Below are 576,716 nucleotides of genomic sequence, written 5' to 3' on the forward strand. Positions count from 1 at the left end.
GGCCATTAGCACAATGTTGTTTTCAAGAGGAATCTTTCCATTACTTTGCACATGTCACTGTTGAAAAGTTCAAATTCTTCTGTAAGTCAAGCATATTCGTGTTCATTTCCCAGAAACTAATTGTTTTATTCCTGTTTGCAAAATCCTTTTACGTACATGAAGCTTATTGAAGAGCTTCTTTTGAGGCTTGTTGAAATTAAACAGACACCAAGTCTGTCAGTCTTACTGTTCCAACCACGTTTTCTGCATCTCTGATGCTATCTATCTTTATGGAGATGTCACATTCAAAACTGAATGCAATATGGTGTCTGAAGTTTTTCCAGTGCCAAGCTGAAGGACTACTGCATGTCTTGAAAGTTACTCCATGTTTGTTCACCCTGCTTTGGTGGTGATTTGCCTTTTTTTCAACAAGAGCATGACACGATTCAGCTTGCGATCCGCTGTGATACCATGCTTCACTATGGCACTGCTATTAAGCAATTTTGATATTGGTGTATAAGTTTTTTAACCTTGTGTTCTGGTTTTAGTTGGGATAGAGTTAATTTTCTTCCTAGAAGCTGGTCTGATGCTATGTTCTGGATGCAGAATGAGAATAACACTGATAACACACTGATGTTTTAGTTGTCGCAGAGCAGTGCTCACACAGAGCCAAGGACCTTCCAGCTTCTCATGCTGCCCTGTCAGTGAGGGGCTGGGGGTGAAAAAGAGATGGGAGGGGAGAGAACCAGGACATCTGGCCCAGGGATATCCCATGCCACAATGCATCATGCTGAGCAATTAATATGGGGTGGCTGGCCAGGGTAGGGTGGACCACTGCTCAGGGATGGGATAGGCATCATTCAGCAGGTCATGAGCAATTACATTGTGCATCACTTGCTTTGTTTGTTCTTTATTAAAGCTTTTACCTATTTTTTTTTTTCCAATTCTACCCCCCATCCCATGGTTTGGGAAGTGAGCAAAGAGCTGTGTGGTGCTCAGCTGCCCGACAGGTTAAACCATAATACCTTGCACTTGCCCCTGCTGAAATGCAGCCTTCTACACACCAGACAGGTTATGCAATTTTTCAAGATCATTCTGAATTCGAATCCTGTCCTCTTATACTTACAATGCCTCTGAGCTTTATGCCACCTGAAAATTTAATAACTGTACTCTCTTTCCATCATCTAATTCATTAATGAAAACACATACCAGAATCAGATCCAGAATAGATTTGGCTGAGCTCCACTTTCTACATCCTTCCACTCTGACAAAGCACCACTGATACCCTCTCCAATACGTTATCAAACCAGCTTTGCACCCAATCTATCATTGTCTCACCTAGACCACGCTGCTGCAGCTTGTTTATGAAAATGTCACATGCAAGTATTTTGGAAACCCTCGTAATGGTACGACTGTGACAGCTACATTTCCTCTACTCTTAAAGCCTGTTGCACTTCTAAAACTGGAGATTAGATCAGTTCAAAACATAGGCTACTTGTCCTTGCTGCTATATGAAGCAGCTGCTGCTGTGATTTATAATCTTGCAGGCATTTATGAAAAGGTTATTTGTTCCAGGATTTTTGCAAAGCTTGAAGGCAGGTCAGAATCATTTCCCATACACTTCCCCCTACCCTATCTGCCCCATCAAAAAACAACAACAAAATGCAGTGCCATTTAGCTTGGACTGTACACTATACCTGCTACCCTGACTTTGTGGCTTTATGCAGACCTGATGCTTGGTGAAACAGCCACCTGCAGCTTCACCTTCTGCAGAAAGGTTGAGGGTTAGTTGGGGCCCAGAGCTCCAGAAGAGCTCATCAGAGGACAAATGCATCCATATTGGAAAGATTTGGTGTGGTCTATACTGTGTCATGCCAGTTGTGATGTGCTTTAGGTGGCCCCACGGTGGTGGTGGAGGGCTGCAGCTCTTCCTGATGCTTGGGAAACACAGCCCCAAAACATCTGGGACAACCATTTGCCTGCATTTCCCTACGTGGTTCCTGTGCAGAGTACTTTGGCCTGATCATGGTTCAGGGAAAAAGCAGTCATTGTGAGGGGGAAAGTGACCCAAGTCGCAAGATATCCAGCTTGTCTTGCTCTTGTCTTGACACCTGTGCTTTTCTTGCTGCACAGCAGAACTAAATAATCCTGCTTTCAAACTGATGTCCTTAATCCCATTGCTTAGACTCAAAACAGGATGAGTAGCACTCTGTTTCTAAGAGGACAGCAGGAAAATGGTAGTTTTGGTCCTGAATAACAAGCTTCAGTAGCTCACAGTGTACATCTGTGTGTGTTCCCTGGGCAGCTGTCACCTAGAGGATATCTACACCATACCTACACTAGTAAAAAGGCTGTTTCAGATCAGACCCCTTTTCATCTAGATGAAAAGAAGATTCCTTTTTATTCTCAGCACTACTGCTGGCTGTTAGGAAGTTCATCCTTTGCATTAGGTCCGTCTGTTCATGGAACAATAGAAAAAAAAAAAAGTTAGCTCACACAGGCTAAGAATCTGCCAGTGAAAGACTGAATGCTTCTGTATAGCTTTCTCACACCAAATACTGTTGGACTCCAGCAATTTCTAAACATGTACATAGCAATAACAGCACAGTTCTGCTATTTGTGAAGCTTCCTTTCCAGCTACAAAGCAGGCCTTACCCATACTGAATAACTGTGGTTTGTTCCCAAGTTATCCCTTATTCTTGATACTTTTCAACCATGAGGATCAAGAACATGCCCTTGATACCCTCTTCTGGTGTTTGGCGTTGTCAGGGTTTGCACAACTGGAAAGAGCAGTGTGGCCTAAGGTCTGTGGGACTGTGAGCTCTGTAGACTCCTTTTGAGCTTGATGTTTATCCAAAACCTACCTGTCCTTCCAAGAACTTAGACTTGCCCCTCCTTTTTCCTTCCATTTCTGGGCTCTTTGTCATCTCTTTGCCTATTAGATGGTGTTTCTTGAAGGGAACACAGTTAACTGATGCTCTATATATCTAGATTGTTTGTGTTTGAAATGTTAAGCTTATTTTTCCTTAACATTTTGTATTGTTTTAGTATCTATGAAGCCACATTCCAGGTTGACAGCAGTTCTGATAAATTCTGCAAAATCTCATATGCTGGGGTTTTCATTTGTTTGTTTGTTTATTTGGCTTGTTTCCTGGAAAACTTTTGTTGATCTGACTGAATCAAAATAGAAGAGAAAATGAAATAAATTATATGATGCCATGGGTACACATGAATGTGGATTCCACATCCTCATTTAGCAGAGCCAGAAGGCAGAGGCTCCCTCTAGACCCCAGTTCCTTGCCCTGTTTTAATACTCAAAGCACTTCACAGACCAACACCCTGCACATGGTACCCTCTGAAGTAGTTTCTTTTAATCCCTTGTTAGTCCCAGCTGCCAGAAGAGCCATACTAGTTCAGATCAAGGGTTATCTTACACCATCTGTGCAGTATTCTCTCCTCAAGTATGCCCATAAAAAAGAAGCCCAAGGGAAAAAAAATAAATAAAAAAGGAACAACAAAAAAGTATTTAAGATACTAAGTTTCTAAGTTTTCCTATTTTCTAAGTATTTTTGGTTCAGAGGAGATGTTGGCCTGGAGCAGCTTTTCTGCTTAGCAGATAATCCCAAACAATCTCCCTTCCAGTTTGCCTTGAGCCCATGAAAACTCCTTGTATCCACAACATCTTTGGCAAGAAGTTTCCCAGGGCTACAGCCCATTTCAGAAAGAATCAGCTCCTTTTGAGCCCCCACTGGCCTCACTCCACAGTGCCTTGGAATGACTCTGAATAATCAGTCCCCATTCACCCTGTTGCTGCTTGTGAGATCTGGGGACTTCACGCTTTCTGCCCAAGCTACAGCTTTCCTCCCAGCCACTTTTCTTCCATTCTTCCTCTGCCTGTTCCATGTCATCTCAAAAGCTTTTCTCTTCCAGGCACATTCTGTCATGTTAAGGAAGGCACAAGTTTCACCTGGCCAGTTTGTTGGATCAGTAGCAAAAGGAAAACAGTCTTCCTTGTTGCCCAGCTACAGCCCTTGAAAGAAAACACATAAACAATATATTAAGCACACACCACTGGTCTCAGTGAACTTTTATTTTGGTTTAAATAATCCCTCTTTTTTTTTTTTTTTTTTCCTGCTCTCTCTTTCCTTCCTCTCTCCCCTTGCATTTATTTTTCTTTCATTTTCAAAAAATGATAATTCTTTTGCAATTAAAATAGAACTATGATCGTTTTTGAGCAAATATGTAAATGAAAACTAAACATGTTTAGGGCTGAATTGCAAGGTCTCTGTGGGAAAAAGAACATATCACTAATAGTAAAAAGCAAAGATGCAGTCATCTAGTACAAAAATGCAAGCTAGAGCTATAGTGAAAACTGCTTTAGTTCCACTCACTTCTGTGCAACTGCAGCAATTTACTTCACTTGACCTTTAATGTGAGATTTAGAAAGGAAATATTTGATATCCTGCTTTATTTGCATGAAACATGTAAGGTAGATAAGTAATACTGCCTTCTTATGCAGATTGTTCCCAGAATAACTTTGATACAAAGTTAGAATTCAGAAACCTTGATTTCTTGCTCAGATATCTCTTAGGAAGAGAGAGGTGGCCATTGATGACATTAAATCTAGACATCACAGCCCAAAAATCTTCCATTTCTCAAATTCTTCCTTAAAGTCCTTCAAAAGTTATACTGAGAAGCAGCACAAATCTGTTATTTAGAGAAAAATCTATCAACCATGTTAAAACAGGTGGAAATGTCCCTGTCCTGAAGGTTAATGTTCTGGCTTTGCTTGCTCCAGCACTTTGTGTGACTTGGGAATTAGTCCTAAATTTCACACAAAATTGCCTCTGCTGGAATCCCATCATAAAATCATTGTATAGTGCTTCTGGCTATATGTGAAGTCGTTATGGAGCACTGATTATTCTGGAACCCTGAATTCTTTTAATAAAGAACACTGATTCAATTCTTGTCGTCTTCATTTTACTCTAGAACTTTAATGTACATATCCAGATATCTGCATATAACCTTACAGCTCTAATTCTGCCTTGCTAAAGACTGAAGAAAATTTTATTTCTGAGAGCTTTAAGACCTCGGAGCTTTTCAGGACAATCAGTGTACTAGAGTACTATAAAATAGTAGAATATCTGAGCAAGATATATATATATATATTGGTATGGTGCTGTGTTTTGGATTTAGGATGAGAATAATATTGATAACACACCAATGTTTTAGTTGTTGCAGAGTGGTGCTTACACTAAGTTAAGGACTTTTCAGGTTTTCCTACTTGCCACCAATAAAAGAACTGTGAACCTTCAAGTGCTGTCTGAGCCCTCCTTCCCTGACCTGCATGGTGCCCCCAGACTGACAAGGAGACGTTTTTGCATGCTGCCCCTGGGACAGGGGAGGAGAGGGCCTGATTGCCTGAAGGCTGTTGCACCAGCCGACCACATGGCCACCAAGGCCTTTGGGGCCTGTCGTGAGCGGTCTTCAGTCAGAAGCCAGTGTGGCTGGTGGGACATTGCTGCCCTCAGCTCCTTCTGTCTTCAGTGACTGGAGGGGTGGTTGAAGACAGAGGCAGCTCCCGTACACACCACCTCATGCTGCTGCTCAAAAAAAAAATTCCAGCCCTGTTGGAGGAGATGGAGGGAGGCCTGGTCAGGGCAAGGCTCATTTGCTGAAGCACTTCTGAGCCTGGTCTATCTCATTGGCACTTGGAGTGTGCTTGTGTCTGTGCTTCAGGGGGGAGAAGACACTCTCTCACTCATCTTTGCCTTGCCCACTCTGCCGCATTTGTGAGGCTCTTTTGGAGGCCATTGCAGGCCGACACTCATCAGCTTCTCCCTCTCCATGGCACAGAGCAAGGCAGCTGCAGCGTGCTCACGCTGGATGTCTTTCTCAGAGGAAAGGCAAGTTCAGGCAAATGGCACACTACTGGGTGGATCTGCAGGCTCCAGGAAGAACAGCTTCACCCTACAACGCAGGATGTGTTGTAGACAGTTACCAGCACAGGCACCTTTGCCTGGGGGAAGCTTGCACGCAACCTTTCTTGGCCAGGTGGTGCTAAAGCAATGCCTACTGGATGGACTTTTCCCATCTTCAGGGGCAGAGAAGATGTTCCCTGACTGTTTCTAGGACTGTTTCTTCAGCTTCCCTTTGGTGGAAAATGATCAGGGGTGGTGGGTTAGGCTTGGCTGTCTGCAAGCTGGCCACCAAGCTGTCCTCTCTTTCCCTGACTTCAGTAGGTCAGGGAGAGAAGAAAAGATGAAGTCCCCCTGCTCCCCTGTGGGGACTCGTCTCCACAGGAACATCTCCTTCAGGGCACATCCACCTGCTGTTCTGTGACATCCTCCATGGGCTGTCCTGTGGAGATCTGCTCCAGCATGGTTCTCTCCATGGGACCTTGGAGCTGGGAGCTCAGAACAGTGTGGATGGGGAGGAGAGGAAATGCAGCATACAAAAGGATGACCTCAAAGAGCGACCCCTCACTAAAAGTCCAAAGATGGATGAAATGGTGTGGCTGAGGTGGAAAATGAAACACTGCAAAGAAAGGGATGACCTCTATGGCCAAACCCTCAGCAAACATCCAATCATGGATGATGGGGAAAAAATGTGTGGGGAGCCACTGAAAAAGCACATGCAGACCATCAGGGAGCTACCTACAAAGGACAGCATCCAGCCCACAGATGGATGCCCACCAAAAAAGTTGGACTCCCACCAGCAATTGAGATTGTTTTTCTCTCTCTTCTTACTATGCTGAGGGTTAAAAAGTCATCAGGTAATGTGGTGAAGAAAAAGTCCAGCCCAGCAACTGTCACAGGCTTGTCTTTCACAAGGGAGACGAGTGACAGGCTGAATTAGAGACAGAGGATGGCAAAGCTGATATTACATAGCTGTTTGCTTTAGCTGCTGCTTACTCACCCGTCAAAGGTATCTCGAGCTAGACTACATTCATAATGCTGGCCCACAGCAGCATCTCATTGTGTATAGATTTTTCTGGCTGCTGACTGTTTTTATCAAGAGCTCTGGAACAACAATAAAAAAAAAAAAAAGTCAATAAGACTGTGTGCAAGTTATTGAAGAACCTTCAATCCTGAGGGTTAGCAGCAAAAGTTTCTATCCATTTTTTTATATAACAGCTGTGGAAGTTGTCCAGGAGCACCACAGAGTGTTTTCAGAAAAAGATTGCTTTTATCTGGTTGACAGTCTTCTATTTATAGTTAGCAAATATTTTCATGGTGCGGGTTTATGAGCACTCCATATGCTTTGGTATTGTGGCTCAAGCTTAAACTGGTTATAAACATGTGTCAGGTTGTATGGGAAGCTTTTCTTTGGGGAGGAGCATTAGAAGATCCATCAGTAACTTTCATCTCAAGTGCAGAGCTGCTGGACACAAGGCCTAGTTATGAATAAAAAATTATGTTATCCCCTAAAATGTCAAGCTTTATATATATGTGTGTATATATATATATACATATAATATACATATATTTCAATTATTAATAATAATATTTTAAAAAATACAGAGGTAAGGTACCCAAAATCTGTGAGTCCCTTTGATTCAATATATTCAGTAATAATGATGAGGCAGAAGGTACACAGTCTGCATCTCAAACTCTGGATACAAATTTATTACAGTCACTGCTGAAGATGCAGCTAGTTTGGAGAACAAACATTACAACATTGCATATTTCCTGGGATGCAAAGCATTACTACACTCAAGAGCCAATCAAGCATTTATTTAATAATCAAGGAGGCAGGAGTTTGTACCCTAACTGATTATCTCAAAGATTCATTCATTTATACCAGGGCATGATTCCCTGTTCTTGCAGGGAGGTCACTGCTGGTCTAGGACACGTGAGCAGAGTTGGTCGTTATTGTGCTACTGCTCTTGGTCACCTGTCTTGGGGGTTACTGTTTGATGTCTCTGGTTGTCTTTGCGCTTCTCCCCCATCCCCCAGACCTTCCTCCCACTACCAGGATGTTTCCAGCAGCTATGAGCTTTACTTTCTTCTTTCCAGGTCTCCTTTTTCTTCCCAAGATCACTTCTTCCTTTCAAGTATATGTCTTCTCTTCTTGCCAGACTCTAAGCCCACAGTTTTCTATCTGAATAGTCTATGTGCAGAAGCACAGCATGTGGTCAGCCTCCTAACCGGTGATCCTGTTTCATGTTTCTTTTTTAATAGGAGTTTTCAGGATGTGTAACTTCTGTTTTGACCACAAGTTATCAAAATATACAGCCAGCCTTTACTAGTTGCAGCTAACAGATAGCAGGCTGCTGCTTGAGAGTTCAAAAGTTCAATTTCAGACATTTCCCACAAACACGCATATACCCAATTATCTGCCGTCTGTCAGTTTTCACAATTTAAGCTATTTTTTGCCTATGACAGGGTTATAATTTGAAAAAATCTATGGATCACTAGATGAAAAGTGTTGTCATTCAGGATATTTAAGCAATCTTAAATTATTGTCACCAGAAGGCATCGCTGGAGTCAGGCAAAATGATTTTTGAATTTTCTGCCTACATCCTAATAATTAGAAGCCCTCAATTCTTTTTTTTTTAGAAGCCCTCATTTTTATTTTTATTTTTTTCCAGCTAAAAAGCTGCTTAATTTTGATATTTTCATAAGTCCATCAGAGGTCATTGAAGGTAAACAGATCTTACCCTCCTTACCTATCAATTCTCTTCCTCCTTTTTTTCTCATTTTAGTTATTGGAAAGCCAAATTATGAATCCTACTGTTTTGTCCAGCATAGCTGTGCTTGCAAGCTATAGGGCTGAGGTCTCACACCATAATGCACTCCTTGCTGGAGCTTGGGTTCACAGGAAGTCCAACTGCACACACTCTTGGAAAGTAGAGAACTGGGACATAAATAGAAATCTGCCAATTTTGGGTTTAACTATAATATGTGTGGCATAGCTTTCATTTGTTATTTCCATTTACGTGAGCCTTGAAAGTGATTACTTCATGATGGTATTCAATGTATCATGTAAACACGTAGAATTTACTGATAGAACCTTGTGATGACTGAGGGTGAGACAAATTTGCCATGGAGTAGTTGGACTCCTGGACTTGTTCTCACTCTTCCTTTGCAGTGGAGGCCTAACTGTGTAGTGTGAAAGTAAACATTTCAAAGTTCATAGCTCAGCAGCTGGTGAGTCACTCTGGAGCCAAGGTGAATGTCAATAAGAAGAGATGCACTGTGAAAGGTGATTAGTTTCTGTAGAAAGACCCAGTATCCATTATCAGGTCTTACTGCACTTTAATTGAAAAGGTTGGAAAACTGTTTTGACCTAGCAGATAACAAGGAAAATGTGAAAATGTCTTTTTTTTTTTTTTTTTTTTTTGAGTGTAAGGTCTTAGGTCTACTTGTAGCAAATAGATGTGCTCATCTTTCATACCTTTTACTTATATCTGTGCATTGGTACCAAGAAGATGAGACCTGTGCCAGAATTGCATTGGAAAGCTGTGGAAACACAGAACAAAACAGCAAACTCTGACCTAAAAAGATGTTATCAGTGTAGAGTATCAAAAAATCTAGGTGTGCACAGGCAGTGGGGAAGCACAAGGGAAAAAGAAGACACTGCAGTTCACATGAAAAGCTCTGAAAGATACAAGGATTTGGGAAAATGTTCTTTAAACCACACACGGATAAGCTGGGAGGAGGTCAGCGGAGAGGAATGAGAGTACGCTGGCAGAACTAAGAGGCTATGACTTTTCATTAACTCAGGCAAGAAAAACAATTGTGTGATTTTATCAGTAAACTATAATGGCAAAGAATAAGACTCCCTTGGAGAAGCCAGTGAAAACAGAGAGGAGGAGAAAGATCTGTGTGGTCTTGGTTGAGAAAAAGGTATTACTATAATGAGCTGAGCTGTTAGAGCCAGATACAGTTAAGATTATGCAATACTTGCCCTCATTTCTGTCAGCTGTAACTTTTCCAAACTTTAATTATCCTGACTGATTTTTTCTTGCTGGGTGTGTGCCTAAGACTGAAGGGTGTGTATATGTTTCTTTGTGTGTTGTCCTATTTCAGTCATTCTGAAGACTGAAAACTGAAGTTTTATTTAATTATTTTTTTTTCCATGTGAGAGAAAAGGCACTGGCCTTTTCTTTAAGATGCTCTAAAGTGCAGAGTAGCTGATAGTCAAGTTGTTAAAAACCTTAATATTGGAGATATTTCTTTTGCTGCTAACTCACAAAACTTTTAAATCTTCTGGAAAATATGGTAGAAGAAAATGGTCTCAAAACATACGCTCCCTTGAACCTCCCTTGGCACCTCGCAACATCCCTGTATGCAACAGTGGCATATGCACCTTCCACAGATTGGACAAGACCTTCTCTATGTTGACTGCGGTCTGTCACAAGACCTAAAACACTTCTGACTAAATCAAAATACACATTCGGTATGCGGATGTTCGCACAAGTGTCAACATGCACTTTAGGCTCCAGAGAAACCTGGAGCAGAGCAGAGCTACCAAATGGTGAGGAGAAATGAACTGTTCTCTAGGTTCCATTGACTGAGAAGATCTCTGTTAATAGGAGCTTGGACACCTACGTCTAGATGTAAGTACTTGAATTTGGACCTGAATCTCATCCCTCCCATCTCTGGCAAGCTGGAGATAAAGAGTGTTGACAGCAGAGGGTGTTGACAGGGAATGAAAGCTGACAGCAGAAAGCCTATCATTTGTGCTCATGGTTGTTTCTTGTGCAGGCACCATAAATGGAGGAGAAGAGATTCTAGCTAAAACTGACAGTGTGGGGTTGCAAGGCCAACAAGCCTGGGAGGAAAGCCCAAAGAGCCCAAATACAAGCTGGCATGAGGATGGATTAGGTAGAAGGACCTAGGGGAAAGATGGCTGGAGAGGAGAGTCCACTGGAATGGGACAAAGCAAATTGAAACAGAGCCAGTAGGGGGGATTTTTCTTGACTGCATGAAATTATTTCCTGGATTGGAATACGTGAGCTACTTTTTTTTTCTTTTTTTTCTTTTTTTTTTTTTTTTTTTCCTATTAGAAAAGCAAAATAAGGCTTGAAGCCTGCCCTTGTATAACATGCAGCAGAATCAGATTCCTAGGCTTGAAAATATCTATGTCATAACCTCATTTCTTCGGAAAATGAGGGACAGATGGGGAAGAAAATAACTTTTAGAATTGTTGTAGTTTTCAATAAAAACAAAACAAAACAAAAAAAAATGCCATCAGCAACAATAATGAAACATTAAAGTATCTTGACAAAATCTCTTGCACACTCATCACAGTGCCTCAGCATGTGCCTCCTGGTGCTCTCCATTCGTAATGACCTTGCACAGGGATCATTCTGCTGAATCTGTGCTTGCTCACCTATACAGCTGAAGTTTGGGTAAGAACATAGGAAAAAACAAAGCACTGGGCAACTAATCCACCTCTCTCTCCATCTTGTCTATATCCAGACTAAATCCTATATTTTTTTTTCTAAATCTTTCTGAAAAGAAACTAACGTATTTGATAGTTAGTAATCAGATTACTAGCTAGCTGTTCCAACACCACAAGGTATAAGCAAGTAGTTAAGAATTTTTCTGAGTTACAGCCAGTTATCAGACCTAGCACTTCTGGAAGCCCTCCAACATGAACTTTAACTTCGGTTATTTTTGCAGGATCCTTACATTTCAGTGTTTCAGATTGTCTGTGCCTCATCCTAAATACAAGAAAGTCACTGGGAAGTGCTTGTATTTTTGGAATTGTCTTGTCACGTAGATGGATTTTATAATTAGTATTTTATAATGCCAAGGAGCCCTGGTCATAGATCAAGAACCTGCTTGCATTAGCAGCTGCACAAAAAACTCCCCATCCTTGTAGACAGCATCCCTTCCCCTCTAATAGGATACACTTCTGCTGAAGTCAGGTCAAATTCTGCTGTCAGTTACCCTGGTGTATATTGAAAACCACTTTGTTGTTCTTTCAGTGTAAACAGAGAGCAGAGTACAGAGCAAGTTTTTTTTGTTGTTGTTGTTTTGTTTTGTTTTTGAAGCGAATGCCCTTCACCACTGTAGAATTGCCTTCTAGAGCAGAAACCTATCACTGACCTCTGCTGCTTAATCTGTCAGATGCTGACAGTTAATACACAAAACGCCAGAAGTGCCAGCTGGCAGCCTGTTGCTCAGATGGATTAAACCAATTATTACAGTTCTCCTACTTTCTGCTTTCTACTCTCCCTTGACTTCCTAGGTCATTCTCTGCATAATTTATGGTGAAGCTCCTTATATGACTGTGATGGACGTGTATTGTCTTTGTAAAAAAGAGGTACGGGATGGGCCTTCTGTGTGTGGTTGTTAGCACTGAGCAGATGGACCTGACAGAGGTCCTGGTACTGGGAACATTTGGAGGATGCCCTGTACATGGCTTTCTGCATCCTTTCCTCTTCCTAAATCTGATCATGGTATCAAGTTGTTTGCCTGACTCTGAAGGCTGAACTACTCAATGCTTTAAAAGGTTGTCTCTGTGTAAGGAGGACACCCCAGCATAAGACTGACTGCACCCATCAAGGAGAAGGTAATCCTGAAACCTCTTTCTTTGGATGCTCCTGCTTCTCTGGATGCTCCCAGCGTTGGGTCCACAGTGGTACTACAGAATGGGTGTGTGAAAGTTCACAAAGAATCTGATTTCTGTGAAGGCTGTAGGTCTTCTTTCCACCTGTGGTCTAGAAGAGGGGTGTTCCCCTTGCCAGAGATTGGAGAGGGGCGTGCAGTCTGTCATGATACATACACAGGACTAGATGGCCTCACCCTTCTGCTTTCTGTTCCCTTCACTGTAGATCAGTGGAAAGAAAAATCATCCTTATAACAGTCATCTGGGTATTGTACTCCATCCATATATGAACAAAGATCTGAGGTGGCTCCATAGTACAGGGACTCCTCACACAGCAGAATGGTTTGGGGCTCCATCACCACGGGGCTGCTCTAACCCATTCCTGCCACAAGTGTGCTGATGGCTCTGCTGGTCATGCTATCATTTTGCACATGTTCATGGCTGTGTTTATTTGAAAAAAAACATATCAGCATGCTGGAACTAGTAAGTCCTGGGTAAGTCCTACCAGTTCTGTTGGATAAATTCAGACCCAAAGAAGACAGGCTTTAGATTTTTTCCCCTTATACATTAGTAATATATTCAGTTACTACTGTGATTAGCACCTTTCTGTTTCTCTTGACATACCTTGCTGGGCTTAGAGACCTCCAGAGGAATCAGACAGCTATACCACAAATTGTGTCAAAAAATGAGATCTTCTCTTTGCCAGGATAGTATGGGATATTTCTATTTTGTTTTGTATTATTATTATTTGTTTGTTTATTTACTTATTTTCATATGTAGTCACTGCCTGCTCTACCTTTTGGAAAATGATGTACACAAGTCAGACAGTAAATCAATAAAAACAATTAGTTGTCACCTTTGTTGTTACTCTTGTATGATTTTTTTGACTCCTGTTTTTCCATCTGTTATATTCTTTTCCTGCTGTGCTGTAACTGATCTCCATTACAGAGTGTTGCTGATGTTGTTGTTTTTGGTTTTACTATACACAGAATATCAGATCCAACCAAAACAGCTAATTTTAATTAAAAGGGTTGTTTTTGTTCTTTAATGCAGTCAGATTTTCAGATTTCCAAACAGTTTGGCAAAAAAGGAATTCTGATGACTAAAAACTTGTTTTAAGATTATGATCAGCTGTCACTGGTATAATTTCCCTCTGTCCTACAAACGAAATGCAGAATACCGTATGTTGGTTGAATTATTTAATGTATGATATTTATCTCACCTTTTATAATTGTTTAATATTAATATTTTAACAAAGCTAAAGTTTTATTAAGTATTTTGAAACCTGAAAAAAATATCTGCATTGTAAAGTAGGTTCCATTGAATGGTACTGGTACCCTATTTCTTAAAAAATGAAAGAACAAAGGCCCCAGGATTGCGCTTTACTTCTATGAAATGGATGAACATTTTTGTACTGAACCAGTTCACATAAAAATGTGTATTCAACCCAATCTGCATTGCATATCTTCAATGCATCTGTTCAATAAACCTTCAATTACACAACCTCTGGCTGATCTACAGTGTATCAATGCATTTATCAGTGCTCCACAGGTGTGATGCCTTAAAACCTTCAACAAATATATCCAGTGCTGTCTGTAGGTGCATTTAGCTGGGAAGACCAACAGGTTTACTCCTCCAGCTCTCCAATGTACATCTTCTAGCTCTTCCTGGGCAAGGTTGAAGGGAGTGTTTTAGCACTGATGAACCCCTGCTATTTAACATAAGCCATACCAGGTCTTCCAGAAAGAGTAGCACAAACATTTTCCTTAAAACAAAACCAAACCAAAACAAACAAACAAACAAAAGAGGCTATGGATGAATATTCCACCTACAGATGTGCTTTGTCTCTCTGCCATGCAAATTAGTACCTCAAGAATACATCTTCATCCTGGATCCTCTATTTCCCCTCCTTTTCCTAGATTAAATTAGAAGAGTATCATACATTGCACCAATGCAATAAGCCTTGCTGTAACTATGTGGCTTCACTGGAGATGGCAGCTAAATGGGTGAAAAACTGCCTTATTTGGGTTTTATCATCAATTATTAAAGCTTCCCAAAAGACAGCTTATCTAGAACTGCAATATTTTTCACACATGCAGCTTGAAACATAGTCATACTAGTGTGAGTCAGAATGGAAAATCAAAGCTTATATCACAGAGTTTGTATCTAGAGGACCCAAGATTCATTCTGGGCAGTTCTACTTTACAGTTTACACTTGTTCTGCATCTTAATGGAGGTGACCACCTCTGTGGAGGAGGCAATAGAACAAGTGACATCCTAGCTAGGCCCATGAAATTAAGCTGTCATCTATTAAAGTTTATTCTCCAGTATGTGAACTGTGACAGCTGAGGGCTCCAATTGATGATCTTCAAAGGTCAGTAACACAACAGGCTGCTGTAAGACTGTGACTTGGGATTTTGAGCCTGATTCAAAGAGTGTGTTGATTTGCAACAATCTTTTTTCTGTGTGAAATGGTAATACAATGTTTTGCCTGGGTTATATGTAAATTTCTAAACAAAAAAAATTTAAAAAAAAAAAGAAAAAGAAAGTGACTGAAGGATGAAGGAAATTGAGGAGGTCTTAAAGCCATGGTGCCAAGCTAGCTGGTGACCTTCTCAGCAGGAGCTTAATGACATTGACAGCAATTTGCAGCTGTTTGTCAAAATGTAAAGGTGAGACTTCAGCACAGAGCATCAGAAAAATTCCTTCCAGGTATGGTAATTAGGGCATAATTAGAACAATTTACAAAGAAAGCATGATGTACTGTTCCTCACCTGGGAACACAGAGATCTCTCCTCCTCATGCTATAGCTCAGCTGCATCCATCAGTCCAAGGGCCAGGCATTACGTTGTTGTCCTTTTCCTGTTTCTGACTAATTATTTAGGAGAGGTTTAGACCTTTGCTTCACAGAGAGTCATACTTTGGGAGAATAGAAACATAAAAAAATCTGAACAGGAGACCACTATTGCCAGGTGCTGAGCTTTTCCCTTTTCCCTCTCTCAACAAGAGGTAAGAGGCAGCAAGGGAAGAGGAACCTCTTCCATCTCACCAAATATAACCTCTTAAAACCTCTTCATTTTCCTTCTCTGAATGTGGCTTTTCACTCTGTTCTCCTCCTTATGTGGGTCATCGTGTCTAAATATGATTCCCTGTATATTTATATATTGCTTTGGTTTTGATAATAAAGGATGTGGGTTTATTACTAATCTCAAACTTTCATGCTTAAACTGATAATGTTTCCATACTTTCAACTGTGGAAGAACAGAGTTAAATCTCTCATTTTGGCTAAGGGAAAGAATCACTCTGTGTTTTCTTTCATGCTACAAGCACTCACTTCCTTGAGGGTGTTTTTAATCCTACACAATTCTGTTTTGTTACATCTCTTTGAATACTCAGTAGTAAGAGTAGCTCATCAGCACTAAGAGTAGCTTGGGAATTTCTGTGGGTGCTTTTTTGAAGATTAAATGGCTTTCAGGAGAAAATCTTCCTTTTTATCTAAGTTTTTCCTCATCTTAAATGTAAGGTCCTAGCTTTTTGGAACATATTTCAGGGCAGCCTGGAATAGATTGTTCTTATCTTTATCTAATTTTCAGTGGAAAAATAGTCACAGCATTTCATTTTCTCTCCACCTCTTCTTGGCTTTATTTAGACTGAGTAAGCTAAGTCTCATTAAGTTCCTTTCCTATTTCATCCCTCGCAGGCCTTTTACCACCTGTGATATGCAGCTTTGTTTCAGGCTATTTTAAATCTCCACTACTCCAATTTCTATGAGACCAAGCAAAATAGTGTCGTGACAGGTATCATTAGCAAGATTAGATCAAAACTATCCATAGGGGATGTTGTAGGCAGAAATATCCAGCTCCGTACATTCTTCAAAATAGGTATCATGTGAACATCATAAGAGGAAACCGTATAAAATAACTTTCTTTCTATAATGTGTTGCTTTTTCAAATACATATCCCTGATGGGCATGCTAAACAATGAAGCTGCACAGAACAGAATTGATTAGCATATCATTTGTTTCATAAGTAGATCCTGGGACTGTGGGTATGCTGTGAGTAATCCTGGGGATGCTAATGATAGCTGTGAGCAGAATTAAGGTGAGTATGGACTGTACTTAAACATCAGCCCTCAGCAGCAGAGGAACAGTTCAGGTGTTCCTCACTGGCTATAGATGGGAACCTGTACTGAATAGGACACAATGTAGTAATCTAGAATGTCTGTGTCCATCTGGAAGAGTTCCACTGAATTTATTGTAGATCTCAAAGCTGAAACTGGAATAGCTATATCACGTTCATGATATAGACGCTTTCATTGAGCTTGCTTACAAAACTGTGAATATGGTATTGCCACTAAGGCTGTTACAGAATTTAAAAGGCACACAGTAAAGTAATGAATTAAAATGCACACTCCACATGCCTCTCATGTGCCAGTGTCCCCAGGAAACACTGTTCTAGCAGTCGGTTGTGGTGCTCCCTTGTGCATGGAGGCCATTTACTCCAGGGCTGACCATGCTTAGCCATTAGGAGATGAGATCGGATGAGATGACAGCCTGTGCAGTGTCACATGTTTCTGTTTATGGTCTTTTTGTTCCTATAGCATTTGCTGCTCTTGTGAAGCAGTATCACGGATGAGATCACTTTAGCTTTCCATGGGAGGAAGATCTAGCTGATGCAGCAGGTATTCAGAGCAGGCATGTATATTACGTTCAAATTCAGCTCCTTCATCTGTGGATGTCTAAAATTTAGGAATCTAGCCTGAGTAAGTCATCTAGTAGTTCATGGAGAGAGAGGTAGCTCCAGGGGACAACACATCCTGTGGTAATATAGGGGTCTAAATTAAGCTGGAAGAAGGATTCTCTGGGGCGCCTATTTCTTCTGGCAGCTTTACCCTACCCACCATGAACTTGGATGTTGGAGCCAACTTTCTGTTTTGTCTTTTTAAAGCCAAATTAGTAAGGAAGCCATTAATTAATAAGTCAATTAAGAAGGAAGAAAAAGCAGAAAAATAAGATAATGCTCCAAGGAAGTAATGTTTTGTTTGTTTGTTTGTTTTGGCCAGGGAAACAACTCTGACAGAAATCTTTTAACAGTGTCTATGATGAAAAAGGCAGTGTTATTTCTGTTTCAGCCAAAGATAATGACTACATTTTGTGGTCTATTGCATTAATTTCTTTAATGAGCTTGTGTTCCTGAGAAGAGATGACAAACCTAGATGCAACTCCTGTCTGCTATAGGGCAGTTACAGCACATCAGCTGTCACGACACATCATGAAACACATACAAAGATTTTACAGGACTTTGTGCAAGAAAGAGTCCTTCTCTCTATCTGTCATTTCCGAGAAAATAAGAAAAGTGATAATTAGGCCTATTTAAGAGGTCTGGTTTAGCATCATGTGTCTTTCACACAGGCTACTGGGAAGGTTTTATAAGAAAGAGATTTAGTTTATGATTAATCCAAACCTTATTTAAACCAGACAAAAATCACTAGACCAAGGAAGAAACCCCAACTTGTGAATCTGAGTCTTGTGGGCCAGGACACATTTTCCTTTGGAAGCATTTATTTCTCTTTTAAGTGTAATCATGCAAAAAGTTAAACATTAAAAGCAGCAACAAAAGAAGATTATTGATTTATGTAACATCATAAAGGCATATCAAAACCCAAAGAACTTACCTCTGAAGTACATTTTAAGGGATGTACACTGCATAGTAAATTAATTTTACAGTAAAAGTATGGAAAAGTGGATTAATTTAAAGTTTGCTTATGAAACCTGAAACAGAAATACATAAATGGAAAAAAAAATAAAAGGAAAGAAAATTGTTATGCAGGCATTACAGTGGAAGAGCTTACTGCTACTGGGGAAAAAAATCAGAGGTTATTGCCACAAAACTACACTTTTGTCCTGGTTTCATTAGTTTACAGAATTATATGCCTAAATCTCATTGCCATCTATAAATATTAATGTTTTTCGAAAAGTCTAGATTCCTACGTCTAGACTGTGGATACTTTACTGAAACCACTGCCAATGTCTGTTTAATAAAGGTTTTTTTTCTACAGAAAAAGAAAGGATTATTCAGGGTATTGTGTCCGTTCCTGAGGTCTGAGTGCCAGTCTGGAGGACTCTGTCTCTCCACTGGCACACCGGCTCCTTAGAGGAAAGATGGATGAACTTTTTGTACTGGTGGATTGAGTCTGGACCTCAGTGTTCATCTGGATATTGGCTTTTCAGTCACAAAGTGATCCCAGATATAAGGATATCTGCTGTGAACAGAAAATACGCATGTGATAAAGAAGGCAAAGTTTCTTCATTTTAAGCCTTGATATACAGGCAGCCCAAATAAGGTACATACATACAATCAGGTCCCAAAACAAACAAACAAAAAAAACAACCAACCAACCAACCGGAAAACATATTTCCTAGTGCAAATAAAGCCACCGGGACAAATTGTAAAGGAGAAAAAATGTGTTTTGGTAATGAGATTGGCTATCTTTCAAATAAAACATTTTAGTTATCTATCTGGCTTGATGCATATATGCATATTAATAAAAGGTGAGCTAGATAAGTAATGATTATGAACATCTGTGTTATTACAACTCTGAAGAGTACTTCAGGGGTCAGGAACCAGCAGTATGTGGGGAGTTTTTGAATGGGATGTCGCAGAGCTGTGCCTGACTTAGAATGAGAGCAACTGGGCACAGCACCAGTGAGGAGACGAAGGGTCCTAGTGTGCTCCCAGTGGGCGCATTGTAGGGTTGGGTCCCTAGTCTGGCAGCATCAGACTTCATGTCAGAGCAAGAGATGGGTGTCACCACTGGAAGGAACTTAATTCCTCAATGGTAAGGCTGGTGGAAGGACAGCAGAAATTAGTACTGTTTTGAGGTAGTAATGAGTCAACTGAATGGAATGAGGATAGCTTATAAAGGCTTAGATCTTGTTTCTGATGTGTAAAGGAAGATGAAACGATCAAGGGAAGTTCATGGACAGTGATATGCCCAGTTAGCTGGTGAGCAGGAAAGGAGATGAACTGATGAGAGCGTTTTCATTGTGCACAGAGAGGGATGAGGCAGACTGAGACGTGACTATTTTTGAACCATAAAGTATAGGAAGTGGCAGGGCAAATTTTGGCTATGATCCAGTAGTAACCACAAATTATCTTATATAGACATTTATATAGAAGGAATAAATTTCTAACTTGGTTAAAATTAAAAAGCAATAACCTAAGTAATCGACTGGTTGATAAATCAGTGTAGTTCTGGGACAGAGGTAGAAAGGAAAGAATCAAATGAGAAACATAAGACCATGAGTCCAGCTGGGATAACTTTGAAAAATGTATGTTAATCACCTTTGCAAGAAAAACCTCTACAAATCATAGTTCCTAACACCACCTCCAGTTTTCCTGGTGCACAGCTGAGAGGTTGCCTTCAGTTCCACTTTCACAGGACAGCCACATGAAATAATTAACTAGCCAGTAAACACATCATCAGCACAAGCTGCTCCAAATTAGAGTGACTAGAAATGATAGAATGACCTCACCCTCCTCAGATGTAAGTCAACTAGTAGAGAGGCCTATTTTTGTTAACACCACATGGCTTGAAATAAATCATATAGTCACAGAAACTATCCCCGGTGATGAGCAGGGACAAGGGGACACAAGGACTTTGGCAAGCAAGCATTGTCAAGTGCTTGCTTTTGTGTGGGTGCTTAGTAAATCTCTACTTGACTGCATCACTCAGGAGATACCAAACTCTTCAGGCACTGAATTTCCAGTAGCAAATTTTTCAGACCCTCATCTCTCTGTTCTTGAATAGGTTTACAAGTACTTAAGTCTTGAAAGTACCAATTAGCTCATATCTTTATCCAGATCAAAAGTCTGTAGTGGTGATCATCTACTTCTTTCACTTTTTGTGATAAAAAGGCTTGAAGTATCCCTTACAAAATCTGTCCTTCAGCAAGATATAGAAGGAGGTACTATGGCACCTTTCATCCAATGGATCAGTGGTTATGGAGGTTTGGGAGACTTAAACACTTCCTTTGCCTAAGGAAATAATATAGAACTATGCTCCAAATTCAAGGCAAAGACCTCAAACACTGGGTTTGAGGATGTTCACAAAAGTTCCCTTCAGCTAGTTTAATGAAGTGGTTTCACTTTGCTTAAAATAGTGAAATACCCTTAAGGCCAGCAGTGAGAGTGTGTTTGTCTTAATGGTAGCTCTCCCCTTGTCATGAAGAAATGGAAGACTTTGTTTAGTCATTGGTTCACTGAAACCTGAAAGAGGAAAGAAAAAATAATGAATAGTATAAAATAATGAGAATAGTATTTCAAGGAACAAATCCCTTTAAGTAGACTGAGGGGAGGAGATATGGATTAAGATCAACACAGGCAGGGCAAGGGAACTGGTCTTGGGAGTCTATCATGTGGTTGTTAATAGTCTCTTAATAGAATTTCTGGATGAAAGGCCTAACTGTGTCTATTCTGGCTTTGTTTTATGAGGATCCTGAATATAGAAAGTACAGTTATAGGGTCCCTATGCTTCCCTTTTCCTTCCCCCAAGTAGTACTCTTTGGTAGTACTGGAAGAAGAATTGTTACCTTAGGGGTCCTCCCTGATATGATCCAGACCCTCAGATATTCTGACCTCCCTAAGGAAAAAATATGTCTTGATATACTGTAAAGCAGCAAATTAAGTGCCTGGAGTTACTATTGCTGTTTCTGGTGCATCATAGATGAAGCAGGAGCTAAAGAAGGATTTTGAAGCTTATGATTTTGAGGACCCTCATACTGGCATTCTATTGACTCACAGTAGAATATGTGTAAACAGTGTATATACCAATGGAAATCAAATGTATTACATGCAACAAAATATGGGAATATGTAACTGGAAGGGAATGCCTGGGTCCTTTAGTTCAATCCAGCCCTTTGCAAGCACCAGGAAGAGTCAAGTCAACGTTACATCTGGATGAGTCTAGAGAAGGTTTGTTGCATATCTGTAAATGCTCTGATATGTGTGCATGTATATGCATGTATGGATTCACCTGCATAAAGCTGGTACCAGTTCCTGAAGACTGTATAACAATGAAAGCAAGTGATCAAGGATGAACTCCTGCAGTAGGAAGGAGTTAGTTATGGCAAATACAAGTGAATAAGACTAAAAACAGATTCTAAGTAACTATAGGTCTGATGGTATTCCTTAGCCATCAGAAAAGTGATCGTAAACCAGCACCTCTGATCTACAGTCACTGAGGTCCCTACCACCAGATCTACAAAGCAGACAATGGGTGTGAAGGGTCTACTTGTCTCTGGGGGTCAGAGAGCACAAATGAGCAATGCATGGAGGCATGATGACATACTTTAGATTTGAAACATTTCTTTCTTCTGAAAAGGAAGTGTCAAAAACAGTTGACCCATCCCTGAAAAACATATGCAAAGATGGATACTGTCTGACTTAAAGTGGGTCAATCAACTCCAGGGGGCATTTTAAAATAAATAAATACATGAACAAAAAGAAGCCACATTTGGTCTGAAAGCTTTTCTAAGGTGTGTATGTGAGGGGAAAGCCTTCCATTTCCACTGCTGCAGTGCAACTTGCTGCACACTCCAATGTGTGCAATGGCAGTAATATATGCTTTGGTCTCTCTATTGCTTGCTTTTGATGTCAATGCAAACCCACTGGACATGCAGGAGGTTTGACTAGATCTGACAAAAGTAACCAACCAGATCTACCAACAAAATATGCAATTTAAAAATAACTTAGTCTTTAATAGCAACTAGAAGAGCAATCCATTTCAAATGTAAGAACTAAAATTATCTATATTTAAATTTGTGTGTTTCATATGAGTTTCTAATTGTTGCAATAACCTAACTGCATGGATTTTTCCTCCTAAAAGGAAATTAATCCTTTTGCTCTACCTTTGGGCATACAATTGATTTCTCATCATACTGGAGTTCTCATCAGCCTGTGCTAATTGTTATCCTAAGCAGCCAAATTAAAAAGGGAGGAGGCTTAGTTTGTCATCCCTAAAAGCATTTTCTCCATGATCAAGGTAGACTTTGCAATGCCTACCTTGTAACTATTTTGAAGAGATACAAGGTGAGTCCTCAGGGACTCAGTATATTACCTTTTCCCCTGCCCTAAATTCCCTCCAATTTGTTTCAAAGGATTATTGATCTGAATGCTAAAGTCATTAGCCTCAGCACTTAACTGAGGATGTGAAGAAGTACATTTAGGTTAGCATCACCAGGTCAAAGACACATGTGAGATGAAAATCATTTCTGGAGTTCCTGTGAATTGATCCAATAAAAGATCATATATTTGCCTGAATTCCCTGGTTCCCATATGTCACATCTTATTTCCATAAACATTTATGCCCCCATGGTAAGCCATTCTGATCTATTTATTTATTTATTTTTTACAAAGTCAGTAGCAAGCTAATAGAAGAGCGGGAAGGTGGTAAATTTTAAAGAGAAACAGGAAATTAGTGTATCAAAGAGGGCAACGTGAGATAACTGGATACAATTTATCTTCTACTCTGTACCTTGGACTAAAAAACAGTCATATAGAGTTGCTCATGTAGATGTTTTTGAGTACTGAGTATCAACGTGTCCTTCAGCATCCATAGTTCTCACCTACTGTGGTGGAGAAGACTGTCTCTGGGCAGAAGGTCACTATGGTTCTGGACTGAGACACTGCAATTTGCCCAAGAACAGCAGAGGCCCAACCCCACTCATTTGAAACCATGGGACAGGACTGAAATGTCAGAATTAACAATTGGAAGATGTGAATAATCGGCTCTGCAAGCTGGGACTCATCCAGAGCCATTAATATTTGGAGATTGTTTTAAGCCCTACAGCATGAGATTTAATGTCCTTTCTCAATGTTGTCTGAGGGTGAATTATTTTAATTAAAAATTTTAATCATCTATAAAAATAACTGTGAGACTTCCTGGTATCTTATGTAGATGTTTTATCACATTTAGAATCCTACTATTTTATTATTATTATTATTTTATTTTATTTTTGGCCTCAGCCCCATCCTGTAGCAATTAATTACAGTTTAATCACATGGTGAGTTAGAAATGACATTCCTTTGATCTCCCTTTCATTCCTCACCTCTTAATTTCCTTGAACATCTATTTGGACTCATGAGACAGAATCTTCTCCAGAGCATTCATTATCTTATATTCTTTTACCACATCCCCTCCTAGCCATCTGCTTTCTAAAATACATAATTGCAGCCTTCCTGAGGTTAGAATTTTGAATAGTCTACAAAGTGCTTTGAAAAAAAATATGGATCATTCTTAGATTTTTTTTTTTCCTTATGAACAAAAACTGTAAATATGCTGCATTCAACTGTGAGCTACTACTGATATTTGAATGCTACTTTATTACCTTCATATTTCCAACTCCTCTGGGTCATCTAATGTGTCATTGCTGACAGAGTAAGATCAAGGCTGAAATTCCCCCCCAGTTTAGATGTCAGCTCTTGATGCCCCATTCATCTTGCCTAATCTGCTCACTATGATTTATTATACCCCAAACTTCTCAAGTGCAGAAATACGAGTGTCCTGGCTGGCTGTGTGTGTGGTGATCTCTGACACAAACCTCCATTTCATACCACTGTCCTCAGCCCCCAGAAAGCAAATAAAAAACTCTTAACCAGACCAAAGCCATGAATAGGTAGCAGGCAGGTTGTGAGGAAATGGCCTCAATATGCATCACAACAGGCTTTGACAGGTTTAGACTGAACATTATGAACATTATTTTCACAAAAAGAGTTGTCAAGCATTGGGACAGGATGTCCAGGGAGGTGGTGGAGTCCCCATCCCTGGAGGTATTTAAAAGATGTGGATGTGGCACTTCAGGATGTGGTTTAGTGTCAGATTTGTTAGTGTGTGGTTGATGGATGGACTTGATGATTAACGGTCTTTTCCAACCTAAATGATTCTAAATGCTTTAGCTGTTTCTCTCCTTCCTGCCTCTACTCCTGTGTGACTGGGAAATCCTTAACTAAAGCCCATCCCTCAGCTCCTTTGAGCTCTTGTATTATGTTGGTGAAGATTACTGCAGTTCTGCAGCTATGGGATATAGAGAATTTGTGACACTTTTTCATCCAAAAGTAGAGGTTGTGGGTCTGTGGGCCTGCTGAGGTAGCAAAAATCCCCTGAGATAGGCATGAAAATTCCCATGATGGAAGTATGCATGGTTGTTCCCCCTAAAACAGGGACTTTCACTTCCATGCTCTTTTCTGGATCTCATCTAAGGTAAAGTGCCATGCTTCAGTTATGTAGATATGAAGTTTAGATATCATAGAATAATAGAATAACTGAGTTGGAAAAGACCCACAAGGTTTGTTGAGTCCAACTCCTGGGTCCCTAAAGGACCACACAAAAAATCAGACCATATATCTGGGAGCACTGTCCAAACAATTCTTGAACTCCAGTAGGCTCGGTGCTGTGACCAGTGCCTTGGAGAGCCTGTCCCAGTGCCCAACCACCTCTGGGTGCAGAACCTTTCCCTAACCCCCAGCCTGACCCTCCCCTGTCCCAGCTCCATGCCATTCCCTTGGGTCCTGTCACTGTCCCCAGAGAGCAGAGCTCAGCGCCTGCCCCTCCGCTCCCCTCGTGAGGGAGCTGCAGGCCGCCATGAGGCCTCCCCTCAGCCTACTCTGCTCTGGGCTGAATAAACCAAGGCACCTCAGTTGCTCCTCAAACATCTTCCCCTCCACACCCTTCACCATCTTTGTTGCCCTCCTGTGGACACTCTCTAATGGTTTTATATCTTTCTTATTGTGTTGCCCCAAACTGCACACAGTATTCGAGGTGAGGCTGCACCAGCGCAGAGCAGAGTGGGACAGTCACTTCCCTTGACTGACTAGCAATGTTATGCTTGATGCACTCCAGGATATGGTTGGCCCTCCTGGCTACCAGGGCATGCTGCTGGTTCGTGTTCAGCTTGCTGTCAACCAAAACCCCCAGATTCCTCTCTGCAGGGCTGCTCTCCAACATCTCATCCCCCATTCTGTATGTACAGCAAGGGTTGCCCCTTCGCAGGTGCAGAATCCAACACTTGCTCTTGTTAAACTTAATACTGTTGGTAATTGCTCAGCTCTCCAACCTGTCTAAATCTCTCTGAAAGACTTCACTATCCTCGATGGTGTCAATAGCTCCACCCAATTTGGTATCATCTGTGAACTTTCTCAAAAAACTCAAAAAGTCCTTCATCCAAATCATTTATAAAAACACTGAAGAGGACTGGTCCTGAAATGGAGCTGTGAGGAATCCTACTAGTGACAGGTCACCAGCCTGATGTAACCCCATTTACAAAAACTCTATGGGCCTGACCCATCAGCCAGTTGCTCACCCATCTTATTATGCTTTTATCTGACTGTTTTCTGGTCATTATGTCCAGCAGGATACTGTGGGAGACAGTATCAAAGGCTTTACTGAAATCCAGAAAGATTACATTGACTGGCTTCCTTTGATCAACTGGCTGGGTGATCTCATCATGGAAGGAAATAATATTTGTTAGACATGACCCTCCCCTCGTGAATCCGTATTGGCCCTGACCGATGACAGCATTGGCCTTTAAGTGTTTTCCAGTAAATCCCAGAATAATCTCCATAATTTTACCAGACACTGAAGTGAGACTGATTTAACCTGTGTAAATGCACACTGGTAAACCCCTCTAATATGAGCCAGTAGAATATAACAAGGAAAAAAAAGAAACCCTGAAGGGAGATATTAAAAAGGTTAGTTCATCTTGGAAGTCTGTCCTTGTGCTTCTAAGAAGCATGAAGAAAACAAACAAACAAACCTAATCTGCTTCTATGTGATTAAACCTGAAAAGCTAGGACAGAAATAACAGGGAGAGGGTAGGAGAAATTGTTCCCCAAAAAAAGTTTGAAATTTAATCCTTTAGAAGTATGACCTGCCCTCACAGTCAGGAGCTGAAAGGAAAAGCTCTGCTCCCGAGATCAAACAGGCACACAACAAATAGCAAGTCCTTACATGTGGCTGCTGCAGTTGCATGCATAGAGGGAAAGAGGGTGCATCAGGAAAAGTCACATTGCACAGGAACCAAGCAGCAGATACCATCAATGTTTGCACATCACCTCATTAATGCCAGTGGGTCTGTGCCAGGTGTTGTCTTGTTTCAGGGCTGGATGCAGCCCTCACACCACAGTGCTTGCTATTGTTGTCTGTATATAGAAGATTTCTGATTTAGAAAGGACTTGAGCTGGTGAATAGTAGCATATTCCAGTGCTTTTAGGAAAGAGTCACAGCAGCTTGCTCTCTACTCTGTATTCAGGTGCAATGAGAAAGCCTAATACTTATTTTATTCCCTGGTATAGCTGCATGGTGCAAATGAAAATGCATGAAACATGATCATAAGGGACGCAAAAAGCCTTTTTTTTTTTTTTTTCCTAGAGGGCTTAATTACTTATAACTCCAACTGCCTTCAGTTTTTGGACTCAGTTTTGCAGACATCAGGCCTGAAATGCAAACAGAAAACAAAACAGCTCTGTTCCAGACAAGAAAGGTGAAATGAAAAAAGTACTTGAACATTATTTTTTCAGCTTTAACTCAAACTGACAGCCACTATGGTCAGATATATACTATAGCAAAACCTCATTACTGCAAAATGTAGTTTTCTGCAGTACTCAAGTAAAATTTTATTCAGCTATTATCTCCACCACTCTGCTGTTGTAAACATCATTGCATTAAATGTCTATGTCTCTAAAGGGATTTCTGCTCCTTATGACAACACACTTGCTTTCAGGAGAAGAAACAAAACCAAACAAATCTTCAATACTATACACACAAACTATGTGCTTTGGCATCAGCTACTGCTTGCAGCAAGACAAGCTCACCTAATGCTGTCAGTGATGTTGTGGGTGTAGATGAATACGTATGCACGTTTGGGATCTTAGTCCTTCCCACCACTTAACATAATCTTCACTGTGGCAGAGCCTCTCCTATAAATACTCTGCTTTTTAAGGCATATATCTTTGTTTTAAAAAGCTACCACACAGAAGGGAGAGCTAGCTTAAACAGGTAAGTTACTTGTACTAAGAAATAATGGAGATGGAGTAAAGCAGATTTAGAAAGAAAGAAAAAGGTATTCTGCATTGGAATAGGTTAGGGTTGGAAATGGATGTTACAGGTCAATATTGTTGTCTTTGCAAGGAGAGACTAGAAATCTCCTAGCTGTCTGTCAGTCTTGACGTTAGTTCATTATTGTGCAAGGCTTTGGTTATTTTCTGCACATAATTGAAATGCTTTGAATACTCCTGTTTGAATGAGGTGTCAAGATCAGCTGGTAAAAAGCAACTGCAAAGAAAGTGAAATACCATATAGACTGTAACTTCATTAGCGGTGTCGTCTTCCCTGTGGTGATTATATTCTGTTCTCACCATCATATTTTTTTCAGTTATCTGAGGTAAAGGTGATAGTTTAAGGTATTTACTAATCAAATAAGGGAAATCTAAGTTGTATGGAGTTTCCAAAAATTATTTCTGCTGTGATGGATGTGGAAATTGGTATGATAGCCTCTGAGGTTTCCTTGAGGATCTTGATATATTAGTACCCATAATGATGCGTGATGTAGTAAAAGCCATGTTGAAACAAATTATTCAGGGAAAATGAAAAGAGTAATCTGTTTGTTTACTTGCTGATCCCCAGCTTGGCTTTCCAGCTCAGTGGCTTGTGCAAAGTTCTCCTGTAAGTTACGGACTTGTACACAGATGTATTATGCTTATTGTAGAAATTAAATTAAATTTCTAATAGGAGACTTCTATTTCTTTTTCTATTTTTCCCCTTCCCCGGGTTAAAAACAAACAACAACAACAAACAAACAAACACACAAAACTACCTATCTGCTCCTTCTAAAGCAGCAGAAGCTATTCCACATAGCAGGGGAAAGGAGGATTCTAGGAGGATTCTTATAGTGGTGCTGATCTGAAGACATAATGCAATCTTCTCCACTCAGGACTTGCTAATTTGGATCAATCAACAGATTCAGCTGTTCAGATGAGTATGACTGTTAGGCCTGAGAAAATGAAGTTTACTTTTCTGAAAGCATGCTGGAAAGAGATCTAAAATAAGATTACTGTTGAACACCAACCCTTTAAGAAAGGATGGACAGCATTGAAGGAGGAGGGATCTATTTAGAAAGCTATAGGCAACAGGTGAGATCGTACCTTTAAGTAGCTCCTGCAAGTTGCATCTTCAGTATGTGGTCATACTGCAGAAATTATTGTGGAGCAGCTTGAAGACCAGCTAAAATGGAATGCAATTAGTTGTTCACAGGCGCTTTGTTTTTATTGAGTACCACCATGGAGTTTGAAAGAGGGAAAGTCTTCCAAGCGGCGTAGTGGATGTCTAAATGCTGAGGATGAGGGAACTGCTGAAGACACAGGGGAGGTCTAAACATACAGCCATGGGTGTTTGCGAGTGTGCTTTTTTTTTTTTTTCCCCCTCTCTCTTAAATGTGGCTTATTTGAAATTTTTGGAGTAATGTTAGGAAAACCATGTGGCACGCTGTCTTGAAAGAAAGACAGAATCATATTCAGAAGGGATAAAAGTTGTGGACAGACACTTTGATTATTGCTCCGGGTGGTTGCCTTGGCAGAGTTTACAAAGTAACAGGATGTGGATAGAGGCATGGGTGGCATCTGTAATAGGCCATTACAACTCTGTGTTTTATTGTGGGGGGGTGTTCCACAAGTAAGAGGACCAGCCCTGCTCCCAGGCAAAGCTGATGCCTACCTTTCCCTGGAGCAGGAATGACTAAATTTTATATCCTTGTTTGACTCACCATTAAGTCTTCGCCTCCCCAGGTCTTTTGCATGCCAATTATCTGGCTTGACTGGAGTTTAGTGGTTCATTCGTTCTAGATGATCTCCTTTCTGCCAGGAACTCAGGTAACTTTTGCCATGGTCCCTTAAATATGCATCATCATAGTTGCCTGGACTTGGCAAGGCATTGCACACACCCTTCAAATCAAAGGCAATGCCAAGCAGAACTTGCTGGGGTGTTAGCAGTGGTTTAAACAGAGTAAATGTAATGTGTGAAAGGAGAGACTTCAAAGGACAATTGCACTACTGCATGTTTTGAATGTTTACTAATGTTAAGCTCCACTAAAATTACCAAAAAGATGAAGATGCTAGTGAGGGAAGGTAGGAGGCTGTAGGTGTTTCCCTAAGTGTTTGTGTGTTTCTCCTCAGGGATGTCCATTATTGAGGTGGGCTGGGGTGCTCTAACAGTTCTGATCTTTGCTTTGTTCTTCTTAACTCTCCTCTGGAGATCAGACCTTCCCCAGCAGGTGTTTTATAGTTCTGCCACCTCTCCTGCTGGTATTTATTTATGGGCTCATTAAGTAGTATTTTACATAGTTAGTTTAATTAGGGACTCCTCAGCTCTGATAAAAGATTGTATTAAATCTTATATAATCCCTGCTTGGCTTATTTGTTTGCAGGCTAATTCTCCACCCATGTTGACTTAATAAGACATCTTTTAATACTCTGCTCCAACCTCTGTTTCTGGGATGCTAGTGGAAACTGAAGCTTTACTGGGAAACTAAGCCAGCCCCCATGCAAGGAGACTGCTTTTTTATTTTCACTGGTGAACCTTGTGCAACCTCCTGGTAACACTGAAATCAGTGGAATGCACCCTGAAATCAGAGATGTCTAGGCTTTTCCTATAGATAGGGTCTAAACTAAGGACTTGATTATATTTTTTCTTTCTTTCTTTTTAAAATAAAATTGTTACTTCTCTGAATATGCACCAGATAAGATCTATGGGGTGAAATCCTGGCTTTTGTGAAGACTGATAATGCCAGATACCAGTTTATTTCATGTCCTTAACTCTGGTGTTAAATGCTGTGGTGGCTGAGTTGTTCACACAGAGCTGGCAGACATGACATAAGACCTGCAGGAACCCTGGTCTCTTCTGGAGAAGCAGCTGAAAGCCAGTGGGAAAGCCTGGGGTATCTCAAATGGCATCAGACACCTCAGTTTAGGCAACTGAATGCCACCATGGGTGAGAGCCTGTATGATGTAAAATCATCTCCTCTTTTTCCATAAGAAATCCTTGTAATAAAGTATATTCCATATAAATTTGATAGTTTATATTTTCAATAGTACACTGTAAGCAAAGTGATTTTGATGTCTGCCACTGTTCTGCACTCCTGTGGTGACTACCAACCAGAACAGTTCTGCCAGAAACACAAAAGTTTAAGCCACAAGTTTTTAGCACTTTGACCAAAGGAAAATGTGTCAGATCTTCATCTTATCTGACAATTCTGTGCATATCTTCTTAATCAAAAATAGAAAGCAGTGATATAATTAGGGAAGACCATGTGAAAATTCCTTTCGTTTTAAATATCTGAGATGTCAGAAAATGAAAAAATAACAACAACAAATAAGCAAGGTGAGGGAATTAGCAGAAATCCTGATTTTTTTGGAAGACCTACCCCAGGCACTACACTTTCAGATGCTTTCTTGCATAAGCAACTTGTAGCACAAGGCTGGGCTGTGTTGTCATGGAGACTTTCAGGATACCTCATCATTTTGCTAGAAAATACAAGTTTTGGAGTGGCTGTCATATTAATTTAGTCACAAGACCAGACTTCCTACTGGTCCTATCCCTTCATCCCTCATTGCTGTTTACACTAAATCTTTTTTATGCCCTTGCAGAGCATAAGGGTGGTTGCATGTTCTTTTATGAAGCTGTCTTTGCATGAATTGACAGGGCACAGTGGAATAAATTAGTGTGAAGAGGGATTTATGGCATGGCTGAGAAAAGAGTGCAGAAAGGCTTCGGTTCTGTGAGGGAAGAAATCTGTGTTGCCATCACCAAAAACATGGTTTACCATTTGCTCGGTCATGTGGCACTGACCAGATGGTGCCTGGAGGGAAAAAAAAAAAAAAATCCAGTTTCTGTGTATGAGAGAGAACTTGAATAACTCCATTGTCTATATCTGACATGATTCCAGATTTAGTACCATGTGCAAAAAGATCTGGAGCCCCAGCTGACATTAGAAATGCTGAATATGGATGTATTAATCCGTAAAATGGTTTGTGTGTGTAGTAGAAGGAAACTTTCAGACCTCCAGGGCTAGAAGTCTTAAATGCCCCCAGGAGTCTACCTCTCCTTCAGATGGGATTTGCCCAGCAATTATGCAGCAAAATGGGTCCGATTCCTGGTGCGTCCAGTGCTGGCCTCAAGCTGTCAGCCCACTTAGGAGGGTATAAGAGAGAATTGACATTGAATTGTCATGTGCAGCTCCCAAACATGGTATTCACTCTGACTTGTCTCTTGTCCTTCCAACCATTCTTTGCTCACTTTTGCCCTGACATCCACACCAGCATTCCTCTTTGGGTATTCATGAATTTTCACTCACTTCATCCCCTGCTTTCCCTGCCCCAGCCTCAAACACAATTACACCTTCATGGTGCTCCTTCTTCTCTCAGCTTTGCCTCTCTTCCTTTTGCCTGAAACCAAGGAGGCTACCTGATGCTGCTGCTATCAACCAAGTTACGTACAATTTGCAGGGACACAGTTTTCTATTCAGGTCCTTTCCAGGAGGTGTGTGTAGGTGGAGCTGATAGATGACATCGGAACCTCACAAGGCTATTTCAGACAGATAGCGCAGAAAGAAAATGAGCCTACGGTAGGTTAGGTTGCTGTGTCCTGTCTGCTGTCCCTCAGATTTATTTCACTTCTGCAGGATATATATGCTACATGAAAACTATTTCAGGCTATGTCCTGAAAGTTCTGTTTGTCCCCATGTCTGCCTTACTTCTTAACCCAACCTCCTTCACCCCCAACAGCTAAAGGCAAATTAAAATGTCTCTGGGTGGTTGTAATTTGTCAGTGCAAATTCTCACATTTCTCCAAGTCAATTAATTTTCAAGGAGAAGAGGCGTTACACTTTGGATTCTAGCTGATTTGTGGAAAAATTCTGTGCTTTCTCCTTCTGAATGATGTCTTCTTCCATGTTAAGGGACTGAGTGGTGGTGGGATGCCAGCAAAACCCTGGATGATTGTAGGGAGGGAAAAGGTTCCCTGATGTCCAGAGGATTTTCCTTTCCTTTCTTGCCTCCTAGACCTTTTCAAGCATCTCCCTGGATGCTTTAGTCCTCTTGTTGATGACCACAGTCCTATCATTTCACACTAGTGGTTAGTCCAGGGGACCTGTACAGATGGAAACAGGGGTGTGCCCTGGTGGGGCAGCAGGATGGGACATTCCCTGCTTGCCCCAGGGCAAATTACATGGTAGGGTTTAGCGCTGTTATGTTAAAACTTGGGAGTGATGAGAAATAATATTTGACAGGTTGCTCTGTAGTCTTCTAAAACCTGCTGTTGGTATTCCTACACATAGTTCTCCTCATGTTTGAAATGTCCCCCAATTCCTAGAGATTTCCAGGTGCACAGGAAGGTGAGAGTCGCTGCTTCTGTAGAGCATCTTGACATCTCCTCTGGTCCCAGTTTAAGTTAGTGGATACCTATCAATTTACATTTCCTCAGAATTATTCCCAGAGAATGTTGTGTTCTGCTGAACAGCTCATCCTACTCATCTCTATACCCGTAACCAGCTTCAAGAAATGCAATGAAATGGGAATGGAACTGGTTTCTGTTTGTCCTCACCTTCAAGTTGGTTGTACTCTGCAGTACGGAGAGCTCTCCCAGAGAATGGGTCCCTGTGTTGCTTCTCAAGAGTAAACAAAGAAAAAAGAACTATATTTTCTCACAGTAATAAAATGCAAAACATTTTCAGAAATAGGGATTTATTCTTTATACCTTTATTTTATGTTTGGTGGTGTGTATTCAAGCGTTTCCAGCAGAAGGCATTCCAGTTTCTGCATTGCTGATCAGTGACATGTTTGAGCAGGTACAGTTTTTCCCAAAGATATTGAAAGAATTAAAATCAACTACAGAGTGACAAAAGAGGAGAGGTTACAGTTGTAGCGTTTGTACAGGATCCTAGGCAGTTCATTTTGGGCCTTTACAGAATCACGGAATCACAGAATTTCTAGGTTGGAAGAGACCTCAAGATCAGACATGATACTGTTAAAAAGGACATTTGAATTAGGTGCTTTTAACTTCAAAGGTGTTATAGGTGCTTAGTCCCACTTAAAAAAAAATAAATAATTATATATATATATATATATTAAAAACAACAACAACAAAAACAAACAAACAAAAAACCACAAAAGACAACTCTTGGTCTCCGAAAAGCTAGGCAATGATAAGTGTTTGATGGTTATTTTAAGTAATCTTCTCTTCTGCATTTAGCAAGCCACGATAAATCTTATTTATAAATGCCAGCATAAACATTTGCAAACTCTTGACATGATGAAGCAGACTGGGGCTTTTAAGAAATTAGAAAAAAGCTAATTCATGTGTCTCTTTACCTGGCGTGTGCTGATTTTTTCCAAATGCAGCACATTAGCCAAATTACTTGCAGTGCATCCTACTAATGCAAGCGTGTTTGTAGCAGAGGTATATATTTTATAACCCCAACAACATTCCTCTATAGTAAGAGAAAAAAGGAACCCTAAGATATGCCAAATCCTGCAGTGATCTCTTTCTTTAAGAGATATTTAAATCTGTTTAATAGTGATTGACTAGAATGTCCCAATTGTGTATGCGTACAGAAGGCTTAGAAGAGATGGATTAAATGATTTAGCAAATTTCTCACCCTGCTTGGCTCAGATGGATGCATATATATGACTTATATTTACCTGGCAGGTGTTCCTTTCCCCTCTGTCCTTTGGTCTTGTTCCTTCTTCTCTTACTCCAATCAAGACTTTAACAAAAACAAACAAACAAAAAGAAATAAGCAAGATGCTTAGATAGTCTGGGCAGTTGGTATGAGTGTAGCAGTATGTAGGGCACCCAAAGATCTGTGAATATCTGAGATTTCCTTCAGACACTTCTGTGTGGCTGGTTAGGTAGGAAAGCTGAGACAGAGGAATTAAGACGATGCCAATTAAAGGATTGTCTCATGGTGGGAGTTCTTTGTTTATCTAAATACAGCATTCAGGTAACATTTAGCTCGTTGGTATCTGTACAAAATTTTAGTAATTTGAGGTATGCCCTACCTTACAGCAGCATGTCTACATGGCAGGAAAAATACTGCCACATTTTGAAAGACTGGGTAACAAAGTACATGATGGAGAGGTGGTCTGGCTAGCATGTTTGAAGTCTGGCCTGGCTCAGGCTTGGAGAAAAGGCTGTTGAGCATCAGGCAGGAGATGCTTTGCCATCTACCAAACTGCCAACTCCAACATCATGACAATGGAATACAGCAAATAAACCTAGAGATATCAGCCTAAGATATTTAGAACCTCAGTGTAAGCAGACAAGTCCTGTGTCTCTCTTATTCCACCTCTTCAAGGCAGTGGATTACCATGTATAGGGTCTTAGTGTCAGCTTCCTTGTTTTTATTTTCTCCATCCACTTGTCTGAGGATGCACGTGTCTTTGTAATTTATCAAGACAGGTGCTGTGGCAAGAGATTATGGCAGCCCAGGGGAAGTCTGAGAATTGCAGGTAATGTGCTAGCTTCCAGCTACATGGCCAGCTTTTCTGGCTCATTTGGGTGAGGGCTGTTCTGTTTTAGGATTTCATTCTGGACACCAGAACAGAACACCTTCTACCTTGTGGACACTGTGGTTGTCCACAGCCTCTTCTTAGAGACTGAGAATAGTCTTATACCTTTCTGTCCACCTGTAAATGAAGCCAAGGGCTAGACTCTCTGACTTCTGTCACCCCAAATGATCAGTTTTTGTGTCTGTAAACCATTTTAAATACCTGATGCCATTATAAACACTTATCTGACAAACTTGGAGGGACGTCATAAGGCTTAATTAAATGTTTTCAAAGTGTTCTGCCCTGCTGAGATGCAAGGTAGTGCAAAAGACAAAATATTATTACAAATATAAAGTCTATCACGATCTGGGAAAGTAGGTGTCTATACAAAAGCGTAGTCACTTTCTGTTGCAGTCTGCAAAGAGAGTGTAAATGACAAACTCCAAGAACTTCTCCCCAAAGACAGATTCGAGGTTGACACAAGATGCTGTCTCCTGCATAGCAGGTAAATTATGAGTATAAGACAGCCAGAAGGTGAGATTAATTAAGTTTTTTTTTCTTTCTCTCTCTCCCTTTTTCTCTGTTTCTTATAGCAATGCTTACCTTGTTGAGGCCAACATCTGAGCAAGATACTTTACCTGTCTTTATAGCTGAGAAGAGAAATTAGCTCTTTTTTCACAGTCCCCAAATCTGGTTTTGGTTCTTTATTTTGGGCAATATGAGTTTTGCCCTACATGGTTACTAGGAGAGCAGTTTATGCTTTTTGTTATATTTCTAAATCTACCCTATATACGCCTAAATAGGCGTATACATGTTTCATGTCTTGAAACATGGATCCTGTCAGCCAATGTGCTATAGAAGGATTTGGGGTATAAGTATGACCCCTCCCTTTTCATGAAGATAACCTGTTTATAGTCATCATGGGTCTATCATTCGGTAATGTTGGACTTCATGATCCTTGTGGGTCCCTTCCAACTCAGGATATTCTATGAATCTAATGTATTAGTGCTACAGAAAGTCCAAAATATCTTCAATGAAGCTGAAATCCAGTCCATGCTGAGACCATGAAGCTAAGCTTGTTTTAGCTGGTGAGTCTGAAAATTACTTTCAGAGAGATTGTCCCCCATGGGCTGGGCATTGGTGCGCTCTTCAGATCATGCTTTTTCTGCAGATGGGAGATCTCCGCTGGATGTAGATCGTATCAGCAAAACTATGCAGCTTGGTAAGGGTAAAACCCATGGATTACACTTGCTCATTTACTTTCCATGCTGTTACTAGTTTTGCATTTGATATCCTTCTCTGGGTAAAGTAAATAAAACTTATATGTGACTAAGCAGCAGCCATAAAGGAAATCAGTTAAGCTTGCTGCTGGTGTCACTAGAGGGGAGCAATACTAAAAGCAAAAGAAGATGATGTGAATCATGTGTAAGAAGAAAATAAAATTCCCATCTCCTTCTGCAACATCTCCAGGCATCACTTTATACTACAGCACAATCACAGACATTGGAAAAACTCTATGATCTTATTGCTGCTCCTGTTTTTATTAGTCTGGAATTAGTGCTGTCTGTAGTGTTTGTCAGTGCAATCTGAGAACAGATTAAAAGTGTCATAATGCAATACCAGGGCAGATAAACTGAGGATTATTCAAGAATATTTTGTTTTCTTGCTGGGACAGTATTTAGTCATCAAAAATTTTAAGGTATAGAAACCAACAGGCTCATGATGCTTGGAAGGAAATAACTGAACAACAGGCCATAAAGTGCTTTCCTGAAATTACTTTCCTTTTCCTCTCCAGGGGTTGGTATTTGATACATGGTGTTTGGTGTTTGGGAAGCTGTTGCAGAGCTAGTGACAACAGTGGAGAGTGTGACAATGGTGCTGCAATGCTAGAACTGTTCAAGCAATGATGGGAAGAGATGCTGGCCAAATGCTGGGGTCTGTTAGTGGAAAGTGGGTATGGACTAACTGGCAGGGGCAGCAAAGCCTTAATATCTGAGGTGCAGGCAGAAATCAGTGGTGTTGCAACTCCTGTTTGTCCAGCATAACCTACTTAAAGGAGACTTCACTTCAATGGGAAAGCTTCCTGATGTTTTCTGAAAATTGAGTCTATTAAATTAATTTTGATTATATTTAATTAGAACTTCAAAACAGTCTGCTATCCTCGGCTCCATCAGTGTTAAACACTTTTATAAGATAGTAAAGCTACAAGAGCAATTAATGTACACGCTAATGCAGGAGCTGTAAATATGTTCAGTACAGTCAAAGTGTCTTAAATAGCACTTACAGCATTGCTCTTTGTTATTCAAAGAGAAAATATTTTGATTCATCTGAATATGTGTTAAAAGCATTAGTGCTTTTGGAAGCATCTGGAGCCATGGTGATTTGTACTTCTGCCCTGACATTAATTTTCCCATTTCTTCACTAGTGTACTAATCATCAAGGCAAGAAACCTTGCAGGTAAAGCATGCAAGCGTGAGCCTGGCTTGCTTCTTCCTGGATTTCTCTTCCTGTCTTACCACAACTGTTGCATTAATTTGTCCAGGAAGAAGATGGGAGTAAGAACAACGATTAAATGATAGCTATGCCACAAAGCCTCTCACCTCCTCTGCTTAGCCAGTCATCCATTCCATGATTAGGGTCAGCCTAAATTGCTTTAAGTTAATAATAGGCTAGTTAATCGTGCAGATTTGAATTGGTGGTGCTCATAGGTCAATCCTTTCTGCATGAGATCCCCTTCTTCCAGCTGATTTCTGGCATCACCTATCTGCTCCAGAGGTGAGAAGAGATTTTAAAGCATGAGGAGATTTGGAGTTTAGCGTAGGGAGTGTAGAAACTGCTCGGGAGAAGAACCTGCTGTGGGAAAGATGATGGGAGGGAACTTGAATGGACAGACCCCAGATTTGTGGGAGGAATGGAGTACCAGTAAAGTTTGTTCTTAAAGCCCTGGGATCCTCTTGACCAAGCTTTTCTTTTTCTCATTTGGGATGTAGAAATATTTCAGCAGATAGATATAACAGATCGAGCATTTCTCACAGAAAAATTCAGTGGACTTTATTTCCTTTCTTTTGGTCCAAGTTCTAGTGTCTATGGAAAGGAAACTTTTTTTTTTTTTTTCCTTTTGGTGACAGATTAAATAAATCAATTTTAAAGTTCTTTGGCCCCTTCACTTTGATGATTTTTTTTTTCTAAATCTCTTTCCTATTCATCTTTTCTATTCCTGTTCTAATCAGCCTGTTTAAGAGCTAACTGAAAATTGTTCTGGAAAGAGGTGGATCACATAAAAATGCTATAAATGGTGTGATGTGTGCCCTGAATTTGGGACTGAATGCAAACTTAAACTATTTTAAGAACAAAGGAATATTGAGAGTTAAACAGTAACAGAGATCAGCTGGTTAAAGATGAGCACAGATGTAACAGAAAGGGATAGAAATTGGTGAAAACAAAGATACTTTTTTTTATCTGTGGAAATCTTTTTCAGAAGCAGCTACAATGAAATGCTCTCACTTTAGAGTTATCCATCTGCAGTGTTAGAAAAACATAGAGTTAAGATATACTGAGTTATTTTTCTATCCCTGCTCATTTTTAGGGATTATAGTTGAAAGACTTTTCTCTCATGATAAGGATTAAATATGCTACATCAGAAATGGGTTTTGACTTCAGAACTCTGTTTCTGCAGTCTTGTAATTTAAGAAAAAATAACAACAGTTGTGAAGTCCAAAAAGAAAATGGCAAATGAGCAAAGGCATTACTGTGAAATGTCTGGCTTTCAATTGAACAATTGTTAAATGAAGCTAAAGTATACATTTCACTGCTGTTAACTGTTAGTGATTTGAAAAGATGTGCAAGAATTAAAAAAAAATAATGAGACAGTGTCTTAAAAATAACTTTATTGTGAAGCTTAATGATGAAAATAATTTTGTATATGAGTGCATCTGATGTCCAGTAATTTAAGTTGTAGGCTGTCTATCCTTGTTGCTTGGCAATTTTGATCTGTGGGGCTTGAAGAGAACAGCTAGGCTCAGTCATTACCCACCAGTGCGCTATGGATCTGCATAATCACAGCACTGTGACAGTTAAGTAAATATAGGATTTACCAGTAATATTCTGTAAGCGTAAAGTAGAAGAATAGCTCTCAAAGTGAGTACATGCAATTACAGCCACCTGACCTAGAGATCAGCTAGGATGGAAATTCACAACAGCTTCATAATGATCACCACACATGTTGAGGCTATAGTGAGCAGAAGGCAGCTCAACTTTTATTTAAAGTGCAATAAATTACTATAGATTTATCATGGCAGAATAACAAGTCAAAAGCTAAAACCTTGCTTTTTTTTTTTTTTTTTTTTTGTATGGCTATATGAATAAATTACCAAGAGCTAAACACTCCGCATGAAACTTGTCTTTATCCAAAAGAAAAATAAAAGGCAATTTAAACATTAGTGCTTTTAACTAGGGTCAGCTTTATACTACTTTGACATGGCTATCTAATCTGTTCTACACAGCCTTTTATAGTAAATATCTCAATAATGGAAGACAGTATCCACATTGCCATTAGTGCTATGAAGATCTAATGCACAATCAATATGATGTACAGTAAAAGAAAACCAATTATTAACCAATATGTTAATGAAACAAATTAGCTAGAAAGATGGAGCTTGCACTTGGACATTTGTTTTGTGTAATTAAATTCCAATGAATCATGTGGGGCATCCTTCAGAGTAGCTCTAGAGAAAAATGAATATAGAAGAAATGAGAATGGCTAGGGAGACTTATTAGCCCTGTGTTGGTCATTCACAACTCAAATCCTGTATTATGTGGGAGGAGGAAAACTTTTTGCTCAGTTTTAGGGAGGAAAAGGTTTTACTGTCTTATGTCTGAGGAGGAAAGTTGTGGTTTGTGGTTCAGTTCCAGACCCTATCGGAAGGAGGATATCTGGGAGAAATTTGCTTATGTCACAGCAGCAGCAATCAGGACAGAACTTATCAGGACATAGTTTTCCATGGTTGTTCATTCCAGTATATGAAAGTAGAAAGAATCTTATTTACCTCTATCTACAACAGAACTAAAAATGTTTTTTCATTTGTTGGATCCCTTTGATATAATTTGGCTGTAGTAGTTGTCTCTTGCAAAATTTCACCTCATCCTCAAACTAAAGCTTGCTTGCAATATACCCTATCTTGCTAAAGAAGAATCTTTGCAGGAGAATATCTTGTAAATACATTTATTTATTTATATATTTATTAAATCTGAGTTGTTCTTGCACAACTCCTCTGTTGCATCATTTTTGCAGAGATTTCTTCTCAAGATCTTGAGAAAAATCCTGTTTGCATTGTGTTTGGCACCTTACTACAGTTAATAATCCTGCTAAAGCCTCAAACTCAGAAATGCATTATGCACTAATCTAGCGTATCTCAATATATCATGGGACCTCCCAGTCTGTGTGTGGGATAAAGAGCATTTCTAACATGGGGTTGTGTCATTACGTGTTCGTGTTGCAAGAATAATAAACTTACACATGTCTTATCACAAAGCTATATGCAAAGCAAAAACAGTCCTTGAGAGCTTCAGTTTAAACAAACAAACAAACTACAATAAAAAGAAACATGCTTGTAGCAAACTTACAGAACATATTAGTCACCTTGATGTAGAGCTTATTCATCTTTTCCATTTTAATTGTAAAATCTGTTCCCTTCTGGAACCAAGGCAAAAATCATTCTCACAGGTGAAAATGCACAAGCTTTAACAATATGAGAAAATTCATTTCTTACTGCCATCTGCCTCTGGGATGTAAATAGGAAGGGGTTTGATACTGTATATGCTCTGCCTTTGTGATTTAGCTAATCCTGCTGTGATATGGTCCCACATCTGAAGCAGTGACTGTCAGCAGTTCCTCTGCAATAATGCACATCAAAAGAAGGGTGAACAAAAGAAATACAAAGCCAAGAGGAAAAAGAAAACACAGGAATCTCAGTGCATGACAGCTTCACGATCAAATTAAATATTTTCTTGTTTTCACGTCACTTTTTTCTACCTTCTAAGGACTTTCATAGAAGTGATGGTCCAGTACTGTGTGGAAAAGCTTATACACTCAGAAAAGGAGTTTTTGGCTCTTTTCTCTATATTGGGCTTCCTTTGTGACCACTCTATGACTCTGGGTGCAATCTCACATTACAGAAATGGAAACATTACCATGTTCAGGCCCCAGAGGGATTATGATGCCATGCCACTGAAGGTGGTGGGGTGCTCATATACCTGAGTACTGTAACTGCAGTGAGTGCTGCTGTGGGTGTAAATACCAACAGGACACTGGTTTTTGCTTCTTTCTAGATCTAACTTTCCCTCCTGCTGTTTCTGGTCCTGCAGGGACCCTGATATTACCCTGACTATTCCAGTTTCAGCTGCTCAGGTACTGGCCAGCATCAATACTGACTGCTCCGTCTCTCTCTCTCTCTGGGTACCCTGACTTAGTTACCTTAGTTACAGATCTAAATTTCAACAGCAGATTTGTGTCACAGGCTTTGCTGCTTTATGCAGTAAACAGCAAGCCGAGGTATCCATGGTTAGCCACAACACTGAGCTCAGCAGCTGGCATGTGAGGGATGCATTGCAGGTCTCTATTACATGCATTTAACCAAGTCCCTGTTTATTATATCATGTATTTTCCTATTGACTGCTTTTGTTTGCCACACATTTATTTGAACTGCTAAGTCTGTCTGTGTGCTAAGCATTTACTTAAATTCCAGATATCACTTCTACTATGAATCACAGAATCACAGAATCACAGAATTTCTAGGTTGGAAGAGACCTCAAGATCATCGAGTCCAACCTCTAAGCTAACACTAACAGTCCCCACTAAACCATATCCCTAAGCTCTACATCTAAACGTCTTTTGAAGACTTCCAGGGATGGTGACTCCACCACCTCCCTGGGCAGCCCGTTCCAGTGCCTCACAACCCTTTCAGTAAAGAAATTCTTCCTAACATCTAACTTAAAACTCCCCTGGCGTAACTTTAGCCCATTCCCCCTCGTCCTGTCACCAGGCACATGGGAGAACAGGCCAACCCCCACCTCTCTACAGCCTCCTTTAATGTACTTATACAGAGCAATAAGGTCACCCCTGAGCCTCCTCTTCTCTAGGCTGAACAAGCCCAGCTCCTTCAGCCGCTCCTCATAGGACTTGCTCTCCAGGCCCCTCACCAGCTTCGTCGCCCTTCTCTGGACCCGCTCAAGCACCTCGATGTCCTTCTTGTAGCGAGGGGCCCAAAACTGAACACAGTACTCGAGGTGCGGCCTCACCAGAGCCGAGTACAGGGGGACGATCACCTCCCTAGCCCTGCTGGTCACAGTGTTTCTGATACAAGCCAGGATGCCGTTGGCCTTCTTGGCCACCTGAGCACACTGCTGGCTCATATTCAGCCGACTGTCCACCATCACTCCCAGGTCCTTCTCTGCCTGGCAGCTCTCCAACCACTCATCTCCCAGCCTGTAGTTCTGCTTGGGGTTACTGCGCCCCAGGTGGAGGACCCGGCACTTGGCCTTGTTGAACTTCATGCAGTTGACCTCAGCCCATCGGTGCAGCCTATCCAGATCCTCCTGCAGAGCCTTCCTACCCTCGAGCAGATCGACACACGCACCTAGCTTGGTGTCATCTGCGAACTTACTGAGGGTGCACTCAATGCCGTCATCCAGATCATTGATGAAGATGTTAAAGAGGACCGGCCCCAGCACCGAGCCCTGGGGGATGCCACTAGTGACTGGCCTCCAACTGGACTTGGCTCCATTTACCACAACTCTTTGGGCCCGGCTATCCAGCCAGTTTCTAACCCAACGAAGCGTGCGCCAGTCCAAGCCAAGAGCAGCCAGTTTCTTGAGGAGAATGCTGTGGGAGACGGTGTCAAAAGCCTTGCTGAAGTCAAGGTAGACCACGTCCACAGCCTTTCCCTCGTCCACCCAGCGCGTCACTTGGTCGTAGAAGGAGATCAGGTTCGTCAAGCAGGACCTGCCTTCCATAAACCCATGCTGGCTGGGCCTGATCGCCTGCTTGCCCTTCAAGTGCCGCATGATGACTCCCAAGAGGATCTGCTCCATGAGCTTCCCTGGTACTGAGGTCAAACTGACCGGCCTGTAGTTCCCCGGGTCTGCCCTCCGGCCCTTCTTGTAGATGGGCGTCACATTTGCTAGCCGCCAGTCAGCTGGGACCTCCCCCGATAGCCAGGACTGCTGATAAATGATGGATAGGGGCTTGGCCAGCTCCTCTGCCAGTTCTCTCAGTACCCTCGGGTGGATCCCATCCGGCCCCATCGATTTGTGCACATCTAAGTGCCGTAGCAGGTCACCAACCAGTTCTTCGTGGATGGTGAGGGCCACATCCTGCTCCCCGTCCCCTTCCACCAGTTCTGGGTACTGGGTATCCAGAGAGCAACCGGTTTTGCTGCTAAAGACTGAGGCAAAGAAGGCATTAAGCACCTCCGCCTTTTCCTCATCTCTTGTAACTAAGTTTCCCCCCGCATCCAGTAAAGGATGGAGATTCTCCCTACTCCTCCTTTTGGTGTTGATGTATTTATAAAAGCGTTTTTTGTTATCTTTAACAGCAGTAGCCAGATTGAGCTCCAGATGAGCTTTGGCCTTCCTAATCTTGTCCCTGCACAGCCTCGCTACATCCTTATAGTCCTCCTTAGTGGCCTGCCCAATTTTCCAAAGATTATAAACCCTCTTTTTTCTCCTTAGCTCAAGCCACAGTTCTCTGTTGAGCCAGGCTGGTCTTCTTCCCCGCTGGCTCATCTTTGGGCGCATGGGAATAGACCGCTCCTGCGCCATTAGGATTTGCCTCTTAAAGAGCGCCCAGCCTTTCTGGACCCCTCTGCCCTTCAGAACCGCCTCCCATGGGACTCCACCAACCAGTGTCCTGAGCAGCCCAAAGTCAGCCCTCCGGAAGTCCAATACAGTGGTTTTACTGGTTCCCTTCCTGGCCCCGCCAAGAATAGTGAACTCCACCATTTCGTGGTCACTCTGCCCAAGACTGTTCCCGACAATCACATCCTCCACCAGTCCTTCTCTGTTTGTGAAGAGAAGGTCTAGCAGGGCACCACCCCTGGTAGGTTCACTAACCAGCTGCGTCAGGAGGCTATCTTCCACGCTCTCCAGAAACCTCCTAGACTGCTTCCTCTGGGCTGTGTTGTGCTTCCAGGATATGTCAGGGAAGTTGAAGTCCCCCACGAGTACAAGCGCCGACGATTTCGCAACTTCTGTCAGCTGCCTGTAGAACTCCTCATCCGTCTCCTCATCCTGGTTCGGCGGTCTATAGCAGACCCCGACCAGGACACTAGCCTTGTTGTCCCTGCCGATCCTAACCCAAAGGGACTCGATCTTGTCATTCCTAGCCTCGAGTTCTACAACATCGAAAGACTCTCTAATATAGAGAGCCACACCGCCACCCCTTCTGTGCTGCCTGTCCCTTTTGAAGAGCCTATAGCCAGGCATCGCAGCACTCCAGTCGTGGGACTGGTCCCACCACGTTTCCGTGATGGCAACCAAGTCGTAGCCTGCCCGCTGCACGATGGCTTCCAGCTCCTCCTGTTTGTTACCCATGCTGCGTGCATTGGTGTAGATGCACTTCAGCTGGGCCATTGCCTTATCCTCCGGCCTTGCCATTGCTCCCCCTGGCACAGCCCCAACAGTCCTTGCTTCAACCCCATCCCCCTTCTTACCTAGTTTAAAGCCCTATCAATGAGCCCCGCCAGCTCCTGGCCCAGGATCCTTTTTCCCCTAGAGGATAGGGACCCGTCTACGGCCATCAGACCAGGTGCTGAGTAAACTGCCCCATGGTCGAAAAACCCAAGATTTCTGCGTAGGCACCAGCCCCGGAGCCACGTGTTTAACAAGTGGGCTTTCCTTGTCCTCTCCGTACCCCTCCCTGTCAACGTAGGGATGGACGAAAATACTACCTGCACTCCTGCTCCGTCCACTAACCGTCCCAGCCCCCTAAAGTCTCTTTTGATAGCCTTCAGGCTTCTGTCATCAATGTCATCACTGCCCGCCTGGACTATCAGGAGCGGATAATAATCAGAGGGGCGTACCAGGTTGGGGAGCTTCCTGGTAACGTCCCTGACCCTGGCCCCAGGGAGACAGCAGACTTCCCTATGGGTAGGGTCAGGCCGACAAATAGGGCCCTCCGTCCCCCTAAGGATAAAGTCTCCCACGACAATCACCCTTCTTTCTTTCTTGGTGGAGGCAGTCCTGATGCGTGGAGTCGACCTCCTCGCCCTAGGCATCCTCCTGGGAACACTGTCTATCTCTTCCTCAGTGTATGGGTTTACATTCATATTTCATATTTTGGAAATGTTTCACCAGTCTTCATCAGGTGATGCAAGTATTTTGGGGTGATATGTGGTAGCTGGTCCTGCTGCTTGATAGCCATTTCGACTCCAGGCTGACAGCTAAGCACTGTGCCTTCATGGTGGTCTTCCAAGTACCTCTCCTGCTGTATCCTCCTTCCCAGGGCCAAGCTGTGGTGTCTGAGCCCCTTCTTCTTCAGCTTTTTTGCATGCATGCATCACCCTTGATATCTGAAAGCACATTCTGAATACTCAGTGAAATAATCTATAAACCTGACACTACTGCTGACACTACTGATCTGACAGCTGGATGCAATGTTTCATATGAACTCTTGTACAGAATTATTATTTTTTTTCCCCACACAGGATTTATCTGGATTTTTGTGAACCCTTTCTGAGGTAGGTAGAAGAGTTAAGTTAGAAAAAAAAAAAAAAAAAGTTATTAAAATGCATTTTTTTGACCTCTAAGAATAAATATTTACTGAAAGGGATTTTTATTTTTTTAAGGTGATTTTATCATAAACCCATAATCATATGTGGAAATATCCAGAGAAGTAATAATAGCAATAATAAAACAAAAAGAGCACAGAAATGTACATTCCTCTCCCACGAAATCTGTTCTGATTTCGGAAAGTGTCATCCTGTGTTTCAGGTGGTACCCAGACTCTGTACAGCAAGAAAAGAGGTATCATAGGCAGCAAGAATTGTTCACAAAGCTGTGAGAGATACTGGGTGCTGAGAGCAGAATGACCAGATACCTTGTTCTGCTTTAGCAAAGCAGATGGTGTTTTGGTCAAAGATAGGGAAAGGTCTTGTGACAATGAAGCTGAACTCTTGTACCATTGCATGAAGATGCTGGTCAATATTCATTGTCTCTAAAAACTGTCACACAAACCGAGAGGAAAGGATCATGATCATTTATTTTATAAAACTCTTTGTATAAAACACCAGACACAAGATACCCATCAGCTGTCCCAGATGTCATCTTAAATAGGATCAACATCATATGTCTTACCAACATTTTTGACCTCATTCAACCACAGTTTAAAGAAATTAAATGTAGGAACATCCTAAGGAAGAAGAATCTTTCCTGCTGCACTGACTGAAAGGGTATGAAATTGTCCTGGTAGCTTAGAAAAGATGATTGTGTTATTCCCTCTGATCTTGCCTTGGAAACCATAAACATATACTCTGGGAGATCTATGACTTTTGCTAAACTTTGTAATTATTTCTTAGCTTTAGCCTGACTGTAACTACATGGCCATATTTGTTGTTATTGCACTTAGTTCTCCTCAAAAACTTAGTTTGTGTCAATAGAAATTACACTTTTAGCAGAACAGATTGTAGGATTCCTTTAATTACTGGTGCCAAGGTTAAAAACTCAGCCTTTGCTAAGCCAAATACACCAAACTTTAAAAGCATGTGAGTGCGTGGATGATAGTTGGCTTTGGATTACCCATCACATTTGTTCACTGAGCACTGAAAGTGAATGCTTGCCGGCAGGTCTAAGTTGGGGGTGATGACACCTGCAGTAGGAGCCACCTCTGCTTAAATCAGAAAACATCTGAATTTGGTTCATTCCGTGCCTATGGAGAGAAGCAGGAGATGGGAGTTATTCCAAAGTGCTTCTTAGCCCCATGGGTTTGAGCCTCAGATCAGAAAAACTTCGTTGTACGTGGAAATATTATTACTACCTTACTCTTTATAGTGGTCATAGTGACTGAGGTGTTAGAGCTAAACCGGTTCCAACTAGAACCAAAAAGAGCTGAGCACTCTGAGCCTAAGAACAAAGGCTGCCAGGATGACTGGCCCTTAAAAATGATATAGCGTGTTTCCTGAACAAGATGAAATATGAAATGAAATAAAAGTGAAATAGCTGTATATACATATATATATATAATTGACACTGGAGTTGACTGAGGGTAGAATTCACAGCTGAACAGTGTGATTTAAACACATCCCCATTTTGTGCTCCCTCTGCTTAAGAGACCATTCCTACCTTAACCAGCAAGAAAAATATTGAACAATATTATTTGTTTCTTTTGCTGGAAGTACCTTTCTTAATTTATTTTTAACCAGTTGGTGCCAGTTATTGTCCCTCTGTAAGGATTGTGTGAGGCCATAAATATCTGCTATGCAGACTGCCAACTCAGCCAGGGCTGCTGATTTATTTTAAACAGCCTCTTTGATATTTTTTTTTTCAAGATTTATTCTGTAGTAGGAGATGACACTGTTGTCTTGTGCCATTAATGTTCTCCTCTTCCAGTGACACAGCGTGTTAATTAAAGAAAGGAGATAAATTAAAAGCCAGGTGGTGGTCTATAAATCTTGACTGAAAAAGATGATTTTTCTTTCTATCAGGCTTTGGCACTTTTATTCTAGCATAAAAGAAATATGAGTGTTGTTATTTAAAAAAAATAATATTTTTTTCTACCCAAGTTTCAATAGTACATATGTTGCAGTAGACATTGAACCATTTAAAATCTGAGTGTTTTTTATTTAGTTATGTGCTTTTTAGATTTCTGTGCTCGCTCTGAGTTTTCTAGCTGTTGCTATATATTTCTTACAGGTGTCTTCATAGCAGTTAGCTTTCAGAAACAACATGACTTGTGTTTGTACAGCTTTTGGAGATACAGCTACAAATTATTAGATTTAACCCCAATAGAAAAATGAAATTCTTCCACAAGTTGTTGCAGTCTGTCTACCTGTGTCAGAAGCAAGAAGTATTATTTATTTCTCTGTGATCTTTCAGGCCAAGGGAGCACCCAACTTTTTAAACTATCCCTAGGCAGTAGCACGAGAGCTGAGTGCCAGGAGGAAAATAGCAGCAGCAATCCAGAATTTGTCGATGTCTCAACACGTTCCTCCTTTGGGTTTACTTTGGGGCCAGGACTTCAGTCAACTTGCCTCTTGGTCAGAGCATAGAAAAGGGTGATTGCAAGTGGCAGAAGGCCCAGAGAGGCCTTTTGCTACAAAGAATTGACTGTACAGACAGGTTTCTGGGTGGACAAAAACTTCTCTTCCAGCTTGTTTGATTCAGGCATCTCTAGTGTTGAGACTCCAAGAGTTATGCATGCAACTTAAAAGAACACAGCAATTCTTTGCTGGCTAATGCCCATGGTAGATAGCTAGGTTTAATGACCTAGCACATTAAGCATTAATATGCTCACCACAGTGTCTTTGCTGGCAAGGCAGTCATCAATCAGACGGGGAAGGGCTCATCTCCATTGCTCCCTGGAACAGGCTGATCCCTGATGCTGCTGAGCTGCCATCTTCTGATTCTCTGCTTTTTTAATTAGGGTCTCATACCTTTTTTTTGTGTCAATATTTGTCTCTTGAATGCTGGAGCTGCTAGCTAATGCATCACTGCAATTACTTTTCTTTCTTTGTTTTTACTCTTCTGGTCTTGTGTAGCTTTTTAACTAATGGGTGTTCTCACCATGAGGATGGACTTGCTCACCACCATCTCTCAACAACGATTGTGTTAGGAAAATAGAACCAGGGCCACACAGCTGTTCTGCACCAAGCTTGGTATTTTTTCATAAACAGCTAAGGGCTTCAAGGACATCACAAAACAGGAAAAACTGGGCTCTTAAATATTATAACATGTGAACCTCTTTTGGATGTATCTTCAGGCTATAGCAGGTTACATAGTGAAGTGATTTAGGATGGATTTTGGGTTGATTTATTACTGGAGGTAGAGGAGACAATATCTGGTCAATGAAAACTGGTTTATTTTATCCTTTTTGTGTATGCAGACTGCTTTATGGTCCATTCTTACCGTAATCAGTTTGCTGATTCACCAGAAGATTGTTTCAGAGGTTTACATTTATATGCAATATTCTGAGCTTCTTCTGCTCATTTCAGCACTCCCTGAAATCAGGTCTTCAAGGGTTCAGGATTAGTTTCCAGTTGAAGAGATAGTGTTCAACTTGCTCCTTTCCCCCATACTGTCTGTTTTGTTGACTGCAAGTCAAAATGTTCTTTGTGTTACACTTGGAGTAAATACTATGGATCTGATAGCTGTGTGCATAAATCGTTACTGCTTTGCTGACCTGGATTTATGGCGGGAGTTACTGTATTGATCGTCTAAGAAGACATCTGATTTGTTCTCTCAAATTATACTGTACAAAACCCAAACACAATTTGTCTCCAGCTGAGGGCTCGTTTCTAAATGTGTCCCTCTCACTTCTTCCACCCAGTGCTCTTGGTTTAATAGGCAACAAGTTAAGTAACCATGTAGATACACTACCTGGTGAAACTGCAGTACAGTTTCACCCTGATCTTTTTTCTTCACAGTCTTAATTTTCCTTTATCTTCACCTCCGATCTCTGGACCCCAATGTTCACAGCTGCTTACTACAGCTATTTTTGTCCAGAAATAGCCCAGTGTAACATGAGTTTGAGGATAGCTATAGCACTGAAACAGTGGGACCCCTGTCATGTGGGGAGCAGTTTGCATCAACTCCAAAGAAGGTAAGGAACATCACTTGCACAGAGGGAAAGAGATGTTTCATCATTTATAATTCTATTTCTGCCTTTCAAATTCAGACACCAAGTCTTGTGGCTTTGCACCAGGCTGGTTAATTGGGAGGAGGCTTAGCACTATCATGTTGGAGTAAAATTCAACCCCTTGTTGTCCTGAGTCAAAATGGGACTAATTGGACTAGAGGGCACTGAACTGTGGAATGGGAAATAGAGTTTCTCCGTGGAAGAGCAGAGAGCTGATGAGTTAATATACACCCTGGCTGCATTATTTTTCCAAGGCAGTCAGGAGAAAGCACTTTATTTCTGAAGGTCTTGTTGACTTCCCTGCTTCTGCCCTTGTCTAATCCCACATGCACCTAAGGATGTGTCAGGAGCTCTATGAGGGAAGCAGAAGTCTCTCCACAGCTAGAGACCTTCTGTGATCCTAACTGGTGCAAGATAATTCAACCTTTGGGTAATACAGGGACGACCTCACAGGCTCTGCCAGGATGCACAGTGTTGGCTGAGCTCATACCTTTAGATGTGCCAAAGTAATTTGACCTTTCAATAATGAAATCCCTAAATACTTCTGGAGGAAGAAGGAAGGCATGAGCCATGTCTTGGTGGTGCTGCCCCGAGAGTCTGTACTCTGTGCTGGAGCTGGGAAAATGAGAATCTTTGGTTTCCATTAACGTGATGCCTGCAAACTGGACAAATATACATTAAACTAGACTATTCTAACATGAAAGAAACATTTGGAAAGGGGTGACGGAGGTTTTTACTGTGTCATACACCCTGCAAAAGCTTCCACAGATGGGATATTTTGATGAAGCAGCTGCCCCATCCAAATGTAGCTGAAGCAGTTGGTTGGTTCCCGCTGAGACCAGAGATACACTTGGCAGGATCCTAGCAAAATGTTAATGTATTGTGAATGTATCTGCCAGCCAGCCATTTGAACTGTCACCACTCTCTGCTAAACATTGCAGCATGGCAAGGGCAGGGCCACGGGCACTGAATTTCAAGGCATTTGTCAGAGCTGTCCTCTTGGTACTCTCTCAAAACAGATTGCATGCCAGCAGCCAAGTTTTGTTCAAAGAGAACGTCCAACTGCATTACTGTCAGCCTCTTCGCAGCACGAGCTGTGCTTGTCCCCAGGTGATTCCTAACTGTTGTGCAAGGAGCAAGCTTCCTTGCTGGAGAGCAAGGACACCTGTTAATATTTATTTATTTATTGCTCAGTTTTAAGCAATCTTTAAATCAGGGTGATATATTTGTTGGGCAGCACGGACTCGGAAGAGAGAAGCAGCACAGTGTCAAGCAGCCTTCACTGGGCTGTGCTGTATAGCTATGAAAAGCCAGGATCACAGCAGGAACTTGGGCATGGTGAGCGGATGAGTCTAGGAGGGGTAGAGTGGTGGAGGTGACTGTGCGTGCCTAAAATAGGCACAGCACTTGATGCAGATCCTCATGACACCCAAATTAGAATGGCTGTGGGTGTGTGCCTGACAGGTTGTCCCTGCCGAGGATGTTACTGCACCACTGTCATCCACAAAGACTGAAAATAGGTGGAAAGCCTGGAGAATAACTACATTTTAATAAGATGGCCAGAATTTCTTAAAGGCTAGCAGAGGACCACTGGTCAGATGGTGCCAAGTGCTATGGGCATGTAGATTTGCTGGCACATTGAAAGGGTACTTCCTCCACTGCAGTTGTGCAGAGGTTCATGCAGATGTGCCTCCAGCTGCAGTCCTTTTGTATCATCTAGTCCATGCTGGATCTTTGAATGTCTCATTAGGCACTGAAACCTAGTTAATTTGGGGGAAAAACAATTCCTACTGTTCCAGGAAATGAGACTAAACTTGTTCTTTGTTCTTCTTCTTTTTTTTTTTTCTTTCTTCTTCTTTCCTCTATTAAATAAATTCCATGTACAATTAATATATTGTGGGTGCCACTTCAAAGGTAAGATGTATGAGGTGATGTAAACTTGGACAGAAAAGCACAGGTTTTGTAATGGTTAATTGAATTGTTTTTGATGGAATTATCTCTTGCTTTTTCTCATAATGAGAGTTATACACATATCAGAATTCAATGCACCAGTAAAATTATTCCACATGTTATTTTATATCCCTTTATTGGAGACTTCCTCAGGAAATTGGAATGACTCCAATACCTCTAGTTGTCCCTAGTGCCAACATAACTAACCTCTCCCATAATTAATGTTTGAATATAATTAAGAATGTAAACTTAATGGTGAATTCATCATAGAAGAGCCTCTCGCTTTCATGAAGAAAAAGAGTAGTGCTAAGACGAATGAAGACTATGTGAATTTTCTGAGATGGTATGAGTGTACCACACTGCACTTCAGTCCCTACTCCACCTCTGTTTCTGAAACAACAGCACCAGAAGGTGGCTTGCCTTTCTGTCACTTAATGTATTGAGCATCATTAAATACTTTGATGTAATTCATTATGAAGGTAACTTTATCTTTGTCACTCTGTATCTTCACAAACAGTCACAGCAGTGTCATGTAAATTGCCAGGATAAAATGAAATGAAAGCAAACAGACAAATAACATGAAAAGTTAGGAATGGTGCTTATGAGTTATAAATAGTAGTAAAAGAAAAAAAAATAGCCTGTTTTCTCATTACATTACAAAAGAGCCTAGAAAATGCTTTTATGTGAGTTTGTTTCTAAAGCAGCTGAGATACCTCTCTGAAGGTCAAAACATTGGGATGTTCAGGGTGTTTATTTTGAATTAAAAGCATATATTTATTTTGAAATAAAACATTGGTCTCCTTTGACACAAAATTATCAGGTTTGCTGTATGTCTGGATTTGATTTTCAAATTTCAAATTCAAGACTATATTATAACATTGTTTAGTAAATCATGTGTGTTTCCTAGAGATTTCTTATGTTTTCAATGAAGAGGATAAATAGGTATGTGTTCCCTGTCAGAAAGCAAAGAGGATTTAATAAGAATGATCCAGGAAAGACAATGATTCAGGAAAGAGCTGTGACAGACAGGCTCAGGTCAGTGGGAGCACAACTGTGCAGGACTGGGAAGGAAAAGATAAAAAGGTGATGCAGGTAAAAGGAAGACAATAAAAAATCATTAAAGAGCTTAGATGACAAACATTAAGCTCTAGACAGGAGAGATGTTTCTTTCCTAAATGTTTATTCCAAATATAATGAAACAAGAATGAAGACCTATGAAAAAAGCAGAAGCTGCAGTTGCTGCAGGGATGGAGGAAAGTTGGATAAATGATTGAGGGAGACTTTTGCTAGATATTGCAACAGAGGAAACCAAAGAATTGATACATGCCTCATACTTTGAAAGCAAGGAGGAACTATTCCACTGTGGCTAGGAAAGAACAAGCATAATTGATTAATAGATATTATTAAGAGATGAAAAGGCCATTATGATATCAATATTAATTTCATGCATAGACCTTCCCTTGATGCTAAACCAACAACTGCTGTATTCAGATCCTTTCTGATCTGCAGTACACATCCAACTAATAAAAGAAAGATGGAGAAAACAGTTAAGAGGCCTGATTTCTCAATTATTATTATTATTAATATTATTAACAGATTACCTAGGAAAAAAAAGGGGGGATGCATTATAAAGATATCAAGGTATTTTTCAATGGGAACAGAAGAAACTAGATTGTAAGGGTGCTGCTGCATCGGTAAATACATGTAAAGCAGTCCAGGCATTGCTCTCTGGCCCCGAGGTCAAATGATGTGTTGCTTGTATCCACCCAACTAAACTCCCTCTCCTCCTCCCCTTCCTTCAGCCCACATTGCCTTCAGGGAACAGTCCGTGGCATGTTCTCTTCCTAAACCTGCCTGAAAGGCTTCTAATTGATACTTTAATTACATCAGAGCCTGCACTAACAATTAAAAGGTATGAATGATTGCAGCTAACTTTTGAGACTGTGCCATGGTCCTGTTATTGTGCACTAACAGGTCCTACCCAGCAGAGCAGGAGGTGGTGAGGCCATTAAAGTTGAGAAACTGTGCCATTAGAATTTTGAATGCATGGAAAGGGACTCATGGTTTCTAAGATGGGGGCTGAAAAGGGTGTTGCTTCCATGCCTGGGAGACAGGCATGAATATGACAGACATTGAATAAGGAGGAGAGAATTATGCTGAAAATGAGCCAGTCAGAAATCCTGGAGAGATGGGGTCAAGAGAGCAAGCCAAAGAGATAGAGATCAAGAGCAGTGGAGACAGCTCTGAGCCAGCAGCACTGGAAGGAAATCAAGTGAATTTCTCTCTAATGGCCTGGGGTCTTTTTATATAATATCTCCGCAGTGCTGGCAGCAGCAATATTTGCTGTAGCAGATGTGGATTTAATTAATGTGTGGCTTATTTCTTTCTACGGGTCACTTCAAAACCTCAAATGGAGGGTGAGGGTGTGTGTGGTGAACTGCTTGCAAGTTCAGGTGGGGTAAGGGGTGACAGTAGGATTGCTCCTGGAGGTCACAGTGTGAGGGAAGGAGAGATCGCTGTATCTCACCCTCATAGCTAGACTGAATTTGAGGTCAAGGGTATGAGTGAGACATGCTTGTTGTTTCTGAAACTGGAGCTCTGGGCACTGTGGCCAGTACAGTTTTCAGGGGACTCTTACAGCAGCTCGTTAAGCTCTAGACTGGTGTGTTTGGCACGGCTGTGCAGGTCACTGTGAAATTTGTTTTCTGCTCAGCTGCCCTTTCCTGAGAACCCACCGAAGCCCACTTTTTTTAGGAAGTGTTTCTCCGGAGAGTGCTCTGTGACAGCAAAAAGATCATAAGGGAATGGATAAATGGGATGGTGTTGGCAGCAAAATTCCACTTTTTTTCTGCACCTCTACCCTTTCCCTCTGGTGGGCATCTTGACACAATTCAACACTTTCCATTTTTAATAAAATTCATAAAAGTAAAAAGAAATGTTCCAGAGGGAAAATACTGAGGTTTGGATTTCCAGTATGTTATTTTGGGGAGTGAGGGGTAGATTTTTGGAAAGATATGAAGATAATTATTTTGATGGATCAGAATATGTCTCTTGAATGGGTTGCAAAGTTATTAGTGGAAAATTTCACCCCATAGCAAAGAGTTGCAATGCACAGTAAAACTGAAAAAAAAACATTTCCATTTGGAAGCCTTTTGTACAGGGTCAGTGCCTGATACCCATGGCAGAGATAGCTGGGCTTTCTTGGAAGGGGTTGAACCTGGCAAATGTGGTTTTGGCTGATGTGAGATTGATGGAGGGTGATTTCACTTGTCACACACCACTGAATGGAAAAATGACAGCAGCACTACAGAATCACTGAATAGGTAGCTGAGATCAAAATGGTTAGATAATACCAATTGTTGGAAATGTTAGTAAAGAGTGGACAATTCAGGGTAAAGTTTTAAATGGCTGTTGACAAAGTCTCAGCAAAAATTTCTCTGCGTGTTACTGTCAGATTCACTAATTTTGCAGCTTGCATCTCCTGTTGAACCTATTTCTGCTTTCTAACCCTGCTACGATCACCCCACACTTTGTTCAGGACCTGCCTGCTAGCCCAGGCCTGTAGATTCACAATCTGCCCCAGCTGAAAGGAAGCTTTGCAAGCTCTTTTGTTGTGAGGCTCCAAAGAGTGACTGATCATCTGCTGTGGCCAGTAATTTCATAAGGCACTTTCTGCTGTAGGTTGTAGGCATAATAATTAGTTGGACTGAATTTGGCTGGGCTGATTTATAGTAGGAGAGAACAATAAAGTCTTTTGGCTCCAGCTATGGGGTCATTAGTTTTTTAATCGCCAAGGCAATGCAGAACTGTCTCTGATAACAAATTTCTTGTTCGCTTTCTATTTCTATTTGGAAATATCTCATTTGCTAAGTGGCTGCCTCGCTCTTCTTGAAGATCAGCCAGGTAGCAACAACAGAAGGAGATTATATTAAAGTGTTCATGCTGAAAGAAAGTAGGGCTAAAACCTCTGCCAAGGGCTTGTTCAGACTTAACTTTGGGGGTTTCATTTTTAATGATGGATGTATTTGTTCCCCATTCAGAAACTGAACATGCAACAATATAAACGAAACCCAAAATTCCCAGTGCCAGAGTCAAAACAGACAATGACAGGCCTCTTGTCCATATTCCTACATAGCTAGGAACGAGCCATGTCCATTTGTGAAGACCAATTTTTGTAACAAGATTATTTGTTTGTATTACAGTACTGCTGAGGAAACTGTCAAGGACTGACAAATACTTTATACAAAGACAAATATATGAATTAGTATTACTGCTGCAGTCTAAGGGCCTAAGCAATGTCATGTAAAACAAGTTCTGTAAGGAGAGGCAGTGTCTCTTTATAGACTAAGACAGACAGTCTTTTGGACACAGAAATAATTTTTAAAATAACTAAACGTATACTTGTGCCAAAGTGCTTCCTGCCTAACTGTAAGGATACAAGTGAACAGATGGATTTTAATGGGACAATGGACTCAACATGGAGTCAAGGTTATTTATGGCTAAGCTGACTGCTAGGGAAGTCTTCAGTTTTCAACTGACCCCTGAGAAAGGGGTCTATGGTTTCCTCTCAATTGTACTTAGATCTACCACATTTATCTCATTTTGGATTTAGCCTTCAGATCTTAGTGCCCTGAGGATGGCAGATCATTGTGCTGTCCTTTCCTTCTGCTTTCCAGCACTTTTCACATTCCCAGTGCTCCCACTTTGTCTCATAACTGTCTGGTTTTTAGCCTCCTGTGAAGGAGCTGGCAGTGAAAGCTCCACCAGTAAAATGTTTAAGAGGAAAATAAGGGATGCAGGAAATGGGGAACTGTGCTTATTTTGGACAACTCCAGCTCTTGTACAACTCCTGTACAAGCAGTGTGGTAAGGCTCTCTTAGTAATGCTGAAGGAGCTCGCCCTCTCCTATTATCTCTAATGATCTTCAGCCTGGACTTGCCTGTTTCAGAAAAGGTTTTCTGGACAGGATCTTATAGTGTCTTACCCTTCCCATACCTGCTCTATTCCATGAAAAAGAAACCCTCACTATCACAGTCTTTAATGCTCAGATCCTGTTCCTTTCTGTGTAAATGGATCCACTTAGGTCAAGTGCCCTTGCTTATAATTTCTTGGCTGTGGATCTCTGTGTTAAAAGATGTTAGGACTTGCTAGTCTTCGGAAGTCATTTAAAAGCACACCATAAAGGTTTCTGACTTATTCACAAGCTTGTATTGGATAACAAAGAATCATTTTTTGCAAGTTGGAAATCCAAGACTTTGCTGCACTGTTTTCTACAGTGAATTCTTCCTGATGTGAACAGTGTTTCTGCTAAAGAATTTATCACTTCTTTGTAACAAAGGGATTGACACATAACCAAATAATTTCCCCAAAGACATACGCTTTGAGATCAGGTGGAACTGAAATGTTCTTATCTGATCACCATCAATGAAGAAAGTCGAAGGACTTCCAAACTGGCCAATAATTTCTGCTGGTTTAGGAAAGTGATCTGATGATTAATGTAATTTCTGCATTTAATGATGGATATATCAAAGCTAATTTCTTCAATACTTAATTACCTTTTTCTAATACAGAAAAAATAGTTTATGACTAGCCTGACTTTAATTTATAATCTGCTACTGCAGGAAGCTTAACCTGCAACAGAGAGCTTTGTTTGACTGCAAAAAAAAAGTAGAGAAATATTCACAGAAGCTGGTGGAAGATAGTAGGACTTGTGTTTTCCCTTGGCATAGGAGGTTTTATTTTGGAGCTGCTATAAGGACTATTTCATAAGGGGCAGCTTTGGCTTGCAGAAATGTATGCTCTGATACCGATGCAACAGTGCACTGTATAAATGTTTACCTTTGACAATGAAACAAAATTCCCCTTGATGCAAAGATAATTTAGCACCTTACTTGCAAAAGTACTATAAGTTCTAGACCATCAGACCCTTTCGTCATGGCAGTGAAAAAGTGCCAAAGAACAAAATGGACAGAGTCCCTTCATTCCATAATGGTTCTTACACCATCAGATCGCTCAAGAGAAAGTTCAGAGGAGATTATAGATACACCTTCAACATTCAATCCTCTCTCATGAATGATTCATTCAGAACCTACATTTATTTATTTATTTTCAGTAGATGCCAGATGGCATTTATCAACACTGTTTTTTCATGCCATGTGTTTGAAGTACCAGTCAATCACTTGACCCTCACAGTCAAACTGTGCAAGACCAAAGGTCTTGCTGGCTGAGGATTTGAAGTGCATGTCCAAGGGGAAGCTAAAAAAGGGTGAGCATCCTCATGATGTTTTCTCCTCATGTAACTCTCCCAGCCTTCTACCATTCTCACCTTCAGCAACTTGCTCAGTCACAATTGTTTGCTCTGTCTTTGCAAACTGCATTGAAATCTGCATTGGCCTTGTCTGATTTCACTTTGACACCATTCAGAATTGTGTGCTTGAAATTATTTAGCCCAGCCTGTCTCTCTGGTGTCTAGTGCTCCTGTCCAGCCCTGATCCCAAATAAACAAAACCCATAAAACCACACATCAACAAACAAACAGAAAAAGAAAAGCAAACAAATAAGTTGCAGTATGCAGTATGTTTCCTAAATGAATTCTCAGTATCTTTCATTTGGGAACAGTCAATCTAGAAAAGCCTGCATTGTTACTACCCTAAGGGGTTGTTTCATGGAAGGAAAAATATTTAGAGTTGTAGGTGTTTTAAATCAGCACCTTAGCACCTTTCAGGAGCTGTATGCTTACAGTATAGGAAGTGATATATTACAAAATATAAAATATCTACTAATTATGTGCTTTTTACCTCCCCTCCCAGCTACCCTACTTGTTTTTTGGAACCAAAGGACCGTGGCCAGGGTGATGGGGAAAATTGAAGAGCAGATCACTTAGTTAATCCCATTCAGCTGCTTTTGAAAGTAGTAGGGAGCAAGAACAAGCAAGTCTTTTCCATTTCAGAAAGAGCACTGAAGGTGCTCCAGTGCCACTTAAATGCATGCTAAGAGCACAAGGATTGGTGAAGCTTTGCCCTTTCCTTCTCATTCAGTGTTCTACATGGCCAAAGATGGGATAAAATTTCTTCATTAGTGAGAAACTATGGAAGTAGCAGATTACTTTTCCTGCAGCTAGAGAAGGAACTGTACCTTTCTGCCAAGTTTTACTAATTGACAGCTCTTGAGGAAAGGTGTAGGTCTGTGCTAACCTCCCACATATACTTAGCTGGGAACATACTAGCTATTCTGATACACATAGAGCATTTTAAAAACATATATATATATATATATATATATATATACACACATACATATATATATAAAAATAAATAAATATATATATAAAATGAATGAGAAGTAAGTATTGCTAAAATCTCAGTTCTGTGCCTTTCTTTGGCTGAGGAACTTGATTCCAGTAGAAGTGTTTATTGATTTGCTGAGTCTTCAAGGAAGGTATCAATTAACCAAATGAGCTGAAACAAAACAAAACAAAACAAATCCTTGTCCCTTTTATTTCAAAGGCTTTGGAATGTCATGGCAGTTCTCAGTAATTTTTTAGTTTCACTCAAATTTAAATAGCTGCTTCAGTTTTACTCTTCTGACAGCTCTGCTATTGCTATTTTTTTTTTTAAGTCAAGTCTCTGGCACTTGGAATCCTGTGATACTGTTCAAAAACTAAAACAGCTATATAGGCTGGTTTCATTCTACCTTGCATGTTGATTTTTTTCACCTGCTTTCAGCCTAGCCAGTTTTACTTTTTTTTTTTTTTTTTTTTCATACTATGTTGTTAGGTTTTTTGTGTGTTTGTTTGTTTTTTCCCTGTCTCTCCCCATGGCTCTGGGGTTGGAATTAAATGATCTGATGATGTTTAAGGTCCTTTCCAACCCAAACTATTCTATGATTCTATGAGTTTGTCACTGCCAAAAGACATTCTATGATTCTTTTGCTTCTCTGTTTTTTCTTTTTTCCTTATTTTTTTTTTTTTTTTTTGCTTTCCACATTTGAGTATTGATGAAACTTCCTGAGTGAGTTTGTATTGTTTAGGATAACTGTGAAATGTAATAAGCTCAAGAGACCTGCAAAAGAAAACTGAAACCTTAGCATACCGTTTTGCAGCTGTTCCTTACTTATCTGATACATTCAGGATTCACTGGAGACCTGCAAAGAAATGTGCTTGTTAGAGGAATCATGAAGACATCTGGAAGAGCTTTAGAGCTCATATATTCTTATCTATAAATAGACGTTTTCTTTCCTGTCCCTGAACTTTCTTCTCCCTCTCCTCTGCTCAGCTGCAGCTAGAGGAAGAAAGCATGTTGATAGTTAAGTGGCTAAGATTGGTGATACTTCCTATCTACAGAAAGCAAGTAAACCAAATGTTCTCTTCTGACCTCAGAGGTGTCTACTATATTGAATGTGCACCAACTGTGCCTATCCACATAGGCATCCCATCACACAATAAATCTGAATTGCTCTCTTACCAAGCTACTTTACTTCACTGAGGGCAGAATTAATCGAGATGGTATGCCTGTCTGAAAGCAGTATTTGGTGGAGACATTGTTTGATTTTTTTTTTTTACAAAACAGTATTGAACTATACAACTATGAATTATAGCTCTATATTCAGCACACTTTCTGGAAAGTGCTCTGAAATAATTTGGCAGCTTTAACAGTGAGCTGAAAGCACTGAAGTTGAATTCAATGAGAGCTCCTGAAAATAGCACATATCTAAAGGTTAGGTTACAACTACAGATTTGGGGTTCTTGGAGATGTGGTTCTTGATGATTTTTTTGGAGTGATATATTTTCAGTAAACCCAATATTTTGGAATCCGCCTTAGCTTGATGAAAGCATAATGAAGACCCTTTGTGCAACAGTGCTGTAATCTTTCTCTTTCAAAATAACGAATATGGCTTCTTGCCTTCCCTGGCAAAGACAGTAAAAGCAAGTTTCTATTGCTTACATCTGTATTTACTAAAGAGTAGTAATTCCTGAACTGAGAGCTTTCTGTATTTTTCTTGTCTTTGGTTTCCTAGAAGATAGCAAATATTCTCTTACTTTGCATATCCTTTCCTGCAGGGCTTAACTTGGGAACTAATTTGCCTATCAGTCACTCAGTCAGCTCTATACTTGTATTTTCAATGGAGACTTGATTACATAGGCTCAGCGTGGGGTAGATGCTGTCTGGCTCTCAGTGATATACTTGGAAGGATTCTGTTTGTGAAAGTATATTTAGTGGGTGAAGAAGTGAAAATGTGTGATTTAATTCCATCCTTGTTTGATTCAATGTTTGAGTAAAATGGTAGGAAGTGTTGAATGTGGATCAACGCGAGCTTTGTTGGGGACAGAATATAGGGAGCACATTTCATTTCATTTGCCCTACTTCGTTCCCTTGGACCTAGAAGAGCTGTAATATGGAGGTAACTGTTTTTTGTAATAAGAGTGCTCATTTTCATTCTTCTGTGCTCAATGCTCAAAATAATTTTAGTGGAGAAAGTGTGGGATTAGGATTCTGAATCCTATCTGTATCTGTACTGGCTCATCAGAAATGAGAGACCTGGTTAGCTTGTTCCAGTGAGAAGGAAATCTCCATCTCCTGATTGAATGCCCAAAAATGTTTAGACTGAATGGGTGTGCCTGAAAATGTTTGATCATACTTGGTAGTAAAATCAAAGATGTATTATACTATAGCATATCCCTTTTATTTTAACAGCACTCATTGTGTCTGTGAATTCCGTTGGTGTCTCTCCAGTTTCCCTCTTTTATTTTCTTCAAAGCTAAAAGTAAATTCTCTCGAGAGCCAACCTCACTTTCTCTTAGTGACTCCTATTTATTAAGGAATTCAGATATTTTGAAATGTCCCGCAAAAGATAAATTTCCTTGGAGGGAAAGTCTTCACATTTAATTGGCACAGCATGACTACAGCCAACACAAGGTAGACCTGCAAGGGCAAAACATGTCTTGAACACAAAGTATATTGCTCTTTTATTTTCTGTGTCTCAGGAAAGAAGAGGCTTAGGGAGATGTGCAGACTCTGAATTATGAACACTAAGGATGAAAAGTTTCCTAATAGCTATTTAACCCAAGTCCTCTAACAGGGCAGGGAGCAGAGGTTTGCACAATATTTGTATTAGAGGGTATCTTTCTGTAATATAACAAGTCTTACTTTTGGAACTTAAGTGTCAGTAAGTCCAAAGCTTTCTTTTATAGTCCATGCAGTGTTTGTGAAATGCATCATGGCAAAGGAAATATTGGATGGACAAAAATGTGGTAGCCGACTGATTATTTTTGGATGTTTGCTTATGAGCAGGAAGACCAGAGTAAGGGGAGAAAAGATTTGACAACCTCAGTATGCTGTGAATGTCACTAATGCTGAATGAGGGGTGAAGTGAAAAAAAGGACAAAAAATGAATTGAATGATTTGTATTCAAACTGCTTTTGGCAAAGGAGGAGAGGTAAAGGGTTACTAAAGCAGAAAATAACCCCATGGCAAACTAGGAAAATGGCCTTTGAAACTCCATTCCAAGTAGACAATGACCACAGCAAGGCTGCATTCATCAAGGCCAGGGAAAAGGCTGTTTCCACTAAGAGAGAGATAAGAGGAGCTAAGGGATGAGGTTTAGCTATGTGCAGAGATAAAGTTTCTGTCAAATGAAACTGCCAAAGTACAGACTAAATGTAAGGACCTAGATGTTTTCATTTAAGTTTAAGATCTTGCTAGATCAAAGTTTCTGTTGCAGGCAGAATAATGATTAAATTCATAGTGATCAAAAAAAAGAAGTGACCATAGGTCAACTTTTTAGGAGGATGCTGGCCATAATTTAGCAGAAACTCTGGAGCTGACCATGCTGTGTGTTTTCTCTGATAATAATCTAATATAAAGTAGTGAATATAAAAACAAACAAACAAAAAACACTTCCTTAATCTATTTTATAATTTTATTTTTTTCCCCAAAAATATCCTTGGAAGGGAGGCTGGAAACAAGATTTCAATAAATGCTGTCAACCCGTCTTTGTAATTAAAAGCAGTAAACAAACAACAACACAGAAATCCCACTATAATCAACACAACCTTTTCATATATATATATATATTTCCTATCAGTTTAGATTTGTGAGGAGCAAGTGTTAAGAAAAGAAAAATATTAGCTTTCAGAAAACATAGTCTAGAGGTTATGGAGCATACAAGGTGAGGATCTTGTAATTAGTCAACATAAGTGTTCCATATCTCAGCAAAATAAGATACTTTGATATCTATACTTCTTTCAAAGCAACTGAAACTGGACTGTGTGTTGTAGAAGGAAAACTAAAATTTAAAGTGATGGTGGTGGGGCTGTAAAGAATTCCAGGTAATGATCTAATGATCTGGGTTACAGACAGAGCCAAGATGACCTCCCCAAATAAAATTCCTCTGGCTGAAATGTCTACATGAAAGACCCATAATGATTCTTTGAATGCATTTGCAGGCAAGACATTATTGCAGTATTAAGTCCCTAAAGACTGAGCCAAGAACTGAGAGTGCAACTCAAGAATGGTGTAAGAGCTCTTTTATTATAGCCTGTGTACACTGACTGGCACAAACTCTCTCAGATGGATTGTATTCAAAGCTGCCACAGGCATAGTCATGCCAGAACAAGGCCCATTTTACAATTTAGCTGTGGCCAGAGACTGATCTATACTGAACAGTTTTCTCTGCAGTTGGCAGTGTTAAATGCTCAGTCACTACTCTGAACCAGCAAGCTTTTGTCAGAGATGATCAGGACAATCATGTTTTTGTAATGGGAGTGTGTTTACAATCACTTTGTTTTTCTTATCTCTGACTAGTGCTGTGTTGTATTGATAGTGGTGTGAGGAAAACCTCTACTGACTTGTGAAGAATGCAGAAAGATGTCATGGGACAAAGTCACTCGGTTGTGTATGTGGAGCAAATTAGCTCAGCAAAGATAAGTCCCAGCAAAGATGCTAGTGGTGGCTCTGCAGGCATCACATACCAGGTATTTGCAAAATCAGCCCTCTGGGTTACAAACATTTTCATGAAAGCATACATAGGCTTCCATTTCTATGCAACTGAACGTTTATGAACTCCACTCAAGCTCATCAACTCTGGGAGGACTAACACGTCTCCCATCTCATCAAATTGTATTTGCATTGACACTAGTGTATTTGGGGGACTGTATTGAGCAAAGATGCTCCGCAGCAGATGGTCTTTTCCCACAGAACCCTCAATAACATTTTGGTAGACTTGTGCTCTCAGCCCAAGGTCCCAGAAAATGGAAGCTTTTCTTATCTATTGTAAGAAAGATGAAAATCCTTGCACTTGCTCACATTGAGGTCTTCACAGGGCAGATGTCGATCTTTCTGAAAAGACTCTGGAAAGCAGAAACAGTTATGGATATTTTTGAAGTCAGAACGGGCAAAAAAGTCAGCTTGGGGAAGATATTGTGACATTGCTGTAAAAAGATTAAATTCTGATTTTACATCCAAAAGTTTTCATCTTAGAATGAAGCTAAGATTTCTAAAGGAAATGTAAAAAAATCACCTTATATTAATATTATCCACTAAATCTTTATGGAAGTTTTGAAACTTCAATTTAAAATTTCTTGATTTTTGTCTTTGTTTCATCCCTGGCAGCCTTCTATGCCACACACCTCTGCAACACTACTGCTGTAGGCTTGTGTTGTCTCAAAAACATTTGTATTTGTGTGCATTTTCTCTCTGCAAAAGATTACTAAAATGTAGATAGAGATTGAATGCACTTACTGAAGTAGAGGTGCAAATTAATAACTGAAGTAACCTAAGAAGCCAATTACATTAACTCAGCTTTGTCACAAAAGACAGACAGGGATACTGATCATTACTTTACTGATGGGAACACTGAGAGCATGAAGAATGATGGTCATTGCTTCAGACTCTGCTGTGATATAAGCAGAGAATCTATCACATGAGATATTGGCAAAAAGAGACAAAAGTAAACTTCTTTTGTTTCTTTATCTTTTTGTGGCTGGAAGGTGGCTTCAACTTCTATCTTACTAACTTCAGAATATCCTGAGCCCTCTTCTCCACCTTCTCTTAAATTTTTTTCTTGTACCTGCTTGTATATGAAAGATTATTTATGGCTTTAATCCACTTGGTATGTGGTTGCTGTGGTTTGCTCAAGACAATATCCTGTGGTTTTTGCTAGCTTCCACTTTGGATACCTCCCTGTGTTCATTGTGGTGTCTTTATTTTCATATCTGCTGATGAAATATGTTGTCTTTGAAGGTCTCTTAGGGAGTTTTCTGTGCCCTCCCCCTCATCTCACTTTTTACTGATGTTTTATATTCCCAATGAGATTTGAGAACCAAAGACTTCTAGTTGTCTCTGTTAATTTATTGTTTCTCATTCCTGAGCATCCTAACAGTGCCATATGCCATATTAGCAATTTACTGAGACCCTGGCTTTAAAAGTGAATTTTGCAAATTTGCATGACTGTTTGGTTATGTACTCATCTATCCAACAAGGAGGTGAAAAATGTTTTTATTTATTTGTTTTTTTTTTTTAAAGCAAGATGATACTGATTATCAGTTTTGTTCTTTTGTGGTGCCTGAAGCCTTAGTATTGTAGTAGTATGTAGCTTAGGATTGTAGTACTATGTAGCTTTCCAGGGATGATCTGTCTCACAGGCCATATTTTGCAATAGGGATGTATTTGCCATTTGATTGGGTTGATGAGAAGAGATTAAATTTTCATTTTGTTTCAAAATAAAAATATTTTATCTTGGTTCTTTTGTATGTTTCTATCTAGTTTTATAGCAGTACTTCAATAATTACTGTTTGACTTTGCTGGCTTACATTAAAAAATTATCATTACCTCTCCTATCTATTCATATTCAATTCTAATGAGCTTGCATCCCCATTGGAGGGTTTTTCTTCTCCCGAGTGGGTAAGTGCCACTGAGCATGTGGTAAGAATTCTTGTTGCTAGTGCCCTGCTGCAGAGATTTTTGGCATGCCCCAAAAGTCCAGGTCAGGTAGGACTCTTCCATTACACTGCAACAGAGCAAACAGTTTAGCAGAAGAGGGGAGGGAAGGGAGGAAAGGAAGAGAGGAAGGCAGGGAGGGAAGGAAGGAAGGAACTATGGCCTTTTTTTTTTTTTTTTTTTTTTTTTTTTTTTTTTTTTTTTTTTTTTATGTTTACAATCTCTGCTTACTTTGGACCAGATCATGAGATCATGCTTGGGCTCACAACTTCAGTAGCTATAGTAATTACTGTGGTATGTTACATATCTCTGACAGATTTTTGGGACAGACTTAACCACTTAAAATGCTTTTCCCAAATTGTTCAAAGATAGTTTTAAGACATGGAGGAAACTCCATATGCCAATATTGGTACAACCTAGCAGGAGATACCATGACGTTACTGCAGCATTGCAAAATATATAATCTAAATACTAAATATACTACATTGTGAGGTTCAACTTTGTTTAGTTCCCCATTTTTTCCTTTCTTTTCCACAAATGAAACCCCTCACATCTCTAGGAGGAACTCCATCTCATTCACGCTATTCACACTATGAATAGCTATTGCTATTTCAGGAACTTTATACTTGAACAAAAACAATTTAGAACTATACAGACAGGCAATAAAAATAGAAATCAAGACTTATTATTTGCTGTGCCACTGGCAGTCAGCCTTTGCTTCCCCCTTTTCTTTCTACAGGCATCTGTCTAGGCCATTCATCTCATGGGGTCTGCCAGGCTTGCTAAGCCTTGTTAACTCTCCAAGTCTGTTGCTCTTTCCTCAGGAGCACTGCCACTAAGCAGCTAGCAAAAATTAAGCTCTTCACTTTGTACACTATTTGAGAGCCAGATTTTGGAGGGCCACACAACCATAAATTCTGGCTGAAGCTGGTGGGAGAGTTTTAGCTGCCCTGTACACCTGAGAAACTCAGTCTTCTTTCAGTTCCAAGATTTGCTGTCGAATTAAACATAGTGCTGTCTGAAGGCATTGCTGTCTGAAGGCATTGCCCAAATACAATCCTAAGTGAAAGAAGTTAGAAAAGAGGGGAAAAAAATCTTTTTTTTTTTTTTTTTTTTCCACTGGTTTCCATTACTCATGTTAAGCAATACATTGGTAACTAGCAGATTTATTGATTCTTTCTTTTGCCTAGTTCAGGCTTTCATATAGAAAAGGGAAGATGTTTCAAAAGACACATCATATGGTTCTGAAAGCATGAAAAGTGGCAGAGAGTCTGTGCAAAAGCAGAAGTGGAACTCAATGAGCTAATTAAAACAAAACAAAACAAAACAAAAACAAACAAACAAACAAAAAAAGACAATTTTAAACAGTTGATGTAAAGTTGCCTTTTATGTCCACTTCAGAAACTTGACCTGTTGTTCAAAATCCTTGCTACAGCTATTTTCATGAGGGAATCTTGTTTTCTTCTTTAAGGGAGAAACACGTAAGATGAAACTATAGGTATTTTAAAATTCCTTTTAAATCAGCTTTCAGCTGGTAAGAACCTGGTCCTGAAGGCACTTCAGTAAATTATCATCAATCTAGAAAGCACAGAATTCAACTGCCATAGCACAAAGAACTGCAATCACAGTTGCTGTTGATAATATTGGAAAGAGACTTTTATTTTACAACTGCATAAAAAAAATCAATTTTACTTTCTTTCAAGAGATCTCAATCATTTGGTCCAAGGTTGGATGGTCATCATTATTTGGACAGAAAGACATGACTAGTTTTATACTTTTAACTGCTTTGAAATAATGTAATTGAACAAAACAAAAACAAATGAACAAAAAAACAGTTTTGTTTTGTCAATTGAGATTTTAAAAAGCAAATCAGAAAACACATTAGGATATATAAAGATTGTGCTGGAAGTTACTGAGAATAAAGTGCATTTCTACTTGAGATAGTATGTGAAGAACCGATGCCTTATCTCCAAAATGGTGTTTCAGACTTCAAATGAATGCAAAGAAGGATGATGACTCTTTGTGTGCTGGAAGAGGTCTCCTCTGAAGAAAGGCTATGAAGTTTAATAATATGAAACAAACAAACAAAATATTTAATAGTGTAGAGGAACTAGATCAAGAGCTTTCTCCGTATTTGAACATTTGGACAAAAGAACAGTTAATTAAACTAGGTAGTGAGAAGTTCAAACTCAACCAAGAGAGCTGTTATTTCCCACACAATTTGTGATTAAGCTGTACAAACTCCCGAGAGCGACAGTGAAAGAGAATTAGAAAGGGATTAGATGTTTGTACATGGATAACAAGAGACTCAGTGGTGCCGGTGGTATATCTTTTGGAGTGGATCATAAATCCTGTGCTTTGGCACCTGGAAGGCTGATGGAGATCGAGTGAGATGGATCAATTTTTTTTTCCCTGTAGTGTGTCATTCTTTGGAACCTGTAATACCAGGGAGAAGTAACATACTGTAACAAATGGACTTCTTCTCCAATCCAGAATGGTAATTTGGGATATCAGGCAAAAGCATCTTATGCTTTCAGCTAGGAGTTCAAATATGATTCAGCAAATGATGTGAATTAGATATGCACTTGAAATTAAAGACTTGTCTAAGTGTATTCTATAGGAATATATTTGCTGTCAAGAAAATGTTCCTGTTCATAAAATGTTACAGAAAAAGCTGTACAAATGAAGTCAGCATGAATTCAAAGTTTTTTTTTTTTCCACTTAGTATTTTAAAGGTTTTTATCCAGTGTATATTCAGCCCTGATACGTTTAGAGAGTACTGCAAGCTGGTCTCAAGTTTCTTCTGCTTAGCAAAATGTTGTCACTGCTGCAATGTTCTTTCTATCACAACTTCTTGGCTCTATCCTTAATTCTTTCTTTATTTATTTTTTTTATTGCAATGGTTTGCAAATCTAGGAGCTATGTTCAGAACAGGTCTGTGTAACAAAACCATATGTCTGTATATGCAAAGCAAAATTTTCAATTGACCTATAAATATTTGTGGCTCTTTCAGTCAGGAAAAAAACAAACAAACAAACAAACAAAAAGCAGTACCTACAATTCATATCCTGGTAACCTAATCTAAGCAGTTTTTTTGTGTGTGTGTGTTTCTAGATTACTATCATTAATCTTGCCGACCCACCTCTAATTCTATGTGCGTTGTCTTTATGAAAATATCAATGATCACTCTGAGAGCTCAGATTTCCAATTAACCTAGCTGGCACCTTGTCAGCTTGGTATTGTCTGGATTCTGTGGGGCGGTAAAGAACAGCTCTAAGCACTGTGCTTGGTTGATGTCTGTGTTTTCAGAGAGAAAGTTTTTTTTGTTTTCCTGTTCAAACAACATTTATTGCAACATAGTTACATGTTGAATTATGTTGTAATATGTTGATCGTGTTGTAATATGATCATATCATGATCAACATATCATACGTTGTAATATGTTGAACATGTTCCCTTTCTAATGGACTCATAAAGGGAATGGTGACAGTGTTATTTCAGCCTCTTCTAATATCTAAATCCATCTAAGTAATTCAATAAAAACCATAGCTACAGTGAATCATAATTAAGTTTATGAAGGAAGACACAGCTACTCCATGTAAAAATATGAGGAGGACCCCTATTTATCATATTCTCCAGACACATTCCCTGTTCACTGTTAACATAACTGCAAATAACACCTTACTCATACTGAGCAAATAGTGCAATTGTATCTTGAGAAAGTTAAAGCCAGAAGATACCCTTGCACTGTTTACTACAGCTGTTAAGGTTCACCTCGTTAGCGTGTGCTTAGTTCTAAGTCTAGCTTGACATAACATCCTGATCTCCAAATTGGAGAGATATGGATTGATGGGTGGACCATGCAGTGGATAAGGAATTGGCTTGAAGGTCACATCCAGAGAGTGTTGGTCATTGGTTCCATGTCCAGGTAGAGGCTGGTGATGACTGGTGTCCTTCTGGGATCTGTCTTAGGACCAGTGTTATTGAATGTATTTTATCAATTACATAGAAAGTGGGATGGAGTATACTCTCAGCAAATTTGCAGACAACATCAAGCTGAGTGGTGCAGTTGATACACCAGAAGGAAGGAATGCTGTCCGAACGGAGCTGGACAAGCTTGAAAAGTGTGCCCATGAGAACCTAATGAAGTTCAACAAGTCCAAGTGCAAGGTGTCACACCTGGGTTGGGGCAACCCCAGATGGGAGTACAGACTGGGGGGAGAACTGATGGAGAGCAGCCCTGCTGAGAAGGACTTGGGGGTTCTGGTGGGCAAAAAGCTTGACACAAGCCTGCAGTATGCACCTCCAGCCCAGAAAGCCAACTGCATCCTGGGCTGCACCACCAGAGGGGTGGGCAGCAGGGGAGGGAGGTGGTTGTCCCCCTCTGCTCTGCCTTCGTGAGGCCCCACCTGGAGTGCTGCATCCAGTTCTGGGACCCCCAGCACAAGACAGGTGTGGATCTATTAGGGCAGGTCCAGAGTTGGGCCTCTAAGACGCTCAGAGGACTGGAGCACCTCTCCTATGAAGGAAGGCTGAGAGGCGACTTTGGGCAGACCTCATTGCAGCGTATCAATATGTAAAGGGAACTTATAGAAAAGATGGAGAACATTTTTTTACTTGGGCAAATAATGATAGGACAAAGAGCAATGACTTTAAACTAAAAGAGGGGAGACTGAGGATAGGTGTTAAGAAATTTGTCATTTAGAGGGTGGTGAGGCACTGGCACAGGTTGGGTGGCCTCTCTGCCCATGGCTGGGGGTGGGGGGAGGGTGAAGGAGGGTTTAACTAGATGTTCTTTAAGGTCCCTTTCAACCCAAGCTGTTCTATGATTCTATGCTTCTATGATCTTCCAGTTTAGATGACAAGGATGTTTAAAGCAGCTGATCAAATTTGTTCAACTAGACCACACCAATTCCTCTGTGCACCCAGTTAATCATTTAAAAAATGATTAAAACATTTAAAAGACCAAACATTATGAAAAGTTTTGAAATGGGGGAGGCTGATGTGAGTTTGATATTCAACCATCTATATTTATATCTATTTACTTAAGTAAGACTTCCTTGGTATATAGGACTTCATATGCCACCCAGTTTCTTTGTCTCTTTTGTGTAGTTAAACTTTCAAAGTGCACTGTGTTCTTGAACAGCTTCTGAATGCCTGCTTGCTTTTGGGGTTAGAGGAGGTGAACACTAGTCAAACAAAATTTTTATACCAAAATAATTGGATCAATTCCCTTTAGTTTGTCTTATCAGAATCCGTTCAGCTTGGTGAAATTCTACCTTTCAAAGAATAATAGTCCACAAAAGACTTTTTTTTTTTTTTTTTTTTTAAACCACTGAGGTTAAATAAATAATCAAAGGAATGAGAAATACTGCAATACACTCTAGCATTATGCAATCAGTGTGACTGATGTGATTTATAAGTCTTTTACAGCTCCTTTTGCTGCCAAAGGGACTCTTCCATGAAAAACATTCTGCAGAGTAGGAGAGATGATCTTTTAGGTATGTCTTATTTTTATGACGTGCATCAATGTAGTTTCACTAATTTTATAGAAAAAGCCCACTAGTCACAAACATCTTCCTTTTGCTTCCCCCCATCCTTGTTTTCTACTGGGATTCACTGCTTGGGGACCATGCCCTCCTTTTTTTCTCTGAACTACTGAGCCAGCAGCCCAGCATTGTATGCCTGTAAGGAACACAAGTATTTCCTTGCTATATGCTTAATATTTAATATGTAACATTCAGCTCTGTGTTAAAATGTTCAATAGACTATATATTATTCAATAAGGAAAACTTAGCATGTTAAATAAGCAGGAATTTAAGAACCATTTTTATCAATGGGCCTGATTACCTAACATTTCCTTGCTTTATTATAGGTTCATTACTACTTTTAATTCTTTCATTATTTGATTAAGTTGAAAGTGAAGCAGCTTTCCATCCAGGACACTTCTAGCATTGACCTCCTTTCTTCTAGATAAGTACAAATGTGTAGTTAGTACCTAGTCTGAGTGTGTAATGCATGTAAAATTAATAGATGGGCAAAATCTGCTTGAGTGTTACAAAATTAGGACAAATGAATGTACTGGGTTATTTATTTATTTATTTCCTCTATATTGTTTAGAGACAGAGATTTAGAGACATTTTTGCAGAGTCTTCTTTTATTAAAGAGGGCAGAGGATTCATACTTGCTGGGACATGTGGATTACTTATGCATTCTCAGCTCCTATTGTTATTTATGTCACAATAACAACAGAAGTCCACATAAGGCTGATGTGCTCTGCATGAACACACTAAGAGTAAGGCATTTTCAATGACCCATGGAGCTCACAACCATCTGAGTCTAGAGAAAGGCCAGAGAACAGCAGCATAGATTTTCTGTGCTTTATTTATTGACCAGAGATTTAAGCATTAAAAATAAAATAAAATAAATAAATGGGAGGCAATTTTTTCAATACATTTGCTTGCCTTGCTCCCATTTATTTGAATGTGAATTAAGTGCCAAAACTGTCTGTTTGTGACAGCTAAAAAATTATGCCTTAAAGGCATTTTTTTTTTTTTTTAGCAGTACCATCAACTCATTTGATGGTTATATATAATGGTATTAACCTTCCCATCCCCAAAGCAGAACCTAGAGCTGCTATGGTATGATTGCTCAAGAAGTAGGAGGGCTGACTGTTAGCACTTACCCTATTTTCCTGCAGCAGCAGAAATTCAATCTAACAAATCCCCTCTGAGATCTGAGGAAGATGACAATGTCTAGTGGTATCAAGACACAAGTTTTTTTCCCCTCTCTTCAATCCATGAGAAACCTTATCAGGTTTGCCTTGGCAAAACCAGTGTTCTCAGATAGACAGAAATTATCTTGTAATTTCCAACCTAAATGTATTTCTGAACATTTTCTATCCAACTGATCTTGTACTAGTATCATGCTTTAAGTTAGCTAACTCTTCCACTATCTTGACATTCATCCTTTAGAAGCTTGAGTAACCATTTTTTCCCTTATCTGTTGTACTCCTATGCCAAGTCAAGCTTTCTGTTCCTGTTTCCATTTAAGTTCATTTCTTTTTGAAAACAGATACCTAGAAATGTAAATAAATTCCATCCAAGGAATTACAACTGTATGTGTAATTTCTTACTTGTACTAAAACAATTTCAGAAAACCTTGCCATGTAGGCATGCACAGAGCTTGGCAAACACCATGAGTTTGTGTTGGCTATGGCCTTGCTGTGAGGTGCTTGCTCATGGGTCTGAGCTCATGTCCACACAGAGGAAGAGCCATGGAGATAAGCAAAGATGAGGTGTTGTTTATTGGATGTGCTTTAAGAAAGGACATACAAGGCCACAAAGGAAATACATTGGCCTTGAAGACACAAATTGTTGTTTACTTCCTGTTTAAGGGACACAGTTTTATCCTTGTGAGCATATGATTTTGTATCCCGTCATGGAGAGGTCGTTTGGAGGCACTCTGTTTCTCCACATGAGCATGTTGCAATAAGATCTCTACAGAATTCATATTAAAAAAAAAAAAAAAAAAAAAAAAAAAAGGATGAGATTGTATTGAGTGCCCAGGTGCTGGCAGGGGCTGCCCCATGCTGGACATGGCCCCATGGCAGGGCAGATCTGAGCCCAGCACCAATCTGGCGGTGACTTGGGGAAACCAGATTTCTGAAAGGGCAGAGCGGGCACAAGCCAAGGAGGAGGCCCAGGGCGAGGGAGAAGCAGCAGAGGGCCCAGGCCCCAGGAGGAGGAGGGCAGGAGGGACTTCAGGCCTGCAGCAGAGACTTTTCCCTGCCAAGGTCAACACACCACAGAGATACCTAGTTCTAATAAGGCTTCTCAGAATGATTTCCAAAGGATGGTGAGTATCACTTTTGTTTTACCAAGGGAGAAATACCCATTGCAGGGTCAGTTGAAGTGTCCCTTTCACCCCACCTGAAGGTTTACCATTCTGATGCTGCATTTATCCTCAATTGCCAGATGGCTGAGAGAAGGATCTTGGCTCTCCTGGCTGGCCCAGAAGAGACAGGAAACAGCAAAGTTGTTATCTGGGTTTGTGCAGGCTGTTTAAAGCCAAGTCTGAGCTGGAGACCATGTAACATAGATACATGCGGCTGTACACAAGTTACTAAGTCCTTCTGAGAGCCCTTGAGATATATTAGCTCAGGCTTTGAGCCACACTAATGCAGCTGTATGTCTGTGCCTATACACTCAGCCAGCAGAGACCGGCTACTTTTGTTTTTTTTTTTTTTTTCTCCCTGCATAAATCCACAGGATGTATTCTCAGAGACGCCGGACTAAGGTTTGCCAGAAGAAAAAAAATCCTGGCTCAAAGAATAGCAGATTTTTATTTTACTTTTTTCAGCATTTAGAAGAAAGCAGTTTCTCAAAACATCTAGGTGCAATCCGCATAGCACTAAATGTGTGTGAGATACTGCGGTGCCTGTATTTGCATTTATGCTGAGAGAGCAGTGCTGCACCAAGAGGTGTGTTTGTAAACAGTACTGGCACATCCTTCTGAACTACAGCAGTCTTATAGGTTTCTGGTGGTGAGAAAAGACATGTTAAGGATGTGCAAAGTGATGAATGTTAAGGATGAGTTAAGCATGATTGGTTCATCCCAGGTGTGATTTGGAGCTTTCTCTGAGGCCATGGTTGACTTTTTAAAATGAGTATTTATCTTAGCTGTCCTGCAATGAGGGTGGATTGTCTCAAGTCTTTATGGGCTGCCTGCTTCTGGTAGCACAGGGGAGATAAACCTTTGGATATGCCTAAAACACGCTTACAGTTTCTGGTGTGCATGTGACTTTTGCCTCTACTAAAAGCCATCAACATCTGGGAGTAATAAAAAAAATCATCTTTTACTCTCAAATGTAGAAAACTGAAGTGTATGAAGTAGTAGGAGATGGGGATGCATCACTGCATGTCAGTGTTTGCTGAGGTAGAGGAACTGTGGCTTCAGGCTGGAATGAGGAAGCGCAAAGTGAGATGGGTGCCAAGTCTCATGTTTACTGTGTAAACACTTATTCCTAGGCATTTTGGTGGCTGTAACTCAAATGCACTTTCAGTATCAGTATGCATATGAGGGTGTGAAGGATCCTTCTGGTTTGGTCCACAGGAAGGCTCCTGATGTCTATAGAGTTATTGCCGTGAGTTATTTTCCATCAGCTGCAGGAAGCACGTAAGCAACAGTCTTTCAGCCTGGAAATCTGAATGAGATTTTTCTTTTCATGAAGTTTCCACCTTTGGTTCTCAAGGAATACTTAAGAGAAAAAAAGTAATGCTATGTAATTATGGTCATTGTTGTAGATATTTAAAGATAAAATAATTTTAATTATAGAATGAAAAAATAAATATGAAATTATAGAATTAAAATTTTAAAGTAAAAATACTATTTTTATTATTTATTTATTTATTTTTGTCTGAATGATGAGTGATAAACTTGATGGTTTGTTTCTGGTCTGCCCTCTAGTGTCCAGGACACCGTATCCTTTGCGAGCTCACACTTGAGAATGTGTCCCAAGAATTTCTCTCAGTACAGGAAAGAAATACATGGAGTGCAGAAAAAATGGAAACGGAATAAAGGATGAAATGGTGGAAAAACCTTTCCAATATAATTCACAACATGAATTTAAAGAATTCAATTTATTTCACTGACTAGTCATATTAGAGAAACAGGAGAAAAAGCTACATGGGAAAACTGATCAACAGTTTTCAATCTCATCTCAGATTTCTGAGTTGCTTAAAAGATAGAGCTGACAAAATCTTTGTATATGTGCACAATAATGACAAGATTGACATTTTAAGATATCTGATTGAAATAATTATTTAGAATTAGAAGTAAGTTTGGAGTGCTTAAAAAATTGAATGATATATTAGAACTTCAAAAATACCAATTTGAAAATATTTTAGACTTTTTTTTTGTGTAAGGTATAACATAAATTTTGTCTTAATTAATTACAGAACCAGCATAGTTCTGTAAGACCTGAACTCATGTTTATGCCTGTACATAAAAAAGCACACATACAATTTGTAATATTGTGTAATACGTGATTATGAACTAAAATATATTTTCTATGTGTATGTATATATGTGTTTGTATAAATTCATATATATATGTTTACAGAATGTGTGTATATGTATGAATATATATAGATACATAAATATACGACATTAATATTTAATACATTTAATATTTAATATATTTAATTTATAATACATATTGTATATATATTTTATATTATACATACATATATATATATATGACAGTATCACATTTCAGCCTGTTTACTCTATCTGCAAAATCACTTCCAACTGCTTGTTAGGTGGCACATCATTATTCTGCATCCAGCCTGACCCTGTTTGTTCGTTATGTTGCTGCCATAGCTCAGCAGAGGATTTACTAATGTTCACCTCGAAGTGAGTAATGGCACTTTTTGTTTACAGAGTAGGACAGAACAAAAACAATTCCACTTTTTTTCTCCGTTTCCAAAAATAAAAATAATAAATAAATAAATAAATAAATAAAAAGAATGTATGTGAGACAATCTGGCCATATTAATGAGTCTGTTTCTGACTGGAAAGAGAAAGGTCCACCTTCTGGGGACTGGGATCCTGGAGGAGACTGTGCAGTTCATGGGAAGATAACCAGGGTTTGAATAAGTTTTCTCGAGGTTTATGCCATATGTAGATGGCAGGGGATGATGCTGGTGCCTAATTGAAGTATAGAGGGGATATTACCATTCCTTGTCCCATGCGGCAGGGCAAACAGGGGTGTGTTCTGTGATGGGAATTGGACAAAGCAATAGATAAGGGTTCTTCACATCTGAAGAGACAAGCTACTAGAATGGTCTTTACCGCTTTCCACCTTCATCTGTTCCTCCTTTCTCTTCAATCATGTTCTCCTATCTGGGTGTTGGAGGGGATCTGGGTCATGCAGGCTCCCCTCAAGGTGGAGGGAAATGTTTACTTTTCCCTTTGCACTGACGAGAGTGAGTCTCTCTCTCTTGCCCCATTTAATTTCAGAGCTGGGTAATGAAGCCAGTGCTATTGCTGTGTTTGTGACTGGAGAAAAAGGGGAAATAAAATGAATGTGATGTAATGCTCTGATAAATTCAGTGATTATCTTTAGTGTTCTGTAGTTTTCTTTCTTATTGGTTTGACATACACCTGCTGTGCCAATCTGTTCGCCAGAATGACTGTCGTCACTGAGAAGTACGGATGCGGATTATCTGTCTTTCCCTTTCACAATAAGTATAAGGCAGGCTACTTGGAAGATTTGGAAACAGGGAAAGAGACTTCTGTAGTGAGCCAAGTCATAAGTGTCATTAGCATAATGCAGGAGTCTTTTATCTCAGCTCCCTGCTCAACATGGTCAGCTGTAGAGTCAGTTAAGATTGCTCATGGTTTATCCGGTCCAGTCTAGAAAACTTCCAGGGATGGAGGCTGCAGAACCTCTCTGATAGCTTTTTCCACTGCTTGATTGCCCTCATAGGGAAAAAGTTTTAATTTCTCTTATTTAATCTTGTGCCTATTTTCTCTTGTTACCACTACCAAAACCGGGGTAGTGAGGTCTGCAGAATGCTGAGGAGAAGGGTTCAAAACCTTGCCTTGATGTACAAGCTGCTCACTTATTGTTTCTGCCCAGGAGGCTGTTGGTCTTTGCTGTCAAGTCTCACATTCAGCTTAATGTCTTCCAGAACCCCCAAAGCCTTTTCTGCAAAAGTGCTCCCCAGACCATCAGCCACAGTCTCTGTAGTTTTCAGGGTTTCTTCATTCCCAGTCTCCTGTACTGCATCAGCTACTCCAAGGATACAGCAGTGTTTGCATGGGGCATGTTTTGCAGTTCTCTCATTGATCGTTTGCTGGATCTATATGTAAACAAGATGTTTTCTCCCCAGGCTGTGACGTGGTTTCCAGACGAGGACCAAACTGCAGTTCTGTTGCTGGGTGGAGAGTACTGCAGAGTGCCTCATGCTCCCACCTACAGTTTCTGCCATAGAGTTTCCTCCTTGCACTTCTGTGGTGGGGAACAGCATAACATATATTTGAAAGATGGGCCTGTAGCCAGGGCATTGGGTTTGATTTGGTCTGTGACTGTTGGTGCAGGTAGGTGTGTTTTTTTTTTTCCTTTTTTTTCTTTTTTCATGCTGGGGTGGGATAGGACAGGGGAAACAAAAACAAAAACAAAAACATTCCCACCCCCACCGCTACCAACAACAAAGAGTGCCTTTCCTTCTGTAGTCACCCCTGGACTCTGACCACGCCAAATTGTAAAAGGTGTATTGCAGCTATTCATAAGAATAACATACTGGTATCAGTAACCAGCCTATATGGTCTCAGTGTTAAAGATAGGCCTACATGGCTGGGGCATGCAGTGAGAGGGTGCTACGTTGCCATCACCCTGGATTAGCTCCATCTCCATGTCTGCTCCGTCTTTGTCCTCCCCATTGGGATAAACCAGCTGGTGGCATGTACTGTAGCTGGCGGCTGACTCTTGTTAACATGTGGTCATCAGAAGCATACTGACAGCTGAAGAGGAGGAGATGTATTCATATTGTGTACTCATGGACTTCAAGATAAATCCTGCGCTATAGCAAATCCCTGAAGCCCTGCAGTTGCTCTCTGCACCTCTGCTTTACCTTTTGCTTTAGACTTACACTAGTACTCATTCTCTCTTTAATAAATAATACAGTATAAGATAAGCAGCAAATGTCTACACAGATATTAAGATGTAGTTCTGTGATTTCTTATGCAAGGTAATATCTTTCACCTTTCTTTGAACTGACATGAACTAAAGAGCCTCATATAGCTCGAGTGTCCCCTCTTTTACACAAACCTTTAACATTCAGCTTATCTTTAAGGTGAAACACATGTGTTTTCATAACCATTGTTTGGCCTCACATGCAAGAGAGGATTTTTATTTTGTTAAGCATTAGATTGGTAAATCAGGTTAGTTTGTTTGCTGTTTAATTTTTCCAGCCACCCAGGAGACAAGTGAGAATTGGACCTTTAGCACTATATAGGCATGGTCTATGGGATTTCAGATGTAAGACTGAGATTCAGAAACTATCCTCTGAAGTGCAGGCGATTTTCTGCTTCCAGTCCTCAATTTATGTAGGCAAAAACTGTAAGGCATTTCAAGAAGTCCAGTTGCACTAAACTCCCACCTTTCTATACAAACAGTATTTTTTCTCTCTGACCAAAAAATTCCAGGTTTTACTTTGATTTTCCAGTTAAGTCTCATTCTGAAAATAATAAATAAAATAAAAAAAGGTTCACTTAAGGAATATACTGCTACATTTACACTTCCTGTGGAAGTTGTTCCAAAGCAATCTGCAATGTAGACGTGACTTAAAATTTTCTACACTGAGCTCCTTCGTCCATGATCACTACATTCCCTAATAAAGAGTCCATCCGCAGCTTTCCTGTAGCCTCCTCCCCAGAGCCTTCTCTTCTCCAGGCTGAACATCTACAACTCCCTCAGCTTGTCTTCACAGGGGGAGGTGGTCCATCTTCTGATCATCTTTTTAACCCTCCTCTGGACTCATTCTTATACTTCCATGTCCTTCTTGTGCTGGAGGTCCCAGCGCTGAACTCAGTACTCTAGGTGGGGTGTCATGAGAGCAGAGCAGAGGGGGACAATCCCCTCCCTTGACCTCCTGGCCACATTCCTTTTGATGCAGCCCAGGATACAGTTGGATTTCTGGGCTGGAAGTGTACATTGCCAACTCACGTTCAGCTTCTTGTCAACCAACACCCCCAGGTCCTTCTCCTCAGGGCTGCTTTCAGTCCATTCTTTGCCCAGCCTGTTTATGCTTGGGATTGCCCTGACCCAGATGCAGGACCTTACACTTGGACTTGTTGAACCTCATGAGGTTTGCACAGGCCCACCTCTTGAGCCTGTCAAGGTCCTTCTGAATGGCATCCCTTCCCTACAGCATATCGACTGCACCACAGAGCTTGGTGTCACTGGCAAACTTGTTGAAGGTGAACTTAATTTCACTATCCATGTCACCAACAATTATGTTAAACAGTGTCGGTCCCAGTACTGACCCCTGCAGAACATCACTCGTTACTGATCTCCACCTGGACATTGAGCTGTTGACCACAACTCTTTGAATGTAATTATCCAGCCAATTCCTTACCCACCAAATGGTCCATCCATCAAATCTATGTCTCGCCAATTTAGAGATAATAATATCATGGGGGAACGTGTCAAATACTTTGCACAAGTCCAGGTATTTTGGTGTTGGTTCTCTTCTCCTATCTACCAATACTGTATCCGCCAAAGCAACATCCTAAGTTGCTTTGCTGAGACCTGTCAGAACAGTTTATAGTTTGATCTTATTTCTTTGCAACATTGACCTTCCATTTTGATTTAAGAAAGACAGTAATGTCTCTTGCAGTTTCCATATTACTACTATTTAAATGGGCCTGGACCATATGGAGTTTTTAGCTGGCGATGACACAGTTGAGAGCCTCTGGGCAAGTGTTCAGGGAAAGCAAATAAAAGCAAATAAAGTGGATGTCATTGTGGGAGTCTAATATAAACCACCCAGCCACGGTGATGACACCGATTAATTATTCTTTAAGGAACTAACAGATACCTCTAGATCAGCTGCCTTTGTCCTTCAGGGGGACTTGAACTTGCCAGATATTAACTGGGAATATCACACAGCTGATACAAACAGGTCCAGGAGATTCCTAAAACACCTTGATGATACCTGTACCTTCTTGGTACAGGTACTAAGGGAACTGACTAAGAAACATGCCCTCTAGGTCTACTGCTTGTGAACAGAGAAGGTCTCATGGGTGAAGAGGTGATTGGTGGCCGGCTTGGACATAGTGTCCATGAAATAGTTGAGTTTAAAATCCTTGGTGATAGGAGGAAAACTGCCACCAAAACTTCAACCTTGGATATGGGGAGAGCAGATTTCAGACTTCTCAGGGACCTAAGCAACGCAAAACCTAAGTGAGTTCCCCTAGGAAACTGCTTTTGAAGGCATTGGGGTCTATCAGTGCTGGTCAGTTTTTAAGTACCACCTCCTATGAGTGCAGGGACAGGCAATTTCAGAATGTTGGAAGTCAAGCAGATGGGGCAGAATGTCAGCTTGACTGAGCAGGAATCATATTCTAAAGCTTTGGTGGAAAAAGAAAGTGTATGGCCATTGGAAACAAGGTCAGATGACATGGGAGGACTACAGAGATGCTGTTTGCCTTTGAAGGCAGAAAATTTGTGTGACTAAAGCTCAATTAGAATTGAAGTTGGCCAGTACTGTGGGGGACAATAAAAAGTGTTTTTAAAAATATGTTAACAACAAAAGGAGTACCATAGGAAACATTGGTCTATTACTTGATAAGGATGGTGACCTCACAAACAGGGACATAGACAAAGCAGAGACATTCATTGCCTTCTTTGCCTCTGTCTTCAACACCAATGATAGGATATGGGACCCCAAGTGCCCTGAGTTGGAGGACCATGACTGTGGGAATGATAAACTCCAAGTCAACCCCAAACTTGTGTGGAGTTGCATGGATGCATATAAATCTATGGAGTTTGATTCATCCCAGGGTACTCAGAGAGCTGGCTGATGTCATTGCAAGATCTCTCTTGATTATTGTTCAATGGTCTTGGGAATCTGGAGAGGTCCCAGTTAACTGGAAGCTGGTAAACATAAGCCACATAACATAACATAAAGCACATTTTCAGCTCTCAAGTACTGAACTCTACCACTGTTGCAAATGCTGTTTTGCCACTTGCTTGGGTTTTAAACAGCAGATTGCCATCCAGTGGCTGAATAACATGTTGCATGTAAGCATGTCTCGGGGTCGGCTGTTTGCTACTCAGTTCTTTTCCTACATGTCATAGAATTTTCCTCAAGCACAGTTAGCTTATATGTGCTGTGGCTTATCTAGAGACAAGTAAGGATAGTGTTTCTCTTCTACGTGGAAGGCTGCAATGTGAAGCTTATTGAATTAATATTGGACAAGTCTTTTTTTCCCCCTAAATTATTATATGCAAACTCCACGTGATAGCAAGGTACTACTAGTACTGCCTGCCAACTGGTATTTTGCATTTAAAAGATGTATATAAAAAAGAAGCTGGAAACCACTAGGGAAGAGTCTTAAACAAACAAGTCCATCTGGCTGTTTAGTAAATTAATATGTGTTTTAGGCGGGAGAGATACCAATGAGTGTTGTTAAGGTTGTCCAGCATTTCTTATAATAATGCTCTAGCTTTTATTACTTATAATTTTGCTGTGTCTTAATTGCTTGGGCTGAAACTCTCTATGCAGGGGCATCTGCCTTGCACTGAATTAATTTTGGAAAATGCTAGCCAAAATAGTTTAGCTGCTTCTGTAAATGAATCGAGGAGAAATAATCAGTTTTGCCTGCATTTGAAATGGCTCATATACTTTTCTTTGGAATACTTGCACTTATGTGCTCTTGGGAGCAGATACTACAAAGAGAAAAGAGAAGGAGAAATGTTCTTTCTTTTGTGTCCATCACTCTGAACTTCTGACCAACCTAAGCTAGCCCTTAACTGTTCGAATAAATACAGTTTTCTGGTGTTCAGCAGTAAATAAACGTAAGCAACTAAGTTCCTTTGACACATTGAGTACAGTGGATGATTTCTAGACTGCATCGAAGGCAACATTCTCTACAACTTACCTGCCTTTCTCTGGGATGCTGTGGGTTGGATCAGCTCTGAGGTAGGACACCAAGTGGAATACCCAAGGCTCCCTGCACTCTGCCGAGGCTAAATGGGGGAGGAAGTTGCCCTTGTTATTTGAAGCACGAAATTGGTGTAGGAGGTGATGAGACCTAGGAAGAGACCGAGTGCATTGGGTTTTAGGATATTTTAGATTGACTGGGTTGGGTGTTTGTGTAGGGTGTGACTGAGAGGCAATATGTGTATGTGGAGAAAAATGAGGCTATGCTTAAAATTAAAGGAAATTGGTAGTGGGTGAGCTGAGTGGGTAGAGATTGGGCATCTCTGGAGTGTGTGCTGGGAGCAGCAGGGTACAGGACTCATTCGTGATTTCAGAGAGTAGTTGATAAAGGAAGGTACCTCTGGAGAACACCTTGTCCACCCTCTATCTATCTTGATTGCCATCTTCAATCAAGTTTTGCATATCCTCAATGATGCAGACTCTATAACCTCTCTAGGCAATCTGTTCCAATGTTTAGAGACGTCAGTACAGACCTTCAGAAAGTCTCATCTGAGTGTGAGGGTCTCTGAGGAAGTCCATGCTGTGTTTTCCCATGTATCAAATAAGTGGTAATGTCAGTCCTTTTTCTCATAGAGGTGTTCAGAAAAATAGTGATCATGATTGTGTGAGGTACTACTGCAGCTCATGAAGGTGTATATAGCTTGTTCTTTCAGGCCCTTATTACTCCCCAAATCCTCTTTCCCACTCCCTCTTGGGAATGAAGCTGAACCTGGAGGATGATAGTCTCCACACCTGGGCTAAAATTTTGTTCACACCTGCATTTGGGTGCATTGGTCCAGCTTCAGCCGTGGGTGATCTAAGGAACAAATGTCCAAATTAACCTCCTGAATTTTGCAGAGGTCTCTACAAAGATGTGCTTAAATAGATATATCACTCCTTAAAGATATCCAGAATTTGTTTATCTCTCTTTCCTATAGTTCAGTATGTGTAGATGTGTTATTTTTCCAGAACTTTTTTCTTTGACACACAAAGACACTTCAGAATTTCTTTTTGTGTTCCTAATACTGTTGTAGTTCCTTCAAGTCCTATCGGTTGTTTGTGTCATCTTAAGCACTTGAAATGAGCTTAGCTTATTTACTCAGGATTTTCTATCTAGTTTCTATCTAGTCTTCAAGAGTTGTGAAGGAGATGATTGTATTCCAAGCTTTCCAATTGCCTTCCAGGTAAGGGAAACACTGGTGGGTAAGCTTTTTTTCTGATTTTTTTCTTATTTGAAACAAGACTATTGACTTAGCAGGTTGGCTGTAGCAAATAAGATGATGGACTGCAATTGAATGGCAGAATGAAATAAAATATTGAATGGGTAACAGCTGAATGAGGACTCTGTGTCTTTAGGATGTGACAAGTGTAAAGGAAAGGACTTGGAAGGGAAAGTATAAGCTTATGCCCTTGAAGATTTTCTTGGATACAGCTATTGTGAGCAAGACAGGTCTTCATGATCCTTGTATATATTATATGATACATATTTTGTGTAAAATATACACAGTGAAATGATGCAGTATACTTTATAGATCAAGAGATTATTCTCTTTCTACTGCTCTAGTTGTTCGAGCTAGTTCTCCTGTATGATATGTAAAAATGTCATGTGATTTATACACACATTTATACTGTGATACTCACTTAGAATCTCTTACATTTATTAGCTCTGACTTTCACCATCTACAACAAAATAAATATAGATACATTCTAGTTAACCATTCTGGACACACTTTATCAAATAGCAGCATGAAAGTCATCCTCTGATCCCCTATCCTGTTTTCCTTCTTCTCCCTTTACTTAAATGCTCCTTTGTTGCATAGCATGAAACTGGATTATGTGAGACTGAGTTGCCTATCATGTCAGAGGGTGTTTCAAAAATGCTATAGCAATATGGTACTTTCCTTCCAGAAAGAGTCTTGGTTTTATGAATATTCCCAGAGAGTCCAAGGGATCCAGCAGGAATCAAACCCCCAAGATTTGAAAGTGCTACCTGTTCTTGGACCAGACATTTTCTGCTTGGACCATACCTTTTTCTGAAATAATAAAAACTGAGGAGTACAAAGAGACAGTGCCATAGAAACTCTGCATCACAACCAAGAGGTAAATTCAGCTTCTCAGTTAATCAAATGAACAGCTTGTTTTTTTTCTATGCATTAACTACAGAGCTGTTGAACATCCTGCTGCTTGCCTAAAGCATGCATGTGGGCCTACCTTCTGCTCTCTAGCCGTGGTGTTGACGTGTTACACTTCCCCAAAGCAGTGTCAAAGGGTTTTGTTTAACTGATTTGTTTTAGAAGTCTGCATTAGGCTAAAATGACTTACCTCTTTAGACTGTTAAAGAAAAATTAGCTAGAGACAGGATGGAGATGCATAAACATAGGTGTCTAGTACCACCTAAGGTATCTGTAATTCCTGGCTTAAAACGATGACACAGTCTCTAGCTTTAAAAAAAAATAAAGTTCTGACTAAAATTGCTGTCATTCCTCTAGGATATGCCAAACATGTCTGTGAGATATCCTTTTTACAGAATTTTATCTACTCATATCAACATACTTTAGGCATTGTACAGGACTTAGTTCCCTAGTGTGCCGATGCAAGTCATTGCTAGACGTCCTTGCATGACTGAGGACAAATTAAATTTTTTATTTTTATTTATTTTGGTTGTAGAGAATCACGTTCACATTGTACTGCTGAAGATCTGCACAGGTGCCAGACATTGAGGTAAAAGAACCATGGGTTTTAGTGGGGTGGATTTTTCCTCTGTGTTGCAGACCAGTGCTAGCAAGAGAATTAAGGTGGTGTAACACAGCCACAGCCAGATCCTCGGTGGTGTAACAAAGCCATGCTGATCTGAAGCACCTGAAGCCAAAGGGACCAGCTAGCTTTTCTCATACATATTTTTGAACTCAGAGATGCAGCTCTCAGAAAATAGCCCTTATAAGCAGAGATGGAAAATGTATGCTTTCAAACTGATTACGTGTATCTCAGCAGTTACATTTTGCAACACACTCCCTGACTTAGCAGAAATAAGATCTGTCTGTGGTTTCAGTGATCTTTTCAGAATAACCACACATTTTGCTATCAGCTAGTTACTTAGGGGATGGGTGATTTGGATTTGCTCACAATCAATAATGCAATGAGATCTTCTCCCCTTGCACCCCAAATCAGCAGAGAAGCCCCTGGGCCATACACCAAGTACTATTTTTCAGCTTATTTTTCAGGTTCAGAATACCGTATAATTTTACATGTATACCATTTTTAACGGTTAAAACAGATAACATTTTTTTCTTTCATTTTCTGAGTGGTAGAAAAGCCCTCTGAGACAACTATTGCATATAGTCTCTGAGTGGGAATCAGAATTGCTGCCTAAATTAATATTAAAATTATTAATTAAAAACCCTATAGCAGCAATGGTGTATATAGCAATTACTTTTATAAGATATATAAAGACAGGGAAATGGAAAGCTATTCCAAGGAAGTCTGATTTAATGAATGCTGGCTGGTGTGTTTTGCTCCTCAGATGGGTGGTTCCAGGTTCTCCTATAGCAAGGAGATATATAGAAAATGCCTTTATATGAACCACATTATGAATCTTCAAATGAACATGGTTTGGAGACACTGTCTTCTAGAATACCTTGGGGAGAGGTGCTGCCAGCACATCTCCTGGAACTCCTTCTCCAGGATAATTTAATAGGAAATACTACCCAGTGCATCTTCTTGGTGCCTCAGACTCAAAGGTTAATATCCTCTGTGGCATCCAGGCTGCAAGTAAAGCCCTGACAGTGGGAAGCAAATCCCTTTAGAAAGTTTCCACCAGTGATTTTTCTTTTTCAGTAGGTTTTAGACAGGGTATCACAACGTCCTGCACACAGTACCAGCTCTGGAAAGAACTGTCATGGCATATGAATGTTACGCAGCTTTGCACTGACATTTTTGGATGGAAGTGACATTTGATTGTTGTGACCTTGCTGCATCTTGTGATGTTCCAGTGCAAAATCAGAGCCTCGTGACATGCGTATTTGATAGATAAATGGCAACTGAATGCCTTGATTTCACATGTCTCTCTCAGTTAGGACTCCACATTTCGATCCTGTGGCAGCCAATCCACCTTGGATTCTTTCCTTTCTTGTTTTCAGGTCCCTAGAGAAAGGCAAAGTTCAGCTTGTTTGCTTCATGTAATTAGGCATGAATTATTAGTGTCCTGGGCTGTGTAAGAAGGCTCCTTTCAGAGAGATTTTTTCTCAGTGTTTTCTGGTAGGATGCAGCTCTATCCCTCTAACAAGGAATTGGCTCATAAGGGGATTTCTCTATGCAAAAAAAAAAACAAAACAAAACAAAACAAAAAAAAAACAAAAAAAAAAAAAACAAAAAAAAAAAAACACCTTTACAAAAGATGGTAATAAAATCCTTCTTTTAAGCCCTGTTTTAAAGAAAGAGGATTGACCTTCCTTTTAAAAGAAGAAAGTTCAAACTTGCATCAGAACAGGAACTTTGAAAATTACTCCCCTCTGCTTTGCTGTTTTTTCCCCTTCCTAACAGAAATGCAGAGCAGCCCCGAAAATAAAACCCTGGCCTCGCAGAAGCTGGTGTTCGACCTTCACAGGGCAGCCAGCTTTTCACCCAGGAGCGTGCAGGGACTTTATTTCCATGCAAACATTTTAGAGACATTGCTGCATGTTTTCCCCGAGCTCCGAAGAGTGAGCGACCTCCATCCTCCCTCTGGAAGGGCTTTGGGGTGACCCCCCGCTCCCTGTGCCCGTCCACCCAGGGCCCTTCGGTGGGTGCCGAGGAGGAGATCTGGGTGCTGGGGCAGCTGTTGCGCCGAGCAGCTCCGCGCCGCCGAGTTGGGTAACCATAGCAACAGCATCACCGCCAGCATCCTCCTCCTCCTCCTCACTCGCTCTCCTCCTCCTCAGCATCATCAGGAGCAGCAGCAGCAGCAGCCCTGGCAGGAGCCAGAGCCCGGCAGCCGAGGCTGCAGCCAGCCGCCTGCCGTCCCCTACCTGCACCGTCACCCCGCCACAGCACCGGCAGCGGCCCCGCTGCTCCCCAACGGGGGCAGGAATAGGGGAGAGGGAGCTGAGGGAGGTGCACTGCAGAGGGATCCCAGACAACCCAGGTAAGAGCCACGGGGCTGCTCGCAAAGTCCCCGTGATCGCTGTGGTGTGTGCCTGGCGTGTGTTTGCGTGCGAGTGTTTGTTGCTAGTTTTTCCGGCTCTCCCCTTCCAACAGCAGGGTGATGACAATTCAAGGCAAGCATGTTTTCTGGCTCGTGGTTCCCGTCTCTGCCATACTGTCCCTCTCCGTCTCCTCCATCCTGATGTATAAGGAATAATAAATCATATTTTAAGAGGTTGTTTGAAAACGGGGTGATTGGGGAACCTGATGTGGTAAGAGTGCCGAACGGCTGTGCTTCCGAAATAAAAGTGGGCAGCAGCAGCACAGCAAAGGTTGACATGGTAATTAATAACCCTTTAAAAAAAAAATTTCATGCGACAACGCACTTCTGTCTCTGCCCACTCCACAAATAAATCTCTCTCATCATATCCAGCAGAGAGCTGTAAACCAGAGAGGTGTATGAATAGCCAAGACTAGCAACCTCACCGTAGTCCAGAACTGGCACATTTACCTTAAGTGCTTCAAAGCCAGACTAAGTCATTGCAATAACAATGCAATCATATCTCTAAATATATATATATGCACACATATATATTTGCAGAAATATCTCTTAAACCTTACACTTTCTAAGCAGAAGAAAAAATGTATCTTCTTAAAGACGTGGGTGTGATGGCCAAGCAGTAAGTGATGCTCACTTCATCTGTGTATGAGAAAGCACGTATTGAATGCATTTTAAAAGGTAGGAATAATAGGTCTAATCCAAAGGTATACAGGGACAGTCCTTTTCATTTTAAAAACAGAAGGGATCCAAAGCTGTGGAGTGTCCTTGTGCAGGCAAATATCTGTGGATGAGTGTGTACATGTCTGGAGAGCGTGAAGGGGGAGAGAATAAGAAGCAACTTTAAGCCAAGCTGTAAGTGTTTGCTATGTAATGACTGCAGAGAGCTCTTTTCACTTCCGTGTAACTAGTATTATATGTATATATTTCTTATTATTACTATGATATATATATATATATATTTTTTTTTTTCCTTTGGTCAGCTGTAAAGAGAATGAGAGCTGCTGCTGCTGTCTCTGTCTCCTTCTCTAACCCCCCTGCTCTCCCTGTCTGGTGTCCTTATCTTCCCCTGTCCTCCCCAAATAATCCTTGTCTGCATGGCTGGAAGTGCCCCTAGCTTTAATGATGATAACCATTTTAACAGAAGGCTTTTGAGCATATGATACAGTCATAACTTTACTTCCTATTTATACTGTAGGGACAGTCTGGATATGACCCAATGCCAAGCCACACATTCAAGGGGCATCTCTGTCTTTTATGTGAAACCTGATTTGAAAATCACAGGGCTTTTTTTTTTTTTTTTTTTTTTTTTTGTCCCAGTCCTGTGTTTTGCTACTTGCTTGCAGATCCCCCTAAATCAGCTGGAGCTGGGAGATAACCTGTGATTTCCCAAAGAGGTATAGAACAGAAAAAACACAGAATTAGGCCCACCTTTTCTATCTGATCATAAACATCTTCCTCCTGCAAGCTACAGGAGAGCAAGGAATTTGTGTAGGCAGGACCTTATGCCTGGTTCTTATGCAGAAATGTTGTAAAAATCACCTGGGACCAATGTCCCATTGCAAGTAAAGTCGATGGGATGAGGGACAGAAAAAGAAAACAGAAGCAAGTTTTTGGAATCAGTGCTATGATTTGCAAAATAATTTCCTTAAGAACCTGACCTTATCATCACTACAGGTCTGCAAAGGGCCATTTGACCCTTGTTAATAACGGTGCTCATGGACATGAAGTTTAACCGAAGGGGATGATTTTGGATCCTTGTGCTATTTAAACAGAGGCACTGTAAGACTACAGTCATCAGGACATTGGACTAATCTAGTCACGTTACAGGGTATTTCTGTACGAGATTTGGTGTCTGCTTCAAATCAGAGAATGTTTCAATTTTGAAACTTCTTCTGGGTAATAACAGGGAATAAAAATACCTATGAAATTGACTCTAAAAAGAGCACAAACCTCATCATGTTTTGGGCATGAAGACATCAGAGACAGGATTAAAATGCTGTTTATACATGTTGCAGAGATCTAAAGTGCACCTCAGTATGGCATGGAGCCGTGATCATCTCTCACAAGCACAAGCAAATGACTGAAGGTCAAAGGGCTTATGTAGTGTTACACTGCAAAACTTCTCCTAGAAATGGCTCTGGAAAAGGCAGGAGATGTACATTTTTTCATAAACACTGTTTTGTTATAAAACTCCTCTGTAGAAAAAGCACTGTGAAGTGCTGTGTGTTTTTGGAAAGTCAGGGCATTGTATCTGATATCAACGTAAACAGCAAAGATTTTTCCCACCTCAAATAACCAATTTTTATTGATTAGTGCCCCTCACCTCTACACCTCTTCCCTTTGTTTAAAATGGAAAGCTTAAGAGGGATTATTTTAATTTGTATTTTTTTTTATCTTATGGCTTGTTCTATTATATTTTATTACTATAGTAATAGAAGAGAACAGTTTTTCTATTGATTTGTGCACAGCTGTTAACAGCTGGTCTCTTGATGCCCACTTAGTGTTGCTCACTAGCGCATTTCTAAGGAAAAAAAAACAAACAAACAAACTATTTTTCTATCTAATGATATTATTAAGTATCTTTTAAAATCCAGATCCTTATTTGCAGTAGTCACCCGCTGTGTCTCTTGGAGCTCAGAACAAAAGAAGACTTGTACAATAGTTGCTGTTCAGAAGTCAGCATTTGCCAACAGGTTGAAACAGGCATCTCTGAAATGCTGCAGCCAGGGCTTTTTTTTTTTTTTTTTTTTTAATAAGGAAGCTGCCGTTTTCCAGATCCTACCACGTAGTAACCCGAGGCAAGAGAAGATTTGATGATCAATGTTGTACCTTGTGTTTAGTTTGACAACGCTATTCATTGTATTTTGAGGCTATGCATAAACTGCCTTTTATTACTCCACTCAGTAATCATACTTTGTGATTCTCCTTGTTTCAATATTGTAATTCTCTGCCTTTACACTATATGGAGATTGGCTAGACCTGCTGCTTAATGAGGCAGACATGTAACCATGGAAAATAAAAGTTTTCCCAGTGAGTAAGGGGAGGATGAGATCTTTTCATCAAAGATTGGACACTCCATATCTGCTTGGTTCCTTTGAAATTACCTGGAGCTGTGGTTTGATAAGGGAATTTTTTTTTTTATTATTTTTTTTTGTCACCACACACCTTTTTGGGTGATCATTCTGGTATTGGCAGGTTCTTAAGTTCAAATTGTACCTGGACCTTACTGTCCACGTAGCAGACACCAGATTTTTGGTTAGCCTTGAAGTGGTCAAGCAGTTGGAGTTGATGATCTTTGTAGGTCCCTTCCAACTGAACTATGTTATTCTGTGCTATTATGTTCTGTTATATTCCATAACTTCACTTGAAAAGGTTGTAACTCCTATCTCATTTATTGGCTCAGGAAGTGCAAGCTCTTAGCCTCTGCTCAGCATCTCCTGGGGTCCATCATCTTCCTTGAAGACAGGTTAAGACCTTCCCCCCAGCTTGGTGAGACAGTCTGTGAGCCCCTGCTTCCCAGCAGCACAACTAGAAGGAACTGAGAAAAGTGTGTCCAAAGGCATGATTAGCACAAGTGTCTCACTGCATTTCTTCTGATCTCCCCTGTATCCAGTTCCCATCCTTGCACACTGGCAGCTCCTGACATGCTGCAAGGGAAGAAGGGCCTGTGATGCAGCATGACCTTTGCTAACACTGCTCCAGGAGGTAATGGGCTGAAACAACCCGCAGTGGTTGTGACTGCTGGGCTGTTCGGAGTCCTGTTTCAGAAGGTCAACAACTCGGCACGCCTGATCTCAACTTGTCAGGCGAGTGAGTCATAAATTGGTTTCTTCCAAATCTAAATCCAAAAAGATATAATTTTATTCTCTCTCTAATCCTATTATTAGTGCCTGCAATGTTAAGGATGCTGTTATTCAGCAGTTTTACTTTTCCCCTGTCTGACTGCAGCAGATGGAGCATCCCAACAAAGTGTAAAAAGAGAGAATTCCTTTTCTATGCTAAGATGCTGCTGACATCCATGTGTTGACGCGAATCAGCAGAGAATCCCTTGCAGAGGGGGATGCTCTCTCCAGTCCACCCACAGACCTTCCAGAAATCTGATGTCACTTCTCTCCCCAGATCAGACATGCCTTGGTGTGATATCTTTGGGACTGGAGCACCCATCCCTCAGATGTGGTTACGTTTCAGTACTGAAACAAGCGGTTTGTGTGGCTGCATCATATAAAGAATGATTCTGGTTCAGCTGATTCCACAGAAAAAATGAAGCTCATCTTCCATGGACACAGAGGGAGCCGCACCATTTACTTTTCTTACTGCAGTTGAGGCACTATAGGTAGATGCACATTTCTGATGTGTAATTGATGTGGTATCTGTTTTCTCATTCTTAGGATCATACATGTAAGACTGTCTAAGCACTATTTTGACCTTATACTGGTATATGAATTTACAAATTTTTTGCTTTTATACTTTCTGATCAGTTTCCAGTAGATATATTTATCTTATTTTCAATTTGTTCTAACTTTTTCTTAGCTATGTGGTATTGTCATGGATAGGCTAGAACTTACACATCATATGGGACTTCAAAGGAGGAATTGCAGATGTTAATCTTTACACTACAGACCTCTAATGATAAAACACAGCAGTGGTGCTTCAAGAAGTCGGTGTCTGTCTCTTTTGCATGGAAATTTCAAATTCTGTCTTCCTGGTAAAAGTGTGGCATTCGAGGATTCACAGCATGCAGCACAATGACAAGTGGGGCTTTCTTAATGTAACTTGGTTTGGGAGGGACCACTCATCTGCTGCCATCACTTAGCAGCATGGGGAGCAGCAGGCTCCTTCTTTGTCCAGTTAGTTGGGCAAACAAATCTTTCCTGTTTTATTTCCATCCAGATCTGTATGACTGGGAACGAATCTGGCACCCTCAGAATCTTTTAACATGTAATTTTAGGTTCTAACATGTCGCTAACATTGAATTTATTTCCGAGGCTAGAAAGCAGTGTACCATTAGTTTCTTATGGCATAAAAGAACATGAGTACTACTTGAAGGATATACCTTGAGTGAAACATTGTTTGTGTCTGTGTCAATTTATCAGCCCCTACTGCCAAAAACACTGTGTTTCGAAGATTGAACAGTAGGAAAAGGAAGCCTCTTTTCTGAAAATGATTTCAAAAAGAGAGCGAAAGGGCCGGTATTTTTCTCACTGAATTTTCTACAAGTGTTTTTTTTTCAATATGAAAATCTCCATTCCTATTATATTATCTCCCTCTCCTTTTCACTCTTATCCTGTGTTGCTTCTCAGTGGCTGTGTCTTGACTTTACTGAGGGCAGAGGACGTATATGGATGGTGTAACCTCCTGATCTAACTAAAAAATGCCCTTGACTTGTGAGAATCAGCTTTGAGGGTGTCTGCATGAGATCATGATGAAATGATTTTGTCTACATAAGGAAACTTCCCTTTTGCTCTAGATGGGGAAGCATAGGTCAACACAAGAATTTGGAAAATCAGATCCCTTTGACTAATCCTATTCTGGATTTGTGTGATCTAAGAAAATTTGTGTTCTGGCTGATAATTTTGTTTCTACAGAGATTTAACCCTCTGAGCTATAGGTTTTGAGCCCAAGACACAGGCTTGCTAGCTGCTGGAAACTGTGGCAGCTGCCCACCCGCTGCATGATTGAGTAGCAGAGTTCATCAGGTACCGGCTTACATCTGCAATAGCTCCTACGTTCTACTAGGACCCCGACTATCACACACCTTAAAGCATGAGGATCTCCGTGGGACAAGGTAGATGGATTTCATTAGAGCAGAGCAGGATCTGCTGCTGCAAGGGACTTCTTACAGGTGTTTATAGACTACACCACATTGCTTAAATCTATTCTATGCCATGCAGCAGTGCAGTCCTATTTATTTTCTTCGCCTGCCTGTCTTGGATTAAAATCTCAGCTGAAGATATCTCTTTGCTGTCCATGTCTCCTCATTGTTTTCTCTCTGTTTCCCTCTCCCTTTGCAGCTGTGTTTAAGCTGAGCTGTGTGAGGGTACAGCTGGCCAGGGTAGATGTTACAGAAAATAAAGTTGCATTGTGTTAGGTTCTAGCGTGCTTTGCTCTATACACAGCCAGTCCTTTCACTGCTGCAGTCAAGAGGATGCTTGCCACTGACCTCAGAAACAGCAAGATTCATCTTCATGCACAAAAGGCTTTTCAGGAGAAAAGATAATGCACAAGGGTGCAAAGAGATTGTTGTTTGAGGAAGGTGTGGAAGCCTGAATCCCGTCAGTGGAAAGGTTTTTTGTTGGCTTTTCTGGACGGATCAAAGTCATGATCCAGTTTTAGCCAGAAATGTCATGACCACCAGAACGTTCCTCACCTTTGTGTGGGGAACTGAGCAGCAAAGTCAGGGCCACTGGGAGGCAGAAGAGGGACAAGGTAGAGAGAAGTCATTTCAGGAAGGCTACTGTTTCCTTTTTTTTTTTTTTTTTTTTTTTTTTTGCAAGAAGTAAACGTCTGTATATTGGCCCAAAAGGAGAAGGAACAGCAACTCAATGTTATGTTAAAAGCACTTGGATATGATCTTTCATGGTAGGATCCTTGGGAGGAGATTTTAGATTGCATCAATCCTTTTGTCTGTGGAGGGAAGAAACATCATCAAAGAAGAAAGAAAAGCTAGTGAGAAATGATCAGCAGACTCCTGCTAATTTTTAGTAGCACTGTAAATGAAGCCTTGTTTTCTTTAGGTGACTTGCGTTGGTAGTGGGTGACATTAATGCTTTATTAAACTTGCCTTGCCTAGAAGCTCATCAGTTTTGCGTAGCTAATAATAATACCCTAATCGAGAAACAGAAGGTGGGATAACTCGGCATCAGAAATTGGAATGCAGAAATAGTTGCTGCTAGATGAACTAAAAATACCCAACAGCATAACTCTTGCCTACAGCAGCACATGCTGAACACACATTGGGCTCTGGCAGCAGGGAGAAATCGCTTTCCTTTATTTTCGGCAGCTGCTAGATCAGCAGTCCTCTATGGTGACCCACACGCGTGACCGCCAAGCTCCACCTCAGATGCGTGCTAGGCCTGCTGTAGAAAGTTAATTAGTATCCTCAGCAAGTTAACCATTATCCAGAGCCATAAACAAGCTATGTAGGGTGACTTCAGAAGCCAGTTTGTCCTAGGGTAGGACTACCTGATCAGGGTAGTACCCAATGAGGTGGGAGTGACCTGCAGCAGGGATAGGGGTATAACCTTGACTACTCTGTTCCTCTGCTCCACTCTCATGCTTTGGGATAAACATCAGATGTCATGATCCCTGCTGAATTAGGAGCCTTGGAGTTTTCACTACGTAAAGGTTGCTGGTGCTCAAAGAGATTTATACACTTTTCTCTGCAGCCTCTTAGAGCTTACCCAGCCTGTCAACTTGGGCTTTACGAGGGTGAAATTTGATTTAGCATGTACATGTTTTTCTGCTATGAACTTTGAAGTCTCCATGCCAATAATCTAAGAGTGGCTCAGATGCAGTAGTGATGAGAGACCCTGAAATAGGTTAGTTAGATTTAATTAGGACACATCTAATGCCAGAATCAGCCATGTAAAGCGGAGTATCTACTGCATTGTCAGACAGTAGATCAAAGATGGGGTACACACTGTAGAGGAAGAAGGGTGCTCGATGAAAAGAGAAAATTAACTGTGTTGGGCACACATGATGAGGCATTGTCCCTGGACAAAGGACACAAAAGCAATGTAGGCCTAAAAGAATGAAGGCGAGAAGCAAGGGCTGAATGCTCTGATTTGAACTTACTGCAATATGGATAATAAATCCCTGGCTGTGGTGGGAATCCTTCACTGGTTTGAGATAGAGACAACTGTGGTTGGGTTAGGAATGCAGAAGGATATGACTGTGGCTAGTTTGCTCACCACACCTGCAGGTGGGAGGAGTACTTGTGGCTGTATTAGCACTCGTGCCTTGCTTTCCTTCCCAAAGTCAGGTGTCTGCTTACTATATAAGTACAGGTGCTTGTCTCAGAGCAGAAAATGGCAGTATGTTCTTTGGAGAACTGTAGCTAACAGAACTTTTTAAAAGATTCAACCTGAAGGTAAGCCCTTTCCTTGATGCACCTAAGCTTTTCTTCTACCTATTTTCCTTCTGTGATGTATTATAACCAGAAAGTCTGAGGACGTGATTCTTCCTTGTGTCTCATCTAAGACTCCTTGGTGTCAGGGGGATTGGCTGTAGTCAGGGCAGGAAGAGCACAGAGGTTATTTTTTCTGCAATAGGTGCCTCTTCAGTGGACTTCTATGGTCTGAGGTTACTCTGGATAAAGGGAGCACCAGGAATGACGAGCTTGCTTGCCTGTCCTCCTTGGCCAGTATTAGCTTCTTTCTGGGTGTGCTATTCTACTTACTCTTTGATGAACTGAATAGCAAAAAGACATTTTTGCTCATTCATCATATAACTCAGGCTGTAAGGAACCTCAGGAAGTCTCTATTCCAATTTTCTGCTGAAATCAGGGTCAGCTATGGGTTCAGACCCTCTCTCTGTGGGCTTTTTTTCAGCCCAGCTTTTTGCTCATCTATATTGAAAAGAGCACCCAGAGCCTGTGAAAGCTTTTGAATTGTCAGCACTAGGGTCAGCAGGAGCTTTCAGGAAGAGATCATATTCAGGGAGGGAAGAGATCTGAGAGTACATGCAAAGACCATTTCCATGAAGACTTCTGACCATGGAGATACTCAGAGGAAGCTGTGGCAGACACTCTGACAGGAGAGCACCAAGCAGAGTGTGACAGAGGTGAGGACGAACTTATCAAAAGCATCCTTGGGCTGTCATGGCCAGTCTTATTCCTAGTCATAAATGGCTTCCTCTGGGGACTTGTGGAATATGCTTTGCCAGGGGGAAAGTGCTGATGTTTATAGTGCAATGGGTTTAGTTTGTCCTGCTTCTTCACATGGCAGATGACTCTTTGGGGAGACAGTGCCTCAGGTCAATGATTTAATTATGTCTGGTTTGGAGACCTTTTACCACACCTGAGATAAGGTTTGAAGGATGGCTTTTGGAAGAATCATCCATTTGGCAGCAATAATCACCAATTACTAAGATAAGATTATTTTAGAAAATAATCACCTTACTTGTTTCCCTCTTATCCCTTCTTGCCACCAAAAGCTCAGTTTAAAAAATCTTTGCTTTCAGGAGCAGTGCCACTGATAATCAGAAACCTCTCATTGTAAGCACATTTAAGAAAGAGTTTGAGGACCAATTATATAAATGTTTCCCTTTTGTAAAACAGCTTGGGACTTGTAAACATACTCAGTCCACATCTCTCTAAATAATTCATTGTGATGAATTATTTAGTTTTGTAAGCTGTGTTTTATGTAAGGAAATGCTTTTATTAATGCAGAAATTTTAGATATTTTCCAAAGGGGTAGCTGTCATTTTGCTCCTTTGCTTCCATCTGTGTTACAATTGATTTTTGTTATGAATGTGTTCTTCAGGAGTGGCTGATGCCAGGTCTACAGCATGTCAAGGTGACTTCCTCAGCAGTGACAATAAGATCTTTTAGCAAAATGAGGTTTAGCAGAAGTCAAGGAGTCCACTTCCTATTGGAGATGTGAAGAGGGCAAATTTTAGAATGATTGCTCATTTTCCATAAAAAAATCAAGGATGACGACTTTAGTTCATGGGAGAGGAGAAAAGGGGAATGCTGTTACTGCCTGAGTCTTTTGCACAATGCTCTTTCAGTTTTGAGTCTTAACTGTGAGATTAACTCAAATTTTATTGTGTTTTTATATTATGATAATTCTCTTGCACTTTCTTTTCTCTCCCCTTCTTTTCCTCCCTAAAACAGATGATTTTGAAGACAGCATGAATGAAACAAAATGTTGGCATGTCCTAGCTGGATTTGCTGACAAGATAAACATTAAGTTAAATGTGAGACATATGCCTTAGTGTGTGACTGTAATTTTATAGGTTCTTTTATATGTTATGGTTGGCAGCAGAATCCCTGTAGCCTATTCTGGCTAGAAAGAACAGTATTTCTTAGTCTTAAGACAGACACACAATCTAAAATCAGCATATACCACTAGCTGTAGTGTGAGTGGTGGAGTGAATCTTGGTTACAAGCAGTTTCCATTATGTTACATTTTATAAATGGAGGTCGTTATTCAGACATGGTTCATTTGTGATCATAATGATGGTCTCATTATCAGTGGTCCTCTTTTCTGCCTTCATCCCACACTTGGTGTTAAACGACCTGGAGGCATTGCAGCTCCATGCACTTTCACTGTGGTGGACTTGCTTTGGGCAAGAATACCTAGTGCAGTGGTTGCGTAGGTGGAAAATGAGGTGTATATTGACTCCAAGTCATTCTGTGAGACGTTAGTTTGTGCAGCCAAGACCACTGGAGTGGGAATGAATGACATGGTTCTTCCCACCCCCTCATGTTTGAGGACCAGTCGTACCATCTGGGAACATTTTGAACTGCAGTGAAGTCAGCTCTCCCACCTTACTGAGAAGCTTGTACAGAGCCTCATCTTCCCCTTACCTTCTTATGTAAAGATCTCCATGTAGAAATGCTATTGCTAGCCCATGTATGGGAAGATGGAGACCCATGTGTGTTTACTTTTTATACAAGATCCTAGTCATGGGTGGAATTTAATTTGTTTTGCGTCAGTTATCTGTGTTGGAGTCAACTTCATCTAAAGTAGATTCCAGTCTTCTCTTTTTGGACAGGGCAGAGGAGCAGCTATTTTTAAGGCATTAAACATAAGCTTTTAAGTGCCTACTTTAGCAGAGAAAGGGCACACACAAGCTTTTTCTCCACTGTCTAAAAGAGAGCCCGAACAAATTGCTGAGGAAGACTTCTTTACATTGTAGATGTCTGTCACTTTGCGAGGTATATCCACTCTTATTTACTGTCAAGATATGGCATAGACTATGGACATCCTGAGACTTATCCCTCTTCTCCAGGTGCCCTTGCCACTTGTTTGTAGGTTTCCTGCAATGTGAGGCATAATGATTTTTGTTTTGCAGGAGGGGGTCACTTTTGTCATTCACATTTCCAGAATGTTCTGGTTGTTGGCTTCACAAGATCACCTTTCTCAGTATGATTTTCCCACTTTGGACTTATGGCTGGTAGCTGCACTACCACAACTGAAAGAATGGTGAAGCAGCTGTTAGCACTGCTTCACCTTAAATATACCAAAGGATTTTAATGGTAAGACGTAGTTGGGGAATGAAGGGTGTATTTGGAAAAAATGTAACATATTTGGGGAAATGAATTTAAGAAGAGATTGGACTGTGCACTTAGTCACATGGTCTGAACTTTTGGTTAGACCTGTGCGGTGTCAAGAGTTGGACTTGATGATCCTTAAGGGTCCCTTCCAACTCAGGATATTCTATGATTCTATGATTCTATGATTCTATATTTGGGGAAATGCATTTGAGCTTTGAGGTTGCAAAGGCCCATGAGTCATCTTGGATAGTAGACACACTGTAACTGCTTTAGCATGATGTCCACCTACAAGAGGACATCACTGGGATCTGCTCCTTTTTGCTAGGGTCGTTTTTGCCCTAGCAGAGCACCATCCTGTCTTAGCCATCCTTTCCTGAGACAGCTTGTTCAGATGCAGCTTAGGCACACCTCTGCAGTGGTTCAGATACGCAGTACCCTTTGTTTGGAGGAGTAATTTAGTTCTTTGTGTGGGTGCTTTTATGGGAACACACAGCTTCTCTAAAAGAAATACGTATGCCTCCGGTAGTTGCAGATGTAATGGTGTACATTAAGGGGAAAAAAAAAAAAAAAGAAAAAAGACAACATTTTGGTGGAGGAAATTTCCATTATTCACCAGTTCTTTGCAAACAACATTATTAATTGTTAGCATTGTATTTGTATCTTAACGGCCTTTTCTGTTCAGGGAGGGAAGGCTAGTTGGAATTCGATCCTCAAAGGGGTGAAGTATATCTGGTAGTAATCACATCAACAGCTTTGTGAAGAGACTTGCACCATAAAGACCTGTATCTACAACTGCTATTAGAACCACAGTAAGCTATGCAGGCTCTTAAGGGTGACAGTGAGCCAATAAGGCCTGGGCATTGCTATTGCTGCCTTCTTCATGACTCTCACCCAGGCTGCTCTTCGTCATTCTGGAGTCTAAACTTCTCATGTGCTTGTAGATTTTTTTCAGAGAATAATAGAATATCCCAAGTTGAAAGGGATGCACAAGGACCGTCAAGCGCAGTTCCTGGCTCCACACAGAACCACCCAAAAATCAGACCATGTGTCTGAGAGCATTGTACAAATGCTGCTTGAACTCTGGCAGGTTCAGTGCCATGACCACTGCCCTGGGGAGCCTGTCCCAGTGCCCAACCATATCTGGGTGCAGACCCTTTCCCTAACCCCCAGCCTGACCCTCCCCTGTCCCAGCTCCATGCCGTTCCCTCGGGTCCTGTCGCTGTCCCCAGACAGCAGAGCTCAGCGCCTGCCCCTCCGCTCCCCTCATGAGGGAGCTGCAGGCCGCCATGAGGCCTCCCCTTGGCCTGCTATTCTCTGGGCTGAACAAACCAAGGAACCTCAGCCACTCCTCATATGTCTTTCCCTCCAGACCCTTCACCATCTTTGTAGCCCTCCTCTGGACACTCTCTAATAGATTTTTGTCCTTCTTATATTGTAGTGCCCAAAGCTGCACAGAGTGTTCAAGGTGAGGCTGCACCAGTGCAGAGCAGAGCGTGACAATCCTTTCTCTTGGCCAGCTAGCAACACTGTGCTTGGGGCACCCCAGGGTATGGTTGGCCCTTTTGGCTGCCAGGGCACACTGCTGACCCATATTCAACTTGATGTTGACCAAAACCCCCAGATTCCTCTCTGTGGGGCTGTTCCCCAGCCTCTCGTCCCCCCAGTGTGTACATACAATCAGGGCTGCCCCTTCACAGGCAGCAGAATCTGCACTTGCTGTTTAATTTCATGTTGGTGGTGATTGCCCAGCTCTCTTTGTCTTGGCTCATTCATGGCAAGGAGAGCAGCAGTATGTCAGATGAATAACTAAAGCCTCAAGTGTGTAGAATTGAGAAAAAATTGAAAAGTCCTGAAAGCCTCAGACTGGTGTCTGTCTTCTCCTGACCCACACACAGACTTGTCAAAATGGAAGTTGTGGATGAGGTAGAGTCAAGGCGCCTATCTTGTGCTGAGTTCTGTGTTTCACACACCAACAGCTCTTGTGGCATTTGCTCTCGAGCAGGAGGATGTGCCTTGATGATCTATCTGTGGTGTCATCACTGATTGTGGCTGGTGGTGCAAACTGAGATGATCGTAGAAATGCTGATGTGAGGGGCTATAGCTGCTGGTGGAAGCTGTGGCTCTTCTCCAGCCTGTGGGGAGACAGTCTCTTTGCATAAATACACTGATGCTAATAGGGGATCTGATGGGACAAAAACACTGATTATTATTATTATTATTATTTATTATTTTTTTCTGGCAGAGCATGCCACATTTTGGAAATTTATTCCAGAAATTGTCACTCCTGATTAGTGTCCTCTCAGGACACTTTATGCATTGCTGACAATACATTGAAAAGACAGTGGTTGTTTACTTCTCTGTCTGCCATTGTGCAACATAACAAATGATCTTGCACAACTGTTGTTCACTTTAATTCTGTGGTTGCTCTGGTAGGTTCTGCAGATCTGACAGGTGGGTTATCAGCAGGAATTTAAACTATTCATTTAATTTTCTTCTCTTTTCCAGTCTGGGGCAATGGGACTGTTGAGAGAGAATACAAAATGCTTCCTCTTAATTTTAAGAACTTTATTTATCTTATTTTGCTTATCAATATTAAAAAAAAAAATCACTGCAAAACTACTGTACATTGAATCAGCATTGAATATATTAAATCAATGATCTAGAAAAAAGGGATGATCAAGAAAGTAGTAAAGATGGTAGGAAATCTGAAATTACCAAACTCAGTGTGCAGAAACTTAACAAATCTATATGAAGGGAAAATAAATTCTCTGTTGATGAATACAAGGTAATGTACAATGGAAATAAATAATTTTAATATTTAATACCCTTTGATTTCTGAGTGAATTCTTACCAGTTGAAGGGGGAACCTTCAGAAACCCTTTCTTCATGTATATTCGTTGTGTATAGTTATCTCAGGAAAAAAATAATCTGTAAATAAATAGAATACTTGGTGCATAAGAACTGGAATGAGGATTTTTTATGAAAATAGGAATTAATCATGTTTATTTTCCTTCAGTGAAATGTTTGTCAATTAAAATCTTTTTATTTAAATTAACATCATCCTATGGAAAGGATTGATCTTCTAAAATTTGGTTTCTGAAGAAGCTAGAAATTAAGTTTACTCTAATCCTCTTGGAAAGCTCAGGCTGTTTTATTTTGAAATGCCTTTTTTATTTCAAATTGCATTTGTTTTGAAAAAAAAAATCCATAGAGATAAAAAAAAAATACACCAAAAACAAAACAGCCACCACAAAAAAAACAAACAACACAAAAGAAATATGCTTATTCATTGAAACATAATTTTTCAGATCCATCAAGATATTTTATTTCTGTCAACCATGCAGTTCTGTGGGAAATACAGGGTTTTCATTTTGAGTCTGAACACAAATAAACACACACCTACTCACACAGCCAGAAAATTTCTTGCTATAGGTCCTACAGCATGCTCTCCAAAACATTTCAGTGTCTTATCAGAAGCATGGAATCCCCTAAAATAGTGCATTTTAATCAGATCATTGTCTCTTATGGTGTCTATATCTTAAGAAGGAGGTTTCAGAAGCAGATGACCAGAACTATTAGTGACAGGAAGACTCTTCCATGCTTTGGCATTGTGTAGAATGAATATATTATTTCAGTTGTGAATGTAGAATGAGATTTTTTTTTTTTTTTTTTTTTTGTTAAGCTCCTATGAAGTTAATTGAAAAAATTCCTCCTGCGTGTAGAAGGGTTTTCACCCCTGTTTTGAGGTCAGAGAGGTAGCTTATTTTCCAGGCTAGATGCAGAGTACATTCCAGAACTAGCTGGTGGGTACCTAAAATAATAAGTGGAGAGATGATTTACATTTTTTTCTATCATTTTTCAAAATGTAAGGAGAAGACAGCATTCTATGAAAGTAAAAGGCAACACAATGAATGTAGATTAAGAAATGTTTTTAAACCATGAAGGTTGCCAAAAAGAAAAAAAGGAGGGCTTAGAAAAATTTAAAGAAGTGGAAGAAAAGAAAAAAAAGTAGTGTTCATTTTCATAGCCAGTGAAAACATTCACAGTTTCGGAGTGAATTTAAAACCTCTCATGTCCTGATGCAGTGGCTGAAAAAAGTAGAAAGATTCCCATCAGAATCATTTTTGCATCAAGCAATATGTGAGGGCAATTATGACAAAACCTGCCCATCGGGAAATATATTCTGTAACTTTTCATTGCAGAATTATTTTTACTTTTCATTGAATCTTCTTTCATTGGTCTTGTTGTTGCATATCTGCTTGCTGTACTTTTCTCTGGTAGTTTGAAGTCAAAAGGTGAACTCTGACATCTATTTTTTGGTTCATAAACCCCTATCTGTATGTAGAGACATTTGTAAGTTGTTTTTTTTTTTTTTAGTGCTGAAATTGTTATGCCATAATGCACATAGCACTAGACTTTAGTACAGAGGCTTCTATCTGTATTTTGCTTTGCTTTTTAAATGTCACAGTGCATTCCTTGCTAAAAGGCATTCAGAAAGCTTGGTTTTGGTGCCACGTGCTGTCTTCTGCAGTAATGTATATATTTTAAAAACTGTTAATTAACTTTCTTAGCACCGCTTTTTTTTTTTTTTTTAGTGAAAATAAGAATTCCTTTTGTTCAATGTGTAGAAAGTAAGACTATATTGAAATTAAACTTTATACTGAAAAGAGAAAGAAATATAAAGACATTGCAGAATGCTGGGCCCCAGTGTATACAGAGAAATAAGATGTTTGTGACAGCAACAGAAAACAAAGCTGAAAGCAGTTTTCTCTCTTCCACCTGCATGGTGAGCTTGTCCTATAATAAATTGGTTATTAGCAATCTCTTCTTCAGGGCTCAAAGGAAACCCATCTGCTTTACCACAGTAGATTAAAAGTAGATTTCCTCTCTGAATAGTGACAGGACCCGAGGGAACAACATGAAGCTGCATCAGGGAAGGTTCAGCTTGGATATTAGGAAAAGGTTTTTCACTGAGAGAGTGGTTGGGCACTGGAACAGGCTCCCCAGGGAAGTGGCCGTGGCATGGAGCTGGTTGGAGTTCAAGAAGGGTTTGGACAATGCTTTCAGGTATATGGTCTGGTTTTTGGGTGGTCCTGTGCTGCAGACCCAGGAGTTGAACTCAGTTGTCCTTGTGGGTCTCTTCCAACACAGGATATTCTGTGATTCTATGAAAACATTCTGTTCCCTTCTCAGGAAAAATCTCTATTATGCCCTAGTAGGATTTAATATTTTCCATTAATGTGTAGCTGAGATTGTGAAAGGCAGCTAAAAACTGAAGTGTTCATGATGGCACATTGAAAACATGAAGGCTAAAGCCAGCTCTAAAGCTCTGGTAGACTTTTTTTTTTTTTTTTTTTTTTTCTGTCCATCTTAGAAATGTCCATTCAAGGCTTGACCCCACTCTTTCCTCTGTGCTGGTATCTTCTATAACCTCTCCTAGGTCATGTGTAGGATGGAAGCAGAGCTATGTAGATTAGCTCTCAATATAATGGACTTCTCACAGTGTTCAGGCCCATTCTTATCTCCTTGTCCACAGATAGTAGATTACCACAGAAACAAGGGAAATAGTCTCACAGCCACTTCCCTGTGAATGCATTGTGCCGTTGCTGCTTCATGCAAACCTATCCTGGCGTTATTTGCCATAAGGAATAGGGCTTGAATTCACTTGGTTTACAACATATAGTAGGATTGGCCTGCTGCTGTCCAGCTTCATGGGCACATGTTGCTTGTTGCTTCCTGCTGACTTGCCCTCAGCTCCTTTCTCATTGTTTCTCTTGCCTCTTTATGGGAACCTGCCAATTTTCAGTTTCATCTCACCATTAATCCCAGTGTGCACTGCATAGCTCCCCACAGTTTGTTTTCCCTTTTGCCCCTTTCCCCATTAGACAAGACAGAGCTGTGCTGATCTGTCTCCTCTGTTCTTTTTTTTAGGGTAGTTTTCCCTTTCCTTCCTACCTTACCCTCAAAATTAAATCTTATTTCTCATAGAATCATAGAATAGCCCAGGCTGAATGGACCTCGAGAGATCATCTGGTCCAGCCTTTCATGGGAAAAGGGAGCCTACATGAGATTATCTGAAAGAAAGAATCACAGAATCATCTAGGTTGGAAGAGACCTCCAAGATCATCTAGTCCAACCTCTGACCTAACATTATCTAGCACCCTATCCAGTTGCATCTTGAAAACCTCCAGTGATGAGGATTCTACCATGTCCTTTTGGAGGTTGTTCCATTGATTGATTGTTCTTGCTGTAAAAAAAAATAAAATAAAAATAATAATAATAAAAAATCTTTCTTATGTCAAGACAAATCCTTTTCTGATGCAGCTTGCACACAATTTCCCCTTGTCTTCTTCATGTGACTCCTTGTGAAGATGTGAAGAGAGCGTCCATTATCTTTGTAGGCACCCTTTAAGTACTGAAATACTGTGATGAGGTCCCCCTGCGCCTTCCCTATTCCAGGATTAAAAGATCTAAGCCCTTCAGTTTTTTTCTGATGGTGCTTGCTAAACCTTTGATCCTCTTTGTGTCCCTCCTTTGGACCCTCTCCAGTCTGTTTATCTGTTTCGAATTGTGAGGACCAGAACCAGGCGCTACTCCAGGTGCGGCCTGACAAGCACTTCTCACACTTCCACCCCCATGCCCCCCACCCAATTTGGGAAGGTGATATTAAAGAGGATCTGTCCTTTTGCTTCCTCGTCTCATAAGAAGCATGTAACTCCTTCCTTTGCGTTGGTGTCTGTCTTTCTGGGAAGCAAAATGTGCATGCTGCATCCTCAGAGGTTTATTCAGCTTGGAGAATTAAACCAGTTCTTGAAAACTGAAGTCACACAGAAATCTCTTATCTTTAGCCCTTTCATCTTAGGTGGGCTTGGGATTGATGTATTTTCTAGTAAAATAAATGGGACCATCTTTATTCTTGCTTTAATTTGCTGGCTTCCCTTTCTGTACCTGCTTTCCTTTTCCTTCCAGCCTTTAAGCAAATTTTCCTTCACCTATCACTTGCTATTTCCTATCACTTACTATTTCCTTTTCTATCACTCTCTCTTCTCCTGCAGCACTTTTACAATGTAGATCCCTATATTAGCGAGGGCACAAGTTCTTCCATGTTCTTAGCTCCTCTCCCATCTTACTATTGGAAGGACCCCATCCACTTCTAACCCAGGAAAAGAAAATGGCAATCTTTAAAATTATCCCTCTCTAAGCAGTTGCAACTAATTACAAAGGCTACAGCTACTGTGAGAGCAGCTAATAAACTCCTTGAACGGGTCTCTGAAGTCTGTATTAGAAGTGGATGAGTCATAGTTGCACCAGCTGATTGCAAATAAGTGGGTGGGAGGGGAATAGGCCCCGTGCTTTATTCTGGCAAGGTAAGAATAAAAGAGCTGTCAGCAGGCCCGGGAAATGAGCAGGGGTGAGTTTGGACTGACAGCTCTGCAACAGGGGGATGGAGGCAGCTGAGTCTAAAAGTAAAGCCTGAGATTTTGAATTAAATCATGCTTTGGAAGCATCCCATCCCAGTGATGGAAGTGGGAGATCAGCAGAGGAACTGTTGGGCTGTGAAACTGTGGTTTAGCATGCTGAGTGTAAGATTTACTGTCTGTGCACTGGCCTCGCTATTTGTATGTAGCCCCTTGAACATAAGTGTTTGGAATAATAATGTGCTGTGATTTGAGTCAAATCAGCAAATGCTGATTTTTTTCCAGTATTTAAGATCAGTGGGATGAAGCTATCTGTATATGTGGCCCAATACCCCCATTACCACTGTCAGGGATTCCAGGTGTAAAATCAGATCTGAATGGGGGTACTTGCCAAATATATGGTGAAATTATGTCAGGGTCCATGCTTGCCCCCATGATCTTGCAGAGGCTGAAGTGTTGTATTTGATTTGCAGTAAAACTTTGCATCTTTTTTGAGGAAAACCCAGAGCAATGGAAGCTGATAAAATAATTTTGTGCATCCCACGGCAGCGAAACACCCTGCCCTTCCACATATTGCTGCTCAGCCTTACTGTGGTTTGTGTGTTATAGCACTAGATCAGAAGAGATTTGTCAGCTGTGTAAAACTAAGCCTTGGCCTGTGGTTATCTCCTGAGACTCAAGGAGAAACACCATCTGTATGGAGAAGATCTTCTGCAAGCACTGCCCCTCTGACGGATGAAGCTTCTTGTGGATCCCATCAGTTTGCAGAGTTTCACTGAGAGTGTCTGTTTCTGTGATTGGTGTTTTTGAATGATAAATGCAGCCGGCAGGATTTACAGGATTAGTGTTTACAGATGATAATATTTGAGAATACCATGGAGGGTGGGGCACAGGTCTGTGAAGATACAGCTCTTGTGCTTTGTTGTTGAATGTGTTCTTATAAATTAGTCCTGCTCATCTTGTAAAATTCACCCAGCCTGGACTACGTAGTGTTTCCTGCTCTATCCAAGGAGATAACACACTTACCATCTTTGACACATCTTGCTTGTTTGTTTTTTTTTTTGAGCCACTATTTGGTCTTTTGAGTTGTGCATATCACCTTGCTGCTTTCAGCTCGTCACAGGATATATAAAGCGGGATACAGTCTTGCAGGTGGATGCACAGTGGTGGATGAAGAGCGAAGAATTAGGTTTAGCATAGAGCCAACAATGCATTTCATACTGGGAAAATAAGCTATTTTCATGCCTTGGGGATGAAGACAGTGCAAGAATGTGGTTTTCTTGCAGCATGGAAAAGCAGCCCACACTGGCTGATCTGGAAAAAAAATAATTGTACGGTAAGTTAAAACAATTCAGCCAGACACATCATCAATAACTGATTATTTGCAGCTAAAATTAGACCTGGAATTGGCATTTTGTATCTTAATTAAAACAAAGCTATCTTTATCAATAAACTATGACAACTTTGAGCAGACATTTCCTAGTGAATGTTAATCCTTCAGTCTCTTTTGATTAGTAGATGGGATTACATTAAAATCGATCCTCCTCCCGAGGTCCATTTGTGCGCTCTCTCTCTGTATTGAATTACATAGCTGGCCTCGTGCCAGGCACAGGTCCCCCATCGGGACAATGAAATCACAGCCGCAGTGATGCTCATTTGTGTTTTACAGTATGCCATTTATTTATTACAATGGGCTCAGGAGACTTAGCGCCTTGGTGTGATATTATCTTAGGCTTCAGATCTCTGTCAAACCTTATTACTCTCGTTTTAGTTCAGTTTGCACATAACTGGCTTTTGAAGATAGGAGGGGAAAAAGTAAGGAAGGAAAACAAAGTCATATTTAAAATCTAGAGCTAGTTAGATTTCCCCAGGTATACAGGCTGATCTGAGAAATTGCTAAGTTTCAGGCTGGGACAAAACATCACTGGAGGAGCTTAGAGGAATGGATCACCTTGGAAGGTTGTAGATCTTTTTTTAAAAAGATGGTCCCCTCTTATTCATGTTTGAACTTTGGACAGCCACACCCTGAAAGAAGCTGTCCCTAAACTGCTGAATTGTCATAACTGTACTTTTAGGGTCCGTGTGAAGCTGGTGGGAATCAGTGATGTGGTCCTCACTGAGCAGAGAACTCCAGTGTCTTTGTTTTCTGTTTCAAAGTTGTTTCTTCGAAATTGAGCGTAATTAAAGCTATGAATAATTCTTCTTAGGGAAATTGAAAAAAAAAAAAAACAAAAAAACTGCATAAAAAGTAACTGAGAAGAGCTGTTGACAGTCTGGTAAGTGTAAGAGCTGGACAGCTTTCCATTTAACTCCCTCCCACCTTTTCCATCTGTAGCTCTTGTCATCAGTCAGCAAGCCAGCCAGGAGACGGTGATAGCTAAATGGTGTGCATTCCCTTAAGGTTTGAGATTACATCTTTCCTTTCCTCTCTGACATCCTTTAATAGCCAGCTGCTTTTATAAAGTGTGCTGTTCCTTGACTTGTGCAGTTGTGATCTGGAAGCTATCTTCCAACACCTGACTGGTTCAGTGGCACTTGGAGTTATAGAAGCATCTTGTGAGGGTGTGAACTAGTCTCTTAACTGCGCCTCTAAGCTTAATTCTGAGCCTGCCAAGGCTGAGATGTGAAGTGGAAACACATATATAATTTAGACAGGAAATATAAAACATTATGGGATTCCTTACACTGTTGTAAACAATACTCTGTATCACTTTGCTTATGTGATTTGGCATTTCTAACAAAAGTAATGCTCTGTGATAATGCTAAGAAGGATGCTGTGCCAGCAGCATGGAAATAATGTGGGATGGTAGTGACTGATGTTCCTTGAAACAAGGAATATGAGAGGTTCAGGGTAGCAGACTAATTATGTAGCTTGTTTACTTTTCAAGGAGGGTCACATTCCTATGATTGCTGTCAAATGGAGAAGTCTGTTTTGTTTTGTCTTGGATCTGATTATTCTTAGATTACAGGTTTATCTTTGAATATCTGGGGGATATGATAGCAGTCACAGAAGAAGGATAGACGTAATACCTTGTTGTACTTTGTAGTAGTGATTCTCTGGTGAAGATTAACACTGGATGCATGTTCCGTTTGATTTATTTGTTTATATGGTATCTATGCACAGTGTTCAGGGTATTCATCTTTGACCGTGTTTCAGCCAATATCTCACCTGTAACCTAGCTTGTGCAAATACACTAAATTCTATACAACACTGCGTGTTTCCTGAAACTACACCAACTCCACAAAAGTCTGGGAGTTTCTTTTAACAGCGATCTTTTAACTCAGGAGAAAGCAGCCTTAATTAGACTGGTTAAGACACAGAAATGTTAATGAGGTTTGCCAAGTGATGTTGATGATGGTAACTCTGTCTTGGAAAGACAACATGAACATATGTATCTTTAAAAGAGCTAGTGTATTCTGTAGTATGCTGAGGCAAGAAACTTCCCATGTGAAACTGAAAAATAAATAGAATACCTTAAGTAGTAAAAAACTATAATTAAAAACAAAAAAAAACAAAAAAAAAACAAAAAAAAAAAACAAAGCATACTTCAGATCTTCAGATGTCTTTACAAAGCTGTGGAAAACCTGCATTGCCTTGTTTTTTGGTTCTTTTAGGGCATCTACAGTGTAAAAAAAAGTTGTCTTTACACTGTTTTTGATTGCAGAATCAGGGTCTTTGCACTCTGTGTCTCCAAAGATCTTGTGGTGTATGTCTGAGTTGTGCTTACTTGGGATGCTGCCTCACCTGACTTGTTCAGGATACTCCATTTTGTCATATGACAGCTGACAAATAAAAAACAACAAAAAAGAGGATGAGGAATAGTGAAATTTCCTTTTGTATTTCAGAGTTTCTTCAGTCTCGTGTGGCCAAATCTCTTCATGCAAAGGATCATTTTGTTTCATTTCATTTTCCTAGATGTTAGTGGCTGTCTCCCAACACAAAGAAAGCTTCCAGTAAGCAAGCCAGTTCTATTTTTATGCCTACCTTGCTGTGTGTAAGCTGGAAGTTGCTTCTTACTGCAGCAAGCTCCCTACTGTTGCGATGAGCCTCAAAGAGTCTTGGGCTTTCACGTACGTACCTGAGCTTCGTGGCAGCATTCCACATGCCTGAAGTGAACTGTTTTTTATAATGAAAAATGCTGTTCTTCAGCCCACTGATTTATTTGGGGGACTGGGGAGAGGCTGCAGATCTTTCTGACTGCCACAAAATCTAATAAACGAGTAGATCTGTGCATGTTTTTGAAAGCCAACTGAACTGTTGCTTAAATTTGTTTGATTTTACTCGAAATGCAAGGAAGCGTATTTTGGGAGCAATCAATCCAGTGGTGCCAACTCAGTGTTTGACAGAAAGCATGAAGAAATACCACAAAACAAAACACAGTGATTTGGAGCGCATTGCAGATAGCAAAGTCTAATTCCCTGTGGATTTGCTTGCTCAGGTTCAGGCACAATTTTTGCACACTATTAACCTGGACACCCTCTACTCTGGATGTTGTGTCTCCAAAGTCAGGCTTGACTGCGACCGGACTTGAATTGCCATGTCTCCAGGTTGACCTCAGTATCACATTTTGTCTGGAAAAACAGAATTTAATTTCTTAGGTGTTGCAAACAAATCTGTTTGGTGCTTTTTCATTAGTAGAAAGATGATTTTACTTGATTCCTTGTCTGGTGAGACAGCATTTTACTTGAGCTCTCTGGTCTGACACACAGAAAAGAAGCATTTGTTTGGGCTTTGTCAACCCAGTAGACCACAACAGATAATTCCCTTGTACTTTTTGTACAGTTTCTGAGCTACAGTAACACTGTTCTTCCTCTACTGGTGATTTGAGTTGTTAATGACTCAGGGGTGAGCCAGACTGATCAATGCCGAAATCAACCCTTCCTGCAGGTCACTGTACTCCACTGATCAATGCAGAGCGAGGTGGCAGCACTTTGTGGCCAATTAATTGTCAGAGTGACTTTAATGATATTGGTGAATATGAGACAAAGTAAGGAGTTCAGGGCCAGCTTAGAAACAAGAATTAAGTTTGATTTGAAATATAAGTGCACTCACTGACAACTATCTGCATAGGGAAAATTTAAAGAGTTTCAACTGGTTCTAGTGTTTTAAATTATTGAAACCTATCCCCAGGCATGGAAGCAGAGAAACTTTTTCTCCATATCTGCTTCCCCCCTGCAGTAATGCTGAGGCACCTGAGATGGACATGTTCAATGATTCCAGTCAGTCACTGGGGGCAGGTGAGGTGGCTTCTTCAGAAGTCTGCTTACCTAAAACGATCTGCTGGTGCTTAAATGAGACAAACACCACCATGAAAGTTAGTTTTTCAAGACAGGCATTCTCTGAAGTCAGGTCAAGAAATTTATTGGCTTGAATAAGACCAGGATTTCACCTGCTAGTTTTTCAGAATTAAGTGTTCAGAGGCTTATTGTTGGACAATCAATAGCTGCTGCAAGAAGAGTTAGCACAGATGGAGGGTGAATAGCTCTGTAGCCATTTCAAATGTGACTCTTTTTTTTTCTTTTTTCTTTTTTTTTTTTTCCCCTAGTTTGTGTGCATCTAGCAATTCCTTAATTATAGTACCCAGCACTTACAGCTATTTACCTCTTCAAAGCACTGCACAATTATTAACAAATTAATTACTGCTTCATTACCCTGTGAAATAATACCCTGATAGTTGTCTGATTATTGGACTGTCATCCAGTGAATGAGAATAACCCTGTTGGTTATAATACTAGGTCACCTATGGTAGAAAGTTGAAATATATTTTTTTTGGCCAAGAGGGACAGCTGAGACCACACATTCTGATGATCATTGTTTATTTGATGATGTAATAAAAATCCGGTAATGTGGCAGGTAACTTGGGAAGACCGGAAGAGTGAAGGGATGTTTCTTCAGTCAGTGGAGCATTCATGTGAGCTTCTTCTGTTTCTATGAGAATTCACTCTGGTAGGAGTGGTTTAACAGGCAGAGAACTGTCATCTCTGCAAGCTCCTTCAGAGAAATGGGAATGCAAATGCTGTGGTTGAAAGGAATAATGTCTGAAATGTTGCAATTAGAGGAAGGTTTAGGTGTACAGAAAGTCCAAACTATCTTTTTGGAAAAGGGGAGCTTCCATTTCATTAGTATTCTTACTTTGCCTTCTGCAAATTTAAGTAGTTCCTTCTAAGAAAATATGATCTAACGTGAGGATTAATTAGACTGTTAACCACATTTATCTCCTTTACACAAGAGATCATTCCCTGATGAGGGGGGGAAAAGGGATGTTTTATAACGAGTAATGAAAATATGGCAATTTAGGGAATTAACATAGTGTAGTGGCTGACGCAAATGTTTTTCTATTTATAAGACTAAATATGTTAGGCTGTCAGAGCCTCGAGAGCTAAATGCTGGGAATGATGGACCCCTATTGCCAAGGCTGTACAAACAAGCAAGAGGAAGAGTTGCTTGCTGAGGGTTAAAGAGATCTAAGTGACATGGGAATTGTTCAGTGCCTCATAAAGCTCCAGTTTCTGTGCCCCTCTGCCTCTCTTATGAAGTCTACAAGTTGCAGCTATATAAATGCATTTACCAGATTTAGGAATATTTAGGATTTCCACTTGATAACTTTGAATAGACTTGTGTGTGTATGTGTTTTAGATGTATTCATTTAGCACTTCTGAGTGGTGACAGTGGATACTTAGGTTATTGGCATGAAAAGGCAGTTTCTCTCTCTAACAGCTTTCTTGTACTTCCTACCTGTGTTGTCTAATGTGCACCATGCTGGTTTGGGTTAATAAAATGGTGGGATTAAAAATCAGCGGTTGCCTTGTGAGGGATGCAACCACACATCTCTTGTAAGAATTAGGCTTCTTGTCCAATTGGCCTCCAAGGCACTGGGAAAAAGCAGTAAATTCCTGCTCAAAAAGTGTCCTCCCTTTGTTTCAGACAGTCACAAGTGTGTTGTGTGAACCACAGAGCTGAGCTACAAATGTTCCTAAGGCATGTGGATTGGGGTGGTGCCCTGTCAATTTGATGCTGTGGACGCAATTGAGATTATGGGTTATTCTGTAAACTCTTTCTCCCCTTAGCCATTCCTTTGTTTACTATTCTTACTGCTTGATGGATTTGTTCTCCTTCTTTGGAACTTTTTTTTTTTTTTTAATTATTATTATTATTTTTAAAGCAGGTTATACATCTGTTTTTCTGACAGTGTATTTCTGTTCTCCAGCTTTTAGCTGAAGTTTCTGCTAGAGAGACTGAGTCAGTGATTTGGCCACTAGATTGCTCTTGCCAGATTTGTTCCTTGCCATTAAAATAAGACTGACAGCATGTCTCTGTGTTTTTCATTTAAAAGAATGGGTCTTCCTAGCTAACAGAACCCTAAGCAAAAAGGATGGTTTTCCTGTGAACAGTGTTTATACATATGAAATTATTTCATTCCAAATATGTGATTAAGATCTTGTTTTGTAAGGCCAGGAATAATGTCACCAATTTTTTAGTTTATTCTAGCACTTTAAAATTTAGCATTTAGATTTACTTTTTTTTTTTTTTTTTCCCGAAAAGATTAATGCAGAGTTGTAGACTAAATAGTTCAGTACATCCTCTTTATATAACCTTTTTGCTGGGCTGGATTCCAGATTTTCTTGATTTCATATGTTTTATATCTCCTCAAGAGAGATTAATTCTATGTTAATTACCATATTAGGGTCAGCAAAGTTAACAAATATGGTTTGTGATTTACATAACTTTAACAGCACTTTACCTGCTAGCTTTTTTAAATAGAATGTTTGACTACATTCAGGAAATATTATTTTTTTAGAACCTTTTTAAATTTTTTTCTCTTCCCCCCCTCCCCCCAAAAAAAAAAAAATAATGAGAAACTGAGAAGCTGTCTACTCTACTCACTGGCTGCATTTCTGATTTTCCTACTTTAGAATACATTAGAAACTCCCCAGGCTCTACTACTGACTGCAATGGGAGATTATCTAGGTGTTCATGTAGACGCCTCCACTCAGATGTCTGACAATAGAGCTGAATCCCATATGGAGAGGTTCTCTAAATATTCTCTGTCATTGCATGGTTACATGTTCCTGATAGTCAGGTCTTGCGCTTTGTTTCAGTGTTGTTGTTGAGTGTGTTTTCTATGTTGACTTTGAACACCATTTCACAAGTAGTCAATATAAAGATTATATTTAATGCCAATACCATGGCATTACCAATAGTTACACCATGACTATTTGTACCATGTTTCCCTATGTCCCATTGTGTTGCTGTTTTTCAGCAATGGTAGTAATCTGCATTACCTGTGATTTTCTTAATTTGATCTAAAGTTTTATTTTGAATTTGTTTTTGTAAAATTTCTTAGTCTTTGGCTATACTGTCAGACAAGCTATTTAAAAGCTAAAATTGTAGCAGAGTGTGAAGATCCCAGTGTAGATCTGCCTCTGAAACGATAAACTCTGACCAGGTCACAGTTGCTTCCATGAACTGTCATGCTGTGTGCAATGTTTGGTATATATTTCTTGTAGTATATGATTGTTTTAGTATATATTCATATATTATACTTCATTGAAGCATTAAAGATTTTGAAAGACTCTCATTGTCTGCCTGTAACCAGTGGTATGCATGACAGCTTCAGAAGTGTTTAAAGAGAAATCAGGTCTAGGAAAATAAAAAATTTAAAATCATGAGACTGCAGTGGGGGAGAAAAGCAGGTTGTAGTTATGTGTTGCCCAAGTACTTCAGCCAGTTTCCCACGCTGTCAATTCCAAAGCTATCTTGTTAAGTATTGGTTGAAGGAAACGCTTATGGGATGAAGTGAGAATGGATGGTGAGCACTCGTGGAATGCTGTTCAGTACCAGAAAGCTGGAGCACAAAAGGCCTGGTGTGATGGAAGAAGAAGAAAGTACTGGGAATAACATAAGAAAAATACTTTCTGAAGTACTTTCCTGGGATTCATAGCTCTCATGCCTGTGCATTTCATTGTAGCCTTTGAGCCAAGTGAGTGCTATTTGTTCTTTTTTTTTTTTTTTTTTGTTCATAAAGGGAGTAGAAACATAAAGAAGCTAAATGACTCATCCAAAGTCAGCTAGAAAATGTGTAACAACATAGAAAAAAAATCAGATTTCTTTTATCACAGGGTTGCACAGTGTTCTTTCAATCATTCTTCCCCTTTGAGATGTGAGCAGAGTGCAAGGCTATTTTGTGTTGAATAAATATCTATGCAAGAGTGGGGATGTGATATGAAGTTTTGGAAATGATACGGTGGCTGCAGGAAGCACAAATTTGAAAAACAGATCAGGTTTGCTGTGGGTCTAGCCAAGAAACAAATGGTAGAGAAATCCAAGTAGTAGGTAGCTCAGGTCTAACTTCAACACGCTATTTGGAACTAATAAAAATGATGGTTAGAGTGACGTTTTGTCTCTTGACCAGTTATACTAGCTGAAGTGACTAAGAGGAAAAGAGGCAAAGTTCATAGGCAGAGGAATTTTTATTTTTTTTAATGTTTCATAAGAGTTCCCAGCCTTTATGTAGTTTCCTTTGATTGGAAATTAGCTACTGAATTCCTTCTGAGTTCTTACTGGCAACCATGAGTGACAGCAGTTACTCTTCGCTCTATATGAAAATCCACAGGAGACTGGCAGGTGATGGACAGATTTTAATTTCATTTCTTCTCAGCTGAGTTATGAAAATGTGATATTTCTCTGCATAAACCTCAGAAATTCCAACTCATACAGAATACTGAAACACGTCCTTTCAGAGATCAGGCAACCAACCCCAAGGAGATATATTTTATCTACTGTCCAAGAATAGCTGAAACATTTCAGCCTTCAATAGCATCAAACAACTACATGACACCTCAGAGATCATCTAATGATGATGAAGAATGTGGTTTGTTAGACAGCTCTTCTGATCCATTTGAAATGTATGAGATAAAAGCTCTTATGCATATAAGAGTGGAATTTTTCAGTGGAAAACCACAAAGTGACATTCCAGAAGCAGCAAAGGACTGTCATGTCTCACTATTCTGTCCATAAGAAATATTTTTTTAAATATTTTTTTTTTCTCTAATGCAGATAGTGAAAAGAATAGCTAGAAACAAAACTAAGCTGGAAAGGTTAAAAATGTTTAAAATTCCAAACCTGTAAAACCCCTCTGTGAATCTGTAATGGAAATCACAATTGTTTTGAGGTTTCTGCTGTATTTGAACCATTCTTGGAAGAGAAAACCAAGGAATCCAGTTCTGATGGGGCTTGCTGCAGAAGTCCAGGCTATAGCAGAAATGCACCTTGATGTCTGACTGGTTTTGCTTTTGTAACTTGTTTCAACGCTGTTGATTTTTGTCAGCATCATTAAACTTGAGGGTGCCCTTTTTGGGTTTCGATTTGAGCCGGCAATTTAAAAGGGTGCTCATTCAGCAGCAAATGCTAACACTTGATGAAGTGAGAGATGAGACAACAGCACAGTGACTGGCTGCAATTTGAAGCATTTTCGGTACAAATGATAAAAACACTTAAAACCGCAGGGTCTGCTTTTCAGTGTTGACATGCACTTGGCATGTTTATACAAGTCTTCATTCACCATCTCCCTGTACTTCAAATAAGCACTCAGGATATTTTCAGACACACTGTGGCAGAGGATGAGCTCAGATATGGAACAAACCCCTGCTATTATCAGGACTCTTGCAGGGATTGCTAGCCACGCTCATAAACAAGAGGAATATATTCTCCTAGAGGTTTAGATTTAGCTATTAGATATCCTCATCATCCAAACAACAAGCCTGGAAGTTATATAAAGAACTGCCCTGTATTTGTGGTATGTAATTCAGCGGGTGTGGATAATTTAGTGCATGTGTCTGTGCGTATGCACGCACACATGTTGGTAGGCATATGTCTTCTTTCAGTCTAGAATAAACATATTTTAAACAAGCATCAGCCTCAGCCACAGGGTTTCTTTCGTTCTAGTGTCTGTGGTCTGTTGACTAAGGAAATCCTTCACTAGCAATGCATCTTCATAGCTTGTTTGCAGACTTTAAGTACCTAGCTGTATTCCTGTTGTGGTTTAACCCAGATGGCAGCCGAGCACCACAAAGCCATTTGTTCACTCCCCCCACAGTGGTATGGGATGTCCTTTGGCCAGTCTGGGCCAGTTGTCCTGGTTCTGTCCCCTGCAGCTCCTGGTACACCACCAGTTTCATTGCTGGCAGGGCAGCACAAGATGCTGGAAAGTCCTTGGCTCTGTGTGAGCACTGCTCTGCAACAACTAAAACATCGGTGTGTTATCAGCATTATTCTTATTCTAAATCCAAAACACAGCACCATACCTACTAGGAGAAAATTAACTAGCTACTAGGAGAAAATTAACTCTATCCCAGCCCAAACCAGTATAATTCCTTCACCCTGGTGAGGACTGAAAAAGAAAGTACTGTTTCTTATCGAAACATGTAGCCACCTCTTCGTAATGACAAAGCCGTCTGAGCTGTTGACAGGTGGAGAGGAATGAAGACAGACTTCACAAAATGTGGCATGTAGATACCTCCCATGTGCACTTCTTGCGGCAGTAAAGTGTAATAATCCACTCACTCCACTCAGCTGGAGTTTTATATGTTGCAGAATATAAAAACTTAATATATTTTAGTGTGACGATCTCTGAGAAGGAGGGATGGGAGCTGTTTCATTGTTTTCAGTTGTTGACTGAGTATAAAAGGATTAAGAATTTAATTATGAATTTACCGAAAACTGAATTACTTTGGTACTTCAAATTCAAGACAGCTTCCTGGTACTTCATCTCTCATCTTTGCTAGTTAAATGCCTAGACATATATCACCATGTTTATACACCAGATTGACAGAGTATCTGATGTCCAGGCTAAACCTGAGCTTTCTTTACTGAAATCCACTTACTGAAGCATCAGTAGTGGATTATTAGTTTTGAGGTTGTTAGATCAGATGCAGTCTATGGCTGAATATTGTTTTTTGGTGTTTTTTTTTTTTTTTTTTTTTTGCATACAAAACAAGCTGCAAAATGGAAGGAATTTACCTTGAAGTTTTCTAGTCTTGCATAACACATCAAAACAAGGGACAAAACTTCTTTAGGGTTGAGAGAGGATTTTAGCATGGGAAACAAGAGAAACAACTTTTTCTCATCCTGTAAATAATTCCATTGACCTAGGTTGCTCAATGCATGTGCAGGCCAACAAGGTATGGCTCCTAAAGTCAATTTTCATGTGTACTAAGGGTATAAGGAAGATATTATTTCTCATATCTTCCTGCTGCAGCTCAAGCTGGGCCAATGTTTGTGTTTCCCATAATCCACTGTCATAGGTTGCTGGTCTTGGGATTTTGAAGTGGATGACTAGCATCTATTTTCCTTCAAAAAATCATGTTCAGATGTAAGGGAAAAGTTTAAAGGACTAGAGCCAATTCCTCTAAAATCTTCAGATATGGTGTGGTACATTCATTGTGTGATAGTAGTTTGTTTAGGCTGGGCATGCAGTAGACATTTTCTTATAGATGATTTTGAGACTGTGTACATTCTCAGATTCATACAATCACAGAATGGTTTGGATTGGAAGGGACCTTAAAGATCACCTAGTTCCACCCCGCATGCCATGGGCAGGGATACTTCCCACTAAATCATATTGCTCCAAGCCCCATCCAGCTTGGCCTTCATATCCTGCTCAGATTTGCTTTGCTCCCATTTGACCTCTGTGATAATATTATGCAGTAGCTGACTGCAGATTATAGATCTAAATTCATGGGTGGAGAAATCATCCATATGTCAGACAACACCTGCATTTTTAGTTTTCTATTATCCTTCTCCGCTTTTTTAAGTAAAGATTTTTTTTTTTGTCTTTTCTCTTTTCTAAAAAGCTATTTTTAAATAAACGCTCTCCCACTAGGGTGCAATGTGAGTAATTAACTAAGCAGAAAGTTTTTATATCATAGATCATGACAATATTAAAAGAGAAGCCTTCACATATTGGTGAGCCACAAGATATTTACTCTATGTGAAAAAAAAGACAAGTTCAACACTTTGTTCTGCAGTCTGCAGCTCTTATCAATTTAATGTCCAGTGATGACTGTTGATATGAAAGCAGCAGTACACTTAAAAATCCTAGGAGAAGGTTATTGCCTCTTGACCACATCACAGATGCTTTCAACTCAGTTAAATGAATAAATGCTTTACTGTACACACATGAAATTGCAGAGCTTGCTCCTTAAAGCAGTATCAAAATTTGTCACATGAAGGTGCACATTAGTTGAAATGGAAATTTATGTAACATACTGGTTTTCTGCACATACAGTAGCCTTGTGTACGTTAGAGTTTACGTGACCATACATTTGTTGTTTAGTTAAATACCTGCACTAATGAGAATGCCTGGTTGTGCTCTGTTGTAAAAATCATCTTTTATTTATTAAATGAGAGCAATGGTGATACGCTGACTGCACAGAAATAGATCATTGGTGCGTGTGTTTAGAATAAATACCAGTTCAACCGGCTAAATGACTTTGAACTACTAATGGGAGATTTTTACAATAAAACAAATTAGTTTCTATTGTTCCTGCAATTTAGACTATGAAAAATCCATTGAAATGTTAATCTCTGCCATGACCACTGCTGGCTAACAATTGTGTTGATGTCCTCTTAGCAACACTGAATGGCTCCTAAAGCAGCTATATTGGCATTTCAGGCTCTTCCTGGCAGAAAAATTATACAGTGGGATGGGAGTGGGTTCTGAATTGGTGGGTTGTTTCAAAAAGAGGATGTACCACAAATATTATTTATTTAATAGCTATCTGAAAAAGCAGATGTGCAGATAATGTATTGAGCTAAATGAGGTGTTGAAAGGGTTAGGCATTTGCTTGCGTGGCACATGCATACTTCACTAACAAGACTTCCAGGCGGGCTGTTTACAGGTGTTTTTCGGTAATTATTAGTTACTTAGATTATTAGTGACTTGCTGATGTTAAAGTACCAGTGTGTTTTATTTTAATGTACTTTGTTTTGTGGGCATAGGGGCTGATTTCCAGATGAGCTGGGCTTCCACAAATTGCAGCTAATGGGAGCTGCAGGTGTTCAGAAGCTCTTTAAAGAAGAGGTGAGCAAAGAGACTTCAGAAAATCTCTGATTCGCCTGCAGTGCTGCCGCAGCTGCAACCCCCCGCCTCCTCCCACTTCTGGAGTTAAGTAACATCAAGGCTCAAGTGCCATCCATGAGATTTTAGGAATTTAAAGTCCTCTGTTTGGGTGGTTTGATTGCTAGAGAAGACTACCCAAAGTAGAACTGAATCTCCCGTTTCCCAGGAGAGAGCTCTGCCAGTGATGCAGAGGGTTTTCTGTTTTAGAATGGGTCTTTCTTGATTTATTTAAATTTTCCTATTTTGTATTTTAAAAATTAAGCGCTAATGAGAATGGGGTTGGAGCCAATGTCTCTTGCATGCCCTCCGATTCTTTAAACCCCACTTGAAGAGAAATTTTCTCTGTGTAATCAAATTTTTGGTTATTTATACACATTGGAACATGTCCACTGGGGGAAAGCCAGGATGAGGCATTCTAGAATTTCCCCCAATTACAGAACCGTGAGGATGGTGAGTACTGGGCTACCTGCTGTAGTTAGGGAAGAAGTAGAATATGAAAGTCAGCACTTTGCCTCTCACAAGTGACCTAGCCACTGGGACAAGGAGGGACACTGATCTCTTTTTCTTCTGTCCTTTTTTTTTATATTAAGATAAGTTTTGCTTTTAATAAAATTGCCTATCAGAAGAGAAAAATGTTCCTTTTTTTTATAATAATCATATATTTTGCTATTTATATTCATTTATTTTGAGGAAGGTTAGGGTGATGAAAAGAACAACATTGTAGTTTAAGCTGATCTTTATTTCACCCAGCCAGTGAACTTGCACCCTCTTCTAAGTCTTCCCATTCATCCTCCTTTAGGATATGTCTCCATGTTCAGCTATTTCACAACACAATTGTTAGAGAGAACACAGGAAAAAGGTGTTGATCCTTCTGTTGCAAAAGCCAACCTATGGATGTTAGCAGTGGAGGAAACAGTAAATTTCTATTTAACACATTTACTCTTTGTTTTGTTTTGATTCCAGGGCATGTACAGTAGCTAATCCTCCCCTACGGTTTTAAAACAGAGTTCTACCAAGTAATGAGATGGCAGCTACTATTCAGCATATTCAGCTTTCACCATCTCTCAATATGCTTAAAATAGCTTAAATATGCTTAAAAACAGGTTCAAAATGTAAACACAAAGTGATTTTACCGTGATGAAGCTTTTTGGATAGGGCTGACCCTGTCTGACTAGTTGCTGATTCACATATTGCTATGCTGTGTGAGTGCAGGTATACATTTATGATTGCAGTCCTGGCAATCTCTTTCTCAAAGCCTGCCTTATCCCAATGTCATTTATCCCAATGTCTCAATGTCACTGGGTCTTTCAATCCCATTTCTCCCACTCCTAGTCTTGCAGCCCAAATTGTCCCCAAGTTGACGTGGGCAACTCAAGGCAAGGAACGAAATGGGTACCATGAATCTACAGAGCTGCAGCTCATCCCCACCCTGGGCTTCCCCCCTTTCCTCCCCCTGCTTTCTGTGTGTGCACTGCTTCAGTTATTCTTCTGCACCCAAGCAAGAAATGATTTGGGTGGGTCGGTACAAGCTGTGAGTCTCACAGTTGTGAGCAACTCTGCGTAGGCATTTGCCAGGGGCCTGCTATTAAAGCTCATAGCGCTGCAGAGTTTCCACCTACCTCCCTCTTGAGATACTACCTACAGCTCCTTTAGTTTGACTGATTGTTCTTAGACTGTGATCTCAACTTTGCAGAGTCCTGGGCTATGAGGAAAGGACATCATGGAGGTGGATCTGATAGCCCTTGTAATAGCACTAGAAGATTTTTTTTTCTTACAGTTGTGACTGTTGAGTTACGTGTTGAATTTTTGCTCCAAAATATTATTGCTCCTAAAGACAGGGCCACAATAGCTCTGTTGATGACTTTCTTTGCATTTGATGTCTTTCCCTACATATGCCCAGAAAATATGTCCCTTCGTGGTGTCCTCCTCCCATTTATCCTCCAGTAGTAACAACACAGATGTGTAGTCTAAAATGCCCTGATTTAGCTATATCTCTTGGGAGGATCATCCTTATGCTGTAGGTTTACAGCAAGCTTTAGCAGGCATCATGATTAGATTAAGCTGCTTGTCACGACATGACTGCACAGGACTGCAAAACTTGGTCACATATTTATGGACTAATTTTGGTTGGAAGAGACCTCTGGAGATGATCTAGTCCTATCCCTGCTCTAGGCAGATCTGCCTTTGTCAGGTTGATCAAGTCCACGAGGCCACGTCTTGCTGAGTTTTAAATATGCTGGATGGATATTCTACCACCTCTCTGGGCAACTTTCCAGTGTGCAACCACTCATGTAGTAAAAAATATTTTCCTTACATATGATCATAATTTCTTTTGCTAAAGCTTATGTCCATTGTCATCTAAGCAAAATAATTTGGCTGATTTCATCAACATTCTCTCATACATAAAGTGATTCTTTGTTTATTCATTTCTCAGTGAATGGAAAATATTGTACAGAAGTTCCTTTTTTTTTTTTTTTTTTTTCCCCTCCCAGAAAAGAAAGGCAGCACTTAATGTCAAGGATTTAAGCTGCCTTTTGTGTAAATCTTGGGTGCACTGAGTGATGCCCATTAGAATACATTTGTAAAAGAACCATAGCTTCTGACAGGAGGGGCAGCTTAATGACTTTGCCTATATCAGTCAGGATAACAGAGAGGCTGGTACCATGAAGAACCACTTATTTTCAATTGTTGAATACCCAGTCCTATCACACTTGCCTAACTCCTCATCTGTGAGCCAAGCAAGCCTAATAAATTAGATTGAGGATGTTGATGTTAAAATAGCATATGTTCAGAGATACTTAGGTAAGCAGAGAGGGAAGCGAGCGAGGTATCTGACTCCACAGAGCTGTTAGGAAGGTGAGAAGTCATTCTTGTGAAGGGTCAAGACACGAGTTCTTTAACAGATTAAGACAACTGGTCTTGAAATGTCACCACAAATCTTATACATAATGGTGCAGGTTTGACCCTTTGTAAGTGTAATTGAGCATAGCTCCATTGACTTCCCTGTATCTCCACTAGATGCCAGATGAGCATCTTGTCCTTAGTTTATTTTCATGTTCATTTAGTGCCTGCGGCACAATGATATCACAGTTGCTGTGCAGGGAATACGCTGTGCTGAACAAATATCACAGCTCATACTGGAGGAAGAAATTGTGATGAAATATTTTCATATCAGGAAATGCTGTTTTTGTCAAAAAAAGGTAGTAATTGTACAAGAAGGTGTTGATTGTGATGAAATTTTGCTTTGAGGAAAAAACACACACACACACACCAGAACTGAAACATACTAAAACACATCAGCAATGTCCAAATCATCTATTTTAAAAAATGGAGTATCAGAAGTTTCTTTTCATTCCAAAACAAACCACAACAAAAACCCACAACAGATTCTGTACTTCTCTTGCTGTTGGAGGTGGGGTGGGGTGGTGAGCGGGAGGAGAGTGGGTGTAGGAAAGGGGGAGAGAAAGAGAAGAAAAAATGCAGGAAAAAAACAAAACAAAAACCAAAACAAAACACAATCCTCCCAGTATTCTTGTACTGAAAATCTTCCATGTGAAATGTCAAAATTTGACAACAATTCTGATACATAACCAACCTTTAATTCTGAAAGTGACCTAATATTGCTTTTGTTTGCGATCTAGTCTATGAACAGCATGACCAGGGAGATTGCTAAGTGTCCCCATTCACGGGGGACCCTTGCATCTGTTGCTTTCTCTTCTTGCATTTCTAAATAAACAGAGAAACTTGGTCCTACACAAAGGACTGACCAAGAGGGACTTCTTCCTGGAGCTGTATTCCATGGTTCATAATTCCATTGCAGGTTCTCCATTTATTGAGAAATGATCATTTATCATTTATATACATGGAATCAGAGACTAATTTAGGATGGCTTCTAGAAGTTCTAGTCCAAATCCCCACTTAAAGCAGAGCCACCTTTAAAGTTAGGTTAGGCTGCTCAGGACCTTGTTAAACTGAGCTTTGAGTATCTCCAAGGATGGAGAGCCCACAGCCTCTCTGGTCTTTTGGCCTCTGATCAAAACATATACATGTATGCACACAACCATTTCTGTTATTTATCACCTTGATTTTGACCTTCAGAATTAAATCATTCTGTGGTTTTAGAGATTTTCCTTTAAAGCTTTGGGAATTAGAATGCATATGGCTTTATTTTTTCCTGTTTTGCCTTTTGTAGCAAAAGATGAAAATTTCTATATCCATTTATGTCTGAGATCTAGAATTTTAAGAAAATAGACAAATATTTAGAAATAAATCACATTTTTACCATCTCCCTTTACCATTCTCCCTCCTCTTAATCCAGGATGTGGAGTTTATGACTGAAGCAATTAAGTCTTTGGCAGAAAACATCTCCAGGTTAAATGTGTAAGTAAAAGACATCACAAATGCTTTCAGTTTGGAGAGTTATTACAAAGTAAGACAGGTCAATATTTCCCTTTAAGTTTCAGATTTTGTCTGAGCAGTAAAACAAGCAGGACTTTGCTAAAAACAGTTGAGTCCCCCCTCTTGATAAGAAGGGTCTTGGCATCTCGTTGCAGGTTCTTAACAACTTTGGTAAATATTTAAAGCGTACAGATTAAAAATTAATACTGCAATGATCCCTGGTGAAATGAAATAATTGAGCCTCCAGGCACCACCATCATAATACAGCTAATTAGAATAATATCAGAGAAATGCAGACCAAAGAACAAACTTCTAATACTGGCTCCATAGGACATTATAATCCATTGGTCTATTTGGGGTGCTTTGATCTTTCCTCAGCTGCTGGAAATATGTAAGCACCAGAGGAGACAATGAAAACAAAAAGACTGATAAGGTTTTCTACTTCTGTGCATTTTTTTCCTTCACATTCACTTTATCCACTTTCTGTTGGAAATTCCAGGTTCTTTTTAAATGGTTTTGGATTTTGTTCCACTCTTCTTCCTTAGATGAAAACTCAAACATCTCCAGATGTGGAGAATGCAGTAGCTCCATCCTTTGGGGCAGCATTTTCCCCCTTGTTCTCAAGTGAGCATTGGGCTACGTTTCCCTCTCTCCTCAAAAATACTGTCAGCACTGCAGACACACTTGCCCTGGTACCTGCATGCAGGAGGAAAGACCTGTCCTGTTCTAACATGGCTCCACTCCACACAGCCCCATGCCTCCAAGCAATTCATTGCAGCAGAGAGAGCGCGAGCCGCCGGCGGTGTCAGCCCACATCAACCAAAAGGAGTGCAGTGGGGTGCTACAAGGGCTGTTTATCCTTTTGGCCATAAAACTCCCACTGCTGTAGAGGTTTACAATCCACTCACAAAGTGGAATTTTTTTTTTTTTTTTTTTGTCCCTAATTCTTTCTGATTGCAAAGCCCTGCTGCCTATGATGACCTTGTCTAAGCAATAACTGGCTTGTAGTAAATAAAGCAATACATACTTCATTTCAGCAGTCCATATGACTTGCCTTTCTTCTGGCTGCTCTAGGAATTTGGTGGAGATGTGTGTCTTTGCTCTTCCAGCAGCTGGGAAAGGCTGACGAGAGACTCCATCATCAGAAAGGACAAAAACACTGCTTTCCTGAGCCTGTAGAAGCAGGATTTCTGCTTAAATTAGGGTGCTTTTCTTGTGTAAGATGGATGCAGTGCTCTGGAAATCTTTGTCTCTCCCACCCCCTGATCCTCCAGTCTCATCCTTTGGCTTTTTTCTACCGTAGCACCATTTTTGCTGTACAGTCTGTTAAATATAGGCTGGGTAGTCGGCAGATAACTGAACGTTTGTTATAGTAAATGAGGCAATAAACGTCTGAGGTTATGATGAGCAGAAAAGTCAAGGTATTTATCAAATTGCCATGGGAAATAGCTTTGCCAAGCGTTAAGTAATAAACTTTCAATTATCATTTTTATACTCCTACTGCTGAATGCTTTTCAGATCGGATTTGCTTTTGTTGGTTCAAATAGGGTGAGAGGTGAAGTCGTTTTGCTCTGCGAGCAGAGAGGAGATGGATGTCCCTGTGTGTGCATATGTGCTCACAGATGTGCCCGTACATTCTGTTTTGCTTGTTTATTTGGTGGTTCTTTTCCTTTTTTTGCTTGCGGGCTTCTCCCAACTCTGGATTAACGGACATGCATGCTGATATTGAGGATTTCAGGATAATCCTTTAAATGGCTCTTAGAAAGGTACTTACCTATAGATTTGAAAAGACGATTATACTTTGTTATTGTTGCTGTTATCACTGTAGTATCATCCTCTGCCTGATCTGAACTCCCCAGCTGTAGACCGATTTCTCTGTCATCTTCTTTGTGATAAAAGAGAGGAGGATTCACCTTCTGCTTGACACCTGGTTTGACATGGTAACCACCAAAATGCAAGCTGTTTTTAACATTCACTTTGTCCTTGATTTCAGTGAAAGTCAAGTGAAGCCTACATGAACTTTTCTGTAGAAGCAGAATTTCTGTATCTGTTGAAAAATACCCAAGGAAGACAATCCTCAAAACTGAAATGGGTAGATGAAAGGAAGGGTTTAAGGTATTTTCTTAGGGCATAAAGAGATACTGAAAAGACAGTGAGAAATTATTGAAAGCAGCAATTAGGAAACTAACAATGAACAAACCCAGAAATTTGTTACACCATTGTATCGTATGCCATCAACAGTACATATGCACCTTAAATATGGTTTAGATTTCTGTCTTTTCTGTTTCAAAAAAATGTAGAGAGCAGGGCAAGAGTTATCACAAGGATGGAAGAGTTTCTACAAAGACAGAGGCTGTAGACCATATTCAGCTTGGAGAGTAAGCAACTCGGAGCCAGGGTGTGACTGCAGAGGGCTGGAAGGATGTGTAAGGAGGAGGGGGGCTCTGTGCTTGTTTTGTCTCTCGTGGTCTCTAAAAATACACTGTAGGCCTAGAGGGACTTTTAGTTTGATTGTTTATGAATGTGCTTGTGGCACTGGGGCTCTGTTCTCCACTTTTCTCCTGATTTTCTCTTAGCAAACATTTCACTGCCTACACATAGTTATAAAGATGATAATGTAACCCAGGGGAGTACGGAGATGAAGCACTGCTAAAGTTTCCATACGATGGGCTTTGTACAACTACTAAGTTTTGCCACTGATGTATTTTCCCTGCTATTAGGAACAGTAATGAAATACGGTGTTCCATACGAGGGTCTTTATGCATAAATGTTCACAGGTTTACTCAGAAGAGGCCACACATGGTTAGTTGGTACTGACATATCCCAGAATCATGTTAGCCAGGTTCCAACATTCTCTGAAGCATGGAAACAAATTTTTCCCTTCTTCAGTTTTCCTACTCTCCCCGTCTTATTTTTGTATAGCATCTTTGCAATTTTTAAGACCTGCTCTACCTGGAATCAGCTTTAGCACCTGGCTGCTTAGCCAGCAGCTCACAGGCTAGCCTTGTAAAAGCAGACTCTTTGAAAACCTGTTTGTTAAAAAGCAGGCTTCTCACGAGCTTTCCAGCGTGCTGAATTCCCACTGAAATCCAATGTGTTCTTTTATACCTCCGAAATAGCTGGTGATTTCAGAGGGAGTCTGTGATGTGCTGGTTCTGTAGAATTACAACTTTAGCAGCTGTAACATCACTAAAAGGCTTATTTCAGAGAAAGACCATGTCGTAAATGAGGTGTTCAAAGACTGAAAGTTCTGGCTGCAGCTTGCTAACTGTGCCTGCTGCCAAAAATGAGACTCCCCAGGAAAGTCCTACTCTCTCCATATAGATGATTTTTCTTTTAAAATACCCGCATTTAGAGAGTTTGAAAATAAAGGACACCAGAGAAGATTTTTGTTGGCTTCTGAAATGATGGAATTTCAGATGATGAGGTCCCTGACAGATGAATTATTGCAGTTAGATCTGTGAAGATTAAGGATGCTGTCACACTCGTGTTTCCCCTCTCCCTCTTTGGGAAAGTTTTGCCCCTCTAGCCAAGGAGAGGAAAGATGGGAGATAATCTGTAGTTCAGAGAGCAGCTTATTAGCTGAAATATTGATGAAAGCAGTCTTTTGCTAAAGAAGCATTTTGAATACTCACAGCACACACAACTTCTGCAGCCTGTGCCCCAGCAGAGAAGCTTCTGCTTGAAGGCTGAAAGTAACAGACAAGGATCTTTTAGAGCATCAAGATAAAATTGTCAAATTCAAAGCCAGGAATTTAAATGTAGGAATTGCAGTGTTGAACCAGATAAGGTGTAAGGTGGGGAGATATACCAGTAGCTGTGCTGACTATGTTTAAGCGTCTCTCCTCTGATCTTTAGGGCGCTACTTTTAGTCCCTCAAACCCTTTTCCCCTACAGACTTTTCAACCAGCATTTTAGATTTGGGATGAAAGTACTCTTAGCCACTGCATTTGGGGTGAAGTTTTGCCCTATGGACTGGCCACTCAAAAGGACTTCATCAATATGTATGTTTTGAAGCTGCCTTGTCCCATTCAGAAGAAAAATGGGAACAAAGATGCTCAGCCCAGCCAAAATGGTGTTGGTCAGTACTTGTACAGAATTGCAGGTATTAAGGTATCTTTGTCAGTAAAACCTTGGAGTAGGCACTGGATGGAGTAGAAGAATTACAGGAAGAAAAGGCTGGTTCATGACCTTAGCTTTGTCATAGCAGGGCTTTAAATACTTGAGCCATTTTGTGCTTCTGGATTTTAAATGTCTGAGAATTCTGAGCTTTTTGGTATGCCAAAAGATGCCATAGAAAACAAATTGGAGTTCATTTTCTTTACAGATGATTCTATAGGCGCAGCAATTGGGATAGAACAGAAGCTGAATCAAGTTGATTTTACTTCAAAAGAGGTTGTTTCAGACTTAAATTGGCATTTTACTAAGTTCCAAGGGTTAATTACGTATTGTTACTCTGTGTCTATGGGGCTTATTAAAATGGGTCTTCTGCTTCAGACAGGTTCTTTCAGAACATAAACGGCAATCATATTGGAGAAATACAAAGCAAAAGGAAGAAAGTGCAAGTTTTACAACTTCTTACCATAAACAGATTCCTGCCCCCTTTTTCTTCTATATGTCTGATAATGGAGCTATGAAATGTTTTTAAAATCTAGAGCTTAATTTTAGAATTGTTTTGATCTTTTCTTAATGCTGCTGTACAGATTTGGCTGAGGAAAGTGTATTATTTGTTTCAGATCACCATTTCAAATTTGCATTGAGCTGAAAGGATCAATAATAAATTCCAGCTCAAATTATGAATCTTCTGATGCTTTTCTAAATGAAATCCACTGTTGTGTCAGGAATATTTTTATCCCTCTGACACAGAAATCATGTTTTGCAGAAGCCTCGGCTGCAGAAATAATGCGTTATTATACAAGAACAGAGAAGGACAAGTTATTTTAAAGATAGTGAGAAATATCCTCCCATGGTGTAAGTAGGCAAAAACCTCTTGATCTCAGTAAACCTGTACTAACATGCACTGGCTGAACATCTGACTATGATGAGAAATATTGCAGATATCTTGTTGTTCAGATTACCTGCTGTTTGATAATTAATGTTCTTTGTACAGTATCAACCCACAAACCCATTCAGCTTGACAGATTCGTGAGAGCACTCTTTGTAATATTCAGAGTTATTTGTACCTTCTGATCTGAACAGTGACATGTAGTCATATACAAAATTTTTCAGAATAGCCATTTTATTGCTTTGGATGGGAGCGGGACCTTTCCTGGAGCAAGTTTTATTGACGGCCAAACTCAGAATGTTTCACAAGGGAACTGCAGAATTTAAGCAATTTTTTAATAGCACAGACAGACAATTTTTTTTATGGTTTAGCATGTGCATGAAATAAGATTATGTGCAATGAACAGATCTCAGTGTAATTCATTTTATGTCTGAGTATATCATTACTTCGTCCATGCAAGTAGAAACGTGTTTTCACTATTCTGAAAAACAAACAAAGAAACCAATTCCAACACAAATCGTTGCAAGTTGTTCTATCTAAAGGAGAGAAGTCTGGAAAGGGAGGTAAATGTCAAAGTCTACACTGTACCAGAAGGGTGTGTGTGACGTTAAACGTATTATTTAACTTGCAAAGATTTTGCTTCTGCAGTACTGAAGCTGCTTTTGAATTTAGCAGATATAGTGTCAGAGTTCACATGATACTTCAGATGCTCAACATCAGATTTATGTGAGAAGCTAGATCACTAAATTAAGAGTCTTTTGCGCTCTCTAGTGCACACGGTGTTGTTGTTGATAACATCTTAACAGTGACCTCAAATGCAATTTTGGAGTAGGAAGAGGGATATAGTGCTTTCTATTTTCTCATTTTTCTGATCTCCATGAATAGGTGTTTAACACTCATCGACAGAGTAAGAAGCTATTCTGTTGACGACAGTGTGACCAGAATTTTACCCAACATCGTTACTCTTACTGCAATCAATATATTCCAGGAATCACTGGGCTATTACTCAGTGTGTGATGTTGTCTTTGCTGCCAAGATTTTATCTCAGAAGACACACAGATGGCATGTTTCTGCATATAAACACAAAGTAAAAAGTGCTGGAGCAGCGTGAAACATGCTCCTCCTGCAACAAATCCTGCAAACAGGACTCTGACTCAGCCAACATGGACTCTCCTTTGCAGGATCAGGGCATGATTCTAGACCAGGTGAAATGTATATTTCATGAAATTCTGGCCCACCATTTATTTTATTTTTGGGGCGCCTGCATGTCGCTTGGCTGCTCTGAAGCACAAAACACACTCCGGAAATGCTCTGCCATCTTCTGTGTCTGCAGTGAGGACATTGTGGAAACACAACTGCGTTTTCCTTATGACAGAAGTTGTGAATAGCTTGGGTTGCCTGTCTTTGGTTGGTTCATAGTGATATTTATTCAAGTGCAGGAGAACAGAACATTTCACAATTTGCTATTTTCAGCCTGATGAAATCATGTGCCTGCCATAGTTGTGTGTTCTGTCTGTTTTCCTAATTCTCAATGTTGCGTGAGAATTGCATTTTATGGATGTCTGGTTGCTAATAGGTGGATGAAATCTGAAATCCGTGATGAATGTTTACTCAATACAACAAGTTCAAGATTGTGATTAAAACTCCAAAGGCCTGGTTGAGGCTTTGCACTTTAATATCACACTTTTTTGAGCTTTACAGCTTTTTTAAAGAGAGGGATCTTGTGAGGCACTGAAAACTGATCTTGATGATGATAACTTGAGTTAGAGAAATAAGCCCTTATATTTTCTTGTCCAGAATGACAGGCCATCACTCCTGGGGAAGAAGTGACTTGCTGCTTTGTTACTTTGTTCTAACAATAATTCACATTTCTGTAACCCAGAGGAACACCAAAATGCTCTCCAGCATGCACATATTTCATTTATTTCTGTAAGCTGAAGAAAGCAACTATTTTATAGCGACAAAACTAGAAATAGGATTGAAAAAGGCAATATGGCCATAGAAAATTTATTAGCCAGTAAATGTAATTCCCTAAATTGGGAGTTATCCGAGGGGCAGTGGCATTTCTGCTTGTGAGTGGACAGGGCTTAATTTCATAATACAATGCCTGTTGCACTTTTTTTTGCTGTTATTTAATCTTATCTTTCCTTTCCATGGAGTCACTGGAAAATAGTAAAATATAAAGACAAAAAACAAAGTTCTATTTAAAATTACTGTTAGTGATTGAGCTGAGTGGTGCAGTTGATACAACAGAAAGAAGGGATGCCATCCAAAGGGACCTGGACAGGCTGGAAAAGTGGGCCCACATGAACCTCATGAGGTTCAACAAGTCCAAGTGCAAGGTGCTGCACCTGGGTCAGGGCAATCCCAGACATGAGCACAGACTGGGAGAATAAATTGAGAGCAGCCCTGCAGAGAAGGACTTGGGCGTTCTGGTGGACCAAAGGCTCAACATGAGCCAGCAGTGTGTGCTTGCAGCCCAGAAGGCCAACTGCATCCTGGGCTGCATCACCAGAGGGGTGGGCAGCAGGGGAGGGAGGGGATTGTCCCCCTCTGCTCTGCCCTTGTGAGGCAACACATGGAGTTTTGCATCCAGGGCTGGGGCCTCCTGCACAAGAAGGACATGGGGCTGTTAGAGAGGGTCCAGAGGAGGGCCATGAAGATGGTCAGAGGGCAGGAGCACCTCTCCTGTGAATACAGGCTGAGAGAGTTGGGGTTGTTTAGCCTGAAGAAGAGAAAGCCGTGGTGGAGAGACATCATTGATATCAATACTTAAAGAGGTCTTATAAAAAGATGGAGTGACTTTTTTTTTTTTTTTTTTTTTCCCCACAGGCAGATAATGGTAGGACATGGGGTAATGGTTTTAAACTAAAAACTAAAAAAAATAAATAAAATAAAAAGTGAAGATTTAGATTAGATATCTCTTTACTATGAGAGTGGTGAGGCACTGGCACAGGTTGCCCAGAGAAGCTATGGACGCCCCATCCCTGAAGGTGCCCAAGGCCAGGCTGGATGGAGCTTTGGGCAACCTAGTCTGGTGGAAGGTGTCCCTGCCCATGTCAGGAGCATTGGAACTAGATGACCTTTAAGGTCCCTTCCAGCCCAAGCCATTTTGTGATTCTATGAACTGATATTCATACATGAAGCCCCTACATCAAAGTTTTGGGTCAATTTTTAAAGCCTTTTATTTATTGTTCTGTTTGAAGCATACTGTCTGTAGTTTAAAGTTCCATTTAGATGCCTTGAAGTAGTGTGTTTTTTGTGTGTTTGTTTTGGAGAGCAGTGAGATGTATCAATCTAAAATTTTCAGTTTCAAATGCATCTTAGGTACCTAAAGATAGGTATAGATGTTTAGTGATATTTCTGAGAGGCAGGTGTCTGGTTCTTGATCTCTACCCACTTTCACAGAAGTGGGATTTCTCATCTATCTTTAAGAAGTGTACACCAGAGACGAACACTGAGACTCTCCTGCTAGTCTGTGGAGATAAAGGGTGTGACTCATTTCAGTGTAAAATGGATGTAGAAAAATGGGTCAAAGGAATCTCTTTCTAAATGTGCCTGCTGCTTTTTTTCTTCACTTTGCTAGACAAGCAACCCATATGTAGCTATAGACAATGTAAATACCTAGAATAGGTGAGATGAGTTTCACTTTGAGAATGGAATGCATTCCCACAGTGAGACACCTACATTTAGGTGTTAGTGCACACAATATATCTATAGGTCGAAGTGTTTAAGCTCCCATTACAACCAAAAGAGATGCAGTCACTAAAGGTGGAATGAGTTCTATGAGTTCCATGGGTTTCGTGTGCCATAAATTTTCATTGTGTTGTATAAGAATTAAAAACAATGGGAATTAAGTTTTTGATTATGGGACACCAGGAATGATTCATCTGTTACCAAGAATCAGGCTATGAAAAATCAGCAGGAACAGTGCAGACATCTGTGCTAAACATGCCTGAAAATGAATACTCACATGATGGGGACTTTTACTTAGATGTTGATGTACATATTTTTGCTTACAACTTTATGGATAACTGCATCCTCTTGACTTCAATTTCATGTACACCTCACCTTCTTATTTGGAGACTGAGGAAAAACCCTTTGCTTGTTTTATTGTTGATGCTTGATCTGTGCCCTGCATCCATGTCTCATCTTGCTCCAGAAGCTGTTAGCGCCTCTCTTAAGATGAGTCTTCATTCTTAAGAGATCTTGAATGTTCTCCATGTGGTGTGCAAATAGAAGGAGCTCAAAAATTTATCAGGGTCAGGATGTGGAGGCTTGTCCTCTGCAGCAAATTCAGCTACTTAGAAGTAATGTCAATGACTTTCAGAATGACATGGTAATTCAAACCAGTAAGCAAACGACCTGGCAAGTCACAGTGTGCCAGAGGAATAGTATTGTCATTCAGTTTGGCATAAAACTAAAAAACTTAGCTGCTTCTCCGTGTTTGCTAGATTCCTGCTCTGAATAAGAATTGCTTAATCCATACTGCTGTCCCATTTTCTGCTTGGGCAATGAAATTTCCTCTGCCCACAGATAACCTCTCTTGCTCTGACTACGTGTTCTTTTCTTACTAAATTCCTGGCCTGGAGTACAAGGAGCTGGTTTGTTTTGTTTTTCAGCACAGTAGCTTGGTTTGTGATTCTGCAACCACAATGCTGTACAAGATATTTGCGGTGATATATATTTTCATCAAGATATGCTTGTTCCGGGAACTGCATTCCATTAGTGAAATAGGATCAGATAAATAGAAAGGATACTTTTGCTGGCTGCAGTTTGGTCTCAGTGAGTACATGGTGCTGGGTGATTCACTTCATTTTGCTGTGATTATCCCACACAATGAAAAGGTCTAGCAGGAAACCTTTTGATTTCATTATTTCTTTTTCCAAGTAAATTTATACTTTTTTTTTCTTTTTTTTTTTCCCAACCTTTCAACCTCAGCCATTCTGTGATTCTGTGAAAGAGTCATATTCAACTTTCTGTCCTTAGACAGAAACTGTATACAGAACAGAAACTGACAAACTGTAGGGACCTGGTGTGTGCTGAAGAACAGCTCTGATCTCAGCCAGCCACTAGTGTAGTGAACCCCCTTTAAAAAGCAGCATGACCTCAGAAGCCCCATTTGAAAGGGGAAAGTTTCTTCACTGCCCACGCCTCAGCGGGAGATTCTTGCCTGGGTGTAGAGCTGTTAGCAACACAGTTCTGTCTGATTTTGGCAAGAAGCATCTCCTGCTGCCATCTGCTAAGACCCTTGCAAGCTGAGGACTATGTCTGAATGGCAGTCCCTATAATTTCAGTGTATAGGGCCTTGATTGTTTGAAACCAGCTCATTTGGACACTGGTGCCAATGTAAATTGTGGCAGTATGTAGTTCATTACAGGCTGAAAAAACACTGCAGAAAAAGAGCGCGTTTTCCTGCTCTGCATGCCATGCTGCTATCACCAGACTGCTATCTGCATCAGAAACGTGCAGTTTATTGCTGGTTTACGTATATCTGCAGCATGCCATGGGCACCGAGTCTGCTCACACTTAATCAATTGTTGGGGAATTTTTATTGTACCCCTTGAGGCGAGTTAAACACACGTTCGTGCTTAAATATAAAAAGATGAAATGAACAATGCATTGGACAGAGTCCCACCACCATAAGCAGATCTACAGGGAGGCTGCCAAGATACGTTGCTGCCCAATTCTTCCACTTGCACCTGCACCAGTTCTGTAAGCATCAGTATCAGGCCCCTCAGCCCAGTTTTTGGTTCATGCTCCAGCACCAGTTCTGCTCAACAAAGGTGGCTCCTGAGCCCGTGCATTCCAGGATTGCTGCATGACAGTGATGAAGCCTTTCTTACCTCATCATCAGGGAAAATTTACTGCTTACACGAAGTCTTTCCGTCCCTGGCCTTCCTGCTCCCAGCCAGTTTAACCCATTTTCCAGTTTAACCTTCTTCCCTCCATGACAGGTCATTCCTTGGTCACAAATGAGTATTGCTGAGCAGCTGCAATTTTAATTTCCCCTTTGTATTGCTAGGAAAGCAGAACTTCAAGTGACACCAGGGGGGCATGGCAGGATGGAGGTACTGGCAGATCAATTGCTGCCCTTCTAGAAATCTTCCTGTCTGTGTTGCCCCCTGTGACTTCCTTGTCTAAAAGTAATTGGGCACAGGAAAGGAGGATTTCAGGGAAATTAACAGCCTAGAGTTGGTTAGCTTTATCTTGTTATCTCCTTCCTCTTCAGGCACTGTTCACTGTGCACCCACTCAAGTAAGTGTGTTAAGGAAAACAACTTACAAACACAACACTTAGATGCTTTGGAGAATTAACTGATTCACACCATGTGATGGGTTACCAGTGCCCCTAGCTCTTCAAAGGGAAATCCAACTCCTTCTCCAATCGAAACACAAGAGCTCAGCATCCATCTTACAAACCCTTATGGATTTGAGAAGGGTCATTAGCTCCATGAGATGACTGAGCAATGTGCTTACAGTGCGAGAGAAGATTTGTCAGGCAAAGCTTGAGGGACAGCTGCACTGAGAGACTGGAATAAGATCCAAGGTCTCCAGGAAAAATTACAGCCTAGCTGCAGAGAGCCATCCTTCTGGTGAAGTTTACCAAGATGCTGGCCTCAATTTGAGAAATAAATGGTTTTCTGTTGTTTTGATAGACTCTGCTAGCCTAGTCGGCAGCTTATTCAGCAGCTGTATTTCAGGCCCTGTTTTGTTAGTCCCATGTATAGCAGTGGCTCACTTGGCCCTTTTCTTCTTTGTCAGAGATCAAGTAGTGCCGTGACAAATAAATCAACCTTTTCCTCTGTTTGTAAACCACTTAATTTAGCTCTTGCTCTACAGCAAAACCTGGTGCAGTTATTTATATCAACATGGCCCCAAGCACTTAAAACAAGTCAACATTCTGATTATGGCTCTGCATATTTTATTGCATATATTTATATCATGATGCTCTCAACCAGCACCTGTTCCTCCTCTACCATATTCCAGTTTGATAGTTACTGCCTGTCCAAAGAACTATTGTGATGGAAACTAGCCTACAGATTTTTATTTCTACAGTGCTGAATGTCCTTTGGAATACATGTTTCAAAGTTCTCATGAAATCTGTTGAATATTTTAAAACTGTGGATGGCTATAAAAAAAGACAATTTTATTTATTTATTTTTTTTTTTTGGTGAGCCTGAAAGTAAAATATTGTGCTGTACTAATGCCTGTACTGAAAGTATTCCCCCTTACAGCTGTACCAGGACCATACTTCTGATGCTCCTCCCATGGTCCCTCTCTGTTCAATTCTCTCTCCACCATATTTATCTTCTCCCACCACTCTCCCAGCCTGTGAGCATTTTTGGTGGCAACAATCTGATCTGTAACTGCTTGCCAACCTTTCAATGCTCTTGCTTTGCTCAGTGTGTGAGACCATGGCACTGCCTGCTGTGCTGTTGTCTTTTGGTCCAGCAATGCAAATATGCAATTCAAAGCTCCTTATAAGCATCAATAATTCCTGATTCCATGGGAAACCTCAAGACAGGTGTCAATGTTTACCTTGTTAGTAATTTCAGAGAAGTTAATTAAATAAAAGAAGGTTGTGTTAAGAGCCTTTATTTGATCAGACCTTAGATCAAGCAATCAAGACATAAAAACAGGCTTTATGAGAACCTGACTTTTCAAATACCTATAGATTCACCAGCATAGAGACCCCTCTTATTTCCTGGGATCCTTTATCTTCCTCTTTTTAAATACATGCTATTAGTGTATCTATGCAGACTCATACCTTTTGCTTTTCTCACCCAGCCTGTTTTTGTGCTTGGGATTGCCCTGACCCGGGTGCAGGACCTTGCACTTGGTCTTGTTGAACCTCATGAGGTTCACACCTCTCAAGCCTGTCAAAGTCCTTCTGGATGGCATCCCTTCCCTGCAGCATGTCAAGCACAGCCTGGTGTCATCGTCAAACTTGCTGAGAGTGCACTCAATCCCACTGTCCATGTCACTGATAAAGCTGTTAAATAGTGCTGGTCCCAGTACTGACCCCTGCGGAACACCATTCATTACTGATCTCCACCTGGACATTGAGATGTTGACCACAAGATTTTGAGTGCGACCATCCAGCCAATTCTTTACCCAACGAGTGGTCCATCCATTAAATCCATGTCTCTTTAATTTAGAGATGAGGATATCATGGGAGACATTGTCAAATGCTTTGCACAGGTCCAGGCAGATGATGTCAGTTTCTCTTCCCCTATCTAATCATGCTGTAACTCCATCATAGAAGGCCACCAGATTTGTCAGGCTTATCTGCCCTCAGTGAAGCCATGTTGGTTGTCACTAACCATGTCCTTATTTTCAATGTGCCTTTGCAGAGTTCCCAGGATGACCTTGCTAGGCACAGAGGTGAGACTGACTGGCCTGTAGTTCCCTGGGTCTTCCTTTTCTCTCATTTTAAAAATAAGAGCCTTTGCCTCCTGGGGCCCAAGCTATGTGGACAGAGCTGTTGCTGGTGAAGACCGAGGCAAAAAAAGTCATTGAATACCTCAGCCTCCATGTTGGTGAGAATGAGTTCTAAATATCTTAACCCCTCTCCGTGGCACCAGTCCTGTAACCATTTGTTGACTTTCCAGCTTTGACTGGTCCTTTTTATCCCCTTCCCTTTGACCAGGAGAATTGATGAAAAAAGTACCTGCACTCCTGAGTCCTTTACTGAAGCTCTCAGGTCTCTGTATAATCCTTCTTGAACCCCCTTACACTGCTCCTGGCTGCATCATTAGTCCCCACATGAAACAGCAGCAGTGGATAATAGTCCTTAGGCTGCACAAGGCCTGGCAGTTTCTTGGTGACATCCCTTACAGGAGTCCCTGGTAAGCACCATATTTCTCTCAAGAGCGGATTGAGTTGGAAGATGGGTGCCTCTGTACCTCTCAGAAGAGAGCCTTCTACTGCTATCACTCATTCCCTTTTCTTGGTGGGACTAGTTGTTATGCAGGGAGCAGATCAGGCTGTCTTACTCAGCTCCACCCTTTCTGCAATGAGTCTTTCTTTTTCAGTTTGCAGAGGAGTTACTTGCTCTTATATCTTACTTAGATGTCCTTAGAACATATGAAGGGGACAATAACTTTCCAAGTGAAACTCTAGAGTGAATTTGATAAGGTAAAATGCAATATAAGCATTTAAAATCTGACAAGGACAACTGAGTTTACAGCTCATTTAGACAGTAGCATGAATTTTTTTCATGACCAGAAATGGAAATGCAGTCAGAACAGTGCCAAGGAACACATAATTCATTAGCCTTTCCATACAAGACTGTCAGTAGCATTGTGGTGACATTCAAGAAGCTCTGTTACGCACTTGGATTCTTTGGAAATAGCTCTATTGACATAACAGTTTGTCCTCAAGATAGTTCCTTGACTCATGCATCAGGCAGCCACATGGCTCAATAGCTCAACAAGAGGATGCTTCTCATCCAGCTCCTTACATCACCTTTCCTGCCCTATAGCACATGATTATGGATTTTTTTCCAAGGAGAATCTCAGTCAGCGTGTTTGTCCTCTCAGATGTGGCCTCTTTAGAAGACAGATCTGTCCTGTAGGTGTTGCTAAGATTTGAATGAGGTCAAACATCCTGATATACTCCCAAGGACTTGGTATATAGACCTATGCCCATACAATTTGGAGAACAGTCACGTATGAACTTGAGTAGAACTTAAAAATAAATAAATCTTTTTGGCTGTTTTACAAGTACAGGAGAATAATATATGGTCTGTGTCTGAAAGAGCTCTAATTTCCTGTTTAAACCAATAAAAGAACTCAGACCGAGAAGAACATAGCTTCTTTTATTAAATAGAGGACCATACTCAAGCATGAGAATGATGGATAAGTGCCTAAGTGTCCTAATCAGGCTTCAAATACTTCAATTACTGTTTTTTCTTGTATTTTATGGTTCTAAAAGGCACAAAAGGAATTCTGGGGTGGAAAGAATATGAAAAAGAAAAAAGATTCAGGTGAACAGTGGGAACTGCTGAAGATTGATGATGATGATGTTCTTAGGAGTTTGGATTTGGGGCTCTGAGTTGTGCATAAAGCTTTAAAACCTCTTTTTCTTTTGGAAGTTGCAAAGAAGAGACACAAGGTGGGGAAGGAAGAGGCAGGAGAGGTATGATGAGGAGAGGATTATGCAGCAGTGGGAAGCTAGTCCAGGGGAAAGTTTTTATTATCTCCTTTTTCCTTCTGTTTTGCCCTCCCTGCTCTGTTGCCTGAATTTTCCCTGCTGTTTCATTTTATGCACAATACCAACAGCAGGTTATTATTATTAACTGTGCAAGCAGATAGTGATTTGTGCTGAGCTGAACTCAGATCTGGTGTCCTGACAGGCACGTGCTTACAGAGGACAAATCGAGGTTGATCTTCATTCTTTTTGTCGAGTGATCTGACCTAAATTTGCACAGCTGTGTTCACATTTAATCCTGTCTAATAGCTCAAAGGCTTTATATCTCATAAGAGCAGCCTACTGGCACCTGACATTTATTCTGGCCCTGGTTCAGTTCTGCCATACAAATCCTCTGGCACAACCTGGTATTTTTGTTTTTCCCTAGTAGATTTGTTCCTCCATCTAAACACCCTTGAAATGAACAATCTATGAAGGGTGTAATCTAGACCATTGCTTTTCAGCTTTCGTGGATTTGCTGACCTGCACAAATTCTCCTGCGTGGATTGAAATTCTTCAGTGTGGATTGGTCACACAGAAAAAACACGAGAGAAATTGAAGTGAGTTGTTGGCTTGTTTTCCTAAATGACTCCCCTTGGATCCTTGGGCTGCACACTTTTTATACCCATGACTATGTGACCCATGTATTTGAAGATATTGATATTGAAGGTTCTTGACTATGAGATGCACCTGTTTTTTCCTCATAATACTCTAATTATGTTGCTGAGGGTTGAACAAGTATTTACCCTGCTCTTCTATGTGAGCCAATGAACTAGGTACCACTGCTACTTTGTGAATTCCAGCTGGCAAAAGACATAGCATAGCTTGTAAGTGAAAAAACAGCAACTAAACAAACATAAATAAAACGGCTCCTTTCTTATTTGCTCCCCTTTGAATACTCTTTGGGTTATGAGTCATTTTTTAAGGATCATTTATTATCTGTCTTCTGCATCTCTAACTCATAACATTTTGGTGGTAGAAATCAACGAACCTTGGCAAAAGTGATTCATGATGTTGCACTGTTTATGAACATATGTCTAATGCATCTGACAAAATTGTGGATATTGATTTTCCCAAGAATATTAAACCGCACACTTGGTATATGTTTTTTTGTTTTTTTTTTTAAATATTGGAATATTATTTTCAGGGCTTGCATCCAAACTAAGTTAGCTCTCTGCAGCATAAAAACAAATTAGTCTTTAACATTTTGAACCAGACTAAATGCTTATGTGGTGAAAAAAAAATAATATATGTTTAATGGCTATATTTGGTTAACATCATGTACCTTGCATTTGTTTTTACCCGTAACACAAATCTCTGCTTTTGCTGACATATTGAAGAAAACAATTCAAAGGACTGCAATAGACTGGAAAACTAAAAACCTTGGCAGAATAGCTGCAAGGGATTATTGCTAGTTTATGCTGTGATACTATCTCATTCTGTAAGCCATTCTAGTTAATGTGAGATCATTGTAAAAACTGGAGATCTTACAAAGTAATTCCTGATAGTTCCATGTCTAAACAGAACATTAGAAGGTTTCTCATGGATAAGAATAACACGTTTTCTGTGGGAGACTTGACATCAGAGTCCTAAATGATAATACATACCAAAATAAACAGAAAAAAAAATCACAAACAGGCAGTGACCCAAAAGTTTTGTTTTTTTGCAAGTGTGTTCGAGAACAAATTAATGAACATTATGGTTGGGTTCTAAATTCGGTATGTGCATCATCTATGCAGATTTTATTGCATATATTCTTCACTTTCAACTTAATAACATATTGTTGAGTGAGGCCATATATTGAGTAAGACACCGTCTGCATCTCATTCAGTGTGGATGTTTTATCAATCTGTTGCAGTGTTTGCGCATGAATGTGGGAGACCAGGCAGCACTTTTTTGTTACCGTTAAAGCTGTGGCAAAAGGCATCTCTTGAGGGCTCACATGTTTCATTGGCTTCCCTTTACCTAGGGTAAATGCTCTACCTTGTTGACTGTGCTATAGTAAAATGAAGTTTACTAATTCAAGATGTCAGAGGGGGCATAAACTCATGCTTGAATCACTTTTCTGATGTAAAACCATAACCATCAATGGTTGTCCCCGGGTTGACAGTAATGTGCCAGGAACGAAGTTTTATAAGAAGTTGAGTAAAAACTTCACATTCCAGTAATTATTTAGCCTTAGTAGTGTTGGGGAAACAAAACAAATTGTTTAATGAAAATAAGAAGCATCCTGAATGAAAAAGAAGGCCACCTTTATCCTAACTAGTCTAAAAAATACAATGCTCATCAGGTCCTAGTTCCTATTATGTCAGTGATTTGGACCAAGTATGGTGGTTTCATACTTACGGCTAGATAAACACCACCATGCTGCTCTCTTACTCCCCCTCCTCAAAACGTACAGGGTTAAAATATGAAGTATTGTAATTACTTATTTAACAGCTTTGCTAAACAAGCCTTGTCATTTCCTGTTATATTTTCATATTGTATTTAGATTGGTTCTTTTTAAAAGTCTAAAGGAGATGTCTTGCTATCACACACAATCTTGGAAGAGAATTGCCAGCTCTGTTTATTTTAACAAAATGAGGTGTTACCTTTTGAAATCATTGTTTTGCTGAAGGTCATCTCTGCCATTTCACAGATGTTCTGGCAGAAAAAAGCGATGGGTACTGTGAACTGGAGAACAGTTGCTGACAATGCTATAGTGAAAGATCTTACTGACACTTGTGACTGCTTTGACTCAAGCGATTCATGTATGCTCAGAAGAGGCTACTGAGATGCAATTGTTGCATTAAGAGCTGTGATCCTTTTCAGCTACATGAAGGTGAACAATGGAGCAATTTAATTAAACAAAAATGAAAAAAAGAGACTTGGTCTAATGTTAACTTCTGCTACTGTTTTAGAACTTACTTGTAATGAGATTTTGTTTATAATCTTCCTTTTCCTGAGTTACCTTGTCCCTTACTTAGATTTTTACAGAAGGCATTTGTGGAGAGGAGAATAATGTTAACTTACAGTGGGTTTATGGCTATATTCTAAACATTTGATCAAGGAACTCTTCAAATGAAAAAAAAAAAAAAGTGAAAGAGAGAGAGACAGACAGAATGCAGAGTTAGCAACAAATACCAGTTTCTGAAAAAAATCACAATAAAGTAAAAGACGCTTTAAAGGCAGTAAGGAAGACAGTTCTATTCTTCCATCCTGGAGATAGTATGTTCTGTGTTTTCTGAGAGGCAGCTTTATTCTCCTAAACATATGTTTCTAGGTTTATGAGTCATTGCCCTTTATCACATGGTGTTTTGTTCTTTTGTCCTTAGTGTGTGTGTTTGTGTGTGTGTGTGTTTTTTTCCCTCTGGCTTCTGTGACAGAGATGCACAAGAATTGTGAAAGCAGTAAATAAATGTCTGGTTTATTTTTCATTCAGAGGTAATTGCACAAATGCTAGAAAGTTCATAGACTGTCAGAGTATGCAGTGTCCTGTCCTTATTTCCACCCAGCCCTGTCCCTGTCTCACCTTTATCTCCTCCCTTTGGTTGGGTTGATGCTGACTGCTGCCTCAGCAGGTAAATTTTCAGACTCCTTTTTAGCTTCAAGATGTGTAATAATTGAGTGTGTGTGGTACATAACCAATACTTACCTGCTGTCAGAGGGCTCGGTCAGTTGGCTATCTCTAAAACGTCATTAGCACAACCACTATGAGTCAAAAAGATTGCTGAGAGCAATGGAGGATAAAGATAAATAAAGCCATTGTAGTTTAACCAGTATCATATGCTGAAAAATCTCCAATTCAGAAGTTATCTTTAGAAAAAACAATGAAATTCAGAGTTAAAAATCAAGTCTTCCTTTAAAAGAACACTCCAGTATTTAAATATATAGATTTTTATAGGGCTTTATTTGTATAAAGGATTCTGATTTTCAGTTAGTGTCTCCTTGCTACAAGTAAAATGACAAATGAAATTGATTGTCTTTTGCTAGGACACCAACTCTTGTTGGAAGGACAGACTTTCAAAGCAGTGACCTGACTGATAAAATCAGTGCCTGTAGGACAGCGCAGTACAATCAGTGATGATGGCAGTGCCTTACAAAGCAATTCATTGCTCTGGAAGTGACAAGACTGGTCATGGGCACTGCTTTTACACAAGCATATGGCCAAAACACTTCCCCTGTATTTTTTTTTCTAGCTTTCTATAGAGATTTACTTGTGTCTTAAGTCTCTTGGAAAATACAAAGGGTTTAACTTAAAAAAATTTTTTAAAAAATTAAAAATTTTAGAAGAACCAATGTACTAAAGACTTACCAAGGATAACCTCTGCATTTTTCTTTAAACTGCTTATTATCAAATTGATGATACTTTGATTCTGGCAACAGTCCCTATTGTGTTTTCAATGCTTTCACTTCAGTATTATTTTTACCATCTAATTCTCTATTTATATCCTGAGGTTATTCCCCATGGAGATAAGTGAGTAAGGGGTAGTCAGAGGTCCTTCACATGCCCTGGATTTTGAAGGGTTGTGATTAGCTTCTTTTAAAGAGCTACGTTGTGTGGCAGTGAAAACTCGGTGCATCATTTGAAGCACTTGTGTTTTCTCCATCTGGGATTTCTGCAGCTGTTTTGTCTTGTTTTGTAGCTTTTTCATTGAAGCATATTGCCAACGGCTCTGAGTAATTTTTCTTTGAACCTTGCTAAGTGTCGTGATGAGCAGGTGTGTCAGAGACCACTTCTAGTGATTGTCAGATGTGTCCTGAGGTGCCAGGCCTGGCTGGTAGGGGCTCAGTCCCTCTAGCCTTCAGATGTAGACTGGTATGCTCTGAGCCACTCTTTTTTTGGTGGCGTGGATGGATGTCTAACATGGTGTGGCAGCTATTTCCCCTTTCATTCTGGTGATCTGTAAAGGAAATTAAGCTACAGAAACTTTTTTTTTTCTCTTTTTGTCCCGAGATATTTTTTCCACATTTGCTATGAAAAAGTACAAAGCATGAAAAATAAAAAGTATATGTAGTGAAGACCTGCATGTGTATTTCCATGTATTTAATCTTTAATTTTTCATTCATCCCAGCTAACCTTAGCCTCATCCCATTCTTTCTGTCTTTGAAAATATTGGTCCTGATCTGAACTGTCTGGCCACCCATTCACAAGTCTCTTTAAACTGGTGTCTTCAAAAGCACAGTTTCCTTTGATCCTGAGCTTTTGGTCTAGGGAAATATGTCTGAGCACAATATGCAGATTTATCCAGAGGTAATTCTTCCAATTAGCACTCTCCTCAAGGCTGAATACCTTGTCAGAGTATCACTTGGTGTTGTGTGATTTTCTCATCCCCCACACAGTCTGCCTTCCTTTGATGCTATATGCTCAGACAAGACTATCACACACATTACCAGGCGAATATGTGATATACGTGCCCTATAAACAGTATACAATTCCTTCAGGCTGTGCAGAAAGGCAAAGCCAGAAAGGATTAGTCTCACACCTGTTTAAACGGAAAAAATAAATAGGCAGGCTGAGAATTACATGCATTTGGTACAATAATACCATTTTACCTTCACTTTTTAGAAGAGTTTAGAAGAGTTTACCTTCACTACTCCAAAATTATATCCTGGCACTAAGCTGTAGAGTTTCTTACCTTGGAGGTATATCAGATGGATAGCTTAGCAGCTATAGACATATATTACAAATACTGCATAAATCCTGTGTCCCATTCTTGTCATTCGACAGTCAACATCTGTAATGCTTGGTTTTCAGGAGGGTGGATGAAAAAACAACAACATTTTAACTCTGGAATAGCTATTTTTGAAACTGGTAGTGTTTGAAAGGACAACCAGAAATAAAACATAGTTTAAAATAATCAGTGTAATAAGCCAGTCAGTTGGAAAATTACTAGTCAGTATTCAGCACAGAGACTTATCAGAAAGCTACAGCTTAATGCTTATCTCAGACCTTCATGCATCAAACTTTTCATTCCTGTTTCATTGTAGACAATGGTCAAATCTTTGAAATTACAGGTTAGCATGTATGGAGAAATTCTCCCATTTGCAATCTGAGCTCAATGTCCCCTTAGAGACCCAAGTGTCTCTGACAGAGGAATTATTAATAGTCATAACATGGGTCATCCTCAGAGCTTGCACTTGGCTGCTGTGAAAAAGCAACCAAATGATGCTTCTGAACTGTGCTAATTAAGCAAATCTGATGGCTGTCTTGTCAATGATGCCATAGACAATTTCCAGACAGCTTACAGCTCACAGCTTGCCAAAAGAAGACTTTCAGGGAGAAAAGCAGGAAAGGGTAAATTGAAATTGAAAAAAAAAAAAAAGCTCTAAAAACCCTTTGCTTGGCTCTGCTGCAATTAGGGAATGTCAAGGGTTTACACTAGTATATTAAATAGTGATGGTTTGGAAACTTACTTTGGCAAAACTTCCTTGGGTAAGGTATGTCTTCCTATGTCTTCCTGAGCTCCCTTGCAACCTGAATTATTCCGTGATTCAATGAACTGTGTGTATATATATATATATAAAATCTGTAAATGGTTGTAATGCTTCAAAATCTTTATCTGGGTGTTGTGGCCTATTAAATACTTTGATTGTCAGCATTTTCTTAGAAGAATCTTTTCCATTCATTATTCTTTAAATTATTCATATTCCCTCAGAAGCTTCCCTTCCAGGCCTTCAGTTATGTCACAGAAAGGGTCAAAAGCATGAGAATTCTGAATTCTACTCTCATCTGTCTCAGGGTTTTGTCTTTTTGGCCTGTGGTTTTACAGAAATGAGCTGTGCTGCCCCTGGATCTCTGCCATTTGGTAAAATGGGATGAAAAAATCAATTTCCCATACAAGAGTAGTAAGACAGTTAATTAAAATTTGCTTTGAGATTCTTGCACATAATATGTTATTTACTTTTTGCCTCTTCTTGTGCTTTCCATAATATTATCATTCTGTCCTCAGGCTTAATTAGACATTTTACCTCTCTTAATTACTGCTTTGATCTCGCTTTTAGCAAGTCTTCCTGAAGATGGAGCTCAATGAAGTCATTGGAAACATTCCAATCAATTTCAGTGAGCTTTGCATGAACCCCAAGTGCCAAACAAAATGTAGTAATATGGTTGAGGATTAGTTAAGCAAAATACTTCAAATGTTTATAATGCCTGTTTGTATGTGTTGTTTAGGTGATGACCTGAAAAAATCATGTCTGAGGTCCAGGGAACGGTCGAGTTTTCTGTGGAACTACACAAATTCCATAATGTGGACCTTTTCCAGAGAGGGTGAGTTGATGTTTCCATTAATTTGCAGCTGATTACAGAAGAGTTGTTTACAGAAAATAGTTCAAATCCACAACAGATTGTTTTCTGCCAAATGTAGTTTTATTTCATGCAATCTCCATGACAGGGAAGGATGTCATTAGGTTTTCATTGCTGTCAAGGAAGGTCAATGTACATTACTTTCACAATAAAGTCAGAGTGACTGACTTGTTCTGGTAATACAATAGTGTAATGCTCCAAATTATTTTAAGCTCTGTTCAGACATAAGCACAATAGATGCTTTAAATGTTTCTGGACTGGTGTTGAGTCTCTGTGCCAAATGATAGCTGCATTGGACTGTAGTGAAAACATGTTCATTTTAGGGTAATAAATCCAATGACTATTCTTTTAATTCTTTTATTGAAATTTAACTGAATTCCATGATTTCAGAGAGGAACATGAATATTCAAATTTGCCTAAAGTTCCAGTTCTAATGGACACATTGTATTTTCACATCTCTTTAAGTTAGAACATGTACAACTTCTGGTTTACTCAAAATTTTGCCCCTATTCTTTTGCACCACTGTTCCTGATAGCTTTTATAATAGCCCAGTGGCTCTTAAATGGAGAAGCCTAACCAAACTTGTTATTGTTCTGCTTGCATGTTGGACCCCACAGCTGTTTTTCTGTGAGAAAAAGATGTAATACTGAAATACTTTTTGAGGAGACCAGAAGACCCAGATGGGTCAGAAGAATGGACAACAGTGGGTTTTGCTGAATATTATTCTCTTTCATCTAGGAGGACTGATGTATACAGCACACTAGATATTCTCTTTAGTGCCTTAGTTTTGTACAAGCTGATTTGTCCAGCTTCATTTCTACAAACAAAACTACAGAACTGTTTCAGGTATTGTGATGGATTAGTTAAAGCGTTTTCCATCTGGATATAGGCTTTTCATTATTTGTTTTCGCTGTGATGAACTATGTGGTAAAGATGCCATGAACGTTAATAAAGGAAACTCGTCTATATTTTAACAGCTGGCATCTGTCATTCTGTTCAAACATTCTGACTATAACAAGTACTTGTGCTTAACAGGGGAAAAAAAAGAAAAATGAAAAGAAAAAAAAAAAAGAGAAAGAAAAAAAAGCTCTGTGCTTGAGGTGTTTAGTTTATCTGAGTTATAAAAGAAGACTCCTGTTTACTATCACGCTCATTACCTTAGAAGACTAACCTAGCTATATATTTTTAACTTGGCTTCTGGTGCTCAGTGTAATGTATTTGATCATCCTCATGTTTGAAAATCTGCACACATGTGGCTTCAGTAATCTGTTTGGACTTAGATGGTAGGGGGTTCAGATGTTAGCCAGGAATTTTCCTATATCTCATGTTGGATATTAGGGAGAACTTATTTACTGAAAGGATTGTTAGGCATTGGAATGGGTTGCCCAGGGAAGTGGTTGAGTCACCAGCCCTAGAGGTCTTTAGAAGACATTTAGATACAGATGTAGAGATTAGTGATATAGTTTAGTGGTGGACATGTTAGTGTTAGGACAGAGGTTGGACTAGATGATCTTGGAGTTCTCTTCCAACCTAGATGATTCTGTGAATCTATGTCACTGTGTAATGAGCTGCCTGTTTTTGTTTGTATGTTTGTTTGTTTTCATATGGGCCTGCTCTGGCATTCAGTAGTTTCTATAAAATGCTTTATTTGGCTTTGACAGTCAGATCAAATCTCTGGTGTGGGGGAAAACCTAGCACTAACATAGATAATATATTCTAATTAGGGACACTAATGAGTCCCTAATTGCCTTACTCTTTTCCCCACTGGCACTTACCCTGCTTTACTGATTAATTATTCCAACCATAGTACTATAGGTTATACTGCATTAGTATTGCATATAGTACTATGCACTACTATAGGTTACACTGCATTAATTTGTTAATAGTCTTTTTTTTCAAAGTATCCAGCATTGCTTATTTGTTTTCTTTCCATAGTTTTACTGTTCACTTTTGCAATACAATTCTTTACTGCATCTCATATTTGCCAATCAATATCCTCTGACTAGCTTTATCTACTCTGTGGCCCATAGCACTGCAGCATGAGAGTATGAAGAAAAGGAGTAAATAAGTTTGCCAAATTTCATTTTAACTTGGGCACACTTTTTATTTTTTCCCTACTGCCATTGTATATATTCACTGTGGACATCTGGGATATCTTGGATTGACATACAGTCTTTCCAGAAAAGAGGGTGGTAGAAGTAATAATAATGGGAACTTTCTATTTAACTAGTGTTTTTCTTCTCTGAATGCCTTGCAAATTAAGTCAATATCATCCTGTCTCGCTGAAGGCTAGAAAGGTGATTTGTGAGAGGTTGTCCATCAGGATAGCTGTGGAGCTGAAATGAATCTTAATTTCTGTGGAAACACAATATGCTGTGGGTTTTTGTTGGTGGTGGTGGTGTTTTGTTTTTTTTTTTTTTTTCATTGAAGCTTTCAGTACTGTTTCTGACTTGCTGAGGCGATCTGCTTTGGGGCAGACGCGTTCTACCCCAAAGGGTCTATGTAGTCTACCTTGGGTGGTATGTGGTCTACCTTGACTTCAGTAAGGGCTTTGACACCGTTTCCCACAATATTCTCCTCAAGAAACTGACTGCTCGTGGCTTGGACTGGCGTATGCTTCATTGGGTTAAAAACTGGCTGGATAGCTGGGTCCAAAGAGTTGTGGTGAATGGAGTCAAATCCAGCTGGAGGCCGATCACTAGTGGTGTCCCCCAGGGCTCAGTACTGGGGTCAGTCCTCTTTAATATCTTTGTCGATGATCTGGATGAGGGGATCGAGTGCACCCTCAGTAAATTCGTAGATAACACCAAGTTAGGTGCATGTGTTGATCTGCTCGAGGGTAGGAAGGCTCCGCAGGAGGATCTGGATAGGCTGGACTGATGGGCTGAGGTCAACTGTATGAAGTTCAACAAGGCCAAGTGCCGGGCACAACAACCCCAAGCAGCGCTACAGGCTGGTAGATGAATGGTTGGAAAGCTACCAGGCAGAGAAGGACCTGGGAGTATTGGTCGGCTGAATATGAGCCAGCAGTGTGCTCAGGTGGCCAAGAAGGCCAACAGCATCCTGGCTTGTATAAGAAACAGTGTGGCCAGCAAGTCTAGGGAAGTGATTATCCTCCTGTACTCGGCTCTGGTGAGGCCGCACCTTGAGTACTGTGTTCAGTTTTGGATCCCTCGCTACAAGAAGGACATCGAGGTGCTCGAGCGAGTCCAGAGAAGAGCAATGAAGCTGGTGAGGGGTCTGGAGAACAAATCTTACGAGGAGCGGCTGAGGGAGCTGAGATTGTTCAGTCTGGAGAAGAGGAGGCTCGGTGGCAACCTTATCACTCTCTATAGGTACATTAAAGGAGGCTGTAGAGAGGTGGAGGTTGGTCTGTTCTCCCACGTGCCTGGCAACAGGGTGAGGGGGAATGGGCTAAAGTTGGTTGTTAGGAGAAACTTCTTTACTGAAGGGGTTGTTAGGCATTGGAATGGTCTGCCCAGGGAAGTGGTCAAGTCACCATCCCTGGAGGTCTTTAAAAGATGTTTAGATGTTGAGCTTAGTAATGGTTTAGTGGAGTACTTGTTAGTGTTAGGTCAGAGGTTGGACTAGGTGATCTTGGAGGTCTCTTACAACCTAGATGATTCTGTGATTCTGTGTCCTTCTGGACAAAATGTCCAGCATACAGCTAGATAAATGCATAATACAATGAGTGAACAATTGTCTGATGTGTTGAACTCAAAGGGTTATAGCAAACAGGGTTACATCAGGCTGCTGGCTGGGTTCCCCAGGGCTCCATTTTAGGGCCAGTTCTCTTAAATGTTTTCTTAAAATACTTGGGTGTAGGACTAAAAGGTGTACTGAGGAAGTTTGCAGATGGTAATAAATTAGCAGGTGCTGTTAACTCTGTTGAGGGTAGAGTGGCCTTGCAGAGAGATCTTGACAAAATAGAGGGCTGGGTGTGGTGGTTTTACCGTGCTGGGCAGCTAAACCCCACAACCGCTCTCTCACTCCCCCTCCTTTAGATGAGGAGGGGGAGAAGTAAAGCAAAGAACAACTCATGGGTTGAGATAAGGATAATTTAATTAAAGGGAAATAATTATAATAATTAAATAAAGACTACCATGAACTAAACAATTTAACTAAGGGGAAATAAAAAGGGAAAGGGGAAAAGGGAGGGGAAAAGGGAAAAAATAAAAAAAAAGGAGGAAAACAAACAAACAAAATAAATGAAAGCTATATGGAAGTGCAGAGGAAAGAAATTACTCTCTACTTCCCACAAATGAGCGATGATTGACCACGTCCTTGAAGCAAGGCCTCAACGCACGCAGCCAGTGTTCGAGAGGAGAACTGACGTCTTTTCAACGAGAGCCCACCCCTCCCCTCTTCTTCCTGTTTCCACCTTTTCTTGCTGAGTGTGACACCACATGGTATGGAATATCCCTTTGATTGGTTTAGGGCAGCTGCCCTAGTGATGTTTCTCTCCTCACTTTTTGCCCACCCCCTAGGAGGGTTAGAGAAAGGCCTAATACTGTGCCACTGCTGCTCAGCAGCAGACACAACACTGGTGTGATAACACTGCTGTTCCAGCTACAAGTACGGAGTACGGCACTGTATGGGCTGCTGCCGGGAAAGTTAACATTCCAGCCAGACCCAGTACACTGGGTGATCACCAATTGCGTGAAATTTAATAAGCAAGTGCCAGATCCTGCTCCTGGGACAGGGCAATCCAAGATACAGACTAGGGGACAAGAGGCTGGATAACAGCCCTGCAGAATGGGATCTGAAAGTTCTGGTTAATGGAAAGCTGAATATGAGACAAAAGTATGTTCTGGCAGCCTGGAGGGCCAACCATATCCTCGAGTGCATCAGGTATGGCATTGCTAGTGAGTCAAGGGAGGAGATTGGCCTGCTCTGCTCTGCACTGGTTTGTCCTCACCTCGAGTACTGCATGCAGCTTGGGGCACCACAATACAAGACAGAGGTAAAACTACTAGAGATAGTTCAAAGAAGGGTAAGCAAGATGATGAAAGATCTAGAATGGAAGACATTCCAGAGTGGCTGAAGTCAGTGGGTTTGAACATTTGGCCTAGAGAAGAGCAGACCAAGGGGAGGCCTCATGGCGGCCTGCAGCTCCCTCATGAGGGGAGCAGAGGGGCAGGCGCTGAGCTCTGCTCTCTGGGGGCAGCGACAGGACCCGAGGGAACGGCATGGAGCTGGGACAGGGGAGGGTCAGGCTGGGGGTTAGGGAAAGGTTCTGCACCCAGAGGTGGTCGGGCACTGGGACAGGCTCCCCAGGGCAGTGATCACAGCACTGAGCCTGCCAGAGTTCAAGAAGTGTTTGGACAACACTCCAGACACATTGTCTGATTTTTGGGTGGTGCTGTATGGAGCCAGGAGTTGGACTTAATGATCCTTGTGGGTCTTTCCAACTTGGTTTATTTTATGATTCTGTGATTCTTTGTCCTTTACAGAGAGTATGTCTGGGCCAACAGTAAGCCCTTTGGAGAAGAGCACTACATGCAAATGATAGCATGAATAAATCATCAAGATTTAGTTAAAGATTCCAGGGAAAATCAGCCCTTCAGGAGCTGTTAGGTGATGGTTAATAATCAAACTTGATTAAGGACATGGTCTGCTGGCCTTAAGCCACAGAGTCAAAGTGCTTTAAAATGTTAGGCTTCCTGTAATGGTTCTGGTTCTATTTTTGATTGCTCTGGAATTTATTTTGCATTGTGTAAGCGCACAGAGCCAGTTGCCATCTCTTCCTTCCCATGAGAAATTGAAACTTCTTAATCTAACTGAATTCTACCTTGTGAGATTTTAATCATTCTTTTAGGATCTGAATCTACAGTTTCTTAACCTGTATGAGTGGTTAATATTGAAAAGACACTCTGATACAACAGTAACCAGGAGCTTTTGTAAATATTTGTTATGGTTTTATGTGTCTGGCATATATAACAGAAACTGTCATGAGCAAATTAGGTGTTACACGTAGTTCACTTTGGTCAGTTATTAAATTTATCTTTTTCTGAAGCATAAACATAACATTTATAGACATCAAAGGTTAAATGCGGTAGGTACTGCTGTAGGGGAAGAAAGAACCTTTTCTTTGGTCAAACCAAAGGATTTGCAGTGGTGTTTGATGCCATACTTGTAAAGGTTGAGTAATAAGTTATTCAAAAGAAAAGTTTTCTTTTCTGGGAAAAGAAAACCAAACCAAATCAAAACAAAAAACCTCCCATTTTTAAGTTTTCTGTCCTAATTCTCTCCATCATGTTCCACTTAATAACTGGTGACAGATATTTTCTCTAGTGAAATTAGCTGACTGGTTCTGATTTTTCTTAATAGAGTAGGAAATAAAATTATCCCTGGCTGCCAGAGATCAATTAATTGATTTGTCTGGTTCTGTCAGAAGCAATTCTTCTGCACCTTTTTTCTTAAAGCATTTCAAAATCTATTTGATGGATTTCCTAACTTAAAAACAAAAACAAACAAAACCTACCACCACCAACGGAAAAAAATACTGTGTTCACAGGATAAGTAACTTTTGGAGTCTGGGATGGAATAGAGGGCACAAAGAAGGTGAAACACTGACTTCATAATGCTAAGATTCTGGCAATGATTTGTTATAAAACAAGGATCAAGATAAGTCCGTACCAATCACAGGGCTGAATCAAATGCTTATCAGTCCTTTCAGTCCTCAAATTCAGGTCACAATTTGTAAGTGTCTAACACTTACACCAGTGTCTGTGTGTGTAGAGGGTGGTAGTGATAAAAATTAGTGGGAAATAAATTCCAGCTTCTTCTAAAATGAATGCAGTATTACCCTGGGGAACAGACCAGAGGTCTCAGAGTTTCCAGTACCCTGCAAGTATCAGACAAAGAACTCTCATGATTCAGAGCTGCTGAAAAGATAATATTCAGTCTTAGCAGACAAAGCCTTAACATAACAAAGCATCCCTGTTGCCTGCTGGATGGACAGCAGTGTTTCAGTGTAGATAACCATGAAATCATCCCCTTCAGAGGCACAGTGCAGCAGTTCCTCTCCTCAGCATCCCGGGGTTCTTCAATTAACCAAGGCCTTTCCTGTCAGGATGGATACCTGGAAAATACACATCATGGTCAGAGGTTCAGACCTCATTTTCTGGAGTCTTTGAGATACAGTGTCAGGATATGAATATAAATAAATCAATAAATAAAATAAAATATACTACAGAGACATATCTCGATACTTTGTTCCTGATGATATTCATTTCTTCAAACTTCCAACCTGTAATAAAATATAAATCACTTTTGGATTGTAAATCTATTTCATTTTGAATGTACTTACCTAATTCATTTAAGATGCATGGATTCTTTTTAATATAAATGAAGTAAAAGAAGAAAAAAAAAAAAAGGAAGAGAGCTAACAGGCATGCCAAAGTGAAGCATTTCTGGAATAATGATTTCTGTCTTGGAACAGATATATTGACAGAACTGACTTTTTTCATGGCATGAAGACATACTATTTCTATGACTCTTGAACAGACTTTCACTCTAAGGCAGCAGATTCTTTCCAAAATAAAGGACTCAAGTATAAGAAGGCAATGGCTGTCTGTATAGTCATACAGTGACAAATATGAACCTGCTGCACTGAACTGACAGGACTGAAACCAGTGGAGGTTTGAACCACAGGAGGTTTCATCGCCTTATGAGGAACAACTTCTTCATGGTAAGGGTGACAGAGCACTGGAACAGTGCTCTGGAGCTCGGAGAGGTTGTGGAGTCTCCTTCTCTGGAGATATTCAAATCCTGTCTGGATGCCATCCTGTGTAACATGCTCTAGGTTACCCTGCTTGAGCAGGGGGGCTGGACTAGGCGATCTCTGGAGGTCTCTTCCAACCTCAACCACTCTGTGATTCAGTGCAGCACAAACCTGTACTTATGAAGGCAGCCAAGGTGCAGGCGCTCAGTTAGCTAAATGTCGATATCCTAAAGTGTAGCAAACGCCCAACTTCTGGAGAATAATATATGATTAGTTACTTTCATGACTGTTGGTCAAGACAGTTCTCTCATCTGGTTATCAGTGCTGCCACCTTTAAGGCACCCCATGCTTACTGAAGAGAAGTGGGTTCTCCAGTGCCAGTGGTAGGGGGACAAGATTGAATCCAAATAGGGTGAAATATAACATTTATAACAAATTTTTAACATTATTTACAACAACATTTCAACAACATTTATAACAAATATAATGGTTTGCAGATGAGGAGCATCTTCTCAACAAACTCTCAAGTAAGCAATATATATTGCAATTTTTGCAGAGGTCAAAGCTCCTGGAGCGAATGAACACTCCCAAGATGCCCAGGTGGTCACTGCCCAGCTGGAAAGAGGAGTCTCTGCTTCAGGCCTCCCTGCAGCAGCCTCTTCACTGCATGGGGTGTGCCTCCCCCAGGGGTGGTTTTGCTGTGGAGAGGACACAGAGGAGCAATTCCCACTGTCCACAGAGCAGCGTCTTCTCCATGGCCAGCGTGCTCAACTCTGGGGCATGTGGCAAGCAGGGTGTCAGTCAGTCATCTTTGTAGCCAGCGTAATCATCACTGGTGTGGAGCTGGAAATCCCTCCTGTACATGCTCGCCACAGGGATGGTGGTCAGGAGGTGCGTGACGGCTGTCTTCAAGGCATGGGTGGCAAAGTTGGTGCCTAACAGGATACAGACACAGAGCTGCAGATGTCTGAGGTGGAAGGTGTGCGGAGCATGCCTAGCTGTTTCCTGAAGGAGTGCATCTCTGGCACAGTGCAGCTCTGTGGCCACCTCATGCTGCTGCTAATGATGTTCTCTGCCTACTTGAAGGTCAGGAAGGTGTCTGAGTTGTCCTGCTTTACCCGAAGCACGATCTCAATGGAAAGGGTGTCCTTGGAAACGTTGGTCAGCCTGAGCTTGCAGAAGCGGGTTAGCTGCAGTTGGGATGACTGGGGCTTCTGCCACCAGCTCCTGGAACCACTTTGCCATTTTCTGCACATCCAAGTAGGAGCAGCTGCAGAGGGTGTCCAGGAGGTTTGGGTCCTGATGTCTCAGCTCATCCTCAGGATGGTGGAGGAAGCACAGCACATCCCCCAGCAGCCCCTTGCGTGTGCACATGCACTGCAGCTCCACGCACAGTTCCTCGCCAGTGACTCTCCTTCGGTGCCCAGCTCCAGGTGGAAGGCATGCCCAAGGGGTGGATTCAGGGGCACGAGCAGGTGGTAGATGGTGTCGTTCCCAGTGGGACTGGAGGCGCTGCCCACTCCAATGGGTGGCTGCAGCTGTGGCATTAACTTACTCCTGGAAAGGGTCTGGCAGACGGAGAGAAGCTTGTCCACCAGTTCCTCCACGAGCTTGTATGTTTCTTCCAGGCTCCTCACTGGCCACTGCAGGTGCCCATTGACAAATCTGTGGGCATCCAAAATGCCATTGGGGTCTTCCTCAGTGTCATCATCCTCCTTGCTTCCAGAGATGCCCTTCTTGTTTCTGTTGCCCAGCTCACAGCACAGTTTCATGAGCATGCGGCAGAGCACAAAGAACAAGACAAGCTCTCCGGTCAGGGCCCAGAACTGCCAGTGCTGCAGCACAGATAGAAGCAGGGCTCCCACATGTGCCCAGCTGTGCTCCTGGTCCCTTTGCTCCATTTCCAGAAGCAGCTGCATCATGCGTGCTTGCAGCTCTTCTGCACGCTTCCTCATGTGCTCATTTGTAGCTGCATCTAGTTCTTCACCGACCTTCTGTGGGCTATGGATTAAACCCAGGAATGTCAGAGTGAAGAAAATCGCCGAAAGCATGGTCTAAAAGAGTTGAGAGAGAAGCGGGTCAGTGGGGCTGGGTGGGTGCTGGCTGGCGGTTGAGGGAGCTGGGGCAGAAGCTGCAGGCCCCTGGAGTCAGGTAGGAGGTGAGGTGAGGGAGGTGAGAGGCAGCAGAGACTGTGACCAGAGCTGGTGGTGACAGCCACGAGCCCTGCCCTGAGTGGCTGGGCTCTCGCTGCAGGATTAGCAGCCCTTTTGGGGGCTGATGGTTGTGGTGTCACCTGCACCCCTGACCCTGCCTTCAGTCCCCACACAGGCCCTGGAATTGCCTGAGTGCCAGAGCTCCTCGGGCTCCCTTTGCACGGCCTGTGGGAGCCCCCCGGGCTGTCTGCGGAAAGAAATTTGGGTGATGTAGGCTGTGGATGCTTTGTTCCTTGTGTGCCACCCAATGAGACAGGTCAGCTCCCTTGGTGCTGGACTTGTTGCCTCGGTGGCAGTGGTAGCTGGGTGCTGGTGGCCTTGCCGGTGGTGGGATGTGGCCTCTCCCTATCTGGATCCGTGTGCCTGCAGTACCAGCACAGTGCTTTGGAGGAGACATTTCTAAATGGAGAGGCTGTGTTTGAGGGGAGGTGCCCGGCACTGCAGGAAGCTCGTTCCTCCTGTTCCTGCCTGTGAGGTAAAATCTCGATCATTTTTTCAGACAGGATCTTCTGTGAAACTATTTTATTCATGATGGCGATGTTGAGTGTCCTGCATGCAGGAGTGCCCAGTGAAAGTCTATCATAACCTTATATTCCCTATTTGCGGGACCTCTCACAATTATTTTTCAGTGGTCTTGGGAATCTGGAGAGGTCCCAGTTGACTGGAAGCTGGCAAATGTTGTGCTAGTTTTCAAGGAGGGCAAGAAAGAAGACCCTGGCAACTACAGGCCTGTCAGTCTCACGTCAGTGCCTGGTAAAATTGCGGAGAAAATTCTCCTGAGAGTTACTGAAGTGCACCTGGGTGACAGTGCAGTCATAGGTCCCAGCTAAATGGGTTCATGAGGGGTAGGTCCTATTTAACAAACGTGATTCCCTTTTATGATAAGATCACCCATCTACTCCATCAAGGAAAGACCAGGGATTGTCCCACTCTGCTCTGCGCTGGTGTGGCCTCACCTTGAGTACAGTGTGCAGTTCTGGGCACCACAGTACAAAAAGGACATGAAACTGTTGGAGAGTGTCCAGAGAAGGGCTACAAGGTGGTGAAGGGCCTAGAGGGGAAGACGTACGAGGAGCGGCTGAGGTCACTTGACCTGTTCAGCCTGGAGCAGGCTGAGGGAGGCCTCATTGTGGCCTACAGCTTCCTCTTGAGGGGGAGTGGAGGCACAGGCACTGATCTATTCTCTTTACTGGCCAGCGATAGAACCTGCAGGACTGGTGTCAAGCTGCAACAGGGGAGAGTCAGACCGGACATCAGGAAGAGGTTCTTCACTGACAGAGTGGTCTCGCACTGGAATAGGCTCCCCAGGGTGTACTGGGTCTGGCTGGAATGTTAACTTTCCCGGCAGCAGCCCATACAGTGCCGTACTCTGTACTTGTAGCTGGAACAGCAGTGTTATCACACCAGTGTTGTGTCTACTGCTGAGCAGCAGTGGCACAGCATTGGGCCTTTCTCTAACCCTCCTAGGGGGTGGGCAAAAAGTGAGGAGAGAAACATCACCAGGGCAGCTGACCTAAACCAATCAAAGGGATATTCCATACCATGTGGTGTCACACTCAGCAAGAAAAGGTGGAAACAGGAAGAAGAGGGGAGGGGGGTGAGCTCTCGTTGAGAAGACGTTGGTCCTCCTCTCGAACACCGGCTGTGTGCGTTGAGGCCTTGCTTCAAGGACGTGGTCAATCATCGCTCATTTGTGGGAAGTAGAGAGTAATTTCTTTCCTCTGCACTTCCATATAGCCTTCATTTATTTTGTTTGTTTGTTTTCCTCCTTTTTTTATTTTTTCCCTTTTCCCCTCCCTTTTCCCCTTTCCCTTTTTATTTCCCCTTAGTTAAATTGTTTAGTTCATGGTAGTCTTTATTTAATTATTATAATTATTTCCCTTTAATTAAATTATCCTTATCTCAACCCGTGAGTTGTTCTTTGCTTTACTTCTCCCCCTCCTCATCTAAAGGAGGGGGAGTGAGAGAGCGGTTGTGGGGTTTAGCTGCCCAGCACGGTAAAACCACCACACAGGGACGCAGTCATGGCACCAAACCTGTTAGAGTTTAAGAAGCATTGCGACTGTGCTCTCAGTCATATGGTCTGAATTTTTAGGTAGACCTGTGTGGTGCCAGGAATTGGACTCAATGATCCTTATGGGTCCCTTCCAACTTGGGATATTCTATGGTTCTATGGTTCTATGACCAATATTTTCAGTGTTAAACAGTACAAATAATCTTCGTCCTTCAAATAAGCAATATTCTGCCTTACTTTACCTTACATGTATTAGATAACTGTTCTGTGTCACTTCTTTATTTACAAAGAACTGAGCCAAAGGCCAACTCCAAGCTCATCTAATTAGTTTGAATTGGTCAACTACCTAAGGCAATATACAAGAATGTCTACAATCTGGATTCAGATATAAGGGGCCTGGACAGACAGTACTTGGGACTCTGAGATAATGTTTCACCAGCTAGAGAACCTTTGTGTGTCCTTTCTGAATGCAGACAGAGTACAGTGATAAGAACTGTGCCTTGCCTTCTGGAGCTCCTTCTTTTGTGCTCTTCTGTGGTCAGCTCCCTTTGCGTCTTTACCACCATTTTTGTGCAATGTTTGCAGATTATACAATTAACCAGATGGCATAAAATCAGGTGACAACATTTTGCAGAGAATATGAAAATCCATCTGTTGCCTATCTGTGTCACACTACAGTGGTTCAGTGAGTAACTGAAATAGGAGACACGGACCTAAAGACACAAGTTAGCAGTTAGAGAAGGATTTCTTGTAGAGTACAGCTCTCTATCCTTTTGTGAGAGATCTTTGTATCTATAGCTGGTCTGTCTGCCCAACAGCTTAGCACTGTTCCAGGGTCAATCATATGTGCTACTGATTCTTCTTACTATCTCTGTTTGCATAGGAGATAGCCTCTCACTCTGATATATTAATACCAATTATTGTGGGCTGCAGAATGTCTTCGTTAGGGAATTACCACTGCTACAAAGCACTGCACATTATCTCCTCAGCCACACAGGTTACTGTCAACAAGTTGGACACTGCATCATATAGAATGTGCCTAGAATCTACATAAAGGTTCTTTATCTCAGGATTGACCATGATGTGCAGCATTTTTTTAAAAAAATATTATTATTATTTTTTTTAACCAGAGTAGAACTTTGCATCAGAAATGGAAAATACATCTATGTGAAGGATGATCCCTTCTCTGGGACCTGACTGAAGCAGTGCAATGAACCCTTACAGGACAGGAGATCATCTCCAAGGGTCAGGCATGGTACAACTGATCTGCCATTTCTGACAAAAGCATGCAATACATACAAGACATGTGTGTGCACAGAGTATAGAGTTAAAATAGGAAAAGCTCTACTGCTCAAGTTTCTCCCCAAAGGGAGAAAATAACAGGCAAATTTTATGACAGACATCAGTCTTGTTGGAAGCACTGCTGAGCGTTGCTCAGATATTAGTGATGAGTATCATATAAGAATCTCATAATGATAATGGAAAAAAAAAAAGTTTGTCAGGTGGCGTTTATCTACATCTTTGTAAATAAAGAACGATATTATGTTTGGACAAAGCCAGCACCACAGTAGAATGGACACTTTGTAATGATCTTTTCAACTACTGGTTTTGATAGATGGATAAAATAACATAAATATCTACATCTCTAAAAATACAAGATATCCACTGTTCTTCTACTCTCAGTTTTCAAGACTGCTGACCACTCAAGAAGTCAATTTAAACCATGTGGCATTTTATGCTATTCAGGCTTCCATAACCTTCTTCACAACCATTAGCATTAATAGGAGTCTCTCCACTGGCTTGTTGGATTATGTCTTTGCTGATTTAGAGGCTGGCAAGCAATGCATCTCTGAAACACATGCCTCTAAAGAAGATTCTTTGTGATACCTAATATTAAGCAAGGAGTAAGGAAGATTTCTGTGCCAGTTTGTAACTGAGCCTTTGGCAATGTCTGTGCTTTCGATGCAGGTCTTACATTTATTTTTAAAACTGTATTTCCTGGAGTCAGGCAATTAGAGAAGAAATTCTTGTATTATTTAAAATTAACCCGTTGATGCTTATGACTGGTCTGAAAAGCATGGAAGGTGGTATGCCTCCTCCAGATAGTTTCATATTCACTCATATTTAAAATAGATATTTTTAAAACTAAGTCTAGGTTCCATTCATTCACCTGTTATTCACCTTTGATTTTATTTTTTTTTCCTGACTAGCTGTTGTAATTCGTTGACCAAAGAATAAACCATTGCTCCCTCAACAGCTGGATACTATCTCTTCTAAGGAAAGCAAATAGCACCCCATTCCAAGTGACATTTACATTGCTCCTTTGATGACTTTCTGAGTGAATTATGTCAGAAAGCAGCTTCAACTTCACCTAACATGATTTACATTTATAGAGAGAAACGCTTCAAATGTTGACTGCAGTTACTAATTCATAGAGCTACAGATGGAACAGTGGCTACCACTGGGAATCACTTGGCTCTGTGTTAATGTGTGCATGTGTAGGGAAAAGCAGTCCAAGCCCACAGGCTTGGGAAAGGATAAATGTGTATGTGCAGCAATGTTTTACTACTTAAGAACAAATTAAGCGAGACGTTTTTAAAGCATTGAACTTAACTCAAACAAGCCAGAAACATGACAGCAGCATAGGCAGTGTCAATGCAACTATTCTAAACAAGAGAACTAGTGCCAGAATTTTCTGAATGAACAGCTCTGGTAATAAAATAACTATGAGATGCTTCAAAGAAACACTGTGTTCCTTGTATGCAGTTTTTAAGGAATGGGAAGTTATCCTCCAAGTTTTCATGTGAGGGTGTTTTGTAGCTCTTTTGGCACTTTTCCTTTCAAAAGCGCTTTGCAAACAGCAACTAATTGAGGCAGATGAAGTTGTCTGTGTTCAGAATGTGTTCTCACATTGTTACACATTGTGCATATCCCTAGAGAAAGCGTGGCATATCATCACCAGCAAATCTAGTCTTTAAATATAGGACAAGCTGTTGAGAGAACAGCTAGACCTGATCTCTTCCTACGGCTCTTGCTTACAAGGGAAAAAAAATCCTATGAGGATAGTCAAGCACTGAAGCTAGCTAGCCAGAGAGGCTGCAGAATCTCTCTCCTTGGAGGTTTTAAGACATGACTGGACATGGACCTGAGCAATCTAGTCGCAATTCAGTGTTGATCCTGCTTTGGGCAGGTGCTGGGCCAGAGGTCTCCCAGGGTCCCTTCCAGCTTGAATGATTCCCTGAGTCTAGGATGAGTGTGGACATGAATTTCCTTAGAACTGAAGAACTGGGAGAGCTCAGCTTTGAGCAACTTCCTCTGCATCACTCAGTTTCAGTCCATGCAGCAGACACTACTTTGTAATGATTTACTGTCAGCACCATGGTCCCAGTAATCCTACAGCTGTTTAGACTGCAGCACAGAACAGGCTGATTTGACTAACATTAGAAAGTGATTTTAGCTAAGAAATGCAGTTCACAAATAAGATTACATTCAGCTTCTCTTCTGTATGCAACACTCTACTCCTTAAGCATTGATGTTTCTGAGTTCTGACCATCTTGCGTCATGTCCTGGAGAAGCCCAATTCCGATGCTGCACTTAATCCCCTGTGATTCTTCCTGATATCCTTCAGCACAAATACTCAGTGGATAAAACAATTAGACCTGAATATGTGAATGAAGAGTGCAGCTGTCTCTAGAAGACTGAAGAATGAAAAGCAACCATTTATTGTATAATGTCTATTGGTTCAAGTAGACATTCACCTTAAAGACATGGCTTTAGTCTGCTAAATGAAAGTCTTTGCTTTGCTGAACTTAAAGCTTAATCAACTTTCTAAGGATGATCAAAGCCACTCTGTGATATTTAAGATCTATGCTTGCAGATATATTTTTTATTTTATGAATTGGTTTCACAAAAACGGACAAAGCACTCTCCAATTAAACACCAAGAGCTTTGAAGAAAATCTCATGATGGTCAATTGTTAATGTTATAGGTGATGGAATGAGCTGTATTCCAATTACTAATGGGCATTAAACATTGAATCCCAGAAGTTTCATTTTAGTTTATTCTCCTGTTTTTAACTATATTTCCTCCAAAGATTTTCATCTAACATTACACCTCGCATTTTATTTCCTAAGAGATTGGATTCCATTTGTTTGCATGACATTCCTCTCGGCTATCACTGTCAATATGATATATTTCAATGTTTGCCTTCCAAGAGAAAGCAGCATGCCTTTTCTCTCTGTATTGTTACCTCCTGACTTCTGAATCTTCCTGGTGTGTACAAAGCTTCCATGTGGGTAGCCAGAATATCTATACCAAACTGTGCTCTGCATAAGTATCATCACCTTTTATCCTTGGATCACAAATCACATTACAACCTTCACTTATCCTTCAAAATGTCTTTTGGAAGTTCTAGCTGTTTATATTTTACAGATGGGAAAAAGCTGATACAACTCCAAAAGAAAGAATAGCATCAAAAAGAAAGCTAGGAAGTGAATATATTGATTCACTAGATTATAATTTTTTTTCTTTATGATACCTGTGAGTCAATGGTGGCCAATTTGCTGCATGTCATGCAATGTGTCCTTTTAAATCATTTGTTTTAATGACTAATCATCATTCTAGCATTCATGACCAAGAAGAATCAGCTGCTATCCCATGTGTGAAAGGTGATGGAAGTAAAGTGAGCACACTCTTCCTCACCATATGACTCAGCTGGTTCTTGTTGTGCTACATGGGCACCAAATGGGAGCAGAACAAGTGTTGAATCTGGCCCATATGGATTGAAGAGTGATAAGATGACATTTGGAATTCTCATAAACTCTCACATTATTATAGCATTTCTGGGCTCTCCAACATGTGTTTGTTTTAAATAACCATGTTGTCCAGAAATTTGCCTCTGATATTGCACATGCTTGGCTTCAACTCTGTCTTAAGGACTGCTGGGAACTAGATGTGTAAAATTTCATATCACCATGCAAACTAGAGTTGAAGAAAATAAATAAATAAATCAGTATTTTCTCTCACTGTTATGTCACTAACTTAGTACTGCTCCATGTCCATCTTTTTCAAAGAGAAAACACTAAGTGAGTTGAAATGTGGGTTCAGCTCTATTTCTTTGCACTATATTTGAAGAAATCCTGTCTTTTGACAATACCGCCTGCACACTTCTCCACAGTCTTGTAAGGTGCATTTTAATGCAACTATTCCAAACCCAAATGATCTTTGACTGTTACTATTTTCTGGAATGAGTGATGAGTTCAGGAAATTTCTTGAGATGGGTCTGAACAGCCTTTTAGTCCATCAGTTTTTATCTACAAACATGGGAGCAGTAGTAATTTTTCAGAAGATTGTTCTCAACAGTAACAGTATACAATCATGAATGCTCAGTTGGTGTGGTAATAGAAAACATTGTGCATGGGAGAGTATCTCTGACTTCTGTTTTCCAGGTATTTTTGTATTCCGCTTAAAACATCCCTCCATTTTCAGAAGGGAAAATTGTACCCTACCTCCAAATCAGATGCTCTTTAGATGGCTTTGGTGAGGAAGCCAAATCATTACTCTTTTTTGACGCTTCATCCTTTAGAGTTGCCTTGAGGTAATAACTGCTTGTGTAACTGGATAGTTTAATTCTATGGATGCAATCAAACTATATAATGTGTATACTGCAGACAAGGTGCACTTGAGCTGCAATGAAAAAAACAATTGGCCTTTGTCCTTGCTTTAATGGAGTTGACTATACAGTGTATCTGGATGGGGAGATCTTTTTAGCACTTTAATTACTTAATGTGCTTGCTGCAGCAAAAGTACATTAACAAATGCAGATCAATTTCTCCCATCAATCCATGTCCACTCTGTTACTTCAGAAGATTCATTATTTTGTGGGGATAACATCTGCCAAGAAAAGGCATTACAAATAAAATGCATCTGAAAAATGAACTGTTCTTTAGTAATCTCTTGTTCCCATTTGGTTATGCAAGATAAATCTTTATAATGATGTCCTGCAACAAATGAGAAGTCAGTTTACAATGTGACTGTTTGTTTAATGTCTGCAGCCAGCCAACAACAAAAATGCTGAAGATGCTGTGTATTTTTAATTAATTTTATGATTCTTTGCTGACTAGTTTAACATATACTCTTCAGGTAGATATTGCCAGGACTCACACATCCTCCTCATAAGATAAAATTTGTGAAGCAGTGGAGAGAAATAGTTTGATGAAGCAGACCTACTAGAGTTTGAGGAGAGTTACTGGACATGAAGTTTCTCAGACAAGAGCAGCCCTGGCTTGCTCAACCACTGGATATGGAAAGAAGTCTGAACCCCTTAAAAAACAAACTGAACTCAAACTCTTTTGGCAATGGGCACAATATGTAAGCATTTCAATTTTAGTAAAGAGATCATTTCATTTAGGCCATTAGATCAAATTACCAGTTTGGGATGGATAAAAGAATTTAGGGCTGAACAATATGTTCAGATAAAGAAAATACACCAGGGCACCTCTAGTTTGTGGAGATACTGAAAAGCTAAATACACTGGTATGTTTTACAGAATAAAATAGTAGAGAAGTTTTCAGAGAATAAATGAAGAGAAAATTTGTAAACATTGAAAACTAAGATAATTTTTGAATCTAATTGAGTTGACAATTTTTGTTTCCTTACTTAAAGCTCTTTACTTAAATACCTTACTTAAATAACCTTTTCTGAAGGGATTCCTGGGAATACCTGGTGTCTGATACATGCTGAAACTCAAAAATGAATTAAAATTGCACTATAAGTCACAGCAGGCAACCAGCTTTCCCATTAGTTTCTGAGCCAGTGGTTGCCAAACAATATAGATGCATATGATCTTCTAGCAGATCTAACCAACAGTACTTTGTCATCTGGTATCATGGAAACTCTGTCTTTTAGAGTTTGATATCACTTGATACCATGATAGCACTTTTGATCACATTTGTACTTTTTTTCCAAGTAGAAAAAATGCTATTGGAAATAGTTGAATGTTGGTGCCATCTTTGTTCACTTGCCCTATGCCTGTAATGATGTGGCATCACAGTAAGAAGGAAAACAATCAAGAGTACTTGTTCTTTGTGCTGCAGAAATTATTATATGTAATTTCAGATAGCATGCAAATAATGTAAGTTTTTGGAAATTCCTTCTCCGTGTCTTAACTGAGTTCCTGTAACAGTTCTGTCTCTTAACATTTAACTTCCATAACTTCAAAATTTTGTAGCTGATAAGGTTGTCAGCTTGTAAGATATGATGGTGATTTGAGTACTCTCTTGAATAGTCTCTTTTGCCTATAAGAACACTTGAATTCTGATCTTGAAGTTGTATTGTATTAACTATCTTTTGAGCTTTTTTTTTCCTTTTTTTTTCTTTTTTTTCTTTTTTCCTGAAAAATCAGACTGTTTTCCACCTCCACTGTGCTCTATGATTTGGAGCTCAGTGTCTCCGTTTCAGCACCCACCAGGACAGTATGACAAAGTTTACTGCTACATGTCCTATCTGATAAAAATGGTTCCAATCTAAACACATATTGGCCTATTTGTTGAGTTGGTAAGATCTGTCTGAGGATCTAACATTCATGCCATTTGGACATCTGTCTTTGTTCTCTCTATTTCACAAGATAATACTGTATTTTCAGTGTGAATGTACTTTCCTTTTGCAAGGTTTGTTGACTACAGCCCTATATACATCATCGTATCAAAGGCTTTGTGTCCTACATCCCGACTCTGCTTTCCTTTGTCAACATTTTCAATGAATTTTGAAAAGAAAAAGTCTGTTATCTTACTCAAATTTTTGCACCTAGCTTTCTTTCATAGTCTTTCAGCTGATGGCTGCAATTTTTAACATGCTGATGTATCTTTCTGCCAGTAAGAAGGATTAAAAATTGGCTCCTTCTGAGTTCCTAATGTTTCCTTCCTTCAAAGCCATGCTGGATTATTCTTGACCAATTCCACTGCTTCTTGACTCTCCAGAAATTAGCTGATGGTCAAGCCTATATCCTACCTACAGATGGACATTGTGCTTTTGGGATGGTCCAACCCAAAGACAAGTCTGGTGTCAGATAACATCCCGTATTTTACAGGATTCTCTGCTCGCCATAGTAGACAGTAAATACACTAAATTCTGGCACTGGATGTTAGAGCAAAGATTAATGATTGTCAGGAATATGGTTAAAGAGAGTCAGTGAGGTTTTAATTCTTTAATGTAGAAGAACAACTTAGGTTTTTGGAGAGAAAAAGAATAAACAGGTTAGGATCACTTAATCAATGTCTGTCTTCTGTACTCTTGTGGTGCTCTTGGTGTGGAGAGATTATTCTTAAGATTGGTCTGTTGCCAGAATCAGTGCCTAGATGAAATGAACATTTATTCCACTATAATGAAGCATGAAGTTTATAGATTGAGGCACCACCTGAGATTCTCTTTAGACTTTCCTGTGATAGAAGGTTGAGGAGTCCTGGTTGTTCCTTTTGGAGGATCTCATATAAAATAATTAACATATCTGTCATTAGTATCTTAAATGCTGGTGTGAAAATACAGATCTACAAAGTGTCTTGTGTCTGATTGTGTTTAGTGCTATCATACCAAATATTTAGTACTTTCCTTTCTAGACTGGAATCCACAAGTCCAGTTTAGGCTAATTTGTCTGATACATAGTGAACGGAGGGAACTAGTGAGTAACTGTATTCTCAAATATGATGAAAGGTTAGAGATAAAAGGACATGTAGCTCCATGGCCCACTAATTGGGTGAATTCACTTATGTCAGTGGAGTCCTCAGATTCCTTTCTTGCTTCTCCTAATGCCTATTATAAAATGCTGATCTGAGATCCAATTAATATTTTTATTCGATGAAAACAGGAACAGCCTCAGCAGGAATGAAAACAATACCATATGGATAAGCATAGAAAAGATAAATTACACGGATGATCTCAGACATGGGAGGGAACTGGACTGGGCTGTGTGGTGAGTTAGGTTACGGAGTAAGTGCAGAGAAGTGTGTCAGCACTCTCTTCTGTACAGACCTTGGTTGAACAGGTATGATACTGAAGAGTACTTGATTTGTGGATCCTGATGGAAAGTGTAGGTTTCACTTCTGGCTATTTAGGAGATAAGTTCTGTTCATACCAAGAGCATATTTGCAACCATCTTGGAGCTTACTAATGTAAGCTTAAGGAGCTACAATCTCTAGGCATTTCCAGGACTTGGTGACAGCTCAGGTGTACATATCATTTGTCTCTGCCCTTGTATAGCTCATTTTTGCTCTGCTTCTATTTTGTCTTCTGTAAAAAGTATATCCTGGGAGAAAAATTATGAAACAATTTATTTTTGAGAATTCTTACATAATTAGCATTCTGAGGATTAGCTCAAAAATAAGGTCAAAGCTTTAGCAGAGGCGGCAGATTCATGAGGCAGGTGGGAATGAAGAGTCTATTCACCTCCCTGTACAGAGTTTCTGTAGAAGAGCAAGGACTTGTATTGACAGAAACATTCTGAAGAGAAATTACAATGCAGTTGTTAATGCTGCATCCATTCCACAGAAAACGAGATTTGCATCTCTAGAGCTGTCAGGTTTGTGCCAGCACCGAGTGTACTTTCAGAAGAGAGTATTCATCTTTCTTGGAAGAGGGGGAAAAGTCCCATCAGCGTTGCCAATGCTTCAGTGAGAAAAATAGGTAAATTTGGGTAAGACTTACATTTAGCAATTAGTTTTATTTGTGTGTGGAGTGAGTGGGTGGAAATAGAAATGACCCATTTCCTGAGAAAGAGTAAGGAAGAAAATATGAAGCAAAAACTAAAAATAAGAAAAATAAGGATAAAGGAATGAAGGAGGAGAAGGAGAAGGAGGAGAAGGAGAAGGAGAAGGAGAAGGAGAAGGAGAAGGAGAAGGAGAAGGAGAAGGAGAAGGAGAAGGAGAAGGAGAAGGAGAAGGAAGAAGGAGGATTTCTTTATGGGGCATTGATTTGGTCATCCCCAGTCCTGGTGTGGGGAAAATGTATTTCTATTTACATTTACAGTAGACAGGTTTACTTTGGGGTTAAGCACAACGGCTCTCCTTTCATTTTGTTCATTGCAGGAGGCATAGCCGCTACCACATGGGAAGTGGAACAGTCAAGCATAACAACAATCTGCAACACAGCACTATGGGAAAATGGGTGAAATTAATGAGTGAGTCCTGGTCAATGCACCAATGCCAGGGAAGAAATGCTGAAGTGATCAGTGTTTTTATAAGACAGAAGATCCATGCAGTGGTTATATGAAGATACAGCAGGGCTGATTATGACAGCTGAGTCTTGAAGACTGTTTTAGCTCATGCTGGAGTCTCTTTCTCTGGTCATTCCAATGATCAGTTTCTTGATATGTCAGTTGAAACAGTGCTTCTGGGAAAAGGAAAGGTGAGAAGACACCATCACACAGTGTAGTGAGTGTTCATTCCAAGGTGTTGGCACCACGGCAGAGGCTGGGGCTGCCCCATGCCGGATATGGCCCCATGGCAGGGCCCAGTTGAGCTCAGCACCAAGCTGACAGCGCCTCAGGGAAAACAGATTTCTGAAAAGGCAGAGCGGGCACAGGCCGAGGAGGAGGCCCAGGGTGCGGGAGAAGCAGCAGAGGGCCCAGGCCCCAGGAGGAGGAGGGCAGAAGGGGCTCCAGGCCCACAGGCAGCAGGGATTCCCCGGCAGCCCTGCAGAGCACTTTGCTGAGATCAGCCCACCACAGCCAGGTCCAGGTTTTGCTCAAAATGGAGTTTTATTAGATTGCTCTTCAGGTGTGTGTTCTCTGGCTGAAGCTGAGTGAAGCTGGAAGTCCTATGATTTTCCTGTAACTGTAACTACAAGTTCAGCTGTGATATCTCCTAATTTTTCTTATCTTATTATTTTTATATTGCTCTGGTTGGTCTAATAAGGTTGCAATCTCTCTCTCTCTTTTGTCACAAGTGCTTCCTGTTCTGCCTCTAACTTTTCCTTCAGCGCTTGATCAGAGCTGCCGTCTGTAGTTACATCATGCCCTGTATCATCCAATTTAAACTGTAGAACAGAGATCTGAATCAGGTTATTGTACTGGTCCTTTGCAATGCTTCTTCATTTTGTTTTAATTCTGTTTCCACTTTCTTAATTTCTTGTGGTTGTGGTTTGAAGTAGCTTGCAGTCTTTGAGACTTTAATACCTCTTTTCTGTTGTTCTTGTATGTGTGCCACCAGTTTTTCTATTTCTTCATCACAAGCTGTAAATTCTGGATGGTTTTGGTCCTTTTCTAATAACAGCTTATTGTAATCATCCATCTTCACCTTTTTTTTTTTTTTTCCTGCTTGAAAGATTCTATCTCATATTCTCTGGGCACTATACAAGCCTTTGACATTACTGTAAGTTTTAACTGTTCTTCCAGATCCCTGCTGAAAACCATCACATTCATTTTTCCTTTCTGTAGTTTACTCATCCATCAACTGCCAATGTTTTTCAAGTTGCTTTTCAAGGACCGTAATTCACTGATTTACATGTAAAACCTCCAATAATTGCATAAAACTTCCACTCTCAGTCCTAGAAGGTAGTTATAACAGAAAGAAAGGGGCTGTGTTAAGTCTTTTACAGTTTATGGCACATCACTTTGTGTTCATTGTCTTACAGAGTTTTACTGGTTATATGAAACTAATGAAAAACCAATCCTCTGTTTGTACAAAAACTGTACACTGTTTGTTCTATGTTTGACCCATGAAAACTTAGAAAGTCTCTGCATTTCCTAGTTGTTGTGTGAGTGTTCATTTCTGATTCTGTGCTGAGACCTTTAATCTTTTAGAATAGGAAATGCTGTCTTTGTGTGTGCTTTATTTCTTTAGTTGTGTTGTGTATGACAGTCATGTTCTAATCTGTGTTTACAAGCCATAGGTGTTACCCTCACAAACAAAAAGCTGTCTTTCTGAATGAGGAACAATATTTTGAGAAGAGATGAACCACTGCAACCCCATTCTGGAGGAGAAACTTAAATTGTAATGAATTTTAGGTACCAGGCCGCAAAAGAGAGAGTGTGAACCGTGTCAAAGACCTTAAAGAAGTTCGGGTAGAGGACATCAGTTACTCTTCCCTTGTCCACTGATGTAGTCACTCTGTCATGATTCACTGTGTGTCAGATCACTCTTCATCTCCATTTTGCTCATGTCCCAGACTTCCTTCTTTTGGAAGTCAGCTCAGGGGCAATGGATGGAAGATGCTCAGGTTTTGTATTCATTTGGAACTGGACAATTGCCAGGCTGTGCATGAGCTGAAAATCTCTCCTTGGTCTGCTGGGTTAGACGTACCCATTATGTCCCCAATGAGTCTGCATCTCTGTTTCAAGGTCATTTTGGCTTTCAGTCTTCTGGGAAGGTGTGAGAATCAAAATGTGAAAAGATTTGTACATTTTTTAAAGGAGCAGCCTCTGAGAAGCCATTTCCTGGCTATCATTTTCTCTTGTCTCCTGTTTCCAAGAGTGGGATCCAAAGCTCAACAAAGTTGAATGTAAATAATGCCTCCAAATCTAAATACTTGTATATTCATTTTAGTCTAAAAACATTGCAGAAACACTTTAGAACTCTCATGAGACACCATGTTTGTCTGGCTGTACATCTTATGCTAATAAAATAGCTGTAACGTAAAAGTTTGAATTAAGAAAGAAAAGAATGACCTTCGGTAATATTCAGCTCCCTTTATATCTATTAAACAATTTCTATAAGTGCTTCTTGTTGGCACCCACAGCAGTTAAGGACTGCATACCTCTGTGAGATTATTGAAGTATAAGTTTTTTTCAGATGCTTCAGTTACAAGAGCACAAAATCTCTTCTCTAGCTGCTCATATAATTTAAAAATGGATTGAAAAATGTTACTATTTGACTGTGAAACTAAATTAAACCATGTTTCCCAGGTTTCTCATTGCCTTTGAGAAAAGGATCCAAGTGTCATATCCTTACTGGGGTTCTAATTTTCTGCCCTTTCCTTTGCCTGCCTCTCTTTGCCCGTCTCTTTCATTTTACTCTGCTGTTCACTATTCTACTACCTACTCCTCTTCACCCCTACTTTGCTATGCTGCCTGAAAGTAAAGTAAAGGGCAGATTGCTTTAAGAGTATGGATATGGGACCAAATAAAAGGCAGCATTGCTACCTTGGTGAGCATAAAAGGGCAAGAACCCCTGAGGTGAGCATAAAAGGAGATATAAAAAGTGCTGGTTGGTGCAATTGTCAGAGAGCTGCAGGGATGCAAGGGCTGGAGCTTTTATGGCCTGTAGGGTTGCAAGTTTCTGCAGTGAAGTGATATCTGATGAAGCTAGAAGTATAAAAATTATCAAGGCTGTGGCTTACCTGGATACAAATGAAAGCCTCAACTCAAAGGCATCAGGTGCCTAGTGTAGGCTCTGATTCAGTAACACAATGAAGTATGGAAGCTGTTCTGTTAAGTTCAGTGCTTGTTTGCCAAAAGGTATATATTTTTCCACATCGCATTCAGAGCATTCAGCTTTGGAGAGCTTCCAGCCCTCATTCTTGGGTTCTAAACAGAATCACAGAATCACAGAATTTCTAGGTTGCAAGAGACCTCAAGATCATCGAGTCCAACCTCTGACCTAACACTAACAGTCCCCACTAAACCATATCCCTAAGCTCTACATCTAAACGTCTTTTAAAGACGTCCAGGGATGGTGACTCCACCACTTCCCTGGGCAGCCTGTTCCAATGTCTAAACATACCTATCTGTGTTTCATCCTGGGACATACTAAGCATCTTCAGCAAGGTGCTGAGACCCCTCACACATACTGTTTGCTTGGGTGATAATCACACAAATACTTCTAATGTTTGTAGAGCTTGACACCATTTATTGTTAGAACAGGATTTTCTATTAAAATAAAAAATAAAATTCTGATAAGTTGGCTTCCAAATGTTTACAATTGGAGAATTTCCTCTTATTGCATGCCTCCTTGTGTCTGCATGCTACAGCCTCCTTGTAGGTGGGCAATTTGCTTTCAGTAGACCAACTATGGCTTCTAGCAAGTCAAGGGCTGTATTAATAACAGTACTGCAAGGAGGGTATGGATTGCACTCCTCTTTCTCTATTAATATTAGATCTACCTTCATCAAAAGTTAAAGAGCCTGGGGATAAATCTGCCATGAGAATCGTGGAAACTTGATGTGATAAATGAAGTTGGAGTGCCGTAGTTGCTTTTGACTAACCTGCTGTTGTGGGCATTATGGAGGACGCTCTGTGACAGACCTGTCACCTTGTTCAGTGTTTGTGTAAGACTGAGCACTGAGGGCTGAGGAAAGCCTTCCTCTTGACACCTCCAACAGCCATATTTATGTTTCCAAAATTAGAAGTTTTTTTAGGCAGAAGCCCTGAGCTGTCCATGTTGTTCCTTCTGCTGACAAAAAAGTGGGAAGGAAATGCTGATGGTGGGAAGGGTGATGGCAGTTGAGAAGAACAACCTACTGCTTACTGGTAGCTCCTGTGTCACACGTTCTCACTCCTGTATTTTGGGGCTCTTCAGCACCGTGCTAGGAGCCCGTGGTAGAGGTGGTCACACAGGTTTCTTGAAATACCATTTCATTGAGAAAGCAGCCTGACTGATGTGTTTGTAGATGTGTTTAGGTTCACAGGAAATATCCAACAAATGAAATGTTTGGAAATAAGCTTGCAGTTTCACTTCAAAGCTTACATCTGAGTTGTATGCATTTTTAATCACATAAGAATGCAACAGAATAGGTATTATTTTCCCTTCTTTACAGTAGTGCATTTAATATAATTAAGAAAAGCTTTAAGGTCATCCATTTTTATTCTTTTCTCAGTCGATGTACTTCTAGTCGCTGTTACAATGGAGTGTGACATCCAAATGTCACTTGTTTGCATGTGATTCTTTGTGGTGTAGTAACAAACTTCTTGATTGTAACATGAAAGATTCTGCCTCATATGAAGAGAAAAATATTTTTGCAATTGGAAATCTTTCATTTTTGTTACGCTCAGCCCTCCCCCAGCCCCTCTCGGCCGCCCCTTCCTCCTCACCCATGGCCCTGCTCCAGTGGGGGCCCTGCCCTGGGCTGCAGCCCTTCAGGAACACCCTTCTCCCGCGGGGGCTCCCCACGGCCACAGGTCCCTCAGGAAATGTCCCCCTGCTGTGGTGTGGGCCCTCCCCGGGCTGCAGGGTGGAGATCTGCTCCAGCGGGGGCTCTGCAGGGCTGCCGGGGAATCCCTGCTGCCTGTGGGCCTGGAGCCCCTCCCGCCCTCCTCCTGCTGGGGCCTGGGCCCTCTGCTGCTTCTCCCTCGCACTGGGCCTCCTCCTCGACCTGTGCCCACTCTGCCCTTTAGGAAATCTAGAAGATTTCTAGAAGAGGAGGCTGAGGGGAGACCTCATCGCAGTCTACAACTTCCTCGTAAGGGGGTGTCGAGAGGCAGGAGACCTTTTCTCCATTAACACCAGCGACAGGACCCGCGGGAAGGGGGTTAAGCTGAGGCAGGGGAAGTTTAGGCTTGACATCAGGAGGGGGTTCTTCACAGAGAGAGTGGTTGCACACTGGAACAGGCTCCCCAGGGAAGTGGTCACTGCACCGAGCCTGACTGAATTTAAGAAGAGATTGGACTGTGCACTTAGTCACATGGTCTGAACTTTTGGGTAGACCTGTGCGGTGTCAAGAGTTGGACTTGATGATCCTTAAGGGTCCCTTCCAACTCAGGATATTCTATGATTCTATGATTCTATGATTCTATGAAATCTGGTTTCCCTGAGGTGCCACCAGCTCGGGGCTGGGCTCAGCTGGGCCCTGCCATGGGGCTGTTGGAGCCACCACAGAGGCCCTGCAGCCCCTGGCCAGCACCTAGGCCCAGACATTCAGTTCAGTATCATTGTTTGTTAGCGGGCTCCTGTTCACCTTTGATGATTAATGTATATTTTATATGCATTATTCTGTAATGACTTATATTCCAGTCAGCAATATGCAGAGCCGCTTTGAGCCCTGTGCTGGTCATGGTTGACTTTGGATGCTGATCATGGAAGAACTTGCTGATGAACTGCTTCTCTGGAGGTGTTTGTGAACCATGGACACTGGCTGCTGTTTAGCATAAAGAGATCTAAGAGTTTGTCCTATATTGCGGTTGTATTGTAGAGCTTTCTCATGTTTGTTTTTTTTTGCACACTATTTTATATAGCAATATGATTCTTCCCCCTCCCAACCACCACCTCTTGAGTTTCATCTTCCAGTATCTGTCTAGGAAATAATACTTTGTAGCTTGGTTCATTAATTGTTGGGTGAAATCCTAGGTGCTCCGTTTCTCTGGAAATCATTGTCGATAATCATAATTGCTTCATCTAACCTGCAGAAACTTCTGGAATATGCAGCAGGTAGCTCTCAGAGGGTAGCACACTTTGTATTCCTCTTCTGGGAATCATCAACACAAGACAAAAAGGTCTGCTAATATGCTAATATTGCCAAAGAACAAATGTATATTCTTTCCAGCAGGGGAAAAAAAAAAAAAAAAGAAAAGAAAAAAAAGAAAAAAAAGTTTAAACTCCCTTTATAGCCAATGATGTAACTTCTTGGATAGAGATTTGATGTCTCTTCTCATGTTGTTCTTAGGAATTTTTACCTCATTGTTTTCCTAAAGAGTGTACTGCTTTGGCTGCCCTGCAGCAGCAATTTGATAGTTTTGCTGACAGGGACTGCTGGAGGGCAACTCCGAGACACTGGTCTGAGGAGCAACAGAATCTCAAGGCTGAGTGACAGAGCTCAGCCTAGAGCTCAGCCTACAGTTGTTTTGTTTACAGTATGTACTAGCTTAAGGGTTGTTTATTAAAACACAGCCTGAAATGGAATGAAATGTTAAGCCTTGGAGTTTGTCAGATATAATTCATAGCAAGCAGAAGCTATGTAGTTTTGTAGTTTTCTGGTTCCTGTGGCAGTGGTACCGAGCCAATCTTTTTGCTTTCCATGCTGCAGAAATGGATAGGGAGGAGCAGCCTAGTCTATCAGGGCTGCTGGTGGGAGTGATCTGGCTTGGTAGAGTGATGCATCAATATTACCCAACAAATTGCTTCTCTCAGACTAGTCATCCCCAATCCCATCTTCTTAGTCTAGTCTCTGTTATGTCACTGCTGGGCAATGGCTTGGGAAGGCAATTACGCAGCAGCTTGTAGGACTAGATGGGAGCTGAGATGGTCTAGCATTGATCAGAGCGGAGGAAGCAAAGGGGTGAGTCCAAGTATCAGTAACAAGGCTGATATCAGCCTTCTCCATGGATGTGTTCCTTTTCTGTTTTGTTGTAAATCTGTTGGAATTAGGCACTGCCCTGTGTTCTGGTTAGATTACTAGAGATGGAATGGTGACCTATCTGAAACAAAATATATTTGATTCTCATAAAACTAAATATTTCCACTGTGCATTTGAGTAAAAAAAAATCAATCAAACAAAAAACATCCAAACAAACACACACACACACACACACACACACACACACACACACACAAAACAAAAACAAAAACAAAAAAAACCTGCACCTTGCCTGAGCGTTAAGTGAGCAGTTAACATCTAAGAGTGATGTTGGTGCTCCTTAGAGGAGGTCTGACCATCACAGAGCTGGGAGGGTGAAAGGTTCTGGTAGCTTTGCCCTTTGAAAGGGGGAGGCAAGGGGTGGCTGCATAACCCAACACAACCATTAGTGGAGTCAGGCTCCTGAGGGAGGTTTTAACGTCAGTGCCCTAGGTGAGTCAGTACAGGTCGTCAAGGATTAATGAGTGTCCAGGCATAGAAAAACAAAGTTAACATTCAAATTAGCAATGACTTTAAAGACGAGCAGTTCACAAATGACCAGTGAAGATGCCAATAGCAAATTCATTGCTACCAGGGTGACCCGTGCAGAATGTCTCATAGGAGAGATGGGACTTGGTGGTACAGGCTGCCTACGTAAATAACATTGGTCCTGCAAATGAGAAGGATCCAGGCCCTATAAATTATTCAGAAATTAACTGAGCTTCCCCTAAAAATAAATTGGCTTTTTTTCATCCCTGCCTCTGCTAGGAGGCTGTTTCATAGCCTTGCTCCTTTGCCAGCTACAACTTCATATTTCTAAATTGCATTTATTCATGGGCAGTTATACGTGGTTGTTTTTGTGCCAATGTTGTACTTTCTTGTACCTCACTCTCCTTCTTTCTTCCTGATGTTTTTCCTTTCAGTGTATTTATAGATAGAGAGGGGATCTGATTGCTCTGTGTTTTGCTGAGTTGTGTGCCAAGTTCCTTTAGTTCTTTTTTTTTTTTTTTTTTTTGAAATCAGCTTGCTGTTTCCTCATCTTCCCCTCACAGCACCTGTTCCACATTATCTGACAATTTTCAATTTTCCATGGTCTCCCTACTTTACTAAAGTCTAAATAAGCTTTTTTTACACTGTTCTTGTTTAAAAACATAAAACAACCAACCAACCCAAAAAAAAAAACCAAAACAAAAAACAACAGTAACAACAACAAAAAATGCACACACGCAAACAGCAACAGCAGCTGTTTACTCAAAGAGAGGTACCACCTAACCTAACTCTAATGAGCCAGACACAGCCTGTGGATTGGATATTGGATTAGATTATTAGACTGGATGTTAGGAAAAGATTCTTCACTGAGAGTGGTTGGGCACTGGAACAGGCTCCCCAGGGGAAACGGTCACGGCACCAAGCCTGCTGGAGCCATGACTTGGACTACATAATCCTTGTGGGTCCGCTGCAACTCAGGATATTCCATAATTTTGTGATTGCATTTGTAGTGAAACGGTAATTTTATTGCAATTTCTTGTTTATTTCTTAATTATTACTTCTTTCAAAATCTACAGTAAAGCCTTGTGTAGGACGCCACTCAAAAACCCATAGGTGTCCATTTAAACACCTTTGAAAAATTACTTTCTTCTGCACATCTCCAGCCCTACAGTATATTTATTGATTTCTTGGGTTTGTTGTAAATCTATATGATCAATTTTCCGGACCATGTGACACTTCTGCCAGGGTTTTCAAGCTTCCTCCTCACTAAGCTTGCTGATCTCTTTGATTTTGGCATCTTGGTTATGATCTTTTCCAAAGCTTTGTACTCTTCTTTAGCTTTCCTATCTGTGTTCTTCATGAAAAGTAAGCAGGAGAGCAAAACATTTTGTTATTTTGAGGGAGAATATATATTTTTTTAATAACAATATATATTGTTAGTCAGTGTTGTATCACTATTGGGCAGCCCTTTCCTTTGCTTGCTCATATGTGGTGGAGAACATCCTGAAACTATATTAGTGGCTTTTGCAATGCTTACCTCAGCCTGATTTTCCAGTGCTAGGTATAAATTTGACTTTAGATCCATTTCCCATTCCTTGTTGTTTTTGTGTTCACTCCATTTTGGAGATGTTTATTCAGCCGGGTTGAGCTGAAGTACGTCTCTGCAGGAATTCTTCCCAGCCCTGCAATGCAGATAGTAGCTACTTTAACGCAAATAGCGTTTGTTCAATAGCCTCCATGCTCAGCTCAGACCACTCTCAAGGCTCTGCTGCTCCAGTGTCCAAATAGCAAATACATGTGGTCTGCTCAGATGAGAAGAGGTCAAGAAGACTCCAAAGAGAGCTCACATCTCCATATTGATCCTTCTCTTTCTTGGGTGGATTGAAAGAGACTGGTGACAATGACCAGCCTTTGAAGCCATTTCCTGATGAAGGTAGTTAGAGCCAGCTATAGATGTTTAGGTTCATTCTGAGGAAAAACAGGAACACTTAATGCTCAGCTGTACCTGTTGCTTCAGCATGATTTATCTATCCCATTTCTAGTTCATACAGCACCCCAGTGTAACAGAAGGAGTAGTAATCGCTAGTGTTAAAAGCTGTTTTCCATCTGCCATCCTGTTAGCAAGGACAGAGCACGGTATTCACTCATATAAGAGCATGGATATTTGTAGAGGTACTGACAGAGAGAGTATTTTATTATTTGCTCTCATTAGTGGGGGTCTGTTTTATGTCTTGTTCCCAGTAATACTTTTACAGCACAGTCAAGAAGGGAGTAGGGCAGTGGCATGGGGAAGTGGAGCTATTTGTCTGTGTTTGCTGCTGAAAAAAAAATACGGGATGCCATGCTTACAATGGACTGTATTTTGATCAAGAAAACCCTCTTCAGTAATGCACAAACTATTTTGAAGTAATCATCCAACTTCACAGTATGGGAACAGGAACCTTAATTTTCATGTTTTTGCTTAGTTGTAAAGTCAGTATTTGATAATTCCTCCCTACTTGCAAATAGAGGAAGATCTGGGGAAGAACGGGCAACATTTGTCTGTCTTGTGATTTAAACATTGATTTGGGGATTAAAATTAGAAATGCAGATAATGGGTTTAATTTAGTTTCCTGTAGTATGTTTACTTTAACTGCACAACAGAGGGTCTGGTGAAACTCAAATGAGGATGTCTTTGCCCTTTTTTGGTCACCTAAATTGAAGCTACTTTTTGCTCTTATTATGTATGTGGTATTTATAATCTCCTTCAGAGCTATTGTTAACATTTTGCCTGAAAACTTTCATTGAAAAATGACTTGTTCTCCAAAATTTTCAGTGAAACTATTCTGTTTTAAAGCACTGAATTGATAAAATATGAGCATTTCTTTTACATTTTTAATTTATTCTTCTGTTTTGATCCCTTGATGCTTTCACTGCCCTATCTGTTGAATTCCATGAATATCAGTGGGATGTTGGGGACTTAATTCTCCATTGTTCTTTGCATTAATCTAATGGACCAACAGTGACACTACCTCATGGTGCAAGACATTGCAGCATGCACATAACGCATGGTTCCACAGAGCTTGGAAGACAAGAGATATTCACAAGTCTCCTCTGTATTCTGGGTATAGAATCATTCTCTAAGGCCTTTCTTTAGGACGAGTGTATCACATTCCATGATGGAATTCCAGTATGGAATTCATACTGGAAAATGGCATTTATCTGACTTGTGTCAGCTTCTGGACTCTTCTCACAGAGGCCACCTCTGCAGTGCCCTGCTACCATATCTTTGCCATATAAACCCAATACACACATATAAAATCTAAGGGAAAATGATAGTCATATTCCTCAGCATTGCAGACCTCACCAGTCTCTAGATTCTCTTCACATCTAGACCTGTAAACTAATTTTAACCTTTATCATGGAGTGCCTTAGCTTTCTATCATTTTTTGGTGCAGTTTTTGTTTTGAACAGTTAAACACATTGGGTACAGGGAAATAGGTATATTTATGACTTCATTCAAATGATTTTGCCAGAATAAAGGAGATGAACAGGGAGAGGTTAAAATAAGATAAAGAGCTAGTTATTTTATGCCATTGCACCTAGCCTACTTTGAAAAAAACAACAGTAAATTTAATATTTAGGTATCTTCATGTATTTTTGATGTCCAACGCTGTGTTACAGTTAGCAGTTCTAGTCTGGGCCAAGTGAAGCCATTTTCCTGATGAAAATGTTTAGGGCTGTTTGAGATGCTTACAAAGCATTGGGTAGTGTCTGTGGACAAAGGAGCAGCTTAGAGGGGCTGTGGTGGGCTGAGCACAACCCCCATCCCATTCCCTGAACTGCTCAAGAGGATGGAGAGGAGTTAGAAGTGATGGAGTGATGTTGAACCTGGGAAAAGGGGCATGGAGTTGGGGGGAGGTGTTTCTTACTACTTAAATTAGCAAGAAATTATACTAATTTTCCCAAAGGCGAGTCTGTTTTGGCAGTGATCCTAACTGGTAGATGACCTACCTGTCTTTATCTTGACCCACAAGATTTTTCATATTTTCTCCTGCTGTTCTGTTGAGGAGGGTGGGTGAAGGAGCAGCTAGGTGGAAATTTGGCTCTTAGGCAATGCTAACCTATCACAGTCTTAATAGGCAAATATCTAAGAGTTACCAGGCAGTTTTGCATGTTATTCTTACGAATAAATCTAGTCAAAGGGACATGGAGCAAAACATCATTAATATGTGCATACTGAGTAGTGTCCTATTACCCTGCCTTGGCAATGCACTAATACCACAGTGCTGTAATGTTGAAATGTTTAGACTGTGTGTATAGCCCAAGGAGGGTATTTTTGTCAGTTAAATATTTGTATTGCATATAATTGTAATGAAAATACAAAGGGTCTTAAGGCATAATTCTGGTACTCGCTCTTGAAGAAATCAGCAACAATAAGTCAAAACTCTTAATCATTGTACAAGAACAGTGTAAGGGAGAGAAGGATCGAGCAGTTTGATTGTTGGTATTTTAACTGGATATTGTATGTTTAGAATCTGAGCTTTTTTGTTTGTTTGTTTTCTTTTCTGAAAACTAAAATATAATAGAGAGGTTTTATTTCCAAGTTCTTGCCTGAAACAGAAACCAAAAAGTGCTAGGGGTTGTGCTAGGACTATACCCCAGTGGCTGGGATCTGCAAGTTGGAGTAGGTAGGGTAAGGTGAGCTTCCAGCTGTGAGGGACCGTGAGAGAATTGTCTCAAAGACATTTTTTTATTGTTTTTCTCTCCCCATCAAACCCCTTCCATCAGCTTTCAACCTAGCAGAGAGAGATCTAGATTATTCACTATTACATCCCGAGTAAAGATTACATTGCTAAGCATGACCTGTATGAGCTGTTGTTTATTCAGCAGTTCTCAGAAGACTGGATTTTCTAACAGTTCATTTCCACATACTGTTATACTCTTCTTCTGTTTCTCCAACAATTCTGCCAACTGTCATAAAGTCTTCAGGTTCTGGGTAGACCTTTACAATTCTAATTTAGCTTTTATTTTTGTATTTAGAGGATGAACACAAATCAGGCTGAAAATGTCTCCATGCACTTGTAAGACAACCCTGATGTGAGGCATTTATAAATGAATAAACCAAACATAGGCTGGAAGGGAAAATGCAAAGAAAGGGGAATTGACACCAGCATGGTTTTGCAGCAGCTCAGTGGGAGAGCTGTGAACTGTCAGAGGTGTCCTGTACTACAGCGAAGTGGCTTAGGAGCTGTAATATCTACTGGAGTGCATCACCTGTTATTCCTTGCTTAAGAAAGTGACAACGAGGGAAGACTAGGATAAGTTTATTTCTCTGTGTGGACTGAGCTCATATCTGCAAACTTTGTAAAGTACCTTGCACTGTGTGCAATAAACTGGTGAAACTGCTGAAGTTTTCTTTCTTTTTTTTATTTTTTTATTTTTGGTCATCCTTCAGTTAACATATGCAATACCTATAGGATAGCAAGTAACTAGGAAACAACTGCTTAGGGTATGATTGAAGCCAAGGGCAACATTTTAAAGATATGATATGCTCAATATGGAACACAGGAATGATAATCCCTATGTATAAAATTAGTTTTTCTGGATATGAGATCAGCACATCTGTTTTCCTTCCACAGAAGTTTCCAATTCCTTTATTTTGCATTAAATTTTTGTCACTCCTGGTCTGATCTCCCTGCATTTTTCCATAGGTATTTCTCCATCTCTTTTTTTTCCTGCAAGAAACCAAGATCATTTCACAGCCTTTCCTTATCAGTCACACATTTGGTCTCTGTTCATTCAGACTGCTGTAAAACAGGATGGGGATGATAACGTCAGTATAAATTATAACTTCAGTTAAAAACTACAAAGCAGAGAAAAGGGCTCATTATTTCTGAGCTAGTCTGTTCTGGGCCCTTCTGTTTGTGTCTAGATGCCCAGGATATGTTCTCAAAGATTTTTTAGACGGATGAAACAGTCACCTGTGTAACAGCATGACGTTTTTAATTCTGTCTCCCCAGGTATTACCAGATAAGAGCTGGGCTGAAAATCCCATCCAGGATTCCTCACAGGCTGTTTGCTACAATTGCGGGACAGACAGGTAAGGAGATACCTGAGGGGTGGAACATGGCTGGAGGTGGGCCAGGGTGCGTGAGGGGAACAGGTGAAGTATGGCCATTAATTTCGAAGTCTGATCTTGGGTTTGGATCCAATCCTGTATTTCCTTACTGATCTCTGGCTGTTCAGGTTTCTGATCTTGTGTGGGATGTTACAAGTTGCTCTTGTGTTTTAGTGAATATGTGTGTTTTCATGTTCAGCTCTGGGTGTGTGCAAGGGGGCTGGTTTCAGACTGGGCCATGCTTGGGTGAGTGAGGAGGCAGCTGAAGAGTAGTCATAGAATGGTTTGTTTTGGAAGGGACCTTTCAAGATAATCCATTTTCACCCTCCCATCATGGGCAGGGACACCTCCCACCAGACCAGGTTGCCCAAAGCCCCATCCAGCCTGGCCTTGAGCACCTCCAGGGATGGGGCATCCACAGCTTCTCCGGGCAACCTGTTCTAGTGCCTCACCACCTGCTGAGTAAAGACTTAATTCTGAATATCTAATCTAATCTAATCACAGATCCACTGTGCAATCAAGATGTTACTTAAACATATGACTTATTTTCTGGACTTTCAAAGCTTGATGTGCCTTATGAATTGGGGTGGGACCGAAAGAAGGCCAAAAAAAATCACATATTGAGGAAAAAACATGCATATAAAGACACTTCTTCACTTTCTGCTGTAAAAGTGTATATAACACTGGGATGCTGTCTTGGCCTTACAGAGGTGGGAGCTTCTGAGTTAGTGAACGCTACTGAGTGTTGGCAGAAACCATACCAAATCCACAGCCAGGTTCATGTTGGAGGAAAGTGGTACAGATTTGTGTTCTCATTTTGGCTAGTGTAGAGTTAATTTTCCTACTAGTAACTGATATGATGCTGGGTTCTGGATATAGGATGAGAATAATGCTGATAACACACCAATGTTTCAGTTGTTTCAGAGCAGTGCTCACTCAAAGACAAGGACTTTCCAGATCTTTGTGCTGCCTTGCCAGTAAGGGGCTTGGGGGTGCAGCAGGAGCTGGGGAGGAACCGGACCAGGACAGCAGGCCCAGATGGACCAAAGTGATGTCCCATACCATGTGGTGTCATGCTGAAATATTACTGTGAAGTGGCTGGCTGGAGTGGGGGGGGACGCTGCTCAGGAATGGGATGGACATTGGTCAGCAGGTGACCAATTATCTCAACCCATGAGCTTTTACTTTTTTTCTGTCCCGATTCTCTCCTCCTTCCCACTGGAAGATGGGGGACTGAGTGAATGGCTGTGTGCTGCTGTGCTGCCTGGTTAAACCACAGTTTGGATGTACTGTTTTTAGTATAAAGATATCCACTGGTAAAGCAATGTCATACCATAGGATTATCATATCACTTTCTCGTTTAGATGTTCTTCAGGTGTTCTTCATAATTCTGACATTTCTGGACACACATCACAGTTAGGCACACCAATTAATTCATTGCACCATTATTATTATCAGCATAGATCCTTTAAGTACTTATAGAATTTAAACTGCCCTTTTCCTCTTGGGTTTTTATTTCAGAAAAGCAATGGAAATTCATACCACTTTATCTGCAAGCACTCTTTTACATGTGGCTTTCTTTGCTAACAATGGAAGGAGTAGGTTTACTATTCTAAATGATTTCTGGATGAAAATTTTTCAGTGTTAGTGACAGCTTATAGAGAGTAAGCAATGGAGTCCTTTTCATTCAATACTGTGGAGAGAGGAATAAAAAATGTGAGTGCAAGATTAATGAGTTCTTGAACTTGAATATTACATTTTGATTTTTTAATTTTTACATTTGAAATGTTCAAATTTAACATTCTTTCATAGATTAAATATATGCTCTTTTTCAGTTTGGAAGTTTGGTTCAGTTAACTAAGATTAAATTATACATTAAAATACAAAATAATTCTACAAATTACATTTGTATAAAGTACAAATATATATACAAAAATGAAAAAAAAAAAGTCTGAAAAAAATTCCCAAACTCAAAGTCAGAGTAAAGAAATTGATTCTACAGAAAGGAAAAAGTCCAGTTCTGGTTTGGCATACACTGTAGTGTGAAAAATGCCCAAGGAAGGAAGAAAAATATTTTTCATCCTGTTCCAATGTAAAGCACCCTTGGCATATACAGAATCATATATAAAATAATTATTATTTTATTAACTTCTGTGGGATTTGCAAGAAAACTGTGGGAACTGACAGCATTAGCAATGTTTAGTTTGCTTTCTACTAGGTTGTTTTTTTTTTCATCTGCAGAAGCAGTATAGTTTCAAAGGAATAGTTTCAAGAATTCGTTGGAGGGGAAGGCACTCAGGCTTGACTTGACTCAGGCTGTTTGAACTTAAGTATGCATATAGCATGCATATATATGTGCATAAAAAATATATATATACACGTAAAAATGTATACAATTACTTAATACCTCTAACCATTATTAGTGTGGTGGTGTCCTTAAAAACAGGAGACTGGTGGCTGGTGACTTCCTCTGCTGTAAAAGGAGAGAAGTAACAAGGCTGTTTGTGCACAGTCTTCAGTTTATCTCTGCAGGTTTTGAGACCCCATGAGATTTAGTTTCCTGTCTCTGAATGACTGATGCAGCCTGCTTTTGGCTTATGAAGAGCAAACTATGCTCACCGCTTTTTCTTGTGCAGCTCATAACGTCACATACTTAACAGTCTCAGTATCAGTTCTGCAGGGCTGATGCAGACATATCTTAAAGCCAAACTGTAGAAGTGCCTTTCTGACTGCATTTATTTATTTTATTTATTGTGCCTCTTTTCAGCAGCATGGTTTATTAAAGTATGGTATGGTGGTGTCCACCGGCAGGATACATTAGACTGAATCTGCATGACTCAAACACAAACAGTCAAAGGATCTGGGAAAGTGAATGTACCATCTCATACTAGCCCATTGGTATAATTAGCTCTTTGGCAGAATTGCTTTATGATCCACTAAGTGTGTTCCATAAGTTTTTAGTGTATCATATAAATTTGGAGACAAGGATTCATAAAAGTTATGAATACACAGTCATTCAGTGGTTTCCGGGCTATAGATACAAGATGAAAGGTTGCAGGAGCTTATCTTTAAATCATATTTTTAAAACATTTTTATTTAAAAGTTTGCCAGTAAGCATACAAGGTGAAAATAGTGGGAGAAATGACAATGGTCAGAAGCAGTTACGATTAACTGTTGTATCTTGATTTCCTGGACCACCTGAGTGGAGAACAGTGGAGGCCAGACCTGTATAGGTGAAGATTACTAGTAAAGTGGTATATTTGGGGTAAATTTTAGGAGTATTATCACCTAGGAAGATATACATAGTTGAATTACATTGTTGAAGATATCAGTGTAGTTAAATCTTGGTAAAAGTATTATTTTGAATTTCCTCTGCAGTGTTTTGCAGTAGAATACATGTACATACCACCTTGAAAATATTTTTTTTTTTTTTTGGACAGAGAATTATGCTTTATTAGTGAAAGCTGCAGTCAGGTTTTTCTATATGCTGTTTTTAGACTCCCTGTGCCTTATTCTCATGCAGCACAACCATGGAGACCTTCTTGCCTGTTTACGTTACAGACCAGGGAAAAAAAATGGTGAATATTGAGAAAAAAAAATAAAATTGCATGGCTTATAACTAAAGAAATTAGTTAGGACTTTGCTTTGTGCACAAATTTCCTTTGTTTCTCCCCTCCGGAAGTACCACATTACAAATTTTCAGAACTTTCCAAACAGAGAAATATTTTTGACAACTTGTTCTGAAAATTTAATGATGAATACAAAGTATTTAAGAAAAAATAGTACCTGCTAGTCTAATCTTTATTAGATTGTAGCAGTGTTGTACCTAATTTTACTCAGTTAAATTGTGTTATTTGCTGAGTAGAAAGCTAAAGAGAGTCAAGGAATATGTGTTTCTTTTTCAGCTATCTCATATAATGCAGGGGAGGCGAGGTGCAGTATTTGCCATTACACATTAGCACTTTTAATTGGTGTCATAGAGATGTTTCATGTACACATAGTTTGACGTTTTATCATAAAATGGAATACCTGACATTAGGTTTCAAAAAAAAAAAAAAAGGCTGATTTAAATTGTGATGTGCAAAAAGGAAAGTAAAAGACTATATGAGAAAATGAAGAAAATTGCTGCAACCCATGCTTGCATTTTGCTAGACCAGTTCCTAATCACTCACACTGAATGCCTGCAAGACAATTTTGCCTTTTCCTATAAATTAAATGTTCATTCTGAGACTACCTCAGACCTAAAACCTAATCTGAAGGGCTAATTTTAATTCTAATATGCTCCTTGACTAACTGTTTGTGTCTGTTTTAATAGACAGTTAGTGATCCTAATCTTTTTAATACTATCTGTATATCTCAAAAAAAGTTTCTACTGAAGGAATTCTACCTTGATTTTTAAAGAAAAAAATATTTTCTTGTAAACTGCTTCTTAATGCAGTCATAACAAGCATTTGCAGTTAGTTGCTCATTAGAGCAAGAAGAAACAGCACCATGACTTGTGGAATAGTATGAAATTGCAGTCATTAGTTTCAATAACTTTTTGAAAGGTAATTTTTGCCTCCATTAAGTGAAGCTTACTGCTTTTGAAGCATGAGAAAAGGGGGGACACATTCATATTTTAGCCAATACATGTTTTTGTTTTCAAGGCTTGTTAAAGTAATCTGAAAATAAAAATGTATTCTATATGTAAAATAAAGCATATCAGACAGATACAAATTTTTACCTACCTTGTTGTGAGAGGAGTGACTTTGTGATGATTTATTTTAGAAACTCTTATTACCTCTTATTAACTCTTATTATTCAGTGATACTCTACAAGATGGTAATAAGGTTAATCGGAACATGTTAAAAAGATGAAGAGGAAGAAATCAAAGATATCTTGACTGTTGTGCTAGTGCTGTGTGTATGTGTCATTCTTCTTCTGGACAAGGCCTTACATAATAGCTCAAAGGATGGAAACTGAAAATGAAGCAACAGGATAGACCACAGGCTTGGAGATGCTGAACGGCATCCCAACCTGAAGTTGGGATGAGACAGAAAGTTGGGAAGAGACAGACCGAGCACAAGCTGGCCATGGCCAGTGAAAAATCCAGAATTGGAAAGGGCTTGTAAGCACCAATGCATGACAGGGGGCTCTCTCCCTGGGCAGCGAGTCTGAGACAACAAAATTTCATCATCAGTGGCAACCTAAAGGTCTGGTAAGAGCAGAAACCAGTTGTTAAGATGCAGAGAGAGACCCCACACCATTTTTGCTGCTTAAGTTTTAAATTTTAAGTCTTGAGTCTTAAATTTTTTCTGTCCTTCAGTTTTATTGTTAAATGATCCATAGGGGGTTTTCAGACCTACTGCTCTGGAGGCAGGACCTTCAGGGGTCCTTACATGTTTACTTACATGTCTCTGACTTCCCCACAGAACGATCCTTTCTGCTTTCAGTCTAATGTACAGTTCAACTGTGCAAGTCCTTCAACATCCACAACTGCCCCAAACACTGAATAGTCATTTTCACTTATTCAGTAGATATTTGCATTCAGACAACTGTTTCCTCCTGCTGCACACTAAAGCAAAAAATGTCCTTTTGATGTCCTATAATTTATTGGGGGAATTTTCTCACTTGAATTAGTATTTCAAATAAGTATGTGGAGTGTCGGCTACAAAGTTAGGTGACACAGCAAAGAAATATTTGTTCACCTAGGTTTCTGAAGCTAACTGAACAGGGCTCTTAAGGAACTGGCAATGAGCTTGAAAACAACAATGAACCAATACAAAAAAAAAATAATAAAAAGCATAGTTTTTTTTTTTTTATCAAAACATCGAGAAAGCAACAACAAAACTTTGCATTGATGCTAAGTGCAATCTATCATCTCACATTTCAGCATGTCTGAGAAATGAACCTGGGTTTGCAGAGCAATACAGTCATAAGAAACTGCATTCATATTAGGATCTTTCATACAAGGAAATTAATAGGGTACTTTCTTTTTATCCTCACTGAATCTATGTATTGGCAGGGAAGCAGTTTTATGTAATTCTTTCCATGAGGCTAATTGGAAGTGTCAAAAGGTAAGGTTAAAATAAAAGATTCATCTTAGAAATATGCAGCTTTAATCAAAAGTCACATTGAGGGAGAAAACATTCTGAACTTTTTGATCAAGCAATTTAAAAATAATGGTGCCTCCTTTAGAAATGATTTAATCTAAATATAACATCTGCATTTATTCTAAATATAAATATGCTAAATATAATATTTTAAAACTATAAGAAGTCTCTTCAAACATTTAAATAGGAAAATGATGATGCATTGGAAAGGTTTCTGCCTGAAAAATGTTGTCTCGGCACTTTCAAATCTAGCTTATTTTAGCTTAATTGTAAAAACTGAGGGTCTGCATATATTCCTCTGCTTAAGAAGATTTATTTTCATGCTTCAGCAGTAGAGTTCTCAAACCTTCTAAAAGTAGATGCGCAACTTAGTACATGCAGATGAAAGCAGCAGGCTCGGTGGCAGTTTTTAGGTTAGGTCTTGTAAAGTGAAACAGATGTTTGTAAAGTGAAATAAATTTTCAGAAGTTACTGGTTATTTAGATTGCTTCAGTCCTTTTTTTTTTTTTTTTTTCTTCTTCCCCAACCCGAAACACTACAGTTTCTGTAGAAAAGTACTTCTGAAACTAGGATGTCAAAATGTGCTAACTAAATAGCCCATCACAACAGAAAATCTGCAGTAAGATCCAGTATTTCCTGTACACCGATTGCCAAGAAGGAGAAATAATATTAAAAATAATGGATAACTTGTGACAAATCATGACAATCTTAACAACTTTCTTTTACAAACTATCACATAAAAATTTTATATAAATCACAGGAAAAAAAATAATCATAAAATGTAGCTGGAATCCTATTTGGGAAACAAACTTATTTTACCAGCAAAACCCCTTCAAGTCTGTCATCAGAGCCAAAAACCAAATGGGTTTGGCTTCACAGTTCCTGGGAGCAATAAATTCCTGTAAGCTTCAAGTACCTGAAAGCAGAGTTATTGCTAGTATTAAGTAAAGAGTATATTGTCTTTCTGGAGAAATAATAGATAGAACAGAAAGTTTGTCCTTCATCTCTTGATTTCATTTTGAATTTGGGACACTATCATGTTAAACTGACAGCTGTAATAACCTCATATTCCCTCCAGATAAGATGTATCAAAGGGAATACAACGTACTGAATAGAGGGCTACAAAAATACTAGAAACTTCTGCAGAAGATGCCACTGGGCTGGATTTATGTTAGTTAAGAAATGGGCAGATGTTACGACTGAGTTGTTTTTCACTAGTTCAACCTACAGATAAAAGGACATGGACAACTTTGCTAAAGGCTATAAATCATCCGTTAAGGGAGCATCTTGCATACGTCCAAAGGGCTGAAGAGAGTGAGGGGGTACATGAAGGAGCCATGTCTGCAGTAATGAGCTGGCCCACCATGATCACAAGCCCTGTCACCTCACTCTCTTCATATGTTTTACCTTCGGATTTAGCAGGTAATTTGAGATTGAAGATTTTGCTACCCAATGAGTTGATAAATCTCAGACTTCACCAGACGACTTCACCAGACATCTGAGCCTCAAGATTTTAGAATCTGAATTAGCAGGGATTAAATGGAACTAGTTGGAACAATTTCAGGAAGATGCAATTGTATTTTTGCATGGGGACCACAAGCACTTGTAAATCTTTCTTAAAAACATTTTTGGATGATGGAATATGTCTCACTGTTCTGCTCAGCAAATCATTATAGATGTGCTGCAGGGAGCAATGGCTTCCTGGGAGTATCAGGATGTCCTAGTGATCATAGGACACAGTGGATTATCAGAGTTAGGATTTGAGGGATGAAGTGTTAGACTTGTGTTCTGGAGCAACTGGATGGAGCCCATTTGTGGTACTACAGTTGGCAAGCCTTGTCTCACCTCTCTGCCTCATCTACTGAACAGAAGTGGTAGTGTTGACCTCTGTAAAATATCTTTAGATCTACAGATGACAGGTTTTATATAAGAAGTAGATATTCATTAGTTGAAACATATGTATATAGTCAACATTTACAGATAATAGTGGTTGTTCCCGTGAGGCTATCTTGCATGATTTATGAATAAGCCTCTGAAGAAACCTTACTTTACCAAGTTTTCTATACTTTCACAAAATACTTATTTCATAATGATGTGCTAGGTTGTATTTTAAGGGCAGGCAATAAATCATCTGTAACCTGAGTTATGGCTGTGAGATGGAGGCGGCCCTGGGAACCTGTGACTAAGGGTAAGAATCATCTTATCTAACTGCTGATATCAATTCTGTTAGCATCTCCACCTAAGCTAATCAGCCAGGCTCCCTTTATAGTCAGAGAAGAGAAATAAGTAATTTGAGGGACTGATTTAACATATCTATTTTAAGATGAGTTGAATCACACCTATGTCTTCCCATTTACTATAAAAGAAGTTGAGGAACTTTTGCAGAGAGAGACATTTCCATTGTGTTTGTACAAGCCTTGGCACAAAAGGACTGTGATTGCACTATGTGCCTTCATGTATATATGAAAATTAAGAAGTAATAATAAAAATCAGCAAAGGTGAGTCAGGCAACAGAGGGAGCAAATGGTGCCCATGTCTATCCCAGCAAATAATCACAAATGATACTTTGAGTCAGGATTTTGCATAGCACTTCAACATAATTTCTCAGGCTAAAAAAAAATAATAAAAAAGAAAAGGATAAGACTCCAACATGAGATCATCTTTCTTCTATCTTTCTTTTTCTTTTTATTAGACCTTATTGTGGCACCACCAATTTAATAAATAAATAAATATATTAACTTGTCTGTATAACTGGTTCCAGTTTGTTCAGCAAGAATTGTCCCTGGACAATACTGAAATGGCTGCCCTGTGAAAACAACTAAGCACAAAGGCAATGATCTAAAAAATGAATTCACATTTTCCTTCTACGGTGTCACAGTGATTTATTAATTGAAAATGAAATTGTGTTAATGGTGGTTTGTTTATTTATATTTTGCAAGACTAAAATAATAATTGTATTTTCACCATAAATGTCATAGATGGACAAAAAATATACTGGGAAAGAGCCAGGCTTGAATTTAGATGAACCAGGTACTGAATTCAAGGTTCAGCAAAGCCTTCTGTGCTATTAACAGTTCTCTAGGACATTGCTCTGTGGTCAGTAGCCCCAAAGCTTAGCATTATGTATTAGATGTGATCATAAATTAGAAAAATGAGAAAATTTTCTGTGCATTCAGTTGTACTCATGCGCCTTTCAGACGCATATACTTAATTTACTATTCTGGTCAAGGAACTCTGGTTAGTTTAATTTCGCATTGATAACACTGTCAGGGAGTGCTCTGAAAAATCTTGTGGCCTACGAATTGAAACAGGGGACATAGACAGAACAACCGGTGTGTCCTTGTCTCCATCTTATCTGTAAAATAATGGTATTACTTCAAAGATATAATTATATATATGACAATAACTTTCTAAGTGTGTAAGATAAACAGGAATCCAAATAGCTAGAAAGCTGTACCCTTCATGTAGTGATTCAAAATGACCTGATAAATCTTCCATCAGCAGAAAATTTATGTCCCAGGCAAGGTAATGGTGTCATGATGAGAGGCAAATGTTCTGAGAGATTTGTTCATTGCTTCGTTTGGTCCAGATAGGACCATTCTTATAGTTAGTCTGACCTAAGCCACAGAACCTCAGCAAGTGCTTTGTGCACAAAGCACATCTCTTGCGTTTGAACTGTGACATGTCTTTGTAGCAAGATGTCCAGGGCTAATTTTTAAGAGAGGATTATTTTTTTTTCCACTTGAAAGAAAGGTTTGGCCTGCTTTCTCTGAATAACTTCATGCTAGAAAGAAGTGGAGCACCCACTGCCTTTTTAGCAACTATAATCAGAGAGATTGGATGTCTGCTACTCTTGTGGTTTTAGTTAGTCTTCACTTCCCCCATGTTCTCCTTATTGCTGAAAGAAGGCAAAAAGATCAGATAGAGGGAAGTAGGAATTGTTGTGACCAGCAGAACAGAGTATTGGTTTGAATGCAGCTATTCCAATTTTCTTTGTACAGCTACTTTATTTATCCATTAACTGTGAGAAGAAATAAGTCAGTAAATAAATTGGTCCCTTTAAGCATAAGCACTTTTCCTGGACTGAGATTACCCTTTAAGTCCCTAGATTTCATTTTGATGCTTAAATTGCACAGAAGGGATATGTGCGATGGTATAAAACCCTGCCTAGTGTCAAATCACTTTCTCACTGATGATGTGTGCGCTGCCCTTAAAGAAAGGTCTCCTTGTGTAGGAGCTCTCATATCTCTCAATATCCCATCTGTGGCAGGACCTTTGAGACATCCTGTAGGCAGCCTGTCCAGCAGTGCCTAGCAACCTTCTACAGCAGTGCTGATGATACACTGACAAGTCCTGGCATTGAACCACACGTCCCAGTGGGAAATCCCCAGTTTTGCTTTAGATTTTGCCAACATCTGTTTGCATGGAGAGCAAGCCGGGTTTGAACAGCAGCCTTGAATCCTCTAATTGCTGCCTACGAGGCCTGATCTTTTTCTCTCCGTGAGAAATACTTGAGATGGAGTCCAAGGGAAATACAGCACACTGTGGAAGAAAATAGAGGGCTGAGAAAAATGTGACCTGAGTTCTGTATAACATACTGAAGAATAGCAGAATGATTCCAACCTTCTTCTTCCTTCTTTAGACTTGCATTCCCTGCTGGTGTGACACCACAGTCAGAGCCTGCAGGTAATGCTGGAACCCAACACTTCATTTCCTGTAGATTTCTACATGCAGAAGTTACTCAAATTATTGTGTTGGATTTCATACAAAACTTTCACACCTTTCAGGAAGAGAAGCAGCATACATCCCAAAAGTGGAACAGTTTGTGTTGTCTTTCCACCTGCCTGAATGGTTACGAAGCACTTAATGTGGGATATTAAACCTGATGGCTCAAAGAGCTGCAAGCTATTTGGGAGAAAACAAACAAAGAAAAATGCCACATGCACACCACCTTTTTGTTTTGTGTTTTCTTTTCTACATTGAGGTACATGTAAATTTGGGTCCTCATTCATGTCCCTTGATAGCATCACAGTACAAACAACTTTCTCCATTATATGGAGCCTCTGCATATGACCTGATCTATTAAGAGCAGGCACCTTCTCTGCTGGCTGCTGTAAAATTCTGCATAGGAAAATTCTGGTTTGTGACTTGAAGCTTGAAAACAGTCCTGTTGCTATAAATGGATCCTGCTTATTTGTTAGATGAGCACCTGCTTAGAGGTTTGCTAGATTGGGGATCAATCTTAAGAAAAATTCTGATTTCACCTTGATTTTAAATTATAGAGCTGGTGGCATAAAAATATATGGTGCAATAACATGCATTCTATAGAAGCCAACAAGGTTCAAAATTACATACTTGGCTTTCACAGGCTGTAAAAGGTCACCTTCTACGGCAGATACTGCGTAGCTTAGTCTTCCCCTTGCATATGTGTGGGTGAAGTTATAGTGCATATAAGTTATATGTGCTACCACAACACCCTTCACTCACAAGATCAGAAACACCCTGAAATTGCACATTTAAATGTGCCTCCAAGGACACATTTGCGTAAAGAGGGTAGACCAGCAGAGTAGTCAACTTGTTGCATCTTTGTCAGGAGAGAAAGTGATAAAGTTGTTCTGCAGCCAATGTAGGCCATACTTCTAAAGTCTAGGACTACAGACTATAACTTTGAGAGATCTGTTTCATGGAAGTGTTTTATAAATGCTGCAACTGACATTTGAGTAGCAAAGGAAAACATGAAAAACGGCATATGACTGAGGGATGGCATTGTAACTTTTTTTTTCTTCTTCTTCTTAAAGAGAAGAAAGAAAAGATATTGCACATCATTTCACATTACCTAATAGGCATCAGATATTAGTGTCAAAAGCTGATATGGAAAAAAAAATCTAGGCAATAAACACAATCTCCCTTAAGAATAAGAATAAAGCTTTCTCATTATGTTAGTAGAAACACTCATGAAATTGCATCATTCAGGTTGTTATTTAGATCAAAGAAATTTATTTTAGCATTTGTTGCTTTTATAAAGAAGCTCCTTTGAAAGTACACTGTAGAGGATATCCTTGTGTTACTGATGTTTCTTGTGGTTAAACAAATAAAGAAAATGAAACTATGGCACACGCGGATGGAAACCAATGTATCAGAATTCAAGACAGTGAGTACCAGAAGCAAAAACCTCAGGACAGAGCTTAACAGAAGTAGAAACCCTTATATGTTTTTTAACAGGGGGCTTTGATGAAGTTATAAATATGCCTGTGTGGTATATGATAACTGGAAAGTTTGAGGACCCAGAAGGACTTACTGGTCCTTAATCCCTATGATTGTTAGCTCTTTTTCCTAGCGATGATCTTGAGCAATCAGACTCTGTTTTAGTTTCCCCATATGTGTAATGGGGTTAATTGTATCATAAGGCCATTGTGAAACTTAATTACTTAATATAAAGAGCTTTCATATTCTTGGATATGTGACAGTGTAGGAGAGCAGAAAATTATTTATGGTCTTGAAACTTGTTATGGTTGTTTCACATTTTAGAGAGTAATACAGTGGATCCAAAGAGGGAAATGTTTGACCTACTATTTCTACCACGCACTGTGTAATGAGTTGAAATAATAACAGTAATCTGGGAGTCTGTTAATATAATTAAATCCACTGACACTTTTCTAGGTGGGAGTTTTTTGAATATGGCTCATGTCCTAAATGGAAGTGCGCTTCAACATCATCATAGCTGCTGTAACACGTCCAAAATTAGGAGAATAATTCTGTTTATGAAAATATTTCTCCCCCACCTCTACACATTAACTTGCCAGAAATAACTAATATGCATTTAGAAAATCTGCAGCAGTGGTTTTACCAGCTTCTGCTTTTCACAATCTAAGTACAGCTGCTGGCTCACAGCCAGAAACAAGGGTTAGTTTGGTGGAAGGAGCTAGCCCTAAGCACTCCAGGGTAGGTGGCATAGTAAGGGGGTTAGGGATCCATAGTACCTGTTATTTTACTACGTGTGAAGGAAAATAAGAAGCTTCTTCTTTTATATGCAGGTCACAATTACTGTCAGTTCACCTTAACTCCAACATGGGAGACTCCTCTCAGTGGCTGGTGCCTTGTGGGTGCTTGATGGATGCCTCTACATCCAGACCCAGGAGGCGAATCATGGTCTGAGCTTAGACCTGAATGCAGAGCTTCCTCAGACCTCAGGCTGCCACTCTGTCCCAGGAGACTGCATGGTTTCCCTTGCTCCATGACCCTCTGTGGCCATCAAAGCTCGAGGCTGCAGGGGCACTGTAGATGCATTACTCATCAGGAATATGAAACAGAGACCAGCCGAGATACGTGTGCAGTTAAGGGCTGTTCAGAGGGAAAGAGATTTAAGCTGCACACAGCAAAAAGTGTTTTTCTCCCCAGATCAACTGTGTCCCTTCTGCGCAGTGCCTGGGTAGGATAACATATGCAGCCAGACGCTTTCTCACTGGGAACTTTCTCTTTAATGTCTTCTTCATCTCAGGGCTATTCTTAGATGAAATCTTACTGTTTTCAGGGCAGCGTTCTTTCGCTTTCTGGGAAACATAAGCTAAATGGCTGTCATGTATATAGAGATCCGGGAAGATGCGTATTAATGTGTTCAGGAGAAACAGCAGACCAACTGAAAATGTGGGCGAAAAGATCTAATTTAATGTAAACAGCTTAAATAAACAGCTTAATGATTTTTGGTATTTGTTTATTAATTACTAGGTCTTGGCACTTCTATGTAGCACTTTCCTTCTGCGCTAATCAGCATGCCTTGTTATTGTGAATTAACTCAAGTCCTCAAGAGGTAAACAAGAGCTTATGCCTGTACCATAATGCCCCAAACCCTGCTGAAGATCTTTACCCTATCTTTGACCTGATACACTTCTGTGACCTAGTACAACATCTTCTTTAAACCAGCTTATCTCCTGAGAGCAGTGTCCGTATGCTAAATGTTTCTTTGTCAGCATACTCTACGTTATTCATCCTGCCTCATGTGCTGGTGGTAGTTTGCTGTCTGTTACCTTAGGGCTATTTGCACCAACTGTTGTGCAGTTGTTAGTATCATGCCAAGTTTTTCTCACAGTTTCCACCAAAAAGTCCTCAAAATGCCACAGAGGTGTAAGCAAAAAATGTTATGTTTTGTCTGCAAGAAGCCTGAAAACAGGAGGTAAAATATCTGTGGAAGTAATCGAAAATAATGAGTTATTTATTTATTTTTTAAAATGTAACTCCTCCTGATTGTCTTCTCTTCCCTCTGAATACTATAAAATTTTCCAGCAGTGCTTTGGTCAAGGTTCAGGCTTAACGAAAGGCCAGCCTAGTGTTGTGCTAAGTGTACTTCCTGTTGTGGTGACTAACGTGGTCTCATTATTTCCTGGATTTATCTGTTTATGTCTGTCCATCTGTTGTCTCCCATCTTACACTTCAACTAGAACAAGTTTATAAGAGTAATATCACTTTACTCTGGATTTATGTTTAGCACATATGTCTATAGTTTACACTTGGTAAGGTTCAACTCTCTCTTGCATTGGTGTCTGCAAGGTCTTGACTTTAGACTTGAACTTGCAACCTCAGGAGGAGGAAAGGGAGCTTTTCACAAAATCTTAGAAACAATTGCAGACTTGAGGAGTCTTAAAGCTAGATTGATTTCCATAAAATTATAGTGCAAGCTTTCTGCATAGGTTACATTGGGAGGGCTTCATTCCACATGCTTAAAGAATGGATTTTAGGTTACATTGATTTTCTATTAGATGTTTCTTCCTCTCTATGTGGTACAAAAAATAATACAAAATAAATAAAAAAATAAAAATAAACTTACATTAGTTGCCCGTTTTTTCTGTGACTAAAATGGGACGTGACAGATCTCACACTAAAATTTTATTCAAGGTGATTATGTGTAACTGAGTGATGGTACTGGTATGATGTGGTTCTGAGGAGCCTTATCAGTAGTGTCTGTTATAAGAAATATGTGGAAGTTAGGATTTGTCGCCATGGCAAGTATTTTCTTCTGCTCAGAAATATCAAGGTTTAATTTCCCCCCTTTTAAGTAGAGGGAAGTACAATAATAACTCTGATCGACCACTAATAAAGTAGGTATTACATTTGTGGGGGATGAAAAATCTCTTCTTGTACAAATAACACAATAAGGACCTCTGTGGTACTAGCCATAATAATATTTGATTGAAAATACACTCACCAGAGCTCTGAGTCTCAAGATTTAGATTAGAAGAGACTACAAAGGACCTCTGCCAGGATCCAAGGAATTACCATGTGCTGTCATGTTGGTGTTGCAGGCAGGAAACAGAAGCAGAGTTTTAGACTTCTATAATGAATTTCTCTGGTTTGTGGATTGTAATAGGAAGGCTGTTTATTGTGAATTGGGTTTTAGGTTTTAATGAAACCAAATTAAACTGCAAATTATTGTGTGTTTTGATTTCCAGTAATAGACGTTTCTACAGTATTAGGAAGAGAGGAAGAGGACAGGGAGTCTAGACTATTGCTGGACCATGAGATCTGGCTTCAATCTCCTCCTCTGCAACAGGCTTCCTCTCCAATGTTAGGCAAGACACTTATCTTCAAAGTCCCTCAAGGGCCTGATTTTATTGGCTTATATTGAATATTGAGGAGACAGGCCCAAGTCAACCTCTGCCTCAGCTTCTGACCTGTAAAATGGGTATAAGCAAACTCCACAATCAAGATCATGCATGATAACAAAGAAAGTGAAGAACTAACACTGTGAAGATGTGGTGACAGGCATAAAAATGTTCATGTGATAGATTGCCTCCAAGCAATTCCAACAATGTTGGAAGCTTTCATGTCACATCAGATAGATTTAATTCAGAATGTTGCTCACTTTTACATTACACTGTGCCTGGTTTTGTTAGCAGTTAGCTGTGAAGAGAAATTCAGTGACTGAGGACAATGAAGTAAACTCTTTGAATAATAAAATCTGGAAGTGGGTTTTAATCCCTTTTTCCCCTTGGGGGATAAAGACAAAAATCCTTTAAAAAGTCTTTAAAAAAAAAAAAGAAAAAAAATCTTTACTTAGCCTGAAATGAAAGTTATTTAATGTTGTTCATCTTTTTAACTATGAGCTGAGAGGAGCCAATGGGAGTGATTGGGAACTTCACCTTCATTTACATAATTGCAATGTGGAATGGGAAATTGGCTTATGCAAGGAAGAAATCTGGGGCTTATTACTGATGAGCATCTTCAGAAGAGAGAGTACTCCCTGACATGGTGTTCAGTTGCAGGAGGTGACTGGTCTTAGGGGATACATTTTGTGTTAGCCAGTTGATTAACAAAAAACACAGGTGAATCGAATTGAATTTAGTGCTTGCATGTGTCTGTGAGGTTGCTTGTTTGGTGATTGCCTACAAAAGCCTAATGACTATATTCATAAAACAAAGTAAGATGGTGAATACAAACTCAGGTAACCATGGGAAGAGGTACTGCTGTTTGATAGTGTGCTCATTATAGGCTGAATAGTGCTGATTTGTGGTGCAGAATATAATCGTCTATAAATAGGATAAAAATCTCTCCCTGTTCTTTAAGCCTTTAGGTCTAAATGCAAATACTGAGGTAGCCAGCCTGTTTCCTGCACAAAATTTTATTGCATTCACTTACACTTGTGGTGGTTTTACACTGATGGCTAGCTAAGCTCCACCACTCTGCTCCCTCACTCCCACTTCTCAAGGGAACTGGGGGAAAAAACATGATGAAAAAGGGTTGAAGGGTTGAGATCTCTTCAAGAACTGCTCCCACACGGCTCTGTCCTGTCAGCTCTCTCAGCTGCTGTTGTGCAGCAGCAGTTTGTTGTTGTTGTTTGTTTGTTTGTTTGTTTGTTTTCCACTTTCTTAAGGGAAACAACAACAACAATCACTCCTCTCTTACTGAGGCCCAACCAGCATGGCTCATGGCTCATCACTGGCCTGTAGCAAGCCCTTTGGAGCTGTCTGGAGCTGACTCTGATTTGACATGGGGCGGCTGCTGGGCTCTGCTCACTTCTGTAGCACCCCTGCTACCAAAATCTTGCCATGTAAGCCCATTACAACACTTGTTTGATTAAAGTGACTTGCCCATTACAAAGGGAAGGGTTAACAGTGTTTTACTGCTGACTTTGTACAAACAAGAAACTATCAAATCTCACATCTCTAAAATAATTCAAGTAGGAATAATGCCTCCATGAGGATCAGTCATAGGACTTAAATATATAAGTCCTCTGACATCCTTATTTTCCTCTGCCCCAAAACTTATACTGACGGCATCTGTTATTGATATTATTCCCATCTCTCAAAATATAGGCCAAGGGGACCACAGCAATATCCTTAATTTAAAAGATGATAAGGTGGAGATAAAGAATGGAAAAGTTAAAGGGTGGGCATCAGATGTGACTGGATGAGTTAAGCAAAGCAACTTCTCTTTTTCCCCATATTACAAGGGTCTCCTTGTTGCTACAAGTTTTGTGACAGTCTGAACACAAGGCAGTGTATATTCAGCCATTGCTGAAAGGAAATGCATGAAGGGAAAAGCTTGGGAGAGCTCAGTAGTACAGGGAGTCATATGAAACATCTCAGTAGTAGCAGAGAAGAAATACACTCCAGCAGTGATTACTCTTTAAAGCCTGCAGGCTCAAGTTGAAAGTGATCTCTTTTTCATGTATTTTGACAGTTCCCAGAAATGACCCAATAGTAAATGATACGACAATGTTCTTGAAGCAGGAATAGCACAGTTGCACTGAAGAAAGACACTGTTCCAACATGAGTTCTCTTCAGAGGTGCTGATCCAGCTTTAGAGGAGATTTTTCTTGAAACTGGTACACTGAAAAAACATCCAATATCGTACTTGAGCTGCTTGAGTTTAAGTAATTTCAGCAAGGAAAATGTAGAAATTAAGAAAATGGCAACAAGATGCTAAAGAACCATTTGCCAGGTGTTGATATTAATATCCTTTAAATTATTCATATGGTTATAGAAATTAAGGTTCAGTCAGCTGCTCAGCCCTAATTCTAGATGATACAGACAGTTTCTGCAGGAGTCATTCCTGCAGAGCATCTTCTTGCCTTTGCAGAACTTCAGTTAAAACTAAGAAAAAACAGAGACAAAATGTGATTTTTTTTCTTCCTGATTCTAGAAAAAAAAAATTCTAATAATTTTATTTTGGTGATAATGGACCACTTTTTCAAAATCCTGAATTTCCAACAAACATCTGTCTTCAGAAAGGTCTGCTGGCTGCACAGTGCTTCAGAGAAACAGGCTCCTTTAAATTTTCCCACTGTTGGATATAGAAGAGCTTGCGATGGCAGGGTCTGTATTAATGATGCAGCTTTTGGTATATGGAGACAGGATTTTAATCCAGTCACATGTAATTTACTCAGTATTACAGATAAAGTCTCTGATTAAGCTGGAACAGGAGTTTCTGGTTTCAAGTTCAATGCTGAGGTCACTTGAACTGAATTAACATTTGTGCTATGGTTTTATTTTTTCCTTCTCACCTCTGTATTTTTTGTAATAAATAAGGGAGGAGCACAACCTCTCCACATAACACTGATTAAATAGATATTGACTGTGTATATCTTTTACTTCAAGCTTGCTTTATTAAGAGTTTTCATAATACCTCCCACCATAGCCTTCCAAAGATTATTCTGGCCTTGACCATTGTATGAAGATTGTGTCACAAATTGATAGATTTGTAATGGGATGGAAATCTTTGAAGATTTATCTGCAAAAAGCTGCATCCATGTTTTTTGACTGACATTTTAAACCTCTTTGCTGTTGTTCCCTTACTCAAGGCTAGCTGTCCAGATAGATGTGTGATTTGAAATATAAAGTAGACATGGTAGGCAATATGAAAGGAAAGAATGTGGCTCCAGTGCACAGAAGAATATAAGAGAAGCATCACAGGAAGAGCAGTATGATAGGAAACCACTGAATATCAGTTGCAGTTCTAGAAAGGATTGGCAAGACAGTCTGTAACAGCTAAATATTAATTGATGCATGGAAATGGTTGTCATGCGGTATGGATAAACTTCACAGTTCTGAGCTCTTCTAGCTCCTTACTGGCATCTCTCTTATAAATCACATAAACAAATTCTAAGCCTGACTTCTGAATTTCAGATAGAAAGAAAATAATAAGTATATAGGAATGCTGAAATACCACAAACTTAAGCAACATCAAAGACTTTTTTTTTTTTTTTTTTTTTCAAGACAATAAGCCTCTGAGCCTCTGAAATTCTCTAACACAAATAGCATTGAATTCAGTAAGAGTGGACAAAGGTGGATAAGAATATCCAGATAGCTGAACTGGTGTGTATGAATGCCTTAAGAAGTTCAGGTGCTTGTGAAATAGTAAGGAAGCAAATAGACATCCAGTACAGTATTCTCCACATTTTCCAGGAAAACAGGAAAGTTTGAACAGCTTATACAACTTATGCAGTAAGGTTTATACAATAAAGATGGTTTTGTTGTATAGTAGTGAAGCCTGTAGTGTTCCTTCCTTCCTTTCCTCTTTTTATCTTCTTCTTCTCTCTCTCTCTTTTTTTTTTTTTTTTTAATATAAAAGCTTTCTACCATTTCTGCCAAAGGTTCTTGCCAAGCCTATTTTGGATGCTTTCCAGTTTACCCTCATTTTTTGATTCTTTTTGCCTGTGTGAAAAGTTCCTATCAAGTCTTTTAAATCCCTCTATTAATTATAAATAAGAACAAGCTAACTCTTAGTTTTTTTGTGTGTTTTTTTTTTTTTTTTTTTCCCATCGTGATTCATATCCATAAGCTATAAGCTCTACATGATTTCCCATAGCGCTCATTTTCAAGGACAGCCATCCTTACAAGGATGTGGACGTGTGGAAAAGCCTTATGAAAAATGAACAGATTTTTTTTTTCTCCTTCTTAGTAGAACAATCTTAACCTAAATCATTGTTTTGGGGGTAATGGAAATTAGCATCCTGTTGGTTTCCAGCGTTTATAAAAATACTGAAAAGATAAAGGAATTTATGTCTATGAATTTTGTTTCTTCTTTTGCTACTTTATAGGTTGGAGTACTTCTTTGATTACGCTAGTGTAATATTTGTTAGTTGGGATCTCCAATATTTGTTTTTCTCTCAGTCTTTCCTGCCACTGAAATCCAGAGGAAGAATGTACTTATGTGTTCATGCTCTTCATGCAAATGTAGCAGCAAAAATTATGGGCTGTCTCCAAAGTTATGTCATTTGAATACTCACTGTCTTATCCTTTGGGAAAGCATTTAAAAGCTAGGAAGGGAACTGTAGGCAGCTGCAACATGGTTCTGATTTGTCGTCTTCTGTGAACTTTGTACAAAGTGATAATTTCTCCAGAAGAAGACACCATATGCTGGAAAGTCCAAGAGCCTAAAATTCAACTATTGCAAATTACGTATACTGAATATTGTCAGCTTATGTCAGGGATGCACAGTTATCTCCATAGACTACACACTTGTTGATTCCAAAATCATTAGGATAGTTGATGAATAAGTTTACAGGATGAAGGAAAAGATTCAAGATTTTATGAAGTCATTAGGAAAACTTGTGAATATGTCACTATACAAATTATATCCAAGGAAACATCTTCACAATTTATTTATTTATTGTGAAGGCAATTGAAGGCTTGCATCCCAAGGTTCAGCATGCATTTCTTAGCCAAGTTATATATAACAGCCGGTAGCACTGAGATAAGCATTGTAATAAAACTTAGGGCTCAAAATAGCAGCTGCAGACTGGTTAAATGAGATAAAAAGTGAGGGAGAAGTTAATATGTGGGAAACTGAGACACGATGAAGCTTCATTTTTTGCCTAATGTCTCCCCAGAAGGCAATGATAGCACTGGGCATTCAGATCTCTAAAGTGCTAAAGTGTTAGTGTGGCCACATGCCTCTACACTGCAGTGTCTGATACAGTAGCAGTGCCTGCCTCTGTTTGGCAGTAAATAGAAGTTTTTCTTTACACTAGATTAGAGTTAATTCCCAGCTCTGACAATGATTTTCAGGATCATCTTGAATGATTTACCATACTTTTTTATAAGTTCACTGTCTATAAGATGGTGGTAATAACACTTTTGTAACATTTATTGGTCTTGGAGTGGCAAATTGCGTTTATAACTTTTTGTCCCAAGGAGTTTAAGTGAGACTATTTGGACAGACAGGATGTGGCCCATTTCAGTTGCAACGTCTTAAATGGGTTTTGTTGAGGAAGGCAGATAGAATTAGACTCGCAACCTTCTAGTCTTACAGTGCTTAGTTGATTTAAGAGCTTACTGCAGAACCACGATGCATACGCAAAGTTTAAGCCAAACAAAAAGACAGACTGTTCAGAAAGTGATAAGGGATCCCTTTCCTGAATGACCCTTAATTCAGACTGAAGGCGATGAATAGCCTGACCAGACACCAATCCAAAGAAGAACAGCTAATGATACTCTTGGCACATCAGAGAGAGAGAGAGAACGGTTTAATGAAATCACAGACAGAAAGCCAAATGGCTTGTGCCTGACATGGATTGAGAAAGTATCATCGGTCTCTTTCTGATTTATGTGCATGTGTGATCCAGATGAGGCTGCAGGATTTCAATCGAGATAATGTGCATAATTAAAAAGCAAAAAATTTACTGATGCAGTGGCAAAGGTTGATGGAATCTAATTGGAGAAGCAAATGAATAAGAAAAAATAATTTTATTGCATTTTTGTGCTAAGCTGTATAGACAGCTCTGCAATTAAATCACTAATCAGACAAGAACTGGCTGACCTCGGAGAGAAGTAATCTCATTCCTCAGCTGGATAGGAAGATTTAAAATATCTGGTCAAATCAATGTTAAAAGATATAAAACATACAGAAGAATATTTTGGGTTTCTGTTAGGTGTATTGTTTATATTGAAATGGTCCCTCTTACAGATAAGTGATCTAGTTGACTTCTTGGAAAGCTACTTTATAATGATGCTGTTTTTATTTTGAACAGAAGCTATTTTTCAGCAAATGGAATTGCACTTTTGTGTGTGTGTTAGTAATTATGTGCTTTTTTTTTTTTCTTTTTATTCTTGTAGCCTTTTTAATAAGCAGACAGAATTGTCTTTTTTGTACAATTTTTTGTACAATTTTGCTTGAATATCTCAGAACTACCTGTCTGCTTCTAAGGTTCTGATGATATTTGAGGTGAAAACATGAAGCCTTGACATGACTTACCTGTGTCTGATTCTGCCAATCTCCATCACACTGACTGTCTTTCTGGAGGCTGATTTGTATTGTGCTGCCTCGAGGAACCCATGCAATGTATGTGAAATGTCTTCAGAGCAAAGATCATATGGCAATTCATGGAAACTATAGGGGTTGATTTATTGTTATTATCTTACCCTCGGAGCTCAGTGCATTCTTCCATCCTTTCTATGGGCAGGTAAGGAGGTATACGTTTCTACCCTTTCTCCCAACAAATACCAAATCTAGTGCTCAGAATCACAGATCACCAGGCACTGGGATCAGGTCTCTTTCTACTGAGTGAACAAGGGATCAGGTCTACTTCAATGTGGAGGAAGAAAATCATGTTTATCACTGTTCATCAAGGATCATGAACACTTTGTGAATGGGAATATGAAAAACCCACCTTGAACGTCACACTAGAACTAGAACATAGCCTGTAGAACAAAAGAACCTCAGCTGCTGCAGCTGCAGCTAAAAAATCAGGTCTCTTGTATCTACCTTAACTCTGAAGAACTGTCATGGAAGGTACATGGAAGACATCTTTGTATTACACACAATGAGGAAAAAAAATGTAAGACCTTGAAGCCTTTTTCTGTGCTTTGTTTTGTGATACAAGGTGGGGCTTGGAAACCTGTATTTAAATACCTGGATAACTTGCCTGGCTTTTCAGAAACACTAACTGCCTGTGGTTGCTCCTGCCAATGAGAGTCTGAGATCCTTCATGGTGGATCCTCAGCCTTTTTTGTTTTACAGTGGTATCTTAGGGACTACCTTTTACATATTATAAATTAGTTTTACTGGCATATTTTTATTAGACTGTCAGAAAATGTTTTGCATATTTTATTCAGAGTAATTTGCCCTCTAAGTCCAGTGCAACCAGCTGTAGCATTGAAGATAAAAGTTTGGTCAATATATGGCTTCCGTCCATCACCTTGAACACAGTGTGCATAAAATGGTACCATTGCAATAGTACATCAGGAGAGTATTTTGTTCCCAGTCCATACCATTGATCAGGGGATCTGAAACTGGTACATCCCCAGCAGGGAACTCTTTAGTCTCCAGTTTGACTTAAAGTCTGTGATTTTAGTTCAGGACTTCTTTGATTCTGTTGCTGCTGTGTTGATTAGATGATGACAGCTATGCTCCCCTAGCAGTAGGGGAATAATGGGTGGGTCCTAGTGTTACACCTTGAGGTGTCTGTAACCCATGTTCAGAGTTGTTTGTTTTTTTTTTTTAATGTTTTTCAGCTCTGATATATCTGGATCTGTAAACACTTGTGGTGTTCCACCTTTCAAAACAACATGTGAGCAGTGGTGAGAAAAGTGCAAAGGAATTTTCCTATTGGTAGCCAGAGGAAAAGACTAGCTGAAATGAGATGCTGCAAATGCTCCCCTCCCCCCCATACACACACCTCACTCCCTTAAACCTCCTTGCTGGGACTTTCTTCTTTGCACACCACTCATTCACACAAAGAATTTGTGGCAGTTATAATGGGAAACAGCTACCTGACTGATGGTTGGAACAAATTAGCTTAAAACTTACTACTTCAATTTCCCATTTTTTTTCTGAAAACCCTAATTTCTGCCAGAATGGTTCTAAACTGCCTGGAAGGTCAGCGTGACATTCTGAAATTACTGCTGTCCTGTGATGCTGAAAGACATACCTAGTGTTTGGAGTTTTTTAAAGGCACCTCAACTATTCATTTACCATATTTAGGACTGAATTCATTTTTATCCTTCAGTCCTTTCACATTACACACCAATGAAAAGTGATACTGACACTGAAGGCAATTATAAAACATTTGCCTGAATGGTGTTAATGGACATTTATACAAAGAGACATTTATGCAAATGCCTATTGGACATCAAAATGAAGTCTTGTCTTTTTTAAGACAAGGAGATAAATTATGAGATATAATTTTCTCTAAAAAGTCTGCAGTCTCTATTCCAAAAGTTAGTTTTAGTCTTGGATCGTTCTTTGCCTGGGTATTCACTGCTAAAAGCTAGATAAGTTTATGACAGGTGTATTTCTTGTCTCTCTTTCCCTATGTAGAACAACACAGGGACAGTGAAGGAGAACTCAGAACATTAAGAGCTCTGCAACAGTACATATCAGTGAATATATTCATCGGGCAGTCACTTTCTGTCCCAAGGTCACTCTTCCTAATGTATTTGGTGAGAACTGTACTTTGGCACTTATTGTTCTGCAGCTTGTTATGAATTTATCCCGTATGTTAACACAGATGTGTGTATCAACTGCAACTACTGTGTACCCAAGTCCAGAAAAACAGAGAAAGGCCACTATCTCTCTGTCTGTTTGGGAAGGAATTTTCATAAAGAAGAAATGAAATTTCCAGCTGAAGTTTGCCACAGTTGCCACTATTTGATTAGTTGCAGTGGAGACCTATAATTAGCTCTTATTTAAGAAGGCATATGGCTCCAACAGATGGTAAAGGGAAAAAAGCAAGTTAGATAAACATGGCTATTTGCACAAGATTTTGTGGTCTCCTTTGGTTATATTTTGCAGTACAGTTCTTAGGTTCTAGCAAGACAGCATACTGTTCATTCGAGGAATGTCCACATGCCTTAATGTTCACTAAAAATAGCAAAACTAGCATGGCCTACAAGCATTTAAGAAGTTTGGCAACAGTAGAAGAAATCAGATGACACAGAAACTTAGAAGTTAGTATCTGAACACATATTTGGTGGGGACTCTAAACAGGCATTATATCTCATCTAATGTTACTGGGAATTTCATATGAAATGAATAAGAACAAGAGAAAGTGTGTGTCTGGACAGGAGAGGGTAATCAGCAACTAGGTAGTTTTTGGTTATGTTTCTGACAGTACTAACCAGGAAGATATTTGCAATAAAAATCTCTCAGATTGCAGGGAGGTGGGCTACAGCTAGTCCAAACTGAGATCTTAAAGACTTTACTACGTACACCCATCCCCATTCAGCTGCGTGAGAAGACTGTGTGACTGCTGCTAATCCGCTTCAGGGCAAGGGCAATGAGCTCAGCTTAAATTGCCTTCTACTGCGATGTACCAGGAGATGACTTTCCACTCGAGAAGATTAGGAAAGATCACATGAACCAGTGACACAGCTTAGCTGTGTGGGTAGTAACATAAGGTTTGTGGGTAGGAAGGTGTTGATGCTCACAGCTCTTTCTCGAGTGAGAATGCCTTTCATCTGTCTGTGCACGAGTGACCTGGGAGAATGAATCTATCTACTTCTGAAGGTATATGAGATTTACTTGTGTGGGAAACCAAATATAGAGGCTATGGTATGTGTCTTGTAGCTCTGAATTAATCTGAAATACAAATGCTTTGGCGTGCACTATTATTCATAATGAAGTACTTACAGTAAAGCCCTGTTTACAACTACAACAGCTTGGTTTGCCCATGTTATTGAAGAGTATCTCATTAAATCAAAGCTTAGCAGAACCCTGAATTTCCATTTATTTGAGCAGCAATGTAATAATGCTTCATTCCTCCGATAGAAAGAGAGATTCAAGAAGTTTCCAGCTACTGAATGATTATCTTGTTTCCAGTGCTATAGCTGTAAAGAGGATAGTTTTGAAGTTAGATTTGTTTTCCATAAGGACTTTTTTTTCCCTGACTGTATAATAACTTTCTGTTCATTTTAGACCTCTCGCTTAAAGCTCAGTAAACAGCAGAGAGAATTCTGGAGAAGGCAGGATGTAAACCTGAAGTCATCTTTCAAAAAGGCCATCCGCGCTGATGCTCCCTGGAGTAGTAATTTTATGTTTAGAAAAGAAATATGATTTTATTCTCTTCCCTGTGTAGGGGATAGGAAGTGATGTAACATCTCCAGCAGCAGAGTGCCAAGACTGAGTCGCCATGCTTCCTGCTTCCTTACTTTGAAAAAGTAATCATTTATCTTACTTCTCTGGGTTGAAGAACAGAGGACAAAGTCAGGGTGAATCCTATCTCTGATCTTTGTCAAGCCCTGAAGGTGAAGTGTACCAGAAGCAGAGGTAATGGAGGATTATGAGTATGGCGATTTCCCCTTGTAATTCTCAGCAAAGCTGTAGCAGTCAAGTCCTACAAGATTAATAGAAAAGTTGTATGGGAGAAAATGTGCTTTGAAGGAGGTTTTAATGTATTTTGCCTGGAGAACACAGCTTTTTCACATTTCATTTATGTCTCATGGTCCTTGTTATGTAGGGTAATCTGACATTATTTAAGGTTATTCTTAGCAAAGTATTCAAAAAATAAAAAGGGGATAAAAAAAAAAAAGCCAAGGATCTAATTTCAAGGCTTTCTCTGTGCTTCTGGTATCCAATGGAAGCAGAGTTTAAAATAATGCAAAGTGATTTAGTGATGATCATCTGAGCTGTGTATGGTCTCTGTAGCATTATGAGTAAGAACTGTTTCCTTTCTAATAGTTGGTTTTTATTCAAAAACTGTCTAAAATATACTGTCTTTTAGCCTCAGCTCCCACGGCTTTGAAGGTACCCTTATATCATCACTTAGTGCAAGAATTTGAGTTAGGAGCTGTGTGGTTAGGCATTTATTTGTTTTTAAGCCTTGATGTACTAAATACAAACGGAACTCCAATATTTTGGCATCCCTGCCTATGGCACGGGGTTTGGAGTTAGAGTTTAATGATCTTTAAAGTCCCTTCCAGCCCAAACCATGCTATGATTCTATCATTTCTTAAAGATCATATTATACTTAAGTTCCTAAACAAATCTGGGTCACAGGCAGGGATGCCTACTACCATGAAAAGGTTTGTAGCTTAATATTTATTTATTCTTTGGCAGTTATAGACATCAGGAGGAAGAACAATTGAAAATATAATTATGGAAATAATTTAGCTGTTGAGATTGGAGCATGCTAATCACTTACATGCCAAACAGAATGTAGAGGAGTTAAAAACTGGTCAACCATATTGCTAGCAAGTAGCAAAGATCCACATGACTTAAGTGGCTCTGGGGGAATCATTCATCATCAAGTCTCTGCTGCACCAAGATCTTGCCAGTTAAAAGTCTGTCCTTGACAGAAATCAGAGGTTGATATATGCACGTGTCATTGCCATTGTTGATTTTGCCAAGGTGAGTTTTATGTTTGTTCGCTCGAGGAAATGTTGCTGTAGAACAGCTCTGAAGCCTCTCAAACCATTTTTAGAGAGGTAAAAATAATAATAATAATAAAAAAAGTGAGTACATGATGGTTAGAATAAGGGAGATTTAAATGAAGGGAGATAACAGAGAAATGATGGGAGTAGAGGAAGGAGGTTAGAAAGGCTGAGTTGGTATAGCTGGAGATGACAGCTGGGATAACTGGCCAGTGAAGTTTTTGGAGTTAGTCTATCTGGTATATGCACTAGGATCTTGGAAAGGTTGAAAGAGCAGCTCTGACTTGCAGAATACTGTCATGATCTTTAACTATTTTTCCCCAGTAACATTTTCTTTTCCCCATATGAACATCTGCTATCCGAAGGTGTAGGGATAAGATCAGGGAAGCCAAGGCACAGACGGAACTGAACTTGGCAAGGGATGCAACAAACCATGCATTTCAGGGTCCTGAGAAAACTGGCTGATATTGTTGCAAGCCACTCCCTAGCATATTTGAAAATTTATGACAGTCAGGTGAAGTCCCCAGTGAAAAGGGAAGCATCACTCCCATCATTAAAAAAAGGTGGAAAGGAGGGAAAGGAGGACCCAGGGAACTACAGACCAGTGAGCCTCACCTATGGCCTGGCAATATCATGGAATAGATCATCCTGTAAGCAATGTTAAGGCACTTGCAGACAAGGAGGTGATCTGAGACAGCCTGCATGGTTTCAGCAAAGGTAAGTTGTGCTTGACCAATCTGGTGGCTTTCTGTGATGGGGCGACTGCATCAGTTGTCAAGGGAAGACCAGCTGATGTCACTGGGAGAAGACCTCATTGAGAGCAGCCCTGTGGAGAAGGACTTGGGGGTTCTGGTAGATGAAAAATTTGACATGAGCCAGCACTGTGCACTTGAAACCCAGAAGGCCAACTGCATCCTGGGCTGCATCAACAGAAGAGTGGGCAGAAGGGGAGAAGGGTGATTGTCCCCCTTTGCTCTGCCCTTGTGAGGCACAAATAGAAGGGCTTGTTAGGCACAAAAGTTGATTTCATTATCAACAACCACAGAGTACATCAAATTGTACCTACTCTTAGGAGGCAAAGACATAGTTAAGTGAGATTTGATCTGATCTCACATATCGCTGTAGGGAACTATGGTTCCTGATTGTGTTCTTCATGTCCTGGCGCTCTTTGTGGAAGATGTTAAAACAGATTTTTCTATCCATTGCTTCTGCTTTCCTATAACATCCATATTTACACACTCTGAGATGTTATGAAAAACTAATTTGTTTTATACAGGCTTTTTCATGCCTACCATAGATAGCCCTTACTTTAAGTTCCTTTCTTTTTTAAAATGCCATTACTTAGAAGTCTGCAAAGGGATTGCTAGGGGTGGTATTAGAATGGCAATATATTTCCTGTGGAAGGAGTAGAAAGAGAAGAAGATGCATCAACAGACTTTTCTCATTCCCTTAAATGAACAGCAGTGCAGGACAGCTGTCCTCTTCATGCTTAAGATGGTTCCTACAGCCCTGAGAGCTCTTTCCAGGTATTTTGAAGGCTTTTTTGACCCAAAGAAGATAACCATTAAATGAAATAGGCTTATGTCTAGCTTAAGGAACGCTGGAAGTGTCACAAATACATCTCCTAATGAGGAAATTTAGCAAAAGCACAGGTCAATACAGTCTTACCTCTGGCAGTTTCCACACACTACATCCATCTTCCTTGGACTGCACATGAGTGGTGAGCAGTGCAGGCACATCCTAGAGCTGTTGGGGTAACTGAGGTTTTGCTAGAAAGGGGGAGTCTTTGAAGCTTTGCTCTCCTGCCACCCTATGCTTTGTGCCAGAGGAGTGTGTGTGCACAGGTGTACATCTGCTACTTCTTCTGCCAGCAACCAGCTCTAAAGAACGTCAGCCATGCAAACGCCAACCTTCCTGCCACGGTGTCTGCTAGCAGACAAGTTTGTGGGTTTCAAAAGACAGGGCTGTCAGAAGGCATCCCAGGAAAAAGGAGAAATCTGTAAAAGTTCCCAGGATGATGACAAGGTTTTTGTGGAGCAGGCTAAAGAAGCGCCTGTCTGGCATGGGTACCACTTTGTGAGTGGAAGAAGCTGAAGCAGAGCGGCACAGCCTGCTTGCTGCCTGCACAACAAAGCACAGGGTGCGTGAGTGAGTCCTGCTGCCTGACAAGCGGCGTCTGCGGGGATGTTGTCATCCCCTCTGCTCTGAGGGGCAGGACGCCTGCATTGCCGTCAGCATTGCTGAGATGTCTTCGTGCTGCTGAGCACTCCTCTGAGGGATCTCCTGCCACAGCCTTATGTCATCCTTCAGGAGGTGGAGAAGCAGGCGGCGGCCGTTGAAGCAGGCAGGGATGGGTTTTGCTTAGGGGATGATCAGGCACTCATCTGCTGCAGTTCTCTGCCAGATCTCTGCAAAGCTATATCTGTGTTCTTAAAACTAAGCAATTTTTGGCCCTGTAGTATACCCACACGCACGGATTTGAGACATCCCTAAGCGTAGTAGCTTGTCTTTGATTTCGACCTTCCCAACAAGAGAAATGACTCTTTGTGCCACCTTGCAACTCCAGCTCCTAAAGCAATTACACACTAGCAGTGGTCTGTGCAGGAGTGCATTTGAAAAGTAAATGACATTAAACTTTCCATCTTAGAAGAGTACCAGTATATCAATATCCAAATCAAATAACATAAAGCTCCCTTTGTCTGCCAGATAGGAATAAGAATGCATTATACCCCTAATATGATTTTTGCAGTGTCTCTAATATGATGAGATTTAAATTAAAATAAATATGACTGCATGCTTTGAAGAGCTAATCAGGCTGAAACGTTCTAGCCTAACGGGTGTAGCACAAGGAAATAAATGTGCATTTATCTAGGCTGTCTGGACTTATGCAGAGCTATTGTGAAGGATATGAGCTGGGAAGACAACAGCAGAGTGAAACACAGGCTGATCCTGGGTGTGCTTGGTAAAAGTCAGTAACAGGAAAATGATTTGAATGTAGTTTATATCGATAGACCTATGGTCCTGGTCCTGCTAATTAATTAGCACAAGTACTATCATTTTCTAATCAACTCATTTGTTCTCCTCCTTCCCCCTCTTTTTTTTTTTTTTTTTTTTTTCAAGAAGGTGCTTCTTTGTCTGGAACTATTCCAGTTCCAACAGACAGGTGCCACAAAAACTAATCATTATAATTCATTATTATGACAATTGTTGTCCCAGGACCTTTAGTACTTTATTATTATTTTTTTTAAATCCTCTCCCTTTTTTTTTCCATCCTAAATAAATGTTCCCTCTGGAAATCTTTAGTCCTTTGTCAGTATCAACTCACCAACTTCTGATTGCAAGTTATGTATTCAGCAGCTCTACAAGTTATGCAGCAGTAGCTTTAGCACAGCAGAACAGACCTGTCCTGATTTGAAGCTCTTGACAAACCAGCAGTCCCCAAGACTTCTTGACCTGGTCTTTTATCCTACCCCAGCTCATGAGCTCAAAACAATTCTGCAAAGACCCAAATTCCCGGAAGTACCTCCTGTAAAACTGTTATTCTTTTTAAAAATCATGTACTTGCTGGCTTCCTGATGAAGATCACAGATCTGTCTCTCTTTGAAGGACTGATACCAGTACACCTTTTTTAAGCACACCTCATCAGGAGAGTTCCAAAATGCCATTTGCTAAAGGATTACATTTCAAAAGCTTAGGTCACTACAGAGCTGAATGCTGGAAAAAAAAAAAAAAAAAAAAGGTAAAGCTGGCTCTGAATACATTTTGGAAGTTGTTTTTGCTCAGGGGCAATGGAAGTAGAATTAGCAAGTGATTCAGATTAAAAGCCAAGACTCCATTTGAAAGTACCTCACTCGGGTGCCCAATTGCTCATTAAATGGTCACACAGGTATTGCAGACTCCTCTGGAAGGAATTCATTGTAGTAAGTGTTGCCTACAATGTAGTTTTGTACAGCTAGGCAAGCCAAGCTCTGTTCCTGTCAGTGACAGAAGATTTAATAAGCAGTGGGCTTCAGGTGAAAATCTGTTTCATTCTAAAGCATGCACCTTTTTCTGTTGGATGAACATCTGTTTTCTTTAAGTGCCATGCTTGGGAACCTGCAATCCACAACAACAACCTGCTTCATTAACATTAATTATTGATAATGCAAGTGTTTAATTAGAAGTGCTAATACAACTGGCCTAGATAATCATAAAGTGTAGGAGAGAAAATAGTCTCCCTGCAGAAATCACACTGGTAGTCTGTCTGTGTTTTGTGCAGGTGATTCCAGCCTTTGCTCGGCCTGCGTGCATGAAAACAACGTTTACAGCAGAATATTTCAGATTTTGTACAGGAACGAAGAGATCATTCTTAATGAAACAATGAACTTCAGAGTACACCTGCTTCTGGATGGCGAGAGGGTGAGTTGTCTTGGGATACCCATAAAAAACAGGAGGGTTGGGATTGCTCTTACCTAACTTTTAGGTGTCCATCACACACATACTTCCATATGAGATGTAACCATGGGGTTCCTGTGTTGTCACAGGTCAATATAACTGAGGGAGGTAATGGCAAGGCTTATCTGACCTCTCATCAGTATCTGCCTTAGAAGGAGATCCTGTATTTATCATTATCTCTGTTGATGAGGGTGCATGGGGTCATTTGTTCAGATGTGACCAACACTGAAAACATCTGCGTTAGGTCAGACCCTATGCACTGCACCTATCATGACGAGTAGTCCACACCCTGGCTTCCCAGTGGAGTAACTTGTTGACATACTCCAGTACATCAGTACTAGTGCAGCCAGTGTGAATCAAATGCTATACGTTGAACTTGGATTTGGGGCCAGAGATACTTGGCTGTCCTTCACTTTGTAACTTCATATTTGAGCATGAAGAGATCTGAAATTTATGTTTTGACTGATTTCAACCCAAACATACCTGGGTTATATATAGATCTAAATTGAAACAGCTGGAGAACCTAATTTAAGTTCATTTCACATGCTTCCCTTCCCCTCCCACTTTTTTTTTTTTTTTTACATGCAGTTTGATCAATTTATTCCTCCCTTGAACTGTTGTTTTGTGCTTATAGCAAAAAAATACTAAGTGCAAGGTTATTAATATTCGTTAGAAAAATGTTCCAACATGCTTAATTGAATATTAATTTTATCCTTCCACAGTGGAACATCTCTGATTAAATATCCCTCCCCTCAAATTACAGCGGTTTCCGCTGTGTTGAGCAGGGATGATTTCTGATGATTTTTGCATTAATATTCAGAAAGCTATGCACCTCACAAAATGAAAGAAATAATCCCATGATATTCCTTGCAGCTAAAACTTGTCCTGACTTGTGCACTGTGCCCATCACACCTTTATATAGGAGGTTCCTTGGGAAAAGAACACCTGCCCAATTCTGTACTTACAGAGCGGTTTTACAAAGAGAAAGCTCCATTATCTCTGTGTGATGAAGTTGCTTTGGCTTTTCAAGGGTGTAGAACAAGAGGATAAACTGGTTTGTTCACCCAAAATGCATTTCTGAAGGTATTAAAAAGAGTCAAATGCAAAAAGTAAAGGTTTATAAACTTCTTGCATTTAGCAGGTTCGCACAATTCACTTATGATTAATGCTCCCAGTTCTCTGTTTTCTGCTGTTATATCTTGTCCTCTGTGACTGTAAAAAATCATCATAAATATGGGGAAAAGCAAATTGTGTCACTTAACAGGGCACCCTGCTCAGAATAAAAGCTATTATATTTTCAGCTACTGTTCAGAGCTGGTATCGCATGTCTATCACATAATGTCGGATGCAATTCCTGCAACTGGGCTTTGGAGAAATACCTTGAGTTCAGCAAAGCCTTTTGAATATTGTCTCTGTTCATCACTTCTTAACTTATTTAACACACAGAGTATGCCAGTCCTATGTGTGCCTGTTGTGTTCTGTGGTGGCGTTTTTGGTTGAGAGGCATGAGTATGTTTGCTGCTTTCTCTGTAAATGGGCAAGGCTGTTAGGTTGGGTAATGGGAGTGTTGGGTTTATACGCTCCTTGTAGTTTCTGCTGCCAGAGCTGGCATATTCAAATATTACATCAAGGGAGCAGTATACTTTATCCTCATGGTGCTAGGATAGTTCTGTAGATGAGATAGGCTCAGTACGAAAAAAAGAAAAAAAAAAAAGAATTGCAGTGTGCATGTTCAGATTAGATTTTTTTTTTTTTTCTGTATAACCCTTGATAAGCTTAAATATGGAAATGTCTTTTTTTTTTTTTTTTTTTTTTTTTTTGGTGTTATATGGAAGAAGCCTCAATTATCCATCTAGAAGTCACACTGAGCATACCTTTCACCATATAAATGGTTCTTTAAAACTCTGACTTTTATTAGATGCCTTTTTCTGTATTATCCCAGAATGCAGCATTCCTTGAATTCATAGGAAACAATATTGCAGGGCTGAGGCAGCCTTTAGTGTTACAAAGTCTAATTTATTTTCATAAGCTTTTGCTTTCATCCCTATTAAAGAAGGAGCACTGCCTTTTTCATCAAGCAGTAAAACAGGTAACTTGTCTCCTTGCTTGCTGGCTCCATTTGGGGACAATTTAGCAGCTGGGAGAGGACAGGGTGAGGCATGCTGGGATATAATGGTATATTAGATTTTGTACTTTCCAGAGAAATTTAAGTGAGATGGGACAGCCAGATGATTCAGTCTGACATCCTGGCTAAACTGTTAAATATTATGGTAGTACATCACAAGGATGCTGGAAACTTCAGTTACAACTTTTATTGCAGCTCTTAGAAACTAAACCAAAAAAAAAGTAAACGTAAACCCGAAAACTTAGAAATAAAAACTGAAATGATGCCTTTGATTCCAGACTGGTTCAGCAGTTTTATATGCAAATACTTTTTATTGAACAGATTCCAAACAGTGTTTAATAAAATGCATCTCCCTATCAGTTCTTTCCGTTGGTGAGAGAGGCAGAGGGTAGAAAGCAGCCTGATTTCTGGACAGTGCTTTCTGGAGAATTTTGTGTGCTCACAGCCAAATATGGTGTTTTTGGCACAAGCTAAGGGCCAAGGTAGGAACACTGGGGGAAATATAGGCCCATCCCAACGATGAGGAACTTCCAACAAGACACAAGATGGTGTTACAAGAAAGTACAGAGTAATATAAAACTTATGCAAACAAGGAAGAATTAATCAAATCTGAAAGAACAAAATTAATTTATTTCAGCCTTACTTGATTTAGTGGGGGGGGGGCAGGGGAGGCTGGGGAAATGCATGTAGTTATTTCAAAGAAAGCTTTCAAAATCTCTCTTCAGAACTGTCTTATTTCATTTTTGACTGGACACAAGATCAGCATGTGAAACATTTCACAGAGGTCAGATGTTCTGAATTTCCCTTACTTTTATTTAGTTATATGGAATATTAGGGAAAATAATAATATTCCTTCTTTCATACGAATGTATTTCTACAAATAAAGATCTTTATCTCCTCTTTCATGAGTTGTGATTTCAATCATTACTATTGCTGAGAAGTTGAAGAACTTTTTAAAAAACATCAGAAGACCCTTCATAGCTTCTCTGGAAGGACCACTTCCTGGCTTAGACAGTCAAACATGAATTATATTTCAGAGATTTGTTTTCAAGCTGATTTCTTGAGTAGGTTCATTTAAAACTTTACATCTTTTCTTCAGGGAAAAAAAATATCTGTTTGTCTATCACACTGTTGGGCAATTACCATTTGTAAATAACTGTGAAAAACACCATAATAGTCCCAGTAGTGCTTAAAGGAGCAACCGATATTTCATTTAAGGACAATATTATTGCATACAGAAGACTGACAAATAAATGATAGAAATCTCAATGTCTCTTCAGTATGAGTTATGGAAAGGCCATTTCATTTTCTCTCCTGTAAAGGATCTTATATGCTTTGGTTCTAATATGTGAAGAAAAGTAAAACACAGTGAAGTCTAGCAAGAATCAAAGCTGTATATTAACTTGTGTCATGTAATTTTTGTATGTAGCTGTTATGTCTGAGGGTTGGATTAACTTCTAGATAGGCTGTGTTTGTGGAGAGCTTTAGATACTCAACTCATGCATAAACCTTTAAATGCTATTTTCTCATGAAGATTCCAGTATAGAACCACAGTCCAGTTTTCACTTGCTTTATTATAAACACCTCCAATATATAAAGAAAAACATGCAATCTCTCTAGTGACCACTGTGACATGATTTTATATGGGTTCTTACACTGTGCTGTGAAATCTAATTTCAATCCACTTGTGGGACTAAATATACCCTATTGTACAGTTGCACAGTAATGCTTGATCCTGTGCAGCTGTGAATACCTCTCAGATACCTGTTCATTGCCTCAGCCTGTTTTGGGCTAGTGTCACTAGCCTTCTGTCTCTGAAGCTATTGAACTTGTTTAAACTCAAGCTAATTTCAGTGACAGTTGCAGGTGCTCAGCAGTACTTAGGCACAGACCCAAAATTTCAACCCTCTGTTGGCAGATGAGGTTTGCTTTGTCTGATGCTCTATACTTGAGATTAATTCCTAGTTTAAATTCAGTCTGTAGCTTCAATAATGATTATTTCTTTTGCAACTGCCAGCAACTGTGATTTTTAGTGACAACAGCTCATTAAAAAGGAAAAAGTCTTTTTTTGCTGAAAGACATACTTCCAGATGTTTTGAGACAAACACAAAAGAGAAGGCACATTTTCAGTAAACAGAGGCTGGAATTTTCTTCTCACATCTCAGTGCCTGTGATCATGCTAGAAGAAACACCATATTACTTTGGAAGGGTCTACATTTTACATTGATTTTTTCAACAAAGTACAGCCAGTCCTTGGCTCTAATTTTTCTTGCTTCCACAGAAAAAGGCACACTGCAGATGGAGTTTCAGCTTTGGGAAATGTAGCTAAATATGTTCTAAGCTATGTATTTTGTGGATCCTACCTGTTAGAGTGGGTTAGATGCCTCTGACATTGTCTTCAGTATATTTTTCGTATATTATATTAAGAAGGTGCTAATGTGCTGGAGAAAGTAGTCAATTTTTCCTAATTTAAGCCATTTAAAATTTGAATATATCAAGAGCAAGGTATTTGTCCATGCTCCATCTGTTGTCAATGGAAAGAGACAGGCACAAACAAATCAATTATCCTTTGTAGATGTGAGCTTCAAAATGGGTCATCTCACTGCATGTGTGTACTTGTTGCTTTCCCCTGACAAAAGACCGAATCTAGATGTCTCACCTTACTTTTTTTGTGCCTAAATTAGGGTAAAAATATGTCTCTGTACTACTTGATCCCCAGTGTGCAATTCTGCTTTTCCACCTACGTTCCCATATTTTTCCAGTGTACTATGGTGCACAGCAAAGGATACTTATACTCACAGAAAAGGAGTATTTTGATAACTGAGTGATTTTCTGTTCACATTTCCATTTATGTTGATAGTAACAATTTTTTATTTTATTTTTATTCTACTAAACATACATTGCTGTGGAAGAAAAGACATCCCAAAAGAATAAAACACAGTTTTGGGCAGCTTAATCACTCTTCCACTCTAATTTAGTTATTTCCTTAGGTTATAGTTACTTCAGCTGTGCCAAGCTGGTAGTGTTTTCCAATGTTGACTTCTCCAGGTTAGTGTAATGAACTGACAGCTGTCCTCATGTGCTGTCTCACAAAATCCAATCCAATATTTCACTGACCCTAAGAGAAGGATAATCTTGTTGGTGGGATCTGTTGGATGAAGGTACCAGTGAGTCAATTTATTAGGAAAATCATCCTCCTTTGTCTTCACTATTGTAGGTGCCAATTTATAAAGATAACTTTGCCTTTCTCTTTTGTAGGTGGAAGATGCATTGAGTGAGGCAGACTTTCAGCTCAAGTTGGACCTGCACTTTACTGATAGTGAACAACAGTAAGTGCTGTTTTAAAGCTCAGTTGGTAATGCAGGGTTTATTCAATTGGGAAATGACTTTGATGAAGTGAGTCCTTTTGAAAAAGGATGTCTTTGATATGTCTTTCCTTTTCCTTAGTGTTGAAGTCCTTCTGTTTCTCATCTCTATTTGAAAAGTGTGTCTCACACTCCTCTATTAATGAACAACATTTTTTCTCTTTTAAGTGTGAGTTTTAAGTGTTGCTCTATCTCTACTGTTATTGAAGTCAAAGGAAATATCATCACTGACTTCCATGTGAAAGGGGCTGCTGTTCAGGAAAGCATTTATCTCAGGAGACAACTAAAGGCTGAAGATATGTGTATGAGCATGTTGAGTGCTTTTCTTGTGAGAGAAAACCAAAGCGGTCTTGATATTTAAGGAGGAAAAAGTCTTCCCATTGACTTTGATCTCTTCCCACTGCATTTGATTCCAAAATCTTGGTGAAATGGAAATAGCATCTGTTCCTGAGACATAGCAGTAAGCATAATCCTAGACCTTATTCAACCTTGCTGAATCACAGAAAAGGCTTCTGATGACTTCAGCAGCTGTGTTTCATGTGTTTTTATTCATATCCAGAAGCATCTTAACAAATTTCAAGGCATATGTTTCCTTTATCTTCAAGACACAACAAGTGAAACCTTGTTCACAAAAGCAGGTGGGACTGGACCATCAGTCACCAGCTGAGAGAAGAAACATAAATGAAAGCCAAAAATAAAAAAGAAATGCAACTTTCACATTATTGTGAAATTGTGGCATAAAGCATACATTTTATTTCTGTTATCATTTGAATGATTAATCTGGTTTACTTTAAACAAAAGCAGTGGTATTTATAGAAAAGTATTCTGCAAACCTCACTGAAACATTGCTTGGGACGACACCATACTCAACCAAGACATTATAGCTTTTCTTAGCTCTGGAAAGCAATTGACTTACATCAGAAGTGTCTTTAATGCTGTAAAATAATTCTTTTTTTTTTTTTTAGGAATGACTTGCACTTTGGGAGGATGTAGTTAGGCCTGGTCTCAGATCTACATCTCATTCTTATGCTTTACAGATGTCTTGGATGTCATATGGCTGACTGCACACTAAGAAAGCTGTTCTAGGATAGTTATAATCAACGATAAAACCCAAAGCATTGGGTTTTATTTACTGAAAATAGAAGAAGCTAGTGCTAATTGTATAATTTCTCTGCAGTTACTTAACCTACTCCTTTGCCTGACCTCTTGCAAAAAGTTTTTCAGAAGATCAGCTATCTAGAAAGGTACTCTGAATATGTTCAGTGCTCTGACACAGGACTGCTTTTACCTCTCACAGATTGCCTGAGGAAAAATAGATTGGTTGTACACTAAAAATCACAATTAGTGATCTTTTCTAGCTATGAACATTCAAGCAAGCTGAGCACTTTGCTAACTGCATATCACTTGGTTATTTATTAGTTCTTGTTGATTCCAGAACTAGTATATAGGTGGACAACAAGGGTGATCACAAAGGGAAATTGGATCTGCAGTATATATCTCTTTTGTTCATTATATTTTTACTTATTATTTATATTTATTATATTTGTATTTACACTAGACATAAGTACAATTCAAGATACTCATCAGTTATGTAAGCTCTCTTGAAGCTATGAATGTTACCAGGCAGTGATAAAAATTCAGCTCAAGCCACCTCCCAGACTGCTGCTTGTATCACGTTATAGGCTGTGACAACTCAAGCTTTCACTAATCCTTGTAAACCTCTTTCTCTTCCAGGCTGAGAGATGTTCCAGCCATTCCCATGATCAGCAGCCGTACACTGTGTCTTCACTTCCACCCCCGGAGAGGTCTGCACCACCATGTTCCTGTCATGTTTGACTATTTTCACCTGTCAGTGATATCCGTCACTGTGCATGCGTCACTGGTAGCATTACACCAGCCTCTGATCAGGTAAAGGACACAGAAATGTCTCATGAAAGGCAGAGGAGATCCCTCTTCTGAATACATTTCCTTATTGTATAAGAGAAGCAGAGATCATAATTTAATTTCAGTTGTTTTTTTTTTTGTTATGGGCTAGGATTCTGGAGACTGGATCCAGCCTCTGACACAGGTTCCTTTCTTTGATAAGACACTAAGGGCCTGACCAAAAAACAGCAGTCTGCAGAATTTCAGGGAGACTTGATCTCTCTAGTCCCCATCTGTAACAAGAGAATGGTGAAATTTCTTGCCTCCTCCTTGTCTGTCTTTCATCTTTAGTCCAAAAGCACATAAGAACATTAATATATATTTTTTTCTGTTGTTTTGTAAAGCATTTTAGACAGTAGGTCTCTAATCTCATTTCTGACCTCTGGGTATTAGCATAATTCATAACATGGCTGGAAGGAAGCATGCATGAGTCAATACTGGATAAGCCTCTGTTGATTTTTTCCCTTGTAGCATCATCTGATTTAACCATGGAGCAGTGTAATACTAACTGCCATGGGGCCTAGGTGTGATTTATGTTATCTGATTCGTAAGGACATGAAAATAATTCAGAACTCCTTCAAATAAAACAGGACTGGAGGTCAATATCCTCTAATATTTAGAACAGGCAAGGGGAAGCAAAGGTCTTTCTGGTAATTTACTTTCTGTCCAATCTTGTCATCACATGAGATAAAGAGTGCTGAAAGGGAGGGAACTCCTTGGGTCCTGGAACAAAATGCAGTGTTCAGTGTTGTTCAGATCCTTTTACTCTGGCAAGGCCTTGCTGTTTACCAAGCCTACATTGAGTTTGACAAATACTGAGTGACAACCACTGTGTGAGAAAGAAAAGACAATTCTCTAGACTCTCTTCTTTTCTTAGATTTCCTATTTTGACTTAATATATCTTTTCTTCAGTTCTTCATTTGTATAAATGTATGGTGCCATTCAATGAATTAAGACTGTTAGAGTTTGAGTAGTGACAGAGATGTGAGTTTATTAGTACCTCAGACTGCAAAATCTGTCTTTCCTTCCTCCACTGAGATGCAGGTAACTGCTGTTGTGACTTTCCTGCTATGTAGATTTTTAAAATAGTGAATTAAATTGTAGCAGACTACTCCTAACCAGATCTTTCTGCTCAGATAATTTATCCATTGTTCTACTATACAAAAGGGTGGAAGAGCAATAGTTATCAGGCTTAATGACTGTTTTCAGTGCTTTGTTATCCTCTAATGAATGGGGTTTCAGAGAGTTGTTACTGCTATTACACATAAATTGCATAATGAGCAACTGTTCCAGATTATTATAGCTTTCAAAATATGATTTTGTGGACATTTATGAAATATACAATATTTTTACTTAGTGTAACAAAATGAAGATTTTTGACAACACAATGCAGAGTTTCATTTTCTTAAGCCAGTAAAATCATTTTGAAGTGTCTTGTTAAATTTTCAAAACCCGAAGAGTATCATGTGTTCTCTAAATATAAACCAAGGTGAACAGTATAAAAGAAATGTCAGTGCCAAACATCCTGAAACAAAACCAACCCACAAAAACCTACTTGCTTTTCTCTCATCTCAGAGATCACTTGTTTAGCACTGGTCAATGGGATTTACTGGGAACATGAAAAAAATGTAAAAGCACATCTTTATTTTGTAGCACAACAGAGCCCAAATGATCAGAAAGCCTTTCTGACACATTGTAAAAATAAATAAATAAATAAAATAAATGCATGAGTGTTACATTAGGTGGGAAATATATACATATATACTATGTTTTACGTTGCCAACTTAAACCATCCTGTTGTCTATGTATTTTATATATATATGTACATTCAAGGGCCATGTGCCCTGGAAGAGTACAGAAACACTGTCTGGATGTGCAGGGATGGGATCAGGAAAGCCAGGGCACTGACAGAACTAAACTTGGTGAGGGATACAAAGAATAACAAGAAGGGGTTCTACGGGTACATTGGCCACAAAAAAAAAAAAAAAAGACTAAGGTGAGCGTATTGCCTCTGAAAAATGAAGAAAACTGGTAATAACAGGCGAGGAAAATTAAGAAGTACTTAACAACTTCTTTGCTTTGGTCTTCACTGGTGATCAGGCTTCCCACATCTCTTGAGTCTCCAAACCTCTAGATGGGTGTGCAGAGTCCCTCCCACTGTAAGTGAAGAGCAAGTTCAAGATGTCCTGACACAACTTAATTTCTACAAGTCTATAGGCTTTTATGACATGCATCCCAGGGTCCTGAGGGAATTGGCTGATGTAGTAGCCAAGCTCCTACATAAATGAATTTCATCATAACTGAAAAAGTGTAACAGTCAGGTGAAGTCCCCAGTGACTGGAAAAAGGGAAACATCACTCCTATTTTTAAAAATGGAAGAGAGGAAGACCTGGGGAACTACAGACCAATAAATGTCTCCTCTGTGCCTGGTATTATCATGGAATGGATCCTCTTGGAAGCAGTATCAAGGCACTGGCAGGACAAGGAGGTGATTTGAGGCAACCAGCATGGCTTCAGCAAGGGCAAATCATGCCTGACCAATCTGATGGCCTTCAGTCAACAAGAGAAGACCAACCAATGTCATCTACTTGGACTTCTGTAAGGCCTTTGACACAGTCCCACACAGCATCCTTGTCTCTAAATTGAAAAGATATGGATTTGAAGGGTGGACCATCTGGTGGATAAGGAATTGGCTCAATAAATGTTGATCAGTTAGAGTGGGTCCAGAGGAGGGCTACAAAGATGCTCAGAGGGCTGGAGCACCTCTCCTCTGAAGAAAGGCTGAGAGAGCTGGGGCTGTTCAGCCTGGAGAAGAGAAGGCTCTGGGTAGACCTCATTTCAACTTTTCAGTAAAAGGGACTTATAAAAAAGATGGAGAAGGACTGCTTACTCAGATAGATGATAGGACAAGGAGGAATGGTTTTAAACTAAAAGAGAGAAGATTTAGATTAGACTTTAGAAGAAAATTCTTCACTGTGTGGTGAGGCACTGGCACAGGTTTCCCAGAGAATCTGTGGATGCCCCATCCCTACAGGTGTTCAAGGATGGGGCCTTGGCTAATCTGATGTAGTGGGTGGTATCCCTGTCTATGGCAGGGGGGTTAGATTAATATGATCTTTAAGGTCCCTTCCAACCTAAGCCATTCTATGGTTTATTTCTACACATATTTGTACACTTATATCTAAGATAAAAATTCTAGACATGCTCTATAAAGTTCACAAATTATGTGAAGTTGAAATTTACTTCTGTCTTGAAGTTGTCCTGGAAAACAACTTTGCCTGAAACACAGATATCTGATCACATATCCCCTGTGGACTCAGCTTTTCATATTTTATTAGATCTGTTGGCAAATTATACATTCTTCTCCAAAGTTCTTCCGTGTTGCCTGTATTTGAACAGAGCAACCCGTAGGGAAAACAGCAGGATCGATTCAGGCCCTTCCCTGCTGGGTAATATTCACCTTCAAAAAGCTCCCACAGCGCAAAACTTGCCAGCATGCCTCCATTTACTCCTATTTATTTTTTTTATTTTATGTTTTTGAAAATTAAAATTTTGCTATCAGTGTCTGTCCTGGTTAATAATTCCTATACTGTAAATATTAGATTTGGTACTTCGAACCCTTCACTTCTTACAGAACTGAGAAAAAGTGAAATTCTGGATTATGGAATTCTTTTTAGGACCCTGCATGGAAATTTTGTGAATCAGCTTTTCCAATGATCATACCCTTCAGCTTTGTAATGGGGTCCTTATTTGTGGCAAATGCTAATGGCTTTATGCATTTCCTAAGGAGGTGAGAGCCTGGATAAAAAGTTGATGAGGCAGAACTAGAGTCAATTCAACCCTGTAATCCCCCCAGAAATCGTATTTGTTCCAGGTATGGGATGATGAGGAACAAAGTGGGATTGTCTTGGTCTTCAATTCCTCTCTTGGCTCTCTGGACAGCTTTATCGCTTTGAGATGCTGCTGCTGAGCAGCAGAGAAAGAGCTGGGTAGCTTTGACTTCTCCTTACAGAGCACCAAGCTAGAGCTTGGTTAAAAATTCCCACTTTGACATTTAGGGTCCTTTGACTTTTCAAAAAAGCACCCCACAAGCAGCTAGGGAAGCTGGACCACTGGAGGCTGAGTCCAAATTTTTGTATTTCCAGGCAGGGGTGCAATAATAAGGGATAGGCTGGAGAGTTGGCTGGTAAGGAAACCCATGAAGTTCAACAAAGGCAAATTCAGGATCCTTCACCCCAAGGAACAACCCCAAACACCCATACAGGTCAGGAGGTAACCTGCCTGAAAGTAGCTCTGCAGAGGGACCTTGGAGTCCTGGTGGCCAGCAGCCAGCCCATGAGCCAGCAACCTGCCCTGGCTCAGTATCCTTGCGTGCATTCAGAAGATTGTTGCCAGCAGGTCAAGGGAGGTGATCCTCCCCCTCTACTCAGCCCTGGCGAGGCCACACCTATAGTACTGTGTCCAGTTCTGGGCTCCCCAGTACACGAGGGACATGGAGTGAGTCCAGAGGACCTAAATTAGACAAGGCAGTTGGAGAAGAAAGGTGAGGAGGATCTCCCAGTTTGGACACCAGTTTTCTGTTTTGTCTTTTGTATATATCAGTTAGGTTTCTGGCCTGAGACATTGACTTTTCCTTTAGCTCGCTGTCGTTGGCTTTGCAACTGGCCCCGTTTATAAATGAAACGAACAGTTTAGCACAGCATCAGTACTTAGAAAAAGAACTTTGCTCCAGCTTTGTTCAGACCTCAGTAAATATTTCTTCTTTCCTTGGGACACATCCATCTCTGTGGTGTGCAGATCTACTTAGTTTCAGGCATGCTGCATGATCAGTTTCTTTCTTATACTGGACTTCTGTAAGAAACAAATAGCAAGAAGCATGGTTATGTGCATCATTAATTTCATAGACCTTTTGGCCACTCCTTCCCAAGAGTGCATAAATTATTGTTTATAAGTAAATATATAAAAATGCCCTACATGTTCTATTTCCTTTTAAGCAGCATGGCCAGTAGGATCAGACTGTCACTTCTGCTGCAAGTTTATCCAGGGACATCACATGATTTGTACTTTCTTCCCTTGAAAGCTTTTGGGAAATTTAAGTGCTGCGTTTCACCACCAGACTGGTACTACCTGTACAGATTGGGTCTCCCCAAAGCCATGCTTTGTCTAAGGATCAGCTCACTTGATGGCCGCAGCATCTGCAGTGTTATTTTCTGTGGCTCTTGGGCTTTAGCTGAAAACATTTTCAATCTGAATGAAAAAAAAATAAAAAGTCAAGATTTGAGAATGCTGCAAATAAGCGAGTACCTCCTTCACAGGCAGCTGGCAAACCTGATTTCTCTTGTTTGCATAAGAAAGGGATTTAATTTCCTCAGCTGTTTGGATTCTCCTCAATTTTTATCCTCTCCCCCAGCTTCACACCTACATCTATGCGGAAAGCAATGTAGACTTCAGAGTTGTGACTTGTTAACATTAAAATCTTTTTTTTGCCCATATCCAAATCACTGAATAAGAAACAGTAAATCTTCATGGTGGCATCTGAGATGGGGAAACAATATAGTACCCCTTTTGCAAGCAATGAAACCACGATGCAGATACTGAATTTTGTAGTGCCCTGAGCTTGCTCTGCTGTGGCAAGAGGAAGCATAATCAAAGGGACATTGAGTATTTAAAGGTTTCAGCCCTGACCTAATTCAGCTGTGCTCCACTGCACTGAGGAATCAGGCCAACCCTGGCCATCCTTGAGTAATTTTATCATGACTACAACCTTTTATTCTCAGGCATCCCCCTGTTCCTTCGAAGCACCATAACTGATATATCTGTGTGATATACATACTGTTCTACCCTGTGCACCTCAATTCTGGGTGCAGACTATGCAGGTCAATTTTTCTACAATTGTGAATGTAGCTGGCACCTACTTATGGGCAGCTTATATCTGAAACAGATGTAATCCTGGGTAGCAAAGGTCATGACTTACTTTTCCAGTAATCTGTAGAAAGAAAATTGAATATTTATCCAGGAGAGAGCTATTGCTTCCATAACTTGTTTATTAAATAATAATTTCATATTTTTTTTCCTCTAAGAATTCTTGCATAATAGCTGCACAATTGTTCCTCTGAATTTTGTTTTATTTGTTACTATTTATTATGCATCTGCAAAGAGAAACTTCCACTTTGACATGCCATCCTCTTGAGCTACCAGCCAAGAAGTCATTTAAGGAAAACACCTGACTATTTTCGAGTCAAGCTTTCATTAAAACAAAACTAAAGTAAACTAAACGAAGCCACATAAATAAATATCACCACTTGACTTTGCCTGATTTCAAGTTTTATAGCAACTAAAGTTAGGTTCAGGGCAACTGAACCAGCATTTTCCAGCAATCAAAATCACTACAGGTTTCAAGCCAGTTTGCACCCTGACTCTGTTTGGGATCCAGGGACAAATATCTGTATCCATTACTAATGTGATTTTAATATTTCTTAACAGTCTTACCCAAGAATGTCAGAATATTCTACAGTCACTCATTATAACCTTAGTGAAACTTCTTGTGTAAGATAGCTAGGTGAGCACAGCCTGCAAATATCCAACTGTTATTCTCACAAAACAAATAACAGATCACCCATGTATTCTATGGCTGTATGCCAGCAGTAATTTGCCACAAATAATTTGCTATATTAATGTGTTGAGTTAAAACAGTAAGGGAAATTGGTGTTGTGCAATGTATATTTTCCTGTCTGTGGGAAGCAGAAGTTTGTGGTGAAATGCAAAGTGGTGCTGCCAGTGGAAGATGTAGTTATGTTAGTGTTTGATATATTGTTACCACTATGGAACTTGCTTATAGTTTTCATTTTTGAAATCAGTGATATTTTATCCATAAGAGACTCAGGGAAAAAAGACAGAGTGATTTTTTTTTATAGAATGTGGCCTAAATGGGATGCAATTTCCCGTCGTGAGCTTCCACTCTGGTTCAAACATAAGACTATAATTTCTTGTAATTGTAAATGTGAGGGTGCTTGTTTGTTACAGTTTTACTAATTCATATGCATGATAATCTTTTTTTGTGAACATTCAGACTCAAATCTGATAACAGATAACTTTTTTCCCATTCTGCTGAAAATTACAAGTTGTGAAGCATTTAAATTTTGCTTACCGAGAGAAAAAAAAAGTCTTCATCTTTAAAATAATGAATGAAAAATTAAATGTGAATAAAAGAAAAAATAAAATTAAAGTTATTTCATTTGGGGAGCATTTTAATGTCAAATAATATATTTTATTTTATTAAAATGTCCTAAAGCATTTATTCTGAATTTCTTCAATAACACATCTAATTAATATTTATCAATGACAATCCATTCCTTGTGCTAGGGAACTGTCATCTCATTTATATGTTAAAGAATTGTCCACAGAAGATAAAAACTAGGGAATTTAACATTTTGTGCGGTGCAAGAACTAAAAGGTACCATATTCAATTCTGCAACAGCAGGTCAAAACAAGCATGAAGTGCAGCACATATTACAATGTGCAATTAATTCCAAAAAGTTATTACAGAGGTCAAAAGTAAAAATCAAAAAGGCATGGACACAAATTCATGGAAGATAACCATGACTGCTGGAAATAGTTGCCTAAATATAACCTCTGAGTCAGAAAGTTCTTAAATTTTGATTGCTATTAGCTGGCAGGTTATACTACTGGAAAAACGGGGTTTTTCGAGGACAGTTCATTATTATATGTGTCCATAGATAGCTGCTGAAGGAGCTGTGAGACTCTTCTGATGGATAAAGATATCTCATTATTAAAATCATCAAACGAACAGTTCAACAAAAGCTAAAATAAATTGTTTCTTTCACTGAAAATAATAGTGCTGCACACATGTTCATTTACTTTGACATACACACATGAACTCCTTGACTTCTTTATCCTGACTGAATAAAAGCTAAGGTTAGCATATAGGATGAGGTTCTAAATGTTGATGTTAGATTAGTTCTATTAAGTAGACGGTTCAAAAGGACGCATAAATAACCAGGGTTCAATATTCATACAAATGAGCATGGTTTCTGGAATAAATGGAAAAAAATAATAAATACAGTAAGCAAAATATTAAAAGAACCTGCTTTTTATTGCTAATTAAAATTGTCCTCAAGTTTTTTGGACTCAGTGCCTCCTTTTCAGTACAAACCCGCATTTTGAGGGCTCAAAGCCTCCTTTAAGGACCTGCAGCCTCTTTTCAGGGTTCAAGTTCTCATTTCAGAATCCAAAATATCATTTTAGGATGCCAAGACTTCTTTTTTTTTTTTTTTTTCTTTTTTTTTTTTTTTCAGTACAACCCCAACCCCCCCCCATTTGGGCCCCAAGGTCTTGCTCTACAGCTTCCTCATGAGGGGAGCAGAGGGGCAGGCGCTGAGCTCTGCTCTCTGGGGACAGCGACAGGACCCGAGGGAATGGCATGGAGCTGGGACAGGGGAGAGTCAGGCCGGGTGTTAGGGAAAGGTTCTGCACCCATGAGGTGATCAGGCACCCCAGGGTAGTGATAATAGCACTGAGCCTGCTGGAGCTCAGGAAGTGTTTGCACAGTGCTGTCAAGACACATGGTCTGATTTTTGGGTGATCCTGTGTGGAGTGATAAGTTGGACTTTATGGTCCTTGTTGGGTCCCTTCCAACTCAGTATTTTCTATGATTCTATAATTATGTGCTTCAAAAGGCATTAGGGGAACCTCAACGATCTGTAAGCCTTCCAGTTAAACTTTTCCTCAACAGACAGATGACATTTTGGCAGGTTTCCCAAAAACGGTTTTTGTTTTACAGTGCTATGTGGGATCAATTTCCATAAAACCAACAGATTAAAATCCCTTCTCTGCTGTAAAAGCAAAAGATAAATAAATAAAAAAGGCATTAAAAAGTGCTTTTCTCTCCCTTAAAACCTTTGAAAGCTTTGCGAATATTCAAATGATGAGTTTTTCATGGGCAGGCGACATTTGTTTAAGCTTCTCTCCGATACCACAGCAATCATTTTTTATTTCTGCTTCCTGAGCCTTTCCAATAGACCAGGGCAGACAACATCACCCAATAACAGCTGAAATTATTCTGAGCAGCATTTATCTCTTGGCTCTTCATAATTGCTTTAGTTTATTTATTTATTTGTGCCTTAAATTTAGCATGTAGGAAATAACATGGGAAGACTTCCTGCTGCTTAAAAGCAGCCAACTGGAAATTTCTTGGATCACATCAATTAATATACATAAACAAGCTCAGATATATGCAAAAGCTTTCTACACCATCCTCTCCCTTATGAGATGTTCTTTTTGTCAGTATATGAATGCCTGAGGATATATAAAAAAATAGCAGTTTTGACTTAGAGAGGAAGCAGGGATTTGTGATCAACCTGAAAAATTTCAGTTCCTGATTTTGCTTGATATTAATTTTCTGCTCTTCCAAAAGTTACTGAGTTTCCCTTCTTTTCAAAACCTCATTTTTTACTAAGTCATAGGAATTATTCCTGTACCTCTCTTTTGTTTTGTGTCCTTACCATAAGACACCTTTAATTTGTTTTGTTTCTGCACAACAGCCAACACTCGCATCTATCATTAAAACTGAAAAAGCTGTAGAACTGCATGAAGTATGGCTGATCTGAATTGACATGGCCACATGATACACATCGACATAGGGGAATAAGGCTGGGAAGTTCTGGCAGGATGAGTAACACTGCCCTATAGCCTTTGTTACTGGCACTTTATGGTTTTAATTTGTGTGTGTTTGTGTATTCCCTATCTTGGAAGCTTTTGTTCTTCCAAGGACAACAGGTCTCCTGAACAGGAGTTATTTGGGATAGCTGGCTGCGGTACAACATCTCACAGTGGATGGTGATCCCAGCCTGAAAGCTATAGCACGAACTCAGTGGCATTACCTCTGCATTGATTAAGAACAGCAAATTTGGTGGATTTTTTGGTTTTTCTGTGCAGTTATTTCAATATTCATTATTTCATTTCCACTTCTGTTTGCATGCTTTTTTTTAAGAACTATTATAATTGCCTGCATTAGTATTTAGACTCAGTAATTTCACTCACTGTATTCTCCACAAATAGCCTGGTTTCTCTCTCTAAATCTGGATAAAGTTTATGTGCAGCACATTATCACAGGGACTAATAGTGGAGTTTATCTCACCTAACCTTAGTTGTTTATGAGACAGTCATCCTTGCCTCCCTTTATAGTCCACAATTAGAAGTAGCACTTCGAGGGTGAGATTCATCTGACCTATTTGATACGACTACTTTAGAAGGAGATGACTCACCCCCTGGATATGTCTATTCCTCTTCAGAAACTATAAAGGCAGCCTACATCATTAATGAGGATGTGGACATTGGGTCAGATTAATCCCAAATAAGATCCCTAGCTATGAATCATGATTCTGGTGGGTTCAAGGCTGAATAGGCCCAATAAAGGTGTTCCACTATTAAGGGGTTCATCCTATAAGACAGGAAACATGCAGATATGGTCAGAAGGGAACACTGTAGCCATGAGTCAGCACTGAGAGGTAATGACCTCAACAGTAAAACAACTTAAATCCTGTCAGGATTCTGAGGAAGGTTTGAATAAGAATTACATTTCATATGGGTATGGGAGAACATGTCCAAGAAAACAAACTGCTCCAGTAAAAAGAAATGCAGGTTTGTTTGTTTGTTTGTTTGTTTTTCATTATAATTCTAGAGGTTGATGCCCTGGGACAGTGAGAACTGGGACCTGAGCTTCCAATTAGTACTAAAAGATTTGGATGAGCTATAAAGGATATTGATAATTAACATAGATAATGGATAATTCAAACAGGAAGGGTGATATGGTTAAAGCCAAAGAGAAAGTTGCCTTATCGATCAAGATGCAAGCTGATGAGAAGTTGGATGAGAGTGTTATCTATGTAGATGGAAAGTTTGTGTTGTTGATATGTTAGTCTGGAAAAAGATCTGTAAGACAACAAAGGAAGGACTGAGGATAACACCCAAGCAATTGGACTGAATGCCAAGAAATAAGGCTCCATTCACATAATTTTAGCCAGTACATACTGGACAATGTTCATTTAATGAGGGAAACATGGTGTCTGGGCTTATGGTGTCAGCTTGAAATAAATAAACAAATAAATACCGCAAACCACAAATAAATACCTGCATTAGGAAGGAAAAGATTCTTCTGTAACATTACTGCTCTGATTATTTTTATTCTCATTTCTTCTTCTTTTAGTTTTGCTCGTCCAGGGAAAGGATCATGGCTTGGTAAAGGCAACCTGGATGCGGGACAAGACCAGTCCAGTATGTCATTAGAAAATCTAGTGTTTGGAGCTGGCTACTGCAAACCTACTTCATCAGAGGTAAGGAGGGGGGGACCATAATACCTCACTTCCATTTGGTCACACAACATCTGTGTTATCTTGGAAGAATGTTTGTCTCTAGTACAGAGAGTTTCTTTAAAGAAGAACCCTTCAAACATTTCTGTATGAACTACCTGGCACTTGGATACACAATTTGTGCATGTTCAGACCCCACCTATACCAACCATCTCAGAAAAATTCGGGATGTGTGGATATTCCCCTGATAAACAATGGACTTATAAGGTTGAATTCACTTAACTAGATGTCTGCTTTAGGGTGAAATTCAGTAAAAGATCCTTGCTTTCCAGGCAGAGGAATTTAGTCATTATTAAGGATGCTGTAATTAGCAGCAGGTCAAAGCTGGCATCAGGAAGGAAACCTGGAAGGGTTTATGTCTGAAATATCAAGGAATGAGTACTGTGTATGTTGCTGAAGGGATGTTATGTACACTGCCTTACTCAAGGCAGATTTCTTAGTTAGTGTTTGCCTTTGATCTTACTACTTACTGCAGGGGATGAGCAGAGCTTGTTGTGCAATTTTTAGTACAAAGTTGCTTGTTTGGAAAATAATGAATAATTGGATTTTGATTGGAGGAAAGTGCTAGCTTTGGGGTGTTTCTTTTGTTATTTATTTATTTATTTTGGTCAGAAATATTTCCTCAGATCTAGAAATATCAGATCTAGAAACTCAACCTAGAACACTGGAATCATCACATTGTTGGGAAACCCTGATTCAAAGATTCTGATTAACATGCTGCCCTCAACTTCCCTCAAACTTTCCTGTCAGAGCTGTTCTCTTCTACATAAGTATTAAAAACGTGCTAGCCTAAGGCAGTTGGTGGAGAACTGTCAGGGAATTAACCCAGACTGAGAGAATGTTTGGCCTGAGGCTGCCATCTGAGCTGTTGGGTCACATTATGCTGTTGGCAAACAAATTGACCTCAACCTATGTCTCTCTGGTAAACGTTCCCATCACATGGCTTTAAATAACTGATTCAAGTGTTTATCACTGTATGTCTCAGTACATCCTACAAGAGAGATACTTTGGAGCATGGTTCCTACTTTTCATTATCCTCTTGTCAAATCTATTTTTTAAGATGATAAATGGGAAAACTAACACACCACTCCCATTTTTTATTCCAGTCTCCATGGAAAAATCCTAGTCTATTGTTGATTAGGAAACTTTATTTTCTTCCCAAATATTTTCCTTGGCTGCAAAACTTATTTTCTGTCCATCTCCATTGACTAATCTTCTTTGACTAGAGACCTTTATTTATTTATTTTTAAATGGCAGCACAATTATTATCCTAGCAGGTGACCTATTAAATGCTAAAGTGAAAATACTGTATCATGAACCAGCTTTAGCACTCTGCTTCACTGCAGGTCATCTGAACGTCACACTGAACAATCAGAAATATAATGTTGTACACTCCACCTCCGCATGGTCAGATGTGTGTTTGCTTAGCCTGATAAACATGTATATGGAGAGAGAAACAACTGTTCTTGATCTGAGCATTTTAATGTAATAGACCGTGATGGCCTTTTTGCACATACTATATTTGATGCATGATAATGAATGAAGACTACTTCTCTTCGTTCATGTAAAAAATACAAATTAGGATCTAGAAAGGGAACTGCTGTGGAGGTAAGCCTAACATCAACTGAGGGCATTTTGACTAACTCCTATATTATGTTGAAGTTTATATTAACCATAACTAATTACAGGAAGAGAAGTAATTTTGTTTTGTGCTGTGTTGCAACACTTTATACTCGGTCCAGTTTACTTCTCTGAACAACTACAAAGATTTCTTTCCAGGTTGTTTGAATGTGTTTGTTAAAGATAATTTTAACTGGATTGTAGACTTGTCCATCTTTCAGGAATTATGTAGTCACCTTCAGTGGAGATTAGAATAGATTCCACCCTTTTCATTACACAAAACCCCCAGAACTCTCTACTCCTCTTTGTATATTTTTGGTCAGACCTTGTCTATTGTGTGTCCAAATCAGTAATTGTTAAATACCTTAACTCAAGTTATACCACCACACTTTTTATTTGTAAGCAACTTTGGTTTGATGCAACCAGTTAAAGTCTGGTCTAGAACCATCAACATATCTCATCTTCTAAGGCTTCACTGGGCAGCAGGGCACGGAAAAAATGAGTGTTAATACACTTCATATAATTCTGTAGTCATATTACTATGTAGTCATATATATGTCATATAATGCTGTAAAGCAGTTTATTTTGGTCTATCCTCTTTTGTTGTTGTTGTTGTTGTTTTTTGTTTTTTTTTTTTGTTTGTTTGTATTTGGTTTGTTTTGTATTTCATCTCTGCAAAGTTTCTGATGGTTATATACATGTTATATACATGGTTATAGCATCTCCTGGCTAACTGTCTTCTATGTGATGCCTGGTTCAGTTTCCTGAAACACTGGAAACAATGGTAACATTCCATTATTTTAGGTTTACCTACTGTGAGTAAACTGAAAAGAGCTTTTTTTTTTTTTTTTTTTTTCCCTCATTTGCATACTGATTATTATTCCAGAATGCTTCCATTTGAGTGGAAGCTCGTAATGGATAGGAACCCTAAATCATTCCTTTTGTGTCCTCTTCCTAGGTCTAGGAGCTCCATAGTTTAAAACCACAGCAAGTGGGTGTTTCAGTATCTCTGGAGCACTCACTAACTCAGCAATTTATCCAATTTCATAGGTTCCATAAACTCTCCAATATCACGAAGCAGACTTGCTCACAAAAGTAAGCTTTCTCTTTATTAGTGTTATCATACTCAGCAGATGACTAGAGGCATGGTTCAGACAGGATATGAACATTTAGCTTCAGTAGAGTAGCAGCTAAATTTACATTACAGTCAAGCCCCCAGAAAAGAATGAATTATACTAAAATCTGATGTTAACACTTCTAAGTCATGTTTTCCAAGTGTCTCTTGAGTATGAAATAGAGGACTCTTACTTTGACATATAATCTCTAGGTCATACAACCTATTTTACCTCTTTGTTCCTCATAAAACATGTGGATCCATCAGAGAGCTAATTTTCTTTATAGGTCCATAGACTGACTGTACAAGTTCTCAGCTAGTTTATGTACTCAGTTTGCTTTTTCCTTATTGAAAGTGCAAGTTACTGCCTTCATTTCTAAAGAAAGTTCATATCAATCATCAGCTCCTCTTGCCACTTACTGTCTTAATCTTCTGCATTCAGGCTGCTTAGGTGCCACTGCTTTGTGATAGATCGTGAAGGCTTCTCAATCTGCACTTCCAGCTTCTCAGGGAAGAGACTAATTAAATGCGAGCAGTTCTGGTCTGTATGTGTGCAGTTTCCCTAGCTCCCCACAACTGACTTCTGAACACCAGTGACAGTTTCCTCCTCGCTCATCTCAACAGAGAAGTTATAACGATTGAACCTGTTTAAGCCTTAGTGTTTGTTGTTGTTGTTTGATTTGTTTTGTTGTTTTTTGTTTTATTTTGTTTTTGAAACCTTCCACACATGTCCAAGTCACCTTCCCCTTAGTCACTGCACCAAGCCTGTCTGTATTTAAGAAGCAATTAGACTGTGCACTTAGTCACATGGTCTAAACTTTTGGGTTGATCTGTGCAGAGCCAGGAGTTGGATTTTAAATTTAAATTTAAACCACTTTCTTTTGGTCTCAGGCTTCTGTTTTTTTGGAGTGGGCCAGATATGAAAAGCATCTCTCATGCCTTGGTGTGCATTTGTAATGTGTGGTTTTAAAGGAGCGGGAGTCCTTCAGTGTCTTGCTTATGCAAATGGTGACTAGTTGTGATTGGAACTCCAGCAGATGTCCACCACATAATTATTCTGAAATAGTAAGAGTTGATGTACTGTTCCTTATAAGGTATAATGACAAGTATCTTTAATCAGTGTGCTGAGGGCACCATTTGTGATAATTACTGATGAAGTCTTTAATCTTTAGTTGCCTGAAGATAAATGGCTGATCTTTAGAAAGAACTGTAAATGATTTCCTAGCTCTAGCAGAAAACACGCTAACTAATAATGTGACACTAACTGGTTTCTTTAATCACTGGCATGTTTCTTTTCTGTGGCTCTTAGTGTTTGACCTGGCATATGCAGAGTACAGCAAAGCAACGATCTGCATTATGGTAGAGTTCAAAACAGGGATTAAATTGGGATTAGGCATAAAATGCGATGTTGAAAAAATTTATCCGTTTTTTCACTTTGGCTTTCACTATCATGAAAGCATCCAAAGATTCCTGTGAGACTTCAGCCAGGGTGGTGATAGAGTTTTCTTCTGGAGAAAATCCATTTTGAAAATTGATGGAATTTGCAGTCGAAGTTCCATTTTTCATGCCTGCATTTTGCTGTTTTTCTATGACATGTATGTATTGGAGAGAATTAAACTGCTGCATCCTACATGTATTTACAAATTTACCTGTTTCTCTGCATATTGCTGTGAAAGAGTTAATCACACCTAGAGTTGTGCAACTAAAATAAAGTTTTATGTAGCTAATTTAGAGTAGCTGTAAGTAAAGTGATAAAAGGCATACTCAGTATGGAGAATTTATTTTTCTTTCATAGCTATGATTAAAGTTATATACTGAACAATTTATTAGGCTTATTATTTATTATCAACTGTAATGTCTTACTTGGGGGGGTGAAATCCACTGAAGTGGCTTGTACTGTCACTCATTTGACCGACATCCTTCCAATTAAAAGTTTCCCTTTCTACAGATTTTAGCATTGATTTTTCAAGGTAGTTTATAGGAGGGGGATTGAGACAGATGTTTCCTTCTGCCCTAAAACAGAGTACACAAGCAGCAGGAAGAGCCTTTCTACACTTCAGTTTGGGAAGTGGACTTGGCTGCTCCCTTCCTTTGGTAGAGCGCTCTATAATTCAGTTTTTCCTTCTTCTCAGTACTTTTCCCAGTGGTAGTTTGTTGAAAAATTATCTTCATATGCCCTAAAGAACACTACAATAATTCCCACTGACTGATGGTGAGAGAGTTCGTGAAAGGAGACCTAATCAAGTCTCATAGCTTCTGAGCTGACGGCCTTTCCAACAGGAGCACAAATGCCAACAACAGCACAGTCGAGATCCATCATCTGGAAACTAACTCTTTGCTATTGGCAAGTGTCCCAGACAGCAGCTCATGGACTGGGGAATAAGAAAAGAGATTCCCTCTTTTTCCAACCACTTTGTCATGTTTTGTGGAAACTAATCCTCGAGTGACAGCAAAAGCTTGTACCTCTGTTCAAAGCGACCATGCCAGTCATAATGACCCAAGAATCAGTTTCACAGCTAATATGAATTATAAATTTTGGTGCAGTGCTTGAGAGGAAGACTTGGAAGTGCAGTCCTTTTGGCATCAGCCTGTGTACAAGCAACTCTCTCTGGTCCAATGGTCTTACAAGTTCTCTGAGGATCTGACAAGCTTCAACAATGTGACAAACAGAAAACAAGGGGATGAGTGAACAGAGATGGGCCAGTGTATGATTCTCAAAAGCCTTTCCAGTGAATACCAATTGTCAAAGCTTTATCCAGTATAGACAAAACATTTTTGGAGCTTCATGGATAAGATAAGAAAAAAATGTAGAAGTCCTTTAATACAAGAACAAAATCCCCTGAAGTTGTCTGGACTTAAACATATGTTTAGAGTCTGTATTTCAGTGTTTTGATGGGTGGCAAAAAAATAAACAATTGCTGGGTAGAATGCTTGAAGGACAGCAATGCTCTTAATGCTTGAAGGAAGGAAAGGCAAAAAGTTGGCGTAAAACCGTGAAATCAGAACTACTGTATTTGCAATTTATCACACTTAGTTTAGCGTTCAGTTAAATTTGTTTTTCTAAATCGAAGAAGTCCTGAGCATAGGAGTGTTTGCCTGCACAGAAGTTAAATAGCCTATCTGAATCAAGCTGGCTTTAGAGAGAGACTTTATCACTTATTTACACTAAATGATCAGACGGCAATAGCTAGGAGAGTTGAATTCAGCTATTAGGTACTTTGGCAAATGTGACTTGGGCTTTTATGTTCTTCCTACTTAATGTTCCTGATAACTCTAAAGAAATTCTTCAGCCAGTAAATCTGTTACTACCTTAGTAATAATTACCACTTTGACTGCAATGTTTGCATTTCAAGTGTATGCTTTTGACCATAATGATACCTTGGTATGCTAGGCTCAAGACTGCTTATATAGTTTGTAAATGTTAATTCCTTAATTTGGAAGGAGGGTTTGTGAGAGGGAGCAGAACCAGCATCAAAGATTACTTAACTTCCAGTAGTGGGCCTGCAACAAAAAGGTTTTCAGCTTCTGAGTATGAATTGGCCTGAAATGAGCTGAAAATAAAGGCTCTTTTGTCAAAATGGACTCTGTAGATCTGGGGAACCCGGGTGGGCTGGGATAAGTAGAACACAGACAACAAGGGAAAATGATGGTTGTAGAAGTACTGGGACTGTTTAAGAAGACTGTAGAAGACTGGGGACGCTTTAAAAACAAACAAAAAAAGCTAAACCAAAACCAAACAAATCCGTATCTCCGCATCTTTACATAGATGAGAAATGTTTGTGATTATTCAAGCAGTGATTCATATGGATATCTGAGAATCTATGTCTAGACATTTATATAGGGTAAGCTAGACACATTCAGTATGCCTGTAAGCTTACACTGCTTCCACCACTGGCATAAATCTGGAGAAATCAATCTTCCAGGCAGTCTCATTTTACAGTAGTGTTTGCCTCTGCTGATCCAGCAACACAGCATGGTATTTGAATGGGGCTGGGTGCACTGATGGTGTCTGTTCACTGAGACACTACCATCTCTAGGTAGCTGGCTGTGTCATGAAGCGTGTTAAAGAGCTGCAGTATCTTTCACTCTGCAGCCTCTGACTTCCAGTAGGACAGGGAGGTTGGAATCAGATCATCTTTAAGGTCCCTTCAAACCCAAACTATTCTATGATTCTATGATTCAACATGAAAGAAAAGTCCATAAGGAGAACAGAGGCCATTATATGTCTGCTCACTGATGAACCCCCCAAGAAAATCATTATCATCTCACAGGTTTCTTTTTAGTTCTTGGAGCAATCTGTAACTCCTGTTGGAACCAGCTCTAACTGTCATTGGAGGAAAGTGTTGATTGAAGCAAGGGTAAAGGCCTCATAAATAGGACAGAGGGGTTCCTCCAAAGCAGTGTTGAGTCTTGTTCCTGGGGATGGTAAAGCAATGTTTCTGCTCTATATATTATGCTTTCTTGTAAACAAATACAGGTTGAGTCTCCAGACCTACCAGTCAACCTCCCCTTTCTCATCTACTAAACTGACTAGAAATATTTTATTTAAAACCATAAAATGATGGCCTGCAGAATAAATGGTAAACTACTCATGGCTCATGAAATTTGATTGTCTTTAAGTGTAAATGACTTGAGGGCTGGAATATGTACTATGCATAATACAGGAGGTATCTACTCAGCTAGGAAAATGAACCTGTGAAAATATAATACTTATGCAAATTTATACAGCTCCAGCTATTCAAAAAATCCCTGTTTTGTTGCAGTAAATTATACCAAATTAATATAATTGCCTTAAAGTAACATACTCAGGAAAGTTTCTAATTAGCTATTACTTCTGTTTCAGTGTTAAAATAGAAAGAGTGGATTTCTGAAGTGATAAAAAGGCCAGTATATTGTTTTATAATTGGCTTTGCAATTTGAGGTATGTTTGCATGCATGTCAAAGAGGTATAAATGATTCAGTGCCTGAGTATGTCATAAGTGAAGACTTCAGAAATGCAGCATAATGACAGCATTAGGCATTGAGTTGTTTTTTGGAAGCAAAAGGCATAGAAACCACATCCCTCTATGTCAAAGAAAACAGAGACCAGCCACATAGCACGTAGGCTCGAGCAGAGCAATTCTTGTGAAGACTAATTATTTTCAAGAAGGAAGGGTCCTGCAGCCAGGGCTGTAAATAATTCTTTTGGGGTGTAGTTGGTTGAAATAAAGTAATACTCCAGAAAGAAAAGGTTTTGAAACATTGCTATGAGAAAAATGCAATAGATTTCACTTGGTCACTTTGAAAACTTGAATTATGTGAGTGATGGAATTCTCAGAGCCATAGAATTATCTTCAGCAAAATAGCTGGGAAAGGAATGGAAACTTATTTACAGCAAACCTTGGAGCAGGATCTTGCAAAACATCATATGTTCATTGTTTTTCACAATACAAAAACAGACAAAATTCCATGAAGTCGAAAAGTAGCATATTTAGAACTAATAACAGGATTTTTACCTCCAGTTTTATAGACCTATTATAGCCAGAATAACACATATCTGGAAGGTGCTTGTGTGATCTTAGGAGGGTCTGCCGTGATTGTGAAAATGACTGCACGTTCTTCAAAAATCAAGGGCACTGTGAGGAGTGCTGCATAAACCAGTATTTGGGCATTTTTAGATTTTGCCTAAAGGCATGCAATTTCTGAAATTGTCAGAGCTTAAATTTGGGTTTTCTTTTGGTTACATCTGTCTCTCCTGTGAGTATTTGGCAGTTAACTACAGCTGGTTCTAAAACACAAGACTTTTTGGGCTTCAGTTCTGATCCAGTTTGACAGAGCATATACAGAACAGCATATTTTGCCCACACCTTTGAGGGAAAATGAGAAGTTGACTGTGAACCAAGTAGAAAGAAGGGGATATGCGAGAACATTTGCAAATAATAATAAAAAATAATAATGCTATCAAAAGAGACTTGATTGCTTCCCACCTGCTCATGACTCATAGGAACCTACTTGGTAATGGCATGACTGTGTAACAGACTGGAAGAAATAATAAAACAAAAAATTTGCCTTAGTAACAAAATGTTAGACTGCTATGTTAGACTGCTAAAAAAATAATAAAAAAAATAAATAAAAGAGGAATCCATAAAGGTTGAAGTAATTTGTCACTGCCAAATGGAAAGTAGATATTTCCTCTTTAGCCATTGTTTGACAGTGTTTCTAATGTTAAAAGCTGCCAAGTTTACGAAGAGATCTGTAGTGTTGTGATTGTTCTCATTTGCATCTGCATTTGTGAAGAAGCTAATTAGCCTGCATGCAGCAATAGCCCTGATTATGGAGATTTCCACACTGAACTCTGGGCAAGTAATAAAACCTTTGGGTGGGCATGATTAGCTCTATCTCTCTTTTCTCCTCTAAGACTGTGTAATTAAATACTAAAATGACCTACTGAGAAGCTATTTCCAAATATCCATTATAAAGTCATTTCAGAGTCCAAGCAAATGGAATTAGAAAGAGAGGATCCAATATGATTTCCAGCCATAGAAGTGGACTGAAAAGCACATGGTACAAATCATAAAAGTCCTGTTCATAGGCAGGAATGACAACATATCACAGATCCCAAGAAGATCATGTCCCCAGTCCCTTTCTATTAAAATAGTTCACAGGCTTTGTTGGTTGCTTATTGTCAACATGTGGTGTTGCAAGACAGTAGATATATATTCCCCACAGCTCATACTAATGAATGGGTCTCTGGGTCTTGATTAAAGCACGGTTCAGACCTGTAGCTTCATGAGGATGTAAACAAAACAAATGCTGTAAGGCTCAGAGAACCTGTTCCTCCTATCACTTTCTTTCTTTCTTCTTCTTCTTCTTCTTCTTCTTCTTCTTCTTCTTCTGCTTCTGCTTCTTCTGCTGCTTCTGCTTCTTCTGCTTCTGCTTCTCCCCCTCCTTCTCCTCCTCCTCCTTTTTATTTTTTTTCCTTTTTTTTTTTTTTTTTTCTTATGGCAAGTTAGTGCTCTACCACTGGAAGTAATTACCTTTTCCTCCATTTATGAACATACATGTACTTGTAGCTGAGTAAAATTTTACTTTAAGGGAGTAGCAAGGTGCAAAGTGTCTGTCCTTTTTAGGTTTAAAATGCCAGCGTCATGTGCTGCTGTCTCAAGGTCTTACTGCAACTCTAGCACAGTTTCTTGTGAAATTTCACAAGGCCCAAGATAAGTTTTCATCGTTATGCTCCGCTGAATAAACAAAATCAAATAGGTTGCTAGAAGTGGACTTCTGTAATGGAACCACTAAGTTGATTTTATACCTCCTCTTTGATTATAGCCTCCTTTTCTCCAGACTAAACAAGCCAGTTCCCTCAGCTGCTCCTCAGAGGACTTGTGCCCCCACTCCCCGTGGGGTCCCTCCCACGGGATGCCGTCCTTCCCAAACTGAGCCTGTGAGGCCTGCCCACAGGCAGTAGCTCTTCAGGAACTGGTCCCACATGGCTCCGTCCCACGGGGTCCATCCCCCTGGAGCAAACTGCTCCAGCACGGGTCCCCCATGGGTGGGCTGCAGCTCCCCCCAGACCCCCTGCTCCTGTGGGGGCTCTCCATGGGCCACAGCCTCCTCCAGGCCACATCCACCTGCTCCACCGGGGGCTCCTCCACCCATGGGGGGGCTGCAGCGTGGAGATCTGCTCCATGTGGGACCCATGGGCTGCAGGGTCACTACCATTAAACCATGTCCCAAAACACCACATCTACACATCCACACAGATGATAGGATCACTGAGTTCAGTCTACTACCTTTGTGGGAAACTGTGAAACAGGCATTTATTACAGTAGGTTGGAAAATATTTCCCATAGGAACACCTTTTCTGCATCCTATTCTTTATTGTTTCCTATATTAGACATCATTATGGCATGCCGTTTTAAGTTAACTGATTTAGGACATGGTTCTTTATCTAGCTTCACAACACGAAAAAGTTTAAAGTATGTTTTAATTCATATCTGTAGTTCGTTAAGAGCGTATACAAGGTCTGTTGTGGTGCTTAATTGATAGATCTTGACTTGTTAAACCAGAATAATCTGATAACTTGCAGTAATTCTTAAAACTGCCTTAGGAAAAAAAAGAAAAGTATTTCATTTCACTATGAACAAGGAAATTCTTTCTGAGTTGACCTAACATGTTCTTTTTTTCCCAGTTCTGGCATTGAACTGTAAAATCAATTATTCCCATAGCTCTAGTCACATGTGAACAGAGATTCAGGCCTGAAGTCACTCTTTCTCTGACAGAGACTGGCACTGTTTAATAGAGCCTGACATTTTTAGATAGGAAGCTGTGGTCCCCGCTATTGCTTTTATTCAATAAACAGCATTTCAGTGACCATTTGCTCTGGCTCTGTGCATCAGAAAGCAACACTGAGACAAGTTCTTTGGTGCATGCAGTATGATATAAGTTCTGTATGTTTAATAGCATATTGTGCCAAACGCTATGAGAGAAATGTCATGTGCAAGAGAACTGTTTTTCAGTAATACATTTGCCAGCTCCCAGCCAGTCTACATGCTAGTACACAAGTAGACTCAAGTAATTCTGCTACACTGGCCTTGGCCACATATGGGGAATGATCATCTAGGTGTAGACAGAAGGGCAGGAAATATGTCCAATTCCACCTTTGCCATTCTCAGGTGTGCACATCAGGGCTACTACAACCCTGTGCTCATTCAAAAACTCTTCCCCTCAGAAAGCTAACACCAAGCTAAAATAACCATTTTATATACCATATACTAAATACATATAATACATATACTAAAATATACCATTGTACATATCTTAACAGTGCAGGTTAGAAACTGAAGAGAGATTGAGAAAGTGCTAGCACATTTGTTTATCCAGTAGATTATTCTGTCCTGGTTTATAATGCATTATACCATGATAGTAGGGGAGGTAAAATTGCTTGTTTCCGTCCAGGTGCTATGAAGGGAAACTAGGATGATTTTCTGAGTTGGAGATGCTTGTAGTCCAAATATAAAATGGAGATATTAATCTCATTCTTCTTATGTGAGCAACGTGGGAGATGTGTTAGAGCTTTGATAATTGCCACCTAAGTAACTAATTGTAATATTTTCAAAACAAAAGCACTCAGAGACTATACAATATCTGGGTACACTTATTCATTTAGTATCAGGCAGTACATGGTAGTAGTGAAAAGGATAAAATTCCTTCACCAGATGCTAATCTGCGCAAGTACATAGCATAGGACCATCTCCACTGTAGCCAGAGCAGCAGCTGGACATGTCCTTTCCTATTGCTATGTGTAAAAGTTGTGTCAAAACTTTTCTGATACTTTCTGTTGTCTTTAATGTGATTTCTAATGGTACAATTTCCTTATGACTTTGAATGGTCTCTCTTATATGTGTTAGTGTGTACATAATGTGTGGGAGAGACAAAAAATATGCTAACAAGTTTCCTTTTAAAACCTTACTGATTTTGTTTGCTGCCTGCAGTGATGTGTTAAAACAAGGCAGCTCAGGGGTCCTTGTTTGATCACAGCAACAGGAGTGGATTTGCTTTCCTTATCTGTTGGTAAGCAGCATGGACTCTATTTAATCAGAAAGGACAGGGTACTAAGGTCCTTTTTGATATCTGCACTGTGTTATTTTGCTTAGGAGGTCTGCATTCACACCATACGTATGTGTGCGTTTGTGAATATTTATAAATATTAAATTTGGAATTACATAGACAAGTCAGCTTTATAAATGTATATATATATACACACATGTATATCACTGTCTATCTAAACTCGCTCTCTCTCTTTTTCTCTTGACACAAGCATTTATGTTCACATTTTTTGAAAAATCAACCACTACTTTTTCCCATAAAATAATTATTCAGTACTTCTGTACCATCTCTTAGCCAAAGGATACTTCAGAAAGCTTTGTGAGTGTTCTCTAAACCAGACTCTTAATACCTACAAGATGAAGATATAGATTAATGTGTCATTTTCATACATACGTCTAATGGAGGGAAAGGGAGGCATATGACTTTTCTTGTGCCAGATGATTCAGTGCTCTTGGAAGAAGTATGCCTCTTGTCAGACACCTGCTCTAGCTTTCATAAGACGTCTTCTCCAGTGCTTAATTTACTGCTAGAAAAAATATTTTACGGCTTTCCAAAGTGATGTATAACCCTAGAGTTCAGGTGGAGAAATTTTTTTTTTCCTTATTCATCTTCAGCAGATTTTTTTAAAACTTCTTTGTATGTCTTTACATGAAGAGCCGTTGTGACACTGCTGAAGATATGTTAGGATGTAACTCGACTTAGGCAGTCTGCCTAGGTATAGTTTTCAAGGTGATTCAGGAAATAGATTTGAGACAGTCTGAGGAGACTGCAGAATTTGGTTTCATTTTTATTGAAATGAAATTTAAAAAATATAAAATGTACTGTAAAAAAAATCTGAAAAAGCAAACAAAACAAAGAAACAAGGAAGAGACCTGTGCACAGAAAAATTTTTGTATTGCTTTGCACCTTTAAACTGTAAAATATCCTACAATTTTAATATGATTTTGAGAAAGAAAGAAAGAAAGAAAGAAAGAAAGAAAGAAAGAAAGAAGAAAGAAAGAAAGAAAGAAAGAAAGAGTAGCCAGAGGCTTCATTTGTAATGAAAAAATCAAAATGTTTTGCTTTCAGAGTGTCAAAATGAGGCATTTGAAACTTTATCAGGGGTTTACCTTTTTATTTTTTCCTAGAAAAACTTTATTGGAAATCAATGTGATCTTTGTTGTATTTTTGTTTTACTAAAATGATATTTTTAAATGGAAATTTTCCTATCAAAAATTTTCTTGGACACTTCATCTTTCTCAGCCATTTATTGTCTCAGCCATTCTTAGCTGAGAAACTACATCTTGTGTTTTTTAAGTGTTTTGTGGTATTGAAATCTTTAGACACAACTGTTAGAGCTGACCAGGATATTTCTCTTGCAACTGTTCAGATGATGGCTCTTTTTCAAGCCTGATGATTCCTGTTTTTCAAGGGTCTCAAGTTAAATACTTTTTTCATGCTAGCTTTTATGCAAAGTGTAAATTATTAAGTCTGACTCCAATCTTAAATAATTTTTCCACTCTCTTGTCACCCCTGTGGTTTTGGAAAGTAACCCTAACTCTTAGGAGTTAACAGAAATGTCAAATTATACCTTATATTATGAAATACCAATCAACATTCTTTCATAACAGATTTCTCCCCCAGACAGGCTCAAGTTTTGTGTATCATGCCCTTTATTTACAGCCTAAAGTCTTTCTGTTAGGACAGTATTTTAAGTCCCTTTTCTATTCTGGCTGCCCATTTTCCCAGCACTTTAGGCACTTAACCTATTGGAAATGTCTTGCTGTCTCTCAAAGAAGGCTAAATTCAGCCACCATGTAGAAAAAATTCTGGAAGCACTGTCATACTGACATACGCAGACAATCTCATTGAATATGCTGTGTTTGCTGAGGAAAACAGGCAATGAAAAAACATTATCTCACTAGAGCATCCGCAAGCTCGTCACTATGGATGTTCATGCCGTTGACCTATGAAATGCTCTTGAATTTGCTGTTTTTGTTGTTGTTTGTTTGTTTGTTTTCACTGTCTGGCACAGGAATCTATGCTATTTTTTATTGGTGAGTGAATGAATGGGGAAGATTTGTTTCTTTTGTTGTTGTTTTCCGTAGCTGAATGGAAGTGTAAATATACATGTATGCATAAATTTGTATATATGTATAGTTTTTTATGTATATATATATACTTTTTTTTTTCCATGAAACATTTTACTTAAAACTACTTCATTTTAATTGATAGAGTTTTTTTTTTTTTTTTTTTTTTTTTTTTTTTTTTCCTTTTGAATTTCATTCCTGCCATAAGAACCTCTTTGAGGCTCAGGAGAAGGCATTCCCCTGTATCTTTGGTCTTTTCTCGGAGTTCAGTTTAACATATTTACACAATACTCAAGACAAAAGTAATTTTGACAAGCAACCAGTTTCAGTAAATGGGATAAGAACTTGCCCTCCTCCCACCACTGGTTCATTGATGAGGCACTCTGTGCTGAAACTGTGGGAATTTTACATTTTTCATTCCCAACACTGATTTAATTAACAGGGATATCACTTCTTCCTCAGCATGCATAGTCATGTGTTCAAGTGAAAATGAAGTTCTTTCTCAGTGAGTGTAATATTGGTTTCCCAGAAAGAAATAAAAAAAAAAAAGAAGAATATTGAAGGAGGGGGAGAAAGGAAGGTCAGTAGAAATGAAAAGCTAAAAAAATTTTATTAATTTGGCAAATCTGTGTTTGCTTACTGTCACTTTGGAGGGCTAGATATAGCAGACCTTCATTTTTTCAGTTGGGACCTCTGTCTTAACTGAAATATAAGTAATATTTTAAAATTATTATGATTTTAAATATTTTTGGAATTTACAATTATGTTTCTGAAAGCATTTCTAAGCTTCTGTTTAAGCTTCTTTCTTTTTTTTTTTTTTTTTTTTTTTCACATTGGTGGCTAGAGTTATGAATTTAAGTGATAAGTGTGATACAAGGGTGAAGATCAAGTTCATCCTATAATATAGTATGGGGGTGGGATGGTGTTAGGGCTGTGACTATGTGCACCCAGAGCACTTAGGCTTTAATACACTGGAGGTCCAGGAACATCTCATTACGTTATCTGCATGAATCACAGCATCATAGAATCACAGAATTGTCTAGGTTGGAAGAGACCTCAAGATCATTGAGTCCAACCTCTGACCTAACACTAACAAGTCCTCCACTAAACCATATCCCTAAGCTCTACATCTAAACGTCTTTTAAAGAGCTCCAGGGATGGTGACTCCACCACTTCCCTGGGCAGCCCATTCCAATGCCTCGCAACCCTTTTGGTAAAGAAGTTCTTCCTAATATCCAACCTAGCTCTCCCCTGGCGCAACTTTAGCCCATTCCCCCTCATCCTGTCACCAGGCATGTGGGAGAACAGACCAACCCCCACATCACTACAGCCGCTTTTAATATACTTATAAAGAGCAATAAGGTCGTCCCTGAGCCTCTTCTCCAGACTGAACAAGCCCAGCTCCCTCAGCTGCTCCTCGTAGGACTTGTTCTCCAGACCCTTCACCAGCTTCGTCGCCCTTCTCTGGACCCGCTCAAGCACCTCGATGTCCTTCTTGTAGCAAGGGGCCCAAAACTGAACACAGTACTCGAGGTGCAGCCTCACCAGAGCCGAGTACAGGGGGACGATCACCTCCCTAGCCCTGCTGGTCACACTGTTTCTGATACAAGCCAGGATGCCGTTGGCCTTCTTGGCCACCTGAGCACACTGCTGGCTCATATTCAGCTGACTATCAACCAGTACTCCCAGGTCCTTCTCCACCAGGCAGAGTGGAGAATGAGACAACAGATTAATGTGAGAGAAAGTGGCACCACTTAGAAGCAGCATTTGACTTGTTGGTGGAGGAAAAACCTAGGTGGGCATTTCAGACTGTCCCAAAGATTCCCCTGGGCAGGTCTCAGACCTGTTGACTGGCACTACTTGTGTGCTTTGGTATGCTAACAAATATTCTCTGGGCAGTCCAGCTGTCCCAGGGACTCTGCTGGGAAGTTCCTGCTGCAAAATTGACCAAAGGTAAGGAGGTATTGTGGGTTGTCAATAGGTGCTATTCCTGCAGAGGCAGAGATGGTCAATAGGATGGACTTTCATAAATAGTTGATGTATTAATAAAATACTTCTTACGTGGTATAAGACACAGTAAAAATGGGTCATGTATGTGCTGGAGTGGTCACACAGGATCATGGCCCAGTGAGATATAGGAATTCATCAGACCAGCAGTCTGGGGAGTCTCATCTGATCCAGCTGAGGATCACTGTAAGGAATCTTGCAATGGAGACTCCTGTCATCATTTAGATGGCAACCAACTGCTCTGTTCAGGAGATTGGATTCCCATAGAAGTGCTAGCTGGATGCAAAGTGCCTAATAAATTAGGCTTTTGTTTTTTAACAAACACTGCACATATAAATGTTTCTGAAACAATTGACTGCAATAATATAACTGAAATAATATGTTGTGTAATATAACTCCTAGTTCCTTTCCTGTTGTTTAACTTTATGAATTTTTATTGTTTTTGTTTTGTTTTAATTATAAAATATGAATCTCTCATGTATTTTCTTGCATGTGAAAGCATGTTTCTGTCCTTATATTTCAGCCATGTCCCTAATGACCAGAAACCACCTTTTAATCCTTTCTTTTTTACAAACATAATAATGAGGTGTAAATATAATGTATTATATCAAGCTATTGACTATCATTTCTGTTCAAACCACCAGCTGACAGGAGATCTCCTACCTTAAAAAACAGCCTCCAGAGTAGAAATGCAAAATCTCCTTTCTTAGTGGTTTTGAAGCTAGACCAAAAATAATATGCTATGTGACAAATATGGGCATGAAGATGCAGACACTGTGCTCTCAGAAACTGCATTCATCTTGGGGTGCTGACTTTTCTTTCCCTGTTCCAAGCAGATATTTTGATCTTTGCCAAAAAGGTGGGCTAATACTGTCTAATAATGAAAAACTGCCAAACTTGTCTAATTAGTCTGCAATGGCTTTTTAGTATCTCAAAATTCTTGAAAAGCAATTAGAATTTGAATCTAAATTACAAAATGCTGTTTTGAATTAGATTAAATACAAAGGGTCTAATTTACCAGCTGCTAGTGCTATTGTTGAACTTTTCAGACAGTTAACATATTTTGTGAAATCAATACAAAAGAAATACAACTTAGTGTATATAACGGAGCGTAAAATCCAATTGGTGTCTTTTGATATTAGGTGGATTTGGTACACTGGAAGTGGATATCCATAAATTGTTCTCTGCATTACAGTAATGAATTGGCATGAACCTTGTTTAATTTGTGTTTGTTTTTCTCAAGTAATTTTCCTTTCTCTTGTTATAAAGGAAAAGTACATTTATAAAGTAATACACTCTAATTATAGGAGAAATCTGTTGACTGAAAAGAACATTACATGGGACACATTCATTTTAAAGGGTGATTTATTTGAATATATTTAGCAGGGATGTTGTCAAGAATGTTTTGTTTGTTTGAGGGTTGTTGTTTTTTACAAGCTATTTTACTTGGTTGGATAAGCCCTAGAGGAACATCTTAGAGGACAGATGGACAAAGGACAGTGAGAGTCCATTTTCAGAATCTAGCTTCGCAGAATATGGCCAAATTGAACAGAAACCTTTGCACATACAAAACACAGCATTTTTATTTGTTTGTTTATTTTAATCTGGCATTTGACTAGGTTTTTCTTTATGTCATCACATTCATATTCTATGACTCTATGATCATGATCATTTAACTGCGAAAAAGACAGATTAAGGCTACATGTACATGGATGGTTCTTCATTGCACCCTGCAAACAGACATAAGTGATATATACTTTCTGATATAATGTGTACACCCAGGTGCTCACCTGATCTTTTAGGAAAACATTTTTTTTCTATTTCACAACTAATAAACAAGGAGCTAGGAAGTATTTTATACTTACTGCCATTACACACCACCCAAAAATCAAACTCTATGTCTGAGAGCATTGTCCAAATGCTTCTTGACCTCTGGCAGCTCAGTGCCGTGACCACTGTCCTGAGGAGCCTGTTCCAGTGCCCAGGTGTCTTCTCAGTGAAGAACCTTTTCCTAACATCCAGCCTGACCCTCCCCTGTCCCAGCTCCATGCTGTTCCCTCGGGTTTTATTGCTAGTCAGCAGAGAGCAGAGATCAGTGCCTCCTGCCCCACTGTTCCTCTTGAGGAAACTATAGTCTGCAAAGAGGTCACCCCTTAGCCTTCTCTTCTCTAAGGTGAACAAAACAAGTGACCTCAGCCATGTCTCACTCTCTAGACCCTACACCATCTTTGTTGCCCTCCTTTGCACACTCTCTAATAGTTTTATATCCTTCCTAAATCGTGGTGCCCAAAACTGCACACAGTACTCGCTGTGAGGGTTCATCAAAAAGATATTGGCAATCAGTGGGACAACTTTATTTATTTATTTGTTTATTTCATTTGGGATCAATGCAGCTGACATCTTTTCACACGTCACAGGGAAAACAAACAAACAAACAAACAAACAAAAAAAACTCTTAAAGCAAATCATTGCAGTCTGGAATTATAACCATTATTTTCAGTTCTTTGTGTTGTTTTCCTGACTGCCTCTTTTTCTATCATCTCTTGGCTTTCTTGATCTGTTTTGCCTCTGATGCTGTTGGCACAATAGAAGTCATACTTTTCTCTGCTGTCAGTACTAGTAGCTTCTGTATCATCATCCATCACTGCTAGCAAAGTACCTTTAGGTGGTAGGTCTTGAAGTGAAGATTTGTCAGGCATTCATTTGTTCCCAAAGTTTTCAGAAATAGAGAAGGGCAAAAGCCAGAACTAAAGTCTACTATTACAGACAGAAAGTGTCTTGGAAAAGGAAGACAGCACAGATGTATTTTGCAACTAGCAAAGAAAAATCTGTCATTAACTACAAACTAATGAGATTAGAATAACAGGAGGCCAAAGGAATTAACTTAAAATGTGTTTACCAAGGAAGCTAATGTGTAATTTCACAATGCGTTTTACAAGCTCAGTGCAGTCATCATGCTTTGGACAAGCTGGGATTGTTAGCTTCAGTATTTGTTTTAATATAAGTTGCACCTTAACAAGAAGAAGGACGTTGAGGTGCTTGAGCGGGTCCAGAGAAGGACAATGAAGCTGATGAGGGACCTGGAGAACAAGTCCTACGAGGAGCGGCTGAAGGAGCTGGGCTTGATCAGCCTGGAGAAAAGGAGGCTCAGGGGTGACCATATTGCTCTTTACAGATACCTTAACGGAGGCTGTAGCGAGGTGGGGTTGGTCTATTCTCCCACGTGCCTGGTGACAGGACGAGGGGGAGCAGGCTTAAGTTGCGCCAGGGGAGTTTTAGGCTGGATCTTAGGAAGAACTTCTTTACCGAAAGGGTTGTTAGACACTGGAACAGGCTGCCCAGGGAGGTGGTGGAGTCACCATCCCTGGAGGTCTTTAAAAGATGTTTAGATGTAGAGCTTAGGGATATGGTTTAGTGGGGACTGTTAGCGTTAGGTCAGAGGTTGGACTCGATGATCTTGAGGTCTCTTCCAACCTAGAAATTCTGTGATTCTGTGAAGAAGTAGACCTTTTGGACAAAAAGATGTCTGTCCTTGCAGTCCAAGAAGCCCAGAGTTCTGATCACTTTGTAGTTATTTAATGGGTCAAAGCTAGTGCTTTTCCTAAATTATTTTTGCATGACTGTTTTTCCTTAGAATAACATGTATCATGTTTGCTACTAAACTTGATTTGTTAGTGTTGTAGTGTGGAGCCCTCTTCCAGGCTATAACCTATCAAATAGTGGACCACCTAAATGGCACAGAAGAAAAGGTAATTCACATAGAGACCATGGAAGGTATGCAATCTTCAGACCATCCCAAAGGAGGGCATTTCCTGACATTTCTCAGCTTACTGAACAGTGATGGATAGGCTGGTTTAGCTGCAGCAAGTTATAATGGCCTCATCTGACAGATGCCTGCCATGCTTGGGTCCCCAGCAGACGAGGATGCACAGACCTTAGCTCATATTAGCTAAACTGTCCGTGAGGTGGGTTTAATAATCTCTCTTATGTCCTGCTCTGCCTCCTCTGTGTGTGTGACAACTTTCTAAGCAGTTCTGTGAAGTTGTTGAAGGACCAGAGATTTGGAACTTGGTGTCTTTTTCCATCACTGTCACTTTCTACCTTGACATGGTGATTTGTCAAATTGGGATGGATGTTCCCATTAAACAACAGGATTTTGAAGTCATCTGCCACTTAATGGAGGTGCACCATAATGCTCCAGATTAATGGTATGGCTTCTTAATAACACACGACATGGCCTAGTCTGTGCTGGTTTGGCATCGCCTTGAGCTGCAACTGTGCAGTGCTAGCCCTCCCATGCAAAGGTATTCTGAGAGCACAGCACCTTTCTTTGACACAGATATTCCTCCTGGAGAGAACTGTGACAGGAAGAGAAAGGAGATCTGGGAGTAACCTCCTCAGGACCCTATGCACTCATGTATATTATCAATATCTCATAGAAATATTTGAAGAAATACACTTTGATGCACAGCAATTGTACAGGAAATTTGATTCGTCTGTTGTGGCCTTATTCGGTGCTCCTAATTATGCATCTCTGCAGTGTAGAATGTGTCACCAGTTGTCCTATGTTTTCTTCATTTATTGGGAAGAAATGGCCACAATTAAATTTCCTGATTTTAGATGACATTTTAGTCATGAAAACAATAATTACACAGCAATGTATTTTTCTTCATCAGTTCTCCATCTCTTGAAAGAGCTTGTAGCTCAGAAATACGTATCTGTGTTTGTGTGAGTCCTTCTTTCAGAGCCCAGGACTTTCTTAATTTTGTCTGCTTTCAATGAATACATTTGACAACATTTCTCCTCATATGTTTTCTCTTCAAATGGAAGGTATAAAACTGAAACTTTATTTCTGTAAGAAATACCCCAGGTTAGTTTTTCCTTCACTTTGCTGCTTCATATTGGAAGATGGTGCTCCATGAAGGAGGAAGCAGAACCAACAGCTTGTGTATCATAAGTATCATCCTGCATATCATCCTGCATATATAAAAACCAACATTTCATTGGAGGACTGCACCACTTGCTAGCCATATTTCTTCCATCTGAAAACAACTCCTTTACTGAAAGGAGGATCCAGACTGAATTGTACAGAGCATGGCTGAAATGGTGGCAAAGGTTCTGCTCTTTTGATTTCACAGGACCCTAGAGCTTGGAAATTATCAATATGGAGGTGGCTTTTCTCTATTAATATAGAAACAACCTATTCCACCATACATACACTCTTGCTATTCATGCATACCCTCCCTCCCCAAAAATGACATAATTACTAGAGATGTCTTTAATAAATAAATGAATTTAGGTTGGCATTTATACAATTCCTGTCACAGATTACTAGGGCAGTGACTCCAGATGCTTGCTGCTTTTGCAATGTCTCTGAAACTAATTGGTCTGGGACTTAATGTTAGAGGATCTTCAGAAATATCTGACCTTTAAAATAGAATTTTGGATTCACAGTAATCTATTTCCTGAAATCCTGAGTAAGTCCGTAGAATTAACTGACAGAAATGATCAGAAGTGGACATAGGTAAATTCTTCTCATACTTTTGTCTACAAAAGAGAAAGTAAAACTGCAGTCCTTCTTACAAGCTGATACATTTCAAGCTCTCAGGTGTGTATAACAGTGCTGCCAAAAATGGCAAGTCTTGGCTGCATCCCTGAAAAGGAGTCACTGGAGGAAGCAAATAGCCTATGTCAGCATCACCAGTGAATGTATGGGACAAATGATTATCACAGAGTCACACTTCAAGTCTGATGCATAAGAATTAGGCCTGGGAATTGCCTCTTCTCATGCCTATTAAGGGCAGCCTTGTCTGCCACAACTGTATGACTATGGAGTTTAACATCCTGAGAGAAGTTAGCAAGTTAAACAGAAGAATTACAAGCCTTCAGAAGATCAGATTTTGGCCTGTTCAGGGACTTTCTTGTCTGGATCCCTTGGGAATCTACCCTGGAGGGTAAATGAGGCCTGAGAGTGCTGTTTAATCTTCAAGAGCAAACTCCTCAGATGATAAGAACAACTCATTGCCAAGCTGGATAAAACCAAGTTCGAAGGAACAGTTACTACAGTGGAGGGCAAAAAGGTCTGCTACTAATGGTGTCCTCAGCAGGCTGGAGAAATGGAGCAGTAGGCACTTCATGAATATAACCAAAACCAAATAGAAAATCTTGCACCTGGGATGAACAAACCCAAGGCAGTAGTGCATATCAGTGGCCAACTGCCCCCAAAACAGCTCTGTGAAGATGGTTAAACACTGGAACAATTTGCTCAGAGAGGTGGTGAAATCTACTTCCTTGGAGATGTTCAAGACCAAACAGAACACAACACTGAGCAGCCTGATCTGATCATAACTGTTTTAAGCAGGTAGTTAGACTAGATGCTCTCCACAGATCCCTTCAGACCTAAATTATTTAATATTTCTACAATAACGACCAAGTTCTATTGCTAACATATAACATTGAGAACTATTTTTGATAACAGTTATTTCCCCATTCTGTGTTTTAATACTGTGTAAATCTTTGCAAAGTATGTTCTCCTAAACTCCCATGCTCTGCAAACTGATCCGTCTGATCTCTATGAAATTTTATTAATTCAGAAAATTTAAAAAGCACTATATGACTGTTAGGCAAACATTAATGCATTTAAAACAGCTAATTAATACGGTTTTTCATTGTCTTTTGTTCACACATTTTTGAGCCCACCTGCAGTTGTGCTTTCCTATTACTTCTTCATTTTAGTTTTAAACAACAATTTATGACAAGAAAGGCTGAAAATAGACCTATCAAAATTTAGACTTGCCTGACAATACTGCATTATAGTGCTGGTATGAACTATGAAATTATCTCCCATTGTTCCTTCTGCTTGTCAGTGTAGAATTTAAATTCCAGAGCTATTTCTGCTTAAAATTTGGCAACGGATTATAAAACAGGACTTTTTTTTTTTTTTTTTTGGTGACATTGTGTATCAATCTACATCAGATTTTCTATTATTCCCAGCAGTATTTCTGTATGCTGCCTTTTTTGTGTTTTTCATGGTGAGAGTAAAATACAGATTCATGCTGAGGCTAGAGTTTTTGAAACCTTCCAAGAACAACCAACTCAGTCAATTATTGTTAGCCATTTCTCTAAGAGGCCAAGCTGAGCAGTCCCCATTGTGTGAACCACAGAACATGAGTTAACATCTTGTTATTTTACACAAGAAAGTTGAGAATCACATCCTAGCTCAAGCTAAAAGCCATGAAATGAAGTCTTTACTGGAGGGACTCAAAGGGAGAAAAACAAAGGAGGTGCACTGACATGTAGTTGAAGTCTTCACTGTTCTTCCTGAAGGTGCATAGCTACTTAGTGTCCATATACACAATCAGTACCTAACAGGGTATGTAGGAATTGTATTTTTTCCCCATAAATGATCAGCAGTGGAGTAACTTGCAAATTGTTCATGTTTCTCCATAGATAGACAGTGGGAAAGTCGTGTCCTGGTGCCTTTGTGCAGCTCATATGCCTTAAAATGCACATCTAGATGTATGCTTAATTTACCTAATACTTCATAAAGTTCAAGGGAAAAGTACCTTGCTGTCTTTCTCTCTTTGTCTTCATAACCCTTGCTCTTCATGCAAAGCAGATAAATTAATCCTGTGTGGTTGTTGTAGAGGAGTGATGCACTTCACTTGTAAGAGAGAAGCAGCAATATATAAGATGGTGATTTGATGAAGTTAATGGTAAATTAAGACAGTGGTTTAAAAAGCCTCAATGGCAAGGTATGCTCAGTTATTTACTGCATAGAGGACAGGTTCAGATGAAATTGTCAGGAGAGCCTCCCATTGAGTCATGAGATTCAGAATGGACCCTTTTGCTTTTCAAAGCAGTTTAGGTATCACTGGATCCAATGTTAGTCCCAGACTTGGTCAACAGTTTATGTCTAAAAGACTATGTGCACAATCAATCTGAAATATAAGTTTGCAAAGTTTCAGCAAGCTATTAGTGCCTTACCGAGGATCTCTAATAGGTGAGGAATCTCTCATCCTCAAAGAGTAATCTTAAGAGGTGCCCCTACTCAAGCAGAGATCCTAGCAATCCTAGCATACAGCCCACTGACTGTGGAGGGAGCTCAATGGGCTCTGGGTTTCCCCCTGTTTATGGGGTGAGATAATGGACTCAGTCATATTTGCATACCAACCATAATTTGGTTGGCACATGCTCAATTAGCCCTTGACTATTGTGTTGTTTTCTGTCTCCTCAGAGTCCAATCTGAGCTGTCTGCAGCTGTCTGGTTATCACTTGAGCAGGATTATGGGCGAAAAGCTCAGGTGTGTGGGGGAATACACCATCACACCCCTACCCCGTCAGCGGGGGATCAAGAAGCAGCTATAGTCATTGACTGCAAGCTCACAGGCCTTTGTGCTGCACCATTTCCAAAAATTGAAAGAGGATAGCAGTTCCATGATGTGATGAAAACTGCTAAAATGCATCGTTCACAGAGACTAGGAAATAGACCTATTACTGACAGTTGACATAATATTACTTGCAACTCTCCTGGAAATTCTGGCCACAAAAGCACAGTTTAAGAAACAGTTTTATTTTGAAGTCTGAACAGTTCAAATTCCAAATATAGATTATTTCTAGAAGTGGTGCTTTTGACGGAACTGAAAACTTTTGATCTAGGATGTCTTATTGTAAACACAGCTTATGTTCTAAGTGTAAAGAAATTTGGGATATTTTTGTATAAATGTGTTGTAGTCTGTCCAATGACATCTCTTCCCACGAGAGGTAATAATCATGCTGTTGATCCTGGAGGACAGAATAACTCGCATTAGTGAAAAAATGCATATGGTATTGCCATTCTACCTACTAATATGAGTTATTCTTTCCTCCTTTTAGTTTCAGTGTATATGTGACAGCATTCCTGGGACCTAATAGTTTTGATATGGTTTGGGCAAAGCATACACAGAGAATGAGGTGTGGTTATGGTTACACGGCTAGGAAGTAGATCTGGGTGCCAAACGCTTGGTTAGAAGTGAAAGTCTGACCACAATTAAATTTTTGTGGAAATTTGTAGGACAAATGGAGAGCAATAATTATATTTCTGTATTTTTCTTTTCTTGATACTTTTGTTATACAGGGCAGCTTTTATGTCCCATCTGAAAACTGCATGCAGCATGCATACAAATGGCATAAGGACCTCTGTCTTCTGCTCTTGAATGCTCAAAGAGGACTTCACATGTACTACACCCTCATAATGAAGGAGATTCCTGATTTACCACAGCTGAAGTTGGGTGAGAGAACAGACATTTTAAATCACTGAATATAGAACATTGCTGTTTTCAATACATGGTTTAGTACCAAAATTCTTGGCCTGTGTAGAGATTTTAGAGGATTTTTCTCCCTGTTTCCTGATTAGTGTTTATTTTGGCACACAGTTAGACTAATGCTTTCTCTGCTTATGAAAATCCTTTTACATGAACTGAAGGTTGCCTGATGTGTAGAGGGGTAAAATGTTCTGATAAATTTCTCAGATTACTTGCCTCTAAATGGTATTTGGACTCCATTGCTTTCTGAAGATTTTAACTTCCATTTCAAAATCACCATGAGATCTGGTGAAGACTGTAGCAATTTTTACTCCCAACCAAATTTGTATCTTTTTAAACTGTAAACAAAAATCTGAAAGGTGATATGAATGTTTATGAAATGTGCTCCATCCCTTTGCAATGCACTTCTCTGCCCATATTATAATTACATTTGTTTAAATAGATTTTCTAGTTTTTTTGGCAGAAACATTTTTAGCTGGTCAGGCCTATTGGGTCCAACATAGAAGTGCTGTCTGGCTGGATTTGCCGGACAGAGCTCAGTAATTTGTGTTTAGTCATGTTTGTAATGACAGCATGAGCTCTTGTGAAAATGAGGAGCATCCCTGACTAATTCCTGCTCTCCCACCTGTTTCTTTGAATTTAAGGCATGTGTCTCATCTGTGTTTTTGTCTCATTGTACATCTGAATGCACATTTTTTTCTAAGTTAGCAGTTTGTTGTATTTCAGGGATAATTATATTATGAAAATTGATGGCATTGGGCAGCAGATTTAAAAAGGGATGATAAAATCTTTCTCCTTTTTTTACTGTAGTGCTTTTTTACTACAAGCACTTTCAAATATAATACATTATTCTGTACAGACTTATGAGCTTGATAGCTTCTATTTTCCACTTTATGTTTCTTTATGTTTTGTTCCCTGATATATATTTCCACTCACGGGAAACCTGAAACTCATGGGATGGGAAGAGCACATACTGTGTTATTCAATTCAGCTATGAGGAAAAAAAAAAGTACAGCATGTTTATTTGCAATTTATGAGCTGTCAAACAGAATCTAACATGCAACAAAACCCATGCTTCGAGCATTTTGGTTATCAGGCACATTTTTAGATGATTTGTGTTTTACCTGGACAGGCTTATAGACTGGGAGATGGCAGAGTTATGTATGGTTGGTTGACCACAACTGAAGAACAGCCCCAGATATGCACATATTGGCTTTCTGAATACAATTGACTTAGTTTTCAAATGACTACTGGTACTGAAGTAGGCACTTGATTTGCAAATGTACTTGTTGTAATACATGCAAATTTGCTAAATGCAAATACCCTTTTTAGCTGCTTGAGCAGAGCACTCTTTGCATCATTTTATTCACAGCCTGAAAATCTACTGAAGATTCGATTTTAAGGCTAGCCTTCTGAGGCCTGATGCAAAGCACAGAAAAATCATGGGGTGTAAGGTTTACCCAGTATGATGAATATCAAGCCAGTTTTTATATGAGACAATTGCTCGGACTGTCCTTACAGTCACTGGGGAGACACAGGCCCATTTAGGACAATAAAATGTGTTATCTGACAAGTAGTGCTCTCTAACTTAGAATGACATGAACTGCATCTTGTACTGGCTCATTTTTCTCCACTGACCAGGAGAAGAATGTAAATGACTCATTCAGTTTTAGACATCTATATTTGGTGAAATTAATCTCATCATAGGTTTCTAAAGATAGTTAAGATAAATATGAGACTATAAATCTCCTCTGCGGACTTTCTAAATTCCTTTTTCTAGCCCCCTGAATAATATATTAAAAAATTAATAGCCTAGTTTAGACTTTAAAAGTGGAAATTATTGTCTCCCAATTTTTACCAGCTGTGGAGAGATATTTTTGAGGTGTTATGCATCTCACTCTGTCCTCTTAAATTCCTTAGTATTATTTAAGAAGAATCACTTGGGTATTGGGGAGGGGATTGGTTGCTTGTTTTCTCTGCTTTTTTTCTTTCTATATACTACTAGAAAGTTCCACATTGCAAAATCTGGCTGTCAAAGTTGGAGAGTTGATTTATGTCTTCCTCTGCTTTATAGTTTGTGATGCATTTAATGTGGACAGTCCCTATGCTAGGGACTGGATCTCAGGGCTGTATCAAAGCAATGCTGCATAGTCTAGGGGTGGTGACACATTCCACAGGGTGATACAGAGACGCTTTAGTATTACCAGTCATACAACTAGGGCGTTTATTACATGGCCTCATGTAGCATGATAAGGAGAACCACTTATTGTATATCATTTGCTCGCATTTTCCAATGGTGAGATAATACTGCATTTAGGTCAGAAATTGGCCATAAATCACAGAATGGTTAAGGTTGGGAGTGAGCACCAGACGCCATCTGGTCCAACTCTTTACTCAAACAGGGACACCCAGAGCAGGCTGCCCAGGACCATGTCCAGGTGGCTTTTGAAGATATCCAAGGAGGGATATTCCATAACTTCTCTGGGCAACCTGTTCCAGTGCTCAGGCCCTGCACAGTAAAGAAGTGCATCCTGATGTTTAAACAGAGCCTCCTGTGTTCCAGTTTGTGCCCACTGCCACTGAGCACTACTGCAGAACCTGTCTCTTTGCAGCCTCCCTTCAAGTGTTTATATACATTGATAAGCACCAAAGACTAATAAAAAAATTCTACTAAGGGGAAGGGTAAATAATGAAAAGCCCAATTCTGTCCTCTGTGTCCTGACAGCCTTCCAGAACATGTACAGGTTTAGCGGTTCAGCATAAGCAGAAATTGTATGTGTCCCTCTGCAGGTACAATGTGTACCGTGGAGGACCCACATCCTAACAAAAACTCATCCATTGGCAGAAAAAACATCAAATGACTACTTATTGTGTGAATAAACAGTAGAGCTTTAACATTTCACACCTACTGTTCTCAAACCTGATATGTTTCTCTCTCTGTGTTTTTTTTTTTTTCCCTAGAAGAGCTTTCCACGGAAGACACGTTATCTCAGCTTTGTACAGAGCTGCAGGTATTTTCTTCAACAGAATCGGTCTGCTTTTCACGAGTCCATTTTTCAAGTGCAGTGAGACAGTACAATCATCTATCAGAGTGGGGAGAGAAGGAATTTGGTGCCAACAGAAAGTTTGCTGAATGTTTCTTTTTCACCAACAATTTCACATAATTTTGATTATTCGCTTACATAATGTTTCTGTCACTTTTAACGAGTCACCAGCTGGATTGCTTTAGGATCCTTCACTGATCCTAGCCCTGAGTGTCAAGAGTATGCACAAAAAATGACTTGGGGATAGGGTGCAATTACAGCTTTTGTGCTGACAGGAGAAAAGATTTTTTTGGCAAGTTGTGCAGCCACTTTTTTTTTTTTTTTTCATATAAAAACACCTAAATGTGTAGGGAAGCTCATGGGAAGACACAAGTGATTTTGGCACAGTGTGACTGAATTACTGTCTTGAACTTCTGCTGCGTTGGCTTCAAGCGAGACACAGGAAAGTCAAGGTTGTCAGGAAGAAATTGAAACGGCAGTTGATGACTGGGGAAAATGTTTGTAATCAGAGATCTAATAGTTTTGATTTTCTCAGGTTATTAGCAGGAAAACAGGATAGGAAAGAATGGCAAAATAACAATTAATGAAGGGAATTTGAAACCAAATCAAACTGCAAGTACGTTTATGCAACAGTTACAAATGGTAGGCTAATGTTTGTCAGCCATGTGTGAAAAATGTTTGGAAAGGTGAATTTCTTGATTCTATGTCATAAGTTGGATTCTTTGAAAGAAATTTGATTTAATTTAAATTTGATTTAGGGAAACCTAAATTATGTGGCTCAACTCAACTAGACTGCAGAAATTTAGAAATCTTAAGTATACAGGGGTTCAGACAACACTCACTAGAGACTCCTTAGGACTTCTTTTTTATGAGTCCAGCAAACTGGTTTGGCATACAACAGAAAATGACAGCTTTTTTTTTTTTTTTTTTTTTTTTTTTTTGTATTTTCTTATTTATGTCCAATTATTATTCTCCTAAAAAGCTTCTTGACTTGTTTTGCATGGCCATATTAATAAAGCGAGATTGCTGTTACTGTTTTTTGAAAGCTGACCATAACAGCGTAGCAGCAGAAAGGAGAACACAACAGCTAGAATGGCTTTGGGTTAACAAAAACAAACAACAGCAAAAATCAACTATGATTTTCCTATATGCTAGGAAAATATTTGGCATTAGCATCCTTGAATCATAACTTTCTACTGATAATTTAATGATTAAGACAGTAAATTTGCAGAGACTCTTTAGACATAAATGTTGAGACTCTGTACAATATTGTTGGGACCTAGAGGCAGCACTGACCAGCTCTGCAATGTACGTGCAGAAGTTGTGTGGACCTCTGTATGGTGTTCAGATGAGTATTGGCAAAGCTCTCCCTGTACTTTGCCTCTAGGAATATGTGAACTGAAACCATTTCTCTTCAGCAGAAAATACGAAGAGCAGTCATTTATAAAGGAAGAAAATGCTATTAAAACCATACAGAGAGAAGCCTGTGGGGTTAGTTTCCCATTACCACTGTGTTACCAGAGTCAGGCCCGTTTTTAGAATTAAATAAAAACAAAAGAAGGGAAGAAAGTGACGTTTACCCTATTTTGTATTCAACCCAAGGACACAGCAGATATTCAAAATGAGAAAATGGAAGGACAATATTTTTCTAATTGTGTGATTAATTTGTAAGCAATCGAGCAAAAAATCATTCCTCCAAAAAGCCTTCTAAATGTGTTTTGCATAACAGTGTTGTTAAAACCAGAATACCCTGAGTGGGGTTTGAAAGGTGCAGTCATAATTAACAGCCCAGCAGCAAGTACTTGAGCAGAATATCCAGAATCATATTTGGTGATCATTTTAATTGTTGGGCTTTGCTTTGAGGAACTGAGTCCTTGGGAATTAACCTGCATTGCAAGGGTTGCCAGGCTCTTGCTCTGTACGTGGCAGCAAAATTCTCACAATTAGGAGTAGGTGTTGCCTGGCTTCCTTTATTTCCTTCCTTCCTTCCTTCCTTCCTTCCTTCCTTCCTTCCTTCCTTCCTTCCTTCCTTCCTTCCTTCCTTCCTTCCTTCCTTCCTTCCTTCCTTCCTTCCTTCCTTCCTTCCTTCCTTCCTTCCTTCCTTCCTTCCTTCCTTCCTTCCTTCCTTCCTTCCTTCCTTCCTTCCTTCCTTCCTTCCTTCCTTCCTTCCTCTCTTTCTTCCTTTCTCCCCTCCTCCCTTCCTCCTTTTCTCCCTTCCTCTCTTCCTTCCTTCCTTCCACTCTTTCATCTTTTCCTTCCTCTCCTCCTTCCTTCCTCTCTTCCTTCTTTTTCTTCCTTTCTTCTTTCCTTCCTTCTTTCCTTCCTGTTCAAAAGGTTAAGAATCAATAAACTAGACAAATAGCCATCATACCCCTCATCCTAGCATGGCTGACATTAATAATTCATGTTCTTTGAAGACTGTGCTTTTGGTCTTTGATGTAAGAAGTAGCTTACTGGCTAAATTTCAAATAAAAATAAAATTGAATACAGAAATAAAGAAGTGTCCTAACTCTGCAAAGAGTGATATATGGGGAATATCTGTTGTTTAACAACATGCTTTCTCTGGTAGCAGAATGGGTACTGGAGCTTGTGACATTTTGGACAAATCATTAAAACAGACTAGCACCCCAACAAAGTAAACTCTGACAATATCTGTGGTTATTATCCATATATGCATCTGCTCTGTTTCTGTCTCACACAATTTGCTTTTAATCATGACTTAGTTTGCAGTGTCACCAGTCTGAAAATTAACTGCATAATAAACTGTGCGAGACATAAGCAGGCTTTCAACTAGACTGCAGTTCCAACCAAAAGGAAAAAAAAAAAAAAAAAAAAAAAAAGACAAGACCTGGACAAGAAAGAACAACTCCCTGTGGTATTATTTATGGTATATTTCTGGAAGTATTACCTGTTTCATAGAGGCAGGTAGAGTCCCTAACAACAGATACAGTCTCTGTTGCTTTTGTGCCAACCCAGTAAAGGTAAAATGCAATGCCTGTCTGTTGTTGAAGAAATTGTCAAACTGGGAGGGGTCGGTATGCAGACTTTGCTGATGACCTGCACTCCTTGGGCTGCCACGCTTCAGTGCAGAATTCCATCTGGGAACACCAAAGACCCCATCCCATCCCCGTGTGGGACAGAAGCACCAGCAGACTCTGTGATGTCTGGTTGAATTGTGTGTTGACACAGTGCTTTTTTGCCTTTTTTTTTTTTTTTTTTTTTCCCCTATAATCACCCATCTGGCATTCTAGTGTGATGTGGCTGAGAAGGATTTATTTTTATTTTTTCTTGCAATCAGAAAGGAGACAACGGGCCATGCTTTATTATTTCAGAGCATCCAGCACCATCTGGTGGGTAGTTTGGAATCTGCTTTTTTTTTTTTTTTTTTTTTTTTTTTTTTTTTTTTTTTTTTTTCTATTTACTACATGTATATCTGCACTAAAGTTTCTGGAAAAAAATGAAGCTGTTGCCACTTCACAGAATGACAGAATCACAGAATGGGTGAGGTTGGAAGGGACCTCTGGATGTCATCAGGTCCGAGCCCCTGCTCAAGCAGTGACACCTATAGCAGGGTGCCCAGGACGATGTCCAAATGGGTTTTGAGTATCTCCAAGGAAGGAGACTCCACAACCTCTCTGGCCAGTGCTCCGTCACCTGCACAGTAAAGTGCTTCCTGAAATTCAGACAGAATCTTCTGTGTTCCATTTTGTGCCCATTGCATCTTGTTCTGTCACTGGAGCCTGGCTCCATCTTCTTTGCGCCTTCCTTGCAGGTATTTATACACATTGATAAAATCCACTCTGATCCATCTCTTCTCCAGGCAGAACAGTCCCAGCTTTCTCAGCCTCTCCTTCTAGGAGAGGTGCTGCAGTCCCTTGTTCATCTTGATCTTTTTTTTCTCCAGATATGTAACTGAGACTCTGCACTAAACCTCATGGCTTTTAAAGAGAAAAAGCAAAAGTCTCTCCTGCATTATTTTGGGGTAAAATAACTCAAAATAGTGGCTTTAATAATAGTTCTAAATCAAGGGGATTTGTTGTTGTTGTTTTTCTTAAAAAGTCTTAACCTAAGATGCTACCTGATTTTCTGAAATGCCTCTCTCAGAATGCCCTTTCTCCCCTCCAGCTGCTGAGCAACCCAGAGAAGATAGCAGAACAGATAAGCAAGGACCTCGCCTGGCTTTGCTCCCACCTCCTGGCCCTGTGGACCCAGTTCCTGGAGGTGGCAACACTCCATCCAGAAGTCACAGCTTATCTGACTCAGGAGCATCATATGCTAAGGGTAACATTAAGAAGTTAAAAGCAAGTTCCATAATGGTAACCTCTTGACAGACATTGGTGATGTACATGTATCTGGATAGATATCTCTCTTACTATTATGTCTTACGAACCATTATGGGAGATGTGGTGAGTAGGAAAAGGAATAAGAAGAGAAATTAAAAAAAAAGATTTAAATTTTTGCAATGATGTTGCTTTTATGGTACCCAGAATCCTGTGTAAAATGAATGTACACTGAATACTAGAATCCAGCGTGGAACATGAAGTGGGTGAAAAGAGGTAGATATGCCCCATATTTGCTAGGTATCCGTACATCACAATCATATGTTTTAAAAGGCACAAGCATCACAATGCGAAGTAACCAAAAGATGAGTTTATCTCAATTTCTTTCACAGAACTACGATGAGGAATATAGATTTGTTCTCTTCACTATGTCACATATATAAAGCTAGTTCTTGCCTTTCTCCTAGTGAGTTTCACAAAAGGAAATATTAATACTGTTCATGTGGAAATTGGTTCTTGATAATAAAGAAGGCACAAAAGCAATTGCCTTTTGGGCTAACTGTATCAAAGCTACTTACCTGATTAGTTCAGCAAGTGCTGTGCCTTCCATGAGGACGTTTTGGGTTATTGACTATACATCGTTTTCATTACATTGGTTGAGCTGAACTCATAGCCTAATCTAATCATTAAAAAAGAGACGTAGAGAAAAGTAGGGTTCATCTTGCTTAGCTTTAGAAGGCTACAGTGTAGGTGCTAACATCCCAATTTACATACTGGTTCTTGTTAAAGTCAGTGGAGGTCCAGTCACTGGAGATAAGATAATGTTTATGCTTGCAAAAGGGAGACATAAAACTCAGAAAGAGGTAGATGATGCTGAGACTCCACTGGCTATTTTAGCTATGTCTCCTTTGACTCTGAGAGGACCTGGATGGCTTGATCAGCCAAAGGACCCAACTCTGTAGGCCCCCAGCTCCAGCAAGGTGAATCCTAGACTCAAATTATGACAACCGATGGCATGACCTGTGGTAAATGATGTACCTTCATGTACATCAGTTCCTCCCTATCTAAGCTGTGTGTAATAAAACTTTTCTAGTCCTAGAAAACACTTTGAGAGCTCCAGATAAACCAATGCACTCTTTTTAAAGAAGTGATAGTCATTCTTTTATTAGAAAAGCCATTTGTTGAAGTATGGCTGGGATTTAGGGAGACGCTGAGATGCTGTGACATGTGGTTTTCACTGCCATTCTCTGACACCATAATAGAGGTCGCTCTTACAAATATTATTAGTTATGTATGGGCTGCAGTTTAACAGTTCAGTACAGTTGACTGCATATTATGATGGATTGATTGAAACTCAAAGCTTATTCCAGGGCAGATAGAAACACTGAATTTTTTATAGCTTATTACACACTCTGTGCTCTGCCAGACACTTCAGATCTGTGGCTCTTTTGTAATTGATTATCCAACACTGAGCAGATCAAATGTCTATGAAGAGATTTGAGAAGCTCTCATTTGTAAGTATCGTGACATAGGCAGATGTGTTTCTGCCATGACAGGGCTTATTCTCCTCTAGGCTGAAGTATAAAACTTCCTTTATCATCTTGGGAACCACTGTGAATGTTCCCACAGAAAAGATGATCAATCATGAGTTGTTCTAATTTAGTAACTCACTCCACTGCTGCTATGATTTGTACAGTGGGAAAGGAAGAAATCCTTGTTTTAATATTACAAGGAAAAAATGGTAAATCTGACAGCTTTTAGAAAAGTAGTCAGAAGATGCATATAAGAAAATCTTGATTTCCTCTCAAGGTACACTTCTTCCCTCCCAGCAAAATATGCAACAGCACCAGTTGCTTTGTGCTGGACTGGGAAAGTGAAGCAGAGTTGAGCTCTTTGTTTTCTTTCTGTCACCAGAGTGGTGCAAAGCAGACAGAGCATACTAAAGAATCTGGTCCTGACAGTCATTTCTCTGTTTTCAGCTTGATTGTGCTTGGCACCTTTCAGTAGATCTTAGGTTTAATTGGTATGTTTCTTCCTCAGGTAAGGAGATTCTCAGAAGCCTTCTTCTACACTGAGCACCAGAAACTTGCTGTGCTGACATTCCAGGAAGGCCTGTAAGTAACTCATTGACTCTCCCCTGTCACTGGGAAGGCTGAAAATGTAGTTGCTTAAAACATTTTTCTACCAAGACTGAGGTCTTTTCTGCTGGGTATGGAAGGCTTTGGTTTGAGAGAAATCACTAGGTCTATTCTAGCTCCATATTGTAAATCCATTGAAATCAATGTCAAATGTAAGTAACTCCAATCAGGCCCAAGAGATGATTAATTTTAAGATTCCTGTAAGACATTTCTTTTTCTTTCTCTGCTCTCACAATACTTATGAAATCAGGGAGTGACTAAAACACTGTAGCGAGAGCCTTCAAGGGATATGATGTGGTATATGATGCCTCTTTCCCTACCTTTCTTCCAAACCAGGTGCATGTCTCTGCAGAGCTTATCTCCAATAACATCAGCCTCAGGGTAGTCAGAAATATTTTTGATGTCTTTCTTCAATTAACTTCTTAACCTCCCTATACCAGATCTAGTACTGGCAGTTTTAAACTGAAGTAATAGCTGAAAAGCAACAGAAAAATAACATTTAAGAGTTTGCTTTTTACTCTTCCTTATAATATTTTTAGTTATAGCAGTCATGGATTTATTTTAGTCTTTAGTCCATCCCTGCTTTCTATATCAGAAAGGATCATCTGTACATGCAGATAGGAACCTTGATTCATTAAACAGACAACACAAAGATGTGAATGTTCACTGGAAGCAGCAGTGAAGGACCACACAGGAACACCACAACATTAGATGGAGGAACTGTATGAGTAATGTAAGCTCAGGGCTGATAATTTGTTGATCAAGAATCAACAGTACAAAACAGTTTGGGAAAATAAACAATGCACTGGGCTGCATTCACAAAAATATGCTATGAAATGTGAGCAAGGTGGTTATTTCATAGAATCATTGAATGGTTGCAACCCTCCTGCCATGGGCAGGGACACCTGCCACCAGACCAGGCTGCCCAAAGCCCCATCCATCCTGGCCCCTCCAGGGATAAGGCATCCACAGCTTCTCTGGGCGGCCTGTGCCAGTGCCTCACCACCCTCTGAGTGAAGAATTTCTTCCTTATATCTAATCAAAACCTACCCTCTTTTAGTTTAAAGCCATTACCCCTTGTCCTATCCCTACACCCCTTGACAAAGAGTCCCTCCCCAGCTTTCCTACAGGCCCCCTGTAGGTACTGGAAGGCCGCTGTAAGGCCTCCATAGAGCCTTCTCTCCTCCAGGCTGAACAACCCCAACTCCCTCAGCCTGTCCTCGTAGGAGAGGTGCTCCAGCCCCTTGATCATCTTTGTGGCCTTCCGCTGAACTTGTTCCAATACTTCTGTGTTCTTCTTGGCTGGGGGCCCTAAAGCTGCATGCAGTACTCCATGTTTCCATTTGCTTGACACTGCTTGCTTTTGACCAAAACTGCAGAGTATGAGGGGCCCCTTTTAAGGCTGCAGTAGTGCACATCCTGCCTTCAGTTTTAGCTAGTGATTCCAAGTAGAGAGCATGGATACTACTGAGGACCTGACCCTTGACGGCAGAGTTAAAGGAAAGCAGCTCAGATTTGAATTTCAAAGCAATGTCCGAACTTTTGCTGCACTGAAACAGCCTGTTATCACAGGAAGACCACAGCATTACCAGAACAGAAACCCACTTTTCAGAAGTGGCTTAAAGGCCATGACATCAGGTTCTGTCATGATGATAAGGCTTAAGTGAGACATCTGTTTCCAACCAAGAGCAAAGAAGAAAATGAGTTTCTCAGAGCTGTCGCTAGGAACATTAAGGCTGATTCAGTGCTGGTGGAAAAGGCCATGACTTCATTAGTGGATGGGTTATACAAGGGTACCTTTTTCTGACAAACTAGAGCAGGGCCATGGCTGCAAGGGCCCAGCTGTGCTCACTTAGTCCTCCCATGTCAGTTTTTAAGTAAGCTGTGTACATGGAAAGACCCATGGCAGGACCCCAGGGTGAGGTCAAAAACACTCACGGCCCCATCTAAGCAAACACAGCCCTGCACAAGGGGAAGCCTAATTGCATGAAGTGCTTTTATTTCTCCAGACAGCCACAGAGCTAGCCCATTTCCTACAGATAAGCATAATATTCCTCAGTGATTATCAAGGAGATAGAGTACAAAAAAATAAAATAGCTTGCAAATGCTAAAAGTTGATCTGTGAGGTAAATTCGGTATATACAGGCCTCATGGCAGAGTCCTGTTTTCCTTTTGGTTGTGCTAGATGGTGCAGTTAGAAAAGCAGAATCTTGGCTCCCACAGTATCATTAGTGTTGAGAGTGCCAGCAGGGAGTATTAATTGTGTTCAAAGAGGCTTCAGATGAGATCAGCTCTTCGTGTGCTGGGTGCTGTACAAACAACTCACACATGAGCAGGCTTTTCCCCAGTTATTTCTTCCTTGTTACCAGATGAGGGTTGTTTTTTTTTTGCCTCCCATACTGTGGTTGTGAATTCTGTTAGGTCATGCACCTACATGCGTGGCGATACTTGACTGCTCAAGTAGAATAGGAAGTACAGTTTCCAATAGGTTGGATATCACACAGCAGGTGGCTCTAGCAGGTGACATAGCCTCCCAACACTTTGCAGAAAAAAAATATTTTTTCCTACACCTATCATTAATGATTCATTTTTCTTTTGCCAGGAACTGGTCTCAAAGCAAGTTTACTTATGATTTTTACACGTGGCCTTTAGTATAAACACCAATGCTGTTTATTAGTATGTCAGCGAGAACTTTGTTATGGTGCTAGGGCTTAACTCCAAATTCCCAGGTGTTGCTGCAGGCAAGACTGAGCAGCTAGCTGTTTGTGACTTCTGTCTGATTCATGCTTTAGCAATCAATGACTCGCCTATATTTGAGAAAAAAATAGCTAGTAAGAGCAAATGATAGACAACAACAATTATGTTCTGAAGTTGAAGCCAGCATGCTGGTTTGCACAAGGTTTTTTGTGTATGGATATAGGAATCTTCTGTGCTGGCATGAGGACAGACCAATTGAATTACAAATTTGTTAAGTTTTGCTTCATAATGTATAAAGAGTGTTTCTTCCAGTTAACTATCACAAGGTGATTACCTGACTCCCGCCAATGATAATCAAAAATATTATCACTGTGCTGTCCTGTGGTAGCTGTCCAGAATTACCTTCATCCAACTGTCTACAAAAAACTTGCTTCCTCCCTATTTATTCCTTAGGATAATGTATTTATGTTAGCCAAACCCACATCCCTGTGCCAGCTTAATGTAACATTCCTTGATGAAATCCAGGTAGCATTTTACATGTGCAAAAAGATGGAACAGAACAGCTATTCTAGTTCTACCAACAAGCAGTAGCTGAACCAATATGCCTTAGCTCTTCCAGAAGTGTGTGAGATACCACACTGCTCTGAGGACTGGCATAAGCAAGATAGAGGGCTTACCATGTGTCCTTCTTGGCCTTGTTCCTCGCTGTTCTGGTCAAAGACATTTTTGATTATTGCTTCCTGCACCTGGGTTTTGAAACCCTTGGAACAGTCAGAGCAACAGACCTCTTTTCCTGATGAGAAAGCCAGTGGAGGGGTCCAGTCTGAGCCATCTGCAGTGACCCATGGGCTGACAGCAATGAGTCATGGAGCAGCAGGAGTGTTTTCCAATAAAGAAAGAGGTTTTGCATTGAGGGACTGTGCAAAGAAATCTCTATCAGAAAGAGAAATCAACTCATAGGACATGTTCTGCAAGCACTGAGTACTCCTTTCAAACACACTGTCTCTGTCTTCTCCTACCATCCCCCAGTCAGTAATTGAGTATGCCTAAAGTTATCCACAGTCCACAATACTCACAGTATTTGTTGTGATATCCAAATAATTCATGTTATTTGTTTTAAACATCTGTTATGGACACAGATGATTGTTATTACACTAGAAGTACTACTGAGTGTGGAACAGAACCTGAAGCTCTGTTCCCTCAAATCTACTTTTTCCTTTGTCTGTTTATACCACTCATAGTTTTCAACCACCTTCAGTGCTCTTCTGTCAAAACAGAAACCTTGGTGTCTTTGTCCTTAATCTTATCAGCATGGTGCAGTGGAAAATACTACTGGACTGCTCTGTGTCAGATATTTTACATGCTCATAGAAAGAAGCAGTTCTTGCTATACACAATTTGCCTGGTAGAATTGTTGAGGGGTTGTATGTCTTTATATCTACTCTGAATGCTGTGCAGCAAAGTCTTAGTACATTCCTTCAGCTGGCTTAGGTTAGCTAAAGACAAATTCAAATGATGACAACTCCATCTTATTTCTAACAGCTTTGTGCAGATGTACTTTTTGTTCTGGTCATGTGACTGTTCTTTTGTTATCATGTCTTCTGAGTGCAATGCTCCTGGTGTAATGAACTCATCTCCTTTGTGTGATATCCTTCAGCATACCACGGTGGTCTTTATTCTACTCCATAAATTCAGCCAGATGTGGACTAATTTGTTAACATTTTACCTAAACTGGCATTGACAGACATTTTGTAATTTGAAGATTATAGATAGTGAGTTTTAGTCTCAGGGCTAGCTCTGCAACATCCAGTCCATGGTGCGACAGACTGGGAGCTATTGCAACTTGGAGGGAATTTCTGAATGAATGAGCAGCAGAGGACATTATATTGCAGGTAGTGTGGCAGATGGGTTGTAGCAGTGATAAAGAGAGGGGAAAAAACATATCTTCCCACAAGGAACTTCCTATTGCCTAGATGACTTCCAGCCTGCCCTGCTGCAGGGGATTGTGCCATTGTCCATGCACACCTTGGCGTTTGTCTTTACTGAACTTCATGAGATATCTGCCTGCCCATCTCAGTGTTATCTGCAAACCTGCTGCAGTGCACCCTGTCCCATCACTGAGGGTGTTAAATACAGGCATTAAATGGTATTGCCCCATATCAGCTGAAGGGCAGACACATATAGTAATTGTCTACACATCTGCCTTTGCTGCCTGGCTTGCAGTGACTGAGAAAAAGCATGGTAACCATTCGGATACTCAATTTCTTTTGTCCTTTGCTGCCAGGATCCAAAGTCACGGACAGATTTCTACAGAAATTCGTAATTCAGAGTACTTCACCAGCATGCCCCCGCTGCCAGCGGAATGCCTCGACATAGATGGGGACTGGAACACACTTCCAGTTATTTTTGAAGACAGGTATATGGATTTGCCTTGCAAAGGTGAGTGAAACACCCCAAGGTACATGAGACAGCTTGAGCTGAGGAGGTTCACTTCCCCAGCTGAAGGTAAATGATCCTATATAACTTGTGCTGGCTCTGCCTTGGATCAAAGCACAACCCACTGTAAAATATAACTGAATCCTCTGTTTTCTCTCCAAGTGAACTTTAGAGTATTTCCTGTAACTTCATAGTTTTCATCTTCCAAGTAAGATGTTTAGTTGTAAGGACTGGAGGCAAAACCTAGAAAGAAAGCAAAACCATTTTTATTACAGCAACTAACTTCATACTCAGAGTGACATCTAGTGTTAAGAAGAGTCAGAACAACAACAAAAAAATAAAATTTGTGGGAAGCCTAACTAAGCTAAGCTAAGCCTAGCTTTTTTTTTTTTTTTTTTTTTTTTTTTTTTTTTTAAATCCTCTAGAGTACCCAAACTGGATTTTTCATTAAGAAAAAATACTTAGTTCTTCAAGCATATAGTAAAACCTCATAGCCCTTGCTTCCCTTTTCAACAATTGTTAAGTGTAGCAGAGAGATAGTATCATAAGTAAGCATAGCCCAGTAAAGATGACCCGTGGCCATTTCCAGAGCTATCATACTCGCTAAATTTTGACAGTAACAATTACAGATATTTAAACCATGAAACTCCATATTAAACTGATTCACAAGCAAGATCTACTCTACATACAATGTGGTACAACAGCAGGAGTGCAAAAAAATGCCAACTTTGATTTACCAATTCTAGAAACTAGCAGTATAAATACAGTTGTACAGAGGAAAGATTTTTTTTTCACCTAACTGTAACTGTTTACTGAGTATAATTCTAATTAAATGCCCTGTGTCATTTGTATTTGTAATATAACTCTAATGTAGAGATAATTCTTAACATAATAAATAATGTAGAGATAATTTACAACATAAATATACATACTTCTCTAGGCCTTACAATCACTTTTCCAAGTCCTACATCACATTGGGATAATATGTCATGTTCTTGCAGATACCACTTCTTTTTTTTTTCTTCCTTTCAGATCAGAATTTGGATGTTTTCCCAGATTTTGAGGTTCCTGAACATACGCAAATGGATGTAATAGACAAGGAAGATTTTTCATCAAATGATACCACTGCAGTAACAAAAGGGGACTTTGGAAAAGGTACTCTGCTAATACACACAGACAGGATAAATGGGAATCTGTCCTGCTTGTACAGTGGTACTGAAGGTGCTGCTCATGCAGCAAAGGGTTTAAACCCACACTCCACATCTCAGGTATGTACATTGAACAAAGAAGGCCAAAGGAAACCTGAAAATATTTTTGTTTCAAGTAAGGAAACTACTGACTCAGAGCCAGGCAATACAGAATGCACATCAGAGGAATTTAAAACATGTAAAGAAGTTTTATTAAAAGACAATAGACTTGCAGCAGATGTTACCTCTGGAGACATGAAACCTAGCAATAACGATACCCACAAAAGTGAGCCCGAGCCCGTGTTAATTGTCAGTGCTCAGTATGAGTGTGAAGCATGTGGAACTGATAGCTTGGAAGACAGGTCTGAAATACAAAAAACAGCTGAATCTGGTCATCCTGAGAATAATTTCACTTCTGAGCTTGCACTGAGTGAGTTAACCAGTCTTGAAAAAACAGCAGATACAGACAACAAGACTCTGCTGCCCGTTTTGAAAGCTTTGCCTGCCCACAGCTTGGAAGTGAAACTGTTCGCAAAGGAGCAACGAACTGAAGAGTGTGAAGAATTTACCCTGATGTCAGGAGTTATAAAGAGATCCTCCTCTATAATATCTGATTCAGGCATTGAAAGTGAACCAAGCTCAGTGGCATGGTCTGATGCTCGTAGCCGGGCTCTGGAGCTGCCCGGTGATCGAGAGATCCTGCACCATTTGGTACGGAGACACGCCATCCACCGAAATTCCTTGGAGGGTGGCCACACAGAAAGCAATACCAGCTTGCCCAGTGGAATCCAAGCATCACTCACATCCATTAGCTCTTTGCCCTTTGAAGAAGAGGAGAGAGAAGTGGAGCTTACCAAACTGACCAAGTCTGTTTCAGCTCCTCAGATCAGTAGCCCAGAAGAGCCTGTGGAGGAGGTGGATATATCCAAACACAGCGAAGCAACCTTGGGAGACTCAGAAGGGTATTTAAAAATTTGCATGGAAACAGAGGACGATGATAGAATCATGGACTTCTCTGGGTGTCGTATCACCACTGAAAGTGGACAGCTAGAACCAAAAGGACATCCCATACCCACTGCCAAACACAGTAGTGGTCACATGGAATTACACAAGGAGGAGGCAGAGGAAAGTCTTTCAGAGACTTACTGTAGTTTGGAATGTGCAAAACCACCTGCATGTCCAAAGTCACTCAGAGATAACATCTCTGAATGCCAGCCACTGGAGAGCAATGGTGAGTGCAGCTTAAAAACACCAAGGGCTAATAATTACTTGGACAAAAGTACAGAAGAGTTTGATGCATGCATCAAGGATCCAAAGGATAAACCTAAGCCTGACAGTTTTGAAATAGAACAAGGCTTTTACACCGATATCAGAGTAACAGGAGAGGAGAGTTTCTCACAAAGCATAAATGTGTTACCAGATGCTTGTGATCCTGTTTCAGCTGCTTCAGAGACTTCAACAGAATTTGTCTCAATGCAAGGAGAATGCAGTAGGTCTCTTGCTGATGAGAGCCAGCTGGTGTACACAGAAATGCAGGGGTTACAAGAAATTGAGCTCAATGACTCACCTGCCTCAGCAGACCCTGCTTCAGGATCCTACCAGGATGAATATCCTCAGGAACCTGACAGCCAAGACCATAAACTTGTTGCTAATGGCACTGGGTTTCATTCGGTGACGACAGAGGGGGTAGCACTGGAAAGCAGAAAGGCTGTTGATGTGGTTAACCTCTCTGTCTCTTGCACGGCCACATGTCTTCCCTTTTCTTCTGTGCTCAAAGAGACCCCTGCGATGGTCGGCTTCTCTGCAAAGCAGGCTGTGTTCCCCATCACACGACAGCCTCTAGGCTCCTTTGGAGTTGTTTCTTCTAACTCAAATGAGGTGGATGAAGAGGCCAATGAAAGGATGCTGAAGTAAGAATGTCTAATTACTTTTAATTAATGTTGCAGTGATGCCAAGAGACCCTGACAAAGTTCAGAACATAATGAAAGTTTGCATACAGTTGCTGGAATTACAGTATAAGTTATCCAAATAGACATATGGCTTATACACAATAAATAATCTAAGTAGACAGGAAGAACAAAAACACAGAGAATCGAGATCTTTAAAGATTATTAGGTCCTTAATCCTCATGGAAATGAGTGGGATTTAGGTGTCTAAATAGTCTTTAAAATTTGGCATTCCATCAACAAGTCACATTACCAAGATGTGGATATTGATCCCAGATATTTGCTTCACTATAACAGTGTCATAACTTGTTTTTCTTTTCTGCTTAATTTTACTCATTACTGAAACTATAAAAGGGGTACACAGATTGGTTGGCAGGGCATCAACTTCATTGAAACTGGAAAACAGGAGAGTAAGCATACTGGGTACCTGGAGAAGAGGTGTTTTTATTTGTTTATTTGTTTTTCTCTTGTTTCTTAGCCCATGAAAAAAAGCCACATCATGGTCTTGATTTTACAGTGGCTTATGCCACAGACTGACATGCTAGTAAATATATTTTGTTATATTTTTTGTGTCTCTGCTGTGCTGAAGGAAAAAGGTAGCATGGGAATTTCTCAACCCATTCACCCATATTGGTTCTCTGCACGTGCATTCATTTGGGACCTAAGTTTTACTTTCATTTTTATTTTTTAACATCTTGAGGTTCATTTGATGAACCCTGCTGAAAATCCTGCTTGATATAAGCACAAAATGTATTCCTTCTCTGTGAATACTTAACCATGTATTCATGGCATTGATGAATTCAGGGCCTCTAGGTCCATGGCCAGAATGTTAGATTTTTTGTTCTTGAGTCCCTTTAATGTCAGTAGGGTTGATGTAAGTAATTGTTCACCATCATACTGATTGGCCTTAGGCTACCCCCAAGGTTTAAAGGTTTATATCTCCTAGCCAGGTCCATCCCAGTTTTCTAATTCTACACTTATATTGCAATTTCGAATTCCTAAAAGCTCTGGATAAGTTTTGCTACTTAAAAAGCCACTGAAGGGTTTTTCACCTTTGGGTAGCTTCAAGGTGAGTTCATATGTCAAACTTTAGGCCTTCATCAGAGGAGGGGTTATCTTAATTCTTTCAGCTCTGAGCTGCTTTTCCTCTTAGCCACTAAATGTTTTCAAGACTACCCCAAACCAAACCAAACCAAACCAAACCAAACCAAACCAAACCAAACCAAACCAAACCAAACCAAACCAAACCAAACCAAACCAAACCAAAATATGTCATCTCTGTAATGAGGTGTACCCTTAAACTCCGCTGTCTGAGGAATGGGGAGAGCAACCTGCCTATAAATGTATCTGATGGTATAATTTTGATTTTCAGTGTCAGTATGCCTGAAGACATTTATAAGATGCAAATTTTGCAATTCTGCATTTTATTCTCATAGTTCTTGGCCACCAGAAGGTTCTTTGTGTTCCTGTAGCAGGTGTGAGATACTGAAGGTTTTTACCTATTCCCTGTATGGCATCAAACAGTTTGGGAATAGGTTTTCTTCCCTGCATATTGATTTTTCTCAATCAGAATAGAACCTTCTTATTTCTAGTTTGAGGGTTTGTTGTTGGGCACCCAGTTCTACTGTGATTAATTAATCTATTCTCCAGTTTTTATCAGGCCAAAGAAAAGTTTAAAAAAGAGATGAAGATTGAAGGATTTCTGTACAGTGACTTATCTGTACTAGCATCTGATATCCCATATTTTCCACCAGAGGAAGAGGAAGAAAATTTGGAAGATGGAATTCACCTGGTTGTCTGTGTCCATGGGTTGGATGGTAAGACCGAGAGGAATAGATATGTGTAAGAGACACTCAAGTGTAAACAAAACAAAAGAAAGGCATATCTACAGGAAGTGGGAAAGAACAGAGAGTCTATGGAAAACATTTATCTTAGCTAAGTATTCAGTTTCCTTTATGTTATTCAGTTCATTGTAATAAAGGGTCTAGGAAAATATTAAGTATTTTCTTTATGAAATGGGTGCTGCACTGTTTTGTTTTGTTTTGTTTTTCTGTTTTATTTTATTTAAACAGAATTCTACACCAAATTACATCATCCCTTCAGCATACAGTAAGAGTACACTACAGTAGTTCCTCTTGTCTTTCTGGAGGTATCTGGTTGTTTAGCAGTATGTCACTGGGATGACATTATTAAACAAAATAAACTGATATTATAGGATAGATAGTGGCTGGACTTAGAATGTGGGAAAATTGAAATCAATATTCACTACAAAGGAAGCCTGGCCTGAAATATTTTAAATACATGGTTTCTAAGCAGAAAACAGACATATTAAAGTTGAAACTTCTCTTGATAAGCTATTGGCTTCAATGGGGAAGGTGAAAGCATTAACCTTGAGACTATGGAGAAGGAAGGGCAGAGCCTCAGAAAAGTGTGAAACTCTCCTTGGTTTGTGCAAGAACCATTGCCATTCAATACACCAGTGACAGTGATATGTTTCTTATGAAGAGAAGGTACCTCTGTTTCCAGAAAAAATAATTCAGAATACCTTGGAATTTACCTAATATGGAATTGGGGCATTTTGTTCATCTCCCAAAATCATAGAATCATAGAATGGCAAAGATTGGAAGGGACCTTGAAAATCATGTAGTTCTAACCCCCTGCTAGTCTTGTAAAATATTACTAGACTGACACCATTTTAGCACCAGATTTAATGGTGAGAGGAGAGGCAGGCTGCTGTGCATATGAAGGCACATCCTTATTCCCCAGGCACATGTGCTGAAGTTCCCAGCACAGCTGCAGTGTCTTCTTCGGGTATCACCAGCTGCAAATTGGGAAGGACAGATGTTAACCTTTTGATGACACCTTGTCTTACCTACATTGTTCAGCAATTAAGGGACAGAGTTATTCTGGGCCTGATCTTTGCCTTCTCCTCCCACTTTTTAGAGAGCATATGAAGTGCGCAGCAGCATGATGTGAGGTCCAGCCCTCCTTGCACATATTGTGGGTATTCTTGCTCTCCTGATGTTTCAATGCATGATCATATGGTGCAGTGAGCTGCCTTAGCAGCATTTAACAAGAGGTCCCTGGTGCCAAGGCTTATAAGAAGGTCTATAAGAAGATAAATTTATTAAATTGAATTTATATATATATATATATATATATATATATATATATATATATTCTCCTGTTGAATCACATCTTATAAATTGCCATCTGTTTCCAGGTAACAGTGCAGATCTACGGCTGGTAAAGACTTTTATAGAACTGGGACTCCCTGGTGGAAAACTGGACTTCCTAATGTCTGAACGAAATCAGGTAATGTAGAGATAATTTCTGTCTTCATTTAGATCTCCTACAAGCTGTTGCCATTGCTGCAAAAGGACCTTCAGTAAGGCTCTTTCAGAAGCTGGATAAAGCAAAAGCACTAAGGAATTTAGGGAATTTTATGTAGGATTTAGTTCAAAGGCCTGTTCCTGTCTGAGGTGATAGGGTATTCAAACACACCAGGAAAGATTCCTCGCATTGAACTCAAAGTTCAGTGTATTACTTATACCTTAGAGAAACCAAATTGATTTATCCTCTCAGTTTGCACACTTAGCAGCTGGGTGCCTCTGCCTTTTGGATGCTGTACAACACATCACCGACAGAAAGCAGCAGGTTTAGTAATGTTAAATTCTCTGGAGGATGAGAAATATCCAGAAGGTGTTGTCAGTTGCTTTTGATGCATCAGCCATTGTTTCTCCTGTTGCAAGGCTTGTGAGATTTATTTTCTTGAATGATAAATAAGTGTCTTCCAGAGCAATTCATTGCTAGCCTAGGCAGAACACCAGAAATGAATTCTATGGCCTGCTTCGCAATGAACACATATTTATGACACCTTTATGCATAGAATAAGGATTTCCAGTGCCCAGTCAAAAACATTATTCTGATTTATGAGCAGCCAAGAAACTAGAGTCAAAACTCTCTTTGTTCAATAGCTTTTATATTCTGAAATGGCCAGTTGTTGTTAGTCTGTGAACTTGCCACCTTTCAGTGTACATCTCTGCCAGAAGTGGACCTGCATGGTTAATGTGAGCAAGATGGAAATAATGAGGAGACCAGACTTGCATCGAAGTTTCTCCTGATGCTTTGTAAGGCTGAAAGGATTAGCTCTTACAACATCTCTGTTTACTGTTATATTGAACCCATAATGGAAACTTTCAGTCCTCCTGTAGTATGGAAATGTGTGCAAGTTCACATAGAACTGGATAGGACCGATATCTTTTGATGAATGTTTTGATGCTTTAAAACATCCTGTCACAGTTTTTTCCCTGCTCTGGGAACCACATTTAAAATGATCCATGGAATCAGTCATTTAGCTGAAGTTTGCTTTACAGAATAAAATTTAAGCCACATTTTTATGCACTCATCTGTAATATATTTGACAAGCTCAGTCAGGCTGAGATGATACTGAAGAATGGAGGTATAACCAGGTGAAATATGACATTTTATGTGTTTTGCTTGTGGTTAATGCTCAGGCTGGTATTCTTCCACTTTTAAACAACCTGAAAGATTTGGGATAATGAGCCTAAGAGGAAATTGTTAATTATCAATGCAGGCTAAACAAACAGGCAAGAGGTTATTGGACTGTTTGTAGTATAGGAGAACATTTATTTTAAGGCAGTGTTGCAAAGTGAATATACTTGTTTTCCTTTGCAAGAGCTGCAATTAGTAAGATGGGTTGTGTTACAAAAGCATTAATTACTAGATATGCTTGCTCTGAATAGCTGTTCCAACATTTGATGATTTTGTGGCATCTCATTAGTTACAAATTTGATTTAGAGTCCTGTTGGAGTGCCAAATGACACAGTTCTGAATAAGATCTGTCTGCAATTGTATAGACTAGACAATATATTATTAGTTTTATTGTATCAAAACTGCCATTACTGTTGCAAGCAACAAATTGTTTAAGTCCCTCTCTGGCACTCATTATCTTACTGACATTCTTGAATAACAAACACACAGCATTTAAGTAAGATGGCCTAATAATTTTGTGATTGTGTCTGTAGTGTCAACATCACCTATATGTAGTGTATAAAGCTGTAACTATTTTATTATAGTAATCCATTAAATCCAAAATATAAAAAGCTTTTCTTCCACACGCAGAGTACGGTGCCTGGAGAGGCTAAGCAGTTCTCAACCTTGTCAAGTCAGGCTGCTTTAAAACCTTACTTTTGACTCTGAAATCACTCGGCCTGACACTATGAATCGTACTATTAATAAACCTTAGGCCCAGATTTATCCAATTATGCCTAAATTAGAGGCACAGTCACTAGAGAAACAGAAGCAACCACAGAAGGTAATGTAATCCCCTTAAAATACAGTCTTCTAGAGGGCCCTATTTCCATACCCTACAAAGGAAGCACAAGGTAACTCCTGTCCTAAATTGAAAGCATGGGTTATATTCCTGAAGCTAAAAGGCACAATATAGAGTCAAAGAACCTCCGCGATGAAAGATTTTGCCTTATCTTACATGGGGGCTTAATGAAGACAATGAATTTCCATATGGGCTATACTGAGAGCCATAAGACTGATAGTGACAAGTGTTGTTACTGTTAAAGCTGTGTGAGAAAAAAAATACTTGCCTAGAATAAGTTAACAATTTTAGTTGAAATAATTTTGATATTAATCTGAAAATGAAACTTTATGGCTTTTTTCAAAGGGCTTCTGTTTTGGGAGGACTAAGCAACAGAGAAAAATTCTTCCCAGTTGAGCAAGTACAAAGAAAATTTGGACTAGTTATTAATTTTGTGATTGCAGCTTACTTTGAAAATAACGTTAGTCTATGATATATGTATACTTCAATAAGAGCAATATATTTGAATTCACCTACTCAATCCTTTTTACACTAGACTGATACTTTTGCTGATTTTGATACAATGACTGACCGATTGTTGGATGAAATTATTCAGCATATTCAGTTGTATAACCTCTCCATATCCCGAATAAGGTAAGCATTCTGATAGTTAATTGTCTGTAACTATTTGTGGTCATCAGCATCATTCTGTGAAATTAGCTTTTTTAAAAGTGTCCTGTGTCAAAGGCCATTGAAGTCAGTGAGCTGAGGTTTTACATGTGTTATGGCTGGAAGAGTATCCACTAGGCTGAACAAAATGTAAAATGATAGCTAAAGGATGATACTGAAAGCTCTGATAGAGTCCCCTCAAGAGCAATTTTTGCTGCCTTTACATTTAATTTAAATAACATACAGATGGCTTTTGTGTTAATACAATTCTGTTTCTCCTAACAGTTTTATTGGACATTCCCTTGGTAATGTCATCATCCGATCTGTACTAACTCGCCCCAGGTTTCGCTATTACCTCAACAAGTTACATACCTTCCTGTCCCTCTCTGGACCTCACCTGGGAACACTTTACAACAATAGTACTTTGGTTAGTACAGGTAAGAGTTAAATCGGAAAGCTATGAATTACTGCAGTCCATGGCAGAGTATACGAGAGAGCAACATGTGGAGGTAGCAGTAAATTGTGACGACGTGACACATACACTGTACCTGTGGCAAATATTTGTTGAAGACTTCAGAGAAAATAGCAGTGAGAGAGGCTTTCAGGGCTTACTACATGGTCCAGCATTGTGGAAAATCTAGGGGTGTGGAGCAGCAAGAGATGACCTTTCTTCCACTGTGTTCTTCCACTTCTCTTTATACTGCCAATAAAGAGAGGCATCTCTCTTTCTGAAGAAAACACTTACAGTACTATGGAAAATGAATGGCCCTATGTTCACCCTTCCTGAACGTTTATGTTACCATGACACTGGATAATCCAGAGAGACCCTTAGACTTTTCTCTTTGTTTATTAACAATACAAGAGAAAACAAAGACTTACACTGAGTTACAGTGCTAACCGTACTGTAATCTCTTCAAGTTTATTATTATAGGCACACAACTTCAATCCCCTTGTTTGATAATCAGAAAAAAAGGCTAAAAATATACACCAATTTTATTCCAGGTCTGTGGCTCATGCAGAAGTTGAAAAAATCAGGGTCACTTTTGCAATTGACCTTCAGGGACAATGCAGATTTGCGCAAGTGTTTCCTCTACCAGCTCAGCCAAAAAACAGGTGAGTAGGGCTTAATGTTGTGTAAACGTTGGGGGATGTTGCAAAGAATTGTGCTAGATACTATGTATTCCAGGGGGTAAAGAAAGTCTGCATTTCATTATTGATCTTTCTTTAACTGTCTTGCTTTCAAGAAGGTCTGCCCTGTCTAATAACTGTTTTATCTGCCTTTTATCTGCACCATTACCAGTGGATGTAGTTGCCAAACAGTTAGTGCCCAATAAGACCTACATGCTGTAATAAATATACACCTAATTTTGTATTCTTCAAGCAAGAAACACTATTCTTGACAGGCCACCATAACTTAATTTATGTTATTAGATGCAGACTGTTTTTCCTATTTTAATATTTTTTTAAGTTCAACATCTCTTGTCTTTAGGAAATATGGTGCTGTGAGGTGAAGAGCAAATTTTATTCATGACTATTGTGGCACCTCTGTACTACAGAGAAAGATGTATGGCCATACGCTGTAAAAATGGTGTCTACATCATTTTACCACTTCCTTGGTCTGTTATGAATAAATGAAATAAATCACACTTTCCCTAAGAAAAGAAAGCAAGCATTATCATTCTGTTCAGACAAATGTTTTCTTCTTAAAGTTATTTTAATATTGTGTGTAAGCAAACTAGTGCTAAGGATGCACTCACAGTCACTACTTGATATTTATTTTTTTTCTCTTACTCTGCTATGTTGCTAATAGGAAACAAATACTATCTTAATACAGGTACAACTTAATACTTGGTCTGACAGACAGAGCTGTTTCATAATTTTCTTACCACAATACATGACCTAATCAATAACAGGAAGATGTTATATCTTGGCATTATTTAAATTTCCTTAATTGAATTTTCCTTTGGTTCTCTAGCTCCCATTTTTATGGACCACAGTGGGATATTTGCTTTAAAACAGTCATGTTCAAATAAAATTGGTTCTACATAGGAAGCTCGCATTGTTACTTCCTAAGCCAAGAATTCCTAAGTATATGCTGTGAGTTAAAGTGACTTGTTGCCTGTTAGCTTGATAGACTGGAGATCTGGCAGACTGTAAATGAAGGTGATGTCTCTATAAAAACAGAAAGTATCAAAAAGGTTGCCTGTGAATTAAAATGATCCAGGTAGATGCTTAGGAGAAAAATCTTAAATTGTAAAATTCTATATTAAAATGTATGAGCTAGCACAATGAGTCAGAATTGAGGTGCCCTTACTCTAACACTCTGCTCCCCAAAGTGGTAAGAACACCTACAAAGGGACACATTTGGTTGAGAGTACCTACAAAGCTGCAGTGTTTTGCCTGCTCTCTCTTTGAGCCTCCAGCAATTTCTGACTTTCTTAAAGTAGAAATCCCTTCCACTATTCAATTTCATTAAATGTTTCATGTGCTTGTCTCAGGAAAAAAAAAAAAAATGACATTGCTCCCTGCTGAGTCTCTTCACATAAGATTTTAGTTATGTTAAAACTCATTGATGCCTCTTACATTTTACCCCAGAGAAGTCACAAACACAATTGGTTTGATTACACAGGAAGAAAATGATGGCTTCAGCCAGGCTTAGTAGAGGCAGCTATCAGGGCTCCTCCTCATGGTGGTGATGGTCAACTTTTCTATTAAGCACTAGAAAGCAAAGGGCTTTGTTCTGGGTCTCTTTTCTGTAAGGAGAAGGGAAGGATGAAGGTCAAACTGACAACATTCCCATGTACAGAATAATCTCTGAGTTAGTGTAGATTATCTGTGTCCATTCTCCTACTCTTCTGCTGAATGTGGGTGATCTAGAGCTCAAGAGGTCTCAGACAGAGTAAGTAGCAGGAGTCTTTTCATAGCGAATGGTGGCTCCATTACTTCCAGGGAAGAGGGAGAATTCCTGGTTTCCAGTCCATGTACCATCAGTGTGTATTTATCCAAGGACTGCTGGATGCAAGGACTGGATCCCAAGGCTCCTTCCACACTGATGTAATAGTATGACATCACAGTGGTGAAGCTGATTTCTCTTCTCCTTCTCTCTATATATTTTGTTTGCTATTTTACTAATTGGTTGTATTATTTTTTTGAATGTGATCCCCAATTCTATGAACATTTACTCATGCAAGTACACCCATGGACTACAGTGATCCTGTACATGCATTTGCAATGTTTACAGGCATAAATATTTGCAAGATTAAGTTTTTAATCATTTACTCTTTGAAACGTAGTCGGTTCTCACTTTTTTTGTTGTTCTTGTTATTGTTGTTGATATACAATTAACTTGTATGAGCATTGATAAGTAACAAATAGTTCATAGAAGCAGCAGCAATGTTTTTAAGTTATTCTTGTGAATATTTCTGTTTTGTGTGTTTTAATTACTCTTCATTTGTTTTTCACAATAGATTTAAAAGTGCATTTCAGCATGAATATGATTGTGCTGTTCAACACTGTAATAAGTGCATTTAATGAATTTGTTTGCCACAGGCCTTCAGTACTTTAAAAATGTTGTGTTAGTGGCCTCACCCCAAGACAGATATGTACCCTTCCATTCAGCAAGAATAGAAATGTGCAAAAATGCTCTTAAAGACAGACACACAGGTAAGTTTAACATCCGTTCTATATTTACAAAGCTGTTGAGAAATTGTGATTTTGTGTAAATCAGAAGGGCTTTTCATCAGCATGATGAAAACTCAAATGCTTATTTGATAAGGAAGAAAGTGTTCTACTCTCATAGGACATGACTGAAATCAAGAAAATATTTCAAAGATACTCTTTGTCTGATGAAAATAGGTTTCAATCAGGTTGTAATCAAAGATTTCATATTGCTCTTGCCTCCGTAAATATTTTTTTTAAATTGTGGAGATAATAGAACTAGTTCCTAACAATGTTTCTCTTTAGTCTACTGAATTATTAGTATTGTCTCACATAACAAAATCTCTTTCAGCACATCCAAAATCAATGGGTTTTCCATTTGTTTTCAGTAGTATTTGGATGATTGCTGGGTAATTTGAAAGATGTAAAATCATACTGGTTTGTAATAAAATCTGCAAAGTACATCAGGACTCATGCCATTAGAGGCCTAGCTTTCCTGTGAGTTTAGTCTGTGCATTGTTCCAAATACTGCCTTTGTTATTTGCAGTCTCCCTCGCTTATTAAATGTTTCATGGTTTCAGTTGGATACCACTTCCAGAAATAATGTTCAGTGTAATTTTATACCAGTTTCAGATACATGGTTATGTAGAAAGGGAGGTTGTCCTTAGAAGCTGGTAGCCAGTCCCTAGTGGGGTTCCCCAAGGTTCCATTGTAGGCAATTCTTTTCAATGTTTTCATAAATGACTTGGATGTAGAACTTAAAGGTGTTTTGAGTAAGTTTGCAGATACTAAACTGGGAGAAGCTGTTGACCCCCTTGAGGGTAGAGAGGCTTTGCAGAGAGACCTTGAGAAATTGAGCTGGGTAATCACCAAACATATCAAGTATAACAAGAGCAAATGCAACATTTTGCACTTGGGAAGGGGCAAACTTGTCTATATGTACAGACCGGGGGACAGGAGGCTGGAGTGTAGTCCTGCAGAAAGGGATCTGGGGAATTTGGTCAACAGCAAGTTCAATATGAGTCGGCAGTGTGCCCTGGCAGCCAAAAGGGCCAACTGTACCCTGGGGTGCATCAAACACAACAGTGATAGATAGTCAAGGGAAGTCCACTCTACTGTGTGTTGGTGTGGCCTCACCTTGAGTACTGTGTGCAGTTTTGGGAGCTACAATTTAGAAAGGATATAAAATTATTAGAAAGTGTCCAAAGGAAGGCAATAAAGATAGTGTAGGGCCTAGATAGGGCCTAGAGGGCAAGACGTGGCTGAGGTCACTTGTTTTGTTCAGTTTAGAGAAGAGAAGGCTGAGGGGTTACCTCATTGCAGGACTACGATTTCCTCAACAGGGGAAGCAAAAGCAGGAGGTGTTGATCTCTTCTCTCTGCTGACCAATGGCCAACATGGTTGCCTTCACACGGATCTTTTTGTCTTACCTAACACATGAATTGAAAGGCAGTTTTCTAACTCTTTCTTCAGGTGTTTTTTTTCCTCAGGGACATCTTTGGCCTAGTAGAAGCCAGACCTACATCCATGACTGCAAGCTTCCTGAGCTGCTGTTGTTGCCCTATAAACTTCTAAACTATCTGCAGAAAGGCATGATGTTCTTCCTGCATTAGATTACCCAGAAAAACAAACAAACAAACAAAAAAAAAAAAACACATATCTTGCCTGACCCTTTTGCATTCAGCTTCACAGGCAGTATGAATCCAGACCTCTTCCCCTGGAGGAAATGTGTGTTTCTTTCCACCTCAGGAGAAATGGAACTAAATGCTGAGGCATGTCCCACTCTTCGTGCTAGCAGCTTTACTAGGTCTCTCTGGGTGGCCAGTGGCTCCATTACATTAATAGCATCCTGGTACATGGCAAACCATTGAAATAAACTGCTTTCACTTGCATTTTGTTGTTATTTGTTCCATTTTCCTTCTCTTTGTGACTGTAATTAAATAATACTGGAAAGAAAGAGGGGATCTGGCAGTTTTGGCATGTACGTGTGACTTTTAAAATCTTTTGCAGGTCCTGTTTATGCAGAAATGATTAACAACCTGCTCCAGCCTTTGATTGGGGCGAAGGACTGCACTTTGATCAGACACAACGTGTTCCATGCTCTGCCAAACACCGCCAACACATTGATTGGCCGGGCAGCCCACATTGCTGTGCTGGACTCTGAACTTTTCCTGGAGAAGTTTTTCCTTGTGGCAGGACTCAACTACTTCAAATAGTGCCTGAAGTATGGGGTAGCAGAAGCAAACCATTTCACTGAGTGGAGGAGAATCCCTTAGCCAAAAGCGTGCAGTGTTAGAAATGAGATCAGGTGGGACTTTCAATCTCTCTCCATTTCCATTTCTGTTTCAGAGAATAAAGTGCTATGGCTTTAAGGCATTCAAGCTTCCAAATATTGGTGCTTTTGGAAGAAATAAATATTCCTCTTCTGTTTATATGTTGTTTGTCCACATAAAGATATGAACTACTTCTGAAGCAGAGAATCAGAATAAAGATGGTTAATATTATCTAAATGTGATGGGACCAATATGATCACCATTTCTCTCAGATAATAACCCAGGAATTTGTCTGTTCTTGATTTAATGCTTATTTACATTTTAACAAAGCTATACATCTGTAGCACTTTGAGGTGGCTAATACAAGAGGAAACAAATGTATATGAACTCAGGTTAAAACCTCCTTTGCAATGAAATGAAAAGTCTAAAAAACATTTATGACAATTTCAACATTTCTGTTTCTCAAAAGAAAATGGTTCCATCATTGGTAATCATTTGTAACATGCACACATTCAAATCATGGAAAGGGGGAAAATATTTAATATAGAATTAAAAAAAAAACCTTGATATTTGACTTAAAAAAAAAAAAAACACAACACAAACTTTTAGTTGGGAAGACTTCTTCAAGTTAAAAGCTGCCAGACTGATGGGAATCTATTGGATTACTTGTGAAATATCAGTGGCATCTGTTAGCACTTCTCCTGTTTACATTTCTAGAATACCATTACTGTGCTTATTATTATAACCTCAGAGGTACAATTTTCACTTTTAAATTTGTATCTAAATACATTTACCCCAAGGTATTATACGTACATATATATATATATATATGTATATATATACATTAGTCTGAAATTCAAAATCTAGCCAGTAATACTCCTAAAAAACACCAATCAGATGAAAATAGGTTGGTGACCTAGAGCAGTAATGATTGTCAAAAGCTTAAAAACCATACATATGTTTTAGATTTCTCTGTAATGCTATAATAGGGTTTTACTAATTCCCATTTGCAGTGCTATAACCAGTCCTAATTACATGGTTACAGCTGGTCAAAACAGTTAAAATTTTATTCATACAATGTTATCAGAATTCTTTTCAGGGGTTTAGAAAATAACCCGTTTTTCACTTTTTGTATTTTTTTTTGCATTTTTAATTTGTTTTTAATCAAAATGTTGTCAGCATTTTAAATGACACATTTCAATAACTTTCTATACATTTTCATACCACTTTGATAAATTTTCAATGTCACAGCAGTTTTTCAAAAAGAAGGAGGCAAATAACTCTTCACAAATATTTGTGTTTGGAAGGAAGGTAATTTTTTAAAGCAAGTGTAATTTTTTTAAAAACATAGGTGACCAGACCTCTATATCTTGTGAAAAAATAAAACAAATGAACATAAAAAGTGACAAAGTTGGTTCTAGGTTTCAAGACTGTCATCAGTGAACTAGGATGAAGATAGTGGAAATTTCTGAAATAAAATAACTAAAAAAATAAACCCAAAATTTTGCAACCCCAGGGAAATATTTGTACATGCAGAAGGTAAAACTAGCTGTGTTTAAAAGAAGAAAAGTGGAAAACTTTTGAAGAACTCATTCGAGAAAAGAGTTGCTGACAAACTGGGACTAGGGTGGTCTAATAATGAAGGCATGTTTTGAAATAGAAAGGAATAAGAAGGAATATCCAAAAAGGTAAGACTAAAACATGAAAACAGAATGGTATATTGCACCTTAAATCATCTTCTGCTCTTCAGAGTTGACACTGAAATTAAATAGAAGTGGTCACATGGTGCATTTCAATAGCAATTAGTTTTGTAAACATTAAATATTTCTGCAATACTTGAAGTAAATAGGTAGATACTATTCTCTTTTTTTCCTTTAATAAATTGACAATTTAAAGCTAAAAGATGGATTTGCCCAGTTAAAAAAAAATTCTTTGTCAGGAATCAAGAATTTCTGGGTCTCACGTATTGTTTTAGAAGTCTTTATCACTGTTCCACCTCAACATTTTAATGCCAACTAAACTTACACATCACAGCTTACTTCTTCCTTGGAGAATTGTTTACACATTATTAAATTTAATGGGGCATGGAGGTAAAGCTTTTGTACAGAGGTTTTGATCCACAGACACAGACTTCTAAGGAGTACATGAAAAGCAAGAAAGAAAAGCAATCCCCAATCATTAGCAGTCTTTAGTGATTTATATGGCGATCTATTCCTCTTTTAGAAAATTTTTGGGAGTCTGCACATGGAAAATTTTTTAAATTGTTGAGAGGCTATTTTACAAATATATACATACCTAATGCGTGTGTGTATTTGCAATGCATACAAAGAAGTATGCTTATTTCAAGGTCAAACATTCCATGTTTTTAATCATGAATATAATGGATATGACAACATACTGGTGTAGTGCTTCTTAAAATCATACAGGTGGTTTCTTGCCTTGCCTTGTACATTAGACGGCATTCCTAGCCTTCTATTTATGTACGTGTGGAAGAGGGGAAATGTGAAAAAGTCTCTTTTGTATTACTGCAGAAATTGGTAGCCCTTTTGGTACGTTCAGTTTCACACTGTACACTGCTACCAGTGCTGTGACTTATGGACAAACATACCTAAAAATGTCCATGTATCTGTCCATATACTGTTCTTCCACAGCTTAGAGTCTGATTTCAGTGGAGTTGGATTAGGTTCATTCAACTTGCTCCTTAGAGGGTGTGATAGAGAGCTTCTATAGAGCCTCAGAAAAATCTGGGAGATGTCATTCCTGTGAAATGATATGACACAGATTTTATCTTCCTTATGCTGCCAGAACGTTGTGGGATATATTGGCAATAACTGTCTAGCTTAGCATTCATTTTGAGGTTCTCAGAATAGTCTCCCTTTCTTTTATGCTTTTTAATGGGATATTGCCTTGATAATGACACAGAATATAGTAAATCTTCTCTAATGGTATAGACTATATTGCAAAGAAATCCTCATTGTCATTATAATGTAAATAACATCTGAGTGGTTGCACTTCATCAAAATATAGCAATCAACATGGAATCATTTTTAGAAGTTTTTTATATATTGATTTATATGGAGAGAAATATAATATTAGAATTATCTTCATAGGAGATATCAAAATAACTGCACAGTAAGCTTTTGTGTTTCTGTGTTTTGGAATTTTAATGTATTGGCCTGTCACATAAAGTCACTTTAAATGGATTTAATTGCATTTTCAGTATTGATACAAGGATTTCCCTTCAAACTTTACAATCTCCGCTTGTTTTGGTATATCCATGGAGGCTGTGCTTAATTTCTTAAGTGAAGCTCATACATTCACAAGAAGACATTTTTTCAAGAGGTTGGACAGAATGGAGAACGTGCTTGTATTTGAAGTGAAACTCCATCCACTTCTTTGTGTCTTTTCTCTAGATAAGATAAAACACAGAAGACAATGCAGGGTTGTTTCTGAGCACCTGGGTGTGATGTCTTAAAACCAGCATGGTAGACCTCCTGACTCCAACTGGTAAAATTAACTTGTCTAGTAAGGTTTGACAGTGTTAAATATGAGGTATGGGCTATATGAGAAAATTCTTTCAAGGAAGATGCACAGGTCATGGTAAATTACCTTACAAGTAATTGAAAACCTCCACACAGAGTAGTATCATCACACTTAACCTTAGATAATTATGGTATTTTTGTGACCTGGTAGGAGAGACTTTTAGGGTCAGTGGAAGGAAAGATACACTTTTAGGGTGTGCTTTGTCAGATCCGTTTTATTTGTCTGTTCTATTTTTCTTTATGCCTGTTTTCTCCACTGACTATGCAGGATACCAGATTTTGTCGTCTACTTTCTAGATACCTAAGCTTGATCAGATGAGGCCACCACACCAAAATTTCAAAATTTCAAAATATCAGTGGGAGTCCCCCACCGATTTCCCACTGGAAATCTTATGGGAATCCATCCCCACTCCAAAGGCCTTAATAAAGCCTACTGTACCTACTGTACACTTGCCTTTGAAGCTATCTCCTTTTCAGTTTCACAGTTATCTAGGTTGAAATAGCACAGTAATTCTGGAAGAAAGAATATTTAAAATCTCACCAATTTTATTGACAAAGTACTTAGAATGAGACTACTGAACTCTGTTTTATAAGGGTTTAATCTCTTTTGAAACAGAAGAATTATTTCTTGAATACAAATGGAAAGACATTGCAGTGTTGACTAAATGTGAGTAGGTGAAGGACAAAAAGGGTCTAGCTCCTCCTGCGGCAGTCTTAAGGATCTTCAAGAGTCTGTTTCTTAATCTCTTAGTAATTGCTGACTGCCCTTCACAAAACCTGGAGAAACCTCTAGAGATGTTTCTGCTTGTAGAGTAGAAATTAGCCTGTTTATTTTTATTACCTAATTTGTGCTTAAAAATTAGTTTCAAAATTACTTTGTTCAACTAAAGGAAGTGTCTAAGTTCTTACTGTAGTCAATGAAGAGAGGTAAGTACTCTGAAGGAGTGCTCCTGTTTTCTCCTTTGGTGGCCTTCAGAGTCACTTGCCTCTCTTCACTAATTTATTGTAAGGCTCATTTTTTGGGTCCCTAAGATGTTGGCATAATGTAGAGGACCGACACTGGTGGACTGGTTGGAAAACTGATCTGTTTTTCGTAATTAGGTGTGAATTTGGACTAGTACAGTTGGATCATAAGCAAGCACTGAAGAGACAAACAGGTTCCTTTAAAGTTGGACTGAAAATGTGTCTTTCCCAGCCTCCAATGGTGCCAATTTCTCTTTAACAAAACTGTTAATATGTTTTTAAAATCAAGTCTTTCCACTGACAAAAGTGGAAGCTGAAATTGCTTAGCTTTCAAGGATTGTATCTTAAAGGCTTGAAACCTTAGCACAGAGCCTTGGAAATTACTAGTACAAATGCTGAGTGCTACTTTACTTCAAAGCACATCCTAAGTATCAACTGACCAATCCTCTTCAGCATTTCCTTGCTAGAGAAGTGCCAAGCTTGAAAGAGAAAGCTATCACAAGATTATGTGAAAACTGGGAATTCAGGCCAAAGCTTTCATTAGAATTTGTAGGTTCCTCTGTTGCTTTCGGCAAGTTAAGAAAAGAAGATCTCTTCCTTTCTACTGCTGCATTTGAAGTAGCTAAGTGGTGATGCAAGAAGAAAATAAGTACTTCTAACAGAGTTAGACCCTTGTGAAAGTTTACGTAAATATCCCATGAAACATTATATACATTGAATAGTCATGGGGCACTTCTACAGTGGTCTCAGCATGCCAATATGTGCCAGCCTAACTGAGAGATTATTTTCTTTATGGACTTAAATTTCCATTTGAAAATGATCATCAGAACAGACCATGATATTTCACTCCTGCTGGTTATTTGGAGCCTAAAGGTCATGTTCATAGAGAGCTCTCTAAGAGTGTTTTATTTCAGTACATATACTCAGCAGTTTTGATATTGAATGCTGTTAAGTAACTGTCAATTCGTAGCTCAATCTTCAATATTTATTTACCACTCTCTTTTGAATCAAATGTTGTGACCACAGCAAGATTGTCCCTCTTGCTCTGTTCTTTGACTATGGTTCCCAAAACTTGCGATTTCTTGAGTAGCCTAAATGGCCCCAAGCTACTATTCTGTCTTGCCCATTTTTACAGTCACTTTTCCATTATCTGATTACATCTCCTGCCTTTTTTTTTTTTTTTTTTCCTACAGCTCCCATGAATTCCTTTTCTCTTCATCATTCAGTCCTTGCCTTCATACAAAGCTACAGCACCATCCAAGTGCCCAAACACCTTTAGTATTCTCAAGATTAACCCTGGTATTGTCCACATAGTTGAGCAGTTAGAGGAAATAGTCAGAAGGGTCTTATGCAGTCTTTCTGCACTGTTATGGATCTGCCTCCAGGCATTAGGAAAGTCCATTGGATAGCAGCTCTGGTCCTGACTGGTGCCTTTGCCCTGGGAAGGAGGGAGTCACTGGCAATCAACTCTCATCACATCCTCTTCCTATCTCAGGTCCTAATCTGGACAGCTGGAGCTGGAGCTGTCCTCCTGTTGCCAGAATTTGTAAACGTGTAGATTGCATCCCCGTGTGAGTTCATCTTTACTTCTTGATCCTTTGATCCTTGATCTTGGTTGAAGTAGTTACACCAGCAAGGGCAAAGAGTTGTGACCTGTGTCACACCACCACCATTGGTGGGCCTCTCTTTCAGCACACAATACATGTGGGACTACATTACACCCCTGGAACACCCACAATGATGCTAATGGCTTCCCTCCTGGTTTTCCATATTTTTATTTTACGGTCATTGGTAATCTTCAGGCACAAATAACAATACATAGAGCCTAATGTAAGTCTTGTTCACACTGGCATGAGTGACAGGTATGTTCTCTTACCTTTTGATCATCAGGTCCATGGCATGTTGCTTCCCAACAGGTTGTGGTCTGAAATAGATGCTGCTGCTGTTTCTTTTCTTTTTTAAGACTATATAATACATGTGCAGTTCCCTAACAGAAGTCAATGCACTGAATTGAAATGCTTATGAAAACAGTTTAATCATTGTATAGCTGCTTTAAATGCAGGTGAGTCAGGCCTTCCCTTCATAGGTTAAGAGGCATAAAGAATAAATATGTATAAGCTCTGCTTATGAAAAAGGTCAAACTGAATTAACTCCTATTACAACCTTGAAACTTGATTTATCTGCTTTTGTGAATTCCACTCTACTTCTACCCAAAACACTGGAAGATCCTATTATCTGTGCAGAAAACTAATCACTTCTGTGCAAAACTGATTCCCACAAGTAGATAAACGTGCCAGAAGTCCATTAGGTATATGCATGGAGCTGTACATCTTCAAGTAGCTTCTGCTTCTGAAAACGTGAAACTGTGACGTAGTAAATAGGACTATTCTTACTGAGTCTGGCATGCAGTTCAGACTTTGAGAGCTATCATCTGCAAACACAAATAGCTTTTCCATATTAGCAAACAAACCTCCCCAAAGTCTATGAAGAAGTCCAGCCTCAAGCAATTTTTTATGTTTTATTTATTTATTTTTTGAGTGGGTGGTTCAAATACTGTGATGGTCTCACTTTTCTCCATTACCTATACATGTGGTTAGTCTAATAAATAGAATAGCCAAGAGGTCCAATATTTCAATTTTTGTAGTAGTTTCTGTCAATTAATTTAAGAAGCTTTTAATTCCTTCCTGAATGCTAAAGTACTAGTAGAAATCTACTTGTCCCAATTCAGAAGAAATGCTCACTCACTCGTACTTTTTTCTTTGTAATGTGGATAACATTACCTGCATTACTCCTAATGGTGGAAAGATGTCAAGGCATTTCTGATACACTACCATATATGCAGCTACATGCACTACAAAGGTTGAGGAAGAGATAAGGGGAATCTTTTTGATCTGAGATATATCATCACTTTCAGTAAAAATGATAAAAAAATAGGTCTTGTATGCCCCACATACCATTTGTGTGGTATGCCTAACATCCCTATGCATATAGAAAGTGTCCTTTCCCCGATGTAATGTATATGTATATTACATATAATCTTATATGTAATGAATGTATGTTCCCATATGTAGAGTATGTACATGTATAGCATACCTTACTTTGAAGCTCGTGGTGACTTGAATTTCACAGGTTTCTATTCCTTTTTGGAGGAACATTTTGGTTATCTTCCAGAGCTCCTGTGAAAGAGCAGTTTGCTGGCTTCCTCCACCTCATTGGAGGAGAGAGATTGGTTTGGACAATGTCAGCCTCTTGGCAGACCATTCATTGACTAATCTTATCTAAGCAGTCTTGAATTTGGTGGGTGTTATCTACCAACTCCATGGCTCCAAGGTCAATGTAATGTCAAACCCAGCTGCCCTATCTTCTGAGACAGGAAGCTTGTCACCATTTTTAAATTTTTCTTGACATCCCTCCTCTTCAACCAAGCATTTATTTTTAAGCTGATGGACCAGTAATTTATCAGCTTTACAATTCTGCTTGCTAATTTTAGCCTTGTGTGTATTTGGTTATTCATACAGTCTGGGGAATTAGCTATTTCCTTCTTCTGCTGTTAAATCTCCTTATGAAGTATGAAGGACATCAGTCTAGACAAACCAGGGTACTCCTTTGCAAATGTCTTGAAAAAAATAAATAAATCACATCACTGATAGTGTTTTCGAGGTTCATTTTTCGCTGATTTACCAAGAAAGAAGCAATACTGGTAATATGTCCCATGACTTTTAGGATTATCCAATTAAGTAAGAATTTGGATGTAGCCCTGATAAAAGACAAAGATGCAGGATAAATCATCCTATAATATTTTTGTATGTTTGGGAGAAATATTGATCCAAAATCAAAATAAAAGAGCATATTCCTAAACACAAAGTTCAGAGATAAACTGAAATCCATATCTATGTTTTGTTGCTTGTATTCAACTTTTAATAGCAAGCTTTTTTAAATGACGAGCAGTTTAATGGTTCAGATTAACCCAGGACTGGGCTTCATTGACTTCAGTAATGAATCCATTTAGTACTGAAGTTTTTTTTAACCCTAGTCTTACGTACTTGTCTTACTAGGCCTCTATCATCTGCTTAAATCTGTTAACATATACTCAAGTATTATTATTTTTTTTTAAATCTGACATTACATCTCCATCTTCCCATTTATGTTTGGATAATTAGTGGCAGCATCTAAGATATCAGAAAATGTAATTTTCCCTATAATCAGAATTACCTTTATCAAACCCTTAGTTGGGAGGACTTGCTTGCTGGAGAACTTTCTGTTTTCCTTAGAAGGAACATGTAACAAGTTTTTAGGCAATTCACAGGAGTAAGTGGATCTCTGCCTCATCCTATCTCTCTATTTCTTGCTGCAAATCTCACACTCAGGTGCTTAAAATCAGAAAAATAGCGTTCATATTCCAAACAAAGCACATCCATGAGGCAGGTCTTGCTTGCCATATCTTTCCTTGTATGTGATGTACATAGGCAATTGCTATTTTTGATGTTGGAACCATTATGTTGGTTTGAGAGTCTTGGAAAACGTGATGAAACTCCTTTTTCAAGTTTATTAAAATTGTAACCCTCAAAATCAGCCTGTAACTTTTTAATAGTTAAGGTTAGCAAGGTCACCAGAAATAACTTCTCAACTGTACAGTATCTATTCAAGTGGAACACCTTACATTGCTGGATTATTTCTCAGCTCAATGGCAACACCTAAAATTGGATCTTTACTGTTCCTCAACAGACATGTGGAATAGAATTTGCTGGACAGAATCACAGTTCTGTGAAGATCCCTATTATATGTTATGAAAAAATTATGTTTTATTTACTATACTAATTAACAAGATAATAACCCTTAGTACTAACCCCCTCCTTTTTCCTCTAAGTGATTAGCTCTGAAAGTAGTTTTCTTTAAGTATACTTTTACATTTCTTAGTTAACAAGGACAAGGTTAGAATATTCTAAAAATAAATACATATTTTAAAATAAACAACTGACATAAATAATACTGGGCTGAATTTCAAGCGATAAATTCATCATCAAGCAGTTCAATTTCAAAACAAAGAAACAGACAAACAAATGAAGAGGCTGACCCTTGGACTTAATAACTGTTTGTACCCATGCATAGTGGATGTGTTATACTATCATTGGACAATGTGTCCATGTTTGTACACACAGGATGCAAAGCAATGCATCAGAAATATATTGTTCTCCAAGTATTTCCTTTAAGGCTGGTTGTTCAGGGTGAGCAATATGCATGATATAAGTGATGCATGTACAACCTTCTGCAAATTTGGGTCTAAAGACAGTAACTTTATACTGAGTTTGAACTTTGCAGATGACTAATCTATAGTATTTTAAAGTATAACCATTTCTGTGGTCTGAATATGAGTACAACTGATTCTGTCATGTGACACTAGAGGTTGTATTTTTAAATGATATATTATTACATTTGATTGAGGCAGTTATGCTTCTCACAAATTGTATTTCAAATCAGACAGAAGAGGCAATAATTAGAGTCTGTGAGCTTGGAAAATCTGTACCGTTTCTTTGTTTATTTTTAAGAAGACTCTTTTTAAGAAGATCTACAACATGTGTTCTGTTCTGCCTCACTCTAATTTACTTTCCTTTCCCTAATGAACATTTGTCAACTGCCATACACTTCAATTTTCTTTAACTGCGTCTGTCAAGATTTAAGTAAGATATATCAAAAACCCAAACTGATCTCACAAAGTGGGAACAAATGAAGTTGAGTCAGTTCCGTGACATTTTAGGGAAAATGCAGACACAAATCAGTTTTCTTGAAATGTATGTTCTGACTCAACAGCATCCACAAAGTCTTGACTAAAGGTCTGATCCTGAGAAATGCTGCTCAAATGCACTTTTGTTATAATGGGCCAGATCCCCAAGTGGGTTAACCTGATAAAGCAGTTTATACCTCCTAAGGATCTTGCTGAATGGCAGCCAGTAGCATTCATGGCATCTCACAGTTGGACCACCAGAAGATAACAAATATCCTGGGTTCTTTCTAAGGCCAATTTTCAAATTGGTCAATTATGTTTTAGAAGTAATGTCTATTTAGACAAATGCAGACCTCTTCAAGGGATCAAGTCAATGGATTAATGTGGACAGATCCTTATAGGTTAAGGGAAAGGGCTTTTAATTTTTAAATCTACTACTTAGAATCATGATCATACAAAAAAAAAAAAAAAAAAAAAAAGAAGTGAAGAAACCTGACATGGTCCCTTGTATAAACAAGATCATGAATGTAAAGCTTATAATGCCACTGTGAAATTTTAATGCTTATTTATTATGGTTATGATGAAACCTGTATAATAAGATGATAATAATAATGAATAGTCATCAGTGCCAATATGATTCTACTATTTTTCTACATATGCGTTATTGTGGCATTTTGTGTAGCTTGTGTTCTGTGTAAAGAAATGTCAATAAAATCTTTGCTTCCTTTTGTCTGTATTTGTGTGGTTCCTGGTATTTACACAGGAAGTCCCAAATTTCTTTTGTCTATGTAGTGTGAGGGAACATGATGCCAGTAATAAAGAGAAGTCAAACAAAAAATTCTGAAAATGTGAAGTAAGAGAATGCATGAGCTGTGTGAACAACCTTGGCCAATTCACATTGTGACTCTCTGCTTGAAGAACATAACACAACTCTGAGACACTGAATCAATAATACATAGAAATTATTAGATGAACTGATCATGACCTAAAGGGCTTTTAACATGGAACTTATGTTGATTGATTAAATGAATAAGACCTCGAAGCAGAAAAACATTGAAGGCAGCAATGTATTAAGTGCTTGAACACTTCTTTTTCAGGCTTTTGTATGTATATTTAAGAATTCATTTCAGGAATATAATCCATAACTAAACTTGAGCTCCTCTGGTCCCATATATTGAGGTCATGAACCTCCTTATAGGCAGCTGCCTACCATCATCAGGAGTTGGTGTTGGGGTGGGGGTGTTGCTGCTTCTTCATGTGCCTTTGGCAATTTCTATACCAGTTAACTATACAGGGAAAGGACATTTCTGCCTTTTGTCAAGTGAACAGGGACTTCAACTGTAAGTTCTGGTGTTACCCCCACAAATTTCCAGAAAAATACATCTACATTTAAAATTAGTCACAGATATATGTCAACAATGCAGGTCTCTGTTTTATCCTTTCCTACAAAGATAAGGATATATCTCTGTCTGTCTATTTATTTTATTTTACCCCAGAGATAGTTATGATTGCTGATGCTATCTGTGATTTAGTGTGGTAGGATCACTGGGTATCTCTACCTTGAGACATAGAAAGGAAGGCAGTGAGGATGAAGCTGTGTGTGTGCAGTCCCAGAAGAAATTTCCTGGCCCTTTTTATCTTTATGCTATGTCAGACAATTCTACGGGAAACAGAGGTGCTTAATGACATCTCCCACAGAAGCTACAAAAGACAGCAAATACATGGAGCAGGTGATGGAAACAGGGGCATGAGCATGGAGGGAGTACAAAATCTAGGGGGTTGCTGCTTTCCTATTGCAAAGTGATTAGTAGCCAACAAAGGGATCTGGTGATGTGCCTGTGTCTGTAGAGATAGGTTTTCTTTTTTTCTGACTCACTCCTCAATCATATCAAATGGCAAAGGAACCAGCCACAGGGAGAGGATAATGAGTGCATTGATTATATGCATTTCCCGTTTACTTTTGGTGACAATTACTTTGCACTTTCACAGACAGAAAATGAATTGGCCTCACCTTAATCCCAACAAGTCATTGTCCATCCTCAGAATGTTACAAGATTTGACGTATTTTCTGGGATTTGGCAGAGTGCACTTCTAAATAGTCCAGATAAGCAGATACTCTGGTCAGCAGCAGGAGATACTCATTGGCACAACTGTGCTGCAAAACAAACCAATGCCAGTTTCACTCTGCCTGGTACAAACTGGTATTTTCAATCTGTTGTTTTAATAAAGGCTAAATTTACCTTATTATTCTTGTAAGTCATATTGTGGTGTTATGTACTAAACTGTATCCTTGTCAGGCTGTAGTGTTCTTCTGGGGACTCCTAGTGAAGAAACACCATGATTTGTTACCATGACTGTCCAAGACAAAGTAGTGCTTTCAAAATAGAGCTATGGTACTGTCCTTATGTACTACTGTGGTACTACTCCAGGTAGGTTATGGTTGGAAAACAAGTAGTCGGGCTAATAAAATGTTACTGTATATAGCCCTTGGTGAATCTAGGCTAAAGCCTTTTAATCACCTGGAAGCACAGGTCATTCTGCATGGCACCAACCTGCCTATGGCTGGGTTCTCATCCCTCCTTCCCATGTGTAAGACATTTGTAGTTGCAGCCTGTGTCCGTTCCTGTAATGTTTATAGGCCAATTTCTCTCTCCTTTTCATCTAACTCAAACCTCCCTGCTCCCCCAACACAAACACATCCTTCTGCCATTATCCAAAGACAGCACAGGTTGGTGTGTGATGGACAATTGGCTGTAAAAGTCAGGAGACAAATTAAAGGAGACTGAATTATTGCAGACCCAAACACCTATTGACATAATTAAGACTTTAATTAGCAAACCAATAAGTCAAAATTGGTTTGTTGGACTTTGAATTCATTACTGTGCTGGAATTGAAGCCAAATTACTCAATAAAGGAATGAGAGTGGGCTTTTGCGTTTCATCCTTTTCAGACGTCATTGATCAGAAACTGATATGTACAATGTGGTGGCATTAGCAACCTGATCTTCGGTTTGGATGGGTCCCAGGAGCTTACACTTGTCTAATCAGGCTTTCATTATCATGCCCCAAAGAGTTTTCCTCTCTAATTTGAGTCATACAAGGAGTGAGAGTATACATTCACATGCGCACACAACACCAGCATCCACTCTACAGTTAATTCTGCTGTAGGCCTATGTCCAAATAGGCCAGCTAATAGCTTCATATTCATACAAAATTGCACACATTTGGAGAGGGAGATGAAGCTTGGGATGCACTTTTCTTTCTTGAGCCATGAATTTGTGAATAAAATCAACATCCAACCTGGAACATCTCTTCCATCACTGCTTACTTTTTCTCCCTCTCATTATATGTCTACTATGTTTCATAGTCAAATTCAACCACTAACTGATCATTAATAGCAGTTATTGTTCCTGCATATAGAACAGACTCATCCCATGAACAGTGTGAGGTGAGGTTTCGAAATAATATTCATTACAGGGACTGTGGAGAGTGATGGTGTTATTCTACTGCAATACAGAATGCCTGCCTTGTGATGTGCAGTGGGAATAGATTAGTTCAGGCAATACTGACCATGCTCCACCAACTTGTCAGATAGACCTGGTGACTTCTCTACACAATTTCAAATGATTTTGGTGGAACTTGGACATCAAAATCATGGAATTAAATTGTATAGCCTCTTGCCACAAGCATGTCTCTTATAATCCAAAGCTGCCACAAGCTTTTTAGCTGCAGAGTTATTTATGGATTACCTTGTTTGATCTTTAATAAAGAACATATACACCAATATCTCTCTAGTGCTGTACACTACTGTGCTAACTGAAAAAAAAAAAAAAGCAAGAAAAAAAAAAAAGCAGCAGGCAGCTCAGAAAGAACATCCTTAAGAAGCTTTGATAAATCATAAAAGCAATCCCTACATGGCAGAGACACAGCTAGTCAAAATGAAAGCTATTTTAAATCACCACTAACAGTAACTGGAGACTCTCTGTATCTGGTTCAGTCTGGGTTAGATGGGAACTTTCCCAAGAGCATGTTGTACTTCACACAGATGTGATGGTGAAACTGGCATGCTGCATTGTCTCCTTATGAAAGTCTTTGGCATGCAATGTCTTTGGAAGGGCTAAACAGGCAGCAAATCTCTTTTTCTACTCATGGAAGTAAGCTTTCAATCCAGCATAGTGCCAATATGGCCATGTCATCTCCATGGCTGGAATGCCACTGACTACACAAGTGAACCAGTAGGGTGGTATTACCAACCATGAATTTCCTGAAAAATCAGTTTGCACATAACAAGAATGATGGCGTTTTTCACTGGAAGTTTTCAGAAGGAAAATGAGTGAAGGCATTTTTTGTTAGTTTTATGCTGTCTTCCCAAGCTCCAAATCACTAACATGCTTTTAGAAGTCATGGGGACTGATAGTCCAACAGCCAGCAGAGTTACAAGTGAAGCCTGAGGAGGTCGACCCTTTCCAGGCAGCCACACGATGTCAGTGTTGGATCATACAAATACAATGAGCTGTGCATTTCCTTGGCTGCCACTGCGCACCAGTGCAGGACTGTGACGGGCCAAGGGATGCTATATTGGAAGTGACCCAAGGTAGGTGACACATTGTGTACCAGCCCAGGACCAGGTGCAGCACAACATGGCTACAAAGACAAAATTGTGTGTTCTGACTTGAAATTTTGCCTCTGATAAATCATTTCTCTTTTCTAGACTCCCAGCATATACCCTGAGGCTATATGAATTGTTTTTTCCTGTTGTTTTTCCATCCAAAACTGGAGATTTAGACCCAGCAAATGGCAGATTTAAGCTTAGTGCTCATAGGCTTGCTCAGTATGTTTTATCTCAACAATTTCTTAGAAGTTGTCCTCTGAGTTCCTAGAAATCAAATTTCTTTTACAGTCTGTTAAGGACTAGCTACTTTTTATTAACAAAAGTATGAGCTCAGATTAGGCTATTGTACTATTAAAAAGCGTGAGAGCACAGAGCCTGCTGGAATTTAACAGGAAGACTCCAGTGCATCAGGCTCTGAACACAGGAATTGCCATGAGGCATTAATCAAATACCACCCCCTATGCTACTGCACTCTTTCATTAAAATGATTGGTGAATCTTTGATATGGACATGTCCTCCAGCAGAAGGGTACATATGTCCAACACAAAACTTAGATGAAAGCTTGGATGTATTTTTTCCACTAGCAAACATACAAATACTGAGCAGGAAATTGAACAGATTTGCTACTTTCACTTGGCTGCTGAACTCCTGTGTTTCTTCTTCAGGGCTGAACATCCTTAACCTTTTGATGAACAGCTATGGAGCCTGTGTTGAAAAGCTTAATCCATTCTGCTGGTAAATTGTCAAATCTCTGCTGAAAGCATATGCTAGATATGTTTGGTAAACCTTCTTATGTTCATAGGGTTTCTGCTGTTCTACATTTCCTTTTCTACAAGATGATTAATACATAGAGAAGGATTATCACTGCATTAGAACAACTCTGTTGTTAATACTTACATAACTTAATGTTCTCTCTGTTGCCATATTTTTTACAGTATAAACACAAACAAACAAACAGAAGTTAAATCATCATTAAATACTGAAATCCTCTTAAACCCCTCTAGTAAGCAGCCAGCTGTTGGAGTTGTTATGGTTAAGCCACAAGTTTTTGTTTTGTTTTGTTTTTTAAGATTAATATCATAATATTATTATTAATAATAATTATTTATTATTATTATTTAGCGTGAAATTTGTTTAAAAGTCTTCCAGTAAAAGTCTTCTCTCTGGAAAAACAGATGAAACAATTGAGGCAAGTTTTCATTGTTCTTCTGCCACCATCAGCCATTGTTGTTATCCTTGGCTGTTCTCCAAGGGTATCACAACAGCTATCTAGGTGTTTAATGCCTTTTCTTCTTTTATTTTTGTTGTGATGGTTCCAAAAGGATGGCAGTTTGAAACACGTAGGTCTTTCTAAGCTAGGTGTGTCTTGAAGCATTCTGGAACTGTCTTGATATTGCTGACTCTTCTGCTTAAGTTCAAGCAGTGAAAAATACTCCCAAGCACACAAATCACAGTTCTACCTTTCTTGGAGCCATACTGAGACTATATTTGACTTGACTTTTCACATAGTTACACTTATAGTGCCTACACTAAAGAGACAGTGATAAAAGCACTGTGTGGAAGCAAGATGCATGGTGCATATCTGTGTCAGTTTGCCAGTCTGTTGTATGTACCATGGATAGTCTTAAATACTTCCATCTCTTTCCAGATAATGCTTGAATAACTAGAAATGTACTCAGAATTGGTCTAGACTAGGAAAAAAAAAAAAAAAAAAAAAAGAAAAAGAAAAAAGCTTTAGTGTAGTCTTGGCTCCCTAATTTAGTGCAAAAACAAACAAACAAACAAGTTTAGGCAATGCTCTCAAACATATGTTTGTTTTTTTGGATGGTCCTTTGTGGAGCCAGGAATTGGACTTGATCTTTGTGGGTACCTTCCAAGTCAAGATATTCTATGATTCTTGTCTTGGAAGAAAGTCTCCACCACAGAGTAAAGGTCCTAATACAAACTCAAAGCCCCAAACATACCTTCGAGTCTCTCTCCTCCCTCTTCAGAATTACCCTCACCAGCAGCATGTGCTGAATGCTTTTCTTTCAGAGCATTTTCCATAGGAGTGTCAATTGGTCATCAGTATTACTTCCCCAAGGGGAAACTGAGCATATTGGGTATTTTTTATTTTTTATTATCTGAGGGCTTAGCAGTTTCATTCCTATCCTTTCCAACTTCTGTCAGAAGAAGCAGACCCTATGAATGTAATTTCTGCATGGTGGTCATTGACTGTTAGAAGACTTTGTGATACAACTTAAATCTGTGCTGAGAAAGTTTTTATTTGGTATGTTATTCTTGTAGAATATTCCAACTACGTGCAGTGTCCTCATCAGTCAGGTGTACCATCCTTCTTTTTCCAACCCAGACAGCAAATGGCTGAATAAGACATCAAAGGACAGACCACCACATTAAAGTTTTAATGTAGAAGTCCATGGAGTAGTGAAAATTACTATGGAATGCTGTAGAATAAGGAAAAAAAAAAAAAAGTTTTTCTATAGAGCATTCAGTCAAGTTCCTGTCAAAGGTTTTAAAAGCTCCAGACACATTAATCAAAGTTATTTCAGATACCTCTGCAGTGCTCACCCTTCACAGAGGAATAAAATACGTTGTCACTCTGAAAAGCTAAAAGAAACAAGTATAGTAAAAAAAAAAAAAAAGTAATTGAGAGACCCTTAAAACACTCATATTAGTCTCTATGCTTAAAGCATTTGATTTATCATCAGTGGGGCAATTTTGAAGCAACATTTCTATTAGACAAGAGTGCTTGTAGCTTTTGTAGTTTAAAGGCTTTTAACAGAAATTCTTAGATGGTTCCCCAATCAGTGCAAATATTGACTTGTACCCCTTCTTTGAACAAGGGAAGAAGGAAAAGTGAAATCAATTAAACACATCCTCTGATTGCCAGTGTACACAGGAGAGGTTTGCAATCGATCCCAAAGGAGTCACATGGTAGTGTAGAGTATCAATGCTCCACTTGTTCCCTCAGGGTAAAAGTTCCCTCAGCTGTTTGTATTATTTTCTTGAGGAAATGAGGCTCATACTGTCCTGCTAAGCAATTCAGCTGGATTCCGGTTTCATCTAAATTTGATGGAGGGGGTAAAGTTGACTAAGACGTTTTCACTCTTTCTGTAAGTGAGATCTTATCAGAAAGGGAAAAAAAATACTGTTGTGAGTTTCTTTTTGTTGATCTCATTTTTTTTCCATAGTACTGGAGTTACTCAATTTTAGTACAGACTTAAGCTGATACCTTTCTGAACTCATACGATAATTTATAGCTTTGGAAATTAATATATTAATATTATGATGTCTAAATTTATTAAGGAGTTCCTGAAGTTCTTCAGTAAAAAAGGGGAATCCTTTTCCTCTCATTTTCCCCCTTAATATACTAATACATCTAACCTCTATTGCTAGTATCCAGGCATTTTTTCCTTCTGAAAGAAGACAACATTAGTAACTGAGTTGTCTGTGCTCATCTGAACATTAAAACAGCTTTCCTCTATGCTGAAAGGGGGGATTTAAATCTTGTGATGCTGCCAGTTAAAATGTATGTGCCATGAGGAAAACTGGAAGAGGTAGAAAATCCAGGGAAAAGCTGAACTCCAGAATTTGTCTCAGACTGATGTCCTGTATTGCTGCACTGGGTTCATGTTCAATGGTGGCTTTCTTTTACTCCTGGGTAAAGAAGAAGGCTACCGAATTCAAAGATGTAGCTCCTCTACTTTGTTTTTGCCAGTGGCAGAGGTGGATAATGCCATCCCTGAGCAGTGGGCTACTTGGAAGTGGTAGTGCTGCAAACAACATCAAATACAATGTGGAAGAAAAAATGATTCTAAATGTACCCATCACTTCAGGTAACAAACAAGCAAAACAAACAAACAAAAAAGCAAAACAAACAACAACAAAAAGTGCTTACTGTATGTTGGAAAAGCTGATGGAAACCAAAAACTAGTCTCTCCTGCTACCACCACAGAACGTCAGTACTGTCATCCATTTACTAAAGTTTCTTAGCCTGACCTACTGTCCCTTCCAACCAGGTTGAGATGGTTTTACCTAGAAGCCAAACCGGAGCTAGAATTCGTGCTTTGGTTGGTTGCCGTCAAGCTGGAACTAATGGCTTCTGACAATGTGCTTCTGCCTGTTAAAGCTCTCAAATGCAGAAGACTCCTGATAATCTCACAGCATGGGCTCAGTGATGTTTGTATCATGTTCAGCTTTCCTTACTTGCTGTGATACTATGGCATGATGAATAGCAAACTGTCCGTGTTATCTTCTCTCTTCTGAGGATTTTTTATTCTTAGCCATAACTACACTTCTGACAGAGTTGGCTGAGACTCCTCACAAATGAAATGTTATTTGGGGAAGGATTATAAGCCTTCCAGCACTAGATCTACGTTATACAGCATGCGTGCTTCAGCAGAGCAGAATATGACTCTTCATAGTCTGTGGCTGTTCCTTTGGCCAGAAAGCAGATATTTGTCCCATCCCTGCTGTTAAAAGGGCTATGTAATAATTATAGCATTTAGTCTGTTCAACAGTCCTGGCTGGCACTGGTCCTGATACTGTTGGGCTGCCTGCAGGCCTCTATTTGAATACAATGGGAAGCTTTTAAGCTGGCATCTGAGGGCACATAAGATGTGACTGGGAAGCCAACCAGACTCCAAACACCTGGCTCCCTTCTGCAGTTCCTCTCCTTGTGAGGATTCGTACATTATAGGCAGATGATTGGAACCTAATGATTTTTCATTTAAAGCCTTGGTTCATGTTTGTCTACAAAGAACAGAGGTGACTGTCAGGTTTAAAAAGGAACACAGAGGGAAGGAAGAAGAAAGGGAAGTAGGAAGGGAGAAAGAAAGCAGGGAAATAAAATGAGCAGATAATAAAGGATGACAACAGATAACCACAGAAGTTGACATCTAATCTATGGAGATTACTATATAAAAATTCAAGGAAGGTGGATATATAAAATATTTTCTTTTGAATACTCAGGCTTGAGGAAGAAAAACAGGTTTGGCAGCAGCTTATACTCTCTCTTTCTTGTGGGAGTAGCAAGGCAATGGGTGGGTAGAACCTGGATCTTCTCTGTAGCACTTGCTGGCATGCACCAGAGGAGCAGATATGAGATGCTGCTTTGCCTAACAGAGTGCTGCACTGTATGACCTCAGTGCATGTCTTCACAGGACAGAACTGAGTCCTCCAGGCAAAGAAGTGACTGCAAATAGATACAGATCAATTTGTTACATCTGATTAGCATGCAGTGTTTGAAGGATTAAGAATAAAGATATAGGAGCTTGCAAAACTGATATAAATTCCACAGAAGTCAACAACCGCCAAAGTAAAATAATACAATTAATTTAACAGACAGAGAAAAAGCCGTAGGCCTTACCTGTCATACCAGGTACTAGGGGTTTGGAACTGGATGATCTTTAAGGTCCCTTCCAACCCACAGCTATGATTCTATGTACTAGTGAATCTCATTTGAAACTGTTTGTACAGCTCTGCCCACTTTTGTCCAATTCATGTTCAAAAAATATTAATTGAAACAAGGAGATGAAGGAATGTGTAAATGGAGTAATATGAAAACTGAGCAGAATGGAACTCTTTCAAGACCTACAGAGCTTGGCTTTACTTTAAAAATAAAAATAAAAAATCAAGGTACGAGGGACAAGAATGCTGCCTATAATGTTAGTTTTCAGCAATTGTACAACTGAGGTTCCAGAATACTCTTTTCTGTAATAACAGTGAGCTGAGCTCTGTGAGCTAAGAAATATCTTTCAGTCAAATATCCTACTCCTAAACAGATCTGGGTATCCAAATCATAATTTGATTCTGGATGAGTCTCTGAAGAGTGAACTTTTCTCCATTCAGCTAATCATTTTCAGATGTCTGAAGAATGGTTAAAAAAAAAAAAAAAAAAAAAAAAAAACAAGAGAAAAGAGTAAAAGTGCAAGCTAATATTTTTTTTTTATTATTTTTTTTTTTTTAGAAAAACTTATCGTCGGTTATGAGTGAGGAAGAAATAATAGAAATATTCACATTTGGCAAACATAATGAATTTCACAGGTAAATTGAAATGTGAGATTTGCTTTAAGAGAAAAGTAGGATTATTTTTTAAAAGATATTCCAGTCTGAATTTTGCAAAGAAGCTGAATGATTTAGCTTAAGCTCTGCCTTCGGATAATTACTTGAAAATTGAAGGCTCAGAAAGATGAAGGAACTTAAGACAATCAAATACCTTAAAAATAAATAGTTTCTTGTTCATTCTGCTGTCTTTCAGGGCCCCTTGTATCAGGGCAGAGAAGCTGTGAATATGAGATGCTGACTTGAAATATTCCTGATCCATCACCACTAAGAATAAGGAGTATTTACATTCATTTCAACCCATACTAGAGCAGTACAGTATACAAAAATATAATTACTATGCCTGTTAAAAACCATGATATGCTTGCATGCTGCCCTGGTTATTGAGCTGTGACTTAACATGGACTTAGCCTGGACTTTCAAGTTTCAAATTGGAATTTTAAAATCAGACTTCAGCGAGGATGTACAATTAACCACCCCATCATGCATACAATACCATTAAAATCAGTGTCAAAGAGCTGAGTTTTGGACCTGTTAACAAACATTAAGCCCCAGAAGAACCTCTGAGAGTACAGTGAATACTATAAAAACAGTGGAATTTCACCTGTTGGTGAAATGCAGTACGTTCTGCTTTCATCCACCCTTGGACCACATCACCTTAAGCACTGCAACTTAACAAAGTTACGAAGAACAGCTGGCACTTTCTGCCCTGAAGTCCCTACAATTTCAAAGTATGACCAAGAGGTGACTGGGAACTTTCAGAAATGGAAGAAGCTATGTAAGATAAAACTGTTAGCTTTCATGTGCTAGACATGCAATTGAATTACCTTGTTGGGTTTGATTTCACTTCACTGGGACCAAAACAGGATGCAATCTGTAGTCTTTGAGAAAAAAGCCTCATCAGCACAATGGAATGGGAAAATAACCCTGAAAATAGCACTGAGGTAAAAGCCCTTCCACTCCTGCTTATCCATCCAAATGGCTGGGGGTGAGAAAGAACATGTTGCTAACTGTGTAATGAGGCACAGATTGAAAATTGCTTAAAAGCCTGTGCACAGTAATGTGGAGGATTTTACCCAGTGGCACTCTGAGAAAATTATTGTAATTGCACTTTTTAGTTATTATCAACTTGGTCTCCAGGACCTCAGTAAGTGCCATTAGACATCTGCTGTGGGACTATTCTCAGCAAGCAAAGATGCCGCCAAGTTCTTTAAAAGATATGAATAAGTGGGGAGTACACACAGTATTTTTTCCTGTAGATATGCCTTACAAATAACATTATGGAGAACTTTCTTTTTATAACTTTAAATATTATTATTGGGGTAGGTTTGCATGTGTTATTTACTGTAATGAGAGCTTTTCAGGTGAGATTGATAGCATTTATTTTAGTCATTTTAATACTTATAATAGCTGAACACCTGATTACAGTGAATTATCTAAACAATCAAAGAAGGGTATGTCATAAATTGATAGAAGTTGAATATCTAGACCACTCACTTTTTAATTTGCTTAACTGCTATTTGCTTTAATTCTGCTACAGTTCTAAATTTAATTTGCTTTAATTCTGCTACAGTTCTGGGGGGGGGGGGGGGAGGAGTGAGGGGGGTGGCAGTACTTAGAGAAAAGGAATAAAGGAAGTCAAGAAAAGAATGAATGGTTTTAAAGAAAAAGTAATCTTCTCTTCCAGCTGTTCAGAATTAAGTGCCCATCTCCAGGTGTGGAGTTCACAGTGCTGAGCCTGTGGTAGTGTTTCATGTGCTGTTTTCTCCTGTTTTGTAAAACTGTGGGTTAATCCCAGTAGGCTGCTAGGCATCACACAGCCCCTCAGTCACTCCCCCCCACAGATCTCAGTGGGGTGGGGGATAAGGAAAGGAGAATTGAAGTAAGAAAACCTGTGGTTTGAGATTTAAAAAAAAAAAAAAAAAGTGTTTAGTAAGTGATGTGGAAAGTGAAAGAAGAGAGAACCAAATCAAAACAAATGATTCAACAGCAATCATTCATCACACTCCACAGATAGACCAATCCCCAGCCAGTTCATGATTAAATACATTGGGTTTACATGACAAGATTTTGAACGGTGGAGGCTGCAGGGGTGGTCTCTGCATCAGGAGCAGTCCAGTGCTGGGAGAAGCCCCTGGTGGAGCAGGCTGTCCCCCTGCAGCCCATGGGTCCCACATGGAGCAGATCTCCACGCTGCAGCCCCCCCATGGGTGGAGGAGCCCCCGGTGGAGCAGGTGGATGTGTCCTGGAGGAGGCTGCAGCCCATGGAGAGCCCCCGCAGGAGCAGGCCCCGGGCTGGAGCTGCAGCCCGTGGAGAGGAGCCCACACAGGAGCAGGGGGGCTGGGGGGAGCTGCCGCCTACCCGTGGGGGACTCATGCTGGAGCAGTTTGCTCCTGGGGGATGGACCCCATGGGATGGAGCCATGTGGGAGCGGTTCCTGAAGAGCTGCTGCCTGTGGGCAGCCCATGCCATGAAGGAGCGGTGGGGACAGAGTCAGGGACTGACCGCAGCCCCCTTTTCCTGTTTTGCACTGCCTTGGGGGGTAAAGTAAGTAGAAAAAACAGGGGTGGAATTGAGTCTGGAAAGAAAGGGGGTAGAGGGAAGGTGGTCTCAGTTTTTGTTTGCTTTGTTTGTTTTAGTTCTCATTTCTCTACTCTGTTATTAATCAGCAATAAATTAATTTAATCATCCTCTAACAGAGTTTGTTTTGTCTGTGGTGGCAATTACTGGGTGATCTCCCTGTCCTTAACCGATGATATTTTTCATTATATTTTCTCCCCTAATCCTGCTGAGGAGCTGAGGAGGGGGAATGAAAGAGTGGCTGGGTGGGCACCTGTCAGGTAGCCAAGGTTAACAACCACAATAAAAGATTTTAAAACCCAATCCCCTTGCTCTACCTGTTTATTGCTGAGGAAGATATTACGTGTCATGTACAATCTCTTTGGTCATTTGCCTCATTGTGTCACCTCCCAAACTTTTGTGATAGTGGGGAGCAGGGTGAGAAAAAGAGAAGGCCTTGATGCTGTGCAAACACTGTTCAGAAATAGCTCAAATAATAATATGTTACCAGTTTTTTTTTTTTTTTTTTTTTTTTTTTTTTGGCCACAAATCTAAAAGTAAGCAATGTATAAGCTGCTATGAAGAAAATTAACTCCATCTCAGACAGACCCAGTCCAAACATTTCTGGAAGGGAGAGTTCAGATGGGCAAGACCTGTGTCTTAGGTCCTCTTTCACTAAAGATCTGCCATATCCCTAGGGAGAATCCCAAAGCTACTCCAAAAGCTTAGGATGCTCTCCATCCTTCATGTGAAAGGATCTGGGCTACTGCAGTTACTGAAGTACAAAGTGTATGGCTGCAGGAGAAAGGAAGAGCACGAGCCCATAGTGGCGATGGGAGTGTGATGGGAACACTCAGTTTTCGTCCCTGGTCTTGGATTATTTCTAGAAATATGTAAAGGCTACATATGCACTATTAAATTAAATGTGCAGGGCCTGTGGCTACTGACCTCAATATCTATACCATAAATCTCTCTTGCTTTCAAAACAAGGTGTCTGCTTCTAATCTGCTTCTTGAAAATGGTCTGCAGCCCATGTTGAGTTGCTAGATGCCAGGGAATTTTCTGAAGGGTCCTAGCTGGTTCTGACCAAAACTATTTGACAATTTAACAACATAACACAGTAAGTTGTTATGGACCTAACTTTGACTACACATGTGTTTTTTTCAGAGCAGTTTTAAGCAAAAGACAGGAATTTTCCTTTGCAGATGGAATCCTTTCCTTGCAGTAGTCACAGTTTAAAATGCAGAGCATGGATGGCAGGAGGACAAGGAGGAATTCACCCTTCAAAAGAGACTTCCCATTAACCCTTCCACTGTTTGCCCAGACAAGGCAACAAGGTAGGACTACAACAAAATGTTGCACAGTGATTCTTGCAGAAAACCTTGATTTGCTCTCCTCTTTTCTATTTTGTTTGTTTCCATGTGTTCTTAAAGCCCTGGCCAAAAAGTTAGGACACTAAGTATAAGCAAAGCTATCTACACCCTCTCCTGCATATTCCTTTTTTTTTTCTTTTTTTTTTTTTTCTTTTTTCTTTTTTTCCCTGCAAGCTGCTCTTCTCCATCCTTTGAAACTTGGTAAGACAAAATGGAGAGCCTTGAAAGGAAAGGTAACTGCAGAAGAGCAGGCAGCTATTCACTCGCAAAGCAACCCTCTTGGGCTGTTTCCTGTGCTTTTTCTTCTCAGTTTCCCCCTGATCAAAGAGCAGTCTCCACAGTCTGCATAATACATGAAGCTGAGATAGCTAACAGCATGCTCTGGCTCAGAGAGCTTGCCAGTGTGCAGGCAGACTTTGATGTCTGCATGCTCTGAATGGCCCTAATGGCTGTCCTTCCCCTGTTTGCCACTGCATCCCACAAACTTCTGCTCAGGAGCTCAACTGCAGAATTACAGAATTTCCTTACTTTGTTCACTAGGAAGGCCTTCTTTTCTCTAAAGGAAACTATCCCAACTGGGGCTATCTGATGCCTAATGAAGCAAGTGAAGGACAAGAATCCTATCAACACAGTGAGGGTTGAGAGGAGGAACAAAACTTGTTTAGGAACACCAGCAGAGATGGGTAAATACAGTGCAGTATCTCAGAGTGGAGCAAAACCCATCCCTACCAGTGCACAAAGGAAAAGGATTAGCTCTCAGAGCTGAAGCCACGCTTTATGGCATGCTTCTACCCTGCTTTGAGGCACAAGCCTGAGAAATTGAAAAGGAAACAATCCTTAATCCTGCTTTTTTACGATTTGGTGATAAAGTCAAATCCACTTTGCTGTAAGTAGCTCAGCAGATTTTTAGAAGCCAGGCTATTTCCTGAGATACAAGGCTTTGCTTATATAAAGAGATCGACATTGTTTATTGGGGTGAGAGGAGGGGAAGAGTAGGCAGTGGTATGTGGGAGAAGTTTGGATCATTTTTGCAGAGGGCTGCCTCTTGATTTCATTATTGGTATTATTACTATTTATTTGCTGTATGATTCAGGGGGTAGGAGTTATGAAAGAAAACATGAGAAAAGAAGGGATGCAAATGGCTTGAGCAATATATTACCTTCTATATGATCTCCTATGGAAAAAAAAAAAAAAAAAAGCTTTGTCTATTTTTACCAAGAATTATATAGTTTTAATTACATATATCCCACCCTGGTGAAACAAAACCAAAGCCAGAAACCAAACACATACACACACCACAACCAACAAAAACATTCAACCAAACAAAAAAAAATGACCACCATTCTCAGTATGGCTACTGGGCACACAGAGGATCTTAAAGGCTCACACCAGTGCATTTCAAGGGCTAACTCAATGACAAAAGCTAACTGCAAAAGAATAAACAGCTATAAAACCATTAAAATTGTGTATAAACACCATTAACAATAATTGATCTTTTAAATCAGGAAGCTTTTACTGTTCCACCTTGATGTTGGGAGTTGAGATACAGTAGAAAATAGCTTGCAATAAACGTGAAAGAAAAAAAAAATAATTAAAAAAAATTAGATGTATCCCATGGCCAGCCTAGTTATAAATTTGCATTACTACTGTTGGCAATAGGCTTTATGTTATTCATTGAACAGAGGGATATCCAAGATGACTAATTAAAAATAAGTTTATATTGCTTAAATAATATCACCCTAGTTAGCAAAGTCTATCAAAAGCTTTAAGCACGGGTTGAAAAGGGAGGTATTAAATATATTACATTTTAGCTGACTGAGAGCAGTGTACATTCGGAGATCAAAAAAAAAAAAAAAGTTGAGATACAAATGACAAATATGCAATCCTGCATGTTCTCATTTTAGCAAATGATTTTTGTTTCAAAAAGAAAGCACAGTTATTGAGAACATAATTGCTTATTTTCATTTTATAATTTGCAAGGATCTTGGATCAAGATTTATTCCATCAGCAGAAAATGAAACATTTTAAGTTTTCAAAGTACTGAGTGTTCAATATCCCATTTTGATTTTTTTTTTTTTTTTGAAATTATCCCATTTTCAATTTCTGGAGTCACCAGATGGCCCAGAATTAAGTGAAGCAATACCTTTTAACCATTCTCCAAAGCCGCCATTATCAATTCCATCTTTGACGCCACCCTATGAATACATTACTATTTTTTTTTATTTTATTTTTATTTAGTTTGTCCAGGGGCTTTACTAACCTTTTTGTTAAACCAGCAGTGTCATTATTTTCTTGCCAGGACTGCTTCTGGCATACCCAAACTCTCCCATGACACCTTTCTAACTTAGTCATGACAAATGACACCTTTCTAAATTAGTCATGACAAATTACCCATAGTGGCCACAACAGAGAGCAGAGCTCCACCTCGGCTGGATGTTCTGCCTCCCTGTAGCTAATTTGAGGCTGTTTCAAGACAACATAGGTCTTAGATCAAGAAACTGTCTCCTACATTAATTCAGAGTAAACTATATATTCATTTCATCAGTCATTAATCATGTAATTTCTCATCCCATGTTTTGCAGGGACAAACACAAAGTTGGTTTCAATCTCCTTTGAGGAACCAGAATTGACCAAATCTGGGTGTATGCTTCAGAATGGCATGAACTGCAACCTACGTGACATTGCATAACAGTCCACTGACAATGCATAAAATTCCATCACCTGAAATGTCACTACAACCCAGATAATTGTAATAAATATAAATGCAGATTTTTATTTTTTTTTTTTAATATATTGGAAATAGTTAATTTTTGAGCTGAAGTGAAATTTATGGAAGAAATTCAGTGGCTGCCTATAAAAACAACAAAATATTTTATCTTCTATATGCATCATTAGAGGATGTCAACAGGTCTGTTTCTTCTCCCTTTTGTACACGGAAAGTATGTTAAAAAGGGCAATAAAGAAATTTGTTTATAGATATACAAGAAAACAGAGCCATATGTTTGAGAAGGAACACAGAATAAGACTGTGTCTTAATACCTGGTATAATCATTTGGGTCCTGGCATCTTCTTTCCACAGGAAAAAATAAAGATTAAAAAATCTGTAATTCAACTGGAAAGAACTGTATACTGCATCAACAATGCATTTTCACTGTAAAATATTTTACTTTCAGGTAGATGTTAATTCTAGATTTTTTTTTCCTTTCTTTTACAAGGCTTTTAAATATTATCACAGCAAAATTGGTGTTTAATTGACATTCCTTTTACTGTCACTCAGGCAAATAGAAGGATTAAAACATCAATTAAATGGTGATTATGATACTGTACTACTTTGCAGAATCTGAAATTAAATGTTTAAGAATAAACTTTTATGAAAGAAGCTGTTGAGAAACTATTTGAGGAAGCTAGTCCTTAACTTATTGTCTCAAAATCTTATTTTTAAAATAATATTCTACATATGTTTTGTGAGGAAAATGAGTATATTTGTTGGTACATACATGCTTGTAGTGGATTTGCATGGCAAGGTTTTGGTAGCTGGGGTCATAGGGGTGGATTCTGTGAGAAGAATCTAGAAGCTGCCCCATGTTAGGTAAGGGCCCCACTGCTGACCAGAGCTGAGCCAATAAGCGATGTTGTTTTGTACCTCTGTGAGAGCATATTAAGACAGGGAAAAAAAAAAAAAAAAAGAAAGCTGTGCCACACAGCAGCTGGGAGAGTGAGAGGAGTGAGGAACAGCCTTGCAGGCGGTAAGGTCAGTGAAGAAAGAGGGGGAGAGGTGCTCCAGCCACCGGAGCAGAAGTCCCCTGCGGCCTGTGGTGAGGACCATGGTGAAGCAGGATGTCCCCCTGCAGCCCATGGAGTACCATGGTAGAGCAGGGTTTCACACTGCAGCCTGTGGAGGAGACCACGGTGGAGCAGGTGGACCTGCACCAATGGAGGCTGCGGCCCATGGAGCAGATTCCAGGCTGGACCTGTAGCCCGTGGAGAGGAGCCCACATAGGAGCAGGTGACCTGGCAGGAGCTGCTGCCCGTAGGGGAGCCAGGTTGGAGCAGTTTTCTCCTGAGGGATGGACCCCATGGTACGGACCCATATCTGGAGCAGCTCTGGAAAAGCTGCTGCCTGTGGGAAGCCCACGCCGGATCAGTTCATCAAGGACTGTGTCCAGTGGGTGGGACCCCACAGCACGGGACGAGAGTGACCACGAAGGAGTGGAGGAGAAGAAGCACTATAGACTGACCAGAACCTCCATTCCCCCATCCCCCTGTGCCACTCAGGGAGGAGAAGGAAGAGGGTGGACTGGGGGGAAAGGTGCTTCTGGTTTCTTTCCTTTGTTTCTCACTTCTCTAGCTTGTTAGTAATAAGTAATAAATCCTACTATCTCCCTACTCTGAGTCTGTTTTGCCTGTCACAATACTTACTGTGCAATCTCCCTGTCCTTATCTCAACCCTTGAGCCCTTCTCACTGTATTTGCTCCATGTTCCTCTTTGAGGAGGGGGAATGAGAGAACAGTTGTGGTGGAGCTCGGCCGCCCATCCAAGTAAAACCACCACAGCTTTCAAAAATAGAATCAAAACATGGTGTGTTAATAAAACAAAGACAAGACTTAGGCAAACATAGATTTTCCTCTAAACCATCTATGCAAATCCAGGCTCCAGTTCATCAGCTTCTGCCTCCAGAACAGAGATGAAAACAGATGATCATTTTTGCAGTTCAGGTTGTTGCAGGAAGAATGGCCAAAAACACGACAGACACTAGTATGGTCAGATCATGCTCCATTTTATTACCTGTGGTGGTTTTACCGTACTGGGCAGCTAAACCCCACAACCGCTCTCTCACTCCCCCTCCTTTAGATGAGGAGGGGGAGAAGTAAAGCGAAGAACAACTCACGGGTTGAGATAAGGATAATTTAATTAAAGGGAAATAATTATAATAGTTAAATAAAGACTACCATGAACTAACAATTTAACTAAGGGGAAAATAAAAAGGGAAAGGGGAAAGGGAGGGGAAAAAAAAGGAAAATAAAAAGAAGGGAGGAAAACAAACAAACAAAATAAATGAAGGCTATATGGAAGTGCAGAGGAAAGAAATTACTCTCTACTTCCCACAAATGAGCGATGATTGACCACGTCCTTGAAGCAAGGCCTCAACGCACGCAGCCGGTGTTCGAGAGGAGGACCGACGTCTTCCAAACGAGAGCCCACCCCTCCCCTCTTCTTCCTGTTTCCACCTTTTATTGCTGAGTGTGACATCACATGGTATGGAATATCCCTTTGATTGGTTTAGGCCAGCTGCCCTAGTGATGTTTCTCTCCTCACCTTTTGCCCACCCCCTAGGAGGGTTAGAGAAAGGCCTAATACTGTGCCACTGCTGCTCAGCAGCAGACACAACACTGGTGTGATAACACTGCTGTTCCAGCTACAAGTACAGAGTACGGCACTGTATGGGCTGCTGCCGGGAAAGTTAACATTCCAGCCAGACCCAATACAACCTCCACCCCTTATTCCATAACATTTGTGTCACACTCAGATCCCCATACTTTAGCATACAAGCATCCTCATCATTATTCCTTGTCCTTTAACAGGACAAGGATTTAATAGGACAAGATTAATAGGCAGGTGTATCTTCTCATTCCATAGGTCTTTCTTGGAAAACGTTCATAAGAACTGTTGATGATTAGGTCTTCATCTGCCAAAGTGGCCACTCAAGGCAGGTGGAGTTGGATGTCTGGACGCGAGCACCAGCTTAGCTCAAGTTCTTGTTGCACTGCCCGGCTCCTTGCAACGTTGACCTGTCGTTGATCCTACAGCATCTTCCTACAACATATAACTTAGATTACAGATTAGTTTTCTCTCAGTGTCAAATCTCCTTGAGGCACACACTTGATATCCCCATTCCTTTGCATGACCCACCAGGTATACCCTGGTCCTTGGGCGAAGACAATCCCACGAGTGGGTTTGCCTTTTCCCGAGGCAGGAGCAACCCACACTGCCTTCCCCATCCACCTTCCTACATGCACTACGGGAACTTTAGCTCCTTTCACAGTGTGTAGGGGTTTTGTTTCGGCAGGACCAGCACGGCTGTCAGACCCCCTATTGTTAACTAGCCAAGTGGCTTCTGGTAGATTTGTGTCCCATTGTTTCCATGTCCCAGCACCTAATGCTCGTAACATAGTCTTTAACAGTCCATTGTACCTCTCAACCTTCCCAGAGGCTTGTGGGTGATAAGGGATGTGGTATACCCACTCAATACCATGCCTCTTTGCCCAGGAGGTAACAAGATTGTTTCGGAAATGAGTCCCATTGTCAGACTCAATTCTCTCTGGTGTACCATGACGCCACAATACTTGTCTTTCCAGGCCCAAGATAGTATTTCGGGCCGTGGCATGGTTTACAGGGTATGTTTCCAACCACCCAGTAGTTGCTTCTACCATGGTAAGTATGTACCGTTTGCCTTGGCGGGTTTTTGGAAGTGGTCCAATATAGTCAATTTGCCAGGCCTCACCATATTGAAACCCTAGCCATCTCCCCCTGTTCCAGGGAGATTTTACCTTCATGGCTTTCTTGATTGCAGCACAGGTCTCACACTCATGGGTAACCTGTGTGATGGCTTCAATGGTCAAGTCCACCCCTCGATCACGAGCCCATCTGTAAGTGGCATCCCTCCCCAGATGTCCTGATGTTTCATGGGCCCATCGAGCTACAAACAGCTCACCCTTACGTTCCCAGTCTAGGTCCACCTGAGCCACTTCAATTTTCGAAGCTCGATCCACTTCTTCGTTGTTCCGATGTTCTACAGTAGCGCGACTCTTGGGCATGTGGGCATCTACATGACGTACTTTAACATCCAGGTTTCCTACCCGGGCAGCAATATCTTGCCACAGGGTAGCAGCCCAGATAGGTTTACCTCTGCGCTGCCAGTTGCTCTCTTTCCATTGCTGCAGCCACCCCCACAGAGCATTTGCCACCATCCATGAGTCAGTATAAAGATACAATACTGGCCAATTTTCTCTTTCGGCGATATCTAGGGCTAGTTGTATGGCTTTTACTTCTGCATACTGACTCGACTCACCTTCCCCTTCCATGGCCTCCGCAACTCGTCGTATGGGATTCCACACAGCAGCTTTCCATTTCCGATGACTCCCTATCACACGGCAGGATCCGTCAGTAAACAACGCATACTGCTTTCTGTCCTCTGGCAACTCATTGTATGGTGGTGCCTCTTCAGCACGGGTTACCTCTTCTGTTGGTACTCCGAAATCTCTACCTTCCGGCCAGTCCATAATCTCTTCCAGGATTCCTGGGCGATTGGGTTTTCCCATTCGAGCCCGCTGTGTAATTAGTGCTATCCACTTACTCCATGTAGCATCAGTTGCATGGTGTGTAGTGGGAATTTTCTCTTTGAACATCCAATGTAACACAGGTAACCGTGGTGCCAAGAGGAGCTGTGCCTCTGTACCCACAACTTCTGAAGCAGCTCGAACACCCTCATATGCTGTAAGTATTTCTTTTTCAGTTGGGGTGTAATTGGCTTCTGATCCTCGATAGCCCCGACTCCAGAAGCCCAGAGGTCGGCCTCGAGTTTCTTCTGGGGTTTTCTGCCAAAGGCTCCAGGTGAGGCCATGCTCCCCCGCTGCAGTGTACAGTATATTTTGCACAGCTGGTCCAGTACGGACAGGCCCAAGGGCTACTGCACGAGCTATTTCTTGTTTGATTTGTTCAAATGCCTGTTGTTGCTCAGGGCCCCACTCGAAATAGTTTCTCTTTCGAGTCACTCGATATAGAGGATTCACAAGCTGACTATAGCCTGGCACATGCATTCTCCAGAATCCCACGAGGCCTAGGAAAGCTTGCGTTTCTTTTTTGCTAGTTGGCGGAGACATTGCTGTTATTTTATTGATCACATCCATTGGAATATGGCGACGTCCATCCTGCCATTTTACCCCCAAGAACTGGATTTCCTGTGCAGGCCCCTTGACCTTGCTCTGTTTAATGGCAAAACCAGCTTTCAGGAGAATTTGGATTATTTTCTTCCCTTTCTCGAAAACTTCTTCTGCTGTGTTGCCCCACACGAGGATGTCGTCAATGTACTGAAGGTGCTCAGGGGCTCCCCCTTGCTCCAGTGCAGACTGGATCAGTCCATGGCAAATGGTAGGGCTGTGTTTCCACCCCTGGGGCAGCCGATTCCAGGTGTATTGGATGCCCCTCCAAGTGAAAGCAAACTGCGGCCTACATGCTGCTGCCAAAGGGATGGAGAAAAATGCATTAGCAATATCAATTGTGGCATACCACTTGGCTGCCTTTGACTCTAGTTCGTACTGAAGTTCCAGCATGTCCGGCACTGCAGCACTCAGTGGTGGCGTGACTTCATTCAGGCCGCGGTAGTCCACTGTTAGCCTCCACTCGCCATTAGACTTTCGTACTGGCCATATAGGACTATTAAAGGGTGAGCGAGTCTTGCTGATTACTCCCTGACTCTCCAGTCGGTGAATCAACTCATGGATGGGAATCAGGGAGTCTCGGTTGGTGCGATATTGCCGTCGGTGCACCGTTGTAGTAGCAATTGGTACCTGTTGTTCTTCAACCTTCAGCAATCCTACAACAGAAGGGTCTTCTGAAAGGCCAGGCAAGGTAGACAGCTGCCTAATCTTTTCTGTGCTCAAAGCAGCTATGCCAAAAGCCCACCGGTATCCTTTTGGATCCTTGAAGTACCCTCTCTTGAGATAGTCTATGCCAAGGATACATGGAGCCTCTGGGCCAGTCACAATGGGATGCTTTTGCCACTCATTCCCAGTTAGACTCACTTCAGCTTCCAGTACAGATAGTTGTTGGGATCCCCCTGTCACTCCGGAGATACAGGTGAGTTCTGTCCCTTGGTAGCCTGATGGCATTATGGTACATTGTGCGCCAGTGTCCACTAAAGCTTTGTATTCTTGTGGTTCTGATGTTCCAGGCCATCGGATCCACACAGTCCAATAAATCCGGTTATCCCTCTCCTCTACCTGGCCAGAGGCAGGGCCCCTCTAGTCCTGGCTGGAGCGTCTGCCACTTAATTCTTGCAAATGAGAGGTAGAGGTCTCTTCATCAGGGTCAAGAATAACATCAGCTCTTCTACTGCCTCTGGGGTACTGCCCCATGGAAACTGGAGCAGCATTTCTCTTAGGAACCCCTCTTCTTGCTGCTGTATTTCCTTTCAGTTCACGTACCCGAGCAGCTAGGGTTGAAGTAGGTACACCATCCCATTTCCTCATATCTTCCCCATGGTCACGCAGAAAAAACCACAAGGTGCCACGTGGTGTACGTCTTGGGTACTCTCTCTCTTGAGCGCGCGAATGCTGATTCTTAGTGGCTGAAGTATCACTCTGTCTAAATGAGGGGGAATATGCTCGTTCCACTCGTTCCACGAGCTTGTCAAGTCCTTTAGACAGTTTCTCCACAGCTGAGACACTGGACTGTAGCGGAGCAGAGAGATTGTCTTCATATTTTTGAAGCTGGCAGGACATATCATACAATGTTGGTCCCCTCCCCTCATCCCAGTTAATTGATGCCAGGGTACTGGCATGTGCTGGTGGTGCACTCCGCACAAATTTACGCCACATGGATGTTGTGCACTGGACTTCATCGGGGTCTTGAGGTGTCTGGGCATTGTCCAAATCACTATAAATCATCTCCCGCACAGCTAATTCCCGCAGATGCTGGAGACCTTTATCTATAGTGGTCCACTTGCCTATTTGATATACAATATCTTCCTTATGGGGATATCTTTCTCTCACAGCCGCCAGGAGTCGTCTCCAGAGGCTGAGGGCCTGTGCTCCTCTCCCGATTACTTTGTCGATTACCCTTTCTCTAGAGAGGGATCCCAGCTGCTTGGCTTCATTGCCTTCTAATTGTAGGCTATTGGCCCCAGCATCCCAGCATCGAAGCAGCCAAGTGAGGATGTGTTCACCTGGGCGTCGACCATAATCCTTTCGTATTTCTCGCATCTCACTCAGGGATAAGGATCGAGTGATTTCTGATTCCTTTATGATTTCTGTCTCGTCTTCCTGCTGTTTTTGTGATGGCCCTGCTTTAGAGGTGCCTGCCATTTCCCCTTCTTCCTCCTCCTTAGGAGAGCCTTCTTCCCTTACTAAACGAGCTGACTTCCGTTTCCATTTTTTTGACTTGACTATGGGGGCGACTGATACCACAGTTGGTTGGTCTTTTGGGTCAGCCACATCGTGTGTTACTTGGTCATCATATTCAGAGACTTCCTCCCTCTCTTCAAGTTGCTGGATGATGTTAAACAGTGTTTGATAGGAATAAGCCAGGACCCAGCACAATGCTGCAAGCTGTCGTTCTCCGGCATTATCAGGGTCAGGACATACAACTCTCAAACATTCTACTAATTTTTTAGGATTTAGCACTTGCTCAGGGGTGAAGTTCAAAACTATTGGAGGAGACACTCGTGACAGGTATCTGCTAACATCATCCCACACACCTAGCCACTCACCACAAGACTGTTTCGGGACAGATTCCCAAGTAAGTTTTCTAAACAATCGACTAATCTTAGAGAGAAAATGAAACTGGTTGTTCAGAATTAGAAATAGCAATACATGGGTTACAGATGGATCTTCAAAATACTCCCAAACGGTTGTAATTAGCCCACTGTGAAAGGAGGGAAAGGTACCATTCTTAATATTATTAATAAACTGGTGTCCAGATGAGAAAAGGAAGGCAGTGTAGTTCTGAATATTCTCTGAAAGATAGTTTCCATGGGACCCAAATGATAACAGTGCAGAGCCTGAATTCCAGATTAAAACCAAGGTCAGTGCTTGGCAGCACAGCGAATTAAAAAAAGTGAACACAGATTGTAGCACTTTGTCGGATCGGATATATAGGAGAAAGGAGAATATGACACGGATTGCATGACATAGGAACAAAGCTATTATTATTAACAGGGCAATGTACATGGTTACTAGCAAGCAAGCGTGTTAGTTATATGCGTTTAATCAATTCTATTGTTATCTCAACCCTTCGAGCCCCACGTTGGGCGCCAAAAAGGACTGTGGTGGTTTTACCGTACTGGGCAGCTAAACCCCACAACCGCTCTCTCACTCCCCCTCCTTTAGATGAGGAGGGGGAGAAGTAAAGCGAAGAACAACTCACGGGTTGAGATAAGGATAATTTAATTAAAGGGAAATAATTATAATAGTTAAATAAAGACTACCATGAACTAACAATTTAACTAAGGGGAAAATAAAAAGGGAAAGGGGAAAGGGAGGGGAAAAAAAAGGAAAATAAAAAGAAGGGAGGAAAACAAACAAACAAAATAAATGAAGGCTATATGGAAGTGCAGAGGAAAGAAATTACTCTCTACTTCCCACAAATGAGCGATGATTGACCACGTCCTTGAAGCAAGGCCTCAACGCACGCAGCCGGTGTTCGAGAGGAGGACCGACGTCTTCCAAACGAGAGCCCACCCCTCCCCTCTTCTTCCTGTTTCCACCTTTTATTGCTGAGTGTGACATCACATGGTATGGAATATCCCTTTGATTGGTTTAGGCCAGCTGCCCTAGTGATGTTTCTCTCCTCACCTTTTGCCCACCCCCTAGGAGGGTTAGAGAAAGGCCTAATACTGTGCCACTGCTGCTCAGCAGCAGACACAACACTGGTGTGATAACACTGCTGTTCCAGCTACAAGTACAGAGTACGGCACTGTATGGGCTGCTGCCGGGAAAGTTAACATTCCAGCCAGACCCAATACATTACCCAAATAGCGTGACTTTTATAGTAAACTTAACAGGGACGGATAGTGTCTCACACAAGATTATTGGTCAAAAGCACTCAAACAACTGCACGAAAACAACCCCACCTGCAAGAAAACAACCCTCTTATGATTAGCAGTCACATAGACCTTGTCCTTGAAGCCAGCTGCTGGCAACAATATTTCTCTAAATTCCTCAATTGGGCGATGTGGGAACACTGTCATGGGAACTTCTCATAGTCATCCTGGTCGCTTGGTTTGCTCAACTGCAGCAAGCCATGGGATCTTTGCTGTTTCAAAAATCCCTCAACATCAGGTAAACCCTCGAGAGCTTAACACAACTACTGGAGACAGTGAAGATGCTGAATTTTCATTACAGATTTAAGTGTGATTGTTTTGCTCAGTAGACATAAGTGCATGCTTTCATATTCAATGTCAGTCCTAAATAGATGTGGTCATTCCAGTACTGGGATGTAGAAGTCTGATAGAAAATATGAATATATCAGAAGACTGATATAAAATGAACTTCTTAGTTTCTCCCTGAGTTCTGTATGGGTACATTTGTGATTATGTAGACGCAACTTCAAAACAGAAGATTTTCTTAAGAAGTAGCTAACTGCAAGTGTTTGAAGCATAGCCAGGCTGAAGAGGGTCTGTCAATGCAAGGCAAGCTCTTCAGAAAACCAGGACACTCAGAATCATTGGAAACTGCCAAAATTTATTACTGATAGTCTTATGAGCTAAATAGAGAAGGTGGGGAAAAAAAATAATCTCTGAGTGAGCTACAAGTCATGCATCAAAAATTCTGAGTATTCACTGCTTGGTGTGACGAAAGATCTAATCATATATTAAATTTCATTTCATCACAGTCACCTGGAACATATTGATGAAGGTAATTAGAAATTTTGTAAATGAGAGTTTTTCAACATTTTGTTGCAGGAAACTTTGGCTAAAGCAGCATTTTCGCAAGTTGTTAACCACTTTAGGCAATAACCCCTGTTCCTGGGGAGGGAGTGTTCTTGGTTGGCTGCTCCTGATGGGTTTCACATCAGGACAATGATCTAATCCTTCCACTCTGATTAAGTTTTCACTGATAATGTTATTAATGTTCCTACACCTATAATTGTTCCTTTGACCCTAGCCAGGTCCTTATGTTTAAGGACCTTTAATTAGATAACAATATCAATGCAATACCTTTGATGAAAGCATGTCTTAAGTTTTTACTCATCTCGTAGTCCAGACTTGAGTCTTTGATAGTATGATATTATCAAATTGTACTCCTAGCTATGCCACCAGCTTGCTGCATAAACAACTTCTTAGACAAGTTATTTTGGCATCTGCTACTCAACTAATAAAACATGAATACAAATGCATAAAGATGTCATAATGGAGAAGTTCAGTTTCTCTTCCATTACTAATGTGTAAACATAAGTATTAAGGTAAATTTTGTAGGTTTTGAAAGCTTCAGCACAGTTCTTTCATTGTCATTGCCTCTACATTAACATCTCAGCAGTGTTCTATATTCCAGGCTCACATCTGTCCTATTTCTGTGCCATGCTAAAACAAGTCAGTTGCTGTTTCACCAGAATTTTACATCAACTTCTGTTCATATTTGATAAGCACTCTCCCATAACGCATCCTTTGTGTACTGCATGGGTGACTGGAGGTATGGTAATGTTTTTCTCACTGGAACAAAACAGGAATGTGCTCTGAGATGTAGATATGTTAATGAAGGGGTGGTGCCTGCACATTAATGAAGGGGTGGTGCCCACACATTCTGTGTTTTCCTCTCATCCTCTCTTTGTCTGATAATTGTGACAAAACAAATAATTTGGAAACCTCTGACTCAATTTCTTTTTCTTTTTGAAAAGAAGCACTGCCACAGACTAATTACTTTTTTTTTTTTTTTAATAAAGAAATGTGCATAAGGCTAAAGTAGCTGTAGTCAATGACTTTCACATCACAAAAAGTTTAGCAAGAAGATCCACTTCTCAGAAACAAATTTGAGACTAAAATGAGGGAAAGACAGGTAGTGCATGGAGGGGAAGAAGGGCTCATGAGCAGAGCACCCAGACCTGTGAATCCTCTGGAGATTTCAATGATATAAATAAAGGAGTCAGAGATGCTGTTACAGCAAAATCTCCCTAAGGTAATGATTATCCTTGAGGAACCTGGAACTTTAAAGTGTTGCAAATGTATTTTTTTTTCCTTGCCAACACAACTCGTGTACTAGGTATTACATTTCCATAGCAACACAAATGTACTTAATGAAACAGTTTGCATGAAAGGAGGTTGAAGGCTCCAGCTCTCGGAATACACTCATGTAACTTCATGAGCCATCCAACACCTACTGCATGAGGGTCAACATGTCAGGTGAGTATGGATGGAAGAGATTAAGTTTGTTCTTGTGAAGCTTCAGGTAAGTTAAGCTATGATTTCCCAGGTATTTAGTGTTTAACGTTTAGACCACACAAGGATCCTAAGATACCAATCTTGCTGGCCTAATGTTATGCACTGTGCAGAGTGGTAAAGGGGAGCAGACCCTCCTGAAGGGTTTTGAGGAGCTGGAAGTGGAAGTACTACCACCAATCTGCTACTGGAGCCCAAATTTAGCGAAACCATTCATGTAGGCATGCACACACACTTGTGAGTGCAAAAAAAAACAAACCACAAGATATGTGAAAGAAATGAAAGGGTTAGTAGGGGAGTGATCTGCTTGTGATGAAACCTGTCATACTGCATGGAGCCTTTGGTCATTTTAGAAGGGTGCATGACCATAGTCACAGATAACCAGGTTCCCACATAGTTGAGTTCATTCTCTTTCTGGAGCATTTTCTGTTATTTTTCAGATGACAGCAGCTGCTCTCTAGAAAACAGGATTCCTCAGCACATGAAAGGCTGGAAGTAAACAAAAATTTCAGTTACTCTCTGAAAATGCATAGACTGAGGAATTTAAAGAAAGTAATTTACTTACCCAAATTAGCATTTACCTGTGAAAAGAGAAATAATTATCATGCTTACCTGAGCATAAATGATTTAAACCTGTGAAATTCTAATCCTTTCTGGTGATTACATCACAAATTCCCACTATGCTATACAAAGAATTTATGGTAACAAGATTTCTGCTTGCTTTCTGCTCACAGTGGTCAAGCCTTTTGATCATGCAGAACAGAGGTGTCTCAGACTGGAACCATCCCTAAATCCTGAAACATATATATATTTTTTTAATTATTATTATTTATTTATTTATTATTTCTCTTGTCTGTTTTCTCTCTCTCTCTCTCTCTCTCTCTTTCTCTCTCTCTCTCTCTTTTTTTTTTTCTTTTTTTCATATTTCACCATGTTTTCAAAGACTGAGTGACTGAGAAGGAAATACTCAAAACTACATTTTTTTTTCCTAAAATATCGTCCCAATCTATCCTTTTAATGTCCCCTTTGCTCTTCTTTCTATTTATTAATAAACAAGCACAAGCCAAAAGATAGTAGTAGGCATTTGTTATTTCATATCCTAAGCTACACATGAATAGTTTTATCCAGTTCCCACTGAATGGATGCCCTTGACTTTTAAACCATAATTAGGTCTGCCAGGAAGAGAACTGTTCAAGCATATCCTTGCATGTCTCTGGTGAGATAGGTGGAGATGGCAGTTTTAGTGCTAATACAGAATATTTGCTTATCATGGACATCTTCACTTCTTTTCCTTTGAACTGACAGTGATTATGACTGTTTACTCTTCTCTATCCCAGTGGCAACCCATTTTTTACCTAAGGGTACAAGATGGGAACATGGACACTAACCAGAGCAGGTGTCCCTTCCTGGAGATCTGAGTCTGAGAATATGTGAAAGGAAAGAACAGAGGTGTGCTGCTCTCCCTGGGTCTCCGATTATCTTTCCTATTTTTTTTTCCCTGGTCCTATTTCCTTTCCACTAGCTTGCTGAGTTTTCAGTAGCTTGATTTCCCTTTCTAAATGAATTATAATGAATGCCGGATTTTCTGGTAACAACTGGCCCAGTTCTGTCTACAACATGACTCCAAAGCTGTAATTGCATTAATGGTGTCCTTTCCTTTGTTCACAATATGCTCTTTGCTTAACTTTAAATCAAAAATGCACTCTGGAAATTCTTCTTAAACTTTATGTATTCTTCTCTCTCTCTCTCTCTCTCGTTCACACTTGGACAAATAATTATAATTCCTCCCTTCTCTGTAATTGCTAATTCTGAGAAGCTTCTAGTCCACCTACAGAATTGTGGCTCAGCAAGAAACGTGTTGAAGAATATTGCCATCATCTCATTACTGCTCACACCTTCTTGTAGATGCAGGTCTCTACCCTGCTGTCTCTGTTTTCTACCTCTATTATTCCCTTCTAAAAGAGGCTTGCAAGTCCATCTTTACAGAATTATCTAATACAGTCCTAGTTAACTGGTGATGCCTTACTTTGTTAAATTATATTCCCATTAGCTTTGAAATTTCTTGGTGATTACAGTGTCAGCAAACTGAATGCTCTGAAATGCCAATTCCACTGAAATAAATGGAAAAGAAAATCCCCCTGGGATTTGATACCAGCATAACATTCTAGAGAGACATGTAGTTTTGAATCTTATGGTATCACTAAATACATGTACGTGCATGCACTGCACTGTACACAACATACTGTTCTTAAAGGAAAGACTGGAAAAAAAGATAGAAAAATAACTAAAATAAATGGCTGATACGGTTTTACATTGATATTTTGAAGATATTTTGGTCCAAAAACATCACCAATCTGAAACAAGGTTAAAAATAACCAAACACCTTCTCATCACTGAGACTAAAAACCAAGCTTCTTTGTTGCCTTACTGATCCATATTTGTTCATGCTGCTCTTTCCCATTATGTTCTGTGCAGCTGCTTCCAAGCTGCTGGGAACAGGTTGAATTAAGGATAGTTGTACTCCTGTGCAGCTGTAATTCAGTCTGGCCTCACAGCTGAAGATGAGAATAAGAGCCTTATGAAAAAAGACAAGGTTATGTTATTAAGCACAGGCTCTCAAAGTGTAAATAAATTGTAGTATTTCTAATATTTGTTAGTTCTGGGATGAAGGTGTTTGCTATAAATGTAGGTAGAGTAGAACAAATGAGATAAGTCATTGGTGTGAATACATAAAATAATGTATTTGTGTAGCTGAATGCAGTCTGAGTGTGTTAGAGATTCTTTCAAGTGTTTTTTTTTGTTTTTTTTTTTTTTTTTTTTTTTTTTTTTTTCCCAAAGAACAAGCAAAATTATAAGTTTTGTAACTATAATGGCACATACAATCTTAATGAACTCAAATGAAGGCAGCAACCTTTTAGATTATATTCTCCTGTGAATATGTTGGGAATGTGACAAACCCATTGCTAATTAGACTAACAACATTCATCTGCAATGGCTTCAAAGAGGTTTTCTGGTTTTCTTTTCAAAAAGTGGATTTGATGGTCCAAAGATACTTCATTATTAAAAAGACCATTATTGTTCTAGTCATAGAAACAGATACAGTGCTTAGTCAGATTTTTACTTATTTATAGTTTCACTTTCTATTCCTTTTTTTTTTTTCTTTTTTTTTTTTTTTTTTCCTTTGGCTCCCACTGAAGTCAGTGGGAATGGTTATGCCTCATAGCACCCCAGTATAGTTGTATATGTATTATATATACCTTATCCTTTCCGTAAAGCATGTGAGACTAGCAGATATGTGAACTAAAGATCGTTGTCATCTCTGGAGTCTTCTGCTTTAATAAAGACTCCTTCTTTCTGACTGCATGGTTATAGTCTCCCTCACCTGGAGCCTATGGGGGAGTGTTATAGGTACAGGAGTGCATGGAGACACCATATGCAACCCCTTTGAATTTCATGGGCATCAAAAGAATGAGCACAGTGTAATCAGATTGGAGAAACAGAAGTGAGAAAGTGCTGAATTCTTCATAGAAGTATATGAAGACAAAAAGTGTTATAAGGCCAAAAACATAGGAAACTGAAGCTCCTTGATTAATACAAAAATCAATACAAAAATCAAATACTAGAACACAGGCATAGAGGAATCAAATACTCAGTATTTTAGAGAAGTGAACAGCTCTGTAGATGTTTCACCCTCACTGCTTCAAACATAAGTTTGCTCCATGACAGCACATTCTTCCTGACATGAGTACTCTGAGAAAGGCAGAGCATAACCATCACTGAGCACGCACGTTATACTCAGGGCTCAGAACAATTTGTGTTACAGGGCTGATATGCATTTGCCTGCCTTTCTATCTGAAGAGCAAACAGAAAGTGGAACCCCATCAAACAAACAGACAAACAAAACCACTAGATAACCCCAAGTCCCCAGATCTTATAACGTAGATAACCCCCTCAAGATCCTCATATAATGGATCTGCCACTGATGTTGACAATGTAGATGGGAATATGGGAATGGAGATAGCTGGGGATGGGGTGGGGAGGTGGGTTCTGGTTCTCAATTTAGACGTCAGGTATTAAATGAACTGTAAAATTCTGCGGGAAATACTGACTATGCACTGGGGTCAGATGCAATGCTGATCCATACTATGACGGAAAAGAAGGAAATCTACATGAAGGAAATCTACATGCATGACCACAACATAAAGCACTCCACTACCTGGTGCAGACACAATCCTCTCCAAGATCCCAGATTTGTGAATTTTCACCTGGCCCAAATAAGGGTCTTGAAACAACCAAGTCAGACAACCTATAACAAAAGACTCTGGAAAATCCAGATGTATGAAAACTTCCCAGGTACCTCAACGCAAGTGTGTGTTCTACCTTCTCCTTTCTGCAAACTAAATCCTGTCTGCTATTTCCATGTCACAGCGGGTCAGTCAATTTTTAATTGGCTCTAATCTGTATGGTGATGTTCTTTACCTGCAGGCAAATGGCACTCAGAAAGGTGTGAAATTCCCACTTTGGAAAAAAAATAAAAAATAAAAATATATCGGATATATACAATAGACCTGATAATTTAGTTTAGACCAGGATAATTTAGTTTTTTGTTTTTTTTTTTTTTTTTTTTTTTTGTTTGTTTGTTTTTATTTTTTATTTTTTATTTGAAACACATAACCATTAAAACCCAAGCTCACTGCATAATAAATTGCTTGCATCGAGGTGCATGAAGTTTCTTCCATGGAATCTTTAGAGGCCATGCTGTGGCTGTGTGCTGTTTCAGACAAGCCTTTCAGACAAGGTCTCCCAGGAGTGCATTTACTTTCTTCAGCTTTGGCCAACAAATGGTGAGGGGAGAGACAGAAAGCAAGTCCCTGGATATGTTTCTCTAGGCTTTCTTTGATCGTATCCTAGTTTTTCAGCTTGATTTCAAGCTAGAAGTTGTAGCTATTTCAAGATTAAAAAAAACAATCTTGAAAAAAAAAAAATAGGGAAGGAAAACAATATTAGGAGCACAAGGTGATTCTGGGGGTCATAAAGTCCAGTCCTCAAACTTACAGCCAGCAATGCAATTAATGTTTGGTCCACAGAATATACACTTCAAACCCTGTGGGCAGAAAATACTTTCAAACAGCCTACATGAAACTTAAATTTTATAGTGAAAGGCCAAAATCTCCAAGTATGATGTGTCAAAGGAAGAAAAATGTGAGAAATGTTGAGCACTGCCACTATATTCACCTCCTGAAAAAGCCAGATATGATTTAGGGAAAAATCAGGTGTGATTTTAGGAGCAGCCCACACTTTGCAGGACTGCAGAGCACTGTCCCATGAATTCCCTTCTGCCTGCAGACTGAATATAATTTCAGCTCTGAGTGTGTGTTGAAGAGATGCCATCCAAATAATTGAGTGATTTCCATACTGTTCCAGTCATCAACACATCCCAGCCTGCACCCCTGGGCAAACTCTGAAGTGTCAGAAGAAAAACAAGCAAACAAAAAACAACCGGCAATTAAAAACAGAAAGAAGTGATGAGCAGAGAAAGGAAAAGAGGCAGATTTCTTCCCCAGCTGTTGGAAGTCATTAGAGGGAATTCCAAAACATGAGATACAGAATAAATACAAGCCAAGCAACCAGCAGCCAGGTATCCTTTCATATCTTTGACACCAGTATACTGGTGCAACTTCTTAAGGACTTTTTTTTTTTTTTTTTTATCAGAGTCATTTTTCCAGTTTTTTATCCAAGAAAATGATAACACCTTTGTACTTTGTACTCCATCTAATTTCCTCAGCTATAAGAAGGTACAGAAATGTGTCAGGCAGCACACTCCTTCAGCATCTGGAAGGAATGATTTGCTGTGAGTCTGGCTTCATAACAGTGCTTTGCCTTCTCATTAAAATAAATCACAGCAAGTGTTGTCTTTGCGTGCTTCGGGCTTAAAAAGAAGTCCTCACGTAGTCATTCGCATCTTAGAGGACAGACACAAAGGCAAACTCTGAATGGCACAAAGACAGAATATAGAGAAAAAGCTTCAGTGGGAATATCAGTGAACTTTCATTGCACCTACCCTTAAAAATTCAGATTCTGGAGAGTATGAAAAAGTACCTGAGATTTTACTTGTACTTGGTATGTCACTGTAGTGAAATATTTCAAATGACCATGAATGAATATATGTGGTTGTCACTACGGACTGGTGCTTTGTTGTTATTATCATTTATTTTATTTTATTTTATTTTATTTTATTTTATTTTATTTTATTTTATTTTATTTTATTTTATTTTATTTATTTATTTATTTATTTTATTTTATTTTATTTTATTTTATTTTACACTATATGGAAATAAATGAGAGAACTCTAGCCTCTGGCAATTAGGCTGCTAAGTTTTGAAGGCCCAACAGATTAACACATGCTGCTGGAGAGATAAATGTGTATATTCACAAATATCCATAATGTATTATGAATATAGCTGTATGTATGTACCAGGAATATTCAAAGGCATTACTGGACCAGATTTGTTCCTTTCTGCAGCTCCTGGAAGTGCTAAGCAGAATCCTAAAACCTCACATACAGATCTCTGTGTTTTGGGGTTCTGTTTGCTTGTTTTTCCAAACTCCGGCTACTGTCTCCTCACCTCTACTCCCACCCCAGGGATGTGTCAGGAGCGTGTGCGGACACTGCCTGCACCTGGGACAGGTAACGAACACCACAGAGACACAATGAAATATTGCACAGGGTGTTTAATTCCCTGGGAAGACCCCCGAGTACAGCAGCTCTGCCGGGTGTCTCGGAGGCTCATGTGTCCCTTACAGCACTAGATGGCACTGTTAACTCAAAATCACGGCACGCTTTCCCAGGAGCCTCCCTCCAAGCTTCAGACAGAAAAAAAAATATAAAATAGCAGAGGATCTCTTTGGGGAAGTGAAGGGAGTGCAGTGTGGAGACTGTTGGCAAAATAATCTACGCTGTTAATATTCTTAAACAGGTACAGGTCTAGAAAAGGCCCAGGACTGTTAAAAGCACAACAGCAAAAGCCTGAGGCTGATTTGGCTCCTATTTGGACACCACTCACAGAAAAGGTCTGAGTGGCATCTCCAGTCCTAGGTGGGCCGGCTCCTTTCTCCGCTCCTGCCCGCGTGAGTGTTTGTGCCTGCGGCAGGAGGATAAACACGACATAAGTTGTCTCATTAAATCGTTATTGTCCCTGAAGCCTGGAAGCCTGTGGGATCAGCCCTAGGTCCTCTTTGAAATAATAGGAGGGAAGAGAGAAAAAAAAAAAAAAAAAAAAGGCTTGTTAGGAAAATCACAATTAAATTATGATCTGGGGAAAAAAAAAAAAAAGAAAAAAAAAAAAGCAATTTCCTGTCTTTAGCGAGCTGATATTATCTGCCTTTTATGGTCATTATGGTCAGTTAACTGGAGAAATTACGTGCTGGTCATTGCAGGATTCCTGCCAGTTTGGGTCATGGGGTTGCACTGATTTGTACATGCAATTATGTGTGCTGTTGCTCTCCCTCTGGATGGGCTGTGCTCTCCCTGCCTTTGCAAGCCAAGTCCCTGCACGTTTAGTCTCTCCATGTCTGTTTTGTACTGGTGCTGGGGCCACTGTAGATGCAAAATGGGCATGAGAGCCCTCTCCTACCCCCTGGGGTGGCAGTTTCTTGGCAATGAGGGGTGCAGAGCCAGGAGGACCTGCTTTGGCTGCATATACAGTCAGCAGCAGACTGCTGGGAGCAGTGGAAAGCATTGCTTTCCCGTGGGAGCCCACGAAAGGCAAGCTGGAGGCTGGTGCCTGGTGGCTGCAATGGTGGGAATAGAGGTTCGACCTATTTTTTAGAAGTTTGGGTTGAATCTTATACTCACTTCCCTCTTCTAGACAGACACGAATATCAGGCATGTCTTCTTTTTTCCTGTCTCTGACACAAACCAGCAAAATCATGTCAGAAATTATGGCTGACCTAATACATTGCACTGCTCTCAGTACTTCTTGCATCCTTTAACATCTTAGAGATGATTAACTCGGAGCAAAGGTGAAATCACTCCTCCAGGATTCAGCAAAAGGAAATGAATATTGGGCACTTAAGAGATACAGGTTCCCAAGCTCCTAAATTAATTTGTGACCTTGAATGAGGTGCTTGGAATCCCTGCATGGTGAAGATGAAGAGATGAGAACATAAACATGGAACCTGAATACACATTAGCAAAAACCACGTGCTGAGAAGGCAGCTGAAAATACCATTTCTTCATAGATTAGGGAGTTGTGGCTTCATGGACACATCCATCCCTTCTCAGGAATCACTGGCTTTGGCAATTCAATGTCCATAACAAACTGTAAGGAGGTCTCAAGATCTCCAGTTGCAGGGAGACGGAGAAATCTCAACCGGTCTCTCAGTTACTTCTCATGGAAAAAGTCCTTCGCTGTGTGATTAAGGCTCACCTTTGAAAACAGGGATTGGAGATTTGATTATTATGTAAATATTTTAATACAAAATACAACATTTTCAATGAAACAGCTAAGTTTGACCTGTACTCCTACCACCACCTCACTTTTATCCAGGATAATTCATTGCCTGATGATTACAGCTTAATCTTGGGAGGTTGAAGATGGGATATTGAAGTACACCAGTAAACTGCAATAGTGCCTGAGTGAAGAGCACTGTGTGATAGTGAGTTTCCTACAGGTGAAATAGAAATGGTATTATATGAAGGGAGCTTTTTTTCCTCTCTCTCTCTTTATTAAAAAGAAAAAAAAAAAGCTCTTTGATTATGATGTGCTGGAGGTTTTGTGCTATTTCTGCTGAATGCTGTGGACCACAACCAGAGAGAGCTGTGGGGAAGTGTGTTTGTGAGGGAAGGAATAATAAAAAAATCAAGACACTTTACTAAAATGTGAAAATATTGGCGTGGTAAAGGCACGAGTTCAATAAGGAATGGACAATGCATGATTGATGGTGAGTGCTGTGTTGGTAAGCACTAATTCTGAGATCTCACTGTGAGGGAAGAAATGCTTTTCTTACAAGATACTAGGTGTGTGGGGGAGTGGGTTTTCAAGAGGTTATTTTAGGAATGATGTAAGCAGCAGAATAAAGCATCCTTTTTTTTTTTTTTTTTTTCTTTTCTTTTCTGTTTCTCTGCCTCCCTTAAATACACACACATATATACACAAAGCTGTGGTGAAAGCACAAAATATTTGTTATCCTCTTATTTCTAATTCCTTGACACATTTTCTCCACTTCTCTTTTTGCCATTGTTGCAGTCAAAGTCTTCTGACACTGTAGTACTGCCATGACACCTGCCAGGAGAGGGGACACAGGGCACAAATCTTGTTTATCCCTTCCAAGCACCTAACGCCAGTTGTTGCTTTAGGAGTGTGCAGCTGCTGCTCATGTGGCAGGACAAATCAGCCTGTTTTACCTTCCTCAACAAGAAGTCATCACCCTCATCAGAGCTGCAATGACTGCTTTCAAGATTAGGCTGACTTTTGGGTGTGTTTTTCATCAAATTGGGTCAGGTCAGGGGTGGAGACTTTCAGGAAGAACAAGCACAGTGCAGGAGGTGGAATGCATTAACACCCTGGGATGGTCATCAGCCCTGAACATTTTCTTGAACTGTCATTTCTGTCTTAGGAGAGTGAATTACATTTCACTTCTGTGGTTGATTGAAGATTGATTTAATAAAGCAGCTGCATCTGTGAAGAGACCAGTTTATTTTCTCACTGTCTTCACAGAAATACTTTGGGTAGAGAAAAGGAAAAAGAGGAAAAAACAGCTATATGTCCAGACACCTCCCCAAAACCCCAGTCCTGCAGCATCTTTTGACACAACTCTAACCAGGCATCTCTCATGTTTAGGGTTACATGTGATTACTTTGCCACAGATGTCACTAAACACACAATAAACAGTGTAATTCTTTCTTTCTGTAGCAGTTCAGTTAGTAGCTTATAACAGGTTTTGCAGGTAAAATAAGCAATGCAATTCAAACCTGTACATCTGGGATGGAGGGAGACAAGGGGAGTGGAGAGAGGAGAAAGGGAAGGGAAGGGAAGGGAAGGGAAGGGAAGGGAAGGGAAGGGAAGGGAAGGGAAAAGTACAAAGAGACTTCATGAAAACAATTAGTTTAGTAGAGTATACTTTTCTATGCACTCATTTAAATAAAGAATAGTGATCTTAATTCTGGGAAATTCTGGTACTTGTGCAAGGGTGACAGCCTGGTTTTCCTTGGGCATGAGAACAAGACAGAAAGCAACAATGTGACAGCTGTTAATTCCCTACTGGAAAGCATCCAGATGCTATGGTGAGAAGGCTGGCACAGGCCCTGTGGAGAAGAGAATAGTCCTAGAACAAGTGTGCCCAGAGGATGCAGTGCAGCAACAGTGAAGGTTTCTTGCCATGCTTAAGCTAGTAGCAAAGCTCTTATTTCCACCCACATCACTAAAATCTGCTGGAGCAATGTGTAAAAGTTTAATGTGCTCTGGTTTTTATGTAAAAAGAAGGCATCAGAGCCACCTTTCCAGAGTCAGTAAACTTAATGTTCTGGGAGTGAAGTTCAGTGAGCCATGTAAATGCTTAAATTTTATGTTTCTTGCCATGTAGGAGGATGCATGAACTAGGTATCAGTGGCCTAAAAATTGCTCTACAGTGAGGGAAGAATAGTATATAGTACTATTAGTATATATGTAGTGCTAATAGTATAGTGGTGGACTATATTACTGAGTTAAAGGTTGGACTAGATGATCTTAGAGGCCTCTTCCAATCTGAGTGACTCTATAATTCGATGAACTAAGTCAGCTAATAGGAAGTACTAATGAGAGAGTGCATGAAAGACATCCCTTGTCTATATAAGATAATGTTGACTTTAAATTAACTGGAAATTCCTTGCAGGGGAATCTGGCTGGGGATTCCTAATTTACTAATCCAAAGAAGTCCCAGAGCTGAGAACAGCTCAGAGATGCTTATCCAAGGTAGTGGCATTTCTGGGATAAGTGTAAGGGTCAGGCACAAAGTGTTTGGGATGGGAATGGTCTTGGACTGTGGCACTGAATTTCCACTCCATGTGGACATCTGGTTATCTAACACTTTTGGAGAAGGCATACTACAGGGATGATGTGAAGCCTTCTGAGGATGTTATGGCTGTCTGTTAAAGCAGTCTTATCAGTGTGAAGTATTGAAGTGTGATATACAAGTCACAGATATAAAAAACTTTGCCACCACAAGGCACCATTACCTCTGAAGGAACCATGGGACAGGCTACACCTCGGGCAAGGTTCCGGAAACCTCCTACTTAAGCCTAGAAAGAGAAGACCTAAAGCCAAGTTAACCTGCCTTTAGACCTACATTGTCTCATTATCTCATGATATTAACAGCTAACAGGAACAAAAGCCCAGAATTGTGCTCCTGTTCCAGTGGCCCTTCTGACAAGATAAATCAGAGCCAGCTTCAAAAGTGTGGTGGAGAGAGGATAAGGAGAGGGAAGGGAAGGGTGGAGAGAGAGGAAGAAGGTGAAATTAAACCCCACTACAAGGTGTAGTTTCTACCTTCAGGATAGGCAACAACCAGAATTACCTTGAAAAACCTTTGCATGTAAATGATTTGAATTGTATCAGATGGGTTTTGTTTGGCTGGCTGGGGGTATTTAAGAAGAGAAATGATTAAATAGATTTCTTTCTATTTCTAAATGAAATGGCTGTTTATGCTTTGGGATATATATACAGTTTTCTTTAAAGCATAAAACATCTAATGTGAGATTAGGGGATTATTATTGCAGGGAACAGATGTACTGGTTTTATTCACCAGCCAGGACCGTCTTGTCAATGACCTCAATCCTGGATTGCTGTGATTCATCTGCAGAAGAGCAATTCCACCTCTGGGCTTGCTGGGACCAATACAAAATCCTTCTTCTAGCATTTGATCTATCTATCGGACAACCCATACATTACAGATTTTTCTAAACCCTAAGATGCAATTTTAAAAATTTCATCTTTTCTTCCCCATTTCACTGACTAAAATACTTGTAAATCCTGTCCAACTTGATTCTCAGATATTCTTTTCTTATCTCTGCTTCATCACTTTATTAAGACTATAACCATGTTGAAGGAGGGAGCTGGTTTCCCCACACTTTGCCTTTATGTATACCGGGACAAACAGTGAGCTCCTTCTAGGTTTATGAACATCACTTTGAGCAGCTTAAGAAAAGCTGAGAGTCACAAAACCATGCAGCAATGACTCACATATCCTGTAATGGCTCTCCAATAATACAGCCACCAAAATCAGTCACTGGGGATTATTTTTCAGCTGTCCCCAAAATGATGAATGTGGTGTGTGGGAGTTTGGGAAGGGAGCTGCAGCATATCAGAGAATATGCAAAAAGTCCCTCTGTTTTTGAGACATCCCTTAGCCACCGTCTGAATCCCCAGGGCTGACAGAAGCTGCCATGTATCCTGTGGGCTAGCTCACTGTCCACGGAAATCTAATACCTGGACAAAGATGACAGAAAATGAACATCTCCAAATAGCAGAACTATCTGAATGTGATGGCAGCTTTAATAAGAGAGAATGTGATCAGATCACTGAGTGCAGGTGCCAGCAGCCCTTAGAGCAACACATCCAAATCATACAATCAAATAAGCAGTACCAATAACAGTGTAAAAGGCAAAGAGACCTGAAAGGCCAGTGATCAATCCCATTGGGTTAAAGACAGGGTTAAAAAATGGAGAATACCTCTGTTAAAGAATCCCCTAGTACAAAGGATGGTGCCTACCTCAGATGCATGGAAGACATCCACAGGGCCAGTGGATGTCTTGAAATTTAGTGTGTTTAAGCACCCAGATGAAATGAGGCAAAGAAATTAACAAAGGACTTGGCTTACAGATCATGTAAGCACCAAAAGAGGCTGTGAAGTGCTCAGTGGATCATTGCCCTAAATGTAACACTCACAGTGGATTTTAAGGTCATGTTTCAATCCTTGGGACTCTAATTGTCACCTACCCTCCTTGTCCAGCATTGCTGAGAAGGTTTTGGAGGCAGAGCAGAGCAAGACCCTGGCTTGACTTATTATTAAAGTTCTATTCTTTGTCTCTCTCTCCATTTCCTCATTCCAGGATCAACTCTGCAAAATGATTGATGCTGGAGCTGGGAAAGGGAACACCCATAAAAATAATTGCTCTTTTCTTGGTTTTCATTCCTGGCCTGTGCTGCTGGCAGGTGTGGCTAAGGACAGTTTTCCTCTGCACTGCACTTCCCCTTCTACTGCCGTAACAGAAGGTAAGTCATCTATGCCCTAGCTTCAAAGTCTCATTGAGTCTTCTAGGTGACCTAGAGGCTCAGCTTTGGCTGCATTAGGACTTGTCCACTCTAACTATAGATCTGGTTCAGACACCAATTCCTCCTCAAAATCCAGAACTTAAGGCACTTCTGTACCATGATATTGTTTCTATCGCAGGGTTTCTTAAAAAGTGGTCCACTCAGGGTGCCATTTCGGCTTCAGGGACTACTGTTTGTGGCTATTAGAACTGTTTCATCCTTTCCAGTGGCCAGAAATACTTTTAAGTAGGATCAAGGCCACCACTAAAGATCTGAAGTTTCCCTCTGTCTTTATACTCTTGCCTGACATCCCGTACTGGATTCACGAACAGATTGATAGCAGTATTTAGCAAAAAATAGAATTAATAAATATCATGGGAGGATTGTGCAGTGCGTGTGTCAGTAACCTGCACAAATCTTTCATGCTTCCCTTCTGGACTCCCCAGGATGGGCTGTTCTATGCTTAAAGATTTGTGAATGAGAACATTTATCAAAGGTATTTTTAAAGCTTTTCTAAAGTAAAAGCTAAATTATATGTTGTCACTGAATTATTTATTTATTTATTTATTTTTGGTAGTTATTAATGAAAGCTCCTTGGCTCGTGTGGTGACAGATTCTGCTGTAGACAACTACTCCAAGTGATTTTGATAAATCATTTGTTAGCTATGTCAGGGCAAGATGCCATGCAGGTACAGATAGTGAAAACATCATCCAACAAAAATGCCCAAAGCTCTCCCACCATACCTAGACTGTTAACAGAAGGAATTATGTTCATCATGGCCACCTGGGAAACTCTTTAAATCAGGCATAAGTTTGTATAAAATCCTGAAATAAGCAATTGTTTACATGGAACAGATTCTTTCTTGTAAAGGATGAATTGCTACTTGTTTGTTTGTTTGTTTGTTTCAACAAAACTCATCTGATATTATTTAAACCACAAAAATATCCCTTTTTCCTGTGAAGGAATCTGAATCTGGGAGAAAGACTGAGGACTGTGTAGTGAAAATTACATCACCCTTTGCAGGGGTTGTTAATATGATTTCCTGCCTTGAAATACAGGAAAGAGGAAAGTCAAGTAAGTTATGGAAAATGAGAGTAGCTTCCATGGAAACACCAAAACAAAAACAAAACAGGAAAAACAAACATGATGCTACATGAATGACCCCTATGACTCTGATAGCCCATCCTGCTCTTAATTTGGAAGTCAGTGATGTCCCAAGATATGACCCACAGAGCCTATGCTCTGTGCCCCAGCTCGAGAGTCCCATAGCTGGTATTCATTGTCCCCTGCCTTTGCCCCAGGCTCTGGCCCTGTGCAGCTGGAAAGGTTATCAGATGGACCTGAAGGGCATCGTTTTATAATGCTTCAACACCCACACCATGGAGGGCTGCATCCCCTGAGTGCAATGGTGAAGTGTAAGACCCCACTAAATTGTAACGTGGTTTATTGCAATTGTAACAGCTGTCTGATTTTGAATAAGGAAAGAGGAAGGCAATTTGATTGCTCTTTAAAGCATAAGATCTTTTAGGCAGAAACCAGGGGGTTTGGGGTGTTGTTACAGAGAACCTACTTGAAGGAGGCCAGGATGAGAGATGCTTTGGTATTTAGCTAAGGACTTAACAGCTGATTGTTTTCAATTTAGAGGTAAGAAGAGCTAAATGAGCCGGTATAAAATATATGTTTCCAGCAGCCTGAACAAAAACAGACCAATCTGTGTCCTCATTCTCTTTGTCAGAAAACTGGTGGTTTTCTATGTGTTCAGTATCTGCCTCATCTCCTCCAGAGGAAACTCTTCTCTGCTGGTGGAGCATCATCACTTCCTTGGATCTCATTTTTCTGCTCGGGTGTTTTGCCTCTAGTCAAAGGCAGATGTGAGTTTAATTTGGGTTTTGCAATTTCATGTTATGCACACTATGTTTCTTTTTGCCATTTTCTACAGCTACACCACTATATCTCAAATATCATAATACCATTAACATTTAGAAATGGTTTTAAAAAAATAAATTTGTTTTCATCTCATGTTGGTGGGGATGCAATCATAGCAAATTGCTGCCATGGTGAGTTTGGTGGGTATGATGGGGAGAACAATGCCTTTCACTAAAATCATTTGAGATGGCACAAGTGAGTCTATATTTCCAGGTCTGCCTCTCAGATGGCACTAACAGAGAGCAAAATGCTCGGTGGTTTATTTTCATGATGTTTTCCTGATGTTTTACAACACAAATTGACTGCTGCAAAAAAGCCTGGTGTAGCAACGATTTAAAAAAAAAAAGAAAGAGCACTGAGAAAAATATTCTGGTATCCCACACTCCTTGTAATGAGGTTCACAAAATGGCATTTTTGAGACAGCCAACTCACTGGTAACGAGTATTTAAAAACCACCAGTGATCCTTCTCCACTGATCCAACTTACACCTACTCATGGCCCTAAAATATTCAGAAGACAAGCCTTTCTTGAAAATAGATGTCCATGCTCACCCTTCAAAAACCCCACCAAGCTCATGTTGGACACCCATGTGTAAGGTGCAAGGAGCTCCGTGCTATCAAAAGTTTTGTCAGTGTAAATAGCTTTATTTTTATTTATTTATTTATTTATTTATTTATTTTTCTCAGCTTCCTCATCTTTCTAATGACTAGATCAAATCCATACGATAGAAACAACTTCTGATTGGTTTTGATTTTTTTTTTTTTTAAATGTTTGTTTGTCTGCTTTGTTTTTGAAGCAACCTGGATTTGAAAACAAAGCTTTAAATGAACCTGACCCAGCTGTTCATTCTCCATTTACACAAGCTATTTTGGTCTGTATTACTATCCCCAGCAAGAAAAACTGTCCAAAGTACAACAGTGAGCAGTCCAGGCTGTGCATAGGGAAATAACAGAGATAAATTTGCTTGCTTTTGTATTTCAAATTCCCTTGAAAAATCCCAGCTGTAAAAAAAAAAATAAAAAAAAAAAAAAGAGAGAGAGAGAGAGAGAGAGAGACTTTGAATACCCTATACATACCCCTGAGGATATGTTGCTTTGGTTTGTTTTCTCTGTTCATTAATGCCCCAAATTAAATTTATTAGCCAATAACATCCCATACCCAGTAGATGGTGCTGTTAGTTTCAGCTTTTCACTCCATCATACCTGCTGAGCTTTTAGAAAGAAGTGGGTCAGAAAAAGCCAGAGCTAAATTGCATCAGATCTGGGCTGTGTACAAACTCTTCAGAGTCAGGGACAAAGGGACCAGTTTGTGTGCAGATGACTTGCATGGATGCTTCAGGTTCCCTTCGCTGGTGCTGGGAGCATTCAATGCATCCAATAATAACCCACCTGTGATCATCACTTCTGCCTCTGAGCTGTTTAGTTGGACAAACATGTAATTCCAATGGCAATTTCTGCACTCCTGTATAGACATCTGGCATTTCCCAAGTACAGAACCTGCTATTCAGCTGGCTCTTGGCTGGACTTCAGTGGGATTAATTCTGCACTTTCTATTACTTCTCTCTAGTTCCCCGCACTCTCCCTGAAAATAAATAAATAAATAAACAAGAAAAATCCAATCTCAAACGACCCCTTTTCTTTTTTTTTTTTTTTCTTTCCTCAGGACTTTTTGCACAATGCTGCCAATGAATATCTATGTGAAGGAAAGTTGGTGGGTTATAGCAAACATCCACAATATGCAAAAGCAGATCAAATAAAAATATATTTGGAAACTGCGTGGAGGTAGAGTGGGTTTCATGACAGCTGATGAAAAAAAGCACTATATTTAAGAACAAATGAACAACAAAAATGGCCAGAAATAAATCATCATCAGTTTTTAGCTTTTCTCACAGAAGAGAAATATAGCTTTAAGCTTTAAAAAAAAATAAATTGAAGAAGCATCATGCTGTAGTAATGTGGCTTAAAAAAAAAAAAAAAAAAAAAAAGAAAATCAAGCAAACTAAATTCCAGTAGTTTGAGAGATGCACAGTTAATGAAGCCTGGTTTCTACAGATTTGTATTTCTCACCTGATCAGCCATTTAACTGTAGTGTTTCTTCTCATATATCCCAATCTCTTAATGTATAGTGTGACTGTAAAATGTAAGCTGCCATGTTTAATTACATGAGTTAGCATATGAAAGTTTTTAGAAACAAAGTTATGAGCATTTGAACTGTCCTCTAGTCAGATTACAGTTTTTCTTAAACTTTTGGGAAAATAATTATCTTTGTGGTCTCTGTTCTCTGTTAAATTCCCCTGACTGTAGACAAGTTCCAGCCTCGTCTACAGTCTGCAGTGAAGTGAGGATGCCTGAACATTTGCCAGATTTCCTCCAGAGAAAAGATATCCCAAATTTTCTGAGAGAGAGAAGAGAAGGTGTGAGACACTTGTATGCTATTCAGGAGGGGAAAAACTCTTAGGAGAGAGCAGAAGCATGAGTTACTTGAGTGACTGAGCCCTGGTAGTATTTCCTAACCTAAGCAAATCCTTATCAGGATACTGTTGAGGCGAAATTGCTATTAGACATTTCTCAACCTCTAACAGGCACTAGAAAGTCCCCTTCTAGGAAGCTTTGTAAATGTGGTTGAGGTACATGTTAGAAAAGGTCACATCCCCCACTCAGCAGCCTTACCAGTGCAGAAGCCTCATGCAACACAACCCAAATCAATGTTTCTCTCGCATTCTTGACTTGGATTTTCTAGTGGCCCAGAAGGTATGAACTCTGACCAAACCTTTTCTTTGCATTGGAACAGTTAGATTAGATTAGATTTGATTTATTATTTAATTTAATTTAATTTAAATTTAATTTTCACCCAGCTGCCTATAAGATGTGTAGGAACACAGTATGAATTCTCTGTTGATTTATATGACATCAGCCATTACTTTCACAGTCATTAAGGAGATGAGAGTGAAGACACACACAGCCCTTACACTGGGGCCTTAGAAGTTTGGGTCCTTTGACAGTACGCCTAAAAACCTGTATTTGAAGCACACAGATTTAAAACAAAATGTTCAAGCAGGTTGAGGAAATTTTTGATACTTCCACTCTAATTTAATGTTTATAAGTGAAACCTTTACTTTCCTAATGCCACATCTTGCTTCCTGATGAGAGACAGAATTTAAGCCCTTATGCATAATTCCCCCACCCCATTCAGTTTCAGTCAAGATGCTTTTGGCAAGCCCTTAGAGGATTCTTAAATTTAACTCAGTCCACATCCATGGTGTGAAATCTTTTCCTTCAGCAGCTGCTGCTGCAGTGGACCTTCTTCCCGGACACCTTGGGACAACATCCTCAGAGCTGTGAGGATGGTTTACATGATGTTTTGATCTCCTGAGTAGGCTTGTGAGAGCCAGGATGCAAATGTCAGCATTCTCAGCCTAGTTCCATGTCACTACAGCCTCAGAGATAAGACTGGACATCTTTACAACTGTTTTTCAATTGCTGTCAGCAGCAATCATCTGGATAGTCAAATCTACCCTGTCCGGGGAATTTTCAAGCTTACACACACATACTTATCTGTATACAAGCATATATACAAGAATATATGTGGAAAAAAAACACCTATATATTAAGCAAAATAGCTTCATTGAATTAATATAGGCACATTTAGAGGCACCGGGAATGGGGAAATATTCACTATAATTGCTCCTCACTACAGATTCATTTTATGAAGATAAGGAGATTGAAATAAACTACTTTTGTAAAGAGGCTATTCACTGGGAGCAAAAGAGCTAATTTTGTCATACAAGTAGCTGTCTCATCACTAGACTTTCTGTCTTTTCTGTATAGATTTATTCATTTTATTTTTTTTTTCTATGTATATGGCAAATACAGTGAAAACTAGTTATCTATGGCATTTATTGAAGTACAGACATTCAAGAACTAGTATAGACAAATGAGAAGAAACAGAAAAGTGAGCTGATAGAATAAAACTGTTCAAAGAAAGAGGAATGAACAGCATTAGGGCCACAGGGACTGGAGCAATGCATGACTGGGGAACCCCCTTCTTAGATTTGTGCTGTACCTTCTTCTGTTCTCAATTTGAGCACAAATTAAGACAATTCCCAGAAACTGAATCATGGCCTGGCCATCACCACCACAGGAGTACAACTTCCTCAGATGTATGTAACATCTTTAGGCACTTTTCTTCCACTTCCATGAAGACTGAGCTGGATTTTCAAGGTTAACAACCTGGTCATCAACTGAATTTGATCCTTTATTTACTTGATACCCCCTAACATTCCCAAATGGGTAAATGTAGATTCCTGAATGAATCAGTCCAATGGCTATATCACTCTTCACTGGCCCTCAGTTGTTGTGTAGGAGGTCACTAACTCCAGGCTCCTTCCAAGCCCAGACTACATTTCAGTCATGAAATGATGTAAGGTTTAATCTAGAAAATTATTTAACAGTTGAATCCTGAAGTGTGCTGAGCTCTCAGCTGGATTCAGCAGTTAAAATGTGTTTTAACAGGAGGCTCAATGCAAGTCCTCAATTCAACAGCATCTTACTGACATTAAATGTGTGTTTTAGTTGTTCACTTGACTGAGGGAGATCCAGGCCTGAATTCACCTCCATACTTTGGGTTCTCGTTAGAATTTGAAGTCCAGTTTTTACAAGTGCTTGCATATCTTATCAATCAGGTGAAAAATAATTGCATAAGGAGCTTTCACTGATAGCTCAGCTGATTTAAGGTTTTGAACTTGGCAGGAAAATGAAGGTTGGAATAGTCACCCTGATCAGCTCCAGGAATTTAACAAATTTATCTTAGTCTCATGTGGTGTAAATGCCTGAAGTAACTAGGAAAATAAAACTAACATTCACACTTTTAAGGAAAAGGTACAGCATTGAAGAGGCTTTCAGGGTAGGGCATAACTGCATTATCTGAGCATTCCCTAGGCTCCCAACCTTAGATGCTATCGCGCTGGGGAAACTTGGTGTGCTAGCTCTAAGGAACACCACGGAGCGTGGAGTGGAGTGGAGACACCATGGCTAGGCTCTGTAATCAGGTGGGGCCTCGATTGTTCTTGTGCACAAAGCTGCACTGTTTGCCACCCTAAGCCAAAGACCTGTCATGTTTTGACAAATGCTGTACCCTAGTGTTCTTTTTGCTCATTATAATATCATTATAATACCAAAACACACCTCCATCCCAAAAGCTACCCGCCTCCAAGGTGCGACCACCCCTCACTGAGCATGCGCTCTGAATTTCTCGGAGTCTATTACTTTAAACGGAGACGGGAAAACTTTACACCAATCATAACTAAGATATGCTTGACTAGAGCCACTCAAGCTCCACCTAAACGATAGAAAATAATATAAATTGGCCCAAGAGAGAGGGGATGTTAGGGAAGATACCATCGTCAGGGGAGATACCATCCCGAGGACATACAACATCCTTAGGACCTCCTGACTCCTGGGATCAGTCGACGGGCTGAGCCTCTCTTCCCCCCCCCATTGGGACGCCTTTGGGTGAGATCTGAATATTTGCTTATAAATCTCTATAGAGTCTTTAATCCTTTTAACGTGTTTATTTCTAGGCTGCGCACCTGTAACACCTGTAGCACCTGTAACACCTGTGACACCTATAACATCTATAACATCTGTAACACATAACATCTATAACATCTATAACATCTGTAACACCTACAACACCTGTATAACATCTGTAACACCTATAACACCTGTGTATTTCATGCATACTAGCTTGCTTTTGCAGATAGTCACTATCACCGGCAATCCAAAAGAACCTGATTATCTGTTGCTGTAATAAACCATACTTGATTGCATTGTGGTAGTTCTCATTAATGCAACTAGGGTGAGGGTGGTTATCCGTGATAGTTCAGTGTTCTGAATCTAACCAGACCCCCAGACGGTTAATGCATTGTTGGTGAATGTCTGAACGGACCCCCAGGTGGTTAATACGTTTTTGGTGAATGTCCGAACGGACCCCCAGTTTTGGTGAATGTCCGACTGGTTCAGTACTCTGAATCCAACCGGGCCCGTAACGGTTAATCAGCTACACCCCTTTAACGCGACATCTCAGTGTTCTCTGAGATACGGGAGCCCTTTGTGTTTGTGAATGTGTGTGTGTGTGTATGTGGCTTTTAGTAAAATCCACAGAGAAGGTGTCCAGTTCACTCTGCCAATTTTAAAAGGAATCTCATGCCCTACATTTCTACGGATTGAATTTAAACTAAAAAACAGATTGAATTTTATTTCCTTGAGAAATTGGGCAGCTGCTGTAGACAAAGGAATGACACAACTCTTGTGCCTCCAAACTAATAAGTAACATACAATCCTTCCAAATGAGCAGAAATATAGTGCCCTCAAAGCTCTATCTTCTTTTTTTTTCTTTTTTTTTTTTTTTTTTTTTCTTCTCTAGAACATGAAAGGTAGATGTTTTACTATTAGCTACTCTTATTTCCATAGTATCCATGCATGCAACTCTCATTGAGGAAGAATGGAGATCTGAGGCATCTAGAGAAAGAATATGACCTAAAGAATTGGAGACTACTTGGTGCCAATGTTCATTTACTGCTGAAACTGAGGAGTTGATAAAATTAAAGAAAATTGTGTGCTCAGTCATCACAGTTAGACTACATTTTGCTGATGCTTTCTGGAGAGATTTTGTACTGTTTGTAGATATTTAAACATTTACTCGGTATGAGGCACCACACAACATGTTACCATACTGCCATACTGCATCAGTAATTATTTGTTCTGATTATGTTTGAGTGGAGATGGAGGGACTGCTAGACTACACATTAACAAGCAATATTTACTCCCCTATTGGTGCTGAAAAATTGCATGAAGGGAAACTGAAAAAGCAAATAACCACCTCTTGTGCTTGCTATTGAGAATATGGTTGTAGTTAGAGACAGCTCAGCAGTTAGGCTCCTTAAAGAAAAACCCTTTTCTTGATTTTGCTTAGGAAAGGTCATCTGGTTCTGGTTTTCTCTTTGGACAAATCTAAACAAACAAACAAACAAACAAACACCAAACTCAAAACAAAAACAAATGCAAAAACTCAACAAAAGCTAGGCCATGTTGCTTCTTACTGTTTTTGAATTGTATTCGTTACCAAGGGGTCTAGAAATCACACTGGTGTGGATCCTTTGGGTTATGTTTGAAGACGGAATTTGTGCATATTTTTACATTTTTGCTCAAAGATGCATCCTCTTGAGTTGAATGATGCTATGCAGTGATAATACAAGGTTATCCTGCTCGAGGAATCAGTAGATCTTTAGAATTCTATATGTTGGAATTTAGTCATATCTTGAGAATGTCACTGCATCATATTTATGGAAGATTACTTACAAAGTAAAAGTGCTTAACGGGCAATGTGAAAAGGAGAGAAGCTGAAGATGTGACCCCGCCCTAACTGATAGTTCTTGGATGACTAAATAGAGGAATACACTTGTGGTCACAAAGACCAAACAATATATACATATTCCTTTGCTTAGTCGTAATGCACGATGTGAAAGCTGTTTTATACAGGGGACTTTTTTCATGCAAGCTCTTGGTAGAACAGTGATATTTTGGGTGAAGCATTTTGATAATTTTGATATGGGTTGGTAGCCTCTCTTTTCATTGTCAGCACTATTTTCTTGTGTATAAAATGCTTGCCATGCAGCTGCAACAAAATCAATTTGTAAATGTTGTTTTCTGTTAAGATAAATAAATCTGTAGGACTTACTGGAAAAGCCAAGGACTTGGCATATTTCTAAACTCTTAGGCCCAAGAACAGAATTCTGATTACTTACACCATCACACTCCTAAATAACCAAATCAGAATTCAGTTTGCTGTCACCAAAGCCATATCAATCAGACAGTGCAATTATGTGCTATTATTATGTGCTCAGTTAGAATAATTATGTATGGGACTAATTCCAGGTTAACAGCCAAGGCTAGATTTTGTTTATTTGCTTGTAAAGCTTCTATCACATTTCAGACATGGTATAAATATGAACCACAACAAAGCCTTACAGTAAAAGAGCCTTGTGTAAATTGAAAGTGATATGACTGCTACAGTATTTGGTTGTTCAAGAGGTTCAATATGTCTACAGAAAAATGAAAAAAAAAAAAAAAGAAAGAAAGAAAAAAAAAAACAAACAAAAACAGTGAAATGGACTTTAAGCACTTAGAGTACTTTCTTATAAAGCTGTAGTATCCACAGGACTATTAATTCACAGGAGGATGCCAAAAGCACAAAATTATGATGTGTCAGTTTATCTGCCTGGCAAACAGCTGTGTGCTCTGTTCAGAGTCCTTGCTACACACAGATTTCTGTGACTGAACCAACAGCAAACAAAGACCATCAGGAGCAAAAGCATGTGAATCTATTAACAAGTGAAGGGAGGTGCTTGGAGCAACAACAAGAGAACATTTGTGTATGCAAACTGGTGAATGCAATTTCCTGAAAAATTAAGAGAAAGGAAGAACAGAAAGTGATCTGAAATGCTAGGAGATATATAGATTAACAGGAAGAAATATGCAAGTGATCTCATACTAATTTTAGAAGATTTAATATGATATATAGGATCTATTTCTAGCCTCCCAGGAGAGTGGCTTGAATTTCAAATGTGCTTCAGTGATGTCTCTGGCCAAACCAGACTCTGGAATATTAAACTGATGAGTTACTATTTGCATAACTGTACATATTCTAAATGCCTCTCAAAGCACGCAAACAAACAAAAAAACATACCCCTCAAAAAAAGCAAACAAGCAAGCAAAGGAAAATCAAAACCCACCAAACAAAAACCCCCACACCAGAACACCAAAATTCATCTGAATTGTTCGTTCTCCAGTTCTCCCTTCTTTCACGGCAGCCCAACCAAAGAAGCCTTTTAGTTCATCTGACACTATCATTACTGAATTATCAGTACTCAGCTCAACCTCTGAATTATTTTCTCCTTTCTCAGAACTTGCTATGCATTTTCACTCAATTATTCTCAACCCATTCCTACCTACTTCTTCACATATTGTATGTTTCTGTATCTGAACTCTCTTTCTGTGTTGTTGCTTTCTCTACTAAGGAAAGTTCTGTATTTATCGAATTTGGTGATTCTTTTCTCCCTATATTTCCTGAGCAATGGTTGGACTTATACTAGTCTTAACTCTTTGAACGGAATGCTGCTAGTATGCTCTATGAACTACAGTTCATCCATTCTTCCATTTTATCTGGATCCAGCTGGGAAGCAGTTATTAAGTTACTTTAAATGGCACATACTCTGTAGGCAGAGTCAGAGAGCAGGTCCTGAGCAATCCCGATACTCTTTCAAACAAGGAAAAATACAATGAGAATTCTAATATAAAATCGGATTTATTTTTTTTTAATTTTTTTTTGTGTGTGTAAGGTGTTAGCATTGCCCATCCTTTCTTATTCTAATCTTACTATTCTAATCTTACTAGCATTCCTCAGAAAAATCTCAGAGGTGATGGGATATAGCTTCGCTGTACAGGTAAGCTTCAACTCACACAAAAAAGTCAAGCACCAGCCTGATGATAGTGAGAAATTCCAGCTAAACTAGGAATTCATTGGGGGATCTGCTGACTGAAACCTGAACACTACTTTGCTGTGCACAACTAAGATGGCAATCTATCTAATTCACAGTACAGAAGACAGTAATCAGCTAAAATGACTGAAATTTCTCCAAAAGCTTTCTGTTATTCCCCTAGAGTCAAATTTTCTTAGCATATCCTCAGAAATCACCTAGTATTCTGTATATATAAATTCAAAATTTAAATTCCTTTTCATGTCTGTCTTGCTGTAATTTTGCTGCAGTTTCAGACAACGTGTCTGAAGTGTGTACAGTGCTACCAGAGGCAAACAAAGTATGCTACACATGTGCTACACAAGAATAAACAGGCTGAATAAACAGGCTGCCCTCCAGTTTCTTCAGAAAATGACAGGTCTTCTGCAGATACAACAAAGAATCCTACAGGAAACATGGGACCTCTGGAACAGCAGCTTGAGGGTGTCTCAAATGTCAGTAACACCTATGGTTGGGCAACTAAATCAAAACCCAAAGCTCTGTTCCTGCAGGAAACATTGTATAAAATTCAGATGTCTAAGAGTAGGTGATGTCAAATGGTAATTTATGACTATGGTAGGTATCTCAGATGTCTGCATGAGAGTAGTAAATATGGTATATGTCCTAGAGGAGAGCTGTTCCCTTCTGAAAGAGCAAATGGAAGGCAGCTGAGATTCATAGGTGGTACTACACAAGCTTTGGTGAAGGTATATCTTAACATATCTGTTAGGTATTCAGTTCTCTTGCACACACTGACAGGCAGTAAATTTAAATACAGATTTCTTTCTCTTGATCAGATTTTTCCACAGTTTCAACTGAAATCTACCTATCCGTGAAGCCATGCTTGAAGACTTCAAGTAAAGGGAAAATCATATCCTTCAGGTCGCTCCCAGCTCACATTCCACCCCAATCCAGCCTGCCCTCATAGATATATTCCAAGATTTAAATTAGGCAATTAGCTGCATTAATTTAATTAATGCAGTCATCTTGAACTTCCAGGGGTACACAGAGCTAAGAAACTCTTACAAACGTAGACAGCCTATCAATAAAAAGCATCTCTCCCTCTCTCCATCTATATTAAATGTTTACATATGTACAGACATATATATCTCAGTGTCCTTGTTTGCAGATTAGTTATTACCAGTTCTGGAGGCATCCTGGATTTTAACAACATTAAATGAATACTGTACTTTTCAGAAAAATAACCCTTAGCTAGGATACCTATATAGGTACTGCAATGACAGACGATGTTGGCACACACATATAACACCCTTAGTCTTTCTGTATCAGCCTGTTATTTACCAGGAACTCTAAGCAAACTGTCACATTTTCAGGCAGATCATGCTCTGCACATACTCCTTCTAACCTGTCTCTCTGTGGTCTTCCTGCAATCATTACTCTACCCATCAATCACATTCATGGTCAAGATAAATGCCCTTCTCAGTGGCCTGGGAGTACTCTAATATTTGTCACTGAGAGATTGCAAGAAACTTTTTTTTTTCTTTTTTTTTTTTTTTCTGTCAAAGCGTAGTGTGAAACATAGTTACATACAACAGCTGTGATGAAAATATTTGAATTACTTTGTCCTTTCTTTCTATCAAAAATACAAAGAAGTTACTGCTGTCTTGTTCAGGTGGGTTTGTGATTGAGAAGCCATAAAGCAGAACTGGAGAATGTACACCAAGGAAAAAAGTAAACCAAACCAAACAGCCAACCAACCAACGAAAACAACAACAAAACAACAACAACAACAACCAAACAAAACCCAGCAATCTTCTTTCCTCTATTATTAAAGATAATCCCCACACCTCCATGCCACCTCCTTTCTTTGCTTTCCTGAGCTGGTTAGAAAAAAACAGTTATCCAGGATGGCACTGAATGCCAATGAGAAGAAAAAAGGTTTCCAAGGAAAAAGGAATGCAAGGATTTTATCCAATCTTCAGCAGGATTCCTAGAGGCTGATAGGACTGCACAAACGTGGGGACATGGGGACTATTCTGAAGAGAGACAAAAAATAAAAAAGCAAGACTCCATCTGCAACATGAAATATGTTATCTAAAAGCAAAGTTTTGGAGATGTTTGACAACTACTGCTGAGACCTCTGTTGTCTTTTTTGTTTGTTTGCATGTTTGTCTGCATGTTTGTTTGTTTGTTTTTCCCTTGGCTTGTTTGTGAAGCTATCAACAGAGTTATCTGAGGAAGAGGTATGCAGCCAGAAACACATACAGCACTCCAGCAGTGATGACAACGATGACACATTTCAGAAGTGGTGTATCAGATCACAGTTACACCAGCAGAGGGGTTTAACTCCTTGGGTTTGTCTTTTCTTTGGATTTAGAATCAGAGAATCATTCAGGATGGAAGGGGCCTCAGGAGGTCTCTAGTCCAACCACCTACTCGAAGCAGGACCAGCTTTGAATTCAGACCAGGTTGCTCAGGACCATCTCCATTCGTGTCCTGTAAACCTCCAAGGGTGGGGACCCCATCCTCTCTAGACAGCAAGTTTCAGCACTTAATTATCTTCATTGGAAAAGCTGTTTGCTTCCATCATCTCTGAGCCTCCTCTGGCTTGATTTATGACAATTCTCTCTTGTTCTTATCTCAGTAAAGAGGATCTCTCTTCTCCATAACTCCCATGTAGGGAGTTAGATCCCCCAAAACCATTTCTTCTGTAAGTTCTATAAAGTTTTTAATGCTTTCAGAGCACCTGGTCTCTTGCAGCTGAGATGTAATGCTGTCCATGTCACAAGGACTCTACTGCAGTTACTAATACAGCATGAAAAAACAAAAGAATATAAATTACATTACAACTAATCATGTCTAGACAGATATAGAGCAAATGCTCAGACCTGTAGAAGTGGTTGAGGTGTTTTCTGAGAAAAGACAGGGTCTTCTGATGCTTTTTGGAGAGTAAACCCATGAAAACCCAACCTATAGATAACAGAGGTGGAATTCAGTTGTAGAGTCAGACACATTTAGGTGGCTACAATATAAAGAGCTACACCAGAAACATTTGTGAACATTTAGTGACTAAGAATACAAATCCTGCTGCCAATCCTGTAGATGCTATGAAGATTGACTACAGGGAAATGAGAATGATGTTGGGGCATTTATGAAGAGCCTGACTGCCAGGAAAGCAGAAATTCTTCAAACAAAATGTGTTAATAATACATCCATACTGAAAGGTCTGAGTTGATGATAAAGAAATGTTTATAGTTCTTGAAAAAATTGAAGAGCAGCGAGACTGAAAAGGAGCAGAGGTAGCAGCAATGTGCAGTGCATAGTGAGATCCCAGTACAAAGCTACAGCAAAGGAGACTAACACAGCTCTTGGATGTATGTTTCAGAGGAAAGTAAGGAGGTAAATTTATGTCTTTGTGCCGGACTGGTCAGACTGAGAGTAAGACTGCAGTCCTGAAAGTAGTGTTAACATTTCCTTCCCCTTTCCAACCAGAAATATGAGTTGGAAATGTTTCCTACCTCCTGCACCAAGATAAAAGATGTATCTATCCCCTAAGCTTGTATGAAAATGCATAAACACCACATCAGAACAGTAGGAAAATTATTTTCCTTTATCAAGTGTACCGGCAAAGTTGTTCTATCCTGCTTTACAACCAACACTCTTCATTGTCTTCCCATGATGCAGGAACCACTGCCCCTCACAAAGGGAGTCATCGTCTTTATCAAACTCTTTGCTACTGTGGGGTATTTTCGTAGCACAGTCCCTTCTTCCCCTACTTTTGTGCTATAGACATCCACAAGATCTCTTTCATTCCTCCTCTGCCCAGCTATTTTCCAGCTGCTCCTTGGCAAACAGTATCCTTCCTTCCAGAGAGTTCTGCAGCAGGCAGAACAAAGACTCAAGCAGCTGCTTGTCCTCTTTCCAGGAAATCCCTTTATAATGAAATACACTGTGTGCTGTATTCATCCTACCAAATCATTTGGAAGAAAAGTAAATAGCCCATTTACAACCAGTATCTACGTAGTTCTGTCAAGTTCTGAGTACTTTCTAGGAGAATAAGTTATTGGACTTCAAATGGTTTGGGAAGTGAAATTGTTTGTCATCAGACAAGGGGTTCCTGCTGGTCTTGGATTCACTGAGCAAGTAAGTTCAAAATCAGTCAAATAAAGACAGGGACAAGTCGTCTGCAGAGTGAATTTACAGGACTAACATTTTATTTTTAAGGTCCTTTTCAATTCTGTATACTTCTCTTGCCCCTTTTTGCTGTAAGATGAACGTTAATATTTTTGTTCCTGTTTGTCTGTCACCCGTACTACAAGAATCAATGTTCTACTTAGGGAAATTATTCAGCAGGTATGAATGCTTCATCATAAACCTCCATATCTATTTTTTCTCTCCCTCTCTCTCTCTTTTTTTTTTTTTTCAATTGTAAATTGAAATCCTGTATGAAAGTGCTATTGCTGCAATCACAGCTAAGTTTACTGAGTTTATTAAGGAGAGAGAGAGAAAAAATTGAATTATAATAATATAAATGAATTTTATGTGGAATGTAAATTTGAGTAGGTTGTTGTGTGTTTGAGTGGGGAAATCAAACCATCATCATATCAAGGCTGTTAATGTAAATGTACAGTGTGATGGAGAGGCAAGAGAAACTTATAAAGAGTAGTTCTTCCAACATGAATAAGTTTCTTTGAGAGTTCACTGAAGTCACTGTTGGTCTTTGCACTGCTTCCACGAGACATTTCTTCCATGAGACACTTCTTCAACAAGTCAATTCAGCATAATATGAGCAACAACAGTATAAACAAAATAAAATGTTGCTTAAAACAAAAACCATCCATTTCCATTTAGAGCAGGGGTCTGAAATACTTTCTCTGAGAGCAGACAGTGTCACACACTGAAAGGAAGAAAAGCAAAATGATTACATCAGGTGAGCCCTTCCCAGATGCCAAATTTGAATGCCAACAGATGAGCTTTGTTGTTTTCTATTTTCTTTCAACTGGAAGGCGCTCCTTACTAAGCAAGGGAGTAGTAGTAGTACTAGTACAATTCTTTGTTTTCTGACTTTATTTCCTAGAGGAAAAAATATTTCTGGTATACCTTCTTAGGTAAAGGACCTGGTATTCAAATCACTCACACCTAAAAAAAGGTATCAGCTCTCCATATCGAGCACTTCCTGAACTGTTTGTTGCTTTATCCCCAAGAAGGCATTCTGTTTTGTAATAATCTTTTCAGGGAGACAAGGCACTTTTTTTTTTGTAGAGTTGTTAAGTTTGAGGATGTTCTTTATAGAATCTTTTAATAGAAACACTGTACTGTAGATAGCACAAGAGGTAAACTAATCCATGCAAAATAAGAATTATATAATGCAAAATTTCTCAGTATTTTTACTGAGATTTTGGTTAGAAAGGAGTTCAAGATAATTATTTTCTCCCTGTTAACACTCAAAATTCATTTTTGGTTCTTGCCTCTGTTCTGAAATGGCCAGTCACTATTTTCATATGATTTTAGCACCTATCTTCTATATAACCTCCCTTCCCAGCCTGCAATTCATGGCCTGCCATCAATTTGTATAATTCAGATTTAAACTAGCTTGCTGAGATCAATTCTAGAACGTAATTCAAGACGTGCTTGTAACTGCAAGGATGAACATCAATATTTAATACATCTATCAGTTTTAAGTATTCTGTTAGGTGTGATAATATGGCTGACTACTTGCTTATTTTTAGGCTCAATATGGAGGATACAGAACTAAATGAAGAGAACACAAAACCATTTAAAAATGCACACAACAAACAAACAAACAAGTCAACTAACATTGAGAAAACTCAACAAAAAAATAGCCCAGGAAGAAATAAACTCAGAATTCACAATTTCAGTTTAGAGATTTAAAATTTAGGAGCAGCTGAAAATAGTCTTAGATTTAATTTATTGAATAGTCTTACACAAAGGCAATACTAACAACTCTACCTATAAGAGCCAATAAAATTGGTGCTGGAATAATTTTGTGTTTTGAAACAGCTGATATAAGGAATTAATGAAATGAAAGGGTTAAAATAGAAATAATATTTTATTTGCCAAAGCCAAGAGTGACAAACATACTGACACCGTGAATGAATCTTGATTAACACTGAATCAATACATTTCCAACTCAGACTTCCCAACTCAGGAATCTTGGTCTGTATCTATAATTCTACAATAATAAAAGCAATGCTCTTAGGTCCCCGTGTGGTGTTGACCTGATTAATATCACAAAGAACATGTATGTAAAATATTTGCTTTTCTAAATCGACGTTGTGCAATAATCTATTATTTTTAGCCAGTAATAGAAATCTCTGAGCATGTAAAATATACAGGTTTTTCGACTTCTATAGATATAGCATTTTTAGCATTTTTTTACCATTTTTTTTTTCACCAAAACAGAACTTCCATTAGGAATTTAAGCACAGCTCCCAGCTGCTCATTAACCTGTTTAATTTCCTCAGTGAAAGTGAGACTGAAAAAAAAAAAAAAAAAAAAGCATTAGTCAAAGTGAAAATTCCTGGTCATTCATCTAAATGCTTCTAATTTTAAAGCCTAGCTTGACCATTTAAATGCTAGCAGACTGGAGTCAATTTGTTAGTATAAAAGGCACCTTTGGCTTTTGTGACTGAAAATGAATGATGAAACAATTACTCTCCTAGACTACAAAACACTTATTTATAAACAACACCCGAAGTATAGTACATTAGCACTAACAACAAAAAAATTAATTGCTACCAGAATAAAGTACTGGGAGAGGTCTACATTGAGATGCATTATTATCAAATACTTCAAACATTTTCTAAGTTATAGAATTATTGTTTCACCTGCTGATAGTAATAGCAGCTCTAATTTAGTGCTGCTATTACTAATTTATACCTGAAGCACTTATAACTCTGAATTAGGTAGTTATAAGTGGGCAGATGCAACTTTGTCCCATCTCAAGAGACCTGCTTATCTGCAGAGTTTGACATACTATTGCTGTTATCTGTTAGCTAGTTCCTTAAGACAAGTGGCAGACACCTGCACATTACAGATAAAGCCTCTGGGATCAGCTCTATGTTGCAAACCGTGGTGAAAGCTGTATCTGAACTTTTCTGAATATCAAAAGCAGGAAAGAAACTTCTGAAGAAGAGGCTGTTTACCAGAAAAATGTGGGTGATATTGTTTCTGTATTTCACATTAGTGAAAATGACTTAGCAGAGTTACAAGTTAGTGGAATGAGTCGTTTGTTGATGGAGAACATCATTACAACTATGCTCCATACGTGCATCTAATGAAGTGTCAATTACATAGCAAGTTAGAGAGGGTAATCTTAATTTTTTATTTTTTATATGCCTGTGCAACAACTTTTTCCTTTCAAAATTCTCTCCCAGTGCCTTCTCTTCCTCTTGGTCGCCTCAGGTCATCACCCTTGGAAGCATCCAGTTGCTAATGACATTTTGGAATTGCAACCTGCTCTCCTTTCCAACTGATTTGGCAATTGGTGGCTACCACCCTCTTCAGCTCCCTATGCTACTACCTACAACATTCTTTACAGAGGCAAACAGAATAAGTCTATCCTTGTTGATGGCACAGGTTACTGAAAGGAAGCTGATGTTGCTGACCAATACAATCTCCTGTGCAGGAGTAATGAAATACAGAAACTCCTTATTATACCTTGAACATATCAACCTCTAACAATATTGTGTTCCAGAAGGCAGCAAAAATCCAGTCTGGGAATAATCAAGTGTCCTAACACATGTCCTATCTCAGACATAGATAAAGGCAGGTATGTCCATAAATAAAAGGATATTTGTGTGTCTTACATGGAACTGATGGAGAAGGGTTTGAAGAAATATGGTGGTAAAAGGAGGAAGCCCAGACGAGCAGTTAATCAGACTAAAATGACAGAAGAGGAGATCACAACAAGCTAGTTGGCATGTCCGTGCCCAGGATAATCGATAAATTTCTGGTAACACCTGCACCTGTTTCTGATTCTGTAAATACTAGCGATGTGCTTACAGTTTACCCATTATGTCATTAAAAAAAAAAAAATAATTCTGGGGCATTCTGAGGAAAACATATTAAGGTCTTCATTGTCACTGTCTGCCTGTCTCAAGAAGTGATTGGCTGTGGCCCGCATGGTATTTTGGAAACAGCAGAGGAACATTATGCACAGCACTCAAAAGAATCTTGTTATTCTTTATTAATAAAAACAAGAAGTGACTTTGCTGAACTCTGCTGTGTTTTCTTTTTTTTTTTTTTTTTATTAATTACTATTATTTACTGTTTGGCACAATACATAATAGGGAGAAAAGCACTTTGCTTAAATGAGTTCAGAATTGTATTATCTTGTGTGGTAAGAAAGAAAGCAGCACAGTGAAAGTATGTAATTAACTTGTACCATGAATGATGTGGTGGAATACAAAGGCCAGTGTAGACCTAACGCAGTGGTTTCAAAATAATGTGTTCTCATGCACAGCATTCTGGAGGTGTACATTATTCCCACCATTTATTGTGTTTCCCAAATCATGGTGTTATTTGGAAAATAATTTGAACCAAAACAAAAACAAAGCCTAAATCATATGCCTTTGTGCAGGAATGAAATCTCAGTAAAAAGGCAAGTAGTGTTTCCCCCCCCTCCTTCTTTGTGCAGCAATGCAAAGAACATTATATGTCAAGGAGCACGGCACAGCAAATAACCCATTTGCAGCTTAACTGCTTGACAGTCCCAGGAGCAACTTTGGAGCCATCAACAGAACTGTGCTGGCTGCATCCCATTGGTTTGCTTTAGTCTAGTCACTTTGTATTAGCAATGTCACTCACTGTATTACAGCAGGACAGACAAAGCATGATGTTTTCTGTCACAGGAAGGAGCTGTAAGAAAATGTTGCCTGAAAAAAAAATAATAATAAAAATAAATAAGCCTTGTTTTTCTCTTAAATATTTCAAACCAAAATATTTTTCCCATATACAGCATTTTCTTTTCTTCCAAGGATTCCTGTGGCAATTGTCAATTCTGTCTGTGCAGGAATCACTTCATTCATCCATTTAATGCAACCACTTCTGGGATGGAGCGTGATAGACAAGAGACAGTAACAGCTTTGGCATGGGAGAGGGAACTCTGGGACAAGGACATCAGGGCAGCTCTCTGTCAAGCATTTCCTACAGAACACCTCAAAACAGCATGGAAGAAATATATATATATATATATATATACACATATACAAATATATATATATATATATTTTATTTTTTTTTTCTGTTGCCAGCCCTTGTTTGAAAAGACTAGCTTACTTTTTTACTTTCTAGAGTGTCTTGGAATGAACAGAACACATCAGATACAGAGGCAAAATATTTCAAATCTTAGGCTTACAAAATCCAGGCCTCAAAATATTATCTTTCAGAATAAAAAGACCTCATTGAGGTAGGAGTACTTGTAGAATACATTTTTAAAGCCTATGCATTAAAATGTTGACACTTAGAATAAAACTAAGTTTAACTTTCTAAAAATATTAGTACCATCAGAGATACTCTGGGATATTCGAGACATCTGCATATGACTTACAAATACGACACAAGATCTAAGGGAGGTGTGAACCTTGTGAGGGGACAGCTAAGAGACAGCTGAGACACTCCAAGACATCTGAAATAGCACTGAACATCTGTTCAAGTTATTGAATTGAGCGACTATATTTACCACCAGAGGTCCAGAAGGATAACAGACTTTCCTTAATTTCAGATAATGTATTTAGTTTTCTCAGTGTGGTTTTCATTGTGTAACTTTAGATGTGACAAGTTTATTCTTTTCATTTTGTCACAGAAAGTGGAGGTAGGAATTAAGTTAAGTAGTTCTCTTTCCATAAGTTAATTTCCTGTCCTAGATGTACATATGCCCTCTTAAACTCATTGTAGACGATCTCAGGCTGATTTTATGAGCATCATCACATCTTAAGGGCTGAATTGACTTTTCTACAGTAGGAAGAAAGGGCCATTTTCAGAGATTCATACAAGAATCAGTGTTAATTCTCTTTTTCTCCCATTGCCTGTTACTTGATGTTTGAGGTAGCCTAGACAACTCTGGCAAATAGACAATTTGTCTATAGATAAATCTATATTGCAGAGATTTTCACTTGGTCAGATGAGTCCTGCCCTCTATGCAGAAAGGTGAGCACTGAGGCAGAAGCAAGTCTTTATGAATTTCTTGAACAGAGAGCAACTTCTTTCTGTGTATACATAGAACATCCCACAGAGGATCTTTTCTTTTTCTCTCCCCCCCCCTTTATTTTTTTTTGACTGTGACCTTTTTCACCATTCAAAAATAAAGTGGAGCCAGCAAAATTCACTTCATAGACAAAGGAGGACTCTGAGTTCAATCAATAACTTCACTCTCCGTATCCCATGTCTCCCATTGCCCATTTCTTCCTCTTACTAGCTGAAGTGCCAGCTGAAGTGTCTGCTTTGCATGTGAATGGTGACCATGTAAAAAATTAGCAATTTTGTAATATTTATTAAAGACAGTGTGATTCAAAAACAGTCAGAAAATATTCTTCAGACACTGGCAGAAATCTCCAGAGTTTATGTGACCCAGAAGATCCAACACAAAAAGAAAGAAAGAGTACAACATGACTTTCTAATTACTGACATATTCCCTGGAGCTATCAACCTCCCAAGTATAAACAACAGTGAGAACTGGATCAATTCAAAATGAGAAGTGGCTAACATATTATAGAATGTACAGAAACAGAAAAAAGAGGAAAAGTTCTTATTTTCTCTTTTGTTTCCTCTTATATAAAATATGGGAATAAGGCTGTAGATGCCTCACATGCTATGAAGACACTTGAACTTGAATGTTGAGTTGTAAAAGAAATAACCCTGCCCCTGTTTTCTTATCCTCAGTTCTTACCCAGCATCTTTTCCTTTTTGTTTCTCAGACCAGAAGTTTTTGGCATAACACTGCTGTTACCGTGCTATTATAAATAAAATCTAAGACTAAAAGGGAAAGAGTGTTTCTGTCCTGTCATATTAGATTTGTGCTGTGGAAGATACTACCTTGATAGATACAGGCAGTTCTGTGCTAGACTTCAACAAACATTAAAACTTTCACACTAAACCTTTATCAAAATATGCCCTCAGAAAATAAATAAAAAAATAAATAGATTCATAGAAGATTTTTTTTTCCTTTTTCTGGGTTTTGTTTTCCTTTTTTATTTGCAATAGAAAGTAGAGGAGAAGAAAAGGAGAGAAATTTTGATAAGGCCAATACTAGCCATCCTCATTTAACAGTATGTGCCCATTTGCTGGGTGCAGAAGGTAGGTGTTTGTTCTCCCAGTATCTCCCTCTGAACTAATCAATGTCTGATAGTCTTTGTAGGTGAGAGTTAATAGGTAGTCAGCAGTGGGGTCTGCTGACTTTAAAGAGGTCTTTCATTTGTGCTAGAATTTAAAGAAGCAATCCCAGGTCCCTCCAGTTCAATGGCAAGGCCACAGACGATGAGCCCATCAGGGACCTAGTGAAGACTACTCAAATGAGCTGTCTCTGAAACTGTCATTTGAAACAGGTAACATTAGAAGATATCTTTTTATTTATTTATTTATTTTACATTTTTTTGCTAGTTGTCTCTGCTTTTACTATTATGTTTTCTCTTGCACCCTTCTTAAAATGCAGGACAAACTGAAGGCCAATCTGTGCCTGGCATTTATGCAAGTTGGGGAGTAGGAAAAGTTGCTCTGAGTGTAATTAAATTAAAATTCCACTGGCTGCACTCTTTGAGGGTGGCTTACAAGGAGATGTTATTCTTCTAGACTTTGCCTTATGGCTAGTGGTACCTCTAGAACTCACTATCCATTACCACTCCATCTGTCACTATTGAATACTTTGGTGGCTTCCCAGTCGAGGACTAGAGAAAAAAAAGTGTCAAAATGTAAATGTCCCTTTCACCCCTCCATCCCCCAAAATATCTTCTCAAATAAGATTGGTATTAGGAAAGTGACAGATGGAGAGCATTTGAGGAGTCTCTCATTGCCTGTTATGCAATTGTTAGTTGTTGTACTCCCTTTTTTGAGTGAGATTTAATAGGAATAATGATTTGTTGCTCTCTGAGCCATAGAACCTAGTCATTTTCATTTAACACCATTTTGTCCTGTTCAGATCCCTGCAGATTGTTATTTAAAATGTTATTTTGATCATATGCACCTTTAATTTTATTTTATTTTATTTTATTTTATTTTATTTTATTTTATTTTATTTTATTTTATTTTTTTGAGAGAGAGGCATGTAAGCCATGTAAGCCTATTGACAAAAGCCTTGCTTTTTATCTTCTGTGTACCACTTAGAAGTCATCTGTGGTCACCCAGGCGTATCAGCATGTTTTGGGTAAACTTTGACAATGGGCCAAACTCCCAAGGCAGCTGCTTGCTCACTACACCTCCTCAACAGGGCAGGGAGAAATGAGGATGAAAAAGCTCATGAGCTGAGGAAGTGACAGAGAGTTGACCTACTAATTATGATCAAGGGCAAAACAGAGTGGACTCAGGGAAAAATAATTTGTTTTATTGACAATTAAAATAGAACCACTGCTAAGAAACAGAACTAAAACATCTTTCCCCAATAACTCTTTCCTAGTTCCAACATCCTCCCTTCATCACGACCACTGTTCCCCAGATGGGATGGGATGGGATGGGGACTACGCTCAGCTCCCCCAGCCCCTCTTGGCTGCCCCTTCCTCCTCACCCGTGGCCCTGCTCCAGCAGGGGCCCTGCCCTGTGCTGCAGCCCTTCAGGAACACCCTGCTCCCGCGGGGGCTCCCCACGGCCTCAGCTCCCTCGGGAAATGTCCCCCTGCTGCGGCGTGGGCCCTCCCCGGGCTGCAGGGTGGAGATCTGCTCCAGCGGGGGCTCTGCAGGGCTGCCGGGGAATCCCTGCTGCCTGTGGGCCTGGAGCCCCTCCTGCCCTCCTCCTCCTAGGGCCTGGGCCCTCTGCTGCTTCTCCCTCGCCTTGGGCCTCCTCCTCGGCCTGTGCCTGCTCTGCCCTTTCGGAAATCTGGTTTCCCCAAGGCGCCACCAGCTTAGGGCAGGGCTCAGCTGGGCCCTGTCCTCCCCACAGAGGTCCTACAGCTCCCAGCCATCACCTGTGCAGGGACAGACCGCATAGTGCTGAAAACTGAAACTTCTTTCTTTCAACAGGTCTAACAGCTGTGCACCCCTTTAACTGTCTGTTCTTTACTCTGGTGTTAAATATAAGTCATTTGCCTTTGCTTTCAAAAACTTTCTGGAGTGTCTACACCTGACACACCTCATTTGGTAATGCAAGGACTTTTGCTGCCTATACCATATAGCCTTCTTTATTGGATTTCCACTTGGAATTCCAGAGAAGCAACCTGATGCTTTCTTGCCATATTCCACCTCAGGCTGTGGATCAGCTGATAATGTAAGCCTCAGTTAAATCAATTAAATTATTTATTTTGAGGTTTCTTGAAGTGAAAGAGTCACTGTGCTCAGACAGCCCATTTCTTAAGAGCCCATACAGACGGCAGCAAAACCTCTAATGCATGGAAGAAAATACAGGAAAATGCTTCCAGATTTCTTTTGCTTGTTATGACCTTAACCACTTCCTTGGGGAAAACACAAAGGACTAAACTCAGGATTTAAGGGTCAGGCCTGAAAATATACACATAGCCATGTAGTCTCTTGCCATCTTTGGGATAACTTAGCAAATACTTAGCCCGTACAACCTAGGAAGAGGTTTGCAGCACCAGCCTTTCACAAAGGATGAACTATGTTTAGACTGGATACTTGGGTTGTTTCTTTCCTTCTCATAAAAATATCTATATAAAGATCAGTGATCCAGAAAGTTAATTTTCCTCCCTTTTTCATTAATAAATACCTGGAATGAGACAGTCTAAAAACTTTGATCACACACAGACACACACACACACAATGTATCATCAGTCACGTCCTATACATTAGAACAGTCTTCAATCTGCACAAATATTCATACTGTATTTGTAGAAACAAACATGGAATGTGACCTTCAGATGAAACGAGGTTTTGCCTTAGGGATCAGGTTTGGGCTGTTTGCTAATGCTACTTTGCATTTACTTTATTACCAGCAAAGGTTCAAATTGGGTCAGTGCACTGTACTGCTGGCACTGTGTTTTCTGTATTCTATCCAGTCGGATCTTTCCCTCTCTGCAGATGGAAAACAAAGCAGAACATCTGAACAGAAGATGAGAAGGATGACAAAACATGCACTCTACCCATTAGGATTGAGTCATTGCCCATGTTCCCTTTAATCCTTATGCTGAATACTTTTCCAGACCAGCACACTGGCATCATGTTTGGACAAAGCTTGAGTATCTAATAATGGAATCTGAGTTAAAATATGAGCTGAATTTGGCTTCTGTAATCAGTGAAGGACCGATTCCTTCAGAAAGATATTCTTTCCTTTGACTTTAAAAGGTGCATGGACTCTGCACTGATGTTCTTAGCTAAGTAAAATTGTTAAAAACACTTATGTTGAAAGGAACATTTGGCAGTTTCTAGCCCAACTCCTCCATCAAAAATATGGCCATCTCTAAAGTTAAGTCAAGTTGCAGAGAATCTTGTCCAGTCCTGTACAGAAAAATTCCAAGGGTGGAGATATCACACCCTCACAGGGCAAATCCTTCCCATTATTCATCACCTTTCCTGTGGGCAAATATTTTCCTAATTTCCTAATTACCTTTTTTGAATTTTTGACCACTGTGCCTATTTCTTCCATTAAATACCTCTAAGAGTTTGGATCTGTCTTATTTGAAAGCCTCTTTTATGTAATGGTGGGAGCCGTTTGATCTGCCGTTACCCTCCTCTTCTGTTGGATGAATAATCCCTCTTCTCTTCATATGCTGTGCATTGATTGTCTTAGTGGCTTTCCACTGGCTTCTCACTGGTGGGTTCACAAAGTACTTATGATTACTAGCTTGAAAGCAGGCCAAAGATATCAGCACTATTTATCAGCTCCCATACATGCAGACAAGTTTAGTGGTATACAGTAGTACTAGAACTTGTCCCTGAACAGTTTCTTCCATTTCTAGGCCTAGTACTGATCAAAATCATTTATTTACTTTTTTCTTTTTTTTTTTTCCCAGGTCATGCTAGTCAGTCTTACCAAGGCATTCTAGTTTATCCTTTAGCAAAATGATTCCTTCAAATTTCCAAAATGATTTTTGCGAAAAACAAACAAAAAACAACCCCCCCTCCAAAAAAAAAAAAAAAAAAAAAAAAAAAAAAGGAATCTGTTTTAAGATCTCATTCAAAATGAAATTGAGCTGAAGAATTCTGAACATTGTCTTTTACATAAATCCCTTATATATACGCAATCTAATTTTTACCAGAGCCATGTACAGGCAGACAGCTACTTTTAAGAATGCCAAAGAAAAAATCTCTACACATTAGAATCTGCTTTTCTAATTGCCTCTAAAGAAATGCATAGGAAGCCCTGTCACAACAGATGATGCAATGTAGGTCAAGTATGACCTAGCTAACTAATTTCCATTCAGGATCTAGTTTTGCAAATCATGGTTATCCAAACAAACTCTACATATCCACACTGTTCCACTGCATTTAATAAACATAAATGCATGACAATGAGTCAACACATGAACCCAAGCTTTATTTCAGTGGAATTAATTCCTTTCCTAAATAAGATAAAATCATGTTATTTTATAATAGAAATATCATTCATGAATAAAAGTGCATTGCAAAAAAAGGAAGGCTGCCAGAATATTCAATTCTAGATATTTTGAATTCTTGTATTATTGAAGGAGATAGTCTCATGTATATATATATATATACAAATGCATATATATACCTATATAAAATATACATAATAATAATAAAAAAACCCTCTATTGACACCTTGAACAATGTATTATTTACGCATGGGAATGTAGCTCTACATATGATTTTGAACTACACATGCAGACATGCACAGACACAGATGTGCACACACATAAAGACAGGTTCCACCAAAGAACTGAATAAATTGCATTCTCTCCCTCCCTCTTTTGGATTTCAATGTCAACAAATAGAAAGTCAATTATTAGTATGCAGACAAATTTCCCTAAATTACACCTTTAGCCATTTTTATGACAAAGCTGACAGTGTTATTACTGAGTAGAAAAGAACACCCTGCTGAACAGTATTTTCCTGCTTTTAGGATGAAACAAAGACAAAAGCTAGAAGAAAAAAATAGAGCTTTTTTGTACATCTCTTTTGGTGATGTGCCTTTTATGCAAATATCTCATAGTTTTCTACAGTAATGGTACCATTAAATGCCTTGAGATTATTTGTAAAAGAAAAGTGTTACCTTGAGATTAAGACATAAAGTACTAAGTGCATTTTTAGGAACAGAGAAGATTTCTCTGTAAAGAAGTTAATGTTCCAAAGAAAGCTTTGTTTATTCGAAAGGTTTTATGGCTGTGCTGTTTTCTTCACTTAGCACCTTAATTCTCACAAACCATACGGCTGTCCAGATGTTTAAAATAAAAAGCCCATTTGGGTATTATCAGAGATTACTGAGAAAAAATATACAGACATGATGTTTCACTATGCAACATAAATTCTCAGAGCATATAGTACCCAATAAATGCTATATCCTAGATCTGATGAAACTGAACCCATAAATCATAAAAACTAGACAAAGGTCTCATAATACAATTTACCTCTAGCCAGATGCTATCTAAAAAGAATCTACTAGCCAGGGTGATATACCTTTTTTTTCCCTCAAAAAAGTATTATTGGGAAATGTGTTTACCAGGGGTGAATATGTTTCTGCCGAACCCAGATGCACTTTCTGGATGTTCTCATTGCTTGTAATGCCTTGAGAATAGGGTTGCCTAACATCTAAAATACATACATTCTCCTTATTGCCTGAATCTTTCATATGCTCTCCTCCAGGGTTGCCTAATATGCTCACCAAGCTATTATTGTTTTGCTTCAGATAGCTTGGCCCACTTGCCGAGTTTCATTTGCTGTCACACAGTCACAAATTACAGCATTTACTGCGGACTACCTCCATTCCAAAGTATCAGTTTGCGCTTGCTGAACTGGAGAACATGATGATGAATCAAGGAACATTTGTGCTAATCCATTGCAAGTTGATTCTCCAAAGAATGCAACACAGTAGTAGTCTGTGGCATTTTCTTTCCATTTTAATTTGCTTATGCTGTTTTCTAGTAATTGTTTGCTACCCCAGCCTTTGTTTCAATCACAGCAGTTTGCTCTCACTTTTCTTTCTTGGCTTTTGACAGATTATATATATAAAAAAAAAAAATGAGGATAAAAGTGATTTCTGTTTGTTACTTGCTTTTTACCTTCATAAACAAATCTTTAAAGCTGGCCAGATTTTCTGCAGGTGTAAATCACTCTAGCTCCACTGTGCATGCCATTTTATGCCAGCTGAGGCTGTAATACAATACTTCTAAAATGCCAGTGATGTAGCTCTTGTCTAGACTTCAGCTTTCAACCGTAGACTCACATCTCCTAAAGGAATCAGTTGTACCACGTTATCTATATTCACTGACAAAATTGCATCTTCTGCTTCAAATCCTTTGAAAAATATTTGCTCCTAAGTGTATGAGATTACTACATTAGAGTGGGCAGTGAATGTACACTATGTGGGAATTGATTAGCATGTGTTCAGTGAACAGTTCAGTTGGCAAATCCCGATGGAATGGGCTAGCATTTATATTTTACTTTATATGCTTCATTAATGGTTTAGAGTCTGGATTACAGATCAGGTCCCTACTCCTGTAGCTACTGTGTCTATGAAGAACAAGAGGAGAGTTCTCCCTTTTGGAAGGGTTCATATTTAATGCTATCATAATACTCTTCACGTTTATCCACATAAGTAAATTGGAAGGTCGAATTGTTTTCTTTTATTCCCACACCACCTTCCCCCAAACGAAACAAAACAAAACAAACAAAAAAAATTGATATAATATAGGCAAAGTGATTTTAGTTTGTCAAAACTACTACACTGTCAATTTTTGTGTTTTCAAAAAGGGTAATGTAGCATAACTATTATTGCTGTGAATATTTTAGCTTAGATTTGCTTAGTGTTGTCTGTTCAAATTACTAACACCGTGATGATGTATTTTTTTCCTCTGTTTGATTTGCATTGAAGGTCAATTCATAGGAAGCAGTGCACAGCCTGTTTCTTTCTGATCCACCAAAGAAATTCCACTGCCATTTAGTAGAAAGTGCCCACTTTTTTCTCTCAGTAATTCTCAGAAACTCTAAGCTGACATTCTCATTAGATAATATGAATGGAGTAAAATTAACATCTCACAAGGAAGACTTGCACGACGAAGGCTTGTGGATTTAGGCCACGAAGTAGCAAGGTCACCAGTTCATCATGCCAGCATAAAAAGTTAGAAGAGTTTTCTGTACTGTCATATATAACTTAGGGCTTATTATTTGGCTTACAGTCCCTGTGATGTGCCTTAGAAATATGAAGGATGTGAGAAGGGACAAACTTTCTGCTGGAAGGAGAAGGTTAGTTTGGCTTTCTGTGCAGGTATATGGTAACTTATTTTCCTGAAACATTTATACTGGGTTCTAAAGAAATATCATTGAATCATTAAGGTTTCCAGGTCCCTCTGTAGGGCCTTTCTGCCCTTCAGCAGATCAACATTTCCCCCCAGCTTGGTGTTGTCTGCAAACTTACTGAGGGTGCACTCAATTCCCTCACTGAAATCAATAAAGATATTAAAGATGGGCCCCAACACTGACCCCTTGGGAACACTACTGGTGACCTGTCATCAGCTGGATTTCACTCTGTTCAGCATCAATCTCTGGGTCCAGTCATCCAGACAGTTTTTAACCCAGTAAATAAAGTACCTGTCCAAGCCATGGGCTGCCAGCTTCTTCAGGAGAATACTGTGGGAGACATGTCAAAGGCCTTGCTGAAGTCTAGGTAGACTACATCGACACCCTTCCCTCATTCACCAAGTGGGTCACCTGGTCAGAAGATGAGATTGGTCAGGCAGGACTTGCCTCTCATGAATCTGTGCTGGCTGGGCCTGATCTCCTGTTTGTCTTGCACATGCTGTGTGATTGCACTCAGGATGATTTGTTCCATAACCTTCCCTGGCATTGAGATCAGGCTGACAGGCCTATAGTTCCCTGGGTCCTCCTTGTGACCCTTCTTATAGATGTATAGGTGTCGCATTAGCAAGTCTCCCATCATCTGAGAGCTCTCCTGTTGACCATGAATGATGATAGATGATTGAAAGTGGCCCAGCAATCACATCCACCAGCTCCCTCAGCACCCTTGTGTGGACTCCATCTGGCCCCATGAACTTGTGACAGTCCAGATGGAGAAGAAGGTCTCTAGCTCTTTCCACCTGAACCATGGGGGTTTCTTCTGCTCCCAACCCAGACTTCCAGGTCAGGAGGCTGAGTACTCCGAGGATAACTGGTCTGGCTACAGACAGATATAAAGAAGGCATTAAGAACCTTAGCCTTTTCCTTATCCTCAGTAGTCATGTTCCCCACTGCATCCAGTAAAGGATAGAGATTCTCCTCAGCCCTTTTCTTACTGTTAATATATTTTTTAAAACATTTCTTGTAGTCTTTCACCACAGTGGCCAGATTGAGCTCATGCTGGCCTTTCTGATTTTTTTTCACCTGCATATACTAGCAACTTCCTTGTACTCTCTCTGAGTTGCCTGTCCCTTCTTCCACTGGACATAAATTCTCTTTTTCTCCTGGGGACTCAGCAAATGTTCCCCATTTAGCCACACTGTTCTTCACTTCCATCTCATCTTATGGCACACAGGGACAGCCTGCTCCTTGAAGACTTCCTTTCTGAGAAGGATTCAGTCTTCCTGGACCCTTCTGCCCTTCAGGATTGACTCACAAGAGACCCTCCTTGCCAGCATCCTGAACAGTTCAAAGTCTGCCCTCCAGAAGTCCAAGGTAGCAGTTTTACTGACCCCCCCTCCTGACTTCACCCGGAATTGAGAACTCTACCATTTTGTGGTCACTCTGACCAAGACAACTCTCGACCACCACATCTCCCACCAGTCCTTCTCTGTTCATGAATAGCAGGTCTATTGTGGCACCCTCTTGGTAGGCTCACTAACCGGCTGAGCAAGGAAATATATGAAGGAATATATTACGGAATGTCAAGGAATATCTTGCCAAGATGAGGTGACCAAGGATTGTAATTAGTGTTCTTAATTAATAGTAACCATAAGAATATACAGTCTTGCCAGTTTTTTTTTTTTTTTGTGTGTGTGTTTTTTTTTTTGTTTCTTTTTTTTTTTTTTTTTTTTTTTTAGTTTTTGTTAAACAATGAAATCACCCCCTGTACCTAAAAAGGAAAATTACTTATTACTATCACTTTGGTGACAGGCAGGTTCTGAGGAGTACAGAAGGTCTGCAAACTCATGGGTGGTCTGTGGAAGGGGAACAGGGACTAGTTGTCCCCTCTTCTTCTCAGTGCTAAACCTACACTTCAACAAATGTAACAATTTCTAGTTTCAAAGCAAACAAGAGGAAGTGATTTTTCACACAATGCAGTCAAACTTTGCCTCAGGAGATTTAACCCTAGATCTGAAGGTATCTAAATGCAACAGGAACTTTATTTACTCATTTACCCAAAATTTCCCTAGCTGCCTTAAGTTCCTCTTCAGTGCCAAGAAATATATCTGTCCTGGCAGAGCTGTGTTACTTGCCACCCAGCTCATTTTATTTCATCAGGATCCTTCCTGGAAGAGTGTGATCTTTTAAGTATTTCCACAGAGAGCCTCACACAAGGCAGAACTTTGGGGCATCATCAATTTTTAGTTTCTGCCCTGTTTTTTTTTTTTTTTATTTTTTATTTTTTATTTTTTTTTTATTATTTTTTTTTGTTTTTCTAATGAAGTTGTTGCATTGTCCCACGAGGTGGGAGACTGCGTACTGATACTCACTTCTACCTGTGTACATTCAGTCCTATATCTCTCATTTTTCTGAGTAAGCTACTTCAACTGTCTAGATGTTGAACAGAATGGGGAAATGAGGGAATTTGTGCATATTGTTATTCTTTACTCCCTCCTGAGGAAAGTAATCTACTAGATAGCTAAATAATTTGAGATTCATGAAACCAGGCAGAGCACAAGTGGGAGCATAAGTCTGTAGCCTAGTGATTAGGACCCCCTGAAGACCTAATTTCCTCCTCCAACAATACTATTACATATGAAAACTGTTACAGGATAAAACACAGAATATTCACTGCTTTTTCACTCATATCCAAAATGTCCAGTTGTGATCTTTCATAGCAATGGTATTCTGAAGAGACAGTGACCATGTATACAGATGATTTACAGAAACGGATTATAACATAATAGTTTGTAGCATTAGTCTCTGGTTGTTGTTTAAGCTACTTTTGCTCACATAACTTCTTTGTTTCTTTAGTACTGAAGGAACTGGTTCTGGACTTCTCAAATAACAAAGGTATTGTTGATCTCACCAAATACCTAAGAGAATCCAAGCAGATTTCCCAACCTGCTGAGGGTTACCACAACTTCCCAATTAAAAAATAGCAGCAGCTACAAAAACTCAAAAATGCAAGTTAAATGTTATTTTTACACCCTGTAGAAAGCTCCATTAAAAAATAGGTTCTCAAAATTAAAATCTACTGTGAAATTTGCTATTTGCTGTTCCAAGCAGCTGACAGACATAGCACAGCAGTTTCTGCACATTGCTTTGAGATCTCCCAGGAACTTCTGGGTTCTGTCAGGGGGCTCGTGGGAACTCTTATAAGTCCAGAGTGCTAGTTACTGCTGGAGAACTATAAGTACAGGAACCTCTGACTTACAGCTGGCTCTAGAAGCTTCTGATGAACTCTACCAGCTATTCTTCATCAGAGGCTGCACTGAATTTTTATTTTATTTTATTTTTTTTTCTCCCCAGATGATTCTTCTTTAGGGAGGGCCAAATACTCTTTCAGCAAGTGCTAGGGAGAAACCTATATAGCTTCTGGCTTTAGACAAGCATTCCCAGATTTAGCAGTTGATACAGAGGGGACACAGACGGGGGCTACAAAGTCTCAGTCTTTGTGAGCTCAGCAATGATGGTGGTCTATAACGGGGCATGGTCCCTGGTACCCACTGGAACATCTATCCCGGTATATCAGAGGATTTAACTGATTTTAACTGATAACAGAGGATTTGACTCTGTGACACCTGTTCCTCTGCTTCTATAATGTTCGTCCTGAAATCTAATGTCATTTTTTTCCTTTTAGAATTTACAGAATCACAGAATCACAGAATTACTAGGTTGGAAGAGACCTCAACATCATCGAGTCCAACCTCTGACCTAAAATTTAGAATTTAGGTTGGTTGTTCTTATGATGCCCTCTGTGGACCTGTGGACATTTATATCTTGTTTTCTTGTTTTCAGGAGCTGAAGACTGATGCCAGGAATGTTCCCAATCTTTTCCTTGGCTGAACAGTTTTTTTGTTTTTTTTTCCCAGTCTTTCCTAAAATATCATGGTTTCAGGTATGTGATCACTCTCAGTTCTGTCCTCTGGCTTTGGTCCATATCTCTCTTGGGTATGTTGTTCTACAAGAGACCTCCCAGTGCCGAATAAATTGGAAGGATAATAGCACATGATTTTGAAGGTTATACTACTGGTTTTATATTTAGTATGGAGGAAGGGGTTGGAAGAGGATGACAGTGTTGACAGTGTTCATTTGTGACCCACTATAATGTCTAAATCCTTTTCTGTGTAATGGCTGCTAAGGCAGCTGGTCTCCATTCTGATTTTTTTTACAGCTGATTATGCCTGTGAAGTGCTATACTTTGCATGAGTCCCTAATGAATTTCATCATATTTTTTCCAACCATCTCTCTTATGTGTCAGCGTCATTTTGAATTCCAGTCTTGTTCTTGAGCTTCTTGAAGCTGTTGTCACCTGCAGATTTAATAAGTGCACTTTCCATTCCATCGTCTGGGTCATTAACAAAACTATTGAGTAGTTCCAAAATGAAGGCAGACCCCTGTTGGATGATGCCCAGCACTCCCCCTGTTTTGACTATGAATGACTGATATCTAATTCCTGGGTACAGTTTTCTAATTGTCTTTGCACCTACTGGTAGTTTACTCCAATCCAGATTTCTCGGGTTTATTCAGGAAAATAACCTGTAAGACCGTGTCAAAAGCTTTTCCAAAGTCAAAATGTGATCTTTATAGCTTCTGCTTAGTCCACAAACCATTTTACAGGAGGGAAAAATAATAAATAAATGGTTTGACACATTTTGTTGTTGACAAAGCTTGACTCCTTGTTACTTCCTAGGTGCTTACAAAGAATTCATTAGATTTTGTTGCTCTTTATAGCGAAAAAAAAAAAAGGAAGCTATTTCTTATAATTTCATATATTCCTTAGCCAAAGCAATGTTAGCTTTTTAAAAAAGACAGGTATGTAAAATCCATCTTAAAATTATGTTACAATAAACATTATATCTGTGCTAATGAAGCTTTAGTGTTTTATGCTGAGAGAGTGCTATTCAACATAAATAACTAGATTTATTCACAGAGATGCAAATCATCTGTATTATCTATGCACATATAGTACCTTAAAGTAATCTGCTTTGCAAAAATGCAAATACCTGTAAGTCTGTAAGTCCATTGCTTGAAAAAAAAAAGGGGGTAATGGCACCTTAGACATATATATGATAGAAGAAAAAGCTTTATTGTTATTTCAGTTGCTAGTTATTCTGATCCTGATGATGGAATCATATGAAGGAAATTGGTATTCTTATTTTATGAAGATAGTTTTCATGTCTAGGTTTGGATGCTAAGGTTTTAATACAGAGAACAATAAGAAAGAGAAAAGTAAGCTCTGGATCATCCGAGTGGTCTTTCACTTAGGACTCAAACTATAAGTTTAAGTCAAGCCGTGTAATTAATCTCCATTGTTCCTTCCTCTTTTCTTCCATTGCCTACCAGTCTCACTCTGTTCTGTCTTCATCTGACTGTTCATCAAATTCATTTTTTCACCCTTTTCAGGTTACAGGGGTTGGGTTTTGGCCTTAATTTTTACTAAAAATGATTACAGTCTAAATCCTCGTCTGCAATTCCATTTGCTTTACTGTTGCCACCACAAGTAGGATGAGGCTTAATAGTCTGTTCAATTTATTATTATTATCATTATTATATTTTTTTAATATGAATTAAGGGTCTTACTTCTGCATGGAAATCAGAAGCTGGCAGTGCTTACTGCACTGCAGTTATAGGTTAAACTGGAGGCAAGAGTGATCAAGTTTATAAACATTTCCAAGCCTTACTTCCCACTGTTCTTTGCTGCTGTACATAAGATACTCAGCAGTGAAGCTCTTTAGGGTATCCTCATGGGATGCTCATTAGTGTTTTCTAATTGCTCCATACAGAGGGAAATAACTGTACATGGCAGGACTCCACCATCGCTTTAGCCTGTTTAACTCATGAGGCCTGAAGTTGTGTCAAACCACAGAGAATGAACTAATGAGAGAAAGATTAGTGTAACAACCCTCTAACGTGTTATCAGGAAGGCCCATGCTATTGCACTAGGCTGCTTTCTCCCATACTAATTTCAGTATGTCTCTGCTAAACATCTATTGTTTCCTGTCTTGATCTTCTTACTCTCCCATGCTAGGTTCAGCAACAGTCTGGCCTGAACAGAATAGCTATGTATGTTATGCTGTTATGCAACCTATTCCCCATCAGAGATTTGTCTTTCAATGAGCCAGACGTATGCTTTAGGAATCAAAAATAATAACCTCCTCTTTAATATTCAATGCAGCAAACAGAAATAAATGTTGGAGAAAAAAAAAAAAAAAAGAGTGTAGTTCCTACCTCATACCTATAGAATGCTGAAGTAGGACTGGAAAGAAAAAAAAAAAAAGATGAAAATAATTAGATTTTTTTTTTTTTTTTTAATTTCAGTATAATGTTTTTAATTAAACTAAAAATAAGGTTGTTTAAGGGGACATGAGTCTTACTTATTGATCAATTTTCCAATCATCATGAATAATGATTATTATAATTATGACGAAAACCATAGGTGGGAACAAATCCCTATATTGAAATCTGAGTCATCCTGAACATCCCAAAAAGGTTGATATTTGAAACCAGAATATGCACAAAGATTTTAGATAAAAAAGTGCTGTTTCCTCAGTTGCTCCAGCAGTGTACTTGTCTGAAATTTCTGCTCTTCATGTAGGTATTACTAAGGCTCAAGATATGTGAAGTAAAAAGTTTCTTCAGTCCTTTGATTTGGATTTTCTGTTGCTCTTAGAAGCATATATCATATGTTCTTCCTTTAATCCCTCTCTTATGAAAGCAAGTTGCCTGCTTGTAATAGAGAAGGCTCCTTTGCAAAAGATTTGTTGGTATGTTGGCTCTACCTATACATAGCAGGGGGACCCATAATCATTTTCTGCTGGAGCAGGCTACTGGGATGGAGCATGGCAGAACTGGAGTGGACGCCATGAGATATGACAACCTGATTTATGCACACATCAGGTGTATTAAGCAATGCGATGGCACAAGGCTTCTGCCTGGAAGTGTGTGTCATGAGGCTCCTCTTTCCTGCTGCAGAAGTTGACATTAGCTGACAGAGCACCTGATGTTCATGAACTGAAGTCATGTGGAAGAAAATGTGATGGGAATAAAAGCTGTTGTAAAGGTGTAACAATTATCAGGCATAGATATTGATCTTTTAAAGTATTTATTCTGTTCATAATAATGTTGTTGTGTACGTTAGCACTGGTGTGTATTTTATTCCTCTCTTTTTTATATATATTTTTAAAAACTGTTACTCAGAAGAAGATGCTACTGGGCATTCTGAACCAGGCTAACAACTTTGTAACTGGCTTCCAATTAATTCACAGAAGTAGAATTGGTCCCTTCTCCAATGAACTCTTTATCGATTGCCTGGCAGTATTGAAACTCACCCAGTGGAATCAGAAAAGAGCTGATTCCTGATCCTATCCTATTAAAAATGAGAAAGATAAATAAAAAAGCTATGCAAAAAATTGAAATGCTAATTAGTTCTTTCTATATATTTAACATATTTCTGTAATTCTGTAGCAGACGCCGATGTGGGACAATGAAATCTAACAGCAGCTAACATTGCTGAACACCAGAAAAATGGTGCAATTTGCCAGAATGAACATTCTGCATATTTGTAAGTAGCTAAATCTGTTGGCTTTTTCTTCTTGTTCTTTTTTTTTTTTTTGTGGGACTTGAGTTTTTCATTATGAAAAAGAAGAAGAGAAGGAATTAAATAAAGAAGAGAAAGACAAAGAAAAATGAAATGAAGGAAATAAAATGAAATGCGTTGTCCTGTCCACCAAAAAATAATGAAAATAAAAAGCCAAAACTGTGAAAGCCTTTATTTATTTATTTTCCCCATTTTCAACTTTAATCCCTATACCTGGTCCCTATTAATTTACTGTTCTGGGATGGCAAGCACAGTTGGAATGGCTTGGCAGGTGCTTTGGAAAGTGACCTCTTCAGTTGCTGTAGATAAATCTGAACATAACCATAGATCAGAGATTTTATTTTGGTTTCAATTCCCTTATTTCAGTTTAAAAATAAGAAGGCAAAGTCCAAAATAATTAATGCAGTTATTGTTCTTATTGAAAATATGTATCAGTTTTCAAAGAAAAGTAAATAAAATGTTCATTCATTTAATCAAATGGGGCAATGCTGGCCTTAAAGTTGTAATTGTTGTTTATGAATAGTTAGAATTTTCAGAAACAATTGTAAATAAATTATACTCCATCTTCCAGTAATAGAGCCAAATTCATTTCTCAGACTAAGATTACCAGGCACTGTTAAATTAAACTTTGTTAAAAATGCATCCATTTTCTGCTAGCATCTTTTAGGAGAAAAGTATAAATAGGTAATGGATAGATTCAAAATATGCCTGCTATTGCTCTCTATAAGTACATTAAAGGAGGCTGTAGTGAGGTGGGGGTTGGTCTATTCTCCCATGTTCCTGGTGACAGGACGAGGGGGAACGGGCTAAAGTTGCACCAGTGGTGTTTTAGGTTGGATATCAGGAAGAACTTCTTTACCACGAGGGTTGTTCGGCATTGGAATGGGCTGCTCAGGGAAGTGGTGGAGTCACCATCCCTGGAGGTCCTTAAAAGACGTTTAGATGTTGAACTTAGCGATATGGTTTAGTGGAGGACTTGTTAGTGCTAGGTCAGAGGTTGGACTCAATGATCTTAAGGTCTCTTCCAACCTAGACAATTCTGTAATTCTATGATTTCATAAAAATATGAATGTCTACAAATCATTATAGAGTTTTCTGATGAAGGATGTGTCAGATTTCAAGTTAGTCAGCATTTCTAACTTATTTTCAGAATAAATTAATACTACGTCTACTGACATCCATTTTTGTAAAAGGAAGATACCAATATTTTTGGCCTCTTGAAGGCCTATAGAGGGGTTGTGGAAATAGCTTTGTGACCTATGAAAAATGTTTGGCTAGAAGATGAGTAAAAAATCTTTCACATACTGAGGCAAAAAATATTTTGCAGTCTAAAATCTGAAAAAAAAACAGAAGCTTTGAATTGATATATTTTATTGAATATTTACCATTTGCAGAGGTTCATTTCAAGTTTTTCTACTAAAACTTATTTGAAATTAAAAACAAAAACAAAAGCAAACAAACAAACAAACAAAAAAAAACAGACTGAAAAGCAAAACTTTTAAAACAAACAAACAAAAAAAAAGGCGTCCATGTAAAAGTTGTTCTTAAGGTAAGAAATAGGTGGAATTCATTTTAAATGACCATTTCATATGAACTGTTTTACTTATCACACTGGCAATTTATAATTAAAAATGTCTCATGAAAGATAAATGAGTATTTCTACTGATGGCCATGATTCAACTATATGTGGTATTTAAACACTTAAGCTTCTGAACAGTTTGGTTCAGACCATTTTCAAATGTTCAAAAACATTTTCTTGTTAATTTTTAAAATTAAAAGTAACATACTTGTATATAATACTTGTAAAATGGTAAGGTCTATCCTAGTTGGACCTGATAAATACCTAGCCAAAAGATGGCTTTGAGGGTCCTTCTATTAGAAAGCGCAGTCCTAAATCCAATGAAAAATCAGTGACATGCTGTGGTTCTGCCCATGGAAGAAAGAGAGGATCTTTGTGGTAATTTGCAGGTTATTAAGGTGCCTCCTGTACCAGTTAATAGTGGATAAGACTCTATTGTAACTAGAGCTAAATACCTCTTTGTAATAGTCACAGTCTTTTCAAAGAGGTCTCACCACTTATGTGCAGAAGGTTTCATCCTGAATACAGCATTATCACTAGACAAGGCAGCAAACATAGAGCTTTCCAGTTACCAACTTCTCTAGTATCAGGACTTAAGCCTTCAGCTGATGAAAAGTTTTCCTCTTTATCCAGTAAAAGATACTAACACTGGTTGTTGAGCAGCCTTCATCATATCCCACATTGATACCCCAGTTCTGGAGCTACAAATCAAAAGACAAAAGGAAGACTGGATCTTTTAAGACAGGTAAGGGAGCTGGTAAAATAGGAGAGAGTAGGAGCATATCCTTTTCCATTGGCAATACTGATAATACCTCCATTATGGAACTCACTAATTACAGAACAGATATAAACTGTTTTGTAAAAATCTATTGGTGTAGCATAGAAAGCAGTGAATGAGCCTACAGCTTGATTTATCAGACATTACAGTGGCAACCCCTGGCATGTTAAAAAGTTAATGTGACTTTAATAGGTTATAATCATACTAATAAAGGTTATAACCATTCACTTTAGTAGTCAAAGTCATTTAATAAAACTATAACTTTTGTTCCTGGGATTGCATCAGACTTAAAGCACAATTCATCTTTAATAGGGGCTGAGCACTGTTTTAATGGAATTTAGCAGCAAGAGACTCTGGACCATCCTTTCTTAAACAACTGAAATAGAGAATGTAGGGCTAAAAAACCCTGCTGCTCAATTTAGATGTGCATAGAAAACTTCCTCTCCAGGGAAAGGGAGAAGTTTGAATGTATCCGCGATGCATATCTTAGGTTTGGTCATACTGTAACTCTTGGAGTTCAGTTCAAAGACTATCCCTGTCTGCAACAGCCAAGCCAATTATCGATGAAAATACCACCTTGCCTTGTTCTGTATGCCTTCTTGTTGGCTGAATAGCCTTGTGGAAAGTGTTTCTATTGAAGGATAATTTTTATCCCCAACCAGCTCTAATCAATACATTCACCTTAATCTGAAAAGATCATTTAGGTGAATCCTGTCAAATAGAAAACCTTTTGTGTGGCTACTTATTTGGCACTGTAAGAACAGAGAACAACCTTCCCTAGAAAGGACTGGAGGAGGATATCTCTAAATAACCTTAAAACTTATTTTGATGGGTGGTTAGAAAAGAAGTCAATAACATTATACTTTCCTTTTAGTGATGCCATACTCCCCTTGACCACAGCAGAAATGTTTATCCTTCAGCAAAGTTAGAAAATCAAAGGTGGATCAGTCCCACATCACTGCAAAAAGAAAGTGACAGCAATCCCTGGTTTTCAGAAAGGGCTATATTGCATGAAAAAATGTCAGGGGACTGAAGGCCTTTGAAAGGCAAAAGAGTTCCACTCATTTGAACTTTAGTTTATCTGATAGAAATAGCTGTCAGATATATTCAGCTTCTTTTTCTTCCTTTCAGTGACTCTGAGACAGGCCTTATTGAGATAAGCCTAAAAAAAAGGAAGAAAGGGCAAACAGTCAGCATAAAGCAGTGGTATTGTGTAATGTGACAGAAAAGAAGAGCTGAAGAGCTCAGTTGGAAGTCTGTAGTTAATGTTTTAAATATTGTTCTATTGAGTTTAAGTGCTGGCCAAAGCAATTTCACGTTAATGACAATTCTGCTTCCAAGGCATTTCCTAAATGGAAAACAATGCTGCTAATGCATTTAGTAGTTCTCTAGAGCAAGCTGTGCCTCTGGAGAACCATGGGGGACAGAAGGGACTGGGTCAGTTATTATAGGTGTTTTGAGATTTTCTGTCATTTCCTACACACTTATTTCTGGGCAATATTTTAATCTAGCAAATACACATTTACTGCTACATAACCTGTTAAGCAACTGCTCACATGATAAAAAAAGAACACTTAACCAAAGTCCCTACTCATTCTTACCTTAGGTATTGGCCAGTAGAAAAGTAGTAATAATTAGCTAATCCCCAGACTATGTTTAAAAACATGCTGATAGCTAGTAATTATCCTTTTTAAGGATTTTACTTTTTTTTTTTTTTTTTTTTTTTCATGGTTTTACTTTTTCTCTATGCTTCCTCTAGTGAAGGATTCTTGTGAAAACAATGATATCTTGAACTTGACAATGTCATTCAGTCACTCAGTATTTAGTTGAAGAGTTGATAACCCAAGGACAGAGAATCCAAGGACCCAAGTGCAAGGTTCTGCATCTGAGCCAGGGCAATCCCAAGCAAATACACAGGCTGGGCAGAGAGCAGCCCTGAGGAGAAGGACCTGGAGGTGTTGGTGGATGAGAAGCTCAACATGATCTGGCAATGAAAGCCTAGTCAATATTGTCAATAGCGTTTATGATGTGATTCAACCTATATTCATCTAAGTGCTCACAGATCAGATGAAGCTGCATTCCTCTATTAGCTCTCCATTAGATACATTAGGAACTCTGCTGTCTCAGAGTGGATTTGATGTTGTGAGTGTGTGGACTTGTGGGAGATGAATCTCCCACAAAACACTACTCTGATTTAGGGAATCAGATTTTCATGCTCTTTGCCAAACATACATGCAACCATAGCCACAAATAAATCAGTTCAGGACTGTGGCCTGGGTAGACTGCATGTTTGGAAAGCACATTGACTTAGGCAGATCACCAGCTTAACACTTATTTATTAATGGTGCTAAAGACAGATATATTGCATCATGCATAAATGATCTGTTTCCAGACCCAGTTGTCAAAGAAAGATGACCCCCTAAGAAATCTCTAACAAAATCAACCGTGACACTAAGAATATGACCCTTGTTGCCACAGGTGATATTTTCTGAAAATATAGTGTCAATGATAGCTGCCCAGTTGTTGTCAGCATTCTTGCCTTAGCCCTTAAGCCTCCATTCCACAGGGAATCCACAGGGAGAAAGAAAGTGGAGATTTATTTTTCCCAATGTTTATATTCAGTCCTGTCAAATTGATACAAGGTTTTGGGGACAAAGACTATTCCTTCCTATTTGTTCATTCATTACCTTGTACAAGGGGGATGCAGTTGTGGCAGAAAGATGATGTTTAACACTACCACTTATTTTAAAAAGAAAAAAAAAGAAAGAAAAAAAAAATATCTATTTCTCTTCACCTAATTGAAGAAAGATGGGAAACAAAGTCTTAAGTCACTCTGATGAGCTTTGCTTGGTGCACAAATGTGTTTGCAGTAAAATTGATAAATTTTATGTAGGAAGACTATGATGCTTTAAACCTGAGCTTGTCTCTGAAATCTAATGATGGCTTAAGAAACAGAGCTTTTGAAAAGCTGGGGAATAATAAAAAGCACTGTAAAAGACCTGACTTTTTTCTCCTGCACTTTCATTTCCAAGGAAACAGATGCAAGATCGGTTGGCAATGTGGCATCGGTCTGCATGTCTTGTTTTAAGGGAGTGTATTGTTCATAAAATGTTATGAATACAGTTTCTCCACAGATGTGTGGAACTAAATTTCAAGTGACATCAGTTTAATGATAACACATGAAAGATTCAGAAGACTTCTGTTTGTGTTGCCTCATTATATGTGCGATTGCATGCAAAACTGCTAGCAAGACACACAACCTGTGCAAATGGCCCACTGATGTTGCCTGCTGATTAAATCCACAGTTCATACAAATCCTAATAAAACTATGACAAATCCTAAAGGCAATTACCCAATGTTCTCCCAACACCCGAGACTTTGATGCTCCCTTCATTTTTGTTTTGTTTTCTATATGCTTCCAGGTTATTATGATAAAATCTAAAATTGATGGGAATCTAAATGTATGGTAAATGAAGCCATTATTCTCTGAAAGCCCAAATCTGGTCAATACCATTAGGGACCAAAACACTTCTGCTAAAGTCACATGTGAAATGAATTGAATTCCTCCACTTCATCCGAAATTCATTATTCTGACTGGTTGCTTGAAATCACTGGCTGAAAAGCCAAATATCTGCATGTCTGGAGGAAATCCATCAATTGCTTCCACATCCTTTACATATGTCTTTTTGACCTGCAGATGTCTAACTGGTAGCTAGACTGTGAGTAATTCAGAACTACCCCTATACTTAGTGGCTATGTATGGGTAGCTGGCAGCTCTCATCTCTCAGACTAAGAGAATGAACAAGGGCTGAATTATCTCCCTATTTCTCTAAGTAAGGACAACAACAGGATCGCTACTCTATTAAACCAACAATTTTCAGATAAATAAATATGCCTTAGTATCCTTGTAGTTAAATATACTCCTCTCTTCAATGTTCTTGAAATTAACCAGTGAATTCCAAAATCATTGGGTCAAATGAAATTGACAAGCAGAGAGATGATAAATTCACATCATAAACTTTGTATTTTTCAGGAAATCCGAAGAATACTAAAAACCACAAAAAAAAACAAACAAACAAACAAAAAAACACAAACCAAAAAGAAAAAAAAAAAAGAACAATAAACTAAAAAAACAAAAAAAGGAAAAACCTACTCTTAAGGTAGAATAAATGATGCAATTCAACATCTTTTAAATGTGTATTTCAAAGGTCTGAGGACAACAGTTCTAGGAATATGAGGAATATATTTGAGCCAACTGGAATATCATTAGCAAATGATATCTTAAACAGTAAGTTTTCACTAGGGACTTTAGAGTTCAGCCTAAAACCATATGCACTAGTCTATACTGTTGTGACTTTAATACTAGTACTAAAACGAAAAGCAATTATACATGTGCCTGTTACACAGATACAATACAAAGGTTAATTCACGTCTTCATATTCACAGGGAATAAGGTAATTCAAAATATATGCATACTTATTAATTAGGTCTTCCACATACTTAACAATTAAAATAACTTGTAGCATAAAGCTCTCTGAAGACTAAGCTCTATGCATTTACTTTGTTCCTCTGGAAACCAATAAAATACCCCTGTCTTTTCTACTTAAAAATACCTTTTGCCCCAGTGGAAAGTGACACTTGAAACCTTGTATGGATAACCAGGATGCCCCTGATGTAAGACACATGATTTCTCCACAAGATGGATATATTTCTTGACAGTAGCTATGTCAGAGGAAAAACACTGGAACTCACTGTTACTAAAGGTGGTTGCACCCTTGCATATGATAAAGCACAGGGTACTGATAGAAATGTTTCTTACTGTGAATGTGCCTGTTCTCAGGCTGTGGGGCTGGCCATGAGCAGACCTGAGAGTGCACAAGGTAGACAATGTAGTCTGCCCTTGTGTGGTTTCACAGACACTATACAGAAAGTTTTAGGGGATTACAGTGGGCATGAGCTACATTTCACTAGAAATGAAGGACAGAGGACCATCCATTGAGCTATGCTGACCTTCACAGCTTTCATACTACACTTTTCCTTGTTAGGTATGCTATTGTCTTCCCCATTATGCCTTGCCCATGCTTCAGAAGTCCATACCTGGAGGGACTAAACCAATCCAAGAATTCAGGATATCTTCAGTTAATCCAACCTACCCTTCCTAATACAGAGAATCTCTTTAGGGATTTAGCTTCTGTGAACACATAACTTAATAGCTGGATCATTTCCTCTTAGTTCTGAATCATCTATAACCTGTCATTTAAGGAGATACCTTAAATTGGTATATGCAAATAATTACATGACTCTTAAATTTACACTTGCTTGAGATTGTTTCCAGCAAACCAACCTATATAGATTAATTAGCCAATCTTTCTTTTCATTATAATCCTTTGAATTTTTCCTTCTTTTCTTAAATAACAAAAGCAAACAAACAAACAAACAAAAACTTCCCTACCTCCACACTGTTCAGGAGCAAAGCAAGCTACTCTGCCAGCCGAGGCTTTCTGTGATCAATGTCTGTGGAATCAGACCTTACTAAGTCATCCTTACTAAAGTTCCCTTTGTTCAACTAAACTGCTGGGCTGACCTGGTGGTTCCTTGGAGGTTGTCTTTATCCCAGAGATATAATAAATTAGTAAATCCTCATTTCAAATGTCCATTGCAATAGCTTGAGCCAGAGCTAAGCTACTGTTTACCCTAAATATGAAAAGTTAGAAATGAAAGAAAATGTAAGGTAGAACTGTACTGCACTCTCATTTGAAAAAGCAAAACACAACCAATAAGATTTGTTTTCTCATATCGCATCATACTCAGTTACTGTTATTGCTCCAAAGATGCAAGAGTCTGGAGGTCTGGAGTGGGAAACAAGGATTCAAATAGTACGCTTTCAGTTCGTATTTCTTCCAACAAATTGAGACTAAATCAAGGGGGAAAACCCACAAGGTCTTCTTCCTTTTCCTCTTTCTCCATATTCTTTTTACTCTTCTTTTCCACAAGCATTTTGACGTCAGTAAGTTCTGTAAATTAGCAAGCCTGTAGTAAGGCATGTATGTCCTTTCCATTTCAACATGCTTTTCACAACAATGTGATTCTCTAAATCAGCTCATTTTTTTCTCAGATGTGAATTCAACCTAGTGGAGACCACCGTGAAACTGGCTGTCTTGACGTTCACCTTTTCACAGCTAGGTCCCTTTATGAAGTCCTCAGATTGCCTCTGCAATGTATCTATGGTATTCATGCCTAAACCTGATAGTAGAAACTACCCATCAAGCTTTACTGTGGTTTTGTTGAGGGTCTCTAGAGTCCAAGGGACAGATCATGAAGTGAGTAGCTCATAAGGGGTCTGTTTAATATTTGATGAAAAACAGAGCTGCTGTTAAATAAAAACCCTCACTAAACAACACTCCTGGTGTCTGTGTTGTGTATGCCTGTGTGCAGCCGTGACTCATTACTCATCATACAAAATTGTCTGAAGCTCTATAAAGTAATGTCACCATCCACTCTGGAACCGACTGCTACTTGTCATAACCCTAGTTCTGTAGGCAGCACATGTTTTGTCTCACACTTCCACAGTATTCGTGTGATTCAGAAAGGACCTTTCAGAGTTATGACACATTTTGCCCATTCTCTGGGAGCTATGGCTTGGTTTCCAGTGATCTCTGCAGGACCATTGTCTGACTAATGGAGTCTCTACATCAGCCTAAAGGTAGCTTTACAACAGCCATTTGGGGTCTTTTTCTGCTGACATTAGTAACTATAATGGTGTTAAGTGTAGTAAATAAGAACCTTTCAAAATTCATATTTTTTATTTTGACACAAATTTACGTTATTTCAATGCCTCTGATAGACACTGTTTGTCCTACCAACAAATCTGTATGCCTTCTCAAAGCTATTCTACCTGTGTCTCCATCACAACAGAGTGGGTATCATCTCTACTAAAGGAAGAGGAATTATTTGTTCATGCTAATGTTTTAGCCTCATTCTATTGTGCTTATGATTTTAATAGCACTACCAAATCATATGAAACTTCTTGTGTCTCCTTGTGTGGGGCTGGCACCCCCAGACTTACATCGGCATACAGCAGTACTAGCTCTTTCCAAATATATTGTTTGACTGTCTGATTAAACCATTTTAATGCTATGTTGTTTTGAATTATAGTTACCAATTGCAAAGCTAAGAATTTCTCATCTGTTTTACACTCCATTGTCATGTATCTAAAGATAAACTAATATCTTCAATTTGTTTCAAAAATAAACAATTAAGACCCTGTGCCCCCAGACGAATATATATTATTATACACGGAGATATTTCTTCTTTATAGAACAGCATTTATTCTACCATAAACTGACAATAAACAGTGTGTTAAAAATGGGCTGCATTTATTTGTTGCTTGTGATGGAATGAAGGCATTTATTTATTTAAGGATTTGATCTATAAAAGCTTAATCTGCTTTTAGGATGTCGTTACATAATTTCCTCTGTTAGCCAGTCTGCCTGTAAAACACTTCAGATTGTTCCTTTTCCAACTTTTGGTATTTAGAACCATTCAGTTTAATATCTTTTGTGTTTGTTTGTTTGTTTTTTAATTTATAATGAAAAAGCACCAACAACTGATTCGTATGTACAGATGTAAAAACAATGAAGAGATAAAAACCAGCTTAGATTAATTTAATACTTAATAAATAATGTCATTTCAAAGGTTCCTGAATTTAAGCTCACTGAAGAATTCTGTTTAAATAAAAAATAAATAACAATAATAGTAAAGTTGTTTAGAATTGCTGAAAATGATTTGGTTAGATTTTTTTGAACGATATTGACATTCTTGAAGTAGACATTTGGAAAAAAAATAATCTAGATTCCCAAAATGGAGGAAGCAGAAATATCTTCATTTATGCCTAGTGGTTAGTGTTGTTAGCCAAGATACAAGATAGATAGGCAGAAAGTCAGTAGGAGAAAGAATGACTCTGTATCCTGGCCATCAGTACACCCAAAGGGCATATTTATGTTGCAGTACTTGATCTAGTGAATATTTAATAGAATTGAATATGAAATAAATTCAGAATAAAATATTGAGAATACCACATAAGATTATAGCACACTGTGGGGAATTGGTTAATGTGGGTTCAAAGCCTTTCAGAAATAAGCACCATTTGAATGTGAATCTCAAATTCCAGATTTATTTTTTTTTAAATGCTTATTCTGGAAGTTCTATGAATTGTCTTTCAGTTTTTGTTTGACATGAAATATTTTGGAAATATCAGAAGACCTTCAGAGAAGTATTTTCAAAATATTTCTATTCTTGGGCTGAGAACAAGTTACTAACCTTTTTTTCTTATGAGAAGTGATATATAGGAGATAATATTGTGATTTGGAGCAATAATACTTTGGTGTGTGTTGATAAGGATGGGAAGGACCTCAGGGGTTGTCACTTGGGAAAATTCCTCCAATTTTAATCCTGTATAAAAAAAAGGATATTTTGTCTCCCAGTAATGAAGAGTATCTCTTCTCATTAATACTTAGTTCCTGGCATTCTGTTACAGCTTAATTGTGTTATAAACAATCTGCTTTCTGATGAAAGAAAATATATTAAATCATAAGGTTGTCAGAACCATTATTTATTTTGAAAAATAGAGAAGTAAACTATTAAATAAAGTAAAAACAATACACAAAGTTACATATGAAAGGTAATGAAGAAGATCAGAAGATCAGTTCTATTCCGTTCAGTGGCAAACTGGCCCAGATGGCAGGGGTAGAAATATACATTACAGGAAGGAACTTTTTGGTATATGCTTTAGATTTTGCTTGTTAAATATCAGCCTTCTGCACTGTAAGTTCAAAATCCATTTCCCAAAAGATACACTCTTCCTTATTAAAGAGTCATTGTTTCCCAAGGTAAATGGATGTGTGATTTCTCAGCTTTTTGACTAACAAATGCATTTCTTCTTCCATTTCTGGAGTACTGAAACTCTTGATATCATGGATTTCACTGATCAGTTTTTCAAATCTGCTAGCTTTGAAACAAAGTGTAAATGAAATTAGATACAAGAAAGCAAAATAAAGAATAACAAAAATAAACAAAAAATAAAAAATAATGAAAGGCAAGGCAAGGCAAAGAAATAAAATAAAATAAATAAAATGAAATAAAAATGCCCAAAGTCAGACAGATTTAAAATGTGGTCTTTGTAATATGAAACATTTCTAAAACCATTTCTACTGTGAAATGTCAGCTGATGACTGAGACCACTCAGCAGTAGAAGTAATGCAAATGCCTTTGAACTTATTAGCCTCTAGTTAATATTAGTTATTGTCCTTTTTTTTAAAAAAAAAATTATTTACTTATTTTTATTTATTTATTTATTTTTAAATAGCTGGGTACTTCAGAAGTTACAAAATCATTACAGAACAAACAATTTACTGTCATATCCAACACTTTAAAAATATTGCAGACAGGGAAACAACAGAGATATCTGGTGTAACCATAATAAAGGATGAAATAAATGAGTGTCTATTTCAAATATTATCGAAGAAAACCTTAGAAGAAGTGATGTACATTCAAGGAAGTTTGGTATATTTCTTACATTTCAGAAGAGCATCAGTCACTGTTTGATATTGCATTGTTATTCTTATTTCCACATGGGACTCTTGAAGAAATCAGTCAGAATGAATGATGACCTCAATAGTATTTTGAAGATAGTAATTTTTATGGATATTTCTAAATTTAAGTCACTAATGAATTGGTTTCCAAAGCTGGGATCAGAGACTTGAACTGATCTTCTTTTATAGAAGCCAACAAAGTTATGTAATGAAGATATAATCAGGGGATTGGCCCTCTTTCCTCCTTTAAGTGGTAGCCTGGGTGTTATAAAGTTTCTTTAAGGTATGAAGTAAAAATATTAAAATATATGTAAAAGTATTATTATTTTTAAGCATTGAAGGCTCTTCTCTTGTTCTAGGTATATCAGACCTAGTGGAATAATGGCTCAAGGCCAAGTTATATCAGGAAAATGCGTCTGTATTCAACCTATTTAGGAAAAAAAATCAAAAGCAAGCAAACAAACAAACAAAAAACAGCTATTTAACATTCAGTATAATCCTTCCCTGGAGGTCTGCAATGAGCTTGCAATTATAATTGTAAATTTCTAAACGGAAAGTTTTACATGCTAAGATATACATTGCATTTAGGGAGAGAGATCCTGAAGTCAAGCTTTAATTGTTTTATACCTAAAAAGGCAGGGGATGAAATACCAAACAGCAACCAACACAACAAAATACCCCGTATTAGGAGAGCTTAAAACCAGAGAAAGCAGCAAACAGACCTACAGAAATGTAACCCACTCCTAAAAATGTACTTTGTTTTAAAATGTAAATGAAATGTGTTTCGTTTCACTGTTCAATGCTGCTGTGTAAATTTGCATATTATCTCCTTCTCCCTTTTCACTATCCTCGACCAACAGCTGTGACTTGTCAAAACTTGCCAGCACAAGGGAAAAAGAAAATGAAGGGGCATATTGGAAATTGTGTCAGCTTATCTTTTGCTTTCAGTAAAATGTAATTGCTGAAGATGCCATTAAGAGGTGTCTGAAAAAATGTGTTAAGGCTGCTTATTTTTTTTCTCTTTTTCTTTTTTCCTTCTCTTCTTTTAATATTAGTGGTGTGATACTTAGGAGGGGCAGAGGGGAGAGAACAGAACATTTTGTGCTTTCTTCTCACAAGTTGCCTCCCTGTAATGAAGGACTACTGAAGCTGATATCTTTACAATGGTTTGACAGAGACCTTCATCACAGGTATTTTGTGGTGGTCTTTGTATTCCTTCTTGTGCTCTGAATCTCTTCATCACCCCCTCTCCTTTCTAATGCTCACTTTTGCTCTTGAGAAGTCACATGTCATACAACAAAGAGCTCAAGGATTCTTTCTTACCACACAGTGAGTTGTTGGAAGTTTGTAACTGCAAGAAAACCACTATAACATGAACCTCCAATAATTGTCCTTTGTACCAGTGAGAAGGATCAGGCCTGTGTCATTGTTACTGAGAGTATACTATAAAAAGAGGTCATGCCTTGGTGGAGAAGTGACAGACCTGAGAAGACAGGTTGAATTCTGAGTCTCAGCTTGCTCATAAAGCTCCAGAACTTTGTCATTGGTCTGGTTGTTAGGAAAAAAAAAAGTGGCCATAAAGCAATGCAACAGCAGATGCCTCTTAGTGCTTTTCCATGTTTTGTGAGATTCATACTAATATTCAGGAATTGTAATATTTGTATGAGCCTCCTTTACTCTGCAGATGACAGCTCTGTGTTGAAGTTAGGATGTCAGCAGTTAGAAACGAAGTCTCTGAGCTGCCATGGTGTGATTTATGGAACATAGGGTTATCAGATTGCAGACCAGAAATGGGTTGAGCTGTACTAAATAATCAGTGCTTTTCTGACTAGTGGATCAGGATTCTTTGTGTTTCCTGGCTGGCCTCATTAAGTTTCCGTAATTATCATTTTATTGATAAAGTGCCTGCCCTTGGTGAGACTCGGGGGATGCTGTGCAATTATAATAACAGATTATATGAATGTAAGATAATATACTAACAGAACAAAACTTGTTTTACAGAAACAAACAAACAAACAAAAAAAAAAAAAGAGGGGGGATTCTTCCCTAATACAAGAAGGGAAGAGGGACTACCTTCCTGGCAGTGAAAAATTCATCCATTCAGAAGGGATATACTAGCCTTTCTCTCATTGGAACTGCTGAGGATCAGTTCTCAACCAAGTACTTATATATACCTTCTATCTCTCTCAATGTTGTTTTCTGGTTGTTGTTTTGTTTTGTTTTATTTTTTATGATAAATCTGCAAACACAGTTTTCTTGAGTTAGATTTCTAAAATTAGGAAGAAAAAAAAAAAAAAGAAAGAAGAACAAACTCTCTAGGGCACCCCACTATGATGTTAAAAACCAAAACCAAAACAAATATAAAAACAAAAAAAAAAAAAAAAACAAACAAAAAAAAGCAGTTTTCAGTTTAATCAAAATATGGAAATTTCAAATTATATTGTCACCCAAGCAGCAATGTAGGAATACAGGATAGGGCCTATATCCACAGAGCAATTTTGGCACACAACTATTTTTCTGACAAAAGGAATCAGAATGAAGATGTTTGATGAAATCTCCTTCACCAAGGAGAGCAAGCATTGTGATATTCAGTGATGCGAAGTGTGAGATTGAAGTGCTAAGGTCTACAGGAATTCATAGTGATGGATTAAGTGTTTGCTCCCCATGCAGAGGGAAGAACCAGGCCCCTGTTTTGTTGTTCACACTAGCCCAAGAAAGTATAAATTCAACAGCAGGAGTGATCCCAAAGACATCTGTCCTCAGTGTGAGCTCATCTTCCCTATATACCCAAGGAAATCACATTCATATATACCTTTAAGAGTGCAGAACTTTTTCCCATATTTAGGAGTCTGCTGGTAATACGTTCACCATTCTACAAATTACTTTTGTAGAATTCATCCAGTTATTATCTAATTAAATAACACATAATTATTTTCTCTTTCAGGTCAATGTCCCAAACAACATGCTGTAAGTTCAGGATTCATTTTATCTGCTTTATTTTTTAGCCCCCAAATCTTACATTTTTGGACAACAGGTAACAACTTGGTAAGAGCTTTACCAAGACAGGAGGAAAGAACTTCAGGCTGAGTCACTAGCTACCAGAAAAAGGCAGGTATGTGTTCAGGAAGGACCTAGGGATGAGATTTTATAGCTCTTTACCATATTATGCAAAGAATAGGTAGCTCTCCTTTCCTCATGCACAGGTTGAGCAAGTCAGTTTTGGTAATAGTCTAACAAATGGAGTGCCTTTAAAGATGGGGGCCAGTGGGCATCCCTGTTTTCCTGTTTCTAAGTAGTCTGAAGTGGAATACAAGTGCTAAACCAATACCCTGGCAAAATTAAGATGCTTAATAGCATTATTTATGTGCCCGAACTTGTTAAGCAAAGTTACCCTTGAAGGTGACCCAGACTCCTGAATTCTGTGTTTAGGATCCCAGCTACCCTCCACAAAGACAGAATCAGTTCATTAAAGGGAGGGTTGTGGCAGACTGAAAAAGGTCTTTAAATAGCCCAGCCATGAAGGTAGAGGGATAGCTTCATTCATTCTAATGTTGATTGAGCCCATATAATTATGCAAAATATTTTTGCTTCTCTGAGATTACTTGCACTGCGTAAAATACATATTTATTTGGCACTTTCACCTTGTGGGTAACGCTATCATTCTTCTTTAATTACTATATGTTTTTTAGTAATGATGTGTAGCACTTGTCATGCTGCTTCCATATTCAAAACACTTTACAAATCTGAAATGTAGCTATCTGTCACTGATTTTGTATTACAAAATGATATTAGAGAAAGTACTAAGAACTGTTTGAAAATGTTTCTCTGTAATTTCTTAGGATAAAATAAGGGTTGTATAAGTTAAACAACAACAACAGCTTCCTAGATATGTAACTGAAAGCACGTAACTGCATCCTTATGTTATACTGGAAGTCAACATGACTTCCAAATGGAAAACAAAACAAAACAAAACAATATAGAACACACTGCTTTTCAAAATGCCTTTTGCAATGTAATGGAAGTAGAGGGAAGACAGAAGCTACAACCATGAGCAAGATGCCAAATACAATGTGTCTCCATTAAAAATAATAAGAGAAAAGGAAGGTATTCTGAATGTCTCATGAGCAATGGCTTTTTCAGCACTGGACTTGTCTTCCTGAATAAAGATTTCACAAAACTAATATTAAATAGCCAAAGTTACTATCTGCTGGAAAATATCACAGAGTCCGTGTTTTTCCGTCTTTAATATGCATGCAATAGAAAATCTGACATTACCTCAGGCTTTACTGTTTTTAAATCAACTGTTATTTTAAATATTTTTCTTTATAATGAAGATCAGTGATCATCAGTGTTATAAGTCCTCAGTATAAAAAAAGGCACACACATACATGAATACAAATATACATGCACAGACATAGTCTCTTTACATATATGCATATATATATGAATGGATGCATACATTTTATTTATATATATATTATGTATAAAATATTATAATTTATATAATTTATAATATATATATATAATCATATATATATTTATATATAATATAATATAATATTAATATATATGTTAAAACCACTTTTTTTCCTCTCCAAATAAAATTTTGTAGGTTGGTATACAGTAATGGTAACTTAGTCCTCACCTACCAACAACATTTTTGGAAGCTTTTTTAGGCTACCATCATTCTCCTTGCTGCTCAATGTCTGTGTCCAGAAAGGAAAGATGATACACAGTGAACACACCAGATGGAAAAGGCAGTTACAGTGGGAAGACGCTTGGTGCTTTGCCATTGTGTGGACTGCATTAGACAGTGTAGTAAGCCAATAGGGTAATGATGTGGAACAAAATAAAAGGTTACAGAAAAAAAAAATTCAGCAGAAAAGCGAACTTTTTGCGGAACAGAAGGCAATGAAATACTCAAGAAAAAGGCAGAAATCACACACAAAAAAATCTTTAAGATGTCAACTCCATATGGAAACTCATCAGGCAAAATGTCTGAGATAATTCTATGACTGAGTGGAGTGCTGCTAATTGGGATGGACCCTCCAGAAAAAAAAAAAAAAAAAAAAAAAAAAAAAGATTTATGAACAAAGAAGAAAGAAGATCCTAATGGAAGAGGAAGAAAATAAAGTTTGAATATTTGGAACACCTAACAAAATGAAGACCAAGATTAGAATAAAAGCCAAGGGCAGCTGTGGGCTCCTTGCATTTCATGGCGTAAAATCCCATTGTGCATGGTTTCAGGTGCCTTGCAAGTATTTTATTCAGTGATAGAAAACTCTCTCTATTAATTTATGTAAAAAGGTTTTACAGTTTTCCCACCTTCCGTGAGAACAGTGGAGGCCATAGGGATGATGAATGAACATTATTTATGTTTGGGAGGAGAAAAGAGAACTGTGTTCAGGATTTTTTTTTTTATTTTTTTCCACAAAATAAATCATAGAAAAACTAGAGGGAAATGAGGGCAGTACTTTTTTTTTTTTTTTTTTTTTTTTTTTTAATTATTCTTATTATAACATATATGATGATCACTTCTGCAGCATGTCTAAGTTAAGGCTCCATACAGAGAGCAAAAATGTGACCCCTTTATAAAGAGATTCATACAATTACATGCCAAGACAGCAGAGGGTAGTGGATCAAAAAATATATAAGTGCAACAAACAGGGACATAAATTTTTAGATCAAATCAGCATGATAGCAAATGGCAACATATAGAAACAGGTCAAGCACTGTGAAGAATTTTGCAAATGAAGTGTGGCTAGTTAAAGAACATTAATAGCTTTAATTAGGTCAACCTAGATAATTTGGAAAAAGGGGAAAACCAGGGCGTACCACTTTTTCATGGGCAGTGTGGGATAGAACAATTTTAAGACATGGTTTGAAGGTGAGTATTCTCTGTAGATCCTGGAAAGTATACTTGATCTAACCCATTCATTACTAGTGTGTGTACATCATATGGGTATAAAAGGTACAGGAAGTATTAATCAACATAACCTACTTCCAGTGAAACAGTTGTGACCCGCAGAAGTTGAAGACCTGGCCCATAATCCATGGGTGATATGGTTCTCAAAACTACACTTACAGCCTTCCCTACTTACAGAGGAGCTGGCAATCAGCCTCCTGTTCTGTGAATTAGTCTCCAAAGACTCCTTGAGAATCATGCACAGTGGTCCTTAACTAAGATTTTCCATTGTGTCGGAGCTGAATTTGAAACCTTTAGCATTGTTTACATGGTGCCGCTGCTGTTATTTTCTCTTGGAATTGCAAATTTCCTAGTTATGGGAATCGTCAAATGAAAACCATTTCTCTTGTGGGCAAACCTTAACACGCCAACAGAGTGGAAGAAAATGTCGCTGCTGGCACATTGGAGAAATGCCAAGGTAAACTACTAGCTGATAACTGGAAAATTTCACTCTATAAACATTTGGCCTGGGACTTCATCAGCCAAAATCAGTGAATATTAGAATCAATACATGCCCAACTATCAGAGTCTCTAAGCATGATTTATTTATCATCATATATAATGTTTTTTTAATGAAGAATATCATCAGAATTTTTTATTATAGCATAAGTGGATGTTCCCTGCTACACTCCCCCTTCCCCCCAGCTTATTGTTTCAAGTCATAAATACCTGACCTAAATCTTTTTTTTTTTTTTTTCCTTCCCTAGAGGGGGAGACTAGGCTGATACCACTAGGCTGATAGTGATAAAAAGTAGGTCAGGTTCAAATGCAATTGCTCTGTCTGACACTTCTGTTGATACAGAGCAGTTACCTGAAAATTTTGCATTTCTGAGTCCCTTGTTTGCATTGGTATTCAGCTGCATCTACCAGATATAGTCTTTTCCTAAGAACTCTCTTTTAAATGACTGGACAGTTATCTTTTCATTTCATTCGACATTTTTTTTTCAGGTACCTGTCACACATTACCTATGCATTATGCAATGGAAGTAATTGACAGAATAAGGTATCACTAGGTTAAATTTACAATTACTTACACATTTTTACAAAATGAAACATTTATTAATATATATATATATATTTTAAAATGATCTCTCTTTTCTTTAAGGGAAGCCATAAGTTCTGTTAAAAAGTATTTCATTAATAAATTGATTTGTTGCCAGTTAGGCACTCATGGGAGGATGGAAAATACAGATGGAAATAACAAACAGAAGCAAGTCCCAAAAACAAGAAGGTGAATTTCCCTCAGAAAGGAGCCAGCAGTATTGCAGCCTGTGGAGGGTTTTAGAGAGTCTCCAATGGGGGCTCTTTCAATAGGAGAACTGCAGTTGAGCTGCACAGCTAAAGACAACCTTCTACCACCTATTTATTATAAATATCAGATTCATGAGACGCAGTCTTTGACAGGTCACAGCTTCCACAGACTAAGCCCTGCGTAACAAGACAAATACCCTGAGCTGGTCTGGGAATGGGCAAACAGACAGATTGCAATCCATCATAGTAGGGCACAAGTCTTGCCATTGCTGGGTCAAAGATTCAGATGTTTGTCAAATAACACTATAAACCATCTTACAGAGGGGCTCTTTTAAACATAGGAGCTGGATGCTAAATAGAGTCTGGGAAATATGAAAACACAAGTTCTTCACAGCAGGATTTAGGCACCCAGCTGTTATAGGTTCTTTTTATAATCTTAGATAAAAATGGACACCTGACCATAAAATATTAATTTAACTTAGTTCTAGTTCTATACAAGAGTATAAGTAGCATCTTTGAAGATACTGTGGCACGTGTGAAAGTCTTTGAGTCACAGTCAGAACCAAACCCAAAAGCAATACTGCTATGAACAAAAGCATTACAGAATGATCTCTCTTGACCATATGTATAGATCCACTAACAAAATTCAAAACTCTCAAAGTGTATCAATAGATGCAAACAAAGGCTACTGCTGGGTATGTATCTTACTGCTTCCCTTGCTTTATTTTGTATTTGGGATGATTATAAGAAACATTTTCCCTTTAACATCTGCTGCCTGCCTGTAAATGATGAACTAGGTTCCAGACACAATTTCTGCAGGTAACCAGCTGTGATACCCTGCAGTGATTCATAATACCAAAGTGTTCATGGAGATTTTTGAATTTACATGTTTATGAAGTTTACTGTGTGACATAAGAGGAAATAATTTAATTGATATTGTTTATTTTACTGCAGCCATGGCTCTGAGGTGCTCAATACAGTAGATTAAGTTAGTGTGTACATCTCACTGCATGGTTGCAAACCTGTAGTCAAGAGGACAAATTGTTGAGAGAAAGAAGTGTATGAGTTTCAAATCATAAATAGGAGTGAAAATTTTGCACTCTTGAAAGACATCCACAATGACTCTGTAATGTAATTTAGTCAAAGTATTTAAATTGTTCAAAAATGAAAAACTATCAGGCAGGGAATGGTTGTCTTTCTTTTTTATGGAATTGAGTCTCTTTGTGAAAGTCAAACATTGACTGCAAAAGTATCTCACTACTGGAAACAGAACAGAAACAGTTTCACTGGAGATGTTCCCAAAGAAAACTGTTGTGGAATTTTGTGTAATTCTATATCCAGTCATCTTGCCTGTCATGAGAAAGATGCAGAGAAGGAGCATCTGTTGTTACATGTTCAACACTAATTAATATAAAGGACAGTGTTTTTGCACAGTGCATGGAACAGGTTGTTACTGAATACAGTTACTGAAGTTGGGGTTGGCCCTAGGTTTTCCATTGGTTCATACAGCAATACTCAATGTGCAACAATAGCAGAGCAGTTCTACAAAAGTTTACCCTGCTCCTGATTTTTCAATGGAAACTGAGGGCTTGCAGGAATTTGGGAATTTTGAAGAGCATCGAATCATTGTACTTTATTTCTTCCGCTTTCCTGATCCCTGTAACATCCTCACAGAATGATCTTATTCTGCTAAGGGTGGGACTTGGTGGGTTTCTGGTTCCTCAGAAACTCCATTCCTCCATTCTGTAAGATGGTCTTCAACACTGCAGATACAGACCTGGCTCATTAGCATGGCAAAGGTGGGAGTGAATGTGGGCTTTGCTATGTGATGCTGATGAATGATGATCCCCTAACAGTGTGAGTACCTGGCCTATACCCTTTTGTGACCCTGTCCCCTTTCCTGTCCGGGAACGTGGGATCCTTTATCCCAGGCTCCAGACCAGTGTGATTTGTGCACTGACCTTGTAAACAAGGTCAGTCTCCAATTTTTGCCTTAGTCCTTTGCTAGAGTGTTGGGAAACACAAATAATAGCCTTATGGAAGTGAAGAGGATAAGCATGTTATGAAAAGGAGATGGCCTGATTCATTTTTTTTCATCATTTGATTTCTTTTGGCCTACAGTGTTGTCTTTTTCTTAAAGCACACATGCTCTGTGTATGTAGTTAGAGCCTGTCTGTAGGTACACCTCTAGGTAACCACCTGTTTTATTCCTAAGTAGCATTTGGTGGCTTTGTTATACAAATAAAAATCAGGTTAGATTTAAAAAAGAAGGTTCCAAACCTTATCTGATTGCACGGGTGCTACAGCATAGCTTGCATCTATATGCTGATCTCTCTTGCCTTCCAGAACAGGATGGCTGCATCCAAACTGCTTTCATAAACAGTCCCTGTCCTGCCCCAATGCCTGGGAATGTCTAGAAAAGATTTGAGAGAACATTGTCTAATGCAGTACAAAATTGGGCAGGGAACTTGTAACAATTAATTTATTGATGTGGTTTATTGTGGATAGCGCTTTGTCACTCATCCAAATAGGTATCTTGATGCAGCTCTGAACAACAAATCTGTAGTTAGGCAGACTACAAACAGAAATCTAAATATTTTTGCTTGTAGAAGCGTAGAATCCAGTTTTCCCTAACCAGCCAACTGATTCAAAGGAAGATTTTTGCTAAGCAATCACACACACGTGCTGTTCTTATGCTGGGGCTGGTTACCTTTCCTATAGCTAGCCAATTTGCAAATAAAGATCAAAATGAAGCAGTAGAAAGAATTACAATGAAAAAGAAGATTTGAGAAAATTAATACTAAAATAGCATTTTAAAAAAGCAATTATAGGATTAGTATTATAGAGCAAATGAAAACTCAGAGCTTGATATTTTGTAAAAAATAAAAAATATATAAAAAAATCCCCAAAAGCACAAGGAAGGAAAAAATTGAACAGAAATAAATAAATAAATAAATAAATAAATAAATAAATAAACCTTTTAGACCTTCAATTGTGTTTAATAGGGAAAATAAATAACAATTATATCTAGATTAGAAGATTTTTATTGAGGTGGGTATTAGCCTAAACTTAAACAATTAACATTTTTTGAAACAAAACTGACTTTTCTACACTCTACATTCAGTCTTTGAATAAGCTAGTTAAAGTATATTGTTAACACCTCATAGAATCATTTTAAATCATTTACCATTTGCTTAAATGGAAAATGTGTAGAATTTTGGGACATTTTAAGCATCCAATAGCTTGTTTACTCGAACCAATCACCTGGCATTTAATAAATAATTTGATCCTAGCTATTGAATTCCATAGAGTGACTCAGACAATCTACAGAAAATAACCTCTTTCTCTATTAAGTGTCTTAGATTTTTACAGTAATTTCCAGAGAATATAATTGATTAAGTCACAGTTAAAATCTAGAGTACTTTCCCACCAGGGTACAACCAATTAACACAAGCCAAATTCTTCACTCCCTGACATCTTGTGCTGAGAGAATGAAAAATGCTTATGATGTGATATCATTGTGCACACATTTTCTATTTATTATGCATTAGTGAAGAGACCACAAAGTGCTCTCTCCCCATTTTTCTCTTTCTTCTTAAAACTCTTACTTTACAAAGTCTATAATGACTCCTCACATGCGATGTTCTATAATCCCTTTATCATTTTGGTTGTGCTTCTGTACGTTTTTTTTTTTTTTTCTTTTTTCTTTTTTTTTTTTTCCCTAATAATTTATCAATGTCCTTTGTATACTGTAGGGACTAAGCTCTGTTCTCTACTTCATTGCTAGCCAAGGTAATGAAGGTAAGGCTAGGCACAATCCTTCAGATCATATTCAAGTAGCTCCTATTAAGCCTTTTTGGCAGCATGCTCAAAGAATGCTGCTAGGAACTGGTGCTTTCACTATATTAGTCTGAATAAGAAAATCCGTGGACATCGGTAATAAGAGAGAGACCTGCTGAAGTAGAATTATTCAGCTCTGAGCTGTAATTCTGGACAAAGATCAGCTTTTTATTAGATCATATACTTAGGAAAAAAAGAAAAAAGTCTGGATTTTCAGGCTCTTAAGCTCTTTTTCAGTCTTTTCAAGTGTCTGTACCTGTATGTTTGTTTTATTAATGATACAGAATCACAAAATCAATATGTTTGGCAGGCACCTCTGTCCACTGCCTTGTCCAACTCTCTGCTCAAAGCAAGGTTAGCTAGAGCAGGTTGGTTAGGGTCATGCTCAGGGTTTTGAATATTTCTGAAGTAGGAGACTCCACCACCCATCTGGGCAAACCAATTTGACTACGCTCACAGTAAGAATGTTTTTTCTTATGTTTATAGAGAAATGTAGATGGTCTGTCTGTATTCTTCCTGGATCACTTGGCCTGGCTTCAGCCTCTGATGCACTGCCTTTTAATGCTTGAGACTAGTCAACTGAATTTAGTTTGTTCTAAAATGAGGCAATAATTCTGCATACTGTGCCTGCCTCACTTGTGTCCTGAGTGTATCATGGCTTACTGTAACCTCTTCAGCAATGCTAACTGTACAAAAATGTGAAGAGTGCTTAGGACAAATAGACTGAACTGAAGCAAAACATTTTTAGCTAATCCCAGGTTATCCTTGTTTTATGCTAAACACTTATTTGGCACAGCCACTTAGGATAAAGATTTTGGCCTTGAAAGTAATATATAGCATTAATATAAGAAATGCTGGACTCTAAAAAAATAAATGTCTTTCTGACTTTTACATACTGGTAATACAGGCAAGAATGTTGTTTAAAGATTTTCAATTAAAATGATTATTGAAGCCTAGAACACCTTGTAGAAATGTCATTGTGACAGCAAAGAAAAAACAAACAAACAAAAACACAACAAAGCAAACAAGCAAACTAAAAAAGAACTTTCTGAAAAATATCACAGGCTTGCACTAACATTTCATAAATAGATATCATTACAAGAAAGCACATTTTCCCAATAATTTTGGCTTCTCTTAACTGTACTTAGAAACTATATTCTCAGGTGCTTTTTATAATCTTATTTGAAAAAAAAAAATCATAGAACTGCTTGGTTTGGAAGGGACTTTACTCCTTATCTCTGGAGTAATACATACACTCTTGTAAAATAAGCTGTAATAATTGTCCTTTCACCTCAGTCCTGATAAGATAGTTAATAGCGTGTATGATGGTATTGGTAATGCATATTTTTCTGAAGCAAAATGCCTCTTCTTAAAGCAAAATCTAGGATTAGGATTCTCAAATCTGACTTTTCTGTCTGTTTTACAAGATTTCATATTTAGTATAATTTTAAAATAGAGATTAAAAATCATGTAAAAATGACATGCATTAGTAAATTTCTGATGTTTTCAAATCTCTATAAACTGTGAACAACAACCCAAAAATACATTTATGATTGCTCTGAAAATGCATGAAAGATCATTTTAGTGTTCCATTAAGCAATTTGCTATGTATATCCATGGAAAATTGTGTATCATGTGTACCTTTTCATGCTAAGATAAAGTCCAAAATATTCACCCATGAGTTTAAAATAGACAGTTCTGCCAGATTATCTGTACACCTTGAGGGCTGTAAACTCACCTAAGAGCAAAGACAGGGTTGAAATATTTTCAAATGAGGGCAAGAAACTTTACAGCCAGGACTGCAGATCAAACCTCACTAGAGATAAAATACGGGACCAAGCACACATCTTGAACAAATCAGGCATAAAAGTGACAAAAAATATGGTATACCTGCACAATAGACCACCATTCCTTACAACCTCCAAAAGACTGTAGGCACTGCATATTTATGAGCACACAAGCATTACCTAGCTTTGGCTTCCTTTCCATCTTTAGGTCATGAATATGTTCCTTGAAGTATTTCTAAATTTTTGTGAATCTTATTCCTGGATGACAAGAGGATCCTAACCTCCAGTCTAGGTTTTTAAAGTTGGTTGGTCTCAGAGACCTCTGAAATTTCTGACAAGAGTTGGAACATCTCATTTAGACTTAAAGGACAGGGAAACACATGGTTGGCAACAGCTGGACCTGGTGATCCAGATGAACTTTGTTCCACCTGCTGTGTGGGTGCAGTGTTACAGCCATTTTGCTTAACTAAAACTGATGTGTAACAAAAAGTCTGCACAAAGAATGAACAAAACAAACTACAACAACAAAATCTTTTGAAACTAAAGATCCTGATTAGGTTTCTGCGTTACATAGTGGTCTGATAAAAGCCTGATAAATATAAGATGGGAGAATAATGCTGGAGGGAAAGGATGGTCTCAGTAGGTGTGTTTACAGGAAGAGTGATAAAGGGATTAGATACAGAGAAAATAGAATTTTGGTGCAATTGGGGATAGAAAAGCAATTCAGAAAGAGGGTCTTCCCAATTTGTTTTTTCCTTCCACCTTAGAAAAGCAGTTCAGCAAATACACACTGAATTACCACACTGTTTATTTCATTTTGTAAGATACATCATGTCAATCTTAATGTTACTTTTTTCTTTTTCTAAAAAACAAACAAACAAACAAACAAAAAAAAACACACCTATTTGTAGCAGAGAGCCTTGTAAACTGCAAGAAGTAATTCTGCTTAAGGAAAATATCCTTTTCTCACAGCAATCTGCCTGGACATTTGGAAGACTCAGTGAACTGCCCCCATACATACTATATGGTGGAAAAATGTTTAATTCAGAACAACGGTAATACCTTCACGCATATATATTCATGTACACATACATATATGTACAGGTACGCATGCATGGAAGAAAGCAGAGGAGAAAGAGTGAAAGAGCAGGAATACACAACTTTAGGAAGGGAATTTATATCAATTGGAAAGAAACAGAGACCTGACTGATATCACACTGGGGGTAATTCTCCATTACTAATTAGTATGATGTATAAGGAGCAGCTGAAGTTACTTAGATTGTTCAGCCTGGACAAGAAAATACTGAGGAGAGACCTCACAGTGGTTTACAACTTCCTCACATGGGGGAGTGGAGAGACAGGCACTGAGCTCTTCTCTCTGTTGACCAACAACAGGACCAGCTTGAAGCTGTGACAGGGGAGGTTCAGGCTGGATGTTAGAAAAAGGGTCTGCACCCATAGATGGTTGGGCAGTGGGACAGGCTCCCCAGGGCAATGGTAATGGCACTGAGCCTACCAGAGTTCAAGAAATGTTTGCACAATGGTTTTAGAAATACAGTTTTATTTTTGAGTGGTTCTGTGTGGAGCCAGGAGTTGAACTCAGTGAACTATGTGGGTCCCTTCCAACTTAAAGAACTTTCTGTGCATGTGAAATAACTGTATGTATCAATATCATGTGCTTCTGAACCTGGAAAAAAAGCAAGAAACATCTACCAGTGGTATTTCTGGTCAGGTCTAGATTAATTCCATCTATAAAATAATAATAATAATAAAAAAATAAAGTTCAGTTTATGATATTTAGTAACCTCCAGAGGCTTGGGTGAGTCAGATAAGCTTCAGATAAACATCTGACCTTTGCAGAGTTTATCCAAAGTGAAGAGAAGCTATTGAAGTGCATCTATCGCTAATTCTGCACTTGTTCCAAGCGGGAAATTTTCACTGATGTTAATGGGATCTCTGTGCACTGAATGAGAAGAGATTATCCAACAGATATCCACACAAAAGAGAAGCTAACAACAGCGTATGAATCAGAAAGGAAAATAGTGCCAGAATATTTGCTCCTGTGGTGTATCAGGTAGTTTACTTTTTAAAATAGCAATATTACCATATAAAAATAAATTAAATAAATTACCAACTGAAAGTAACCTTTTGCTTTCAGCATAAAGATCAGCTTCCAAATTGCTTCCTTCTACATATGTCCTTCGAGGATCTAAAAGACAGAAAGAATTTTTAATCACCAAAACCAATTTGCATAGTTTATACAAAGTGATCCGGCAGATTTAACTGATTTGAAATGCAGAGGTGAAACTGTTTTTGCTCTTAAATTCAGTTGACTCTTAGCATGCCAGAATAACAATCTCAGCAGTATATTCCTGCCATCATAACATTTAATTGGTCAATTTCTTGTTTATACAAAACCAATTAATCACCAACAACCAGTAAGAAAAAAATAATCAATAGTTCATCATGAAAATTGGTGTTTGAAACTCACCTGCCTTGAAAACTCCTTTGTCTTACAGCCCTGAGAGACATCTAGCAAGAAGGGCAAACTTTTCTTGACCCCCTCAAAGCTCCCATTACTTGCTCTCTCCTTTTACTTCTTGACTTGTGGAATAGCATTGGACGTTGAGAGCAGTCCAAAACAGAAATTCTTGACTCAGAGGCTTTTAAAATCTAGAAATTAAAACATAAAACATAAAACCAACAAAAACAGTTTATAGGCATGCATCTCATACTGGGAGGCATTTATGGTCTGTTGTAATTATTAATTTATTCTTTTTTCTTTGTTTTAGAAATTATTTGGTGAGATCTACAGTGACTTAAATAGTGTGAACTGGAGCAGGTCATGGGAAGCTGGCAAACCAAGCCATACTCACCCAAAGCCAGGCCACAGAAGCTTAACAATAGCTTTCAACAAAACTAATGGAGGGAGATAAGCTATGAAAAGAGAGATCTCTCTAGAATTAATATTGCAGCTGCACCAATTTATAGCAGCTGAAGATCCAGTCTTTTGCCTATCTTCTTCCCTGATAAAGCTGCCTCTTTTTTTTTTTTTTTTTTTTTTTAAGAACACAGACTTTTTATTGTCATTTCTATTTTTCCTCTCAGTGTGTTATTTGTTATTTGTTGGAATGCAGAGCTTACTAAATTCATTCAAAGCCAAAAATTCAAAGCTAAAAATTCATTGAATGTGGGTCCTGCATGGCAGTGCTTATCTCCAGAATCCCAGTTAAAAACCCCTGACCTATGTATTTTCATCATCTGCCCCAGAACTCTACTATACTCATGGTATTTTTAACATAACACAGAGAAAGAACAATGTTGGAGATGTGAATACATTTCCTTTCTCCCTTGAGCAGGACAAAACCTAGCCTGTCTCAGGTCTCCCTTGATGGAAAAAAGAGTCAATGCATTAAACATAGGACATACCCCAGAATTTTAATAGGAACTTTAATCCACTGAGTTTGGACATGTAATTGTTAACATTTTGTTTTTCATTATGGGATGTTTTGTGCTTAGGGTACTCCAAGAAATGAACATCTGGTATTAATAACTTCTCAGCATAAAAACCTCAACAAAATTACAACCTATTGTAGTTGGCAGATGGGTTGAAAAAAAAAAAAAAAGAAAGAAAAAAATGCACAAAACACCAGCTAGATCCTGATTTAATTCAAACAATGCATAATGCATTGACTTCTAACAATAGGTGGCTATTGTGAGCAGTCTTTTCTTATTTAGGCATATTCAGTGATGATTATTCATGTAAACAGGCTTTTTATTTAAAATTAATCACTGAATTGTTTTGACTGGTGTGTTGGTTCCAGCTTTGATGGGAGATAGTACATGCATACTGTGGAAGTGAGAGTCTCATAAAAGTACAAACAAACTCCTCACTCCAGAAAACTCTTGGCACTGGGTTGCTACCTTCCATTTTGGAAGCATTAGGTAAAAGACTGAACAATAACTAGTTTACTCCCTCCACCCTTCCACCTGACACTGGCTGTGAAGACTTAGAGAGGGCTACTGTGTGGGGTGACATTTGCCACCATTAAGAAAAACATTTGCTACAAAGCTAGATAGAGTTGAAAACATTGAATGAAGGAGAAATCACCGTTGACTATGCTGCCACATCTTTCATTTGAAAAAGAGAGCAGGCTGAATAGACATAGGTTGTCAGTTCTGCTATATCATTAACCTTCCTGTATTTCCTTCCTGTATTTCATGAAGACTTGAGGGACATATTATGCAATTTCTTTATTTCTTTTTCTTTTTTTTTTTTTTTTTCATCTTTCTCACAAAGAAGTTTAAGATGATCTGCCAAATTTCTTTTCTCACTTACCATCCCAGAGTGACTCCAAGAAATGAAATTTGCTCTTCATGCTGATTCATATTATAGTAAATGACAAAATTCTAACTGTAAAGTTTTCACCCTGAATTAAACCTAGAACTGTTCTGACTTTATGTAATGGCCTTGGATGAAATGGAGCAGGTACCTGTCCCAGAAGGACTGAATTATTTATAAAAGAATACTGTTTTCATTCCTAAGGGGAGAAAGTATGAGGACATGTCTTACATGTTCCTTTCCTTTACAGTCATCCAAACAAAAGGAGACAATGTCCTTTACGAAATCAAAAGAAATCCACTGTAAAAGAAATCCCTCATAAAATATGAAGGGGAAGAAACTTTAATAAAAGGTAAGGTAAACAGATGTGAAATTGTACAGATTAAATTTTCTGCTACTACACTCTTTCTCTTACCATGCCTGCTTACATAAAAGGTTTTTGCGGTATCCAGAACCATGTCATCATATGAACACTAGTGAACACATATTGAACAATGCAGTAAAGATAGAGCAAAAGGAATGTGATCCTCGATACACCCTCCCAGTCATAATCAGATCAGATATCCCTAAGAAGATGTTTATGTCTAGATAATCTTATTTAATTTATTTAAATTATACTAGTGGTCCATACTACATGATTTGGCTAATTCTTTTATAACTTGTTTCAATGTTTGGCCTTGGTAAAATTTTGCAGCAGTGAGCCACACAATGTAATTAAATCCTATGTGAAATATTATCTTCTCTGTTTTAATCCTGTTATCTAATAATTTCCCTCAGTGGCTCTTAATTCTTCAATTGTGACACTGAATATATATATATTTATTTATGCTACTTATCATTTTATATGCTTCAACCATATTCTACCCTTGGTTACTTATTATTCAAATTAAAAATTCCTAGGTCATGTATGCAATTGCAACTAAAAAGTGTTAGTGGATAATGTCCTGCCTCTGTGGCAAATGGCACAGTATGGATGTCAAGGGTAATACCGGACATACTGGAAAGGTTATTAGCAGGTCTCTAGCACAACTGTGGGTTGGGACCAGTTTTTGCCTAGTTGATTCTTAAAAACTGCACTATATACCTGTGTCCTTTTAACTGTATTTCCCTCCAAAAAAAGGTGGCTCCATTCAGATTTCCCTAATCTCAAAGGATTTCCCTTCTCTAAGGGAAAGGTCTACTGCAAGATTTTACCTCCCAAACCATACCCAGTACTGTTTGGAAAAGTGTTGCTAGACCAAATGCACAATTTACAATAGCCCATTTCAGCAGTACAAATTATTATTCCAGTGCCTGATAATTGTTCCTTTCTCTCAGTGTCTTTATACTTAGCAGATCCATAATATTAAAATAACACAAAGACATGCTCAAGGTTTGAACCACGATCTCCTAAACTGGTTATTATCAGTGTACTCCTAGGCATGGTTGTGCTTTAAGCCACTACACCATGTAGTACCCAGTCATGGTTTAAAGGTTAGAGCAGTTCCCATCAGGCCATATGGTGAAGATAAGATCATGTTAATCTCCCTCCATCCAAACTATCTCAACAGGCTTTACTCAGTGTGGTGTGCTGTCACATCATACCCTGGAGTATGCAACATCATCTTTTTGTTATGAAAAAACACTGCTGTACTGGGTTTCAATGCAGCCAACACATTATTTCACACATTTTGATCTAGGGGTCAGAAAAAGGTATAGACACAACTAGCAATAAGAATTTGTCAAGGCCAGAAGATGCCTCACAGAAATGAGAGGTAGCTCAGGGCCAACTGTTATGTGTTACAGACACAGTTAGTTAATGAAAATTGGGTTCTGGGCCTTATTCTACTTAGAAATAGAGATGTAGCCATAAAGATCACAACTGAGTTCCTGACAGGCATTGTCAGATCATATTTTTACTAATATCTGAGCAGTGGAGAGGAAAAATCCATTCCCTGGGACTCAGTTTCTTCAGTTTTGTACCCAGTTATTTTGAATTATGTTAATCAACACATCCCAATCTTTGAGTTTCTTGAAATGCAAAGCAAGAAAAGCAGGATAGTTTACTAATCAAGGTCCTCATTTGGGTTTTCAAACTACCTTAATAAATTTGCATCTCTAGTTGACCAAGCCACTAAACATCTCCTTTTTCCCTCCTCCCCTTATATATATATTTGTTTTACTCTTTCAGACTCTTATATTGTAAAATCCTTTGTTAATGAGACCAATTCTTACTACATATCTCTACTGCTTTAATTCATAGTTCTAGCTAGAGCCTGGGTATTGCCATAATGAAAATAAAAATAAAGAGAGATAGATGACAGCCTCCCAAAGGAAAACTTTGTAACAAAACACTGATTTGAAGGCAATAGATTTATCTGGAAGGTGCTGATTTAAAGTAGGGAGTATGTTGAAATATAGGTCTTACAAGTACTGAAACATAACAGATTGAAACAATAGGAAGCTACAGAAGCTACAGTAACTGAAAATAATAGGCATTTTTAACTAACTAAAAATAGGCATTATTAAATGTCTATTAAAATAGGCAGTAACTAAAAAATAGGCATTTTTGTTTATTTGTTTTGTTTTTAATTTCTTCTTTTCTCCTTTACATTTGAATGGATTTTTTTTTATGCAAAAATGGAAAAAAAAATATCTGTCGTCCCTCTTCCCCCCCCTTTTTTCTTCTTTTTTTTTTTTAATGGGTAGACAGCTTGCTAGTGTCCAATATCTCTAGATTACTTCTAGGGATTCTTTAAAAAATGTTAGCTGTTTGAATCAAGAACCATCATCTTTTGACTATGGAAAGGTAGCTTTCCATGTAGCTGTCATACTTAAAGAATGGCACTTTAAAGCTCAGCCTATAATCACCAAACACAACCTATAAAATATGCAAATATGTAATTCACATGAGACTAGGTACCAAGGGAATTCCTATTACAAGCATGAACTGTATTGAGGGTGACAGTCTTTTTAGTGCCATTAAGGTAAATGAGGTGGTAATGGGAAGTGCAGATTATACGAACTTCAATAATTTATTTCATGCTTCCCATCAGGGTAGCTTTTATAAACAGCTAGTGTTCTTAATTGAAATGTAAATGAATGATAAATTATGAAAAATGTATTATGAAAAGGAAAACAGGGTAAAATAAAGGGAGTACAAACAAAATCCTTAAAGCAGAGGAAAAAGATGAGTTGGCATGCTAATTAGATAGCGCAAAATGATAGAAAAACAAGAAAGCATACAGAGGAATGTCTGTGTGAACACAATGAAACCCACATATCCACAGCATTTATGCAATCTTGCTAGTTGTTACTGAGCGTACATGAACAGCAGTGTATTCTTCAGTCTGTTTCTCTCCTTTTGAGCACCTAGTATCTCAGGTATACATTCCCTAATAGGAGGCTTGTATTTCATGACATTGCTATACAACAGGGGAGCAGGTACTACATCCTGGACCTTGCAAAGGTCCCTGGGAAAGATTTTTAAGTATAGCCAGTGATTTTGTCTGCTTCAGAACTGCTTTGTCATCATGTTCATGCTGAGGCTACCAGGGGTCAGGATTCATAAAGTCATAGAATTACTGGAGTTGGAAGGGACCTTAAAGATCATCTAGTTCCAACCCCGCTGCCATGGGCAGGGATGCCATCCATTAGATCAAGTTGGCCAGGACCTCATCCAACCCAGTGTTGAACATCTCCAGGCACGGGGCATCCACAGCTTCCCTGGGCAACCTCTTCCAGTGCCTCACTACCCCCTGAGTAAATATTATCTTCCTAACCTCTGATCTCTAAATGTCTCCTCTTTTAGTTTAAAATCATTCCCCCTTGTCCTGTCCATGTCTTCCTGAGCAAAGGGTCACTCCATCTTTTTATAAGCCTTCTTTAAGTATTAAAAAGCTTTCAGGGAAAATACGTCAGGTTAGTCACCAAAATTAGGCTTCTAATTAGCAAATATGAAAAATCTTAACATGTTCCACTGAATATGACCCTAAATAACACCAGTCATAGATTCATAGATCTTCTTTCTTTCCTTAGACATATGAAAACAAGAAAATTTACCAGGCTGAGAACATTTGATGGAAATATGGATCATGTTGACTTATACAGTTGCAGATTAGTTACACTAAGTTATAATTTATTGAACTATTTATACATTGCATCAACAGAGCTTGGAGAATATAATTAAATTGTTGGAAGGTTACTGATCCAGGCAAATACTGCATGCTAGAATGAAATACATACACCTATGCAATTTCTGGAAATGCTTGCACAGGCAAAAGTATCTCATATATTTGAAGTAGCAAGGGTCTTATTAAAGATTAAGAAAGTGTCAGGAATTTCAGAAAACATTTATTTTTTTAAGTCTTTCTAAGAGATTGGCCTATTGTACTTTCTACTCCTTCAATAAGAAATGTTTACTGAAATCAGTTTTGAAAATTAAAAAAGTTGAGAAGTCAGTAACTCTTAAAATAAATTAGAAATATGTTTGTTCAGAAGGTATATAATGAACAGAAAGTTTATTAACCCATTTTTTTTTTAATTAATGTCATAAGACATATCCACGATAAAACCTTGAAAATGCTTTAAAATATCTGTTACTGAAGAGATGCCACTCCATCTTCACTACAAGGATAACTGGAAAATACTGAGCAACTTGCACTGTGCAGAAGTTGATTCTCTTACAAAACCTTACATGACTTCAACAGCAATGTGTGCAAACGAGATTTCTTTAGATGGAACAAAGCAGCAAGAAAAAGTGCCCTATTACTAGATGACATCTTTTCCTCCTTTAGAGACAAGCATCCTACTGACCTAATGACAGAGGAAATCACCAAGATGACTTCCAAGGAAATATTTTTTACTGAAAATATTCAGAATATTTTGTTAGAGCCATAGAAAAAAAAAAAAAAAAAATAGTGCAAAAAACACAGCATTAGCTCAAAAAAAAAAAAAAAAAAAAAAAAGAGACGAGAAACATGATATAGAGATTGAAACTACTAAAGAAATAAATGAGAAACATTTCTCCATATAGTGCTGGGCCAATTATTCTCTAAATCTGTCAGTCCAAGTCATTTCCGTCACACTTTCAAAATGCAGGGAGGACAGACAGGTATATTCTAACAACACTAATTTTCCTGTCTCATGGGCCACAAAAAGTTATAATGGTAACTGTATCTATCTCCATTTTATGTCCACAAGTACGGTCTAAAAAGTGCCTCTCCTCTACTTTAAGGAAGACAGATAGTCTGTCAGAGAGGCTGTAAGATGCCTCAGGAATCAGTGTCACCAGGCTGCTCATGACACCTGTAGTCATGGTCCTTGTAAACATCTGCCTTGAACTGCCTTCAAGGCTGTGACAGATGTCATTGTGCCTATGGGACAGAAGCAAATGGATGAAGAGCAGCTGTTGAGGGGAAAAATGGGAACCCAGAGGCAAAAGCAGACTGTCAGACAAAAGCACTTAGGGGATACTACAGCTGAGATACTAAACCTACCAGCCAGTGAGGTGTCCCTGTCCTACTCCTAGAAAACTTATAGCACTATTAAGCAAATATATAACAATATTAAGATGAAATAGGCCCTCTTCTCTTTTGGCTAAACACATAAAAGTGTTTTTGTGGCACTCCACCTTTTTCACTAGACAGAGAGCCTTTCCTCTTGGTCCTGCAAAATGGAATGCTGAACTGCTGAACTGAAGTTTAAGAAAAGAGTAACATAGCTGTTACTGGACTGAAAAGCATATGATTATGCATCTGCTTCATGAAAGCAGATGAGTCTAGGGAAGTCCTTTGCTTTTTTTTTTTTTTGCTTTTTTTCTTCCCAGAATCAGAAAATGATAGAATGGTTGAGGTTGGAAGGAACCTCTGGCAGTCAGCTGGTCCATCCACCCCTTCTCAAGCAGGGACACCTACAATATGCTGCCTAGGAACATGTCCAGATGGCTTTCAAATATCTCTAAGGAGGTAGGCTCCCCAGCTTCTCTGGGACTGAGTTCCATCACTCAGTCAGGAAGTGCTTCTTGATGTTCAGAGAGAATCTGCTGTGTTTCAGTTTTTGCTCAAAGCTCCTTGTCCTCTTGCTGGGCACCACTGAAAAGAGTCTGGTTCCATCTCCTTTGCAGCGTCCCTTCAGGAATTTATATACATTGATAAGCTCCTCCTCCCCCCCCCCCCCCCCCCCTCCCCCCTTTCTGTTTTACAACAATTTTCATCTACAACATACAACATTCTGGTCTTAAGTATTTTGATCAAGGAGAAATCCTGAATTTAGCATTCCAGGAGTGATTCAAAACTTCTGTTATTATTATCTGATCACTTGAAGTTCACTTCCTTCTTATGCATCATATATCCTCATACATCCTGGGACATCTTGAGGCCACTGCCTTGAGTTCTGTCACTTGTGACCCCAGAAAAGAGACCAAGAGAGCAATGAGGTCTTCCCTCAGCATCCTTTTCTCCAGTCTAAACAGCCCCAGTTCCCTCAGTTGCTTCTCATACATGTAAATCTGGTTTTCTAATCTCTTCATCAGCTCCACTGATCTCTGCACGTTCCTGAGCAGATGGACAATCACTTCCTTAGTTCTTCTGGCCATACTAGTTCTGATTTTAGTCAGGATGCCATTGGCCTTCTTGGACACCTGGGTACGCTGCTGGCTCATATTCAGCTGCTGTCAACCAGCACCACCAGCACCACCTTCTGCTAGGCAGCTTCCTAGCCACTCTTCCCCGAGCCTATACTGCTGCCAGGGGTTGTTGTGATCCAAGTGCAATATTAAATATGAACTTGCTTGATTTGAAGAATTCAGCTTGGAACAGCATTTTTAAGGAGTCATAATTAAATACTAAGTAGCTGGATCTGGGTTGCAACTATCCAATTCAATAATTGACTTGATAGGACTTTGACTTATTAATACAGACAACCTTGTAAAGACAAATAAACAATAACTCAAAAAAAAAAAACCAAAAAAAAAAAACAGAAATTTGCTCAAACTGAAACAAATATAAAAAGACACAACTCAGATAACTGTGATGACTGATGATAGTACCACTTTTTTTTTTTTTTGATTTGTATCATATGCAGAAAAGTGACCTCCTTTCAAATAAGAAAATAAGATAAAATTCTTAAGATCTGTAGAAAAAAGATACTCTCCAAATAGAATAGACTTCAGCTCACCTGAAATTCAGAAAGATGGATATCTACTTGTAGCCTGGATTGCATGGTAAAGGCCTCTGTAGGCTTTTGGGGAACTAAAAGGAACAGCTACAAGACACATTTAAAAGTTTTAGAAAAAAGTTAATAACTCTGGTGGTGTGTATGGATTCTTAAGGCCACTGTGACAATTGGAAGAGAACATCAATAAATCAATAACTACCTCTTCCTACTCTACTGTTAAATGTACTCTCCTGCAATGTCTTTCCTCCTATTTAAAACACATCATTCAATATTATACAAAATGATACATGAGAAATGATTTGTTCTCTCTCCAGAGGCATCTTATGGTTTCAGTTTTTCCACTCACCACTTCTAAATCTTATATTGAACATAAAATCAACAATATATTAGACTACACCTCAGAGAAATTCTTATGTCCATTCTCGTGTCTTTAGAGTCACTTTGGACTATTTTTATCTGTGTAACATTGATGTTGATCTTTTTTGTTCCATTGGGGTTTTCTGCACTTTTTACTTGCAACTCTCCAATTCATTTCAAGAATTCTTCACTTTCCTTTGAACACTGTCTTGTCTTCTACTTTAATAATGGTCTTCATCTTCCACCATGTGTTTATTTATCATTTCTATTTCACTGTGGGTACGCATCATAGTGGGTACGCGTAGGAGCTTAATTTTCAGCAAACTACATCATTTGGATGTATCCCTGTTTCCAAGACAAATAGAACAACAATTCCCAGAATTCTCAGAATGTTTTCCCAAAATGGTTTATAATTTTCAATACTTCCACCTTAAGTTTTTAGTTTTAGACATCTGTAAATACAGTTAAAAGGGAAGGAATAACATCTGAAACAAGGAAATTCTTTGAATATGACCACCTGGTCATTTGCTTAATTGTGACATTCACTAATTGACTTGACTGGAGGATAAGGCAGAAAATATCAGGACCTCAGAAAATGATCACTTCAAATTCTGACATTAGATTTTTCACGTGAGTGTTCGCATCAAAATACAAATATTATTCTACATGTTTTGCTTATTTTTGAAAAATAAAAGTACCCAAGAACCTGAGGCCAGTTTTGAAAATCTGTTTCTAAACAACACATTTTTTAAATTTTCTTTATCTCAACTGGTTAATTTTTCAGATTTGTCAATGACCCTCCACTCCTAAATGGAGTGAAAGTTTTAGAGAAGATGTCAGGAGGGAAACAAGATGTTTCTGTGGATGGATTATTCCATTTGATTCAGTTGTCCCCTTTCTTTCTTCTTAGATCTCTATTTTATGAGGATGTATTTTTATATATTTGATGTCGATTACCCAGCAAAATTCAGAAATGTCTCAGTATGTAACTTACAAATGACTCATACAATCAGGTTATATCTTTAAATTTGTGCAAAGCTACTTACTTTCCAAAACTTTTATGGGGCTTACAGATAAATTGAATCCTGAGATAACTACCAATGAATTAAGTGCACTGAGCATGGCTTTTAAAGTTTAATTAATTAGTGTCTATAAAACATTTTGCAGTACTTAGAATAAAGGCTGATAAGTGCACAGAACAAAATGCAGTTATTATTAATTCTGTATTGTGATGTGTGGAGGAGTATCAGCAGAGTTGCTTAGTACAGGTACTATAAATTACAGAACCCTAAACTTCCAAAGCTGCCTTCCCCTGCTGTATCTCTATTATCTTTGTTGCTGTTTTCCTGGGATGGATTTGCTTTTTGCAGGTTTGATGAAGAATGAAAATGTGGGACCACAAAATATGTATATACATATATATATATATATATATATTTTTTTTTTTTTTTTGCAGCTGTGTGCTTTGACTCACAGGAGATTCTTCAGCCCCTGAAATGACAGTGTGCCATTCTGATGAAATAATGCTGTAGACACTTAATAACACGGAAGGAGTTGATACAACCTAAACATGCAAATATGGTAATTACCAACCTCAAACACAATTATCTCATGTGCTAGTAGCCGTAATGGGAACAATATTTCAGTACTGCTCTTTTTCCCAGAGTCATTTGCAAAGCACTCGCTCTGTCTATTTCTTTCCTTGTGGAAATTTGTCTCTCCCACAAAATTTCATTTTCCTTAGTGACACAGAAACACTGGTTCAGTGACCTTGGCAGCTCCTTCACAGGGTATATAACTTATGCTGTCTTTCCATGTTTATGTGAACTGCATATTTCAGCTTCCATGAGCTGATCAGGGAAATGTGCTTTAGTCCAACACATGCATGGCTGAGGATGCAATTACTGTAACTGGCTTTCCTAGCTGTCCGCTGCAAGAGCAAGAGGTTGGGTTGTCTGCAGGTCTAAAAAACGGTTCCAAACTCATAATGACACCAGAATGATTTATGCTAGTAGAGAGTTTGTGCCAGTTTGTATGTCCATATCAAATTTGCTTGTATAATAACAGTCCTCTGAGATTTTTTTTCTTTAAAATAGGTACAGCTTTTTGGTACCTCTTTTTCTTCAGCTATGGTAATGCACTGGTTTACTAGTCAGAGGTACAGAGGTGAGGGACTGCTCTAATGTGTGTAGGGTCATCTGGTGAGCAAAAATAATAGATTTTTTTTATAGACTTGAATCTTTCCTTCACTACAGATAGATGCAAAAGTTTATTTGCTTCTAATTTTATAGAACCTCCTATTAAATTAGATTGGGTGGTTCTTGTTACTCAGATTACCCTTGATACTGAACTATTATCACAAACATTGCTGTAAAAATATTTGAGTGTTACCCAGAAACAGAAGAGAACCATATATCTTACTGAAAGAGTTATGTTGTGAGATTTTGGCCATTTTCTGACGGACGTATGTGGCTCTGGATATTTCAGACAAGAGCTGCAGTCTTGCATGCTCACAGGCACCCAGCTTTTGCAGCTAACAGCAGTTTAAAGACAGATTTTTTTTATTTATTTCCCATACCTTAGATGCTCCAGCTCAGCTTTCCTTTGTGATCTTACAATAAGATATAGAAGCTAGAGTAAGCTTAAGAAAGGGGGTTTGAAAGTACTCTTTCCCGAGTATGCCAGAAAGAATCATACTTAGGTCTATAATTATTCCGTTGCTCCTATCTTATGCTTCATTTTATGCATGAATCTGACTGTCTGGTGAGTTTTGTGTTTTCTGCCAGGTGTCAAGATAGTATTAGCCTGGACACGGCACGAATAATGTTACATAGTGCAGTGAACCAATGGGGACAGCAATAGTTTATCCCTTGAAAGGTGAAGACCAGCTGAGAGAACGATGCATATTGTTGAAGAGTCGTTTGCAATTTCCTGCTTGTCAGATCTTTGCTTCCATTGTTGTAGATGGGCATGTATGGGACATCAGAAGTTATTTCTGTGTACAGAGGCTCTAACAAACTGTTGATGCCTCCTTACTTCCAGGCCAGGAGCATCAAACTTGCATTCACTAAAGCTTTGTCAAGCTCTTTACTCAGGACCCCCTCATCAGTGAACTAGCTCAAATATTTCCCTGTCTCCTTATTCCAGCTGATCTCAGGATAATTATCTTGCTGACTTTGTTTTTTGATCAAATATTTGTGTAGATTGAACTTTCACTCTGGGCATCACATACACATGATGTTCTGGATCAGTGCTGATTTCAAAAGTCCTCATTATGTACATTTAGATGCAATCAGAATCTTAACTCCATTTTTATTCCTTAATCCTTTTGTTCGTGGGACCAAAGATCTATGCAGTATACTGGTTATCAATTAAAACAGAAACAAGTACAGACCATTAATAATTATATAGACAGCAAAAATCATGGATTTAATTCCCATACAAGATTATCCCCTTCACAAGTACCTGTTGAAACTTCGATATTCAGCTTTCAAGTCCTTTCATGCAATCGTACTGTAAGAAACTTCATAATTTTCATAGTGTTTGCCTTATTACACTGTAGATATCTGTGGTTCCATTCAATGAACAGGATAAGTGCAAGAGTTGCATACATAAAGAGCTTTTCCATCATGAGAGCACAGTTTGACTCCATGTTTTTTGTTTGTTTGTTTTATTAATAATGCCTGCTTCATGGCACTTTAGAGTAGTCAGGGCCATAGTGAGGTTGGTTAAAAGCAATGCTTTCCCCTACACTGGTATGAGGGACAGGAAAGATAGCTGGAATGGCAAAAGAGCAATTTTAGCAAGTCCAGTGCACTCTGCTGCTTTGAAACCAGAGAAGAGGGAAAGACAAAAAGTCTGGAGTGCCTAAGCACTTCCATGTAGTGCAAAGGCAAGACCATCAAGGAGAAGGAGGGATTTCTCAGATTTGATCCAGGATAGCATTTTATCCAACACCAATAATAGTGAATGGGGAAAACGCATGCAAAGACATGCTGTGAAGGATCAGTCTTAGTTGTTGTCCAGGTTTCGTTATGAATTCTGACCAAAGCCCTGCAGAACACAGAATCACAGATCACAGAATGGTTGGGGTTAAAAGGAACCTCTAAAAGTCATCTGGTCCAACCCCTTGCTCAAGCAGGGATACGTACAACAGCGTGCCCTGGACAATGTCCATGTGGCTTTTGAAGACCTCCAGAGTGGGAGATTCCACAACCTCTCTGGGTGGCCTGTGTCAGTGCTCTGTCACCTGCACAATAAAGTGTTTCCTGATGTTCAGATGGAACCTCTTGTTTTCCAGCTTGTGCTCTTTGCCTCTTGTCCTGGCACTGGGCACCGCTGAAAAGTGCTTGGCTCAGTCCTCTTTGCAAGCTCCCTGCAAGTATTTCTAAACATTGAGAAGATTTCTCCTGAGCCTCCTCTTCTTCAGGCAGAAGAGTCCCAGGCTCTCTCTGCCTCTCCTCCTAGAAGATCCCTTACTCTTGGTGGACCTTCACTGGACGCTTTCCAGTACATACACATCTTTTTTCTAGTGGCATGGCCAGAAATGAAACCTCAAAATCTTCCAGGAAAAACATTGCTGAAGCCCGGGATTGAACCAGGGACCTTTAGATCTTCAGTCTAACGCTCTCCCAGCTGAGCTACTTCAGCCCTGCTTGGGTGTGACCACTCCCCCAGTCAGTTCCCAGATGGAACATCAAGCCCTCTAAGACCTTTCCTATTCAGACTGTTTCTGTGGACAGTTCACTCTTGTCCTATTATGGGGCAAAATACTACAGGTGGGAGAACACTATGATCCACTGAAATCAGTGACACTCAGCCCACAAGGAGGGCATCTGCTACAAGTCTGCACACACCAGCCTGCAACTGATTCTTCAAAGGCGACTAACAACCCTGCCACGATTTCCCAGAGACATCAGAAAAAGTCTTAAAGTTAGTATGTTTTCATTGCCAATGGAAAATATATTAAAACTGGTAAGGTAGCATGGGGGCTACCTTACCAGTTTTGGGGGCTTTGGAAAGTTCAGTTTAAATTTATAGTGTTTTTGTTGTTGTTGTTGTTGTTGTTGTTGTTTGTTTGTTTCTTTGTTTGTTTTCCCCTGTGTTTTAAAGTCTTCCTTTGTTTCCTTTTAGCTTCCTTTAGCAATATCTTTCTCCTACCCTGGTATAACAACTTTTCCTTGGACCTGACAGTCAGTAGTTTTAGTTTATTTTCCAAGTAGGACCTTATAAAGGTCCTCACAGCACATCACACAATATCTGTTTTCATGTTCCACTATATAACTTCAAGTCACCTACAGTGCAGTTCATCTGAATAAATTTTGACATTTCCATCTAGGACCTCCTTCCATTCTATGAAAAGATAAAAAGTGCTTGTAGGGTCTGAATTTAGACTTCTAAAATAGGTCATGGGAATTGTACTTATTCATTCACGGCTGTTCTCAGCTGACTACAAAGATGCCTACAGTGACTAGCACAGCTGGAGACACCTACACTGAAGATATATATCTGAAGCTGGATGACACGAATCCCATCCCTGTTTCCTAATAAAGGCAAATTTTCAACAACAATGGAAACTCAGATTCTCACTTGTTTAGACCCTTGTTCAGTTACTTGAATCTTACAGAACGACTGTAAATATATCACTACTGACTTTTATACCATTTGGGACAAATTGAGTTATATAACACCCCACAATGAAAATGATTCTTTTCTGACTTGCTCAAGTAAAAGACTAAATTTCTCCCTTCATTAAAAAATCTGTATGACTGTTTATCACAACAGTTTTCTGATTCCTTTTGTTGCATCTGAGCAGCAGCAGACTGGGAGGCCCTGGTGTGGAATTCACAGGAATCTCAAGTGATGTTACTAGGGTAAAGGAAGAAGTAAAAGAAGAAAATGATAAATAATCTTGGAGAAGTTGGGATCCTAGCAGGACTTGGCCTACTTTCATTATTTAACAGTCAGGAGAAGATTTTCCTCCCTTATGTCTCTCTCTCTTTTAAATGAAAAAAATAAATACAAACAAAGAAACAAAAATCAAGCTATTTCATTCAGGAACTATATCCTGTATAGAGAATGAGCTTGTTAGTTAAAATGAAAATTTCAAAAACTGATGATTTACTGGGGTTTTTTTGTTTGTTTGTTTGTTTTTTTTTTTTTTTTTTTTTAATCTATGTAATTCATGAAGAGTCTATGATATTTAGGGAAAAGGCTGGGCAATCGGGCTGGGTGACAGATCCTGCTCAGCTCTTCATGGAGTATTACTATTGTTTATCTTTCATTGAGAGGGCTATATTACTCTTGAATTCCCAGACTGCGTAGAGTAGTTCTTCAGAGACCTTACAAATACTGGGTTAACAATGAGGATGGAAATATCTAAAGTTCTTCAGTGCTTGAGTTTTCACTCCTCAGATTTCCTAGGAGATTATCTTAATGGCTTCTGTGATGCAGATATCTCTGTACTTAAAAGGAAAAGTGCTCTTCAAAACAATTTAGCCTGTAGATGACTGAGCAGTGACCATATTGCCAACAGGAATTAGCTTCTAACTAGAGTCATCCTCTGAAAGAGAATTTCTAGACTGCACTGGTACTCCCCTAAGTCATCTAAGTCTCCTGCGTATAATTTGTACCTCCTGTTGCAATTCTACCTTTGTGTCTTTTGCTTTCCATGGTCTGACTTATTCTTTTGCCCTTTCTCTCCATTAATAGAAGTATTAGTCATTTGAAGAACTGGGAAAAAAAATGAAAGGGATCTTGAAGATATGTCATTACTGATTATACTTCCAAACTGACAAAAAGTGCTATTCCCAAATTTAGTACACTGCACTAGATTGCAAGACATCAACACACCATAAATTATTATATCTATGACATGCAATACAATATGTGCACCATTTTGCCAAACTTCTGTGACAAGTGCACAAAAATTATTGAAAAAATATAACACTATTAGGTACCAAATTCAATGTCAATTTATAGCTAACTCAGTTTCCACAGGAATTAGAGTCAGTAGCATATTTCCTTCTTCTCCAGTCCTGAACACTGCATGCATAGTATGAAGTTAACTGCATTCATTCACTAGGTAAATAAGTGTGTGTATATATGTGTACATGTGTGTGTGTACCTGTGGTGAGAACAAAGAAAAATTATTTATTTTTTTCCCAGCATCACATGTTGGTGCGCAGGTTTCCCAGGGGACAACGCAGATAAAGAATAATTTGTGAAAAGGCTTGAAGTAGGGCATAGAAAAGGGGAGCTTGCTGCAATTAATGTTAGGAAGCCTCCTATAATACATTTAATAGGAGCTCAGCATCTTTGTAAACATATGAAAGACCAATCACATTTTTATCAGAGAAGGCTGATATTTTCTGTCTGCTTTTACTAAAATCTGAATAATTTGATAATAATATAACTTGCACAATAAGAGTGTGTCACCTTTGTAAATCGAGCATACATATAGCAAACAGGAAATAATAAGAGACAGCAGCTAATTGGGCAGCTAATTAGGCTGGACAAGCTTCCCAGGTAACGTAAACTGGTCCTGGTTAGGAGGCTGGGCTAAAGCACAAGAGACTTTTCCTTTGATCCTCAAAGATAATACTATATTTTTAAAAGATCTCTTTAGGCTGCTATGTCCGTCCAGATGGTCCCAAATCTGGTATACAGATCTTTTAAAACCCCTACATAGTTACCTTTGAAAGACTTCTGGCATTTGAGATATCTCGGACATAGCCTAAAAGTCTGTCACTGCCAGGCAGTAGTCCAGGCACTGCAGAGGGACAGGTAGGGTCTATGTGCTGTGAGTACCAAGATATGTGAGTATCAAGCAACTTATCAGCAGGGACCGTAGTTAGCCCTCACAGGATACATCTGTTAGTTTAGGCATTGTATCTCATATATCTAAGGAAATACAAAGTAATCCCTCACCATTCTTACTAATTGACTTTATTAAATCTTACTTTATCAACAGAGTAACTTTTTGCTCTTGTTGAAGCCATACCGTCTGTCTCAGATCACCTCCCTGTACTGCATGTGCCTTTACATTGCTTCCAGGAGGATCTTCCCATGCACAGAGGTGAGGCTCACCGGTCTGTAGTTTCCTGGGTCCTCCTTTATAACTTTTCAAATATAGGAGTGAGATCTCTTTTTTTTTTTTTTTTTTTTTTTTTCCAGTCACCTAACTTCCAGGACTCTTTCAATATGATGGAGAGAGGCTTGACAACTACATCAGTCACTTCGCTCAGGACCCTGGGATGCATGGCATCAGGTCCCATAGACCTGTACTTGTTCAGTTTCATCAGGTGGTCTTGAACGTGTTCTTTGTTTACAGTGGGAAGGACAAATAGCAGTCACATAAGTAAAGTTGGTTTCCTGAACTCTGTATAAGTAATTAATAGCAATCCTTTGCTTGATAAAGTTACCATGGTAAATGCACCGAGGTCTGTGAGAAGCTCAGGAACCCTTGTTGTTGGCCACTTTTGAGGAAAAACAGAACAAAACAAAACAAAAACCACCACCACCACCACCAAACAAACAAACAACAATTCATCTAGAAAATGTACATATAGACAGATCTGTTGTTTGAGCGGACTAATACTGATTTTTATGTATGTGCTCTTGCACGTTTCTACATTGAAATATGTGTCTGATTAGGCATCATTTTCTTCTAAGTAAGCTCTGATTTTCAAGTGGGTCTTGGGGGGGGGGGGCGGGAAGAGGTGATTAATCTCCATGTTCACTCAAGGTCACATGGTGACTTTGGACAGGTAAGTCTAACACCTGTTTTCCAGGCACAAGTCTTTTTGCACAACACATTTTTTCTAAATTCTGTAAATCTGGTTAATACAAAAATAATATTACAAAAGGAATATCATTTCCCCCAAAATGTGTAACTTAAATGCAACATAACAACATTAATGGATTTCTTGTTAAATACTGGTACAGTGGTACTGCGCTTTGTTCTACAAAATGCTGGTGTGTTGGGTAATCTGACCTGGATCTTTACAGATGAGCATATCCAAAAGATGCAGATGTTAGACCCAAGATGAATAGATTGCAAGGAAAGAAAAATAAATGAATTAGTGAGAGAAAAGCAGTATAATTTCCTTCCTCCAGAGAGCACATTTTGAGTGCAGATTTTGTTTTAATAAACTTGTCGCATACAAGATTTCCCAGTACCCCTCTCAATCCAACTTCAAACACAGAACAGACTCAGAATATAAACTATAGTTTACCAAATGTAACTTGGAGATTCAGCTCAGACTCAAGACTACTGATTAGCGTACTCATTTGCAAAAGATGATGGGTCTGTGTCTGAAATTTTGAGACACAATACTTATCTGCCTCTTGTGCCCTAGACTCAGGTTTATTTTTGTCTCTTCTTGTGCTCTCTTCCTGTGCTAGCTGAATCAACTTGCTGTAAACCACATGAGACCTAGATGAATCTTCAGAGCTAGGTTTTGTAACAAAAATAAATAAATAAAATGAGGAAGACAGTTTCTGGTAATGAAACATTGCTGCTGGAAGGTTGTAAATAACATTGGCCTACCTTCTGAATCTGATAAAGAGAGTTCCCTTAAATACAGAGCTATTTTCCCTCTGCTTGGGACTGCCCTATATCCAGTATGGATTAGCCTGTCCCGTACCTTATCTATGCTTCTGTACTCATAAAATATGGTTGAGATTATTTAAATGGCAAGAGGATATCCTCCTGTTAGCAACGCATCACAGATGTACTGTGTGAAACCAAAATCAGATCTAAGCCACATGAATTTAGAAAGTCAGCCTTTGCCATTATAAGCAGCCTATGTGCCTTTTCTACTTTTCTAATTTTTATTTTATTTTATTTTATTTTATTTTATTTTATTTTATTTTATTTTATTTTATTTTATTTGTTTTATTTTTACACTGCAATTAGTGTAAGCTCCCCCTGATGTTTTTAGCCTTGTCCTTTATGTAATATCTTCCATAACAAATAACCATCGAGGTATGGTCTGTATCCCTGACAGAACAATAATTTAAAATAAGAGCATAAAATAAATATCTGTCTGTTTGTTGTTGTTGCTGTTATTGTTTGTTTCTTTTTTTGTTTTCATGGAGTGTTTTTTACCATATCACTCAAAACATGCTATTAGAGAGAAGAAAAAGTGGTAATGGAGGGAAAAGCAAAAGTAATCTATAGATAAGTACAAGCGTCACAACGTGAAAGAAAACAAACAGCAAAAAACACCATGAGCAAATCCAGAAAAGTAATGACTTGTTTTAAATGGGGGATTTTGACCTAGATATGTTTCATGAAGCAAAATATGTTCACTCAATATTCTGATCTCTGAAGACTAATATAAAGGATTCATTAAGATACCCACAGAGACCTTTATATAGGAATAGGGAATGGTGCTGACTGTACTGCTGTATTGTAATCCTATCTGCTCTCATGATCATCCCTACTTTAGTGGGTCTCACAAGCATGTGGCATCAGAGAAAAAAAAAATGATGTTTTAATTTCAACCACTGAGTATTGCATCTTGATATTTCAACTTACATAATCTCCTGTAAAATATTGCATGTTCTCTGGGGGAAACGTAGGTGATTGCAGGTTGTGAGAATGACAAACTCCTGACAATGTAGGTTGGAAGATGCCAAATAATCATAGAATCATAAAATGGCTCGGGTTGTAAGGGACCTTTAAGATCATCTAGTTCCAAACCCCCTGCCATAGGCAGGGATGCCACCCACTAGATCAGGTTGTCCAGGGCCTCATTCAACCTGGTCTTGAACACCTCCAGGGATGGGGCATCCACAGCCTCTCTTGGGAACCTGCACCAGTGCCTCACCACCCTCTGAGTGAAGAGTTTCCTCCTGACCTCTAATCTAAATCTCTCCTCTTTTAGTTTCAAACCATTCCCCCTTTTCCTGTCATTATCTGATTGAGCAAAGAATTGTTCTCCATCTTTTTTAATAATTTGTGTTATTAAAAGTGTTTCATACATGTTTAATATGTGTTGTCATGTTTGGTGGTGCCATTCCTCCAGTTACAATAAAAACAAATAAAATTTAGAGACCTCCTAGAGTCAGTCACATTCCTATCAGATTCAGTGTTAGAACTGATATTACTGCACGTATTCATAAGGGTTATCTTACAGTTGCAGTGTACTCAGTTGGCTTCATCAGGCAGTGAGACACATTGGTTTCATGGCTAGCTGTGTTCTTCCACCAGATATCCTGATGGAGGAAGTCTTACTTATGGCCAGGGAACAGTGTTGTTTCTATCAGAAGAAATTCATCATTGAGATATGGAAATTTGGTCCACGTTGTTCTCCGTTACCTGCACCAGTAGAGCAGGTAGACGGAGAATTGATCAGTGATAAAATAACTGCTGCTTTTCCTACCTCAAAACATGAATTTGCATCATTTGGTTCAGGTTTGTTTTTCTAGCTCTAATTTACTCTACAGAAATTCAACCTTCTGTATAAGTAACACTTGAGCCAGACAGAACTGAGCTGAAGGAGGATTTCAGCATTACTGAGACCTCTGGACAGAAATGGACATCATTCCTTAATACTTCCACATCCTCTGGGTCATTTTATTTTCAATACCCTTTGAGTGTTGACTTCCACACACAATGGATAATGGCAGAAGCGGTGGGGAAAATAGGCTACAACTGCACCCTATCTCCCTTACTTTGGATACTAGTTTTACCAATCTGTTAATTTGTTTTCTTCAAACTCTAAGATCTCAGTTGTTCAACTCACTCCTTTATGAAGCTGGTTTTTAAAATGGCAGTAGAATCACAGCAAAAAACAGGCAAACAATCAAGCAAACTGAAAAATACAGCAATAAATCCCATTCTCTTGCTCTGTCAGTCTCGCTAATTGCCACTTTATTTAATACCTTCCTCTTCTGCTAAAGGTTATTAAGAAGGATGTTGAAGCCAGACACTCTTTCAAGCTGGTATTTTATTAGACAGAGATTACACTGTGAGATTTCCATCTAGGCTCTCACACTAGGGACTCTCTCTGCTCACTGGTCCATAATGACTGACCTACATATCTCTGCCGACCAGGGTTTTGCTGGATGACTGCATTACCCAGCAGAATTTGACTGCCCTTACTGTATTCATTTGTCACAGCAATTAAACCCATGTGTTGATTTATTGAGTGCAGGCCTGGTGTGAGATGTAGGAATGCACATGACTCATTCCTTTCTTTCTGGCATAACACTACTTCTGTGCAAATTGTGTTTGGCCATCTTTGTGCTGCTTTTATCTTGCTTAGAATTACCTTTGGCTTCTAGGGACAAATAATGACCATAGTCATTCATTTTGTAATATCTCTTTATTTCGCTCTTTCTCCTTGCTTTTAATTACCTTCAGGTTGTTCATTGATGTCATGTCCTCTCTTCACAGACTGATCTGAAATGAAATCCGCATTCTCACAACCATTCACTTACGAAAGTCTGAGCAAGTCTTAGAGATGCATTGTATCCTTGGCTGGAGATCTGAGTTGGAAATAAGTATACAAAACCCCAAAGATAATCTAGTGTTAATGCTTCTTCAATTAGTTTCTTCAATAAATGGATGACAGCTGTGTCCTTTGAAAATTAAGAATTGTAAAGAATTTAATCACAAAAGCTATGGGGTATGCCCCTGGATATAGATGGGTAATTGCCGAATCTAGGATGGCTCCATAAGGAGACAGGGCCAAATTTTATTAGCTATTTATGTTGCAAATCATGCAATCTGTAAACATGTTATGAAATATAGTTAGAAAATTTTGGAGAGCAGAACTGTACTGAAACCTTCACCAAAATATTCACCCTTCCTTGCAGCACTTAAGACAAGACATGGGATTGGTCTGGTATCCTAAACCAGCTCATATCCAAGTCACTAAAGGGAATTCAAACCCTTTCAATTTCCTTTCTCAGAACTTGGTTGTAAAAAAACATTTAAATTGTCTGAGTTTGGTGGTTCTTTTCACTTTGCTTCATCCTCCTTCATGGTGCCCAGGCTGTTCAGGCAATACAGTATTTGACATTAAAGTGTGACAGGTAGCAGAAATTTTGCTTTGGACAAGGCTGGACAGGGCTGTGCTGAGCTCATATACTCCGGTTCCTTGGTAGAGACCAACAGCATTTCCTGTTGCAGGGACCACTTTTCTTAAAGCTCAGCTCTGGAGGAGGTGGAAAGGAATCCTGCTTCTTGCACTGATCTCTTCTCTCTAGCAGTCGATAGAACATGTTGGAACAGCACACAACTGCTCCAGGGGAGGTTCAGGCTGGATATTAGGAAAAATTATTGAGGATGGTCAAACACTGGAACAGGCTTCCTAGTGAGGTGGTTGATGGTCAGTGGTCAAGATGCATTTGGATAATACCTTCAATAATATGTTTTAATTTGGTTTGTCCTGAAGAGGTCAGGCAGTTGCACTTGATCATACTAAGTCCCTTTCAATTAAAACATCTTTTCTTTTCTTTTTTCTTTCTTTTTTTTCTTTTCTTCTTTTCTTTTCTTTTCTTTTCTTTTCTTTTCTTTTCTTTTCTTTTCTTTTCTTTTCTTTTCTTTTCTTTTCTTTTCTTTTCTTTTCTTTTCTTTTCTTTTCTTTTCTTTTCTTTTCTTTTCTTTTCTTTTCTTTTCTTTTCTTTTCTTTTCTTTTCTTTTCTTTTCTTTTCTTTTCTTTTCTTTTCTTTTCTTTTCTTTTCTTTTCTTTTCTTTTCTTTTCTTTTCTTTTCTTTTCTTTTCTTTTCTTTTCTTTTCTTTTCTTTTCTTTTCTTTTCTTTTCTTTTCTTTTCTTTTCTTTTCTTTTCTTTTCCTTTTTCCCTTCCCTTCCCTTCCCTTCCCTTCCCTTCCCTTCCCTTCCCTTCCCTTCCCTTCCCTTCCCTTCCCTTCCCTTCCCTTCCCTTCCCTTCCCTTCCCTTCCCTTCCCTTCCCTTCCCTTCCCTTCCCTTCCCTTCCCTTCCCTTCCCTTCCCTTCCCTCCCTTTCCCTCCCTTTCCCTCCCTTTCCCTCCCTTTCCCTCCCCTCCCCTCCCCTCCCCTCCCCTCCCCTCCCCTCCCCTCCCCTCCCCTCCCCTCCCCTCCCCTCCCCTCCCCTCCCCTCCCCTCCCCTTCCCTTCCCTTCCCTTCCCTTCCCTTCCCTTCCCTTCCCTTCCCTTCCCTTCCCTTCCCTTCCCTTCCCTTCCCTTCCCTTCCCTTCCCTTCCCTTCCCTTCCCTTCCCTTCCCTTCCCTTCCCTTCCCTTCCCTTCCCTTTCCTCTTTCCCATTTTTTTCCCTTTTCTTTTCCCCCCTTTTCCCTTTTCTTTTCCCTTTCCTTTCCTCCCCTTGCCTCCCCTCTCTTCTCCTCTCCTGCCCTCCCCTCCTCTCAGCTCCTTGTCTCAACTCACCTTGCCTTTGCCTTGCCTTGCTTTCCTTTAAGACTTGCAGAAGCTACTTACCCACGACCTAAAGCCTGCATTCACAAGTCCTGTGAAAGGAGGTTTAGACTTTTGTTTTTATGCCAGCAAATTAATTGTTCAACTTTCACCTCTATTTGTCACTGATCTGAACTTTAAAATGGGGAAATAACACATTTGTGTTATGGTGCTCTTAATTCATTAATCTTTGCTATACAGTTACTGATCTGTAGGAAGGAATGAGCTTCAGTATGTTTAAGACATAAACTAGGATTAAGTAATATATTTTTCCTGTTATTCCTCACGTTACACGCTTACTATTTAGGGATGGCCACAACAGTACAGGATTAACAAAAATCTTATTAGCATGGAAAACTCTTGTTTTTATACACCGTAGTAAGGTTTAAAGTCATCACAGAGAGAGTAATTTACAGAAGAAACTGATGCAAATATTGACAAGTCTTACATCGATGGAGAGGGAGAATGTGAATTTATTGTTTAAAAACACTTAGATCTTCTGGAGTTGAAAGAAAAGTTACATTTAGAATTGAATATATATATAAACTGGTTCACATCATCCACAGATTCCCACTGTCACTTCTTCCTGGAGACAGAAGCAGACAAGCAGTATGAAAGGGATAGCAAGTAGGGGTTTCCTTGGCAACATATGTTCAAAAGGGTTCAGGACTACCATCTCCTTCCTAAGACTCAAAGTTTTTGTTTCTTTTGCTTGTTTGTTTCTTTATTCATTCCCCTCCCCCTTCTCATGTGGAGGGAGACAAGGAATGTGAATCAAGCCACTGAACCTGATCACTCCCAGCTGCAAAAATCAGGTGTGAACATCAGATGCATGATTTTGACTGTCTTCTGTCAGGGCTCTGAGTTTCTGCTTCTTATGATGGACTCATAAGAAATCGATCTTCTAGACTGGACTTGTGAAAAGCATTTGACACCATCGCCCATGATAACCTTTTCTCTAAATTGTAGAGACATGGATTTGATGGATGGACCACTCGATGGGTAAGGAATTAGCTGGATGGTAACACTCAAAGAATTGCTGTCAATGACTCAATGCCCAAGTGGAAATTAGTAACAAGTGTTGTTCCTCGGGGGTCAGTATAGGGATCAGCACTGTTTAACATCTTGGTTGGTGACATGAACAATGGGATCGAGTGAATCCTCAGCAAGATTTCCAAAGACACCAATCTGTGTGGAGTGGTCAACATGCTGGAGGGAAGGGATGCCATCCAGAGGAATCTTGACAGGCTTGAGAAGTGGCCCTGTGCAGAAAACATTGAGGTTCGAGAAGGCCAAGTGCAAAGTCCTGAACCTGGGATCAAAGTCCTGAACCATGCAATCCCAAGCAATCCCAAGCAAAAATACAGGCTGGGTGGTGATTGAAAGCGGCTTTGATGAGAAGGACTTGGGGATGCTGGTTGATGAGAAGGTCAACATGAGCTGGCAATGTGTGCTTACAGCCCAGAAAAACAACCATATCCTGTGCTGCATCAGAAGTAGTGTGGCCAACAGGTCAAGGGAGGTGATTGTCCCTCTCTGCTGTGCTCTTGTGAGACCTGGAGTACTATGTTCATCTCTGGGGCCCCCAGAACAAGAAGGGCATGGATGTATATTCCAGAGAAGGGCCATGAAGAAGATCAAAGGACTGGAGCATCTCTCCTAGGAAGACAGGCTGAGGGAGCTGGGATTGTTCGGACCAGAGAAGAGAAGGCTCCAGAAAGACCTTATAGCAGCCTTCCAATACCTAAAGGGGACTACACGAATGCTGGGGAGGGATTCTTTGTCAGGGAGTGTGGTGATAGGACAAGGAGTAATGGTTTAAAACTAAAAAAGAACTGATTTATTTATACATACATATAAGGAAGAAATTATATCCTCAGAGTGAGGTGAGGCACAGGAACAGGCTGCACAGAGAAGTTATGGATGCCCCATCTCTGGTAGCAATCAAGGCCAGGCTGGATGGGGCTTTGGGCAACCTGGTCTAGTGGGAGGTGTCCCTGCCCATGGCAGTGGAGTTGGAATTAGATGATCTTTAAGATCCCTTCCAATCCAAACCATTCTATGATTCTATGACTTCAGCACCTCTAGAAAGAGAAGGAAACTTTCCTTGATGTGTGCAGAATCAGAGATAATGGTTAGTCCTATTGGGATTCACTTACCCACAGACATTTGCACTTTCTTCTTATATTTCCCCTGAGGGTAAGCCAAGAAACTGGTACAAAAATTAGAACAAACAAGCAACTTACAGGATTAAAAGATTTTAAAACATAGGTTCATTTCACATAATTACAGACTTCTAAATGTGAAGCAGCCATCAGAGATGAATCATTTTAAATTCCCATTTAGCAGAGAAACAACCAGTATAATTCAGCTCTCTGGTGAACATTTTTGTCTTCTGCAGACACAATCTAGTGGTGATAATTCAGTGCTAGAATGGCTATGTTTTCGTATTATGTACCTAACTGCATCTAAGGTTACACACGACAATGCCAGTTCTTAGAAACTATGTATTTCTAAGAATAGAACTTAAAGAGCACAAGAGTGAGAGTTTACAAAAGTTTATAATCAGTCCTGCAGCTCCAGGATTTTGCTCTATTAATTTCCTTGATTTTTGAAATCAATCACATATTTTTTTGGTGTTTTCAAGCTTATTTAACTCTGTCCAGTTCCCCAGAACTACTCTAGTTTTACCACAGTGAGTTATGGTGACAGGACCAATTAGATCTACAGACATGCAGGATGAAATTTTGGCCCCATTTGGGTCAATGGGAAGTCATCAGTTCATTCAAGTAGAGCAGTTGTTCATAGTTTTAGTAGGCATGTCTTTAATAAGGAATCCACTCAAAATATCTGCACTGGAGTTAGCCTGATTTGAGTAAGGAAGGCCACTCTGATGTTCTTGTAGCCTTGGTAGTGCTCCATTTACTCATGTGTATTCTTAACTCTGCATCAGTTTTCAATACATGCCATTTTGTGAAAACTGTTAAGAGAAATGTATCCTGTCTAGTCATCTGGAAGAAATTATGAGGAGGCAATTGAGGACTGATGTCTCTTTCCGGTATTTACTCTACAGAATATGCATGATAGGAGTTGTTAAATTGTGTTACCTAGCTTTCTGTCCCTTTGAACTAATTCAACAAACTTAATAGCATGACTATTCTTGTGTGAAGGAACATTGTGTGTGGATGCAAAGTGATAGTTAGAGGCAACAGCCAAGTAATAACCAGAATTGCTTCTACACTGGAGACAACCTCTTCTGGATCAGAGATAAGTTTGGGATAACGGTCTTTCATTAAAAAAGAAAAAAAAAAAAGCTCAGAGAAGGGTAACAGGCTGAATTAAGTTCAATAACGGAGTCATGGAGTGGAGTTCTGTGACCTTTAGTATGCAGAAAGTGTCAAGCAGATAGATCAGAGAGTTATAGAAAAGCCTGTGAAATACGGAGGAGAAATAAGAACTTTCAGTGAGGAGCAGATCAGGACATAGAGTGAGAGGCCCTATTTGTTTTCTTCAAGCTTTGATTTCTTTGAATTTAATATCTGGGGTATCATATAAGGCAATATGAAGCTTACACCCTCCTTTTGCTTATTTGGAATAAGCTTACTTGGTCTTTGGAAGTAATTAGGGTATTTTGATGTTATTTTTTTTTTTCTCAACAGCTATTCCACACATTCATTTGTTTTCATAATAATTCATTTGAACAAGCTCCAAAAATATGTTTTAATACATTTGCAAATCTCAATAGAATAGGGCAAATTGTGTTTTAACACCAGAGGACAAATCAGTGACTCTTCTGGATGCACTGGAATCATGCAAATAATAACCCACTGGGAACCTTGCAAAGTCTCAACTTCTTATTTGTTTAACCATAATTGCATATTTATAAATTACAGCAGACTTTTCTAATTAATTTTGTATCACATGAATAACATTGCTTTGTAACAACCTGCTATATTACTAAAATCATTGCCAAGAAAACATAGCAGTCTGGAGTCACATTTAGTTTGAAGGCAAATTACAGGCAGCCAGTGCAGAGACTAGCTTTTTGTTTCACTCATGAGAGGTAATTACCAACTCCAAAATACAAAGATAAAAGCCTTTCAATAAACTGACACCTTCTGCACATTAAGTCCCCTTAATGCTTTTAATTCTGTCAAACATAAAGGAAATGTACAAATAAAAACACGATTTTGAATCAAGCCAACCAAAGTGATAGTATTTGGCAAAAAGGTGGTTATGGTGGATTTCATTCTGTGCCTAAGCTGTCAAAATATGGAAAACTGAAAGGCCCCATCCTAAAACATGTAAAATTACCATTGGTCACACTAGATGCTTAGATCTTTCTGCAATTAAACCTGTGGTCTGTGTAGGCAGGTGACCATTTGGTTATCAGCTGGCAGATATGTCACAGGATTTATGGGAAATCCATAAACCACAGCAGCTGGAGGTTGGAAATTATGTCTCAAAGGGCATTAAAAGTTTGTGCCTAGGTAAATGAATCCTTCCCTTGATCTCTACAAGTCCATAGTACATGGTCTTCATTCTAACTGATCTCAGAAAGCTTACAAATCCCATCTGTTGTTACATGCAAAATCTTGTTATGGGCAAAGAGGAGCACATCTGATTGGAAGAATTGAGAATTTCTCATTAGGCTAATTAATGTATTCTTTTTCAAAGAAAAAACACTACAATTCTTTTCTTTAGTCCAGACATACCATTATACTATTATTGTTAATAATGCACTTACAACCAATCTGGACAAACTCTAGTATTTGCCCACTTTTTTGTTGTTGCACTTAAAATTTCAGGGTCTCTGTCTCTCTGATTGCAAAGGTTAATATTATCTGTTTTTCCTAAGAAGGAGGAAGAAATTATGATAAGTTACCAATGACCCAAGTTCTTAACCTATCTTCGCATTATGCTTATGCTGAGAAATTGCTTACTCTATGGTTTGGTGAGTTTCTTGGGCATATTTTGAGGTTTCCTTAACCCAGGAAGGGTTTTTAAATTTGTTATCAGCTGAAGTTTGAAGCTACACCATCACCTATTACAGATTGTGTTAACACAATGAGGTGATATTTTTTTACAAATGACTACTCAGATTTGTTAGACTTTTCCATATATGACAATAACAGAGCTAAGCTAAAACAACTTAGAACAATTTAGGCAATAGTCATCTGACAGCTATACAACTGTTATTACAGGTGAAACATGCTAAAATCAGCTTAGGCCGAGAGTAGCCTGGACAAATCCTGATGCCCGCTTTTGTGAGTTAGTACAAAACTCGATATGTTACTGAGAAGAGCAAAAATCTTATTTTCTGCATTAAAATGGACATCTTAAAGTTGATATGTCATGGTTCCTCCTGGGAAATGTCCCTTAAAGGAAGGTTCTTCAGTTATTTTTCATGATATCTTCATCTAGGTGGCATAGCTAGAGCTGTCATCTGGCAACTGAGCATTCTCTTTAGGGGTATCTAACCCAAGGATTCATTAAAGGTATCCTCTTCTGGAAATGCCAATGAGTGCTCATCCAAAGATCTCTAAGAACCATGGAATATACAGAATAGCCATTTTGTCCTTGTTAATATTTACAGTGAAGAGGTAGTCAGGGACTCTTTCCTTGGTTTTGTCCCACAGCTAAATGTATGTCTTGGGCATGTGACCTCTCTGTACTTTGCACTCTTGAAATCATAGAAATCATAGAATCTCCTGATTTGGAAGGGACCCACAAGGATTATTGAGTCCAACTCCTGGCTCAACACAACACAACCCAAAAATCAGACCATGTTTCTGAGAGCGTTGTGTAAACACTTCTTGAACTCTGATAGGCTTGGTGCTGTGACCACTGCCCTGGGGAGCCAGTTCCAGTGCCTGACCACCCTCTGGGTGCAGAACCTTTCTCTAACACCCAGCCTGACCCTCCCCTGTCCCAGCTCCATGCCGTTCCCTCGGGTCCTGTCGCTGTCCCCAGAGAGCAGAGCTCAGCGCCTGCCCCTCCGCTCCCCTCGTGAGGGAGCTGCAGGCCACCATGAGGCCTCCCCTCAGCCTGCTGGGCTGAACAAACCAAGGGACCTCAGCTGCTCCTCATATATCTTGTCTTCCAAAACCTTCACCATCTTAGTAGCCCTCCTTTGGACACTCTATAATAGTTTTATGTCCTTTTTATACTGGTGTGCCCCAAACTGCACACAGTACTCAAGGTAAGGCCACACCAGCGCAGAGCAGAGCGAGACAGTCACTTCCCTCAACCAACTAGCAGTGCTGTGCTTGATGCACCCCAGGATATGGTTGGCCCTCCTGGTTGCCAGAGCATACTGTTGACTCATATTGAACTTGCTGTTGACCAAAACCCCCAGGTCATTTTGTGGGGCTGCTCTCCAGCCTCTCATCCCCCAGTCTGTACATACAACCAGGCTTGGCAATTCCCAGGTGCAGAATGTGGCAGTTGCTCATGTTAAACTTCATATGTCTGGGGGTTGCCCAGCTCTAATTTGTCAAGGTCTCTCTGATAGGCCTCTCTACCCTCAAGGGAGTCAACAGGTCCTCCCAGTTAAGCATCATCCACAAACTTACTCATTATACGTTCAAATCCCACCTCCAAGTCATTTATGAAAACATTAAAGAGAACTGGCCCTAAACTGGAGCCCTATGGAACCCCACTAGTGAGTGGAAAAGTATCAATACAAAAATTAAAATGAGGCCTGTTCTTTGTTCCTCAGACAATGCAGCACTAGTGCTGTCTGGACATTAAGAAAATGACTGAAAACGTTGGCCTGATTGCTCTAGCTGTCAAGTTTTCTCCACTGAAATCTGTAACTCTTTTGCTCAAGTGTAAAATAAAATAAACTAATAAATAAATATATTAATTAATTAATTAATAACTGGTAAGGTTTTCATCTCTCCAAGATATGTAGAATAAAATCTCATAGGGTAAAGGAACATGACACACATTGATGGCTGATTCCTCAACTTCAATATGGACATTTAAATTGTTTTAAAAACTTCTGTCTCTAGTAGTAGCACACAGCTGTGCGCACATGAAATAGAGGCAAACAAATACAGTGTTCTCCCTGGAGAAAAGATGAGAGAGAATGAATTACACATGACCAATGTTAGTCACATTATTTGAGGTACTTCTGGCAGACATCCAAATATTATAGTGATAGTGGTGGAATAATAACCTATAATGCAGATTATTAAAACTAATACCTCCATTGTACATCTCACTTCCTTGATCATTAGTAGATCAGTATGAAGGCTATTTGCACTGCAAATCATAATTGCAAAGAGGGCTTTGGAGCTATTGTAGCTAACTTTACTAAGAATTTAGAATTAAAATATTACTAATGCCATTTTATTATTTTATTTATTTATTTTTAATCTAGAAAATATTCTCCCTTGGATTCTGATTGTATAAAATCTGATTCACAGTTAGTGTTAATCAACATAGTTTCATTGATGTGCACTGATTACCCCTCAGGAGACACATGATGTTGGTGTAAACTGAATAATCCTAATAAATTTGATGGAGTTGTGATGATTTAAACCAGTTGAGAATATGGCCCATATTTTTCTATTCATATCCTTTTGCTAACAAGCATCATGAGGAGTGCCTGCCAATTAAATGTGATTCTACAGAGCCATGTGAGTGAAACCATATGGAAAAAAAAAAAAAAAGGAGAAAAAAAAAGTGGAAAAGGCATACCTTTTACTGCTTGGATTTGGAGCTTTTTTTTCTGTTACTTATGGCAATTTTTTGGTATTCAAAATTATCATTCTCAGTTTTAATATGTTTGCTTACATAAAATGCAGATTGTAATTAAATGTCAGGCTGCTTAATTGTGCCTTCATTTGTATAAATTAGAATGTTGCTATAAAAAAAGAAAAGAAATAAAACACCTTTCATTTCCCCCACAAGATTATATTTGAATTAATAGTTAAATAACAAGAGAGAAAATATTTTTGGGGGGAATCAGTGTTAATTAGTATTTCACAGTCTGAAAAGATCTGTTGCCACAGAGTGTGTATCACTTGCTTCACAAAGACAAAATGCTTCAATAAAATGTTTTTCTACCCAGAGACTGAAGAATAAACACTGGCTAGGCAAACCAGAATTCAAAGGGTTTGCTTCATCCTGTTTCTTAATTGTTTGAATCCAGCACTAAGAAGGAAAATGGATTTTTAAGGTGGGACTTGAGTAGTATTAAGGCACCTGAATCCAAAATGACTAATCCAGTGAATTGTTCTATTTGGGTTTAAGGCACCCAAACTGATGGAATTAAGTTCATGCTAAGCCTTATCAGGTTTCAGAAACCAGGCAGTTTATGTTCCAGTGAGTGCTTTGGCAGTGTTCAGAGCCCTGGCAATATATTGTAGATTGGATTGCCGTTGTGTATAACAGCCTGGTGATCAAATCACCTTTCCAGAAGCAGGCGGCCTGCCTGTGGTCATTGCTCTCCTCAAAGAAGTGCAAAACTCATGTCAAATTCTTTGCTAAGGTAGAGGTTTTCAGGGACGGAATGGCTGCTCTGTATTTCCTCCCCTGAAATCTTTCTAGTGGAAAATTGTGACTTACAGTTCATGGGTAAGGAACAAAAAAAAAGAAAAAATAGGACAATAAATGTAGAGCTTTGTACATCGGGGACTGGATTGGTTCTGGTCGATGCTTCTATTTATTTATTTATTTATGTATTTATTTATTTATTTATTTATTTATTTATTATTTTAATGAGAAAATAGTTGTTTAGTGTACATGAGCAGCCTTGGCAGCAGGTATCAGACTTTAGGTCTCTTGAATGGTTTTGTGTACAGATGCAGATCTGCTAAGGGACGGGTGGGAATAACATCTCCAACCTGTTAGGGTTTTCATCCCCAATAGGGTATATAGCTACTTTCTTGATGGAGAAAAAGCAAAATAATTCTTTCACTTGCTGGGCAGGGTATAAATATTTAATCATTATTCACTGAGCTGTAGCTGAGATCTCTTAATTATTTGTTACTCTCACTGTGACAATTCTGGATGTTTTGGCTATCCACATAAATCACAAATCACTTACTAAGTCAATCTCCATGTTATCTGAGAACCAGCAAAAGAAAAGTTTTGAGGTCTTCAGCAGATTTTTCTCTCCTTGCACTGAGGTTCTGAAATGAAACTAGTGCTTATATTAGCCACAAAAGAAGTAGTTACTGACAGGTGAGGCTGTTTATAAACAAAGCATCAAGCTAGCAGGAAAGAAGGGCCTCACAGCAGTAAAGAATGCCTGGATCCTTGTCCCCACAAAAAACAGCAAACCTTGCTGTGCTTGTGGGATTGTCCTATGAATAAGATGTTGCCAGGACAGAGATTTTGCTGCTAACAAAGGAGCACATGCAGAGGAGTGCAGGCACTCCTAGGTCTGGTTTCTGTGGGGTTGCCTTGCCTTAGCTCATTATACTGAAAACTAATGGGCACACTTCACAGCAAACAAGCACCATGGAAAGAGATAGTTATTTATTTTAGATGCAAAGGAAACAAGGACTGCATCTTTGAATATGCCTTTTGTATTAACACTGACTTGATTTATCTGTAACAGGGTAGGACTTATTCTGCACTGTACAAAACTAGCATTTCTCCAAGGTTACATACACATCAGTTTCAGTAAAGTATATGTGGCTAGGACTGTTTCACAGCAGTAATAGCTAATGCCTAATGGCAGAGAGTAACCTTATTATGTTCCTTTCTCTGGAAAGGTGACTGCATACAAAAAACATGGAGAGGGGTCCCAGGATGTGCTACAGTTGTAGTTTAACCCTGGCAGGCAGCTGAGCACCACACAGATGCTTACTCACTCTTCCCAGGTGGGATGAAGGAGAGAACTGGAAAGGTTGCAAGAACTCATGGGTTGAGATAAGAACAGTTTACTAGGTAAAGAAAAAGCCAAGCACACAAGCAAAGCAAAACAAGGAATTTATTCTCTACTTCCCATTGTCAGGAAGACATTCAGCCACTTCCAGGAAAGCAAGGCTCATCACACAATTTAAATTATCACAACAATTTATTGGGAAGACAAATGCCATCACTCTGAATGTCAGCCCTTTCCTCCTTCTTTACCCACAGCTTTTAGTGCTGAGTATGACATTATATAGTATGGAATCTATGTTTGGTCAGTCTGTGCCAGCTGTCCTCATTCTGTCCTCTCCCAGCACCTTGTCCATTCCCAGACCCTTGATGTCAGGGCAGCATGAGAAGCTGAAAAGTCCTGTGTGAGCACAGCTCTGCAGCAACTAAAAACATCAGTGAGTTATTAGTATTTTCATCCAAAATCCAAAACACAGAATCATATGAACATCTGTGAAGAAAATTAACTCCATGACTCCTAAGCCATGACAGCTACACCATGTACAATGCATGGGATTTGTATGGGAAAAAAAGCTGAGGCACAAGCTAAAACAGGGATTAATAAGGAGCATCACCAAAGGACACCCTTTAGCGTTATTTATTTCAACAGGAAAGATACAGCTCAAAAACTGAGTTGGACTCCTATGCTCAGTGGCAGAAAGCAGAGAAAGTTATTATTCATCCAATAATTATTCACAAGTGAAGCGAAGCAACTAATTAAACTCAAGCCCCAAATTAAATTCGTTTTTGAGGGGTTTAGGGTGGGGGATATTGTCAAAGGCATTTTAATTGCTTAGTTCCAGTTGGAACTGACTGAACTTAACACCTACTTATGCATACCTTTAAAAATCAGGCCCTACATAAAGAACAGAAATAAGCCACCATTCCTTCTGTTTATGTATTTAGCATTATAGTGTTGCAGCTTAATCAAATCTTTCCTGACATGTTCTTTACAGGAAGAGTTTGGGAGGGGAAAGATAAGGGTGGTGGGACATTGACATGCAGTCCTCTTTTCCCCCATTAATCAAATGCTTCTTTAAAAATTCTCACATATTCACTGGTTAAATCTGGGACTCAAAAAGCAGCGGACCCATCTCTGCTGTGCAACCAAAAATGTATTTCTGTGTTAGAAACCTCATATGGATGTCATGAATACTGAAGAGCTTGGTTTAGGGTGTGTTCCAGCAGGGATGTCTTTGACAGAGCAGTGCAGTGATGCAACCAAGAAGAAAAGTAGGTATTTCACCAGTCTATACAGAATCACAGAAGGGATAAAGTTGGTCGGAAGGGGTCTCTGGAGGTCTTTCACACCAACCCCCCTGCTCAGACAGAGTCACCTACAGCAGGTGATCCAAGACCATATACTGATGTATTTTGAATATCTCTGTGGAGGCAGATACCCCAACCTCTCTGTGCAACCTCTGCTCCATTACCTGCACAGTAAAGAAGCACTTCCTGACGTCCAGATTGAACCTCTTGTGTCCCCATTTGTGTGTCCCCATTTGTGTAGTCTCATCCTAAATTTAGAAGTGGTACTTGATTTATCCAGGTCTCTATTTTTCCTTTTTTTTTGTTGTTTGGTTTTTCCAGATAGTTTTATTACTTTTATTCATATTATCTTTTCTAAAATTGTTTGTGCTTTACTGATACAATCTTCTCTTTTGCTGTTGCAATTCCTATTATCATGCAATATAAAGCTATCAGCAAACTGATTAATTTTATTATATATTTAATAACCTATTATGATTATTCATACTATGTTTGTACTCCAATACTTCAATAAAGGAAATGATTGCATTGTGCAAATGGTGTGCAAGCCATGGATAGATTTTCTTGCATAATCTTTAGGGATATTAACAAAATAAAGTCTTAGGAGTAATAGCAGGTACATTGAAATTATTATTGTTATTATTTCCATTTTAATTTTTGAAAAGTAAAAGCACTGTGACAATAGCAAGAGTTACAACTGAACAACAGTTTCCAGGCTGCAATAGGCCTGAGAACAGCACTTTCGGCTACTAGTAAAATTTATCTTTGATCCATCAGTTGAAGCATTCCTAATCAAACTGTTCAGACTCTTTTTAAGGTTGTTTGCCTCATCATTATAGATGAAGGTAAAATCATTTCACGTGCAAAATTAGAATGACCTACTTGATAAGTCTGTGATAAAAACGTTGCTGACTACAGCACTGAGGCAGAATTTACACCTGAGAGATAAGTCAGAATGAATAAGAAACTTTCTTTCCACTGGCTTAGAAGGTCAAGAATAGACAGAATCTGGGTGTGATACACTTTTCTATAGCCATGAAAGTATGTCTTATGTCTTGCTGAACACTACTGACTTGGAAACAAAATGACAGCATCAGTTCTGAGCAATTTTATTTTTATTTTATTTTTATTTTTAATATTCATATTAGAAATTTGCTATTTAAGATCAGATGTGTATTTTCATCAGTATTTACTGATGAAACAATAGAATCTGACCTGCTTTTAAAAACAATGAACATTTACATTAAAATGGATCTGCAGGGATTAGATTTCTTCCTTGATCTTTTTTTTTTTTTTTCAAGGAAAAACAGTCACATACAGATTACCAAATTTGTATACACTGTGTTTCAGAACAACAAGAACAAATACTTCAGCTGGCCAGAATAACTTCTTTAATATCCTTTCCAGTTTGTTAGTTTATTTGCTTTTAATCAAATTAAAATTACTTCAGGTAACATCAGATTTCCATTAATTTCAGTGAGTCTTGGGTTTTCTTTTCTTTCTTTCTTTTCTTTTTTTCTTTTTTTTTTTTTTGTTAGAGTTTTGTTTTGTTTTGTTTTTCTCAATAACTATTCCAGGGAACAAATAATATTAATTTCTCCTGCTCTGTAAATGCTCATTTCTAATAAAATATATTATGCTAGGCATATTTTAGTGCTTGTCTTGCCTTGCATAGGTAATCTCATTTTAGAAATACTCTGAGCCAATCAAAAGCCATGTAAGCACACAGGCTTGGCAAAAGAAAGGAAATAACCTCTGAGAGAGATCTTTTCTTAAGATTCTTTGAAGTTGTCTATGTACTAAAATTTATTGTCTGAGGTTTATCATGTTAGCAATACATGTTAACATGTTTAAACGATTCCTGCATCCAAATTATTCCTTGTCATGCAGCATATGATACAGTTGTGTCCTACTTTATTATGTCATATTTTGAATATACTATGAATTTAAAACTTTATTCCTGATCTCCTAATTCCTACTCTAGAGCCTTAACTACAAGACAAACTTTACAGAAGTTGGCCTTTACAGAAAAAAAAAAATAAAAATCTAGAGGAGAAAACAACACTTTTTTTTTTTTTTTTTGACTGTCAGGGTTTGGAGGGACGCCAGCTTCCAGTTTTTGCTAATGTATCTCCCTTTTTTCTCTCTTGTCTCCTGAAAATGGATATAACTTTTCTATCAAAGAAATTTTAACTATGTTAAAATAAAAATAAAGCTATATATTTTTTTTCCCGTTTGTTACCCATGATATGTTCTGAAAATAGAATGGTCCCACTTCAGCTCAGTAAGAAACTTATTAGAGCTAAAAAAAATGTAAGTGATCAAAAGTAGCCTTTAAAATTCATGTTTTTCAAATTTTACTGATAGAGATTTCAAAGACAGAAAGCACACTGAAGTGCTGTTGTCCTTAATGGGAGTTGCATTTATTTGCATGAACTGGGAACTAGTTCTGCCTCTTTCAGTTGATCTTCACCTTTTCCATATCAGTCAGAAAAGGAAGACAGTTTCATCTGTAGACTCCATTTGAGTTTTAAAAACTTTTTAACTGCTGGATTATGTGTATTGCCCATAACCAATTATCTCTGATGTACAACCTTATCAAAAGCCTTTTGAAATTCAAAGTTGATGGCAACCCCTGTGGTTTGCACATCTCACCATAGCAGGAATAACTTCAATGTATTATCTGTTTCTTTGCTCTGCAAATTCCATCCTGATGTACCTGAAAATATGGTCACTATCTCAGATAGCTTTTTATCTTCCTCTCTTATAAAAGAAACAAACAAACCCTCTGGGCTTAAAAAAAATACCAATTTATTAACCCCAGTCTCTGCCTCCCTGCTAGATTCTTTATTGGTATGAACTTGTGGTGGTTTGTTTCATCTTCTGTCCACTGCAAATATTCTGGGAGAAGCACCTGTGGTTATTTATCCAAATAAAAGTCAAAGCCTACAATGAATGAGAAGCAGGTACAAAAATGCTAAATGCTTCACTGAACATAAAGAGAATAAAGAGGAATAAGAAAAAGAATAAAAGGAAATGATAAGTATTAGAGCAATAATTTATCCCACTATACAATTTATTTATTTTTTTTAAATAAATATCAGTTTATTTCTTAAATATCCATTCTACCAATTACAAAGGTCATATATCTGTCTGAAAAATATTTCTATGTGACAGTGTTAATTCAACATGTAACAAAGCTTCCTTTCTTTCAGTTGCTAACACTATAGACTTGCCTCACACCCACCTATCCATCTTAGTACCTTATTATTTCTCTTTTGTAATGTCACCTTTCTATAAATGCATGGTGACCTTGACTATCCATTTTATGTTTTATTGGAATAGTTTTAATTTTTAGTGTCCCTCAATCTGTCCCTTTTCTGCTTTTGGGTATTTGATCTGTTACCATCTTCAAGAAAAGGTGAATGAACCGCTGGATCGTTATTTTGAGATATGGTACTGTGATATTGATATAATATCTGTCCTATACTTCCTATACTTCTGACCTTTAAAAGGAGAATAAAAGCATAAAAGCATTGGGCTTTTTTTTTTTTTTTTTTTTTTTTTTTTTTGACTGAGGCATTTACAGGTTTAGAGAGCACAAACACTGCAATTTTAATGTATTTCTTCTGAAATGTGCTAGCCAGTGATAAAGACAGATTAAGGCTGGATAAACTGTAGTTCCAAGTCATCCTGAAAATTCTTGAGCAAGTAGCTTGCATGTCTTTCTCATACACTTAAGTTTTACACAGATTTCACAGAATCACAGAATGCTTGAAGTTGGAAGGGATGTCTGGAGGTCATCTGGTTCACCTCCCCTGGCTCAAGCAGGGACTTGAGCAGGTTGCCCAGGACCATGTCTAGGCAACTTTTGAAGATCTCTGGAGTGGGAGATTCCACAACTTCTCTGGGCAACCTGTGCCAGTGCTCCATCACTCACACAGTAAGGGTGTTCAGGATGTTTACAAACCTTATGTGGACCTCTTGTTACATGAAATTCTTGTGTTACAACTTGCACCCATTGCCTCTTGTCCTGGCACTGGGCACCACTGAAAAGCGCCTAGCTCAATCTTCTTTGCAACCCCCCTCCAGGTATTACCCTCCAGGTACTTGTAAACATTCATAAGATTTCTTCTGAGCCTTCTGTCCTCCAGGTAGAAGAGCCCCAGGCTCTCTCTCTGCCTCTCCTCCTAGGAGAGGTGCTCCAGTCCCTTACTCCTCTTGGTGGCCCTTTGCTAGTCTTTCCAGTACATGCACATCTTTCTTCTAGTGGCATGGCCAGAACTGAAACCTCAAAATCTTCCAGGAAAAGCATTGCTGAAGCCCGGGATTGAACCAGGGACCTTTAGATCTTCAGTCTAACGCTCTCCCAGCTGAGCTACTTCAGCTCTGCCAGTGTGTGACCACTCCCCCATCTGATGGAACATCAAGCCCTTTGAGACCTTCCCCATTCAGACTGCTTCTGTGGACAGTTCACTCTTGTCCTGCTGTCAGGCAGAACACTACAGGTGGAAGAATCATAGAATAATATAATCATTAGTGTTAGAAAAGACCTCCAAGATCATGTGGTCCAACCATCACCCTACCACCAGTATCACCCACTAAACCATGTCCCGAAACACCACGTCCATCCTCTCCTTGAACACCCCCTGGGATGGTGACACCACTACCTCCCTGGGCAACCCGTCCCAATGCCTGACTGCTCTTTCTGAGAATAAATGTCTCCTCATTTCTAACCTGAGCCTCCCCTGGTGCAACTTGAGGCCATTCCCTCTAGTGCTATCTCTAGTTACCTGTGAGAAGAGGCTGACCTCCAGCTCCCCACACCTACCTTTCAGGTAGTTGTAGAGAGCAATAAGGTCTCCCCTGAGCCTCCTATTCTCCAGACTAAAAAACCTCATTCTGTCCCATTGAAATCAGTGACAGTCAGCCCACAAGGAGGGTGTCTGTTACAAGTCTGAACACACCAGTCTGCAGCTGATTCTTCAAACATGACTATCAACCTTGCCACAATTTCCCAGAGACACCAGAAAAGAAAGAAAGAAAGAAAGAAAGAAAGAAAGAAAGAAAGAAAGAAAGAAAGAAAGAAAGAAAGAAAGAAAGAAAGAAAGAAAGAAAGAAAGAAAGAAAGAAAGAAAGAAAGAAAGAAAGAAAGAAAGAAAGAAAGAGGCTTTAAGTTAGTACGTTTTAATTGCCAAGTGAAAATATGTGAAAACTGGTAAGATAGCAAGGGGGCATGCTGAAAGCAGAAAGAAAACATTTGAAGTCTGGAAGAGATTCACATTGGAAGAAGTTCACCTTGATGGTTTTGGAAAAGGAAGAAATTTTCCTCCAAATTTTTAAGGGGTTTAAAACACTGGTAGTGTCCTGAATTCTATTTTAATTGTTTTTGTTATTGTTTGTTTGTTTGTTTGTTTCATGTTTCCACAGTATAGTCTAATTCTTATAGATTTCTGCTCTGATGAATCTTTTTGTCCTGAGTGTATGTGGCACAAATACATTTTTGAAGATTTTTCATCACACATCCAGAACATAGTTGTCAATGACACTGAATGATATAGCAGTCCCATATTCGTATTGTTTTTGAAAGGCAAGGTTAAATGAGGTGAGAAAAATGGAAAGGGAAGGGAGAGGAAGGGAAGGGTTAAAGCGAAACAAAGGGAAGGGAAGGGAAGGGAAGGGAAGGGAAGGGAAGGGAAGGGAAGGGAAGGGAAGGGAAGGGAAGGGAAGGGAAGGGAAGGGAAGGGAAGGGAAGGGAAGGGAAGGGAAGGGAAGGGAAGGGAAGGGAAGGGAAGGGAAGGGAAGGGAAGGGAAGGGAAGGGAAGGGAAGGGAAGGGAAGGGAAGGGAAGGGAAGGGAAGGGAAGGGAAGGGAAGGGAGAGTTACCCTTCTCCCAATTCTGAAGCCTAAAGTCTGCTAGGTAGAGCAAAACTTTCTTGGTAGAGTCAGATTGGTGTTACACCAAAAAGAGTAGCTCTATTTGCTGAAATTAAAAGACTGCAACATTTAACTTGTCCTTTTCATGCTTACCTAGAAAACCCCCTTTTCATAAAAAGTCCCCTTGAAAATGGAAAGGAATTGACTGCATTGGTCAGAAGGAATTGAATGCAAGGTCAGAAGCCTTGGTCAAATACCATATTAAAACTGTTTTTCTGTTTTCAAAAGCTATTATTTAGTCACCGATTTTATATTTAAGATCTTCAGTTCCAAGAAGTCCCTAGTTGCAAATCTACTACTATTGGTGGTAGTGGTAAAGGACTCTTCATTCCCACTTACTTAGAATGGGTTTAAGTTTTAATCAGAGAGGCATCCTGAGGATGAATTTGTCCCTGGGTAGCCACAGTGTTGGAGTATATTAACTAAAATCCTGGAAAGAAAAAAGAGAGTGAGAATTTTGCTGGCAAATGTGCTGGCACCTTCATTTCTCCTACTTACACTCACACTATGCTATGAGTTGCATGAAAATCTTAGCTTGAACTCTCTCATTACCCCTCCAATTTAAATGTTTTGAAAGATCCAGTTCATCAACCCAAAATGCAATCAGCTCAGCAAGATAAGTGAACACAACAGAGAAATCTATACCAGTTGCTATGCAAGGAAGAAACACTGAGATTGATTCATTAGTCTGTCATTCTTTTCCTAACCTGCTCAGTCAGAAACCACATCCTGTTGAAAGTTTAAGGGACTTCCTGATAACTTAATCAAAATATGGAAGCATTCCTTCCTGTCAGCATGCTTAGCACTATTATTTTCCTATTTGTTTCAAGTTCCTCTTGTACAAATCACCCATTCAAATTCTTGTGATGTTGGAAACAGAGACATTAAATCATTTACAGCTGGCCAGAAACTGTTTTTAAGATTGCCTTCTTTCTGGTAAACAAACAAAAAAGGAGGAATAGAAAAGAAAAAGATGGAGAGAGAGAAAGAGAGAAAGAGAGAAAGAGAGAAAGAGAGAAAGAGAGAAAGAAAGAGAGAAAGGGAGAAAGAGAGAAAGAGAAAGAGAAAGAGAGAGAGAGAGAGAGAGAGAGAGAAAGAAAGAAAGAAAGAAAGAAAGAAAGAAAGAAAGAAAGAAAGAAAGAAAGAAAGAAAGAAAGAAAGAAAGAAAGAAAGAAAGAAAGAAAGAAAAAGAAAGAAATCAAACCAGCTAAATTAATTCTACTGCAGCATATTTAGCATTAATGGGCACCAAAGGTAAAGCCTGGGGGTACCATGCATCATAATCTATCATGACCAAGATAATTTATATCCAGATTTCCTGCACTGCAGGAGACCAGACTGCAGAGAGAAATTTCAAGTTAACAAAGGACATTTGCTGTTTTGGATATCTTTAGTAAAAGTCCAAGCGCCTATTTACAAACCCCAGACTTCTTTTGGGAGCTGGGCATTTACTTAAGTCTATAAACTCAAATGAGTCTGCTGAGTTAATGAAGTGTGAACAAGCTTCACTGATGAGCACAAAGTTTTTCAGATTCAAGATTTCTGTGAATAGAACACTCTGGTCCTGATAAATGGGCATTTTAAATTAAAGATGCAGTTACTGTTTTGGATCATCAACCACATGTCCTTCCAGCTCAGAAAAGAAAATAAAGTATATTTTCAGGATTTTTTTAATTTTTTTTTTTAATGATTAAAACTGTCTCTTTTAATGCATGAACTGGTTCTTCAGAGTAACACTGATTCAGTGAAGAGCCTGTTTCATAATTTATCCTTCAGGGTTTGTCTGTGACTCAGTGGGAGGAGTAGCACTGTGTTACTGTGAGTTACTTACACTTGTTGCACTGTATAAAAGTCTTCTTATTTGTTTTAGTCAACACTCCAGAACTGTGCAAATAGTACAGTGTTCTTAACTGCATTAATCAAGCTTCAAATGCCAGAGTTATGTCCTAAAACTATACTAAAAATGTAATACTGACAGTACTTGATAATTTTATTTTCTTTAGAATCCCTATAAGCAGTGTACTGAATTTTCATGATAGCATGTATAATAGATTTATTTTTTAATATTGTAATGTAATTGGTGTTCTTTGTATGATATTTCCTTTTGAGGTTCCATCCTATAGGCATTACCCATTAAATACAGTCAATATTTAACTCAAGATCAAGGTGCTTCCATATAGGGCTCTGTACATTGGAGTCTAAATATGAATGGGATATCTGAGTTCTCATTAGATTGTGTAAAGTTTGACTCAATTGATTAAACAAGATGGATTTATTTTATTTTATTTTATTTTATTTTATTTTATTTTATTTTATTTTATTTTATTTTATTATTTTATTTCATTTTATTATTTTATTTTATTTTATTTTATTTTATTTTATTTTATTTTATTTTATTTTATTTTATTTTATTATTTTATTTTATTTTATTTTATTTTATTCTGAAGCACAGGCAGTGCTTCATGATATCCTAAAAGGAAACTGCTGTATTTGATATTTTTCCAGTGTTATTTGCCAGTGTTTTTTGAGATATCCTAGGATATCTAAGACATCCACATAGCAGTCAGGTATGCGTAGGTATGGTATGACATTTGAAGAAGATAGAAGCCAGGAGTGATATTGTATCCTTAGAAAACTTAATCAAGTTCTTTCTTCTCAACGTAGAATGGAGTGAAATTCCAACTGATATATATAATATATATGAATATACAGGTAGACATTTATTTTCAAAGGTCTTTAACAAGAACTGAATACCATACTTCCTCTACAGTAAAAAATGAAAAACAAACAAACAAACAAACAAACAAAAAACCCTCCCCTCCCAAAACAAACAAAAAAGCAAACAAACAAAAAATAATAATAAAATAATAATTATAATAAAAACAACAACAAACAAGCTGCACCTGTAAGTAACGTAGAATCAGATTCTATCTTTTCTTGAAAGGAAGGTGAGGTTTCTTAAATATCCATGTACTCTTAATATGTAAGTGATTTACTATATGTAGACGTGTAAGAAGGCAGGAAGGATTTGTTGTGGTAGAGCAGCAGAGGTGAAGGGGAATTCACTGTTGGATTATCTGAAAATAGCAGTATACTGAACTCAGTAGGATTCACTTTATAGTTTTACAATAGTTCACTTATATAGTTTCTAGAACCCATGTCCACTAAATTTTCTTTGTACATATCTACAGCAGTGAAATTGAAAAAGGAATATGTGTTGTGTCACTTTGGTCCAATACTTTCCAAAATGATCGTCTGAAGTATGCACCTGTTTGCCAAACATTTGTTCCTTTCCTGAACTGCTTGAATCAACTTTTATGTTAAAGGCGAGTTTTGACTCAGAGCTGCAGAAGTACAACTATTGCTTTAAACATCATAAAGCATCTGGTTAACCATAAGCCACTCACAATTAAGATTTGGTAGCATTCTGCATGTGTGTATCATCTGAAAATAAATAAATAAATGAAAGAACTGAACAAACAAAGCAAGCAAACAACAACAAATAGATGAAAAACTGAGGTGTAGGTTTCAGCAATTTAAGTCTCGTTCATCTTCAAGCAGACTTAATGTGCTGTATTACAATCCAGCTAAATTATATTCAGATCTGCCATGAAAACAAATTCAGGTGCACAATGAGCTTAATTATGCTTTCAAAAATAAAAGCGTCACCAATAGCAGAAGGGGGCACTAGAAACCAGCTGGTATATTTTTCTGAATCCCTTTATTCTTTTACAGTCGTTTTTACATTTATAATATGTAATAAAAATAAACATGCACACACATAGTCTCACTTACTAACTAGTTGTCCTTCTGCCTTTCTCAAGGTCTTAGTGGGTGTACTGTGATATGCATCCTGTTTTCAGCCTTTACCTTTTGTGACCAGTGTACCGTAGCTGCTCTAATGTTGCATAAGAGATGTCCACTTCAGCAGGCCCAGCAGGGGTAATTGGACCCTACAGCAGTTTCCTTTTAGGAAACTGTGATAGCATGCTTTCAGTGATGCAGAAATTGCCTTCAAAATAAACTATTATCTATTCATTCTTTAAAGGAACAAAACCATTTTTACTTCATTATGAGGGTGGTAAGGCACTGGAAGAGTTTGCCGAGAGAAGCTGTGGATGCCCCATCCCTGAAAATGTTCAAGGTCAGGTTGGATGGGGCTTTGGGTAACGTTGTCTAGTTGAAGTTGGCCCTGCCCATGGCAGAGGGGTTGAAAGTAGGTGATCCTTAAAGTCCCTTCCAATCCAAACCATTCTATTATTCAGTCATTCTATCTTTTGGAACAAAATGCATGACTAACAAGGATCTAAAAGTTAGGGCATGATTTACACCTTGCTGGGAGTTCAGATCGCATAACAAGTTCTCAGGAAGAAAGAAGAATCTCATTATCCTCATTATATAAATGTCTTTTTGTCTTTCCCATGGTATCTACATCCCCAACTTTGTTACCTGTTACATTCAACCACTTTTCATGAAGAACCCTCACTTTTTTTCAGAAACTTAGAGATTTTAACTTTCCTTTCACTTCAGGCATGATCTTAGGAAAAGAAAGCCATTGAAGACAAGAGGGATAGGGAGAGTGGTAGCTAGCCTGTGATCTTAGCTGATTTAAAAATAAGGATGTGCAATATTTTTTTTTAGTTATTATTGCATTTTCTTTCGCCTCACTGATTTTGGCCTTCTGTGATTCATCACCATCCAAACGCAAGACCGGGTAACCATTCTTAGAATCATAGTAAGCTGTCTAACCTGACAAGTTCCTCAGTGCAATATATTTTCTAGATTTTGTCTTTTCCAGTTTTAACTGTCTCTCGATTTTGTCCCTTCCTTTGAGAAGCAATAGACTTTTCCATGGTCCAGCATGACCATGTTTTCTTCTTGCATTTTAAAAAATCTATTGACCAAGGTAAGGACCTTCATTTTTGCACCCCCCTCACCCCTAAGAATGTGTATTGGATTTGTGTGACAAGGTATTGGTTGCAGGAGTTGAGGGTTGCAAGGGTGGCTTCTGTGACATCAGAGGCTGTCCTCATGTCTGATACAGACACTACCAACTGTCTCCAAACCAGACCCACAGTTGGCCAAAGATGAGCCTATCAGTGCTGCTGGTGACAACTCTGTGGCATTTAAGAAAGGGTTAAAAAATGCTTTGCAACAGCTGTGAGAGAGAGAAGAATGATAAAAATGTGACAGAAACAACCCTGCAGACACTAAGGTCAGTGAAGAAGGATGGGGAGGAGGTGCTCCATGTGCAGAAGTTCCCGTGCAGCCCATGGATAGCCCATGCGGGAGCAGGAATTATGGCCCATGGAGAGGAGGCCACACAGGAGCAGGCTGTCTGACAGGAACTGCAGCCCATGAGGACACATGTTGGATCAGTTCATGAAGGACTGTTAATAAGGGCAACCCCAAATTGGAGCAGGGGAATAGTGTGAGGATGAAGGACGGGCACAAATGAATTGTTTGGAAGTGACTGCAACCACTATTCCCCATTTACCTGCACCATTCAAAGTGATGAGGTAGAAGAGTCAGGAGTGAAAGAGTGAAACTGAGCCTGGGAAGGCCAAGGTATAGTGGGAAGGTGCTTTTAATTTATTTATTTTTATATTTTTATTTTTATTTTTATTTATTTTTATTTTTATTTTTATTTTTATTTATTTTTATTTTTATTTTTATTTTTATTTTTATTTTTATTTTTATTTTTATTTTATTTTTATTTTATTTTTATTTTTATTTTTATTTTTATTTTTATTTTTATTTTTATTTTTATTTTTATTTTTTGCTTGTCACTGTTTTATACTATTTTTAATTGGCAATAAATTCAATTAATCTCTCCCAAGTTGAATCTGTTTTGCCCATAATGGTAACTGGTGAATGATCTCACTGACCCTGTCTTGACCCATGATCTTGTCCATCTTATTTTCCCTCCCCCAGTCTTGCTGAGGAGGGCAGTGAAAGAGAAGTTTGGTGGGCAGCTGGCATTCAAGCTAGACTCACACACCACAGTAGGCAACATATAAGCTAAATTTCTTCATTTTGAATTTTATCCAGCTCAAATTTTCCATTATCCAATTTCAAGCTATTATGCTCTTCTATTGAAGAGGCCTACAGAAATCTTTCATCTCCCAAGTGTCCTGAAATGTAATAAGAAAGGGAAGGAAATGTGCTTTAAAAATTTATATTGAGGGGTTATAGTGGATGACATTGCAATTAGAGGTTAAGGAAATGCTAAAGGCATGTTGTCCTTTTAATTGAGGTTCCAATTCAGGTCTTTTTTTCTCCCCGGGTAGAAGCAGGTACACAGAGACTCTGAAATGGATGCATGCGGGATCTGCTAAATGTGTTTCTAATTGTCTGAGTTTAATAATTGATAATATAGACATAGCTTGCGAATTTTTCTTTCACATAAAAGATAATTGTGCCTGAGTATAGCATAGTCTGAAATTAAATGTGTTAAGTGCTCCAGGGACTAGTATGTACGTGCTATGAAAGATCATTTCTCTTGATCAGTACAAGTTAGAATCTGTAACAACTTTTATTTATTTGCATTGTAGTGGCATTCAAAGAACTAGGGCAGTGCTGATGAGCTATGGTGACAAGTACTTTCTGTTCTCTTCCCAATAAGGAGTCAGTAAAGCTGTTGTTTGCCTTCACTCATCTATTCTTATTTTGCCATTTGAGAGCTCAAAACAGGACCTCTGGCCTCCTAGGCTGCTCCTTCTAGGGTGATCAGTCTTTCTCTTCTGCAGTCCTCACTTTCATCCCCTTTCTTTCAGTCTCCTGCACCTCAGGGAAGTGAAGATGAGGCAAAAACAATAGGTTTCCCCTATTTTCTACTATAATAATATTTGGAAGAGGAGGAAGGAATTTTCCAGGTTTGAGAGAAGCAAAGGGCACAGGGCACGTTAGGGATGTCTTAGAAAGATGTAAGATCCTAGAAGTTTGGGTAAAATGGAGGCTATAAAAACACTGCAAGGGAGGTGAGGTGAAAGGAGTTTGTTGGGGGAATCTTCCAGGAAGCAGAGAGAGGTCAGAGTGCATCAGAAGGAAGAGAGAGAAATGTATCCTGAAATATGATGGATGAGCAAGATAAGAAAGTGGGCAAGAAAGGGAGGGAAATCAAGAAGAAAAACAGTGAAAAGATAAGATTTTTAGTCTGTGTTGTTAACACTTTTGTATGATTGAGGTAGATATTTATGGGCCAGAAAGGTAGGAGGAATCCGGAAAAGGGGTAGAAGAGGAAAGGGGCTGTGGGACAGAGCAAAAACATACATTTTTTGCTAGATTTTGAGAAGGCATAATTGTGCAATAGAAATGGTAAATGGGTAGTCATCATTTTAGCAACAAGGACACATGTTTGCAGAAATTATTATTGGGACTAACATTAAAAAAAATCTAGAGAAATGTTGGTTTCTAAGGGTTTTGGTTTAGAGTTCTGTAGACCCTTGCGCCTGTTCAGTTTATGTGGGCCGATAATGATAGGAGAAGAGGGAATGGATTAAAACTAAAAGAGGGGAGATTTAGATGAGATGTTAGGAGGAAATTCCTCACACAAGGTGAAGTGTGGTGAGGCACTAGAACAGGTTGCCCAGAGAAGCTGTGGATGCCCCATCCCTGGAGGTGCTCAAGGCCAGGTTGGATGGGGCCCTGGGCAACCTGATCTAGTGGGTGGCATCCCTACCTATGGTAGGGGAGTTGGAACTAGATGATCTTTAAGGTCCCTTCCAACCCAGTTCTATGATGACTCTATGCCTGGTGGTTATAAAAGGTTTGTCACTGAAGTAATAAGTAGACCTTTCTCTCCTGCTCTGTCATTGCTATATGGCAAAGGTTGATAATTTGCCTAAAGGTCTGGTGGGTATTTACAGTAAGCATGCAGTAAGTTTGGTTTAGTAAATGAAGCATACCCCAATCTCATCAAGCTCTTTGTGTGACTGAGACAGAGAAAAGGCACTTTTACAACACCTAGATGCAGTGAAGATCTCAGAGATCATTTGAGGTATTTATTCTGTGCTTACTGGAATGGGCTTTGGTGCTAGGTTGAAAAGGGCAACTGCTGATGGAAATACTCCTGATTGTTTCCATGGTGCATGCTAACTGCAATGTCCACTTTTGCCTGCATTGCTTATTTTTTCTGGAAGTTGAGCAACATTACATCACCTTCCAGTAGGCAAAGCACAGCTTTTTTTCTCCCAGATCTCTTCTTTCATAGTTTTGAAAGACTATGCTCTTGAATCATCAAATAACCAGACAACAAAGACTTGGGAGCTTCGTTGGGTTTTCCTAGGTTTATTTGCTTTGTAATGATGCTTTTATATACTAGCCTAAACAACACAAATAATACTCTGCTGACAAAACTTCTGTGGCTTTCTTCAGTGTGCCCACATCAAATGCTTTTATGTGTTTGAAATCGCAAGCCTTCATCTCTCATTCTAAGGCACAGCAGTCTCTAATGTGTGTGGTCAGGTGCCTGCAATTGCTTTCTTTCAATATAGAGAATCAGCACTCCAGAAAATTAGACATGAAGTCTATGTACAAGAATAACTCTGGATGAAAATGAGTCTTCTGGTGCATTTCTGAACTAAAGCTTAATATAAAGCTTTCCCTCCCCACTCACACTCTCTTCCAGGCAAATCAAAGAAATTCTGTGAAGCAGAGCAGGCTGTAGGCCAATAAATAAATAAATAATAATAGTAATAATAATAAGAAGAATATTCCCTAATTTTAAATCCCAGGCAAAAGCTAGACATTAAATTAAGAAATTAAAACAAAACACAAAATGATTAATCTAAAAGCAAAATTTACTCAAGTAAAGCACTTTTCTAGTAATAAGTAAATCCATGTGCAATTACAGCAATGTAATAAAGGACACCGCTGAATACATAGAGATTCTGATAGTGAAGATAAATGACAGTGATGCACATGATGATCCTAAAAGCTGGATAAAAAATGACTGCCATATTGCAACAGAAATAGATGGTTTTTGAAATGATTAATGGATGACAAAATAATGTAATTATTAAAGCAAATCTAGAAAAATGCAGTGCTAGAAATATGTTTTTCTTATATTAGAGGTATGAGCATAAATAGTTTGTGAAGACTTACTAAGTGGTTAATCAATTTTTGTCTGTAAGTTTGTGATAAACCTTATTTACACTCATCTACATATTCCTTAATTAATGGATTAGGATCAGTACATTATTAACAGATATTAAAGGAATGACTGTTATTAATCCTTTGTATATTAGCTATGTAAATCTGCTTCATAGAGTAAGGAACATTGGTGTAAAGTAGAAGCACAAATACATTACAAATGCATTTGGTGATAAATGAAAACTTAAGATTAACACAATGCTTGAGAACTGTGGGGAAAAAAAGATATTTGCAGTTGAGTATATACCAGCAGTGATGAACACTAAAGTTCATAATAGCTAGTTTGCTCATAGCTGTCATCCTTCCTGTGTAACATGAGCATATCTATTTTAGTGAATGGGAAAAGATAGATATTTTAAAGTTCCTTCTTTTCTCAGGGGTGTTACGGCCTCAGTAGACCATTATGATCTTTAGATCAAAAAGATCTTTAGATCATTTATGGCTAAGAAGTTAGTCTGCTTTGTTTTTGAGATAGTAACTTTTTTTTTTTTTCCTTTCTTGAATTAGTCTCAAAGGTTGACAGTCTCATAAAATTCAGAAAAGACAATTGTTGCTTTGATACAATGTCATAAACTCTTTACATAATTACCTGGTATCTTCAAATAAAAAATCAGTGGGAAAAGGGAATTTCATACTTGCATTTTCAAAAACTGGTTATAAGCTATAATGAAAATACAGTAATCTTCTTCAAGTCATGTATGGAGACAGGAGACAAAGATATCTCTTGTAAATTTATATTTCTAAATGAAATTATTTCTTGAGTGTGGATAGTAGTAGTAACACTCTAGATATTTCATTAGCTGTATATGACTAAAACGGGGAAAAACATTACTGTTTTAGCTCATTGTTAAATATGAACAGGTCAATGTGAAGTAATTGTAGAAAAAAAAAAAAATATATATATATATATATGGTCCTTGCTTTTATCTGAGGATGAAATATCCGTAGAAATACAAAAGCATTTGTGCTATTTCCAGGTAAGACCTCTATTAGAATATTGTGTTCAGTTGTGGCAAGAGTTATGGGACTTAAATTATAAGTGAGTTTTAAGCATGAAAATCAGACTGACTCCAGTTATCACAGTGGAGTAGCTGTGTATCAGGGTTGTGCCTGTGTACATGCCCACTGCAATTATATCCATAGTCACTGTAGTGGGCCAGGAGCTTCCTGGCGAGACATTTGCATGGGTGGGGTAATGGACTCATTTTAGACAATAGAAAAAGATTAAATTAGGTGATTAATCTGCCTCTGCAATTAAGTATGTGGCTGACTGTTATAGGAGCTGTTTAAATAGGAATTTTGAACAGTTCTTTGAATTCCATCTCAACTCCCACTACATCAGATCCAGCTTATATGCTTAGGTGTGCTGAGTGAACTCATAGGAGAAGAATCCTGAAGACTTGCAAAAGTCATTCCTGCTGCAGAAGTATTGTGCATAGATAATACAGTTTTAAACAGTCAGTAGAAACTGTTCCTACAGAACATGGCTATGTAATTATAATTATTATTTTTAATTGATATTTAAAGTGTATCAACAGCAATGAGTAGTATATGTGCTGGAGCAATCATGAAGGAGCCTGGCCATATGGATTACAAGAACTGAGCGAAGTGGTGGTTTGGGACATCTCTCTTGATCCAGAAAAAGATATTGATGCAAGGACCCTTCATTGCCAGAAGACAGCAACTGATCATTCTGTTTCGGTGATTTCTTTCCTCATGCAGCATTGTCTTCTGCTAGAATCCTAATAAATTGGGTTTATTATTATTATTATTATTATTATTATTATTATTATTATTATTATTAAGTCTGTGTAACTGTGTACCACAGTTCTGTTCATTCCTGTGTAAGTGAAAAAATGAAACAAAACAAAACAAAACAATCAAACAAACAAAAAACTAGACTAGAATAGGTGCTGAGACAAGTGATTTTACACAGGAAGTGAAAAATATTGCTCATGAGACTGTACTGAAAGGACGTAGCTTATTTAGCATAGTAAAACAAAGACTGTCAAAGATCATAATTGTGGTCAATAAATATACCAAGAAAGTAAGCATTAGTAAGAGGCAAGGACTGGTAAAAGACAAGGTCATTACACAGCTACTGCAGAGCAGTTGTATAGAAACAGATATTGAATGTGGGTGTCACTTCCCATTTAAAAAAATGAGATTCAAAATAAGAAGAATAGTAATATGGATAAAAAAGCTATAGATTTTTATGCTGAAGCTATTAGGCTGATAAAAGGAATTATAAGAGTCATGCCTGGATCAGCAAAACTCAGGACTTAGTGGTCCAGGATGTCCCTTCCTTTCCAAATGTCTCATGTTTCTCTTCAAAATATTTGACAATGTGCCACTTTTAATTGCAGCATAGTCTGTTTTCCTAATAGACTGAGGAACGTAGTGAAGACTACCACCACTACTGTAGCTTGTGATTTCCATCATAAAACATAGGCCAAAGAGGTTTTCACAGTTTGAATAAATATCTGTTTTGAGGTACATTCCTGTACCAGCCATGGTTCTCTCTAGTACATTTATGTCTCCTGCTTTCATATCCTAAGCAAAATAGGATGTGTTCAGAATCATTTAAAAGCAGAAGAGGATCATATTTGGTGTTGAATCAATCCCTAGAACAACATACAGCACAGCCTTGACTGATAACATTATATATTCTAAAGTGTCAATAAGAAAAGATACCACTGGTTTCTGGTGCAGGGTGTTAATCTCACTTTGTGCTGGTGATCCTAATTAAAGATATATTCAGTGAATTTAACACCCCCAACAAATTGCTTATAAGATACACCATGCTCCAGTTGCGTCTAATCTGTCTTCTGGACAGAGCTACTAAAGCTCCATTAAGCTACCCTGCTCTGTGTTATAAGGCACTGAAGGGACTATTTGCATGAGTATAGTGATCCATCTGAATGGATAGAGAAAGATAGGGGTCTACAGGTCTTCTCTGGATGTTTAATAACACCCTTTTTTGGTTAAACATATTCCTAATGCCATCTGTGAAGTGGGCTACACCTGCAAGATGGATTTATAGGAGGCTTCATTTCTGACTGTCCTCTGGCTCTGTTACAACACTCTTCAAAGTAATAAAATTTAATTTCTGCTATTTGGCACTAAGGCAAGACCCTCTGGCAGGAGGGAAAAAAATATTTATAAATGAAATAAACCAACAGCTGAAGATAATCACAAGTCATGTGCAAACAGCTCTCTTTCTTTTTTCAGATATGATCTTTAATAATCATATTTTTCTGGATTCACTCAGACTTCAGCAGGCACTCATGAGCCACATAGGAGTCTTATTAAAAGCAATAGCTAGCTTTTTGCTCATTTCACTGAATATTCTTCACTTCAATGTGTTTCAGTTCAGTCCAATTAGTCAGTGCAATTTAGTTTGTTCAATGCAAATCACTGGGTTTTAATTGAGTCCAATTAAGCACAAATCAATAAAAGTCAATTCAAACTAATTATCTTCTATACAAATCAATAGGATTCAATTAAAATCAATGAGGGTCCTATCTACTCTAACGACTGACCTGTTTCCCCTCTTCAGTTGTTATTAAAGGAGTATACACAGTGCTCAATGTGTTGGCTTTTGGCAAGTTTCTCCCCTTTAGGAAGGAATAATAATCATTAGAGAAAGTATGGAGAAAAAGATATTTAACTGGGTTATCCTTCTCCCATTTCTGACCCTTCTACAGTGAATTTTCTGCAATGAAATCTCTTCGTTCAAATTATGCAGGTGGTTGAATATGTGTGCAAATTTAGAGATACTTGAAAAGTAGTTTTCAAAGGTTGGAAAGAGAGTCTGTATGTAAACTTCAACATTTATAGATAGGATGGCAGATTGCATCAGTTTGGTAAGCTTTACAAAAGTCCACTTTATTATTTTTTTCTCTACCTTAGGCATTACATGCAACCACCATTTAGCAAATGCAAAAAAATACCACAGTTATGTCAGTCAGATGTTTGACATATATTAATTTTAACACCCTTATTGATAAAGAGTAAAATTGTACTCACATGGCATAGGATTGACACAAAGTCAATCATAGGATTGACACAAAGTATGTCATAAGACTCCATATTGTCATTGTTTTTTATTTTTATACCACTTTTCTAAGGCAAACGGCTGCAAGAGTGGGAAGATATAGTTCTCTGACTTCTTAGACACCAGCAGTAGGGTAAGTATTTAAAAAATGTCAAATAAGCTTCTGTCTTCAGTTAAGCTGTCCAGTACAATTTGAAAAAATGGAGTGTTGGGTTTGTAGAGTGGCTTTCATGTAGAGCCAGGGTGTAGCATGGGATCAAGTTAGTTATGGTAATGCATTAGAGAAGAGATTATTAAAGGTCAAACCATGACCTCAGTGGCTCCCAAGGTTGAAATAATTTAGGAGTCCTTTTTGGTTTACTGGAAGTGAAGTTACAAGTAGAAATAAGACGCAATCTTCTTCTTTGAAACCTTACCAAGAACAATAAAACTGTTTCCCAAATCCATGCCCACCTGGATCTCAAATACAATATTGTGTGTTCTATTGTATAAGTTACTATTTTCTACTAGATTGTTCTTGTTCATGCTGAGTAGTAACTATTTCAATGTCTCTGCTGATGCCAACAGCTCTATTTGAGATTTTAATACTACCCAACTTCCTGTAGGTATCATGCTATGACCTAAGTACATGCATTTAAAAATAACATTCAAGCTATTATGATTCCAAGACCTTTTAGGGTAAAAATAACAATAATAATTACAAAATAAACAAATAAAAAATAGAAGCTGTCTTGTTTTTAGTTATTGGTTTTGTTTGTTTGTTTGTTGTTGGTCGGTTATTTTTTTTTTTTTCATTTTTATTGCGGAGACATTGATTAAGAATGCAAAAAAAAAAAATACAGGAAGTATTGCTAACATTCAACGTCGTCAGTGTTCTACCTTCTCAAGTGCAGGTATGGTTTATGAGTCTATTACCACTTTGCAATGTTTCTTTTAAAGTGGTTGGCCAAATGCATGGTCTGTTGGAGCTAAATTGATGTAAAGACAATGTTGTTCCTAAATATGCTTGAACTGATGGATAGTCTGGGGAGAAGAAAGAAAAAAAAAAAGAAAAAAAAGATTAATTATACATGTCCACATAATTCCAAGAAGACATATACATTTGCAAATCAGATCTGAAGGAACAGCATAACAAAATTAGATTAATGCTTTATTGAAATGCCATTAAAACTTATCAAATATAAAATAATAATTTTTACACTATATACATGAGGCTGTAAAAAAGAGAGTGTCATTTACTAGGTCTGCCATAACAATCCACATAAAAACATACAGGTTCAGATAAGCCTATGTGAACCACACATAAGTTTGTACCTTTTATACAGAAAGATCACACTATATGGTACTTTCTGTGAACTTCCTGGCCTTCAGTTCTTTGCTGCTGAGGGATATTCTGAGTAACAGTTGGTATACTGCAGCTTCAATGCTCTGATGGATTTCTCCTCTGTGACTTTGACCAGTAGTTTGTAGCCTAGAGTTAAACAGGTTCTTTCAGATTCAGCAAGAAATCATTAAGTTCTTGCTCTAATTAGTCCAATTACTTCTGAGTTTCCCAGGTGCAGGCCTATCAAATATGTGTAAAATGATCTACTGCCTTCTACACAACCTTATAAAAAGCTTTTGCCACCGCTGTTTAGTTACCATCCTATGCCATTGCTCAATTTCTCCAATTCTTATTAAACTTTCAAAATATTCCTCTTATACTTCCCAAACCATTTTCTTCTGATATTTTTCCTGTTTCTGATGAGTTTTCTGTATCGTATAACACCTTTTGAGTCATTTTGTTTGCCTTTATACCCCCTTTGTTGTTTGACATTCGTAATTGCTTCATTAGTGAATGAAGATAGTATTTTGGGAAAAGAAATGTTATCATGACTGGAAATATTAAAGGAAACATATATATAAAAGCTATCCAAGACCTATCAACCATTTGAATAACACACAATTATTATTATTATTATTTATTATTATTTTTTTTGCTGTCTGGATTTTGCTGTCTGGATTTTGCTGTCTTCATCTGGAAAAAGCTACAAGGATGACATGTATAAAGAAAATAACAACAAAACCTTATTTGTGAGTTAGATTAATTTGACTACTGTGTAGCTTTTATTGTTATCATTTCTGTGGCCAGAATTCAAAAAGAAGGCTTGGGCTTATGACTGAAGGAGACAATTACATTTCACCAATGAATAAACCCATGGACTAAGAAAAATATGTCTGAGATGAGTAGATATGCTTTTTCTGGAACTCAAGCGTTAGATACATTTCACGTATTACATTGGAAAGGTAATGCCTTGCCCACTTTCTGAACACACGTTACTGCTAGGTCATTGTCTGTTATAGATCTCATATACCCACTCCCAGTTTCTGTCTCATACCTCTTTCTGTGCTCAAGGGTACCAGGGATGAAGAGAATGGCACATAGCCAAAATTTCTTCAGTTAACTCATTTGCCTTTTACCCCAACCTTTTTTGAAGTTTCAGTGGAACAAATAGGATGTTCTGGACTATGCAGCCCCTAGAAGATTTCCAGACATTTGTCTGAATTCTCATTTTGGCAAATATTACTATGAATGTGGCTTGGGGATATAAATAGAGTCTGGTAAAACCAGCTGCATTTTACTAGGGTCACCTCCAATGGTGGCAACTGAGCCAGCTCCACTTAATCGTTGCTAATTCTCTTCTCCTTCAGTGTCACATTGAATCAGAAGTTCTCATTTTTATTTTCTTTATGCTTTATTTCAAAGCTAAATGGGCTGTACATATTACTGGTCTTAATCCTTCATGGAACTAGCACAAATTGACATTTTCCACATCCCAGGGTAAGACAAAGATTAATTAAAAGCCTCATGCTGCCCTATTATCCTCCCTTTTCATTTCATTTTTAATTCCCATGAATTTTGGACTAGCTTTAAAGTGATTCCTTTTCCAAATATGAATAAATTCCATCATCAGACTATCAAGCAAAAAACTCAGGAGATACCCATACCCATAACATGCAAGTCCAAGTGAAGATAAGAAATTTCCCAAGATGGCCAGTTCTCTAGCAAATCCCAGGCCAGTTTTGCATAGTTCAGATAAATAAAGATGAATGCCTAAACTTCTAATTGGTCATCTAATTAAGGACTGTGAATCAAAGACATATACTGTTTATTAAAGGATTGCCACTAAGTAAAATTACTGTAATAGGATACAGTATTGGTTTTTGTGTGTGTGTGGTTTTGTGTTACTCTTCCATCATTAGTAACTGAACTATAATAAACAGATTCAATACAAGCTGTTAATTTGGAATGAGAGTTTGCACAATAAGAGACTTTTTCCTTCAGGATAATAGAAAAGGTAGGAAAGGATGACAAAGAAATTCAGCTCTTGCTGTCTTGGACTATTATCACTTGCAGTATTGGACATAACACTGAGGACAAGAAATTTTGCTTTGAAATTGTAATTATTAAATTCTCAGAAAAAATAAGTGGACACTTTAAAAAGAACAGGAAAAAAATAAGATTTTTGACTTTTATTTACACAGTATATTATGGAAATCATAGAATGGTTTGGAATGGAAAGGACCCTTGAGGATCATCTAGACCAACCCCTCCTGCTATGGGCAGGGATGCCTCCCACTAGACCATGTTGTTCCATCCAACCTGGCCTTAAACACCTCCAGGGATGGGGCAATCACAGATTCTCCGGGAAACCAGTTCCAATGCCTCACCACCCTCTAAATAAAGATTTTCTTCTTAATATCTGAAATCTAAATCCACCCTCTTTTAGTTTAAAGCCATTACTCTTTGTCCCATCTCTATCCTTGACAGAGTCCTTCCCCAGCCTTCTTGTAGGCCCTCTTTAAGTACTGGAAGGCCATTGTAAGATCTTTCTGGTAATCTTCATCTTCTTCTCTGGACCAGGTCCATGTCCTTCTTATGCTGGGGGCCCCAGAGATGATTGCAATATTCTGTGTGGGGCCTCATGAAGGCAGAGTAGGGGGTGACAATCATGTCCCTCAACCCGCTGTCCACTTCTCTGTTGATGCAGCCCGGGGTGCAGTTGGTCTTCTGGGCTGCAAGCATGAACCTGGCTCACGTTGAGCTTTTTGTCCACCAGAACCCCCAAGTCCTTCTCAGCAGAGCTTCTCTCAACGAGTTCTTCTTCCAGTCTGTACTCATGTCTGAGATTGCACTGGCCCAGGTGACACACCTTGCACTTGGACTTGTTGAACCTCATTAGGTTCACTTGGGCCCACTTCTCAAGCATGTCCAGGTCCCTTTGGATGGTACCCCTTCCTTCTATTGAGTCAACTCAGCTTTGTGTCATCTCCAAACCTGCTGAGGGTGCACTTGATCCCACTGTTTATGTCACTGAGAAAGATATTAAACACTTGTCCATGACAGACCCCTGGGAGATCCCACTTGTCATCGGTTTCCACTGGACATAGAGTTGTTGACCACAACTCTTCAAATAAGGCCATTATGCCAATTCTTTATTTACCTAATAGTCCACCCTAAAAATCCATCTTTCTCCAATTTAGAGATCAAGGTATCATGTCAAAGGTCTTACAGAAGTCCAGGTAGATGATATCAGTTGGTCTTCCCTTGTTGACTGATGCAGTCACTCTACCATAGAAGGCCACCACATTGGTCAGACATAATTTGCCCTTGGTGAACCCATGTTGGCTGTATCAAGTCAATTCCTTGTCTTGCATATGTCTTAACATTGCTTCCAGGATGATCTGCTACATCATCTTGCAAGGCACAGAGATGAAGCTAGCTGTTCTGTGGTTTCCTGGTTCCTCCTTTCTCCCCTTTTTAAAAGTGGGAGTAGTTCCTACCAGGAACTTCACCTGACTGACAGGACTTTTCAAATAAGATGGAGAGTGGCTTAGTAACTTCTTCCATGTTGCACCAGATATATTCTTCCACTCCTGCTCCTATCACTTTTGTCACCTGGTTCATTGATGTACATATCCACAGTAAACTGCTTTATCTTCTCTTTGGATCCACATTGCATAGGAGGAACTGAAAATAAGAATCTTTACTTCTATCAGAAAAGAAAGAGGGCAAGAGAATATTACCCTCCTTAACCTTAATCCCCATGAAAAATTAAGAACAGTTACAAAATAACACAGAAGCAGATCACTATTTTTTTTCTTTTTTCTTTTTTTTTTGTTTCAAAAAGTTTTATTAATTCACTGACTTGTTCTTTCCCATAATTTTTACTGTCCTTCTGTATTAGTCTTTTCCTTGTATGAATTGTCATCTAGCAACATTACCATCTTATGCTATTATTAAAAGCTAAAAAAAATGTTACAATTAGTTTAGAACAGAGAATATAAGATGTAATTCTGATCACACTCACATTCCGTCTGTTGTAAAACTATGTGCTGAACTGGATTGACTAATGTAATTATACAAGATTTGCTGCCATGTAATTATACTCTCCTGACAAAAAGTCAATTTATACATCAATTTGTAGTGTTTGAATAACTGTTTCAAAATAAATTATTCTATTAAAAAACCTCTATAATCAGAAAGTCAGGAGTAGGAAAAAGTTAAATAAATTATTTTTCATACCCTTTTAAATATATTTCCGGCTCCTTTCTCTTGTGTAAGTTGTGCTGGTTTGTCGATAGATAGAGAACACACATTTTGGTCTAGCTCACATGGCCAGAAAAAAACATATATAGTGTTTCTTATTCTTGTCCTGACTGTATTTGCATTCTATTCTTTACACTATGTCATCATGTTGGTACTAGGTACTTCTCCAGTATTTCTTGGAGTCACTAGTGCTTCAAATATAAAAGTCTCCACCTTTCTCACGTGTTTCCTCCACTTCTCCCTAAAACAAGCCATTAAATAAAGTGGTTTTTTTTGTTTGTTTGTTTGTTTTTAAGAAAGAAAAAAATCAATGTGTATTAATGCTGTTTGTTTTATTATGGATACATCCAATAGCCTGCTTTCTGTCTAGAATGGAAAACTACACTTTTTCAGGCAGTCTTTTTTTTTTTTTTTAATTAAATATATATATATGTATATATCCTGCACAAGTCCCTCTACCTGGAGTTGTGCAAAGCATCTGACAAGGGTTTGACAGATGGACTCCTAGGTAGAAAAGGAATTAGCTGCATGGTTGCCCTCAAAGTGCTGTGGTCAATGGTTCAATGTCCAATCAGAATTTAGTGATGAGTGGTGTTCCTCAGGGGTCAGTATTGGTACATCTTTGTAACTCTTTGGTAAATCTTTGGTACATCTTTTTAACATCTTTGTCAGTTACATGGACAAGTGCACCCTCGACAAGTGTGCCAGTGACACCAGGCTGTGTGATGCAGTTGCCATGCTGGAGGGAAGGGATGCCATCCAGAGGACCTTGGCAGGTTTAAAGAGGTGGGCCTGTGAAAACCTCATGTGTTCAATAAGGCCAAGTGAAAAGTCCTGCATCTGGGTCAGGGCAATCCCAAGCACAAATTTAGGCTGGGCAGAGAACGGGTTGAGAGCAGGCCTGAGGAAAAAGACTTTGGGAGTGTTGGCTGATGACAAGCTATAGTAGGTTTATGTGGCAAGGTTTTGGTAGCTGGGGGATGCAGGAGTGGCCTCTGTGAGAAGAGTTGAGAAGCTGCCCCATGTTAGATAAAGGCCAGTTTCAGCCGGCTCCATAGGGATCTGTTGCTGGCCAGAGCTGAGACAATAAGCAATGTTGTTTGTGCCTCTGGGAGAGCAGATTTGAGAAACGGGGAAAAGAACCTTCTGTGCAACAGGAGCTGGGAGAGCAAGGAGTGAGAAGCAGCCCTGCAGCCCCCAAGGCCAGTGCAGCAGGAGGGTAGGAGGTACTCCAGGCATACAGCAGCAGTTCCCCTGCGGCCTGTGGAGAAGCCCCTGGTGGAGCAGGCTGTCCCCCTGCAGCCCATGGGTCCCATATGGAGCAGATCTCCACGCTGCAGCCCCCCCATGGGTGGAGGAGCCCCCGGTGGAGCAGGTGGATGTGGCCTGGAGGAGGCTGCGGCCCATGGAGAGCCCCCGCAGGAGCAGGCCCCGGGCCGGAGCTGCAGCCTGTGGAGAGGAGCCCCCGCAGGAGCAGGGGGTCTGGGGGGAGCTGCCACCCACCCGTGGGGGACCCGTGCTGGAGCAGTTTGCTCCTGGGGGATGGACCCCGTGGGATGGAGCCATGTGGGAGCAGTTCCTGAAGAGCTGCTGCCTTTGGGCAGCCCCCGCAGGCTCAGTTTGGGAAGGGAGGGACCCATCCATTATCCTGTGAGAGAGACCCCATGGGGAGCAGGGGCAGACAGGGACCATGAGGGAGTGGTGGAGACGAAGTGTCAGGGACTGACTGCAGCCCCCATTCCCCATTCTCCATTCCCCATTCCCCATTCCCCTGAGCTACTCAGGAGCAGCAGGTGGAACAGGGTAGATGTGAGAAAGGAGTTTTTATTTTTGTTTCTCACTACTCCAGCTTATTAGTAATAGATATTAAATTTTATTAATCTACCTATGCTGAGTCTGTTTAGCCCATGACAATAATTGTTGAGTGATATCCCTGTCCTTGTCTCAACCCTTGAGTCCTTTTAATTGTATTTTCTCCCCTTTGTCCTTTAAGAAGGGGGAGTGAGAGAATGGTTTTGGTGAAGCTCAGCTGCCCAGCTGAGTAAAACCACTACGCAAGCTCAACATGAGCTGGCAATGTGTGCTTGCAGCCTAGAAAGCCAGTTGTATCCTGGGCTGCATCAAAGTAGCATGGCTGAACGAGGTGATTGTCCCCCTCTACTCTGCTCACATGAGATCCCACCTGGAGCACTGTGTTTAGCTCTGGGGCTCCCAGCACAAAAAAAAGGACATGGACGTATAGTCCAGAGGAAGCCAACAACATCTCCCCTATGAAGACAGGCTGAGTGAGTTGGGGTTGGTCATCCTGGAGAAGGCTCCACAGAGACCTTACAGCGACCTTCCGGTACCTAAAGGGGGCTGCAGGAAAGCTGGGGAGGTGTCAGGGGGTGTAGTGATAGGACAAGGAGTAATGGCTTTAAACTAAAAGAGGGTATGTTTAGATTAGATGTAAGGAAGACATTCTTTCCTCAGAGGGTGGTGAGGCTCTGGCACAGGTTGCCCAGGGAAGCTGTGTATGCTCCATCCCTGGAAGTGTTCAGGGTTAGACTGGATGGGGCTTTAGCAATCTGGTGTAGTAGAAGGTGTCCCTGCCTGGGGCAGGGGGGTATACTTCCAACCTAAATGATCCTTAAAAGGTCCCTTCGAAGCCAAACCTTTCTATGAATCTATTCATATCTTTAAGAAACTACATGTAAAATAAACACTTCCGGAAATCCTGCTGTCTTTTCAGGTTGCTTGGTAGGAATTTGTGTGCCACAGGGAAGAGAGATGGAATTGTATGAACAAAAATACTTCATCTAGGACATTGCAAACTGCATTTAACTTCAAAACAAAACAAAACAAACCCCACCAGATTTTTGCAAGGTCTTTTTTCCTTTTGTACAGAAATTCCAATGTCTCATTTTTTAAATCTTCAGTTTTGTGGGGAGAGAAACTGTCTTTCTTCTTAATGTCTTTGTTTTTTTTTCTTTTATAATATTTTCTTGCCTGTATAACATTTTAGAACTGACTGTAAAGAATAGAGGACTAATGTCACTTGGGTGATGCTGCTTTGAATAAAAATGGGTTGGCAAAGAACAACATTGGTAAAATTAAAAGCCCTGCTATTAATCAGCTGACCTGCCTGTTATTAACTCCAAATCACTTGTGAACTGGATAATCTAAGCAATTATTAAAGCATGAATGTGAATTTAGCTAATGCCCTCGTCCTCCACATCATTATCTTAGGCATAATCACCCTTTGGTCCTTGAATGTCTTTTTCATTTGAGTGCTGAAACTCTTAGCATGCTGTTTTCCTTAATGACTGCAAGACAAGGCAAAATTCCTAGCTATCATGGAAGCTATATTTTCCATTATTCCTCTTGCATATTTGGAGATTTGTTACAGTACTCATAAAAATGGAAGATATATAAATAAACCATTTTACAATAGCAATATTGCACTGAAATGTTTTAGTTAGCTCTAAAAGTAGTCTTGTAAGTACCTTAACTAAGCTGTGGGAAAAGATGCCTCTGCAAAGATAGATTTATTACATCAGGAAAGTTGTTTAAAGTGTATTGGGTAAATTGCCCTTTTCCAGTGTGTGCCTCTGCTGACTGTAAAATCAAGCACAGGCTTGATATCTAGTTTTTAGACAATTGTGTTGGCTTTCGAATCCCATCCTGACTTGCAGAGGCAAAACCTGTGGCATTCCTGAGGAGGCATCCCTGTTTGTGATCAATTGTGCAAGAAGAATAAAGCACTCTTTGCAGTCCTCCCTTCTCTGTCCCTAGCATCTTAGCTTCTGAGTTTTTCATGGTGATTAATGTTCAACTGTTTTTTAGTTGCTTTTATTAATATGAGAAGAATATCTGTTATGCATTTCCAGCTATTCCACCGTCCAGTAGCATCTTTTTTAAATTTCTTTTAACATACAGTGTAGTTCTACAGGATAAAGATAAAAATGGAGCTGCTACAAACTGCATATACCCAAGTAGCATCTTATAACTTTTTTTTTTTTTTTTTTGTGTATAAATACATAAATATAATGGGTGCCTCTGTGTGTATTAATATTTTTGTCATCCTACCAAAGCAGTGGTTGTGACCTTACAATTTGTGCATAATACAGGAGGTAGAACTAAATTGAAATGTATGTGTCCCCAGGCTGCTCTAAAAACAGACAAAAACAAAACACAAAAAGTTTTGCTTTTACATTTCTTTAATTAATAATAAGAACAGTTATATGAGACAACTTAAAACATCCATTATACTGCCATCACTATCCATTTTATTTAAGTGTAAATAAATAATCTTGACTTAACTGCTAAATTTTTTGCTCAGAAATAAAACATGTTTGAAATGTGTGGCTTATGTGAGTAATGTGAGTATGACAACCCAATGGCAGGTGGGACGAGAACATCAATAAGCTACCTAAAATTGAAATATTTTGACCTTCTTTAGTATCTTTTTTTTAACATGAAGGACTGGGTGCCACTACCTTAATGTGTGATGTCATTTGATTTGTTGTCTAGCACTTGCTCTGGTAGTACATGCATGTCACAGATGGGAGTTGTATTGAAATAGTTAATGTCTGTTGTCCTAATATCTTAACATGTCTTGCATATCACCAGACACCTATATGTCAGCAAAGTGATCAAGTTCTTAATGTCTTCCATTTTGTTTTATTTATTTATTTATTTATTTATTTATTTTCTAGTGTGAACTGATCGTCTTTTGTAATTTATGGAGAGGAATAGGCACCATTAGAGTACAGTATATCTGTCCAATTTAGGCTGACCATGAAAGTAATTATTTCCCTCTGTTGTCTGTAAAGGGACCATACATAACTAATTTGCTTGTCAACACGTTTGGCAGATGAAATTTGCACCAGATTAAGTACATATACTGTTTTTCCTGCTGAAGAAAAAGTTACTGTGGTTCCAGGTCTCTTCTAGAGTCAAGAGTGTAAGTGTCTAGAGATTCTTCAGATGCTTCCGAACTTCAGCTACTGAAATCTGGTTAGATATAGTTACTCCCTTCATATGCAATTCACAAATACTGTTTAAAAAAAAAAAAACAAAAAAACAAAACAAACAAACAAAAAAAACCACCACCACCAAAAAAAAAAAAAGGTAGAATATTCACTAACATGGGGATTAACACCAGGATATCTTACGTCGTGGTGAATAAAGTAGCCTTTAGACTGCATTATAAATAGAGGCTGTGTCATTTCTATTTTCTTTTTGATTGCAATCATGCTGCTTGATTATTTTTATGGTATAGTCTAATTTCATCTAAAACTTGACCCCAAGGAGATTGTCATCATTGTTTTCAATGGCATACATTTGTTAAAAAGAAAACTCAGGTATTAAAATTGGATCAGAACACAAAGATACTTTTGAGTTGTGAATTTTTTTTTTTTTGGTTTATTCACTTTCACTCAACTATTTGAAATTTCACAACAGAGGAAAAAGAATAGGTTTCAGGCACTTACCAGTGGCTTGGAATTTATTGCTACTTATACAATAGAGAGAATTAAAAATGAATTAAACTTCAGGAACTATAATCAGTGGCCCAAAAAACTCCTCAAAACCTACATGATTTAGGTTGCAACAGACTGCTGTGGTGAAATGGATAGCTGAGTGTGCAATCTAAACTTTTCCACTTAAAAAAGAAACAAACATATTTTATTTGTCTGTGGAAGAAGAATACAGATTCAGAATATTTTTTCACCTTCTACTCACTATGGCAAGAATCTTCTAGGCAAGGATTTTCTAGGTGATTTTAGAAGATAGATTATGGATAAAAAGCATAGAGCATAAAAATGTTAATCTGCGGATTTTATTGAAAACACGTAGCTTGAAACAAATTTCAGTTTGGCTTATTGGACAAGATCTGTCAAGAAGAATAAGAATATAAGAAAAATATAAAATATTTCTCTATAAATAGAAAATAAGTGATTATATATACTTGCAAACATTGTGATATATAATTTAAACATAAAAATAAAAAGGTATAGGATTTTGTCAGATTCCAAAATTAAGAATTAATGGATTAAAACCAAGTTATTAAGAAGGGCCAATAACAGAAATTCTATTTCTGCAGACTTCTTTCCTAATTGTGATCAAAGTATCAGCTTTGTTATTATGAATCACTGCCAACTGCCCAGAGCTGGACTGCACACAGTTTGCAGTTTGTGATGACACAGCTGAGACCCTCTGGGTAAGGATTAAGGGATAAGAAAATTAAGGGGATCTTGTTGTGGGAGTCTACTATAGACCATCTAGCCAGTGTGATGACACCAATGAAGGAACTAAGAGATGCCTCTACATCAGCTGCCCTCGTTTTTACAGGGGAATTCAACTTGCCAAACATTAACTGGGAATTTCACACAGCTGACACAAACAGGTCCAGGAGATTCCTAAACCACCTTGATGATAAATTCTGGGTACAGGTACTAAAGGAACCAACTAGGAAAGGTACCCTCCTGAATCCTAGATTGAGTCCTCCAGGAGTTGGACTCAATGATCCTTGTGGGTCCCTTCGAAATTGTGGTATTCTGTGATTCTATGTTTCAATGAAATGACTACAACATGGCATAGTATCCTTGATGGAGTAAAGACTTAGAAGTCTTTCCTGGTTTAGATTTTCCATCTGAAAATTAAGGCAGTAGATTGCTGTATTACTATCTGCAAATTAGGTTTCATATCATCTGCTTTCAAGTACTTGCAGGGCTTGAAAAGCACTTCCACAACTGTCAAACTACTCATTTAACCAACTGAGTTTAAACTGAAATTATTTTGACCACCTGTTAGCAATTCTTTGAGAGTACTGTGAATTGTTCCAAAACTTCATTGGTTGTGTTAACAGGGGGCACAGATAATTATGTATTATGTTGTACCACTTAAGACACACTGGATTATCTCATAGGGTTTCCATTTGTTGGCTACAAAGGCACGAGCCTACTATGGGACTTGTTTCAAATTAGTAAGCTTGTTACAGCTATCTTGGATGCCATGGGACCCATGGAAGAACAGTGTGGATACCTTATTTAAGTGAATCACTTGAGATCTCATTTTTTACTCTCTATAAAATCTTCTAAAATATCTTTTTCAGCATTTAGTTGGGTGACCTCCCCCCACTATTAAATGCCTGTAGATGATATCACTGTTGGATTCAGTTGATTATACCAGCTTGAACCATTTCAAGAAATGGAAATGGGATTGTTTGGGAATTCATACTGGGATTTAGGAAGATATCAATTCATACCCAAGTTTTCTGTCATTTCCATAAATGGCTGAATGCTGGCTGAGAGTACTGCAAAATTAGATGGTTAGTCTTAAATTAACATTTTCTTTGGTATCTCCTAATGGCACTGTTATATACCAGGACTGATGGTGAGTTCAAATGTAAAATTGTGGCCAGTGATGGGAGAATTTCATTTAGGTAGTATTTTAAGAAAGAGGTTGAACAGCTCTACAAGGGGAACTGAAAAGGATGATAATTATTGTCACCATACTGTGGGTAAGAAAAAAGGATTTTCACTTCTTTAATTGTTTGTCATATAATAATCTTAATTAGGTACAGTGGTTCAGTGGTTAACATTTGGACATACTACTTTAGCAGAAATCAAAATATGAATTTATACACAAAATAGACCTTTGGGCATTAGGATTGAGACATGCTAACTCTTAGAGAATTAAATTTGATTAAAGTATCATAACCAGTACTATTCTGATAAACAGCTGCATATGACAGTAAGACTGTCAGGTTTTGCATATTTTTATAGCTAGGGACACAAATGACAGTTCCTCCTGTTCCTTCAGCCTAAGAAATCCTTTCTACTGTGTATAAGATTTTATTGGAATGGAAATTAAACAGTAAAGTTCTTATTTTATGCCATCTCCCTGTTTGGTAGTACATATTGTATGCCCTCCATGGAGATGTAACTGAGCTAATATAGATTTAATGTCAGTTGCGTGTGTGCAGGTTTGTTGGAAAGGTTGTCCAGGTATCTATGGATCACCTGTGAGATCAGGAGCTTGAGAACTGGGTGTAGGAAAAGGTGGAAGGCTGTATCTGGTCTGCTCTCCAAGAAGACTTGCTACAAATTTTACAGGCTTGACTAATACAGTAAATGGTGTTAAATCAGAAGGCATGCTTTCACTGGTTTCTCAAGCCACCCACAAACAAGAGGGTACATGGTTAAAATTCTCCCTGTGGATGATGCTGTGCCTGTGCTTTGCCATGCGATTCACAGCTGATGTTTTCTGTCTGCTGGTTCTTCAGAGAGTGAGGAAATCTCATCTTCTTCCTGATGGATGAACATGTAATTTTCAAATAACCAGCATGGTGCATTTGTGTAATGCCCTCATCAATTTAAATGCAAGAAGGTATACACTGAGTGACAATATGTACCTACGAGCCATTGAACAATTAATTACTGTGGCAATGGCAAAGATTAAAAGCAGATTTAATGAAGTGGACTTTTATTTGAGTTACTCAGTGGCTTAACTATGAAAGAATTAACATAAATTCTTCCAGTTTTGGGTTTTAGATTATGCAGTGTTTACTCATATTGACAGCAATATATTTGCATTAATTGTTTGGGAAGAGATGGAAGAGACTTGCTACCATTTGGCAGTATGCTTTGTAAGATGTTCAGTCTTTTCCCCATTTTGCCAGTCATTTGATGGTATATATATATGATCATGTAGGTTGAAATTCTTATAGGGTAAACTGCTGTTTAATAAGGATAAAAGATCTGTGTTAGTGAATTCCTCAAGAAATGTGGCATTTTCTGTTTTCAGACAATGCTATTCTGTGTTACTGTACCTAGATGCCATTAACCCTTTATTTTTAATCTTTAGAGATATCTGAGTGTCATAGGATGGATATTTTTAAAAATCTGTTCCTGATCAACCTTCAGCTCTCCTGCTCACACAGCTATCAGGGATAGCAAATAGTACCATGTGTTGCAGTATTTTCTTATGACAGGGATCTTGCTAATAATATTATCTCTAGGTAATCATTATTCAGGCTTACCATCATCCAGCTTTGTTCTGGGCATGAGATTTAAAGAGCCTCCAGAGCTCTAATATTGTCTTGTTTGATACTAGTGCATTCACATTCTTGTGAGCTGTTTGTGTCTTAATTGGTTGGCATTATTATTAGTAGTAATGGTTTTATGCAATTGTAAAGATACAATTTGATTTTTAATGAGTTATAAATCAGGCAGTTGGACTGTGCAATATAGCCTCTGATCCCTGGATAGCTGGATTTCATTTCAAAATCATGGAGAAGAAAATCCTAGGTGCTTCTTTAATAAACTTCCTGCTATTTTTTTATTTATTTTTTTAATTTTCAATGTGAAAAATACATTTTATATTTCATCTGTTCTGTAACTAGCTATCATGATAAGCCCAACGTTTTGTCATATTCCTTAAATAAATCATTCTTATTTGCATCAAGCTGCTAATATATTTCTGAACTATTCATTTCAGTACAAGTTAATACTGACAGCAATAACTAACTGGGAAATAAGCTGAAACTGATCATCTGATTGGATGTCCATACAGGAGGTAAAAAATATGAAACAGTTATTTTTCCAAAAATTTATATATTGGCATTAGCTTTCAGTAAGAAATAGTTAAAATATATTTAAAAGGAAATTTGATGTGAAATTAAACTAAAAAACAAACTCATCATTAAAAATAAGTCTGAAAGAGATATTGAGTATTCATGTAGTCAATTCCCCTGCACTCAGGAGGATCAGTGCTACTTAAACCATTCCATTTGAAGTTTAATTTAACTTTTCTTTTAATTCATGCTTGATTTTGCAGACAGACACATACTTTAATGAAGAGAAGGTTGGAGATAATCCCACTCCAAATTAAAAAGATAAATCTTCCCAATAAAGTTATCTCATTTTGAACCACTGAAACTCTCACTTTTTTTTTTTTTTTTTAAATAAAACATGGAATCTTGTCATGCTTTCTGCATGTCTTTCAGAAGATTGTATTTTACTATAACAGCATTGTTTGATGGGGAAAATTAGTCCTAAGACATGGTCATATTATCTCTGAAAGTTTACTTATCGTATTTAATTATCTGCATGTTCATGGCAGAGGTAATTTTGAATGGCCATTGCCATCACCACCCTCTTCCACTGGCCTACTCTGAGCTCTGCAACATTTCTGGTAGAGAAAGTCTGGAAAGGTGGTGGAATGGCTTGGTGTTATCTAAGATACCTGTACTCCTTACTCTTCTTTTTGTGGGATGCTACAGGCAGTTGAAGTCTAGGAAAATGTCTCTGGGACTCAGATTGCTTTTTACGTCATCTCACTTGGGGAGATACTTTTGCAAAAACAACCATAAGTTGTAATGAATCCTGGCATTGATTGATCGGTTTAGGGGCTCTGAATCTACACACGAAACTCTCACAGAGGAATGTGAATACGTCCTTCATTTTTTTTAATTTAATTTTATTTTTTTTTTTACAAATATTCCTGGGTATTAAACTAACTATTTTCTTTTATTAATGTTTAAAACCTATGGTCTTTCCCTTAGGTGAATTTCTTGTTTGGTATGTCATGTGAAATGAACAGATATGGCTTGGAATTTAGAAGAAGGCAAATATAAATTTCACATTTCCATGTGCAAATGTGCAGAGCAATACCCCTGTGACACTCCAGCTAAGCTTTCAACTCTAAGTCATATTAAGAGTTAAGCAATGTAGCCATACAAACTGAGTAATGTAAAACAATTGGAAACACAAACTGTTTGAAATAAAGTTATAGGGAATGACTACTAAAATAATTACTTGTTCTTTGGGCTGTAGATCTTCTAGGGAGGAGGGACTGGGGGAGGGGAGAGAGAGTTAAATCAAAATTGCACCAATCACTTCACTTAAATTCCCATGAACTGTCAGGGTGGTCAATCCAGAAGTACCTGCTTGTTTCTACCAATGTGTTCTGCCAACCTGAATACATAGCAATACCTCTATTTACTTTCCATTCTATTCTCTGTTCACAATTCTTACATTGTGAACTCTTCAAACAAGAGACAGCCTCTGATGATGTGTGCACGGAGCACTGCATAACACAAGGTTAGTCCTGGCCTCTGGCATTCGAATACAAATAACAAATATACCGAAGGATTGGCTGCATTAGAGCAACAGCAATAGATCCAAAGGTTACATATTTTTCTTTCTAAGCTCACGTTTCACGTATCTGTCAGAATGATTATAAGAGACATAGATTCAATGTAGTCTTCATGTTGACTGATTGAGCAACAGAAGGCATGACTTAGGAAGACGACAATTCAGGGAAGAAACATTTCTTCTGGACAATTAACATGGAACAATGGATTGATTCTAGCTAGAGTAAAATGTTCAAATACACAGGCTCCAAACTGTTCCTTGCCTTCTTTGTGATTTTGTGATTTGCTAAAAGTTTGTCATTTTCTGTCGCTAAACCTTTTTTTTTTTTTTTTTTTTTTTTTAATGTGTGTGATTTATTGACCTAGGACAGCTCAGCAGAGATGCAGCATCCAGTTGCTTGATGAAGTCCTGCATTTCACCCAATTTTCCACCTGGGTTAACCAGAAAATGTAAATCTAAACTTGATAAATACCAACCACTGTTTCTCTGTCTGAAAAATTAATTTCCAAACTCCATCATAAGACTGTGCAGCAATCAAGAGCACACATCAAGAGCAAAAATAATATTGGTTCAGTGTATTGTACTGGCAGCAACAACATTCACCTCTAACTGTTCTGTCTCAGACTTCATTTGAGAAATATGCAAATACAGGGTTGTTACAGTAACTGATTGCAGAAATATGGAATCAGTAGGGGTGTTAGCCCTGCTGTCCTGGCTAAGTTCCAGTTCAAGTAATTATGTTCCACCTACCTAAATTTTCTTCTTATTTCTTCACTTTCACTTAAACTACAGAACAAGGTTCTTCACAGATATTTATTTGGCTTCTAAAGAGTGTGGCTTTGTGAGTGTTTCATCTCCTGGTTGTTTCCTTTCTGTAAATGAAAGCACACATTGAGATACACCCACATAAATACATTTCTAAACTTGTAAAAATTATGATGAAGAAATCCTGGCATGTACACTTGTGGCAACTTAAAGATACTTTTGATACTAAAACAAGAAAAGACTGTGAATGGGGTTTCCAGCAAAATTCTTTCTCGTTTTCATTATTGTGTGTGAGAACCCAGATAGAAGGAAGTTATAATATCTGCACTGATTACCTGGAAGTGGTTTCTGGATTCAGCGTCCAGATGCTGGTTTGGTGCAGATACAGAAAAGGAAGAGTTTTTTGATATTGTCATTGAACCAGTTGTGTTTGGGAGAGGGCAGAGTCTTGTATTTTGAAGCCAAGAGAGAAGAGTTTTACTATCTCTTCCATAAATGCATAGAAAAGAAGATATATCTAGTAATTATGTCTACCTGCAGATACACATCTGTTTTAAAATCTTGCTTCCCAATGCTATTCTTAACAAATTCAAATCACAGATGAACTGACCTTGATCAAATTTTTTATTAAAGTGTTATGCTGTTGAAGGGATTCATTTTGATGAAGAGTAATTTAAAAATATTAAATCAGAGAAAAATAAGCTGAATATGTTAACAGATTGATAATTTATTCTTTCAACTATTTGAAACCCAGTTCTTTCTGCTCTTGGTAGGAGCATGAAAATTATATTGTACTTGTCATAATAAATAGCTGAAACTCAGTCTCTAAATAGTATGTAGTCATGTGAGCCCAGATTCCACAAAGATCTGTGTCATTTTATACACCAAAGACCAAACTGATCACAACTTATTGTAAGCATTGATCTGAATACCCATTTTGGGATTATAGTGAGTTTTACCAATGGAGAAATGCAGAAACTGCAGAGGTGAAATCACACTGTCATGGAAACAAAATTTCTAGAAAAGCTTGTTCTTCTGCACAGTTATAAAGAGAAATTAGCACAAGTGTATTCTTAACATAAATAAATGTCTTGTGCTTGATATGAGGTAACTCTTTCCTCATCTGTGAACAAAAGTTGTGTATCTTTAAATATTTCTGTTTATAAAATGGCTTCTGCAAATCAGAGGGATTATTGTAAATGGAGGTGGGCCTATACAATGGCAGTACAATGTCTTTTCTTTGACTAAGTGCCATGGAAAAGCTTCAAAAGTGCCAACAGAACAAAGGAATTGGAATTGAAAAGGTAATTTCAGGCTCTACAACAGGATTTAGGAAACTTTGGGTGTTTAAAACACAATGGTAATCCCTTCCGGGAAGTTGTTTAGCTCTGGACTCTATTCTTTGACCTAAATGTTAACTTGACATTTGCATTTCAGTCTGCAGCAGTGCTCAGAGCTATACCTGCCAATTTCAAACACACTTTGTGTTACTATAGGAATGAAAAAGATATTTAATTGTACTAGGCTCCCTGGTTTGTAAAGTAAACCACATGTTGTGTTTCTTGCAGATTTAGTCCATTAAGAAATGTGTAATTGTAATAACAGCATTTTTTATTTTATTTTATTTTATTTTATTTTATTTTATTTTATTTTATTTTATTTTGTTTTGTTTTGTTTTGTTTTGTTTTATTTTATTATTTTATTTTATTTATTTTATTTTATTTTTCCAAATAATACTTTGGTAAGGTGCCATAGTATAGGAATACTTCTGAAGATTTGGGCAATTGTATGAACTTTCCTTCCATTTTCATATTTTAAAAGTTGTATTTCATTCTCCTTTATTTTTGACACAGAAAGAGACAAAGCAAAATAAAGTAAAACAAGGCTCGATGGTTTGAGGTTGAGCAAGGTTGCAATAAAACCTATTTTCTGTGGTTTCATTTTTATTTACCAAAGCAATCATCTTTCTTATTGCTAGTAGATATTTTACAGCTGACATACTTAATCTCTAGACCTCCTAACTCCAACAAAATCAACAGTTCACATTATAGTATAGAATTGCAATAAATATGAGAACTAATTGGCTTGAAAAAATGAATTAGGAGTATATTGTTGGGTCATTAATCGGTGCCTGAGTTTTCAGAAATTCTAAAAATACTCTGCTGACTTGTAAACCACATATGAATAATAAATAGAATGGAGACTAGACTACTAAGATAAAACTATTATGCATTCACCAACCTGACATTTAAAGAATATGTCAACAATTTAAAAGCTTCCTATATACCGATGAGATATTTATTCCATCAGGAATATATTAGAATCTCAGATTGCTGACACTTTCTGCAGAATAGAGCTTCCTGTTTATTATTTTAATTACTTTAGATGAAAATAAGCCCATTCTTTGCATTGAATAAAGACCCTGTATTTTAGTAGTGGGTATTTTTTTCCTTCCACATTTGCAGCAGATATTTATTACAGTTTTTGTAATCTTTATTTTTTGTCCCAAAAGAAATTATCATGCTAAATAAGATTAAGAGCTTTTTCTATTTTTTTTTAACTTCTTCTGCTTGTGTTGCTTATTTTGTTGAAAATAAATGGATCAATGAAATTAGTTAATATGAAGATAGGTAATTTTTTGTTATTTTGCCACATAGTGTGTAAACTAAGTATTTTATTTCTAGCTCTGCTCCCTCCCTAAATTTTATGCAGTCAAAAATCTGTAGTGGCCTACGTTTTTTCACTGTTAATTTGTGTGTTAAGAAAACACAGAGTAGGGATATTAAAGCAGCTTTAATATATCTTTTCCTCTTAACATCCTTGTCACTTTTAGCGGGATTTTGCACTTTGAAGGATAGTTCTACTAGTCTCTACTAAAATTAAAGTTCCATTATGCCTTGTGGTAGTTTCAACCCATGTACCTGAATGTTATAATGCAGATGGTGGAAGCAACCAGAAGAAGATCAAAAAAGAGTTTAACTGAGATTAATAAGGCTATAAAAAAGCTCACTGGATCTACCTTTGTGTGAATAGACACAAGGATAGTCACAAGTTTACAGATGAGGACATGATACCTTCTACCAAGCACTAGGATCCTTTAAACTAGGATTCATAGGGAAAGAAGATACAACTAGGAACACTGAGGTTAACAGGATGGTATGGCACTATCTGAGGGTGGCAAGGCTAATGGAATAACTTATGCCACTCCAGTGAATGCTGCAGCTGCAGGAGAACCTCTGAAATGCTTGTGTACTAATGCAAGCAGTGTGAGAAACAACCGAAAAAAATGGAAGATTGTGTCCTTTCCAAGAGTTATGATATCACTGGCATTAGTGAGAGTTGGTGGGATAAGTATTGGGTTCTGCACCTAGAACAGAGTAATTCCAGATACAGGTACAGACTTGGAGATGAGCGGCGGGAGAAGAGTGGCTCTGCAGAAAGGAATCAGGAGATGCTGGTGTACAATAGACTCAACATGAGCTAGAAGTGTGTGATGGTGACAACACTTTTTGAGATGTATTAGGCACAGTGTAGCCATTTGGTTGAAAGAGGTGATTATTTCACTATATTTAGTGTTGATGCAGTCTCACTTTGAATATTGTGTGCAGTTCTCATCTCCACAGTATGCAAAGGACATTAAGATACTTCAGTGCATCCAGTGGAGGACAACAAAGATTAAAATTATGGAAGGCATGTGTTCTATGATGAGAGGCTGAGGACACTTGGTTGTGGTTTTACTCAGATGGTCAGCTGATCTCCACAATAACAGCTCTCTTCACTACCCCTCCTCAAAGGGAAATGGGGAGAAGATACAATGGAAAGGGCTCAAGGGTTGAGATAAGGACAGGGGGATCACTTACCACTTATGGTAACAGACAAAGCAGACTCAGCATAGGGAGATAAATAAAATGCATTACCTATTACTAACAAGCTAGAACAGTGAAAAACAAACAAACAAACAAAAAACAACAAAATAGAAACTCCTTCCCCCCATCAACCTCCTTGTACCTCCTCACCCCCAACTGGTGCAGGAGAATGGGGGGAATGGGGGTTACGGTCAGTCCATAACATAAGCCCTAGATCTCATATCAATAGGCATTGGCATCAGAAAGGCTTATTCAGTCCTTCTTCAGTATTACTATAAACCAACATGTTTCCCTGGCACAACCATGCTTAGGCAACCACTATTATTATCTTCTACTGTGAAACCACAACAATACTGTAACAATTGGCATGACACACACAATAAGACACAGTCTGAGAGCTCAGTCAAAGGTCTGCAAAGTGTCAAGATTTTAGGAGAAAACATAGTCCCTTTTTTATTTTTATTTATTTATTTATTTATTGTAAAATACATATTATTTTTCCTTACTGACTTACCACCCACCACTACTAGTTCACAGTGCTTAGATCATGTTCTTAATAACAGTGAACTTTGTGAAGTGAAGAACTGTAAATATTTGTAAAAGATCTGAAGAATGAAGGCAAGAAATTAGTACCTTTTTATTATTTTATTTTGTTTATTTTATTTTTCAGGAATGTCATAATGCCTTAAAATTATCTGGAGGTATTGAAAAGAAAGAAATAATGCAACTTCAGTGTACATACCAAAGTGGTATTTATTCATTCCCAAAGCATGTTCCTTTTAGAAGATAATTAAGATATTTAAGGGAATTGAGCACTAATCAACATTTTGTGCTCTTGAGCTCCCAACATGGTATAGCCTAGAAGTAAACAAATCTGCAGAATAAAGAAAAATCAAACAAGATCTTTGAGTAAGATAAAAACAAAGAAGATAAACAAGAAGATATTCTAAATCTTATAAAAATCATGTATATTGTTCTAAACCCACAAGGGTTGACATTTGGTTTATGGCCATTGATAGCTTTTTGTTAAGGTAGTGTTACTCCACCAGTTTTATTGAAACATCCAAGTAATTCACTTCATTTTAAGAGAGACAAATCCACAAATCCATTAAAGTCATGAGGAGTTGTATTTTGGTTTGTGGTGTTTGTTTGTTTGATTGGTTGTTTGGTTGGTTGGTTTTTGTCCCCCACCCTGGTTTTAATCCCAGGGCTTTGTCACCTTGAACTTCACTGAGTTTCAGTCAGCTGGAAAACATGGCTCTGGAGGAAAAAGGCACCAGTTCCAAGATTTGAATCTGTTTTTTCCTAGAATCAGGTAGATGAATCCTGTTCACATTGATTTCTTCTGTAAAACCACTGTATCTCTAGAAAGGACAGAAGAATTACACTTCTGCTGCACCACATGAGAGAAGAGTTCATCTCTGATATCTGGCTTTGTAAAGTATATAAGAAATAGACAAGAACAGAAATATAAGGCAAAATCTTAGTAGTTTAATGGATGATCTACATTAAGCTCTGGAATTCTTTTTCCTAAACCTGAATCTATTTTTCAGACACAAAATTCTGTAGAGGGAGACAGGTCATCCATCACTGAAACACTCATCAGACGTAAAGTAATTAGAGAATGACTGTTGTCCTGAAATAATGAAGGACTGATTGTATGCATCTATAGCTGAGTAATGAAATATAAAAAGAAGAGCTATTGGAAAAGTAAAGTAGATAAAGAAAATTAAAGTTTCATAGTGTATTTCAAAGATAGATTTTGGGCTTATAAGCAGCTCCTGTGTAACAAAAAGAGTGGATGTCAGTCTAACTTTGCTTTCTTGATCTTTATATTATGGATACCTTATTCTTCCAAAGCATTTTTATTATTATTATTTATTATTATTATTAGCACAATATATTTATTCTGCAACATGAATCTATGGTGACAACTGTGTGTGGAATTTGAACTTGAGCATATGAATCCATGCAGATTCATTAATACAGACAGAGTTCTGGAAACAAGGTTTATCCATGTCCCTTTTAACCTCTTTCAAACAGTGCTTTTCTGTGACACCTATAAAAATAACCTAATGACTTAATGATGAGGTGCCTGAAAAACTGAAAAAACTACTTATGACAATGACCAACACTGCCTCTTTGTTTCTTAAATCCCCTCCACTCTGTCTGTTTCTGCTTTTAGTGGTGGTGTTGTTTTTTTTTGTTTTACTTTTGTTTTGTTTTGTTTTGTTTTGTTTTGTTTTTAAAAAGCGAGGTACCCTGATATCAGACAGACCCTCCCAGACCAATGAGTTACATATAAGGGTGAAGAGGTTTTTCTTTTAATATTTCTTGCATCCTTCTAGACACAAAGGAGCCCAGATTTTTTAATATTACTATGAAAAAATCCTCCAAAAATGTCAATATCTGGTCAACTGAAAGTACTGATTATGGCAGTTTTTTTAAAGAAACTGATATGAGAATACGAGGAAATATTCATTAGAGGAGATAGGAACAAAATATCTAGTACAAAGATGCAATAAATATGACTGTTATAGCTATTGTTCAAAATGACTGATTTAGGAAAAAAGGCTGTGAAAATAGTCAGAAGGATTACAAAATATCTAGTACAAAGATGCAATAAATATGACTGTTATAGCTATTGTTCAAAATGACTGATTTAGGAAAAAAGGCTGTGAAAATAGTCAGAAGGATTAAATTCAGGGCATGAGTGCTGCAAGGTCCACCAATTTCTGTTTAAGATCTTCTGGCATAAGAACAAATTCATTGTTTATTTCTGTATGGCTTATACAGTTCTCAGTATAACATGTTTAAGCTTAATTATTTATAAAGACATAAAACAAAAACAACAACAACAACAACTAAAAAACACCACAGTTTTGGTTCTGTTTAAAAACAATCAAATAAGAAGCAAATGTCTCTACTTTCCTACCAAGAAAGGTATGGAAACGTTCTGGCCACCCATTTGTGATTTTGTTTCGGGAAAGGTGACATTCTTTTACACGGAAATATTTTTATTTAATTAAACCTGCAGCATCATAAACATATGCTTCAATATTTGGCTTTTTTCCTTAGGTTTTATCACATATCCATCAGGACTTCTGTTTTTGAGTCCTTAGAGTCTTCCAGATATCTTTGGGAGTGTTGATTTGTGAATGAGAATTTACAAAGGAAATTGTACACTTCATTTAAGGAGAGGGAAGGGAAGGGAAGGGAAGGGAAGGGAAGGGAAGGGAAGGGAAGGGAAGGGAAGGGAAGGGAAGGGAAGGGAAGGGAAGGGAAGGGAAGGGAAGGGAAGGGAAGGGAAGGGAAGGGAAGGGAAGGGAAGGGAAGGGAAGGGAAGGGAAGGGAAGGGAAGGGAAGGGAAGGGAAAGTTATTTCCTTAGGTCTCCCATGGATGGTTAATAATGTACATTCATGGATTTTCTACATAAAACAAAAGCATATTGTTAAAGCAGTTTACGATTGGCGTCATCAGCACTTCCTATTTACATTGCAGCTTTATGCTTCATTGTCTCCATTGATTGTGTGCTGATTGTATTTTTCATAAAAAAAAAATTATTTATTTGGCCACCAGCCACCAGTGGAGGTGGTGGTCACTGCTCTTGTTGAGCAACATGGGATTTAGGGTCCAAGATTTTTGAATACAGAATCTGGCTTTTCTGCTGACCAGTTATATCAGTTCTGTGTACTTCATTTCCTCTGCTGTAGAAATAAGGTTGTTATCACTGTCATATCTCAAAGGGGCAATGATATGACAGGTCATTCATTCACATAAAGGAAAGAAGATATAAATGCTGCCTTGATTATTCTCATCCTAATGTTCTGTGGAAAAGAGAATTTTCTGTTCACTAGGCCTGTTAGGAAGGACTCAAAGAGATTAAATAAATGTCTCATATATATAGTCTCGTAACTATAGTGAACCAAAACCTGTCAAAAAGAGAATGAAGTGGGGCTTATTAAAGCATTAGTTTGTTCTTTGCATGTTTCATTTGGGGAAAAGGTGGAAATGGAAAAAATCTACAGGCACTACTGCCTATTACTGCTAGGAGTCTGAAGGTGCCATGCAAAACACCTAACCTTCATCTGCAAAATACAGAATCAAAAGCAATCTTAACCTAACTGCCAAACCACAATAAGGATACACTGAATAGACTAGATTGGAACCGCAGTCCAGGACTCAGTCTGCCCAGCAATAAATGGTTAAGTAAATGGTTATCAGTTAAGACTTGATCAGAAACACCACCAAATAGAGAGGCTAATTTGTTCGTTCCTCTCATCATATGCTTCTGTATGTTTTATTGTTTTTATTTTATTTGTTTGTTTGTTTTGTTTTTCCTCCTGCAGGTCTAGCATGAAAACATTCCATTCAAGGGAAAGAAAAAAGAAATACACATACATAAATAAATCTTAAATAAGAAGGGTAAGTTATTTACATTTTCACTGAAGGAAGTGACCCAAAAGCAATTTATTTAGATGAAATTTAGTTTTTAACTGTTTGGAAATATGAATAAAGATAGAATTTTACCATTGTATTATTATTAATTTAAGTGGTAACAACTCTATCCCACCTTTTGGCATGCATTTTGACCATTCTCTCAATTTCTAGGTTTAAAATATAATTTTTAAAAATATTTATCCTAATAAATAACATTTATATAATGTTATAAGTATATAAAATATATAAACATATATATATATGTTTATATATTTATTTTTATATAAATATAAAAATATAAAATATAAAAATATTTATAAATATAAAATATTATATAATATATATAATATGTATATAAAATAACATTTATCCTAATATTTTTTCCTTCTTGATACAGTGTTGAAATACATATGAACAAATGTGAAAAAACATATCAGGATAATATTTTTGAACAGTATTAATTGTCATTTCAAGTGCTTTTAGACCATTTCAAAAGAGGATATTCTGTTTCTGAAATGGCACATTCCCAGGTAAAATAGTTTCTGTCTTTTGTTCAGTCTCATTTTATGTGTTGTTGACTAGAATGTTAATGCAATAATTTACAGTTGCATTATCTTTATGGTTGTATATTATAATAACTTAATGGAGCAGAAATGCATTGCAGATGGACAGATAAAGACTGCCTGTGAAAATTAGAGAGAGAAGTGGAATGTTTTTGAGTAAAGAACAACACTGGAAGGGAGTTTGCTTGTGACTATCAATATAAACCTTGTTTTTTAAGAACCTGTTTTTCTTTCCGTATTCCATGTTTCACACATGACTTTGCAAACCCGTGGTAGATGAAGTCAGTATGATAGCCATTAGTTAAAATACAATGGATGCTTCACTCATTAATAGATCACACAGACAGTTATTGTTTCCCATTTTTCTCAGAAAGGAATATAACAAGCATAAGTCATAAATGCTTCAAATAAACTAAATTATGATAGAAAATTAAACATGAAAAAGTATCCTAATAGCTACGTTAAAGTCAGAACTACAAATCTCAGACATATGACGAGGCACATTGTTGAATTTTTTAGATACAGAGATATTTCTGAAGACAACCTTTAAATGAGGTGGTAGATGAAGAAAAGCCCAGAAGTCAAATGATTTGAACAAAATCACAAGTTTAATAGAAAAGATTTGTGATGGGAAGGATAGAGAGATTTAATTTGTGATATTATACAAAGGAAACAGCTAATGGAAGGTAGGAATTTATCTCTAGAATCCCACTAATTTATATCTCCATGCATGTATTAATTTTTATGTATAAAAATACTCTGATTTTATTGCCATCAAGTCATGATTTGCTATGAATTCAAGAGTTTCTCAAAGGTCCAAGCATATTTCATTATATTTACACCAGCAGCAATATCAAATAGCTATGTAACATATTCACCCTGGAATTTCTTTATAACTAATGTTCCATGGGACTTGCTAAACAGTTAAAACTTCTCACTGATACTCATTTTTTGGTTTTGTTTTTTAGCATTGAAATATTGTCCATAATAGATTAGTCACTGACGCTAAAATCTTTTAGATTGTTCAGTTGTTGAAAACTAATACATAGTGCCATAAGGAAAGCAGATAATATGATTGACCTAAGTGATATGGGTACTTCAGAAAAGGATGCTCATGCAAAAAAATCATATGGTATTATTGGCTAAGTGCAACTTGAACATTTGATACTTCCTCTCACAGCTGAACAATACCAAACAACATGCCAAGATAAGGTGAGTAGTATTCACACAAAAGTTCTTAGTTCTTAGTCAAAAATAAATAAATAAATAATAATAATAAAAAAATTAGTTTCTCTCTGAATGATGTATTGTACATACTCCAAGGCTTTGATGATAATTTAAATATTTAAGATAGTCTTGAAAAGCATGTGAAGCATGTGTTCACCACATTTACTGTTAAACAATCCTGCTCTTTCCACTACTGATATTTATAAACAGCTACTTTATACATGTGAGGAATTAGAAGTTGGGAAATGAACAATTGTCAAGTGATTTTCATCTCAGATGTGATAACTTCTAGAAAAATGAGTACTTACAAAAAAAAAAAAAAGTTGTCTTTCCATTCATGGGCCTCAGTGAAAGAAAATTCGCACATGAATGTAAGTCTAACATTGTAATGTAAGAAGAAGAAGCATTAAGAAATGATCTTCAGGGACTTTGGATGAAATACTCTGAATTACCGTATAATGAGTGAATGTAGCAAAGCTGTGTTCTTTCCAGCAGTGGGGAAATTTAAGATTTATTCTAATGCAAAGCATTCAGGCACAGAAAAAAAATAAACTCTCAGACTTTATTCCTGGAGCTTATTGCATAAGCCAGAGACTGAACACCTTCAGCAAGAAGAATAACAAATATCTAATCTCAGGTTCCCGAGATTCCAAATGCTTAGGAGAATCAAGGAATCAATGGTTGTGTGAGATTATGAAATAAAGCAGAAAATGACAAACAACTACATCAGGGGCTTGAGGGTCTAGATCAGGACTTCAGTAGAGAGCTTGTGCCTTGCTCTTGATACTGATACAAATCACATCTATTAAAAAGAGAACAAACAAAAGTCCCAGGAATCAGGTTTATTCTTGGGGCAACTTTCCTAATCCAGAGAGAACTGAGCTATAACAGGAGTAAGTTTCACCTGCTTGGCAAGCGAGGTGAGATACAGCTGTATTTATAGGAAGAGCTTCACATGTGTATATTAAGTTTATGTAAGCCTAGAATTTGTCTTGTGGTGTTGTCTGCAGCGTCTGTATTTGGATTATCTAATTTACTAGCAGAAATCACATTAATTTAAATATTAATTTAAATATGGGGGGGGGTGGGGGAGGGAGAGAAGTACATCTATTTATATATACAGAATGTCTTTCTTGTCATTGGAAGCACATAATATTCTCTGCCTCAGCATAAATTCAAGCAAAAGGAGAAAATGAATCAATTTTCCCAATAGAGAACTATAAAATATCAGAATAAGTAAATAGTGACTGCCACAAATTTTTATCATAATTTTAAAAATAGCTTGAGAGTTTACTCTAGCATATGAAGACAGTTTTTGCAGCCATGGATATGTTTTTTGAGGAACTGTAGTTGAACAACAGCAATATTGCACACACACCTGGTGACACAGACACACTTTCCCAAGAAATGTGTCTCAGGAAACATTTTTGGGTGGTCCTGTGTGGAGCCAGGAGTTGGACTTGATGATCCTTGTGGGTCCCTTCCAGCTCAAGATATTGTATGATTCTGTATGTATGATTCCATGATAAACAATAAAATACATCAATATATTGACACAACAGCCACAAATAACGAGTGGGAATGCTGGTTTACTGTGATCCTAGCTCACTGCATGGTACTTCTGGCAGCTGAAACTTGAATTGACTCTTTTCTCACATCTAGTGTAGAGAGGAAGGAAAAACACAAGAACAAATAAATTAGTTGGGAGGACTGATTGGGACCCTAAGCAAGAGAGTAGATCTGCTCCTCCTGCAGTTTCCTGATGACTCCAGAAAACTATTCAGCTCCGTAATGGTTACAAAGAAAATCAATTATTCATTGCAATATTTTGTTAAGTAGATCCTTTACATAGCCCTAATGGCATTTATTTATTTATTTGTTTACTCATGTCATTTAGTTTCATTATTAAATCGTGTCACATTTTCTTTTACAAAGAGTATGAAAATGCACGGTGAAAAATTAGAATTCGTTTTATGTGAGGGTTTGTTATTCCTGTAAAAAATTTGTAATATCATCTGTGTGAAGATGAGATTTAGAGACAATACAGGTCCTCAGGCTTAGCTATGCAAAATGCTTGAAATCCACGTCAATAAACAATTCATTTCTGCTGTTAAACAAAACTATTGGAAATATCACTCTGTGGTAGATGACTGGAACAGGGAGTTTGGGGGTAGGATTCATTTCATCTCACTGCTGATATATAAAATATATATACCTACAGCTGAGCTGGCTGTTTAGGCTCCCATTATGGTCAATGTAGTCTAATCAATACAGTCAATGGAGTTTAATGTGATTAATTTGGACAAATGTGTTTACTTTAGGGCAAGATAAACTCTTCAGACCTCAGTTCTGTTGAGTTTATTGACTAACCCTCCACTGACTCTAAAAGAAAACTCAGAGTAATTTGGTCAGATGTTTCTACATTGCAGACATCCATGGATAGTTAAACAAACTCTAGGGTTTGTGATGTTTATAATTACAGAGCTCATAATCTTTAAGAGAGAGATATTCTGAATAACAGAGTAGGAATTTCTTTTGAGTTGTGATGGTTCTGGCGTAGTAGAAGGTAGAAAAAAAGAAAGGAAAAAAAAAAAAAGGAAAAACAGAAAAAGAAAAATCCATTCCATCTTAACAAAACTGGAGTATTAAAAAAAAAAAAAAAAGGAAAGAAAAAAAGAAAAAGGTGTCTTCATAACAAAGACTGAAGACTGAGGATATAAAAATCTTGCTGTTTACAGAAACATACTGTAATCACACAGATTTCCTCAGAAGTACTTAACCTTGGCTTATGCACAAATTGAACACTTCTTGGAATGCAAAATATGAGAAGTTCCACCACAGGCTACTTGATGAGCTTCTAGCAGGCACTGGTCTTTCATATCAAGGAAAATAGGAATGGCTGTAAGCAGTCTGTGCTTAGCAAAAAAGATAAAATCTGCTTTGGTCCTTGTAATTTCTTGGGATAAAGAATGTCACAGAAATATCCTTCTCATGTTTATTTCCTGTTTTTTTTTTTTTTTTTCTTTCATCTCACTTTATGCCCTCTGTTACAAGAAACACTTACTCTCTCTGCATTTGCTTTATTTCTTAAATATTGTTTATTTCAGGCATCTCTTCTTCCAGCTGAAGACTCTCAGTCTCCTTAACCTCTCCTGGCATGGAAATCATCCTACAACTTTGATTGCATGCTATTTTTTTTTTATTTTTTTTATGGTTTCATTATATTATTTGCAATAAAATAACCACACATCTTTGCCACTTATGTGCTACAAGAGCTTTTCAAATACACAGTTCACTTCCTAGCAATAAATTGAAAGATAGTTTTTTTCTTCAGAAACTAAGTCCACAGCTCAGCTCCAAATGGATGGTCCAGCTTCTCTTAATGAAAACATACTTGTCAGTTTACAGATTTTCCAGGTAGCTGGGTCTGGGCAGGATCTGATCTCTTTTTCATGAGGCTCAAATTCCCCTGAACACTCCTGAGCACAGATTCCTTTCCTAGTTCTTCTCTTGTGGGACTTTGCTCTCTTTCACCTTGAAAATAATGCAAGAGCTGCCTAAGCTTCCACCAAAAGGAACATTCAGAACTCCTTTCAGATTAGGTTTGACCTCTCTGGATACTTGAAGGAGTAAAGTTGCAATTTACTCAGCACAAGAATCAGAACTTCTCTATCCCTCTTGAAGTTATCTAACAAATGCACAAAATCTAAGTCTTAGTCTCCCTTTTCAGAGCATCCTTGGATTTATTTAGTGGAAAACACATCCTTTGAAATATCTCTGTACATCTCTTTTGTTCTTGACAATCAATGAGATGCTTTGGCTCACAGCTTCCAAAAATATTTTCATTCATCTTTTGCTATCCCTCAACTCTTTTGTACTTCTGTGTTCCTGAATTTTCTTATATGGAAGGTTATTGAAACAGTGTCACTTCTAGTAGAAATCTTGTTGTCCTACCAATGCACCATATGGCAGAGACAAGCCCTGCTCCAGGATTTGTTGTCTCTTTCTGCTACAAAAGGAAGGATTCAATTCATGCTTCTGATTTTAATCATAACAGTTAATCTACAACCTAGGTTGAGAGATTTATTCCAAATTTGATAAGAAAGAAGAAAAAATGTAAAGTAGACATAAAAGGCTGGCTTTTAAAATGCCAGTCTTCTGATGGGGGTTTCAAGCAATTTAGACTGAGCTTCTTTAAATATCACATGCCTTCAAACAGAAATAATTTTAAAGACATGACCTTTCACACACACACACACAAAAAGAAGTGTAAAAATGAATAATTATGATATTTACTTATGATATTTACTAGCAAAATGACTGTTTTTCTTCGCAATATAATTTTCATAATTCACTGCACTATAAAGATTTCTTCTAAAAGGTATTTAGCTCTGTTATCTTCATTAACCCCATTCGATAGATGCATCTCCTCTAACTACTTAACAAACAAACAACAACAACAAAAAAACTCCACTCTGCCTGGACCACTCTGCTTCTTGGCTACATCATTCCTCTGTTTTGCCTTGTGCAATTCATTCAGAATAACCTTGGAGGAAACAGCAGAAACATGTTCTTATCACAAAATATAGTCATTCTATTAAACTACTTAGAAACTATTTCTCCAGTTTAGTTTTACAGTATTTGTATTCATTTGCATTTGCTTTAGTACTGCATTGTATTCGCCATAGCTAACATCAAGTAATTGGTAGACAAAGCCCTTCCTTTGACATTGAAATTCAGAAGCAAGGAGACAGTAACAGCAAGCAGTAATGATGTGCTCTCCCTCCTTTTGTCTGCATTTTATTTATATTTTACCTCAAAGTATTGTAATTGTCCATCTGCCAATGTCATAACAACAGACATTTTCTGTTTAAGTGAGACACTCTCAATCTTTGCTGGGAAGAGTGGTTAGAAAGCACACCAAAAGAAAAAAAAAAAAAAAAAGAAGGAAAGAAAGAAAAAAAAAAAGGATCAGAGGATACATTGCCATGTTAGCATACGTTTTGGGCTCTCATTTATGTGTCTTCTTGCTTCAGCTTCAGTTTGGGGGAGGGAAATGGGAGTAGCGCTGCTTTAAAAGCCATAACCTTTGGAATTAAAACAAGTTCCCAGCACAAACTGAGCAATAAAAAAGCAATCATATCACCAGGCTTCTGGCTCTTATTATTTTAGCATCAGTGTGATGGGCTTTAAAAAGCTTTAGACATGCTGGGAAAGTTAAATACACGTGTTCCATTTAAAACTGACCAGCATTTAAATACGCAGACACCTGCCATGACAAGCAGTCAAGGGATTGCTCTTTCATTTTATAAATGGAATAAAACTGCTCGGTAGAATGGCATGACATCTGTGTGGATATTTGTTTAGTTGCTAGTGGTGTACTTAATGTAAGGGATTTAGAATATTAGGCTCAGACAGCACAGTGCAGACTCCACTTCCCCACAGTGACTTGTCTATTGAATGCAAGATTTAAGTAGTTGAACAAAGTGATCCTTTTGTCTAGCATGAAATAAAGAAGTGTGTAGCAGTGAGGTGGCTTGTATTCTGATTTTTCCTTCCTGCAAGAAAACTATTAGCTTTGTTAGCAGCAGGAACAGCACAATACATGCACTCTTGAGATGCTGGCACCAGCATTGTGGGGGGAAAGAAGGTGATGTTTTTATTCACTGGGCAAATGGAATAAAAATTCTATTTATCTGAGAATATGAATAGAAATACTTGTCGTTGTTTCATTTCAGGGGTGGTTAAATCATTTTTAATGTTTACATTAAGATTAAATTTGAATTGAAAACATGCACTGCATTGAAACAAGGCAATATTTTGAAAGTACCACAACTAAACATTCTGATTTTCCAGATATTTCCTCCCTTTAATTCACCAATGTCCCCACTGTGGTGTGGCTTGAATATGAGCAGTTTCAGCTTTCCCAAATGTGCTTGGGGATGGAGAGGGGTTGAACTTATTGCATGCTGAAAATGTTTTGCTCATGGCTATCTTCTTTCTGCCACGATGGAATGAAGACACACAGAGAATAATATAGATTATTGCCAGTTGTGATAATTACCAAGAAATCACCTTCTATCTTTTTCTATTTTTTTTTTCTTTTTCCTTTTTTCTTTGTTCCTTTTCTCTATTCCACCAGGGTAACCACGGTAAAGCAATTGCTGTGCCACATTTTATAAGATATGTTCCTTCCACTGACCCTTTTAATTTGGTGTAGAACATTTTTCATCTCAATATATACTAGCCCATCCTTCGTTCTCTTTTATTGACTAGCATTTATGCTGGAAATGAAGAACAATAACAGTTGTTCTTCAATTGTTGAGGGAGGAAAATTATTTACACTAGAGGAATGAGATCTGCTTTTAATTATCCCACAAGAATAATTTGTCAGTGCCTCATTTCTGACCCTCTGTAAATGTTGTCTAGCCTTTATTGTTTTACGAAGTAATAAAACCATTAAAGCTAATTTGGGCTATTGTTTTTCATAGTTCTTTTATTCCTTTTCCACTGACAAAATAATCATCTGTAAAAAAAAAAAATCTTCAAAATGACCTCACACCAGCAAGTCCTCCACTAAACCATATCACTAAGCTCTATCTAAATGTCTTTTAAGGACCTCCAGTGATAGTGGCTGAACCACTTCCCTGGGCAGCCTATTCCAATGCCTAAAAACAAAACGCTGCTATCTATCTTTCAGACTTAGGTGACTGAGGGAAAAACAACAACAACAACAAAACAAAACAAAGGCTTGACTTCATTACAGAGAAGAGAGATCTGTATTTGTGCCTGAATACCTGGTACTGGAATGTTCCCCACAAGAATTACTAGGATTTTCAAACAGTTTTCCATTCTGCACTGAGTGACCTCGGGGAGTCCATCACACTAATATTTGAGGAGACAAAATCAAACCTTCTGAGGTTCTGGGGATACTGTAGACAAAAGTCACCTTCTGATTGTTTTAGTTGGCTTCCTTAGTAAAACAAACAAGCAAACCAGCAGTGTGCCCTGGCAGCCAGGAGGGCCAACTGTATCATGGGGTGTATCAAGCACAGCATTGCTAGTCGGTCGAGGGAGGTGATTGTCCCACTCTACTCTGCGCTGATGTGGCTTCACCTCAAGTACTGTGTGCAGTTCTGGGCACCTCAGTACAAAAAGGACATTAAACTGTTGGAGAGTTTCCAGAGGAGGGCAACGAAGATGGTGTAGGGCCTAGAGGGGAAGACATATGAGGAGCAGCTGAGGTCACTGGGCCTGTTCAGTCTGGAGAAGAGGAGGCTGAGGGGAGACCATGGTCTACAACAAGGGGGAGTGGAGAGGCAGGTGACCTGTTCTCTGTAAACACCAGTGAACCCATGGGAACAGTGTTAAGCTGAGGCAGGGGGAATTTAGGCTGGACATCAGGAAGAGGTTCTTCACCGAGAGGGTGGTTGCACACTGGAACAGGCTCCCCAGTGCAGTAGTCACTTCACCAAGCCTGTCTGAATTTAAAAAGGAATTGGACTGTGCACTTAGTCACATTGTCTAAACTTTTGGGCAGACCTGTGCAGTGCCAGGAGCTGGACTTGATGAGCCTTATGGGTCCCTTCAAACTCGGGATGTTCTATGATTCTATGAAACCAATGAACAAACAAAAAATTACCATCCTTGAATGGAAGCAAAAGAAAACATGTTATAGAACATAGCTGTATTAGCTAATCCAAGTAACAAGGATCACCAGATGCAAGGAGGTTTTACTCTATAAGATAGTTAAGAGCATCCAACAAGGTGAACCCTGAAGGCATCCAACAAGGTGCACACAAAGGTGCACACAAAGTCAGTGGAAAAGTAAAGTGGCTTTAGCAGGAAATGATTTCACACTCTGTCCACTTCGATTATATTCTCCCTATCCATTCCCAATTCTTATCAATGTCTTTTTTCAAGTTTCATCCTTATCTTAGTAACTAAAATAAACTTACAACTGTCTGCTTTCTTTTTGTCTCATCTGGGGGCACGATATCATGTAATGAATTCATTAATGACAGAAATTTAAATAAAAGCTTCAAAATCCTTTAACGACCTTCTTTAGGTGTGAACTGGAAAATACTTTGAAAATCATGCTTTCCTTATTCTTTCCTTTCTGAAGAACTACGGAAAAAATTGTATCACTATGAGCAATTCAGACACACACCAAAAAAAGCCTCTGGGGTATGTTTACTTTTGGTGTAAATAAGTGCATTGATACTGACTGAAAGGATGCACCTATTCATACTTTAGGGAAAAAAATGCAGTAATAATTCCTTATTGATCAGTCACAGATAAAATAAGAATTTAAAATTGTTGTTTTACATCAGCCCAGTCCTTAGTTATTTAAGAAGCTGAAATAAGACACGTGGAAAAAAATTCAGTGTGTTAATACAAATCTACAATTTACATCTACAAATCTACAATTTGCATCTACAAAAGTCTTTTGAATTCTAGATTGCCAACAGAGAATGGCATGTATAATCATGTCAGTTCATAGTATCCTATAACACAATATCATTAGCTCTCCAGGCAGACTGATTGAGATGGGTGGCAGTTATACTACAATAGTAGACAACCTATTATGTATTCTGTAATCTTATCTGGTATATACTGCAAAATGATCATAAATCAATTTATGACCTACAGCTAAATAGGCTCATGTTTGATCCTACTAGTTAAAATTACAAGATCTAGATAAGAATAACATTTATGAGAAGATAAACAAGATATTCATCAAATTCGCTCTTATGAGTGCCATGTTGACAGAATCTCATTTCTCTGTCTCTCTCTCTGTCTCTTACTTATAATAATAATAATAATAATAATTATTACTATAATAATAATATAGTAATAATATAATATTATATTATATATTATAATATTATATATTATATATATTAATAATATAATAATAATAATAATTATTATTATTACTACTGCTGCTAATTATTATTATTATTATTTATTTATTTATCTATTTATTTTTATTATTTTTATTTTTTCCCTGTGGCTAATACTTACTAAAGAGCATCTGCAGGGTTTAGAGGACCAAGCCAAAGGGTGTCACAGTATACCAGTGGAAGCCATGGCAAAGCCTGAACACAGATCATGACAGCCCCTACCATAAGTGTTGTCTTTGGCATGATAATGTAGCAGCTACAGTTAAGAGCTAAGCATGGACCAACGACCACTCCCTGTAGTCACATTGTTGCCTACTGAAAAGCAAGCAAGTTTGGCTCTATGGATGTTAGTGTGGTGACAGATGCAGTCAGCATCAGAGGATGGCATTCATTAATAAAGTGGTAAATGCAGACATCAAAGAATGGGTCAATTTTTTCTCCTTAAATATTCATTCTGAAGATGCTATTGAATACACTTGTGCCAGTCTGAGCTTTGTATTTTCAACTTTTTTTTTTTCTTGTTCATGATCAGATAGCACGGAACACTACTTCCAGTTCTGTTGTGGATTTTTTTTCTTTCTTTTTTTTTTTTTTTTTCTTTTCTACCTGCCTCTAGAATAATTATTTGAATGAGCCCTTGCATGTTTTAGTTTTGCCTTCTCTGAACATTTTCTGAGTACATCAGTTTCCTTGTCTTCCCCCACATTTTTCAAAACCATAAAGAAGATTGTTCTCACCATCTTTCACATGCAGACTTTTTTTTTTTTTTTATAGCTTATTTGTTTATTCAATTTACACTACATAGTCTTGCAAAGATGAGAAAAAATCTGTAATATAATGCAGTGAGGACTAGGTAATTGCTTCCTTGTAGAGGGCGCTGGGATTCTTTAAGACAAAAGCCAAATATATTATAAAATAAAGGTGTTCTTGTAGTTCTGTGTGAATGTATACCTTATGCTTAAATTTAATAAAATTAGTACACAAAAGTTATCTAAGAACAAAAGTCATAACAATCCAAAACAGGCAGAGGCAGAGTCCCCAGACCTCATCGAAAAGCCAAAGAACTGAATGAAAAGACTTCTGTGTGCATTGGATCAGGCTGCAACCTAGTGAATAGCTGTGAGGTATCTTTAATGCTGCCAGCACAGCTGCAAGAAGAACACACACAAAAAGTAAATGATGAAGGGAGAATATTTTCAGGCTGGCATCTGGGTCTTTTGACTACCATTTCAAAAAGGAGATGGGAGGAGCCTTGCAAAATGCTGTGGTAATTGGCCTCTTCCTGCCCCATTGAAGGCTATCTTATGGCTTTAAAAGTCAATTTTCACTCATCTTTTCTTATTTTAATTTTCAGCCAAATGAATGCAAGTGGCATCAGCAAAAGAACTCAGGACCTCCGGCTCTAGAAATAGAAATCGTCAAAAAGGGCAAAGCAGCAGCTCTGGTAGCTCAGCCAAAACAAGAACGTGGTGCTCATGAACACAGCTTTTATTGCATATATATATGTGTGTATATATATATATGTATGTATATCACTCTTGAGAAGATATGTCAAGTATATAAAAATAAATTTCAATCTGAATCCAGTTCACCTTGACACCCAAATATTTTAGCCCAGCTACCCTTACATGTAGCTGGTAGCTTACAAAATATAAACTGGTGGGTATTTTATCCTTAGCAAAACTAAGGAACTCATGGAGCAGGAACTCGTTCAAAAAGGCACTGTTAGTGTTTGCCCACCACTTGACAGCTTCCTCCAAGAGTCATCATTTGAAACAATACAAAGTAGTTGGTCATAGCATGTCTTATATTACAGCCCATACTTATACACCTCCTTTTCAATTACAAATGTCACAAGAAGGAACAATGTAATTCCACTGACTTTCAAAAGTCTGAAATTTGACTCAGTTAAAGATTTAAATTTAGATTAAATTGGGCAACATTTCTAATTGAATTTCAACATTTTAAAAGGTAATGCCTTTGTGTCAGAAACACTATATCTAATGACTTATTTAATACATATATTTGATTGGCTTACTGCTGTTTTAAATTTAATGGTTTCCTCTTTCAAATGATTTTCTGGTATGTTGCAGCACTATTTTTAATTTTCTTGTAGTTGTTGTTTCCTTAAAGATTTAACAGAAATCTAAGGTTTTCAAGGAAGGAATTAAATCTGGTTGCATGTTTGTATATGATCTCTACAAGAACTCCTCGGTGTTACTGTGATGAAGCACACAGACAGAAATTTTGAAATACAACAGAAGTAGCAACCCAAAACTGGATTTTGTTCAGTTCTACTAATTTAACATGGATGCAATCTCACCAACAAAGAATTGTTGTACAGGGCAAAAAGTTACCTCTGATCATATCTACAGTTTTTTTATATGGACTACAGATCATCCTGCCAGCTGGGTTACTTCAATGTATTTGAAATCTAATATAAAAATTAAGATATTTAGAAAAATAAAACTAATGTGAAATACAGAAGATGAGCTCATAGACTTGTATAATACTCTATCCTTTCAAACTAATTCCATTAATAATGCCATTTAGCACATATTTTACACATAAGTAATGCCCACCAAGCTGTTTAGTGGCTTCTTCTGTTTCATCTGCTAGAATAAATTGCTCAAGATAGGAATACTTTGTTTCTATATATTATTATAGCTGCTACTAGCCTCACGATCACGAGCGCTGGTCTTCATGGGGGACTTCAATTACCCAGACATCTGCTGGGTAAGCAACTCGGCCAGGCACAAGCAGTCCAAACGGTTCCTGCAGTGCATTGAGGACAATTTTCTGACGCAGGTGGTGGAGAAGCTGACGAGGCGGGGGGTGCTCCTGGATCTTGTTCTTACCAACAGGGATGGCTTTGTTAGGGATGTGAAGTTTGGGGGCAGCTTGGGATGCAGCGACCATGAGATGGTGGAGTTCCAGGTGGAACCAGGTAAAGGAAGTAAGGCTAAAAGCAGAATTGCTACCTTGGACTTCCAAAGAGCCAACTTTGACCTCTTCCGGGACCTGCTTGGGAATATCTCATGGGATAGGTTGCTAGAAGACAAGGGTGCTTGTGAGAGCTGGGCTACATTTAAGCAGCACTTCTTTCATGCTCTGGGTCGGTGCATCCCGAGGAATAGGAAATCAGGGAAGGGGGGCAGGAAACCCACATGGATGAGCAAGGAGCTCATCAATAAGATCAAAAGAAAGAGGATGGTCTATGAAATGTGGAAAAAGGAGGAGTATACTCCTCTTGGGAGGAGTATTTATGTGTTGTCAGGGCCTGCAGGGATGCGACAAGGAAGGCTAAAGCCCACCTAGAGATGAAGCTTGCGAAAGAGATAAAGGATAACAAGAAGGGTTTTTTTCAAGTGTGTAAACAGCAAGAGGAAGACTAGGGATAATGTGGGTCCCTTACTGAATGAGGCGGGTGTCCTGGTCACGGGAGACGCTGAGAAGGCAGAGATACTGAATGCTTTCTTTGCTTCAGTCTTTGCTCCAAGGACACTCCCCCGGGACTCATCGCCCCTGGCAATAGGACAAAGGGTCTGGGAAATGGAGGGCTCCCCCCTGGTGGACATGGGACTGGTTCAGGAGCATCTGCGTGGGCTCAACGCACACAAATCCATGGGTCTCAATGGGATGCATCCGCATGTGCTAAGGGAGCTGGCAGATGTGATCGCCGAACCGCTCTCTATCATCTTTGAAAGGTCCTGGAGAACAGGTGAGGTGCCTGAAGACTGGAGGACAGCCAATGTCTCTCCGGTCTTCAAGAAGGGCAGGAAGGAGGATCCAGGAAACTATAGGCCAGTCAGTCTCACCTCTGTCCCTGGAAAGGTATTGGAGCAGCTTGTTCTGGATGCCATCTCCAAGCAATTGGAAGAGAAGAAGGTTATGAGGAGTAGTCAGCATAGATTCACCAAGGGGAAGTCGTGCTTGACAAACCTCATTGCCTTTTATGATGGCATCACCAGCTGGGTAGATGGGGGGAGAGTGGTGGATGTCATCTACCTTGACTTTAGTAAGGCTTTCGATGCTGTCTCCCATGACATCCTACCAGCAAAGCTGAGAAAGTGTGGGATAGATGAGTGGACGGCAAGGTAGGTTGAGAACTGGCTGACTGGCCGAGCTCAGAGGGTGGTGATCAGAGGAGCAGAGTGTGGCCGGAGGTCTGTGACTAGCGGTGTTCCCCAGGGGTCGGTGCTGGGTCCGGTCTTGTTCAACATCTTCATCAACGACCTTGATGAGGGAATAGTGTCTGCCCTCAGCAAGTACGCCAATGACACATAGCTGGGAGGAGTGGCTGACACGCCAGAAGGCTGCCATTCAGCGAGACCTGGACCGGCTGGAGAGATGGGCAGGAAGAAACCAAATGAGATTTAATAAGAGCAAGTGTAGAGTCCTGTACCTGGGAAGGAACAACCCGAAGTATCAGTACAGGCTGGGGGACGACCTGCTGGAAAGGAGCTCTGAGAAGGACCTGGAGGTCCTGGTGGACGACAGGTTGACCATGAGCCAGCACTGTGCCCTTGTGGCCAAGAGGGCCAAGGGGATCCCAGCGTGCATTAAAAGGAGCGTGGCCAGCAGGTCAAGGGAGGTGATCCTCCCCCTCTACTCTGCCCTGGTCAGGCCTCACCTGGAGTACTGTGTCCAGTTCTGGGCTCCCTGGTACAAGAAAGACAGGGATCTGGAAAGAGTCCAGTGGAGGGCCACAAAGATGATTCAGGACCTGGAGCATCTTCCCTATGAAGAAAGGCTGAGAGACCTGGGTCTGTTCAGCCTGGAGAAGAGAAGACTGAGAGGGGACCTCCTCAATGTATATAAATATCTGAGGGGTGGGGGACAGAAGAATGTAGCCAACCTCTTCTCAGTGGTTTGTGGGGATAGGACAAGGGGCAATGGCTGCAAGTTAGAGCACAGGAAGTTCCGCACTGACATGCGAAAGAACTTCTTCACGGTGAGGGTGACAGAGCATTGGAACTGGCTGCCTAGGGAGGCTGTGGAGTCTCCTTCTCTGGAGATATTCAAGGCCTGTCTGGACACCTACCTGGGCAGCCTGCTCTGAGGAATCTGCCTTGGCAAGGGGGTTGGACCCGAAGATCTTTCGAGGTCCCTTCCAACCCCTACAGTTCTGTGATTCTGTGATTATTTAATTCTGTTAATTTTTGAAAGGCTGTACTAATTCATTGACCATACACATGAAGCATTGTCTTGAATTCTTAGAATAAGATAAAAGGAAAGTGTGTTCTTTGAATCTAGATCTACAAAAGGGATTAACATATGGGATAATATCCAGACCAGGTGCTGTAATGTATGACAATGAAGCAAGTTTCCTAAAAAGGGTGAAATGTTTTGAATTTAGGAGGCTGGACTGCTTTAAAAGATAATGTTTAGGTGCCTCCAAAGGGTGATTTTAAAAATTCTCGTAAACTGGAAGGTCAACACCTACCCAACAACAGCAACAAAAACAAGTACTCAGTATTAGGTCTGTTTCCCTGTCCTGCCTTTATGCAAGTTATAGTACAGAGCTGTATCCCCTGGACAGCCACCTACATGAGGAAGGATCACTCTGGCAGTTAACAGGGCTGCTATCTGTCTTTTGCAATATATTTCCAGGCCTGTAATACTTAGGAAGTGCTAATGTGTTTTTTTTGTTGTTGTCGTTTTGTTTTGTTTTGTTTTGTTTGTTTGTTTTGTTTTGTTTTTAGTGCTCCACCTGAGGGCATGTCTTTGAGTTTGAATATAAGCCTTGCACTTCCCTAGATCACTGCTCCTAGAGTTAATGAAGTCAAAGCACCTGTCATGGAACTGCTGATCACAAGGTGCTGTGCAGATTCAGACCCTGACAGACCTCATGCAAAAAGCAATGTTGATCTGTCATCTGTCATAAGCAGTTTGATGCCTGGCTAGGAGGATAAAGAATTCAGTTTATGTCCCTTTCCTATACTTTTTTGTTTGTTTGTTTTGTGTGTGTGTGTGTGTGTGTGCATAGATGAACTACAAGATTCCAGGAACAATGAAGGTAAAGAATGAGTGAAGACACTACTGATGCTGATTTAAACCCTACCTTTGTTCTGTGAGTCTGAACCTTATAGCAACAGTATTATTTCCTGCCTTAACCTGACTTTCTGTTCTTCCAATCAATTTACACCTACAGTTTCCCTGCACTTGGTAAGAGTTGAGAATAGGCTAGCCACTGTCACTTATTATCTCTAAAGCCATGCCAGAGAATAGGAAAAAGAACAGGAAAACAATAAAGCACAGCTTCTGGAAACTACCCAGAATTTAGCAACATGTTTCAAACAGAAGTTTTTTCTGTTTGTTTGTTATATATGTATATATGATACAGACAAAATAAAGAATTAGTCTTAATTCTTCTACTTCTTATCAGCTTTTTTAACAAAGCATTTACATGTAAAACAGATGAATCATTCCTTAGTGTGGTCGGGGTGCGTACAGGCAGATTTTAGGGCTGAATTGTTTAAATACCCAGACATTTTTCCTCCCCATTAAGCCATTTCAAAAGCATTGGTGTTTCTGTCAGGAACAGCAAGGGCTGGCAGCTTCCAGGGGAAAGAAAGACAAAGCTGACCCTGCAACAGGCATTAACCTCACCAATAGGATCTGATATGGATGGGCATAGCTAGGTACTGGCAATGGGGAAAGCTTCATCAGGGTTTCTACAAACGTTCTTTCGTATTACTGTAAGAAGTTGATTTGAGATTGTAGGGGAATAAAACATGCAATGAGATTATTATAGAATTTTCTTCCAAAAGAAAGGCTCTTTCACTCATTTTCTTTGAATATAACAGATGGTTCTAACAAACCCTATACAAAACCTTTTTGGATATGATTCTCCAAAATAATCATTGGAGAGGTCTGCTGACTTCTTTGACTGGGACTTATCTTGCCTAACTTTAGCTCTCTTTTATGTTAAACAGGTTGTCTGGAATAAATGGACTTCAACAAAGCCTTTTCTAGATTTTATCTGCCTTGGATAGTTCCTCTAATGTAAAAAAAAATGCTTCTGGAAAAAGGCTTTTTGTTGTGATTATAGCAGGAAGCTCGTCCTTAAGTTCAGCTGGATGTTGAGCTCTGCCATCAGTCCCTTTCTGTCTCTGATGCTACACCTCAGGAAGAATTGCAGATTGTTACCATAGATATTTTGTTCTACCCTTGGTCCTTCTGCATCCATCTGGAGATGATGAGCCTAGTGTTGCGTCACTGAGAGACAGATAAATTGTATTGTGCTGTCTGCATCTTTGCTTCTTACGTTGTTCAGTAGAACAATATGCATTTTATTCTTCTTCAAGTGTTCTGAAATGCTGTTATAGAACAACAAATTTATATTTCAATTGTTATATGGGTAAGTCAATAATATTTAACATGAATTCATTATATATAAATTATAATTTCTATAAGTAATTTGGATTTTGAAAATTGGCCATATTGAAAATTATTGATAATTTGGTGATTTACATGTTTTTCAGACAGAATAAATAAATAAATATAATAATTTGAGATACTTGTAGAACAGAATCAGTCATTTACTGTAAAGCAGATGGAAGAGCTCACCCAAGAGTCACTCACAGGAAGGACTCCAAGCAACTTATTCTGCATAGGATCTGATTTGTTGCTTGCTTCATATTTTCAATTAGGCTTTAATTCTGTGGCCTTTATTCATGAGGGTATTCTCATTACAAGAAGGGACTAGAAGAGCATAGGTTGTTTAGTCTAGCCAAACAAAGGCTGGGAAGAGATATGATTGCTGTCTATGAATATATCATAGGGGTAAACACAAAAGGAGGAGAAGCACTATTTAAGTTTAAGGACAATGTTGGCACAAGAACATATGGGTATTAGCTGGCTATGAATAAATTTAGGCTGGAAATTAGAAGAAGTTTTCCAGTCATGAGATCAATGAAGTTGTGGAACAGGCTGGGTAACAGGAGGATGGGGGAAGAAGGAAACAATCTATTTTAAAGAAAAAGCTAATTAAAGTCATGGAAAAGTTTATGATGGAAGTACTGTGATAGCACACATTTCATCTGTCAGACCCTTACCAATTTTATATTCTTATTCTCATAATAAATGTCCCAAAGTTGGTCTTTTACATTTTAACGCTGATTAACAATCTGAAGTGTAAACTCTATTAGGAAACTCTGCTGAGTGACATATGTTGCTGGAATGGTGTTTTCAACAGTATCTTCTGCAAATAGGCCTTGTAAAATGTTCAGGAACACAGTAATAATCTGGATTATCTAGAGATCAAGAGAGATTACATATCCCAAGTTTTTGGAGCTGCATTCTGCTGAGTTCTGTAATTTTTGCATGTTTTGATGGAATTAATAAAATGTGTTAGGAGGAAAAAATAATTCAGCTTTCAAGTAAAAGAGAAAATCAAACAAAAAATAGAACCATGGAAAATTGGAAAGAAACTAGAATTGACATAGCCTATAGGCAAAGCAGTTCACTCTGATGAAGTGCAGTTCAAAAGTCATACAGCTGCAACTATTGCAGTCTTGCAACCAAAAGAATAAATATGATGTGCCTTCTTTATTTGTTGCTGTTGTCTATTTTCTTACATATGCTACTACAGACATCATTACTTCAGTGTAAATAGATCCCCATTAGGTCATACAGGAATGGCCAGACTGGAGATCAACCAGAGACACCTTAGTCTGTGTGTTAAATTATGGGATGGAGCCTGAAGGTAGAACTGCACTATATAGTCTGCATATATACTGGTCTAACTTGGTTCTTCTACTTGACTCTTATGTAACAGCTCTCTTTCAAGAACGTATTAAACATTCAGGAAATGAAAACTCAAAGGTTTGCAAATGTCACTGATTTACTTCTGAAGTCTTCATTGCCTGTAGCCGTTTGTGAAGTAGCTCTATGATGGAGTATCTGGTCACTAAACTTCCCAGGACAGGGCTTCTGTTCTTGTTCTGTACTTCTACAGTATCCAGGAGTTTGAGAGCTTGGTTCATGCCTGTATCTCCTGTGCATCAGTACAATGAGAGTATATTTAAGAGTAGCTGTAATAATAGGGAGAATAGGGTCACGGAGAGTAGGGTCACAGAGAATGAATAGGAAAACCCAGCCATTTTCAAAGGCTCCTCTCTTTGCTGCATATGAATGAATAGCTTATTCCAAGTACAGGTCTTCCTTTTGGGATCAGAGAGTACATTAATATGGATCAATATTCTCTCCTCAATCAGGAAAAAAAAAAAAAAAAAGTCTGTATTCTGTCTAAGATCTGTTTGCTCAGACAAATAACATAAATTGAATTCTTATAGGATTGAAGTTGTTAGGCAAAATACTTAAATCTCAAAACAAATCTTCTTTGTAATCAGACTGTAGGAAGATTACTTTAGCAAAGTGTTTTAGCTCTTTAGAAAATCAGTAATAATATATATTTTTTCTCAATACAAATTTTTTATTCACAAAAGCAGCATATGAATATTGCCTGAAATCTGATATCACTTACATAACTAGCACATTCAAATATAACATTTTTATTTTTATTTGCAAGTTATACAGTGTATATTATGCATTCATACAAATATTGTACTTTGAAAGACAAATAGTATGACAGAAAACAACTTTGAAAGTGACATTGTAAACAAAAGAACTTTTTAATAACATCTTCCGTACATTTGAGAAAAAAAGATATTTTAAAATCTGCTTTGGTGCCCATAACAACATGCAAGAAAATAATGACAGATAAAAAGAATACAGATGAAAGCCACGATAAGTATTTTAAATTGCTAACTGTGAAGCCTATATGCACATATGAGCAGGGATCTGGAGGGGGCAACTCTACAAATTTGTTGGAATTATTCTTCAATTTGTCAACTCTCAGTCTTACAAGATTTCTCAGTGAATATATTCACATCATACTTTCTCAACAGTGGGGGTGGCTGGATGAAATACAAAGAGAAAAGGTAGGTGTTCCTACAGTAAAAATAAAGTTTGAATGCTTTTCTGGAAAGTTTTCACATGCCTTTTGGGATGCATGAATGTAGAAATGGGTGAAAGTTAATTGTCTAGGAACAAATTTAGAGATCACATTAGAAGATCTGTAGTTTAAAAAAAAATCCTACAGCTTTAAAAATCTGCAAATCTCCACAGAAAAAAAACAGTTATGTAAGAAGAAAAGAGATAAGACCAAAGAAGGTTACTAAGTCTACTTTATATGCAGTTACAGTCACAAATTTACATTCCTATATATGTGCTTGTATAGTACATATAGTTTTTTAAAAGGGTGTTTATTGCACTAGGTAATTTATTAAAAGAACAAAGATTGTAGCTAGTTAATTATCTATTAAAACTAAATCTTGCTATTGTACAGATAAATACTTGTTACAGTTTACTCTCTTTCTTCTGGATATCTTCAAGACATTTATTTTTCTCGTCAGTGAATAAGTTGTACAGTTAATATATTTTGTAGTGCAGTTACAGCAGGGAAGGCTTGCACAAGTGAATGACATTACCTGCTAGTAAAAGGGGAAAAGGAACTTTACATTCTGCCGTTCCTTCATAGGCATCTCCAAAATGCAAAATGACAGCTGTTTAATATCACATAAAAACACTGTAATGTGAGTCTCATAAACAGTGGGGAAAAAAAAAAAAAAAAAGGAAAGGAAAGGAAAGGAAAGGAAAGGAAAGGAAAGGAAAGGAAAGGAAAGGAAAGGAAAGGAAAGGAAAGGAAAGGAAAGGAAAGGAAAGGAAAGGAAAGGAAAGGAAAGGAAAGGAAAGGAAAGGAAAGGAAAGGAAAGGAAAGGAAAGGAAAGGAAAGGAAAGAGAGAAGAGAAGAGAAGAGAAGAGAAGAGAAGAGAAGAGAAGAGAAGAGAAGAGAAGAGAAGAGAAGAGAAGAGAAGAGAAGAGAAGAGAAGAGAAGAGAAGAGAAGAAAAGAAAAAAGAAAAGAAAAGAAAAGAAAAGAAAAGAAAAGAAAAGAAAAGAAAAGAAAAGAAAAGAAAAGAAAAGAAAAGAAAAGAAAAGAAAAGAAAAGAAAAGAAAAGAAAAGAAAAGAAAAGAAAAAAGAAAGAAAAGAAAAGAAAAAAAGAAGCTTTCTTCAATAGAAACTAACAGATACATTTTGAAAAAACAGGAGTTAAAACTGATTCACAGTCTCAAATCCAAAGCTGTTCTGTGAGTCAAGGTGAGACCCATAATCAATTGTGGGTTTTTCCTCCTGGCACTTGATCTGACATCTCTCTCATTGAATAAACTATTGCTACTGTGTGAAAAAGTAAACTGAAAATCACTGATGCACTCAGAGTCATAATCTACCATTTTTAGTTTTAGAAAAGCTATATAGTCTTGTCATGTTCTTTAGCAAACAGTGTGTCTCATCGAAAAGATAGTGCTAGAGTCAGATGGAAAACAACATTTCTGTGTCGTGAAACACTGTGTGTGACACCTCACTGTTTGCAGCTCTTCAGCTCAGGACAGTTGAAAGTCTGGATGTGGGTCACTCATCATCAAGGAAATTGCTTGGTATTATTTAGAAAGTAGTCTCATTTATTTAGTGGCATGGTCTTAAGTAATGCTTAAGATCTGGGTAAAATTTTGTGAAAAGTTTTTTTTTTTAACTTTAAAAAATATATATATTTATTTATATATTTATTTCAATAAGAGGTTATTTTAGGGTAAAATCTCTCTCTAGAAGCTTTATGACTGCCTTTAATTCTAATTACCAAAAATAAGAGTCTTTCTGGAGTCTAGTGTCAGATGGATGTGCAGTCTGCTGAGCCTCCATCACTGAAGGGTTGAGCTCCAAGGATTTTTTTGGCTTTTTCATTCAAACCAGAAAGTTGAAAATTAAAGTAGGTGGTCTTTCAGGATTCAGTATAACATAGACATCTATGTCTACTAATATTGTTCTGGATTTTTCAAACTGAAGACTGTTAGGTAATATTTGCAATTGCAAGCAATGAAATCTATTTTAACAATAATAAATGCATTCATTCCCATCCCAAGAGAATCTTCCTAGTACAGATCTATGGTTTAGAGAGAAAGCTCTGTAGAGTGTTTTTTTTTTTTTTATTATTATTTATTTTATCCTGTTAAAGAAAAAAAAAAGTATATTTTTTATTTTCCTTTAAAAATTTCCAAAACTTTTTTTCAAACATTTATAGGGCTCTTTTCAACTGTATACTTGGTAAACAAGACAAATGTGAAAATGATTATTTGAACTCATCCTAACCTTTTCTCTTCCACTGGCCTCATTCATAGTCCTTGTAAAATTACCCAAATAAAATAAAATAAAATAAAACTAAAAATAAAACAATAAAAAAAATAGATGGTAGTTCAAGGAGTTCAAGCCAATAATAACAGTCAAAAGTTCAGATTCAAGTACGTTAGCTGAGCTTTCTCATGAAACCCGTAAAATGCCTATTCACTGTGTTTGCAGTTTCTGCCAAATGCATTAATCTCACATTTCATGAGTGCTAGATTTGATCAAAACCCATTTCATTTAAAAAACAGAGGTAAAAAACTCTGAAATCATAATGCTGCAAAGAACTGTATTGAGCAGGGTAAGAAAGCTTTGATTTTTCCTTGTCAGTTTCTTCTACTGGAGGTTTTTTTGTTGGTTATGGTGTTTATTTATTTATTTATTTATTTATTTATTTTGTTTTGTTTTAATCTAAAAGCAAAAACTAAACTCTGTCATATTCAGAACAAAAAATAAGTAGCCTATTCACTTAGGTTTCTCTTACGCATTTATTTTTGGACTACTGAAAGTTGCTTTTATTAAAATGGAGAACAGTATTTGAAATGTCATTGTAGCTGTCTGGAAATATTTGACTCTGTTTATCTTTTACCTTGCTTCCTGAAAATTTAGGTCTCAAAACATCAACAAAAATAAAATAAAGCATAATGTTGCTAGAAAACAGAGAGGGTCTGGTGGGAGATGTGGTGATTGGTGGCCGCCTCGGTCATAGCGACCATGAAGTGGTTGAGTTCAAAATTTACGGTGACAGAAGGAAAAGTGCCACCAAAACCTCATCCCTAGATATGGGGAAGGCGGACTTCAGGCTGCTCGGGGAACTAGTCAGCAAGGTCCCCTGGGAAGCTGCTCTTGAAGGCCTTGATGTCCACCAGTGCTGGTCACTCTTTAAGCGATGCCTCCTAGAAGCACAAGATCAGGCAATTCCTAAATATCGCAAGTCAGGAAGGCGGGGCAGGAGGCCGTCGTGGCTGACCAGGAACATTCTTACGGAGATTAGGCGGAAACAGAGAGTGTTTCGCTACTGGAAGGAGGGCCAGGTGACATGGAAAGAATACAGGGATGCTGCTCGTGTCTGTAGGAAGAAAATTCGTGTGGCTAAAGCACACCTAGAGTTGAAGCTGGCTGTGTCTGTGAGAGAAAATAAAAAGGGTTTTTTTAGATATGTGAATGGAAAAAGGAGAACTAAAGAATACATAGGGCCGCTCCTTGACAGGGAAGGTCTTCTCACAGACGATGACATAGGCAAAGCAGAGACGCTTAACGCCTTCTTTGCCTCTGTCTTCAATGCCGATGATGGGCTTCGGGACCCAGGGTGCCCCGAGCTGGAGGACCGGGACGGTGGGGATGACAAACTCCCAACCGACCCTGAACGTGTGCGGGATCTGCTACTCCACCTGGATCCCTACAAGTCCATGGGTCCGGATGGGATTCATCCCCGGGTGCTGAAGGAGCTGGCGGACGTCATCGCGGAACCTCTCTCAATTATTTTTCAACGATCCTGGGAGTCTGGAGAGGTCCCGGTAGACTGGAAGCTGGCAAATGTTGTGCCGATTTTCAAGAAGGGTCAGAAAGAAGACCCTAGCAATTACAGGCCTGTCAGTCTCACATCAGTGCCTGGTAAAATCATGGAGAAGATGGTTCTCGAATGTATTGAGGCGCACCTGGGGGACAATGCAGTCATTGGTCCCAGCCAGCATGGGTTTGTGAAGGGTAGGTCCTGCCTAACTAACCTGATTTCCTTTTATGATAAGATCACCCGTATGGTGGACCAAGGGAAACCAGCTGATGTGATTTTTTTGGACTTCAGCAAGGCTTTTGACACGGTTTCCCATAGGATCCTACTGGACAAAATGTCCAGCATACAGCTAAATAAAAACATCATACGATGGGTGAGCAATTGGCTAACGGGCAGGGCCCAAAGGGTTATGGTAAATGGGGCTGCGTCAGGCTGGCGGGCGGTCACCAGTGGGGTCCCTCAAGGCTCCATTTTAGGGCCGGTACTTTTCAATATTTTTATAAACGATCTGGATGTAGGAATAGAAGGCATTTTGAGCAAGTTTGCTGATGACACCAAACTTGGAGGAGTTGTGGACTCGAATGAGGGTGGAAAGGCCTTGCAGAGGGATCTGGATAGGTTGGAGAGCTGGGCGATTGCCAACCGCATGAAGTTCAATAAGAGCAAGTGCCGGGTCCTGCACCTGGGACGGGGAAACCCTGGCTGCACATACAGACTGGGCGATGAGACGCTGGAGAGCAGCCTAGAAGAGAGGGATCTGGGGGTCGTGGTAGACAGCAAGTTGAATATGAGCCAGCAGTGTGCCCTGGCAGCCAGGAGGGCCAACCGTGTCCTGGGGTGCATCAAGCACGGCATCGCTAGTAGGTCGAGGGAGTTGATTGTCCCGCTCTACTCTGCGTTGGTGCGGCCTCACCTCGAGTACTGTGTGCAGTTCTGGGCACCACAGTATAAAAAGGACATGAAACTGTTGGAGAGTGTCCAGAGGAGGGCTACGAAGATGGTGAAAGGCCTGGAGGGGAAGACGTACGAGGAACGGCTGAGGGCACTGGGCCTGTTCAGCCTGGAGAAGAGGAGGCTGAGGGGAGACCTCATCGCAGTCTACAACTTCCTCGTAAGGGGGTGTCGAGAGGCAGGAGACCTTTTCTCCATTAACACCAGCGACAGGACCCGCGGGAACGGAGTTAAGCTGAGGCAGGGGAAGTTTAGGCTGGACATCAGGAAGGGGTTCTTCACAGAGAGAGTGGTTGCACACTGGAACAGGCTCCCCAGGGAAGTGGTCACTGCACCGAGCCTGACTGAATTTAAGAAGAGATTGGACTGTGCACTTAGTCACATGGTCTGAACTTGGGTAGACCTGTGCGGTGTCAAGAGTTGGACTTGATGATCCTTAAGGGTCCCTTCCAACTCAGGATATTCTATGATTCTATGATTCTATGATAATCTTAGGTGAAAATTTGTCAGTGCAGAACACAAAAATGTTCTAAATTGGTTCAGTCTCAGACTTTGGATAGAACAAAAGACAATGTCAGTCTTTCCCAGCATTTGGCCCAGAGTCATAATTTCTATGTATTACATTAAATTAAATTAAATTAAAAAGCCAGACCAAACGGGGAACCTTTGTTATTTTGTAGAGAGAACTCATGGTAACATAATAAAAAGCCAGTGATTGAGCCAGTACTACAATATGTATGTCTTCCACTTCTAAAGCTCCTGAATGAACCAATGGGTAGCAACTCAATAGTCAGCTTACTGTTTGACCTTGACTGATACAGTTTTTTATAACAATTAAGCCCAGACCAGACACTATATGAACTGATTGAAATCTACTTTATCAGAAGATTTAAATTATATATATAATTATACCTCTTCACTGATGATAATTCAATTCAGGATTAGCAGCTTCACATACTGAATATAATTCTATAATTCTATAGTTCTCAGACTACTTATATCTGCATTTGTTTTCCCTTTTCACTATTGTATCTTAGTACAGCCCTTTTCTTGTTCCTCAGCATTTCTGAAGAATTCAAATTATCTCCAGAACTAAAATATGAAGACCTTGTTAATGCTTTATCAACAGACTGGTATTGAAGAATCTAATGTTTCCTCCCTGCTAAACTGGATACTGTTTTAAATGAATTCTTTGCCAGAGCAAGTTTCCATCATAGTCTTGTTACACAATTTTACATTATAGAAAACTCAACATTGCATTTAACATCCTGATTTGTAAATGTTTTTCCTACTTAATTTCTCTCTTTAACAACATGATATCTCATTCAAATTGATAGTTTTCATTAAGTTCCTTAAATTATTGGTATTTATCATTCCTACAAATGCATCCCTAGAATTCTCTTTCAGCTATAAACCCCATTACAGTGGGATTAGTGCAAATACTTAGTCTTTGTCCTTCAAGTTCTCATTCAGATATTCAGGGATAGAAAAAGTTTTCTAAACATCATCATGAAGTTGACTAAGTCAGAAATTCATAAATATGTAAGACTGCTTAAATATCACTGAAATCAACAGTAGTCAAATCCCTTAATACATCTGACAATCAAGATTGAGAAATTAAGTGATTTTTTTTTGCAGGTTATACACTGCAGGTAAGTTATATATCTATTGCCAGAACTAGGAATGAATTTTGTATATAACAAATTTTAATCCAGTACCTTTACCACAAGATTATCCTCTATCTCAAACTTTCCATAAACAAACAAACAAATAAATAAAAAGTGTTAGAATAAATGCTAAAAGACAATGTATGTATATCTTAATCTGGGAAAGAACTGTAATGACAACACCAAAACAGGTGTACATAGGATTGTGATGTATAATTTGCATTTTTTTCTGTATGTTGTACAGTGCCAAATAATTCTTGCAGTAGATCTGATTTAGAGAGAGTGAATTTTGTGCAACATAGGGTAAAAATTAAATTTGCATCACATATTCCAGATGAATGTTACATGAGTGCATCTGTAGCAAAATGGATTAGCATAAGGTGGAGGGCATAAAAGAAACATATATTTAGGAGAGGTAAGATCATAAATGGTATCTCAAATTATTCATGGTCAATGCTGTGTGTTCCCCTGCCTCCTTCCCTGCCCTTCGCCACAGCACGTAGTCATTAAAGAGAAATGTAGAATGAGACAAAACTTAACATTTTTTCTCAATAGTTTGAACTAAGATTTTTGGAAAGTAATGTCTAGACACAGATGTTGTGGAGAGCTGTTTTCTTCCAGAGAGTTGTGAATTTTCACTGCGGAGTTCTTTCAGAAGTGCTGATCCCATTTGACCCCTTCCAGTGTAGGGACAGTGGAGTAAGTTTGGGATAGTGGTACTTGGTCTTACACGGTGGGTCTTTCTTGGTGAATTCAATCCACAGGCAGGTGTGTTATTAATCTTGATTACTGAATAACTGATACCATGAATGTCTATTTTTAAAAACTGTGAATAATCTCATAAGGTTGTTATCCTGATGGCCTTCAATAAAGCAAAAAAAAACAAAAGAAGAATCTGTGTGTAATTGCTGAAGGATTTTATCTTTCTCGCTCTCTCTCTCTCCCTCTCTCTCTCTTTTTTTTTTTTTAATTTCCTTTCATTTTATTTCAATTCATGTGCTTGGTGGGGGTGGTATATACTTTATTTTTATTTTTAACTTAAGTATATTCCTGCAGTCACATCACAGGCTACCTTCTATTGTTTTATAGGCATCTGTCATTCACAGATCACTGTTTGAAATAAAGTGCAGGAGAAAATGCATATGATTAACACAGCAGCTAGGTTAGCTGCTCTAGCTCCAAAACAACCATTCCAAGGTCAAACAGGATTCCTACTGCTGCTTTGTGGGAATCTTACATACAGGCCACAGTTTGCTTCAAATGATTGTTGTCCATATGTCTGATAATTCGTTTGCCTATGCAGTTCTTTTCCTGTAATATGCTTAGCTCAGAAGAAGGGAGCAGAAAGAAGTGTTCTCAAGTCTACCAATAAATAAATAATAAATGAGGAAATCTGCTACTTTTTCTGTGCAAAGTATTGAGAATTTCAGTGTATTAAAACTGTAAACTCCTCAGGTCAGACTATCTTGTTATGATGTACAGCACCCAAACTCTCTCTGAGGATTACATAATATAATGTCATATTGTAACACAGTGTCTAGAAAATGCTCAGATACCTGATAACAGCAGATACCCCAGCTGTAAACCTAAGTGATGATGTCTGCTTGCTGACAAACTAGCCTCTGAAAAGGTGAGGAAAGCAATCTTGCACCTATTGGAAAGAGGAAGGTTCAACTTTTTCATTCCTGTGACTCCTACTGAGTCCAGAAACTGTCTGTCACTATGTGAAGTAGGTGCAACGGGTCTCGAAGCTTCACAGTGGAAATTGCCAACAAGCTTAGTGCCTGCCCAGGCAGCAGCTGTACCCATGGAAGCTGGTGTTGGGTATATGTAGTTTCTCTTTCTTAGAGTGTTTCTGCAAATAGACATGAATGTAGAGATTACCCCAATTTCCACTGAGATCAGCTAAGGTGGGAATTCAGTTAGAATTAGGATTTTATATATCACAAAGACTGGAGCCACAGCTGCTCTATACACCAGGTTTGAGGACAGTTTTCCAAATATACTAAAAATACTGTGGAGTAATCTTATTGCTTATCCTCTACATAACCATAAGTGCTACAAATTGTCCTGTGTTCATAACTGCATTTTGTCCAATTTTATTCCTACAAAAAATTGTGTGCCTGCAGCAATACAAATCAGCCCTGCTTCTATATTTTAAAACTTGTGCCATTTCAGAGCTTCTCTTCCCTTCTGTTTTCTAGTATCTTTTGAAAGAACATCAGCTCATTCCATGTTTATCAGATTTTCCTCAGTTTAATAAATGAACATTTGATTACATTGAGATGTGGGACAATTTGTCTTTGTTGGTATTCTTTGTGGCATACCTAAATATTATTTAGATGAAGTCACTTTCCAATGAAATTACTCTCTGCAGGGGCCTGAAAGTGGCATTTTTTATTTTATTTTTTTAAAGGAAACTGTGCACTGTGTCATGCATGTGAATAGCTGGAAGCAGTTGCTTATGGAATTTTAATGGCTAGATTATAACCTCTATTTCTATAAAGAGGCACAGTTATTACAGTTTGAAGTATGTTGTAATTTTTTAAAAGTAATTGTACATGGATTCTCCTAAACTAATAATACATCTCAAACTGATTTCCTACATTTAATATATACTATGACACAGAGTGAAAATGTGAGTCTACATCATGAGCCTTCTGAACTGAGGAGCAAAATTGCACTTAAATTATGTTTATTCAGAAGTCCTCTTTTCTTTTTTTAAATCTTAAGTGTACATTTAAGTCTTCCTCCATTCATATGATTAAGAATCAAAAGAAAAATAGAAAAGTGTGTGCATGTGTGTATGTATGAAAAGCCTACCCAGCAAGGAGCTGCAGGTTATACACTTTGTTCTCAGTTCATCCCTTCACTAGATGTGGAGCCCTGAAAACATTTTTTTTTTTTTTTTTTTTGTGATTTTGTCTGTCTATGGCATAACCACCTCACTATAAGATTATCCTTTTCTTTGTGAAATCTCATCACAGCAGGACTCATTTTTCCAACTTTATTTTATTATATAATCTATATCTACATCTATACAAATAACCTCTATCCATATATCTAAATCTATCCTTTTTATTCCTCTTGCTACTTTTAGTCATCTACACTGGAGGATCTGTAATTTCTTTGACTGCTAGGACAGAGGCTACAGGAGCTTGAAATGGTGTACTGAATGTTCCTAGGGGCATGTCCTCACACTATTTGTTTGTATGTAGGTGGAACCAGCCTAAGCAAAGCCTCTTGATCTCAGAAATGGGACCAAGCAGTACTGTCACGTGAAGAGCTGATAAACAATTGGGATGAAATTTTCTTTTCCACCACTAACTCCAGGTCCTACTTTGTCTCAGCAACCACCAGGGAAAACACCATAAACTTTAAATGAAAAGTAGCTCATCTAAATATTCACTTCTCCTTTACCCTGGAGACACCTGATTTTGAGTGAAGGAGGCTCTTAAGAAGTGCTCTGTCTCATGTTCAAGTATTTACAGAAACCTTGAAAGATCTGCACGTCCTTCTCCTCTTTGCTTCTGATAAAGAAGCCCACCACTTGTAAATACAATAAAAAGTCCACTATCAATGATTTATTGTGTGTGCAAAGCAGTGATTCAGTTCAGAAAATCCTGTTTTTTTGTTTTTGTTTTGTTTTGTTTTGGATTTATTTTTTGTTTTGATCTTTCTATTGTATCCAAAAAGACAATGACAAGTTAACATCATCTAGGTGCAGATGGATGCAAAAGCTGCTGTGCTTCCGAGTGGCCTGAAGTAAAGGAAGAAGATATCTACAGAACAATTCCTTACCCCAAGCTTTAACATCACACACACAATGGATATGTTTAATCCAGCCTATCAGGGTATATTTAAAGCAAAGTAAACCCCCATGCTCCTTATATGAGAGGTGTGGGGAACCTCAGCCTCCACCACTTCAGCCTAACAATGTTATCTACCAGACTGCACTAACTGCTAATGCAGGTATAGGTTTATGTGTCTATGTCTGCACTGAACTCTTGGCTACAGTGTGGAAATGTACATTAACTTCACATGAGCAGCTTGTATCACCAACTGCCTTAGGAAGACAGGACTTGAAAAGATCCCTTGGGCCAATTACAGGTTTTTTATTTCACAGACAAACAGTTTATCTATTCTTTCCTTAAATGGATACAACTTTACTTAAATATATGAGACTGTTTAAAAGTCACTGAATGCAATGATACTCAAATACCTTAATACATTTGAGGGAGATCCACCCTACTGTAATTTTGTTTCAGAACTCAGTACTTAGAAAGAAATGCCCATTATTTTATTCTGAGCTAAGGATATGGTCTGCTACCTATACCATCCTTTACCAAGCACAGTTTTTCTTCCTTGCCAGTGTTGTCCATTGCCAATTCTCAGTTGAAAATCTCCTAGCCCCCCTCTCTCTCTCACTCTTTTTTTTTTTTTTAAGAAGTTTTCCCTATATTTAATTATGCAGAAGGTTTCTCTTTACTTATTCCATTCTGAGATAATCTTTTCTCAACTGTATCTAGTCCTCTTGACAAGGCTTTACAAAATTCACTTAATAAATATAATGATTTTCCATCTCTACTGGCACTACATTTTCTGAGCCATCCTTGGATCACATTTGCCTTTTTATGGTTGTATAACACTGATGACTCATAGTCATCTTGCGATTAACAAGTATGCCAGATTCTTGTCATCTTATCTGCGTTTTAAGCTCCCAGCTACTACCAGAAGTTCTTATTAGTTCCTAATAGCACAACCTTATATTTTGTACTTTTTTTTTTTTTTTCCACTTCAATTCTGACATTGCAGTCTTCAAGGTAATATATTATTTTTTGAATCATATTGTTGTTGTTTTATATCTTGCATCTGAATTCTAAAAGATAGTAAGAGAAAATTTGAAATAAAAGATCTTGTTTCCAGATGTGAGAAAAGAATAAAGCACAGTAGACAAGATGTTGAGGTACTAAAAGTGGATCTTTTCCACTTTTTGCTTCCAAGTTTTGATCTGCAGTTTCCAAATCTTGTAAATTTGAGAAAACTGTCAGTAATTAGTGTCCTGCTGCATCAGTCCTCTGATGAGAAGCTGCTGCCTCTGTTTTCTCAGGCTCCTTTCCAAAGCTGCCTCTGCCTCCTCTTCTACCATCTTGTGTGACTTACATCCAGTCTGAGCTAATAAGCTTGTTGGGACCCGGCTAAATCAGTCCATCAAATACTGCAGTGGTACTACTAAGGATTTCTAATTCTAGAAGTCTAGTTCAAATCATCCCGTTTATCCTGTGTCCTTGCACCTCAGAAGTAAAGCGTACATTATTGCTGGGGAGCACCTGGCTCAAACAATAACTCAGGTATTCTCTTTATAAATGCAAGTATTGACATCATCTTGGATTCCCTGGTTGCTATAGCAATCAATGGAGAAAGTGAGAATGGTTCTGGGCAGAGTATTGCATATTAAATATATATATATATATATATATTAAACTAAGCTACATTAATGCAGTTGGCATGAAGTGGAACAAACAGCTTGACTTTAAAGCCCTTCTTTATAGAAGGGGAATTTGCAATGATGAAGATCAACAACTTTTGACAAAACAACTCTATAGCAGTTGAGTTAAGGATGGAATTGAAAAGGTGACATTTTGTTTACATATACAGATGACTGATTATACTCTGGCATGGATTTAAGAAAACACCATTGTATCTCTCATTGCCTTCCCAGGGTAATAGATTAGATGGGATGATATACTATGTAGAGTGATTTGTGCTTCCTGGGTACTCAACTCTCAGTGCTGGCATCCCCTTCACTATAGGCATATGTGTGCAGAAAGGTGTGAAAAATACACATTCAAGTACTAGGATCAAATCAAGTGTTAATGCCATGAATTTCAGCTCAGTAAAACTAAGCAATATGACTGCTGTCTTCTACACCAAGGTAGATAAGCACTGGAATTTCAAGGTCTACAATATGCCCATAAGCTCCTATTGAGCTTGATAAATGCTGTAAGAACTAAAACCTCTGAAAACTGGCCCAGGTTTGTACTTTGTTCCCAAGCTGTCACAGTCCTACCAGATAACTTTGGAGATTTACTTTTACTGCCTCATTTTTCTTCTCTATAAAAGATATATCCTGAAAAATAAATAAATAAATAAATAAATAAAAATCCTGAACTGTCTAATCCTGTACTGTCTATACAAAATAGTTCAGTAGTAATAATTATGGTTATTTATTTGAAAATAGTTTTGTTCAGTTGAAACTTTTTGACTTGTTTCTTTAAATGTTTGCTGAGAAAATGCAGAACAGCATCCAGTCATAACCCTGAACACTCAAAGTCAAATAACTCTTACCAGAGCAGTAAGGGGATAATACAGAGGACAGTGTTGGATACAGAAATATCCAAACTGAGATAAGCTGTTGAACTGAGAGCTGCAGCAAGAGTGCAGCATATTAATTATGATGATTATTTACATTTTACAATTCTATAGCAGCATTCATTTTCAACAAGCTTTCCAAACTATATATAGATACTGTAAAGAGGCTTCACAGTCAGAACCTTTTCTATAGTCTCTCTTCCTAGAGTATGGTATTGAGTTGATACAGGATAATCACCTCAAAAGTTGGGCAAAATACTTTTATCTGAAGACTCCAGTCAATCCAAGCTTACAGAGAAACAGTATTTACTTATGCACGTGAAAGGCAGTCCAACAGGATTTTAAAAACAAATGACAATCTTGTTTCCTTAGTGCAGTTGCTGAGTTTCTTGCAACATGAGAGACATTTCTGCCTGCACATTAAAGCTGAAGCCTTTTATTGGACAAAGCTTAAAAATGGAGGAACATATTGCACTGATTATTTTTTTTTTCATTTCATTTTATTATTATTTTTTTTAATAAAATAATAGGCTAGTCCGTAGTAGGCTAGAAATTCAGCTGAGAGGAAATCACAGCCTGCAATTATGCAGAGACATTTTTACACTTCCCTCACTATGAAGACACTTTTCAAGTAAGATTAAATTACTTTTAGCAATAAAGGGTGAAAACCTGGTCTATAATGGAAGTCACTGTTAAAATTCTTGCTATATCCAGTGGAATCAAGACTTATAATACTGTTTTGTAGTAGCTTTATCCTTTCTGCAGAGCAGCAAAGGGATTTTTTCTTCTTTGATTCACATTTAGGCTAATTCAGTGAGCTGTGATATATTTCTAGTTACGGTAGTTGAGGGGATGGGCTTTGTTGGAGGTTTGTCTGTGAATATAATACCAGGCTCATTTGTGCATCTGTGTAAAAGATCATTGCAAATGTTAACCTGAATTTCTAAGGCCTTAATTTATGTCATTGCAAGACATTATAGAATGCTATAGATACACATAATAATAATAATAAACAAAATCCAAAATGCATTCACCCTCACCCTAAGGAACACGCAGGCTAAATGGCAAAACAAACTTGTAACAGGCATCAGATAAAATAAATTCAATGCTTGCAGCTGAGGTTAGGATCTAATGCAACTCCAGCTAAAGTAAGGCTCTAACCACTAAAATGTTGCTGTTTCTGGGAAAGAAAAAAAAAATACTGAGAAAAGCAAAACAAAACAAAACAAACAAACAACAACAACAACAAAACAACCACTGAAGTCTTTTCTTCATGATGGTGTAATTCCAACAGAGAGATGATAAATTGTCAGAGTTCTAGTGGCTTCAATTCATGCCATCACAGCTCCCTGAAATAATGAAAAAATTTGAAAGGTTTCAAAAGGTAAAACTTAGTAGCTTCAGGTTTAGGGACCTGAATGTCTCTCTGCCCTTGCAAAGGGGCTGATACCCTCTGGCTTTCCAAACAGGTTCAGAGCAGAGACGTAGGGAGCCTTTGGGCCATATCTACCATATCTGCACAGATGGCTGAATGGGAGTGAACCATTGACTGGACTGTTGGACTGTTCTGAATTAAAAGATCAGCAGGAAAGAGCAGAACACTGGGCAACTATTTTTCTCCATTTCTCTGACAATGAATGGTTCTGTGTGTATCTATGACAACGCTACAAGGATGGAGATGATTCCAGTGTTCACAGAATGTATTTAAGCACAAGCCTACAAGCCAAGCAAGAGCAACGGAAGCAGCAAAATTAATTAGTTGCAACTAAGCAAAAGAGACTAGAAATATTCACAGACAGAAGTAAAAAATGCAAGTAATATCACTTTCAAGATTTCAGTGAGGAAGATAAAGGAATTGCATCAAGTGTAAACTTAGAGAATAATAAAGAACCCAGGATTCACTCTAAAAAGGACAGTGTGAAAAGAAAGAGCTGCTGGTATTAAATCCGGTTTGAATTGAGCTAGTTATAAAAATAGGTATAGAGATTTTTATTTCTGAAATTATACTTCCACTACTTAACTAAGATGTAAAGTTTTGATAAACTGAAAACCTGCTTTAGATGCAGGTTAGAAAAAGGAAAGGTAGAAGAAGGGAAAGGAACAATGAAAAGATTTATAGATGCCAAGTGCATTAACAGTAATTTCAGGAAACTTGTGATGACCTATTAGTTATTTCAATAATGTCTGATTTCCTAAGAATTTCTGTCTTGCGATTGACATAAAAGTGAATACATGTAAGCGTGGTATTTAAACTCCTATTATTATAAGTGAATAGCTAGGATTTGATTTAATTGTCTACACATAAGCAATCAGTGCCATCTGAGTTACCCTGTGGTGCATAGGGCAGACACAAACAAGAACCTGTGGGAGACCCATTCTATGTTGAATTAATACCTGAAGACCAGGTGGGGCATTCTAGATGTCTGAAAAGGCAGGAGGAAAATTACTTTTTGGTAGCTATATCAACTCCCTAATCAAAAAGCTGAGAAAGTCTGGAGTGACTTGCCTTAAAGTTAACTGAAATGTTGTCAGGTGAATACTTCTCCAGACTCTACTGATCATATTTAAGAGATTTTTGTTGACAACGGCTTAGACACTGTCATCACACTTAGACACCAAAATGTAGTCTGTTACAGACTGGAGCCGATTCCTTTCCTATGCTTCCACTGGAAACATAATTAGACATGAGCAAAAACATGAATTAGTGGGGAATAAAAAACATCTAAGAATTATTATAGAGCAGATTAACTGAAAAAAAAAAAAAAGAGAGAGACTAAATTTAATAAGACAATTCACCTTCTTAAAGAAGATCATGCTCTTAAGCGTGTTATAAATGTAGAGCAATATTTTGAAAAAAAAATAGAATCCAAAATGATCTCTATAAAGTGAATCTTTCAAACACAAAGACTTGAAGACCTTTAATTTTCTTTGAGTTTCTGAGCAACTATATTTTTTACCATCTTTATTCTTTTTCTACATTTCTTTTCCTTTTTTTTTTTTTTTTCTTTAGCAATCTGTTCATTATCATTAATCATCCCACTTTCAGAAATGAAAAATTTCCTAATTAATTAGCACTTCAGACAGAGGTATTTAAATGTAATTACATTTTTGGAGCTTTGGGGCTTAAAACAAGTCTGATTAAAGTAGTGCTGAAGATGACTATGTTGAATTCATACTTGCGGAAAAAAAAAATGTTTAGGTTTCTTGCAAGATGATTATCACCTTGGAAGAACTTGGAGAGCCAAATAATAAAGATTGCATAGTAAAAATCTCCCTTTAAAAGACATTTTATCAAATACATATTCAAATACACGTTCGGGTTAAATACATTCATAATTTTACTAGAAATCTGACAATAAAAATGTTTTGTATTTCAGTGATTTCTGCCTTTCTTTTTTAAATATCATTTTTGCTGTATAATATTTTTTGTTTGCTCCTTGACTGAGAGGGTGCATTGTGGTTCTGAACTGTCTGCTTAGACAATTGTCTTAATTGCCTCTTTTTTTTCCTATCTAGGAACTTAATTTGTCCTGGTCTAAATGTCTTCACTCAAGTTCCAGGCTGCTGCATTGAACCCAGAGCTGTGTCATCATGCCTATTACATTTCATATCTTAGGAAGATTGAATTGTCTCATTGTGTTATTCTCCATATGAATTAATCCGTACTTGAAAAGTAAGTAAGGCCCTGCTTCGTATAATAAGCCATATTTACAAATTAATGACATTTTGTACTTGATTATATTTTATCTCAATCCATTTCCATTATTTTAACAAATAGAGAAGAATATTTTCTATAACTATGCAACTTTGAAGAAATTTTCCAGTGTGGGCTGGAGCATCTCTCCACCCTCCCCCTGCTTGCAAAACACACAGGAATTCTGTAACTGTTATTTACTGAATATCTAATGGCCATATAATTTGGTTTGCTGCTGGTCCTCAGCATTTCCTAGGAAAACAATTTATTTTTATCAAGAAATGATTCTGGAGTTAGAAGTTGGTTTTGCTTAACTGATTTGTACTTATAAACTCCTGTTTCACGTGTCAACTTGTTATCACTTTCTTCAAATAGCTATTGTTGTCTTTATGCATGGCCAAATAAATCCATAAAAGCAGTATTTTTCATGAGCATTTTTCAAGATGCTTCATGTAGGCCATCAAGGACCATTGCAACGTTTCATGCCCTGTCTGTGATAAATTATTAGGGTACATGTTGCAGTTACAAAGCTATCATTTGAATCAATGTGTGTGCTAAAGTGCTATTTTCATCCCCTACTAACAGCTCTGTTGCTTACTGGTCACAGCTCCTGTTTCAATTTATTATTTTGGCAGCTCAAAACAGGTGATTTTTTCCCTGAAAGCCGTGGGACACTATACTGAAACAATTCTCTAATATTGATTTAGAAAGAGTACCTATTAGCTTTTGTTTTCTGTCACTGTGTTGTCTCAACACCTGCAAAATTACTTCTAATAACAGTGTATTTGATTCTTTGAAAAACAGGGGTTTGGATATAGGTTGGTCTTTCATTTTGAAATATGCTTTTCTTCCAAAACCATGAAGGAGGTAACCATTTTAAATAGGCAAAATGGGCTGTTTATGTTGCAGTATTATTTAGGTCCCTCAACAAAAAAATGGGGCTCCTTTGTGCAGGGCACAGGCTACAAACAAAGGAAAAGACCATAAAGATGTGCTCTGAGATAGTTTTCACATCATATTATCCCTCATTTTATTCTATTTTTAAAACTAGCTCTGATTTATTATTATTATTATTAATAGTAGGAATATAAATCCTGAAACAGTCTATTAGGAATAAAACATTTTTGAAAGGCAATTAGGAATAAATGTTGACAGGGTTTAAAACTGAGACATCATCAGTAGCTTTCAGGAAAATGATCTGACATGAAAAGACAATTGATTATAATTTGACTTCCTCCTCCCACAAAATATTAAAAATCAAGCTAGCAAAAATACATAAAAGGACTTCATATCTGTAAGCTTGTAACAGTGAGGTTATTATTATTTTTTATAAGTAGAAAGTGGATTTACTGGTCTGTGATGGGCTGTTAAAAAGAAGTGTCATTTTTTATATGGATTCTTTCATAATGTAAACCCATCCCTGTGTTGTCACTTAAATGTTAACCAGTAGCTGTAGCAGTTTAAATTGGCATTATTAACATTTATTTCCAAAGCTGGATGCTAAATGAACTTTGTTTTTGCTTCTACCTGTCTGTATTTCTAGCCACAGCTTGAATGATGGCAGAATAATTGGAATCAAAGGTGATAAGAAAATGAAAAGTAAAGAGAAATCAAGTACTTATGTCAATCATTTGGTACCTGTATATATTAGGGGAAAATATAATTTATATAATTTTTCTCTTCACAGAGCTGATAGTTTAACACATCTCATAATGCATATTTCACATTTCAAAGACTGTATGATATAAATTGGCTTTTATATGCAAAATACAAATTGGTTGTTGCTCACTTTCTTAGCTTATTCTTCCTTGAAGCTGCATAAGGAATCTCAATAAGCACAGCATTTTAAAAACATAAATCTGGAGAGACAGAGATACTTCAGTGTTTTAAGGATCTGATTTGTACACTCAGATGGATGAGCTCTTTTCACTCTTTGCAGGTCTTAGACAATGGGATTCTGGGACAGGAGATAATAGAATAAGCAGTAGAATGAAAATTTACTACTACAAGAATAAACCCTAAAAATATTGCAGGGGTTATGGAAAATATTGGAAAGACTGTTGTTGCTTTTAGTGGGTTTTGAATTATTGCCTATCAGCCTGCATTGGCCTGCTGCTCTGCTGGAAGATCTGGGAACTTTGACCCAGCTAGTGGTAAACCCCAAGAAGTGAAAATGCTGTTCATACTGCTTGACTTGAGAAGGCTACAAATATAGTTTGCCATCATGTCAAATGAATTCTGACCGTACTGAGAAGGAACTTTCATGGAAGACCATTGTGTCAACTTTTTTTAATACCATCATTGTGAAAACAGATAGGAAAGTTGCAGTCTACTCATGCTACTAGGACATCTATATACTTCGTAGATAAATCCTTCCAAGGAAGCTGGCACCGTATATGCTGACCTTATGAGTCCCACAGGAATCTCTCAATACGGTTAACATACATGTAGGTTGGTAGCTAGATTTGCCTTATAACTATTTCAAGCCTTCTCTGACAAACTTTGTCTTCAGAGACATTGTTAGTGCATTGTACTGCTCTGAAATTAAGGTGACTATTAGCCACTGTTATGGTATATAACTCTTCCAAATCTGTCACATAAAATATTGCCATAGTAACTGTGGGCAGAGCTTGGAAAACTTACCTGGAGCCCACCCAAAAGACCCACGTACTCCAGAAAGCAGACTGTGGTAACATCTCCAGGACCCGCCCATTTCATATGTTGTATCATTACTTCATCCCTCAACAAAACGGTGGGATGTTCCTGCAGCAGTGATGCTTATTGGTCAGAGAGCAGACTGCAGGGGCAGTAATGCCCCTCTATTCCTACACTCCTACTCCTGCACTCTACCATCCTTCTTCTTTTCATAGCAGTGTTCAAAGTCAAAAGAATTGTGGCCAGCTCTGTCTACAAGGGGATCAGGGATCTTGAGTCCTGTGTTTTATTTCATTTTGTTATACAGAGCAGTAACTGTCAGTTCTCTAGCTGGCAGTAGCATAAATCTGGAACTTTCTATATCACGGATCATAGACCAAACTGATTTGTGATTTGTTTACTTACAGGTGGAGGGGTTGGAAACAAAAGCATGTGCGTTCCATACTAAAAAAAAATACACCAGCTTTCATCACTACTAGAGCTGTCTCTCCATATATATATTTTTAATGCAAGTAACTTTTTCCATAGTATAATTCATATAGGCAGATCATTTTGATGGAATTTTTGTGGGTTAAAGATTCTTCATTGACTTCCAAGGAGAAAGTATCTCCTGTTTGTCTTTATGGCATTGATGGTTACAGGTCACAAGGGATTCATGTTTGAATGACTGAACTGCATAATGTAAACCAAAGGAAAAACCCTGATTCTCTCACATTCCATGCGTACATCTATGAAAATTTTCAAATATATCAGATGAAAGGTAAAAAGAAATATATTTTCTTTATATTAGAAGACAATTTTTTATTTATTCTATTCAAAAGGCTCTCATCAGTACATTACGATTATGTGTTTTAAATGTAAAATATTTTGTATTCTGTGGATGATCCAGAAAGTACATTTCTTTCAGAAAAAATATTTGATATACATTCAAGAGAGAGAAAGAAAGAGAAAAAAAAATCAGTTTGCAGAGGACTTTCACTACAAAACAGATTCATATCAATGAATTACTTGTTGTAATAAGTGTTTCATCCATTTCTGCTTGCATTTGATGAATAGAAATATTTGACTTGAGGCAGACTTATCTGTAAACATCACTGCGATAACTATCTCCTTTTTGGTTTTCTGCTCATTGTATTTATCAACATCAAATGCTTACACATCTGAATGTGCTTAAGTGTATTACTAAGTGAAGAAAGATTACAATGTAGGGTCTTGGAGGGAGTTCATATCTGATAGATGTAAAGTTCCTATTAAAAACAGGGAGTTTAACCAGTATATAGAGCCAAAAAGGTGTAAAGTCTGCCCAAAGACAAAATGTCATATCACATGTGAAGGGCAGTGGGAGCAGAAAGTGTTGATAGCCCCACAAGGCAATTCAAGCTTGCACTTCTGCTATTAAAGCCGACTGCGAAATGTTACTCTTGATGGTGCTAGATCTGCAAATCCTTTTCTAAAAGAAGGTGGAATAAGATCATCTCTATTGGATCGTGTAAGCTCTTCTGAAAGGATTTACTTCCCCGACCAGTATGAAAAGGACACTGGACCATTTTCTTCAGAACTCTTGTGTTAAAGAGTTTTTTACCTGTCAGGACATCCAACAGGTAGCACTTCAGTAACCTTGTGTTGTGACAACAACGTATTCTGCTGCTAAGCTGTATCAAGTGCCTGCAACCTTTGCCAATTTAATCTACCCGAGATAAAACTATCAGTAAAGTTGTCTGTGAAGGCTTTGTTTATAGCAGCACTGTGTTGACTGAATTTTGCTAAAAGACAAAGTCAAGTGACAAAATGATCAAACATCAGCTGTTTGTTCTTGGTACTACTGCCAGAATATGTCTTTCAATTGTCTTTATTTATTTATTTATTTATTTTTTCTTTACGCTCTTTAGGGAATATCTGTCCATCTTCTTAAGGTAGTCTGAAGATTTGTCTTCTTGATTCAGAGAAGCATCCTGTAATCTGATCCAGCCTAATGAAAAAGTAATTGACTATTTTACCTTCATCACTATTTTGATTCACAGTAACTGTTTGTAATCAATTCTTCAGCATGTTAACCACCTATCCTGAAAATGTTTTACAATTAACAGACTTGATGAGAATGAGATAAGCAGTTTTGGGAAATATATTACTCATCCAAGAATATTAATTGGCTCTGTTGCAAGCATTACAATGAACTATATATATATATATGTATATATAAAATAAACAAACAAACAAAAAATCCATTCTGAATCAGACAGCACATTGGCAAGCTTGAGAAAAGAACATTAATTCTGGTGGCCAATAGCACCCAAAGGAACAATGTTACACTATTTGATAGTCTAACATGAAAGATAAGGTATCCATTTATAGTTGGGTCAGCTGGGATAGCGTTGCATTTGATAGAATTCAAGCTTTAAAATCTTAGAATTAATCTCTGAATTTCAATGTGAATATTTAGACTTTCAGTATGCCATACTGACTATTTTTCACAGCATCACTGTAATGCATTTTGCTTTACCCTACTGCTTGGAAAAAAAAAAAAAAAGAGCTTTAGTAAATAATATAGAATGTCTGAATATCCATTCTTTTAAACAGGGAGATTACCAAGATATAGGCAGTACAATGGATTTGTTTTTAAAGAAAAAAATCATCATACTTATTGTTAAAAAATAAAACAATAAAAATTGTCTCTAAGGGTGGCAAATGGCTTTGCTCTGTCACTTAAAAATCCCCAAATCAAAAACAGGAACAAAATCCACAAGCAACTGTGCTAGAATAACAGTATGTCACTTGGGAATAAAAATTTTAAATCCTTGTGATAATTCATTTTTCAGAACAAAGATAAAAGAAAAAAATATGATTTTTTTTTTCTAATTCATACATGAAATTCCTAAGAATATATCTTACCAGATTGTTAATAAATCCTGAAATTGTTTTGCTAACTTAGAAAGCAAACTCTTACTAGTTGTGACAACATATACAAACATTTTGTATTTTTTATGAGGACTCTTATTTTAAATAAAATGGATGAGTTCTGTAACAATAATCATGACTAAATATTATTAATCATGGAAAAGTGCATTTAATGTTGTGAAAAATAAAGCAATACGAGCTGTAGACATGTTCAGCATGGAAATAATTACGTCTTCACTGATTCCTGTGTAATACACAATAAATGTTGTTTTGCCAGTGGAAACAGTTATGTTGTGATGTCTCTGGTGTTACTAATTAATAAAAGCTACCAAACAAAACAAGGTGGATAATTGAATAAGAAGAAATTATGACTGCTTTGTAGAGAAAAACTATCTTGATGAAGGGGTTCTTTGCTGAAATTAAAGAGACAAAACCTGATAACCTAAGTGTGCTTCTTCTTAACACGACTGTGTTGCTTTGAGAACCAGAGCTGCTGTGTCTGCCTGGTATTTGCATATGAACAGCCTGTGCCTGCACACACGTATATATCAGAGATGCCCTGGTATTCCTTTATAGTCTGTGAAAGTTCCTGTTGATAGAGGCAAAAGCATTCATGCTATAATTCACATGATGGCTTACAGACCTGACGTTCAAGCAGAATAAATTGCTCTCTAGACTCCCTTGACTCTGCATTAATTATAAATGCTGTTTAGGTTTATTTCTGATATTTTCACTGTGGATACAACCACTAAACCAGATGGATCCTACCCTTTGTTTAAATGTTCTTTCATTCTCTCTTTAATAATTGTATGAAAGAGATCTTTCTGACTTGGATTACAAATTGCATCCATTCTTCAGGATCTTCTGTGAACCTTTATCAAAGCATGGACACTGGCTGTAAATATTATGGGCATAATTACAGTTAATTGAGGAGTGAGAAAAAAAAAAAAAAAAGATCCTTTCATGATTTTATGACTTATTTGTGGTGGTTCCATAGTGTAGTGGTTATCACATCTGCTTTACACACAGAAGGTCCTGAGTTCGAGCCTCAGTGGAACCAGCAGCACTAAACTTTAGTCCAAATGCTACATGTCTCCACTGAGGAGAGGTTGAGATAAAGGGCGGACTCTTAAGCTTGGTAAAGCAGAAGGTAAAGGGGGATCTTATCAATGTCTATAAATATTCAAAGGGACGGGGGGTACAAATAAGATGGACAGCACTCTTTTCAGTGGTGCTAAGGTCACAATGCAACAGAAGAAAACGGGAGCACAGGAGGTTCCTTATGGACCTCAGGAAGCCAGCAAAGGAGGCTGGGGTTGCACAAAACGATGGGAGGGGGCAGAACCAGGCCAGCTGACCACAACAGGGCAAAGAGATGTCCATTATCATACAGTGTGAGAACATTCTTCTGGAAGCAGCTGGGCATCAGTCAGAGGGTGGTAAGCAATTGCAATGTGCATCAGTTGCTTTATAGCTTTATATATTCTTTTATTATTATTATTATTATTATTATTATTATTATTATTATCATCATCATCATCATCATCATCATCATCATCATCATCATCATCATCATCATCATCATTATATCATTATCATTATCATTATTATTGAACTGTCTTTCAACTCACAAGTTTTAACCTTTTTTTTTTTTTTCTTTTTCTTATGACTCTCTTCCCCATCTTGCTTGGGGGAGCCAGCGAACAGCTTTGTGGTGCTTAGTTGCCTGCCAGGTTAAACTACAACATCCTGGTTGAGCAGGGGGTTGGAGCATATGACCTCCAGAGGTCCCTTCCAACCTCAAACATTCTGCAATTCTGTGATCTCATCTTAAACAAGACACTTAAAATAGGTCAGAAGAATCCCAGCTGCCCCATATCTTTTCACTGACAATAAAGAAACTTAAAAGAGACTATATGAGATGTTGATCTTTGTTACAGGTATTTTAAAAGGAGATTCAATTTCCTAAATACAGAAAATCAATGTAACCTGAGATAAGCACTGCATATCCCTGGCCTGTATCTTGTTCCACAAAAGGGCTCAGGTCCCTTTTAGGTACTGTATGTCCAAAATGATCAAGATGCCTCTGATATCCAAGAACATCTCAAGAGTCTCTGGTGCCAATATTTAGGCAGTTTAATTCTGGTCCTGAATAATGAACAAAATCCATTCAAAACAGTTTCGAGAGTACTTTGACAGTACTTTGCAGAGCAAAAAGTCTCTCCAGTTTCCCCTTGTGTTCTTAAGACACTCCAATATGAGAGGCAAGGGAAATGTGCATCTTGGAGTTCCTTCTTTAAAAATTTACCTTCTGGCTTTTTATACTATTCTTTTGCTGCTACCAGAAATTTTGCTTAAAGGGACAGTTAGGCAATATCATCTGCAGTAGTTTATTGTTGTAATCCTTTGGGTCAATTACAAGAGGAAGAGAACATTCTGTCTAAGATTTTTAACATTAGTAAAGCATTTAATCTAAATTTATTTATTTTTAGAAATAAAATTTCAGCTTAATTCTTTTCAGAATACATTTAATTGTCTGAACACCCTTTCACAACAAAGAAAAATGCCATATAATTAGTATTAGAGATTCAAAAGAGAAGTATCTGCTTAATCAGAAGTAGATATTCTGTCTGTTGGGCTTTTAAATAGAGATGCCAATGGCAAATGATTAGTTAATTATGATAGGAATCATATCTAATCTCTACTGATTTATGAGAGTCTGAGGATGCTTAATTCTTGATCTCTGTCATTAAAAATCTGCATAAAGTTGAAGCTCAGTTGCTTTCTTGTAATATCAGGGCTCTTGTCCTACTAATTTATTCAAATTAATAATTTATTGAATTGAAATTGTTATTCCTAATACAATAATCATTCACAAAAGTTGATCTAGAAATTGATTTTCCCCAATGCATTGCTCTGGATGGTGCTCTCTATATTTTTAAGACAGCACCCTTGCTGTCTTGCAGTCTCCAGACATACAACCAAAGCTCAGATAAACTCAGATCTGTGTAATGTTAGCCAAAGTGCATGTAGACAGATTCCATATTAACTCAATACCTCTTAATACAGATTCAGCTTCCAAAAGTCATTTTGTTATTTCCACATTAGAGCTGATAGATATTGCTTAAAGTATTTAGGCTTTTATTGTAAAATAATATTTATTTAGTTGTTTATTTTTACTTATTTTTAGTCCAAACTGGATAGCTAGCTAAGCTTAAGACAATGAGATGCTTAGAGTTCCCTAAACCAAAATATTTGACAGTCATATAAACCATCTCTTCAGACACAGTTAATAGATCCTGCAGTGCTTTAATCTTACAGCAGAATTTCTACTCCATTTGGGTATTGGGAGCATTGGGTAGGGGCAGGGGTGAAAAACAGGATGGTTGTAGATAACATGATTGGGAAATAAATAGAGAAGCTTGTTTGGTGCCTCTGAGGATGACAATGTAGCTGAGGACAACTGTCCCATTGTGGTCTGATCAGTCACCCACAGTGAGGTGGTGACAGCAAGTGTTAAGTGAAGTGAATTAGGTGGCAAGAAGTCTAATCTTGACAATGATTGATACATTAGGGAGATTAATCAAGGTTCCAGTGATCATCAGCAACACTGTGTTTACTTAATCCCTACATCAGCCATTAGTTAGTGAGACTTTTTCTGTATTTAACTGCAATATAGAAACACCCATGGTTAATTTTAGCTTCTGAAAACTAGCCATACAGTTTTTAAGGTATTGTAAAAATCAATATAATACAAAAGTCTGCAGACATAGCAATACATTCCAAACTATGAAGAGAAAAAAAGCCAAACCAAAAATGACAATAACATACCCTTCCATAGATGCCATTTTCTGGAAATAAGTGTTTGAACTGAACAAGAACATGGCATCTCCATTTACCATTTTAGCTAGGTGTACTAGGACCATATTAGCTACATTAATCAGAGCAGAAATATGAGATAGATACCTTCTAAAGATAGCACTTTATCTGTCATTTTACTAGAACAAGCTAGCCTGCATTAAAACAAGATTCTTCATTTGTATTTACCGTGTTTGGCACTTTCCAAGTATTTTCATATCTCAGCTCTGGCTTCTTGGTCAAATAGATGTTGTAGAATGAATTGTAGAGTTATGACAAGATTGTTCTAGATGTCTGTTCTGATTTTTTTTGACTTTTAATTTTCTAGTATCACCTGCAAATCTAATGCTATTGCACTCATATGTGTGTGAGAATATATGCATACATATATATGTAAACACATGTATCATCATAAAACATGGAAACTATAAGTACAATGTAAATATTTACAAATAGTATGTATATAAGTAGATATATATATCATAAATTCATACATATATTTGAATACAATTATACACCTCTCCCTCTCCAAATATACACTTATGTAGAAAAGACCTGTGTTTTGGTCCAGCTGGGTTTTTCTACCTACCTACAGATTCTACCTTCTACCTTTTCTACAGATTAACAAAGTTTGTGAGCAACAGCCACTTGTAAGACTTAGATAAATTAAGGTCTATGTTTTACATAACATTTATAAAGGCTTTTTGATGATGTCTAACAATGACTTAGCAATTTATTTTCTCCCTTTTTCAGTTTTACCCGTGCAAAACTGTCTAACCTGTGTGATTGATAACCATTGGCCTTTAAATCAGAGATAACAACAGAAGTAAGAGATAAAAATATCACAATGTTTATTTCTCAGCTTTTTTAGTGTCACTAGTTTTGTCATTTCAGATTGCATAAACCTGACAATTAAACACACTGACTTTCCTGTCAGTGCATAATCTACTGACAGGCAGCCCAATCAGCAGAGGATTATTAGTATTCTGATGTTTTTATTAGGCCATAAGTATACTTAGCAGCCAGCTTCAAACTTTCCTAATAGCAAAAATAAAGTAATAGCAGTAATATAAAATCCTAGAATTATTTATGATATATTTGTTTGTTTCACTAACATTTCATTCTGTTCATGTTAACACTTCTCTGGTTCAAGAATCATAATGCACTTGAGCATCTTAGCAAAGCTCTTCTGTGATCATTTGTGGTAAGTTATCCTCATTAGCTCACTTTATAAATGTCTTCACGGAGACAACATATAGTTGTCTCACAGTGTCAGACAGACTGGTATCATTTGTGCCTGCTGGACCACCTTGACTATTACTGCAGCCATTGGATACATTTCTGCAATTTGACTGCTTTTTTCATTACCCTCTGCTTCCCATTTTGATAAGTGAAATCAATGAATTATTGAGTGGTATTTTATAACTTGACACAAGGACTCGATTTTGTGGTGTTGGGCACTGGTAGCATCACAGAGGTGTGATGCCACACAGAGCTTGGTGCTTCCACCACCCTAGAAGACATAATGCATAATCTCTGCTATTAAATCCAACCAGACTACAAGATACAAAAATGAGTTCAAAAGTTATACCAACTTCTTCTATCCTGTAATAAAGTAAATAATATTACTGACATCCAATACGCACTCATTAGGAGAAAAAAACTTCTCCAAATAGTTGAGGAATTGCACTGGCAGGAATACTTGTGGAAAAACTTTAATGTCGTTAGTACTACAGAAGACCAGTCGAGGACTGACATCACTACGCCATGTACTATAAGGCCACGCAGCATAGCACCCAGCAAAGTGGGTGGAGGATATGCTGAAGATTTGTTTTTTTCCCCTCTGGAAATTACCAGTTTGTCTAAACTGAGCAATTATGCTGCTTTCACTAATCACAACTTTTCTCAAGATGTTTTAAATATCAGCCTTTCATTTTATAATGACATTTTGGAATGTAAACTAGCAACTAATTACAGCAAAAATACATGAAAGGTATCGCTCCAGTTACTGCTTCAGTTACTGCTTAACTTCAGTTACTGCTTCAGTTACTCCAAATCATCTGTTAAAAAGTTTTTACTATATGCATGTTTCTGATAGTTTAACTTTTTATACTGATTTTGGAAGAAATTGTTTTGAAATTGCAAATATTTCCTAAGGTAAGAAAACTGATTAGCATTCACCTTTGTAAGTCAGTCTCTGCCAGCATTCACATTTCTTCCTTAGAGATTAATTAATTAATTAATGTAAAATTAGGATCTGTGGTCAAGGGCTCAGTGTTGCTTTGGTGAAATGGTTATATTAGAAAAATTTGAATATCTGTTCATTTCTGAAGACAATATTTTCTGCATGTGCTTGTTAAATTAGTAGATACATATATGCATATTCTAATATTCTCGCATGAGTCAATCTCTATGGTAATATATGTACACAAGGAGAAAAGCTTAAGCAAAGATTACAGAAGGAAAGTCACAGTTATGTAGGAGAGCAATTACAATAAAATACATTGTCATCATGTTTTATTAAAACAGATAAGCTACTGAATTTATGTAATAATTTCTTAATTTTATTTATAATTCCTGGTTTCATACACCTTGTTCAGACTTTTTTTTTAAACTTTCAGGAATATTCAATTACACACACCTTAATAATTTAAGATCTACCAAGGAATGACATAAAAATTTGATAAGTAGCAGCTAGCTTTTTTATTACTATTATTTATTTATTTTTATTTTTAAGCTAGCCAAAATAATTTGCTAGTTTACCGTGAAACAATTTTGTTATAATGGTAATATTTAAAATTTATTTTATTTATTATTTCTTATAATTTAATCTTCCTAACTCTGATTTCTGTCTTTAAATTTACTATCATAATTAACCCTCCCTTGCTGAAGGGACTTACAGATTTACAACTGATACTGATTTTGAAGTTCTCATTGAGTAAAGATCATGATCAATATTAACTGCATGCTTATATCCACTGGTTTAAAACATAACAGATTTGTATTCAACCTAAAATGATTTGGCACGATAAACTTAATGTGGCATGATATGCATTTAAGTGTCTCAAGTCATATCGCCTTTTTTTTTTCTTTTTTTTTTTTTTTTCAGGCCACTGCCCTAGTTTACCAAGATTGTTTTGAATTATAATCCTCTCATCCACCACACTTGCAGTGCCTTTCAGTTTTCTGTCAGGTGAAAATTTAACGTATATACCCTGTATTTTTTCATTCAAGTTATTAACAAAATGACTTAATATTAGCAGACCCAGGAAAAAAACAAACAGAACATCAATCAGCATATTCTGACAACTAACCATTAATGATAAACTTTTGCATGGGAATATCCAATTGAACTAAATTCTGCCTTTGTGCCAAAGACCATCATATTCAGACAATATATAATTCTCAAGAACATCCTTCACTGGTCTGAGTACACCATGTTCACCTACATGAAAGTAGGTGAAATGACTCTTTTCAGTGGTGCCCAGCAACAGGACAAGAAGCAACGGGAACTAAAAGTTCTGAGCAGAAAGTCAGCTGAACATGAGAAAACACTTATTTACTGTGAGGATGACAGAGCGCTGAAACGGGTTGCCCAGAGAGGCTGTGGAGTCTCCTCTGGAGATATTCAGTGTAACTTTCTGGCTGAACAAGGACCTGCTGGTCAAATGTAGATACAAGAAGGAAATGCACAGGCAATGGAAGCAGGGACATGTGGCCTGGAAAGAGAACAGGGATGCTGTTCAGATGTGTAGGGATGGGATCAGGAAAACCAAGGCACAGATGGAACTGAACTTGGCAAGGGATGCAAATAATAACAAGAAGGGATTTTACAGGTATATTGGCCAGAAAATAAATGCCAAGGAGAGTGTACCCCCTCTGATGCATGAAAAGGGAGAACTGGCAACAACAGACATGGAGGTACGCAAAAAGTTCTTTGCTTCAGTCTTCACTTCCCACATCTCTCGAATCCCTAGGCAAAGGCTAGGTGAGCAAAAGCTCTCCCACTACAAGAGAAGAACAGGTTTGAGACCACCTGATGAAACTGAACAGGTACAAGTCTACAGGACATGATGACATGCAGCCCAGGAGAATCCCCACCTGAAGTACTGCATCCAGGTTTGGCCACCAGCCCCAGTTGATCAGAAGGCTGCAGCATCTCTCCTATGAAGAAAGGCTGAGAGACCTGGGGGGATGTTCAGTCTGTAGAAGAGAAGGCTCAGGGCCTTCTCAGAAGCCTCATTGTGGCCTTTCAGTACTTAAGAGAGGGTCATAAAAAAGACAGGGAGAAGTTTTTTACACAGACAAATAATAATAGAACAAGGGGGGGAGGGGGACGGTTTGAGACTGCAGCCTCGGAGGTAGCTACGGACAGATGTACTCTGTGCATGTGCATATATATTTTCATATATTTATGCATATGTAACTATTCTGAACACATTTCAGAATCCATTCCTAATATCAAGGTATTTGATTCAGAGCAACTGTTGCCAACATAACTGAAGGAAACTTAATTAGCTTGAGATACCAACTTATGCCCCAGACAAATTCAAACAGAGGATTTGAGCTCATTGTTCCCTGGATATTACTTTTTTATATCATGAATCTGATTTATTATATACTGTATCATGAGACTACCATTTACATTGCAATGAGATGAGATTCATACAGGCATACAGCTCCTTTATCTAGCTATCTGTATTGCTGTTTCTATATTTATATTCAGGGGATGCTATTAATTTGAGTGTAAGAATTTGCTGAACATTACTGATGGAAAATTTTCTTGTGTAGCAAACACCGTTTTTCAAAGGAGTTCTTTTAAATTTTCTATACTTTATTTATTTTTTTTTTCTCCGAAGCATGACATTCATGCTTGAATGAAGGATTCCATTCAACCCACAGCCATCCACCTGACTGATCACCTTGCTCAAAGACACAACAAGAGGTGGTACAGATCTAGTAGAGAAGTTAAATGACAGAAAAAATTAAAGCTCTAGTAAATTCCTTGGTTAAGCGATTTGAGAGGTCAAAACTCCTTGGGTATGTTTCCTAGTAAATAGTTTCATGTTATTTCTAGACTTTTTATAACTTTATGGAGCTAATAGGTGACAAAATAAACATTTGAAAATAGTTGAGGGGAAAAAAAGGAAAAGCACAACAGTTAATGTTATTATAGCTCCGCTTACAAACATTATATTAAGTTCAGTAGCAACATTGCTTTTGAAATATTATACTGCAACAAATTATTTTCTGTGGGAGAATAATAACCTTGTAAGACAGATCTGAGACAGTGTTCATTATGCTCACCCTGAAAATGGAAGGCTTTTCCCAGCAGTGCAAATTCTAGTGTTTCATCCAAACTAATTTTGGAAGTTTCAAATCACTGAATTGCCAAGACTCCCTTGGAGATTTCCTTCTCAAGCTGAGGAGTTGTAAATATCAGAATATTGATATTTGAGCCAATTTTCCCCTTTCTGTGTTTCATTGCACTGCTAAAGATTATCCCTTTTCATACAAAGGGATGGATTTTAATGTCAGGCAGAATCAGATTAGGAAAAAATAAAAAATAAAAAAGCCACAAAAATAGAAGTAATTAAGCATTGCAATCAATATCCAAACAGGGTGGAAGGTGGTCTCTGTAAAAGAGTTACTTAACCAGATCAAAATTAGTAGGCTGAATACCAGGATGGACTTTTACCAACTCCTGAGGAAGTCACAGGAACTTTGAGGGGATGTGCCAATTAGAACAGGACAAAATCATCTGATGGACAGCTCTAGTTTAACAACATTGAAAGTTAAGTTCCACTGCCTGGAATACTCCCAGGAACTGTTTAATTTACTGTTATGAATGTCATCATTACATCCTGTTTGGTACTCTGTGCTGTACGAGAGGTCAGGTTAGATTAGTTTGTTGTCCTTTCTGAATTTTAGACCTGTGATACTCAATTCCTAATGGAGATCACTGTGGAGATGTCTTTGAAAATCTGACTGTATTGAAGAGTTTTACTCCTTACTGAGTTCTACACAGAAGTAAAATACTGAACACACTGAAAAAAGAGACCTGAGAGGAAGGCAATTTAGATCATCTGTACAAGTGATAGATTTTAAAATGCTATGGCTTCTGGTTTATCTCAGTTTTCTGCCATTCTGATCTCCTTTATCAGTGCTTCTTTTCCTTCATGAACCACATGATGTATAAGAGCTACATTTTTGATGTCAAAGGTTTTCCTTGAAATAAATGCAATCATTTGCACAATAATTTCTTATGCTCGACCTCAAGCCATAGGGCACTGGTTATCTGAAATGTCAAGTGGCATAATATAATGAATGGAGAATCAGTGTGAAGGAAAACCAGTCACTGTAGTTAGCAAGAGGGGCTACACACCATACAGACAGCTTTGTGAAAGTACTCTGCCAGGTACATAACCCTGATGATAACACCAGCATCATGGTAACAGAAGGAGCATAGCCAAGACTGATTACAGGTGACATTTTTGTATGAAGGAGGTGGTGATCAGCTATAAAAAGTGAAAACAAAACAACAACAAAAGAGGGGAAAAAAGAGGAAGAGATTAGACAAATATTGGCAAAGTAATAACGTATCAAAGATTTGTCTTTCTGGCCTGCTCTGTCAGTGAGGTCAAGAATGCAACACTGCACCATTGTCACAGTACTTTAATTAGCTTTAATTCTCACCTCTCTTCACTAATCTATGCTCTCCCGTTCAATCCAGAAACAATCAACAGAGCACTATTATTATTACTATGATTATCACTACACCAATAGCAGCACAGCACATTGTTGAGTTGCAAATTTCCAAACCTTTTAAGTTAATTAAATTAAATGCAGCTTACAATGTTGCAGACTGAATCACTTCTGCTGTTCTCACACTACCTCCCCTGCCAGATTTTAAAATTTTCTAAAGAAATGTGGGAGTCATATTTTGGGGTAATAAATTAAAATTTTAACCTCTAAATTGATTTTTAAACAAGATCTGTCTCCATCTGTTCCAGTGAGGCTCTTATATTAAAACCCTAATGAACCTTTCTAGATACAAAATTTTGAATTAATTAATCAATTAATTAAATTATGTATAGCATAGCTTAAGTTTTGATAAAATTTAACCCAGGACAGAGACAGACAGAGAGAGATTTGCAATTCCAGTTCTTCTTCCTTCAAACACTTACTCTTTATTTACTATTACTTTAAGAGTAATAGTAATGTCTTTGTATGTATTCTATGCATGCATGAAGTTAGAGAGAAATACGTGGCTTGGTTAAATAAAGAAAAAACAGATAAAGAAAAACAGAAATTCAGAATGGCCCCTTGTTTCTCACCATCCTTTCAGGGCAAGAGTTTATCCATGAGGGATATCCCACCTGCTAACCCTACAGCAAGCACAGAAAATGAAAGAAATAAAAACCTCATTCATAAAATTCATTAAACTTGGCTGAACTGAAAGGAAGCTTTCACTGTTCCCCATCTTCATTTCCTGGCTTTTTTTTTTTTTTTTTTTTTTGGGTACATACCAGAAAATAGACTTTCAACAAGCTGTTCTATCAAATAGTAAATAACTCCGGATCTGCTGCTGTTACATCTCTGTACCTTCCCAGTTACCTGAGAAAAAGAACATGCAGTTCTGGGTCTGAACATAGTGGCTGTTATAACCATCTGTTCACAATTTTTACCAGACTACTCTGAAAGGATTATAATAGCTCTTCATTAATGTACTAACTCATCCTAAAGTAAAGATGAAAGCTAACTTACATGTACAATTCTTTATTTTTGTTTTTCCAGGCAATAAAAATAAAGCACCAATTCCTAAGACTATCTGATCTATTTATATTTCTATGCAATTATAACAGTAAAATTAGTTCTCAATATATAATGTATGTGTTATTTTTACCTATTATTTTTACCGAGGTTGTATAGATGTCTTAGATGCAAAAATACAAAAGTCTTAGACTAACCCTCTCCTGTAAAAAGTCTAAGGGCAAGACATCATTCTCAAGGTTTTTCCATCTGAATTTAAGAAACCTTAGAAGGAGATAGAAAAAATGATAGAACATGAAAGAAGCCATTGTATAATATAATGGGCAATAATTAGAAGTAATACTCCTTAAGAGGCATGAGAAAACTCATCTGCCACTTAAGTGACTGAATTTGCAAGAAGAAAGAGGAAGATAAGCACAAGGAAAAGCAAATAGGCAGGATATCCTGCACACTAAACAAAAAGCATGACTAGCATAACAAAAAAAAGGAAAACAAAGGGAACTCTGCCAGCAGATCTACCTTTGACGGGGTATAAAAATATCAGGAATGAGCAAAGAGAATATGGAAAGAAGACATCTACTTTTGTTCTGAATATCTTTATGAAAGAGCTCTCAAGTCTGGTCACTTTGGCCTAGGAGACCAAGAATCATCAAAGACTGTAGCCATCAGTGCTACCTACATAGCATCTCTTTCATGGTAATGCATGGTCACAGTTAATTAGTAGCGAAAGTGTCAAAGATTAACAGTTTCAATGATAAGTACAGATAGAGATTAGCCATCAGCTAAAAGTATGTTACTAATGAATGAATCTAGTGAAATTGACTTTAAAATTTGAGACTGACTGCATTTATCTGTCTTCTAAATACTTCTATCTCAGTGATTTCTAGTTGCCCAATTGATAAATACATATATACGCACATATAAATAGATTCAGTTACAACACAGCCTGGATGCATCTTCACGGTGTCTCTGTGAAGTAGGATTAGTCACAAATACTGACTTTTCAAAGGGGTTAGATGTTCTGTAAATACTAAGCAGTTTGCTTATGGATAATTTATCTTTATTCAAATTCATCTGTGCTTATACTCCCCACCACTTTTGCGTATCCAGTTGTCCAGACTGGGAGTCTGATAGAGCTTGTTATAGCTGCTGTGCAACTTGTGCTTCCCTTGCAAAGAATATGATAGACATCCAGTTTTCACTTTGATATACATAAAAAAGTCAGCATAAACATTCCAATCAAAGAGAAATATAGTTTTAATATTAATTATTTGTATTCTTAAGGGCACAGGTTTTTAGTGAAAAAAAAAAAAAAAAAATATGGACTGGTACTGCTGTTAAGGTTCATAGAATTATAGATTCATGGAACCATTAGGGTTGGAAAAGACCTCCAAGGTCATCTGGTCACCCTACTACCAATGTCACCCACTAAACCATGTCCCTAAACACCAAATCCAACTTTCCTTTAAACATCACCAGGGGTGGTTACGGAACTGTTAAGGTAGAGGTCTTAAAGAAATACACAATTTGTTCTGAAAGCCAAAAAACGAAACAAAAGGTAGTTCAGACTAAAAAGGTTTTTAGAATCTGAACTAATTATGAATCTGTTAATCCCTGGCTTGACTCAAAGCTTCAATTGATTTCACTGAATTCTGGTCTCAGGTTTCTGTACTTAATATAAAGAATATTTTGTCATTTTGCACAATAAAGGACCAAAAGATATGGCCAGCTTAGAAGCAGAGAAATGTTATAAAATATAAAGAAAAGAGTCTAAGAGACCACATTTTTTTTTCAGACTTGACTAATAAACCCAATTATATAGAAAAAGACATTCATACCTTAGATCCTAATTTATTTCATTAGACAGAAATATCTCTACCCATATTGGAAGTAATAATTGAGGGCAAAAACACATTTCCACACTTCCACTAACCAAGAATTTTAAGATATTTCATAAAAATAGCTTGGCAGTGAATGAGACTTAGAAATACAAAAAATATTTGGACCTGTAATTGTGTATGACACATGACATTTAATTCTCTGCAACATGTATTTTATTAAATACTTTGGCATGTTTGTGTGTTTGATTACTCAGTTGCTTCCTTCCTGTTTTAATAGAAGAGAAGGCACTATGATAGGATGAAGGAAATCTAAAATATCTTCTTGAACTTCTTTGATATACTTGTGAAATTATGATGCTTTCCTGTGGCACTGTTTCTCTTATCATTGTACCTAGGTTTATCCAATTACTTCATGAACTTTAGTAGTAAGGATTTTAGCTTATTCTCTCATAGAATCATAGAATTACATAATTATAGAATATACTGAGTTGAAAGGGCTCCACAAGGATCACCCTGTCCAAATCCCAGGTCCACATAGGACAACCCAAAAATCAAACCATGTATCTGAGAGTGCTGTCCAAACACTTGTTGAACTCCACCAGGCTTGGTGCCCTGGGGAGCCTGTCCCAGTGCCCGACCACCCTCTGGGTGCAGAACCTTTCCCAGCCTGACCCTCCGCTGTCCCAGCTCCATGCCATTCCCTTGGGTCCTGTCGCTGTCCCTACAGAGCAGAGCTCAGCGCCTGCCCCTCCGCTCCTGTTGTGAGGCCTACATGAGGTCTCCCCTCAGCCTCCCCTGCTCTAGGCTGAAGAAACCAAGGAACTTCAGGTACTAGACCCTTCTCTAGCTTTGCAGCTCTCCTTTGGACACTCTGTAATAGTTTTATATCCTCCTAATATTTTGGCACCCCAAACTGCAAACAGTACTCAAGGTGAGGCTACACCACTGCAGCATAGATCAGATCATGTCCCTTGACTAGCTAGCAATGCTGTTCTTGATTCACCCCAGGATATGGTTGGCTCTTTTGGCTGCTGCTTGTTTTGTTGTTTTTGTTGTTGTTTTTGCTAGTTTTTTCCCCACAGAATCTAAGACAGTGATAAAGTAATCTCTGTGTGGCTAGGAACTAGTGATTTCTGCAATGATTGTTTTGTAGACAGTTTCATGATAAACAGGTTATAAATTCACAATAGAACAGTTTCATGGTAAATTTTAATTCAGATGCTGAGAGATTATTTTATGTAAATGAAAATAGATCACAGAAATAAGCATTTACATGTATTGTATAGCTACTGTTCGAGCAGGAAGAACTAAAATGTAAAGTATTCTAATGACAGAAATTATAGAAATTATCAGTGGAGTTAAGCAATCATTGCTTTAACTTGTTTATTATCCTTTTGTAATGATCTCATCACCATGAAATAAATAAATAAATAAATAAAATAAAGGCTCTGGCAAGAATGAATTAAAAAAAAAAATAAATAGCACTTGCAATACAAAGTATTGCACAAAGCTTTATCCACAGGGTTCATAGGGTTCATTGCTGATGACATACAGATACTTTAAAATGACCCTTGGAGAAAAAACAAAACAAAACAAAACAAAACAAAACAAAACAAAACAAAACAAAACAAAAAAACACAAATAAAACACTTTTCACTGAGACCAGCTCAATATGGCAAATATGCCTAGTGCTTGCTGTGGCTTATGATGCCATTTGTGTCTTGTGCTTGTGGCAGTCATTTCCCATGAGGCCACACCATCCTAATGTTATCTGGGCTTGCAGGTGCAATGCTGTGAACATAACAAAAGTACAACATCATGAAGCCCCAAGGAAAGACACTGACACAGAGACATTAAAAATGGCCTTAAGAATTAAGGGAAGGGTTCAGGAGTTGCAAGCCAAATGCAGGCTACAGAACTGCAGGTGGAAGCCCTTAATATCACAAAGATTAAGGTACGTAGAACACTTTGCAAAAAGGACTAGGATTTCACCATAAACAACTGCAGGACCACAAGAACTAAAACTCATATTAATTCAGTACTACAGAATTTCAGTAATATGTTTATGAGAAACCATCTGACCAGCTAGTCATCTCACTTACATTTGCATTCAAAAGAAAAGAATGTGCACCTCTGTGACACATTTTCCGCATCCTAAAGCAGGCATTGAAATAGATCAGATGAATTGTTTCCTGAATACATCTGTTTATTCCTACTGAGTATCAAAGAAGTCCAGTGTGATTATTTCAGATGCAGTCATCTCCACTACGGTTCACGTAGAAGGTTCCCAGCTTTGGAGACAAATAGCAAAATCTTGCCCCAGAATTTGGTATCTCTTTCATTAAAATTAATCCAGAAATAGACATGTGAATGCATTTAAAGGCTGGCACATACTAATTGGGTTCACCAATATATAACACACAAAATCTTACTTTTGGACAATTAAAAAACACATAAATATATAAAGTCAAATAATTTATTGTTGGTGTAATCTGAAATCTAAGGAACCTAATGTTACTAATCCAGATTTAATTTTTACAGCAAACGGAAAAATTAGAGTTAAATTTTATTTACATGCACTTTTTATTTACTATTTCATTTCCCTGTTATTATTCTTATCCTCTCACTTTTCCTCCACTATGATAGTGGTTTTATTCTGATGCTGGTGATGGGGATGTTATGGTGAGACATCTTCATCTGAAGTCCTTTGCAGGAAACAACATGGTGGTTTCCTTTTCCTTGAGTTATGGGCTCAGTTAGGGTCATTTAGGGTGTTTGCTAACATGCTTTTACACTTTTGTTTTCTTTACTGTTGTGCAGCTCCACATTACATCCAAATTTACCATATATAGTTCTTTTTATATATGTTAAATACTACTTCTGTGTTCTCTTTGTTACTCCTAAAACCATTTTTTCCAGCTTCATGCCTGCATTTCTTTAACTAATCACAGGTGAGTTTCTTACATGTGTAAGAAAGTTGTGTACAGGTGTGTAAAACAGTGGAATTATCATACAACAATAAGGGGAGTAAAACAAATAAATAGCCACCCATCCAAAACAAAACAAAACAAAACAAACAAACAAACACTTTTAATAGGTAAACCAAGTTAAAACAAACAGATAGGTCAAGAAAAGTTCACACAGGGTAAAACTGATAAGCTTCCATCCAAGCCTTGCAAAATCAGCACAAAGCTTAGCAATGGCAATAGTGTATTACAGGACTACATGGTAACAAATGTGATATAGCAAAGAGAAATGCAAATGCAAGGTATTTACCTGGAAAGTATTTACCTATTAATATCAGTGTGAAATCTTAGTTCAGGGACTTTCTGGAAAATGTGTGCAAATTCTTTTCAATATTTTTAATAAATACTAATTGAAATGCAGAAGTAAATTCCTCGGGTAATCAAGTGAATGAAGAGCCTATGTTGCATGAGTAAATGAGAAGAGTATGACTTGATTACTTTAGTAAAACAAAGGCTAAGAAGGGATGTGATTACTAATGATAAATGTGGTTAGAAAGAAGGATGTGTAGGAGTGCACATAAAGAGAGAGCTACCTGAGATATACAGCTGTGGCAAAAGAGCACATAAAAACAATGTATTTGAAAATCAGAACAAAATGCCAAAATTTCCATGCTGTGGCACTTGGGAACAGTGTTTCAGAAGGATTATGGAGACAAGAAATGTAATTTCTTCTGAAATAACATTATACGCTGGGACTTCATGGGACAGAGCTGCATCGGTCACTGTGCTCCCAGTCTGCAACTCCTCAGTTCCTATGACAGAGAAAATAATGGTTTTAACACGGACAGCTAATGAGATTTCACAGAAATTAAAAATGAATGAAGGGTTGAGAAAAAGATCCCCATGGTAACAGGACAGTTCTTAGAAGAGATTTATCTGGGGGAGAGTTAATGAACTCATTTCCGATGCTGTCCTTTGAATTACTTAAGGTCATAATAATTTTAAAATATTTTAAGGGATATTGTTTGATTTGTTTTGGTGTTGATTGTTGTCTTAATTTATAACAGGGATTAGAATGGTTGCATTTTTAAATGTAACTGGATTTTAATTGAAAAAAAAGATGAAATAAAAATTGTTTTAATGTCTTTATTTAAAATGGTTAGTTAAAACCTCAGTAAGTAAAACAAAACCTTTACGCTTTATTTCCTTATATTATTTACTCTATGAATAACTTGCTGACCCATCATGATAGTATTTTAGCAAGTCTATTCTATTTCATTCTGACATTTAACTTATTGCAAATAGCTCTCTGGTGTTACTGGCTGACAAAGCTTATCTTTTCTTTTTGTATCACTATGCTTCTTGACTTTGACACTGACAAAAATGAAAGGAAATTACATTTTTCAGGTCTGTTTAAAATATATTCACTTAGGCCATAAATTACATCACTATGTAATAATATATCTAATCTTCCAGCCAAATCACAAAAAAAAAAAAAAAAAAAAAAAAGATTTCAAATATAAGGACAGTGAGATACAAAGTGAGATGCTCAGATGTTCTGGTAATGCAGTATATATATAACAGAGGCAGTCAGGTAGAGAAGATGTACTTTTAGATGTTTATGTTACATTTTAATATGTAACTGAAATCATACTAGTATCGTACATCATACTTGTTTTTTTGCAGTATTATACACTAAATGGCAAATCTTTTTAGGAGTAACAAATTCATCTACTAATACTGGTCTGGGAAATAGTACAATGTAGAGAAGAAATAATGTTTTAATTAATGCAGAGTTGCACCCACACATTCTGATCTAATAAATAAAACATTTCAAAGGAGAGTATATTGTCCTGTCAGTAGTACAGCTGGTATAAAAAATAAGAAAAAATAAGAATTTACTGTAACATTTTAAATGACATGTTGAAATTCCAGAGTAAAATATGCATATGTGATTTTTCTTTAAAGCTATATATTGTGGAAATTCTGTTTTTCAGGCAATTTTAAAAAGATTAAGTAGCTCTTATTTGGAAGCAAAATGTCAATTCTTTATGGCATATTTTAAATTTCTTTCACCTCTGATTTACATGTGTTTTTAAAGAGTTTTTCTCAAGAACTTTTGTTAATATATTATATTAATATATTAAGGTTATAATTGTTTTCTCATAGTTCTTGGCAAAGATAATTTTTTTATATATAGTAGATGTAACATTATACAATGATGTATAATACTTCTTCCTTTCATTGAAGCATAACTTATTTAACCAAGCTTTTATTACTGCTCGTAGTTTGCTTTTCATATCACATTGCCATCTGTGCTGGGTTTAACTTTCACGGTATGAATTCAATTTCTGAATCACCAAAAGTAACCAAGAGTTTGAGTGTCACTCTTGGTTATCCACAGCCACAGTCACTTCAAGGTGTACCTGCTTTGGAGCAGCCTTCTCCGTTAGCCACAGTCTCTTCAAAGGTCCATTCAGACACCTGCTGTGTATTGGTCTTCTCCACGGCCCCAGATGCTTTGAGGTATTCTGGCATGGCCTTATCCCCAGATATGACCACTGCAAGGTGTACCTGCTGCTGCACAGACTTCTCCATGGCTACAGATGCTTTGAGGTGTACTTACTTCAGTGTGGACTTATCTATGGCCACAGATACTTTGTAGTGTGTGTGCTTCCACGTGCATTTTTCCACAGGTCACAGTCCATCCAACTTGAGGTCAGGCTGGAGTTCCAGTCTGTCTGGAACAGCAGCACAGGAATAGCAGTGATGCCCTGGTCATCTGTCAGCCCAGGCTCGTGGCTGTAATTGTTATCAAAATGTTCCCAGGCACAGTAAAGCAATATCACAGAATCACAGAATCATAGAATCATAGAATGGCTTGGGTTGGAAGGGACCTCAGAGATCATCCAGCCACCCCAGCCATAGGCAGGGATGCCACCCATTAGATCAGGTTGGCCAGGGCCCCATCCAGCCTGGCCTTGAACACCTTCAGGCATAGAGCATCCACAATTTCTCTGGGCAAACTACGCCAGTGCTTCACCATGTTCTGAGTAAAGAATTTCCTCATAAACACTAATCTAAATTTCCCCTCTTTTAGTTTAAAACCATTTCTTCTTGTCCTATCATTATCCGACTGAGGAAAACGTTGTTCTTCACGTTTTTTTATGAGCCTCCTTTTAACTACTGAAAGGCAATGGCCACAATGAGGTCTCCCCTAAGCCTTCTCCTGTGCAGGCAGCACATCCCCAGCCTCTCAGACTTTCTTCACGCTCCCGCCCTCTGATCAACTTCGTGTCCCTCCTCTGTATCGCTCTAACAGATCAACATCCTTGTGCTGGAGGCCCCAGTTCCAAGTAAGGCCACTCAATAACAGAGCAGAAGGGGACAATCACCTCCCTCCACATGCTGGCCACTTCTCTGTTAATGCAACCCAGGATGCAGATGGTTTCTGGGCTGCTAGCATGCACTGCTGGCTCTTATCAAACTTCTCATCCACCAGAACACCCAAGTCCTCTGCAGGGCTGCACCTTCTCAAAGGCTAGCTGAAATTTAAGAGCTGTAATGAAGAACTTTATGAGAAAGGCTTGTACATTTTGGACATTTCTCAACACGCTCAGTTATGTCTTCAGTGAGGGAGATCTGGGGTGCTTTCTTACTGAAGTATTAAGATCATCCATTGTGTCCTCCATAAAATATTTTTTTTTCTTTCTCTCATTTTATTTATTTTTATTTTATTTTATTTTATTTTATTTTATTTTATTTTATTTTATTTTATTTTATTTTATTTTATTTTATTTTATTTTATTTTATTTTATTTTATTTTATTTTATTTTATTTTTACTTCTGATTCTATCAGAAGTTTTTATGGCTACTTTTATGTCTTGGGTAAACAAGATGACCTCTTTATATACTTCCCTTGCTTTCAGGTGCTCTTTGTGCTTGAAATAGTTGATAGAACGCTCTAGCCTTTTTCAAGATTATAGTTCTCGGCTGAATAAAACTGGGACCCTAACCTACCTCTTCTCCTACCTTTTTTGTTGTTGTTTCTTCCCTCAGGAGTTAACCTGAATTGCAGCCTCAAACTTCCATTGTAACATTTAGAAAAGTACATACCAGAAGACCTTTTTGGCATCATGTATGCTTTGTAATTGGCTTTTATTTTATTCTGCCCAGACATCATAGCCAACAACAGAAGCCTTTTCACAGCTTTATAACTTAACACTTTCATATTTAACAACAACAATAATAATAGTAATAATAATAATTATGCAGCACATTTTACAGTCTCAACATTAGAATTATGATGTGAGTTTCTGTAGAGACCCTTTATGACACATTAATGGCACAGATGACTGTTTGGGCACTCCACTTCCTTGTTAGTTTTAGATGACTGTTTATAGCTGTACTGTTATCTCTGTACTGCCATGGCTACACTGCTACTAGCAAATAAAGCCGTTGCCTTAAAGCCATGTCTGAAATACACTGTAATCTCCCTGACAATAGTAAAAACATAAATTTTGGTACCTAGGTGGTCGAAGGCCTGGAGTAATGCTACAGAAGAGAATGAAGGCCCACAGAGGTGCTGTTTCTCTTGTGACTCTAGTAGATTTTAGTGACTTGGCCACGATCAAAACAAAGAAGTGCCAATTGTAAGAATAAAGCACATCATGTAACAAAATCTGAGTTTATGTGTTTATGGAGAGAAGAGGCTTTCATGGCTGTATAGATGTAACAGGCACAGATAGGGAATGCCAGACCATGGAAGGGAGCTCTGCCCTGTGGGATTAGGAATAGAAAATTGAAGAGGTATCTGCGCAGTAAAACCACAAAAAGAAGCAACAACCAGAACTGAACGCTGATCTTAGCTGAAATGAGGAACAGATTAAGGGGCGGTATGAGGTGAGGACAAATTCTGCCTTAAACATGTCAGAATAAATGCAACTGCTCTGACCAAGCACCACATTTAAATGTACATAAAAAAGATAATATTATAGGCAGTGCCTGACCAAAATTTACTGGCAGAAGTAAGTTTACACAACCAGGAAGACAGTTTTAGCCCCACCAAAGTCAAGGCTATTTTAATACCTGCATTCTAAACAACTACTGCAGTTAGAAACAACTACTGTGTGTTTCTGTTGCCATAATGGAGGTGAGATCACCAAAGATCCTTGTCCTCAGATCCAGCCAGTTTATTTTCTTAATTATTGTATTGCATGTCAGTGCCCAGGTGTTGCAAGAGAGCAAGGCCTCCTACAGCCGGGCACTGCCCCTTGCTGGACCCAGATTATTCCAGCCAGCTCCAATGGCCCCATGGCAGAGCAGAGCTGAGCCCAGCACCAAGCTGGCGGTGCTCGGGGAAACCAGATTTCCTAAAGGGCAGAGCAGGCACAGGCCGAGGAGGAGGCCCAGGGCGAGGGAGAAGCAGCAGAGGGCCCAGGCCCCAGGAGGAGGAGGGCAGGAGGGGCTCCAGGCCCACAGGCAGCAGGGATTCCCCGGCAGCCCTGCAGAGCCCCCGCTGGAGCAGATCTCCACCCTGCAGCCCAGGGAGGGCCCACGCCGCAGCAGGGGGACATTTCCTGAGGGAGCTGCGGCCGGGGAGCCCCCACGGGAGCAGGGTGTTCCTGAACGGCTGCAGCCCAGGGAGCTGGAGCAGGGCCACGGGTGAGGAGGAAGGGGCGGCCCAGTGCCTTTCTTTCTGACTACTCAAATTTATTTTAATTGACAATAAATACAGTTAAATTCTACGTGTGTGTGTATATATATATATATATATATATGTATATATTTATTTATTTATTTATTTATTTTCTGTGTAACAAATTTTATTTTCTGGCTTAAGTACTACTCTGCAATTTAAAATAGAACATAGCTTTGTTTGCTGTTTCTCTTGAGTTTACTGTACATATTTTAATGCTTTAATTATTTTTAGACTTAAAAAAGAAGAATTTTGGGTAATGATATGTTTACTTTCAACAACTCATACCAGCACTGACTGAATTATTCCCAAATTGGAATGGAATCTGATTCAAGGTGCTTTTATACTCTTAACAACATTATATTGCACTGAAGAAAACACTATGGTGAGTGAAGCAATGGGTGATGGTTCATATATATGAATGCCTGAATCTGGCCTGACCAGAACATACGTGGGAGAGAAAGCTATTTGTTCACAATGTATGAGATGAAAGACTCTGACCCCAAGAAACTGAGGGATGAAAATCAGATGGTGATGATTAATATTATGCAAACTATTTTACCGGTAAACCAAGAGCAGTGCAAACTGCTTGTCTTGCAGATTGAGGCTGGGGTGAACTGTGGGAAGGAGTTTTATGACATATGTGACATAGTCACATATTGTTGTTGTTGTTGTTGTTGTTGTTTTACATTCTGTAAAGTCTTGTTGCTTCATGTTGCTTAGCTGTGGCTTTCAAGACTCTGCTCTTGAAAGTAGTCATATAAGCAAAGCAGTCTGATTCACAGCAGAAGAAAAAGGATTAAGTCAGAGTTAAATCTGATGCCTTATTTTTTTCTACTTTTTCCACTCTACTGGTAGAACAAGATAATAGGAACGGGGATCTAAAAGTAGGCATGAAATTGATATGTGGAGTTTCTTGAAAGTTCTCATGCACTCATGGTCTTTTATTTTTTTAAGAAAGTATTACTTTGCCATTGCTAGACAGGGATCCTCAGATAAGATAACCAAATAGAAAGCAAAATTCTTTCAGTTACCTGAACCTTCAAATATTTGCTCAAATGTTGAGTCAACATTAGTTAATTCATACCATTGAAAATAATAATAAAAAATCTGTTAGTGTTGCTGTTATAAATAGGGCTCTTTTATACAAATTCTTTAGAGAAAATGCTTGTGCGCTATATTCACAGGTTTTTTCTTTTAGAAAGAAAAGTAAGAGAGTGAAGACATAAGCTAGAAAGGACCACCTAGTGTGATGAAAAGATGAGATCACTTTTGATTTTTTTCTGCAGATCTCGAATGACTTTTTTTTTTTCATGCTGTGGGAATATGTGGTAAAAGTACTGCTTCTGTTAAAAGCAAATATTTGTGTCTGCTTCAAATTGTTATTCAATGAGAAATCATATACCTCCCTCATTGCCTGTGTTATGTTTTTAGAGTTGAAAACAGCAGTGGGAAATGACTATTGATTTGCTGCACAATTTCTTCTTGCATTTCTACTTCATCATGTTTATATACTACATAACCTGTGTGTGTATTCCTTCTTGGGCCATTACAGAACTTCTGTATCAGTTCTCTCTCTCAACCCCAGAGCAAAATTCATCAGAATATTGAACAAACAACTCACACTTTCCAGTAGATTCACTTTCCAAGGGATATCTGTAGGGAATTACAACATAAGTTATAATGGTCAGGTGCTCAGATGGTCTAAATCACCATAAGTCTACTTAGTGTCGCAGCCATATTAATTTACAGTACCTGGATATCTTGCCTATAGACCATCAACAATGTTTATTTCTACCAAACCAAAGCCAGTCCTGAAACTGTAAGTAAAACATTTTCCAACAGAAACTACACCTTTCTGGATTGCCTAAATCAAAGGGTCCTATCTGCTAAACTGGCTTATTTTGATAATAATGTGCTGAAGTAAATTAGATGAAAAATCTGAGGGAGGATAGGGTGCAAAGCCTCATAAAGTCTGTAGAAGAATACTACAGATTGAGACAATTTCTTTGTCACTGGTCAAAGGGGAGCAATCAAGGGAATGGCTTTTCTTTGTTTATGTGCCCCATGAAGAGAAGAGAGACATAAAATGAAAAAGAAGTAATAATATCTAAAGATCATGGGTGCTATGTGAGCTAGACCTGATAAAGTACCTCAGTTTTGTCATGCTTCACTTCTAATTGTGCATCTTTCAATATGCTGTTTTAAACATGGCTTTTTTGGGGGATGCAATTATGTAGATGACATAAAGAGCACTGAAGCCTGGAATATCCCCATCCCTCCTTTAAACTCAGACATCTAACACAGAGGTGTGATACTGTCAACTTGAACACTGACAGCTGGAGTGAAAGCATTTAACAGGACTCATTTTTAGCAAGGAATCACATTGGTAAGGGCAATTGCCAGGCATTTTTCCTGTCCGAGGAAATGGTGCTATAACTACCTGATGTGAGGAGTCACATCCTCTCAGTGCATTAGAACAGCTAAGACACTTACTTGGATGGACAGGAGAATCCATAGCATCAGAGATCCTGAATGGGCTTGTATGGGATTGTTTGCAGAAAGCTGTTCAGAAATAGGATGATCTGGCATGCACAGAAGCTCAATAGGAGATCTTAAAACCACTGTTCAACAAGGAAGTTTGTTAGTAACATACAACATAGGCTGCAAAGCAGCCACTGCTACCTGAACCCAGCAACGGTGAGACGGGAAGTAGGGTTTGGTTTTATGTACCCAAATCCTCTATAGTATCTAGCCCTCCTCACTAAGGTCTTCTGAACACTGGGAGGAGGATGAAGGAAGGCTTTTTGCTATCTTTTGATCTTTGCCTTTCCATACAGGAAACAGCCAATGTGTGGTCCAAAGAAGATCTGAAACTTTACTGAAATTTTCCCAGTGAAGAATAATGCTGTGAGATCTTGGAAGAGGCAGTAGTACCCCCAGTTTCTCTACCATAACTTTGAGTTACCAATTTCTTCTGAAGATTTGCACTAAAACTCTGTGAGGTCTGCATGAAGGGTTTAAAACAAAAGGATACTCCATTTCTGCAGTATCTTTGAAATAGCACCTTCATTTTCTGCAGTATCTGCAAAGGTCATAAGAATGCTTTTTGAGTGGAAGGAGAATGCTAGTTGTAGATACCTCACAGACATCTGAGTAACTGCAGAAGTTTCTGTAGAAAGAAATTGAGTAAGGATTTAATTTTCAGAGGTTCTGATCTTCCACTCGGTGCCTCTAATGAATTTTATTCCAAAGTAGTTTCCCATAATCACAAAGCCTATGGCATATAACAGAATCACAGTCTTACAGTTTTATGGTCAGATGCTGTTAGCATAAATCTCTGCCTGCCTTCAGTGAAACTCACAGTATTTTTGTTGCTCACATGACTACAGAATTCACATGTAGGTACAGAAACAGGCAGATATAAGAAAAATGTCAACTGAAATGAGTAAGAAGGAGCTTTTAGAAATGATGGTCCTTGTTACCATCTGTACTTATTGTACTTGGTCCCACTGTACTTATTTTTAAGCACCAAATTTCTGTTTCTCTTTAGAGAGGTGTAGAAAAACAAAGCAATAACTTTACTGGCCAAATTCATTTGGGGATTATATTTGTCTGTTCCACAGCTGCAAGTATCTGCATCAATTATATGAATTATGTTAATGGATTAGGCAAAGGAGAACACAGTTGGTAATAACAATAAAACCAAGAGCTTTTTGCCTAGTTAATTTCTAGACAGATACGTTAAGTTACTGAAAAACAAGTGGGATGTGTAAAACATAAATATTTAGCATCCTCAAACAATATGCATATTACTTATTAATTATACTGAAGTTATATTTCTGATTAGTTTAATAGCAAACTTGTATGTAATTGTCATAAGCAGAAACCTAGGGTAATTCACTCAGCTACTTAATTTTCTGTATTTGAAAAAAAAATAAAATAAAAAATTGAGTCTAGGCTGAAAAATATATGGCAATTTACTGAAAGTAAAAGACATATTTGAAATGTGTCCTCTTGTCTATATTATCTATTCAGTATGTGTATTTTTTTCAGTATGAGCTGATGTCAGCAATGTTTTTGAACCATGGAAGACAAAAAAACTTCTCATTTTGAATCAAGGTGATTGATTGTGTTTTTTATTCAAGACAGAGTGGTATCTGTTTTCAGTGGTGGGGATTCCCTGAGTCCATCTCAATAGCAATGCAACTAACTGTTGTTTAGAGTGTTTTTTTGTTTTTTTGTTTTTTTTTGTTGGTTTTTTTTTTTTTTTTTTGGCATGCTGGTGTCTTTATAGAATCAGCTATGAAACAGATTTAATTTTTTTTTTTTTTCTTGTTCACCCACAAAAAGGTTTGTCAATGAAACCCAAATATGATTTTTTATTCTTCTGTCCCTTCTATCTTTTTGTCGCATTAAGGGATGTAGCCAGTTAACCATTGTGGGTCAGGTTGGATTCAGGGTACTGAACTATCACAATCACATCAATAACACATTAACCTTTAGGGGTCCGGTCGGATTCACCAATAATGCATTAACCATTATGGGTTTGGTCGGATTCAGAGCACTGAACTACCACGGTCACGGATTCACCAATAATGTATAACCACCCTTACTCTAGTCATGTTTAATGAGAAGTATCATGGCTAGGATAGCAACAGGTACACAGGTTCTTTAGATTGCTGGCAATAGTTGCTGTCTGCAAAAGCAAGCTAGCATGCATGAAATACACGTGTGACACAGGTGTGCAGCCTGGAAATTAACGTGTTAAAAGGCACAAAGACTCTATAGATATTTCTAAGTTTCTGTGGAGACACACAGTATAACCAAGTGTTCAAATCTCACCCAAAGGCATCCCAATGGTGGGGGCGGGAAGAGAGGCTCAGCCCATCGACTGATCCCAGGGGTCAGGAGGTCCTCGGGATGGTGTATTCCCTCAGGATGGTATCTCCCCTGATGGTGATATCTTCCCTAATGATGGCATCTTCCCTGACATCCCCACTCTCTTAGGGCAATTTATATTATTTTCTATATTTTAGATTGTGCTTGAGTGACTCTAGTCAAGCATATCTTAGTAATGATTGGTGAAATATTCTCCCGTCTCCATTTAAAGTAATAGGCTCCAAGAAATTCAAAGCACATGCTCAGTGAGGGGTGGTTGCACCTTGGAGGCGGGTAGCTTTTGGGATGGAGGTATGTTTTGGTATTATAATGATATTATAACAAGCAAAAGTACAATAGGATAAAGCATTTGTCAAAACATGACAGGTCCTTGGCGCAAGGTAGCAAAAAGTGCGACTTACCGGTCTCGGTGTGCACAAGAACAATCGAGTCCCCACCTGGTCACAGAGCATAGCTGTGGTGTCTCCACTCCACTCTACGCTCCATACTGTTTCTTAAAGCAAGCACACCATGTTCCTTCAGTGTGATATCATCTAAGGTTGGAAGTCTAGGGAACGCTTAGGTAATGCAGCTACACCCTACCCTGAAAGCTTCTTCAATGCTGTACATTTTCTTTAAAATGTGAATGTTAGTTTTATTTTCCTAGTTACTTCAAGCAATTGCATCACACCTTTCCAACCACGTGTTATCATTTTCAAACATACTTCCCACTAGAAAAGGTGAAAAAGCAACGAGAAAGGGTAGAGCATAAAAATAAAACAAAAACTTTGATTTTCTGGAGAACCACAGAATAACAATGATATTACATGCAAATAATTTCTTAACTAACTCTTGAGAAATAATTATTTCAAAATTCCCAGTTGCCCTCTGTAATGATGGACTGCTGTATTGGTGTTAAAGTAATATGACCACCTCAGCATTTACCAGTCTTATAATATTAGTCTTCCCTAAGAGATCAGCTCTACAAACAAGTCTGGAGAGAATATGACCTTTTGTTGAAGAGATAAGGAACTGATACTATGACAGCAGGTACAATATGAAAGCCTAAATTGAAAGTGAATTTGAGATTAGCTAGAGTAAGCATACTTAGATTAAATTGGAAACTGGAAAACAGTTTACAAATTCAACTGCTAGAAGTAATTAGAATTTGTTCTTTAATTTTCTTTAGTGCAGGATCCAATCAAACTAGAGATATTTTTGTATTCATGATATGATTTTGGAATAATCAGTGTCATGTTTATGCAAATACTGCCTGATTAACATGATCTTCTCTCCAATTAGAGATTAATAAAGTTACTAATGAGATTTGCATCTCCTGTTTTTAAATTAAACATTTATGTGATTTCCAATGTAACCCCAGAAACAGGCATCTAGGACCCCTGAATGTTAACAGAAGAATAGATCAATAGAATGAAGAATAAAACCTAGACTGTGAGTGAGAGCTGCAAGGGGAAACACATGATGTGTCTGAAGTCCTAACCCTTTTGGGGGGAGGTTGACTTCAAGAGAGGTACTTCTGTTCAAACCTTTAAATTCAGTCTTCAAAGTAGGTGTCTACAAGTGTTCCCTGGTAAAAATGAACCAGGTCAACTCTTGAAAATGCAAACAGAGAAGGAAGCATGGCTGATGCTCAGCTTTTGCGTATTAGTCAAACTGAGGGGTACTCAGATCTTCCCTGTTTTAAGTACTTCCATCAATATAGTGATATCTGCTTCTTAAAAATGAGTTATCTTTTATTTGGTGGAAGGCATCAGCCATTTGGTTCATTTTCAATGAGCTCATGGGAATAAGACTCAAATGTGCCTGCCTTTATGAAGATGGGCAGGCTATTTTACTTGGATGCTTTTGGTTCTTCTTTTGAGGTTCTGTTGTGTTATTACCATGTCTAGGCAGCTTTTGAAGCAGGGAGATTCCACAATCTCCCTGGGCAACCACTGCTCTGTTTCCCACAGAGCAAAGAAGTGCTTCCCCAAATAAATGCCTAAGATTTGTAGATAAACAGTTAAAATCTTCTCCAGCTAAGTTCAGATATGCGGGTAAAATATACTTCCAGATAATGGGAAAATATCAAAATTAGGAAAAAACAAAACAAAACAACAAAAAAAAAACTAACCAAACCAAAACAAACAAACAAAAACCACCAACAACAAAAAACTATAAAAGTAGGTAGGGGAAAAAGAGTAAAGTGGAAGAAATAGAGAGGAAGTTACATTTCCTTTTCAAATTATGCATAACATTATCTTAAAGGAACAGAACAGTTGGAAGGAAACTACAGTTTTAAGTGTACCAACTGTTAGCTGCAAAATGGCATCATATTCTGGACTATTCATCCTGAATTTTTACTGTCATTGTTCTACACTTCCTGATTTTGACAGAGAAGAACACTGGTTCCTAAGGTTGATGGAAGTTAGTAGCACTGAAGAAAGGTATCAGGCCCAGAAGCAAGTTGTTTATCTGTCTATCTAATTGATCATAGAATCATAGAATGGGTTCATAGAATCATAGAATCATAGAATATCCTGAGTTGGAAGGGACCCTTAAGGATCATCAAGTCCAACTCTTGACACCGCACAGGTCTACCCAAAAGTTCAGACCATGTGACTAAGTGCACAGTCCAATCTCTTCTTAAATTCAGTCAGGCTCGGTGCAGTGACCACTTCCCTGGGGAGCCTGTTCCAGTGTGCAACCACTCTCTCTGTGAAGAACCCCCTCCTGATGTCAAGCCTAAACTTCCCCTGCCTCAGCTAGCTTGGGTTGGATCAAAGAACATCTGATTCCAACACCCCCTGCCATGAGCAAGGACACCTCCCATTGGACCGGGTTGCTCAAAGCCGCATCCAACCTAGCTTTTGATGTTGGGTAGCACTTCCCAACAGGAATACAGAAGGCATAGTACTAATGTGTGGTAAAATTAGGTCATATAGTAATACAGAAAATATTATTTTCACGCTTTTAAATGTAAATCTTTTAGTCTAGTTCATTCGGTAAACTTTGTTCCAAATTTTTTAAGGTAACAACAGGAATCTCTATCTGAGGGCCAGATTTGTAAATCTAAGTTCATTGTTGTAATTATTGCATCTAAATTTAGTATGTTTTTAAAGAAAACTGTGCAGATTACAATGATTCAAACAGGACAGAGATTCCATTTAAACTTTATTTTCAATATACATAGTTACCAGGAATTGCAGATGATCTTCTCTTTCAAGCCAGTGTGGGAATTCTGTGATTCCCAACAGCACTGAATTAAATTATAATTTGCTTGGTTTAGACACTGATTTTCTTACAGTTTCAGCATTTCAGTATTCACTATTTAAATATCTATATATATGTTGATCACTTAGATCAAAGAAGTGAAGACAAGTCCAGTAATTCTGTATTCATAACTGCAATATAATTCAGCATATTTCCTTTCTCCTAGATTGAATGATTCTTGGGGTGAAACATGAAAGAAACTGCTATATTTAAGTGTTTTCATTTTGCAAATAGGTTGGCTGCTGTTTCTTTTTTTTCTTTTTTTTTTTTTTCATTTTAGAAATACATTAGAACTAGGAAGTATTTCAAAAATAGACAGGAAAGCATAAGAATCCAAGAACAATGTAAGTTTGCACTTACAGGTGTGAAAATGCACAGTATTTACAAAGCATAACACTATGACCCTGTCCATGAAATCCTATATTCAAGAAGGAAAAATATATTACGTACTCTTCAGGTATAATTAGTGATGGACCTTTCAGAAAATATCTGTCTGGAAATGCTACTAGTTTCAGAATGCGTGTAATAGTATTTGCGAATTTTGGGTTTATTTCAAGCCAAGGTCAGGATCACCTGTACAATTTGGATTTGTTCCCAAAAAACCTGCATATATCTGTACTACCGCCATCTTACAAGGATGAAACAATGAGAGGAGAACAGCTGAGTGTCCTTTACTTAAGTGAGAATGTCCATTGGTTCCTGCATCACAGCAGGTTATTGTGTTTCTGTACATGTTATAAGGCATTACACCAGGGAATTTAAATGATCATATTTTTTTTTTTTTCTTAATTCTTGTGGTCCCACTCTCTTTGAGATGCATTTTTGAGATGTGAATAAACCTGACATGAAGATATAATTATAGCAGGGAAATAAAAAGCAGTCTCCACAGATGCTAATGATGGGTAAGAGGTAGTACACCATGAAGATAAGGCACTGGGCTGGATAACAGGAAGCAGGGTTCTACACACCTGCTCTGTGTTACCCATGCATGCATGTGGTTAATAGAAAACTCTGTATCAGACTGTACTTAAGTCACATTAAGCTTAATTCTTAAGTCACTTTTGGTGGGATGTGAAAACCCTAAGGAATAAAGTATAAAATAAACTTCCTCTGGTCTGCTTTTCTCTAGGACATGGGTAATGTGAAAGCAGCAGGCACATGGAAAAGTTTATTCATTTATCTGGTTCTAGAATAGGTTTGTGAATCCAGACCTCGTCTGTAGGACCAAAAATATTTCCTGAATATGTTGTGTGTACATGTGTTCTTTGATGATATCCATTCAAGAATTTTGATCCCTGCATACTATATATCACATCATCCATTTTATGAATGGATTTGTGGGCTGTAAAATGCATAACAGATTTGGATTAGTAATCAAAAAACTTCCTCCCCAGAAGTTCAATTCTCCCAGTAATAAGGTGAGAATTAAGGTAAATCTTGCCTGTAATGTATTGCTGATGAATGCTGCCCTAAAGACTTGGATACTACAAATGGCAAAATACTAGCAAGAAAATGAACTTTACTAGTTTGGAAGTTCTTCTGTCTACTCTTGCTATTGTTTTGTAGCTGTTATTTTGCTTCAAAATAATAGTTGTTAAAAGTCTGCCTCGTTTCACTTTTTTTTTTTCTGACAAGCTGATATGGTAACAAATCATCTGATGGAGAGTTTATCCAAGTGTAGCATTAAATGATAAGCCAAAGCCTTTGACATTGCTCAATAGAAACATAAGGTGCAATTCATAACTGGAGAAGCTGCTGTGCACAGTTAGATGCTTACACAACCCAACAATGACACAAATTCAGTTAGTAATGGAGGCTGGCAGAGTTTGGAAGATGGCAACAGGAATTCAGAGTAATAGTATGTGGTGATGGCAGCTTGCTGAAAAATTAAATGCCCTGGTGCCTGCACTGACATAATCCAAGAGACACAGTTCAAAGGCACAAGCTGATCTCAGCAACACCCAGGTCTGGACTAATACAGTCACTTGGTAACATTATTGGTGTTTGGCTCGAGGCTGTTTGCTGTTCATTGGAAGGACTTAGCATCAATTAGAATGATCTTGCATTTTACTAGCAGAAAAATGCCTCAGCTGCTAAAAGAATGAAACTTCTGAAAGCATGCTATTATGAATCAGGATCATTCCAGCTCTAGCCGGGCATTTAGAGTTCTCTGGTGTGTGTATTATTGGCATCAATATCCTGATTATCAATGTCTACTTGGCTCATTTATCTGTGGATATAAATCCATGTGATTATGCTGAGTACTCACTGAGCATACAGGAAGATTTCAGTGCATAAAATTTGGCCAATCACTTTTGAAAGTTTAAAAAAAACATTTTAAAATGACTAGTTCACTTCCCCAAACCATCACATTAAAAAAGCATGCAAATTTCCTGAAATTTGAAATATCCACTGGTCAGAAGCTTCAAAAACTAGACTGCATACTTCATCCAGATTTTTATGCTGTGACCATGTATCTGAGGGCTGACTATGATTTACAGGCAGGATTGCTTACAGAGGGCTCACACCTGTTCCACAACAGGAGATTGAACACTGCAAGTTGCACTTGCTGCAGTAAGGAAAATAATTGATGTGTTGGATTTTGCTATTTTTATTGTAGGGAAGTGGAGGTGCTCCTTCATAAGCACTACTGAAGTCTCCATGTTGAAGCATCAATGTGTGAAAAAAGGTTTAGATGCATAGTTGGGGGATCTTTGATTCTTGGCTGTTGTCTTGGTTTCGGCTGGGATAGAGTTAATTTTCTTCTTAGTAGCTGGTCTGGTGCTGTGTTTTGGACTGAGGATGAGAATAATGCCGATAACATGTTGTTTACTAAAATGTTATGTTTTAGTTGTTGCTTAGCAGTACACTCTGTAAAGGACTTTTCATCTTTTCACACCGCCCTGCCAGTGAGGAGGCTGGGGGTGCACAAGAAGCTGGGAAGGGACACAACCACAACAATTGACGCCAACTGGCCAAATGGATATTCCATACCTTATGAAATCATGTTGAAAATAAAACTGGGTGGAGTTGGACAGAGACACCAACTGTGATCACCATTTTTGAGTGAGGCTTTTGTTGAATAGAATTTTTTATAATACCATGATGTCCAAGATCCCAGGTCCTGAATATCTCTTTTTATTCTCTATACAAGAACAAACCAACAAGCAGCAAAAACAGCAGTGACAATGAAACAAACAAACAAAACCCACCACCCCAACACTCTTTAATAAGTGTTAATAACACTCTTTAATATTAATTTATTTTCTGTCTACAAAATGGTAACATCATTTCAAATTGATATCATAGATTGTGAATGTTTTTTGAAGGTTGTTGTTTTCAAGTTCTAATGAGAGTCTTCCTACATTGTCATCTTGGGTAAAAGGATTGGGAAATGATAACAGGTTGCAAAATGTTTTATGTATTTAGCATCACAGAACTTGGTCATGCTCTATAGATTTCTTAGTGCTGCATTTCACAGTGAGTAGCTGTCCTAGTTGCAACTCACCAAGTTTTAGGGAGTGGAATTTCATTCTATCACAACCTCACTTCTCTGGGTAGAATGAGTAGAATCACAGAATCACGGAATGGTTTGGGTTGGAAGGGACCTTTAAATCATCAAGTCCCCTGCCATGGTTATGGACATCTTTCAATAGATCACTTTGTTCAAAGGGAGTAAGGATTTCAATGTTTTTCAGGTGCATCAATGATCTGGGAGAAGAAAGCAAAAGGATTATGTTCTTAAGGCATAAGAATAATACTTGGCTTATACTGCAAACACACACACACACAAAGCAAAAGTAAACAAACAAGGGAAAGCTCAGATATTCCTAGGAAAAACAGAAAATCCTGTCCTGGTTTCAGCTAGGATAGAGTTAATTTTCCTCCTAGTAGCTGGTAGGGTGCTATGTTTTGGATTAGGATGAGAAGAGAAGATAACATGCTGATGTTTTAATTTTTGCAGAGCAGTGCTTATACTAAGCCAAGGACTTTCCAGCTTCTCACTTTGTCCTGCCAGTGGGCAGGCTGGGGGTGCAGCAGGAGCTGGGAGGGGACAGACCTGGGACAACTGGCCCAAACTAGCCAAACTAGCTACCATCTGACGTCATGCTAAACATCAGATATTTGTGGCTAGCTGTGGTGGGGGAGCCGGCTGCTTGGGGATAGCCTGGGCATCAGTCAGCAGGTGGTGAGCAATTGCATTGTGCATCACTTGTTATGTACGCATTATTATTAGTAGAACTATTATCATTATTATTATTATTGTGGGGACTGTTAGTGTAGAGGTTGGACTCGATGATCTTGATGTCTCTTCCAACCTAGAAATTCTGTGATTCTGTGTGATTCTGTGATATTATTTTTCTGTCTTAATAAACAGTCCCTATCTCAACCCACAGGATTAATTTTCCCATTTCTCTCCCCCACCCCAGAGAGGGAAGGGGGAGGGTGAGCTAATGGCTGTGTGGTGCTTAGCTGCTGGATGGGTTAAACCACAACATTTAATTATGGAAAAAAAAAATAATAAAAATATATATATATATACATATATTTTCTCAGAATGGAATAAAATAAGAAAAGTTGAAGAGGAATTTTTCTCAGAATGTGTGTATACTGTAACTGTAGTTGATGTAGTCTGTGCAGACCCATATAAAAAGTTGATGATGATAGAAATTAAATGTTTTCTAAAAATGTTGGGATCACCAAGCTGACAAATGTAAGGTGTTGTAGGTCTCCATTAATTTTCTGTTTAACTGAGCTATTAGTCTTCTCTTAGTGATCAAATTTCTGTTTTTAAAATAAATCCTTTTTGCTGTTGTGCTAGTTGTCATTGCTTTTCTTAACTTTCTCTGTCTCTGCAGCCTAAAGATTTGGACCTCTTTGAGCTACACTTGTGGTTCAGTTTCAACCTTTCCAAATTGACTAATAACCTTTTGTAACTCCTCAGATCTGCATGACAACAAGCCTTTGTCAACAGAAAGCTAGCTGGATCCCCAGTTTACACATTTGCTATCTGAGCAACTAAATTCTAATCCCATAGCTCACCCTTTGAGCAGGAATTTGGACAAGAAACTTCTTGAGGTCATATCTATCCTATAGGTTCCTGTGTTCTCCAGACAGCTTTTTTAAAGGATTTAATGTAAAGTACTTGCAACAGGAAGAAAATATCCACAGATTATGGATGAAGTACTTGTCTGCATTGTGGAAACTGCTATTCAGATCATGCAACTATTATATGTGGAAGAAGGATGTGGGCACCTATAGACTTCTTCAAATGAAAGCTGTCTGTGTTTACCTGGGAAAAAGCATGGAGAGACATTTGTCGGGGAACAGGCACTTACTCCATCTTTTGAAAGAAGAGTAACTTTGTAATGTCCACTGCACATATATTCTATATAAACAGTCTTTTATTATTATTATTATTATTATTTTCTTGCTATAGAAGTGGCATTAGCAACACAATAGTAATCAAAAGTTTCTTTTGTGACTATAAACCTCATCCCAAACCGTATCCATAAAGGGAGGATGTTGATATTTACCATTTCCTTATTGTACAGTACTTGCATTAGAGAGTAAAGGTATTACTTAGCCATTCTATTTTTAAAGCAAAGATTTTCTCTTATTTCTTCTTTGCAGACAAATCTAATTTCAGAAAATGAACTAAATTAACTAATTTAACCATTAGTTAAAACTTTAATTATAGAAGTTAGCGCAAAGTTTTAGTCTAAGTCAACTTTTAGAGTTTCAAGCAGCGTAAAACCAGAAAATTTAAGACAACCATTCTAAACTAAGTAACAGTGTGAAGAATACAAATAGCTTACAGATTAAAACTGCTAAGACACAATGTAAAGGTTTGATGGCTGATGTTCACACATAGATCAGTAAGTTGATCAGATAAAATGATGACATGGGAAATAATATAATAGAAAAATTGACTCGAGTCTCTTCTCTGGTTTCTAAAGCAATAACCCAAGGGATAGACATTGGTTTATGAGACCCTCTGAGTGGTTTATTGCTGGTCCAAAGAACTAAGCAATACAACTAAAAATGATATAACATCAAGGCTGAGAGATTAAGCTTGATATGGTACTTTGTCAGCCATATTGAGTGTTGCTGTGCTTCTTCTGGTATAAACAGAGAGACTGGAAGTTATGAGTTTACATATCCTCTGTCTGGCACACTATCTTCCACACTGCTTGTGAGTGTTGACTCTGCATAAATCTGTTCTGCAGCTCTTTTCCTCAAGTTTCTGGGAGACATTATTCTTTTCAGATAAAAGGATAAAGTAATCTGTAATACTGTCACTCACACTGAAAATGAAGGTGGTAAGAATCAGTAATTGTAACTATAAAACAAAGAAAACTGATGTTTGTTTTTGTTTGTTTGTTTGTTTGTTTTGCTTTTTAAACATGGGACTACTTGTGTGTGTGTATGTGTTTTCTACATCTTTCATGGAAGAAAAGAAAACAAACAAACAAACAAACAGGTCCTTATAACTATTTCCAGAAATATCTTGCAGTAGTGTGTCCAATTCAATCATACTGCGCTTAGGAAGCAGAAGTTCCAGGTTTCCTGCTATATTTGTGAGTCAGAGACCAAAATGCCAAAATGCCTAAGACATGCCACAAGAGTACATGTACATACAAGATACATATATATTGATATATGTTACTGATATATTGATACATATGATACAATATGATATTGATATATTGATACATATGTCACATAAAGTTCAGATTTTCAAAGAATGATGCTGGGTTTTTTTTTTGGTCATCTTCACTTCTACTTCACTGTTATTATATTGTGCTTTAGGTCAGTGATATGGAGGATATAAATGCTCTGATTTATATCCAGAATAAAATGATGGGAGAGTCAAAAGAAGGCAATGAAGACATTGAAGACAATCATCTTTTCCTTAGGGAGAAATATGAATTTTTGTCAAAGATTTTTGGTTACAACAAGAAACAGTAAAATGCCATTTTGCCTTAGGCATAAGGACAGTATTGGACTTGGTCTTTGCACCATGAGGCTAGAGGAATGCATTCTGTATGAAGTGTTTTAACATTGTTGCTCTGTTTTCTCTACTTGTCCACTGTACACAGCAGTCTGGTTGCCTTATTCATGGGCTATATAGGTTGTAGATGACAACCAATGCTCGAAGGGCTATGCAGGCTATAAAGAGATTTATGAATTAATTTTTAAATTATTTTATCTACAAGAAATCTATTTCATTTTCAGGTATTAATGTTTATATTTAACATAGCACAGAGAGAGAACAGATTTTGCTAAATCATTTTCTTAACTGAAGAGAGTGAGAGAGAAAGCCTTATGTGCCGGATAGACTTTTATCTGTAGGCAGCTTTTTATTCTAGTCTGTTCTGTAACATGGTGCCTATTCTAAGTTCTAAGACCAAATCTATTAAGCGCTTTTTCACACAAACACACATACACACACACACACACACACACAAAAAAAGAAACTGAAAACTAAAAACAGATTATTAAATGTCTGTGTTGCCTGGGCTCCATCCCATAAAGCCACTGTGTAGCAGACATCAGAATCCCTAAAAATGGTTATTTGCCGTGAGTGCTTGACAGTTTGAACCATGACCTTTCACTTTGAAATTACTTGTTGTTGCTTCTTGTCATAAAGACGTGAATGTCACTCTCCACACCATTTCAGTTTTATTACAGGTGGATGGCATACCTGTAAACAGCTTTCTGTACTATGTGTTTTCATTAGATTCACTCTGAGGTATATAGAATGGATAATACATTTCTGAACCAATTACAGAGTTCTAAAAAAAAAAAAAAAAAGAAAAGAAAAGAAAAAAAAAAAAAAAGAAAAAACCTCTCAGTCTTTTTCCCCTTAGAATTCTAATTTAAGCTTAGTTTTGATAGCTCAGATTCTTGGTTCAAAATATTGTAGAAAGCTATGCCTGCAGCTCCCTAATCTAAGCACACACTTTCTTGCTAGTGATTGAAACCTTACTTACCAAGAAAATTGTTTCTAACTATGAAATTAAAAGAGATATGAACACTATTTCCCATCATCCAACCACATTCCGAAGTATTTGGTGTGAAGTACAGAGCACCTTTTGGTGGAAGCGCTGCGTGTTTATTTTAAAGCTCAAATATATATTGAAGCAGCAACATAAATATTCGGATCTGACCGCTAAGATTAAATACTATTTTTGTTCTCCTTTCGAATATTTTGTGCTGCGCAAAAGTTGGAGTGGTGCCTTCATGCCACCACAGCACTACCCTATTCATCAATGATTAATGATTCTGGTCATGAAATGTGGTTAAAAACTTTTATTAGGGAAGGAAACTGGTAGTTTGAAAATGCTTACCTGAGGATGAGTCCTTCTCTAATATACCTTGATTTGGGGCTGTTAAATTAAAAGGTGTCATGCTGTGGTTTTCAGTTTGTGAGATATCAAAGTTCACCCTTCCACTTTTCTGTTCTACAATTGAAGTTACATTTCTATCATGCATTATTAATACTATTACTGTTATTTCATTGTAGCTGAAAAAAAATCCACTTAAGCGTGCAAGGTTTTCATGTCTTTTGGCTGATGGAAGAAGAAAAAAGAAGAGAGGAGAGGAGAGGAGAGGAGAGGAGAGGAGAGGAGAGGAGAGGAGAGGAGAGAGGAGAGGAGAGGAGAGGAGAGGAGAGGAGAGGAGAGGAGAGGAGAGGAGAGGAGAGGAGAGGAGAGGAGAGGAGAGGAGAGGAGAGGAGAGGAGAGGAGAGGAGAGGAGAGGAGAGGAGAGGAGAGGAGAGGAGAGGAGAGGAGAGGAGAGGAGAGGAGAGGAGAGGAGAGGAGAGGAGAGGAGAGGAGAGGAGAGGAGAGGAGAGGAGAGGAGAGGAGAGGAGAGGGCAATGCAGGGGGGAGGGGAGGGGGGAGGGGAGGGGAGGGGGGAGGTGAGAGGGGAGGGGAGGGAAGGGGAAGGGAGGGGAGGGGAGGGGAGGGGAGGGGAGGGGAGGGGAGGGGAGGGGAGGGGAGGGGAGGGGAGGGGAGGGAAGGGAAGGGAAGGGAAGGGAAGGGAAGGGAAGGGAAGGGAAGGGAAGGGAAGGGAAGGGAAGGGAAGGGAAGGGAAGGGAAGGGAAGGGAAGGGAAGGGAAGGGAAGGGAAGGGGAGGGGAGGGGAGGGGAGGGGAGGGGAGGGGAGGGGAGGGGAGGGGAGGGGAGGGGAGGGAAAGGGAGGGAAAGGGAGGGAAAGGGAGGGAAAGGGAGGGAAGGGAAGGGAAGGGAAGGGAAGGGAAGGGAAGGGAAGGGAAGGGAAGGGAAGGGAAGGGAAGGGAAGGGAAGGGAAGGGAAGGGAAGGGAAGGGAAGGGAAGGGAAGGGAAGGGAAGGGAAGGGAAGGGAAGGGAAGGGAAGGGAAGGGAAGGGAAGGGAAGGGAAGGGAAGGGAAGGGAAGGGAAGGGAAGGGAAGGGAAGGGAAGGGAAGGAAGGGAAGGGAAGGGAAGGGAAGGAAGGGAAGGGAAGGGAAGGGAAGAAGAGAAAAAAGAAATAGTATAATATGATATGTCCCAAATTTGTGAGTGAGATCTAACTGAATAGCACGGGTTAGCCATTGTATCAATCTGTCTGATCTGCCGGTTTCACTGCAACGGGGGAAATGTTCCAGAAGTGTGAACTTTAAGTTACTTGCAGTAATGTTAACAGCCTGTGCCATACAGTAAGTGCCCACATTGACACACAAACAGCATTTGCTACTCAAGGCAACACTTTTTCAGAGACATTTAGGTTGTTCAGTCTGACCTCACTTATACTGATATACTTGGAAAAATACAGCGTAACATACAAGTGACTTAACGCAGATGCATAGGTATCCCACCTTTGATAATCCCAGCTGAATATCAAAGAAACACAGGATAGAGATTGACGAGTTAAATAAAGAGATCTCTGAAGAATAAAGTGTTCTTTAAACCACAATTTTCCAGCAGAAAAATATCAAGCAGAAAAGGAAATATTTGGGATAAAAACTGGAACTGCTTGAAAATAAATAAGTGAACTTCCTAAGAAGAAAGAAAAAAAAAAAAAAAAAAGAAATATTGAACTGCCTGCAATAATTCCAAAGTGAAGTAGAATTTCTTTTATAACAATGGTTTGTATAATATGTTGCTGTGAATATTCACTCCTATATTTGTTAAGGTAACACGTGCTCAAAATATTACATTCTTATTTAAGACCTCCTCTTTGCTGTACTTTTTCCATACCATTTTGTCTCTAACTTTTTTTTTCTCCATATTTTTGCTGTGTCCCAGAATAATGTTTTCTTTATTTGTCCTTTCTCAGTTTCCATTTTCAGAGCCTTGCCTACATGGGTCACAAGCCCAAGCATATAATCCTCTGCTATCTGAGCAAGGTCAAAATTAAGCAACATAAATTTCCTGTGATTAGAATTAGCTTCCTTTGCTTCAGGCCAGATCTCTTGAGGGCATTCAAAACTGTTAAAAAGAATTGCTGCAAAATTAATACTATGGAGAAGGGATTTATTTGAAAAAATAAAAATAAAAAATCACCACAGTCTATATTTGAAACTCCCCACTGCCTTCTATGAACCTTTGTATCTTTCTCCTGAATGTAGAGCGTTTGTAAAGAATCAGCTATCCACTCCATTTCTTTAATTCAGTAATACCCAGGGGGTTCACTTAGTTCTATTCATGCTAAATAGTTATTTCTTCTACCCAAAGAAATTAGTGAGACTGATTTCACTCTTGCAGTGAAAATTGTGTGCAAGGGTATCAGAATGTGACCCCCCAGAAGTGCTTAATCCTAAATTGCTTCCCTAAGTCAAGAGCAATTTCAAACCATTCCCCAACACCTACCATTTTCCAAACACCAATCTGGTTCCTTTTGACCAAATACCATGCAGGGCTCTAAACAAGCAGAGGACTTGGTGGTAAGAGGGGCACTGCTGTGGAGCTGTATCTTCACTGCAATCTCTGCCTTCTTTCATCCTCTGCATTTTCTGCTGTTGTCATCTCCCACTGGGTCATATTTTGTCTTTAAACATTACACTAATCCTGCTCTTTACATGCTGGTACAGTCATGTGGAGCACTGTCGAATCCAGCAAGACCACATATCTCATGTTTATTGTCAGGGAATTTTGATTACAAAATATATAGGACAGCCACAAGGGAGCCCCAGTGAGAGAGAGACAGTGGGAAGAAAAGTGATGGGAACTTAACCACTTAATTTCATGGAGACTAAGTCTTTTCTTACTAAGTAAAAGCATAGGTAACTTCAGAGCTGTATACAGACATGAAGTATTTGTAGATCCTTGCTGGGCAGGGTTGATTTGGTGTCTGAAATTTATTGAAAAATATATTTTTCAATACATGGCATACTATAGTGAAACAGAACCAGCAGCTCCAGTCTCTGAGTAACTGCAGGAAGACTGGATATATAGGCATACCTGTGAGATACAGATGACAAAGATACCAAGAAAGTTAAGGATTTAAATCTTGCATTTGCTGTTTCATCCTTGCTGAAACAAGTTGTTCTTCGTTTTAATGCAAAAAGTTTCAGTACAGTGTCATTAGAGCAGTTAAGTGGTATTTCTGAGTAGTTTTCCAGATGGAATTTTACCAAGAGTAAAGTTCATTTTGGTGTTTCCTCACTTATTCAACCAAGAAAGAGAGAAAGAGAGAAAGAAGAAAGAGAGAGAGGAGGGGGGGAAGAAAGAAAGAAAGAAAGAGAAAGAAAGAGAGAGAAAAGAAAGAAAGAAAGAAAGAAAGAAAGAAAGAAAGAAAGAAAGAAAGAAAGAAAGAAAGAAAGAAAGAAAGAAAGAAAGAAAGAAAGAAAGAAAGAGAAAGAAAGAAAGAAAGAAAGAAAGAAAGAAAGAAAGAAAGAAAGAAAGAAAGAAAGAAAGAAAGAAAGAAAGAAAGAAAGAAAGAAAGAAAGAAAGAAAGAAAGAAAAGGAAAGAAACAGAAGGAAAGAAGGGGAGAAAGGGAGAAAGAAAGAATACGTACAATATGTCAATACGTACAGTCATGTTCATTTCACCACAGGAGGAAAGAAAACAAAACTTTAAAATGTAAAAACTAAAAATCCTTAAAATTCTTTCTTGACCATCTTCCCATGTCTTTCACATCTGTAAACTCAATAATGAGTTTGGTTTTACCGTTTCCTCCTAAAGTCTAATTTACATGACGGGGAGAACCCACTTAGGCTCTTTTAGGGAGGTTCTGGAAAAGCCATGTGTTCCTCAGGCAGTCCTTCTTCCCTGGAAATGCTATGACATAAAGGTTTTGACTACTGCTTCCAATTAATCTGAAGGGAAATGTTTGTTATCTTTCACAAAATGTGGAAGTATTTTTAGATCAGAGGCCTCCATCATGGCAGCTGCCAGCATCTTTTGACAAAAAATTGATAAAATTTTGACATTCTGACATCTAGACAGACAGAGAGGCGGATGCAGTATCCAAACACAATTTTAAACTGATGTGACATCTGGGGATAAGGGCATCAGCAAAGACATGTGAGCTGATTCATATTCACTGAAATGATGACTGTGCCAAAGATCTGTTAACACAAAGAGATCATTTTTCTCCCCAGTTTCAAAGCACCCTGTTTTCTTCACAGATTTTACTTGCTAAAAACAGGAAGTCAGTGCATTATCAAGTAATTCTTTAAGCAGCAAGGCCAGGGTGTTTAATAGAGATGATTAATTTTAGAGGAAAATATATTGTGCCAGATCCAACAGACTAAGAGAGGTGATGCTTCCTCATCTCCATAGCTCCAGGTCTGACTGAGCATGCGTTCCCAGTAGGCACACGGATACACCACTTATATAGACAGCTGGCCATGCTGTCTATGTGTGTGCAGATCACACACAGAATACCCACACAAACACAGACAGCCCCAACATCCTGCTCTCCCTTCTGGCTGAGCAGGGTGGAGGTATGCTAGTGAGAATATACAGATACACATATACAGGGTGGATCTCTCCAGCTCCTGAATCCCAGTCTCCTATGTTGCTCACATCTGTATATAGGAGGCCCAGAGTCCACAGCTCCTCTCTGCTTGCTGAGAAACCCTTGGTTCCCAGGCCATGTCCTACTCAACAGCTACTCCAACTTGGTCTTCACTGGCACTTCACAGATTTTAATACATGCTAATTTATAGTTGCACTTCACAACTGGCTGAATGTTATGTGTTAGATCCCAAGTCCATCACAGGAATCATCAGGGAGGGGACCCAGACAGAATGTCCTTCCTTCAGAGTCATTAATTTGGGTTCTCACCTGCTCCAGTGCCCCTGTGCATCTTTGGGCCTGTGCAGATGGGCTTTTGGTGGTCTATTGGATCCCATGACAGGCCCAGGAGCAGCTGGACAAGGCTTTCCCTGTTATTATTGCCTCTCTGTGCTCATTTGCAGGTCTACACAACAGCTTTTATCACATAACCTAACATCTAACATTTAGCAACTTGTGAAATACAATAATAAATTAGCATGTGTTAAAGTCTGTAAATATTTGTTAATCTCTGTTTATTTAAATCTTGAAGAAGATTAATGTTTTGCCACTTACAGAAAGTTCATCATCTCTAGTTGTACCTTGTGGCTCTGGGAAATAAAAAAGCGGAGTGCCCCCAACTATAATATTAGGAAGATTGTGCTGTAATGGAGCTCTGCTAGACTATCAGAAAGCTTATCTGAGTAAACAAAAGCTGGGCAAGTTATGGGATAAGTGATTACTAAAATAGTGGTATTTAATGACAAAATGACCTAACGATTATCTTTATCTTGAGATAATTTCCCTCTTTAATTCTACTTTTAACTTAAATATGAATGTATTTTTTCTGTTCAATCTCCTTTCCAATCAACATTAAACATGAAAAATGAATGTGTTTAGTTCCTCTTGCATATGTCTCTTTTTGCCTTTTTGACTTACCATTGCTCCTCTTCCCCACTTTTCATTTCCCTTCCCCCTCCCCTCCCCCCCCCCCCAAGAAATCCCAATAAATTAGTGTAACAAGAAACACTACACTTGATCTGGGCAAAAAGTCTTTCTGGAGATGGCATCTTTTCTTCATTGAATAAATAAAGATCCTAATACAAGACATCTCTTAATATAATCACCACAGTTAAATACAGATAAATACTGGATGTTCATTCATGTCTACTTGACATTTGTGCTTTGTCCTGCATACTCTCTGTATAGGCTACCTGTTCTTATTCAAAGATTGTGTAACTGTGTTAAAACGTTATAATGTAATAAGATGTAAAATGTCTTCTAGTCTTTTTGCAGTACATTTTGGTGAAAGCAATGCATTTCAGTTAAAATGACTGATTGGTTTCATGTTTACAACTGCTTGTATTTGGCTCAGAGATCAAAGAGGTTGTACTTGGAAAAGAATAATAGGTGACCGTTCTGTTGAAGAATTGACATATAAACAATCCAAAATACATAGATTACGAGAGGATAAATAAATAAATAAATAGATAAATATGAGGAAGTAAGTAACTGGCGTCCCATAAGATGACTGGTAGCAGACAGGTACAATGAAGCCCAGACCTCCGAATTCCTGGACCACAGGTCCCAGGACCAGGGATATTCCTTTCCATACTGTGTTTTCACAACCATCTACCATGTTAATCCTTCTGTAATTCCTTTATTTAACACAAAGGTGAGGGAAACCAGGATTTAAAAACTCAAGAAGGGTATTGTACTGGACTGGACATGCTGAACAGGGAAGGGAAATTAGTTGACAACTCTATGATACCATTAGGACTGAGAGTCATTTCCAGTGAGTAGAATCGTATTGGTCTCTAAAGGTAACCTACTCATCTTTAGCTGATATAGAAAAAAGAAAGAACAGGATAAAACACATTAATTAATTATGATCTGGTCCTTATTTATATATTTATAAAAGTATTTTTTCTTTTAAAAAGTATCATTAAGCAAATACAGTTCTCCAGTATCCTTTTCTGTCAACCAAATTTTGATTTTCTTTTGTCTTATTTACAAAGGATATCAGTCTCATTTTCCATTTTATCAACAAGAAAAGCAAACATTAAAATAGACACCAGAAATTCCTTTCTGGAAAAAAATAATAATTAAAAAAAATTCCAATATTTTCCTTTAGAAGTCTTTTCAAAATGTATGATTTCATTGTATGAAATCATTTGCAAAATATAGGTCATATAATTAAGAGCATATAGTGAGTTTTACACAAACAAGATATCTTCAGGTTAACATGAAACCTTCAAGTATTTTTGTCTAAACTCTTTCCCGTTTTTCACCACCTCCTCCCCAAACAAGTAGATCATCTCTAAATTTGTCATTGTATCAACAAAAAATAGATGTTTTCCTTTTTTAGATGGTAATTATAGGAAGTATTTAAAAGTTGATAAAAATAGTCCTTCTTGTCCCACATCTGTGATCATTTCAGAAGTTTTGATATGAATAAATATATAGATATGCAGTCTCTGTTCCTCATATTCAATCTTTTTATGGTTCATCTATACCATATTTATAAGACTGACATGATTTTTAAATTGGGGCTCAGGAGCATTCAGAGAGTAAGGTTTATAACAGGCAGTGACATACTAATATTAAAGAAGTCATTGAACATTTTCTTCTCTAGCTGTAATTTAATTTTTATTTTATTTTATTTTTAATATGAGACATTTTTTCTTCCTATGCTATTTGTAGTGAGTTTTTCCTTTTCAAACAGGCTTAGACAGACTTTACTTAAGGAAATTTGACAGCCTAAGATAAGCCAGAGGCAGGCATCACTATTAGAAAGAACATCATTTTCGAAATTTGAATATATTAGACAAGTCAGAGTAGGCCAAAAAAAAAAAAAAAGGCCAAAAAAAAACAAAAACTAGGGTGGTAGGGTGGGGGATAAAGGGCTTGGACAGAGTGTGGGAGATGGCCTTAAAAATGTTAGGGGAAGGGAAGAATAAGACACTTTCACAGCTATGTGCTAGTTCATCTTCTCTCCCATTAATCATTAACATTCTGGCATGAGCCCTATGATCTGACTGCTGTAGTCTTCAGATCCTGTACAATCTTTTTATTATTACTCATCCCTTTTCCAGTTCACACTTTTCTTTCCAGCATATTTTGTGAATCACAGATCTGACTGCAGAAGCAGCTGGATGTGAGGAGTGAGAGTTGGGCAGAGGAGCTATAAAGATCATGTGTTTATCTCAAGAAATTAAGAAATTAATCTCTTAAGACATGAGAAACACACAGAATGACTGTAGACTTGGCCAATGTCATAGCTGTACTCACTCGTTCATCTTGCTGTCTTCTGGGATAGAAATGTCAATACAGAAACAGCAAGAAGCAGTGAAGGTCCAGCACTCCTAATGGAAGTGGGCCCTTCTTCTGTCTGTATTTGCATTCCCACTTTTTTGTCACTGTCCTTGAGCACATCCCATTGTCCCAGCCTCAGTTTCAGATACAGCCGTTTTTCCACAGTTGGCACTTAAGAAAAACTCAGCACTATAAATAACTGCATAACACTATTCAAGCTCTGCATTTTTTTCCTGTCATTCTTGTCCCTAAAAGATGGTAGGTTATATGTATACAAATAAATTAAAATAAAAAGTAATATTCATATCCAATAAATATTCTGCAAGCCAACTGGATGATTTGTGTGTTCCACATTCTAGTTGAAAGATAAAAAGGCAATAGACAAATAAATGCCATGAGGTACTTAACCTTGTATTACTTTTCAGTTATCATTAGGACAGAGTATGATTAGAAAAACAATAGTTTGTTTTTGTTTTTGTTTTTTTTTAATAGATACGTTATGATCCCCACCAAACGTGTCCCTTCATTATGCAAATAACCACTGTGTCTCTTTGTTGTTGTTTTCTGTTTGTTTGTATTCCAGCTATATTAAAGAATATTTTGGCAGAAGCTGCATGTCTTCTAGCAGTCATATGCTCTTGATTAATCACGCATAATGGGCAAACTGTGTGTGGGGTAAAGTAATTTCATACCAATCACTACCCATTATTTAAGAATGCTTTGACATAATGCCTTGTCTGTCCCATCAGAGACCCCAGGTTGACGAAGAGAAAGTTCATTCTGATATGATTTGCAAGAAACAGTCGAAATCACTGGCGAATAGCACAGGAGCATAGAAATGAAACTTTAGCAGAGAAGGTAGCATTTCCTTTTCCTTAAAAGCAGTGTGGACTGATGAATCTATATCAATAAAACTTTGGGTTTTGAATGAATTATCATTACTCCTTTCATGAAGAATTCTCCTTCTGTGACAACTAGATGCAGGATTCAGACTTAGCAACTTTACTGCTGGAAGAATGCCTAAAAACCTGAGGTCCTTTGCAGTCTCTACTACTCTCTGGTCTCCAGGAATAGCCCCACAGACAGCAAGACTTCTGTCTCTGTCCCACACAGCTGCCTCAGTTTTCAGTCTCATGCACAGACACACAAATCTCAGCTTCATATA

General features: G+C 38.7%; 2 protein-coding genes, 2 long non-coding RNA genes and 3 other non-coding genes across 11 annotated transcripts; 4 read left to right on the forward strand and 3 right to left on the reverse strand.

The window, feature by feature from the left end:
• Positions 1-27,547: 27,547 nt before the first annotated feature.
• Positions 27,548-289,281, forward strand: FAM135B (family with sequence similarity 135 member B). Of its 5 annotated transcripts, XM_072034284.1 has the most exons (21): positions 95,778-95,843; positions 140,574-140,669; positions 147,263-147,358; positions 183,092-183,171; positions 214,842-214,981; positions 220,401-220,471; positions 222,242-222,415; positions 233,655-233,781; positions 259,331-259,484; positions 262,479-262,528; positions 266,687-266,842; positions 268,882-268,955; positions 273,960-274,114; positions 275,144-277,208; positions 278,895-279,061; positions 280,468-280,559; positions 283,136-283,233; positions 283,534-283,685; positions 284,251-284,361; positions 286,798-286,911; positions 288,916-289,281. In XM_072034284.1, the coding sequence occupies exons 3-21, from the start codon at positions 147,282-147,284 to the stop codon at positions 289,119-289,121; spliced, it is 4,263 nt and encodes a 1,420-aa protein (XP_071890385.1). In that variant the 5' UTR covers positions 95,778-95,843; positions 140,574-140,669; positions 147,263-147,281; the 3' UTR covers positions 289,122-289,281. The 5 variants fall into 5 exon arrangements, with proteins under 5 accessions (XP_071890383.1, XP_071890382.1, XP_071890386.1 ...); XM_072034282.1 differs by lacking the exons at positions 95,778-95,843; positions 140,574-140,669 and adding an exon at positions 27,548-27,594; XM_072034281.1 differs by lacking the exons at positions 95,778-95,843; positions 140,574-140,669 and adding an exon at positions 87,411-87,694.
• Positions 28,899-30,358, forward strand: LOC140001684 (uncharacterized). The gene is made up of 3 exons (XR_011807163.1): positions 28,899-28,962; positions 29,379-29,462; positions 30,017-30,358. It is a non-coding gene; the product is annotated as an uncharacterized lncRNA (long non-coding RNA).
• Positions 156,197-157,171, reverse strand: LOC140001827 (inositol 1,4,5-trisphosphate receptor-interacting protein-like 1). The gene is given in 3 exon segments (XM_072034385.1): positions 156,197-156,329; positions 156,331-156,517; positions 156,520-157,171. Coding segments are annotated over 3 exon segments (972 nt in total).
• Positions 289,282-356,795: 67,514 nt separating the features above from the next.
• Positions 356,796-379,241, forward strand: LOC140001685 (uncharacterized). Its single transcript, XR_011807164.1, has 3 exons — positions 356,796-357,056; positions 375,347-375,446; positions 379,016-379,241. It is a non-coding gene; the product is annotated as an uncharacterized lncRNA (long non-coding RNA).
• Positions 379,242-420,369: 41,128 nt separating this feature from the next.
• TRNAF-GAA (transfer RNA phenylalanine (anticodon GAA)) lies at positions 420,370-420,442 on the reverse strand. The gene has a single exon. It is a non-coding gene; the product is annotated as a tRNA-Phe (tRNA).
• A 25,217-nt stretch (positions 420,443-445,659) lies between these two features.
• Positions 445,660-445,732, reverse strand: TRNAF-GAA (transfer RNA phenylalanine (anticodon GAA)). The gene has a single exon. It is a non-coding gene; the product is annotated as a tRNA-Phe (tRNA).
• Positions 445,733-529,965: 84,233 nt separating this feature from the next.
• TRNAV-UAC (transfer RNA valine (anticodon UAC)) lies at positions 529,966-530,038 on the forward strand. The gene has a single exon. It is a non-coding gene; the product is annotated as a tRNA-Val (tRNA).
• Positions 530,039-576,716: the final 46,678 nt, after the last annotated feature.

The sequence above is a fragment of the Anas platyrhynchos genome, chromosome 2 (assembly GCF_047663525.1).
Source record: "Anas platyrhynchos isolate ZD024472 breed Pekin duck chromosome 2, IASCAAS_PekinDuck_T2T, whole genome shotgun sequence".
Taxonomy (NCBI): Eukaryota; Metazoa; Chordata; class Aves; order Anseriformes; family Anatidae; genus Anas; species Anas platyrhynchos.

Excerpts from the sequence above, each read along its gene's own strand:
- FAM135B (XM_072034282.1), top strand. The coding sequence starts at position 147,282 with ATGTCTGAGGTCCAGGGAACGGTCGAGTTTTCTGTGGAACTACACAAA. Across the intron at positions 279,062-280,467 it reads CTGTGTCCATGGGTTGGATG|GTAACAGTGCAGATCTACGG; the intron begins GTAAGACCGAGA and ends ATCTGTTTCCAG. Across the intron at positions 284,362-286,797 it reads CCAGCTCAGCCAAAAAACAG|GCCTTCAGTACTTTAAAAAT; the intron begins GTGAGTAGGGCT and ends TGTTTGCCACAG.